Source organism: Pelobates fuscus, chromosome 2 (assembly GCF_036172605.1).
Source record: "Pelobates fuscus isolate aPelFus1 chromosome 2, aPelFus1.pri, whole genome shotgun sequence".
NCBI lineage: Eukaryota > Metazoa > Chordata > Amphibia > Anura > Pelobatidae > Pelobates > Pelobates fuscus.
Genome location: NC_086318.1, coordinates 89,035,394 through 89,612,109, shown reverse-complemented (window position 1 = coordinate 89,612,109; position 576,716 = coordinate 89,035,394).

The window sequence follows — 576,716 nt, the reverse complement described above, 5'->3', positions numbered from 1 at the left end:
TGTCTTTATTAAATTTTATATGTAAATATTCTAGCCGACAGACTCTCAGACGTGTTACCAAATAAAATCCATAATGACAAAGCAGGGTCTAGACAAGGCACACACCGCAAGACATTTATTGAACATTTTACAACATCTGTGATACAATAAGCAAGGGCTTACTTGAGTTATTAGAACAGGTTTTTGCTGTTTAAATGTAAATAATTGCCATGTTAAGAAAATTATAATTTCTTGAAGAAAGTAGAACCTCTATTACAAGTATGTATGCCTTTCTAAACATGTAAAGCTTGATTTACATCCAACACTTTTCAATAACCAAAGAAAACATTTAATTATGACCATTTTTATTTGTTGTTTTATCAGAATCCCTAACAGGTAATTAGCAAACTAAGCTCATCATTACTTATGTTCCAGCATTGTCTATTTCCTAAATGTATTGGAATACAATATCTTTGTGGCAATAACCAAACCAATCATTAATTTAACACTCAACTAGTACTACCAACTATAAACTCTCTTAAATAGAATCCCCATAGAAATATATTCCTAATATAATCTACATTCTACTTTGACTGGTGACATACCCATATTAGATATTTAGTAGGGGTTTATCTCACCTCAAACATTAATCCTTGTGGATGAGTGGTCAAAGTTCTATCTTGAACCAGTACTTGACCGGGTCTTACATGTGTATAATATGAGGGGAGTCCAAACTCATTCGGATATCTTTCATACAAACAAAGAAGGATCAAGATCCCAGAGTTCAATAGGCAGATTAACTGTTTACGTGGTGTCCTCAAAGTTTGAGGACCACCATCATTCTTTACATAGAGATAACTAATGTGGCCAAGAAAATTCATGGTTAAAGGTCTCCTGTCTAACCCGTGGGCCCTAAGCAGCCACCTACGGTCACCTTGTGGCTATACATATGCAGAATATGTAAAATATTTTATACAAACTGTTCAGTATACACTGTATTCCCATAAATACCACTCTGAATGTACAATTATAATTATTTATAAATTGGCAACATACTCTGCAGCACTGTACAGTAAAAATAAACACAACATTTAATCCTAACATACCACATATGACATACCGAAGCAGTAGGTGCAGTCTAATTGGTGCCGTTTATTGGAGCACACTGCAAAATGATTCATGCCAGTAGACACTTGCTCATAATGATAGGTATCTTTTCATATAATGAATATTGCAGTCTATCATCATCAGTTATCGTTAACAGTTATGTGGTTAACAGAGATATGGTTAACAGCTATGTGTTTAAAAAAAAAAAAAAATAACAATTGATCTGTCTAATGGATTTGATCACAACCAATCACAAATATCAACACTCTGGAAGATTTACTCATAATTATCTAGACGAAGGCAACTCATTAAGATTCCAATGAAGGGCAATATGCTTGGTTTTAAACTCAACATTGTAGCAGTGCCACTCTTCCTCAGAACACAAGGGATCACTGATTTTGGAGCCCATTGTTTCGTATTTTCATTATTTCACCTGCCTTAACATGCAGCCACCTTTACTACAAGCAGAAGTTCTGATCTTGGTGGCAACTTGGAGATAGATCTTACCTTTCAGCAAAATATTGAGTGAACTTTTACTCATTTCTCTCCACTTAACAGGCTAAGGAGTTTGCTGGGTTAAATAGGTTTCTGCGAAGCATACCTCAAGGGATAGCTTTAACCGGCTTTGTTAGCAAACATCTAGATTTGCTGGAATTTTCTTGCAATCTGCAGCCAGAAGAGAACCATTGACCTTTTGCTTTCATGCTAGAGGCTGTCACATTTTTCTTTGTTTTATTCAGGTCTTCATTAAATGATTCCTGCTTTTGGCATTAAATAAAATTGCATTTTCATTTAAAGATGATCTAATTTTCTGTGATTGAGTTAAACCGAAAGCACAGTAACATTTTACAGCGTGTTTTGATCTACACTGTATTTCGGTTAGACGAGCTATTTCCTTTTCTATAAGCTCAGATGAAAAACACCACACGAAATTCATCATAGCTCAAACATTTAGCGAGAATTCACATTTATTCCATGTCATTATTTTGCTTTTACAAGAAAAAACATGTGTGTCAAAATTAAATATTACATTTAAAAGCAACAATAGCATTGATTACACAAATATAAACCTTTCCCATAAAATGCTTTTTGGAGTAATATTATTACATATCCCAGCTCTGTGTGCAGTATGTTAAAATGCATTACAATGAAGTAGAGATTTCATTATGTAAATGTCTTCTCCCCTTGTTAGCAGAGCTTTGTGTGGCCCGGTGCATATGTCTCCTGGTACAAATTTATATATTCCGCAGACTAAAACCTGCTACGTTATTTTAGTCCTTTATTAAGCTTCAGTTCTACCAGTTTCCCCTTAAAAATGAAGTAACTGTTTCTATTATGAAAACAAAACTATCATTGTGCAAGCTGTGGTATTCTCTCCCTCGCCCCTCATCTCTGCTCCTCTTCTCCTTTCTATCTTTTTTCTTCATTTTAGGATGGTAGCGCTCCTATCCATCGTCTAGCTAGCTCTGCTCTAGTTCCCAAGCTGCCATAAAGCATCACCGCTGTGCTGAAACAGCTTGATCCTTAAACACAATGATGCCGGTGAAAACTGGGCTAGCTCCAGTAATATGAACTCATTACTTAGTCTGCTAAATATCATCACTTCACTGCCGTTTTTTTGTAAAAAGGAATCGTAATTAGTAGTGATTATCAATTATCAAACAGAGGGTGATTTAAGGTTCTTCTAATGTGATAATTAACTATCAATTAGAACTGTGGTTCATATGTAGATAGATAGATAGATAGATATATGATAGATTAGATAGATAGATAGCTAGATAGATAGATATATAGATAGATATATTTGATAGATAGATGTGATAGATATATTTGGTAGATAGATAGATGATAGACAGACAACACTTATTCTTGAACTTTTTTCTGTTTATCATTAGCTGCTCCATTACCTTCCATATCAATGATTCCGCAGGATAAAATTCACCTCCATTGGCTTCCTATTGATGATTCCCAAGGATAAAATTTAGAGGCTTATTAATACCTAGAGAGTTCTCTGAATTCCGGTTTCTTGTACATTTCTTCTCTTGATTGAATGTTCTTCACCCACTCTCAGGACTGCTCTATACTGCAGTTATTACCAGAACTTTGCTCTGTCAGATTCTCCCTGTATTCCACAAATTCAAACACTATCTGAAAAGACTGATATCCTTCCAATATAGTTTCCTAAACGTGCAGAATTCCTACTAAGGACATAGCATTTTTCTAACCCATCTTCTCCAACAATCGCCATGATTGAATTATTTTGGATATGCCTTTCAAATTATCACAATCTGTTACGAAAAAAAGAGTAACCTTTTATTTATATGGGAATTTTTGTAGATAAATCATTGGAAAAGCTTTTCTAACGGATTGTGATCATCTGAAAAGCTTATCCAGAATAATTAAATTTAAAACTAAATTTAGTCTTTAAAAATAGTATTGGGACAACTGCTAGAGTGTTTTTTGACACTGTAAGGGTTATGTGAAAGAGCATATCTAGGGCAAAGTTCTAAAGATTTTGCAATTACTTTGGAAAAATAATGTTCTTGCTGTTTTTTCCATTTTTAGAACTTTTATAGGTCTTTTATGATATTTTTTTTTACATAAAAACCAGAAAGTCCCACAGTAATTAAACAGGGCAATGAGTCATATATGAGAAACATTAGAAAAAGTAAAACATGAGAAGCGTTTGATTGGGCTGTTTTCCTTGTCTCAGAATGCATGTGTGCACTTTGAGCCAGGCAGGAGAGGGAGGGCTATATATATATATATATAAATGAACAGATGATAGCACTCTTGGGACTTGAACAAAATAAAAATAAACTTTATTACCTTATATCAAAAAGATAGTATGTCAACATTTAGTGTGGTAGCCCCACACTTTCATCAGGACTAACATACACCAGCAAACCCTCACCTTAAATACCCAAAAGATATGTATACCACTTACCCCAGTCCTCAAGACAACCACCAGCATGAACGCTCGGACCAGGACTGCTAGGGGCCACATCGACATTGGCATGTAGCCACGTTGCGTCTCGCTCAATGACGCGGACACGAGCCGATGCCAGGGGAACATTATATCAACGTAAACATAATTGACAAAATTAGCAATTACACACATGCTTATAAAATGAGCACATAAGAACAAACACAAGCAGGTAGTATATAGTGCGAAGGGCAGGCAAATAGTATCCATGGCTGTGCCAACAGGTATGAATCATTATATATGACCCAAGCTGTTAAGCATATTAAGCTAGTTAGAAAGAAAGAGGTAAATCATAAGTGGGTTTATAAGAACTTGAAGACTCAAATGCTTGAAAACTAAGACAACAAAGTACCCTAACATCGTGGACCAAAGGAACATCACAAGCCAATCCATTATATTGGATCCAAGCACCCATCTCATCATCCTTAGCCACAACATCACTTACTCATGGGAGGGAAGATTGCCGAATAGAGAGAGTCAACGAGCTGCCAGTGTCGCAGACCTGACTCTTTTGGGAAATGTAATCTTGCACCAGGGTCCTCTTTCCTTTAATTTCGTCACTGGCATTGATGCCTGACTCAGTATTTTGTGCAAGGGAATTGTGTGGCCTTGTTAATCTCTATAGGAAAGAGGTTATTTTTAAAAATGAATATTGCTGGGAATTTAAAGTGAATCTAAAAAATAAGGCCAAACTAGCCATACTGAACAAAGAATTGATTTGAAATGACTAAAATTAAATTTTTGTAATCTGGCAATGTTGGATACATTTTAAAATTCACTATGAATTATCACTTCAATGGATAGCTCTGTAACACTTTTGGCAGTCACTTATTGACATTTAGTATCATGGAAACAGCTATTTTAACATTTACCAACTTCTCAGTAAATGACTGCAACAAAAGTGGAAACAAGTTCTATACGCCAAAAGTTACCTGGGCGTATAAAAACATATGCATTTATAATGCCAAGACTGTACATATATCAATATTATACAAATCACATACACACATTTATATAGAATACCAATTTAGAACATTGTTTTCTCTAAGAATTAATCAATCCAGAAACTATAAGCAGTTACATCATCATGTTTACGCAGATTTTTTTATTTTTATAATATAAATTAATTGTAATGGAGAGCAACAAAGTATATGATCATACTTTATATTTACTTGGCAATTGAGGGAATCCTGGAATTTGTTTCAGGCAGTTAGTGAATTAATTAGAGATTAATTTATCTGTTCATCCAACTGGATCTCAAGATCATACCTGTTTTAATTGTGATGTTCTCTGCTCATATTTATTGGAGTACGTTAAAGAAATATTAACCTTTTTAATTTTTGCCTGCGCTGCCCCTTTAATTTTATCATTGACTGTCTCTTCCTTTTTCCCATAAGGCCATTCTATAAAATATGTTGGCACTCTATAAATAAATGACGGTAATAATACTAATCATGTGTGTTGGAAGCCTCCTGTGTAGACTGAGATGTACCGGAGCAATAGATTGTTCAAGATAACAACATGACATTTGCTTTTCTTAACGCCCCTTAAGGTATTGGGATGTTGCTGTAAATTGTACATAGGATAATGGAAGGTATGAAATTGTTATGTTTCATAAAGCTGGGTCTGCATGGCTAAAGAGTTAGGGATCTCATCATTACAAGCAGCACAACAGTTTTTTTTTTTATGGAATAATCTCTTTCAATGTTATGAACAATTCGGCTCTTACATTCATTATGAGTAAGAAGATTTAGCGGAACAGGTTTTCTTTCATTGCTCTTTAAATTGGATCCTTTGTCAAGATGATGATGTGTTCCTTCACAGAAGGAGGCCTATGCTTTATTTAAAAGATTATTCATGGATATTAAAAACGTATACATTTTGGGATGAAGCTACACACAGAGATGCTGCTGACAAATTTGATATTTTGTATATTGTAGGAATCAGAGGCATAGCTAGGTCACCTGGCATGCAGGGTGGAAGTTTATATTGGCACCCCCAACATCTACCAAATTTTAAACTTTGGTGTGTCGCTTTCGCACCCACTTATCCATTTGTGTGTGTCTCCTAACTCTTCTTCTTTGATTCCCCTAATACCCTTTGAACCTTGTGTGTCTCTTAAATCATTTAACTTCCTTGTGTGTCTCTTAACCCACATTACTTCTTCTGTATCTCTTAAGCAGGGCCGGCCTTAGGCCTTTGGGCGCCCTGTGCGAAAAATCTTCACAGCACCCCTCCTTCCCATCCCACCCTCCCCCACTCCTTCCCCTCCTCCTCCCCCCCCTCCTTCCCGCTTCCCACATACCCTGTCACACACACACATAGGCAGACAGCCATACACACACACACACACACACAAACACACGCAGGCAGTCACACACAGACAGCCACACACAAACACACACACAGACATAGAATGTGACGGCAGATGAGAACCATTCGGCCCATCTAGTCTGCCCAGACAGTCACACATAGGCAGATACACACACACACACAGGCAGACAGCCACACACACACACACACAAACACACACAGGCAGACAGCCACACACACAGGAAAGCAGTCACACACAGACAGCCACACACAAACACACAGGCAGACAGCCAACACACAGAGGCAAACAGCGACACACACACACAGGCAGACAGTCACACACACACACACACAGTCAGACATAAACAGACAGTCAAACACAGAGACAGTGACACACACACAGACAGTGACACACACAAGCAGACAGCAACACACACACAAAGGCAAACAGTCACACACACAGGCAGCCAGCACACATAAACCCCCACACACACAGACATAGAATATGACGGCAGATAAGAGCCATTCGGCCCATCTAGTCTGCCCAGACAGTCACACATAGGCAGACACGCACACACACACAGGCAGACAGCCACACACACACACAAACACACACACAGGCAGACAGTCACACACACACAGACAGCCACTAGCAAACACACAGGCAGACAGCCAAACACACAGAGGCAGTCACACACACACACACACAAGCAGACAGTCACACACACACAGTCACACACACACAGACAGTCAAACACACAGACAGTGACACACACAGGCAGACAGCCACACACAGACACGCAGACACACAGACACACAAGCATACAATCACATAGTTACCTCTGTTCCTTGTGGAGGCAGATAGGCAGTGCAGCTCCTGGATTCTGGTTGTTGGGGGAAGCAGTTACACTGCATTTTAGCTCCGCCCCCACCGCACAGTGCGCCCCGCCGCAATTTTTTTTTTTTTTTTATCCCGGCCGGTCATGTGTGAACTGTGCGGCTGCAAGGTGCCCCCCTGATCCATGGCGCCCTGTGCGGCCGCACAGCTCACACACCCCTAAGGCCGGCCCTGCTCTTAACACCCCTTGCCTCTTATTTGTATTCATATTATTAATATTTATAAAGCTCCAACAAATTCTGCAGCACTGTACAATAGATGGACTAACAGACAAGTATTTGCAACAAAACAAGCTGGACGAACAGGCACAGAGGTTGTTGAGGGCCCTGCTTAAATGAACTTACATTCTGGAGGGAGGGAGTTAAAATGTACCATGAGGTACTTTTGCATTCACCTGCAAATGCTTACGTATGTGGCAGTGTAGTCCTGCTCTGGTGCTCCTGTTCAAACGTTATACTCAGTTGACACATTTGCTATTTCAAAGTATTACAGACATACACAGTGACACGCACATAGTCAAATAGGCAAAAATGGTCACACATCCAGATGCAGAGTCAGATAGACACAATGGTCATAGTCAGACACATACACAATATAACATACAGTTACACACACAAACACACGCACACAGTTGCACACATCACACATAGTCAATGGCACACAGCCAAACACAGTTACATATTTTCAAGTTGAGATGTGATGCACACACTATTAATCGGGAATACTCCCACCATGGTGCCTATAAGCTAGAAGGACCAAATTCTCAAAAGAGCCAGCAGCAACAAATATATATATCTGGGTCCACCCAACGGTTTTTAAATAGTCAGTCTTTTATTAGGGAGTTCAAAAAAATACACCTATCTGGGTCTTTGTCAAGTACAGGCAGGGCTGCCATCAGAAATTGTAGGGCCCCTGACACAGCTCAAGCCCCGAGTCCGCCCACAAGGATGAAGTGTGTGTGTGTGTATAGTGGATGCGGTATGTGTGTCATGGATGCAGTGTGTATAGTGGATGTAGAATGTGTATAGTGGATGCGGTATGTGTGTCATGGATGCAGTGTGTATAGTGGATGCAGTATGTGTGTCATGGATGCAGTGTGTATAGTGGATGTAGAATGTGTATAGTGGATGCGGTATGTGTGTCATGGATGCAGTGTGTATAGTGGATGCAGTATGTGTGTCATGGATGCAGTGTGTATAGTGGATGCAGATTGTACGTTTTGTGTAATGTATGTAATGTTTGTATGCATGCATTAGATGCAGAGTGTGTGTGTAGTGAATGTAGGTGGGTGTATAGTGAATGCAGAGTGTGTGTGTTTTTGTAGTGGATGTAGTGTGCATAGCGAATGTAGTGTGTTTGTAGTGCATGTAGTGTGTTTGTAGTGAGTGCAAAGTGTGTTTAGTGAATGTAGTGTGTGTGTGTGTGTGTAGTGCCGTGCGTGTTTAGTAAATGTAGTGTGTAGTGAGTGAAACGTGTGTATAGTGAATGTAGTGTGTGTGTGTAGTGCAAAGTGTGTTTAGTGAATGTAGTGTGTGTGTAGTGCAAAGTGTGTTTAGTGAATGTAGTGTGTGTGTAGTGCCGAGTGTGTTTAGTGAATGTAGTGTGTGTGTGTGTAGTGCAAAATGTGTATAGTGAATGTAGTGTGTGTGTAGTGCAGAGTGTGTTTAGTGAATGTAGTGCAGAGTGTGTTTAGTGAATGTAGTGTGTGTGTGTGTAGTGCAGAATGTGTTTAGTGAATGTAGTGTATGTGTGTGTGTAGTGAAGAGTGTGTTTAGTGAATGTAGTGTGTGTGTGTGTAGTGCAGAGTGTGCTTGTAAGTATTCAGTGTGTGTGTAAAATAGGGGGGAAGGGAGTATTATTTTTTTTATTTATTTGTGTATATTTCAATTTTATTCCCCCCTCCCTGGTTCTTACCGTGCCAGGGAGAGGGGAGATCACATTTCCTGTTGATCCAGTGGCATGGTGGAGGGAGCCAGCCACGGTACATTGAAGAGGGGGCCCAGCAGCACACATTGTCTTCCTTTCCAGCTCCTCTCTGACTAAATCTCACGAGACAGGCCTGCGTGCTGTGCGGAGCGTTGCCATAGTAACCCGTGGCAACGCTCTGGCGGCCGCAGGGTGCAGGAAAGTTAGACAGAGAGCAGCTGGAAAGGAGGACAGAGTGTGCTGCTGGGCCCCCTCTTCATTGTACAGGTAGCAGGGGGCCCTCTGTGCACATATATATAGCGAAAATCGCTATATATATATATATATATATATATATATATATATATGCACATAATGAATGTGGGGCTCGGGGGCCCCCAGGACCGCCGGGCCCATGACAACCGTTATGGTTGTCATGCCCTGATGGCGGCCCTGAGTACAGGCACACACATACAGTTACAAGCACACGCACAAACTGTCACAGACACACGCACAGTTTCAGACACACACTTATACACACACATGAACATGGGAGGAGCGTGGCCAAAGAACATTCCCTGGTGTTTAGTGGTTGAGTAAACAGGGACTTTTTACCGGAACGCATTGCTGGAAAAGGGCAGGTGAAGTCTCTGTGGCTGCTGCTTCTTGGGAGTTGTGGGGCGCTGTCCCTCTCCATCTGGTACCTAGGAAACATGGTCCACCAGCCCTCCCCTCCCCCAGTTTCTACCCAGGTAGGAATTTGTGATTTCTATTATGCAGTGTCACATCCTGTCCTGTTCTGCGGAGTTATCTGGCCTTGGCTTCTGGTGTCCAGTACTCTTTTTTACAATTCTTTTTTAGTTTTTCTTGGTTTTTCTGATTTTCTATTCCATGTCTGGTTTTCTTTATGCTGGGTTTTCTGGGTTCATTTAAATGTCTCTTGGATTCCTTTAAAGAATCCTTTAAATGTTTGTTTTATGTTGCCACACCCTTTCCTTTTCCATTAATCATTTTGTTTCAGTTGGTTCCTGCAGGCAGTTGTTTCAAGTCCTCTGCCCCTTTCTTGCAGGTAAATGCTGTGTGTGTTTTATTATTGTTTATTTAGTCATGCATATCTAGGCATATAGGAACCCACCGTAATTAGAGTACTTTGCCGCAGTGGTGGGCTGCATACATCTTGGCCATTTATGTATGTCTAAATCTACAATGTTTTACATACCGTATATACTCGAGTATAAGCCGACCTGAATATAAGCCGAGGCCCCTAATTTTACCCCAAAAAACTGGGAAAACGTATTGACTCGAGTATAAGACTAGGGTGGGAAATGCAGCAGCTACTGGTAAATTTCTAAATAAAATTAGATCCTAAAAAAATTATATGAATTGAATATTTATTTACAGTGTGTGTATATAATGAATGCAGTGTGTGTGTATGAGTGCAGTGTGTGTATATGAGTGCAGTGTGTGTGTATGAATGCAGTGTGTGTGTATGAGTGCAGTGTGTATGAGTGCAGTGTGTGTGTATGAGTGCAGTGTGTGTATGAGTGCAGTGTGTATATGAGTGCAGTGTGCATATGAGTGCAGTGTGTGTATGAGTGCAGTGTGTGTATATGAGTGCAGTGTGTGTATGAGTGCAGTGTGTGTGTATGAGTGCAGTGTGTGTGTATGAGTGCAGTGTGTATATGAGTGCAGTGTGTATATGAGTGCAGTGTGTGTATGAGTGCAGTGTGTGTGTATGAGTGCAGTGTGTGTATGAGTGCAGTGTGTGTATGAATGCAGTGTGTGTATGAGTGCAGTGTGTGTGTATGAGTGCAGTGTGTGTATATGAGTGCAGTGTGTATGAGTGTAGTGTGTGTATGAGTGCAGTGTGTGTATGAATGCAGTGTGTGCGTGTGTGTGAGATGCAGTGTGTGTTTGTGTATGTGTTGCAGAGCCTTGGTGGGGGTGGGCATTTTTATTATTATTATAATTATTTTTGTTATAGTATTATTTTTATTTTATTTTTTATTATTATTTTTAATATTATTTTATTTTATTTTATTATTATTTAAATTTTTTTCGTTCCCCCTCCCTGCTTGATACATGGCAGGGAGGGGGGCTCTCACTCCCTGGTGGTCCAGTGGCATTGGCAGTTCAGTGGAGGGGGCTGGCAGTGAGCTGTTACTTACCTCTCCTGCAGCTCCTGTCAGCTCCCTTCTCCTCCGCGCCGGTCGAGTCAGCTCCCTCTGCAAGTCCCAGTGTAAGTCTCGCGAGAGCCGCACTATGACCCCGCCTCTCTCGCGAGACTTACACTGGGAGCTGACAGGGGAGCTGACCGGTGCGGAGGAGAAGGGAGCTGACAGGAGCTGCAGGAGAGGTAAGTAAACGCTCACTGCCAGTCCCCCTCCTGAACAGCCCCCAGTCTGTATTATGGCAATGTAAGTTGCCATAATACAGACATTGACTAGAGTACAAGTCAAGTTGGGGTTTTTCAGCACAAAAAAATTTGCTGAAAAACTTGACTTATATTCGAGTATATACAGTATATAGTACTTAGTTATGTCTCCTCTTGTTTTGCCTTGCATTTCTGGTCTTGTTTTATTTTGTCTTGTATTCCCAGTTCATATACAGTCCTGTCCTGCCCTGTTCATGTTTCCCTCATGTCTTGTGTACATGTTCTGGGTTCTGCTTTCTGTCCTGCTCCGGTTCTGGGTTCTTCTAGTCTTGTCTTGTTTACTTGTTAGGTGCCTGTCCTAGTCTCGACTTGTTTCTGTACTGGATACATATCTGCTGCAGAGCCTCCCTATCCAGGTCCTGGGAGGTCTGCATATCATCAACTCCTAGCTCTTGGGATCCGCAGAAGCTGCATCAGGGCCTTGGTATGTGGCCGCACAAATGCTGGTGCTCAACACCAGGGGGGGTGTGGTTATCCTGCACCATGCCCTGATAGTCCATTTCCACACTGAGACTCCCTTCATCATCATCAGGCACTCAGGGGCCCCCGGTCTCTGTACTGTCACCCGTGACATGCAGCTACCTATATGTTTCTCAACTGGTTTTTCACAAAAGCACACTGAGAAGAAAACTGTTTCAATTGTATCAGTCTTTCACCATTTTGCATTTTACTACAGCAGATTTCTCTCTGCAGATGTAAGGTCTGTGGACTAACCTTTCCTAGACATGCATAGCTACGAAGGGTCAGTCCATGCAATATTTCTTAATTATTTGGAAACAGAGTTTACCTTCACTGTGATAAACCACCATTTTCAATGGATATAGATATTCCTTCCTACTGTCATAGTAGTTCACCCACATAAAGCATTTTTAGCCTGAAAAGATTAATTGGAGAGCTGCAATAATGTCTTTCAAGATCTGCAGACATGGTCTTCACATGGTCTTCACAGGTTATTATAACAAAACACTTATTTAAATATTGTTATAATACATGTTGCGTAATAATGTATTATGTCAAAGGCAGCACTAGGGATTAAGAAGGAGAGCAGGGAAGAATCTAACAGGGTTTTTACTAAAGTGCAGATTCTCTGAAATTGAAAGTGAATTTAAAGAGAATTTCAAATTTTGGGTCAAAATAATAAGAATGAAAACACAGCTGACTTGACTATTGGCTATTTTAGCCTAAAATGTGAAATTAATTTTGAATTCACTCTGAATTCCCAACAATTCACACAAGACTTCATAATCCTGCCATAGTTAATGTTTGAGAAAAGTTCTAAGAGTAGAACAATCAATGTGGAAACCAATGAAATACTCTTGACAATTGCTCCACTTTTAGACCTCTGGCCTTAAATTGCTCTTTATACATCATCCCTAAGGACTTTAAACTACTTATGGACTGTTTAATACTTTAGAGTACTTAGTCAACATCTAGCAGGGGTATATAAATGTAATGGGAGGACGTTTGTATGTATATCTGAAAAAACAAATGTCTCAAACTAGTTTAATGAGGAATTATGCTACAAAACTGGGCTTATAGTGCAAGTTAGAGGAATGCTTAAGGACAAAGCAGGAAGATGGATTTAAAAGAAATACAAAGAAATGCAAAGCAATAGTGGTTTACTGAAATCCTTTTATAAGCAACAGTCTTTTCCAGAGCATCACTAACACGTGGAAACATCATTAACGCCTCTGTCATTGAACGCATCTGCAACACATTGACAAACTGCAATAAAGAAAGATTAAAACACATTTTACAGTTACAGTTGAATGTTAAGAGGTATGTTGGCTGCAGGGACCAGTACTCAACATTTCATTGCAGGCTCACACTGACCACAATGCTGAACATATGAAGAAAATTTTAGTATATGACCAAAGAGAAAAGGGAATTCCTGTCTTGAATATCTTGCAACCTGATGTATTATTTGTGGCAATGAGACAATAAGATTTGGTTCACAGAGGTAAAAGTAGTTGTCGTTTATTTGAATGATATTGCAGAAATCATCATATAAAAAAAATATAAAAAAAATCTGTTTCAGAAATACACTGTTTTAATCGTCTTTAAATCACTGTATTTTCGATACTACTTGATAAGATGCCAGTAAGTCAGAAGATGGGGTAGGAGACAAACTGGATGGGAAAAGTTTCCGATGAGAGCTATTTTTTTTTTTTTTTTTAAATGAAATCTAATATCAATTTTCTTTCTGGAACAGTGACATTAAATGGATGACGTAATTCAATATGTATCCTTGTGGTTTTCTTCATTTCCTAGACATTCTGTTGGAGAATCCTGGTCTAAATCTAAGAGAGTTCGAATCAACCCTACCATGTCATCTGTTAAATCAATCTTACTAATTTCAATACAGTGAATATTGACTGCTGTTTAAATTGTATTTTATTGTATATTGTATACTCTATAAGATCACACATTGCTGGATTTTCCATATGACACGCTATGCACTTTTCTCTAAGCACATGTTATTTACAGGAGTACTATGTGTCCATCCAATACCCATTCAGTCTTTAAACTTTATAATATAATTGTATCCATGTCCAGCCCAGATATCATGTTTTCTTTTTTTATTGAATTCGGAGCTTTGTAGTCTTTTGCTCTGGAATGTAAATCTGGTCTAGCGCCTACAACTTATTTCTTAGTACCTTAAACATTAAAGTACCTTAGTACCTTATACATTATTTCTTTAATAAAATTGATTTGCCCACAGTTAAAGTTCCAAATAATATATCTCATACATACTGTGATTACACTATTTTAATTGGTGGAAAGTCATCATTGTGTAGCATTCTTACTGAATTTCTTCCCAAATGACAATTTTCCAGTCAGTACATACGGCACATTATAAGCAAATAATAAAATAGAAATGCTTCCCATAGGGTCATATAAAAGCCATATCTCTACCATATACACTTATATTACATATGTTAAGGACATTATTTGAACTAGGAATGGATCCAAATACTTAAAGGAACACCTCAAGATCCATAACTACTTCAGCACATTGTAGTGGTAATAGTGCCAGGAGTGCCTTTGTGTCTCCCTATTGTAAGCATTGAAACCATTTTAAAATGTAGTGGAGATGGCTCCCATCTCCACTACGGCTATAACTATGCTAAAAGCTGTCTGTTTGAGCTAAGCTTGATGGTACATTAAATTAAATCTGCAGGGACTACTTTGGCTTAAGTTAAAACATCAGGTTTACAACTCTTAACAAAGCACCAAACCACCACCATCAAGTTCTCTCAATATTTCCAACTATCTTGTGGCATTCTCCGTTGACATCAATGTTGTAATCTCAAGCATGCACAAGAGTGCAGCACTGATGTGGGCTCCTGAAACAGTGGTAGATGAAGCGCCAGGAGATGAAGATGGCAGTGACAATGAGGTCAATCACCCTTTGCCACTGTACCCTGAACGGCAATGTCACCATTAGAGGCCTGTACAAATGTGCAAAACACCTCTATAATAGCAAAAGTTTTATACAGTATTTGCTGTTATTAAAATATATAACCATTATTTTTCCTAGGCAATAGCTACAACAAATAACTTCAGCGACTGCTTTAAATATTTGTTTATATCTGATCTTTAGCCTATAGTGTGTCTGATCCTGCTCCAGATGTCTCAACTCAGGAAATGTTATGGGAATTCCAAAATTCTTGACTGTTCATACCTAAACAGAACTTGAACTTCATCCAATCAGGCTACTGAAAGGGCGTGTGTAACACAGGCTGATTCTTAATCAGTATAAGTAAGATAAACAGTTATGCCCCCAATTCTAGTTCTTAATACCTAAATGTAACTATTATGAAAACAACTGTGGTCTGTTACCCTGTGCATTAAAGGCTTTTTGCTATAACTTTATACATGCAAAAAATACTCAAATAGAGTAATGTGGGATCTAAAAGCAAGTCTTTTGATGCCACTCACCTTAGTGCAAGCTACCTGGTCCTCAGTAAGAAAACATGGAAGCTGCTGAAATGGATTTTTCTTAAGGCTTTAGTTCCAGACAGCAGCCGAACTACTGCATTGAGTGCCCATTGAGTGGCCATTGAGTAGCCCATGCACTTAGGGCCATCAGATGGCAAAGTGTTTTCAGGGTGGTGAATGTGACTAGGTGGTTGGTTGAATGATAATTGAGACATGCTCAAAGAGAGTGTGTGTGCATTGGCTGGTTTGTGGGAACAGACTACTTATAGTGTTGTGTGATTCTTGGGACACTGCTTGTGGGGTTGCATGTATGGAGGTGGTTGCTTGTGGTGTTGCATGTGTGAGATTAGTTCCTTGGTTCTGAGGATGCTGCTTGAAGGATTATGTATGTCAGGAGGCTGCTTGTAGGGTTACATGTGTGGGAGGGAGGCTGTTGTGGGGTGTGTATGGATGGGGCCGGTGTAGCGTGTGTGTGCACTCAGCAAATGAATGAGTGTCTGTGCAAGGAATATGCACCAAATTGGCATTAATCAGCATGGAATTATTGTTAAAACAATTTAAAATATCTGTGCAGTGTTTCATACTGAAATACTCCGCATTTAGGGCCCATGCATGGAGTAAGCCTTGCATAATAAGTTATTTGACTCCTGAGGGAAGATTTATTATTTATCTTTTTCTGGAAATTTTTCTGGTGTAAATGTCCAATTCTGAGAGTTTTTGTGTTCTATTAATTAATATTTGCAACTTTTTTTGCACCAGAATAGTATTTAATGTTCTAAGTGTTCTGTTACACCACATATATTTTTCCATAGAAAACCAAACCAGAACAGATACATAATATTCGTGCAGTAATCTTAGTGCGGGGGTGGGAATTGCAGTAAAATACTGATAAATCAGAACAGACATTTGAAAACCCATCCCCCAAGAAAAAATACCAGTCATGGTGTTGACTTCTACTCAACTAATATGGGGTTTTTAAGCCTATTTTAAGCTGACTGGCTAAATTCACTAAACACTGATTTTTTTTTTTTACAAATGTTCAAATCCCAGTGAAATCACGGAGAAAATGGCCAAATTCCTGTCAATTGATCCAACCAGCAATTTCCAACAATTGCCAGGGTGCATTTGGTGTCTGTATTAAAATCAGTGCTTGTACATCTAAAACCTATGCAAATTCATAAAGCAATAGTTCTACCCAAGTTTGGGACTGAATACATCTGGCAGAATATACATTCTTAACTTATCATTCACTTGATTTTTTTTTACTCAAACAATAATTTGAAGTTCTATTTGCAAATAGTAAAAAAACCCTCATAAGGGTTACTGATGTGGCAACTGGCTAGCGCTTGCTTGCCAGTTGCTACATTATAAAGCATTATAAAAATAAGATCCCCATATAACTATCCCCATGGGTGGTGGTTCTAAATAATTATACAGGGGGTTGGTGGACATGACATACCCTCTCAATTAGTGACATTGTCCACCCCACTTCCCTCCTTCTATTAAGTTATTCCTACCCATGCCCCTCATGCTAACAATACTGTATATACATTGTTTGCAAAAGTCATTCGAGTTGGATGGCTCGTTTGTAAATAAATTAATTTGAAGCATCTGAGCCCAAATTTAAAGCATTTGAGTCTGGATTTTAGCTGTCCAGCTGCATTCGATCTGGATATAATCCAAAAATCCAGACCTTGCAATTGGAAAATCTAAATAGCAGCAACAATGACTTGATTTTTCAGTCCAAATAGCCTCATAGGCCGCTGGATGGTTTTGCCCCACTTTCAGTATGTGAATAACCCTGTCAGGGTTTAAAAATATAGAGAATTCACTTTGGCACAGCATGGGATTGCTATAAAAAGATATGCTTCCTGCTTCTAGTTTCCACTGGAAAAAAAACTGAAATCTCGAACACTTACTAAACAGGTCAGGAAAGCAAACAAAACGTTAGTGTCTCTGCAAAGGACCAGCAGCAATATTTAACCGAGACTGGAGAAGTTTTACTCTGGTCCACTATTCAAGAAAAAAGAAAGTAATAGGTTTTTGGAAAGGTCTCCACAAGTCTCAGATCTGAATATTAGTGAAAATCTGTGGGTTGATCTAACATAATGCATGAGAGACAAGCTAACAATATGTCTGAATTAGAAATATTCTTTAAGAAAGACTGGGGAAAATTGTTAGAGCAAGTACAGAAAAACTTTTAGGTAGCTACAAAAAGCATTTAGAGGCTTCCATTTTGCCAATGACTGTTTTCTAAATACTTATTGGCATGAGGTCCAAATGTATGCACGCGTTACAAAATAATAATTTTGAATGGGTTACACTAAACTTACACAGATAAACAAAACCCTTTTTTTTCCATTGCTGTAATCAGTCATTACAAATGTGTATAGTTAAAACTATGCTCCTACAACCAGTCAATATGGTTGTTTTTTTGGGAGACTGTCAAACACAGAGAAATAGAAACTTATTTGGATAATATGAAAATCAGAAATCTTATGTAAATATATCAACGCTGTAAACCAAGAAGATTGCATTCCTATCATGTGAAACAAAACATTCACTTTTTTATTCTGCATTCAGCTAGAATCTCAATGTATCTTTCCTGGTAAAATATTTTATAAATAAATAAATACATACATTTAAAGTTGAGAAAAACAGCAATTCTGCACTGGAAGCTTTTTTACATTTATGTTATTCCAAATCAAATGCTTTAAGTTAAACTGGTATAATAATGCAATAAAAGAAAATCCTGGAAGGAATGCTACTGTTTAAACATAATAATAGCATTCTTAGGCCTTCTAGGCCTGTATTTATGAAGCAGGCCTCCCAACAGTCCCAATTTTAGTGGGACAGTCCTCATTTTGTTCCCTGGTGTCTTGCATCTGAAGACACCAGCAGGGGCAAGCTGGGACAGGGGTGGCAATTGCCCCCCAGGCCGCCCTAAATCCAGGGTCATCCGCATAAAAAACAAAAGGAAAAATGTGAATCCCCTGCCTCTGGCTGGGGACTAAGATTTTTTAACTTACCTCTCTCCCTGCAATCAGTGGAGTCGGCCAGCCTCTCCTGATGATGTTAGAACCAGGGGGTGTGACTTTCACCGCTCTTCTCCCAGGACCGCTGGGAAGTCTGGGAGAAGAGCACAAGAAGTCAGGCCCCCTCCTCCTGACATTATCGGGAGACGCCAGCCAACTCCACTGACTGCTGGCTGCTGCACCTGCTGGCTGCTGGCTCCTGCACCTGACTCCTGGCTCCTGCCCTTCCCTCCCTGGCCTAAGGTAAGACTCAGGGAGGGGGGAATACACTTTAGTTTTTTTGTTTGTTTTTTATCCCCCTCTCAGGCCCTGTCCCCTTTCTCAGCCCATGTCCCCTTGCTCAGCCTATGTCCCCTTCCTCAGTCCTGACCCCTTCCTCAGCTCCTGTCCCCCCTCTCAGCTCCTGCCCCCCCTCTCAGCTCCTCTCCCCCTCTCAGTTTATGTCCTTCCCTTCTCAGCTCCTGTCCCTTCCCTTTCAGCTCCTGTCAAGGGGTGCTGTGTGTGTGTGTGTGTGTGTGTGAGGGGTGTTGTGTGTGTGTGTGTGATGGGGGTACTGTGTTTGTGTGTGTGTGATGGCTGCTGTGTGTGTGTAAGAGGGGTGCTTGTGTGTGTGTGTGGTGTGGAGTATGTGTGAGGGGTGTTGTGTGTGTGTGTGTGTGTGATGGGGTGCTATGTGTGTATGTGCATGAGATGGGTGTTCTCTGTGTGTGCTCTGTGTGTGTGAGGGGTGCTTTGTGTGTGGGGTGTTGTATTTGTGAGGGGTGCTGTGTGTGTGTGTGTGTGTGAGGGGTGCTGTGTGTGTATGTGGGTGAGGGGTGCTGTGTTTGTGTGTGTGAGAGGGGTGCTGTGTGTGTGAGAGGTGATGTGTATGTGTGTGTGTGTGTGTGTGTGACGTGCTCTGTGTGTGTGGGAGGGTGCTGTGTGTATGAGGGGTGCTCTGTGTGAGTGTGAGGGGTTTTCATGCTGTTTGTGAGGGGTGCAGTGTGTGGGTGGTGGATACTGTGTGTGGGTGATGAGTATTGTGTGTGGGGGGGTGGGCGCCTATATATTGGGGGGAATATGAGTAAATCCTAAAAAAAGTATTACTATTAAAAAAAAATACATAAATTAACTGTATGTCCACTCTCCCCTCTTCTTACCTTTTCCCCAGGGAGAGGGAACATTGTCCTGGTAGTCCGTTTGAAATGATCAGCCTTCAGTCCTCTGCCTTCAGTCCTCCCATGAGATCCTTGAAGCATTACTGTGGTAACCCGTGGTAACCCACAGCAATGCTCTGAATTGCCGAACTCATGGGAGGAACCTTCCACCTCCCGGCTCCTCCTTTCCTCCTTCTCTCTTCTGCATGCCGCCTATCAGTTACTGTGGGTCGGTGAGGGAGATCTTTGATGGCCCAGCTAGGGCTGGCAAGGGAGATCCTGTGAACTCCCATGTTGGCGGATGGCCATCTCGGCACACCAGGCATTTGCCCAGTTTACCCGATGGCCAGGTTCCCAACAAGAGATGTCGCGAACATAACATTTTCCGTTTGCGAATGGCGAACGCGAATTTCCTCAAATGTTGGCAAACCGGGCGAACCGCTATAGACTTCAATGGGCAGGCAAATTTTAAAACCCACAGGGACTCTTTCTGGCCAGAATAGTGATGGAAAAGTTGTTTCAAGGGGACTAACACCTGGACTGTGGCATGCCGGAGGGGGATCCATGGCAAAACTCCCATGGAAAATTACATAGTTGATGCAGAGTCTGGTTTTAATCCATAAAAGGCATAAATCACCTAACATTCCTAAATTGTTTGGAATAACGTGCCTTAAAACATCAGGTATGATGTTGTATCAATCAGGTAGTGTAAGGGTTACGCCCGCTTCACAGTGACAGACCAAACTCCCCATTTAACGCACCGCAAACACCGCAAACTGTTGTCAGAGGCAGACACACTAAAGAAATGCCACACTGCTGAGCTCTGCAATGACGGCATTCTGGTGGTGGCAACAGCATGCATTGATTGGCGTGCTGTCTGGCTGACCCCGGGTGCCGATGCATGCTGTCTGACTGTGCCACTAGCTCCTTGCAATGCCCTCCCCCTGCTTCCAACTCATCTCCTCCTCCTCTCTGTCTCCTCATCTGAACTTTCCCCCTGTTCTTCTTCTCTTCTAGCGGGCACCCACGTGACATCCAGGGACGCATCGTCATCATCAACCACTTCACTTGTATCTGACAACTCAGCAAAGGAAGCAGCAGCGGGTACAACATCATCATCATCACACCGTACGTCCATGTGTGTAATGCTGCCTGACTGAGACATATCCCTGTTATCTACATCCTCTGGCAATAATGGTTGCGCATCACTCATTTCTTCCAACTGATGTGTAAATAACTCCTCTGACAGATCAAGTGAAGCGGCTTTGGTGCTAGTGTTGGTGGTGGCGGCAGGCGGGCGAGTGGTAACTTGAGAGGTGCCCGAAGCTAAGCTGGAGGAGGATGGTGCATCAAGGTTTCGAGCGGAAGCTGTAGAAGATTGGGTGTCCTGTGTTAGCCAGTCAACTATGTCCTCAGAACTTTTCGAGTTCAGGGTACGTGGCCTCTGAACACTGGGCATTATTCTAGGGCCAAAGGGAATCACAGCACCACGACCACGACGGCCCCTGCAGGGTGGCCTGCCTCTGCCTGTCATTTTTTTTTTGATTAGTGGTACTATGCGTGCAAGCTACTGTGACAACAGATAAGAGTGGCACTGTGAACTGGCAGAAGTTGGCAGAGTAGACGCTGTAGGCCTGACACACACGCTTGCAGACAACTAACTGCTATTCAATCTATTACAGTCAAAAATGTTTTTTTTTAAATGTACACTACTGTTACACCAGATATGAGTTGCACTGGTGTGAAACTGTGCCCTGGCAGGCCCTGAAACGCACACGTGTGAAGGAAACTGACTGTTATTATATTACAGTCAAAAAAGTTTTTGTTTTTTTTAAATGCAAGCTATTGTGACACCAGATATGAGTGGTGGCACTGGGCAAGTGGGCACAGTATACGCTGTGAGCCTGACACATACGCTGGCAGGCAGGCAACTGCAATTAGATTACACAGAAAAAAAAAAAGCAGATGTTCTAGCCCTAAAAAGGGCTTTTTGGGGTGCTGTCTTTACAGCAGAGATCAGATGAGTCCTTCAAGACTGTAGTGGACACTGAATACACTAGCCTAGCTATCGATTTTCCTATTAAATCAGCAGCAGCTACACTGTCCCTCCTCTCACTAAGAATGCAGCTTCCGGGGGGCTGGGTCTAGCTGTCATGGAGGAAAGATGCACTTTGTGTGAGCTCCCTCAATATCTCACTTTAAGCAGCTATCAACAAGCGAATTTCACCCCAGAAGGAGATGACCCAGCAATGTTGCTCCTACCTGACCGAAACAACATGCTTAATAGCGGTCAGCAACTTACCGCTGCGTGGCAAGTGTGGCCTGGTGCTCACCGGGCGGGAGAGTCGGCTGATCTCCCGATCCTGGGATGCCCAGGAGCAGCTACTTCCCGGCAAGAGCTCCGTTACCCCCCCCTCTCGGACCGGTGGGGGTTATCCCGGTCCACCCCTGAGAGGCTGTCTGGAGCTAATGGACGCACAGAGCACAGCCGCCCAGGCTGAAATACTCATCTGCGACTCTCCCAATATGGCGGCAGCCGCGTGTCCTCCTGGTACCAGCAAAGCATGGAAGGATATTGAGTCTAAGCTGGACAGACTCTTTAATCAATTTTGGAAGCAAATAACAAGCAAGAAGCCCCAACAAGCTCCACCACAGCCCCAACAAGCTCCACCACAGCTAAGCTAAGCAGTCCCCATTAAAATCCACCAACGCAAAAGGCGTCGAAGACGGGGCCGGAGGCACAAACAGAAATGCAGAGCCTGCCCCACGTCAAGCACTCGCCTCCACCTTAAGCCACCACAATCCCGCACCGGACGTGAAGCACCACCGGGACAGATCCGACCACCCGACAAAACAAGCTTCCACCACCTCAAGCCGCGAACCCGGCACTCAGCCAGAGACTTGCCTTTGTTGTTCCAGGTATCAGGGACTCCCAGGGTCTGCACCTGGCGCCCAGAAGGGATCGGAAGAGCACAAGCAGTAAACAGCAGCCTGCCAAGCATGTCCCACTATAGCCGATCCTCCACACCATGCCTTTGATCACATGAACTGCTCTCTGCACATTAACTAATCGTAAAGTAGCAAGCGTTTAAATGTCATTATTTCACCTCCTAAAGAGTTTATTGTTGTAGTTCCTTACATGCCTTTACCTTAACCGTCCATGTATTATGTTATTCACTAGTCTCATCTCATGGGGCGACTCACACTTGATTTATAACTAGTGGTGGAGCTGCTGATATAAATACACAGTTGACATGACAGCCATCTTTCACAACAATGTAATGCTATATACTCATACCCTCAGTGCAACTAGCCATGATATACGCACGTTCAGCCTAGCATGCTCAAATATAACACACTTCAGTCTAAAAAAAAAAAAAAGAATGCAGCTTCCGAATGAATCTAAAATGGATGCTGTCCAGGAGTTGGGAGGGTCTGGGAGGGTCTGCTGCTGATTGGCTGGAATGTGTCTGCTGACTGTGAGGTACAGGGTCAAAGTTTACTCAATGATGACGAATGGGGTGGACCAAACATCGCATATGTTCGCCGTCCGTGGCGAACGCGAACAAGCTATGTTCGCCAGGAACTATTCGCCAGCGAACTATTCGGGACATCTCTATTCCCAACCCATTAGGCCGCCATTACCGAAATTATTTGAGTACCCCCTGGGGCACTGAATTGTACCGTTGGGGGTACGCGTACCATGGGTTGGGAAACCCCTGCTCTAGTGGCTGTCTGGTAGACAGCTACTAGAGGTGGAGTTATCCCATAAAGCTAATTATTGCAGTTTAGAAAAAAAACTTGGAATATGCACCCAGACCACTTCAATGAGCTGAAGTGGCCTGGGTGCTTATAGGGTCCCTTTAAGGTTTAGTTTATAGCCACACCTCCCCTGGCTGTGACTGACAAAGCTTGCATGAAAACAAAATGGATTGATTCTCAATCAGATATAACTTCCTTTAAAAAATGTTTATCTCCTGCTCTGTAAATTAGACTTTAATTACATACAGGAGGCTAGCAAGCTATTAACAGAGCAGGAGATAAGAAATTCTAAACGAAACATAATTTGCAATACTGGTAGTGTAAATATTCAATGTCTTTTTACAGGAAGTGTTTAGGAAGGCTGTTTAAGTCACATGCAGGGAGGTGTGCCTAGGTTTGCTGCATAAACAAAATGATTTAAATCCTAAATGGCAGAGAATTGAGCAGTGAGACTGCAGGGACATGACCTATACACCAGAACTACTATACTGTCCCTTTATGGCCAAAGTAACCACTCCGACTATTTTGACATAAATTTGAAATCCATTTTGAATATGCACTTTAGTGAATAACCTTCTGAGAGTCGTTTTGATGTTGCCTAACACCTACAGTACATCTATTATATAAGCAGCATCTTTATTGCACATGATTGTAGTGATTGGGTCATTCTTGTATGGGAAAGGTATATATTCTTGTTCACATCACATCATGAACTTGTTACCTAGGAAACCTGCACACATATATGTGATGTGCTTTTATGTGATATGAGTATATACCGTATATACTCGAGTATAAGCCGACCCGAATATAAGCCGAGGCCCCTAATTTTACCCCAAAAAACTGGGAAAACGTATTGACTCGAGTATAAGACTAGGGTGAGAAATGCAGCAGCTACTGGTAAATTTCTAAATACAATTAGATCCTAAAAAAAAATATTAATTGAATATTTATTTACAGTGTGTGTATAATGAATGCAGTGTGTGTGTATGAATGCAGTGTGTGTGTATGAATGCAGCGTGTGTGTATGAATGCAGCGTGTGTGTATGAATGCAGTGTGAGTGTATGAATGCAGTGTGAGTGTATGAATGCAGTGTGAGTGTATGAATGCAGTGTGTGTGTGTGTGTGTGTGTGTGTTGAAGAGCCTTGCTGGGGGGGTGGGCAATTTTTTTTTATTATTTTAATTTTTTTAATTATTATTTTTATTCATTTAATTTAATTATTATTATTATTATTGTATTATTATTTATTTATTATTTTTTTTATTATTACTAATTATTATTTTTTTGTCCCCCCTCCCTGCTTGCTACATGGCAGCGAGGGGGGCTCCTTCCTGGTGGTCCAGCATTGGTAGTTCAGTGGGGGGGGAGGGGTGCTGGCAGAGCTGTACTTACCTCTCCTGCAGCTCCTGTCAGCTCTCTCCTCCTCCGCGCCGTCCGGTCAGCTCCCTCTGTCAGCTCACACTGTAAGTCTCGCGAGAGCCGCGGCTCTCGCGAGACTTACACTGGGAGCTGACCGAGGTGCTGAACGGACGGCGCGGAGGATGAGAGAGCTGACAGGAGCTGCAGGAGAGGTAAGTACAGCTCTGCCAGCACCCCTCTCCCCCCAGTCTGTATTATGGCAATGCAAATTGCCATAATACAGACTCTGACTCGAGTATAAGCCGAGTTGGGGTTTTTTAGCACAAAAAATGTGCTAAAAAACTCGGCTTATACTCTAGTATATACGGTATTTATCTTCCAAAATAGAAGTCAAGCTTGAAAATAATTTGTAAGTCAATGTGAATGTGTTACAATCCACAGCTTGTTCAACAGATCTACTGGTTTGACCTTTTTGCCTATTGTAGCCCACATGCACTTAAACATGAACTGTACAGTACGCATCATTTGAAAATATATTAATTCTTGTGCCTAATTTTATTTTTGAAATAATAAAAATGACCTTATGAGAAATATGAAAACACATCATACACTGTTTTAACCCGCACATGAACTATGCTTTAATATCCATTATTCATAACATTTGTCACAGCTTTAAAAGTTCTAATACTTTCATTGAAAGTAGAACAATTTTCTTTTTACAACTTCATACTGGAAAAAAACACAAAAATATATATACATATTTGTTTTCGGAACAAAGGCGAAGAAATAGTTAAAAGTAGTTTGTGGGCTTGTAAATAAAGAAGGCCCACAAATGTAGTGATTAAGAAAAGGACGCGGTGGGTGGATTGAATCAAGCACTTGTTTCTGGTTCATCTGAACACATTTGGAATGAGAGGGGAAATAAATTTAGTTTTTTCTAAAACAAATTCCATCCATAATTTGATTTGTTTTCGACTAAACTTGTCCAAGATTTTTGTTTCAGAATTTCTATTCCGATAAATGGAATACTGCGAACATTCAGTGATTTAGAATGTAGATAAGTCCCTAATTTGGTACCCTTCTGTGAGACGGCTATATTTAAGGGTACGAAATTAGGGAGATAGCTATGTTTAATAGATAAGTAGGTTTGGTAGCACAAGGGGGGCCTACACAATAGTAGCTTTCAATGTTGTGGCTGATCAGTATATATCCAGATATACTCAAAATTGTACATCATCTACATATCTCGGGACAGCCTTAGAAAAAGTCCTCTGTGGGCATAGTAATTCCAAGAAATTATGATAAACCAGGGTTGAGGTATCTCTCGTGCAAAGAGAACTTGCCGGCATTTCGGTTCTTGGCTATCGTGATGGGAGGGATCATACTGATATGCAATGGAATAGGTTCACTCTGAAATGGCACAAGTGAGCAAAACATATTTTGAGAAGTTAGCAAGTATTTACAGAATGGCAAACTATTGAGTTTCTCTAAGCTTTTGTCCATTCTCAGAGTTCTCATATTCTCTGTCTTTAACTTGGCTCTACCAAAGTTAAAAGGATAATCCACCCTGTGCTCACTGTGTCTAGAATGGCATCAGCTACACATCGCTGTCGAAGCCCAAAAAAAGGCTGAAACGATCATTTGTGGTTGCTTTATCTTATGTGCAGAGAGAACTTGCCAGAATTCCGATTCTGAACTGCCCTTATGGATGAGATCAGTCTGATATGCCATGTAATAGATTCACTTTACAATGGCACAAGTGAGCAAAAACAATTTTGAGACTTGAGTGGGGATTTACCGAACAGCAACCTATTGAGTTTCTCTAATCTTTTGCCCATTCTCAGAGTTTTCATATTTGCTGTTTTTGTTTCAAGAAATTATGTTTACATAATTCTCCCATATCATGAATACTAACAGTGTCGTTTTCACTCAATATTTCCATATTTGGTGGGTTTACACCTGATTTGCCCCTTCTAGACAGTTATTTATGTAAATGTATGTAAACAAAATGACCTATTATATAAACAGTCTTTGATTTGGCAAATTCATCTGTCTTCATTTGATTCAATTCTCCTGCATTAATTTGTTAAAATCTGTCTGTGGTTCACTGTATCCACTAATAACCAAATGCAAAGCCAACTGAGCTGAAATGCAAAGCCAACTGACCCTTTTATTTATTTTCAAATGGATCTCGTTGCTGCAGTGACATTCAATTTAACCAAATTAATGAGAATATAAATATGTTCCAGTAATGGATGTTGTGGATGTTGGAGCTGAGCTTCAAGTTCTGTGTTGGATTTAATAAGAATTCTGGCAGGTGTATGTTTTGTATGTAGGAAGGATGCTGCATTACCTGTTAGCTTCTCCATCCCGAAGCTTAAGACGTAAAAATTTTGAAAATAGCTTCATCCGGAAAGTATAAAATAAGATAAGTATATCCTCCTCCCCTTTCTAACACCAGGCACCACCATGATCAAGCTAATTCCATGTGACAGTCCATATGCACATTTAAATAAGTTGTACATCTAGTGGAAACCTCACCTATCAACTAGCAAAAATAAACAAAAAGGGTAGAATATTATCCTAGGTGCTGCAAATAAAACAATTGATGTGTATCCTGTGGTGAAGTAAGGAGAAATGAATTGGTATATTGTTTTATAGAACATTGTAATATTTGTAGTGCATGGCATCCTTTATCACAATTCTTGAGTCACAGCATGTAATGGTGGGTGTAGAACAATACATATGTTACACTATATTTTTTAACCATATGGATCTTCCGATGGTTCTTCCTAATGGCTTTTCTTGCCGTTCTCCTTAATGTAAAATATATTTCTTAAGGGGCTTAGGGGGTTTATAAAATACTGTCAGGAAACAACAGCGACCAAATGTTCTTGGAAAATGATTAAATCTTCTGGGGAACCAACATAAAAACCTGGGTCAAAACAGGAAGTGAAGGAACTGCAGCAGGATTATAATATGTCACTCTGATATACTGCCAGAACTCTACATATCATTCAAAACATCCACACTCTCAAGCCCACCAGCTGAATATTGAAATTCAATTTCTATGAACATGAGTGGGACCAGATTGTTGAAATCTTAACTATTGTTGAGCGGTCTGGAACACATTGGGAAGAAATATATTATTATTGCAATGGGGGATGAAAGTCAGAGGATGTAAAAAAACACACCCAAGTTGTTCTAAGCCAGGACGGGAGTCTGGTATCTCTGTTCTGACTAAAAGTTCAGGATTTTAAGTAACCCCTTGAATGTCACCCATCTGGTTTTCAGAAGAATGAAAAAGAAGTGAAGAGGTGAAGAGTTATGAAGGCACTTCCAGCTTTTAAAAGGTTAACCTGCATGTGTGAGAGAGGTGATAGGCCTCTCTTTGATTGGATGCTGTTGTGCAGAAATCGAATGATTTCACCTGTTGATTATTTGCAAGTGTTACCGTTATTTTGGATGTTTTTAGGGGAATTGCTACAAAAATAATCTAGTACAGTGAAGTTCAGGGAATTTGGGCAAACATTGTGTTGATAGGTAAAGTGTCTTGTTGTAGAACGGTAACAGTCACACAACACTGGGCATAGCATGTGTCTACTGAACTATTTAATATAGCTATTGTGCTACCAAGAACCACACTGTCATGCAATCATAATTACTAGACTTTGGTTGTATTTGTTTGTGGTCACAAAATGATCCCAAAGCCAAGATTGGTGTTAACAAATAAACATCCCACACTCCTATATAAAAGTGAAAAATATTATTTAAAAAATATATTAATATGATTTCTCCTGGAATTTATATTTGACAAATTACTTAATTCCATAATAATAATAATAATAATAATAATAATAATAATAATAATAATATGCAAGTTTGTATCTAGCATTCTATTAGTAGGAGTACTTAATACCTTAAGGACCAAACTTCTGGAATAAAAGGGAATCATGACATGTCACACATCTCATGTGTCCTTAAGGGGTTAAAGGATCACTATAGTGTCAGGAAAACACACTCGTTTTTCTGACACTATATAACCCTTAGGTCCCCCCCCCCCACCCTCAGGGCCCCCTCCCTCTGGGCTGAAGGGGTTAAAGCCCCTTCAGCCACTTACCTTAATCCAGCTCCCTCGGCACTGGTGACCTCTCTTTCCCCGCCAACGTCAGCTCCCGAGTGGAGTGGAATGCACATGCGCAGCAAGAGCATTCAAATGTTCTGCATGCAGATTGCGATTTTCGCATCCAGCGTCGCAGAAGCACCTCTAGCGGCTGTCAGGAAGACAGCCATTAGATCCTGGATTAACCCTGCAATGTATACATAGCAATTTCTCTGAAACTGCTATGTTTACATCTGAAGGTTTAAAACCTGGGGGACCTGGCACCCAGACCACTTCATTGAAAATGGCCTTCAGTCCAATGTAATTCTAATGCAGTGACCCATGGGCCTTTGCTGACCCACCATCATTGTTTAATTTATTTGCCCCATCGATTGGTCTAGACATTCTAACAATAAATTAGTGCAATATCTATTATAGAGGAAGTCCCAAAGTTATTGTCCCTGTTTCTGTCAGGGGTATATTTTTCAGGATTAATTGTAAGACATGCTGCTTACTACACTGTTCTCTTAGCAGCAGCAATGTTAAGTTCTGCCAGGGCCATTGTTTCATTTCTCCTGTACAGCTATCCATGCAGGATACAGCATAAGCAAAGATGTATGCAGACTTTATTACTTTCCCTACTACTGCCTAGTGTACTGACATTGCAACTTCCTCCTAGTGTACTGCCTTCCATACTACCTCCTAGTACTGATCTCCCAAGCTCCCCCCCCCTCCCCCCCATGTAATGTCCTCTCTACTACCTCCTAGTTTACTGACCTCCAAACATCCTCCTGGTGTACTGTGCTCTCTACTACCTCCTATTACTGACCTCCCTCCCCCTCCACCCCAGTGTAATGTCTTCTTTTCTACCTCCTAGTTTACTGACCTCCAAACTTCCTCCTAGTATTGACCTCCCAACCCCTCCTAGTGTACTTCCCTCCCTAGTACTGACCTCCCACCCCCCCCCGGTGTACTGTCCTCTCTTCTACCTCCTAGTTTACTGACCTCCAAACTTCCTCCTAATATTGACCTCCCAACCCCTCCTAGTGTACTTCCCTCCCTAGTACTGACCTCCCAACCCCCCCCCAGTGTACTGTCCTCTCTTCTACCTCCTAGTTTACTGACCTCCAAACTTCCTCCTAGTGTACTGTCCTCTCTACTACCTTATACTGCACTGTCCTCCCTATTACCTCCCGGTGTACTGCCCTCCCTACTACCTCCAAGGGTAATATCCTCCCTACTACCTCCTAGTACCGACATTCAAACTCTCTCCTAGTGTACTGTCCTCCCTACTACCTCTTAGTGTAGTGACCTCCAGACTCCCTCCTAGTCCACTGACCTCTAAGCTAACTCCTTGTGTGCTGTCCTCACTGCTACCTCCTAATGTACTGACCTCCCAACTCCCTCCTAATGTACAACCCGCCCTTCTCCCTCTTGGTATACTGTGCTCCTTACTTCTTTCTAGTGTGCTGACCTTCTAACTCCCTCATAGTGTACTGCCATCTCAACTTCTTTCCAGTGTACAGCCTTTACTTCTCCTTCTTAGTATACTACTCTCCCAACTCAACTCACTCTCAATACACTGCTCTCACTACTTCCTCCTAGTGTACTGACCTTCTTACTCTCTCCATCAGTTAAGTGTATTGGCCTTATAACCCTTAAATTCTGCACAGTTTTGTGGTCAGTGAGCAGCAAGCTTACACATCTAATGCATGGGCCGTGTAGTGCTTTTCAGATTTTAATGCAAGCCTAAACTCAGAACTGAATAATATCAAACAAGACAGTCTTTATTTTTTTCAGAAAGCCGTATGTATATAGTGGAAGTGCACTCAACCCTTCGTGCTGGAATCCTGGGTGCTATATCGGATAAGTCCCAGTACCAGAAAGTGCTGGAATCCTGGGCTTGACAAACGCCCTAAGGGGTCGAAACATTGCTATGCCTTTTTTGGAATTCGTTGGAGTGCCTGGATTTTTTTCTATATGCAAAAGTCTTTATTTTTCTGTCTGAAACTGGCATGTGTGCTGTATTTTCTATACATACACAAACAGGTCATCTTACTAATTACCACGTTAATATTTCAAATACTTGGCACAGTTAATTGTATTATAAAACCTTCATTTCTCTTTGCAAATTAATCCTGCGCTCTTCATCTATTATTTAATCAAGCATTACTTTTCATTCAGACATCTCTTTTGAGAATGTCATGTTTTACGGCTCTCTATTGACAAATAGAATCATCTTGTGATCTTGTACTTTTAGTTATTTTAAAGCATTTGGCTATATGATATGTTGACTCATTGTGCTAGAAAATTGCTGGCGTAATCAATTTCTCTTTGATAACGTTTTAATGATAAACAAGTAGATCAATGTTTATTTTATGATATAGAATACAGTCTCATAAAATTAATACAAGACACCAGTTATTACTGGCAGATGTTACATTGGAAAAACTGAGCTTTACAAACATGTAAGAAATTAACTAAATGAATAATATTTATTAGTAACAGCTTAAACTATTTTGGCATTCTGGAACTATGATAATGCAGGCATTGCTTTTCGTTTGAGGCAATGAGAAGGAGTGAACGGATAGAATATCATTTGTGTATTCCCGTACTGTCACTCAATTACAGGAAGATAAAAAATTAAATAAAAAAAAATAACTGATGGTATCCTAATTTTTACTTCCATATTTACTTTTTTAAAATTGTTTTTCTAATATGTTTTGGCTGCATGAAATCCATATGTACAGGCAATAGCATTTTTGAAGATATAATTATCTTAGATTTAATAGACCAGCAATTCACTCGAAATGAGAGATCACAGGAAATCATTTACCTAATTTGACACAAGGTCAAACGAGTAGGTTTAGCGAGTGATGTGAATTTGTGGTTGCTCCTTGCTAGAATATTAGGCTCTAACAGAGTTCTGATCTCATACTTCTGTCCACAAAGATACATACAATACCTAGAGAGTGGTTCTTTGATATGTCCCTGGGAGACAATTCACTTGCATTCACAAATATAGCTACTACAATGCCCTACTAGGGTCACTATATAATAAGTGGGTTAAAATAAGCTTGCATCACCTTCCATTTTAAAGAAGGACATCCATCCCTTAGTGAAAATAGAGCACTATTAACTAAAAGCAAATAAGGGGCAGCATGCACTTATGTCTATTCTGTGATTTCTGTGGTGATAACATTAGGTTATTTCAAGCAATCTCGGTGACATTGCTAGAGGTAACCTATGCTCATTTGATTGTGGATGGTTTACAAGACAATGGCAACTTATCCTTTGAGAAAGGCATTGGATAATGTTGACACCTTGGGGTAGGGTATCCATTTACGCTCTCTGGTTTATTAGATTACTGTATTGCGCTGTGCAAGCCTTTTCACTTTTTGCTATGGTGTGGATTTTTATATTGTGTTTTGTAATAAAGTAATACAATATGGGTTTTTCTAGTTAGTGTGCCTGACTGCTGACCACATAGAGTAACCAGTAACATAAAGGGACAGTTTTTTTTGCATGCTCAAATCTTTATAGTTTTTGCATAAAATACTTGTTTTGCAGAATGCTGCACCATAAGCCTGCCTCTTCAGCAACACCCCCTCACTCCAGAAAAATACTTCCTTATCAAATGTATGTACACAGTTAAGCTACTGACAGAACTGAGTGTTTAAAACTACAAACCAAGCTGCATTAAAAGCAGAGGACATCCAAAGAGGCATATAGTAAGGATATCACTACCTGTTTATAGTTTAGCTCAGGGGTGGGCAATCTGCGGCCCTCCAGATGTTTTGGACTACATCTCCCTTGATGCTTTGCTAGCATTATGGCCCTAAGAGCATTATGGGAGATGTAGTCCAGAATATCTGGAGGACCGCAGATTGCCCACCCCTGGTTTAGCTGACTGCCTGCAGCCAGGTTGTGAATTAAAAGCAGCTCACTCAGTGCTGTTGGGGCTGAGACTGTGTGCATATCTTTGATAAGGAAGTCTTTCTGGCATCAGTGGCATGACTAAGAAGACAGGTTTATGGTGAAGGACTATGCAAAACATTGATTTTTCTTGTACAAAAGCTGTAAAGATTTGAGCATGCAAAAATGCACCATATTAATGAGGCTAAAATCGATCAAATGCATTAAAGGGACCCTATAGTCACCAGAACAACTACAGCTTATTGAATTTGTTCTGGTGAGTAGAATCATTACCTTCAGACTTTTTGCTGTAAACACTGTCTTTTCAGAGAAAATGCAGTGTTTACATTACAGCCTAGTAACTTCACTGGCCACTCCTCAGATAGCTGTTACAGATACTTCTTGGGTCATGGCTGCCTAAAATGCATCCAAACATTCAGTGTCTCCTCCCTCTGCACGCAGACACTGAACTTTCCTCATAGCGATTCATTGATTCAATTAATCTCTATGAGGAGATGCTGATTGGCCAGGGCTGTGTTTGAATCATGCTGGCTCTGCCCCTGATCTGCCTCTTTGTCAGTCTCAGCCAATCCTATGGGGTAGCACTGTGATTGGATAAGGCCACCACTTCTGAGTCTAACAACATGCAGAGGTACAGCTTCATGCTTGAGTACAGTAAGATTTTTACTATATTTATGAGGAACCCAGGGGGAGGGAGGGGGGGCTAGATGGTGGTGTTAACACTATAGGGTCCGGAATACATGTTTGTGTTCCTGACCCTATAATTATCCTTTAATGTTGTATTGGTGCCTGGAGTATCCCTTTAAACAGTACCCATAGCTGTCATCCTCACCCAGAAAATTACACAGGCACCACTTTACCATTGAAAAACCTAAATGGTATTCAGCGCTAAGCAATAACTGGAACAGTCAAAACGGCAGCTAAATCACTGGAGTCGGGGCCTCTCGTCCCGTCCTCAAACAGATGAAAGTACAAGGAGTGGTGCAGCACCTAAAGTGTCCTTAAAAATATATATATAAAAGCAGGGAGAAAAAGAAAAAAAAAAGAAAAGAAAATATATAGTGTAGCATATCACTGTCCAAATAAATAGAATAAAACAAAAGAAACACACTCACAATTTCCTGGTGCTAAAATTGAGCGGAACAATCCCCGCCTATGGAGATGTGTGTTTTTGGTGGTTGCGTTCATTCAAATGGTGGAAACATAAGCAGCTCTGCAGATATGGACTTAGGATATTATAGTGTAGTGCCCACTTGTAAGTATAGATGGTTGTCTTTTCCCTCCAGAAATATAGGAGAAAAAGAAAAAACAAAATAGAGTGTACTGTAAGGCACATAATACAATTAAAGTGGTAAGAAGTGTACTCACATTTGATGGAGAAGATGTGGACTGCTCTATCCCTCGGGCTTGGGTGGTACAATCCCCACTATGGATACGGTAGTTCAAGCAGAATAGCAGCAAAGGTTGGTCCAATAAAAAAGTACTTTTATTTAAAGGTAATTAATATAAAAATCACTCAAAGTGTATTTTTTTTCAATACTTTTGAGAAAGCCTCTTGCTAGGTGAAATGAGTTAAGTGTATTTATTATTATCTATCTCACTTTGAGTGTATTTTTTCTTGTTTTATATTTTTGCTATTGTTGAGTTATAAAAGCTAGTAGACATGTGCAATTAGTTTCGGTCTGAATGTAAATTCGGCCGAATTTCGGTAATTCGGACATTCAGATTCGAAGTGCCGAATTTCGGAAGTGCCGAACCGATCTGCAAATTTTTTGCCCATGCACACCCTAAAAGCTAGGCATGCAGAGAGTAATAGCTCTAATGTTCTGGTTAAATATCTGAACACATCTAAAAGGAAATACAAGTGCCATCAAATTAACTCTAAAATAAAACCTGCACTAACCAGCACTAACTTGCTGCAACCACCATTAATCATCTTAGATTATCCATTAAAGTCTGCATGCCATGGTGCACACAACTTTATATAAAATGAAAGTTGAAAAAAATCTCTACATTTGATAGAAAGCTCACATATTTTTTTTCATAACTGTAAAGAAAGACATAGTTCTCCTCCTTGCCCATCAATAATTTAATAGCATAAACAGAGAAACGGATGATGAATAGGGTAGGTGCAATAATTCACATAACCATATGTAAAATACTGACAAGAACCCTATACATAGCCTACCTCAAAGCTGCAAAATAGGGGATAACCCAGAAAAGATACACAGAAAAGGAGACCCTTGAAACAAGGGGATCCTGAGGAGCAACTATGAACACGGAAAAGGCACTTGAATGCCTGGTAACAGGAAAGAGAGAAAGAGTAGTGGGAGAGTGAGCAGGTAAAAATGACCTATGCCGTACCCCCAACTTCCTTAATAAACCATACTTGAACAGAATATAAAAATAAAACGAAGGAACCTCCAAAAACCTCTCCAATAGCTACCTAGTATAGTATTGCCTTTGAAGGCAATCACCTAAACTAAGGCAAACTCGCTAAATACCTGATACCATAAGCAAACCAAAAAAGGCCACCTAATAAAAAACTATAAAGGTGCTACCTAAGTAAAGTGTAAGACAAACATATAAAGTGAGGAAAACGCTCGACGCGCGTTTCAGCGTGGATACACGCCGTCGTCAGGAGCTAATTTAATAGCATAGACTTGTATAAATTTATAGTGATCTATAAGACAAATGAGTGAAAGAGGAAGAAGGACAAACCCCCACTACTTATAGGTAAGTGAGGGGGCAAAAATAATGCATATTTAATCATTAATATTAGAAAACATATTATATTTTGTGGGGAGTCTGGACACAGTTGCCCCACACACTACTGTTCACATGTTGCACACAGTCCAAATACAGCTACAAAACTCACCACCATCACACTCTGTGATAACACTCACCACATCACACTCAGATACAGCACTCACAGCCACCCCATATGATAAAAGCACATGCATCGCACATATGCAGTTCACACAAAACTAGAAATATAGAAACATAGAATGTGACGGCAGATAAGAACCATTCGAGCCATCTAGTCTGCCCAATTTCTAAATACTCTCTTATCTTATAGTTAGGATAGCCTTATGCCTATCCCACACATGCTTAAACTCCTTTACTGTGTTAACCTCCACCACTTCAGCTGGAAGGCTATTCCATGCATCCACTAACCTCTCAGTAAAGTAATACTTCCTGATATTATTTTTAAACCTTTGCCCCTCTAATTTAAGACTATGTCCTCTTGCTATGGTCGTTTTTATTTTAAATATAGTCTCCTCCTTTACTGTGTTGATAACCTTTATGTATTTAAATGTTTCTATCATATCCCCCCTGTTTTGTCGTTCCTCCAAGCTATACATGTTAAGATCCTTTAACCTTTTCTGGTAAGTTTTATCCTGCAATCCATGAACCAGTTTAGTAGCCCTTCTCTGAACTCTCTCTAAGGTATCAATATCCTTCTGAAGATACGGTCTCCAGTACTGCGTACAATACTCCAAGTGAGGTCTCACCAGTGTTCTGTACAATGGCATGAACACTTCCCTCTTTCTACTGCTAATACCTCTCCCTATACAACCAAGTATTCTGCAAGCATTTCCTGCTGCTCTATTACATTGTCTGCCTACCTTTAAGTAATCAAAAATAATCACCCCTAAATCCCTTTCCTCAGATGTTGAGGTTAGTAGTGTATCAAATATTCTGTACTCTGATCTTGGGTTTTTACGTCCAAGATGCATTATCTTTCACTTATCCACATTAAAGAATCACTACAGGCTCAGGAACACAAACATGACCCTCTAGTGTTAACACCAACATCTAGCTCCCCTGGGCCACTCATGCCTCCATAAATATAGCAAAATCTTAATGTATTCAAGCCCGAAGCTGTAACTCTGCATGCTGTTAGACTCAGAAAAACAAGCAGTCTGCTGACATCATCAGAAGTGGTAGTCTGATCCAATCACAATGCTTCCCCATAGGATTGGCTGAGACTTACAAAGAGGCAGATCAGGGGCAGAGCCAGCACAATTCAAACACAGCCCTGGCCAATCAGAATCTCCTCATAGAGATGAATTGAATCAATGAATGTTCAGTGTCTGCATGTAGAGGGAGGAGATACTGAATGTTTGGATGCATTTTAGGCAGCCATGACTCAGGAAGGATCTCTAACAGCCATCTAAGGAGTGGCCAGTGAAGTTATCACTAGGCTGTAATGTAAACACTGCATTTTCTCTGAAAATACAGTGTTTACAGCAAAAAGCCTGAAGGTAATGATTCTACTCAGCAGAACAAATTCAATAAGCTGTAGTTATTCTGGTGACTATAGTGTTTAAATGTCAGTTGCCATAGTTCTGACCATTTTTCTAGTTTACCTAAATCATTTGCCATTTGGCTTATCCCTGCTAGAACACCAACCATGTTACATATCTTTGTATCATCAGCAAAAAGACATACCTTACCATCAACTAAATGAGTTTATCTGTTTGATAGACTCTTGTGATTCTCTATTTAATACATATTACTTTTATGTATTTTTTTGTTTGCTAAATAGAAATGACACTTGCTACCACAGGCGTGTGTAGGGGGTGTGCCAATGCACACCTTAATGCTGTTTTGGCCTCTATAGCAAACTTTTTGTAAATCTGGGCAAGCTCATTCTATTTTTAAAGAAAATCTCTGTATAAACCTTGTTATTACTGCCACAAAAAAAATGTGTATTTTGTAACTCTTTTGTAAAATGAACACTCCATTACCCATATACAAAAATATATAAAAAACACTATTTAGTAGATATACCCCAAATGTAAACTTGCATGCATTTAAATATGCATATTTTTGCAAGCCCTCCCTTTCTAACCCTGCCTAGACTTTATTTTTCTGTCCAGGCAGGTGTTTTGAGTAACCACTGTCTCTTGATTTTAGTTCCACTGAGCTAACCAAACCAGGAGTAACAGGACCTGTTGTCAACGTGCCCATTTATGTTGAAATCTACACTGAAAAAAAAGAACGCATTCTTCACACGGAAAGCTTTTCAGCAAGCTCAAATGCTTTAAAGGGAAACTCCAGTGCCAGGAAAACAATCAGTTTTCCTGGCACTAGTGATGTCCCGAACGGTTTGCTAGTGAATAGTTCCTGGCGAACATTGCGTGTTCACGTTCGCCACGGATGGCGAACATATGCGATGTTCGGTCCGCCCCCTATTGGTCATCATTGAGTAAACTTTGACCCTGTATCTCACAGTCAGCAGACACATTCCAGCCAATCAGCAGCAGACCCTCCCTCCCAGACCCTCCCACCTCCTAGACAGCATACAATTTAAATTAAATCTGAAGCTGCATTCATTCTTTTTTTTTTTCTGTGGTCTTTCAGACAAATTTACTAATACTAAGTAAAAATTATTTAGTATTAGTAAATTGTGCCCCTACTCGCAATACCGCGAGTAGGGGCATGTCTATTAAACAGTGAGCAGCCTGTGGCTGCTCACTGTTAAAAAAAAAAAAAAGGGTCCCCCCTCCCTGAGCAGGTGGGGCCCTAAAGTAAAAAACGTGGGGAGGACCTATTGTCCTCCCCCTGGCCCCCACCCCTGAGCGGTGGGTGGGGGCCCTAAACACAAATTGGGGGGGGACCTAATGTCCACCCCACTGGCCCCCACCCCTGAGCGGCGGGTGGGGGCCCTAAATACCAATAGGGAGGGACCTAATGTCCCCCTCCCCAGCCCCCACCCCTGAGTGGCGGGTGGGGGCCCTAAATACCAATAGGGGGTGGGACCTATTATCCTCCCCCCGGCCCCCACCCCTGAGCGGTGGGTGGGGGCCCTAAACACAAATTGGGGGGGATCTAATGTCCACCCCACTGGCCCCCACCCCTGAGCGGTGGGTGGGGGCCCTAAATACCAATAGGGAGGCACCTATTGTCCTCCCCCCCAGCCCCCACCCCTGAGTGGCGGGCGGGGGCCCTAAAAAAAATGTCCCCCCAGGTGACTAGGGGTCCCCAAACCCCTAGTCACCCCCTCCCCCCAAAAAAATGATCCCCCTACCTATCTCCCTCACCCTAAAAATAATGAGGGGGGAAATTTAACTAAGAACCTGTAAAAAAAATAAATAATAACTTACCATTCGATGTTTTCTTTCTTCTAAAATCTTCTTTTTTCAGGCCCAAAAAAGGCCAAATAAATATCTATAATATAATATTGTGACACCAGATATGAGTGGTGGCACTGGGCAAGTGGGCAAGTGGGCACAGTATACGCTGCGAGCCTGACACACACGCTGGCAGACAACTAACTGCTATTCAATCTATAAAAGTATTACAGTCACAATTTTATTTATTTTTTTTAAAATGTACACTACTGTTACACTAGATATGAGTTGCACTGGTGTGACACTGTGCCCTGGCAGACCCTGAAACGCACACTAGTGAAGGAAACTGACTGCTATTATATTACAGCCAAAAAAGTTTTGTTTTTGTTAAATGCAAGCTATTGTGACACCAGATATGAGTGGTGGGACTGGGCAAGTGGGCACAGTATACGCTGCAAGCCTGACACACACGCTGGCAGACAACTAACTGCTATTCAAGCTTTTACAGTCACATTTTTTATTTTTATTTTTTAATGTACACTACTGTTACACCAGATATGAGTTGCACTGGTGTGACACTGTGCCCTGGCAGACCCTGAAACGCACACTAGTGAATGAAACTGACTGCTATTATATTACAGTCCAAAAATATTTTTTTGTTAAATGCAAGTTATTGTGACACCAGTGAGTGAGTGGTGGCACTGGGCAGGCCCTGAAACGCACACTAGTGAAGGAAACTGACTGCTATTTACTAAAAAAAGTTTTTTTGTTTAAATGCAAGCTATTGTGACACCAGTGAGTGAGTGGTGGCACTGGGCAAGTGGGCACAGTATATGCTGTGAGCCTGACACAGAGGCTGGCTGGCAGGCAGGCAACTGCAATTACATTACACAGAAAAAAAAAAAAAAAAGCAGACTGATATTCTAGCCCTGAAAAGGCCTTTTTGGGGTGCTGTCCTTAAAGCAGAGATCAGATGAGTCCTTCAGGACTGTAGTGGACACTGAATACACTAGCCTAGCTATCAATTTCCCTATCAAATCATCAGCAGCTACACTGTCCCTACTCTCACTAAGAATGCAGCTTCACAATGAATGTAAAATGGATGCTGTCCAGGAAGTGGGAGGGTCTGGGAGGGAGGGTCTGCTGCTGAATGGCTGGGATGTGTCTGCTAACTGTGAGGTACAGGCCAGGGTCAAAGTTTACTCAATGATGACGAATAGGGGGCAGACCGAACAGCGCATGTGTTCGCCGTCCGTGGCGAACACGAACAAGCGATGTTCGCCGGGAACTATTCACTGGCGAACAGTTCGGGACATCACTAGTCCTCAAACAGCGTGAGGATGTCCAGCGACGCTCTAGCACAGGTTTCCTGTGCTATGATCCAGGAAGTGCCCTCTAGTGGCTATCTAGTAGACAGCCACTAGAGGTGGAGTTAACCCTGCAAGGTAATTATTGCAGCAGAAGTGGTCTGGGTGCCTGGAGTGCCCCTTTAAGGGAGTGTATCTATTTATTTATCAACTTTATATTAAAATAAATAGAGAAAGAATTGTACACTCTAATGAAAAGTGGTGGGCATGCCTATAACACTAGTTATGGTGTTTAGTGTGCCATAACGAGACTGGCAAGAACACAATTTAATTCGGCAAAGTAAAACTGATCAACACAAAAATCTTTTTCATCAAAACTGATCAACACAGTCATCTGTTCATAATGTCCTGTTCTAGCTAGTGTCAATGCAAGTATTGAGACTATTTAGCAATTATATCTCTACTTTGCACACCCTATATGGAGAAAATGTATGACAACTTCAGGTATGGTTCTATAAAGTGAAGATAATACTAATAATAATCGATATATATCACTAAGATATATATATATATATATATATATATATATATATATATAATTATTCTCCATGTAATGTCTTCCAGCTACCAGTGTATACAAATAAAATAATATTTGTTTAGTGACCATCTCAGCAGCTTTGTCCCTATTAATGTCTAATAAAATGTATTCTGTTACCGTACATAGTTAGGTTATTATACCAGCTAAATTATTTGAATCTTTATAAATAATTTTGGAACTAGAAAAAAATTATTGTGATTAAATAGAGCCAAGGAATCCCAGGCGCTCTGTGAATCTTGTAATACCAAGACACAGCTTATTTTTAGGTGTTATATGTAGCTACACATACTTCTTAATTAGTTCATTAACGGAGACACCGGGAGGCATATTTTGACTGCTGGGAGGATAATACTTAACGTGTGATAATGCCACAGATTCTAATCTTCAAATACTCCATGTTGATACATTTATTTTTACTTAAGTTATTTTGAGTTATATGCTGAAGAAATTATAATATGTGATACAATGCAATTTTCTTTTGAACTTTTTTAAAGCTGCACTGTCCCATTTGGGGACTTTGCCCAAATTACAAAGTCCCCTGATGGAGACATTGCCGCGGGGGGTCCTGTGAGCAGAGGGACAGGTAAAGGTGAGCTTTACTTACCTGAATCTGTCCCTGATGGGTGTGGCCATCTTTATGGGGGGTCCTACAGCATTGAGGTCTATGGAGGATCCCGGAAGACCCACAGCCAGATAAAGATGACATAGTCAATTTGGTTTGGAATTTCAGTGAAATTCCAACACAGTCAAAATGAGTATTTCATAAAGATTCTATATTAGCCCAAATTAAAAATTGCATGCATATATAAACACATTTAATTAATAAAATAATAAAAAAATATGAAAAGAGAAAAAAACTATTTCACAGATTCGGATTTAAATAATATCTTTAACCCCTTAAGGACACATGACGTGTGTGACACGTCATGATTCCCTTTTATTCCAGAAGCTTGGTCCTTAAGGGGTTAAAACAAGTGTAGCGAGAAAGCTAAAAAATATCTCTAAATAAAGTTCAGGTCTCTTGCTTGAACCCTTAGCAATTGGGACCCTGGTGATCACAGTACCTGGGAGCTAATTGATGGCTATTACTGGACTAGGCAGCCCAGCATTTCAATGTTAGCTTGGTATATGCTGAGGCCAATATGTCAACCCTAAGACTGGCAGGTACTGAATGTCCAGCGTACTGTTGTCTACACATGAATGGAATTCAGACTCTGTGACATGTTTCTATAGTCATAGGGTGTCCTGGACAGCCACCAATGGACTATTGTTGGAACATCTCACTCATATAGTTGTTATGGACATAAATTAGAATTAGTAAATTGTCTATTTACTCATGCATACTTATATTCAATACTTACTAAAAATGGCTACTAGAGGCAAACCCTCCCATCGACTAACTACCTTGTATAACAAGATGGCGCTGGAATCCGGAGTAAAATCCTGCGATGACAGTGACATCACGCCTTGTAGGATGTGCATTAGATAAAACACTTGACGCCTAACCAATTATTGATGTATGTTCTCTGTTTTCTATAATTTTGCATATGATGTATTCTTGCTTTATAAGGGGCATGCCGGCCCCCTGAATAAACATTCCTGAAGTTCTTTCATCAACCATAAACTTGTGTCCGGTGTAAATTTACTTTAGCAGCGTGCACGCATTAAATATCAATAATTTGGCTAGGGGCAGATATTCAAAATCATCAAACACTTGGTTTGGTCCACAACATTGTACCTAGCAATAGTTTTGTTGCGATAAGTAAAGCCCACAGCTGTAATAGCCTCAAGAGAGGTACAAACCAGGTTGACCTTGATTTAAGCTATACGTAAGTTTGTTTGATCAGAACTCTCAGCATCTTCTTTTCTTTTATGTCCAGCTTGTTTTGTTGCAACTACTTGTTGCAGCACTACGGACTATGCTGCCACTTATTAAATAATAATAAGTATTAGGCTATAATTTCTTTGGCTGTCACTAAGGGATAATTAAATATATATATATATATATTCTTATTTGAGACGTGTACTTGCCTTATATAGTTTGCTAATACTTCTAGATTTCAGGCCTTGGTACTCTTGTCATCATAAAGATCTTGTGCTATCCTATTAAACTCACTGTGATCCCGCCACCCGAATCTCCGTTCCTCCCCCACTCCCCCCCCCCCCCCATCCCTTGTTTGATTGTATGTTCTAATTTATCAATTTGCTTTGCCCAATTACTTTTGGAGAGAAAGGGCCATGCAAATTGAGAGGGCAAAACCGCAAAGGATTCTGGATGGGCATATGCAAATTAGTTTAACAAAGTATCACATTTTAAACATGGATTCCTTTGAGTCTGTGTTTGCTGTATACAACAGCTTTGAAACAAAACTTATGAAAAGATGCAAAGCCAGTGAACTACTCATGGACAGCTGTTTCATTGTTAATGCAAATCATAAGCATGAGGTTGGTTACTGGTTTGCTTATTGTGGCTTGGTAGTGCTTGGAAAGCAAAAACTAAAAAGGTTATGGTGGGAAAAAAACTGTGATTGGAGACACCTTCCACCTGAAGTCTTTGCGGTAGGAACATCACTACAGATTTGTGATTTCTGTGGGAAAAGCAAGTCTTATGGCTTGACTGTTATGCAGATTTTTGTTTGACATTGTATTAACTATCCACAGACTTCAGGTGGAAGGGGTTTTCAATCACAATTTTTTTCCCCAGCATAACCTTTTAATATATATTTATATATATTTTAAAGCTTCTACCATAGTGAAATGCACTAAAGTAAACTTCTTTGTGTCTCATCCGATTTTTCTGAAATATTGGAAACTTTTTTTTCAATTTGAAGACATGCAATATGATTCACATGTGTTTTTTTCCCCATTCAAAATCTAATAAAAAGGTGTATTATATAGGCTAAAAATATATATTGGAAAACAATGTCCTTGATTTATTTTTAGTCCTTAAATACTTATTTAACATTGTCTGCACAGATTTATCACCCTATACATTTTTTTTAAACTCCTCTTTGTAATGTTACATGTATGGAATGTTCTTAAATAACAACTGCAATGATAGCTGTCTACTCTTGAATATAAATGTCAGGGGCATAATGCATGCCAAGTGGATGAATAATTTTTAGTTGATCATTGTTTCCAATGACACTATTGCTCATTTTATTTTCTTCTAGTTGTGTTAACTGATACAAGGTGTATGTCAGAGCTGGAATACGAATCTGTTGCTCCTAATTACAAGATCTTATAGACAGAAAACACTAAAACAGTCATACTTCCCAAGTGTCTTGTATCTGGTGGATGTAGTTCTGGAGGGAACCTGACAGGATGCATTTATAAGAGTACAAACACCCTGTGCAAATCTTCTGCTTTCTGCTTTTATCACTCAATAAAGTCCATCAGTCCATCTTACAAGCACAGAGCCTGCTGAAGAGCTTTCATATGAGAATAAGGCCCTGTATTTGTTCTGAGTAGCGCAACTGAATTTAATGACATGCTTGCACTGTGTTTGCTTGTGGCATGTCTCTGATGTTTCCATACATTGGATTAGAGAGTACAAAAGGGCCAGGAAAGAGTACTGTACATGTGTTGGGAGGATGCTTGTGGGATTATGTGTGTGTAGAAAGATTGTTGTGTGGTGTTTTTGTGTTTCAGTTTCACTATGTTTTATTGGTGGTATAAAATGTCTGGTTAGAGGCTGTAGAGAGTGTGTGTGTGTGTGTGTATAGGGGCCATAGTGTTTTGTATAGAGGGCATAGTGTGTGTATAGGGGATGCAACAAGTGTGTGCATAGGCTCTGTAGTGTATATATGTATAGGTGTGTAGGGCCTGTAGAGAGTTTAATTTTAGGGAATGAGTGTGTGTTTTTGCATACAGTGGATATAGTGTGTGCATAGGGGATTGAGATCAGAGTGTTCAAAAGGGATGCAGTGTGTATGTCAGTAGTGTATTGCATATGTGGATGGTGCAGTGTGTGTCTAAGGGCAATCTAGTGTGTGGAGGGGGTCCAGAGTGTGTATAGACGATATAGTGCATATTTATGTGGTGCAGTGTAAGTATACATGATGTAGTGTCTATAGGGGATATAGTGTGTGCAGTGTGTGTAAGAAGTGCAGTGTATGTAGTGGTGCTCTGTGTGTGAGGGGTTAATTATGTGTTAGGAGTGCAGTGTGTGTAGGGGTATAGTGTGTGTATGAGTACAGTGTGTAAGGGGTGCATAGGGTCTATATTGTGGGTGGGGGTGAGTAACAAGTATATATATATAAAAGAACCCAAGAGGGCTGCACTCACCTGAACATGCATACATTATAGGGTGCTGCTGGGGCCAAAATATACAAAATACAGAATCCAGCGCACTCGCTTATTAACTAAACAGTGATTTCAAATCTTAGAGATTGTAATAGTTTTATTTAAAAATACCTCACCTAGGCAAAAAATGATGGGGGTTTAGTTACATTATATGATCATACATTGCATAAGCCTGCCAACTTCATCAAAGTACCCCATATTCGGCAGGTCCTACAGCAGGTGTAGGACCTGCCAAATATGGGGTACTTTGACGAAGTTGGCAGGCTTATGCAATGTATGATCACATAATGTAACTAAACCCCTGGATTCTGTATTTTATATTAGAGAAAATGTATTGATACTTACCGTAATTTTCTTTTCCTGGCTATTATTCATGGCAGCATTTAACATATGGGTTTAGCTCCTCCCTCTAACCCTCAGGACAGGAAACACAAACAATCAAACAATTAAGCCTACCTTCCCCTAGTATATAAGGTACCCCAGTATCCTCCACACCTCAGTCCAGTAACAAGACAAATAAACCAAGATAGGGTGGGAGACCAAATGCTGCCATGAATAATAGCCAGGAAAATAAAATTACGGTAAGTATCAATAAATTTTCTCTATTCCTGGCTAATCATGGCAGCATTTAACATATGGGATTCCCAAAGCAATAACAACTCAGGGAGGGTAAGTCATGCTACAAAAATTGTTTAATATCCACTTAAGGCTTAAAAGAGTTCAAGACCGACAGGCCATACTCTGAATCTGAATGAGAAGAGACATCCACTCTGTAGTGACGTACAAAGGTCCTCAACGATGACCAATTGGCAGCTTTACAGATGCTCTCTGCAGGAACTCCTGACTCTGCAGCCCATGAAGTAGCAATGGACCTTGTGGAATGTGCCTTGATGTCCTTGGGAACTGGAACCTGTTTCGCTCTGTAAGCTCTAGAAATAGCCTGAACCGTCCAGGAACGAAGGGTAGCTACAGAGGCTGCTTCACCTTTACGAGAACCCCAAGGTATCACAAACAATTGGGGAGACTTCCTCCAATTAGCTGAGCGACCAATATAAATGGAAAGACATCTCCTCAGGTCTAGCGTATGGCATCTTTCTTCTTCAGGAGAAGATGGCTCCTGAAAATACCCTGGCAGGACAATCTCTTGATTCAGTTGGAAGGATGTAACAACCTTAGGAAGGAACTCAGGTCTAGGCCGTAGCACAACTCTATCATCGAAGAAGGTAGTGAACGGTTCCTCAGATGACAGAGCTCTAATATCTGACATTCTCCTAGCAGATACCAAGGCCAGCAACAACAGGGTCTTCAGAGAAAGAACCTGCATAGGGACCTCTTCAATAGGTTCGAAGGGATGTTCCGTCAAGGCCTGCAGAACCAGAGGCAGATTCCAAGGAGCCGAGAATCCCTTGATAGGAGGTCTAATCCTAATGACTGCTTTGAAGAATCGAATCACCATAGGATTTAATGCCCAACGAACACCAGAAAGAGCTGAAAGAGCCGAGCAGTGCACTTTAAGCGTGTTAAGTTGAAGGCCTCTCTCCAGGCCTGCTTGTAGGAAACCCAAAACCTGAGATACGGAAGGGTAACTTAAATCTTGAACCGTGGAATTACCCCATCGTGCAAAGGCTTCCCATACTTTATGGTACGTAGAAGAAGTAGAAGGATTCCTGGAACGTAACAGGGTTGAGATAACCTGGTCCGAAAGGCCATGTTCAACTAGAGATTTCCTCTCAATAGCCATGCATGGAGCCTGAATTTGTGAGGCTCCCGATGAAACACTGGTCCCTGAAACAGCAGGTCTTCTGAGACTGGAAGTTCCCAAGGCAGGTCCATCGATAACCTCTGTAACAGGGGAAACCAAGGGCGACGAGGCCAGAAGGGAAGGACAGCTATCACCTTGCAATGTTCCTTGGAGATCTTTCTCAGAACAGCGTGTATGAGGGGAATCGGAGGAAAGACATAAGCCAGATTGAACACCCAATTGATGGATAGAGCATCTTGAGCAACCGCCTTTGGATGGTATCTCCTCGACACAAAGCATGGTACCTGCGCATTCCGAATGGTCGCCATGAGGTCCACTTGGGGAAGACCCCACTTCTGGACCAACTGGGTGAAGATCCTCCTGGAAAGTTGCCATTCTGAAGCTTCTATCAGGTGTCTGCTGAGGAAATCCGCTAATACATTCTCCTTCCCTGGAAGATAGGTGGCACACAGGCCCTCCACATGATTCTGAGCCCAGGTCATAATGGGAACGATTTCTCTCATCAGGGCTACACTCCTTGTTCCGCCTTGATGGTTTATGTAGGCAGCAGCTGCTTTGTTGTCCACTCTCAACTTGACCCAGCAATGCCTGATGACATGTTGAAAATGAAGAAGGGCCAGGAAAGTAGCTCTTAGTTCTCTGATGTTGGAAGGTAAGCATTGAGTTTTTGGAGGCCATTTTGCTTGAAAAAAACGATTGCCTAAATGCGCCCCCCCACCTGTCAGACTGGCATCCGTCGTAATGACCACCCAATCTATTTCCCGCAAGGGGAACCCTCGGGAGATATTTTCCCACGACATCACCAAAGGAGCTTCTGTTTCAGAACCAAAGGAATGCGAATCAGCATCTCCCAATCTCTTGAGCTGGTCCTGAAATTTTCCAGAAAAAATTTCTGAAGAGGGCGAAGGTTCCACTGAGCCCACCTGACAAGCTCTATTGTGGAGGAAAGAGTCCCCAGGAGCCTCATAAACTATCTTGCCGAGGCTGAAGTCTGAAGTCTGAAGTCCCTTATCCGATCTTGCAGTATGATCTTTCTGTCGTGTGCGAGGGATACAATCGCCGTGTCTGTATTGAAATTTGCTCCCAGGAATATCAGTTCTCTTGAAGGATGCAAGTGACTCTTCTCGTAATTGATGAGCCAGCCGAAATGAGAGAGAGTGTCGAGGACTAGTCGTCTGTGTTGAAATATTAATCCTCGGTCCGGGGCCACTACCAGGATGTCGTCCAGGTAGTGGAACACCGCTACACCTTCTTTTCTGAGCAAGGCAATGATGGTGACCAGAACCTTCGAGAAGGTCCTTGGGGCCGTACTTATACCAAACGGAAGGGCCTGAAATTGAAAGTGTTCTTTCCGGACACAAAATCTGAGAAACTTTTGATGGGCGATCGTGATTGGGACATGAAAATAGGCATCCCTGAGATCTATAGATATCATCCAATCTTGGTGATGAACAACAGGAATGATGGAGCAAATGGATTCCATGCGAAATCTTCTGACTCTTAGATAAAGGTTGAGCTGGTGGAGGTCTAGAATAGGTCTCCATTTTCCTTCCGGCTTCTTGACCAAAAACAGGGGAGAATAGTAACCCTGGAATCTTTCTCTTATGGGTACAGGCACGATGGCTTTTTCCATAAGCAGATTGTAGACATAAAGATTCAGAATCTCTCTTTTTTGGATGTTGGCAGGAAGCCTTGTGCGAATAAACCTTGGTGGAGGCGGATATTCTTCGAATTCCAGATGATAACCTCCGCTGATAATGGATCTCACCCAAGCATCTGGAATGATTTCCCAGGCCCTCTGAAAGAATGAAAGACGTGCTCCCACTCGAGGAGCCTGGAGTAAGCCACCTTCAGAACTGCTTGTTGGGGCGAAAGGAAGAAGTCTGCGTCTTGCCCCTAGAGGATTTTACATTCTGGACGCTCTTCCAATTGGAATGCCTCGAGAATTCTCTGCCCGGTCTGTAGGTCTTACTTTCCCTAAAGTAGCCTTGATCCCTAAAAGGTCTGCGGTCCAAATGAGGTCTCTTAGGACGTCTATCTTGTGGCAGCATAACCTGTTTAACCTCGGCCGCTTTTTTAATAGCTTCATCCAGCGGTTTTCCAAAAAGCACTTCTCCCATAAAGGGAAGTGAGCATAAATTATTCTTAGAGGAAAGGTCTGCCCCCCAGGACCTCAGCCAAAGCGCCCTTCTAGCGGTGACTGAATGAGCCATAACCTTAGAAAGAATTCTAATGAGGTCAGTGGAGGATTCCAAAAGCCAGTCACTGGCGAGTTTGATATCTCCTAAGGATTCAGCCATCTGACGTCGACTAACACCTTTATCGATGTCATCCTCCAAGTCAAGCAACCAGGAACGCATGGCTCTAGACAAAGCAGAAATGGATACAGCCGGATGGCAACCTAAACCTGCTGTCATAAATGCTTTAGATAAATCAGCGTCAATCCTTTTATCCATGGGAAGCATTGCTATCAATCGGAAGCGTAGATCTTTTAGCAACCTTAATGATAGGAGCATCAACTTTAGGGACCGTAGTCCACATTCTGGAATCCTCCTCTTTGATCGGATATAACTTCGAAAGCCTTCCTTGACTAGTAATCCTCTTGCTGGGAATTTTCCACTCGTTCTTCATCAGTTCTTTAATAGAGCTGTGAACTGGGAAGGAAGGTCTTTTCTTATGCAAATCACCAAAGTGTCTGTCAGAAGCTGAACATTCTTTGGCCTCTTCCGGCAAATCCAATGTTCTTCTAACAGCCATAATCAAATGCTCCATAGTTTTGGAGTCCAAGGAGCAAGGTTGTTCCATATACTCCTCTTCACTGGAAGAGATTTTCTCTAAATCCAGGTAAGCTGAAGGCTGTCTGTATTCATCTTCAGACTGATCTGAATCAATGCCGAAGGTCTCACCTCTTGATCTCTTATTCTTGTGAGATTCAGCAATTCCCTCCTCCACCGCTTGTTTAATCCAGTAAGCCATATGTTTGGCTGAGGAAGTAGAGGCTTGCTGTGTCTTCTGGCGATCAGATTCTCCTGCGACCATGGCCAAGCATCTTCTGCAGAGCCTGCAGTTATCCATAGGCCTTGCTCCACATCCAGGGCAGGCTGCCGGTTTCTCCCTTCTCCTCGATGGGAATCTGGGACAGGACCGGTCACGAGGGCTGTAAGATACAGAAGTCATAAGACTGTACCCTCTATGCACTCTTTTTAGTAACGTGAAGAAAATTAAAAAATAAAAAAATGTTGCTCACCTATGACCTATTGCAGATCTCGTTGATTTTGCAGAAGGGGATGATGGATCCATACTGACTGTAGGGCTAAGAACATTAAAAAAAAATAACAATGTATTCTCAGCCCAATATTATGAAGCTTAGTAAAAAAAAGTATTTCACTTACCTGCAGAGCTTTAATAACAGCCTACTAGAGCACTGTAACGGACCGTTTCACTTACAAGAGGATAAAACCCAGTTTAGGCGATAATCCCCTTTCCAGATGCACAGGCAGCTACTGCAAACACCATTCTCCCGACTGGAACCACACGAACACTGGAACAGCTGAACAAGAAAAGCAGACATCGGCTTACACTCTTGGCAGTCAGCATACAATCCCATTCCCCCAAAGACCGAGACGACACATCGCTTTGAGGGTTAAGCAAGAACTCTAGACTGGGACACCCAGTCTGGCTTTTATTTCCAACTCACACATACAGGACACTCCCAGGGGGAGGATGAATTTAACCAATCACATGGATGTACCTCCCACACATTTCCTCCCCTTAGATTAGCACTTAACATAATTAACAGGGACACATTTTTACCCAAGTTTTGGATGTACCCTAAATACTTGGGGTACATCCACAAATCCAATATCTCCAGATAGCCCTAGTCTGGAGGGACAACATATGTTAAAATCAGCCCATTCGGATAAACGGTTCGGGAGTTATGGGACTTTAAAGTATTGACCGACCGCATGGGTAAAGTATCCGAAAACAGTTCCATGCATTTTGGCCCTGCGGTCGGTCACAAACAAGGGAACGCAAACAGACGAATTACTTGGGTTATAGAGACTAAGGGGGATTCGCATGAATCCCCTAGTTCGTATGTTTCTTTCTACCGAACGACGGGTCATTCGGTAGTTTCTATACGAAATCCTGGAAGTCTGGAGGTCTCAGCGGTGTTTGCCTAGTCGAGTGTCCGATTTCAGTTCCAGACACTCGACGGCAAAACACCGCTGTTCGGCAGTTAAAGATGGCCGCCGCCACGTGGTTGTTTCCCGAATGGCGGCCACCCAGAGGACACATAATACATTACATGGATTGCCAATTACCTGTTTGCAACATTGTTGCAAACGGTAATTGGAGGCACACTTAGTCCTGGGTGGTCTGGTTGTTCGGTAGTTTCCTCCCTACAATGAATGGAGTGATTCTACCGAACAATCAGATGAATGCTGTACAGATATATAACCCAGGTTAACTGCATACAAAAATACATACATGACATGAAAGTATTAAAGGCAGGATTACTGTACTACGCTCCACAGTCTTAAAGGTACAGTAGTCCCAAAAGTTCCAATATGTCCATCGCTGCTTTTAAAGGGCCAGCAGCAGCGATACAAATTATTACAGGCCCAAATATAGTTTCTAAAGTGCAACACGTCCAGGGGCCATAGTCAGCGGGCAGGAGGCCAGCAGCCAGGCCTCTCCAGTTCACAGTGGCGAAGCTGGTTTCGCCACATTTCTCCCCTTTGCCAATTAGACTAACAGGGTACCTGACTTTCTGCCGGTCAGTGCCCTGGTTAGTCCAGCAACCCACCCACAAAACAGAAATAACCGAGCAGCCCACCCACACTAACCGGTTACTACATCTGGGTGAGGAAGGATTTTGTCCAAGTTCTGGGGTTTCACCACTGCTGGGTGGGAGACGGGTAGGCTGCCTTGGTGGGTTGCTGAGGGGGCAGAGACCAGCGGTACTCTGTCCTGTTGCCAGCACTACCACGGGAGTAGTCTGGTGGGCGCCTGGTTGCTGGAGACTGGCTGTCTCCCCTTTAGGTGCACAGCTCGACTGCTGGAGGGGGAGACCGACTGTCTCCCCTTTGGATCCATCACACTGAGGCTGGGGAACAGGACCGACCGTCCCTATCCCTTGTGCTGTAAGTGCAGAGACTACGGTCCCATCTGCACAGTTGTGGGGCTTAACATCTCCCCTTGGTGGGTTAGGTTGCCGTGGGAGAGAGGGTGTAACAAGTTCCTCTCTCTGGATGGCAAACTGCCGCTGGGGAGGGAGGACGCTGCTCTCCTCTCCCTTCCCTTCACACTGCCTTCCTGGCACCTCACTTTGTTGCTGGGGGGCCGGAACAACAACCTCTGCCCCCTGTAACTCAGCCTGCCACTGGGGAGGATGGACGACACCATCAGCTCCCGGAGACACACACTGCCGCTGGGGAGGAAGGACTGCACCTTCTGCTCCCTGGGGCACACACTGCCGCTGGGGAGGGAGGACACTGCTCTCCTCTCCCTTCACTTCACACTGCCTTCTTGGCATATCACTTTGCTGCTGGGGGGCCGGAACAACAACCTCTGCCCCCTGTAACTCAGCCTGCCGCTGGGGAGGATGGACGACACCATCAGCTCCCGGAGACACACACTGCCGCTGGGGAGGAAGGACTGCACCTTCTGCTCCCTGGGGCACACACTGCCGCTGGGGAGGGAGGACGCTGCTCTCCTCTCCCTTCACTTCACACTGCCTTCTTGGCATATCACTTTGCTGCTGGGGGGCAGGAACAACAACCTCTGCCCCCTGTAACTCAGCCTGCTGCTGGGGAGGAAGGACGACACCTTCATCTCCCTGGGGTACACACTGCCGCTGGGGAGGAAGGACTGCACCTTCTGCTCCCTGGGGCACACACTGCCGCTGGGGAGGGAGGACGCTGCTCTCCTCTCCCTTCACTTCACACTGCCTTCTTGGCATATCACTTTGCTGCTGGGGGGCAGGAACAACAACCTCTGCCCCCTGTAACTCAGCCTGCCGCTGGGGAGGAAGGACGACACCTTCATCTCCCTGGGGTACACACTGCCGCTGGGGAGGAAGGACGACACCTTCCTCTCCCTGGGGTTGCTCACAGGACCAGTCTAGGAACTCTGCTACCTCGGGTACTGCTGGTTGCTGTTGGGCGGGAGGACCGGTTGTCTCTTCCCAGGCCTCATTGATGAGTCGCAGGTAATTCCCCTCCAGGTTCCATTCCCTGGTGACCAAATATCGTAGGTCTGCCTCGAGGTCCATAGCGCCAAAGAGACCCAGCATGTTCTCTCGGATGCCGTACAGGTCCCAAAAACGATAGTCGGTATCTTCCCCAAAGTCCTCGTCACCACTATTATCCCAAAATAGACCGGGGCCAGTGTATTCTCCGCCTTCTGGGAACTCATACTCTGCCATCCTGGGGACACACTGAGCCGCGTACCACTGTAGCGCCTGGTACGCGTTGTCGAGCGTCAGTTCTGCGTATACTAGAATCTCGAGTCTAGTCACCCACTTTTCTGTGGTCTGTTTTCTCAGGAGGGGCATCCGCTCTGCCATTCTAGCCAGAATTCGCTGCCTTCTGCTGCGGCGCCGATCCCCTCGTGAATACTGTACTTCTTCCAGGGCTTCGTCCCACAATCTGGCTCTGGCCATATCTCTGTACCTCATCATGTCCTCCTCTGGGACTACTCCACCCCACAGGCCTACGTAACTGGACATTACATCCTGAAGCTTCTTCTCCATTTTCTGAGTTCCTTTGTAGATAGGGTCGCTGTACGGATACTAGCGTTGCCCTCCATTTGTAATCCAGAAATAGTGTTGTCTGTAGCTGTCCCTCTGGTTGTAGGAACGATCCCACCGCTGCCACCAATTGTAACGGACCGTTTCACTTACAAGAGGATAAAACCCAGTTTAGGCGATACTCCCCTTTCCAGATGCACAGGCAGCTACTGCAAACACCATTCTCCCGACTGGAACCACACGAACACTGGAACAGCTGAACAAGAAAAGCAGACATCGGCTTACACTCTTGGCAGTCAGCATACAATCCCATTCCCCCAAAGACCGAGACGACACATCGCTTTGAGGGTTAAGCAAGAACTCTAGACTGGGACACCCAGTCTGGCTTTTATTTCCAACTCAAACATACAGGACACTCCCAGGGGGAGGATGAATTTAACCAATCACATGGATGTACCTCCCACACATTTCCTCCCCTTAGATTAGCACTTAACATAATTAACAGGGACACATTTTTACCCAAGTTTTGGATGTACCCTAAATACTTGGGGTACATCCACAAATCCAATATCTCCAGATAGCCCTAGTCTGGAGGGACAACATATGTTAAAATCAGCCCATTCGGATAAACGGTTCGGGAGTTATGGGACTTTAAAGTATTGACCGACCGCATGGGTAAAGTATCCGAAAACAGTTCCATGCATTTTGGCCCTGCGGTCGGTCACAAACAAGGGAACGCAAACAGACGAATTACTTGGGTTATAGAGACTAAGGGGGATTCGCATGAATCCCCTAGTTCGTATGTTTCTTTCTACCGAACGACGGGTCATTCGGTAGTTTCTATACGAAATCCTGGAAGTCTGGAGGTCTCAGCGGTGTTTGCCTAGTCGAGTGTCCGATTTCAGTTCCAGACACTCGACGGCAAAACACCGCTGTTCGGCAGTTAAAGATGGCCGCCGCCACGTGGTTGTTTCCCGAATGGCGGCCACCCAGAGGACACATAATACATTACATGGATTGCCAATTACCTGTTTGCAACATTGTTGCAAACGGTAATTGGAGGCACACTTAGTCCTGGGTGGTCTGGTTGTTCGGTAGTTTCCTCCCTACAATGAATGGAGTGATTCTACCGAACAATCAGATGAATGCTGTACAGATATATAACCCAGGTTAACTGCATACAAAAATACATACATGACATGAAAGTATTAAAGGCAGGATTACTGTACTACGCTCCACAGTCTTAAAGGTACAGTAGTCCCAAAAGTTCCAATATGTCCATCGCTGCTTTTAAAGGGCCAGCAGCAGCGATACAAATTATTACAGGCCCAAATATAGTTTCTAAAGTGCAACACGTCCAGGGGCCATAGTCAGCGGGCAGGAGGCCAGCAGCCAGGCCTCTCCAGTTCACAGTGGCGAAGCTGGTTTCGCCACAAGCACTGTATCTTTGAAGGGAACGAAAACAAGCGTTTTTTAGTCTAAATACCGCCATTTCAAATTTCCTGCGAAACCGCCATTTTGGATATGGGCAAAATTCACTCTGAGTCCGGTCGGACGCATTGCGCATGCGCGAGCGTCTTACCTTCATGCTGATCGTCTGATCGAGGTCTGCATCACACACAGGACGCCAGAGGATTCCCACAGCCTGTGGAACTAACCACCCAGGCTCCCAGGGGTTCCCAACTCCATGGAGAATGGGCTACATGTGCCTGGGCTTCCTGAGGAGGGAGGCTGACCTCCACAGGGACAAGACCATATCAAACATGGTCAGGTGAGCAAAAAAAAAATATCCAGACAAAACTGAAAAAATAAATAAATAAACTGTCCTAGGGCTAGGAGGACAGGAAAAGACTGAGGTGTGGAGGATACTGGGGTACCTTATATACTAGGGGAAGGTAGGCTTAATTGTTTGATTGTTTGTGTTTCCTGTCCTGAGGGTTAGAGGGAGGAGCTAAACCCATATGTTAAATGCTGCCATGATTAGCCAGGAAATATATATATTTAAAAGGCTTTATCTAGCCCCTCCCTTCTTCTTACCTTTGGCTATGGAGTGGGAATAGTGCAAGCCCTGGTGGTTTAGTGGTGGCAAGTGAACTTTAGCCAGCAGCTCCTCTGGCTGCAGGCTGACTTTACTCCTGACGAGAAGTGAGCTCTGTGTCAGAACATTGCCATGGTAACCGTAGCAATGCTCTGAAATGCCTGCACGTTGGGCGTACATACTGCCTCCCAGGTCTGCCTTCCCTCCCTCTACTGGAACCAAGCGCCATTGAGAAGGCAGACACCAAGGCAAACTCTGGGCAATCGCGGTCCACCGAACATTTGCCCAGTTTTCTCCATGGCCAATCCGGGCCTGAGTTGACTGGCCTGGCCAAAGCGCCAGGTCTTTCCCAATGGAGGAAAAATTCCATGGGCAAAGACCTGGAACTTTGGCTCCATTAGTCCCTATGTTAATCTGACCCTGGTGTATGTACTGCTTTGGAAAGTTCCCTTCCTATTAGTAACACATTTTAATTGGCTATAATAAACAGGACTAACATACCCAAAAAAGTAATGAAGTCTTTATAATTTGTATGCTAAAAGGTTTACAAAGTTATGAAATGCCAATATTAACAATTGTTGTTCTTGAACAGTATCTGTCAAGTGCATATCTTCTTGTTTAGGTTGAACCTGGAGATTAAGTACAATATAACATGTTTAGTCTCTGGCTGTCAGGATACACTGATGTTCTATATATTTAGTGGGATGTTTCTTAGTGAAACTTTTATGGCTTGCAATATTCCAGATTGTTAATAATCTGGTAGATTATCCCATCCTATTAGAGTCATGTATGGCTTTCCTTATCCAAACCACCTTCTTAAGTACTCATCATGCCATCTCTATATAGCCACCAAGCATTTCCTAATCAGTAACATTTTGTTGGTTCCCAATTTGACACAGTTGTTAGAAATATTTCAATCTCACAAATCATGGGATCATATGTCCCATAGAAGGAATAACACGGTTGATATTTTTTGGAAAACATGTTGGGATTGTTAGGATGAGCAAGGGGTTTCTGGTATAGGGCTTAATCCTTATACTTACTATAGGGCTTACTATAGGGCTTAATCCTTATATTTACTATCGTTTTAAAAGTCTGCCACTTGCCTGTGGCTACTGACCACAGAGGGTAAGGCGCAGAAACCTGCGAGATTTTGCCATTTGTAGTAGCAGCTGTTAACAGGGATAGGCTACAAAAATTTTGTAACAAGGTTGTAAATTTGATGATAATTTGTAGACACAACAAGTTACTGGCTGTTGTTAATAGCAACAGCTTACCGTAGCTATTTACTGAAAAGGTTGTAAATGAGCCCTTAATGTGTTGACACATTAGCTTCTCCATGTTTATTGTCACAATATGTTCCCGCAGCTACATTAAATGGTGTGTGCATTTTCTTAATCCTTTCACTAATACGATGTTGTCTGAAGATCACTCAGATGATGTAAGGTGCACAGTTATGATATGGTCCATAACCTTGTGTAGGTGTTTTCTTGTATCACTCAGGCATGCCTCATGCAGCAACAAAAGCAATAAACGAGAACTGGGAACTTTGAAAAAGCCTTCCAAGGGTGAAAAGAAGGCGAGCAGAGGGGTTATATGACTTAACGGGGGATATTGTAAAATGGAGAAGAGTCACATATAATTTGTCCAAGGCAATGTAAATGCCTAAGGAAGCCCTAATGTGTACTCATTAAATTTGTGATATGGAAGGAGGCTCATCCTATAAGCTAGCTATCAGCTGGAATCATTTTTCTTCTGGAATATCTATATATGTTGTCCTAGTTATAGTTATAGTTTTGTATTAATGAGCTAGAGTTGATTAATATCTTTTGATGTTGCTGAAAAATGTTTGAGCCCTGGCTAAAATATGTTTATCTTGTCTGGTGACCTCTGATTGTCCACAAAACGGGACATTAAAGCTTCCCTAAAATTATATATGTGCTCTTATTCAAAATTGCAAAAAAAAAAAAATAATTGCTCCATTAGTGTACCCTTGGCAATACACCACAGATTAAATCACTATTCACGGGAAAAAGCAAACTTATTTTCTTTCATTGGGGTTGTCAAACATTTTTAACGTAGGGAGAAGCAAGGCAATCAGAAGCGTGGACTCGGTGTGGTCTATACTAAATTTAAACATGTTATATTATATGAACTATGCAGGGTTTTATGCAGACTGTTTCCATACAAAGCAATTTAGGGTATCTGTTAGCCAATAGTCCTTCAAAAACAGCAATAGTACAGGTACACAATGTAACTAAATAGCAAACTTATTCAACTTACCTCTTGATCACTTCTCTCTGCTATTGATCTCGATCTAGATATTGATTCTATTTAGTCCGTTCAGATTTTACCCATACCTCCAATACTTCAAAATTCATCTTTTTGGAAAAGTCTATCTTCCTCCATCCACAGACCACTTCACTTTCATATCGTCCACACTACAGTTCCTCCACAGACCACCTTCACAAGTTGTAGACCTCTCCTTTTGTCTGACATATTCTTTTTATTGTGTGTGTGTGTGTGTGTTCCTTTACCCTATTGGTTTGAACAGGGATCTCTCAACCTTTTGTATTTGTAAAACAATTAGTCCAAAGGTTTGCTTAGTGTGATGTCATGTGTGTGTGTGTGTGTGTGTGTATGCGTGTTGTTTGTCTAATATCTTGTGTGTTTGCAGACATGTATTTTATGTGACACTTGTTTTCTTCCAGAACTGCATTTGTTAAATTGTACTTAGTGAGTTGTATCCAGTGTTAAGTTGCATTTGTGGGTAATTGCTTTGTTTTAATGGTTGTCAAAAGTGTTGTTCAGCTTTAGTCTTACTGAAATAAGGCAAAACCTTGACATTTTTAACAGGCTTTGCATAGGCATAGAATTTCATATACTTTCCGCCCCAGAAGAATATAGGATATTTTAAAACCATAGATAAAATAATGTTTACTTCCTTTTAGCAGATGGGTAATAATTAATCACTTGCTTGAATGTATGGAAATATGCATGAACAGAAGCATTTACCATTCAATAATTTTTCAAGTTAACGAGAATTGTTGAGTGCCATATTTTTTCCATTTACACTTCCAATTACCGTATGTGAAAGTTCTCGCATGGAAAGCTATTGGAGAGCCAGGTTTCATAAGGGGCTCATCAAAGCAAACAAGCTGAATGCAAAAGAGGAGAATGCGGAGGTACTTTTGATTTCTTTATACCGCATGTCATCAGTGCATACAATGAGTGCATATGTTTAATGCTCAAAAATAATTCAATTTTGGTAGAACACAAGATTTTGTTTTTCATGTTTATTGAAGTCAAATATTGCAAAAGGATACACAAAAAAAGCTTTCCTGTATATCTAAGGTTTATGAAAGAAAGGAATAGAGGCTGGGATATAGCCTCTCTTTTAAATAGGTACAATTGCTGTTTGCTTCTACTGCATGATCTGATTCTGAATCTCTAAGGATTGTGAGGCCCAACTGAGTTAAATCCAACTGTGACCTCAGGTTGGAAAGATTTGGGGATGACTTACGACGACTCGGCAGAGATTAAGGCAACAAGACTCCATCGGCAATAGAAAGAGACAGAAAGCAGCTTTGTGCTAAAAGGAATGCTTGAGAAATCAAGAGGGACTGGATTACTACTTTTTAAATGTGGTAGCCATTTTCAGTGAAGGGAAGACAAGAAATATCTGGATACTGAATAAACAAAATGTATCAGAAGACACATTCTTGTGTCATTCATTTGAAACGTGCTACAGCAAATGTTAATTATTAAGATACATTTACAGAATTATAGTTATTACTATTCATTCGTGTCAAGTCCATTTTAAAAGTGGCATATTTGAAAAGAAAATCTGAATACCAGATAGAAAAAGTAGAATTTTGTTGCAAAGTTTTTTTTAGTGTAATAATGATATAATTTACAGTAGGTTAATAAAATATAATTAGACTATTTTTTTAGTGTCCCCTTGCAATTTTTGTGTGAACATGCCATATTCTTTCAAATCAAGCAAGCATATGGTATAGTCAGTAAATGTGTGCCGAGTATAGATACTTAATACTTTTGCGTCAAGTCAAATAATGTAAATACATTATAAAGTAAAAAGTAATTACTATCAGATTTTTGCTGCATTGAATATTATCTTGTGAGAAATAATGTTCGATTCACTAACAGTGTATTGATAAAAAAATCATAAAAAAATATTATGAATATACATTTAAATCAAATATTTCTAGTGTTCAATAAAGAAAGATAACAAGGTTTATTAACTACATCCTGAATAGTTGAATTTTAGGCCAAAATAGCCATAATTGTAAAATTCAACAATTTAGCTATGTTTTCTGTTTGAATTCTCGATTTTTCACGCTTTTTTTTTATCTGAAAGAACTTTCTTATTTATTGTATATATTTATATATATATATATATATATATATATATATATATATATATATAAGAGGGGCTAGAATTGTTCAGTGCTTTATATATATATATATATATATATATATATATATATAAAAAAAAGCACTGAACAATTCTATATATATATTATTATTATTATTATATTTCTTAAATGTTTTACATACTTATAAATGCCCAGGCATTTATTTTCATATTGTGCATATTTATTTCATATGTCGAACATTTTTTTTTTAAAGTTCTTTTGTGTTTTAATCTAAATTAGTTTCTTAAACTTTATTTGCTGAGTTCATTTTTTTAAATTAAATTATGAAAAAAAATAAAAAGCTGCAATTACTTTTTTTTTCAACAGCTAAAAGGTGAAGTATAAAACACATTAGGACAGGAAATAGTAATCAAATAAGCTGGGAGCGAAGCAGAGCTGGAGGAGAGAGTAAAGTGCTGCTCTTTAGGAGAGAGCAAGAGACAGGTATGTGAGGTAGAGGTTACTCTGGGAGGCCAGAAGCTTTACTAGAGAGATGGGTTTTAAGGCACTTCTTAAAAGATTAAAGACTAGGGGACAGTCTGATGGCGGTAGGCAGGCTATTCCATATGAAGGGAGCTGCCCGTGAGAAGTCCTGCAAGCGTGAGTTGGCCATACGGGTGCGAACAACGGACAGGAGCATAGAGATCGAGAAGGGGAATACCTATGCCTCTGTGAAGAGATATAAGAGAGGCTAATATGCTTATTCTGCTTGTTTTATTAATTTTCTCTGTTCCCCACCTCATGATCAAAACGATATATGCATCCCCCACTATGCTCTGTGAATTTCACTAAGCCTATACATATGATAGATGGAACCTTCATAAATGTTATTGTTTGTACTATTGTGAAACTGTGCTTAGATATCACCTATAACCTAAAATGTAACTAGCCTGACTATGTGCATATCCAGATTCGCATGTTATGGTACACAATAATGTTGCATACTAGCCTATGTTTAACTAAGCGTATTAATATATACAGACCATAGACATCGTTACTCAGCTTGTACTTAGCTTGTTTTATTAATTTTGTTGCAAATGCTTACAATCAACGGTACATGTGACCAAGCTTGAATTATCATAACCTATAGTTATTTAGACAGAACTGTACCAACGTTAGCCTGATATTCATATAAAAATGTGCTGTCAAATCGCATGCCATGTCAAATCCACTGTTCCTAATCGGCTTGCTAACGCTGTTGTGGCATCGCAAGACAATATGTTAACTGTCTTTACATGCACAAGAAAAATAAAGAATTTAAAAAAAAAAAAAAAAAAAGAGAGGCTAGAATTGTTCAGTGCTTTATAGGTATGGGTTAGCACTTTGAATTGACTTCTATAGGATACAGGAAGTCAATGTAAGCACTGACAGAGGGGTGACGTGTGAGAGGACTGACTAGAGAGTAAAATCAGTCTGGCGGCAGCATTCATTACAAACTGTAGCAGGGAAATACAGCTTTTGGGAAGACCAATCAGGAGAGGGTTACAATAATCCATGCTGGAAATTACTAGAGCATGGACAAGCAAATTACTAGCATCTTGTGTAAGAAAGGGGCGGATGCGGGCTATGTTTTTAAGAGGGAATCTACAGGATTTGGCAAAATACTGGATGTGAGGATCAAAGGTGAGGCCAGAAACAAGTATGACACCAAGACAGTGCGCTTGCAAGGATGGACTTATGTGGATACCACTAACTTGAAGGGAAAGCGAGGATCAGTATTAGTAGGAGGAAAGACAAGGAGCTCAGTTATAGAGAGATTGAGTTTCAGAAAGCGGGAGGACATCCAGTCAGAGATGGAAGAAAGGCAAACAGTGACACATTGCAGGACAGCAGGGGAGAGGTCCACGGAGGAGAGATATATCTGGGTGTCATCAGCATACAGGTGTTAGTGGAATCCAAAAGAGGTAATACGTTTGCCAAGAGAGGCAGTATAAAGAGAAAATAGAAGGGGACCAAGGACAGAGCCTTGGGGGACTCCAACTGACGAGGGGAGGAGGTATCATTAGAAACGGAGACACTGAATGAGCGTTGGGAGAGATAAGAGGAAAACCAGAAGAGGACAGAGTCACAGAGACCGAGCGATTGAAGAGTTTGAAGAAGGAGAGCATGATCAATGGTGTCAAAAGCAGCAGTGAGGTCAAGAAGAATTAGTATGGAGTGGCCTTTGGATTTAGCTGCGATTAGGTCGTTAGAACGGAGAGGGTGGAAGCCAGATTGAAGAGAGTCAGGGAGAGAGTTGCAATTGAGGAAGTGAGACATACGGTTAAAGACAAGTCTTTCCAGAAGCTTTGAGGAAAAAAGGAGCAGGGATATTGGATGATAGTTAGAGGGGGAGGACGGGTCAAGAGATTTTTTTTTAGGATAGGTACTACAGTGGCAAGTCAAGAGATCTATTCAAGAAAATTGGTGATCTAAAAGTTACCTTTCATGCCAAAGTGGGTGTAATAAAATACAAAAATGACAGGGACTTCACAGAAGAAGATTAAATAAAGAAGAGATGGCAGGAATACACTGAAGATCTTTACAGGAAGGATCTTAACAGCAGTGATAACCTCAATAGTTGGTCCAATGAGCTGGAACCAGAAATCTTGGAGAGCAAAATGAGATGGGTCCTAGAATGCCTTGCAGATAACAAGGCTGCAGGAGTTGATGAAATCCCAATTTAACTATTCAAGATGCTGTAAAATGTCTGCTTGTCTTATGCCAACAAATTTGGTAAACTCAACAGTGGCGAAAAGACTGGAAAAGGTCAGTCTACTTCTTCATCCCAAAAAGGCAATGCCAAAGAGTGCTCCAATTATCAAACAATAGCACTAATTTCTCCTACAAGATCCTACAAGCTCGACTCAAACAATATATGGACCGGTAATTACCAGATTTACAAGCTGGGTTCTGCAGAGGACGAGGCACAAGAGATCAAATTGCCAATGTAAGATGGAAAATAGAAAAAGCCAGAGAGTTCCAGAAAAACATCTACTTCTGCTTCATTGACTGTTCTAAAGCATCTAACTTTGTGGATCACTACAACATGTGGCAATCTCTTAAAGAGATGGGAGTACCAGATCATCTCATCCGCCTCCTGAGCAATCTGTATGTGGACTAAGAAGCTTCTGTCAGAACCGAACATGGGACAACAGAATGATTCAAGATCAGGAAAGGAGTGGGACAAGGTTGTATATTGTCACCTTATTTATTGATCTTAAATGTGGAAAACATAATGCCTAAGGCTAGGCTGGATGAATCCAAAGCCTGAATCAATATTGCTGGAATAAATATCAACAACCTCAGATACGCGGATAATACTACTCTGATGGCTGAAAGCGAGGAAGAACTAAAGGACCCATTGATGAGGGTAAAAGAAGAGAGTGCAAAAGATGGCATGATGTTAAAAAAAAACATGGCAAACAGCAAGCTCAGTTCCTGGCAAATAGATGGGGAAGAAGTGGAGGCAGTGACCGATTTTATTTTCCTGGGATCCAAGATCTCTTTAGATGGCAACTACAGTCATGAAGTTAAAAGACGTTTGCTTCTGGGGAGGAAAGCTATTGCAAGCTTGGACAAGCTGGTAAAAACCAAAGATATTACACTATCAACAAAGGTCTACATAGTCAGAACTATAGTATTCCCAGTAGTAACATACGGATGTGAAAGCTGGACTACAAAGAAGGCTGAGCATCGTAGAATTGATGCCTTTGAACTGTGGTGTCGTCAAAAACTGCTTAGAATCCAATAAATCCATACTACAGGCAATCAAGACAAACTGTTCACTGGAAGCTATGATCATAAGGCTGAAGCTCAAATATTTTGGCCATATAATGAGAAGGCATGATTCTCTAAAGAAGACTCTGATGCTGGGAAAGATTGAAGGCACATGAAGAAGGGGATGACAGAGATGGAGATGGATAGATGAGGTCACTGAAGCCATGAACATGAAGTTGTTGGAGCTCAGAGGGGCAATGACTGACAGATGTACCTGGTGTGCTATGGTCCATATGGTCACAGGGAATCGGACACGACTGAATCACTAAACACCCACTACAGTGGCATGTTTAAGGTCAGCAGGGAAAACGCCAGAAGAGAGAGCGCAGTTGAAGATGTGTGTTAAGGAAGGCACAAGACAAGGGAAGAGAGATCTGATAAGGTAAGATGGGACAGGATCAAGCAGGCAAGTGGTGGGGCTACAATTTTTATCCAACTATCACAGGAGGGGTAGCCAGGTCTGGTTGCACCAGGATTGTAATAAGTGTGCGGTATTCCTCTCCTTTTTTTGTTTATAAACGAAACAACATTAATCTGGCTTCTATTTTACAATTATGCTCAGAAGATAGACTGAATATGTAAATAACTCTTCAAATGTCACTGATGATTGTAAGTATTGTATTATTTCAATAAATGATTTATTAAGTGAAGCATGCTTGATATATTTGCACAATGTGTGTCATGTACACGTTAAAACATTCCTTTAGAGCCAGCGGTGTCCAAAAGGTAGATCCCCAGATGTTTTAAAACTACAGCTTCCATGATGCTCTGTCATTCCAAAGGTGTGCAAAGCATCAAGGGAGTTGTAGTTTTACAACATCTGGGGATCTACCCTTTGGGCATCCCTTATTTAGACTCTGTCATTTGAGCATTCTTGTCATTCTTGTGATGTTCAAAAGTGTACCCCACAGTGTAACCCAGAATCCACAGTGCCCAGTAGTACAGCAATGTACCCCTAAACCTTGTGAATCTTCCATTAATTTAATGAGAACTGTCACTCCTATCTCACTCAGTCAATCAAGGCATTATTGGATTTTTGCTCATATAATGATTGAAGCCAGGTTCCCTACCGATGGTCACCATGAAAGGTTCCCCGTAAACAAACTGTGCTTACAAGGGGTTTTATGAATATTCTAACCATACTGTATGTACCCACTAAATAGATTGAAACACTGGATTTAAGGTGTATTCTTATTGTTGCCCTTTATACACTCTAACCCTAAATCTAACAGAGTACCCTCACCTCATACAGTTGTAATTGACACCTTTGCATGGGTCTTTGGGGTTTTAATTTCTGCACTATTCTGAATGCACTAATATTGAAATGGTGCTTTGCTGATGATCAGCACTTTAAAACTGTGTTTTGATACTGTCTTTTTAGAAGCACACCTCAAAAAGATAGCAGCATGACATTTTTATATCAAGACAAGACAGACGGAGCCCTGTGCAAGTTAACAGCACACAGATCAAGAGGCAAGCAATCCATTCAAATACAACAAAAAAAAATACATTAAAACACAGGGTAGCACAACAGAGATACAAATACCAAAACTCAACCTACAAAGAAGAGTGCACAAATTATTACAGTGATGCTTGGTAGTTAATGAAGTTCAGGATCCCAGGGAGTCTGGCATGAAAGCTCTTCCTCTGCACAGCAAAACAATTAATAAATCATCAGAAACCCAAAAGAGAGCCCCCAAAAAATCAACCCATAAAAATCAGTAGAAAAGAAAAAACATTCATTAATCTGTTCCAATGAAAAGTACATCCTTGAGCATCTAAGAGTGAAGGAAAAATTGTACAGAATCAGTGACAACTTACTAGAGATGCATTTATTATTACCGAAAACAGAGTATGAATACTAAGAACGTGCATTCTAGTAATTTGTGAGTGATGATTAAACCATGATAATTAGAAACCCACCTCTAGTGAGTGTGCCATGGATCTTCCAAATTTGTAATGGTGAGTAACGTTAAAGCCTATCTACTAGTAGTGTAGAATTTGATATTTTGACTCCTTCTGGGCTTATATAGTTTAACTTTGGTTATCAGACAGTCAGGTACAAGAATACAGTCAGTAAAGTCTGCAGAATTCTCTATTTCCTACTTTGGCATCTATTTAATATATACGGTTAAGATTTTCAAATGATTTTAATACTGCAATAAATTATTTTACAATTTCAAAAAAAATTATATATATAAAATTATACATATATATATATATATATAACCAAAATAATGCTTTAGGCACTCACCCCTGAATGGTGTATAAAGGTATCTTGCCTTCGGTGCTTCCGGCGTCCCATATATATCCAGCAATGAAATGGAGCACTCAGAAGGACTTCTTAATAGTGAATTTTATTAATAAAAGTCGTTTACATCAACATGTAAGTCCTGTGATTCGACGTTTCGACCCCTCAGGGTTCTTGAAAAAGACCCTGAGGGGTCGAAACGTCGAATCACAGGACTTACATGTTGATGTAAATGACTTTTATTAATAAAATTCACTATTAAGAAGTCCTTCTGAGTGCTCCATTTCATTGCTGGATATATATATATATATATATATATATATATATATATATATATATGAATATGAATATATCCATATATTAAAAAATAGGAAAATATCAAGATATAAAATATTTTTCAAAATATTAACTAATATTAACAAATTTTAGGTATAATCCTGAAATAATAAATCAAGGTCTTTGTCAATAGGTGGCTTACCGTGCCTACAATTAATAATATTTATTCTTATAATCATTACCCCACTCCCTCCCTTGTATTTCAGGCGACTGCAAACATTTTTAACAACTCATTAATTTTGAAATAGCCAGCTAAATCTAGTGAATTATTACAAGAAGCAGCATAATAACCAAAAGGTTATTGTGTAAATTTCAATAAAATTTTAATAAGGTAGTCAAAGCATATGTAACATTTATTACCCCTCCCCAACATTGAAGAGAATATTGCATACATACATATTATAAACAATTTGTGAGCTATCAAGCCCACAATAATACATGTATATTACATGTATAAATTATGCAATACAATTATGAAAATGCCAAAGCACATGTAGAGTAGATTTGATATGTTTGGTTTTGCATTTACGCAGCTGTTTTCTTCTGGGTATCATCAGAGGTCTCTGACTAGGAAAATGATGAACACTGAACTATGTAGGAAACCGCAATTAAGGCAGCTGGTCAAGGTATACCAATACTCATTTTCATTAACAGATATTATTATTTATAGAACTCTATTCAGATGTACGTATGATGTATGTAAACAGATGGTGATAATATTTTTTATCTAATGATTGTTCTGTATTTGCATATCTAGCAAAATATTGTTCATCTAATATAATGAGTTCTACAATTAAAAAAAAGATAAAAAAAGAATATTTAAAAATAAAAAATATAATCTCTGGCAAATGGAAATTGTTATGATCAATTAAAGAAAAATATTTAGTGGGCTAAGGATAACTGATGTAGCTCAGATAATTGGTGGGTGCTCATGTTTTGTTTTTAATAGCCGTGACACCAAAGAAAAATGACAGACTACATAGTTACATAGTAATAAGCCTGATATAATACTCAGGTCCATAAAATTCATCCGGCATATGTCCGTATTACTGTTTTTTGTTTTTTCAAAATAAGGGAAAACTAAGGCATTTCCAATTTTGCTACAAATTGGGAAAACATCCTTTTTGATTCCATAGGGACAGACAGAGTTTTCCTTGCGTCAATAAGCTGTTACCCCACATATTAACTATTGTATTGTTGAATATTCTGCTTTTCCATATGATGTTTAAAAAATAAACTGTTTAAATATTTGGAAATTATATTCAAACTAAGAACTTTTCCTTAATGGTTGAAACCATAGATATATTGGGACCACTAGAACTTTCTCCTTCCCATATTATGTGTGGCAGGCACTCCTCAGTAAAACAAACCATCATCAATGAACAAAATAAAAATGAAATAAAAAAAAATACACTAAATTAAAACATTCACTTTCATTGTTATAGCATACTAAGGTTAGATACTGTTTTGTTAAGATTGTGTAGTCTGTGGGTTTTTTTTTGTTTGTTGTTTTTTGAATGTTTACTGATAGTGTGACACGATCCAATACATACAAATATAATACAAGGAAAGTGCAAGAACATATAACATGGTGCCCCAGCATTAAAGTGTGTCTTGCTTCTTTAAAAGAGGACATGTCTTCACACATGTCATGAAAGATGGCTGTAGACATGCTGGGAGCTGAGACCCAATGACACTGTGATTGTTTGACAAATGTGAATGAGCATGTTGGGGGAATGAAGGTAAAGGTAGTGACATATCAAAAAGATGCAACATATGTGCTAAAGAAATACTATAGGCTACAAATACAAAATTGTACTCCTAGCACTATAGTACCCTATAGTGTCCCCCACCGCAGGAATATATTAAGAACAGATTTTAGAAAGATACATAAATCCAAAGTAAATTCATTGTATCAGCATTCATTGTGAAGGTACTTGAGAGGGTTATTGAAAGTGAGAATTGGCAGGAACTCAAAGTGAATTATACATGTAAGGCCAACATAGCTGAACTGAAAACAGAATTGACTTTGAATTGATTTTTTTCCAATTCAGCTATTTTGGTCTATATTTTAAGTGAATTTTGAATTCATGTTGAACAAACTTTGAATTCCTAGGAATTCTCACTTTTATTAATAGCCCTGTAAGAATATAACCATGTCTAATGATTTTACAATTACATTCTGATACAATTAATTTGTGGTAGGACTTAGCACTTCTTTCAAGTCCCAAGAAAATTCCTGTTTAAGGACTGAAACGTCGTAGATTGCTACTTTACATTGTTAGCCTCCTTTAAAAAGATCTATGAGTACACTCTTCTATTCAATATATATATATATATATCACTCAGGATGACAATAATTTAAACTTTCCATTGTATGATTCTTCAGCCGCTATTTTCCGCTGAAACCAGTAACTGCTTTTAGTTTATCATCCCACTGTTAGAGGATACATTTTCTAGATCACAGTTGTGTTTCCCTGTAATGGATAGTTTTTGTGCAGGTGTTCTCTGCAAAACTGAAAACAGCCATGCTTAAAAAAGCAAGAGATACGATGTGCCACTGCATTAAATAAGGTAACAGCACATTAAAAACCCACGGGAGGCTGGCCAGCGTCTGACTCAAGAATTTATTTAAATTCTTATATAAATAAAAGTTCTATTTAAAATGAAACAAGTATGTGCGTGCATGAAGAAAAAGAATCAAATATGTTTTAGGGTCACAGGCTTCAACGTCCATCTTTTCTTATAACTATACCTTTGGAAACATCTTGCAAAAGAAAATTCCATCTCTGTACAATTGAGAAAATGAATATATTCCAAATTCAAGTTTTACCTCCAAGTGGTGTGACTTTCCAGAAAGAAAGGGGTCACCAAAAGTTAGCAAATATTTCTGAGTGTGTGTGTATATATATATGTATTTTTCACCCCTCCAGGTTGGATGGTCTCATAGCAATAATGCCATGATTATCATTTACATTGTCTCCAAAAGCATATAATACAATTTCTATCATAGCATTAACATCATACACTCCTTTGTTTCGACTTTTTGATAAGTTACTATGTGTTCATTTCTGTTGGGGAGGCTTAAAACTGTTTTGTTTGTCTTTTTTTTTCTCACCATTACTCCAGATCAGGGGTGCTAAAAATGTAGAGCCACAGCTGTTTTAAAACTATAGCTTACATGATGCTTTGTCATTCTAAAGGCATGCTAAGAATCATGGGAGTTGTAGTTCTACAACATTGGGGATCTATCTATTGGGCACCCGTGTTCTAGATGATCAACAGATTTGTCTTAATGGAGCAGATTTAACAAGTCATCTTTGCAAAACAACATGTCCCCCTTGGAATTTTGCAGCTGATATTTTCGATTATTTAGCTTTCTCTCTGACCTCCATATCCATTCAGTTTGTCATTTTCTCATCTTTCTATCTATCCCTTTCCAGTAATGTTTATGTAGTTGAAACCGTCTTTATCTTTGTATTAAAGCTGCACCACTTGCCTTCTTCTAATATAGTTTTACCATGTACTGTTCCTATAATCTGTTAGTTATGCTTGCTGGAATAACATAAGCAATCCTCAATTGGATTAAACCTTGGGATAAGAAACAAAGAGGGATTATGCACAGTGTAACAGAATACACAGAGAACACTGTATTTTGACAAGTTACTTTTGTAAGTGTTTCTTAATTACACTGAGAAGGCATATAACATTTCATGATAAACATAATAATGAATATTAATGTGAAAGTTAGAGCAATATTTTCCTCAACTTCTTGAATCTGTGTCTTGAATTTGCATTTCTTTTTCATAAATTAAATCTTGCCAACTTTGAAAGTGTCTTTAAACAGGAAAAAAAAACCTCTGATTTTGCACTTAGCATATTACAAGGTTCGACTGTGATAGGCAAGCTCATATTTTCGGGCTCAAACATATAGGTGTTATGTAATAACTATAAGTTGACAATATATTTATAACAATTAAATAGATACTATAGGCATCCAAGCAGCTTTAGTCTAATTAAGCGGGTTTTGGTGTATAGGTTATGGTCAAGCAGTCTGAGTGCTCAATTCTCTGCCATTTAGGAATTAAATAACTTTTGTTTCTGTCCATGTAGCTCTAGCCACACCTTCCCTGCCTGTGACGCACACAGCCTGCATGAAAAAAAAGTTTTATTTTGAACCAGATGTTAACTTGCTTTTGAAGTTTTTATCCACTGCTCTGTAAATTGAACTTTAATCACACACAGGAGGCTCCTGCAGGGTCTAGAAAACAGGAGATATGAAATGCTAAATTAAACATGTGCAATAAAGGAAGTTTAAATATCGACTGTCTCTTTACAGGAAGAGCTTAGGAAGGCCGTGTAAGTCACATGCAGGGAGGTGTGACTAGGGCTGCATAAACAAAGTGATTTCACTCCTAAATGGCAATGAGACTGCAGGCATGATCAATACACCAAAACTGCTTCATTAAGTCAAAGTTGTTTTGGTGCCTACAGTGTCCCTTTAACTGTTTGTGAAAATTTCCCAAATAAAGATTCACTCATCCAATTTTTCTTATTTGCATTTTAACCACTTAAAAATACCAAAAGGAAATATAATTGTTCTTTTCTAACAAAAAATATGACGTGAGAAATAATTTTAACATAACATACATTACTCTATATCTGTGCCCAAAGTGCTCTGTGAATTTTTTTTAATAATTATTTTATTTACCAACAATATGCTATTTGAGTAATAAAGTACAGCTAGTGATTTTAAGACCTTAAAAATGTTTCATTTTTAAAATATGAAACTATTATTTTTTTAATTGGTTACCTATAGTGAGATTTTCTGTATACATTGGTGAAAAGATTCTACAGCAATTGATAGATTTAAAATACTGTCTAATGTTGAAAAGTTAAAGTAGTGAATATTTATTTTAAAGTACCTGCACAGACTAGTGAGCAATATGTACCTCACATGCATCATATATATCAGTAGTATGTATGTATAGAACTCTGAGTCTTAAACTATAAAACGTGGGAAATTCACAAATAACCTGGAGTTATACTTAAAAATATATAATGAAATGGCATATATCAACAATATCACATTTAAAATAAAGTGTAATAGGGTTTACACTGCTCGGCAGTGTAAGGCAATGAGTGTTTGACATGTTAAGGTAGAGTAGGCACCTGCTCTCCCCACATTGCAGGTGCATGCTCTGCTAAAATCACCCAGCCGGGAGGAGAGGTCACTGGCGGCAGTGAGGGAGCTCAGTCTGTTCTTCATGCTCCTCACTGCTCCCTCGCACGCTTTTGTTGTGATGCCGGGTAGCGTAATATGACGTCATTCCGGCCCGGCATCACTAAACTGCGCATGTGAGGTAGCAGTAAAGAGCAGGAAGGGAGACCCCAGGAGAGGCCTCATACCAGCTTCCAAAGATAGGGAGCAATAAATAAAATGATTTGTAAGTGTGTGCAAGAATGTGTAAATGCGTGTGTGTCTGTCAGTGTGTGTGTGTCTGTGTGTCAGTTAGTGTGTGTGTCTGTCAGTCAGTGTGTGTCTGTCAGTGAGTGTGTGTGTGTGTGCGTGTCTGTCAGTTAGTGTGTGTGTATGTATGTCTGTCAGTGAGTGTGTGTGTGTCTATCAGTGAGTGAGTGTGTGTGTCTGTCAGTGAGTGTCTGTCAGTGAGTGTGTGTCTGTCCGTGAGTCTGTGTGTGTCTGTCAGTGAGTGTCTGTCTTTCAGTGTGTCTATGTGTGTGTCTGTCAATGCGTGTGTCTGTCAGTGAGTGTGTGTTGGTCAGTGTTGCGAGGACCGCAGCTGGACAGTGGAGGACCTGAAGGTGCACAGAGGCACGCAACTCAACGTCACATTCAGACATGACGTCGACGTGCTCCTCCTTCACAGGATTTCAAGGAATAGCGGAAGGATCCACTTTGGCACAGGGTGCGGACAGTGCCATTGGGGGTATACCAGAGGCTGGACTCCAGTGTCGCATACTGGCAGCGGCAATGTGAGTAGAGTCTGTTTGTTGACTAATATTGCTATTTTTTTAAATCAGGGGCAGGGGTTTAGTCGAGGGGTGTGATGGAATTTAGTAGAGGGGGGACTTGGATTTAGTATAGAGTGGGGGGACTGGAATTTAGTATACGAGGGAACTGGGGTTTAGTAGAGGAGGGTGCGGTTTAGTAGAGGAGGGTGCTGGGGTTTAGAAGAGGGGGATTCTGTTTTTTTATACTGTACTTTTCAAAATAAACCTACATTTCTATAAAAATGTAAGTTTTTTTTGTGGCCCACATAAACTTAAAGGATCACTATTGTTTTCCTGACACTATAGTGCCCTGAGGGTGCCCCCGCCCTCAGGGTCCCCCTCCCCTTCAGCAGCTTACCTTAATCTGAAACTGCTATGTTTGCATCTGAAGGGTTAAAACCTGAGGGACCTGGCACCCAGACCACTTCATTGAGCTGAAGTGGTCTGGGTGACTATAGTGTCCCTTTAAACCTTGTTTGTTTGGCCCGTGCTACCCTTTGAGTTTGACATGCATGGTATAAGGCAAACTTAGTCATGCAGGTAACTGTGACACTTGGCTTAGTTCTCCTTTGTATATATAGGGGACAGCTATAGAGTGTTGCTATTTTAGGATACTTGCATGCCAGGAGCACTGGTGAAACCATTGGATGTGTTTACTGACATGTTTCTAGCCTATTTATCACCAGCTGGTTACATATGCTTGTCAAGTTTTTGACCAGTCATATTGTAGCTACTCACTGGTAAAGCATGGAACTTATGAGGCTTATTTCTACTATGTGATTGCTCATTTAATAGAAACATGCACTTTACTTAAATAAATAATAATTTATCATTTATATCACGTGTCTAGCATTTTCATTTACTTTATTAATCTTTAATATGATACGATATGTTCTGATACATGCTTTAGTGATTCAGTGTAATGCCCTATAGAAAACATGTATTTTTCCAACAGGATGAATAGGGAGTTAGTTATTGTTAACATCCTTTGACCAGACCACAGGTTGGTGTTGATTCGTTTAGTTTAGCTGCAATTAATAAAGAGCGACTGCAGGGTTGGAGCCAGTTGGAGACTAGTTGCTGAGTTGAGCTTAGCAGCTCCCACAGGGAATAATTGCTGTGATCTGCTTCTTAGAGACTAGTTTTCACTTTATTTGATGTCAAAGTGTGAGTTATTTCTTGGCACTTAATTGTATATCTAGTATTATTACACACAGTGTTGCACTATGTTATATTTGTACTTCCCTAGCTGGAATAGCCCTATACTATACATGTGTTGAATTGAAGATAGGAGGAGATCTTCGGGCATATCCTATGCTATTAAGGGAAGTTGTTAATATTTATATTTTCCACTGTAATCACTTTTTTTGGGAGAAACAGTGTTATTGCATGTGGACACCAGAAACACTTTTTGTAAATCTGTGAGTTTGTGAGAGATACTATTTTATCAAATAGTTTTCAGTAGTAGCAGACAGTAGCTCACTGTCTACTTGTGAAATCTTGCTGATGGCAAACAGACGCTACTAACAGTAGCAGTAGGCAATTGAGTGAGTAGTAGCTGGCCAGTAAAACGTAAAGACAAGACTGGAAACAAGCTCTTTGTTGGCAGGATATCAACTATACGCACACAGTATAGGGGGCAATATGAGGTCTGGAGGAGTATCTTCTAATCACATATGCCTTACATGAAGCTCAACATACAGTGGACTTTGCGTACCATAAACCCTGATACATTGAGTAGTTCCCAGTTTGATGCTACTTTTTATGGACTTCAGATCCCACGACTAGGCTGTTTCCACTGCTGAGTCCTAAGAAATTGTATGAAGAAGGATGCCTTTTCTATGATAAGATGGCCAGCTACACAAACATGTATCCTTTAACTTAAACTCAGACAAGGACCAGACCAGGCATTAGATAAATTAGACAACTCTCCTCCTCTCTTCCCATCTTCTGGGGAGGGCTGAAAATATTCTATAAAGCCTGCAGAGCAAAATATGTAGTTCATTATTCAACAATTGTTTTATTTATCATAATATACATAGAATAGACATGGCGAATAGAACTGGTCACTCAATTTCAGTTGCCTGCCCTTTCATAAGACCTATGAAGGAGCCATATATAAAAGCCAAATATAAGGAGCTTGTGGCATATATGCTATGTACCTGCCTGGCACAATTACTTGTATGGACACACGAAGCTCATAGCACATTTTAGTAATCAAGTAGGTTATATATCTGCCTTTTCAAATTCCTGCAGTTATAAGTTCCTGGAAGAAACAATACATGGTCAATGGACCATCTTTATGGACATAACTATGAAAGAAGAATAAGTCATGATTCATGACCCGTACCTTTAATTCTTAAAGCAAGATACATCTTTTTTTTTCTACATAGTATCAGGAGTGTATTCATAACCCTCTTTGTTAACCCTGCCCATTTCACCCTTCATGTATATGGTCAATAATATGTGATCCGTGGTAAACTCTCCTCCTTTTGAAACGTTATGAGGTTAAAAGATTTTTGTTATAATTCATTAACTGTACAATACTACGAAATCCACAGTTTTTGTTTGGTTGATGTTGATGACTCATTGGATTGCACACTGTGAGTTAATATAAAGTAATATAATATATTAGAAAAGAAATGCACTGAATTAAATGTCATCAGGAGGAAGATCTTCCCGTCACACTCTTCAGTTTGTTATGACATCATTAACCAGGCCTGAAACCCCCGGACTTTCATTAATAATGAAACATAACTGAAACTTATGAAATAAAATAAAACAGCATGGCAAATAAAAATCCAACTAATCGAAGTGGAGTATTCCATTTAGAAAATGTATGATTTAAATTGAAATAGGCTTGTGTCAATTCCTGGCTATATAACGGCACAGTGAACAACAGCCAGACACATAACACATTGCAGATGCTTCAATAAAACACTCACTAGAAAATATGTACATCAATATGGGGGCATGTTTGCATATGTATCACATGACTGTTACATGGCTGTAACACGGTATTGGCAAAAATAATGTGAAATCCATATCTCTCTATGACTATTTACATTAAAACATCATGGGATAGAGGACATGTCTAACACACAACCAGAAGAAATAATAATGAAAAATAACAATTAAATAGTGTAATTAGAAAAGTGACTGAAAGTTAAATCTACTGTGTTTTTCCGGAACTGTTTTCCAGTTTTCTAGCCCCAAAATCTGGGGTTAAAAAATGTGTGCATCCTATATTCCATAGGTCACTCAGCTCAATGTCTAGGTGAATGGTGAAAGGAAACCTAGAGCTTCTCTCTTCCACCAGTGACTCCAGTGACAGGTTTCTAATAAGACCGCTGAGGCCGTGGTCAAAGCAGCACTTGATCACAGCCTTGTTTTGGAAAAGTGGGAATTAGGCGAGAACAGGTATTTCCTTACTCCTTCTCACCTGACGCCTGCAGCGACAGGTCCTCTACACTTGGCAAACACCTAAAGGAAAACATTACAAGATAATGTCAGTATCTTAATCTCATGTGACCTACTGAACCTCCAGCTCAAATAAGAAGATATAAAAAAGGGATGTGGGGTATGAGAAGATATAAACACAGTAGAAAACACAAAAGAAACAAGTGAGGGAAGGTGGGAAGGGAAGAGAGGAACACACGGGGAACAAATTAATTACACTGAACAAAATTATAAGCGCAACACTTCTATTTCTGCCCTATTTTTTATGAGCTGAACCCAAATATCTAAGACTTTTTATATGTTCACAAAAAAGCCTATTTCTCTCAAATATTGTTCTCAAATCTGTCTAAATCTGTGTTAGTGAGCACTTATCCTTTGCCGAGATAATCCATCTACCTCACAGGTGTGGCATATCAAGATGCTGATTAGACAGCATGATTAAGGCATGATAATCATGATTAAGGCCTTAGGCTGGTCACAATAAAAGGCCACTCTAAAATGTGCAGTTTTATCACACAGCACAATGCCACAGATGTTGCAAGTTTTGAGGGAGCGTGCAATTGGCATGCTGACTGCAGGAATGTCCACCAGAGCTGTTGCCCATGAATTGAATGTTCATTCCTCTACCATAAGCCGTCTCCAATGCGTTTCAGAGAATTTGGCAGTACATTCAACCGGCCTCACAATTGCAGACCACGTGTAGCCCAGGATCTCCACGTCCAGCATCTTCACCTCCAAGATCGTCTAGACACCCGGACAGCTGCTGCAATAATTGGCTTACATAACCAAATAATTTCGCCTGAAACTGTCATAAACTGTCTCAGGGAAGCTCATCTGCATGCTCGTTGTCCTCAACGGGGTCTCGACCTGACTGCAGTTCGTCGTTGTAACCGACTTAAGTGGGCAAATGCTCACATTCGATGGCATCTGGCACTTTGGAGAGGTGTTCTCTTCATGGATAAATCCCTGTTTTCACTGTACAGTGCAGATGGCAAACAGCGTGTATGACGTTGTGCAGTTTGCTGATCTCAACTTGCGGATTGAGTGGCCCATGGTGGTGGTGGGGACATGGTATGGGCAGGCATATGTTCTGGACAACGAACACAGGTGCATTTTATTGATGACATTTTGAATGCACAGAGATACTGTGACGAGATCCTGACCATCACCTCCGGTTGCAACATGATAATGCATGGCCCTATGTTGCAAGGGTATGTACACAATTCCTGGAAGCTGAAAACATAACTGTTTACGTAAAGATTGTAGCCGTATTAGTCCAGTGATGTAGATGTAAAAAACAAATAACATTTGTATCTTGTAATATCTTTTTTATTGGACTAACAGAATTTTTTTATGACAAGCTTTCGGGAGAACCTTACGAATATTCTCTGTTTTTTAAATATATATATATATATATATATATATATATATATACATATATATTAAGATACCTTAAAATACATTAAGATGCCTTATGCTTTAACAGGTAACACATGTAAATGATACCCTATTGTGATGTGATTCAAAATATTTGGTAGTCCTAATATATTGCAGCAATATAATATCATCAGAAAGAGATATTACTAATACCCAAGATAAGAGCAAAAAGAGGAAGATAACTAATAAGCAGGATTACTGAGGGAGAATATGGTGTACATTAGTCAACAATAAACATAATCTTATCTATAGGGAAAGGTGAAGAGGAGAACATGCAATTAAGCGGTAAATTACAGAGGCTGATAGAAAAGGTCAGAGGTCAGGGCCACAAGGGGGTGGAAAAGAAATAAGGGGTTAACTGACAAAAAGAGGTGTGCAAGAGACACTAAATGGGAGATAAGACATTCATATGGTTGTTTTATTTTTTCTTAGGCAGCAAGTGAAGAGTCCGTTCAGCAGGAAAAATTGAATGGTTTGAGGAACATGATAAAGAGTTTAAGGTCTCCAAATTCACCAGATTCTAATCCAATTGAGAATCAATGGGATGTGCTGGAACAACAAATCCGATCTATAGAGGACCCATCTCACAACTTGCAGGACCTAAAGGATCTGCTGCTATTGTCTTGGTGCCAGATACCATAGGGCACGTTCAGAGGACATGTGGAGTCATTACCTCGATGAACCAGAGCTGTTTTGGCAGCAGGAAGGGGATCTGCATGATATTAAACAGGTAGTTTTAATGTTGTGGCTGAGCAGTGTATATGTCTATAGGTAGATAGAGTAAGAAGAAATAACCAGTAGAGAGAAAAAAAGAAGTAAAAACCTATATTTCTATATTATGTGCATGTGTTAAATATATAATATTTAAATATAGTGATATATAAATATAGATATTTTTTTACTTCTCGTCTGTTCGGAGGGGGCTGTGGCTCAACATGCAGAATCAAGTCAACTAGAAAAACATATTACTGGGCCTTAAAATGGTCGGATTTAACGTAGAAAGAATAGTCAGAAACAAGCCGAAGTCAGGGACACAGACAGGAGCATAAACGAGAAGACAAAGCCAAAGGGTCAGGGATGCCAGAAATACGGATAGTCAGAATAAGCCAACATCAAAAACCAGGAATAATAATACCAAACATGCTCTCGGATAACCAAATGAATGGAAACCACGACAGGGCAAAGAAGAAATAAAGAAATTGGCTTATATAGCCCTTCCCTATCATTCATTAGTGGACAGGGGTCACCTGACTCCAAAACGTGCTTGTGACCTCTAACCCTGCTGGAGGCAGGGCTATATCTTATTCTTCTTTTACTTTATAAATATATTTTAGTAAATATTATTATGCCCCCAGCCATGCATAACTGGAGTCTCACCATGCATGACTTGCCGGCATAATAGTAGTCACAGGGCAATGTCACAATAATGGTCCATGGTAGAGTAACAAGTCTGTTTTTCTGTAGGCTGGGAGACCACAGCAGCTGATTGCTTTAACCCCTTAAGGACACATGACATGTGTGACATGTCATGATTTCCTTTTATTCCAGAAGTTTGGTCCTTAAGGGGTTAAGCTCACTTAATGCTTGTAAATGAGGGTTGGACAGAGATTGAATGTCCAAAAAACATATAAGGCCACATTGGGTGAGCCCTGGAGCTAACACAGAGACTAAATATAACTGTCAGTGTATATATTATACATAAAAGCAGTATCATAATTAGTGTAAAATGAGTCAAAATTTGCATTTGTATTAACATGTAAAATAATAAAACATAAAAATATACATTATTACCACACGAGGAGAGAAACAGATGACACAAATATGTAAAGTGAAATGTTATTGGTTATCAGGGATTTGATGCAAATTGAAAATAATGTTTAAAAAGTGCAACATTTTTCTCCTTCTTAGTGTCAGACATTGATTTTGCTGTCACCATAGCGATGACTCTACCATAAAAAGGAATCAATATGTGATGTGTCCTTGGCTCATTAGGACACTTAGCTCAAATTTGTTAACTTCATACAATTAATCCTCCTATTAACTATTATCTATATTAATACTTTATGTATTCTTTTTTTAGCTCTCTAATATTCAATAAAAGCACATTTGTATTGGATGAAAAATGACCTCTATGATGCATTTGAAACTCACAGAAACTCAACTGCAATCAGAAGATGACAAAAATTAATAACGTCACTTGGAGATTTGTTTTCGATCGAAATGCAATGCGACCGAATTCAGGATGATAGAGTGATTGACCGAATTCCCGAAATCTGAGTCTAAATGTACTTAAATTATGGAGCACCCAGAATGCACATTGTCGAACATGTTCGGTTCGAGGTTTTGATCCTGAGATCCACCTAACAAAATGATTGATGGCTACGGTAAAGTGACTAATTGGTTGATTTTATTTACAGATCAAGTGAGAAGTGAGCAATAGAAAGAAAACAGGAGGATCAAAGAAAAAAATAATCTATATTCATGTATTATATATTTAATAAATATATAATATTTAAATGTAAAGATAGATTTTTAGATTTAAAATGTGGTGGTGCCATTACCAAAATCATTATTTTAGTGCTACCATACAAAAAAAAGAGATATTTGACTCATCTTGATCATTTTCTTTCACTTGTAAACAAAAAAAAGAGTTTAAAAAATTGTCAAAGTTCTGTCTGTGGCATCAAGATATATGATGGGAAAAGTTGATTGATTGCTAGGGACAGCCAATACATTTTGATTTATTTCACAGATTAATTGAGAAGTAACCATAAGAGGGAACAAGGTGCAGTAAAAATAATCTATTTGCTATAATTATATATTACATACTTACTAAGTACACATATATCATATATAAACATTAATATTTTTTTACTGTTTCAGTCCTTTTACCCTGTTTATCTTATTTGATCGGTGAGACAAATGGCAGGAAATATCAAAGTACTGGAAAATATCTAAATAATATTTGTACTTTGGAATACACTGATTGGTTCCTTTTTGTGCTTTCTTGGTCAGCCTGAATCTTTTTCCCGAATATTTTGATTAGACGATATAGGGACGAGGCAAGCATCACATGCAGGACTGTCAGACTATCCAAATCGGATATCTATATTAATTAATGCTTTGACATAAATTATATTTTGTTGAGGTTTGTCAGAACCTTTTGTGATCAAGGCCTCGATCAAATATTTTTTTGCGATAAGCTTTTCCAAAAATAATTAAATTTATTTAATCAAAGCCCAGATCAGATAGTTTATTAACTTTATTAAAATGTTCACATTGCAGCACTAAGTCTGCCCACATTGGCTGTCTACCAGGCAGCCAATGTGGGCAGACTTGGTCCGGTATCTGACCCTCTGTGGATGAGGACATCCAGTGTCAGGTTTGTCCCCATAGCTTGTTGCATAACGTCAAAGGGAGCAGAGCTTTGACTCAACGCCAAGGGACATCAGCGCTGGGATAAGGTAAGTATATAAAGTTTTTTTTAACCCTTTTATGTAGCTGGAGTGGCGGCGCGAAGGACGGGAGGAGGCAGGAGGATTGGGCAGACTAGATGGGCCGAATGGTTCTTATCTGCCGTCACATTCTATGTTTCTATGATAGTGCCAGGAATACAGCTTTGTATTCCTGTCACTATGGTATCCCTTTAACATTGCATACAGATAAACAAGTGTTATTGCAGCAAGTATCATAAATACTATGCTTGTGAGCTTACATTTGCTCTTATAAGCTAAGTCCTGCAGTGCAGGGCTAGCTCATTGGCTGAGAACATCAGCTGATCACGATTAACCAACAGGTTAAACCCTACAGAGCAGAGCTTAAATCAGACAGAACGTTTCCTGGCTCTCTGAATGAGGTTTTGAAGGCTGCTGTATTGCACTTCTGATGGTATCAGCCAGGTAAAATTCCTTAGGTCCCAGCAGACATATTTCACATGTGTATTATTTCTAACTGTGGGGTACATGTCATTCAAGCCTCAACTAAATTGTCATGAATTATTTCAATGAATAGTTACATTGCATGAGCATAGCACAGTATTTGCTTGTTCACAATGATCTACTCAAGTAATGCTTCCCGTAAGCACTTTTTATAAGCAGCCCAAATAATGAACCAATCAGTATTATGACCATATCCTGCAGTTTCCATTTAGTACTTTTCAACTTATGTAAAGTGCATTGTGCAGCTGTACTCAACATCTCTTCAACTTTAAACTTTTTCAATGCCGCATGATTCACAGAAAAAGCTTAGAGCAATAACTGAACTCTAACACTTTGTAGCCTTTCATAAGATAGCAAATAAAAGCAAGTGATGTTCATGAGAAAAGAGGTCCACAAAGTCTGCATGCAATCAATTCTCCTATCAATTATTTAACTGTTGTAGATGGCTAGACAGATGGATGGAAAGAGAGGAAAGAGAGATAGGCAAACAGACGAACAAATCGATAGAGCACTAGGCAAACGGACATGTGTATATATATATATAAAAGAAACCAAGAGGGCTGCACTCACCTGAACATGCATACATTGGTTTTGCACCCCTCCCTGTCACAGGTGCCTCATTCCAGGACCCCATTTAGCCTTGACTTGCAGAGAGTCCCAGTAAGGAAGTATTTCCCAATTAAGTGGATTAATCTCATAAGGGCAAGCATTAAGCTGTTTAATTAATTAACTAAATTAATGTAACTAAACCCCCATTATTTTTTGCCAAGGTGAGGTGTTTTTAAATAAAACTATTACAATTGCTTAGATTTGAAATCATTGTTTAGTGAATAAGCGAGTGCGCTGGATACTGTATTTTGTATATTTTGGCCCCAGCAGCACCCTATAATGTATGCATGTTCAGGTGAGTGCAGCCCTCTTGGTTTCTTTTATATATTTGGGAGTCCAGGCCAACTCCTTGGTTTTGCACCCCTCCCTGTCACAGGTGCCTCATTCCAGGACCCTATTTAGCCTTGACTTGCAGAGTCCCAGTCTTAGATTTGAAATCATTGTTTAGTAAATAAGCGAGTGCGCTGGATTCTGTAATATATATATATATATATATATATATATATATATATATATATATATATATATATATATAGATATATATATATAGATATATATATATATATATAGATATATATATATAGATATATATAATCTACATATATATATATATACATATATATATATATAATTATTATTAGTATTTATAAAGCGCCAACAAGTTCTGTAGCATTCTACAATGGGTGGACTAACAGACACGTATTTGTAACCAGACAAGTTCAACGCACAGGATCAGAGTGGTTTGAGGGCCCTGTTTAATGAGCTTACATGCTAGAGGGAGTCGGGTATAGTGACACAAAGTGGTAGGGTAGAAAAGTAGTTTGCAAGGATAGTATTCACTGAGGGCTTAGTGTTTTGTTTTAATGACAGTTTCAGAAGAGGAATCAGAGTGCAGGGAGGAAAAGCTGTTCACTGTTAAATTAATATGCTTTCCTAAAGAAGTAAGTTTTCAAAGATTTTTTGAAGAAGTGGAGATTGGGTGAGAGTCTAACAGAGAGGGAAAGGGCATTCCATAGGAATGGTGCAGCCCTAGAGAAGTCTTTAAGGTGAGCATCAGAGATAGGAGTACGAACAGATGTTAGACGTAGGTCTCTGGCAGAGCGTAGGGGCCTAGACAGGACATAGACGGGTCTAGAAATTATACTGTTAGCCGAAGGAGCTGATGAGTTTACCAAGGGAGGCAATGTAGATTGAGAACAATAGAGGACCAAGGACAGACCTTTGGGGAACACCAACAGAGAGGGACTGGGGAGAAGAGGCAGAGCCAGAGAAAGAAACACTGTATGAGCACTGGGAGAGGTAGGAAGAGCACCAGGAGAGAGCGGTATCTCGTAGACTGAGATAACGGAGGATGAGAAGAAGCTGTTGATGATCAACAGTGTCAAAAACATCAGAAAGGTCGATGAGAATTAGGATAGAGTAGTGGCCATGGGATTTAGCAGTGATAAGATCATTGTATACTTTGGTCACAGCTTTGGTCACAGTGTTGAGCGTGGAATCCAGATTGCAGCAGGTCAAGCAGAGAGTTGAATTTGAGAAAGTCTGTCAATCTCGCATACACAACTCTCTCAAGGATCTTGGAGACAAACTGCAGTATCGAGATAGGGCAGTAGTTGGACGGACAATTAGGGTCAAGGTTGACCAAATATTTACTGCACTCAAAGGACTTTAAAGAAAAAAATAATGTGTGTAAATAATACTTAACTTTTATTTGTTCATCATAAAAAGAGTCGACGTTTAAGTCCCACCAAGGGGACTTTCATCAGGACAAATAAAAAATATATATATACAGCAATCATTGCCCGTGAAAGTGAGCCAACACTGAAACTTCTAGTTTTTACACACTGACATCCCCACATCAAGATTACAGTGTTTGGAAATGTGAGCAATTTATTGTATGAAAAAAGAACAGAAAGCCTAATGGACTCTAGTTTTGAGAATGTGTCTCCAAATGTTGTAGATCAAAACAGCTGTCCTACATCAGTAGTCACAATAGCACTTAATGCCACTGAAGGTCCGATGAAACAGGTTCCAACATGACCAAACTGTAATAATATATAAGGAAGGCTGCAATCTCCTTGTCACTCAGTTGCTGAATCAACAAAACATGCAAATAATTCAGAGGAGCAGAAAAAATCCAGCATTATTTTTTGCATCAAATTTAAAATAGTTTTTACCTGTAAGAAGGTGAAAAACAGATTAAAATAACACTGTTATTGTCAGACATTTCTTTACTATTCTTTGTTTAGTTTTCAGGAATGTATCAACTGACCTTGCTTATATAAATCTTGATGAATTGTAGTTTAATAGATTGTAAAATATTTGGGACAAAGTATGTCTGTTCACTATAAACTATGCATTTCCCACCCCATGTGTTCCCTTTTAAGGGTTAATAAGCATGTAGGGGTTTATAAAAAATACCCCTCTCTATCTCATTAGAGATATCTTTGCCAGAAGCTCAGAAGCAATGTAAATAGTTAGTGTAGGACCCACCTAAGAGGTTTGCCTTGACGTGGCAGGTGGGCATCCCTCTAATGGCCATTGGAGTAACTAAAAACCTCCATGTGCTTAGGGATTTGGGAAGAGCGCAGGTAACTTTTTTTGCTTTGGTTTTTACTGTATGTATTGAGGCTGATGTGTACTATGGTCGTTGCTGCCGCCCAAGAGTAGTGGGAGTTTAAGCGCATGACTTTTTTTTGTGCAGAAAATATATATTTAAGGCCAATAAACTTTCCCTGTGTTAGAAATTATATATCAACCATGTAAGGACTGAGTGGTGGTCTATGAGGGAGGTCCTAGGGTCTGAAAAAGAACCTATTAAGGTGTCTAATTTTCTATTGATCAGCGCGGGGCTTTGACAGTTGCCCGCACCACTTACAGTGTGCATGAGCTGCAGCATGAGAAGGAGATCTCCCTCTTATGCTGCAATCAATTAGCACAGCACCCTCACAGGGGCTGGATTAACATCAGAATTAGGAGTTGAATTATGGGTAGGATTATGGCTAGCATTATGGGAAAATTATGTTTATGAGTAAGGGTTGGATTAGGGATTAAATAAAGGCAAATATATTTAAATATATATAAATATATGTAGGTATCATTGTACTCGAAAACAGAAGAAGAATACAAATATGAAGTGTTTATAGTAGTGGGACTCTCATGGTCTGTGAATTTGTAGGTATCATTGTACTCGAAAACAGAAGAAGAATACAAATATGGAGTGTTTATAGTAGTGGGACACTTATGGTCTGTGAATTTCCCCAAAATAAAACATGTGAAAAACACAAAGAAAAAATTATAGACAGAGGTTCATGATAAAATAACTAAATGTAAAGCGCCAAAATGATCTTAGTTGAAAAGCCTGGAGAATGTACTTACTGTGAATATATACTTTTATGTAGTGGTTTTGTATTCTGTGACATTAAATCTTAGCATGCCAAATTTTGCAATGTTTTAGATTTAAAACCATGATTCACTCTTTGCAATATGTATTTTAAAACTTCTAAAAATTTCTTGAAATCCTATATGAAAACATATTAGCATTTTAACAGTCAGGACTAATCAGTAAATATATTTTGTGTAAGTTTTATTTAGTTATAATTGTTGTGTAGAAATAATTAAATGTAAAACTGAGAAAAATATGTTTGTGTCTTTTTCTTTTCTTTTTTAAAATAAAGAAAGTCATGAAGAACACAGTGCCTTTTTAGATACAATGGTAACATCATAGTTATCTTACATGCCTACAAGGGTGTTTTACACAAGATTCATATAGCTAAGAGTATTGTCTAGACATGAGGAGTAAGAAAAATGGATCAAACTAGGCTTACATGTCTTCATAAAAACAGGAATCAAGCCGAAAAATAATTGAAATGTTTGTTTATTTTTGTTAACATTTTATTCATATTTAATATTGTGTTATCCATACATACAGGGTTTCAGAAGAAAGACCCATTTTTTTCTTTAAAAAAAACAAAAAAAAACATATATATAAATATATATATATATATATATATATATGTAATATATATATATATATATATATATATATATATATATATATATATATATATATATAATATGTATGGGTATATGTAAACACATTTGTGGTAGAATGAGCTCATGGCAAAATTGCCAAATAGGCCTTGTTCATAAATGTGTCACATCTCACATGTATCACAGAAGAGCCTTGGTTCTTAAGAAGTTAATCAAAAGAGATCAAGCAAAGGTGTATGTAAACAAATATATTATTATAGAAGAATAGGGAGTTTCACAAATTAGGATGAAATTGTATTTTCTTTGTGACATACAAATTAGATACACATGAGGCCCTGAAGAATTGAATTCACACAAGCTGAACTGCTCTTAATTTACTTTTAAGCAACACAAAATTAAACTATCAAGTTGCTTCCTAGAACATGCACAATTCTTACATTCTCTGAAAGAATCAGAAATTAAATTATACAAGGGATATTGCATGTAGGTGTTCCTATTATTCACACTTTGAAATTCAATATAGACATAGTTGATCTACCAGAGCTGTTCGTTGTATTTTTAAAGTCATTAATTTCCAGTTTAGAGGCAATTTAGCACTCAGCATTAACCCCTTAAGGACACATGACATGTCTGACACGTCATGATTCCCTTTTATTCCAGAAGTTTGGTCCTTAAGGGGTTAAAAAAAGATTATACCACAATGATAAGGGTTATTATTATTTACTGCCCTCTGAAATGCACTCATATTTAACTGTTAAAATAATTGTTCATTAAAATTCTACAATAATTCACACCTAAGATAAATGTTACTGAGTTTTATAATAAATTGTGAATTTCAGAGGAAAGCTGGACAAATGCTGTGTTTTCAGTTCATCAATTTTGCCAGAAAATTTGAAATTAATTTCCTGACAATTCACACTTTAATATTAGATACTTTTCTGACTATCTTTTATTTGTGTTGTGCATGTGAGTACATAACATTTTCAAACTCCACAACAGCGTATACAGATGCAATCAAGTGAAGCAGTGGCACATTTAAATCGCACATTTTTGTTTTACGGTCATGCTTAACATATCTAGTATGTCTCCGAGATGAGTATAATGATTATCAGAATTGAGGAGGCATGCATACAATTCAATAGTATAGTAGATTAGGTAAGACATTGAGTTAAGCACACTAAGATAGGCTAGGTTAGACATTTCAGTTTAGAGAGGAATATGTAGGTCATAGTATGTTACTCGTGTTAAGTTAGGTAGCTGTAATAACTGTGGGAGATATTTCACCTCATAGACCCATATATTTAATCGTGGGTATGCTCAGTGAGGTTGGCACATGAGAGAGGCTTAGATCACAATCGCACAGTTTCACAGTGTGCATACTGAGTGGAAGTAAATCAGTAGGTCATATCTGCTAAGTGTCCTCTTGGATGTCAGCTTAGCCGATACCCTCCATGGGCTAAGCTTGATCCTGCTGTGTGTCGGCAGTCTGTATGCATCGCGGTTCCAGGACGGATGACCGGGAGGTGCTGTATGACAAACTAGGGTGAGGATGCGGTGTCTTGCATTGGGAACCAGCTCCCCGGACCATATTGATAGGTTTCCATAGGCAAGTTGCAGATGGCAACTGCAGTGGTGCAGCCGCTTGCCTGATGTGGCTTCCTCTCTTCCCCCTGCCTCAAGTCTGCTCCCATTGCCGAAGCAGAGGCCCCACCCTGTGACTTGGTGGGCAAGTGCTGGGTATGGTGAATGCGGGGGGAGTGCTGTTAGTCCTTCTGGTAGCAATGCTTTCGCACATTGCCTCCACCATCTTAGGTGCAGATCTTGAGCCGCAGAGCGTGATGGCGTTATCTCTGGGTCTTAGATGCGTGTTGGTGAGTGGGGCCACAGGGTGAGGACTGGGATCACCCCCACTGGTCCAAAGGGGGGGGGGGAAGGGCTGATTTCACATAGATTATGACTGCTTGCCGGGCACTGTTAGGCAGGGCAGTAGAGCAGTGGCTGTCCGCTCCACTAACCACCGGAGAAGGCCCCATCTGGAACAATGAAGATCTCTCCTCCAAGGGACTAAAACTAAAGAAGCAGGCCTCGCCTCGGATTCAATGCCCCTTGCACTCTGAGGGCCGCAGTTGCCTGTTAGTAAATGGGTAAAAAAGCATTGATTATAGGCTTAAAGATAAGTAGTTTGCAGGAGCTGATCTCTCCTGCGACCATCCAGCTTGGCGGTCCGGCCCCGCCCCCCTCTGCCTTTCCGTTAACACTTCTATGTTGTGTTCTAGATTAATTCATCCCACCTCCTTTAGAAGGGCTCTTCTAATGGCAGAAAACAGACTTCTATGCAATCTTTGGTGCAAGATAGTTAAAAGTCATCTCATTCAAATGGAACTGGTTGATAACTATATATTATTATAGAACTTGTTGCATCATTGGCTTTGAAGAGTGTGGCCAATACTTGTCTAGAATTGACCTGTTATGTTACGAAGGAGAATATCACCAGTCCAGGTAAAAGAAAAAAGAAAATTGCCCTGGGTATATTTTAAGGCATAATCATTGTTTATACTTCATGTGTCCTTCCTGTCATACATAGAACTCTTCATAAACATAAGCTATTGTAAAAGTCCAGCAGCTTTATTACAGTACACTTAGTATCACAATGATTTTAGCCAAAAAGTAATTTGCTTGTGGGAGAGAGCAAGAGTAATTCTAGTCATCTTATTGACATTGAGGAAAATGTGTGTCATCTGTAAATAATAATAAAGGCCCGGTCAATATCGTATCCTGTTTTCCACAGCTTCAGCTACTACTTTTAACATGGGCAGACCATTTTGTGTAATTCTGAATAAAACATCACCTGGTTTCCCTTCCTTAACGCTACGGTGGTTGATTGGCGATCACGCGTGTATAATAGTAGGTTCTGCTTAGCCCTGGGCTGTGGGAATCCAATCAGTAAACCAAACAAAGCCACAAGCCAAGAGCTCTTCTTTTGACAACATTGATTAGAATCAATTTTCTGCTCTTATGAGAAAAAAAAACAACATTGAAATTGTAATGAGAAGTAAAAGTGGGACACCGTACAATCATTCTATCACCTGCTTAGCTGGTACAGCTGGGAAGATGTTATATGAGTATATATACTATCTCACAACATTGTATATAGTTTAGAAAAGATAATTCAGGAAATGCGGGTTAATTCATCTGAAGCACATGATCAACTACACATCATTTAAGAGTTACAGCTACAAATTTTTTTTATTTGTGTCACTTATACAAATCTTTATTATAATCTTCATGTCACTTCTGTTTGTAATTAATAGTAAAATCTCTAAAGCAGGAAAATGCTGCGGATAACTGCTGCGTATTGTAAATAGAGTTGACATTCAATTTTTAATGACTTGATTAAAGAAATACATTTGTGGCATTATCCTTATGTAAGTATAAATAGAGAAGTGAAAGTTTTGGAGGCTTCTGCTATGCTATTGTTGATATATTCGAGATTGACAATTACATGTAGATAAGCAGGTGCTGTTTTTGTTTGTTTCATTTTTCTTCCTTTTGTGTAGAATAATTGGCAAGAAAATGTTGCTAGAAAATATGTGTGTTAGATTCTACAAGCTAGCCTTAAAAGTTATTCAACATTGCAAACCTAGAGTGTATTTTATATTAAAACATATATATAACACTTTATATATATATTTTTAGGTTGGACATTCAGGCAAATTGACTTTGTATGCCTTTCGGTTTTGATGAGAGACTAAGTACATACAAGGTCTATCCGGAAAAGGTCCAGCCATTGTTAATATAACAGGAACAATTTGTGCGAAATCGAGATAACCTGGCAGCCAAGGAGAGTGGACTGAAATGCACATGCATGAACAATGACAACTTCACTGTACTAGTCAGTGAGCATGTGTACTGCTTGCCCGTCTCGCTGAGCGAGTCGAGCAACGCATCTACATCAAATTGTGGCACAAATGTTTCAAAGATGGTCGGGAACCTGTGATTTCTGACTTTTCCCAAAACTGTGTATGTGTCTGTAATAAGTGAGCTAAAACATATATTAAACCTGACCAGGGATTTACCAAAGGCAAACTATTGAAGTTTCTCTGAGTTTTTGTCCACTCTCAGAGTTATCATATTCTTTGGGTTCTTTTTGGGATATCTAATTCATACTATCATTTTCACCATGGTCTGTTTACCTATCATTGTTGGGTGTCACTTTTTTATGTCACTCATTGCGTTATTGGCCTCACTTATATTCCAATCACTCACTTTTTTTCCGTTAGCGTCTATTTAACCCCTTAAGGACCAAACTTCTGGAATAAAAGGCAATCATGACATGTCACACATGTCATGTGTCCTTAAAGGGTTAAAAAATTGAGTTGTCAGTCTATCATTGTCTTGAAAAATGTCATGCAATAGGACTGAGACATTGGCCTGTAATATACACATATTTGAACAATAAAGCAGTAAAAATGTAAGATATATCATGTCCCCAAAGTGCGCTCTATCCAGGTGTTTAAATATATATATAAATATATATGCACACACATACCATAACAAATATTTTAAAAAATAAATGTACATTTTTGCATGACTTTATGGGAAGTGTATATATCTCTCTATATATCAATATCTATATATCAACAGAAAGACAGACAAATAGACAGGTAAATAAGTCATTTATTACTGAATTGCATAGCTCATTTTTGTTTCTGAAGTGAAAATAGAAATCTCCGTTCTAAGTTTATATGAAAGGTCATATTTACAGAGACACTTGGCTGTAAATGTCTGTTCAAACTGAGAAGCAATATCACTTGTAAATGTTTCGGTTGTGTACATTACTGCATGTCCACATATTGAGTTTCTTGTTTTACCTTTATCCTCTCAAAGCAAAGTACACATCATTGTTTATGATGGAGTTAAAGTCTTGACATTTGTATGCATAGCTGGTTTATTTTCTAAATGGTTACCTTCAAATTAGAATAAACTGTTCCCTGCTAGAGACCAGATGACTAATCCTCGGATGCAAGGCGAGCTACAGATATTTAATTCCTTTATCGTTTTAATAATTTAGTATGAAGGAGACATATGTCTGAATTATAGGCTTTTGAATGCAAGAAAATTAGTCCAAAATAATAATCAGGATGCTTACTTGGAGTGTTGCATATGGGTGGGCAGCAAGAGGATTTTCACAATCATTTCACGCTTCCTTCAAATATTTCATATTTAGGCCGAAATTACATTTTGGTAGAGGATCAAATATCGCCTGTCAGGACTCTGTTCTGGCCATCTGAATTTGTGCAGAAAGACTGGAAAGGCCCTGTCCTTGTTCACACATTACATATATTTCAAAATAAATTTTATTGTGGCATTCTAACAGTAAAGGGGGAGAGACAGCGGGAACAGCGTCATTTGCTAAACTGAAAATTCAAAGTGAATATCACATTTTAGGCCAAATTACCCAAACAAGAAGCAGAGCTGTCTTAGAAATTTGTTTTTCAGCTCTGCTATTTTAGACCTTAAATTCGAAAATCACTATGAATTCTCATTTTAGTGAATTCGATCTTCCCAAGTGAATCTGCAGCATTCGATTGGATTGGATGTATGGCAAGTGGTGACACATGCAGTTGTCAAAGTTCCAGCTGGCCAGCAGCCACATACTTAACCCTCAAATTGCTGCGGGTTAGTTATTATTTGCCAGCCGGCTGCTAGTGCTGCCAGTGGCAAAGAGTTTTTATATTTTTACATATCTGGACCCATATTTGCATCCTCTAGGCCCAGAATGAAAGCGGTGAGGATATCAGCCATCTGTTGGTGTTCGGTCCAGCTGAAATCTAGACAATATTCATGCCTGTTTAGGCCTCTATTGCAATATCTGTACTTTGTTGAACAGTGCGAACAATGTCCAGATTTTGCAGCCCGAATAGCCCCATACATAGCTGGATGGTTTTCCTCCATTCGATATGGGGCCATTCTGACTTTTAAGTTAATAAACCTGTTAATGTAACTGCACCTGCTGTATTAGGGGTTTGACCTACATGAAGAATTTTTTAAAAAATTTGGGCAGTTTATTAAACGTCCATCAGTTTCCTTACTAATACCTATAAGCAGGGTATTTGAGACTATATTCTAATCTATTTTTGCACAATTACTGTGTCTGAGATAAATCACATCCCTGCTTCTAAGCTAATATTTCAGACCCTGTCTTACAAATTGCAAACTAAGTGAAAAATATATAATCTCTCAAACATGTTATACTTTCAATATTTTTATACATGAAAAAGGATAAAACAAATAAATTTAAACATTATGTAAAATCTACATTATTTTTATTGTGTGTGTGCCAATTAGTATATTATTAATTTTGTAAAAAAGCTTTACTTCACTTCAAAAGTTTGTCTACCAGAGCCCCATTAAACAACATTCTGCGCCTCTCCCCCTCCCGCTTCCTTTTCCTGTCACAGCAGGACGTAGTCTCTCTTCCATCTCCCATCAGCTGCTTGGGATGGAAACCCCTGTTGTTTAGTGTTAGAGACCCCATGTAGGGGTCTGTGCATGTAAAACCTTGTGTGACGAACAGAGGTCAGTTGTGTTGTACTCCCAGAGCTGTCTGTCATCCAGTTACTGGGGGGAAATGGATGCCTGCTTGTTTTAAGGTTTCCAGAGTGGCTGAAGGAAGGTATTAGCGGAGGTAACTGGTTGGGTTACAGTTGCTACAGTTGGTACTAGTCAGAGACTCATATTGACAGTAAGTGGACACCTGTGGTGGCCCACTTTTTCAAGCTAATACGGTAAGGGCTAGACATTGAAAAACATATCCAGCATTTATTGAGTTTATTAAGGCAAACAATAGGCAAACTAGCTGGTACCATGTACCATCTTTAGAGGATCTTCCTCAAGAGTTCCACATGAGCTCAACATAAGATCCTTATAAATTATAAAAAAATATGCTAAAAGCTTTTAAACAAAACCTGTAGAGTAACAAACAGGACTATTCTAGTACATTCTAGACTTATATTTTTTTACCAAAACCACTTCTTCCAAAAAATAAAATGAAATTGTGAAGGCTTAGTTTGGACTGTGAATCAGCTACATTTGGTCTCTCGGTTCAGGAATTTGTACAATCACCCGATTGGCCAAAATCTGGATTAATTACAGTTTAATACAAAATAAATATCCAAGCCTAAACAATTCTTCAACTCATCTGTACCAACAGCTTGGGTATTTTAGAATACATGTTTCAATTGAAGATTATACTAGCTTTAGTGTACTAATAATCTTAATTGTAGTAATGACAGGAGGCATGGATTTTGCTAAATCTATCTTTACTAGCTCCACAGCAGCAAAGAAACACATAGAAAAGAAGAACCAATCACAAGATAGAAGGATGTATATGAGGTATAATGACCTAATCACTTCCTCTTTCAGAAAGCAACATCAAGCAGAAGAAAACACATAACAAGCAATAACAATAACTCCTAAATCCAACATCTGAAGGAGCAAACTTCCTGTGAATTCCACACAAACAACCAAAATGTCTTACGGATGAATCAAACTGAAAAGAGAATGTGTGATACATTGAGACACATAGTCATAAACATGGAAATCCAAGTAACACACAGTATACATCATCCCATAGTAGTCATTTGTAAACTACAGTCTGATAACTGAACAACAATCATATAAAACTCCAATGACAATTCCTTACCAATGAAAATAAAATCATGCATGTAAACACAAAACATTAAGAGCCCAACCTACCTTATACCAGTGATACATATAAAGAAAGCGAACAGAAAGGGTGGAATAGCAAAGCAGGGTGGGAAAATACTCGCCTCCTGTTTTGTAACATTATTAGTACACTAAAGCAAGTATAATCTTCAATTTTACAACATGACAGGAGGCTTCATATTTAGCAATTTTAACGCTGAGAAAGGAATAGAAAACTAATGAAGAATCTGAATAGTGCAACGAGAGACATAGACCATCGGGAAATAAGGAAAAACATCCATGTCGAATGCCCAAACATCCAGTACATGACGGAAAACACCAGACCAAGCATAAAAGTCTGTCAGTAGATGGGCAGTCTCATAGACAAACAGAGGTCCCTTTGAAGGTTGGAGAACCAATCTGTGTTGAGATGTGTCTCCCCCGGGAGTTAGTCCACCCTCGGGGAGATCCATGAGTAAGGCAGAAATCGAAGATGCCAAAAAAAAAAACGGACATTACTCTCAAAAATGTAATTAAATAGACAATCCAAAGAAATTGGACAGTGGGAAAAGGGAACCTTTCTCCCCAGGGACACCTACCCTGAGACGGCAAGACATGACCCGTTGTACCCCCAGAAAAAACAAAAAAACGATAATAAAACACAAAAAAAATAAATAAATAAATAAAAAAAATAAAAAAAAATAAACAGAAAACAGAAAATATCTTGAAAATATGTATAAAAAAAAGAAAAATAGCGAATATTAACAGAAATATAAAACTATGATCTAGTTCAAAATATTAAGATAGCCAACAAGTCTTTAACGGATACCGAATGATAACTTCCTCAATATCTAATAATCTTAAAAATAAACAAAAAAAAGGAAAAACCAAAAATAACAAAAAAATAAAAATAACACAAATAAACCAGTAAACAAGCAGAAAATAAACTAAAAGTTGGTCATGAAGGAAGATGAGACTATTCAAGGTTCTGCCCACATCCAAGAACTTACTTTTTGCAATAAAAACTATCGAACTGAGATAGAATACCCAGACAAATGGCAGAGGCGATCCACAGCTTTATTGTAAAGACAGAAGGCCAACTGGACACTTGATCCCAGCCTAATTGGGGTGGGGAATGGGGGGTATGGAGGGGACAAAGGGAACTGTGTCGTGGGACAGGGATTGCATACACTTCAGGGCTGAGAGGCTCACCACCCCTCTTCCAGACACAAGGAGACTCTTGAGTGTTGAGATGCCCCGAAAGAACATTGCCCAGCCATCTCAGAGACGAAAAGCGGAAAGTCCACAAGAGCAACTCACTGACCGGCGGGCAGGTCCGCCAGAGCGATGAGACAGCCCAGCAGCCGCGCTCATGCATACACCACAGGGCCTAATGGACAAATTGGTACCAGTTCGGGACCTTGCTTTGGGGCTCTGGACCCATTTTCTTTTTTTGGGCCAGCAGCTCCGATGCAGACGCCCCACACGAGTCTGGCAAACGATAAGACCAGACGGTTTATCTCTCTACTATGTTTCTTTTACGTTATCTGTATTTGTATTTGTATTTGTTTCTGTAAATATGTGTGCGATAATTTGAATAACTTCTCTCTCTCCCTCCCCCCCCTCTCCCCCCTCATGGTGACCGGAGCGTCTCAGGCTAGGAGGTCAAGGCAACAAGGAGTTGGGACACCCCAAAGACAACGCCCTAGAATCAGCTGGAAGGCAACACCCGTAAGTCAGCTCACATACACGCAACCCACTCACCAACATGACCACACGAATTAACTCCCTAAACGTTAAAGGGTTGAACGCCCCTAAAAAACGCAGACTCCTATACAGGGAACTTAAACGACTAGGCCCGGACATAGCCTTCTTACAGGAAACTCACCTCCCAAAATCTCTAGGGTTTTCCCTCAAAGACCACATATACAACACGGGTTATGAGGCTAGAGCACACTCCAAACGCAACGGTGTTGCGATACTGATACACAAACGCTGCCCACTACGCGTCACAGGGGTCAATCTGGATTCAGACGGGAGATACATAATACTATCCGGGACATTGTATGCACACACCATACACCTGATAAATGTATACGCACCTAACGAACCAACCAAAGAATTCTGGGACCAAATGTCTGACAAGTTACGGGCCCTACAACACGGCATGATCATCATGGGAGGAGACTTTAATGCTGCTCCGTGCCCAGCTACAGATAGGGGGACCATAAGGGGCCTACCACGCTCGCACGGTAGAGGGAGACAAGATAGACTGGTTCACGACTTCATAAACTCATCAGGTCTGATAGACGCGTGGAGAGCCCAACACCCAGGGGAGGTTGACTATACTTTCTACTCAGCACCCCACGACTCTTACTCCCGCATAGACTTTTTTCTAGTTAATGGCCAAACCATCCAAAGAACCACTAAGACATCAATAGGATCTATAACCTGGTCTGACCATGCAGACATTTCCATAGAACTGGGCAGTCTGTGCGCGGGAACCCAATGGAATTGGAAACTAAACACCTCCCTTCTACAAGACCCAGATATCAAAGAGACTATTCGCAAAGAAATAGTAGAATATTTCCAGTTAAACACCACTCAGGACCTGACTCCGGCCACCATATGGGCCGCTCATAAATCGGTCATCAGAGGTGTCATAATTAGAGAGGCGACCAGAAAAAAGTTAAGAAAAACGACGCACTTAAAATCCCTTTTACGCGACCTCCACACCCAAGAACAGAGACACAAAACTAACCCCTCCCCCGAAGGACTCACAGCCCTACAAATTACCAGGCGCCACATTAGGGAAACCCTACTAGATGACGTAGCTAAGGCAATGACCTGGTCCAAGAGAAATTTCTATGAACAAGCCAACAAGATGCACACGCTCTTAGCGCGCACTCTCCGCCCGCGGCCAAAACAAAATCATATCACGGCAATTAGAGACCGCGAAGGTCGAACAAAGACAGCACCCACCGACATAGCTCAAATATTCACAGAATTCTATAAAACTTTATACAACCACACACCCACAGACGCAGACATGACCCCACACATGCAGGACGAGATTAGGCAATTTCTACATAAACTCAACCTCCCGAAACTGACCCCTGCACTCACAGAAACCCTGGGGGAAGAATTTACAGCAGACGAAATCGATAGAGCCATCACTAGACTTAAAGGACATAAAGCCCCGGGCCCAGACGGCTATGAGGGCAGCTATTACAAGACGTATAGGGAGGAACTAATACCCCACCTGCTAGGATGGTTTAACCACCTGATGCAGGGCGGACGCCCCGACCCAGATATGTCAACAGCCCACATTGTATTAATACCTAAACCGGGGAAGGACACGTCATACCCGGAACATTACAGGCCCATATCATTGATCAACCACGACGTAAAACTATTAGCTAAGATACTAGCAGACAGACTGGCCCCACACATACAAGGACTAGTACATCCCGACCAAGTAGGATTCATCCCCGACCGCCAACTGTTCGAAAATACCAGACGTAACATCAACCTTATTTGGACACAGACGACTTCACAAACCCCTACGCTCGTTCTCTCTCTTGACGCCGAAAAGGCGTTCGATAGAGTTAATTGGGTTTACCTGTTTGAACTTTTACGACACCTCCAATTCCCAGATACATATATACAAACGATCCAAGCCATGTACACCGACGTCAAGGCACTCATACGGATCCCTGGCGCCATGACATCCCCTATCACCCTGCATAACGGCACACGCCAAGGCTGCCCACTATCGCCCCTCCTATTCGTACTCACGTTAGAACCCTTGCTGCAAGCAATCAGAACAAACAAGGCCATAGAGGGAATAACAGTGGGCGACCAAACATATAAAGTTTCGGGATATGCAGACGATGTCCTTCTCACCCTTACAAACCCAAAAACTTCGATGACGGCTCTAGACAGGGACCTAACAGAATACGGAGCCCTCTCAGGATATAAAGTCAATTTATCGAAATCCACTGCCCTCTCAATAGCCCTGACGGCAAACGATACGATGCACATTAGGAATCACCACCACATACCCATAACACATACCGCGATTAAGTATCTAGGGATACATTTGACGGCTGATCCCCGAAAGCTGTACGGAGCTAACTACACCCCCCTTATCAGGACCCTGGACGCGGACCTTGACAAATGGACAGATAAGCCCATATCCTGGATAGGGAGAGTGCACACAATCAAAATGAATATACTCCCCAGGCTCCTCTTCCTCTTCCAAGCCCTCCCCATCCCCGTCACTAAAAAAGACCTGGCCCCCTTACAGAGGGCTATCGGAGACTTTATATGGCAGCGCAAACCCACAGAGTGGCCCGCAACATTCTATACAGACCCAAAGATGGAGGGGGGTTGGGGTTGCCCCATCTGTACAACTACTACCTAGCGGCTCAATTGACACAAGTGGCCTTGTGTAATTCAACACCGGGAACCCGCAGATGGGCAGACCTTGAAGCTGGCTTCACGGGAGCCGACTTGCCCCAATTCTACATATGGGTACCCAGAGAACACAGGGCGATCTTACGCACAGGCTGCCCAGCCATACTGAACTCCCTACGGGTATGGGACTCCACGGCCTTAAAATTCAAACTAACCACGGCCCCCTCCCCAATGATGCCTCTGTTTCGAAATAGAGCTTTCTTACCGGGTATGAGGGCCCAAGATTTTAAAAACATAGAGGAGGCGGGGATACAGAGGGCGCTACACTTATATGAAGGGAACCAATTGGTGACGTTCGACAAGCTGACAGAAAGGACCAGGCTGGGCCCCTCAGACTTCTTTAGATACATGCAAATACGAGATTTCGCACAACATAAATTAGCAAAAACGGCAGCAACCACCGCACTCACAGGCTTCGAGCGAATGTGCCTCAAAGAAAACCCCCCAAAGGGGTTGATATCTAACCTCTACGCACACCTATGCACAAACAGCTCAGATTGGGGTAGCCTCCCCTACACCACACAGTGGGAAACTGACCTAAATGAGACTCTAGAGGGCACATATTGGAGGGACATCTGGGAAGCGAACAAAACTATCTCGATATGCGTCACCCAACAAGAGCAGGCCTACAAGACCATGCTGAGATGGTATACGACCCCGGCAAAACTATATCGCATGGGAAAAACCCCTGACGACCTGTGCTGGAGAGGGTGCGGGCATAAGGGGACTTACATCCATATGTGGTGGGAATGCCCTAAAGCACAGGCTTTCTGGCGAGATGTAGGGAACCTATTACAACAAGTATTCCACAGGCACATAACTATAGACCCATGGGTATTTTTGCTTTCGAGAACTCTAGACGATTGGCCTAGGAAGCAACAAAAACTGCTTCATAAAATCACGTTAGCGGCCAGACTTACCATGGCACAGGCATGGCTTAAACCAGAAATCCCCCAGGTGACTGCAGTAATTCCTAAAATAAAGGACATACGGGTTATGGACGACCTCACAGCACGAGTGAGAGGTAATATAAAATAATACGAAAAAATCTGGGAAATGTGGATGGCTGGTGACTGGGGCGCATAAGTAGACCACACTAGGACCACCCCACTGACACACTGCCTTCCACCGCTACCACACTTGACTGGTAAAAAGTGAAACACCTCCTGCACGGCGCTCCGATGCTCACCATGGGAATCCGCTCCCTCCCCCCCCCCAGACTATCCACCCCCCCCCCCCCCTCGGTTAATTCATACTAGAGATGATGAGGGACAACAGACTAAGTCCACTCATCAGCAGCATCGGGAGGACTTACTCATTGAGCATCCAGCCAACGAGCAGTGTTTGATGTTACAGGGGTGGATACCCCACGCTCAGAGCACAGGTCTGGACTACGTGACTCGTCCCTCCGGGCTGGATACTACATGGTTTAACCGATTATACTTAGACACCTCTATAGCGTGCACCTTTAATATGTTCTTTCTTTTTGTCGTTCTCCTTTTATGATTATTGTCGTTTCTCATTGTACTATTTCTATGTACAATGTATATAATGTATAACAGTGACACCAATTAGCTAACACTAACGAATCTGAGAAACTATACCTAAACCGCGGACGCGGTATGTTCCAGAGCCAATTGTACCCATACCATTGTCAACAAAGGAACTTGTAATGTAACTGATGATGTGTTATACGCAGAAATACCAATGTCACTCTAAAAATAAAGAATTTGAAAAAAAAAAAAAAGAAATCGAAGATGCCTTTCATGATGTCTGATAGGAGACGGTAGCTGGTTCTGTCCAGGCGAATGATATACCTGACTGTCGATGCTCTGTCCATCCGGAATAGGATGCAACAAATGGAGAACTCCTTTACCAGTCTGCGGATAGTGAAGGACCCCACTAAGAATTTCAGGTATTCAATATGAAGGGAGAATTCTGTGTGTGCGCTCTCACAGGTTGTCACCGCAGCCTCACAAGCTGGTATCGGACTCCAGAACGAAGTCCGGTTGGTCGTAGGGGTTAGCCTGAGGAAACCTTACCAGGAAGCGCTGCATGTCCCGGTAACGTAGTGGGTCTGGGAAGATAGCCTGGTTGGAGGAGGGCAGTAGACCATGATCCGTGCAAGTGTGTGGAGAGTCACGGTGTTGCAGTGAAGGATCGTGCAAATTTCCTTGAGAATAGAGGGAACCTTTAAAGGGAAAAGTTTCAGTGTGCAAGACGCAGAGTTGATTGCGAATCCCAACAAGTGGGCCATCCACTACGAAACACAACAATTCCAGCCAGACCACGGAGAATCATGAATGTTGACACAGTCTTGAATTCTCTGAACCGAACAGAAGGATATCGTCCAGGTAAACTATGCAACGCATTCCCCATACATAATTGACCACTGGTTTCAGTAGTTTCATGAAGACCCCAAGGATCCAAGCTGAGGATGCAGGTGAAGTGCCAAGGTTAATCGCATTGCAGGCAACATAGAGAATGTCTTCATATCCAGTTTCGCAAGCCAGTCATCTACGTGAAGTTGGTTCCTTATTAAGTATGAATGCCTTCCCCCTAGAAGCAATGGTATTGCATGTGGGCATTGTACAAAGTACAGACGATGCTACCCTAGGGACGCTTACCTGAGGAAAACAGGATCTAGCGCATCTGCGCGTTCCGTGTTCTTTGTCCGATCATCTGGAGCACCAGAAGGTTGTCTTTCACACACTTCAGGTAAAGAGTTGGTGATAGCGAGGTACAGGGGTCAGATGACCCGAAGTTGTTGGCAACATGGCCCCGCTGTTGACTAGTCCTGTAGAACACCCCCTAGGGAGGTTACCACGAAACTCCTTCTTTATGGAGATTTGGGTCTTGATGAGGGAAGCAAGAACATAAATGTATTTATTAAGCTCCCTCAGGAAAGAGGTTGCCTTGTGCCCGGGGTCCCAAAGTTTTGGTGCCCAGATCCGCCAACTATCCATCAATACGGAAGAGTGCTGTTATGCGCTTCTCACGGATGGTGCTGGCATCATCAGGTATTTTACCCTTGAGAGGGTGTCAATAGAGTCCAGCAATTTGTCTTGGGTGTCTCTGAAACCTCTCCTGATTCCCTTGTGGGGTCATGGCCACCCAGAGCCATGAAGGCCATCAAACACAGGCATCAGTGCCACTCTGTCTGAGAGGGAAGGGTATGGGCAGTCCGACCGCAAGCGGTTACGGACATCTTTATCTAGAGGCTTGCAAAGCCACAGGTGCATAAAGTTGGCCAGGTGTTTGAGAGGGGACCAGTCTCTCGACAGATGTTATAGGTTATACAGTCATTGACCAGTAGGATCCAGGATTGCCTCTGTGTCTTCTTGGTCAGTAGCGTGTGAGGCACCGTTACCCTTAGCTACCTGGGGCTCACCCAGAAAAACCTGTACACGAATGCAGAGCCATATGTGGATTCCGAACCCCAGTCATTGTCAGACCCCAATGCATCCGCGTGCCTTTGTTCCATGATGGACAGATAATTTTGCAGTCCTCAGCCGTGGAGGGGTCTAACCGTGGGGTCAGGGCAGGTGTCAGAGTCGGCGTACTGCGTTTGGCGGGGGCTTTGTCCTTAGACCTTAGAGGTCTAGTGTCTTTGCCATTCCAGTGGTGCTTGCTATGATGGGGGGAACCCTTAGTGGTGACACCCCAGGCATCAGAGTCCACTCCGTAGTGGCTGATACTGGTGAGGGTACATTTGAGAGTGTTTTCTCCATGAATGCAGCCACCGTTGTGTATCATATCCTGAAATTCCACAGGGTTAGCCAGGGAATCTTCCATAGTGGTAAATTGTATGATACAGAAATAGGGCTCACCCAAAAAAGTAGACAGGTAGATTTTTCATGATATGGGATACCCCTGTAGAAGGCACAAATTAGTAGGCAATTTCAGGATGCAGGGCAGACAGACCAGACTACCATAGTAGCAGGCAACACTCACAGAAACCCCTGCAGGGTTGTAAGCCAAACAAAATAGACTGGGGCTCACCCAGTAAACAGAGGCTGCAACAGCATGTCTCCACCTCAAAACAGTGCAGCACACATATACTAGGGGGCTCTCCCCAGGTGCACAGAGTATGAACCCTTAAGTGCTGGCCACGGCTCTGACAGTTAGCACTAATCTATGATCAAACAGTTAATTCAAGGTTATGGGAGATATTCCTTTAAGCAGTATGTCCTGGAAATCTTGACCAGCAATTAACAGAGGCTGTAGCAGCATGTCTCCATACAGTATCACAGTGTAGTATAAATATAGTAGGGGCCTCACCCCTTGAGTGCAGGCCACAGTCCTGAGAGAGAGCACCAACCCATGCTCTAATAGTTAATACAAGGCTATGGGTGAAATCCCTTTAAACAGCTTATATAAATGGCCTAATTCAACATTAACATGCAACCCCAGTAAGACCCAAAAGCCCTCAAACCCCAGAGAAGTGAGAACAGGGAGGGGAGAGGGCAGAAACCAAGAATAAGGTAGAAACACAATAAATAACATTTTATATAAAAACAAAACAAAGCTTTACATAGTACAGAAGCACAGCAATAACAAACAGCAAAGTATATTCAAAAAATAATACAGAAACAACATAAAAAATAATAATACAGAAACATGAAGTAATGGAGAAGAGTAATAATCTGACCTGTCTGCTTGATGGTGCAGCAAAGAAAGAGGAAGTGCTTAGGTCACTATACCTCATGTACATCCTACTCTTTTGTGATTGGTTCTTTTTTTCCATGTGTTTCTTTGCTGCTGTGGAGCTAGTAAAGAGAGCTTATGCAAAATATGAAGCCTCCTGTCATGTTATAAAATTTGTTTTTCAGTTTGCTACAATCTGTTGTTTGATAACCAAACCTCTGATTTTACAGTAGAAGGAATGATCTACTTACAGATCCATGACAATCCATGCCTTCAGTAAAATCTGGCCCACAAAGACCGGGCTGGAATGCTCATGTTATTTCCAACTGCATTTTTAGAGTTAGAAGAATGCTATATGAGTACGACAGTGGTGGCAAATGGCAGACCCCAATTGTTCTACCATCATAATTCCCCAAATTATTTTGCCAACAGTAAGTGTTATGCAGGTTGTAGTTCTTATAACTACTGGGAGAGAGGGTTTCCCTGGAGTAGGACATTGCACAGCAGAGCAAAATCTCTAAGGAAATAATGTATGATGGCATAGCCCTCCTTGGCCCTTAATGGGTTAACTTTGCTTGTTAAGAACAAAGATAAATAATCTGCATGATTATGTAAGCTGTATGCAAACAGTTTTATTGGCTTCATTATATTTATTATTATAGTTATTAGAAGAAAAGTGTTGTTATATAAGCCCAGATAACAAAGTAGATGCATTGTTACATTTAATAGACGTAATAGCTCCTAGACTAGAGGTAGCAATTTCTGAATGAATATATCTTTGTTAATGGGGAATGCATTTCAATTTACACTCGAGTAGCACACGCCACGTTAATTAACCCACAGTGAGCACTGCTCAGCTGGCAGGACAGAATTGGATGGCTAAGAAAACAGTTCCATAAACCAGCAAATGACATCACACTGACACAGGGTTCACCCAATCATCAGGAGAATGCAAATAGAACACTCTATATTTCTTATTCTCTGAATAATGATTGAACACATTCAATTTTCATCTCTTATTACACAAGCTAGTATGCGGGATGTGCATTTAACACATTTCTTTATGCTCTCTGTCATTTCAACACCGCTTTGCGGGTTATATATAAAAATCAGGAGACTTTGGCTAGGGTTCAGTATTGGACACTACATTCCTAAAAGGGGTACTTTCACTTCATGAGATTGTATGACATTGAATAAAACCTTTTTTTTTTCTATTTAATTGCATATTAAAGGTTTCGCAATCGTTGTCACGATAAAGGTCAATAAAGGCAAATCCAGAGAAAACATTGCAAGTGAAGAGGAGAAATAGATTTAATTTCTTCTCTTCTCTGTACGTTTTATCTGTGAAGACTGCCAGGGGCTTTAAAGAACAGAGCTTATAATAATGATTGACAAGGAACCAATATGGAGGAGCCCAGTCGCAGGATAAAGAAGTGTGGATTTCTACATTTTAATTTATTTTTCACACCTCACAAATACCTATCTGTTAAATACAGGGATAAGTAAACATAGTATTAAAAATCTTTGGACTTGACAGTTTTCCTTTAAAGTAAAATGATCTTCTACACGTAAAAAAATAAAGAGCAATTTATAAATGGTGTTAGCAAAACTGTTAGGGAATAAAGAAATAGAATTATATTCCCAGAATGCAATGTGCATTAATACACTTTCAGTTAATATTTTAGAGTCCGTAATGTTTAGCATTAATAAAAAAGATCATTGATGCCATATTTACTCTTATATTCTCATTATTTGGTAGACATTGCTTGAAAAAAAAAAAAAAAGCTACACTTGATTGAATATTAAGTCATTGTGTACTTATAGTTACATAGTTACATAGTTACATAGTTACATAGGCTGAAAAGAGACTTGCGTCCATCAAGTTCAGCCTTCCTCACATTTGTTTTTTGCTGTTGATCCAAAAGAAGGCCAAAAAATAGTTTGAGGCACAATTTTGCAACAAGCTAGGAAAAAAATTCCTTCTTGACCCCAGAATGGCAGTCAGATTTATCCTTGGATCAAGCAGTTATTACCCTACATTGAAAGATTATATCCTTGAGTATTCTGTTTTTGCAAGTATGCATTTAGTAGCTGTTTGAACATGTGTATGGACTCTGATAAAACCACTTCTTCACGCAGAGAATTTCACATCCTGATTATTCTTACAGTAAAAAAACCTTTCCTGTGCCTTAGACGAAATCTTCTTTCTTCCAGTCTAAATGCATGGCCTTGTGTCCTATGTAAAGTCCGGTTTGTGAATAGATTTCAACACAATGGTTTGTATCATGACTTGTGCCTCCATTCTCAATGCTCCACACTGCAGTAACCACACAGCATGATGCACAGCTCCAGTGCTACATTGTCACACTGAGCAAAATCTACACATTTTTAACACAAAAGTTATGGACAAACCTCTCTGATTTCTTCTCACAGCAAAGCCTTGTCATGATAAATTTATTGCTAAGAACCAAAAACAAATTGCGTGACAAATCTCTGTTCCCTGCTTTTTTACTAATCTAAATTGGCCTGATTAATGGTGAATATCTAATTCTGAGTATTTTTTCATTGCAACCTATTCAATAAATTGCTTGTTACTTCACGTTTCATGCCCTACTGAGCTACGTACCCCATGGTTTTCTTTACCAATCTTCACCCAGCTAAATTTACCCTTCGTTGGCAACCAAAATTACCTTCCCTCACATCCAACAGCTTCAACAGATCCATATAGGACTCATAATACTGCTTTACCTTTCCATTAAATGCCTCCATCCCATCCACAACAGCAGCTATATCTCTAAATTTCTCTTAAGCCACACAACATTGCTCTATTGGGATAAAGGACACCACAACCGTCTGTTTTCCATAATACACTCAGTTTTAGGTGTCCTGCAATTGTTTTACTTGGCTCGCCCCAAAACAACTCTGCTCTGCCAAGTCATAGAGGTAATAACTGCCAGATTCCAGCTTTCGGTTTATTTTTCAGTGGCTAAGTGTGAAATAATGTGTAAGTTAATAAAAGATACATAGAGACTTTAAGTGAGATGGAAGAAAGCACTATAGTGCCAAAACATGTGCATTTGTGACTGCAGAATATAGAATATTCTGATTGTTTTTTCACTAAGCTGTAGGTTATGGTGAGTTCAGCAATGGAGGTGTGTTCCATTATTCGTACTTTGGAATAATTGTTTGCATGTTGATTGTGAACTTGCAGTTTAGTGAACAAACCCTGACGATCCGAGAATATGTGAAATCAATGGCTACTGGAAAAAGTTACCGGTGATTTAACTGTACAAAAAAAATTAAAGTGCTTTTTTTTTCAAATTTTATTTAATAAGTGTGTGGCAGGCAGTCTAGTTATGCTGAATATCTCTACCATGGACAAAATAACTGTATTGGAAAATTCTACCATTCAGATACTTATGGTAGTAATATTGGAGGTGGATTGTAAAGTCCCTACTATTCTCTGTTTACGGAGTAAAAATTAACACTTTTTTTTTAAGTGCAAAAAAACTAATTGCACTTATTGGTCATTTAGTAATAATTGTAATGTATTAATCTAATGCACATTTGCTAGTAAATGTTATTCTTGGGAAAATACATTTAGAAATTAGATATGTTTGGCAGGTCTCTTGTTAAATTACACAGTAACAGTTCCTTTGGCACACTAGTGCATGTGTTTTTATTTACTATGAGTAACTTCTTGCCAATGAGGATATAATTATAAAAATGAATACAGTGTGGAAAAAAAATCATAATAAGATAAATGCAGTCAAATCCCAGGAAAATATGTGCGTAAACTCACAAGATCAAATGTGAGTGTTATTTCACTATTAAAAAGAACACACTAGGGGGGGGGGGGGGCTGAGGTGTGTTCTAGTGCAGTTCCACTGTGATCAGCTCACTCTCACGCTGTCCTGAGCGACATGTTTGGCTCCAATCACACATATGTCCAGGGCTAGGAAGCTTCCTGGTCTTGGAGCCATTTGCTGTGGATATCTGTCCCAACCCCAGTATCTCCAGCTAAACATTTTCCTTTATCTGTCTCAGGTGTCCTAGATTTGTTTGCAGATTACATTATTTTTGTTTTGTCAGACCATGCCATTCAGCCAACACTGGAAGAGTTTGCACGACTCTAATTTCACAAAATTAAATGTTCTAAATCCCAGGCATTGCTAGTGGGGTTTCCTTTGGACATGGTGGCATGCTTGTGCCAGTGATACAGGCACAAGTGGAGAGATTATTACCTTATTTATCTTGAGATCCAAATCCACTAAACATAGAGTCAGTAGTCTTACTCAGATCTATGTTGATCTCACAAAATGGAAACATCTTGACATTTCCTGATTGGGTAGACTAGCAACACTTAAGATAACAGTCCTCCCTAAGTTATTATACCTATTGCGTACTCAAAATTCCAGATGCCCACCTGGTGACCATCCAGAAGAGCCTCAATAGCTAGGTGGATTTCCGTAACCACAAACAGATTAATACATACTTATTAACCTTTATAATGGTTATTTTTTAACACATGGGTTGGGCGGCAGCATTGTAACATAGCTGTGTGATACAAAAGTCAATAAAAATACACAAAAATAAGTCCTGCGCTCAAACTCCCACTACTCTTGGGCGGCATCAATGACCATAGTACACATACGCCCAAATACATACAGTAATAACCAAATAAAAAAGTTACCTGTGCACCCCATGTGTTCCCTATTAAGGGTTAATAAGTATGTAGGGATTTAGAAAAATACCCTTCTGTCTCATTAGAGATTTCTTTGCCTGAAGCTGAAGGAAGCAAGGTGAATATGTAGGACCCACATAAGAGGTTTGCAGGTGGGCTTACATCTAATGGCCATTAGCGTTACTAAATAACCTCCATTTATTTAAATATGTATATTAAAGTGTGCAGGTAACTGTTTCCTTTGCTCTTTTCTATATATAACCCTGCTTATCATATAATATGTATACATGTAAATGTTGCTTTTTGGGAAGCACTGTTGTTTTATTCTACGTTTCCAAATGACAAGATGTACTCGAGGGTACAATACCCCTTTTTGGTTGTTGTTTTTTTGTATACATACATTAATGCTTACTTTGTCTCTGTAAAAATTACAATAATCTATACTTGCTAGAAAAAAAAATCCACCTTGCCTTAAAATACACACTAAACCAAGTCTACTTCTTCACCTTTGAAGACCCCTAAAACTCTAAGACTATGTTTTTCCTAATCCAAATCTTATACCTATGTTTCACCCGAGCCTAAAATTTTGCACAGTCCTAAATGTAAACCCTTTTCTTACCATAAATACTCCAGTAACATTAAGTGTAAGTTCACCTCTACACAACCCTAATCCTAATTCCACTTCTATCTTTAACGTTAAATTACCCAGCCACTTAGACCTACAAATAGATATATACTCTGTTTAGATTTCACGCTCATTTGGGCAGGGCCTCTTTGCGTTCTACTATTTCAGACATGTTTTCATAGAACCTGTCTTGTCTACCTATTGTACAGCACTGCAGAATATGTTATAAATAGTGTAATTGTCCTTCCAGATGCATAAACAGACACATACCTTAAAACATATAATTTAAAATTGTTATAAGGAAAATATATAATATTTTGCATAAATCACATTACATATTTTAACAGAGGAACACACGAACATTCCAAGACAAACATTTTGCTGCATAAAATTTATGTGCATTATTTTCTTTTTTAGTTCTACCAGAGGAGAGCTGGTTTACCAGCCCTGGTGTCTAGTGGAGGGAGCAGTTGTGTTGGTCCAGTGCTTTAGTAGGAATTAACACAATAACACCATTCCATGCAGCTGCGTGATTGCAGGTCAGCCTGGAACTGTGACATCACTACATCTCCTTCATGGTTCTAGCAAATCCATGCTGTCCCAGGCAGTCCACAAGAGAAAAAAAAATATTGCAATTAAAATGCTTTCCCACTGCACTCAAACCATTATTTGTGCTTTAACCATCATTAGCAAGATAGCTATAATGTGATAAATAGTGAATAAAAATGTGCACTTTAAATATCTCTTGCACAAAACAGCGTCTTAAACGCAAACATTACCTACTATTTGTAACATTTTATCCTCTGCTATGCTAGAATAATTCTAATTGGTGAAGATATATACTGCTTACTAATAACTGGCTTATTGGATAACTACTATTAGTGCTAAAGGCAAATAAATATAATTTGTTTGTGAACATGTCTTAACAATGGCTTAAGAGCATATATAAAGCAAGTTAGAATGTTCATAATAGTAAATGTTAAATATAAAGTAAATTCAGACATTTATATACTTTCCCGGTAAGGCCAACTTTTGTTTCAAATGGAAGTTGCTAAGCCTGGTACCATTAAGTTATGTAACATTATTCAGATTCCAGGGTGTACTGTAAAAATAATGAAAAATAAATATATACTTTCTGAATTTAAAAAAAAAATGCTTTTATTATCTTTATATTTACTCATCCATCTTTCACGCACAATCGCAAATTCAAAGTACTTTCAGATTTTCTGACATTGATTTCCTAGAACATAGTTTTAAGAAAACCAGCTCGTTACACCAGAGCCTGTTTATAATAGTCTATCAGAGCTGGAATCCATCACATCACCTGATTAGTGCTGGCATTTATGATGAGTTGGTAGCAAAATATATTTTTCACCTTGACTGCTTTATAACGTCGACATAAGTGCCCCGTTTGTTTTTCCTTCCATTTTTACACTGCTGTCTCTGTTTACTTGTCATGATTCATATTGCACCGAGAAATGCCGCAGCAGATTATTTTTCTCTTTCGTCGCTACAGTCAAGTCTTTTTAAATAACACTGATGAATACGTTTAATTGTTTTTGATATCCAGTGTTCCTCAATAAATAATGTGAGACATCTAATAAAAGAGAAATACAAAATATTACATGAATCTAAGCTAAATAAAGCACATCGGCATGATCATCAATTTTCTACTGAAATAATAAAAACGGCTCAACTCATCATCTAGATTAACTAGATCTTCAAATAGACATTTGCCTCTCAATCTATAAAAGTAATGGCTTAAGATGCCTGCGCATCATGGGAAATATAGTTCACAATCCTCTGCAGTACTGGAGTTAGCTGTCCCAAGTGTATAACCTGTGTAATCTTTAACAACATTTTGTGTGAACGTCCATTTCTGTTTTAAAACTTTGGATAACTAGTGAGTTAGTTATATGTTCCATTCTCTAACGTATGACGAGTGATGAACGCTTCTCAGCGCGTATTATATGTCTTTGTAAAAACAGTTATTTTAATAATGAGGGATGACGAACGTTTGAAGAAAAGTACAAGAGCTGTGTGTACTTGGATTTTTTGTAAATTTTTATTTTTTTTTAACACAAAACTAATTTGAATTGCCTGTTTTCACACTGTACAGAACAGTAAATAACTTCAGACATTTTTGGAAACTTTGACCAAATAAAAACGGAGTCTTGCATTTTTGTATCTGGGTTACTTTTTAATTCATTTTACAGTTTTTATTACATTTGTAAGTTGAGATGCATAAAGTGTTCTTCGGTCATTTGAGACCCTCTCGGGTTATATGACTCATCGAGGCAGCAATTACCTTCCAAACAATATGCTGAAATGGCCTGTTCTTGACAAAATTAGCAAAGGATGTAGGGTCCAGCAGCCTTTTCCAGAAATCTTGTTAAAAAAAGGCCAGCAGGAGCTAGACAGCAGGTAATTTTAGATGGCAACAATGTTGAAGAAGAGAATAGCGAAGGAACAGAAAAGATCTTGCTAATTCTTTGTGAAAGGGACCTTTTCATTAAGTGATGCTATTGTAGCCAAAGCAACAGATAGGCGGAGAGGACTGATTTTTTTTTTCCCCTTCCAAATGTCAACCAAAAAAGTTGCTAACTGACTGCATTTGTAATTACAGTGACGTTACAAACCTTGGCAGCTTTGAGAAAAATGCAGGCCAACATCTGCCATTTATTTGACCTGAATTATATTCTTGAAATTAAATTGAAATGTATCTTTGGGCACATATGGGGGTTTTGAATATTCAAAGCATGTATATCGTTACATGGTTTTCAAAAGAGGTAAACGCATGCAGGGAAATTAATGACCTTTGGCCTGCACTGAGAATGCATTTCAATGGATCCATGGAAATGTAAAGCTCTGACTGCAATGGCATTTTTCATCACTTAACCCCATTATGGAAAAAGATAGATAGCATATAGACACAGACCATATACAGAGAAAAGAAATACAGACTGAAAAGATGGAATGATCAGTGCTATCAGATCTTTCCCTCTCTCATAGCTTCTCCTTGGCTGTTAGAATGAAGCAGGATCTCAACAATCCTGATTTCACCAGGACAGTCCCAAATGTAAGGGTCCTCCGACACTGCCCCTATTTAGTTCCCTGGTCATCAGCATCCAGAAACACCAGGGAACTGTCCAGGCAGCACAAGCACACCATTACACATGCTCACATTGATCTACGCGCTCTAGCACAATGCAGATATCATTTCAGCAGCATACTCTGCATGGTCTCCTACACTAGAGGCTAGCCTGGAGGAGGACTGTAAGCCCTGTTCCCTTTTATTACTTTTACTATTTATAAAATGCCAACAAATTCCACAGTGCTCTACGATAGGTGGACTAACAAGACAAGTAGGAGATGTACAGGAACAGAAAATGCTGAGGACCAGAAATCAGGAGACAAGTTGCGTAATCCTGATTTCATGCCACCCAATTTTGGGAGGTATGAGAAAACCCTCTTCTCTGACATAACAAAGCTTCTTTACAGTGTAAGAGGAGTTGTGGAATTATTTTTAGTCTCTTTCCAGATGTGCTGAAGAGTAGAAAGTAGCCCTTACAAAGACATGTGTTTGCATGCCAAGTCGGAACCGACACTGGAGCTATTAGAGATGTAAGTAAAGCTAAAGCTAAAACTAAATTTTGTTTTGCACTGCATATTGGCTGCCTTTTTAATAAACAGATAAAATGTAAATCACATAAAGTAATATTTTCTTCACAAACATTAAGATATGACTAATTTTGACACTGTAGACTATTTTGAGCTATATTTCCCATGTTGCTATTACAGCCGTCAACTTGTCGTCTCGTCACAAGAAAGCTAGTTTACAAACATCTGCGATGCCAAGGTCAGTCATTTCTATATCAGGATTTATTCATAAAGGCTTTACGTTAAGAACCATACTTGTCAAGAGATCCTGGTGAGGTCTGTATTCTCGCAGGACACAGCCAGATGACACAGGCATTGACAGCTGGCAAAAGTAGATAAAATTGAGAAAATAAACTACCACCTACTCAAGTATTTAAAGGGAGAGTTTTTTTAGACATTGAAATTGAGATATGAGCTCTGTAAAGTTTGCATGCTTGCACAGAACACATCTATTATCCGTGTGCAATGTAGAAATTCTATTTCTTTTTCAAGGTATTATTTTTATCTGTTTTAAAAGATAACCAATAAAATTAGAGGAATTCTGAATGGGATAGCAGATGATCTGCTGTACATAAACCAGCCCTCTTGATTTTCAAATGTTTATGCCTCTTAATAGATTGAGAGTCTTGCTTTTTTGCTATAGATAAAGTTTTACTCTGCAAACTCATTCTGTCCCTTTTTCACCATAATCCAGATTGCAGGGAAGCTCAGCATGAACCATTAGTAATATGATTTATTGTGTATGCGATAATTTATCATCTTCCAGTGACAAAACGATAATTACTTTCATTCTGCTACATTAACCATTTTAATGCTATCAGATACTGTAACACGTTGCCTTGCAAAATACTCAGTATCCCTGAAGCAATAAATGGGTCATAAAATATCCACATGATGTTAGTTGTATATGTATTTATGTCAACTGCTTAAAACAAAAATTAAATTGAAACAAAAGGAAGAACACGAATACATCTAATTTTTACTTTCTCCAGTTTTATTTTATCATAATTATATTGCAGATCTCTTGACATACTTGTTTGAATACCCTTCCAAAAACTAAAATAATAATAAATCATAAAATTATAAAAGTACATCTATTAAAAAAAACATGTTTTGAACATTATATAGATAGAAAGTTATAGCCAGCCAGTTATTAAGGCTATTCTTACTGGTCATAAAATAGCAAATTATGTAATCAACATAAGGAAATATGTTTTATTTCCTACTCTGGTAAAGGCATTTAGGATTAATTGTTTATTATAAAATCATGTAGAGTTTATTTTTTTATTATTTATTTGAATAACCTGAGTTGTATGTCCAAAATAACCATAAGAGTGTACAATAAAAAAAAGATTATGTTCATATACCCATCGGATTCCAATCTTGTAATATAATTATAGGAATTTCCATACTCTAAGAGTTATACTTTCTTTTTTTAATTTGTATTTATCATTTAGGTTTTATTAGACAAATCAAATGAAGAATATAAAGTAACATGTAATATAACCAACTACCGCAGCAACCGCAGCTTGTTGTAAAAACTATGGATCTATATTTTAGCATGTTTTAGACAGGAAGACCTAAAGGGAAATGCGCCCATCAAGTTCAGCCTTTCACACATCAGTGTTTGTTGCTGATCCAAAATAAAGAAAAAAACTTTTCCAGCACGTAAGGCACAAGGGCATCCTCTTGATGAACATATATTAAGTAAAAAAAATTGAGCATCCAATTAAATTTCTTAAAATACATAGGTAACAAACAACGCCTTATCCTAATTTGAAAACACTTATGGAAAGTTCAGTAAACTGATAATCAGGGAATGTAGGGGATATAAACTAGAGTAGATATTCTAAAAAAACTAGAACAGAAGAAATCTTCATTAGAGTAGATATTCTAGAAAACTAAAACAAGAGAAACCTTCATTAGAGTAGATATTATAGAAAACTAGAACAGAAGAAACCTTCATTAGAGTTGGTATTCTAGAAAACTAGAACAGAAGAAACCTTCGTTAGAGTTGGTATTCTAGAAAACTAGAACAGAAGAAACCTTCATTAGTGGCCAACCAGGACTCCAGGTATCGAAATTAATTGGTAGTGCCTTTGTGTACCATCTAAATTGCCTCTTGAGGCTCACACAATGCAGGAAAATGTATCTCTCTTTGAGAACATTGTAAGCTTAAGGTAGGCAACAGGCAACATATTTCTTGAAAAGCAGGAAGTGGGTTACCTCAACTGTGGAGATATTGCAATGATTGTCTCCAGAGATTATTCTGGTAAAATGTCTTGGAGAAACAACAAATGTGTAAAGAAAATTGAAAAGAATAGGACTGTTTACTCATAAGGAGTTTAGGAACTGTGGCAGAACATTGCTAGCCCAGGAACAGAGAGACCTAATAAAATAGTCAGTCATAATAAATGTAGATGGTGTACATCAATAAGACACCAAGCTGAATACATGTTCCTTCTGCCTAATGGGTCAAATGGCCAGGAGAAGATATAATAATAATTCAGGAGATTGTGAACTTGAGACAACTATGTCGGTGGCAAAAGGAAAGCAGTGACAGGTTGTCTCCAGTGACATAATTCCATTTGATATATCCTTTTTGTGAGCTTAACCTTCTACTGTCTCTTTAGTGGCAAATAATGTGTTGTATTTATGAATACTATGAATTATTAACAGTTACAATATTCATCTATGCAGAACTGAACATCTAATAGTCATGCATGTTCTGAACAACGTTTTTTTTTTTTTTTTTTTTTAAAGTCTCATGGTTTTCCTTTCTGTGGCCATCCTTTTAATTTCTTTATTTAGAATAGCATTGCGTTAAGTATTTAAACAAAACATTTGAACCTAGCATGGAAACATTTTGTATATAAAATACTGATTGAGACATACACTAGGGACACACAACTTTCAAAATGGTATATTCACAAATAGATCTACTTGTCCAAATTCACTCAGTGATGTTGTCGTACCTTCCTAACTGTCAGCTAAGCATATTGCAAGAAAAATAAACAAAGAACTACTCCCAGTAAAGTCTATTACCTTCAATATAGACAATTTTCAGCGGCGCTGCAGGAGCCACCAGAATGTTGTGAAATGCAAATTAATCTGCCCTGTTTGCTCTTATTTTTTTTTAAGAATCATACTCAGTCAGAAATTATAAAATATTCAAGGTGTACAATGTATGATACACAGTTAAAATCAAGAGTGACTGAAGCAATGTTTAATATGGGGAGCTTGGATGGGGGAAGAAGGAGGGTAAGCCACTGAGAAACACGTGACTTGGCTGATTCTGGGAGAAGGTGCGAACTGACTGTTGTGAATAATTTGGAGTGCAAAATGTGGGTTGTGGATAAGATAATCGTATCCAATTGATTAATGTAATCAGTATCCGGAAGAGTAGAGGCTATTAATCGTGTGAAGCAAAAAATGTGAAAGTATAAAAATGGGGGGGTCACATGTAGGATATGTTTGGTGGATCTCCACATTAGTTTGGACAAGGCACATATTACGGTTTACAATTTGAAAATTTGAAGAAAGCCCAGAGTGTTCCTATTATGAAATAGAGGGTGAATATTTTTACCTTGGATTTGGGGATGACCTAACAAAATGAGATATAAAAGGAATGAGTGAGATGAACATTTAGTTGAGTTATGGCTGATTTTCAAGTCTTAGGCACTACACAATGTAAAGGGTTATTTTTAAAAATCTTAGGTAGCATATGTTTGGGAAGTTGAAGTAATATAGCTAGGCAGAAAGGGATAGACAAGTGAGCATCTCTATGACAATCAATTTCAAACTAATTACAATTTATTTGTATTTTGATTGATCAGTGGGTTATCCAAATTCTGCAATGCCAAAGTACCATAGGATTGCTTGCTTTGTGATTCAGCATTCTGTCAGTAATGCCGTAAAAAGAGATGACTGATAGGAAGAGCAGCCACTAAATAGAGTAAATGAATAAAATAAAATCACTAATTAAGGGAAAGGTGGGGGCCTGATGGTAATGGCGACTGGACATGTTTTCTGTGTGCTCCACATGCTTCTGATCTAGCCCACTCGCCAGCACCCTTGACTTCTTATTTTGAGTTGACTGAAGCATCCTAACATCCAGATGACTGACCAGCTCAGGGAAGCTTTCAGCAGTCGTCTGCTGTGATTTCATGTGTGAGGCCTAGTGGTCGATGTGGAGGAGAGAAGCGGGCGATCTCCCGGCCCGACGCAAGCTGACTCATGAAGCCAAAGCCCCGTTCCCCCCCATGGATATAGTCTGGGGGCTCATTACCTCTGTGGGACGATAACAGGGATGCCACGATTCACGCTGTAGCCACGAACGGTGCACCCAATATGCCGAGGATATCATACCCCTGGATGAATCTGGAAGAGAGTTCCTGTATTCTGCTGCAGTTGAACTAACACTTTGAACAATTCTGGCAGAAGCTGCAGGACAGGTGTCTACTGCCTGCCACACAACCTCCACCATCTCACTCACCTGCACAAATACTCAGAGTAAAATGCGGCATTGACTGCACTGGCGATGCCGGAGGGCAGCACACAGATGCCTGATGAAGTCGGGCACCCTCAAGACAGGCTGGCGAGCTCCCAGAAAGACATCAGCACAACAAGGAATGCTGACTGCAATCCAACTTCAATCTATGGATATGTATTTATAAGCTTATTTGTCAATCTATGCACAACAAAAATAAAGAATCATTAATTAAGATTAATAGCCGACAAAGCAGGCAAGACATACACAATGTCGCACCTCACAGAAGCACCAACCTTCCTGCAGTCCCTAGGCATTCCAGCGGAGAAGGCCTTGATGCCAGATTGTCCAGCCTGGACTGTTGTGGGAATCACCCCACTTGTATCCAGGGGGGGAGGGCCAGAGACACCCACCGTGCCTACCTGAATTCTGCAGCTGCAGATATTTATGTCCTTAATTTTATTATATGTTAATTATTTCTAGTCTGATTTATTTACATTATCATACTATTACCACCATTGACCTGGCTCCGTAGGCTTATGATGAACCCCTAGTTCAGCTTATCCGTGGCCCCCTACATAGAGCGCACAAAAGCACCTCTTTTAAATACCACAGCAAGCTAACGCATGCTCAGCTCACAACACAGACCTCCCACGTAGGCACTTATCCCTCCCAGCACCATCACAAAGCTATTAAAGGCTTCACAGCTTATATAACACCACATAGGCGCCTTACATGAGCCCAAGTTTAATGGTGTAGTACGAATCAGCCACAAGGCGCATAAAGCCCAACACCCGCAACTCCCCAGATACACGTTTCTCAGACATGCTGTAGGAGAGCCTGGGTACCTTAGCTAACAAAAAATACTAAATTGAGTCTGTTCAGTTACGTGAAGTATGTCAAGCTACTGTAACATTTAAGTTCATATGCAATTCACATACTATGTTGTTATTCATGCAATGACTCTCAAAAATAAAGAATGTAAAAAAAAAAGAGAAAAGAAAACTTACTTGTAACGGAGCTCCCTGTACCCGTGGCTGGGTACCTCCGCCAAAGACCGTTTCCTAGCTGGAACCAGGGAAAACCGCAGCACTTCTGCCCACAGTCACCGTGGCTTACTGGGGCCCTGGAACTGAATGAGGAACTCGCTCTATCTACCCCAGACACTGGACAACACTCAGTCCTGGGAGCTCAAGTCCTTACAAGGACTTTCCCTGTTGAATCCTTCACACTGGAACAAGGATTAAAGAGTTGCCTTTTTCCCTCCCTGTAACCCGACAACACATAGTTCTGGGAGTACAAGGTGAAATGGTTAATCTGGCCAGATGGCCTGCTTTTATACATTTTGATCACAGACAAGCATGCCCATGACACTCCCACAGAAAACATGATAATCCCTCCCCTGTGCCTGGGAGATAATTGAGTCAGGAACTGTAGAAAACTCAATTATTTCCATGCACAAAAAACACAAATTTCACCAAAACCCCAAGAGTACATTAAGAATACACTAAAATCCCAGATATGTTACATCCCCTGATAGCCACCGATCTGGGTGACCAACATATCCAAAGATCACCCAGATTGGTTCAGGGGTTCAGGAATTTCCTGGAAGTCATAATTTGACCAACTGCACACATGGTCTCATGCCCAAAACAGTTCCAGAGCATTTGGTGCTTTTGCCGGTCACCTTTCCGGGGCTCCAGCGGACGAACTACAGGGTTTTCCGCCTGGATCGCAAGCAGCGTTTGTTCCCCATAGTTTCAGGCACCTTTCCTCCAAAAAGCGCTCTCCTGGCCATTTTCAAAGTGGTTCAAAATGCAGGACCAAGTTGACTGGTAACCGCACGGTCCGCTAGTCGAAAATAGTTCCATAGAATCGCGGCTAAGTGATGCTGGGGACCGACCTGGAATCGCAAAGAAATAATTCCAGGGCATTCGCGGCTAAGTCCCTCTGAAGTCTTTTCTCGGTTTTGGTCCATGCGAACAGCCGCCAGGGAGCTAGCGTTCGGTTCTATGTGCACGAATGGAAAGTGCCGAACCAGGGGGATTAAAATATGGATCTTTACAGTCGCTGACCTGGCCCTTAGTCGGGCTGGAGGCCAGCTTCCATACTCCTCCAGGAGTCCGTGGCAAAAGTCTGTGAAAAGCGGCGTTTGTCACATTACTTCTACAGGATAGCATATCAACTAAACTGTAAATATATCTCCCCCACACACCCTGATTTCTCTCCTGCAACTGTCATTAAGAAAACACTAAAGTTTCAGTGAATACTATTCAACCAACCTACTTTTTTATCCCTACCTTCTGTGTCATGTTACCTAACTTCCTCTAGCATGTAAGCTCATTGAGCAGGGCCCTCAACCCTTCTGTTTCTGTGCATCCAACTCATCTGGTTGCAATTACGTGGTTGTTAGTCCACCCATTGTACAGAGCTGCAGATCTTGTTGGCACTTGAAAAATAATAATAATATACCACCTTCCCAATGTAGAAAACATTTTATGTCATTCAGTAAAATCTGAAATCTAAGTATGGGCTCACATCAGGAGCAGTGAAAAGGCACTTATTTAAAAAGCATTGGCACTGGGGAAGAGTTACTTAGAACTGAACCGTGAACCCTACAGGTACTTCTTTCTAATGACTTTTAAATGAAGAGTTGCTGATATAGCATGTGTAACTGAAAGAACAAACGAAAATGATAATAAAAGGAAGCAAAATAATAGTAACTATTTAACAGAACTATTATTTTCCCTGTGGTCCAATACATAAATAAATCTATCAAGACAACAGCTAGGGTAGGTTCGCACAGTTGCCATTAAGTCCATCTCCATTCTGATCATAAGTGTTATTGTTGGCTGAACAAATAGATTGGATCATAGAGAAAAAGAATGTTAGTAATACAAATTAGTTTTTCCAGGCAACATAAAGTGTAGATATATTTTAAAATGTCATCACTAAATAAAAAAGGCACAGGCTAAAACATCAGTGATTTTTTTCCTCTATAGTTAATCAGAGAATATATTCTAAATATTTCTGGATAATCAATAAATGTATCATTGTGCAAAAATTCACTTGATTCATCAGATCATAAAAGCATACGGTTTGGACAGAGCGTAATATGTGCCTGTCTGTGCGTTTTTTATTGTTCTTCTGGGAGGAAGACCAGGAAATGAAACTTATGGCAAAGTTATTGTGATGTGAACAAAAAGAATAGAATTTGGAAATGTAGCTTTTTAATTAGCCAGATGTTTCTGTCAATGTTCTGCAAGCTCTATCCTGGAGCTCGTCCTGTACACTATCCTTGTCACTCAACCACAGGTCTCTAACTTTCGTTGATTTCTATTAGACAAACTGACAATGCATCCTGGGAACAATGTCCTGGAGGCTACATATAAAGATTAGACATGGTGCAAAGAGGAACAAAAATAGTACGGGTTCAACCTCGTAAAATGTGTCACAAAGCAATACAGAAAACCAACATGCTGAGCTTGAAGAATGTATTTATTGAACATGTTTCAACAGAACAATTTACTAATTCTCAGAACTAAATTAGTCAAAAAATGAAACAGACAATAGATAGATAGATAGATAGATAGATAGATATTCCACCTATTCCTTTAAAAAAATATATAAATGAAAATTCAATAAAATACAAATTATAAAAATATATATATATATATATATATATAAATTAGATTAAATAGCATTATTTTTTCAATGAGTGCACTTAAGCATTAGGCATGCAAAACATACAACCTTTCTTTCCCTCTTTTCCCCACTCTGTTTGATATAAAGGTTGATAATTATACCATGCACCTGTGTCCAACATTTATTTCATTAAAATCAAATAATTAATGAAAATGATTCACACTAGAAGCTTGAATTTTTTATAATATAGTAAACATGGAAAGGAATGTCAGAAAGAAACAAAGAATGGACCATATTCTGATGCCATGTTGTATAGAGGTGTCACGTAGGTTTTTCACTAACACCAGATTTTGTCAAACTATCGAATTCCAAATATTGGATTGGCAATTCTCAGATTTACTAAATCCAGATCCAGAAGTCTTCTTTCTTTGAATTCTACAGTTTTCCAGCCCCAAATAAAAATCCATAATTCCAAAGGCTACTAATTAAAATAAAAAATGGCCCTATTGCAAAGAAATAACTCACTATAAAAATTAAAAAATAACCTGTCTTTATCTGTGGATGGCTCACCGCAGAAGGAGCGGTCCTACTGGGTAAAGCCCTTTTATAGGCTTCCCATGCTATGACAGGCATGCCCATGAGTGATGGCAGGTGGGACCATGTTCCTCTGTTATCTTTCAGGCCCCACCCCAATGAAGTCTATAAACATGTACACATTTTGCAGTTCAAATGGCCCTGAATGCAGCCAGATAGTTTTGCCCCATTTGGACTTCAGTGAATAACTCTAACAGTCATTATAACAATACAAACAATTAAACTTGCAGAGCAGGTAAGTCCTTTAACCCTTTAAGGACACAGCTTCAAAAGCTTGTCTTGCACTTAAGGACACAAGTAAGTTTCGCATTTTTTGCTGTTTGCGTTCAACTGCAATTTGCATGTTACTACTTTATTGCACCAACACCTATTATATACCGTTTTTAAAGTACAAAAGGGCTTTAATTTGAAGTAACATACACATATATAAATGCTCATTTATTATTAAAAAAAAATGCAAAAAAAGGAAAACTATTATTATTTTTTATATATACATATTTTAAATTTTTTGCAATAATGTAATAATTAGTGCAGGTTAAGGAAAGTAATTAAAAATAAATTAATTTAGTTGTTCTGATATGCAGAATATATAATGTGTCTAGGATTTTAAGTTTTTTTTGTTTTTTTTTGGTAAATACAGGTCACAAAACACAAGGAGTAAAATTAACTTTTAATGTGGAGCGATTTTAGAATTTGGTATGTTTGTCTTGTAAGCTTAATAGCCATAAAAGAAAACAAAATTGCCACACAAAAGTATATATTTATATAAGGTAAACATTGCAGGCTATTTACCTAAGGTTATTTTGACACTTTTATTTTGACACGCAGCCATTTCACCGCCAATCTCTGATGAATATTGGAGTAAATTTTTTTTGTTTGTTTTTGACACACAAACTTATAGCAAAGATCTTCTTATGTGTTTTTCGTAAAGAGGGTGCGTGCTATTCCTGTACATAACTTTATTTTGTGTTCAGCCACATCTTTTGAGTACAACGATACCCCCAATAAATGTCTTTGGCACTATTTCGTGAAGCTACAGTGCCATATAGGAGAATTTTGAGAGACGGATTTGATGGGCCTATGTTTCAATTTGAGGTATTTAGCAGTTTGACTGTTCAAAAAAAAAAAACCACACAAAGGCCTTCCATTTGTAAAAATAGACACTCCAGGTATCTCATATGGTGCCTATTGTGCCTTAACATCCCCCCATTTTTTCACCAATATATGTCAAAGTATGTGGTAAAATAATATTTTTGGCCTTTTCTACATATGTATTAAATTTTTGCTGGGCATTTTGTATATTTGATATGTGCCATTAAGATCAAATCCCCAAGATTATACTCAGCTAAGTATTCTGAGTCTGTGTCTGTCTGGCTGGCAGTGTGTGTGTGCGTGTGTCTGGCTGTCAGTGTGTGTGTATGTCTGTCAGTGTGTCTGTATATCTGTCAGTGTGTCTGTATGCCTGTCAGTGTATGTCTGTGAGTGAGTGTATGTCTGTCAGTGTGTGTCTGTGAGTGAGTGTATGTCTGTCAGTGTGTGTCTGAGTGATTGTGTGTGTCTGTGAGTAAGTGTTTTTCTGTCTGCGAGTGAGAGTGAGTATGTCTGTCAGTGTGTGTTTGTGAAGAAGCCTATGTGTCTGTGAAGCTGCCTGTGTGTCTGTGTGTGTTTGTGTGTGTGTGTCTGTCTGTAAGTGTGTCTGTGAGGTTGTGTATTTGTAAGGGAGCCTGTGTGTCTGAGTGATTGTGTGTGTCTGTCAGTATGTGTCTATGAGTGAGTGAGTGAGTGAGTGTGTCTTTCAGTGAATGTGTGTGTGTCTGAGTGATTGTGTATGCCTGTCAGTGTGTGTGTCTGTGAGTGTGTGTGTGTGTCAATGAGTGAGTGTGTGTGTCTGCGTCATTGTGTGTGTATGTCAATCATTGTGTGTCTGTCAGTGTATGTCTGTGAGTGAGTCAGTGATTGTGTGTGTCTTTCAGATTGTGTCAAATCAGTGCATGTGTGTGTATGTCTGTGTATCTGAGAGTGTGTGTCTGTCAGTCAAAGTGTGTGTGTGTGTGTTAGTCTTTAACAGGAAGAGGTGTGGCATTGACAGAAAGGGGTAAGGCAAATGTAAATTAGGTGCCCGAGTTCCGTCATGCCTAGGTCAGCACAGATCCAAAATACACCACTGCCTATGTGTACCTTTTTTAGGGATATGTGGTTGTTGAAGGGGCACTTTTGAGAAACACCAATTTCATATTTTTCAAAAGTGGATGCTGGGCCTAAGTCTCATTTTAGCAGCTCATGATTGCAAATTACCTCTCAAAGGCCACATCTATTTTTAAATATAGGCAGCTCATCAATTCAAATTATGAACAAGTGCATACTATTTGCTGTGAAGGGGGGAATATTTGGCGTAAACTTATCAGGGAGTAGTACCCAGTCATCTGTGTCACAGGCAACTCTGTCACGGATTCCGGAACCAAAACACAGACAGACCACAAAGAAAAAGAACACAGAGAGAGAAACTTGTAATACTGGCCACCAGAATGGCTGGGCTATATAAGCACAGAAAAGTCAAGTTACAAGTCAAGGTCAAAGAAGTAAAGAGAAACGGAACAACTATAGGACAAGCCGAGGTCAAGGATCAGAGAAGACAGGATAAATTGAAGACAAAGCCAAGATTCGGTAACCAAACAATCAGACCAATGACTAAAATCACACCCCATAACTGGTCTACTTATTCGGCCTTGGTGTGGAAAATTTTAAAACAGTGGCCAATACATAGGCTGGGCTGAGAGTGGCAATCAGGGCAGTAATAACTGGTCTCAGCTCTTGTGCCCCTCTTGTAACACACCCTGCACCTTTTCTGGGGATTTTTCTTTTTGGGGGTTGATGGAATCCTGAAGCAATCAGGGCAGTAATAACTAGTGTCAGTTCTTGCGCCCCTCTTGTAACACACCCTACACCTTTTCTGGGGGGTTTTCTTTTTGGGGGTTGATGGAATCCTGAAGCAGAAGTGAGTTGCCTCCATTCTTCTGCTAGGCTTCACTGATGGTCCCCCTCTGTGGCACTCAAACAGCCCAGAAATGAGCTGAAACTGAAATGAAAGAAATGTGCATTTCAGATCAACATTTGCCTTTTTAAAAATTACAAAGGCATTGTGGATTGCCGTCTGCATTATATATATATATATATCTGCCCACTTTTTTATACCATGCCCTGGTCTTTCACATGATCAAATACGGCTTCATCAGTTGAGCGGACAGGTCAACTCCACCCCCATATGGCGATTGTAATGTGTTATGCAGACTGGCACCCATTTATTTCCACTCTGCCATGACCGGCGACCTTGCGAGTGCGTTCACCATGGATGGTGGTTAGGATGTACATCTCCTTTTTATTGTGCTACTTTAGTGCTAGCAGTTCATTCTGGCAGAGAGTTGCTGTTTCCCCCCTTTTTATTTTTTTTTTTCTGATAGAGCCTTTGGAAAACCTGTGCAGACTCCAAATAGTGCCACAGGCCACGGTCTCAAAGCAGTACAGCATTGTAAAAATGATCAATATACAAGTGATATCCCTTGTTTAGTAACGGCATTTTTAGGTCCCAGACAATTTCCCCACGTGTCTATGCTATATCTTGGCAACCTGGGGGATCAGGGCGGCTATCCCTTCCTTGGTATACACAGAAGGTGTAAATATAGTCACTGCCACTTTCACACAATTTATAAAATTTGATCCCATATCGGGATCTTTTGGATGGGATGTACTTTTTAAACACCAGTCTTCCCTTATACTTCATGAGGGATTCATCAATAGAAATGTGTTTTTGGAGGGTGTAAATAGTGGCAAATTTTTCATCAAAATGAGGCAATTACAGGACGTATTTTATATAGAAGATCATACTGCGGATTGGGGGGGCACTTGTATTGTCACTAAAGTGCATAAATCGCAGTATGTCTTCTTATCTGTCCCTACTCATTGTCTGGGAAAAAATGGGGGTATTGCAAATTGGGTTTTTAGACCAATACATTCTAATGGTGGGCTTTTTAATCATCCCCATTAGCATTGTCAGTGCCCTGAATTGTTCCAAATCTGGCACACTGGTTGGGTTCCATCTCTCTTTCCTAGCGATAAGAGACTCTTTATTGTGTACCAGATAGTGCTCAGCATACAGATTAGTTTGGGTGACTATCTCCCCAAAAATATCATCCCCCAAGAACAGCTGCATACAATTCAGCACACGCTAGCTAGAAGGTCAGCCTGCATGCCAGGATTGGCAGTGAACTCTGGGATGTCTAGTGAAAAATTATTAGGGGGTACCCAGTCATCTGCGCCATGTTCCGCATCAGGGGAATAGTGATTTCTCCTGATGGTCCTGCAGTATCTGGCACATCGTCCCTGTCCCCTACGTCACTCTCTGAGGCAATGTCAGTTGCCTCTAAGTCGGCCGCTAACATGACATAAGCCTCCACTGCGCTATACTTCCTAAGCATTGCTTACTACAGTAATAAACTTTAACTGAATAACTAAACTTTAATTGTTTTAACTTTTTTTTTCTTTTCACCCCTAACTAGCTTATCACTAAATTCCCCAATTCCCACTAAATTACTCCCACCCTAACTAATTAAATCACAAATTAAAAAAATATATATTTTACTAAAAAATAAAATGTAACCGCTGAGGGGAAAAAAAAACTAGATATAGAAATACAGAAATATAGACTGTGATCTGTATTTTGATCACTGCTGGCAGTGATCAGTCAGAAGGGAAAGGGGATTTGGAACCTCTTCATAAATGTATTTCCTTCAGGGACAAAATGTAACAACGATATGTCTCTCTCCACTTCACAAACCCACAAAAGGTGGAGGGAGGTGGATCTGATATCCCAGCAGCATTGTGATCGCTGTGACTGGCTGTCACAGCAATCATGTGGGCTGGGACATCGCATTTTGCTGTTGCTGGTCTGCCCCTGACTAGGAGGCACCCATCAATAGCGTTAACCCTGCGATCGCCGGCACTGTGGCAATCTGGGGTTAATTTTAGCGTATGACGGATCAGGTCAGTTATCCGGCGTTAAGTGCTTCCCCAGCATGATGGACCCAATCCGTCATCCATCATTAAAGAGTTAAGGGTGAGCAGGGTGATGTTTTGACTTAAAATAAGCCAAACGGTTTTAGAAAGACTAAGTATGAGCCAAATGTTGTTTTGCTGGAGTTGAAATAAATCCTTTAAGGCCTCAATTTTTTATAAGTCCTACAGCTGTGGGAGTATAATATTCATATGCAAGAGTTTAGAGACAAGTGTAATGTCATAAATGCACTCATGCTAATGAACCCTACAAGCATAAACAGGCAGTATGTGAATGAGAGGTACACTTTAATGTGCATCTTCAACTTGCAAGAATGAAGCTCTATCAAATTGAGGGCTTCAATAACCACACAATTACAAGGGGGGGAAAGTGGGGGGAGAATAATAATAATTTCTTCTTTCCTTCAATGATAATCATCCCACATGGATCATCATCCTATTCCCCTTGGATCTTCATCTGTGCACCTTTTAAATGTTTATTCCAGACAAAGCTTTCAATAAAGCTATATTTAATTCTAAACTAGAGATTATTTCTGCAGGACTTTCATCCACACTCAGTCTACATTTAGCAATGCATCCAAACTATTCAAGAGTGAACATTTATTTTCTTCTTCGTAAAGCCAATAAAAGTTTTTCTAATGATTTTTTGGTGGAATTTTTTTGTAACATGTGAAATGTAGGTAATGTAACCACAACATTTCAGAAGGGACCAGGGAAATATTTATATCGTTGGCAAAGCACAAGGCTTCATTTGAGGCAATATATCAGAAGTAATACAGAAGGGTGACCTACCCTGAGGGGGAGTAGAGTTTACGAGGTAAGGACCACCAAGATCTCAAGAGTCATGGTATTTTACATGCTCCACCGGGCTTCTTAAGTGGTTTATGTTCATGTCTGAGGTTTGCAAACCATTTATGAAAGTATGTATTTCAAATGTATTTTCAGTGCTAGCTAAATAGTAGGGTTCATTATTTAGCATATATTTTTAAAACATTGTCTGTACAACATGTGCTTTAAATATCAATGATAAACAGGCATGTGATTGTAGCTTCTTTAAAACATCAGAAAATACATTGTGGTGAGTGAAAGAATACCACTAAGGTAAGGTTAAAGTTTAGAGTTGGGGTAAACTCTAGAGCAGTGGTTCAAAAAACTAGTCCTCGTGGCCCACCAACAGTCCAGGATTGATGTATTTCCCTGTTTTATTCCAATGGAGATACTAACAAAACCTGGACTGTTGGTGGGTCTTGATTTGGGAAACGCTGCTCTAGAGAGTTTTAAGATTAACAAGGGCTAGGATTGGGGATAGAAGGTATTTAGGCTTTGGGGGCTTAAGGTGAAATGGGAATCAGTGTTAGGGGGTCATGCTTTTAGGGTGCAGTAGAACGCCCATGCTTCTCAATCTGTTGAATCTGCAAAACTGCATCCTTTTAAATTCTTAATTTTTTTTTTGCAATGGTTTAATTATGTTATAGTCAATACATTTTTATTTTGTTTTGTATAGTCAATTGATGCATCAGAGTACCAACTTTATAGTGATCGGAACTCAAACAATTCTTAACAACAGCATATGTGTTCAACTCCACTCTCTCAGAACCAGCAAGTTCCATTTTACCATTTTGTAGTATTCAAATGAAGTAGTGAGACATAAGCAGCGAAAATACTTTTCTATGCAATAATGTTGAACATCTGAACAGAATAAGTGAAAGATACGAATAAGGCAGTGGGATATAAAATGATAGCAGGATCCAAAATAAACACTCAGCCACCCAAACATTAGTTTGTGGTTTTCTCGTGATAAAAAAAACACACTGTCCTGGGCAGAAAGAGAGGATGTTAATATATAACATAGCACTAAATTATGCATTTGTATAAATATCCCTTTAAACATTTGTCAAAGTGGTTGCCTACTTAAGTTTTGCTAACATAGTGAACAATGAACACTTACAAACAAAAAAACTGAGAAACGTTTTGTTTCTTGCTGGTCTGGGTTCGCCCACCTTTCCAAATCTTTTGCCTGGGATTACATTGGGGATAATAGCGACCTGCTATTTATTAGTTGCCAACAAATATCTCCCAGGATTTTGCTTCTAAGAACTCTCTGGTTGAATCTACCCCATTCTCTGTGTCCTACAAACTTGCTTTAGCTGTGATGTCTATTAATCAAGTGGGAGCTGACAGGGACACCCTAGAAGCTCCTTCTCTCCTATTCAGTAGTCTGAGACTGGGAGCCATTGTTATGTCCACTCTGATTTATAGAGATCAGAGCAACCAAGCTCTGCGGGGAGGGATAGAGGAATATGAAAGGTGAGGTGGATGCTGAAAGAGAGTCTGTTTGTGCCTGCTTAGAGGTGTCACAGATTTCATATTCCTCATAAATTACATAGTTTCACACCGGTGCAGATTATCAAATGCCTTCCACTTGATTTAATGGTAGGAGTAATACAGACTATCACAGCCAGACTCTTTGATGATGTGTGCTTCAGCTTGTCTATAAAACTTTGTCTGCACATCTGTCTTTGTGTGATAAAGCAACCGCGTTTGTTCATTTTACGTGTTGCTATGCACAATACCTACGCTCAGTAGAGCAATTAGTATAAAGTACTTGCTTGTATGTATGGGTTTCAATTTTATGAGGTTAATTTAATATATGTACGCCTTTTTATTTATATAACATTTATAAGTTATTCTGCTAATACTTTATCCAGATTAACAGTACAGAGTCATCGAAGTCTGACCCCTGTAAAGAGTACCAGCTGGTATGGCTTTTGCTTATTTGAGAGATCAAAGAATCTGTTGGAAGATGAAAATAATAGCAGGCTTGACATAACTGTCAGACCATATGAAAAAAAAAAAACGATTTCACGCATGCAGCTGAAATGAGTGCCACGGGTTCTGCCTCAGCTGGTAACATTTGGGCTTCTGTTCCAAACGTACTTGTCTCCTGGTATAATATGCAGGCTTCAAGAGAAGTCTGACAAATATGACTAAACCAGGTGACACTCAGAATTCTGATTAACAGCGGTGACATCCTGTACAAAAATATGTTCCATTCAGACCCATCATAGGCCATAAATAAGTCCTGTAACTGCTAATCATTTTAAAACACAAAATCAGGGATGTGAAAAAAAATACTGTCACTTCTGCAGTGGACCTAAAGTTTAATACGGTGCTTCGGATGATGTCCGAAAATCTGTTGTGAGATGGATTTTAACACGGAAGCGAAAAGCTTAATATTAATAAAAAGATAAACTGTAGCATCTGAGTCTTGCGTCCCTCCCAGCTTTTAATCTATTCAATTACCTTAAGAAACCAAATCTATTGTGTTTTTCTTAACAGAATCGAAATTTGCATGACACTACTTTAATTAAAGCAGTCTATTACACATGTCACTCCGTGTGCTACATATTCCCTGAGGGAGAAGCCGGAGCATACTGTAGTAATACACAATGAAAATAATTTATATGAAAAACAATGCCATAAATCAGCCTAGAGCCTAATTAACCTATATTGCTAGAGCCAATGAATTTATGCAGGTAATTGGTAGCTACATTTGTTTCCTCCTGAAAAAGCAAATGGATACACAGGGTAGAATGGAGCCCTGTTGAAAACCCAAGGTTTGCTCAACATATACAGTGTTGGAGTTTTGTCTTACCCCATTAATCATGCTAAAATGTATTTATTAAGAAATAATTACTTCTTCCTCCTTTGGGTGTGATAACAGAATCTGAGTTTTTAATAAAAGCCATAATAATAAAACATGTTTTTTTTTACTTATTTGTGACATCTGTTATAGTAGTGCCAAACTGTTTAGAAAAATATAATTTCAGGCTCGTTACATCCGCCCTGTGCAACAGTCGGTTACCCTCAGCTCTCACACCTATTACAATATGTTATCTGCAGTGAACGTGACGAAAAAAGGCCAAGGCTAGGCTACCCACATGCAACAGTCATGAATACATTTTAACGACAATTAAGCTATTGTGTATCACTGAGTGGGATAAGCTGTAAACAAACCAAATGTAAAACAACATAAATGTCACATAGTTATAACGCACACTATCACTAACACTATGAACATATTTCTAGTTTATTTATAAAAGTGTTATTTCAATGGGAATGTCATGTTTTCAAATCCTGTACTGCACAGTTACTGACACTATCTAAATATTATTCACTGCAATGGTTAGAATGTCTCCAGAAAAGGGTTAAAGGGACGCTATAGTCACCAGATCAAGTACAGCTTATTAAATTTGTTCTAGTGAGTAGAATCATTACCTTCAGGCTTTTTGCTGTAAACACTGTCTTTTCAGAGAAAATGCTGTGTTTACATTACAGCCTAGTGATAACTTCAATGGCCACTCCTCAGATGGCTGTTAGAGATCATTCCTGGGTCATGGCTGCCTAAAATGCATCCAAACATTCAGTATATCCTCCCTCTGCATGCAGACACTGAACTTCCCTCATAGAGATTCATTGATTCAATTCATCTCTATGAGTAGGGCTATGTTTGAATCATGCTGGCTCTGCCCCGATCTGCCTCTTTGTCAGTCTCCGCCAATCATATGGTGAAGCATTATGATTGGATCAGGCTACCACTTCTGATGATGTCATAAGACTGCTTGTTTCTCTGAGGCAAACAGCATGCAGCTCTAGAGCTTCAGGCTTGAATACAGTAAGATTTTGCTATATTTATGGAGGCATAAAGGGCCCAGGGGGCTAGATGGTGGTTTTAACACTATAGGGTCAGGAATACATGTTTGTGTTCCTGACCCTATAGTGATCCTCTAAGAAAAGGTTCAAATGAAGGTTACTAGTTTGGGGTCCACCATCATTCTTCATATAAAGATAATGAATGGGGCTAAACTTAGTCTAATATATTCATGGTTCCTTAGACCCTTTGTAACAACTGGGGCAAAGGTGACAGCTTTAGGTCACATTATGGTTAATTCTGCAATGACTGTGCTATGCAGGGCATTAAATCTCAAGCAGCAATGGGGCATGTTTTCCAGGCGGCTTGAGGTTAGCATAGATACACTTTCTCTATTTGCAGCTGCCACCTTAAAGGTAGGCAGACAATGTAATAGAGCAGCAGGAAATGCCAGCAGAATGCTTGTTTGGATGGGGAGCGATATTAGCAGTAGAAAGAGGGAAGTGCTCATGCCATTGTACATAACACTGGTGAGACCTCACTTGGAGTATTGTATGCAGTACTGGAGACCATATCTCTAGAAGGATATTGATACGTTGCAGGGCCGGTGCAAGGATTTTTGGGTACACAGGCAAAGATGATTTTGGAGCCCCCTCTTCCCCTTCCCTCCAAAAGCATCTTCACCTGTGTGCCTCTTAACCCGCCTTTTGTTTCTTAACCCCTTTTTTAACTGTCTTACCCCCTTTAGTGTCTTATCCCCTATTTTTTACCCCATTGTGTGTCTCCTTCTCTCCCAGTCCCTTTGTGTCTTTTACTCTTAACAGCTTCTATGTGTATTTCTCTTTCACAATCAGCCCCTCTGTGTCTCTTTTCTCTATCTCCCCCCAGGCCCTCTGTGTCTCTTTTTACACTTCTCCAACCCCTCTGTGTCTCTTTTACCCCCAACCCCTTTGTATTTCCCATCTGTGTGTCTTTTTACCCCCTCATCTCCTTCTGTGTGTTTTCTCCCCACTCAGGTCTCCCCTCCATGTCACTTAGTGTTCCTCTCGCCTCCCCTCCATTTCCATTAGTGGTCCTCTCCCCTCCCCGTCCCTTAATGGTCCTCTCCCCTCCATTGTCCTTAGTGTTTCTCTCCCCTCCCTCCCCTGCCCCTTAGTGTTCCTCTCCCCTTCCTCCCCTCTCCCTTAGTGGTCCTCTCCCCTCCCCGTCCCTTAATGGCCCTCTCCCCTCCATGTCCCTTAGTGTTCCTCTCCCCTCCATGTTCCTTAGTGTTCCTCTCCCCTCCTTCCCCTGTGCCTTAGTGTTCCTCTTCCCTCCCCCTTACCTGTCTCTTAGTGCCCTCCATTCCCCATAATGTTCTTTCCACCCCCCATCTTAGTGTTCCTCTTCCTTCTCTTTTAGTGGTCCCCCCACTACCCTAGTGTTCATTTTCCCTTCCCTCCCCTGTACCTTAGTGCCCCCTTAATGTTCCTCTCCCCCCTACTGTTCCTCTACCCTCCCTCTTTTTTAGTGTTCTTCCACCTCCCATGTCCCATAGTGTTCTTCCCCCAATACCCTGTCCCATAGTGTTCTTCCTCTCTCTCCCCATAGTGTTCTTTCCCCCCTCTGCCATAGTGTTCTTTTCACCCTCCCCTGTCCCATAGCATTCTTTCCCCCTCCTCCCCTGTCCCATAGCGTTCTCCCCCCCTCCCCTGTTGCTTAGCGTTCTTTTCCTCCCTACCCTGTCCCATAGCGTTCTTTCCCCCCTCCCCTGCCCCATAGCATTCTTCCCCCCTCCCCTGTACCATAGCGTTCTTTCCCCCCTCCCATAGTATTCCCCCCATAGTGTTCCTTCTCCCCCATAGTGTTCCTTATCCCCCATAGTGTTCCCTCTTCCCCCCATAGTTTTACTTCTCCCCCTATAGTGTTCCCTCTCCCCCCCATAGTGTTCCTTCTCCCCCATAGTGCTCTTTCTTCCCCCCCATAGTGCTCCTTCTCCCCACCATAGTGCTCCTACCCCCATAGTGCTCCTTCTCCCACCCCCATAGTGCTCCTTCTCCCACCCCCCCCCCCCCTTGGTGCCCCTCTATCTCCCCTCTTTGTCCCTGGTGTGTCTCCTACCTTGTAGCATGGCCGAGCAGAGCTGTGCACACCGCGGTACAGGAGCTTCTGTCTCTGGTACCCGACCGGACTGACAATAAGTGCTCTCTCAGTGTGAACTTCCTTTCAGTCCAGCCGGGTACAGGAATCAGATGTTCCTGTACTGCGGTGCACACAGCTCTGCTCGGCCACGCTACACATAGTGCCTGGCAGGAAGGAGCGCTATGCGCCCACCTCCTGTCGGTCACTCCATCCTAGTGCCCCCCGGGCCGGTGCACCCTAAGGCGGCCTCTTGTCCAGAGAGTTCAGAGAAGGACTACTAAACTGGTTCATGGATTGCAGGATGAAACTTACAAGGAAAGCTTAAATGAGCTTAACATGTATACCTTGGAGGAAATACAAGTCAGGGGGGATATGATATAAACATTTAACTACATAAAGGGAATCAACACAGTAAAGGAGGAGACTATATTTAAAAGAGTAAAAATTACCAAAACACGAGGACATAGTCCTAAATTAGAGGGGCAAAGGTTTAAAAATAATTTCAGGAAGTGTTACATTACTGAGAGGGCAGTGGATGCTGTAGTGGTAGAGTTTAACACAGTAAAGGAGTTTAAGCATGCGGGGGGTAGGCATAAGGCTATCCTAACTATAAAATAAGGCCAGGGACTAATTCTATGTTTCTATGTTTCTATGTTTCAATGTTTCTATGTTTCTATGTCAAATAAAATAAAATCCTTTCCAGGACATTCTTCTGGCCTAGCTCATTATGCACCATTGTCACGGTACACAATGTCATCACTTAGTTGCAGATGACGTCAGATGCCCGTGATGCCAGCGTGTAATTATGATAATTAATGTTCCCACTTGCAAGATGCTGAATATACAGCTTCATTACTCTTTGCCACATGTGAGTTCTCTCTTATTAATTCCAATTACTTAATTGTGTATTAGGGAAGACATTGGTTTTGTTAGTTTATATATAAATGTAACATGTGAGTCCTTTTTATGTTAATTGTTATCACTTTGTTGTAATTGAAATTGTATTTGTACTCACTTGATTGTAATTAAAATTGTTATTTGGGATCTTTTGGAGTGTATCACTCCAGACTTGACAAAGTCAATTCAGACTTGACAAAGGCACAGAGCAGTGCTGAAACGTTGTCTTTTGTTCTGGCTGAGAAACCACCGGGTGTGCCCAAAATTATGTACTTGTCCTAGCTCGTTATGAAGGCATGCAGATAATGGATGCTACCCAAGTGGTCATCCCATTCCACCTTGTTTAAAAGGCCTTAGATACATGCAGATACAGCGATTGCCGTACGTATCCATTCAAATGCCTCTCATAGCAGAGCATTGAACTCTGTTTCCTTTTGAACAATATTTCATGACATCCAATGTTCAACTTCACATATCTGAGTCAAATTTGCTTGTACCAATGAAAGCACCCTTTAGTTGCTGGCAGGAAGACAGCCATTATATGTATATTCAGCCTCATAAAACTGCAATGGTTTACATTGCATGAGTAAAAGGACAGTGCTACTGCACCCAGACAATTTCATTGAGCTGAAGTAGTATAGGTGTCTACAGTGGTTCTTTTAGGAATTACAAAAAAGTTAAGCCAAAATAAAAAAAGCTAAAAAAATCTTCATTTGATTGAGTTAGAAAAACTATTCAAATACAGTTGTAATCAAAACTATTCAACCCCTATTGAAAATCAGGTTTACAGTCGAAATGTACAGGCTTTTAGCAATGAATAAATAAAACTAAAGCAATTAAAATAACTCAACACGACAAATGCTTCAAATTGTTTCCCGAAATTCAACTGAAAATGCAACTTATGACTTCCAGGTCTCTAACCTGATTTTCAATGTGGGTTGAATAATTTTGATTACAACTGTAAATTACAACTTATATTTGCCGTTAACTATTAAGCGACTAAACCACCAAACCATATGTGCTTCAATATTTATGCCATCCCATGCATTACTGCTATGTTAGAACTGAGGTTCAGCTCCTGCTTTGAGAAATCATGTGTCTTTTTATAAATATACTAATAGCATATTCCATTTTACCAGTATCACATCACAGTTCACACGTTTTTTATAGCTTGCTCTTTACCTGCACCATCTAAATCACAGTGATATATTATACAAGATCACATTTTGATCACATAGAAAAAGAATGCAATGTGCCGTTTTGCCAGATACCAGTGTAGCTTGTGCTACAATTGATTATGAACTTATTGGGAGGGCAGGACTGTTCCTATAAATCAGTGCATCATCTTAAAATGCCATCGTTTTAGATAAACGAAAGCCATGAATCACAGCTTTTATGGTCCTGTCTGCACTGCTGTCCTGTATGAACTTTAGTTTATGAGCGGATTAGTAAAGACTAACATAGACATTGTTAACATGTGTTCTAATGGCAGATAAGAATCGCTTATCTTTGCAAGTCTGGACATTTTCACTGTAATGTTACATCGTAAAATGCCATTTTCTTTCTTTGTTTACTTCTTTCGTTTTTTTATCAATTATTTTGTGATATCATACTTATGGCCTATTAAATAGTAACATTGGGCACAAATTACGAGTGTTACTAGATTCTGGTGACTATTTATGTGATGTTAATAGTTCTCTTCTGTTGCTCATTTCACATAATCGATCATTCTGGGTGTGGAATATGGGTCTGACGCTGATATTAGCTAGCATCTAATACATGGTAGTACAAAATACTTTACTAAACAGCCAGATGAAAAAAACGAAACAAAAAACAAAAAAAATCTTCTTTATGAATACAAGAACATTCCTTGGTGTCAAACTGCTGCTTTTGGACTGCCGTCATGGTCCCAAAGACTCCCTTGCCACTTGGATTGTCTTGCCTTCAATGGTAGAGCATGACATGCTTCTGTTGCTATTCTACAGGTAGAATCTAGATCACTTCTACTCCAATATATATCTCAGAATTTAGAATATTAATGTTTCAGCTAAGATTTTATATATATATATATATATATATATATATATATATATATATATATATATATATATATATATATAGCTACCAAGAAGAGATACTCTGAGTCCTGGAAAGAGTCAAGACATATTTTAAATGGCAACAAGGAGGGGTGGGGGGGAAGGTACTGGAATTTTTTAGCGGTTTAGCCCCAAAGGGTTCTTCATGGCACCTGTTCATTCTCTCCCCCTTCCTTAGCTTCAGTCCCTGACACGAATGCAGAAGCCTTGGGCTGGGCGCTTGTGATAGGCTTAGAGCAGCAGCTGAGATCAATATTTGTATTACTTTAAATGTTCCTTTAACTATTTGTTTTCAGTTGATCATATTGGTGTTCATAGAAATTTGATAGAAAACAACATGCCCTGGGTGTGTAGGACATGTCTACCATTCACTGACCTTTTTAATATATATTTCTTTCTTTCTATCGATCTATCTGTCTATCCATCTATCTTCTCTTAAAACTTTGAGTGTGGCACTTTTCTTGTCCTACTATACTGCAGTGACTAAACTTTGCATCCTCAGTGTGAATTATTATTCTGTTTGCTATAATTTGGTTGGTAAATAGGTCTTACTGAAACTCAGCCTGCTGCTACTCTACCTCGTTTCTTGGACCATCTCTTAGTCCTTAAGCCTTTAAAAATCCAGACCGCTGGATATGTTTCTGAGCTACAGTAAGAAACTAGTATGTGAATTTCCTGTCGTTAACAAGCATTGTTACCATATGTAACTAGTTTAGTCCGAAAAAGTTCCTGTATGATTTATTAAGAATTATTGGGCTGTAAGCAGGGAGGTCAAACATGTTAACAGAGAACAATCTGAATTCAAGGACGTATTCGGGATATCCATCAGTCATCTAACATGGAAGATATGTTCTGTAAAACAATTATATTACTAATCACTACAATATGTATATTAGAATCTAGAATACTATGGTTTTTGTTCATATGAGTTAAAAAACTGACCTTTTTAAACCCAGAACACATTATTGTTTGCAGCACCCAGATATTGGCTGTGTCCAGGGATAAATTAACCACAATTGTAATAGCAGAAATTTCATTAAAGACAGAGGAGCATATTAAGTGATTGTTTGACAACTGGGTATTGTATAAGTAAAATCAAATGCATGCTTGATTTGCCCATTAATGCTAAATTTAGCTTTATATGACTTTTGTAACAGTGTTTTATTTTCAAGCCTATCGTTAAAACGGGATTTAGGTATAGTTTTCTCCCATACAGTATAAAAAGGTTTGCAATGCACGCATTGAGTTTTATATAGACACTCTGAAGATAAGACAGATGTTTAGCAAAACGCACTCCATACGCTAAGAATATGTAGTTGAAATAAAACAAAATAATCTATATACTAGTAAAGAATAACCATTTCTAATTGGACAAAGAAGGACAATTTAATTTTAAGGAATGTAAGTGACGCCAGAGCGGGGCTGTTTGGAGAAATTGTCGGTGACTTACTAATTACAATTAATGTAACTAAAATGCAATTTCAGAACAAGAACAATGTATCTTATTTACACAGACTGATTTCTAAACACATTTATGTAGTTTAGAGACACATTATTGTGAGTACTATCGCCGGGTAGTTCTGTTATACATTTAGACCAACAATGTGGAGCTCCTAGAAAAGAGGGACCTTAGGACAGAAAAGAGAGACAGAGGGGGGTTGTCCACAAAATAGGGACTGTCCTTTATAAATAGGGACAGGTGGGAGCAGGGGCGTACCTAGAGCATTTGGCACCTGGGGTGGGTCCTGTGTTTGAAACCCCCTCCCCCTCCAAAAACATTAAATAAAACACCAGCAACATTTTGCAAATGTTTTCTTTTTTTTACATATATACTGCACATATTTGTAAGCTTTGTAAAACACTTGTCATTTCCTTCTATAAATCCCCTGTCCTGCCCTGTCTTACAAAACCCCTGCACTCCCATTCCACAAATCCCCTGCTCAGCCCCCCTTATAGAAAACCCCTGTCCCAATAAAAAAAACCTGCACCCTTCTACAAAATCCCTGCACCCCACACACACAGTTACATGCATACAATCACACACAGCTGGAGGCATATAGTTACACACAGTTACAGGCAGACAGGTAAATGCACACAGTCACATGCAGACAGTCACACATACAATCACAGGCAGTCACACACACAGTTACAGGCAGACAGTTACACATTATTTATTTATTTATTTATGTATAAAATATTTTACCAGGAAAGATAAATTGAGATTTCTCTTGTTTTCAAGTATGTCAGTTACAAGCAGTCACACACAGTCGTAGCCAGACAGTTACGCACACAGTTACAGGCAGTCAGATATACAGTCACACACACATACAGTCACAGGCAGACCATCAAACACACACACACACACACAGTTACAGTCACACACACACAGTTATAGGCAGCATCACACAGTCACAGGCAGACAGTCACACGCACGGTTATAGGCAACATCACACAGTCACATGCATACAGTCACACACAAATGGTCTCATGCAGACAGTCACACACACAGTTATAGGCAGACAGTTACACACATAGTCAGTTACAGGTAGTCACACATAGTCGTAGCCAGACAGTCACGTGTACACACTCACACACACGCACACAGTCACAGGCAGACAGTCACATACAGTTACAGTTACATACTGTAACAGGCAGCATCACACAGTCAGAGGCAGACAGTCAGAGGCAGACAGGTACACACAGTTACAAGCAGTCACACACACATGGTTACAGACAGACAGTCACACACACACACACACACAAACACAGTCACAGGCAGTCAGTCACACACACACACACACACACACAGTTACAGTCACATACTGTAACAGGCTGCATCACACAGTCAGAGGCACACAGTCAGAGGCAGACAGGTACACACAGTTACAAGCAGTCACACACGCATGGTTACAGACAGAAACACACACAAACACACACACACAGTTACAGGCAGGCAGGCAGTCTCACACACATACAGTTACAGACAAACAGTTGCACACACACACAGTTACAGGCAGGCAGACAGTCTGACACACACACGTACAGTTACAGGCAGACAGTTACACACACACACACACACAGTTACAGGCAGGCAGGCAGTCACACTCACACACACACACACTCTCTCTCCCTCTCTCTTTTACTTACAGACACTGTGGGCTGGAAGATGGGTGAATTCACTGAAGTCCTTCCCTGGAGCCTGTTAGTTGTAAAAGTAGGGATTCCTTCTTGCTTCACCTCCATGGGCAGTAGTAACAGCAGTGGGTAAGGGCTGTGTTAACCCCGTTATAGCTGCTGGTTTGGCACCGTGCAGCCAGTTCAGCTGGTAATTGCTAGTCTCTGCGTGTGTGAGCTGTGCTGGCCACCCGGCACCCCAGCTGCCATGGGGCACTGTACGGCCCCACAGCTCACGCATCTCTCCAGCACCCAGACCAGGGTCATAGAACCCCCTACATGGTGGCACCCAGGGCAGACCGCCGCCCCCCACCTTTCCCCCTTAGTATGCCACTGGGTGGGAGGGATGCAGAAGGAAACATAGAATATAGAAGTTTTTATATGGTTAAAGTCTCTCAATCCATGTGTTGCTTAAAGCTTCAATCCAGACCAGTAAATAACGTTACTGAAGTGCCTTATGTGTGAAGAGTGTGTCCGCTTTTATTCATTTATTTTACAAAAATTGAAGCTTTAAGTAGAAATTGACACTTTTATAAATGATCCTTGGTATACTCCACTGACTGGCAATCAGACAACTGGTCCTGTTAATTCCTGGTTTGGTTAGCTCAGTGCATCTAAACTGAAGAGGCAGCAATTACTCAGAGCACTTGCCTTGCTAATACTTCTAATTGAGCTGCATTGAGAAATCTGTGATTGGACAGACACAGAAATCTGGGCATGGTTAGAAGGGGATGCCAATACTTCTAATTGAGCTGCATTGAGAAGTCTGTGATTGGACAGACACAGAAATCTGGGCGTGGTTAGAAGTGGATGTCAATACTTCAAATTGAGCTGCATTGAGAAGTCTGTGATTGGAATGGCACAGAAACCTGGGCAGAGTTAGAAGCAGAGGGCATGCAAGAGCTTCACATAAGAGATCTAAGGTATTTGCAAGCTGGTTTTAGATATAACCCCCAAAGTCCTTAATTAAATGCATGCATGTTTTAATTGGGGATATATCTATTAAACAGTCTGTTTTTGTTTGCTTTTGATTTGGGCAGTGAAGTGACCCTCTATAGCATTAAAAATACAAGCCTATATGTTTAACTCTATAGTGTCCTAGTTGCAGATTAGTTTTAGGTCCCCCCTCGCCTCATTTGCTGTAAAAACAAAAACAAAGCTTTTTTATCACCCACACTTCCTCCTGCACATCTGCCTGTAATGCTGATGGTTAATTCAATACTTCTCAAAGAGAAGCATTGGAAACTGATAGGCATGTGTAAATTCAATGTTTTACTATGAGCTGCATTGGTCACATAACCACATTTTACTTGGTTGTTCCTGCAGAAGCGCCTCTAGTGGCTGTCTGGAAGATAGTCACTAGAGGTGGCTTATACCTGTAATGGACACATTGCAGTTTCTACAAAACTGTATTGCTTTACATAGCAGTGTTAAATCCATAGTGCCACTGCACCCAGACCACTTCATTTAGATAAAGTGGTCTGGGGGACTTTAGCGGTCTTTAACATAAAATGATTCATGGGCATTTGCATACATTTTTAATTATTGCAACACCCTGTAAATGTGAATGTATTGTGCAACAAGCAATCAAAATGGCTGTGTGCAAGTTGGTAATATTTGTAAATTAAAGAACACAAACTACGTTATCATAGACTGGTAGTTAGAGTACTAAAACCATCATAGCTGAGTAATATACACATCAAAATTAACTCTGGTTTTGATCCAAGAGATAGAGTTTGTTGGGGTCAGCTATCTTCCTCTGTGCTGCAGATGTTTCTGCTGGGAGCTTGCTTGTGTTTATTGGCTGCATGCTCACACATCCGACTGTCATGATACGTTCCACTTTCTACATAATCTTGCATATACAAAACAACTCTAAATCAGTCGGGGGTCAAAGATGGGTAACCAGAGAATTTTTTTTTTTTTTCCATCTTTCAAACATTTTCTTAAATTAGACACAGAGCCAGCAAATGAGATTTGGAAAGCAAAATTAGTCTTTCTAATTATGAATTAAGCAAAATCCCAGCCCTTGTTTGATGTCATATGTTTCTGAAACATGAATAGAAACACTGATTGGGCTGGAAAATATAAAACTTTCAGTCCTTCTAATCTGACGTTTTAAAAAATAAAAATACTATTACTTTACTTATTATTTCTTTGGGATAATGTTTTCTGTATGCACGTGTCAGCTTCTGCTACTTCCATTGGAAGTTAATTTCAGGTATTCACTTACCGTTCTGAAAATTACCATTTTTCAGCTATCTCCTCGGTGGCCCATTCTCATTGTCTCAAAGAGTACCGTACAAATCAGAATATTGTCCTGAAAAAAAAGTATAGAGTTAAAGACAATTAAATTAGAAATATTCAAAAAGATCTGTTTAACTATAAATACATCAATAATTAGAATTAATTAGCATTAACAATGAAACTAAAAATTAAAGGGGAAGAAAAATCAGCGAAACAAGAAGAAAAGAGAAAATGTTATCATAGTATACCGCCAGAGATGGAGAATTGTATCAGATTTAGAGGGCTTTCTATGACTTGTTGGAAGTTTCGTAAGAAGAGCCATGAGCATATACCATGGATTTAATCCTAGAGTAGATTTAGTTTTTTTGCACAGTATACTGGGTTTCCAGAATTAGTGAATGCTAATGATAATAATATTAAAAATCACCTGTTTCTTCACACTGAAGATCCCTAGTTAAACATCCTATTTCAGTTCTATAAGTAGTGTCCTTCCTTTGCACAAGTTTTAGCTTTTCATACACTGTAACATCCAATGTACCCAATGCATCCAATGTTTTTGAAATGGAAACATTAAATATAGAGAGCGTCCCATGTGTGGTATCCTCCGGTAATATAAAACTGTAATGTTGCACCCTCCAGGAATAATGGATAATGGTATGGTATCCTCCCAGTAATATGAAGTACTGTGATTCATTAAAAATGAGTACATGACACAAGGATAAGACAGACCCTTTGTTCAGAACTTAGTGAGCCTTATCGCTAAGAACCCACAAGAAACATCTTACAGCTAGCAGGGAGTGAAGGAGTTACTGTTTGGAAGCTTCTTAGTGCATGCAGCTCCTCTGCAATAATAGCTGGAACAAGAATCACTCCTCACATGATGCCATCAGGATCCTCTGACAAATCCATTAGACTCCTGCTGTCAACCTGCATCTCCATTCAAGTGGAAGTCAATTGACCACCTTGGAATACAGATGTATGAGTGAGGGGGTGAAAACGGGATTAGATGGATGAATATTCAATCTTTTCCTTACCCTTTTTAACAGTTACCTGGCTCCCCCAGGAGATGAATATAGCTAAAGTGGAGGTTCCTACTTTCTTAATATATGTGTATTAATCCTGTCCCTCTTTGGACACATTCATGTCATTTGATTCTTTCCACCAATTCTTTCCTTCCAAACACAGGTGAGACTGATATCACTAATACATACAATGAAACTTCTCCTTTAGGGATATCGGAAGAGGAGCCGTACCACAGGCATCCGGGACACCCATGTAAGTGACTCACGATTCAAAAATAACTCTTACCCAGGGGACAGTACAAGTGGACTGTACTTTAAGTGTCATAAGAGAAAGTAGAGGACTTTATATTTATTATTGTAGCTTTTTTGTTTATCTTTCCTGATACGTTGCTATTTTTGCATACAGACTTTTAAAATATTCAGTATTTCTTGATATACTAATTAATTTGCCCACTTGAAACTATATTAAAAAACCAAAACAATATTCTTAACATCTTGTGTTAAGATTATACTTTACCCTGAAATGTCTAGGATGCCCTTACTAGATATCAAGCCTTGACTGCATAAGACGAGCATTTTCCGAAAAATATCTGACCTTACAAAAACACCAGAGACCACATTTGCACAACTAGTAACATTATATGAAGCTGTAACTAAGAATGTTTGCATTATTTTAGTGCTGGCTAAATATTTAAGATCTCAGCTGTAACCATTATAAATTTGACCCTCCCGAGTTCTATTTTTGTCTGGGCATTGCTTCTTAACTTAATGTAATGTAACAGTACAAATCTTTTCTAGTACAACGTTGCCGTATAGAAAAATTAAGTTTGATTCTCACATAGTTATTCAATAAAGCGTGAATTGTCAGGAATTTTAAATTTTGGAAACATTCTCCAATTCTCTGGATACATTTTGAAATTCGCATTCAATTCACTTTGAATTCCTCACAATTCGTACTTTACTGAATAACTGTGTAAGTGAGTAAACCCACATTAAGATCAGCACATGTTAAATGTTGTTATGCTCTTATTTATTAAAAATAAAAAAAGGTTTCTAAAATAGTTTTAATATTTTTAACATGTTAACCACTGGCATGCCAGAAAGCATTTAGCAGTCTAGATGTTGCTATCCAGTTGCCCACCGCAGAGAATTGTATCACATCATACCCTGGGTCTGGATATACAGTCAATGATATGCAAACTAAAAGAATCCAATTTAAAATAAAAGGTGTTTTAACTTTTAAAGAAATACACTATATTTGCCTTCCCCCCCTCTATTTCATATATGGTCTATGAATTAAAAAAGAAAAAAAGGACAGTAGGTTAAACGTCTTATAAAGAAACCTTTATGTGCCTGCTACAAGTTTATCACCTGTGAGTAACTATTTGTTACCCATGGTTCATCACATTCCTTATCCACGCAGTTTTTAATTTATTTTCCTTTACCATAGATTGTATTTTTTATGTAGATTTTACCGGGTGTCTACTACCTCCCCATCAAAGGATACACGTGTTGACAATAGGTGATAATAGGTTTTCATAATTCTGTGTGTTTATGATGCTGAATTCTTAAAACATGGTTATATTAATATCAGAGTTATTTAATAAAGGGAGTAATGTCTGGATTTCAAAGTGAATGTAAAAATGTAATGTTAAAATAGCTAAACTGTAAAAATATTCCAAGTCAGCTTGGCATGCACTTTGGCAACATTGGCCTGAAATGTGAAATTTACTTCAAATCCACTTTGAATTCTAGAGAATTCTCACTTTGATGAATAAACCTGTATTTGTTCTATAAATCTATATTTTTTAGATCTCACCATGAGCATTGATGCTCAGAAATATAAATGGTATTTCTAATTATAACAGAAGAGCAGATTTTTGAGAGTAGACTTTTGATTAAAAAAACAAACAGGATTTAGTTTAATTAATCCAACTGGCAGTTTCAAGCCTATGTCAATGAAATATGAGACATGTCTATTCTAATGGTGGTTGGGATGGTTACGTGAAGGTCGAGGTTTTAACTGGAGATAAAGAAAAGTTGTAAATTACAGCTACATTAAAACAGTTGGCTTATTTGTATAATTTATTTTTATTCTGGTTTTTATTTCATTATTATAAGAGTCAAACTGATTTTAGGATTCAAGAACCTTCTAGTGGAGAACATTAGTGGCAGACAGGGAACAGATGGGTTATCATTGTCACTAAGAAGATAACTTTTTTAATAGATTACATTGATCTCACATTGTCAACTGCACCTGAAACAAGAGATACTGAAAAAAATTAGTGTTAAGTTCACTAAAAACAAAAAAGTAATTCCCTGTTCATGAGAAGTCAAAAAGTAAAGAAAGGTAAGTGACTTGACTTTTTTTGAGAGTACTTTTATGAACAAGCATAAGAAAAAAAAAATTAAATGGATGCATAATCGCGAATGTCCTATTATATAACCAATACAAACAGTAAGAGGTTGGTAATTAATTATGACCTGACATTACATCACAGGTAAATAAATGAAAACAAAATGCTAATTGCATTCTACGAAGAAGTGAGTAAAAGTATATATTAGGGTGTTGCAGTGGATGATCTATTTAGATGTTGCCAAGGCATTGTATACTGTCATCACAATAGGTTAGTGTTCAAACTAAAAGAAACTGGTCCAGATGAAAATTCTTGTTCTTTGGTAGAACATTGGCTTAACCCCTTAAGGACACATGACATGTGTGACATGTCATGATTCCCTTTTATTCCAGAAGTTTGGTCATTAAGGGCTTAAAGGACCACGATAGTGCCAGGAAAACATACTCGTTTTCCTGGCACTATAGTGCCCTGAGGGTGCCCCCACACACAGCACACTAACAGAATACACACACACGCAGAGCACACTAACAGCACCCTCTCACATACAGCACACTAACAGCACTCTCACAGACACACACAGCACCCTCACACTCACACACACAGCACACTAACAGCATCCTCACATACACAGCAGTGTATGTATGTATATGTGTGTGTATATAAATATATATATATATATATGTATATATATATATATACATACATACATATACACGTGGCATGTGTGTTTGTGCTTTAGCATGCACACCCTAATGCAATAGGCTGTGCACGCCTATGTTTATAAATGATCTTGAAAAATGCATTGAAAGTCATTTTTCAGTGTTTGCAAATGACACAAAACTCTGTAAAGTAATGCAATGTGAGCAAGATATTTCTTTACTGCATAGAGATTTAGATAGACTGGGGAACTGAGCACTCGAATGGCCGATTAAATTTAATGTATAAAAATACAAAGTTATGCACTTCGGGGGAAAAGGATGCACAAACAACTTACACCCTAAATGGTAGTGAATTAGGTATAACAACAATTGAGAAGGATTTGCGAATTGTTATTGACAACAAACTAGGCAACAATATACAATGACAATCGGCAGTTGCTAAGGTCAGTAAGGTATTGTTATGTAGAAATAGGGACATTCATTCTTGGGATGAAAATATAATTTTGTCTCTTTATAAATCGCTGGTAAGATCACACCTTGAATATGCTGTGCAATTTTGGGAACCTGTTCTAAGAAGGATGTTATGGCACTTGAAAAAGTACAGAGGCGGACTACAACTTTGAAATAAAGGAATGGAGTATTTTAGTTATGAGGAAAGGTTAACAAATTTAAATCTCTTTAGTTTGGAAAAAACGTGCCTCAAATTAGATATTATAGTATTATACTAATATATTCGGGGGCCAATAAAAGCCATTGTCTGGAAATATATTCAGAAACAGGACTATACATAATGCACAAGATCACGCATTTAGACTGGAAGAAAAAGTGATTTAGTCTAAGTCTTTTTACAGTAAGAAAAATAAGGATGTGGAATTATCTGCCTGAAGAGGTGGTTTTATCAGCATCTATACAAATGTTTAAAATGCAATTGGATGAATAACTGCAAAAACATAATATACAGGGATATAATTTCTAATTAGTTGAATAATAGCTTCTTGATTCAAGGCGATATCTGACTGCCATTCTGGGGTCAAGAAGAATTTTTGTTCCTAATTTGTTGCAAAATTGGAAGTGCATCAGTCTGGGTTTTTTGTCTGCTTTTGGCTCAACAGCAAAAACAAATGCGAGAAAGGCTGAACTTTATGGACGTATGTCTCTTTTCAGCTATGTGACTATGTATGTAAGAAGCTGGAGTGACCCATTCAGTCATCAGTAAGAAAGTACAGTGTTAATTAGGTCATCAACTGTGCTCTAGCTTGTAGACATGGTAAAGAAAAAACTCAGAGTATCTTGTATGTAGAACACATAAATGACAAAAAAATAACTAATTGCACATGTAAAAATATACACAGAAAAGAAATACAGTTAATTTTTCATTTTATTACATTCCTAATGCTGGGCACATATTGTTTTTGTTTCTGTAAATGGATGAATATCATTTTTTCTAAAAACAATAGCTAGATTTTCTAAATCTGCATATCATACAGAGTTTCAGTGTTTCATTTAGTTAGTTCATCTTCGCTATGAAATGCAGCTCATTAGTTACCAGTTATCAGAGATATGCAGAGTGCAATCTATATTGGTAAAATGTGTGTAAATATGTTTAGACCTCAGAGGCATCCTGAATAAGGAGATATATTGTCAGGTTTACCTCTTCGGTCACCTGCTCGCTGCTCACTCGCTGTTCCCTCTGTCGTTTTATCCTATGTTGCACGCATGTGCACAGCGTGCACTTGTGTGTGCACAAATGCTCTCTCAAATTCAGCATTCACCAAACCGAATGCCAAATCTGGTGAACCGAATTCGGCCCACAAATATGAGCACGAATCATAAGAAATTCCAAGATGAACCGATAAGAAATAAGACCTGTCTATATATACTCACCTATCCCATTCCTTGTTACCCTGTTGTGGTTCTTGTTAGCCCAATAGTGTGTTTCATTTGTATTCTCCTTTGGTAATTATCCTGGTTCTCATTTATCATTGTTCCTGTCCTCTGTGATCCTTTGACCTCTGCTTTACATTTATTCTGATTTCTGTATTCCTTTGATCACGGCTCTCTGACTTTGTCCGTTAACCTGTCCATTCTAAGGACTTGCATACGGAAAGTCTATTTAGTGTGATTCAGTCTGTGTGTTCTAGTTCCATCAGATCTTGACTCATACCAGCACTACCTCTAGTGTAATGCAAAGTAGAGCCAATATAACGTATTTTCAGTTATGCTTTATTATAATTTAATTAATACACACAGTGTAGAAGTGTACAATGTACAGCTCCTATGTTATACTGGATAGATTACAGATGGCTACCTTGTCTTTTGGTGTTCCTGTGTATGCAGCATTGGTATTAATATTACTAAATCACTCCGTCAGGAGTATACGCCTGTTCTTTATGCTCTTAAAGGAAGATAGAACTCTCACAAGACACTATAAACTTATTCTCATGGTATAGAAGCATTGAAAGTGTATCTGTCTTAGCTTTCCTATGGGAAATTTCATTAGCCAAGTAGCTGTAATTCAAGTAATAGCCTTCTTTCACAGAGGACTGTTTATAAATCATGGGAAAATGGTCTATTTTGTATAAATGATGCATCATATAGTGTCCTGCCTTACCAAATGGTTTTGTTTGTTTTATATTATTCTCATCAGTTTCATTCCCCTGTTTTATCCTCTGTCTGATTCTCTTCTAAGTGATAGAAGTCAGTCATCTGGGGTGACTTGAAGGCTGACACTTGAAAGTACAAAAGGTTATGGTTGGTTACAGTTTTCAATCTAAACTTACGGTATCACATCAAAACAAATAATTAGTTGTTAGCAATATACTTTCCTCTTCTCTGCTTCCCTCTCATACATGAGTTATTATTTGTAATAGCTGGATGTACCATCTCCTACATGAGTAAATGTTTTGGGATGTTGGATATGCCCTTATATTTTTAGAGACCTCTCCATGCTTCCATGAATTGGTGGATATAAAGACAGATTGAAATCTTGCTGACACAATGTGCAATGGTAGTTCTAATAACTTGTCTTATTTACATTGTGATTGATATTATGTTTGAAGTTACTCAACATCACACAAGATTTATGAGGAGGGCTAAATAGAATAGGAGTAGATTATCTGAAATAAATATATAATAACTGTGAGTAATGCTGAGCAATGCCTTCTTAGGAACAAATTATATGAACTGAGTGTGACAAGACTTGAGACACACTGCATGTCATGTGAATTGCCAGCCATGATAGTTCTGGTGAAGAGGTGTTAGTGATTATATTTCACAGTCTCTAGTCTAATGTCTGCTGGAATAGTCATGAATCGCGGGATGTTTACAGCTAATCTGACTGGAGCTTTTATGGAAACTTGAAAGGGCTTGAGTCCACCATGGCTGCACAGACCCAGTATGACGATATACAGAGACAGAAGACCTCCATGTGTTATAATCTATGAGCACACGTGCTCATGGTCCATGGAATATTTCTTTAATTGAGAGAGACTACATAAAGAAACAACTGAATTGGAGAACTTAAATGTGTATTGGTAATGTGTCCAATAATTTCCATAATTTATTCCAGCATATAGCTAGGTCAGGCAAGAAGCGAGAAATAATTCAAATTACTAAAAATTGATAAATATTATATTTCAATGAGAAACTATAAACTATGAAACAAAAAGAAAACAAAACTGTGTGTCACACTAATCCTGCCTATAAAGTTTATAAAGTTTAGCAGAACCTTTTCCTTTAGTATTCAATGAGAAACTGTTAATTGGATGCAAACTCTGATTGCTACATTACCTTAAGTATTGTCTACTGTGGGAGTTATTAAATTGCTCTTAGTTACTATTATAACTAAGCGACCATTGTTATTAGCCATATTTTTGTTTCATATTTTATAGTTATAGTTCATTGAAATATAATAAAGATTCATCCATTTGCTATGATTTTAATTCTTTCTCCCTGTATGTCTGGTCTATGTATGTAATTGGCTGTATGTGGCAGCGGACCTTAGAATGGCCGGACTTTACGTATCCGAGAATAGTAAAAATTCTTGCCGAGGTCAGGAACACAGAATAAGACACAACGATAAGGAAAAGCCAAAAGTCAAGGATACCAGAAATCAGGGAAGTCAAAACGGAGCCAAAGTAAAAAAACAGAAAAACATGATCAGGAACCCACTCTCGGATAACCATCAAAGGTAAACCACGACAGGGCACTGTTAAAAAGGCAATTTGGGTTTAAATAACCCTCTTGAAGCTGTAAATGGCTGTATGTGGCAGCTGACCTCAAAACATGCGTGCACGTCTATGACGTGACGTCGCACGCACGTAAGCGCCATCTTTAATGTGGGCAAAGGCTATATCCTTATTAAAACTGGAACCTCAGCGGCCGGCATCTCCAAGAACGCCGCACACGCTGGGGACCGGGATGGAAGGAGGTTGGGTAGCGGTTTGCCGCGAGCAAGGTAAGTATTTATTATTTCTTTCGGCATGACCGCTGTGTTTCTGTGCATCCACGCCGACAGAATCTCACAGAACCGTTACACAAGGATGATCCACTACCATTGTGAAGAGTTACCTTCCGTTTAAAAAAAGGCTTCACACCGATTATTGGCTAGCATTTGTAATGTAGTATGACTAACTCTGAGGACATTGGTTCTCAGTTGTTAATCACCCCAACAATCTCACCTGACCCCCTGTATTTATCTGCTAGATCTCTACCTAAAATGTGCCTATATCTCATGTGCTTAACACTTACCTGAATAATCTATATTGCTTAAGTATTCTTTTTCATCTCTGGAATTTCAATGAAAATGATCTTTCAAAAGAGAAAAAAATTAAAAAGATGTATACAGATCATGACCTGACATCTTTGCCAGATGTCAGGTTCTAAATCTACTTATGATGCCATCTGTAACCCAGTCAGGAATTGCAAGTGTCTGTGAGCATGTAACATTTTAAAACAACTAAATAAGATGGTTTCATGAAAAGTTGTGAATCACTCCACTTCCTGTACAAACATGAGCGGAATACTAAGTCAATTTTTCATCTACATTGAGATTTTTGTGTCAAAACAAAATGTTTAGTGATAATTTCCTTTAGAATACCCAGTATGGTCTCAGTGGTATTAGGATATCCTCAACCTTTTAACTTCTGGAATATAAAGAAATAATGAAATATTATGAATAATCGATGCAAAATTATATTTTTTCCCGGCGGTTCACACTGGAAACCTCATAAAACAAACATGCATTGAATCAGCTCAATATGTGCTAAAATGAGCAGCCATTCAGGGCTTAAATCTGTTTGAAGTAGTTAGACAAATTGAATCCAGGATAAGGAGAAGTGGCCATAAAACTGATGAATGCCTCCAATTTGTGACTGTTTAGTCTGTGTGTCTCAACGATTCCATGGAGAGAGGCTCCCACTGTTGTGAGGACTGCGGGGAATTAACATGGTGCTTTTGGAATTGTTTGACGTGAAAATATTTAGCAGTCATTCCTTTGTACCATAAAAGAAGAGTCTCAGCAGATATCACTCACATGAAAATCGTTAGCAAACAAAGAAGGATGTTGAGGTTGGCAGATCTCTTAAACATTCCAGGATCTGATGAATGGAAAATAAAAATGAAGGTTTGCAGACCAATTATCTAGACACAGAGAAAAATTGCCAACTAAAATTGAAAAAATATAAGATTGCCTTGGAGTAATCAAAAGCAATGAGGTACCCATAGAAGTGCACAGGACAAAATTCAATAGTGTCGAACAATAGCATCATGACTCAATGTAAGTGATAACATTTAAAACTGTAAAAAAAAAAAATCACATTTAAAACATAATTGCTGTGGGGTAATTGGTAAAATTGTAATAGAGGCACTTTTCTAAATGTCTCAATTTTGTTTATTCTGTTTAAGTGACTTATGCATCTTCTCTTACTGAGCAAGCAGCAGCTATCTCGCAGTACAATCAAACACAATTATTTGACATGCTACAAGTTTAAATGAAATGCTTACATCAGGGCTCAACACATCCACTCTCCTACTAGCCATTGGCTAGTGGTAATTCAGCACTGACAAGTGAGGATTTAGCCATGGATCTCCTTCTTCAGTGATCCCATCGGCTTTTGAGAGGAGTCTTGCAGTGCTGTTTGAACGCAAGTGCTTATTTTACAGTAGTTGTACATCAGATGTCTGTCGCCATCAAGAATGGAATAAAACAGAGCAGATAATCTCTATAGAGAATTTGGAAATCTCTCTAGCAGCTACTAGATCTTAGCCACCAGGCATGGAGTACTTCAAATGCAGCAACAACCAATCTGCATACATAACAGACAGGATAACAAATTCATTGGGGTGTAAGATTCTCTCTCCTCCTCATATGTGTAGATGTGCAGGGGCACTTATGGTGAGTCTTGATTATAGCAAAGTTAATAATGTCTATTCATAAACAGGACTATACATCGGACATGAGATCACGCATTTAGTCTGAAAGAAAGGAGATTTAGTTTAAGGCAAATACAGTAAGAACAATAAGGAATTCTCTGCCTGAAGAAGTGGTTTTATCATAGTCCATGCAAATGTTTAAACAGCAATTGGATACGTGCTTCCAAAAGCATCACATACAGGGATAACATTTCTAATTAGTGGGGTAGTAGCTGCTTGATCCAAGAAGATATCTGACTGCTATTTTGAGGTCAAGAAGGTTTTTTTTTCCTAGTTTGTTGCAAAATTGGAAGCGCTTCAGACTGGGTTCTTTGACTTCTTTTGGATCAAAAGCAAACACATATGTGAGAAAGGCTGAACTTGATGGGTGCAAGTCTCTTTTTAGCCTATTTAACTAAGTAACTATGTTTGGGATCCCTAACTGATTACAGTAGGGTCTCTATGCGGGCTTCTACCCTTATCACTCCCAGAAATTGGAATAGCCTTGCAAAAAAAAACATTGTATACATTTACACTTGTAAAAAGCAAAATAGTATGAGATTCCAAAAATTATTAAAGTGTACATTTATGCAGTGGTTTAATCCTACTTATAAGCACCTGGTAAACAATTGGTGAGAATAGTTTTAATGTTTTCACTTGCTTAAATAGTATTTTTTTGTATAAATATTTTACTTAAGAACTAGTCTTTTTGCCATAAATGTCACATATTATTAGAGTAACTGTTAGCATTGTCCAGTAGCTTAGAAGAGCCCCTTATATTTGTTACACACCTGATATATGTGAGGCTATAAAGGTTTGTTTGTTTTTTACTGAGAACTTTTTTATAAAGGGATTCCTGCTTGAAATTGATGCAAGTGCTTTAGGTGTAACAAAATGAAAAATAAAAAAAAATAAATGTTGTCTCTGTAAATTATTGTTTTTGAATCTGGTCACAAATTCTATGTAACAATAAGTAGACCATTTCTTAAGATGATGTGTTTCACTACAATATGATTAAATATATTGTATTTGTATTGGTATCATATGAATGGGCTCACAAACACGCAAGGGAAGAATTTAATAAGCATGTTACTAAAAAAAATGTGTGGCAAAATTCCAAAAAGTAGATACTTTATATTGGAATCCTATAGAATCAACCAGAAAATCCCACTGTCTCAATGGAGACCGCCCCACTTTTAGAAAACTTCTACTGGCAACACATTCGTAAATATCTTAAATGTAAGAATTTAAAGTATCAATGTGAGAATAAATTGTCCCAGCTGTGTAACTTCCTGTTGCTATTTTACAACCAAATTAGATAGGTTTGCGATAAATACCTTTGAGACACAAGGGTGAAAATATGATTGTCTATATTTGTACTTAAACCTCAATCGATAAGATCTTTATCATAATAGTGTTTGGTGGTATTTTTGCTATATTTTTTTTCTTGTTTACTTTCCCATAGTTTAAATATGCCTGGATGTAGAACGTATATTACTAAGACTGATGGAATTCCAAAGACTATGTGAGTGCAGCATCAACAGCCATAAATGTATAGTTTGACTCCTCAGTTCATAAATTAACTCAAAGTAGCAAAGATAACATAAAACAATGATTTACGTTATTGGCTTGTCTCAACAATATGACAATAAATCTAGTAAAGAACTATACAGAATATAACTTCCAGGATAACATATTTTTAATTATTTTACATATTGATGTAAGGTTATTTAATTCATTAAGCCGTAAATTGTAGAGAATTCAAATACAAATGGTAGAATTTTGCAAATAGCTTTTCAAACATTCTCCAATTCAGATAAGGTTGACTATCTTAGCCTACTTTTTGTCATTCTCATTTCAATTTGCTACAATTCATAATTTAATGAATAAATCCATTTAACTTCACATATTTTAGAATGTGTAATATTTGATATTATAATTTGTATGTTATAATTAGAGATGTCGCAAACATAAAATTTTCCGTTCGCGTACGGCGAACGCGAATTTCCGCAAATGTTCGCGAACGGGCGAACCAGGCGAACCGCCATAGACTTCAATAGGCAGGCGAATTCCATAAAGGGCATAAATCACCTAACATCCCTAAATTGTTTGGAATAACATGCTTTAAAACATCAGGTATGATGTTGTATCGATCAGGTAGTGTAAGGGTTACGCCCACTTCACAGTGACAGACCAAACTCCCCATTTAACGCACCGCAAACAACCGCAAACAGTCCATTTGCACAACCGCAAACTCCCCATTTGCACAAGGTTGGATACCAAGCTAGCCATGTCCCGTTCCTTGTCCTCACTGATGTCATTGAAGGTCTCCACCCAGCCACGTACAACACCAAGGGTCCCCGAAAGGTGACAACAAGCCCCCTGGGACGCCTGCTGTGTTTGGTCTTCCACCTCCTCAAAGCCACCTTCCTCCTCTGACTCCTCTTCTTCAGACTCCTCTCTCTGCATTGCCTCTCTCTGCGTTATTATAAGGTGTGTTAAGTAGTACTATTCCTATCAGTTTAATCCCTGTTACGTCCCCTATCAGGGGACATGTATATGGCATCAATTTTAGGAACCGGGAGATGAAAAAAGATGCTTGGTCGGTCCTCCTACTTCAAATTTGGGGCACTGCGCGTGCAATCTAATGTGCCACCAGATAGGAGTGGTGTGTTAAGTAGTACTATTCTTATCAGTTTAATCCCTGTTATGTCCCCTCTCAGGGGACGTGTATATGGCACCGATTTTAGGAACCTGGAGATGGAAAAAGATGCTTGGTTGGTCCTCCTACTTCAAATTTGGGGCACTGCGCGTGTAATCTAATGTGCCACCAGATGGGAGTGGTGTGTTAGGTAGTACTATTCTTATCAGTTTAATCCCTATTACGTCCTCCTCATCAGGCCTTTTTTAGTCGAATGTATCGCCCACTATCAGTCCCATCGGGATCCATCCCTCAACTATCTTAATAAAGGTGAGGTAATATAGACTTTTTTGACCTAGGCGACTTCTCTTCTCAGTGACAATACCTCCTGCTGCACTGAAGGTCCTTTCTGACAGGACACTTGAAGCGGGGCAGGCCAGAAGTTCTATCGCAATTTGGGATAGCTCAGGCCACAGGTCAAGCCTGCACACCCAGTAGTCAAGGGGTTCATCGCTCCTCAGAGTGTTGATAGCTGAAGTTAAGGCGAGGTAGCCTGCTACCTGTCGGTCGAGTCATTCTCTGAGGGTGGACCCCGAAGGGCTGTGGCGATGCGTAGGACTTAAAAAGCTCTGCATGTCCTCCATCAACAACACGTCTGTAAAGCGTCCTGTCCTTGCCGGCGTGGTCGTGGGAGGAGGAGGATTACCTCTTACCTCTTCCCCTGTTAGATTCCCATTGTGCTGTGACATCACCCTTATACGCTGTGTAAAGCATACTTTTTAATTTGTTTTGGAACTGCTGCATCCTTTCCGACTTGCGGTAATCCGGTAACATTTCAGGCACTTTCTGCTTATACCGGGGGTCTAGTAGCGTGGACACTAAGTACAGGTTGTTCTCCTTCAGCCTTTTTATACGAGGATCCCTCAACAGGCACGACAGCATGAAAGACCCCATTTGCACAAGGTTGGATGCCGAGCTACTCATGTCCCGTTCCTCGTCCTCAGTGATCTCACTGAAGGTATGTTCTTCCCCCCAGCCATGTACAACACCACGGGTACCAGATAGGTGACAACGAGCACCCTGGGATGCCTGTTGTGGTCGGTCTTCCTCCTCCTCCTCAAAACCACATTCCTCCTCTGACTCCTCTTTCTCACAATCCTCTTCCAGCGTTGCCGCAGGTCCTGCAAGCGATGCTGATAAGGCTGTTTCTGGTGGTGATGGTGACCACAACTCTTCCTCTTCCTCTTCACGCTCATCTACGGCCTGATCCAGCACTCTTCGCAGGGCACGCTCCAGGAAGAAAACAAATGGTATGATGTCGCTGATGGTGCCTTCGGTGCGACTGACTAGGTTTGTCACCTCCTCAAAAGGACGCATGAGCCTACAGGCATTGCGCATTAGCGTCCAGTAACGTGGCAAAAAAAATCCCAGCTCCGCAGAGGCTGTCCTAGCACCCCGGTCATACAAATAGTCATTAACGGCTTTTTCTTGTTGGAGCATTAGGAGTGTCGAATTCCAACGTATCGGGCTGTCGCAAATCAAGCGCCTCACTGGCATGTTGTTTCGCCGCTGGATATCTGAAAAGTGCGCCATGGCCGTGTAGGAACGCCTGAAATGGACACACACCTTCCTGGCCTGCTTCAGGACATCCTGTAAGCCTGGGTACTTATGCACAAAGCGTTGTACGATCAGATTACACACATGTGCCATGCACGGCACATGTGTCAACTTGCCCAAATTCAATGCCGCCAACAAATTTCTTCTGTTGTCACAAACCACTTTGCCGATCTCCAGGTGGTGCGGAGTCAGCCACTGATCCACATGTGCGTTCAGGGCAGACAGGAGTGCTGGTCCTTTGTGACTCTCTGCTTTCAGGCAAGTCAACCCCAAGACGGCGTGACACTGCCGTATCCGGGATGTGGAATAGTACCTGGGGAGCTGGGGGGGTGCCGTTGATGTGGAGCAAGATGCAGCAGCAGAAGAGGACTCAGCCGAGGAGGTTATGGAAGAGGATGGAGTAGGAGGAGTAGAGGAGGTGGCAGCAGGCCTGCCTGCAAGTCGTGGCGGTGTCACCAACTCCTCTGCAGAGCCACGCATTCCATGCTTGGCAGCCATCAGCAGGTTTACCCAATGCGCAGTGTAGGTGATATACCTGCCCTGACCATGCTTTGCAGACCAGGTATCAGTGGTCAGATGGACCCTTGCCCCAACACTGTGTGCCAGACATGCCATTACTTCCTTTTGCACAATCGAGTACAGGTTGGGGATTGCCTTTTGTGCAAAGAAATTTCAGCCGGGTACCTTCCACTGCGGTGTCCCAATAGCTACACATTTTTGGAACGCCTCAGACTCCACCAGCTTGTATGGTAAAAGCTGGCGGGCTAAGAGTTCAGACAAGCCAGCTGTCAGATGCCGGGCAAGGGGGTGACTTTGTGACATTGGCTTCTTACGCTCAAACATGTCCTTGACAGACACCTGACTGTGGGCAGATTACAGGAACTGCTCAAGGGGAGAGACGGAGTGGCGGATGGTTGAGAGGGGACAAGGAGGACAGCAGTGGTTGACGTGGCTGAAGATGCTGGACCAGGAGGAGGATGGCGGCTTTGAGTTTGTGTGCTGCTTGTACTCATGTGTTGATCCCATAGGTGTTTGTGATGTGCGATCATGTGCCTTCGCAAAGCAGTTGTACCTAGGTGGGTGTTGGACTTCCCACGACTCAGTTTCTTTTGGCACAGGCTGCAAATGGCATCGCTGTTATCTGAGGCAGACACACTAAAAAATGCCACACTGCTGAGCTCTGCAATGACGGCATTCTGGTGGTGGCAACAGCATGCGTTGATTGGCGTGCTGTCTGGCTGACCCCGGGTGCCACTGTCTGACTGTGCCACTAGCTCCTTGCGATGATCTCCCCCTGCTTCCAACTTGTCTCCTCCACCTTTCTGTCTCCCCATCTGAACTTTCCCCCTGTTACATAGTTACATAGTTACATAGTTAGATAGCTAAAAAAAAGAGACTTGCGTCCATCAAGTTCAGCCTTCCTCACACCTGTTTTTTGCTGTTGATCCAAATGAGAAAAAAAAAAAAAAAACAACCCAGTTTGAAGCACAATTTTGCAACAAGCTAGGACAAAAAATTCCTTATTGACCCCAGAATGGCAGTCAGATTTATCCTTGAATCAAGCAGTTATTACCCTACATTGAAAGATTATATCCTTGAATATTCTGTCTTTGCAAGTATGCATCTAGTAGCTGTTTGAACATCTGTATGGACTCTGATAAAACCACTTCTTCAGGCAGAGAATTCCACATCCTGATTGTTCTTACAGTAAAAAAACCTTTCCTTTGCCTTAGACGAAATCTTCTTTCTTCCAGTCTAAACGCATGGCCTCGTGTCCTATGTAAAGTCCGGTTTGTGAATAGATTTCCACACAATGGTTTGTATTGGCCCCGAATATATTTGTATAATGTTATCATATCCCCTCTCAGGCGACGTTTTTCTAAACTAAATAGGTTTAAATTTGTTAACCTTTCTTCATAGCTGATATGTTCCATTCCTTTTATTAATTTTGTAGCCCGCCTCTGCACTTTCTCTAGTGCCATGATATCCTTCTTTAGAACAGGTGCCCAAAATTGCACAGCATATTCAATATGTGGTCTTACCAGTGATTTATAGAGAGGCAAAATGATATTCTCGTCCCGAGAATGAATGCCCTTTTTCATGCATGACAATACCTTACTGGCCTTGGCCACTGCTGATTGACATTGCACATAGTTGCATAGTTTGTTGTCTATAACAATTCCCAAGTCCTTTTCGTGTGTTGTTATCCCTAATTCGCTTCCATTAAGGGTATACGTTGCTTGTGTATTCTTTACGCCGAAGTGCATAACTTTGCATTTTTCAACATTAAATTTCATCTGCCATTTGAGTGCCCAGTCCTCCAGTCTATCTAAATCCTTCTGCAGCAAAGTAATATCTTGCTCACATTGTATTATTTTACAAAGTTTTGTGTCATCTGCAAACACTGAAACATGACTTTCAATGCTGTCTTCAAGATCATTTATAAAAATGTTAAATAGAAGGGGTCCCAGAACAGACCCCTGAGGGACACCACTTGCCACCTCTGTCCAGCTTGAAAATTTACCATTAACGACAACTCTTTGTATTCTGTTTTTAAGCCAATGTTCTACCCAAGAACAAGCATTTTCATCGAGACCGATTTCCTTGAGTTTGAACACTAATCTTTTGTGTGGAACTGTATCAAATGCCTTGGCAAAATCCAAATAGATCACATCCACTGCAACACCCTGATCTATACTTCTACTTACTTCTTCGTAGAACGCAATCAAGTTAGTTTGACATGACCTGTGCTTCATAAAACCGTGCTGATTTTTGCTGATAACCATATTCTTCTCAAGGAATTCTTGAATATTATCCCTTAATAACCTTTCAAATATTTTACCAGCCACAGAAGTTAAGCTCACAGGTCTATAATTTCCAGGCAAGGATTTTGAACCCTTTTTGAATATAGGAACCACATCTGCCTTCCTCCAATCCTCCGGAACACTTCCTGAAAGAAAAGAATCTTGAAAGATTAAAAACAGAGGTTCACTTATTTCTACACTTAGTTCCTTAAGTACACGTGGATGGATACCGTCAGGCCCTGGAGCTTTGTTTATATTAACTTTCTTTAGTTGCTGCAGCACATTGTCTTGAGTTAACCAATTACAATTATTCTGCAAGTTTTTAGTAGCAATCATTTGCACATCTATTGCCATGGGTTCTTCTTTAATATATACGGAGGAGAAATAGTTATTTAGAATTCCTGCCTTTTCTTGGTCTTCATTAACTAACACCCCCGTTTCAGTTTTAAGTGTACCTATACTTTCATTTTTGAGTTTTTTGGAATTTATGTACTTAAAAAATGCTTTGGGGTTGGTTTTGCTCTCTTTAGCTATTCTTCTTCTCTTCTAGCGGGCACCCACGTGACATCCACGGGCGCATCGTCATCATCAACCGCTTCACTTGTATCTGACAACTCAGCAAAGGAAGCAGCAGCCGGTACAACATCATCATCATCACACCGTACGTCCATGTGTGTAATGCTGCCTGACTGAGACATATCCCTGTTATCTACATCCTCTGACAATAATTGTTGCGCATCACTCATTTCTTCCAACTGATGTGTAAATAACTCCTCTGACAGATCAAGTGAAGTGGCTGTGGTGCTAGTGTTGGTGGTGGCGGCAGGTGGGCGAGTGGTAACTTGAGAGGTGCCCGAAGCTAAGCTGGAGGAGGATGGTGCATCAAGGTTCCGAGCGGAAGCTGTAGAAGATTGGATGTCCTGTGTTAGCCAGTCAACTATTTCCTCAGAACTTTTCGAGTTCAGGGTATGTGGCCTCTGAACACTGGGCATTATTCTAGGGCCAAAGGGAATCACAGCAACACGACCACGACGGCCCCTGCGGGGTGGCCTGCCTCTGCCTGTCATTTTTTTTTCGATTAGTGGTACTGTGACAACAGATATGAGTGGCACTGTGCACTGGCAGAAGTTGGCAGAGTAGACGCTGTAGGCCTGACACACGCTGGCAGACAACTAACTGCTATTCAATCTATTACAGTCAAAAAAATTGACACTGTGCCCTGGCAGGCCCTGAAACGCACACGTGTGAAGGAAACTGACTGCTATTATTTCACAGTCAAATTTCTAGTTTTTTTTTTAAATGTACACTACTGTTACACCAGATATGAGTTGCCCTGGTGTGACACTGTGCCCTGGCAGGCCCTGAAACGCACACGCGTGAAGGAAACTGACTGCTATTATTTCACAGTCAAAAAAGTGTCATTGTTTTTTAAATGTACACTACTGTTACACCAGATATGAGTTGCACTGGTGTGACACTGTGTCCTGGCAGGCCCTGAAACGCACACGTGTGAAGGAAACTGACTGCTATTATATTACAGTCAAAAAAGTTGTTGTTTTTTTTAATGCAAGCTATTGTGACACCAGATATGAGTGGTGGCACTGGGCAAGTGGGCACAGTATATGCTGTGCTGTGGGGGTGCTGTCCTTACAGCAGAGATCAGATGAGTCCTTCATGACTGTAGTGGACACCGAATACACTAGCCTAGTTATCGATTTCCTTATTAAATCAGCAGCAGCTACACTGTCCCTCCTCTCACTAAGAATGCAGCTTCCGAATTAATCTAAAATGGATGCTGTCCAGGAGGTGGGAGGATCTGGGAGGGAGGGTGTGCTGCTGATTGGCTGGAATGTGTCTGCTGACTGTAAGGTACAGGGTCAAAGTTTACTCAATGATGACGAATAGGGGGCGGACCGAACATCGCATATGTTTGCCCGCCGTGGCGAACGCGAACAAGCTATGTGAACGCGAACAAGCTATGTTCGCCAGCGAACTATTCGCCAGCGAACTATTGGGGACATCTCTAGTTATAATTCATCATTTTATATATATATATATATATATATATATATATATGTATATATATATATTCTGATTATAATTATTTTTAGTCGTTTCCCTTTTCTTATCTTGTACAGAAAATGTCTAAAATCTAAAAAGCAGAAAAAGCAAACAAAATACTTATTTTTTCAGGATGATATAGTGGAAGGATTTGAGGTTACAAAAATAATCATTACGGCTGAGGGAAAAAGTGATTGTTAACATTTATTTACTTGTACTGTAGAAATCTTTAGTTTTAATCATCCTCTTTACTGCAGGGGTCTGCAAGTGTTGCCTCCCATGTCAGTTAAAGTTACACATAGCAAACATCTATCATTAAACACAGGGATGAGCCCTGGGAAATCTTGTTTGCCGCAGTGATAATTCACACTCACTGTAATTTGTCATCAAGAGCACAGTAAACACTCATGGCGTTTTTCCATCTCTGTTGAGAAGAGAGAAGGGAGTTATGATTACTGTGTGTTTAAAGGACTAGTCTTGTAAGATGGATTGATTTTGGCTGACAAACACAGATCATGTGAAATATATGCCTGTGGTCTATTTTCTACATATATTTCACATTGTAGTTATTTTAAACAGGGAATAAATATACTCAAGTAGGATGGTAATTGGTAATCAGTGACAGGGTTATTCACTTAACCCAGAATTGTAGGGAATTTAGGCTAAAATCGTCAACTTGCGACTTTTGCTGAGTTGAAAAATTCCTCCACAGCAGCTTTTTTTCTTCTTTGATTTTGCCATTTTAATTAGCTAGATTTGGAGTTTGGCAAATAACAATGCAAATATTTGAATTAAAGGAACACTAAAACATTAAACAAACCTTCTTTAATGTTCCTGACCGTACTTAAGTGGTAACCAGTGTGTGCCATAAAAATGAAAATAATAAATCAAATAAACATTTTTCCTGCACCGCGGCTCCCTCGATGCTGCTTACCTCTCCTCCCGTAACGTCATCCAAACAAATGCTTCTCACAAACAAGACCTGAATTGCATGTGCACGCAAATCCAAGCTTTCCCATAGTAAACTATTGAATCAATGTTTTCCTCTGCTGGGATTTAATGTCACATGACCAAATTTTACCCAGTCGCTGCATTGGAAGCGTCTTCATTGACTGTCAGTGTAAAAGCCATGGAAGGTGTGTATAAAACTGTCAAGGTAAACATTGCTGTTTCTGTAAAATAGCAAAGTTATATCTTGAATGGTGACAGGATGACTGCACCCATACCACTAATTGAGATGAGGTGACCTATGTGAGTTTAAGGGTCCTTTAATAAGTTGTAATAAGAGCCTTACAATGGGCTGTGTTATACAAGGATGGTACATATCGTTTAAACTTTTGAGGAGGCTATTTTTTTGCATCATTATAACAGGCAGTTCCCTATGCCCCAACAGCATCAGTGAATGTTGATTACAGTGTAATACAAGGCGTATATGAGTAGCTGCACATTTTAATTAATACTGAAACAACTTTGTAGTGGTCAGGAATAACAGGTCATGTGAATAGTGCACTGATTCTAAGGTCCTGTTAAGCTGACTGAGATATTCATGCAGGCTTCATGTTGAGTTAACTGTCAAGTAAACCTAGGAGGTTGTCATGAGTAGGTTGCTCATGGGAGTGTGATCCATTGTGTAGATGGGTGAGCTTTTAGTTGCCCTAGTGTGGGTCCTATAGTGGTGCCCAGATCTCCTAAAGAAACGTATATCCCACAGAACTTTCCCACGCTGTGTAAAATGACTCAGAGCACTCTGATTGGCTTAAACCAACCAATCAGAGTGTTCTAAGCCTAATTGCAGGGCGTGGCAAGGCTTTATAAGCCTTGACCCGTCCTGCGGAGCTCAGTACGTGGCGTGCCCTCGAAGAGTGAAGAAGGATTAATTTTTTTGTGCTCGGTTTTTATTTATTTATTTTTTCAAAGTGCGACGGTTATATTGGCTTTTGATTTGCCCTTTTTGGGGGCTGAAGAAAGAAGATTTTAGAAAAAGGAAGACATCTAATGGTAAGTTTATTTTTATTTATTTACAGGTTTTAAGCTTTATTGACTCCCCCCTCATTATTTTTAGGGTGAGGGGGGTAGGTAGGGGGACCATTCTTTGGGGGTGAGAGGGGGTGACTAGGGGTTTGGGGACCCCTAGTCACCTGGGGGGGATATTTTTTTTAGGGCCTGCACCCGCCGCTCATGGGTGGGGGCCGGGGGAGGACATTAGGTCCCCCCCTATTGGTATTTAGGGCCCCCACCCGCCGCTCAGGGGTGGGGTCGGGGGGAGGACAATAGGTCCCCCCCTATTGGTATTTAGGGCCCCCACCCGCCGCTCATGGGTGGGGGCCGGGGAGGAGGACATTAGGTCCCCCCTATTGGTATTTAGGGCCCCCACCCGCTGCTCAGGGGTGGGGGCCAGGGGGGAGGACATTAGGTCCCCCCCCAATTTGTGTTTAGGGCCCCCACCCACTGCTATGGGGTGGGGGCCAGGGGGAGGACATTAGGTCCCCCCCTTATTCTTGTTTAGGGCCCCCACCCATCGCTCAGGTGGGTGGGGGCCCATCACTATTGTGGCCAGAAAGAGTCCCTGTGGGTTTCAAAATTCACCTGCCTATTGAAGTCTATGGTGGTTCGCCGGGTTCGCCCGTTCGCGAACATTTGCGGAAGTTCGCGTTCGCCGTTCGCGAACGGTAAATTTCATGTTCGCAACATCACTAGTCAGGATTGTTTGCGTTTTTTTTGGCATTAACCATGTTATACCCATCTATTGAATTCAACAATGCAAGATTAACAATTAAATCACAAGATAGGACCAGTTTACAGCTGATAACAATATCTAAATGTGTTGAATTAGCAGCAGTAAAATGATATATGAATATTGAATTGTGATTTCTTTGTGTCTGTGTGTGCATCTGAAAGTCATAAAATGATATGGATTGGCTACTGATGCCAGATTGTAATTTAAACTATAGTCTGCAACTCTGCATCAATTTACATTTATACTGTGGAGATACTGTATATAACAAGTCATTGAAAAACAAAATAATTTACACACCTTAATGTACCTCACTTGTTCATGAACTCTTTCCCTAACAGTTCCAGAATAATGTGAAAAAGAGAGAGATTTCTGGCGCTTGCTTTTTGAATCTGTAGCAGCTCGAACTCTCCGAACCATAGTTTCTTATCTACATATCCACAGACGGGGATTGAACCGTCCAGGCGCAGTGATCTGGAGCTGATCTTGATCTCCAGAAAAGTGTAAGTACAATCTTTTTTAATTTGCCATATTTGATACCCTAAAATACCACACTATATTTGGATTGTGTCCCTTCTATTTTTAATATTGCTCCATTTGAACTAAGGACTTCAGTTGAAGCACTGCTTCCCGTCATTCTTGAGAGCTCATAACACACATACTGGGATTATAACATTTACTGGTAAACATATTATCATATAAACAGTCACATTATGATCTCTACTGGGTCTACAGTTGTATGTGCCTTCAATATAATACTTTTATAGAATACGTGTTCTCTAGTCACTGTATAATTGATATGCTCACTTTTGTCTATTTTCATTTAAAAAACACAGGCTGATTCAATTTTGTTGTATGAATGTATGTAGTTTGGTCATTTGTATAACATTCCAATGTCTGTGTAGCATTTTTGACTTTTTGGTAAGATAAGCTACCAACCCCAAATCATAGTGTTTCTGGGATACTCAGTGAATACTGGACATGATTTTATAAGTGGCCTCAAAATGAAACCGTATTTTATTTAGATTGCTTTGTCCTGAAAAATGCACTTTTTTTTTTTCACAGGGATTGTGCTATTTTGCAAAAATGTATAAAGCTAAAACCTAGATATCAAACACATGGCTTTAGCTGTAAGATCCTGATTGATTTATTGCAAGTAGCATTTTGCTTTATAACTCCAAAGTGGGAATAATTCTAAATGAAATATGGAGGTCAATTTAGAAAAGGGTAACAAAGTTTGTGGATTTATAACACAAGGGATACAAGTTGCACATTTAGCAGACTGCAAATCAACAAGACTCAAAGCACTATTATTAAAAAGCAATGACATTTTTGCATTATGAATTAATTTAAAAGTCACCAACATTTTTTTCAGACTCTTTCTTTAATGCTTTAGGGGCGAGTAGGCATGCAATATATTATACCAAACATGAATACGCAATATCTGAGCACTCAAATTTTTCAATTATTATTTATATAGTGCCAACTTATTGCACATTTTACAAAGGGGATATTAGAGGTAAAGACAGTCCTGCTCAAATAAACTAGGAGGATTTGAGGCAGGTAGATAATGTCTTTCCCAGGGACTGATTGGGATGCAAACCTAGGATTCCTAGTTCTACAGGAATGACATTACCACTGCACTAACCAGCCAACAAGTCTAAGATGTTACTTGGGGTAATATTTCACTATTAAGACTTTCTTGGTTAATCGATAGCAGCATCACTAATAGGTAGCTCTTCCCCTCTTGTCCAACCGCACCAAAAATAGATCAAAGATTACAAAAGAGATCCCCCCTCCATTATCTATCACGCTTCAAGTGTTTTTATTATTCAGCACAGCCATGATGCTCAGATTGCTACAGAGCCATCACTTATTTTGATGTGGCTATAGACTAATTTCTGCCTTGCTATCTTTAACCAGTATCACAAACCTTTTGTCAGCACCATCTCGATTCTTCTCCTCCTCATTTGGTCAAATTTGCCTCTTCACTAATGGATAGGTAAAGTTCCTTTAAGGTTTACTCACATGTCCAAGTAGTGGACTTAGAATTCTGTGAGGTATTAACATCCTTTATACTATGTATGTTAGTTAATCTGCCTTAATTGTGAAGCCAACTAAACAGTTACAGTTTAGACAGCAGTCAACCTTGCCTAACATTTTGGATGTTTTGGCAACCATTACAAAACAGTATGAATTACTGGAAAGGCAAAGTGAATTTGAAGTAAATTTCAACATCTATACCAGATTAGCCAAATTGGAAACTTCCTACAAGTTAGCTATGCTTTCTGTTCTGCTGTTATGGACAAAAGTGTGAAATTCGCTTTGCATCCGCTTTAAATTCCCAACATTGTACAATTTAGTGAATAACTGTATAACAGGTTAGCTTCCATTTTATTGAGACATTAAATAGTTACATAAGCTGAAAAGAGACATGTGTCATTCAAAAATTCCCTCTTTACCCCAGAATGGCAGTCAGATTAATCCTTGGATCAAGAAGCATTTACCTTACATTGAAAGATTATATCCTTGAATATTCTGTTTTTGCAAGTATGCATCTAGTTGCTGTTTAAACATCTGTAGAGACTCTGATAAAACCACTTCTTCAGGCAGAGAATTCTATATCCGTATTGCTCTTACTGTAAAAGACCAATCTAAATGCATGACCTCATGTTCTATGTAAATTTTTGTCTGTGAATAGATTTCCACACAATGGTTTGTATTGACCACGGATATATTTGTATAATGTTATCATATCCACTCTGAGGCAACATTTTTCTAAACTAAAGAGGTTTAACCCCTTAAGGACCAAACTTCTGGAATAAAAGGGAATCATGACACGTCACACATGTCACGTGTCCTTAAGGGGTTACATTTGTTAACCTTTCTTTATAGCTAAAATGTTCCATTCCTTTTATTAATTTTGTAGCCCGCCTCTGCAATCTTTCTAGTGCCATTATATTCTTCTTTAGAACAGGTACCCAAAATTGCACAGCATATTCAATGTGTGGTCTTACCAGTGATTTATAGAGAGGCAAAATGATATTCTCGTCCCGAAAATGCATGCCCTTTTTCATGCATGGCAATATCTTACTGGCCTTAGCCACTGCTGATCAACATTGCACATTGTGGCATAGTTGTCTATAACAATTCCCAAGTCCTTCTCGTGTGTGGTTATCTCTAATTCGCATCCATTAAGGGTATACTTTGCTTGTGCATTCTTAACGCCAACGTGCATAACTTTGCATTTTTCTACATTAAATCTCATCTGCCATTTGAGTGCCCAGTCCCACAGTCCATCTAAATCCCTCTGCAGCAAAGTAATATCTTGCTCACATTGTATTACTTTATAGAGTTTTGTGTCCTCTGCAAACACTGAAACATGACTATCAATGCTTTTTTCAAGATCATTTCTAAACATGTTAAATAGAAGCGGTCCCAAAACGGGACCCTGAGGGACACCACTTGCCACCACTGTCCAGCTTGAAAATCTACCAGTAATGACAACTCTCTGAACTCTATTTTTAGAGTAAATGTTCTACCCAAGAGCAAGAATTTCCATCTAGATCGATTTAGTTTGAACTTTTAGTTTGAACACTAATCTATTGTGTGGAACTGTATGAAACGCCTTAGCAAAATCCAAAAAGATCACGTCCACTGCAACACCCTGATCTGTACTTCTACTTACTTCTTTGTAGAATGCAATCAGGTTAGTTTGACATGTCCTGTGTTTCATAAAACCATGCTGATTTTTGCTGATAACCGTGCTCTTCTCAATAAATTCTTGAATATTATCCCTTAATAACCTTTCAAATACTTTCCCAGCCACAGAACTTAACCCCTTAAGGACACATGACATGTGTGACATGTCATGATTCCCTTTTATTCCAGAAGTTTGGTCCTTAAGGGGTTAAAGGACCACTCTAGTGCCAGGAAAACATACTCGTTTTCCTGGCACTAGAGTGCCCTGAGGGTGCCCCCACCCTCAGGGACCAACTCCCGCCGGGCTCTGGGGGGAGGAAGGGGTTAAACTTACCTCTTTCTCCAGCGCCGGGCGGGGAGCTTTCCTCCTCCTCTCCTTCTTCCTTGCGACGTCATCAGCTGAATACGCATGCGCGGCAGGAGCCGCGCTCGCATTCAGCCGGTCGCATAGGAAAGCATTTACAATGCTTTCCTATGGACGCTTGCGTGCTCTCACTGTGATTTTCACAGTGAGAAGCACGCAAGCGCCTCTAGCGGCTGTCAGTGAGACAGCCACTAGAGGTTTTGGAGGCTGGATTAACCCTCAGTATAAACATAGCAGTTTCTCTGAAACTGCTATGTTTATAAAAAAAAGGGTTAATCCTAGAGGGACCTGGCACCCAGACCACCTCATTAAGCTGAAGTGGTCTGTGTAACGGACCGTTTCACACACAAGAGGATAAAACCCAGTTTAGGCGATAATCCCCTTTCTAGATGCACAGGCAGCTACGGCAAACACCATTCTCCCGACTGGAACCACACGAACACTGGGACAGCTGAACAAGAAAAGCAGACATCGGCTTACACTCCTGGCAGTCAGCAAACAATCCCATTCCCCCAAAGACCGAGACGACACATCGCTTTGAGGGTTAAGCAAGACTCTGGACTGGGACACCCAGTCTGGCTTTTATTACAAACAAGTACATACAGGACACTCCCAGGGGGAGGATGAAATTAACCAATCACAGGGATGTACCTCCCACACATTTCCTCCCCTCAGATAAACAGTTAAACCAATTATTACATACAATAAAAATACAGTTTTTACACACACACTGTAACTTTAAAACCATACATTCAATTTCAATAAAAGTTGCATATTCAGACTCAGCATACATCAAACATAAACCCTTCCAAAAATCAGCCAAATCCCCCCAGTGGATCAAAAGTTAGCTGGAAGTACTTTATGACCGACCGCAAGCACAATTTCCTGCCCAAAACAGTTCCATAGATTTGGGCTGTGCGGTCGGTCAATTTCATGCCGAAAAAACGACTAAGTCCCATTTCGAACGGGACTTAGTCTCTGGAGCTGCAAGTTCCGTATGGGAGAAGGTAAGGGTCAGCGGTGTTCGGCAAAATGTGTAGCCGATTTCAGTTCCACAGAATATTTAGCATACACCGCTGACCGCATTCGAGGAAACCAAGATGGCCGCCGCCACGTGCAATTGACCGGCAGTAACCTCACAGCCTGGGAGGTAAATTGCCTGCACACTTTAGCTTCTGGGTGGTCTGCCTGTGTGGTACTTGGTTCAGTAAGCCCTATTTACTGAACCAAGTGGGAGAAAGCCAGGGGCAAGTTATTTTACCGGTCTGGGGACATAGTCTTAAAGGGGCATTGTTCACCAAAGTCACAATATGTCCCCAGACGGTTCTTAAAGGGCCATACACACCAATAAAAGTCCATACGTTTTCAGGGGCCATAGTCTTAAAGGGTATTGTTACCCAAAGTCTCAATAGGTCCCCAGACAGTTCTTAAAGGGCCAGCAGCAGTACAATAAAATACCATTCACTGTACTTAAAGGGCCAGCAGTCGCACGATAAAATTGTTATATGCCCAAATATAGTTTCTAAAGTGCAACACGTCCAGGGGCCATAGTCAGCGGGCAGGAGGCCAGCAGCCAGGCCTCTCCAGTTCACAGTGGCGAAGCTGGTTTCGCCACATTTCTCCCCTTTGCCAATTAGACTAACAGGGTACCTGACTTTCTGCCGGTCAGTGCCCTGGTTAGTCCAGCAACCCACCCACAAAACAGAAATAACCGAGCAGCCCACCCACACTAACCGGTTACTACATCTGGGTGAGGAAGGATTTTGTCCAAGTTCTGGGGTTTCACCACTGCTGGGTGGGAGACGGGTAGGCTGCCTTGGTGGGTTGCTGAGGGGGCAGAGACCAGCGGTACTCTGTCCTGTTGCCAGCACTACCACGGGAGTAGTCTGGTGAGCGCCTGGTTGCTGGAGACTGGCTGTCTCCCCTTTAGGTGCACAGCTCGACTGCTGGAGGGGGAGACCGACTGTCTCCCCTTTGGATCCATCACACTGAGGCTGGGGAACAGGACCGACCGTCCCTATCCCTTGTGCTGTAAGTGCAGAGACTACGGTCCCATCTGCACAGTTGTGGGGCTTAACATCTCCCCTTGGTGGGTTAGGTTGCCGTGGGAGAGAGGGTGTAACAAGTTCCTCTCTCTGGATGGCAAACTGCCAATGGGGAGAAAGGATGGCACCTTCTGCTCCCTGGGGTACATACTGCCGCTGGGGAGGAAGGACGACACCTTCATCTCCCTGGGGTACACACTGCCGCTGGGGAGGGAGGACGCTGCTCTCCTCTCCCTTCACTTCACACTGCCTTCCTGGCACCTCACTTTGTTGCTGGGGGGCCGGAACAACAACCTCTGCCCCCTGTAACTCAGCCTGCCGCTGGGGAGGGTGGACGACACCATCAGCTCCCGGAGACACACACTGCCGCTGGGGAGGAAGGACTGCACCTTCTGCTCCCTGGGGCACACACTGCCGCTGGGGAGGGAGGACGCTGCTCTCCTCTCCCTTCGCTTCCCACTGCCTTCTTGGCACATCACTTTGCTGCTGGGGGGCAGGAACAACAACCTCTGCCCCCTGTAACTCAGCCTGCCGCTGGGGAGGAAGGACTGCACCTTCGGCTCCCTGGGACACACACGGCTGCTGGGGAGGGAGGACGCTGCTCTCCTCTCCCTTCACTTCACACTGCCTTCCTGGCACCTCACTTTGTTGCTGGGGGGCCGGAACAACAACCTCTGCCCCCTGTAACTCAGCCTGCCGCTGGGGAGGGTGGACGACACCATCAGCTCCCGGAGACACACACTGCCGCTGGGGAGGAAGGACTGCACCTTCTGCTCCCTGGGGCACACACTGCCGCTGGGGAGGGAGGACGCTGCTCTCCTCTCCCTTCGCTTCCCACTGCCTTCTTGGCACATCACTTTGCTGCTGGGGGGCAGGAACAACAACCTCTGCCCCCTGTAACTCAGCCTGCCGCTGGGGAGGAAGGACTGCACCTTCGGCTCCCTGGGACACACACGGCTGCTGGGGAGGATGGACGACACCATCAGCTCCCTGGGGCACACACTGCCGCTGGGGAGGGAGGACGCTGCTCTCCTCTCCCTTCACTTCACACTGCCTTCTTGGCACATCACTTTGCTGCTGGGGGGCAGGAACAACAACCTCTGCCCCCTGTAACTCAGCCTGCCGCTGGGGAGGAAGGACTGCACCTTCGGCTCCCTGGGACACACACGGCTGCTGGGGAGGATGGACGACACCATCAGCTCCCTGGGGCACACACTGCCGCTGGGGAGGGAGGACGCTACCTTCCTCTCCCTGGGGTTGCTCACAGGACCAGTCTAGGAACTCTGCTACCTCGGGTACTGCTGGTTGCTGTTGGGCGGGAGGACCGGTTGTCTCTTCCCAGGCCTCATTGATGAGTCGCAGGTAATCCCCCTCCAGGTTCCATTCCTGGGTGACCAAATATCGTAGGTCTGCCTCGAGGTCCACAGCGCCAAAGAGACCCAGCATGTTCTCCCGGATGCCGTACAGGTCCCAAAAACGATAGTCGGCATCTTCCCCAAAGTCCTCGTCACCACTATTATCCCAAAATAGACCGGGGCCAGTGCATTCTCCGCCTTCTGGGAACTCATACTCTGCCATCCTGGGGACACACTGAGCCGCGTACCACTGTAGCGCCTGGTATGCGTCGTCGAGCACCAGTTCTGCGTATACTAGAATCTCGAGTCTAGTCACCCACTTTTCTGTGGTCTGTTTTCTCAGGAGGGGCATCCGCTCTGCCATTCTAGCCAGAATTCGCTGCCTTCTGCTGCGGCGCTGATCCCCTCGTGAATACTGTACTTCCTCTAGGGCTTCGTCCCACAATTCGGCTCTGGCAGTCTCTCTGTACATCAACATGTCCTCTTCTGACATTGCTCTAGACCTCCGGAGTACGGAACCGTACAATCTATCCTGCAACTTCTCCTCCATTTTCTGAGTTCCTTTGTAGATAGGGTCGCTGTACGGATACTAGCGTTGCCCTCAATTTGTAATCCAGAAATGGTGTTGTCTGTAGCTGTCCCTCTGGTTGTAGGAACGATCCCGCCGCTTGCCACCAATTGTAACGGACCGTTTCACTTCCAAGAGGATAAAACCCAGTTTAGGCGATAATCCCCTTTTCTCAGAAAGGCACAGCTACTGCAGAACATCAGAACTCACGAACTGGAACCACACGAACACTGGGACAGCTGAACAAGAAAAGCAGACATCGGCTTACACTCCTGGCAGTCAGCAAACAATCCCATTCCCCCAAAGACCGAGACGACACATCGCTTTGAGGGTTAAGCAAGACTCTGGACTGGGACACCCAGTCTGGCTTTTATTACAAACAAGTACATACAGGACACTCCCAGGGGGAGGATGAAATTAACCAATCACAGGGATGTACCTCCCACACATTTCCTCCCCTCAGATAAACAGTTAAACCAATTATTACATACAATAAAAATACAGTTTTTACACACACACTGTAACTTTAAAACCATACATTCAATTTCAATAAAAGTTGCATATTCAGACTCAGCATACATCAAACATAAACCCTTCCAAAAATCAGCCAAATCCCCCCAGTGGATCAAAAGTTAGCTGGAAGTACTTTATGACCGACCGCAAGCACAATTTCCTGCCCAAAACAGTTCCATAGATTTGGGCTGTGCGGTCGGTCAATTTCATGCCGAAAAAACGACTAAGTCCCATTTCGAACGGGACTTAGTCTCTGGAGCTGCAAGTTCCGTATGGGAGAAGGTAAGGGTCAGCGGTGTTCGGCAAAATGTGTAGCCGATTTCAGTTCCACAGAATATTTAGCATACACCGCTGACCGCATTCGAGGAAACCAAGATGGCCGCCGCCACGTGCAATTGACCGGCAGTAACCTCACAGCCTGGGAGGTAAATTGCCTGCACACTTTAGCTTCTGGGTGGTCCGCCTGTGTGGTACTTGGTTCAGTAAGCCCTATTTACTGAACCAAGTGGGAGAAAGCCAGGGGCAAGTTATTTTACCGGTCTGGGGACATAGTCTTAAAGGGGCATTGTTCACCAAAGTCACAATATGTCCCCAGACGGTTCTTAAAGGGCCATACACACCAATAAAAGTCCATACGTTTTCAGGGGCCATAGTCTTAAAGGGTATTGTTACCCAAAGTCTCAATAGGTCCCCAGACAGTTCTTAAAGGGCCAGCAGCAGTACAATAAAATACCATTCACTGTACTTAAAGGGCCAGCAGTCGCACGATAAAATTGTTATATGCCCAAATATAGTTTCTAAAGTGCAACACGTCCAGGGGCCATAGTCAGCGGGCAGGAGGCCAGCAGCCAGGCCTCTCCAGTTCACAGTGGCGAAGCTGGTTTCGCCACATTTCTCCCCTTTGCCAATTAGACTAACAGGGTACCTGACTTTCTGCCGGTCAGTGCCCTGGTTAGTCCAGCAACCCACCCACAAAACAGAAATAACCGAGCAGCCCACCCACACTAACCGGTTACTACATCTGGGTGAGGAAGGATTTTGTCCAAGTTCTGGGGTTTCACCACTGCTGGGTGGGAGACGGGTAGGCTGCCTTGGTGGGTTGCTGAGGGGGCAGAGACCAGCGGTACTCTGTCCTGTTGCCAGCACTACCACGGGAGTAGTCTGGTGAGCGCCTGGTTGCTGGAGACTGGCTGTCTCCCCTTTAGGTGCACAGCTCGACTGCTGGAGGGGGAGACCGACTGTCTCCCCTTTGGATCCATCACACTGAGGCTGGGGAACAGGACCGACCGTCCCTATCCCTTGTGCTGTAAGTGCAGAGACTACGGTCCCATCTGCACAGTTGTGGGGCTTAACATCTCCCCTTGGTGGGTTAGGTTGCCGTGGGAGAGAGGGTGTAACAAGTTCCTCTCTCTGGATGGCAAACTGCCAATGGGGAGAAAGGATGGCACCTTCTGCTCCCTGGGGTACATACTGCCGCTGGGGAGGAAGGACGACACCTTCATCTCCCTGGGGTACACACTGCCGCTGGGGAGGGAGGACGCTGCTCTCCTCTCCCTTCACTTCACACTGCCTTCCTGGCACCTCACTTTGTTGCTGGGGGGCCGGAACAACAACCTCTGCCCCCTGTAACTCAGCCTGCCGCTGGGGAGGGTGGACGACACCATCAGCTCCCGGAGACACACACTGCCGCTGGGGAGGAAGGACTGCACCTTCTGCTCCCTGGGGCACACACTGCCGCTGGGGAGGGAGGACGCTGCTCTCCTCTCCCTTCGCTTCCCACTGACTTCTTGGCACATCACTTTGCTGCTGGGGGGCAGGAACAACAACCTCTGCCCCCTGTAACTCAGCCTGCCGCTGGGGAGGAAGGACTGCACCTTCGGCTCCCTGGGTGTCAGGGTACCTGAAGCCTCTACCTCTAAGAGTGGTAGAGACTTAGAAGTTTATCCGTCCGGACGGCATGTCTTCTCGGTTCCTCGCGACTCACCCGGTCTTGCAAACGCCGGCCGCGAGGGAGCCACTTCCTTTTGTAGCAGGAGGCCCAGAGGCCGACGTCATGACGCCAACCCGGAACGCCCTGTCACTCAAATCTGTGGAGACGAATCAGGACTCGCCGGAGGCGTGTCTTCTCTCCCTAACCAGCATACTTAACAGTGGCTATCTCATTTACTCATTGCCCTGTCGTGGTTCTAGTCTGCCTAGTCATACAGTGCTCTGATATTCTCTTGCCTTTTGGTTCTGACCCGGTTTTGGTATTTACTCTCCTGTCCTTCTGTTATCCTTGACCCGGCTTGTCTCTCGCTTACCTGTCTTCTCGTTCCCTCGACCTCGGCTTGTCTCTGACCATTCTATTGTAGTTTTACGTTAAGTCCGGCCATTCTAAGGACCGGTATACGTATCTGCTACTCTTTGTACTCTGCGTGTTGGATCCCTGACCCGATCCTGACATTACGACAGGGCCATGGATCCTGCAGGTACAAATTGTCAGCTTGGTTCTCCTGATCCTAGGTTTGACGCCATGGATCATAGGATGGATCAGATGGCTCTAGCACTACAGGCGCTACTATCACGTCCTATTAATCCACCTGAGGAGATGCGTAATACGTCTGCTTCTTCTGTGGGTTCAGGACTAGAGGTAGCTAATGTAGGTGCTTCTTCCCGAGTTACCCCACCTGTACGTTATGCTGGTTCTCCTGAGAGGTGTCGGGGGTTTTTGAACCAGATCAGTATCCATTTCGAGCTACAGCCCCGCTCCTACCCTACTGATAGGGCAAAAGTGGGATTTATTATTACCTTACTCATTGAGAAAGCTCTGAGATGGGCTAATCCGTTGTGGGAGAATGATAATCCATTAGTCTATAACTATAATGCCTTTGTAGCTGCTTTTAAAAGAACTTTTGATCCCCCTGGCAGGAGGGTCAATGCAGCCAGATTACTGTTGCGCCTTAGACAAGACAACCAAACACTTGTGGATTACGCACTAGAGTTCAGGTCTTTGGCGGCAGAGGTAAAATGGAATGAACAGGCTTATATAGACGTATTTTTAAATGGATTATCCGATGTAATACTTGATGAGGTAGCGACAAGAGAGCTTCCCGAGAACCTGGAAGACTTAATTTCCTTTATCTCTCGTATTGACGAACGTCTAAGGGAGAGGCAGAATACTCGAGATAGAACCGGTAAATCTTCCTTTAGACTAGCACCATCATTTCAAATTTCTGAAACCCAGACTCCACAGGTTTCAGAACCTATGCAGTTAGGCCTTACTCGTCTGTCAGAGGAGGAGAGACAGTACAGGAGAAGGGAGGGACTATGTATGTATTGTGGAGTCAGAGGTCATGTACGTTTGAGCTGTCCCAGTCGTCCGGGAAACGCTCGCACCTAAGTTTCTCTAGAGGACAGACCTTGGGTGTTTCGATTTTGTCCTCTACTCATAACCACAAAGAACATAGACTCCTATTACCGGTCTCTTTAACTTGGGAGAAGGGAACCTTAGAGACTATGGCATTGATAGATTCCGGCGCTGCTGAGAATTTTATCGACCAAAAGTTTCTCACCAAACACGCTATCCCATCCCAGTTAAGGAAGACACCCTTGGCTGTTGAGGCCATTGATGGTAGACCTTTAGTTGAGCCTGTGATCTTCCGGGAGACCACACCTCTTAACTTAACTACTGGTATTCTACACAAGGAGGAAATATCCCTACTACTCATTTCATCTCCTTCTGTTCCCATAGTCCTGGGATACTCCTGGCTTAAGAGACATAACCCCTTTATAGATTGGAGATCAGGGGAAATAGTTTCGTGGGGTCAGGATTGTCAAGAGAATTGTTTAAAGAAAGTGTCACCTCTCTGTAGTGTCAACGCACTTCATAATGCTACCGACTCTACCAAAGTACAGATACCGTCCTTGTATCAAGATTTAAAGGCAGTATTTGACAAAGGAAAGGCTGATACCTTACCGCCACATAGGCCTTTTGATTGCAAAATTAATTTACTTTCTGGTACTATGCCCCCCAGGGGTCATGTATACCCTTTGTCTACGAATGAGAACTTAGTTCTAGAGGAGTATATTCGTGAAAACCTAGACAAGGGCTTCATTAGAAAATCCTCCTCTCCTGCTGGGGCTGGATTTTTTTTTGTTAAAAAGAAGGATGGTTCTTTAAGACCTTGCATTGACTACCGAGGGCTTAACAAGATAACCATTAGAAACGTATATCCCATTCCCTTGATCACCGAGCTTTTTGATCGATTAAAAAATTCTAAGATTTTCACTAAGTTAGACCTTAGAGGTGCTTATAATTTGGTGAGAATTCACGACGGAGACGAGTGGAAAACTGCATTCAATACTCGATATGGGCACTATGAGTATACTGTAATGCCTTTTGGTCTCTGCAATGCCCCGGCGGTATTTCAGGACCTTATTAATGAGGTTCTTAGGGAGTTTCAAGATGACTGTGTGATTGTATACCTTGATGATATACTTATACATTCCAGGGATATTGAAACTCACCACGGACAAGTCAGAAGGGTTTTACACAAACTTCTTCAGCATGGCTTGTACTGCAAATTAGAGAAATGCAGCTTTGACCAATCCCAAACTACCTTTCTTGGTTACGTGATTTCTGGAGAGGGGTTTGAAATGGATCCGGAGAAGCTCCAATCCATATTAGATTGGCCTTTACCCAAGGGTCTCAAGGCTATCCAGAGATTTATTGGTTTCTCCAATTACTACAGACGTTTTATTAAGGGATACTCCTCTATCATTGCTCCCATCACCAATATGACCAAACAAGGGGCTGATACTAAGAATTGGTCTACTGAAGCACTTCTGGCTTTTAAGACGCTCAAGGAGCTGTTTGCTTCCGCACCAATTTTAGTTCACCCTGATACTACACTACCTTTCCTACTCGAAGTTGACGCTTCTGAGACAGGTATAGGTGCCGTCCTGTCCCAAAGGTTGGGTGTTGATAAACCATTACACCCTTGTGGATACTTTTCCAAAAAATTGTCGGGTACTGAAAGCAGATATGACATTGGTGACAGGGAACTACTAGCGGTTATAATGGCCTTAAAGGAGTGGAGACATTTATTGGAGGGTACTTTGCATCCTGTTACTATTTTGACAGATCATAAAAACTTATCCTATATTGGAGAGGCTAAACGACTATCATCTAGACAGGCGCGTTGGTCCATATTCCTCACTCACTTCAACTACGTACTCACATATAGGCCAGGTTCTAAGAATTCTAAAGCCGATGCCTTGTCTCGCCAATATGAACCTGCTGCCGTGTCTGAGCCGGTTTTGTCCTCTATAGTACCTAAGTGTAACATTATCGCTAACACTACTCTCAAAGTCCATTCTCCGCTACTTGATCAGATAAGGAGCTTGCAGCATCTGGCACCTAGACTGACTCCGGCTTCCAAACATTTCGTTCCTCCTGAACTCCAATTGGAGCTCTTACAGTGTCTTCACGAGAGTAAGGTGGCTGGTCATCCGGGGGTTCGCAAGACGTATTCTTTGATCTCCAAGGATTTCTGGTGACCTTCGTTACGGAAGGATATTAAGGATTTTATCGGAGTTTGTGAGGTCTGTACTAGAACTAAACTACCGCATTCGCTTCCTTGTGGTCTTCTACAACCTCTGGAAATTCCTGACAAACCTTGGTCCTGTGTGGCAATGGACTTTATTGTGGATTTGCCTGTTTCTAAAAGGCACACTGTTATCCTCACCGTAGTCGATAGGTTTACCAAGATGGCACATTTCGTACCTTTGCCTAAACTCCCGACTTCTCCTGAATTGGCGGAGATCTTTGCTAAGGAGATTTTTCGTTTGCATGGGATTCCTTCGGAGATCACTTCTGATAGAGGCTCCCAATTTGTTTCACGTTTTTGGAGATCATTCTGTTCTCAATTAGGCATCAAATTGAATTTTTCGTCCGCCTATCATCCTCAGTCTAACGGAGCTGCCGAGCGTACCAACCAGAAGATTGAGCAATACCTACGTTGTTTTGTTTCCGAACACCAGGACGATTGGGTCGGTTTGATTCCTTGGGCGGAGTTTGCGCACAACAATCTCGTTTGTGACTCTACGCATTCAAGCCCCTTCTTCATGAACTATGGCTTTCATCCATCTATTCTTCCCTCGGTTTCTCCTTCCCAAGGAGTGCCGTCGGTTGATGTCCATGTGGCCAATTTGAGGAAGTTGTGGGATCAGACTCGACAGATTCTTCTACACAATTCTATGCTGGTTAAGAAACATGCTGACAAACGTAGAAGGGCGGCTCCGAATTTTGTTCCAGGCGATAGAGTTTGGTTGAGTACTAGGAATATTCGCCTTAAAGTTCCTTCCATGAAATTCGCTCCTCGTTATATTGGTCCCTACAGGATCTTGACTCGAATTAATCCAGTGGCGTATCGTCTAGCTCTCCCAGCCGCTTTACGCATCCCGAACTCCTTTCACGTGTCATTGCTGAAACCTCTAATCTGTAACAGATTCTCCTCCACAATCGCCCCTCCGCGCCCTGTTCAGGTGGAGGGTCAGGAGGAGTATGAGGTTAACTCCATTATTGATTCTCGTGTCTCCCGGGGGAGAGTACAATATTTGGTTAACTGGAAGGGTTATGGTCCTGAGGAGAGGAGTTGGGTACCACAAGAGGATGTTCATGCTCCTCACCTTCGCAGGGTATTTCACTCCCGCTTTCCATCTCGCCCCGGCTCCTTCCGCCCGGTGGGCGTATCTGAGAGGGGGGGTACTGTCAGGGTACCTGAAGCCTCTACCTCTAAGAGAGGTAGAGACTTAGAAGTTTATCCGTCCGGACGGCATGTCTTCTCGGTTCCTCGCGACTCACCCGGTCTTGCAAACGCCGGCCGCGAGGGAGCCACTTCCTTTTGTAGCAGGAGGCCCAGAGGCCGACGTCATGACGCCAACCCGGAACGCCCTGTCACTCAAATCTGTGGAGACGAATCAGGACTCGCCGGAGGCGTGTCTTCTCTCCCTAACCAGCATACTTAACAGTGGCTATCTCATTTACTCATTGCCCTGTCGTGGTTCTAGTCTGCCTAGTCATACAGTGCTCTGATATTCTCTTGCCTTTTGGTTCTGACCCGGTTTTGGTATTTACTCTCCTGTCCTTCTGTTATCCTTGACCCGGCTTGTCTCTCGCTTACCTGTCTTCTCGTTCCCTCGACCTCGGCTTGTCTCTGACCATTCTATTGTAGTTTTACGTTAAGTCCGGCCATTCTAAGGACCGGTATACGTATCTGCTACTCTTTGTACTCTGCGTGTTGGATCCCTGACCCGATCCTGACACTGGGACACACACGGCTGCTGGGGAGGATGGACGACACCATCAGCTCCCTGGGGCACACACTGCCGCTGGGGAGGGAGGACGCTGCTCTCCTCTCCCTTCACTTCACACTGCCTTCTTGGCACATCACTTTGCTGCTGGGGGGCAGGAACAACAACCTCTGCCCCCTGTAACTCAGCCTGCCGCTGGGGAGGAAGGACTGCACCTTCGGCTCCCTGGGACACACACGGCTGCTGGGGAGGATGGACGACACCATCAGCTCCCTGGGGCACACACTGCCGCTGGGGAGGGAGGACGCTACCTTCCTCTCCCTGGGGTTGCTCACAGGACCAGTCTAGGAACTCTGCTACCTCGGGTACTGCTGGTTGCTGTTGGGCGGGAGGACCGGTTGTCTCTTCCCAGGCCTCATTGATGAGTCGCAGGTAATCCCCCTCCAGGTTCCATTCCTGGGTGACCAAATATCGTAGGTCTGCCTCGAGGTCCACAGCGCCAAAGAGACCCAGCATGTTCTCCCGGATGCCGTACAGGTCCCAAAAACGATAGTCGGCATCTTCCCCAAAGTCCTCGTCACCACTATTATCCCAAAATAGACCGGGGCCAGTGTATTCTCCGCCTTCTGGGAACTCATACTCTGCCATCCTGGGGACACACTGAGCCGCGTACCACTGTAGCGCCTGGTATGCGTCGTCGAGCACCAGTTCTGCGTATACTAGAATCTCGAGTCTAGTCACCCACTTTTCTGTGGTCTGTTTTCTCAGGAGGGGCATCCGCTCTGCCATTCTAGCCAGAATTCGCTGCCTTCTGCTGCGGCGCTGATCCCCTCGTGAATACTGTACTTCCTCTAGGGCTTCGTCCCACAATTCGGCTCTGGCAGTCTCTCTGTACATCAACATGTCCTCTTCTGACATTGCTCTAGACCTCCGGAGTACGGAACCGTACAATCTATCCTGCAACTTCTCCTCCATTTTCTGAGTTCCTTTGTAGATAGGGTCGCTGTACGGATACTAGCGTTGCCCTCAATTTGTAATCCAGAAATGGTGTTGTCTGTAGCTGTCCCTCTGGTTGTAGGAACGATCCCGCCGCTTGCCACCAATTGTAACGGACCGTTTCACTTCCAAGAGGATAAAACCCAGTTTAGGCGATAATCCCCTTTTCTCAGAAAGGCACAGCTACTGCAGAACATCAGAACTCACGAACTGGAACCACACGAACACTGGGACAGCTGAACAAGAAAAGCAGACATCGGCTTACACTCCTGGCAGTCAGCAAACAATCCCATTCCCCCAAAGACCGAGACGACACATCGCTTTGAGGGTTAAGCAAGACTCTGGACTGGGACACCCAGTCTGGCTTTTATTACAAACAAGTACATACAGGACACTCCCAGGGGGAGGATGAAATTAACCAATCACAGGGATGTACCTCCCACACATTTCCTCCCCTCAGATAAACAGTTAAACCAATTATTACATACAATAAAAATACAGTTTTTACACACACACTGTAACTTTAAAACCATACATTCAATTTCAATACTCAATTCAGACTCAGCATACATCAAACATAAACCCTTCCAAAAATCAGCCAAATCCCCCCAGTGGATCAAAAGTTAGCTGGAAGTACTTTATGACCGACCGCAAGCACAATTTCCTGCCCAAAACAGTTCCATAGATTTGGGCTGTGCGGTCGGTCAATTTCATGCCGAAAAAACGACTAAGTCCCATTTCGAACGGGACTTAGTCTCTGGAGCTGCAAGTTCCGTATGGGACAGTAAGCCCTATTTACTGAACCAAGTGGGAGAAAGCCAGGGGCAAGTTATTTTACCGGTCTGGGGACATAGTCTTAAAGGGGCATTGTTCACCAAAGCCACAATATGTCCCCAGACGGTTCTTAAAGGGTCATACACACCAATAAAAGTCCATACGTTTTCAGGGGCCATAGTCTTAAAGGGTATTGTTACCCAAAGTCTCAATAGGTCCCCAGACAGTTCTTAAAGGGCCAGCAGCAGTACAATAAAATACCATTCACTGTACTTAAAGGGCCAGCAGTCGCACGATAAAATTGTTATATGCCCAAATATAGTTTCTAAAGTGCAACACGTCCAGGGGCCATAGTCAGCGGGCAGGAGGCCAGCAGCCAGGCCTCTCCAGTTCACAGTGGCGAAGCTGGTTTCGCCACAGTCTGGGTGCTTAGAGTGGTCCTTTAAGCTCACAGGTCTACAATTTCCAGGCAAGGATTTCAAACCCTTTTTGAATATAGGAACCACATCTACCCTCCTCCAATCCTCTGGAACACTTCCTGAAAGAAAAGAAAGTATAGCGATCATAAACATTACTCTTAGGTTTTCCTTGCAAATGTAGTAAAAACAAGTGAAATTTTTAGCTTGTAATTTATGGCAATATCTGTTGTGTTGTCTGTTGTCCTTCCAGGACGGAACATTATAATGAAAGAGGGCACAATGAGCAAAATGTCTGTCAGATGATCTTGTACTACCTGCATTAATTTCTTTCAATCCTTGTGAATGAACAATATTCAGACACATACTTTGTTACAGACAAGGCATCACAGCACACAGCAATTTGTAGATACCTATTTTGCCTCATATGCTCTCTGTTTGTAAAGTATATATTTTATTTTGTTTCATATTTTAGCTGGCTGGACAGAAGTGACCATCTTTGAGTACTTTGGTTTTAAGTTACCATACTAACAAAAATTGGCGTTTGTCTTACATATACATTGTCCCTTTTATACTTGGTTTATTCAGCTGTGAAATAGTGGGAGACTGAGCCATTATGTTTGTACCATATATACACTGATCAGCCACAAAATATAAGCCACCTACCTAATTTGGTGTACATCCCTCTCGGGCTGCCAAACAGCTCTGATGCATTGAGGGATGGCCACAAGAATCTGAATGTGTCCTGTGGTCTCTGGCATCAAGCCATTAGCAGCAGATTATTTAGGTCATGCAAATTGTGAGGTGGGCCTCCATGCATTGGATTTGTTGTTCCAGCACATCCAACAAATGTACAATTGGATTATGATCTGGAGAATTTGGAGGCCCCTACAATAACTGGAACTCTTTGTCATGTTCCTCAAAACATTCTTGAACAATTTTTGAAGTGTGACAGGGTGTATTACCCTGCTGAAACTGTCATCAGGGAATACTATTGTCATGAAGGTATGCACGTGGTCACGTATTACCCTGACTGCGATGCATTGTGATGTGTTATGGCCAGTATTACATTTTTCAGCAATTTAAGATACAGTTTCTTTTCTGTGTAATAGGACCAGAAGGGCTAGCCTTCGCTCCCCATGTGCATTAATGAGCCTTGGGTGCCCATGACCCTAACAACAGTTCCCTGGTTGTCCTTTCTTGCACACTGTTTGGTAGGTAACCACAGCATACCAGGAGCATCCCACAAGACTTGTTGTTTTGGAGATGCTCTGACCCAGCAAAATACATAAAACATAATCAGTTCCAAGATGTCAGTGCTTAGTTTGAGCATTGAATTTTAGATATCGGTTTTATATGTCTGAACACTATGGTAACTTAAAACTAATAAGGAAAATGGAAAACTACTCAGTTGTATAATTTTAGACAATCTGAATGTAAACCTTTGGAATTCTCTTTAAAAGAAAGCATTTTTAATATAACTCTTTTGCCCAGCATGGATTGTGGTCTTCGCCACATATATCCTTTGAACTTACAAAGAGACATAAAAGTATGGTAATTCATCTAATTATAGTATAGTCAGTGATTCTAGACATAGATATGGATTGCAAATGGTAATTAAAATGCCTGTCTGGAATGTACAGCCGAATGTAACTTTCAGCTGCAGAAAGCTGTGCTTACACACCTTAAGGAGTTTACTTACTAAATGGAGAATTAAGGTGAAATGACAATTGACTTCTAAAATATATCACCACTAAGCACCAAAACGACTACATTATAGTATAGTAGTTATGATGTAAAAAGTATTTGTAGCAAAATTTGTAGCAAACAGATTTGTAGTGGTTTTGTCAAGGCCAGTGGATTGGGCTAAAGTGGCATCCATGCTCTCAGTCAACCATTAAATTTTAAATTAGATGGAATTGATATTGATAATGTAGAAATGTAAATTCTGAAGATGTGGCAGGCTACAGTTACTGGGAGATCAATATTTTTGGCAAACAGGTCCCAAACAATTTTGGCAACAATCCATGCATCATAACTACTAAAGTGAACTGTGTGGTGCTTAGAGTGCCCAATTTAGCTAAAATAATAAAACAACAAAAAAAACTCAACAGCTGGGTTTTCCTACCTGGCCGTTATGGCCTAAATATTGCAATTTGGTTCATGTTCAAGTAGGGCTCCTTTGTTCCTAGTTTGTAGTTTCTTTACATTGTTCAGCAGAGGTCATAAATCCATATGTACTCCCAGTATGTTTTGATCCTATGTCTAAATCGTTGGACCTCAGAATCCATTGATTGAAACACTCCATGGCACATCTATACAGGTGCTGAAGGAGAGACTAAGGTTTAGTTCATCCTCAAAACAGGCTGGAAGTTGGTTCTCTTACCTTGAACTATTTAACGACTAACTTGCATCTAAAAACAAAATTAAGTAATTTCAATACTTTGCCAAATACTCAGCAGGTGAGAAAAAACTGAGATATATCAAGATAAAAGTGGAAAATCTGCACTTAATCCCACTATAAACAAGTTCTACTCTAGATTCACCATATACCACGGGCACTATATACTAATAAACACAGATATTGCCATGCATACATATTGAAATATGTACATAGAGAAAAGAACAAGGTAGTGGTAATTATAGCATTTTTTCATATTCGTACGTACATTTTGATATCGAAGGCAAATCTCAGGTTTTGATTTGTGCACTAAATAGTTTTTTGGCAGCATCAGCAGTAAGGGTCTCCGCACACCATTAAACTACTTCCTTACTTCTCACGATTCTGAACTGGGGCACTGACAGTAGAGCACAAATTCCTTGTACATATTACATTTAGATTCTGCTACGATTCTTCTGCATCCAAAACTAATAAAGATTTAGTAACAAGGGACATGTGGTTTAGATTTTCGTGAAGATGTGCTAATTTCCTTCGAGATTCTCCAATAAATATTGACAGACAGTGAACAGATGAGGTATTTCATTCCAACCACAGGAAAACAATATTTGCAGATCCAACTCTATAGAACGTACGAATATACAGTATGCTTGCGAGAGATCAAAGAGCATTGTATCCTCTTCAAATGTATTAAATGCAGTGTATTAAAAAAAAATATTATATTATCTTTAAGTAGTTTTGCTTGTTTTAGGGATATTCTTATTGTTAAAATAAGAGTGTCCTGCTAGGCAAAGGATTTATTTAGGAAAAACACAGGTGCTGCTCCATGCATATCTTACTGCTTCTAATCTTTGATGTTATCCTAATATTCAGAATGATAGAATTAATTTAAACAAAGGTTTACAAAAAACATTTGTTATTTGCTTGTTTGTGGACGTTCCAGAGAAATGATGGATAACCTTTTCTCATGATGCTCATACTTTTATTTTGAAGCATACAAACAAAAAAACAACAATGTACCTCAAATGATACATATATACCCTTTATCCTTATGTTTTTACATCTAAGAGGATATGTTTTAGTTTTGTCATCATCTGTGGTTAATACCTTTTTGCACTATGCCTGGACGTGAGAAGACTTCAGCCAGTGTTACAGCGCACTCTATTAGTTCTTTGGTCTACTTGCTCATCTGAAGAACTATACTTACCTTAAATCATATGTTGTGCAATCATGATCCAATTACCCGATCCCACTTGATTCCCATATTCGTATTATATAACCCATAAAACCACACCTCAGACTCACCTTCCCATAGATTATTGACATTCTTAGATGACTCCTATTCTTGCATTTAGAGTTGGGTCGTCCCAAGAGGAAGAGGGACAATTTCCCATCTGGGCCTGTCAAAGTCTGCTACACGTTGGTGGCCCATCAAAATATATATGTCTGTCTGCAAAATCACATCAAACAGTTTAGCAATATGATAGAAAGCAATGTTTTTAGCTATCCTCAAAGCTTTTGTAAAAATAATATAATTCTGAATTACTTTAAAATACAATTATTCATTAATAGTATAACTATCACTTACTTAATTCACATGACATTAAACTGTGATATAACTGTCCTAAAAAAACCTGTAAAAATGAATACCAAACATCTAGAGGATTACAGAGAAACATGCAATGTGACGGCAGATAAGAACCATTCGGCCCATCTAGTCTGCCCAATTTTCTAAATACTTTCCTTAGTCCCTGGCCTTATCTTATAGTTAGGATAGCCTTATCCCTACCCCACGCATGCTTAAACTCCTTCACCGTGTTAACCTCTACCACTTCAGCTGGAAGGCTATTCCATGCTTCCACTACCCTCTCAGTAAAGTAATACTTCATGATACTATTTTTAAACCTTTGCCCCTCTAATTTAAGTCCTCTTTATGTCCTCTTGTTGTGGTAGTTTTTCTTCTTTTAAATATAGTCTCCTCCTTTACTGTGTTGATTCCCTTTGTGTGATTAAATGTTTCTATCATGAAATAATTACATGAGTGAAGCACATAATTTTAAAATAATGCTTTGTTTATTTTGCACACCATATAAAATATGCCTTTCCCACTAAATTTAACTGTGTCCAAAAGGTATGTCTTCTGATTGGCATATTCCCTGATTGCTTTGCACTCAACATGTGTGTGCTTGAGGACAAGAGGAAATCGACTATGTCATGCATAGGACATCAATAAAAGCAAACTAAATATTTGGTTTTAAAATGAAGCATCCAGGAAATGTAAAAAAAAAAAACATTTGACACTTCATTTCATTTCATGGTATGTATGGAAGGAAAGAAAGAAAGAGAGAGAGAGAAAGACAGAAAAAAAAGAAGGAAATAAGTGATGTAGTGATGTACACGAGTTAACAATACTTAAAAAAAATATTTAAATAGTGTGTATATATATATATATATATATATATATATATATATATATATATGTGTGTATATATAAATAGTTGGAGGTTACATTTGTTAGGGTTCCTTGCCAACCATTTTAAATATGATTGGCAGCTCTGACAAGTTCCCTTGTTTAGATGTAGAAAACTTCTCTGGAGTTGTGACCCCAATGGGAATCTGACTCTAGAAAGCGTTTTCGAAGTTACCAGCTGCTCTTTTACTGAGGCCTCTCCTCTACCAACATCCTTACTGTTTAGACTAAATTCTGTGGGTTACAATATTTCAAATCAGGCACATTATTTTAAAATATACATCAAGAAAGAAAAAAATCCTTCAATGCATTAAAAAAAATTAAGAAGTGGCCAATCCTTTTAAACTTACCCAAGTTTACCCAATTCAAATATGTGAATATGCAACAGAAGCAAAGTGTTTTCACTGTACAAACTCTCAGCCCTGTATATTGTTACCTATAAATCTTAGAACGTATTGACATATGTTAATGTGGATATTGCATAAAAAATGCTACTACTGCTTTAACGGCAGAGGGACTGTGCGGCTTACGTTTTATTGACTGTAGTTACCATTTGAAGAATGATAGGAGTTCATATGACCATCTTTGAAACATTTTACTTTATTTCTGATGAGAATTCAATGTTCCATTAGGGAGTTGGCATTTATGGACATAATTTATAACACTCTCATAAAATGTTTCTATTTTTCTATGTTTTGGGGTAAGATTTCTGGCATGCATTCAAGATATCCCTGTGCAACTTTGGTGCATTAAAATGGTAGATTATGGTAAGGTTACAAATTTCAAATCCATTACTGTATGCGGTTGCTGAAAAGTTAAAAAAAAAAAAAAAAGAGGGCAAGAAACCTGAGAATAATCAGGACCACGCAATCTGTTCAAACAATAGTTCCAAGACGTCTGGCATCAAACAGGGAGCTCGAAAGACAATATTGTTCACTGCTCTAGATTTTAAGATTGTAAGCTTACGATTATGAAAATGAATCTTGGGTTTTATTTTATTTTTCATTTCTTTTACCTTTCTAAAGTTGAAAAGTGTATATGAATATACAGTATATCTATATACAAAAACTAAAGAAAGATGGAAAATGTTATAAGTACAAAAAAAAAACAGCCATTGTGGAGAAAAGGAATTCTACTTTTGACTATGTAGGATGCTATTAGAGTTATAGATGATAAATGTAAGCTCACATGTTAGGAAAAATATACTTATATATATATATATATATATTTTTTTTATTAAACTAATTGTTTAAGCACCAAAAAACAGTGGTCATGGTGCCTAGACGCTGTCCTTACAAGTTGACAAATACAAGCTTTGTTGTTTCAGAGAACCAGCAATGTTTACTTTTGTCAATAAGTATGCCTCTACTGGCTGTCAATCAATTAACCACTAAAGGCACTTCCTAGTGAAGAGTTTCAAAAATTCAAAGTCTTCAAATATGGCATTATGATGATGCTGAATGCAGTTAAATCTTCCCAAAGAGAAGCATCGTAACTGGGACACTGCTTGATGAAAGATGAATTCAACTTTATTATTTTACTTTCTAAAGCGGTGAGGAGGGCAACAATTTAATACCAACAGGAACAATCTAATATTATAAATACATATATGTACAATATTACAGTATTCCTTTAATGTAACAAATATTTCAGGTAAAGCTACCCTTCGTAACATGAATGCATTCTAATGAATATTTATTTTAATATCTTTGTCAATGCATTTCTGTAGTTTTCAGAAAGTCTCTTAAAATTATTCACTTAAGTCTGAATTCAAAGTGAATTTCAAAAACCTAGGCTATAGGAGAGGAATTGGAGAAAATTGAAAAGTCTGCTATGTTTTTAGTTTGTTAGTTTTGATTACAAATTTGAGATGGACATTAAATGCACTTTGAATACCTAGTAATTCACGTTTTAATGATTAACTGTCTGTTAATATATTGATGAGAGAAAAAGAAAAAGTGCAATAAAGAGACAGGGGTCGCAAAACATTTGTATCTTCTCATGCTCTTCTAATAAAATTAGGTTTCACCGATGGGCCTGATTAACTAAGCTACGCATTGTACTTTTTATCATTTAGATTTTTTGCTAATCCAGCCATAGCAATCTATGTACTTATGCTAGGTAAAAATGCTTTTGTGATTTTTCTCCTACATTTGATTGTGCACACTGGTACATATTCCCGTTTTTAATATATTGAAATACAAATTGCAAGTGGATCTTTGTAGAAAATATCTATCACTCATCTTTATACTGAAAAAGAACAGTTTTGCTCAATCTCTGTTAAAACGAATATTTAGCTTGATTTGTTTAAATAATGTGGTCAGAAATGTAATGGCTGTAATGATCTGTTTTGTTTTTTTATGAAAGGTGTTTTTTTTTTGTTGTTGTTTTGTTTTTTTTATTAACGATTACATAGAAAGTAATAAAAGCCTATATATATAAAATATTATTGCAAACATTTAAAAGCATTTCAAGAGGCCTTTTGACACTGGGTGTCTACACCACAGTAGTGTATTTTAAATTTTTATTCAAGTCAAGATTGAATCCTGTACAAATTCTTGAAATACAGATGAAACAGTATTGCTTTAGCACATAATACCCTATCTTTGTTTGGTTTTTGCTTTAAAGTGAATTTGTCATCCATAAAAATGTGTTGATGACAGGGTCACCTTCAGGTATGTATTAATTCTTAATCTCTACATTGTGCCAGAATGGGAATTTGATGAGAAAGGGACTTCAGGCAGTGGGGGATGGAAAATGACAAGAAGAGATTAAACTGAAACTGATAAAAAGGCTGAAATATACTATATTTATCTGAAAAAGTAGCGGTGGTGTGAGAGGGGCAAAATAGTGAAGGGGTCAACAGGAGCAGTGGGGATGAAGAAGGATAGAACGCGGAAAAAAAAACAGAGAAGAGCTTAAATTAAATGCGTGCTGAATACAATATGTAAATGTAATGGGTTTGGACGGAGAGCTATATGAGAACAAATTTGGGCAGATGGCAATAAGGAGAAGTGAGATGGTAGGTAAAATGGAGGATGATTTGACAATATGGAAATCTTAAAGGGACACTAGAGAGTTTGGAATACAAAAAAATATTTTTTTATGCTATTGTGTCCTACTAAATATTTAGGTGAAAAGATTTTGGATAGAGATGTCGCGAACATAAAATTTCCGCAAATGTTCGTGAACAGGCAAACCGGGTGAACCGCCATAGACTTCAATAGGCAGGCAAATTTTAAAACCCACAGCGACTCTTTCTGGCCACAATAGTGATGGAAAAGTTGTTTCAAGGGGACTAACACCTGGACTGTGGCATGCCGGAGGGGGATCCATGGCAAAACTCCCATGGAAAATTACATAGTTGATGCAGAGTCTGGTTTTAATCCATAAAAGGCATAAATCACGTAACATTCCTAAATTGTTTGGAATAACGTGCTTTAAAACATCAGGTATGATGTTGTATCGATCAGGTAGTGTAAGGGTTACGCTCGCTTCACAGTGACAGACCAAACTCCCCAATTAACGCACCGCAAACAACCGCAAACAGTCCATTTTCACAACCGCAAACTCCCCATTTGCACAAGGTTGGATACCAAGCTAGCCATGTCCCGATCCTTGTCCTCACTGATGTCATTAAAGGTCTCTTCCTCCACCCAGCCACGTACAACACCAAGGGTCCCCGAAAGGTGACAACAAGCCCCCTGGGACGCTTGCTGTGTTTGGTCTTCCACCTCCTCAAAGCCACCTTCCTCCTCTGACTCCTCTTCTTCAGACTCCTCTCTCTGCGTTGCCTCTCTCTGCGTTATTATAAGGAGTGTTAAGTAATACTATTCCTATCAGTTTAATCCCTGTTACGTCCCCTATCAGGGGACGTGTATATAGCATCGATTTTAGGAACCGGGAGATGGAAAAAGATGCTTGGTTGGTCCTCCTACTTCAAATTTGGGGCACTGCGCGTGTAATATAATGTGCCACCAGATTGGAGTGGTGTGTTAAGTAGTACTATTCTTATCAGTTTAATCCCTGTTACGCCCCCTATCAGGGGACGTGTATATGGCATCGATTTTAGGAACTGGGAGATGGAAAAAGATGCTTGGTCGGTTCCTACTTCAAATTTGGGGCACTGCGCGTGCAATCTAATGTGCCACCAGATAGGAGTGGTGTGTTAAGTAGTACTATTCTTATCAGTTTAATACCTGTTACGTCCCCCTCATCATGCCTTTTTAGTCGGATGTATCACCCACTGTCAGTCCCTTCGGAATCCATCACTCATTGATCTTAATAAAGGTGAGGTAATCTAGACTTTTTTGACCTAGGCGACTTCTCTTCTCAGTGACAATACCTCCTGCTGCACTGAAGTTCCTTTCTGACAGGACACTTGAAGCGGGGCAGGCCAGAAGTTCTACCGCAAATTGGGATAGCTCAGGCCACAGGTCAAGCCTGCACAACCAGTAGTCAAGGGGTTCATCGCTCCTCAGAGTGTCGATATCTGCAGTTAAGGCGAGGTAGTCTGCTACCTGTCGGTCGAGTCGTTCTCTGAGGGTGGACCCCGAAAGGCTGTGGCGATGCGTAGGACTTAAAAAGCTCCGCATGTCCTCCATCAACAACACGTCTGTAAAGCGTCCTGTCCTTGCCGGCGTGGTCGTAGGAGGAGGAGGATTACTTTCACCTCTTCCCCTGTTAGATTCCCGTTGTGCTGTGACATCACCCTTATACGCTGTGTAAAGCATACTTTTTAATTTATTTTGGAACTGCTGCATCCTTTCCGGCTTGCGGTAATTCGGTAACATTTCAGGCACTTTCTGCTTATACTGGGGGTCTAGTAGCGTGGACACCCAGTACAGGTTGTTCTCCTTCAGCCTTTTTATACGAGGGTCCCTCAACAGGCACGGCAGCATGAAAGACTCCATTTGCACAAGGTTGAATGCCGAGCTACTCATGCCCCGTTCCTCGTCCTCAGTGATCTCACTGAAGGTATGTTCTTCCCCCCAGCCACGTACAACACCACGAGTACCAGATAGGTGACAACGAGCACCCTGGGATGCCTGTTGTGGTTGGTCTTCCTCCTCCTCCTCAAAGCCACATTCCTCCTCTGACTCCTCTTCCTCACAATCCTCTTCCAGGGTTGCCACAGGTCCAGCAAGCAATGCTGATAAGGCTGTTTCTGGTGGTGATGGTGACCACAACTCTTCCTCTTCTTCTTCACGCTCATCTATGGCCTGATCCAGCACTCTTTGCAGGGCATGCTCCAGGAAGAAAACAAATGGTATGATGTCGCTGATGGTGCCTTCGGTGCGACTGACTAGGTTTGTCACCTCCTCAAAAGGACGCATGAGCCTACAGGCATTGCGCATGAGCGTCCAGTAACGTGGCAAAAAAATTCCCAGCTCCGCAGAGGTTGTCCTAGCACCCCGGTCATACAAATAGTCATTAACAGCTTTTTCTTGTTGGAGCAGGCGGTCGAACATTAGGAGTGTTGAATTCCAACGTATCGGGCTGTCGCAAATCAAGCGCCTCACTGGCATGTTGTTTTGCCGCTGGATATCTGAAAAGTGCGCCATGGCCGTGTAGGAACGCCTGAAATGGCCTGCTTCAGGACGTCCTGTAAGCCTGGGTACTTATGCACAAAGCGTTGTACGTTCAGATTACACACATGTGCCATGCACGGCACATGTGTCAACTTGCCCAAATTCAATGCCGCCAACAAATTTCTTCCAGTGTCACAAACCACTTTGCCGATCTCCAGTTGGTGCGGAGTTGGTGCGGAGTCAGCCACTTCAGGGCAGACAGAAGTGCTGGTCCGGTGTGACTCTCTGCTTTCAGGCAAGTCAAACCCAAGACGGCGTGACACTGCCGTATCCGGGATGTGGAATAGTACCTGGGGAGATGGGGGGATGCCGTTAATGTGGAGCAAGACGCAGCAGCAGAAAAGGACTCAGCCGAGGAGGTTATGGAAGAGGACGGAGTAGGAGGAGTAGAGGAGGTGGCAGCAGGCCTGCCTGCAAGTTGTGGCGGTGTCACCAACTCCTCTGCAGAGCCACGCATTCCATGCTTGGCAGCCGTCAGCAGGTTTACCTAATGTGCAGTGTAGGTGATATACCTGCCCTGACCATGCTTTGCAGACTAGGTATCAGTGGTCAGATGGACTGTTGCCCCAACACTGTGTGCCAGACATGCCATTACTTCCTTTTGCACAATCGAGTACAGGTTGGGGATTGCCTTTTGTGCAAAGAAATTTCGGCCGGGTACCCTCCACTGCGGTGTCCCAATAGCTACAAATTTTTGGAATGCCTCAGACTCCACCAGCTTGTATGGTAAAAGCTGGCGGGCTAAGAGTTTAGACAAGCCAGCTGTCAGATGCCGCGCAAGGAGGTGACTTTGTGACATTGGCTTATTACGTTCAAACATGTCCTTGACAGACACCTGACTGTGGGCAGATGAGCCTGAACTGCTCAAGGTGAGAGACGGAGTGGCGGATGGTTGAGAGGGGGCAAGAAGGACAGCAATGGTTGACATGGCTGAAGATGCTGGACCAGGAGGAGGATGGCGGCTTTGAGTTTGTGTGCTGCTTGTACTCATGTGTTGATCCCATAGGTGTTTGTGATGTGCGATCATGTGCCTTCGCAAAGCAGTTGTACCTAGGTGGGTGTTGGACTTCCCACGACTCAGTTTCTTTTGGCACAGGTTGCAAATGGCATTGCTGTTGTCAGAGGCAGACACACAAAAAAATGCCACACTGCGCAGCTCTGCAATGACGGCATTCTGGTGGTGGCAACAGAATGCATTGATTGGCGTGCTGTCTGGCTGACCCTGGGTGCCGATGCATGCTGTCTGACTGTGCCACTAGCTCCTTGCAACGACCTCCCCCTGCTTCCATCTCGTCTCCTCCTCCTCTCTGTCTCCGCATCTGAACTTTCCCCCTGTTCTTCTTCTCTTCTAGCAGACACCCATGTGAAATCCACGGACGCATCGTCCTCATCAACCGCTTCACTCAAAAGAAGGAGCAGCGGGTACAACATCATCATCATCACACCGTACATCCATGTGTGTAATGCTGCCTGACTGAGACATATCCCTGTTATCTACATCCTCTGGCAATAATGGTTGCGCATCACTAATTTCTTCCAACTGATGTGTAAATAACTCCTCTGACAGATCAAGTGAAGCGGCTGTGGTGCTAGTGTTGGTGGTGGCGGCAGGCGGGCGAGTGGTAACTTGAGAGGTGCCCGAAGCTAAGCTAGAGGAGGATGGTGCGTCAAGTTTCCGAGCGGAAGCTGTAGAAGATTGGGTGTCCTGTGAGTAAACTATGTCCTCTGAACTTTTCGAGTTCAGGGTATGTGGCCTCTGAACACTGGGCATTATTCTAGGGCCAAAGGGAATCACAGCACCACGACCACGATGGCCCCTGCGGGGTGGCCTGCCTCTGCCTGTCATTTTTTTTTAGATTAGTGGTACTATGCGTGCAAGCTACTGTGACAACTGATATGAGTGGCACTGTGCACTGGCAGAAGTTGGCAGAGTAGACGCTATAGGCCTGACACACATGCTTGCAGACAACTAACTGCTATTCAATCTATTACAGACAAAATTTTATTTTTTGTTTTAAATGTATACTACTGTTACACCAGATATGAGTTGCACTGGTGTGACACTGTGCCCTGGCAGGCCCTGAAACGCACACGTGTGAAGGAAACTGACTGCTATTATTTCACAGTCAAATTTCTAGTTTTTTTTTTTATGTACACTACTGTTACACCAGATATGAGTTGCACTGGTGTGACACTGTGCCCTGGCAGGCCCTGAAACACACACGAGTGAAGGAAACGGACTGCTATTATATTACAGTCCAAAACTTTTTTGTTTTTTTTAATGCAAGCTATTGTGACACCAGATATGAGTGGTGGCACTGGGCAAGTGGGCACAGTATACGCTGTGAGCCTGACACACACGCTGGCAGGCAGGCAACTGCAATTAGATTACACAGAAAAAAAAAAAAAGCAGACTGATGTTCTAGCCCTAAAAATGGCTTTTTGGGGTGCTGTCCTTACAGCAGAGATCAGATGAGTCCTTCAGTACTGTAGTGGACAGCAGAGATCAGATGAGTCCTTCAGGACTGTAGTGGACACTGAATACACTAGCCTAGCTATCGATTTCCCTATTAAATCAGCAGCAGCTACACTGTCCCTCCTCTCACTAAGAATGCAGCATCCGGGGGGCGGGGCCTAGCTGTCATGGAGGAAAGACGCACTTCATGTGAGATCCCTCAATATCTCACTTTAAGCAGCTATCAACAAGCGAATTTCACCCCAGAAGGGGATGACCCAGCAATGTTGCTTCTACCTGACCGACCCAACATGCTTAATAGTGGTCAGCAACTCGACAGAGTCTTACTTACCTCCGCGTGGCAAGTGTGGCCTGGTGCTCACCGGGCGGGGAAGGCGGCTGATCTCCCGATCCTGGGATGCCCAGGATCAGCTACTTCCCGGCAGGAGCTCCGTTACCCCCCCTCGGACCGGTGGGGGTTATCCCGGTCCACCCCTGAGAGGCTGCCTGGAGCTAATGGACGCACAGAGCACAGCCGCCCAGGCTGACATACTCATCTGCGACTCTCCCAATATGGCGGCAGACGCGTGTCCTCCTGGTACCAGCAAAGCATGGCAGGATATTGAGTCTAAGCTGGACAGACTCTTTAATCAATTTTGGAAGCAAATAACAAGCAGGAAGCCCCAACAAGCTCCACCACAGCCCCAACAAGCTCCACCACAGCTAAGCGAAGCAGTCCCCATTAAAATCCACCAACGCAAAAGGCATCGAAGACGGTACCGGAGGCACAAACAGAAATGCAGAAATGCAGAGCCTTCCCTACGTCAAGCACTCGCCTCCACCTTAAGCCACCACAATCCCGCACCGGACGTGAAGCACCACTGGGACAGATCCGACCACCTGAAAAAACAAGCTTCCACCACCTCAAGGCGCGAACCCGGCACTCAGCCAGAGACTTGCCTTTGTTGTTCCAGGTATCAGGGACTCTCAGGGTCTGCACCTGGTGCCCAGAAGGGATTGGATGAGCACAAGCAGTAAACAGCAGCCTCCCAAGCATGTCCCACTATAGCCGATCCTCCTCACCATGCCTTTGATCACATGAACTGCTCTCTGCACATTAACTACTCATAAAGTAGCAAGCGTTTAAACATGTCATTATTTCACCTCCTAAAGAGTTTATTGTTGTAGTTCCTTACATGCCTTTACCTTAACCGTTCATGTATTATGTTATTCACTAGTCTCATCTCATGGGGCGACTCACACTTGATTTATAACTAGTGGTGGAGCTGCTGATATAAATACACAGTTGATAACGTGCAAGCTACACCCTAAACATGACAGCCATCTTTCACAACAATGTACTGCTATATACTCATACCCCCCAACTAGCCATGATATACGCATGTTCAGCCTAGCATGCTGAAATATAACACACTTCTGTCTAAAAAAATGTAATAAAAAATAAAAAAAAACAAGAATGCAGCTTCCGAATGAATCTAAAATGGATGCTGTCCAGGAGGTGGGAGGGTCTGGGAGGGAGGGTATGCTGCTGATTGGCTGGAATGTGTCTGCTGACTGTGAGGTACAGGGTCAAAGTTTACTGAATGATGACGAATAGGGGGCAGACCGAACATCACATATGTTCGCCATCTGTGGCGAATGCGAACAAGCTATGTTTGCCAGGAATTATTCGCCAGCGAACTATTCGGGACATCACTAGTTCTGGAACTTAAAAGTGTAAACTCAGAGTTTGTGTATGTATGCGTGAATTATACATTATTTAGTAGAAAGATCGCAATATCTTTGCTCTCTGTTCTAAAGACAGTAGAAAACAAATTCGGAGTTTACAGAATAATGCAGTTAAAAGTCAGAATGCAAGATTTATTTTGTTTAAAGTTAGAAAAATTGTAAATTGTGTATAGTAAGGATTGGGAAGCATGCATTTGCCATATACATGTAATTGGGAACAAAAAATTTAAATGTGCAAAGAAAAGAAAGATAGAGAATAATATAACTCTATGAAATTGAAGAGGATTTGAAATTTTGGAAAGATGGTATGAATGAATCCTAAAATTTGTATTTAAATGAATATGCCATCTACTAGTTTTCGGTGCACACATAAGTGAAACAAAAAACACAAAAAACATAAAAGCAAAATTATCCATAGATTTTCTTTCTTCAACTTTGAAGGGGAGCTCTCCTTTTGAAGGAAGTGGTCTATACACTTCCCAAGACTGTACCTTTGTTTGTAGAAGGGGACACGCTGGATCACTTTTTCAGTAAATTGCACCCGCTGGCATTTTTATAGGACTGAGCAGATTTTATAAGTCTACTGCTTTCATTTCTTCCACACATCGAGTCGGGCCTTTCATTTAAAGATTTCCCAAACTGCCTTTATGAGGTGATTTTGGACCAATGTTTTCATCTTAGTTTTGTGGAACTTTTTACAGCAAAACCAAAAGAAAAATATCTTTAGTCTAAATATAAAGTTTACATTGAAATATCATAATCCCTTCTTTTCGTAATGCACAATGCAGGCAATTACTGTTTTATACGGGAAAAAAATTTCCCCAGACTTTTACAAACGTTAATGTAAGCTAGTTTGACTTAAGGCTGAATCATACTTGTACAATATTTATCAAACAAATTTCTGGAAAACCCTAAAAGCCACGGTGGCATTAACCTCTTTAAAGAATGCGGGTTTTGTAAGCACAAGGGCAATTTTATAATTTATTTTGAAATTGTGCAACCATAATTTTTTTTAAATAAAGACAGATGGAGCTTTCTTCTGATATACTATTTTGATATGTAAAGTAGCAAAAATGTACATATCAAAAAAGGGGAACAAAAATCAAAACATATTTTAATGTTTATAATAGTATAATCTGCACACATTTAGGGTAGCTAAAGGAAAACATACAAATGTGCGTTTGGTTGCATCCACCTGTTAGATAAATGCTCAGACGCACACATATTATTGTAGTTAATGGGGCAATTTAAGAAAACCTAATCTTTACTGGCCCCATATTTTATGTGTGGAAGATTATCAGGAAAACTATTTGGGGGCAGTTTTCATTTCATATGCAATAATTTTATCATGATTCTTTATCACTATAAACACCATAACTTTCACTTTAAACACCATAATATTCAGGTTAGGATACGTAAAAATGGGAGTCAAAGGCAGCCGCATTCATTGCATGATCATATTATTTAACTAAATCCATTATTACTTAAAGGAACACTATAGGGTCAGGAACACAAACATGTATTCCTGATCCTATAGTTTTAAAACCACTATCTAGCCCCCTCTGGGCCCACCTTGCCTCCCTAAATATAGTAAAATCTTACATGTATTCAAGTCTGCAGCTGCTGCCTCCGCCCCTGATCTGCCTGCTTGGCTGATATCATCAAAAGTGATTCTCTGAGCGAATCACAATGCTTTCAAATAGGATTGTCTGAAACTGTCAAAGAGGCAGAACAGGGGCAAAGCCAGCACAAGTCAAACACATCCCTGACCAATCAGCATCTCCTCATTGAATCAATGTATCTTTATGAGGAAAGTTCAGTGTCTCCATGAAGAGGATGGAGACATTGAATGGCAGTGCTGCACTTCTAGCAGCCATCTGAGGAGTGACCAGTGGAGTTACCACTAGACTGTTATGTAAACACTGCATCAGTTTTTCAATAAGAAGTAATAACTTTGCCAGTTTGGATTTGACAGTTTTAGATACTACAACAGAATATGATCAGAAACAGAATCCCTTTTGGGCAAAATCTTTGAAATAAACATGCCAGGAATACTGAATGGATACTTAAGCAAGGGTGAAGACAAGACGACACAGATAGTTATAGTTGGTCTGGTATAGAACATCAACAGCAAATGTAGAGCATACCAAATTCATGAACACCTAAAGTTGAACGAAAAGCTGGCATAGCAGTACTTCAAATACAAAAAGAAAAGTCCTGTGCTCACTCCCATGGGATGGGCGGCAGCATTGTAACCTAGCTGTGTGAAATAATGCTGCCGCCCATCCCATGTGTTCCCTATTAAGGGTTAATAAGTATATAGGGGTGTATATAAAAAATTTTGTCTCATTAGAGATATTTGCCAGAAGCTCAAGGAAGCAAGTTGAAGGGTCAGAGTAGGACTCGTCTAGGGGGGTCTGCCTTGACATTGGCAGGCGGGCATTCCCTCCAGTGGCATTGGAGTAACTAAATGACCTCCATTTGTCTAAATATACATAGGGATTAAGGAGAGAGCGCAGGTAACTTTTTTCCTTTGGTTTTTATAGCAGTAGTAAATACTGACGACATATGCAGGTCTATGAGAACAGGTGCATACAAATTATCTTATTTATATTAATCATTTCTAATTCAGAGTGCATGTATATACAGAGTGTGGGCAAATATATATACAGCATTTTGAATATTCATAAAACAGCATTGTACATCGTTGCGAACATACAAAAATGTTACAGTTGTTAGTATAGTACACTCTTGGACATACAAAACATTTTAGGCAGTTAGTCAAAGACTTGGGTACTATATGTATTCTGTATTAGAGATATGTACATTTAGTTTTATACTTATCTGAAAGTGGTCCTACTATTTCTACTTTTTTTTTAATCATCTTAAATATAACCCAAATCTGTATTTAAGTGGGGTCAAAGTATAGGTGAAAACCTTCTAGTTTTTATGTGTCTACATGTCAGAAATTAGTGTTTCACCAGACTTCAGATGGCTCTTTATTCACATGAGTAGTTTGCATAAAACGTATTTAGTTTAAGCATGACAACATCTGTTTCTAATGTCTATCCATATAAAAAGTGTAATGCTTGTAGATCAATATATATATATATATCACATCTTTCAGTTTATGGTGAGCCATACGAATGAACATCGGAAAATAGTGATTTTATAGTAGTATAATAGTGAGACACACACACACACAATATATATTTCCAGTATCTATAGAGCAGTTGTGAAATACCTCTTAAAATGTAATTGTCAGGGCTTTGAAAGGGACACAACACACACAAAAAGTATTATCTATCCACAGTCGTTGTACCTTACAGTAACTTGCACCCACAGCTCTCCTTGTCTTAGGTGGTCACCACATACAAACTAATCCCAAACTCTTTGTTTATGTTGGATTTAGAGATATTCACAGTGGGGGCCTTGTTCAAGACACTTGCAGCTGCCCTTAGAGGTACTATAAAATCCAAATGTTGTGTTACTAAAGTCAGAATAGAAGGAAGTAAATTGAAATATGGATCTTTGTACCATAACCTTTTCAGTAACAGGAAGTAGTTAGGATACGTAGCATGCCCCATAAACAACAAACATTATGTTTGCTAGAAATAGTGCAAACAGGTACGGGCCAAAAATTGAAGACTTTTTAATGTGTTGCATTGCATGTTACATTCCTAAAACAATTTAATAAAAATACCCAACAATTTATAACATTTTTCTAACATATGTAAAGAATTTATGGCTTTGCCCACAATGCACTGAACTAGCTGACTTGGTACACACTGTAAGAAGATGTGTGTTCAATATGAAATTACGCTAATAGTTCTTTTGGAATCACTTAACAAACTCATACGTTTATTGAATCTATTTACAAATAATCTTTCATTGGCCTAAGAAGATTTTCAGACAAAGCAAACATCCTTCTGTGCATATGATTAGTCATTTCACTTGGTTTTCTGTGCATTTTAGATGTTTTCTACTGAAACCCACTTCCCAAGCATAAATACAAAATGTAAATCCCCTACTGTTCCCTCATGTTAAACATTTTTTGTTAAAGGGACACTATAGTCACCAGAACAACTACAGCTTATTGAATTTGTTCTGGTGAGTAGAATCATTACCTTCAGGCTTTTTGCTGTAAACACTGTCTTTACAGAGAAAATGCAGTGTTTACATTACAGCCTAGTGATAACTTCACTGGCCACTCCTCAGATAGCTGTTAGAGATCCTTCCTGGGTCATGGCTGCCTAAAATGCATCCAAACATTCAGTGTCTCCTCCCTCTGCATACAGACACTGAACTTCCCTCCTAGAGATTCATTGATTCAATTCATCTCTATGAGGAGATGCTGATTGGCCAGGGCTGTGTTTGAATTGTGCTGACTCTGCCCCTGATCTGCCTCTTTGTCAGTCTCAGACAATGCTATGGGGAAGCCTTGTGATTGGATCAGGCTACCACTTCTGCTGATGTCAGCAGGCAGTGGGCAGGTCTAAAGGAACCAGGGAAAAAGCAAGCATTTCCAGATTTGAATACAAGTAAGATTTCACTATATTTAGGGAGGCATGAGCGGGCCAGGGTGGCTAGATGGTGGTTTTAACCCTATAGGGTCAGGAATACATGTTTGTGTTCCTGACCCTATAGAGCACCTTTAAGTTTAAATGTTAACAAATGGAGATTTGGTATCCAATATTACTGTAGGTGAACGTTTAGGATCCAGTGATCATCAGTCAGTGTGGTTTAATATAAGAACAGTGACTGAGTCACACCACACAAAAAAAAGTTTTAGACTTTAGAAAAACAGACTTTTCTAAAATTAGAATATGTGTAAAGGAGTCATTATCAGACTGGAGCAATTTAAATGGAGTCCCAGAGCAATGGGATTATTTAAAAGTTGCACTACTGAAGGCAACAGAAAATTGCATTAGGCTTGTCAGTGAAAGCAAAAAATTCAAGAAACCACTGTGGTACTCCGCAGATGTGGCCAAAATAGTAAAAAACTAAAAGTTAGCATTTAGTAATTATAAAAAAAAAAAAAACAGAGTGAGGAAGACAGAATGATCTATAAGATTAGGCAGAAAGAGGCTAAGCAAGTTATCCAAATCACACACAGATAGAAAATAGCACAGTCAGTAAAAAAGGGGGATAAAACTTTTTTTAGATACATAAATGAGAAAAGAAAAGTAAAACAAGGATTAGTTAGATTAAAAACAAAAGAAGGAAGGTATGTAGAAGAGGATAAAGGTCTAGCTGACTGCCTCAATAACTATTTTTGTTCGGTATTTACAGATGAAAATGAAGGAAAGGGACCTCAGTTAAGAAAAAGGATAAATGAGTCATTTATTACACGTGAGTTTACAGAGGAAGAGGTTCTATTTCAACTCTCAAAAGTAAAGACACATAAGTCAATTGGACCTGATGGAATACACCCAAAGCTATTAAAAGAGCTTAGTGGTGTACCAGCAAAACCATTAACAGATTTATTTAACCAATCATTGTTAACAGGAGTAGTCCAGAAGATTGGAAGTTGGCGAATGTTGTGCCCATTCACAAGAAAGGTAATAGGGAGGAGTCGGGCAACTATAGGCCAGTAAGCCTTACTTCAGTAGTGGGGAAAGTGATGGAAACCATGTTAAAGGATAGGATTGTTGAACATCTAAAAGCACATGGATTTCAAGATCAGGGAGATGATGCCAAACTAATCTTATTGATTTTTTTTGATTGGGTAACTAAAATTATAGATCAGGGGGGTGCAGTAGACATTGCTTACCTAGATTTCAGTAAGGCTTTTGACACTCTTGCACATAGAAGGCTTATCAATAAACTGCAATATTTAAGTTTGGATTCCAATATTGTTGAATGGGTAAGGCAGTGGCTGAGTGACAGGCAACAGAGGGTTGTAGTCAATGGAGTATATTCGAAGCTTGGGCTTGTCACCAGTGGGGTACCTCAGGGATCTGTACTTGGACCCATTCTCTTTAATATTTGTATTAGTGATATTGCAGAAGGTCTTGATGGTAAGGTATGTCTTTTTGCTGATGATACTAAGATATGTAACAGGGTTGGTGTTCCATGAGGGATAAGCCAAATGGCTAATGATTTAGGTAAACTAGAAAATGGTCAGAGTTGTGGCAACTGACATTTAATGTGGATAAGTGCAAGATAATGCATCTTGGACGTAAAAACCCAAGGGCAGAGTACAGAATATTTGATAGAGTCCTAACCTCAACATCTGAGGAAAGGGATTTAGGGGTGATTATTTCTGATGACTTAAAGGTAGGCAGACAATGTAATAAAGCAGCAGGAAATGCTAGCAGAATGCTTGGTTGTATAGGGAGAGGCATTAGCAGTAGAAAGAGGGAAGTGCTCATGCCATTGTACAGAACACTGGTGAGACCTCACTTGGAGTATTGTACGCAGTACTGGAGACCGTATCTTCAGAAGGATATTGATACCTTAGAGAGAGTTCAGAGAAGGGCTACTAAACTGGTTCATGGATTGCAGGATAAAACTTACCAGGAAAGGTTAAAGGATCTTATCATGTATAGCTTGGAGGAAAGATGAGACAGGGGGGATATGATAGAAACATTTAAATACATAAAGGGAATCAACAAAGTAAAGGAGGAGACTATATTTAAAAGAAGAAAAACTACCACAACAAGAGGACATAGTCTTAAATTAGAGGGACAAAGGTTTAAAAATAATATCAGGAAGTATTACTTTACTGAGAGGGTAGTGGATGTATGGAATAGCCTTCCAGCGGAAGTGGTAGAGGTTAACACAGTAAAGGAGTTTAAGCATGCGTGGAATAGGCATAAGGCTATCCTAACTATAAGATAAGGCCAGGGACTAATGAAAGTATTTAGAAAATTGGGCAGACTAGATGGGCTGAATGGTTCTTATCTGCCGTCACATTCTATGTTTCTATGTTTCTATGTTCTATGTTTGTCTTGTTTACCTATTGTACAGCGCTGTATCATTTGTTTGCACTATATAAATAATTATGATTGTAAATGGAGGTCATCAAAATATTTTGGATTAGTATGTGGGCCAATTGCAATTTTAGTATACCAGATTCATTGACCATTATATAAGGTTAGTCCTCAGCACTGTAATTTGCCAAATTACCCCTTTTATTTTTTTCTATGTATAAAATAATTATTATTTTTTAATTACATTTAATTATGTTCTTTGGTCAGTGGGCTAAAATCCTTAGAATTGTGTTACCTTATATAGAAAAAAATGCTACATGGACAGCTTATAATGTTCAGATCGGTGGGCTTCCTAAATATTCCTAAACGTTGCATATTTGCGGTTATAGACGCCTAGAGTGGAAATATATAAACTCCCCATTAACACCTTTCTCTAACTGAAACTGTGTTTTTATGATTACATTTCATATAACACCACTTTTAATGTTAGTTTTCACTTAGAAGTTAATCCTCTCAAAAACAACCAGGAAGTAACAGCTCCCTAACAGCTGTTCAAAAACCTGCTTTTAGTTTATTTTTAACTTACGAATTAAGTATTTAGCAAAGTATCTCATTGAGAGAAACATACATTCTTATGTAGCAAATTTTGTAAAGGGTCATTATAGGTACCATAACCACTACATACTGTTGAAATGGTTATGGTGCCAAGAGTCCTCCGCCCCCTTTCCACAGTAAGCAGTCAACTATTTAGTAATAATAGATATGTTGATTGTGATAACTTCTGCTTTACATATTTCAGAATTGTAGACAGGACTGGAAGCACCCAGAGAACCCAAAATAAGTGAAAATGGTTTGGCTATGTATTATGAGATGGCATGCTGCAGTGGTTATGGAGTCTAAACTGCCCCTTTAAGTCCAGTCAAGATATTATTATAGCAAATATCTATTGGGCATTGTTAGAAAAAGATGCCTTGCTACGGCATTACTTTAATATATTTGGATAAGCTTTTTCAAATATATTAATATTTTTAGATAAGCTTTTAAAATGTTTGGGGTTTTTATTCAAAATAGTATCAATAAATATATCAAATTATTGAAATGTAATTATTTTTCAAAACGTTAGTTAATTTGAAAAATGTATTCACAAATATTCTAGAACTTTTAGTATTGTAGCGGACACTAGGTAATTTGACGTGTTACCTTCGCTAACTCTCCTCTCAGCCAGACTTGAACCATGTGTATTATAACTCTCTTCCCATTCAGTCTCTTCCCGCCCAGGCGTCTCTGTGTCTCGGAGTTAATTGTGTCAAGGACATAAGTTAATTATCTCTAACATACAGGGTGCCAAACATAGAAATACATGAAAAACACAACAAAATACAGTCAGGACCCAAAGGAACCCCACATGCTATACATCCCCGGATAGCTCTTGTCCTGGATCCATAAAGATTGTCCAATAGCCACCGGGGTAAAAGTTTGACCTGTCGCACACATGGAAAAAAGTGATATTGGCTGGTGAAATGTTGGTAGCACCTGTGTTAGAACGAAAGGGTGTTCCCCCTGATTCTCTGGGAGCGATTTGTCTCAAGAGTCCGTAGTACCTTCTCTCCCTATCCTGGCAGGTTGGCAAGTGGACAAGTAGGGGACAAGTAGACCGGTGACCGCATGGTCCCACTGAAGTTCATTCGTGCAAACAAAAGTGCCACCATCTGCCAGAGAGCAGGTGTTCGGTAGTACATTCGGTAGAAGGAAAGGTTCAGAACCAGGGAGTTTGGGAATAGGTCTAAGGGATTCATATAATATGTGACAGGATCCGTCAACAGTACCTAGAATATTGTGGCATTCTCTGAATAAAGATAATTAAATGATTGATCGGCTGGTTGGCGCAGGTGTAATGTCCTACTTAAATCCCGGACTGGCCACCTTACTTAGGTAGGACATCTAACGATATATATATATATATATATATATATATATATATACACACACACCTACTTCAAATCCTTGTACATTGTAAGCTCTTTTGAGCAGGGTCTTCTTCACCTCTAAACATCCACTTTCTATCATTGTAACGCACTACGGAATATGTTGGCTCTAATAGTGATAATAATTGACGGCCCAAAGTATAAGTAGATGGTGCTTCGTATTACTATCCTGAAGTGTCTATTCTCTCATTGACAGTAAATCACTAGCAAAATAGCAAATAAGTTAATTAACAAGTTCTGCCTATGTGTGTTACATACTTTTAATTGGCTTGTTTGTTCCATCTTCTTTCTTACGGTTTCAAAAAACATTATCAACAGATTTAGATTTTCGTATGGTATAATTCTTTACATGATATGGCTTGGATAGTTAAAAAGAAAACATCACTTTATTATGTATTATTATAAATAATTATTTATTGTATGTATTGTAGGCAAAGGTGAGGGACGCGTTCCATCAATCAAATACCACTACCTGTGACACCATACTAATAACTGCTAGCATTACCACTTCCTCGGGTCTTCTAAACTCAGGGGCAAATAGCCTAACTATGTGTGTTAGACATGATTAAACTGAATGGAGGGCTTTTGCAAATATTGTCCTCTCCTTGCCCCAATTTTCTATGCTGTGGGAAGGGTGGATTCTAAATAAAATAGGGTGTCCATAAGGCCTGTTAATATTCAGTATCCTTGCAAATTAAATTCTGTTTTATATATGTGTGTGTGTATATATGTATTATTTTTACATAATTATGTGATTTTACTAATTACAATTTGGAGGGACCTGCCTGACAACTCGGGCAGAAAGTCCAGAGAATGTCATTTGCATATCTTATATTTGACCCTGTAACTTTCCAAAACAGCATAAAACTTGTTGATGGGGATACTATTGTACTCAGGAGACATTCCTGAGCACAAATACAAGTGTAAAAAAGTAAATTGAATCATGCCGATATCATATCATTATATGTGAATATGTAAATATCATCAGTGAAAATGCATTTTTTGTGTGAAAAATGTAAAAAAACTAATATGAACGTTAACTTTGGCCAAAAAAACACAAAACTGGACATTGTATGACATTATGGGGGTAATTCTCATAGCTGGACTACTATACGGTTTCAAAGGCATCATTGGCCCAGCAAACCAATCTAGCAAATTTCAATGTGTAAACACTGAAAAGTGGAAAGCCCTATATTTGACTATGTACATTTCCAAAACTCCATAAAAACCTGTACATGGGGGGAGCTTTCCCCATCATGAGACATTGCTGAACACAAATATGTGTATTTTATTGCAGTAAAAGCTAACTGTAGCCCCATGTAGCTAGAGCGCAGCTAAGCGGAAAAAGGCCTTGACAGGGGTTAGGAGGCGGGCTTAGGAGGAAGTAAGCAAGGGTTGGAATTATGGGTAAGTAGGATTGGCTATTTAAATGAGCGGCCATTTTAGGTGAGTCATTCTAACTTTCTACCTGGTCGAGTTTGTCCCACCCACCCTCCCTTTGTTTGTTATGTGTCTATTTACCCGTTTCTTTCACAGCGGCGGGACGGGGAGCTGAAGGAGAGGAAATAGGCTCCCCAGGATGAACGTGAGGTGGAATAAACAAGTTGTGGTCATCGGTGGTTGAGAGGTTTCGAGTCCTGGAGGTGGCTCAGAACCTGGTGGGGCAGGGGTATCCGGGTATACCCCTGCCGTGGTTAATGGATGGTTGGCACTTTTACAATTGGTGGATTGGAATAATGTTGGTGTATGTTATAAATATGTATATGTGTTATTATATGGGGGTCATTGCCTTTTGTATGGTAGCCGAAGGAACAGGATGCGAGGGGGCGGAGTATGGGGGGCAATGACCCATGTTTATCTGTTAATTTATTATCGTTATTATTATTATTATTATGATTATTATTATTGTTATTAATATTATTATTATTATTGGTTAATAAAGCTGTGGACAAATTTCCCCATATTCCTTAGTGTCTGTGTCTTATTGGGTTAGGATATGGGTTGGGTTTGTCCTGGATTCCGACTGCCCAAAATGGCGACTATACACCTGTCAAGTGTTATGACATTCAAAGTTAAAATGCCATGCAAAATTTGAAAAACATTTCTTAATTTCTCAAACTTTTTTAGATTTTATTCATATTAAATTATATTTCATATTTAAATGTTTGACATTGAATGAAAGCCCTGTTTCTCCTGAACATAATGATATATAATAAGTGTAGGTCCACTTAATATGAAAAAGTTAACTTATGGTTGAAGACATATGTAGCTCAAAGTCCTGGTTTTATTTTGAACAGAACTTGTACAAATGCCTCCATCTTTAACCCCTTACTGACACATAACATGTGTGACATGTCATGATTCCCTTTTATTCCAGAAGTTTGGTCCTTAAGGGGTTAAACAACGTATTTTCTTTTAATTCATTATACAATTTTCTGTAACCTTGACATGTATATCAGTAAAAAAAAGTAAATTAAAATTTTGAGATGAGGTTGAGCTTGTCCTATGAGAAATCAAAGATGGACTAAAATGCATTCCTCGATACACAGAAAAATACAAAGTGAATTTGCGGGGTATAAGTACAGCCTGGAGATACAGCTTGAATAAAAGCGGGAGAGATTGATGGAGACTTGTTATTGGCAGATATATCCCCTGTGGGAGGAGTAAAAGAGTAAAGGCCAGGAAGACGCATATTTTGTTGAGAATAAGATGTAGATGGAAAAAGCATGAAAACACAGAGAGGAGGATAAATTAGAATTTCTAGTATTTCTATATTACATATGTAGGGTAATCTGGAAACTGAATCTATGCTGCCTTCTGAGCAGCCCAGCAGGTATGTCTTATTAGGATATGATAATTCCCATGTTATATTTAATATTGTGTACCAGGTAGTCAGGAAAATCACTAAGAGACACATTTGTTTGTCAGAAAGAAGTTTCATGCTTCTATGAACAGTTGCAGTGGCATTACTTTGTCTCAAAGTTTCTGTCACATCACTAAATGGAATAAGAACTGACACTAGTTGTCCAATCCTCACACAGTGGGTGGTCAACAACAGTGGAGTGATGGGAATAAAGACTATGGATTGCTCTCTGCTGTTCCAAAATTATTTCCACCATGTCTAAAGTGGAGTTCAACCATGCGCTGACATCCTGTTTGCGAGAAACCCTCTTTACTCTTGCTCCTGCTTCAAGAGTTGGCTAAACCCAAGACTGCAGTCAGTGGAAATGTCAATTAATTCTCCTGAAATGCTCAAGTATGGTTTGCAGTAAGGTTAGACCTCCTCCACTACCACAACCATACCAGGACACCATGGACTGCTACCGGTATGTCGTCAATAGTGTTGTCGCGAACCCGAAATTTTCGGTTCGCGAACGCGAACTTCCGCAAATGTTCGCGAACCGGCGAACCGCGCGAACCGCCATTGACTTCAATGGGCAGGCGAATTTTAAAAACAACAGGGACTCTTTCTGGCCACAATAGTGATGGAAAAGTTGTTTCAAGGGGACTAACACCTGGACTGTGGCATGCCAGAGGGGGATCCATGGCAAAACTCCCATGGAAAATTGCACAGTTGATGCAGAGTCTGCTTTTAATCCATAAAGGGCAGAAATCACCTAACATTGACACCTGTCCTCAAAGCCCAGCCCTGATACACACTGACACAGAGCAGAATAGAGACTGTTCCTCCTACATAGGGTCACTTGGCAGATATGGATTGACACCTGTCCTCAAAACCCCTGATACACACTGACACAGAGCAGAATAGGGACTATTCCCTGTCCACAGAGTCCATGATACACACTGACACAGAGCAGAATAGAGACTGTTCACCGTCCACAGAGACCATGATACACACTGACACAGAGCAGAATAGAGACTGTTCCCTGTCCACAGAGTCCATGATACACACTGACACAGAGCAGAATAGAGACTGTTCCCCGTCCACAGAGACCATGATACACACTGACACAGAGCAGAATAGAGACTGTTCACCGTCCACAGAGACCATGATACACACTGACACAGAGCAGAATAGAGACTGTTCCCCCTACATAGGGTCACTTGGCAGATATGGATTGACACCTGTCCTCAAAACCCCTGATACACACTGACACAGAGCAGAATAGGGACTGTTCCCCCTACATAGGGTCACTTGGCAGATATGGATTGACACCTGTCCTCAAAACCCCTGATACACACTGACACAGAGCAGAATAGAGACTGTTCCCTGTCCACAGAGACCATGATACACACTGACACAGAGCAGAATAGAGACTGTTCACCGTCCACAGAGACCATGATACACACTGACACAGAGCAGAATAGAGACTGTCCCCCCTACATAGGGTCACTTGGCAGGTATGGATTGACACCTGTCCTCAAAGCCCCTGATACACACTGACACAGAGCAGAATAGGGACTGTTCCTCCTACATAGGGTCACTTGGAAGATATGGATTGACACCTGTCCTCAAAACCCCTGATACACACTGACACGGAGCAGAATAGGGACTGTTCCCTGTCCACAGAGTCCATGATACACACTGACACAGAGCAGAATAGAGACTGTTCACTGTCCACAGAGACCATGATACACACTGACACAGAGCAGAATAGAGACTGTTCCCCCTACATAGGGTCACTTGGCAGATATGGATTGACACCTGTCCTCAAAACCCCTGATACACACTGACACAGAGCAGAATAGGGACTGTTCCCCCTACATAGGGTCACTTGGCAGATATGGATTGACACCTGTCCTCAAAACCCCTGATACAAACTGACACAGAGCAGAATAGGGACTGTTCCCCCTACATAGGGTCACTTGGCAGATATGGATTGACACCTGTCCTCAAAACCCCTGATACACACTGACACAGAGCAGAATAGGGACTGTTCCCCCTACATAGGGTCACTTGGCAGATATGGATTGACACCTGTCCTCAAAACCCCTGATACACACTGACACAGAGCAGAACAGAGACTGTTCCCTGTCCACAGAGACCATGATACACACTGACACAGAGCAGAATAGAGACTGTTACCCCTACATAGGGTCACTTGGCAGATATGGCGGGGTCGTGGGAGGGGGAGGATGACTTTCACCTCTTCCCCTGTTAGATTCCCGTTGTGCTGTGACATCACCCTTATACGCTGTGTAAAGCATACTATTTAATTTGATCAGCATGGCCGCTTGAGTTTTTATAGTTTTCACGCTGCTTGTAGTTTATATATGGTTCACAAAAATCAAACAAACGATAAAGTAAACGTGTAAGGATTCAGAATATTCTTTCAAACCCTTACACATTGTGTGTACGTATTTTTTGTCTTAAGTTTGTGGCTTTAAAGAGGTTTACGTTGTTTCTATGATGTGCATAACATGTTCTTGTAAATGTTTGTTAAATTTTTCCTGGAATTGTAATTTTTCAATCTGAATAAAGATAGTCAAATCCCTGATACACACTGACACAGAGCAGAATAGGGACTGTTCCCCCTACATAGGGTCACTTGGCAGATATGGATTGACACCTATCCTAATGATCCCTGATGAGCAGAATAGGGACTGTTCCCCCTACATAGGGTCACTTGGCAGATATGGATTGACACCTATCCTAATGATCCCTGATAAACACTGACACAGAGCAGAATAGAGACTGTTCCCCCTACATAGGGTCACTTGGCAGATATGGATTGACACCTGTCCTAAAAACCCCTGATACACACTGACACAGAGCAGAATAGGGACTGTTCCCCTTACATAGGGTCACTTGGCAGATATGGATTGACACCTGTCCTCAAAACCCCTGATACACACTGACACAGAGCAGAATAGAGACTGTTCCCTGTCCACAGAGACCATGATACACTGACACAGAGCAGAATAGAGACTGTTCACCGTCCACAGAGACCATGATACACACTGACACAGAGCAGAATAGGGACTGTTCCCCCTACATAGGGTCACTTGGCATATATGGATTGACACCTGTCCTCAAAACCCCTGATACACACTGACACAGAGCAGAATAGGGACTGTTCCCCCTACATAGGGTCACTTGGCAGATATGGATTGACACCTGTCCTCAAAACCCCTGATACACACTGACACAGAGCAGAATAGAGACTGTTCCCTGTCCACAGAGACCATGATACACACTGACACAGAGTGTCCGCGTGAAATAGGGCCGTGAGTAATGACGTCACGGGTAGCCTGCCCATAGTATCGCATAGGGTGGAAGAGCTGATAGGACAGCTGAAACGTATTGGGATGGAGATGCTTAATTGTTCTCCAAAATGCTTGACACCACCCCATAGTGAATCTCTGCAAACTTTAATACCATCAGAGGAGGAAGAATGTGGCAGCCCACTGGGATTATTCGAAAAATGTCAAATTGATGATTTTCCAGACCCTGTGGTTGACATTAGTCCAGATTTACATCTAGTGACCCATGAGGATGTTCCAGGCACTACTTGTGAAATAAAGACAGATAATAAAGTGAATGATCCTTCTCCTTGGGACTTGCACCCTGTCGTTGAAGGTGGAGTAGGCAATGGCAAGAGCATGCTGTGGGTAGTCAGTGCAAACACTCTCTTCCCGGTGAATAATGAGGAGACTAACTATGATGACGTTATTTGCGTTGAAAGTAATGATGCCAGAGATCTTTTGAAACCATATGGAAGGAACGAATTGGTTAAAAGAAAGGCAAGAGACCACCTGCATATAGACAAGAATACGCATAAGAGAAAGAAGAGAACAGGTGAAAAAGAGAAGCTGCAGACTGCCTATCTGCAAATAATTGAGTTATGTCCTGAAGATGTCCGTGTTACCACAGTGCAGACTCTGTTTGATACACTACTGAGGAGAGTCAGAGAAACCCCAGATCTTCACGTATTGGATGAGTCGGTGCGTGGAGTTGCAGAGAACGTAGAACAAGAAATATTTAAACTTTTCCTGTGTACTGACAGCAGATATAAGAATAAATACCGGATCCTCCTTTTCAATTTGAAGGACCCTAAAAATCAGATCCTGTTCCGTCGTGTGGTCCTTGGTAAACCCCCCCCCCCCCAAGTGTTTGGTTCTAATGAGTGCAACGTAAATGGCTGCACAGGAGCTGGCCAACTGGAGAATTCAAAAGAGAAAACATGCACTGGAACTAATCGAGAAAGAGGAAAGACAGCCATACCAGATTCAGATGACAAAGCTGACACACAAGGGGTTAATTGAAATTGATACCGTGCCCGATCAGAACTTGACCCTAGAGGATCTGTCTGATTCTGTGTGGCAGCCTCAGGATTCTCAGCAGGATTGCATCTCAGAGAAAAGGGACACAACATCCCAACACAAGAGCCACCTTTTAGATCAGGACTGCCTTATATGCAAAGGGCTGATAAACCCCCCAGGTGATGCTGACTTAAGCCAATGGGTAATTACCAAGAAACCAGAGAAAATATGGAAACACCATATAACTAATGGCAATCAACATTCTTCATGCATTGAAAAGAAGAACAAGAAATTGTATGATCCAGATACTAGACTCACAGATCCAGCAGACTCAAGTGTGTGGAAGGGATTCCTTCACATGTTCTCTATAAAGCAGTTTAAAGTTACAGCCACGCCAGAGTCTGGTTATAGCAGTCATCTTTGCCAGGATTTACCAAAAGTGTTAACATCCGAAGGATGCATTTTGCAAGAGTCTGTTTGGGAATATGTGGATCGTATCTGGCCAGAGTGCACCAAGGACATGTGTGTGATCCGACTGAATCAAAGAACGTCAAGTGATGCAGTTTCATATGCTCGGCTGTATTCTTATCTTAATCGGAAGCTGAGATATGCAATCATCAGAAGTCATGGCATGGAGGCGTTCCTAGTGCCTCTACCTGCCGGCCAACCCATCCCTCAAAGATTGCGTCCTTTGGGAGGTCCAGGTTTGGAAGACAACCATCCTATTCTGCTTCTGATCTTGCTTCTTCCAAGCCATCCTTCCTGGACAGCTTATCCCAAAAAATCTTCCAAGAAACATAAAGAAGGTTTGGATATCCCAGATGATATTTTCTCTGACATATTAGCAGATGTTGAACGAGAGGAGAGACAAATGGCCGAGCAAGGGCTCCCTCCTCCAGGTTTCCCAAATTTTGAGCAGTGGAATCAGAATTATGAGGATACAGGAGAGGAAGTTGGCATGCCTGAGATCATGAATATGCTCCAAAATTTGAGCAATGGCCTTCAGTTCCCAGGAAAATTCTCTGTAATTATAGGAGAGAGTCAGGGTGCTAATATTATGCCACCTCTCCATGTGCCAAATACTGTTCCAGCAGGTCTCCCATATCCATCTTTTCCATTGTATCCAGAAGCAGCCTACCCTGGCTGGCATGGTATGTTGCCCCCTACTCATGCAGTAAATCCATTGTCCATTGACCCAGCCAATCTCTTCTCTTACCCGCTTTCACAAATAATACCACCTAACTTCTTATCTGATCAACATTTTACTGCAGGACCTCAACCTTTTGCATAAATGTTGTAGTTTTGTTATATTTACGTTTTTTGTTTTTTTTTTAACTGTTATGTTTTAGCGAAATATTGAAAAAAATACATGTAATGTGCTGAACATCAAAGCTGAAATTTTAATTTGTCTCAGTAAGTTGAAAGCCATACTTTCTATGGGAGTTTCAAATGTTGTATACTAAAAATTTTAATATACGTTGAAAAAAAAAAAAAAAAAAGGACGCATGAGCCTACAGGCATTGCGCATGAGCGTCCAGTAACGTGGCAAAAAAATTCCCAGCTCCCCAGAGGCTGTCCTAGCACCCCGGTCATACAAATATTCATTAACAGCTTTTTCTTGTTGGAGCAGGCGGTCGAACATTAGGAGTGTTGAATTCCAACGTGTAGGGCTGTCGCAAATCAAGCGCCTCACTGGCATGTTGTTTCGCCGCTGGATATCGGCAAAGTGAGCCATGGCCGTGTAGGAACGCCTGAAATGGCCACACACCTTCCTGGCCTGCTTCAGGACGTCCTGTAAGCCTGTGTACTTATGCACAAAGCGTTGTACGATCAGATTACACACATGTGCCATGCACGGCACATGTGTCAACTTGCCCAACTTCAATGCCGCTATCAAATTTTTTCCGTTGTCACACACCACTTTGCCGATATCCAGTTGCTGCGGAGTCAGCCACTTTTCCACCTGTGCGTTCAGGGCGGACAGGAGTGCTTGTCCGGTGTGACTCTCTGCTTTCAAGCAAGTCAAACCCAAGACGGCGTGACACTGCCGTATCCGGGATGTGGAATAGTACCTGGGGAGCTGGGGGGGTGCCGTTGATGTGGAGCAAGAAGCAGCGGCACAAGAGGACTCAGCCGAGGAGGTTATGGAAGAGGATGGAGTAGGAGGAGTAGAGGAGGTGGCAGCAGGACTGCCTGCAATTCGTGGCGGTGTCACCAACTCCTCTGCAATGCCACGCATTCCTTGCTTGTCAGCCGTCAGCAGGTTTACCCAATGCGCAGGGTAGGTGATATACCTGCCCTGACCGTGCTTTGCAGACAAGGTATCAGTGGTCAGATGGACCCTTGCCCCAACACTGTGTGCCAGACATGCCATGACTTCCTTTTGCACAATCGAGTACAAGTTGGGGATTGCCTTTTGTGAAAAGAAATTCCGGCCTGGTACCTTAAACTGCGGTGTCCCTATAGCTACAAATTTTTTGAACGCCTCAGACTCAACCAGATTGTATGGTAAAAGCTGGCGGGCTAATAGTTCGGACAAGCCAGCTGTCAGAAGCTGGGCAAGGGGGTGACTTGGTGACATTGGCTTCTTACGCTCAAACATGTCCTTGACAGACACATGACTGTGGGCAGATAAGCGGGAACTGCTCAAGGCGGGAGACGGAGTGGCGGATGGTTGAGAGGGGGCAAGAAGGACAGCAGTGGCTGACGTGGCTGAAGATGCTGGACCAGGAGGAGGATGGCGGCTTAGAGTAGGCGTGCTGCTTGTACTCATGTGTTGATCCCATAGGCGTTTGTGATGTGAGATCATGTGCCTACGCAAAGCAGTTGTACCTAGGTGGGTGTTGGACCTCCCACGACTCAGTTTCCTTTGGCACAGGTTGCAAATGGCATCGCTGTTGTCAGAGGCAGACACACAAAAAAAATGCCACACTGCTGAGCTCTGCAATGACGGCATTCTGGTGGTGGACACAGCATGCGTTGATTGGCGTGCTGTCGGGCTGACCCCGGGTGCCGATGCATGCTGTCTGACTGTGCCACTAGTTCCTTGCGACGATAACAGTGAAAAATAAATTTTGATTTTAAAAGCACGCTTTAGAGACACCAGATATGATTGGCAATGTGCACTGGAACAGTTCTGCAGAGCACACGCTGAAGGAAGGACTGACAGAGCCGCTTGAAGACAAGTAACTGCTATTCAATCTATAACAGTGAAAAACAAATTTTGGTTTTAAAAGCACGCTATAGAGACACCAGATATGATTGGCAATGTGCACTGGAACAGTTCTGCAGAGCACACACTGTAGGCCTGAGACACCCGCTTGAAGACAAGTAACTGCTATTCAATCTATAACAGTGAAAAACAAATTTTGGTTTTAAAAGCACGCTATAGAGACACCAGATATGATTGGCAATGTGCACTGGAACAGTTCTGCAGAGCACACACTGTAGGCCTGAGACACCCGCTTGAAGACAAGTAACTGCTATTCAATCTATAACAGTGAAAAAACATTTTGGTTTTAAAAGCACGCTATAGAGACACCAAATATGATTGGCAACTGTCAAAGCACGCTGGAACAGGTCTACAGAGCACACGCTGAAGTAGGCCTGACACCCAGACGCTTGCAGACAACTAACTGATCTTCTATTACAGTGAAAAAAAATGATTTCTTTAAAATCTAAAGCTTAAGCTATTGTTAAAACAGATATGAGTGGTGGCACTGACTGTGCAAATGGGCAAGGCATCCAACCTGACACAGAAGCTGGCAGGCAGGCAACTGCTCTTCTATTACAGTGAAAACAAATTATTTATTTTAAATGTAAAGCTTAAACAATTGTTAAAACAGATATGAGTGGTGGCACTGGGCAAGTAGGCACAGTATCCAATGTGAACCTCACACAGAAGCTGGCAATCAGGCAACTGCTCTTCTATTACAGTGGAAACAAAATTTTGGTTGTAAAAGCACGCTATAGAGACACCAGATATGAGTGGCAACTGTCAAAGCACGCTGGCACAGGTCTGCAGAGCACACGCTGAAGTAGGCCTGACACCCAGACGCTTGCAGACAACTAACTGCTCTTCTATTACAGTGAAAAAAAAATATTTATTTTAAATGTAAAGATTAACCAATTGTTAAAACAGATATGAGTGGTGGCACTGGGCAAGTAGGCACAGTATCCAATGTGAACCTCACACAGAAGCTGGCAGGCAGGCAACTGCTCTTCTATTACAGTGAAAAAAAATATGTATTTTAAATGTAAAGCTTAACCAATTGTTAAAACAGATATGAGTGGTGGCACTGGGCAAGTAGGCACAGTATTCAATGTGAACCTCACACAGAAGCTGGCAGGCAGGCAACTGCTCTTCTATTACAGTGAAAAAAAATATTTATTTTAAATGTAAAGCTTAACCAATTGTTAAAACAGATATGAGTGGTGGCACTGGGCAAGTAGGCACAGTATCCAATGTGAACCTCACACAGAAGCTGGCAGGCAGGCAACTGCTCTTCTATTACAGTGGAAAAAAAATATTTATTTTAAATGTAAAGCTTAACCAATTGTTAAAACAGATATGAGTGGTGGCACTGGGCAAGTAGGCACAGTATCCAATGTGAACCTCACACAGAAGCTGGCAGGCAGGCAACTGCTCTTCTATTACAGTGAAAAAAAAATATTTATTTTAAATGTAAAGCTTAACCAATTGTTAAAACAGATATGAGTGGTGGCACTGGGCAAGTAGGCACAGTATCCAATGTGAACCTCACACAGAAGCTGGCAGGCAGGCAACTGCTCTTCTATTACAGTGGAAACAAAATTTTGGTTGTAAAAGCACGCTATAGAGACACCAGATATGAGTGGCAACTGTCAAAGCACGCTGGCACAGGTCTGCAGAGCACACGCTGAAGTAGGCCTGACACCCAGACGCTTGCAGACAACTAACTGCACTTCTATTACAGTGAAAAAAAATATTTATTTTAAATGTAAAGCTTAACCAATTGTTAAAACAGATATGAGTGGTGGCACTGGGCAAGTAGGCACAGTATCCAATGTGAACCTCACACAGAAGCTGGCAGGCAGGCAACTGCTCTTCTATTACAGTGGAAACAAAATTTTGGTTGTAAAAGCACGCTATAGAGACACCAGATATGAGTGGCAACTGTCAAAGTACGCTGGCAGGGTTGTGCAGGGCACACGCTGAAGGAAGGCCTGACAGAGCCGCTTGAAGGACACTGACTGTCTGCTATTAGCTTACACTGGAAACCTTTTTTCTTTGTAAAAGCACGCTAAAGAGACACCAGATATGATTGGAAACTGTCAAAGCACGCTGGCACAGGTCTGCAGAGCACACGCTGAAGTAGGCCTGACACCCAGATGCTTGCAGACAACTAACTGATCTTCTATTACAGTGAAAAAAAATGATTTCTTTAAAATCTAAAGCTTAAGCTATTGTTAAAACAGATATGAGTGGTGGCACTGACTGTGCAAATGGGCAAGGCATCCAACCTGACACAGAAGCTGGCAGGCAGGCAACTGCTCTTCTATTACAGTGAAAAAAAAATATTTATTTTAAATCTAAAGCTTAACCAATTGTTAAAACAGATATGAGTGGTGGCACTGGGCAAGTGGGCACAGTATCCAATGTGAACCTCACACAGAAGCTGGCAGGCAGGCAACTGCTCTTCTATTACAGTGAAAAAAATGATTTATTTAAAATCTAAAGCTTAACCAATTGTTAAAACAGATATGAGTGGTGGCACTGACTGTGCAAATGGGCAAGGCATCCAACCTGACACAGAAGCTGGCAGGCAGGCAACTGCTCTTCTATTACAGTGAAAAAAAATGATTTATTTAAAATCTAAAGCTTAACCAATTGTTAAAACAGATATGAGTGGTGGCACTGGGCAAGTGGGCACAGTATCCAATGTGAACCTCACACAGAAGCTGGCAGGCAGGCAACTGCTCTTCTATTACAGTGAAAAAAAAATATTTATTTTAAATGTAAAGCTTAACCTATTGTTAAAACAGATATGAGTGGTGGCACTGGGCAAGTAGGCACAGTATCCAATGTGAACCTCACACAGAAGCTGGCAGGCAGGCACCTGCAACTACATTACACAGGAAAAAAAAAAAAAAGCAGCCTGATGTTATAGCCCTAAAAAGGGCTTTTTGGGGTGCTGTCCTTACAGCAGAGATCAGATGAGTCCTTCAGGATTGTAGTGGACACTGAATAGCCTAGCCTACCTATCAATTTCCCTATCTAATCAGCAGCAGCTAAACTTTCCCTCCTCTCACTAAGCATGCATCTTCCGAATGAATCGAAAATGGATGCTGGGAGGGAGGTTGGAGGGTGTGGAAGGGAGGGAGTGCTGCTGATTGGCTGGAATGTGTCTGCTGACCGAGAGGCACAGGGTCAAAGTTTGCCCAATGATGACGAATAGGGGGCGGATCGAACTGCGCATGTGTCCGCCCGCCGCGGCGAACGCGAACACGCTAATTTCGCCGGGAACTGTTCGCCGGCGGACAGTTCGGTACATCACTAGTCGTCAAGATAAGAAAAGCTTTTTGTATGTGTACTCCATGAATCTGGGTATTCCAGTGGGTGATTTTGTTCACCTGCTGTTTTGACATGGCCCTGGAATGAAACCCAACAAAAATGTTTTTAGGGTGGATGAAGAATCCAACTACCGAAGTCCAATATGCCTCTGTAGATGGCTGGCACTCTCATCAACTCTCCCCTCCCCTCTCCCTCCCACTCTGCCCATGGGTGGTAGTAGTGGAGGAGGTACTGCTGCTGCTCCCCTTACAATGCCTGTCATTCTAATGGTTTCACCCTGCATTACCTCTGTGTTGAAACAATGCTCGGTGATTCAGATGTACTTCTACTGTAATGTTATGTTTGACTACACTGCACACAACTCACAGCCCACAATGCTTTGACACTTGCACAGCGCACAGTTAAAGTAAAAGGCTTTGCAAACTGATTCTTCATCTTCAATGATGCTGTGTCCTGCTCTCAACAACACCACAGTCACACTCACTGTAGGCAGGGTTCAATTGCACAGTGAACTGCAGCCACACATTGTGTATATTACTGATTGAAGAAACTTGCAGTTTGAAAAGCGGAAGAAGTGGCACAGAACCCCACTTCAAATCTAATAATTAGTCTCTGACAAGAAATACAACAAAAAATTAAAATCACAGCGTGGAAAAAAAAACCAGCTTCTATCAACTGAATCTGTGGAAGTAATGGGGGTACCCACAATGCAAACTCAGCCAGGCAGTGCCAAAAAAACCTACAATGAACGGCAGCTGATAACATTACAACCAGCACCACATTTAAAATGGTCTTATATTTCTACAGAGAGTTAAGAAAAGACCTGCTACAGTGATAGAAAAGCAAACTGCCACACACTGTATATATTACTGAGGGGAAAAGCTTGCAATTTCCGAAGCACAATCAGTGGAGCAGAAGAACAATGCAAATCAAATAATCTGTCTCTTACTAGAAATAAAATAAAATATAAATCACAAAACAATTCTAAATCAGTGAATCAAAGTGGGAGTAAGTGGCAATTTTATTTTCTCTCTTTTTTCTTTTTTAAATTTTCCAGATGATGAGGGGTCTGACTGTTCATGTCCACCATGCCTCTACTCATGCCAACTACTGGTATTTTCCACCCCATCCCCCTCTCTTCCAAGCGTGGTGGTAGTATAGGAGGTAGTGAAAGTTGTTTGTTGTGATAACTGTGCAGAATCAGATACAGCACCAGTGGACCTGCTACCTGCCCTATTAAAGTTTTTATCCTGCTTCTTTCCTCAGTAATACAAATTTGTGGTATCTTGTTGCTTTATACCAACACAGGAGGTGTCAGCAGTCCTCATGGCTGAGGAAGAGGTGTTCAGACATTTAAAGGCCTTTGCACTACTACCACTGCTGGTGGTACATTGGGAAACATGAACCCTACCCTCAATTTAATTTTGAAATTAGTATGTAACATTAGTGATGGTGGTAGTTTGTTTTTTTTAAATAAATTTGGGATATTAATTATTGTGTATTGTGTTAACAAACACTCACTTAATTCTGCAAAAATAGGTATTTTTGTTATAAATTGGGTTTGTGCTTGGTGTATTCTTGGACACTGACACAGCACACACTGGACTAAACACACTCAGAAAAAAAATGTCTTTCTACAAACACAAAAAAGAAAAATCAAACGGTCAAACTGTAAATTGAGGATTCCAAGTTGGTGTCAAATGGCAATGACATGCAGTAAGACACCGCACTAACCGTAACCACCAGTAACAAACTGTAACGAAAATATACCCAAACACGCAGGATTCAACTCAACAGAAGACAACACAGAGGGGGAGATACGTCTACCGGACTTTAGAATGGCCGGACTCGATGTATATGAGAGGAGTACAGAGTCAGGAGCGATCCGAGGTCAAGGGCATAAAGAGACAGCGTAAACTAGGACTAGCCGGGGTCTGGTACACAGAAAACAGCAAGCCGGCAAACAGAACAGATAAGGATAAAGAGATAACGTAGTCAGAAACAAAGCCAAGGTCAAGTACGAAGGAACACAACTGAACACAACAAGCGCTAAAGGGAACTGAAACAGAAACCACGATAGGGCAAGGAACTAAGGGAAAAAGGTGAGTATATATACCTTAACATCTATTTCGATTGGTCCCTGTCACATCCATGCCCCAAAAGGTAAATGTATGGGGAGTGTGGCATGACAGGGACCAATGGAAGGCCTTTGCCAATTTAGGCTCCCACTGTCCCTTTAAGAGCGCGCCTGAGACCCGCGACAAGCTCTTAGAGTCAGGCGGGACACGTGACCGCTTCTCGCGGTCACTGCCCGCCTTCCTGTTGCAGCCGTCGGATGAGCCGCGCGCGGCTCGTGCAGCAGCAGGACCGCGCGGCTTGAACAGAGGACCCCGGCCGGCCCCTGGAAAGGGTAAGTACCGCTACAGCACCCCCCCCTGAGGACATGCCCTCCGGGCGGGGAGGACCAGGCCTGGCAGGAAAACGAGAATAGAAAGAACGCACAAGGCGAGGAGCGTGAACAGCGTCAGCGGAAATCTAACTGTGCTCCTCAGGCCCATAGCCCTTCCAATGCACCAGGTACTGAAGTCGACCTCTAAGGAAACGAGAGTCAAGAACAGCAGAAACTTCAAACTCCTCATGACCCTCCACAGAGACAGGAGGGGGAGGAGGAGTATGCCGGGTATAGTGGTTGCGTACGTAAGACTTCAACAACAAAGTGTGAAAGGCATTAGGAATACGCAGATTCTTAGGAAGACCCAAGGCATGCTCATTGCCCTGTCGTGGTTTCATGCCTGTGGTTATCTTAGAGTGCATTCCTGATTTTCTGGTATTTGACTTTGGCTTTATTTTGACTTCCCTGATATATGGTATCCTTGACTTTTGGCTTTCCCTCATCTTTGTGTCTGATTCTGTGTCCCTGACCTTGGCTAGTATTTTGACTATTCTTGGAGACGTTAAGTACGGCCATTCTAATGTCCAGTTAATACATTATCCTTAGTCCTAGGTGTGACACAGTACTGTGTGCTGGATCAACTTGTAATCCTGACACAAGGAGCTCGGACCTCTGGCACAGGGCAAATTGTTTAGGGCGTTCCTCAAGGAGCTTAACAGACACGTTAATGTCTTCACTTCACTCAATAAGGCAAACGGTATTGCAAACAGTCTGGGGTTATGTCATCGACCTCATTGATCTTCCCCACCAGATGGACCCACCTGACCTATCAATTGCTCCGCAGATGACTCCCGACTCATCAACATTTAACTTCAGGAGCTCCACGCAAAGGGCGAGATCGGAGAGTTTTTCAGCAATGTGTTCCTGGTAAAGAAGAAAACCGCGGACTTTCGGCCTGTTATAAACCTCTGAAAGCTCAACGCCCAGGTGGTGTACTCTGGCTTGGACTCATGTGGTGTACTCTGGCTTGGACTCTTTCCGGGGTGCCGGGGTTTCCAGGGTGCCTGGCAGATCGGCGAACTATCGCAGGCAGCTTGAGACCTCCTATGGGACTTGTGCGTCTTTACGATCGATCAATGTCGTGCATTCTGCGATTTTGGCAGCACACACCCCAATTCAGGGGTTCCTGGTGAGTAAAGACCCGCTGGTATGTCGGTTACTGAGAGGCATTCACCTGCAATGACCCCCGTGCCCCAAATACTCGCGTCTGTGGGACGTCAACATTGACCTCGGTTTTTTGAGAGCCTGGCCTCCCAATGACAAGTTTTCTCTTTGCCAACTTTCAACCAAATTTACGGTTTTACTTTGCCTTGTCTCCTTCCGGTGGGTGTCAGATGTATGGTGTTTGATGTTGACGCATTTTCGTATCTATGGACGTAGTCACTTTTCGGATCTCCCTTTACACAAAGTCGGATTCAACATCGATCTTTTACCCCTTTTTCATAGCAGACCCTCAGTTGTGTGCAGTTTCTACCTTACGGCGCTACGTGGAAGTTGCATCTCCACTCCGAGCCTCTACCTAAGGTCAACTGCTGGTGTCCTAAGTTCGATCGCACAAACCCATGTCAGTTACTACGCTCACAAGATGGATACAATGGATTTAGTCCCTAGTGGGCGTAGATGCATTGTTCGGGGCTCATTCAGTGCATGGTGCGGCTGCTTCATCGGCTTTCTCGGTAGGGGCGTCGATGTTGGATATACTTCGTATGGCAGACTGATCTTGTGAGTCCATGTTTCAGACTTTTTATTTTTGGTTGGGCGATAGTGTAGCCTTTTCTCTCCTACATCAGCATTAAAAATGCAAAATAGGAAGCCTCCTGTCATGTGGTAAAATTTAAGATTATGCTAACTTTAGTGTACTTTTAATCTTAATTTTAGTAATGACAGGAGGCGAGTATTTTCCCAATCTATTATCCTTGGGATCTCCGTGGGTCAATCAGGGAATTTTATTTCTTCTGTCCTACCTGCATGACTTTCATTCCTTTTCCCTTCCTTCTGCAGTGGTCTAAATCCTTGTCTCTGTTTTGTACACTCATTATAGGATTTTTATGTCTACTGTAATAGTAATCATATCGGTATGTTGGTTTACCTAGTCTATATCTAGTTTACTTCCGGTTATTGTTATGTTACATTTGTTCATTATTTAATATCAAAGGAGTATTTCAATATCTTTAATCAGTTGATGTATTACTTCTTTGTTTTTCATTGTTTCGAGAATAGTGCCTAACCTATTCCACATTCTCTTTTCAGTTTAATTAGATGTGGGACTCTGGTTAGTTTCAGACTTGGTCTAATTGGATTATCGTCCATTAATGATGGATATCTGATGTTCCTGTTATGGTGTTGAACTTTCTCCGTCTGTGATGTCGCTTGCTGAAAGAGGAAGAGTAGCCTATTCACTGTGGATACTATACTTCCTACTGCATTTTGACGGATTCTTGTTTATATGTTTTTTTCTTTGCTGCTGTGGAGTTAGGAAAGACAGTTGACAGTTTATGCAAAATACTCACCTCCTGTCATTACTAAAATTAAGATTATAAGTACACTAAAACTAGCATTGTAACAGACCGTTTTGCACACAAGAGGTTAAAAACCGTTTAGGTGATATTCCCCTTTCAGATGCACAGGCAGCTACTGCAATCACCAGTCTCCAGAACTGCAAACACACAAATTCTCCAACTCCCTAACTGGAACCATACGAATCATCCAACTCCCAAACAGGAAACACACAAATGCTGTTAAACAGCTGAACAGGAAAAACCATACGAACAGTTTACACTCCTGGCAGTCGCACTGTAACAGCATACAGTCCAATTCCCCCTAAGAACGAGACAACACTTTGTTTAAGAATCAAGCAAGACTGATTTACTGGGGCTACCTGCCCGGCTTTTATGCAGGTCTCCCACCTGGTGGACATTCCCCTAGGGGACCAGATGGGAAACTGGGACACAAAGGGTAAAAGGACCAATCACAAGCTTACACCTTTAAACAAATCCCACAATGCATTGCAATCCGCCCTCTCTGTCCTGGAGATAATTGGGAAGTAATCCGATTATCTCCAAGGACAGAGGCAAACTCCATTAAGCACATGTTCCCAAAAAGACAGAAAAAAATACAATGTTGCAAATATTACACAAAACATATACATTCAACATAACCCCAGATAGCTTAGATCTGACCGCACATTATTGCCGAATAGCGCTCAGATCACATACACATAGTTAAATCACCATGGAGCCAAAATCTTTCATACCGTCTTTCGGTATACGAATGGACTCCATGGCATAACTATCTGAGGTAACATTGTTCACATAATGAAAGTCCTGAATGAACCGGTGTTCGTTTCTTTGCAGGAGAAGGGAAGTCGTCTGCTCAGCGGTGTTCGTGCAAATAAGTGTCCGTTTTGAGTTCCATAGATTTGGAGCTGAACACCACTGGCCGTTCGGGAGTTTAAAATGGCCGCTGCCACGTGTTCAGCAAACAAACAAAGGCCACCCAGCGTTTGTCGATTAAGCTTCAGTTAATTGACGGCACACTCCAGTTTCCAGGTGGTCGATCGGTCCGTAGTTTGTTCGGCAGATTCAATCTACCGAACGCCCAGGATGAAAGACACGAACAAGCCTTTCTTTTTTTTGTATTCTTTATTTATTACAAGGCAGCACACCGGAAAAATACAAACATTGTAATACAGTAAGACACACATAGCATAACGTACATCAAATATTGCACACTTGAAGAAAATGAGCATAGTATGCAAAATTATTTTACAATCGCATATGTCTATAGTGTATAAACTGCCACATTCCATGCTCTGTAGGTGTTCCGCCAGGTTTTTAGATATAAGAAATTAAATAAAATGGAAATAACCGAGATCTGACCAGCCCAGAATTCTGACAACCTCTCACACTGCATCTACATGTAGCGGTCCACATGAAGTACAGGTGGGAACAGAGTGTTGAAGGTAGCCTTAATCACTCGCAGAGCCGTCAGAGCCCCCAGCCTCTCGCTAGTACCGCCCGCGACTCTACCCATGCAAGGCTGTGCCCACCTACTCGGCGATATTGAGACGTCACTACCGGTCAGATCCGGGAGGAAAGTAAGGAGAAGAAATATGGAGGCATACAAAGTCTCCAAGAAAGAAAGAGAGAGGGGGAAGAGGGTGTCGGAAGAAAAGGAATGGGAAGGAAGGGAAAGAGTGGGACAGGAAGGGGTGGGACATGGAACCAATCACCACGACCTCGACAGGGCTGCGCAGCCCGGATCCGGGCTGGAACCCTAATAATTAGCAATAGCACGACGGCGACACGGAGGGCCATCGTGCAGGGTCATTCTGCCTGTTCCAGTCGACTTTTCGCAGGGGTGTAGGGTGGGCTATTCAAGGGCCGGAGCAATCCGGCTAGCAGGAGGCACAGGGGGCAGGGGGAAGATCCTCCCGCCCCCCCGGCCCCTAGCCACCAACACCACTCTCTACCCACGGGCCCCATACCTTCTCAAATTTAGACAAAGTACCCCTGACCTGCGCTGTCAGTTTGTCCATCAGAAAGTTGTCCCTAATCTTTTGGATAACTAGATCTATCGAAGGGGTCCCCCTCTGCAGCCAGACCTGTGCCAAGGCCCTCCGAGCAGCTAAGTTCACCTTAAGTATTAATTTCTGTTCAGTCCACGAACAAGCCTTTCTGAAGGGAAAATAAAAGGTTTTTAACATGGGGCCATAGTCCAGCAGCAGTAGGCAGGCGACCAGGCTCCTCCAGTGGCCAGTGGCGAAGTTGGTTCCGCCACAAGCATAGTCTTCAATTCTCACCTACCCACCTTATCAGAGAGCACTATTGTGGCTTTTTCTTATTTTCCATATTTGATATCACTGCTGATGAAGAAACTATGACACCAGAGATATCTATTAGGTAAGGATTATGCTACCTTTAGTCTGATCCACTGAGCTTGTGCCATAAGCTCCTCTCTTGTGAGTGCATTAGCTTTTTATTATCTTTCACTCAGGTTAAATTGCAGTACTACACTATCAGATGTTCTCCTTTCCTTTATGTACCACTGCACTCCAACATTTGAATATCAAGATATTCACCTCTGAACGAAATATATCCATAAGTGGGGATTATACTACTGCATGCTACTATATCTGGAGCTGGTAATAAGCTCCAATACATGTTAGTGTAAATATTACACTATTGTTTTCTCTCTTTCTGTCTTCCCACATGTACCTATAATCCATCCAAGTACTACAAGAAGCAAAAGAAAAAATTTTAGACTGTGTCCTCTGCACTTTTTTCACAACTTTCTACTGACATTAGCCACACTATTTTTTATCTATCAAATGCATTAAAGCTAAATTGATTTCTGGGGTGTCTGTTTAAACCTAGTCTTACACTACAATCAATAACACAATCTCCTATCTCACATTTACAGTTACATAGTTACATAGCTGAAAAGAGACTTGCGTCCATCAAGTTCTGCCTTCCTCACATATGTTTTTGCTGTTTTGTATGTTTCAAGATTCTCTGAAAGTAGCTGCTAGCTAGTTTCAGCAGTAAGCTAAACCTAGTTTCACACTAAAATCAATTAACCAAACTGCTTCCCATACACACCTAGCAAGGGTAAAATATACAGTACCACTGCTGGTCTGTCTCCCTCAATAGCTGCATTCAAAGTATCTCAAAGAATCATGGAAGCATTGATTATTTTAATGCTCATCTTTTTTGGACATGACTGGTCCACATGACTGGACTGACCTCTTGTCCATCATGGCAAACTAAGATGTCCACTTGCTTTTGCCAAAAAAAAAAAAACAGCATCATCTTCATGCCATGCCCTTTTTTTCTGGTGCCAAAAGTGACACTCTGAATCACAAATCAAAATCAGCATGATCCGGCTTTTGCGAGTTGGTTTCCAAGAGATTCTGGCACATGATGGTACGGAAATCGGAATTTCGGCAGTTCAACTGATCAGCACAAATTCAGACTGATTGCAGTTTGGGACAAAAAACATTTCCAAGTCTATTACATGGTCTTTTTAATGATTCAGCAAACAAACAAACGAGTACCATGCCTCAAGTATTCCATCTTGAAATCTACTGGTGGAGGGATGTTTCACCCTGGTCATACATAGATTTTCTTTCCAGCGCTCTCATCCTAACAAACTTCCCTTGTCATCAGACTTCTCTCTTTGAGAAGACCACATTCCCCTTCTCTCCCCTTTGTCTCCATTTATCAGCTTGAAATATCTCTTCCAATCTTTTCACCACTTTCATAAAAAAAAAAAGTCACTCTGATTGGAATGTGTTTGCACGTGGTAAATAAACGAATACTGAAAATGACAATAATAATTACAAAATTATCTTTTTTGTGAGATTTGTCATTGTGAAAGAATGGAGAGAGGTGGGGTGCAGACAGTGAAATAACTTTATCATAACAACACAAGTATCGTATATGTACAAAAAAAGAAATATACAAGCCCAAAAATCACTAGGATATGGGAAAAAAGCCCAGCATCTGGTGTGTGTGTATAATAAAATGAATATTTACAGCTGGCCTCATGTAAATGCTTATTTTATTACTTTTTATTTATGGAAGCTATCACAGAGAGCCTGGTATTTAATTTGTGGATTTCAATTTGCCCCTATGGCAGTATTAAAATATTAGACCTGTATCTATAATACACAACGCTTGTGCAGAGATTTAAATAGATACTCGAAAACACAATTCCCAAAAAGGTCACTCATTTGGTTCATATTTTATTTGCTACCTGAGAAGCAGCTGTTCCGTGTATGGTCTGTGTTCTGTACAGCACAGAGCATGCTTGCTTTCATTATATTCTAGACAGTACAGTATAGACGTGTGCAACTGGTTTAAAATTGATTGCAATTCTTCCAAATTTTGGCCGATCAGTGGGTCATCTGATAAAGGAAAGGAATCAGTTGGAACAAATTCTTAAAAGTAACCAAAAACTAAAAATTCACATATGGACCAAATATGGACCAAATTTCTTTACATAAAATACCACTCTATTTCGTCACAATTCAGGTGGGAATTCGGTCAGCCGAATTCCAACTTGAATTAGGGTGTGATATATACTGTAAAAACTGCAATGTACATAATATAGATATACGCTTACTTCATGTGCTTTTGGTTTGTCTTTTCGAAATCATGTGCATGAATGAAATTTGGTTGAGTCGAATGGCTGTGTAAACAAAATTAGGACATCCAAATCAGGGCCGGTGCAAGGATTTTTGGCTACACAGGCGAAGATGAATTTTGCCGCCCCCCCTCACACACGAATAAGATGTATCTTTAGCGGTGTCTCATATCCAGCCTTTTGAAATCCCCATGTAGTGTATTGTACCCCCCTTTAGTGTGTCTTACACCCCCTTGTATGTCTCTTACAACCACCATGTGTATCTCCTTCCCCCCCCAGCCCCTTTGTGTGTCTTTCTTTCCCACAGCCCTTTTCTGTGGGTCTCTCCTCTCAGCCTGTTTTTTGTGTGTCCTTTGTGTAACTTTTCCCTCCCAAGCCATATAGACATAGATATATAGCTACACACACATACAGGCACATAGTCACAGAAATATGCAGGCACACAATCAAACAAACACAGCCATACAGGCACACAGTCATACAATCAACACATACAGGTACACAGACATACAGTCATACAGACACACACACAGAGACATGCAGACAATGGCATATAGATAAATAAAGACACAGCTATACAAACACAGACATACAGAGACATGAAGATGCAGGCATACAGAGACATACAGAACAAGGCATACAGGCATGCAGAGACATACTTACACAGGCATGCAAGGACATATATACACAGACAGTCACACAAAGATATACAGAACAAGGCATACAGAGACATATGCATACGGTCATACAGAGACATTCAGAAACACACGGACACAGTCATATAGAGACATACAGACACAGACATACATACACTTTCATACACAGACAGACATAGTCATACAGAGCAGGGGCAGATCCAGAACCTAATCTTGGGTGGGTGGGGGGGGGGGGGGGGGGGGGGTGGTAGTGAGTTTAAGTGGGGTAATAGGGTCTCTAATTAAGGAGTTAAGGGCTGTAGTAGGGGGACAGGGGCTGTAGTTGAGAGTTAGGGGCTGTAATTGGGGGCTTAGGAAATGTAGTGGGGAATTGGGGCTGTAGTAGGGGGTTAGGGACTGAAGTAGGTTGATGGCTGCAAGTGGGAACAGGGGCTGTAGTTTGGGGGATATGGGCAGCAATTGGGGGAGAGGGGCTGTAGTGGGGGGTAAGGACTGTAGTAAGGGAATAGGGGCTGTACTGGAGTTATGGGGTAAAAGGGAGTGGAAGGGATGTGAAGTAAGGGAGTTAGAGGCTGTAGAAGGGAGTATAGGGGCTGTGGTGGGAGCAAAGGGGCAATATGGTTGGAAACGGGCAGTATGGTGGGAAACAGGGGCAGTAGAGGGGGACACAGGGGCAGTATGGTGTGGGCACAGGCTGTAACGAGGGACACTGAGGCAATAAAGTGGTGTCACAGGGACAGTATGGTAGGGAATAAATGGGAAGTAGAGGGGGGACAGGGGCTGTTGAAGCGGGTAGAGGAAGTAGAGGGGGGAGACAGGGGCAGTAGAGGCGTGTGAAAGGGGGGCAGAGGCAGGGGCTGTAGAGGGAAATAGAGGAGGCACAGGGGATAAAGAGGGGGGCACAAAAGCAATAGGGGGGGCATGGGCAGTATAGTGGGGACAGGGGCTGTAGAGGGGGGCATGGGCTGTATAGGGGGCGCATAGGCAGTATGGTGGGGCAGAGGCTTTAGAGGGAAAGAGGGGCTGTTGACAGGGCAGGGGCTGTAGATGTGAATAGAGGATCTGTAGAGGGGCAGTATGGTGGGGCAGGGGTTATGGAGGGAAATAGAGGTGCTGTAGAGTGGCACAGGAGGCAGTAGAGGAGGACAGGGTCAGTATGGTGGGGCAGGGGCTATAGAGGTGCTGTAGAGGGGCACATGGGGCAGTATGGTGGGGCAGGGGCTATAGAGGGACGTACAGGGCACATGGGCAGTATGGTGGGGGCAGGGTCTATAGAGGGAAATAGAAGTGCTGGAGAGGGGCACATGGGGCAGTAGAGTGGGGACAGAGGCTATAGAGGGGCTGTTAAGGGGCAGGGGCTATAGAGGGGCTGTTAAGGGGTAGGGGCTCTAGAGGGGCTGTTAAGGGGCAGGGGTAGTATGGTGGGGCAGTTTGGTGGGGCAGGGGCAGTATGGTGGGGCGGGGGCTATAGAGGGGGCAGGGGCAGTATAGTGGGGCAGGAGCATAGAGGTGCTGTAGAGGGGGCAGTATGGTGGGGCAGGGGCTATAGAGGGACATAGAGGGGCGGGGGCTATAGAGGGGGCAGGGGCTATAGAGGGAAATATAAGTGCTGTAGAGGGGCACATGGGGCAGTAGAGGGGGCAGGGGCACTATGGTGGGGCAGGGGCTATTGAGGGGCTGTAAAGGGGGCAGGGGTAGTATGGTGGGGCAGTTTGGAGGGGCAGGGGCTGTAGAGGGGGCAGGGGCAGTATGGTGGGGGCAGGGGCTATAGAGGTGGCAGGGGTAGTATGGTGGGGGCAGGGGCTATAGAGGTGGCAGGGAGAGTATGGTGGGGCAGGGGGAGTATGGTGGGGGTAGTATGGTGGGGGCAGGGGGCAGTATGATGGGGCAGGGGGGGAGTATGGTGGGGCAGGGGCAGTATAGTGGGGGCAGGGGGAGTATAGTGGGGGCAGGGGGAGTATAGTGGGGGCAGGGGGAGTACAGTGGGGCAGGGATAGTACGTGGGGGCAGGGATAGTATGGTGGGGGCAGGGATAGTATGGTGGGGGCAGGGATAGTATGGTGGGGGCAGGGATAGTATGGTGGGGGCAGGGATAGTATGGTGGGGGCAGGGGGAGTATGGTGGGGCAGGGGCAGTATAGTGGGGGCAGGAGGAGTATAGTGGGGGCAGGAGGAGTATAGTGGGGGCAGGAGGAGTATAGTGGGGGCAGGAGGAGTATAGTGGGGGCAGGAGGAGTATAATGGGGGCAGGAGGAGTATAGTGGGGGCAGGAGGAGTATAGTGGGGGCAGGAGGAGTATGGTGGGGCAGGGGGAGTATGGTGGGGGCAGGGGGAGTATGTGGGGGCAGGGGGGAGTATGGTGGGGGCAGGGGGAGTATGGTGGGGGCAGGGGGAGTATGGTGGGGGCAGGGGGAGTATGGTGGGGGCAGGGGGAGTATGGTGGGGCAGGGGTAGTATGGTGGGGCAGGGGGAGTATAGTGGGGGCAGGGGGAGTATAGTGGGGGCAGGGGGAGTATGGTGGGGCAGGGGGAGTATGGTGGGGGCAGGGGGAGTATGGTGGGGCAGGGGGAGTATGGTGGGGGCAGGGTGAGTATGGTGGGGGCAGGGGGAGTATGGTGGGGGCAGGGGGAGTATGGTGGGGGCAGGGGGAGTATGGTGGGGCAGGGGGAGTATAGTGGGGGCAGGGAGAGTATGGTGGGGCAGGGGGAGTATGTTGGGGGCAGGGGGAGTATGTTGGGGGCAGGGGGAGTATAGTGGGGGCAGGGGGAGTATAGTGGGGGCAGGGGGAGTATAGTGGGGGCAGGGGGAGTATGATGGGGGCAGGGGGAGTATAGTGGGGGCAGGGGGAGTATAGTGGGGGCAGGGGGAGTATGGTGGGGGCAGGGGGAGTAGAAAGGGGCTGAAAAAAAAAAACGTTTTGATTTAAAAAAAAAAAAAAACGAAAAAACGAAAAGTTCTTCCCCCACCCCCTTCCCCTCCCAAAGGCTTACCTTACCCCTGGTGGTCGGCTGGGAGGGGCTGCACTGGAGGCTGGAGCTGCAGTCAGGACCGCTGGGGAGTCTGGGAGCAGTAGAAGTCCCGCCCCCTTCTGACATCATCAGAGGAGGACGGCTGACTTCACTGCCCTGCTCCTGCTGTGTGCTGGCTGCAGGGAGAGAGGTGAGATTAAAAATCCGAGTCTCCAGCCAGAGGCAGGAGATTCGGATTTTTGCGCCCCCCCTCCTCTGGCGCCCTAAGGCGGCCGCCTGTGCCGCCTTATGGACGCGCCGGCCCTGATCCAAATATAAAAAATCTTATACAGTGTGTGCTTGATTTCATTATAATCTAAACTGCACAGTGTATGATTGCTTTCATTATATTGCATAAAACACAGAGTATACTTGATTTCTTGGTATTCTGTACAATATATTTTTATTGTATGTATTGGGGCTGATGTGTACTATGGTCATTGCTGCCGCCCAGGAGTGATGGGAGTTGGAGCGCAGGATCACACAGCTTTTGTATCACACAGCTATGTTACAATGCTGCCACCCATCCAATGTGTTCCTTATTAGGGGTTAATAAGCATGTAAGGGTGTACATTTAAAATAAATTAAAATACCCCTTTCTGTCTCATTAGAGATATCTTTGCCAGAAGCTCAAGGAAGCAAGGTGAAAGTTTAGTGTAGGACCCACCTGAGAGGTTTGCCTTGACATGGCAGGTGGGCTAAAGTCTATCATGGCCATTGGAGAAACTAAATAACCTCCATTTGTTTGCATAGGGATTTGGGAAGAGTGCAGGCAACTTTTTTCTTTGGTTTTTACTGTATGTATTGGGACTGATGTACTATGGTAGTTGCTGCTGCCCAGGAGTGATGGGAGTTTGAGCGCCGGACTTTTTTTTGTATATGGGGTGTACTTGCTTTCATGGTATTCTTTAAATCACGGGGTATGCTTGCTTTTATTATATTTTGTATAACATATGGCAGGGGTCAGCAACCTATGGTACGTGTGCCATGCATGGCACTTGGGGAGGCCTTTGTACTCAAGGCAACCAGAGCCAAACAGACAATTAGGAGTCCATAGTACAAACCGAGTGGTGATTGAAATGAATGAAACCCCGCACTGGAGTAGAGCAACTTTTGCAGCTCCTGCCCTTGACCTGTATCTGGCTAGCCTCATCCCTACTGGGCCCCAGGGAAGCCACTCGCACTGCTAGATAAACACAGAGATGCAGAATACGCCTCCCATTTATACAAATAATAGAAACTGTCCACACACAAAAACACAGTCCCACAAACACAACACTACGGACTATCCACATGCACACACAAACACACATACACACAAACACACAATGTGACATATCAGCCAAACACAATTCCACAAGCAGCCCCCATACACAGCCCGCATTCATAGGTATCATACAAAACTATACACAATACCACAAACTACTCATGAACATATTATATACACTATAATAGCCCACATAGGCACAAATACAACGCTACAAAGCAACCGCAGCACCCACAAATAACACAGGCAGAATATGGCAACATACACACCTTAATTTAAAAAAAATAGTACCATTTGGCCCAGTACTACTAAAAGGTTGCCTACCCCTGACATAGGGTTTTATGGTATTCTACATTCTATGTTGCAAAGAATACTTGTTTTCTTGGTATCATGTACAGAACATGGTATGCTTGCTTTCATTAAATTCTGTAAAGTAAAGGGTACGCTTGCTTAATAGAATCTGTACAGCACAGAATAGACTTGCTTTCATTGCATTTTGTAAAAGAACAGAGTGAGCTTGTTTTAATGGAATGCTGTACAGCACATAGTATGCTTGCCTTCATTGCATTCTGTACAGCACAGAGTATGCTTGCCTTCATTGCATTCTGTACAGCACAGAGTATGCTTGCTTTCATTGCATTCTGTACAGCACAGAGTATGCTTGCCTTCATTGCATTCTGTACAGCACAGAGTATGCTTGCCTTCATTGCATTCTGTACAGCACAGAGTATGCTTGCCTTCATTGCATTCTGTACAGCACAGAGTATGCTTGCCTTCATTGCATTCTGTACAGCACAGAGTATGCTTGCTTTCATTGCATTCTGTACAGCACAGAGTAAGCTTGGTTTAATGGCAATTCTGTTCAGCACAGAGTATGCTTGCCTTCATTGCATTCTGTACAGCACAGAGTATGCTTGCTTTCATTGCATTCTGTACAGCACAGAGTGAGCTTGTTTTAATGGAATTCTGTACAGCGCAGAGTATGCTTGCCTTCATTGCATTCTGTACAGCACAGAGTATGCTTGCTTTCATTGCATTCTGTACAGCACAGAGTAAGCTTGTTTTAATTGTAATTCTGTTCAGCACAGAGTATGCTTGCCTTCATTGCATTCTGTACAGCACAGAGTATGCTTGCTTTCATTGCATTCTGTACAGCACAGAGTGAGCTTGTTTTAATGGAATTCTGTGCAGCACAGAGTATGCTTGCTTTCATTGCATTCTGTACAGCACAGAGTAAGCTTGGTTTAATGGAATTCTGTACAGCATAGAGTATGCTTGCTTTCATTGCAGTCTGCACAGCACCAAATAAGTTTGATTTTACGCTAATCTGTGCAGAACAGGGTACGGCTGCTTACATAAAATTCTGCACAGAACAAGGTACGCTTGCTTTCATGACATGCTTGCTGGTTACCACGGCATGCACTAAAAAAATTGTCTTACTAAAGCCAAGTATGGAACTGACAGGCATCTGGCTATAAATCCAGAAACCCCAGAGTGTTGCCTGGTTCCTCCCTGAGACCAGCCAGCCTTGCCACGCGTTGAAAAGATTTATTGAGGGAAATTCAGCCATGAATACATTCAGTGAGAGCCCAGATCTGACTTTAGTTGCTGTCAGAGGAATTAAAAGCATGCATTACAGAAAAAAATTAAGAAAAATCCATGTTAAAAATTAATAATTTGACTACTGTAGTTTTTACAATACACAATATTAGCATTTACTATAGTCTATTTAAATAAGTATTTAAATAGTGAACCACTGCATTTGTGCACAGAATGAAATTAACACACTGGGTACACACTGCAGAATACGAGCTGGGAGCAGTGGCTGTGTGTCCATTGTTTAGACATCCTGAGGAGGGCCTCATGAGGCCTCCTGCTGGTAGACTTGCTGTAGGCATCACCCAAAGTACCTTACGTGCATTGCTTCACAATGACGGTTTGTCTGAGATTGTAGGACTATATTTATACAAATAAAAGGACTCACATGCATGAATTTGCTGCACATGTAAAAATTAGGCTAATTTACCCACAAAACATTGCAGGTAAAGGCCACAGAAGTCTCTTTTTAAATAATTAAGCAATTGCTAAACCCTTTATTCTTGAAAGGGATACATCACTATCCAAAATTAAAATTAAAAAATAAATAAATAAAAATAACTATTTCATAGATATACACACATATACAATAAAAACATGCATCAATTATACTTTTGATCCATGGGGGTTATATCTAAAACAACTTGTAAAAACTGCAGTTTTCTTGTCTAAAGCCTTTGCAAGCCCTCCCCTTCTAACTCCGCCCACACTTTTTGTGACTGTCCAATCACAGACTTCCCAATAAAGACTGAGAATGAGAAGTCTTTGCAAGACAGGTGCTCTGGGGGAAATGCTGCCTCTTGGGTTTAGCAACACTTAGCTAACCAAACCAGAAAGTAACAAGAATTGGTGTCTGCCTTTAAGCCTGGTAGTGTAACAAGGTTAATATATAAAAAGTTCTCATTTATACTGAAATCTGCAATTTTTGGAAAATGAAAAAAAAAATACAAAAAAAGCCCTGCCTTGATGGTGGGAAATAAGCTGTAAATTGCATTCTGATATATGATCTTTAGAAAACATAAGAGTAGACATTAGGTTGTTAGGATAGGACCTGCCAAGATTGGGGTAGATTGGCGTTGTAGCAGGATTATGCAATGTATGATTATATTCTGTAACTAAATCCTTATTATTTTTGCCTAAGTCAGTTGTCAAAAAAAACATTATGTGAGCTTGAATTTGCTATTTAGTGAGTGAATGTGCTGGATCTTATAGCTCTTTAAAGGCTGGTTTATTATGATGTATTATGAAGTTAACTGATGACATAATACCTACAAACTTTTAGCTATTAAATCTAAATTTAACACACAGGGCTTAATTACAGAGAAGCCGCTTATCGTTAAAATGGGTGATGCTAATGTTAATGGCTAGCAGTTGTCTCTATACTATAAAATCTTATCAAATGCAACTGGTAACTCCCAACTAAGAAGACTTTTAATATCTCCCATAGAGAATTACAGGAGATGTTAAGTGCTACTTTCTGACTCATTTCCATGCTAGATGCTACATTTTTCAGATTCCTGCTATCTCACCAAATTAAAGCCTGCCTCATCGAGGTGTAAAGAGACAAATAGGATTATCCACTAAAGTAAAGCAAGAAAAATATAAAATAAAGTGTCAAGTAGCATGTTAGCAAACACTAAGGGCAAAATATGGATGCATGGTAGTCACATATAACACAATATACGAATCATTAAAAAAAAAATGTGAATACAATGGAAATTATTAATTATTATTATTATGTTATTTATATATAGCACCATCAAATTCCGCAACGCTTTACAATGGGTGGACGAACGGACATGTAGTTGTAACCAGACAAGTTGGACACACAGGAACAGAGGGGTTGAGGGCCCTGCTCAATGAGCTTACCTGCTAGAGGGAGTGGGGTAAAATGACACAAAAAGGTAAGGATAGTATTAGACTAGTGACCGTTGCAGAAGAGGAATCGGTTTGAGCTATTAACAGTTCAATTGATACGCTTTTATGAAGAAGTGGGTTTTTAATGATTACTTAAAGGAATACTCTAACGTTAGGAATTCAAACGTGTATTGCTAACATAAGCGCGTTTTTCTATCTTTTTAAATTATCCGGCCCCCCCTTAAATAGTTACATAAATTGACTTTCTTACCTCTCATCCCCCTTCGTGCTTGTCTCTCCGCTGCTCTCAGAATGGCAACTACACTGTACCAGCCATTCTGTACTCACAGAAAATGCATTAGTAATATTAAATGTAACTATAGAAGCTATGGCTTCACTGTTACAGCACAAACAAAAAAGGGCAGCATAGTAATCCATAGTTTGGTACTTAATAATATCTGTAAACATTTACCAACACTTTCTCAATACCAACCATTACATGTTTTATCACAGCAAAGTGTAAAGAATAAATAGACATTATTCAATAAAATAATTTTTTACAGGTAAAGCGTAAGATCAAATGCTGGCGTGAGGAAGGGGTAAAGAGAAGGTAGAGTACTCAGCAGGGGACAATCATAAAGTGAGTGGGATGTACACGGACAGTGGACGAGGAAGACCACAAAGATTTCTGCAATGATGTGTAAGGTCACTGAGGGCATTACTTTGTACATAAACACAGAGAATGCCACAAAAGTATAATTATTTCTAGACAAATACTACCATGATTCTCCTGGCTTGCTACTTGAAGCACTGCATCTACTTTGCCTCAATGTAACTGATTCAGGGCTTTGGCTGAAATATCATAATTTTATAGGGCACTTGGGGGTACTCAATGGTTCCTGTAAACTATATTTTCCATTGATTTTTCATCTTTTCACCATACATGTTGGTGGATTCAGCTTATCAGAAAGTGAGGATGGCCTATGGAAAGGTAAACCTCCAGAGCAGAGTCAAAGCCATCACATTATGGTATATTATACACAAAGGAACACTGTAGGTTCAAGAATACAAATGTGTACTCCTGACCCTATAGTGTTAAAAACTATGTCAGGTGGATGCCTCCATTAAATAAGTAAAAAAATAAATATATTTTTTGTGCTGTGCTCGGTCTGCCTCCACTCCACTTGTATTCAGAATTGACGATCTCAGACAATCCAATACTTTCCCATAGGACAGCATCAGGAGGCTATCACCTGCACTGACCCAGCAAGCACCTCTAGTAGCCGTCTGAGTGACTAATACTCGAAGTGTTACTGGGCAGCAAGAGAGAGAGTTCAGAGAAGGGCTACTAAACTGGTTCATGGATTGCAGGATAAAACTTACCAGGAAATGTTAAAGGATCTTAACATGTATAGCATGGAGGAAAGACGAGACAGGGGGGATATGATAGAAACATTTAAATACATAAAGGGAATCAACACAGTAAAGGAGGAGACTATATTTAAAAGAAGAAAAACTACCACAACAAGAGGACATAGTCTTAAATTAGAGGGAAAAAGGTTTAAAAATAATATCCGAAAGTATTACTTTACTGAGAGTGTAGTGGATGCATGGAATAGCCTTCCAGCTGAAGTGGTAGAGGTTAACACAGTAAAGGAGTTTAAGCATGCGTGGGATAGGCATAAGGCTATCCTAGCTATAAGATAAGGCCAGGGACTAATGAAAGTATTTAGAAAATTGGGCAGACTAGATGGGCCGAATGGTTCTTATCTGCCGTCACATTCTATGTTTCTATGTTTTTTTATGAAAAGTCAGCATTTACATAAAAAATCCTGCAGGGGCAGGCAGTAGACACCAGAACAAGTACATCAAGCTATAGTTGATTTGGTGACTATAGTGTTCCTTGTACTCCTTTCCTATCCATGAACTGTGCTCTGCTGGATCTTAATTAAAGCATATGATGTACAGTCAGGTATTCAATGTGATTCCACCATACTACCTATGTATTAGAGGGTGTGCAGCAAAGTACTGTTAACTAGTACCCTCTCTCAGCAATCACTTCTGGGGCATTACCTATTCTCCATAAGTAATGTCGAGGAGCACAGTACTTATAGCGTTTCTTTTTATAATAACCAGTTGCTTTAAGACATAACTGTCATAGGTAAAAAGATAAAGAAATAATAAAAAAAAACACTAAAATCCTCCAGCCATTCCACTAAGTGTAGAGATTTGAGTCTAAGTAGCCCCATATCTGGGGTTCAGCTCACACACACACAATCAGCAATGCCTAAGCTGGAGACAATACAATCAAAAATATTATGTCGAGATAGAGATAAGATTAGCCCTTCCCAAAAGAGTTTTCATATGTATGTGAATAAAACAAAGGTCAAAGTCATGTCCTATCACGTTCTGTGTCATCCTAGAGTCTGAATATCAAAGCGAGCCAGCAGACGCTGGGACACTCCTCTATAGGGTTCTAAGTAAGTGCATATATCCTTGTTTATTACTTTTTTCATTTAGTAAATTAAAGTTAGAGACGTTCTCTTTCTTTTTTTCTTTGTCAATTTGCACAAACTATAGAAAATGGGTGAAAAGACAAGGGACACCTCATCAAATATTGAGTCCATAGCCTGCATGAGTGATAGGGGATTAAACAGATGTATTGACTTTCACTTCATTCAAGAACAATCCTATTGTTAAACAAGACCAATACCACAGTTTGACTGTCACTAATCTATATATATATATATATATATAAATGCAATATCCCCCTGCACTCACGTTTAAAAAAGTAACAATACCAGGCGCATCATCAAGGCTCCAATAAATAGAAATCCACCAAGAAAGGCTGCTCTTAAAAAATTTTAGGTCGTTATTTTTAAATTGTATTAATACATTTTTGTTTTAAATCCAGAGAGCAGCCTTTCTTGGTGGATTTCTATATATATATATATATATATATATATATATATATATATATATATATGTGTGTGTGTGTGTGTGTGTTTGTGTGTGTGTGTATTGCTTCAGATCTGAGGAAGAGAGGAAAACTATTGAAAGCTTGTCTTTGAAATATTATGTTAGTCCAATAAAAAAAGGTACCATTGCATAATGCAATACTCTGGTAGTTTGGCATCTTGTCTACTGGACTAATGCGGCTAATACAATCTACACTATATACATATACAGACTTGAGGAAAAGTGGAAAACTTGTTTTTTAATCATTATGTTAGTCCAATAAAAAAATCATTACACACACACACACATATATATGTATATATATGTGTGTAAATATAGGCCAGATGTCTCCATCTTGTGACTTGCTTGTTTGCCTTCTGACCTGGTTATAACACTGCATTCTAAAGTTCTTCAAACAAGGATTAGGACATGTAAATTTAAATTATGGTGTCTGTGGGAAAGGAATGGCAAAGAAATCTCAATAGCCTTATATCCTTACAAGGTTTTACGGTTTCTGCAAGGATTATGGTGAAAGTCATTAAAAAGTGACTTGTGAAGAGCTGTGGAATGCCAATACACATCTGGCTTTCCTCGGATATACAGCCATTCTCCTGACTGTTTAATTAGTCCAGGTTTTTCATCTTCTGCTTTGCAAGTTGATTGCCATGGTGATGATCATCAAGAAGACATCTCTCCATCCAGAATTCCTAAAAGTTATATCAAGCTTGAAAGTGTTGTATTTCAGTTCTAAACATCTCATATTGAGGACTACCAAATGAGTCATTATAAAACAAGCTCCAGAAACACACTGGAATCAATCTTCATGGCAATAAATTATGGAAGCAAATCTCATCCCATGTTTTCTTTTATTCAAATTGCATTTATTGTCCATACAATCTCCATCACATTTCCATAATTCAAGTTCAAATTCATTCTAGCTAGGCAATTTTTTTTTTAGTAATGTCTTTGTTTTTGCCTGCTAACTTGTGAATATGGCTATTTAATAGCATTGCTTATGGCATAGTGGTTCCAACTAAAAATTGTGGATCATGTATGGACAACTCTAATTTCAGAAGTGATGACATTTTTTTAGAAAATCATTTACATCTGTAAGTGGAAAATCCATCATAATCATTGTAATTTTCATAGGAAAATATATTAGTAGTGCCCTTTGGTAATAAAAAGATTACTCAGTCAGTATGTTGTAGGTGTGAACTGGTTTTAATGCACCTAAAATTATAAAGTGTCTCGTATCATGGAAGGATGCATGCTAGCAGCTACGCATGTCCTTTTGTTCTCTGATTAAGTAGGAATACACAGTTATTTATAAAAGAAATTAACTTTTAGGAAGGTAGAGTATAACAGTTTCTTTCATTAAAATATATCAACATCATTTAGAAAATAGAACCCTTTTTAGGTTATTAATTCTGCAAAATGTTCTATTATATGGCGGGTTTGGGACACAGCATATAGTCTAAAGTTCAAATGCTTCGTCTCAAAATTTTACAACATCTTATTGCAATTAATAGTTGTCAAAAGGTTGAAGAAAAGTTTAACTTATGAACAAATTGTAAATCCCTAATGTAGAATCAAAAATATCAGCGAGGGAGACAGGGGCGTCTTCAATGAACCTAATTATTGAGTTAAGAGGAAACTAAAATTGCTTCCACCAGGTCACCAGGGGATGAGTCCATGCAAATAGATGTTTAAAAAGTGTTGCTTTTTGTTTACATTTTTAAAAAAAAACATATGGTTCATGTTCTTTGGCTCCCGAGGCAGGACCTGTCGCTGTTTAGGTGTCACATGAGCAGTTTTTGATGTAAGCTGAAGTCACAGACAGAGAGAAGTTTCAGAGAGGTCTCTTACTAGTAATTATAGCTGTCAAGGTTCAGTACAACATGAAAAGTGTGAATATGGGTTTCCAAACAAACAAAGAGTGTTGCAAATTTATTCATAGTCAAATAACGCTCTCATTTAAAACTGTTACCTATTACATAAAATGGGCTTTGAAATAGTTTTTTTTTGCACAAAAACTGAAATTCCAACTGGACACCACGTTGCAAAAAGAAAAGCCCACGTAGTCACATTAACGTTTTTTAAATTATTATAGCTGTCCTGGCAAGTCATTGGGAACAAAGACACGCACTTTATTTTGGACAACAGGATATTAATACATTGATAAACAGAGATAGATAGATAGATAAATAGACTTTACACTTGAGAAAGGGATGATCTCCTGAAAGATTGTCATTACAAAATTATATTAGTCAAATAAAAAAGGTATTACGGGATACCTTTACATGGTTTACATGTGAATCAGTTTTGAGAAAAAAGGAAGCAGTGATTTAAAATTGACAATTGACTGTGTCCCGTGATAATGTGCAGGTTTATCTGTATCAAATTTAGTAGCACCTAGTCTGTGCACTAGACAAATGAGAAAATCATTAAGACTACCTAATAGGCTGAAAATGTGTTATCCTTGTTGCACCTATCTTTTGCCAAGGTTCTGCACATTGTTCTTTACATTTTAACACAACCACCATTTATGAAGCCTGAAGGTCACTAGTTGCTAATTTAACAGGTACCATATACCACCTATATAAAGCTAGGAAGGTATTTTGCCTCTTGTAATGTAGTATAAGTCAAGAGCTGAAGCAAACCATTGGTTATAGGGCATTAGAGCAGCTGAAGTAAGCAGCTTCCAAGCTCATCAGCAATATCAACTCATCCTTGTATCCTTCTGAACTTAATAAAGCACCATGATCTGGATTTTAACAGCATCTTTACCTCAGGACATCTTGAAAACAAAGCCAGATGAGCAATTTGTGGTGCAGAAAATGGTCAGCAATTTGTTATGTGGTAAGCAGTATATGCCACGTTTGTTTGTTTTTTTTTCTGTTCTTTACAGAAATAATTCTTCAGCAATACTGGATTAAAGTGTAAAACATTAAAAAAAAACAAAAAAAAAAACGAAAGTATGTTCCAAGAACTAGTAGCAGCACAGTAAAAATGTATTCAAATAATGACAAAATGTGTCCTGTTAACATTTGAAAAAAATAGTTTATGGGTAGCTGGAAGAAGTCTCAGCTACATTTACATATTCCTTTTGCTCTTAAAACTGCTTGAGCATGTTTTTTATTAACAGAGTGACCTGGCTCATTATAACATGGCCTGATTTAACTAGCTGCATTCTCAAGATGTTTTAGAAAATTGTACAAGATACCAGATATTTTCCTGTGCACTGGGCTGAGGTAATTACCTCATTTCGGATGGGCAAATTAATGTCCCACAAAACATTTGTGTGCTTGAAACTCATATTTATTTAAATTATCATAGAAAATGGATCATGACTGCTTGACATGAAATATCTAAAAGGGTTCCTGGAATTGGTGGTTCAAACTGTAAATATTTGACAAGGCTCTCCAGAAGTACAGTTCACCAATGGTTACCCTATGGGCTCAGATCCTCAGATGACTCCACAGAGCCTTGTTTAGATCATCCTCCATTGAAGGCCAAAAATACTCTATGTGCAAAAGTAGCTTCCATGTCCTTTTTTCTTTGTTTATACAAACAAATATGTAGATCATTGTCTACAGTTTCTCTTCTTCCACTATTTCCCGTCCTTGTTTGCTTGCATTATCCCATGCATTTCTGGATATCCCACATCCAGTTTAAGTGTAGGAATCTGTGTATGAAGTTTCTCTCCTTAGCTTTTCTGTTTTCCTTGAGAAATGATTTTATGACACAAGACCTGTTGTTGTCATTAGTTCCATCTAAGAAGAAAATAATACTTACTGGCTGATTGTGAGATGGAACTAAGGACAATACATTGCATGTCCACAACCCATTTCTCTTCTAATGACATAATATTCTACAGCTCCATCAAAGTATCCATCGCAATTGTAGGACTTATTTCACACTCCCTTAAATCTCTGTAACTCACTGTCATGGTCCGACTCTCTACTTCATTTGTTCAATCTAGATATACTAAGCTCATATGCATATTCCCAAGATGTTCTGGATTCCTGACCCATTGTAATTGTTTTTTTTTTATAAAATCTTATACAGAATAACATTTATATCTTTCCAAGCTCCAGTGTTCTACTACCTTGACTGAGGAAGCAAGGAAAACAGAGATGAGAGGACATTTCCTCTTGACACAAGTTGTAGTAAGCATTTTTGAACTCTCTGGTGAATTTAAAGGGACTCTCTAGGGTGGATTGTGTCATCCATCTCTTACTGTATTGAAGGAAAATATTTTTAATACATTTGACTTACAATTCTTGCAGGAAATTCTCTTACTCCTGTCTGTCTTCTCTGATGAGTAAAGGTGGCCGTGTAGGATTTCTGCTTTCACCCAACTGCTCCTTTAAATCTATGCCCACCCACCCCTTCCCTCTCTTTCCCATCATTTGAAATTCATTCAATTTGCCTTTTCAAACCCTTCTCTGCTAACATTGCCGTTATTTATCGTCCCCCTGGTTCCCCTCTCCTCTTCCTTGACCACTTTGCTACTTGGCTACCCTACTTCCTCTCTTCTAATATTCCATCCCTAATCCTCTGGGACTTTACTATTCCCATTAACCTCCTTTGACCTGATCGCAGTGGGCTAATTCTCCCACCCATGTAGCTGGAAATACCCTCAACCTCATTTTCTCTTATGTATGTACAGAAACACGCCATTTCCTCTCTCTGATCACCACCTCTTATCGTTTGCGCTCGAGTACCCTCTCACCCAACAACCTCAGCCTAACCTCCCTCAACTCTATTGACCTCCAGCAGCTGTCAGCTGATATTGATTCACAACTGCTATCCATCCCTTACCTCTCCTGTCCCTCACTGGCCATCTCCACATATAACACTACCCTCACCTCTGCCTTGAACGCTGCAGCCCTGCTCCAAACATACAAATCAAGGAGGAGACGCCCCCAACTGTGGCATACTAAATCAACATACTACCTGCAAAATTGCTCCCATTGTGCTGAACGCTACTGGAGAAAGTCTTGCACCCAGGCAGACTATCTCCATTATAGATTCATATTGTGTTCATACAGTGCAGCTGTTGCCCTCGCCAAACAGTTATACTTTTCCTCTCTCATTATTTCATGCTCCCGCAATCCCAGGCATCTCTTTGACACCTTTAACTCTTTTCTTTGCCTTGCTTTGGCCGCCCCCCCCAAACTAACCTTACAGCCGATAGTTTTACATGCTACTTTACCGACAAGTTTGAACCGCTAAGGAAATAATTCTCCCCACCTCGCCGTTCTCTTTCTCAACCACCAGATGATGCCTTTCCTACCCTTCAGACTTTATCCCCGGCTACTGAACATGAGGTGGCTGCACTTCTCCTTTCCTCTTGGCCCACCACTTGCCCTGTCCCATCTCACCTTATCAGATCTCTCTCCCCTTGTCTTGTGCCTTCCTTAACACAAATCTTCAACTGCTCTCTCTCTCTTTTGGCATTGTCCCTGCTGACATGCCACTGTAGTACCTATCCTAAAAAAAAAAAAAATCTCTTGACCTGTCCTCCCCCTCTAACTATGGTTTCATATCCCTGCTCCCTTTTTTCTCTCAAAGTTTCTGGAAAGACTTGTCTTTGCCTGTGTCTTTCACTTCCTCAATTCCAACTCTCCCCTTGACCCTCTTCAATCTGGCTTCTGCCCTCTCCACTCTACTGAGACTGCTCTTATCAAAGTTACTAACGACCTAATCGCAGCTAAATCCAAAGGCCACTACTCCATACTAATTCTTCTTGACCTCTCTGCTGCCTTTGACACTGTTAATTATGCTCTACTTCTTCAAATCCTTCAATCACTCGGTCTCTGTGACTCTGTCCTCTCGTGGGTTTCCTCTTATCTCTTCCAACGCTTATTCAGTGTCTCATTTTCTAATGATATATCCTCCCCTCGTCCTGTCTCAGTTGGATCCCCCGAAGGCTCTGTCCTTGGTCCCCTTCTATTTTCTCTTTATACTGCCTCTCTTGGCAAACTCTTGTTTGCATTACCTCTTTTGTATTCCACTGCCACCTGTATGCTGATGACACCCAGATATAGACCTCTTCCCTGCCAGTGCAATGTGTCACTGGTTGCCTTTCTTCCATCTCTGACTGGATGTCCTCCTGCTTTCTGAAACACAATCTCTTTAAAACTGAACTCCTTGTTCCTCCTCCTAATACTGTTCCTCCTCTTTCGCTCTCCCTTCAAGTTAGTGGTATCCACATCAGTCCATCCTTGCAAGCGCGCTGTCTTGGCGTCATACTTGATTCTGATCTCACCTTTGACCCTCACATCCAATATTTTGCCAAATCCTATATATTCCATCTTAAAAACATAGCCCGCATCCGCCCCTTTCTTAAGCAAGATGCTACCGAGGAGCTTGTCCATGCTCTAGTAATTTCCCACATGGATTATTGTAACCCTCTCCTGATTGGTCTTCCCAAAATCTGTATTGCCAGTCTGTAATGAATGCTGCTGCCAGACTGATTTTCCTCTCTAGTTGGTCCTCTGTCAGTACTTACATTGGCTTCTTGTATCCTATAGTAGTCAATTTAAAGTGCTAATCCATTCCTATAAAGCACAGAAGAATTCTAGCCCCTCTTAAATCTCTTCACATATCCCTAGGTATGTCCCTTCTTGGTATCTCTGCTCTGGCGGTGACCTTCTCCTGTCCGCTGCTCGCACCAATATGGCCAGCTCTTGCAGGACTTCTCACGGGCGGCTCCCTTCCTATGGAATAGCCTGCCTACCGCCATCAGACTCTACCCTAGTCTTCAATTGTTTAAAAAGTGCCTTAAAACCCATCTCTTTAGGAAAGCTTATGGTCTCCCTGAGTAACCTCTACCTTACACACCTTTCTCTTGCTCTCTCCTAAAGGGCAGCACTCTACTCTCTCCTCCAGCTCCGCTTCACTCTCACCTTATTTGATTGCTATTTCTTGTCCTAATATGTTTTATACCCCACCTCCTATAGACTGTAAGCTTGTTTGAGCAGGGTCCTCTTCAACCTATCGTTTTTTACGTTTTCTTGCAATTGTCCTGTTTACAGTTAAATCCCCCCTCTCATAATATTGTAAGGCGCTACGGAATCTGTTGGCGCTATATACATGGTGATAATAATAATGACCCCCACAATAACGATAAGGCTCTGCATCAAATCCTTAATCTCCTTTACAAATCAGTTCGAGCTGCGCAGTTCATGTAAACAAAATAGTGCTTTTTTTTCTTTATCCTATGCATGTGTGTTGCTAGGTTCCAGAAACACGACACGAGCCAAAAGCAAAACTTGATAACTCTTACTCTAGGATATGTCTCCTCCTTTCTATGTCTCTTCAACAAGGTGCTATTTATGCTCTCAAGGATGCCAATGAAAGCCAAGCCAGAAACAAGCACATGCTGCATGTCCGAACATTCAATGCAATACCACCACGCTACCTAACTAATAGAGGGGTTTGCAGGAATGTTTTGTTGTCCAGCAACCCTTCCCGACAGTTATATTGCTGAGAAATATACTGGTATATTTATTTTTATATTAGGAAACTACTTTGAATGAACTAGTTTATATTAAAAAAAATAATAATAATTATAAATAAATTAAAAATTAAAAAGCACTATTCTACTTCTGCACCCGTCCACCTGTAGAAAACCAGGGCTAAAGAGTCCCACATCCAGTGCTTCTGCCCCCAAAACCCACCTTAACGGTGCCAATGAACCTCTGAAAGCTGAATAATCTTGTCGTTTTAAGTTGGCTGAACCTTTATCATATCTATGCCAAGTTGCCACTAAACGAGTAAATGTTGCACTACCGGATATATTATATGTTTCATTGCAAAACAAATCTTTCATTATTGTCATTGGCTTTCTAAGAAGGATTAAGGTGTGTCATATAATTGGCACAGTACACCCCATGTTGCAACATAAATGCTGACTTCTCACTCAATTACAACTATTAAAACAAGTTTGGTGTTTAGATTAGATCTTGGAAGACCAGGGTAAGTTTAGACAATTATAAATATACAACCCTGGAAGGCGTACAGTTTATATAAAGCAAGATAAACATTACAAAGCAGACAGCCGGCAATAAATACTCTGTTAACTCCCACAATGTTTAAAACAAACCTATGACACTGGACCAGTCTGTGTTATAAGGGATGATGAGAATTTTAGTCCATCAGTTGCTTTTGTCCTACTTTATTTTAGTATTTCCTTAATATTCTGCATATACTAGTTAACATGGTAACATTTAATTTAAAGATACTGTAATATTATATTAACAGCAAAAACGTGTCTATATCTAAATAAGAACTTTAAGTTGGATTTTACCCAGCATTCAACCCTTTTAATGCTTTGTATAAATAATTCATTAAAATATGCAATAATATGCATTCCAAAACTAAATTTGAAAAATGGCCACTGAATATGTTATTTTTTTTTCTTTAAAGCTCAAGGCTTTGATCCTACTCCACTGACATCTGTTCAAACCAATAAGACATTAAGAATCAAATAAATCTGGATATCATTGATCGTGCACAACTGTCTGGGATCACAAAGTAACTTCTCATAGAATCCCGTTCAAATAGAAAACTAACAAGTGACTGGAATAAGTTTTTCATCAAAAGAAAAATATCTTAACTTTTGTTGTAATTTGTACAATAGTTTAGGTTAAAAAAAAAAAAAAAATCAGTTGCCAATAAGATATGCTTACAATCTTTTTACATAGCTTTAAAAAAATAAAAACTTGAAAGTAATTTACAGTGACCTAGAAATCATATTGATCTAATTATATTGCACTTTTGTTTGGCAAATATCGCAAAGGGACATTCCAAACATCCAATCACTACAGCTCTTTTCAGTGCTTATGGTGCAAGAACTCTGTCAATACAATCTTGTCAAACTTTGCAAGTTGTTTTTTCTTTACGTCGGTTGCAGAACATTCATGTCTTAAATAGACATCATAGCAATAAACATTTAAACTTTGATTAAGCCAACTATGCTTTTTACTGATTTTAGCTAATGTGCTGGGTGCTGCATACATATAGTCAATGAGTGTGGGGACCAATCTGAAGTAATGCGAAATAACAAGTGCAGGATATAGAAAAATAAGTAGCAGTGTGGTATAAGACGAGCGAGAGATAATGCATGTCTTAGAGGAAGTTGCTTGCATCGGGACCTTTCTATATCCTTTGGGGGCAGGGAAGAAGTGGTTCTGAGCAAAATGGTACAGTCCTAAATAGTCTAAACAAGGTTTCCCAGGAAAGACCACATAAATAGACTGGCTTTTCTTTTTTTTTTTATGTAGTGCTGAGTTGGAGTAAGCAGATATAAATATCACTCTTCCCCTCCAGGAGTTATATCAGCTGCCAAATGCATAGCCTTCAAGACATATCTGGCCAGTTCTCAGGTATAAAAAGTATTGTGCAGTGTCAGTCAGGCATACGCTAGTCAAGATGGGAAATGTCAGCCAAGGAGAGAGGAAGTGCATATGAAGAAACCGTGGTGAGAACTGGGAGCATCTATCCACTTTACATTTGAAGAACTTTGGTAGGAGCGGGTTGTAAGGGATATATGCCAATGAGAACTATAAATAAATAGGTTCTTGGGAAACCTGAAACACTGTATAGTATAGCAAAGCACACATCACCAGTGTAGAAATAAATCTAAATATCCGGTTTAGGCAGCGGTAATGAGAGTAGGAATAATTATGAATCTTACTCATGCCAGGAGAAATATTGATGAAGATACAAATGAAAAGAAAAAGATTTCTTATCTACTGATTTGAGTGGAAATATGGCATCATATAGGGTCTCTCGGTTATAATAATCACCTACAAATGCAGGAAGAAGATGTTTAGACCTGGAAGAACTGTTTTTTTTTACCAGGGATTTTCATTGGTCAGATTATTCAATAAACTGGCTATAGAAGGGAGTTGGAATTCAAATCTTAGTTTAAACTAGTCAAAGTGGAATTCAACTGTTTTGTCGAATGTTCCCAGTTGTTGGACTATAATTTAAAATTCAGAGGTTACTTCCAGACAGTCTAGCAGATAAATGTATACATGCTCAGTAAGAATTTTCTTTCTGCTATTAAGTTTTTCAGGACTTCGATAGAAGGATGGACGGACAGATGGTTTCTTACTCCATACACATCCTTATTCACAAAATTAGAATGTTTTACTACCCATTTGACGTAAGTACTAAAGGGGTGAACCAGAAAGTCTGATTTTCTTTTTTTTTTTTAAAGTAAGCAGTTATTAAAAGGTAGATGATCAGGGATATATACCAACTACCATGTCTACTAGAATAAGCTGCAGTGTTTTGTCAGTTGCTGTCTCCTTTCAACAAATTTGATGTGCACACTTGCCAACAGTTCTGAATTTGGTGAGATGGTTCAGACTTTAAATCCCTATCTGCTGCCAATTTCAAGATATTTTCTTTTGTTCTGTTGCTGTGGCATCAGGTGATTTCTACCCTGCATAGCTGCTTTGCAATATTGCAGACATATTGAAGCCAGGGTAATATGACTTGTGGCACCTTTATGATGCAAATTACGTTACTGTCACTACCCCCATTGTGTTCTAAACACACATGCCCATTCCTATCCAAGAAACAGATTCAATGAATTAAACATGTAGTGGATGCTGTGTGTACAGTTAATGCAGAGTGTGTGTCAGTATAGTGAATCCAGAGTGTGTGCATAGTTTAGTGAATGCAGAGTGTGTGTTAGTGTGTAATGAATGCAGAGTGTGTGTTAGTGTGTAGTGAATGCAGAGTGTGTCAGTGTAATGAATGTAGTGTGTGTGTTAGTGCAGTGAATGCAGAGTGTGTGTAAATGTGTAGTGAATGCAGAGTGTGTGTTAATGTGTAGTAAATGCAGAGGATGTGTTAGTGTGTAGCGGATGCAGAGTGTGTGTTAGTGTAGTGAATGCAGAGTGTTAATGTGTAGTGAATGCAGAAAGTGTTTGTGTAGTGGATGTAGTGTGTGTACAGTGATGTAGTGTGTGTTTGTGTAGTGGATGTAGTGTTTGTATGTACTAGATGAAATGTGTTTAGTGGATGCAGTGTCTGTAGTGGATGTAGTGTGTGTATTAGACGCAGTGTCTGTGTATAGTGAATGCAGAGTGTTTCAATTTGTGGTGGATGTAGTGTGTGTACTGTGAATACAGGATGTTTGTGTAGTGGATGCTGTGTGTACAGTTGATGCAGAGTGTATGTTAGTGTAGTGAATGCAGAGTGTGTGTCAGTATAGTGAATCCAGAGTGTGTGCATAGTTTAGTGAATGCAGAGTGTGTGTTAGTGTGTAATAAATGCAGAGTGTGTGTTAGGGTGTAGTGAATGCAGAGTGTGTCAGTGTAATTAATGTAGTGTGTGTGTAAATTTGTAGTGAATACAGAGTGTGTGTTAATGTGTAGTGAATGCAGAGAGTGTGTTGTGTTAGTGTATGCAGTGTGTGTTGTGTTGGTGTATGCAGAGTGTGTTGTGTTAGTGTATGTAGTGTGTGTGTTGTGTTAGTGCATGTGTTGTGTCAGTATATGCAGTGTGTGTTGTGTTAGTGTATGTAGTGTGTGTGTGTGTTGTGTCAGTGTATGCAGTGTGTGTGTGTTGTGTTAGTGTATGCAGTGTGTGTGTGTTGTGTCAGTGTATGCAGTGTGTGTGTGTTGTGTTAGTGTATGTAGTGTGTGTGTTGTGTTAGTGTATGTAGTGTGTGTGTGTTGTGTTAGTGTATGTAGTGTGTGTGTGTGTGTTGTGTCAGTGTATGCAGTGTGTGTGTGTTGTGTCAGTGTATGTAGTGTGTGTGTGTTGTGTTAGTGTGTGTAGTGTGTGTGTGTGTAAATGTGTAATCTGGGGGAGGGGAGGGGGAAGAAGGGGCCCAGGCAGCACACTGCTTCTTCTCTTCTCTCCTCCAATAACTCTTGTGAGACCCGCGGGGCGTTGCCATGGCAACCGGGTCTCGCAAGAGTTATTAGAGAGAGGAGAAGAGGAGAAGCAGTGTGCTGCCTAGGCCCCCTATGCGGTAACAGGGAGCGGGGGCCCCGCGGCTGCAAACATAGATAGCGATATTCGCTATCTATGTGTGCAGAGAAAGAAAGTGGGGCCCAGGACTGCCAGAGCAGTCCGGGCCCCCCAGGGCCGCCGGGCCTGTGACAACCGTCATGGTTGTCACCACCTGATGGTGGCCCTGCACAGATATACACAGAATGACACACACAGTCAGATAATATACACACATACATTATGTGACACACACACACAGATCATATACACAGATATGCACAGTGTGACACACACAGTCAGATAATATACACACATATATACACATAGTCATAATATACACACATATATACATACAGTGACACACAGTCAGATAATATACACAGTATGACACACAGTCAGATCATATACACACAATCAGATCATATAAACACATATATACATACAGTGACACACATTTAGATAATATACACAGTATGACACAGTCAGATCCAGTGGCGGATCCAGGGGGGGGGGCAACGGGGCAATTGCCCCCCCCGAGAATACAGACGGTCTCCCTCTCCCTCCATCCCCTGCCAGCCCTGCAATGTGCGTGCGGACCGGAGATCACAGATCTCCCTCCCCGGCCCGCAGGCACTGTGCTGGCGGCCGGCGGGGGAAGGAGTGAGTGAGAGGGAGGACCCGGAGGTCAGGCTGCAGTTCCTCCGGGTCCTCCTCTCGCGAGATTTGGAGCGTTGCCGTGGTTACCACGGCAACGCTCCAAATCTCGCGAGAGTGAACTTTAGCCTGGGAGCGTGGGCTAGAGTTCACTCTCCCACTGGGACCACCAATGAATCGCCCACCGGACCACCAGGGAAATGTCCCCCCTCCCCCCAGTAAAGGTAAGAAGGGAGGGGGGACATAGAATATTTATTTAAATAGAAAATATATATATATATATAAAAAAAAAAAGCCCCCATACCCTTATATCACACACACACACACTGCCCCCCATTACACACACACTGCCCCCCATTACACACACACTGCCCCCATACACCCATACTGCCCCCCATACACCCATACTGCCCCCCATACACCCATACTGCCCCCCATACACCCATACTGCCCCCCATACACCCATACTGCCCCCATACACCCATACTGCCCCCATACACCCACACTGCCCCCCATACACCCATACTGCCCCCATACACCCATACTGCCCCCATACACCCATACTGCCCCCATACACCCATACTGCCCCCATACACCCATACTGCCCCCATACACCCAATACTGCCCCCCATACACACACACTGCCACCATACACACACACTGCCCCCCATACACACACACTGCCCCCCATAGACCCGTACTGCCCCCTCATACACACACTGCCCCATACACACATACTGCCCCCCATACACCCACACTGCCCCCATACACCCATACTGCCCCCATACACCCAATACTGCCCCCCATACACACACACTGCCACCATACACACACACTGCCCCCCATACACACACACTGCCCCCCATAGACCCGTACTGCCCCCTCATACACACACTGCCCCCATACACACATACTGCCCCCCATACACCCACACTGCCCCCATACACCCATACTGCCCCCCATACACACACACTGCCCCCCATACACACACACTGCCCCCCATACACACACACTGCCCCCATACACCCACACTGCCCCCCATACACCCACACTGCCCCCCATACACCCATACTGCCCCCCATACACACACACTGCCCCCCATACACACACACTGCCCCCCATACACACACACTGCCCCCCATACACACACTGCCCCATACACCCATACTGCCCCCCATGCACACACACTGCCCCCATACACACACACTGACCCCCATACTGCCCCCATACACACACACTGACCCCATAGACCCGTACTGCCCCCTCATACACACACACTGCCCCCCATACACACACACTGCCCCCATACACTGCCGCCCCATATACACACATTGCCCACACTCACACATACACTGCAATACTCACACACTGCAACTGTTACACACACATACTGTCCCACACATACACTGCATCCCTGACATACACTGCCGCTCTCACACACGCTCACACACTGTCCCCCTCACACACACACTGCACCCCTTACACATTGCACCACTCACACACACTACTGCTCCTATGCACTACTACAGCCCCATTTCCCAGCAGACTTCAGGTAAGTTGTCAAACTGTTCTTAAACGGTTTGACTACTTACTCTGGGAGGGGGTCTCGGCACTATAGACACCATAACCACTACACTGAGCTGTAGTGGTTATTGTGTCTGGATTATTTCTTTAAATAATCTACAAGTGCCCCTCCCGAGATCAGGCTCTGGATCCGCCACTGGTCAGATCATATCCACACATATATACATACAGTGGAACACACAGTCAGATCATATACATACAGTGACACACACACACACACATAGATAATATACACACAGGTATACATACAGTGACACACACAATCAGATTATATACACACAGATATACATACAGTGAAACACACACACAGAGATATACACAATGTGACACACACAGCCAGATGCACATAGAAACATATACACACACGAATAAATTACTATACCACATTCTTAGCCAACCTCATGTCCCCATACATTTTTGGTGTAGGAGGAGGATGGCTTCTCTGGGTCCAGTGGAGGGCTGGAGCTTGCTGGGGATGATAGGAATTGGCTGCCAGGAGCTTCCATCTTTCAATCCTGCACTTGAGGCTCTCTATGCGATGGGAGGAAGTGAAGTGTGAGTGAAGTGTAATCACTTCCTCCCAATTCAGCTGCCGCGCAGGGGAACTGCAGGAGGAAAGGGGCCCGGTCTGATGTGCAGATACAGTGCTCGACCGGGCCCCTGGTGGGAGGAGTTTGAAAAGGGTATAGCAATAGGTTGCAGGCTCTACCCCAGCAGAGGCCTGCAAAGAACACTAGAATTATGCCGGGTCAGATGGAGAGATCTTCCGATCTCCCCATCTAGACCATATCAGTGCATCCAGGCCCCTGACTGCCTCGTTCCCTGGGTCCATGACCGATGTGCCCGAGTGTTCAGTCCGCCCCTGCATACACTTAAAACATGTGTAGACAGGATCCCTTCATATCTAGGCAGGAAATTCCTATACTCCCTAATACACGCGAGGTGCACGAGAATTACTTCACTAAACTTCAAAATCACTTCACTTTAATGGCGTTATTTTGGAGCACAGATCCTGCCCCTGCAGCCTTGCAGATCAACACAATGTTAGTTTTGAACAGAACAGCACTGTCTGCATTTTTTATTCTCTCCTCCCATAGTGGTCTTCGAGGTAAAATAGATTTGATAAATTAATCTCTATTATGTCCTGCAGTGATATGTAAAATATGCTGATGACGGATTCGTATGAGAAGCAATGGATAGGTGGATTGTGCATGCACTGTGTGTTAACATTGTTTCTCTTTGAGAAGCATTTGATTGGACACAGAACCTTCCAGTGCTACTGGTTGGGCAATCCAGGCAACTGCATTAGGGCGCCCCAGCAAAGGAGATCACAATGCAAAATCTCTGGACCAAATCTTTGTCCTTAGGCGACTGGGAAATCGGCCATGGACAACGATCATTAAAGTTAATGCTCTCACAGTAGGGGGATCATGCTGCTGTTTAAGGTTTTGTTTTTGTTTTGTGTTTGTTTTTTTTTTTTTTTTTAAAGAAGTATTTTAAAAACGCCAGTATTCTAATCCACTAAAGCAACACACATACATATGCGATTTGTTTGCTTTTTAATTAATTGCTCCTTTAAGAAGTGAACTGGGGTTCCCTCCAATCAAACATACTGTGATTGGTTGTGTTGCGGACCGTTTCAGCATCAAAGGGAATGAAATCCGTTTAGGCGATAATCCCCTTTTTGAGAGACAGGCACAGCTACTGCAGAACACCAAACTCCCGAACTGGATACAAGATAACACTCCGAACTGGAACAGCTGACACACGAACCCTGGAAGCAGCCGAACAGGAAAAGCAATACGAACAGCTTACACTCCTGGCAATCGGCATACAGTCCCCTTCCCCTAAGAAAGAGACAACACTTCAGCTTCAGGGTTAAGCAGGAACTCTGGACTGGCTCATCCAGCCTGGCTTTTATTTCCAACTCACACATACAGGCCACACCCAGGGGGAGGCATAAAAGAACCAATGACATAGATGTTACCTCCCACACATCCCCTCCCCTTAGTGTGACACATAATCCCATTATGCATACAGTGTAAAATATACTTTTCATAACTTTAAAACCATACATCACATTCACATAAAAATACATATCCACAATCAATCCATTCAGGGGAACAACATATTAAAAAATGGCATGAATCCGACCAGGGGTTCAAAAGTTACTAAAAGTATCTTTTGTCCCTCCTGGCTGGCAGAAAAACATCCCCACAATGCACCCTGGTTTCCTCCCTTCTGCCCTGGAGTTAATTGGAGAAGTAATCCAATTATCCAGGACTAGAGGCAGACTCCATTAACCACATGGTTGCAAAACGACATAAAACACTTTACAATACATAAAGTCACATTTACACATAACACACAGACATTTCACCTATCCCCAGATAGCTGGGATCTGCGCGCACAAAACTACCGAATAGCGCGCAGATCCTACTCACACAGTACAATTGCCATGGAGCTAAAGTCTTTCCCATAGTCTTTCATTATATGAATAGGCTCCATGGTATGGCTATCTGGGGTATCACATTCCCATAAAGTCTGGTCCATAGTCCAAAGGCAAGAGGCGGGCAATCAGCCCCCTCCAAGGACACGTGGCGAGGTCGGTTTCGCCACACTTCTCCCCTTTACCCCCCAGACTAACAGGGTACTTGACCTCCTGCCGGTCAGTGCCCTTGTTAGTCCAGCAGCCCACCCACAAGATAGAAACAGCAGTACAGCCCACCCACAATAAACCATTACTACACCTGGGTAAGGGAGAATCTTGTCCATGTCCAGGTGCCTTACCACGGCTGTGTGGGGGACTGGTAGGCTGCCTTGGTGGGTTGCTGAGGGTGCAGAGACCAGCGGTACTCTGTCCTGGTGCCAGCACTACCCAGGGAGTAGCCTGGTTGGAGCCTGGTTGCTGGAGATTGACTGTCTCCACTTTAGATATATCGCTCTGTGGCTGGGGGACAGGACCGACCGTCCCTACCCCTGGTGCTGTAAGTGCAGAGACTACGGTCCCATCTGCACGGATGTGGGGCTTAACATCTCCCCTTGGTGGGTTAGGCTGCCGCTGGAGAGAGGGTGTAACAAGCTCCTCTCTCTGGACGGTAAACTGCCGCTGGGGAGAGAGGCTAGCAGGCTCCTCTCCCTGCCATTCTCTCTGCTGGTGGAAAGGGAGACCAGCTGTCTCCCCTTTCCTTCTCTTGTCCTGCTGCTGGGGTGCGAGACTGACTGTCTCTGCTCCCTGCAGGACACACTGCCGCTGGGGAGGATGGACGACACCATCAGCTCCCTGGGGTACACACGGCCGCTGGGGAGGAAGGACGGCACCTTCTGCTCCCTGGGACACCCACTGCCGCTGGGGAGGGAGGACGCTGCTCTCCTCTCCCTTCACTTGACACTGCCTTCCTGGCATATCACTTTGCTGCTGGGGGGCAGGAACAACAACCTCTGCCCCCTGTAACTCACCCTGCCGCTGGGGAGGGAGGACGACACCATCCGCTCCCTGGGTTACACACTGCCGCTTGGGAGGATGGATGACACCATCAGCTCCCTGGGGTACACACTGCCGCTGGGGAGGAAGGACTGCACCTTCTGCTCCCTGGGGCACACACTGCCGCTGGGGAGGATGGACGACACCATCAGCTCCCTGGGGTACACACTGCCGCTGGGGAGGAAGGACTGCACCTTCTGCTCCCTCGGACACACACTGCCGCTGGGGATCTGGGCCGACTGCCCAGCATCCCTGTAGGGCCGGTAGAGAGATCTCGGTCCCATCTCCCCCGGCCATCTGTGGGTCTCTCCAGGGCCAGTCCATGAGGTCCCCCACTTCTGCAGCTGGTAGTGAAGCAGGAGGTACCTTGGCCCCGTTTTCCCAGCTGTAGGCTAGCAGGTCTGGGTCTGCCACCCAGTTTTCCCGGTCTGCGTCCCTGCTCTGCGGCTGGCCAGAATTTAATAGTTCTACATAGTCCATCTCCAGCCCTTGTTCCATGGCAGCGAAACGGCGGAGGTCTTGTCCCAGTCCAATAGATCTCGGGCCCTGTAACATCTCACTCCGGTAATGCACGATAGCCCAGTACCGTGACTCTGCTGGACTGCCGAAGTCGACGTCTTCTGTTAGGGCCTTCCACAACAGGCCAGGGCTAGTGTAGTGATCCCCCTCCGGCTGGATGCCCTCTGCCCTCCACGTCTCTGGCTGGACAGTACACCACCACAGTGCCCGGTATGAGACGTCCAGGCTCAGTTCCCTTTCCACGAGGTACTCAAGTTGTCTTACCCGCTCCCCTCCGGGTTGGTCCCCCAGACCATTTGTTCCTCCAACTGGTATGCGGCACCAGGAAAGCGCTGCTGCCATTGATACTGGACTTCTTCCAGGGCATCATACCATAATTCTATCCGGGCATTATCTCTCCATTCTAATTCACTCTCTTCCTCAGGTGTGCGTGTTGCCCAGGTGTGCGTGTTGCCCATTTTCCAAAAATCCTTCGTAGATAGGGTCGCTGTACAGGTACTGGCGTTGCCCTCACTTTGTAATCCAGGAATGGTGTTGTCTGTAGCTGTCCCTCTGGTTGTAGGAACGATCCCGCCGCTTGCCACCAATTGTTGTGGACCGTTTCAGCATCAAAGGGAATAAAATCCGTTTAGGCGATAATCCCCTTTTTGAGAGACAGGCACAGCTACTGCAGAACACCAAACTCCCGAACTGGATACAAGATAACACTCCGAACTGGAACAGCTGACACACGAACCCTGGAAGCAGCCGAACAGGAAAAGCAATACGAACAGCTTACACTCCTGGCAATCGGCATACAGTCCCCTTCCCCCAAGAAAGAGACAACACTTCAGCTTCAGGGTTAAGCAGGAACTCTGGACTGGCTCATCCAGCCTGGCTTTTATTTCCAACTCACACATACAAGCCACACCCAGGGGGAGGCATAAAAGAACCAATGACATAGATGTTACCTCCCACACACCCTTAGTGTGACACATAATCCCATTATGCATACAGTGTAAAATATACTTTTACACAACTTTCATAACTTTAAAACCATACATCACATTCACATAAAAATACATATCACAAGCGAACCGTACCAATCCATTCAGGGTCCTGCTTCAGATGTAGGGCCATAGAAAATGGAACGGTTCGTTTAGGGCGGAACTACTATACAATCCATTGATTGGTGGACAGGAAGAGCATTTTTTCTAAACCCCGCATGGCCCTGAAGGTCTGACTTGCAGTGGAAACGCTCACCAGAATGGGCTGGTCCATTCTAAACCTTCCAAACTGTACCAACCCGAACCGATCCGCTCAGTGGAAACGAGGCATATGTCTCTGAAGTTCCTCAAATTATCTTTATAAATGCACTTCTTTAAAGAAGCTGATCATCTCAACTCTTAACTCCTCATCCTTTATAACCTTACTTTGCTGTCTCCCATCTGCTGTGCTGCCCCTCCCAATCACCTACCCTCAGATATATCCAAATCAATTCCATTTCCCTCTGCTTATTTCTCCCTCATTTTTTTAGATTGTAAACATGGTTGGGAAGGGTCCTCTTCCTCTACTGTTCCGGTATGTCAAATGTGTTTTGTCAGAATGGATTGTTTGTCTTAGTGTATCTATTGTATAAAGAGCAGAATTTATTGGCGCTATATGAATAATTGAATTTGTTTATAAAAAATGGTTTTATATAAATGGATATTCTCAAAAAATGGTTAAATGGACTTTTCTGTACCATATCTACCTATGCTTAGTGCTGATTCATAGATTTTATCCACGTTAGGCAAAGATCCTAATTGCCCCTGTGAACTCTGCATCTTCCTTTAGTCTCTTTTTTCCCATTGCACTTGCCTCCTTAATTTGTTTGCAATTTCCCAACCTCCACTCATCGTATCTATATTTTGCTGTCTCTATTTTCTCCCCTATTAGTCTTTTTTTTTTCCATCTCCACTCTGTTCTGTTTACCAATATCTAATGTCCCCAGGTTTTTGTGACTGCGTGTGTAATGGGAATTATATGTGAGTATTTATGTGATGGGAGCCATGTGTAGAGATTGTGGGGGATCATTGATGTAATGGTAGATGTGTATGACTAATGTGTGTACAATTATTTCTTACCTCTCATCCTCTTGGTTATTGGGCAGGGAGGGAGCGGGGAGGGGGGACATCCCTGGTTGTCTGTTTGGTGGATTGCGTGGTCTATTCCTGAGGAACATGCAGATTGCAGTCAGTTCTCCCATTGGTATGGAACCTCTGTATGAATTAGAGCATTGAGTGGGTAATTTATGGTGGGTAGTCCTCTGATTCACTGCAAAGCACTAGATCTCTCAGACCACATGTTGCTCCACAAAAGTCAGAGTCCACTTTGATCTTACTGCCAAACCATGGAGCAATTAAAAATCTCTCCCCTTGTCAATGATCTCACAGAAGTAAGCTATGCTTTCCTGTGGCAGTACAAGTTGGCTTATGCGCCCGAAGCACGCACAAAATGCATGTGTTCTACTTGATTTGTCTTCTTTGTGAGAGTCTGCACAGCATTGCATGTCTGGAACAAACGGCTACGTTGAAAAAAACAACAACATAAAATGAGTTATTTTTCAATCTCTCAGAAGCCATTTTAAATCACTAGAGAATGCTGAACAGCATATTCAGCAGGAATTTATGGGATATGCACAGTACACAAAATAAAAATAATGAGAAGAACAGGATTGGCTGATAAATCTGAAGCTGTAAATTTGCAACAATCAAAGTGAGTTTAGATGTTAGAATCTATTTTTTAAATTGTTTTAATTTATTTTTTTAAAGGGGATTCCAATTCTATTAATACATTGCAAATGTTATTCACTGCAAACTGATTAAATTAAAATGTACATTTAATCAACAATTTTCGTTGGAAACAAAATCACATATTTGATACTTCCTCTAAACTTATATAGTAAATAATCCTTTTTTATATTTATTTGCATTTTGACTAATTAGTCTTCTGAATTTTCATAATGCATTTATGCTATTCTTAAGCCATGTGGGATATTTAAAATTGCAGTGAAGAAACATTCCATAAAATCGTACACTAGCATAACCTAATGATTATGTACAGATGGGAGAAGATGGTTGTGTAGAGATGGCGTGTTTTATGATGTGGAACACAAAACAACATTTTACCAGTGTCATTTTCTCCACCACCACCTCTAACAAGGGTTTTATAATGAAAACGGGAAAAGGATGTTTCATAAAGAAATTTAAAAATCTCATTTGTATCTTGAGCTTAGTTCAAGGACTCCTTAATAAATGTGAAAGCAATAAGATACTGCTATCAGAATTTATATTATTTATTTATTTTGTTTTAAAAAGGCTATGCAATTTTTTTCACATAACGTTGCATCATCTTCTCTCTGTGTGGACTCAGCACAGCATGGGAAGTCTCCCAAGGTCCAATGTGTACACCATAGAAAGGGAAGAGGTGGGACTTATGGCAAGGACCATCTTGGATACACCAAGATGGGGCTGCAGTGAATAAAGACCCAGTGCAGCCAGCGGGTTGTGTAAAAAAGTTTGACCAACTCGGGGCCACTGCCATGGGGTGAAAGGGATGCCTATGACCCCAAGAACACCTTCCCCACCATCAAACATGGAGGTGGAAACATTATGCTTTAGGGGTGTTTTTTCTGCTAAGGGGATAAGGGGACAGGACAATTGCTCCGCATCAAAGGAACGATGGACGGGGCCATGTACTGTCAAATCTTGGGTGAGAACCTCCTTCCCTCAGCCAGGGCATTGAAAATGGGTCGTGAATGGGTATTCCAGCATGACAATGACCCAAAACACACAGTCATGGCAACAAATGAGTGGCTCAAGAAGAAGCATATTAAGGTCCTGGAGTGGCCTGGCCAGTCTCCAGACATTAATCCCATAGAAAATCTATGGAGGCAGCTGAAGGTTCGAATTGCCAAACGTCAGCCTCGAAACCTTAATGACTTGGCGAGGATCTGGAAAGAGGAATGGAACAAAATCCCTCCTGAGATGTGTACAAACCTAGTGGCCAACTACAAAAAATGTCTGACCTCTGTGATTACCAACAAGGGTTTTGCCACCAAGTCCTAAGTCGAAGGGGTCAAGTACTTATTTCACTCAATGACATGCAAATCATTTTTTTTTACTTTTTTGACATGCATTTTTCTGGATTTTGTTTTTGTTATTTTGTCTCTCACTGTTAAAATACACCTACCATTAAAATTATAGACTGATCATTTCTTTGTCAGCTGGCAAACATTTAAAATCAGCAGGGAATCAAATACTTTTTCCCCTCACTGTAATTACTAAAATGGGAAATGTTAATAATTGACAAGGCCCTATCTATGTTAATTCTAGCATTTCTCCTACTGTGCAGTTTCATGGTAAAATTCCTAGTATCTATTGTTTATAAATGTTTTGCATTTGATTGATATTTTGGGGATTACTCCTTGTCACCTACACCACTGACTCTTGAGTGGCATTCTATTGATAAATCTTTGTTACTTCAGTTAAATCACAGGTTGCAAGTTATCGAGAGCCAAGTGTACGATGGCAATAGGTATCAGGTATGTCATTAACCTATAATGTTCAGCAAACTAAAGGGTTTCTGGAAAGTATCAGAATGATGCATCATCTGCATCCGTTAACATGACAATAAATATTGAATATGAGATACTGACTTCCCTACCTGTTACATAGTATACACTCCATTTTACAACATAAATGTGTTTTTGCTATTTAAATCACTACCAGCTGCATACAATGTGATATTTATATTTATGTGTCTTACCCCGGGGCAAATCGTGCATGAGTTACAGATGATGTTGTCAAATATGACCCTGAAGCATGCATTGTTTATAAGGACACATGATTTGAATCACAATTTCAAAGTTGTATGGCTCTAAAAGCAGTGAGTGCTCTCCCCCAATAAAAACCCACCCCTTTAGAACATGTATGACAAATCTTGAAGGAATAAAGAGGAAGTATATACAGGCAGATAGAACAGTATATTTATTAATATGGAAATTAAATGCATTGAAAACGATAAAGGATCGTTTTTTTTATTCCTGTTCTTATTAGGAAAGCAGGAATGATGGTAAGATGGAGTTGTCAATATAATAAATAGTAATTGTAATTATTATCTAATCCCATGTAGGGATTCATTAAAGATTTCCAACGCCAGCATTCTTTCAAAGCAGTTATCAGCAAACTGTTTTGATTCAATCTCCCTTTCTTGCTGTGTGCTGTATTTAATAATGCATGGAATGATCTGAGTGCTGTGACCAGCTTGAAATGTATTAAACCGACTTTTTGTGAAATATAATATCTTGTATTCTTTAGTGAATTATTAAACATTAGAAAAGTTTCCTGTATAAAAGTGCAATGACCTAACATCTCTACTGTCCAATATTTTAAAGATCATCCTTATTTATGGCCAACAGATAGACCATGACATCTCACAACACCTGTAAAAAAATTAAAATATAACCATAGTAAAATATGCCGGGAAAAAATAAAAACTGACACAAAAAAAATCCATACCTTCCAACCTTTTAGGGTCATTCTGTCATGGATCATTGGTGAACAAGTTATCTTGAGAAAAAAAACCAAAGAGCTTTCTAATGTCTTTTTGGTTCCCCTCACTGTTTTTCTCTTTCGGACTTAATATGGATGATCATTATAGCATTTCCGAATACACCGTGACACCATGATAGAATAATAGTAATTGAGGGTCAGAAATAGAGAGATACAGACTGTCAATATACAGACGAGTGGGTGGTGCAGTAGACAGACACAGAAACAGTATTCAGGCAGAGAACAGCACAGGCAGCTGGCACATCCAAGTCAAGCACAGGGTATTGTTCAGGGCCAAAGAAAACAGAATTACAGAAAACAAGTTAACAAGGACACGTACAACCTGACACACAGCATGTAGTAAACTACAAGCCAGACCATGCCAGGTACTAGTGACTATGAAAAGAGGGACACAATAATTTATTAGGAGGAATTTCCTAAGTACGTGGGTATCTCATAAGAGCTGTCATTAGGTTGCTCGGATAGCACCTGCCAAAAATGGGATATATTGGCGTTGTGGCAGGCTTACGCAATGTATGATCATATATTGTAACCAAATCCCCATTCTTTCAAAAATAATGAGTCAGGTGTTAAAAAAAAAAAAAACTATTACATTCTATGAGCTTTGAAGTTGCTTTTTAGTGAGTGTGATGGATGGATGATGTATGAATTAGCCCTCGCAGCACCCTGTAATGTATTCATGTTCAGCTGAGTGCAGTCCTCTTGGTTTCATATATAATAAAGCTCTCTATTGGTTGTGATGATTTAAAATTAAATACATAGATTGATTAAAAAAATCGAAAATAAGTTACTTTGCTGTAGGAGATGATTTGTGCTACTTGTAATCTGCATTGGAACATCCAAATTGTCTCCACCTTAAGTTAGAACATTGAGTTTGAAGACCTATTAATATTAAAAAAGAGATACAAAGGTGCATATCTCCAGTTATAGAAAGTTGACATTATATATTATGATTTTCCCAAACTATCAATCGCTTTAGCATCAATAACACAAAATAAATATACAATCCAAAAACTACTACTAATAATGTATCAAACGATTACAGCTGTATAAACACACAGAATGCATTTTTTCGGCATATAATGTAATTTTCATTTTTTTAGCATTTGGTAATCATTTTCAAACAAATATTAGTTCAACGTGTAATTTTCCATTTTACCATATGTCTTGATTTTGATCCTGTCCACTGTTTAATTTCTCCTGTAAAATATTTGTTTATTTATACAGCCCTACGTATTTTTGCTTAGAATAGCCGGCTTTTTCACGAAGCTCTTTCTACAGTAAAATTGATACAAAAGAAAAAAGGATTTCCTTTCAAAAAGCAGTAGGGTCTGTTTCTTTCATACATCTCGTTCCAGATGGAAAGCTTTGATAAACTCTTTACCTTTATGTTCTTCTGTTTGTATTCATAGCACAGGCCATTATATTCTCCAGACGCTCCAAACAAAGATGATCTCAGTTCAGGAGCACTTTATTTTGGTATATCCCACTAGCATCCTGAGAAGATACTCTCCCTTTCTTTTCTAAACTTGCTTTTCAAACAGATGTGAGATATTACAAAAGTTTGTAAGTTTAGGTTATACTTTGAAATGAAAACCGTCTTAAAGAATTATACAGAAGAACTTCACACAAATGATGTCATGTAATCATTTTCTTTTATTTTTCCAAGTCTTTAGATCATGTGGTTGATCATCCGCTAAACTAATTTTGTTCTTATTAGGCAGAATTCAGTTTGTGTTGAAGTGCGAAATATATGGACATTCAAAGTGATTTAAATGTGAACTTCACATTTTTAAGCCATACACAACTGAAATGGAAAAATCAGACGTGTTTTCATTTTGACTGTTTCGAGGAAAATATTGGAATCCTTGTTCAGATACAGTCCAATTTGTGGTGGTCATTTAACTGCTTACTTATGTGCGAAGCATGCAATTATGGTTTTCAAGTGGAATGTTGACAATGACATTTCAAAATCACCAGCCAAGTCTTATTATCATCTCATCGGAGGATTGAGGCTGCTTCAACTAGGTTACTCTTTCACCAGTGATGCATTGAGTGGCAGTTTACAGTCCCACCAAATAAGGAGGCATGACATCACACTGTATCCCTGTACATTGTAGGACCCTTCATGCGCAAGAGTACATGACATGAGCACAGTGGTTATTCGGCATGTGCAATAACCAACTCCAAACTCCCTTTAATAAGACACGAACACCAGCTTTGCTGTTGGAAATATATATAGTTCACAGCTTTATTTATTTATTTTCATAAAATGTAACAAATAAGGGGTCATTGCCCGAATAGTAATGATATTTAAAACAATCTCCCTCCAAACACAAATACCCCTGGCAATGATCCTATACCAATATAACAATATATAACCATATAAATAACATGAAACACGGCCTACCAAAGAGGCCCCATATCCAAATGTTTAAACTGTTGGGGTGTACCGAGACACCCCTACACCCCCAGGTTGGGATCCACCAATGAGCTTGAACCTACCAACCAATTGTAACACTCCTGCCTAATCCAGCCTAAACCTTGCCATGACAACTTCATACTCCACCTACCCCACATTTAACCTAGCCCTTCCCCACCGCTGTGACCAAACGGGAAATAACATCCAAACATAAGGGGGGTGGGAGGGACAACTAATGGGTAAGTTAAGGCTGTAATTAAAATGGCTGCTCGAATATATCCTAAGCCCCACCCCCAAATCCAAATTACTAAACCACAGCCCAGAATTAAATTAATATTCCATGCCTACTTCCTGACCCTGTCAAGGCCCATTCCCCTATCTGCACTGTTCCATGGACTACAGCACTGTTGTGGCTCCTGGCAACTGACGCACCAGAAGTTGAAGAGGACCTGCTGAACAAAGATAATTTAAGCCACAAGATACAGCTTAAGGTAAGCAAATCTTACCCTCCCCTAAAACCTGTGGCCACAAGACCAACACTGTATCTGTCACTCTCGAGGGTCTTTGCAAAATGTGCAAAAAAAGACAACAAAATTTACAGATCTGCTTTAACTTGCTTTTTCAAAACTAACACTTTGTCCTAGTAAAACATATTTAGATGTTGTAATTAAGGAGGTCATAGAAGGCATTTGACTTGATTGTGATGTTCAAAAACTCTTGAATTTATTTTGTCTGATGACTATATCATCTGGGATATTGTATTCGCACATTAGGATGCAACTGTAGTTTTAAATACTTCAACCATTAAATGACATTTCAGAGCAATTATTAGAGCTAATAATTCATATGGGAGACCTGCTTATACCCTTCTAGTTTGTACATCATATTTCACGGTTGACAACAGACATGGTGCATCAAAAACATCCTTTGGCTTTCTCCCAATATAATCCTCCTTTATTTGAAAAATAGGGTCAAAGCCGACTCATATAACGTTTCTGCTGACCAGGGGCATGCATATTGCCCTTGTTATACCACATGAAATAAATTTGCACATCAGCCTTGGCTTCACGGAATTTCTGACACGGACAATATGAGCACCCAGACCACTCCATCTCACTGAAGTGGTCTGGATGCACTGTCCCTTTCCCCTCAGCCCTGGAGCTGCAAACATTGCAATGCTAAGACTGCCTCTAGTGACTGTCTCCCAAACAGCCACTAGAGGTGCTTCCTGGCCTTTCCCACATTTTGACTCCATGAAAACTTTGCATGAGGACATCCAGGGTCCCTCTAAAATCCCACAGGAAAGTATTGAGTCAATACTTTCCTATGGGGAAGGCCTCATGTGGATTGACCTGTCACCCCTTCTCAAAATTATAAGACATTGCAGGACTAAAAACATATAGATATTTGACAACTGCATATGTATAAATGTATGTATGTACATATTTCTTCTCTGTTTGTAATGTATTGCGTCTGAATCTGTGAGTGCAGTGAGTGTATGCAACTGAGTAATTGCTTGTAGACTCAAGCATAATGTTAAGGTTAGTGGTTAGAATAAAGGGCAATTAATGTTAGAGAGGGGTTAATGTTAGAGTTAGAGTACAAAGCATGTTTAGCATTAAGAAGATTAACATATTGAGGCTGTTTACAATTATTGAGTTTAAATTTAGAATTGGGGTACAGGGCAGTAGCATAACCAGAGATATGGTCACCCTAACAAAATATTGCACCCCCATATGTACCACCCCTTAGCCCTCATTTACCCAGCATCTGAATGCAATTGTGTGTATTTGTATGTACTGTTGCTATTTGTAAACAGAGGTGTACTTGTGTTTAGTGTTTTTGTTTGAATGTGTTTGTATGTAAGGTTGGCGTTTGATTGCTGGAATGTTTGAACATACACAGCCCTGCACATACAGACTGAAACACACATATACATATACACACTGACACACAGATGCACACATGTACACATACTTATATGACAAATACACATATAGACACACACAGATAACACATATACACATATTTGCACACTGATAGCACATGCACATACACACACAGATGTATTCACATAACACATACACACACAAATACACACAAAGATCACAATTTACAGATTTGTAACCACCATATTCTGTGTAAGAGGTTACTACTGGTTACTTCCTGTCCAGCCTCACACACAGATACTGTAGGAGCTGTTACAACCTCTATAATTGTTCCTGCTCTGCGATTAAGTCTCCTGGTACCCGGAAAGGCACAATATAAGTGCTAAAAACAGGAGCCTCATAGTGGTCAAGTAAAGTAAATTTCGGTGGTTTTAAGATAAAGCACTTGAGGACGATGCGGCCTGCGCTGCTTGGGGCGTAAACTCTTGGATCCTCGCTGGGTCCACACAGGACAGGCTTGTCCTTGCAGCTTCAGCCAGCTCCATAATGCTATGTGTTTGCATGAGGTTTTCCAGTTCTTGGTAGGATCCCACACAGTATGTTGTGCCCTGCCGGGTGAACATGATGGTTCAAAGTAGTCCCCACCGGTAAGGACCTGTGCCTGTAACCTCTGTAAGTGGGGCTGAGGTGTTCCTCGTGAGGTCCAGGAAGAGCAGCAGTGTAGATTGGTGACTTCCCCCTCACAGCCTTCAGGAGCAAGGCCTTGTCCTGGAGGGACTGAAATCTGATAATTAGATCCGGAGAGACAGTGTTGCACCTGCTGGTTTAGAAAGGTGGAACATGCTGTCTAGCTTCACAGCCTTGGCATGCTTAGGTGGGAGAAAGGCCGCCAAGAACTGCTGGATAAAATTGGGTAGGTCTGACTCCAGAACCTCCTTCTGTGGTCTTCCAAGGCACCCATCCTATTGTTGGCCCTTCTTCCACCGCGGACAGACTGGTGTCGTGAGTGCCATGCGAGGCCTCCAGCTGGGTTAGGTGACCATAGTGCTTTCAACAGTTTTCTTAAAGTGGGCCATATCCCCCACGAGGTTTGTGCAAAGTTAGCAAGCATTGCCCTCAGTTGAGTTGGCGTGACTGGTTCTCAGTCTTCCAGTGCCAGAGGGTTGGATCCCGACTTCTTGCCAGAGGGGGCCCCATCAGCTAGGCTGAGGGGCAGGTCCTCAGAAGAGTAGGATGAACCTTCATCGAGGAGCACCATGTCGTCCTATGCGGCCTTCTGTGAGCTGTGGAATAAGTCTCCTATGCCACGGCTTAGTGGGCTTTGTCGGATTTTGGACATTTGTTTTTGCATCCCATGTTGTGTCCACCGGTCAGGTAAGTATTAATTGCTCAAAAACGTTCTATTTCCGCCGAAATATGGATTTTTGGGGTTATTTTTGAATAGCTCAGAAAAAGTTTGACTAGACAGGTTGACTGCTGGGCTCTATCCCATAATGTTTTAAGCAGATTTTTCGTTGCATTTACAATCTTTGCCTTTGGATTTTGCTGATGTGTGACCTATACTGTCATCATTTGTGAGACTGTTCCCTTTTGACATGTCTAATGACTCTGCAAATTTGTGTGATCTTTCTAGCTGTATGTATAATATTGCTGTAGGTACTAGACTTGCGACTGGTAAGAAAATTCGGTTCGCCCGAACCATTTTTCCAAAAATAAAATTTTCAATGAAGGCCGCATTTCTCCAGAATGTCAGTTATTAAAAACTGATTCGGGAGTGCCTTATAATTCTCCTGAAGCTCTGCCTCCAGTGTTGCCGTGTTTGGTAAGCGGTGGCGTTCATATGAATGTGAGTGGTCGGCGTGGGTGTTTGGGCCGGCCGCCCTGTATGAAGAGTCGCTTTCCGATGTGGCATCCTCGTGGAGTAAAAAGGCGATGTGGCATGGCAGCGCGAGGTATGTGAGTGTGGGAGCGGGTGCCTGATAAATACATACTGAGACACACACACACATACAGAGACACACATAGATACAGAGACACACATATACATACAGAGACACACACATACACAAACACGTGCAAAATGTTTTAGTCACCCTCCTGTTTCCTACCTTTTAGATGCAGAAGGGTGACTTCCCTGAGGTCCAGTGGCTGGCTCAGACTGATGGGTGTCAGAGTTCCCACTCTGACTCCCTCCTCTCTTCTTCTTCCCCCTCCCACTGGGAGGTAGTGACCGGGGCTGTCACTTCCTCCCAACGATCTCACCACATTATAGGGGGCCCAGTCGTACTATTAAAGTGCCGCAGTGCTGACTGGGCCCCGGTCTCACCTGCCGCCTTTGCAACTGCGGTAGGTCCGCCACTGATTATCTCTTTTTTTGGCATAACAGACGGAATTTAGAATCACGAATCAGAAGAACATGCTCGGCCATTGTGCATTTTGGTTGGTTCTTGATTCTAAATTTGGAAATTTGTCTGATCATATATTTTGTAGTAACAAGTTTACATCAACAAATACGGTCAACAAATTCTTTACAGATTCTATACAGATTTCAAACAGGGTGCTAGGTATGTTCCAATCACTGCATCAGTGGGAACTCCAGTACACAAACAACTTTAGGTTACCCAGAGTTGTTGTTATTGGCGTGTTTTGTCCTAACTCAGATAAAACCAGTCAAGTCAACAGAATCATATATAATAATGAGTCACAAACATTATAGATTTGCAATGACCCAGAGAAGATAAATCAGTAAACTTGAGCTTTGTCATGTTAGACTTACATCCCTTGGATTTAGCCATCTAGTGCCTTTTTCTGGTGCCCAGTAAAAAGTACAGGGAATGTGGGTAACAAGCATCCTGTGCTTAAGGGCTCATACGATAAATCCATCCTTGATTGCTCAAAGTATTTTAATTGCTTCCTCATGTTATATATTACAAGTGCAAGGTATGTTAGGGCTTCTGGATAAGTGACAGCCTCAGTGATTGAAAATTCACTATACAGCCGGCAATTCTACTGTAGTATTGAACTCTTACCAGTGGCTCTTTACTTAAGTTGTATTCATGGATTGCTCTTAAGGCTGGTTCTTCTGGTTAGTGGTTACAATGTGCAGAATCAGACAAAAAATTCAAATTAAAAGGAAATTATACTAGATATTTTATAGCTGATGGTTTACCGCTGCAAACCATTCAGAGAGTGATATTTATCAACAATAAATGTCCCCACATTTGGGTTCATGCATAAGGACTCAATGTTCTTTTCTGCATGGAAGTGCGTTGTTGCACTAAAAGTTTTAACTTTAGGTTTGCTAGGGAGATAAGGCTTTGTTACACTATCCTAAAATGTAGTACAAATGTTTCCTAATACTATTTTATATTGTTAGTTCATTTAACTCAGGGTTTGATATTATTAGTGATAACTCAATATTTGTCCTCCTAATTATTCAGCAAAAAAGTCAAGTTAAGTTCTCATTGAAGTCGATATGATCTAATTTAATGAAGTTGCTAATATATATATTTTTTTTACAGCACATGAGCAGATAACAAGATCTGTATGCAATGGCCAGCTTACGAGTATTCTTACTCTAACTTGGGGTTAGGGAATTATGTCCTGTGATTTCTTAACATAGAAACATAGAAACGTAGAATGTGACGGCAGAAAAAAAAACATTTGGCCCATCTAGTCTGCCCAATTTTTGAAATACTTTCATTAGTCCCTGGCCTTATCTTATAGTTAGGATAGCCTTATGCCTATCCCATGCATGCTTAAACTCCTTAACTGTGTTAACCTCTACCATCTCTGCTGTGAGGCTATTCCATGTGCCCACTACCCTCTCAGTAAAGTAATACTTCCTGATATCAGTTTTAACCCCTTAAGGACACATGACATGTGTGACATGTCATGATTCCCTTTTATTCCAGAAGTTTGGTCCTTAAGGGGTTAAACTTTTGCCCCTCTAATTTAGGATCAAGTCCTATTGTTGTGGTAGTTTTTCTTATTTTAAATATAGTCTCCTGGGGGGGCGTGGCTAGCTGAGCTACTGAGCGGCCGCACATTTACAGAGCTCCCGCTCCAGAGACAGAAAATTTGACCATTTGAACCACAAAAAGGCTTAAACCTCGACATTTACAGCACTTGGGTTACCCCCCAAAGAGAGATGGGGAGAAAACACAGAAAACTGGCCCATACAGAGGAACAGAATCACCCAGACAACTGACTCTCCTTCAGTAGGCCACCGCAGCAGGCCCGACCAAATATGGCGCCTATGGAGCCACGCGGCTCTAGCGACTCCGAGCTGTCACTGGAAGACGAGACAGCCCAAGCACCTTGAACACACAGCGGAGTTTACCAGCAGTCTGAATCGGACTCCGACAGGTCCCCATCCACTAAAGGAGACATAAAAAATATCCTGCGGGACTTGAGAGAGGTCTGAAAGTCGGACCTGGCTGGGGTACAAGAGGAGATAGGAGGCCTGAAACGTTGCATGGGAGCGATTGAGACCAGAGAAGAGGACAGGGGAAAGAGGATGGATGACACCGACTCCCGGGTCAAAGCCCTCACCCAACAAGTACAACACCTCTCGAGCGCGGTGACCTCCCTGGAGGCAAGGCACCGACGGAAGAATATTAGGATCCGCGGCGCCCCAGAGTCAGTAGGCCAGGAAGCCCTGCTCAATTTTGCCCACGAAGTCCTGCAAGCACTTGGAGTCCAGGTAGGCGGCACCTACAGCGCCCGCGGATGCACCTCGGGACATTATCGTTGTCACAAGAGACATCACAATAAAAACAGCTATTATGGCACGGTCCAGACAAAAATCAAACATATTAATTGCCAACGCCAAGCTATCAATATATGACGACTTACCCTTCGCAGTGCTCCTTGAACGGCGCAAGTTTGCACCCATCACCAGGATCCTACAGGACCAAGGTATCAGGTACCGGTGGGGGATGTCGGGAACCCTGGTGGTGCCGTGGGGGGAATCGATACACACACTGTCGGCCTCGAGGACCACACAGGGTTTCTAAAGAGACTTAATATACCAGGGCCAACCCCCTCAGAGCAGCAAGCAGCTGGGGCCCGGACGGCCACGATCCTTACAATGAGAGAGAAATGCGGAACCAAGCCCGCCGGAGACACACAGCCCCTGGGTCGGCGGGACCCCCCAATAGGACTTGCCGCTCCTGATGTGCCCTGGCCAAACTACCACCCATGATGGGTAAACCAGGACTACTGTACGAACTCACCTCCAGAACTATATGCTTGAAAGGCCTTACTCTATTCTCAACATCCGCTTTATAGTATATGAGCCCTATTGTCATTTTACTCTCGAAGCTATTGTTTTCTTTATGCATAATTTCCCGTTAATCACAACCTAAGAGTCAGACGTATACTGCAGGTTACGGGGGTCGCGGGGGCACCCAGTATCATTTTCATTTACTACCACACTGGCAGGGTGGGTCGGAAAGCCACGACGGCCGACACTAACGGCACCATAGACTCCAGCCGCACCACGACAGGCACAAACAGACCCCATCTTAAGGGCCAAATCACACCACTAGTGACACCTATACATGCGATAATATATAATATATAACTACAAAACCCCGCAATCATCGCATTTGGCACGTCACCGCACTGCATGGGATAACTAAGCGACGCTGGGAGTGTAGATGTCCAGATGAGATAAGTAAAACAGACGGCTTCCAATAAGGCAGGCCCCTAGAGGACAATTAGGTAACAGAGGACCACCAAGCTCCGCAAATATGACAGAAGCAGGGACCCAGACCACCCACGCTGCCTCACATGAAGGGCTAACTCAGGGCCACTCAGCATCGATATGCACCTACCCTAGCTCCCCTTAATAGACACAGTGGGAGACTGTACTGGACTCCTGCCCTAGGCACCTACACCAGATAGAGACCGGAACAGCCACACAAACCGAGACACTACCCCGACACATAACCTTACCAGGTAGGCTCCCGGACTGCAGAGCGAAGGAGGAAAATACACACACACTACGACAGTGCACTTACGACAGACTCATTCTACCCTAGTATCCTCTCTCTCCCCCTTACTTTAAATTACTTAATAACACTTTATAAAATTATTTCAAACTCTGTATTTTATACTGACCATCGTCAAGTCCGACCCACATAATCTTTAGACGTTTCTCATGCATGCCCATCCTCGGATGGGACTTCGGAGACTATACCACATAATACACAAAATGGCGCAGTTTAATGTTGTACAAACGTATATGATGAGTTGACCGCAATCGCTATTGTGGTGATGCGGGAATGTCTGTACCTACTTTTGAGCGCTACAAAAATAAAGAATTAAAAAATATATATATATATAGTCTCCTCCTTTACTGTGTTGATTCCCTTTATGTATTTAAATGTTTCTATCATACCCCCTCCCCCCCGCCTCGTCTTTCCTACAAGCTATACTTAAGATCCTTTAACCTTTCCTTGTACGTTTTATCCTGCAATCCATGAACCAGTTTAGTAGCCCTTCTCTGGACTCTCTCTGAAGTTTCAATATCCTTCTGGAGATACGGTCTCCAGTACTGCGTACAATACTCCAAGTGAGGTCTCACCAGTGTTCTGTACAATGGCATGAGCACTTCCCTCTTACTACTGCTAATATCTCTCCCTATACAACCAAGCATTCTGCTAGCATTTCCTGCTGCTCTATTACATTGTCTGCCTACCTTTAAGTCATCTGAAATAATCACCCCTAAATCCCTTTCCTCAGATGTTGAGGTTAGGACTCTATCAAATATTCTGTACTCTGCCCTTGGGTTAACCCTGTATACATAGGAAGTATGAAAAGCAATGTATACTGCTATGGAACTCAGATGATTAATAGCACAGCTCATCTATCCATCGTTAAGGAAAATTAGATTTACAGTGATTTTTGGATATCACATTGCTTTTTTTGGCACTTAAAGCTAGCATGGAGGGTTGCTCCCTTTTAATAATTCCCCTACTATTTTCTCTCTAAGCACACACACACGAAGTATCTCCATCTCCTGGTATCCTCTGCTCTTTAGCTAGTTTGCTCCTTTGTGATTACCTCTTTAAGTATAACAGGGACTCTAAATCTATCCATTATTTCACAGCATGAACTTTTCACGCATATGAAACCACAGAAGTGAAATAATATGGACTTAGATTGAGCATATTTAGAAACAAAGAAAACAAAAAAAATCAGTTGAGAAATTTCAACCTAAGATGAAAATGAATTAGAGCAAAAATAAAAACTTCTGTTAATACATGATGCTGCTGTTCTAGACCTATAACATCCACAATATTACAGCATAAGAGCAATCAGAGTTTGCAGGAATCTATGATCTGCAAACTTTCTTTGTCTTAGGGATGAGCATAACCACATAGCAAAGCTAGTGGGTATGCGGCAGCCTCCCGGAGTCAAATGCCAGAGCTGAAAAGGCTCGCGCTGTGCATCTGCACAGCAACAGCCTTTCAGCCAATCAGGTAATCAGGAGAGCCGTGCTGAGCGCGGGATTCCTGATTACCTCAGATTTTTAAAATTGGGAAACTGCGGATGGTTAGCACATCCCACGAAGTACTAAGGATAAATATTTCCGACAGTGTACGGGAATATATTTAACCCCTTAAGGACACATGACATGTGTGACACGTCATGATTCCCTTTTATTCCAGAAGTTTGGTCCTTAAGGGGTTAAACGTCTAAACACAAATAAAACAGTTCAAGATGCCAATAGTACAGGGGAACAAGAAAATATTTAATAAATAATGAAGACATACAAGATAGACTTGAAACTTTGTATAAAACAGCTGAACTGAAAAACAAGGCAACAATGTATGCCAAAGGAAAGTAACAAATGAATAGTGGAAACATTCAACAAGTTGCAACAAAATAAGTTCAATAAAAGAGAAGAGAAATGTTGAAACAAGTCTCAGCAAACATATTCTTTATGCAGGATATGCGAATATTGAACCGACGAGACTACTTGCATCCACTTCTCCTATTTAGGTGGATCTTTGGTTTGTTGGTCCTGTCTTGGAGTACGGCTATAGTCTGTAAAAAACAAAACAGAGAACGGTTATCAAATGTTGAATAAGCACCAGATAACCTTATGTTTTAGAAAGCAAACTACCACCAGCAGGCAAAACTCTTAACTTGGAGGAGGGTGGGACGGGCGCTATTGCTAGGTGGTTATGCTCATCCCTAAGACAAAGAAAGTTTGCAGATCATAGATTCCTGCAAACTCTGATTTGTCCTCCGGGAGGCATAACCACCTAGCAAAGCTAGTGGGTAGAATAGCACACACCTGGTGGTGGTCCTAAGAAACGGAAGGCGTTCAACTTCTGATGGCCTCCAGCAAAATCTAATAAAGGTTTTACTGGACAACCATCTTGCAGCTTTTAAGATAGTAGGGAGAGGAAGGCCCTTTCCTGCTGCTTTAGTAGCCGAGGCTCCCCTAATTGAATGGCTTTTGAACACTGAAACATCAATTCCAGCCGTAGACATGGCGGAAAGTATCCAGCCTCTAATTGTATTAAAGGACCACTCTAGTGCCAGGAAAGCATACTCGTTTTCCTGGCACTAGAGTGCCCTGAGGGTGCCCCCACCCTCAGGGACCCCCTCCCGCCCGGCTCTGGAAAGGGGAAAGGGGTTAAATCTTACCTTTTTCCAGCACTGGGCGGAGAGATCTCCTCCTGCTCTCCTCCTCCGATCCTCCTCTTCTCCTCCCCGTCGGCTGAATGCGCACGCGCGGCAAGAGCTGCGCGCGCATTCAGCCGGTCACATAGGAAAGCATTCATAATGCTTTCCTATGGACGCTGGCGTGCTCTCACTGTGAAAATCACAGTGAGAAGCACGCAAGCGCCTCTAGCGGCTGTCAATGAGACAGCCACTAGAGGACATAGGGGGAAGGCTTAACCCATTCATAAACATAGCAGTTTCTCTGAAACTGCTATGTTTATGAAAAAATGGGTTAACCCTAGAAGGACCTGGCACCCAGACCACCTCATTAAGCTGAAGTGGTCTGGGTGCCTAGAGTGGTCCTTTAACCTTGGCTGGACGAAAGGGATTCCTTGATGTAATGAATAATGAACTGATATCATTTCTAAATACAGCAGAAAGTTGAAGGTACGATTGTAACAAACTGACTAAACATAAGCCTGGATCGGAAGAATCTTGGACCAAGTCCAGTTCTACCGGACCAGGAGAAAAATGGGATGTTTTTTGTCTGCCTTTTAGTATAATATGGAAACCTCCCGGGGTCCTGGACAACCAAGGTTCTGAAATATGGATTTGAGTTAACTCTGCTCCTCTAGCTGCCAGGGCCAAGGACAGCAGAGAAGCCAACTTAATAGCAGTCCATCTTAAATCAATTTTAGCATTATCCAAAGACTTAAGAAAATTTAATAAGACATCTACATCCCAAGTAGATGTGTAGCGTGGGGTATATGGGCGGCAGACGGCTAACCCTTTTAGTAATCTCAAATACAGGGCATCCTGAGTAAGGTTGGGGATCAGGAAGTTTAAGGCAGATCCGTAGGTCTTGATTGAACTGACAGATAAACCAGAATGGAACTTAAGGGTAAGAAATTCTAACGCCAAAGGAATGGTATCAGATTCTTGTGTGTTAGACAGAAAAGAAACCTCCCATTCTTTGAATTCGTCGATCATCTTTCTATATCTTACCCTAGTTCTACGTCTTAAAGATGAGTTAATAATATCCAAGACCTGATCCGATAAAAGGGGATGTGTTAACAGCCTACCAGGGCTGCGATCCACATTAGCTGCGGGAGCTTGAGCAGAAGATCGCTGGTTCCCTGAAAGCAGTCCACTGTCATGCCTAATGGGATCTTGGTTCCCTTGACTAGCTGATGGATCAAGGGATACCAGGGTCTGGAGGTCCATACTAGATAAACGAGAACTAAGCTCTGCACCCTGTCCCTGCGGATCTTCTCCAGCACTTTCATCAGTAAAGATGGAGGGGGGAAAGCATAAGGGGCTGGAACATCCATCCATTGGAAAGACATTGCATCCATTTTCCAAGCTCCCTTTGTCCAGGTTCGGGAGACGAACCTGGGGGTTTGAGCAGATGTTTGGGATGCAAACAGATCTACCTGTCTCTGGCCAAAATTGCTTTCTATCCGTTGGAAAAGAGCAATCTTTAATTGAATCGTTGCCAGGGACAGACTTTGGCGAGAGAGAGAGTCTGCAAGCTCGTTCGCCTCTCCCGGAACATATTCTGCGAAGACCTGGACATTGTTTGCTAAGGCCCAGGACCAAAGATCTAGAGCCTCTAAGCAAAGACCCCTTGATATTGTACCCCCTCTGTGGTTTATATAAGCCACCGCTGTCCTGTTGTCCGAATGGACTTTTACCAACATCGGTGACTGGTTTAGAGGAACTAGGCCCTTGAGAGCTAATTTTATAGCTCGTAACTCCAAAATGTTTATATGGAGGTGACTCTCTTGGTCTGACCAGATTCCCCTTATGGCGTTCTGGGATGTAAACGCACCCCAACCGTGACTTGAGGCATCTGACATCAGAGTGACTGTCGCAGGCTGCTCTAACAGTGGACGAGGAAGTGGAATTTCTAACTCCAGAATGGACTTCAGTTCTTCTCTGACCTTCTTGGGGAGAACAAATTTTGATTCCCAATGGCCACCCTGTCTTAGTCGGTTCCCTAAAAACAGCTGACTTCTTCTGCAAAGTAAGGGGGAATTGTTGTATGCTGGTGTTAAAGCTATTAATTTCCCGATAATCTTTGCTAGGTCTCTCAAGGACCAACTCTGGTGCCTGAGAGATGAGTTGAGATGTACCAGTAGTTTGTCCCATTTGTCTTGAGGGATTCCAAGAGACATAGTCCTGGTGTTCAGTATGAAACCCAGAAAGAGGATGCTTTGAGTGGGAATTAGGACTGATTTCTGTAGGTTTACTACAAATCCTAGGTCTTGTAAAAGGGAAGCAAGGTAATCCCTTTGAGAAGCAAGGGCTTCCCCATCTGGATGCATGAGCAGGATGTCGTCTAGATAGTATAGACACATGAAACCTTTTAGTCTGACATGAGCTATCACTGATTTCATAATTCTGGAGAATGTGTATGGTGCGTTGGATAGGCCAAACACCAAAACGGTCCACTGCCACACTTTCCCTTTCCACTGAAACCTGAGAAAACGCCTGTGTTTCTTGGCTATGGGGACTGAATGGAAGGCATCTTTTAGGTCTAACTTTATGCAGAAAAAGGCTTTCTGTACTAAGCCTGGAAGATCTGATAAACCCTCCATCCTGAACCTTTTCCTTTTGATGAAAGCGTTCAGAGGCCTCACGTTTAGGACCGGTCTCCAGGAACCGTCTGACTTTGGGATTGGGAACAATGGGCTGACCCATCCTGTAATAGACGTGTCTGCCAACTCTATTTTCCCTTGACTTAAAGCTAAGGAAAGGGAGGCATCTAGCACTGGGTTCACCTCTCTGTGGGGTGCAAACTTCTGGACTGGGAACCTTAAAAGGGGGAGTTGTAAACCCCTTTGAAAAATCTTTAGAACCCATTTGTCTGAGGAAATATCCTTCCAATTTAGTGGCATATGAGGAGGCACACTTACTTGAATGCATGGGTTTTCTTTTGGAAGCTGAACCGCCTCTGGAATGCGCTCCTCTGCCACCGCCTGGGAGCTTATGTCTTCCACTGTAGTGGCGGTACTGGGCCTGGTGAGAGGCTTCTCGGGACGCTCCTGCAGCCCTATAGGGGCGACCCTCTGTCCGAAAGGGCTTTTTGTAGCCAGGGACAGTCTTCTTGAGCTCTGAAAAGGATCTCCTTGCCTTGTAACGGCCTTTAACCTCCTGAATGAACGGGGGACCGAATAGGTGAGAATCCTCCAAATTTGGGAACTCATGCGATTTGGGGGCTAGGTCGGACAGACCAGCTGCATGGAGCCAGCATGATCTGCGGATGTTTGATATATAATTAAAGGCTTGGCCAATAATTAGCACTGCCCTGCCAGACGCTTTTAAAAGGGCCATCTTAGATGCTAACAGAGATGAAGTGGAAGGTTTCTGGACATTGCCTTCTTTTTCTGCCTTATCCAGCATCAGTAATAGTGGGCCCACAGCATCAGCAATTTTAAACTGTATATTGCGAAAAGACTGGTCTGTGGGATCAGAGGATACGCTGCTCCCTGTGATGGATAACAGCGCAGGGTCTACCTCTGGGGCCATTAAAGCCTGAATGTCCGGGATACCGATGTGGTTCCTGAGGAGAAGGTCATCTTCCTTAACCAAGGGGGATCTGAAGGCTAGTTTAGCAAAATCTCTAACCTCAGAATCGTGCTCCATAGCCCATCTGGAGTGAAATAATTTTGATGGGAGAGTCTTTCCTAGGAGACTTACTCTGGCCATCTGAACGTTGCTTAGCTTCCCTCTCTCAGTGGAAGCCGCTGAACGAACCACTTCCTCGGATTCCCAGTCTATTTCTGGAGAGCCGTATCTGGAACTGGGACGGCTTTGAGAGGAAGAGTGAGCGAACGCTCTAGAAGAGGAAGGAGAGGGACTATCTAACCTCCAACGAGATTTGCCCTTTTCCTCTGGAAGGTGTTTCTGGTGCTCAAACGAGGGAAACACACTATTCCTTTTTTCGGGTCCTGTCCCCTTAAATTTTCGCTTACTCAAACGAGTATGAGGGGAAGGAGAAGCGGAGAAGTTTTCCTCAGACGAGGAACTGGCGGAAGAGACCAGCTGTCTTCCTTTATGCTTTTTATTTAAAACTGGGACCAAATCCTCCTCAGATGATGAAGAGGAAAGTTCCCTGGCAAGGAAAGCTCTTTTATGGAGCTTTCTAACATTGATGGGGCTGCCTTTAAGAGAGGCATCCACTAAATCTGTGGCAGACACAGAAATAGAGTCCTCCATCAATGATGCCATTTTAAAAATCTGAGGTAATCAGGAATCCGGCGCTCAGCACAGCTCTCCTGATTGCCTGATTGGCTGAAAGGCTGTTGCTGTGCATATGCACAGCGCAAGCCTTTTCAGCTCTGGCATTTGACTCCATTTGACTCCACTAGCTTTGCTAGGTGGTTATGCCTCCCGGAGGACAAATATGGGTATCAAGGTTGTCAACGCAAGATTAGATGAGTAAAATATATTTTTATAGGAATGGTGGCCAAAAGTTATTTCCCTAAGCAACAGTTGAGAACTACCTATTGGCAAATCCTACTAAATAGATTTAAAAAAAATATGGATAATCCAGGTTCTATCACTCATCAAAACGGTTTTACCGGAGATCCACTCTCTCACCCCCTCCCAAGTTTTGTTAGGGTGGCCTAACTCCCTTTCAAACCCGCACCATCAGAAATTGTTATGGCTACTACTTGTAGAAGCAAACACCTTAATCCCTGCCCACTGGAAACAGACCGCAGTACCTTCTCTGTCCCAATGGGTACACAGAACCATGGAGGAGTTACACTGGTCGGCAAGGGCTCTCCAGCCAAAGTATCTAAAAATCTGGATCCCCTGGTTGACATATTGGTCCTCCTTCATAAAAGCTCCACACTCCCAATTCCATCCTATTGGGTAAGCTAGTGCTCGCTGGGATCTACCAACAAAATCTCTACACGGTCAGACCATTGAGACCACCCTGCCACTTGCTCTTTCCTAATGCTTACTATTTGCACTACAATATGTGTCCCACATCCTTCTCTTTATTTTCTTCTTTAATCCAAGTTATTTGGTTAATGTTCCTCTATATTTCTATATGTATATTGTACCAAGTGCATTTATGTAGTGTGACCACTGTCCACTCAGCATATGATACGATATCAATGTTGATCACCCACATGCTGGATACGCATTGATATGCCCTTTTCAATATATTGCCTGATCATAGCATTCCGATGTCAATATGTCAATCACTAATGATGCATTGTATTAATGATACAGATGTGTGTATGGTTTTATCTCTTATATAAAAAAATAAATAAAGAAAACAAAATGTGGATAAAAGTGCCCTGTGCCTATATATATATATATATATATATATATATATATATATATATATACTGGGTAGAATTGCTATGAAAACTGGGCAACCTATGGCACTATAACTGGTAAACAATAATTATACCAGGAGAACTTTTCCAAGGAGGCATTCCCAAATTTTGAATATAGAGAGTGTGGATAGGCACCTTAGTGGAGAACTGGGCATTGTCTTTTATGGCAAGAGGTGGGCATATTATTCATGATTTGAAAATATGCACTGTGTATCGTATTACGCTTAAGGCCCCTTTTAAATAGGGAAGCCATTGAACACCCATAATTATATATATTAACGCTTTTTTAGACTTGCCTTGGTGAATGGAAGAGGATAACCAATGAGCTTAAGGTACCACCACATTTAAACATATATAACACATCTCACAGTCCAATGGTTAGAAGGAGAGATTGTGTCTTCCCACCTCTCTACTTTTTATCATCTCAACCACTGGAAGTCAGATGAGGGAAGGGGAGCACCATTGATCTTGCCCTTTTTTCAGGTATCCTTCTAGTACACCAAATAATGTTTATTTGCCTACCATCCAACAGCCCAGAAATGATGAAAAGGGATGTGGGGGCTCTGATTGCCCTTAAAATTTCTGTTACTACAGTTTGTTTAATTATGTGCCCACATGGTCAACTAGAGGAAATTTCTGCAGTTTCACCTGCAAATACAGGAACACAAATCTAAATTACTCTCTCAAACGGTGGCAGCTTGGAGGTAATTCAATAAATAATCGTGTTTGATATATTAATTGTTTACAGACTCTAAATTGCTGTATCCAATGCACACATTCAGTGCATTTCCTCAAACTGACCCCTGAGTTGCATTCAGTGAATAGCTATATTGCAAATCCCTGATTAAATTCAAAACTGTTCACAGACTTTTGCAGTTCTTGGGTCAATTGTTGATCTTTTTGAATAATCCTGATTGATTCTTGAGTGGATTGTTTAAGAAAAAAAAAGTCTCATAGATAGCAGAGTTTCTCTTGTATAATTCCAAGCAGCACGTTTGTGTACTATGATTCCAAATAACTATTGGGAATTTGGACGTTTTCCCCATCACTTGTCTCTAACATTACAAAAGCAGTTTTATTGCATGACAGGCGATCAGAGAAGAACATCTTACATACATAACAAATATATAATACAATAAACAAGGGACTTAGTACAAAGTGTAGTCTTCGGCATACTAACCAAGGCTAAAAACCCAAGATAAAACAAACATACAGCTGACACTGAACCTTTCACTGAGGGTTTGTAAAGCCCTCATTACCGAATTATTATTACACATTATTAACCAGTTGATTTGTTCTGTCATCTTGGCAGGATTTATACTGCAGCAGCCTTGTTAATGAAGCAGTGATGTGAAAGCAAATTACAAGCCTGGACAAGACGATAGTAAATTATACAACCATCCACAACAAATACCTGGAATAGTCAGAAACCAACTGGACCATATAAGAATATAATACAGCTCATTGGCACTGGCAACACAAATTCTGGGTGCAAAATAAACAGTTCAATATCAGCCTGGAATATTTATTGTTCTCCAACAAGAAGACTCTCCTGAGGGACAAGAAAAATTAATTTACTCGCAATCTCTAAAGGGATTATTACGTTTATTGGGAATTTTGGAGAACTGATTGTGAAATTGCATATTTTATAACACAACATATAAACTGGAAAAAGATCTCACATTTAACTATTTTTCCCTTGACCGTTTTAGCATATTAAATTCCATGTTTTGTGAATTAACCTCCTTGGTTTGTGAATTGAAAGTTTCCAGTGTGTCAGGGTTAGTTGTTTATTTAAGGTGTGTCTGTATACCCATCATGGCAGAGGGCACATGCCATTAGATGAATTTTGATACTTTTCAGGAGGTCTTGCGAAAGACATGACCCCATAACTCATGTGGAACAAGAGGCACATCACTCTACATTTTGACAGATTGCTCTTGAGTGGAAGCGCCTTGTAAAAACTCAACATCACGCCCATCATAATCTAAATCCGTGCGCAATCCCCTAAAGACAGGTAAAGGCCAGTGCGTTTATATGCGTCTGTCTTTGATACAACCCGGCACGTGTTTCTACTTTATGAGTAGTATCGGTTTGCTTCATAGTGATACTCCAAGTGATACTTAATCTTCAGTGGCAAATATTAATTTGGTTTTAAGGTAAAAGCCGCAATAGAATTATGACTATTGTATTATTTGTATTGTATTTTTACCGACCATGATGGTAACCACAAAACTCTTTCTGAGACATGCGGATATCTCCTATACTGCAGTGTAAACATCCAATAAACTCACAGACAATGACAAGAGTTTTGCAGAGTTTAAAAGCTTAATAAAACAGCTCAAGGGGACTCTTCAGCAACCTCTGCACATGATAGAGATTAAAATATTATTAAAAGAGTGCACTGTTAAACCCTAGGTTGGTTCTGCATGAAGTAGGTCTTCAGAAATGATTGGGTTCAACTGTGGGGTTCGCTGCCAAAAAATTAGAATAAGTCTGTTTAAACAGTGCCCTGAAGGCATCGGGTGGGTAATTGGCCCCTTTGCTCTGCCACTTTTCAACACGCTCTGACTTTCAAAGAGTCTGTAAGAGGCCATTGTGAGACAGGAATATTTAAACGTCTCTGTAGACCATCTACCTATTTATTTGTCAAGTAATTATGGCACCTAAGCACTGCAGAGGGATATATTATATAAGTAACACAAAACAAATAAAATTAAAAATTTGTGACCATAAAATGCTGTTATGGCCATACAACAGTTTGAGGTTTTTCAGAGGAATGAAAAAAATATATATCTTAACTGCTTGCTTTCCAGATAGGCCAATGCTAATATTTTTATGTATACATACATAAAAACGTAAAAACACACACTTTTAATGCATGCTATATTTGCCAATGATTTTTTTTCTCCGGTATAGTCTTTATCAAGAATATAGGGCCACAATTTCCTGCAGTTCTAGTCATAATACCAGGTTGCATTCTTACCTTTGTAACTGTCACAATACATGCTGGCAAAATAAAACATGCAGTGCTGTGTTTTGAAGCCCAGTAAGACAGCACGTAAAAGACAGATAGAAAGGTAGTTTTATAAATAGATATACAAACAGATGAACAAATGGGTGGATGGATAGATGAACAGAGGTACAGACAGACAGACAGACAGACAGACAGATCTATTTTTACATTGATTAGCAACATAGTACAGAGTGATTTTCTATGTATAATGAGGATATCTACACATAGGTGTGTGCAGCAGACACATCACTCCCCTCCCTAGGGGTCACTGGGGTGCTATGTTTCATAGATATATCTGTAAATAGATATAGACAGATAAACAGATAGATCAGAAGTTAATTTATATTAGATTATCTATTATCGCTCAATAATGCATTATGCTACATTTTGGAAAATCAGTCTAAATGCTGACTATGCCATTGATCATTTCCCACAGGTTCATCCATCATTTTACTTTTATTGATAATCCAGTTACATTTACTACCGATCAGCTATGATCTGTGACTGTCTTCTAATAAATGATCTACTGTATATGTATACAAATACACGTGCACAAGCACACACTCACAGACATACTTACACACAAAACCAGAAATAAAGTAGTCAAATTGTCATCTTAATAGCAGATTATTTTTTTTTGTGTTACTCTTGAGCATACATTATTCTAAAATTACCATGTAATCACCAGGATGTGTTTAAGTGCGGTATCTTAAGGTCAAGTAGTGTCTGGGAAACTCCTGTGTCGATCCATTAAAATGCATTTCTCGACTCTTTAAAATTTAGATGTATTCATGGCTCTTCAATTACTACATTTTTACAATCTGAAACATATGAATATCTGAAATAACTGTTTTATGATAATAACATTTGCGAACACTTAAAACTTTGCGCACAGCCTTCTGACATACAGTATGTTTCTGTAATTAATGTATGTACTGTAAATAAAGTGAATTTAAACACTATTCATTTCAAAGGTCAGCCACATCTGGGATGCCATCTGCTATTCACTACAAATCTTGTGAAACTTCTAGTCCAATAGCTGAATAAGATACATAGTGCAAGGCAGCTGTGGAGTCTAACCCTTTCCTATGGCTATCTATTGTGGCTATCAGTGGCCACTGAATATGGGTTGTGCTAGTCACCAGGCTTTATCGTGATTATTTCATGGGGACATGCCAGATACAAGATATCTCACATCTGTGTGTTTCAAAGACAGTGCTGCTCTGGAATAAGTGTTGCATTGGGTTCTAGAACAACAATGGCTAACTATGACATTCCAGTTCTTTCCTTACTACATTTATCATAAATGTAAAGGACAAATTAGTAAGACATTGCTGGAGCCCAATGTTTTGCTATCAATGGTCTCGGAAATACCCTCTCATATTGCATAATAAAAATAATAATCTGACAAATCACTGGCTGGCCATTTAAATATATATGCAAATAATGATTGTAACTTTTAAATAGGAAAAATAAGACATGAGCCTGGGAATCCTACCTCTAAATTACACGTTCCAGGCATGTCTCTGCTTTGAAGTACCTGCTAAAAATAGGCAGGTGTTGAAAAAGCCTTTCTGCAAGTTGTGGATATAACATGGAGCTCACTTACGGAGAGTCCTGAAGGGACCTGTCCCACTTCATGGTTCACGTGATGTTTAATAATAATATATTATTTTTTTTAAATCTGGGGCAACGTAATGAGAGTTATTGAATTAGCATAGGTTGCCTACCTTTGTCTGATTAACTATGTCAGTGCTGTTATGGGATGAAACGTGGAGATGAAAGAAAAACTTAAAAAAAAATTCCAGCAATTCAGTTTGTGATGAATGATGAGAAACATAAGGTCATTATTAATCCAGTAATATACAGATACTATCAAATAGGTGTTACTTTAAATATGTCATCATAGCGTAACATTGTATATAGGATTATTCTTGATCTATTTGGTCTTTTTTAAGGAACGCATAAAACTGGGTCAGCATGAGCAATGAATCACAGGAGGCACTGACAACTAAGGGATTAAGGGAAATATTATTCTCAAATGACTTTGTACGAGTCCAAAATCTTTCTTTGAAGCCAGTGGAATTTCCATATAGTTTTATTTATGTAGGTGGGCGGGAGGTTATGGTGGGAACAGATTATTTGGGGGATTTTAAAGTACTCTGTATTGTTGGACACTTTCCGATTTAAATTCATACATGTTTTTCCCCCAAGAGCCAGGGACGTATTAGCCGCGAGGCAAACAAGGTATTTGCCTTGAACGGCTTTTTCCAGGGGGGCGGCAAAATATATTTGTGCCCACCTGTAGTTATGCCACTGATCCGTAGCCCCGCTACCATGTCACCATTCTGGTCCGGCCACTGAAGCAGAAATTTATTAAGGTACACACTGATTTCATGTATTGATCATTTGGCAGCATTGAGCAACACCTGAAGGAACAAAACTGAATTCTAATTTTGGCAGGAGTTAGCAACGTAAATCCCATAACACATGTAAGCAGGAAAATTGTACACACAAGCATTAACCACTTGAAATATAATATTTAATTACGTTAAATGTCTCTTTGGTCTTCACTTATTATTTTATCTGCCACCAGCAAATAGTGCTGGATGAACAGGAAATATGTATGTTGCAATCTAACTTTATTTTAACCCCTAGCCAACATAGGCCTCTATTTAATATTGTTGGAGACGCTTCCAAAATGATTTCATATTTTTGGCTAAAATTTTAAAATGACTACCGTAAATATTATGATGAATCTTTTAATTTTGTAATATTTTGAGATTTTTTGATATATTGATACATATTTTCTTATGAATTATATACTTTTTGATACTTTAATATATTGGAGAAAATACCTTTAAACATTTATACAAAAATATTAAATCGTTTGGAAAGCATATTCAACAATATCAAATTTAGGTCATAGAGGCAATAGACTCGTTTCAAGGGAAATTGGATTTTAGTGATTTGTCCTGAGACTCTGAAAGTACTTTATGTATTGATCTTTGACTTGGAGTTGTATTTACAGCAAAGCAACCTCTTTTATATTGAAGAACCATTCTGTTGACAGTCTAATTGTCACGCTGTTTCAAGGCTTGTCCCACCCACTGTTGACACAGGAAGATGCTTTATGGACATTGCTATGTTCATAGGAAGGAGAGCAGGCATGTGGCTGATGTGATACTCAGGATTAAGGTGAAGTGATCTTGTCTATCTGCTTTATTTTCACATCTACACAATTCAATTAAAGAGATACTTACATATAAGCAATGCAATAATATATTTCTGCTGTGCAAGTATTACGTTAAAGGGTCATTATAGTCATCAGAACAACTACAGCTAGGGACATCTCCAGTTGCCACTCCTCAGATGGTTACTAGAGGTGCTTCCTGGGGCAGTGCTGCACAATATGCAGTAGTGATATTCAATGTCTCCACCCTCTGCATGCAGACACTGAACTTTCCTAATAGAGATGCATTGATTCAATGAATCTCTATGAGGAGATGCTGATTGTCCAGGGCTGTGTTTGGCTTGTGCTGGCACTCAGTCTTCCCACAGCCATGTTTAGCAGGCTCTGGCCATGATGGCTTTGTCAGCAAATGAAGCTGCTGGAGTGGGCTACCTGAGGAAGACCTACATGGTTGAAACGCGTTGTGCTTTTACTTTGGACATTTATTATTTGATTGCTGCTATATCCTGTTCTTTGCACTTTATTGAAATAAATTATCAATTTGAAACAACCTTCAACTCTCCTAAATATTTGGGGAGGTACAGAACTACATGATACATAAACCACTCCAGCAGCTTTATTTGCTGACAAAGCCATCATAGCCAGAGCCTGCTAAACGTGGCTCAGGGAAGAGTGAGTGACCCATTACCTCTGTGCAATATATTGTCTGTGTATATACAGTAATATGCTATGTATAGTTTTATATTTTACAGATAACCAGAGACAGATTGTAAGGTCCTCCTCATTATAAGTATATCACATTGTGTGGTGGTGTTTTTCTATTGCTCACCCTGTACTTTGTACCTGTTCCTGCCTTAAAGGGTTAACATTTAGTTGCAATACTTGGTCCGGCTTCATTTTATTTTCCACATGGAACTAACCTATCATGAATGGATAAGCATGACCTCATGATAACCACTTCAGCCTCTTATAGTGGTTATGGGACTAGCAGGCTGCTGATATTCCCTGATTCCATCTCAAACCAGTTTCAAGCAGTTTGCCATAGACCAAAGTTCCCAGACACCAAGGTATGTGTGGCTTGGACCTTCTCTCACCAAAATACTGATTAGCAATATCATTGCTTATTAGCAATATTAGTTTCATCCATATTTGGACAACTGATCCGCTAAGCTTGTCAGTTAATACTTTCAGCCAATCAGTGCTGTTCATGGATGGATTAAATTGATCTCGCTAATGGCTTAAGTATAACGACTGCATTAGCAATATGGCAAGTGAGGGGCCAGGCCAAAGGTGCCTGTGGGTTCCTCAGTTTCTGTTAAACCATTTCAAAATAGTCTGACAAAAAAAAAAAAAAACATGATGATGGCGCCATTATCCTGATCGCACTATAACCACTACAATACATTGCAGTGGTCATGGAGTTTAGCCTGCCTTTTTGTTGATAATAAATATAACAACAAAGTAGAATACCTTTAAGCAGCCATTGTAATTGGATAAACCAGTTAGTGAATGATCAGTGTGTAAAGTGCTATAGCTGCTTATTGATTCTCTATTCAGGCATCCCTTAAAACTATATTATAAAATAAACAAACAGACAATTATTATAACTGTTCCAAACATTCAAAACGTATTAGAATTATTATTATTTGCATTTATAAAGTGATTTATAAAGCACCAACATATTCCGCAGTGTTGTGCAATTAGGAGAGAGTGAATTGAAAAGGTAAAGAGGGCTAAGATCTAACCATTGAAGCTTTTTTTTATACAAAGTGCTTAGTTAGCCCATGAGCTTACAATCTGAAGGGTACATTATTTAAAATATATTAGTACATAAATGGTTGTTACTTTAAACAAAGGGGTTTATGGAAGCATGAAAGGAATGTCTGGGAAGCAAAGTGGAAATCTCTGTAATTACTGCAGCTTTCAGCACCTCACAGGAGGCAGAGTTTATTAACCTGAACATGCCCATCGTGTTTGCATTCCTAGCTACATACCTGAGAAGTACTGGTCTATAAGAAGGAACAGAGCTGGAACACCTTCATATCTCTAGGGGCACTGTTGCTTATCCTATGATTCTGCTACATTATTTCCTATTTAACAATAAAAAATGTAATTAGAATGCACCCATGAATGTCATGTTGAAAGATGTGATATGTTTTAATGGGACAGGGAAATCGTTATTCAGTGTGGCTGTACTGCCTAACAGCATTTTATAAGTCCGATTGTTATTTATCAAAACTATTTTCTGGTATGATGTGCAAAGTGAAATTCAAATACTTAAAACAATTACCTATGTAAAAGGAATTGTAAACATTTTATAAAAGTAGACGGGGCATGAATACATTTACCCTTCTGATACCCATCGTATCAGCTCTTGACCAATAGCTTCATCAAACTTCGCCATTTATGACAGTCTGAAAGCTAATTATAAGAGTAACTATAGGGGAAGCTGTTAGACTTTAGTCCATTTTCACTGCTATTTTAAAACATGCTTTGGGTTATTTGCATGTGTCTCATGTCTAATTCAAACATGCAAAATTAAGCCCTGCACTGAAACTCCCACTACTCCTGGGCGACAGCAATGACTATAGTACACATCAGCCCCAGTACATATGTTAAAAAACAAAGAAAAAAGTGTTAGCTCATCTTCCACGTTAAGGCAAAACCTCTTCGGTGAGTCCTACACTAACAATGCTTCTTTTTTTCTTTTACAAAAATATCACTTTGCGTCACTAAAAGCTAATCCAGTCATGGAGCACTAGTGGGTATCATCCACACATCACTAATAAAGTTTATGAGAGTCATGTCCTGCCTGTGGGGGGAGATGGGGGGGGAGAGAGGGTTTGAGGGGGGAAAGGACAGCGGGGCAATAGCCCTATTTGTCACTAGCATTGAAAGGCTGGTAAAGGGGCATACATGCTACAAGCTCATGTAATTCTTCTGTGAACTAAAATAGCATGAGGTGCTTTGGTATGGCTGTTAGCATAGTACCGCAGGTCTGAGGCAACAGTCAAAGGCAGGATTTATCAAGGCAAAAACAGGTGCCATTCTGGGGCAAAGTGCTAAATAAGATGCAATTGCCATGGGAACATATAAAGTCTCTAAACATTTAGCAATTTGCAAACAAATGAGTTTTCTGATAAGTTTCCTTCAAGACCGGTGTGTGGCCTTTGCTAGCTGAGCACTCTGCAGGTTTGTACACAATATACTGCCGGCCTGTACTGGTCTACCGGGATATTTCCCATTGCAATGCAGTATGTGGGGTTTATCAGACTTCCAGAGCGTGAGGTGTTTACAAATGACTGCAGTCTCAAATTGGACAGTCCTTGTAACAATAATACAATGCTCCTACTGTCATTTTTCCATCTGCTGTCACACGTGTCATTTGTCATTCTCCACAATGATGACTGAGAATCATGGGATTTATCATCTTGACTGTCAATACCCCTTAGTCTTAAACCATCCTTAATGTCAAGACCCTCCAACCCCAAGCCCTTTTCTCCTAATTATTTGTCATGGTAACTACTGCCTAACCTTACACTAGACTAGAAGATTCAGTGTGTTAATAATGGTATAATGTCATTGCAATTCTATGAAATATCTCTGTATCACTATAATAATGTCAGCATTTAAATCAGAGCATTGTGACAAGCCGTCTTATTTAGAAATATGCACATTAACAACCAAAAAAGACCTAAAATGAATTAAATACTAAAGCATACCAATATAAAGCTTTAACATAGACACACTGCGTATTGTTACGATACATGCAAATCCTGACTGTTTATCATATACTCCTACTACATTAAAATGACGATGGGACGTTTATTGTATTCAAATATATTCAAGGTGAACAGAAGGACCTCAAAATAGAACGTTTCATCCTACAGTTTTAATGATGACAAGAAAAAAAGGACTTTTTTTTTCTGGAACTAAGGAAAGGACAGAATAATTCATAGAACAGGCAATAAAGAAAAAGAGGACATTTTTTTCGTAAGGAACTTGAATTTACCGATACAGTAGTTTACTTTAACCCCTTCACTTCCAACAATGTGTATACTTGTGGTTTCATTTTGCATTCCAAAGGAATGCAAATACAAATTAAGCCCATAAACTCTCACTTACCTTCATTGTTGTTCCAAACCTATTATTCACCCTGCAAATCAACACATTTTCCTGTAATAGACCCAATCTATTCCTAGCATCTGAGAATTGTAAATTGTAAGTCCACAATATGCTTGCGGGTCAAACTTCAAGCTGCATTCTAGAAGCAGAAAAGGAGAGCTCTGTAAGCATGGAATACACTACGGATATATTTTGCAAGCTGCTATAGAAGCTTTCTTTGACCTGTAGCTTACCGATGCATAGGGTAACTCACCATAAAGGAACATTATAGTCACCAAAACAACTTTAGCTTAATGAAACAATGTTGGTGTATAGAGCATTCCTCTGAGGTCTCACTGCTCAATTCTCTGCCATTTAGGAGTTAAATTACTTTTGTTTCTGTTTCCTGGCTGTAACTGAGAAAAATCAGATGTGACTAACTTTAAAAGTTTTTATCACCTACTTTGTAAATTGAACTTTAATTACATACAGGAAGCTCATGCAGAGTCTATCAAGCTATTAACATAGCAGGAGATACGGCATTCTAAATGAAGCAGAATTTGCAATACAGGAAGAGTAAACATTAGATGACTCTTTACAGGAAGTGTTTAGGAGGACTGTGCAAGTAAATTGCAGGGAGGTGTGCTTAGGGATGTATAAACAAAGTGATTTAACTCATAAATGACAGAGAATTGAGCAGTGAATCTGCATGATCTATACACCAAAAATGCTTCATTAAGCTAAAGTTGTTTTGATAACTATAGTGTCTCTTTAGTGTATGTGAGCCTTATTTTTTATGTTGGTTGCAGTTTAAGCATTTACTGGCATGACACCTGATCATTTTTGATAAATTGTATTTATGTTTGTATGATAATATTTCAGGCTCTGAAATACTTTATGTTAAGGGAATATTTATTAGAACTATCTCAACCTTCAATATTTCGATTAGGGAAATATGAAAACTGAAAAATGTGAATGTACACAATATAAGTTTTCTATTGTAAATTGCTATTCGATCCTTATGCAATTCAAGCTTCAGATAAATTATATGCTCATTGTTTGGTACATCAATGTACAGTAAAGGGGTTTAGATAAAAAAGGATACTGTTTAAGACATTGATGGGTAATTTCTAGAGCTCAGTAACATGATGGAACACACAGGGGGTTTATGTAAGAGAAGTGTTGGGTGCCTTTTTTCCCCACTGTGGTGCTTTCATCATGTTTTATTCCTATTTTGGATTTTTTTTTGCTACTGTTTTTTTCATGATTTTACTTTAGATGATTTTCACAAAATAAGACAAATGAGATATATTACTAAGGTATTTTTAGATTGTGTGTAGGATTTGTTTGGCATTAAATGAAAAGGAAGAATGTGAATGTTGCTTACCGTTTTCAGAAGATCCACCACTCTAACAGTGATGGAAAATCGTTTCAGAAACTTTTTTTATAAGGATGTCTTAAAACAGTGATATTTGAGTTTCACAAAACACAAAGACATTGCAGTGTATTTTCTCTGGGCTCAGTCCTTCTGATGTATCCAATGGCGTTCCTATTTTTACAATGTGATGTATTTTTAATACTCTATGGGATGAATACATGTTTGGATTTTATTTACAGCTGTGTCACAGATATATTTTTTGCTTTCCTGTAGATTGGAATAGACAAACATGTAATCCAAAAATAATAATAATAATAGAGAAATGGAAAAAAATATTTTGGAAAAAGTGCAGTGAGGAATAGTTTGAAGTAAATAAGGCAACAAGTAGATAGAAATAGGAAAAACACCAGAAAAAAATGCATAAAAAGTGAACCTGGGATTTGTTATAAGACAGATAGACAGACAGACAGACGATAGATAGATAGATGATAGATAGATAGATAGACATACATATAGATAGACAGACATACATATAGATAGACAGACATATAGATAGATAGATAGACAGACAGACAGACAGACAGACATATAGATAGATAGATAGATAGACAGACAGACAGATAGATAGACAGACAGACAGACAGACAGACATATAGATAGATAGACAGACAGACAGACAGACAGACAGACAGACAGATAGATAGATAGATAGACAGACAGACAGACAGACAGACAGATCAATACTAAACATACATACATCAGTGCTGTGAGAACATCAATATGTGCTATATTTCAAACAATGATTTTGTGCAATATCTAGCTATAGTTACCATAGTAACAGTCTGAAAAGGGTTACCTGAACAATGCACAGGCACTGCTTCATGGCAACTTTAGTTACATTGATTTTGAAGTTTATATACTTTATTTAGTTATCAGTGTAGTCATATGTCACATTCACTTAGGAAAAGTCTGTGTATGGGCCTGAAATATTACTTTGTATGTCTCTGTGACTAAATAAAGCAGTTGGAATTTCCTTTATAAAATCTGCCTCTTCACAAGGATTTATACCACTAGCCGGATTTTGAGCACCAGAACTGTGTCTGTAAATGTATCATTTAGCATTAGATAATCCTTTATTTGTCACACCAGGACAGTAATGTTGTATCCTCCTACATTAGGGATCATAATGCACCCCACATGCGTTGGTTTATTTAACTTTAAACATTTTTACAACTGCTGGTGGGTGAATATCAATAAAAAATAGACCAAGATGGGTATATTTAGGGATCATAAGGGAGACACCCCTCAATACTGAACAATAATTTGTTAATTATTAGGTATTAGGTGATAACGACTCACTCTCCATTACCTGTTCAAGTGCATCAGTAAGGAGAGAATAACTGGATAAATGACAATTTAATTTAGTCATAGCTGCAACCTGGGATTGTGACAGACATCAATCCTGAGCAGACAGGGGCAAGAAAACGTGTGTGTGTGTGTGCATGAGTGCGTGCATGTTTTTCTGCATGTCTGTATTTGAGCTCAACTTTATCTCTAATTGTAAAAAATATTTGTAATTGTAAAAAAACAAAAAAGTATTGATGTGCTATCTTTATTATCCTGACAGTCCCCATGATTTGAAAATAGAAATCCTACTTGAAACTGAAGCCATTATATGTCAGAATGAATTCTATCAGTGTGGTAATGACCTAGAGCTATATTATTATAGTGTGTAATGACAGATACTGAAAACAGGATTCTATCTCTGTGTGTGATATAGCTATATAGAGAATGCAGGCCCAAGTATTGGGATGGCAAGTGAATGGCAATCAGTTTATGAAGGACATTGATATCCAATTTAAAATGTGAAAAAATGGTACATATATATGTCAAGGTTATCTGTTTTTATATACAGATAAAATTTGTATCTTGTAATACCTTTTTTATTGGACTAAAATATTTTTTTAATGACAAGTTTTTAGGAGAACCTCCCTTTCTCAAGTCTAAAGCATTTCTGAGCAAAGACGACACATAGAATTCAAAGTTGAGTTGTGATACAGGGGTTAAAGCGACATGAGTGCAGATAAGACACAGGTCTGATAGAAAATAAACATAATTCTTGCAGAGGGTCGTAAGTATCTTGTGTGAAGATCACAGAGTGAGGGGGGAAAGAAAGAGAGAGAAAAAGATGCAGAAGATGGTGCTAGAAGGGGAGAGTAAAAGCAAAATAATTACTTATATTAAGAATGCATGAATTCTCTGCAAGAATTATGTCTATTTTCTATCAAACCTGTGTCTTATCTGCACTCATGTCTCTTTAACCCCTGTATCACAACTCAACTTTGAATTCTATGTGTTGTCTTGCTCAGAAATGCTTTAGACTTAAGAAAAGTTGGTTCTCCCGAAAGCTTGTCATTAAAAAATTCTGTTAGTTCAATAAATAAGATATGAATTTTATCTGTTTTTTACATCTACATCACTGGACTAATACAGCTACAATCTCTACTTAAACTATATGTATATATAGGAGGTGCTGATTGGCCAAAACGGTGTTGATGATGTCACCAAGGGGGTAGGGCTAGTGCCGGCAGACCCGCACAGCGCTGTAAATAAGGTGAGTTTTTTTAATGCTTTTAAGGGGATCAAGGGGGGGGGGGGGGCAAGCCATCTTAATGGTGGGGTTTGCACTATAGGGTCAGGAATACAAACCATTAATGTTTGTCAGGGTCAGGAATGTGGTTCACTTGCTTGCATCTTTTCCTAAGTTGTGTTTCAACACTGTTGTTTATAGTGTCCCTTTAAAATTATTGGATTTCCTTATTGAGAAATTGTATCCACTGTTGTACAGAGTGCCTTGTGGTACATAAAAGGTTAAAATGTATTTAACATACCATGAAATAATAAACAGGGTGTTTCACAAATCTCTCAGCTAGTGGTATACATTAGTACTACCACTACCCAAAGCTTATCTTGTATAAACAGAGAATTGTGTGTGATATAATGGCAATCTGGCCAGGATTAATTGAGCAAACAATTTATGGATTTTAATTGTAGAGGTTTTTTTTTTCATTTTATTGCAATTAAATAATTTATGTGACTTAATAACGATTTACCCCAACCCCTTCCCCCTTCCCTCGCCCTACTCTGCCAGCCTTATCCAGCTTTGAACTGGTTAATTTATAACCTAGAACTCCTTTGGTGCCCCAGATCTTTTCTTAAACAGCCCTGTTAACCAAGCACATTATTTTTCTATAGCAGTAAGTATTCTGCCAGTGCACATCTGGAAGCAATTCTGTACTTTATGGAATTCCCAGCTCACACAGAGCACATAGTATGATTCCTTCTCAGATTTTTTTTTTTCCTTCTGCGTTTTTTTTTTTTTTTTCTATTTTATTTTTTTAGTATTCATGCCTTTCTTTTTACAACTGCTTGTTAGTCATATGAACGGCTTTGAAGGTGAAATCCAGTGTGATTTTAGTCAAATATATGACTTTTATACTAGTCGATAGACCGTATTTTGCATTTTTTTTTTTTTTTTTAAATTATGTTGGAAGAGGTGAAAATTTTGGCTGGTTCTTTTTCCTAACTATTTCCTCACAATTTCCAAAACAAAAAAAAAATCAGGTAGAATATTCAACGAGAGGCTGATTTGATATATTTTATTAAATGATGCTTACAATAAAATGGGTATTATCTCACAGTTCCACATATTAATGTTGTACGACAAAGAGTGTCAATTCTGTAATTGCGTGGGAGAAACGCACTAAACTGGAATGGAGAACATTCACTGGATATAGGATGCTTTCTTTTTAATATGTTACCGTTTTTATCAACAATAACAAAAATGTACCACTGGAAGTTTTCTCATACACACTCTGATTATATGTGTAGGAGCAAGGGTGACCCATATAATTAGGGGTGCATAAAGAAAGAAAACTGTAAAATGTAAATGACTCTCTACTGTCTAATGTTTGTCTACTGAATCCCTTACAAAAAAAACAATAATGTGGCAAAGTGTATATGAAACGTATTCAATAGAACAAAGACATTAGATAATGAAGCGTTTAAGGCCACTTTCATTAAAGTTCTTATCTTTTTCTTTTTTGCAAACAAATTCTGCCTTGTCCCATTATTACAAATCTACCAGAGTACTAACTAGATTTGTGCATGGTGAGAAAATGTGGATTTATTCAGGAAATTGTTCAGTCAGGGGGTATATGAATTTGCCTGTGTTGGTAGGTAAATATGGGTCAATTGGTGAGGTGGGTTGGTAGATGTTGGAGAATACGCTATGGGGAAATATGTGTAATTCAGTGGATAAGGTCAACGTGGCTAGGTGGGTTGGTAGATGTTGGTAACAAGGCTATGGCTAAATATGTGTAATTCCGCGGGTAAGGTCAATGTGGCTGGGTGGGTTGCTGTATGTGAGTATGTGGGTATTTAAATGATGGAAATATGTGACAGGGTGCATAGTTGAATGTTACTAAATGCTGTTGGTGACAGTGACAGGGCCAGTTCACAATATAGACACAAATGCTATTATCTGTCAGGGTACATTATGGGATCCAACATGCTAAATATTAATCTACTAAAAGATTGAGGCATATTACCAAGCTTTACAGTGGTCAGGTTTAACACAAAGGACCCCCATAAAAGAGAGAGGAAAACATAGTGAGGGCTGAGCCTGAGTCAAGGTAAAGACTCAGAGTCATTAAGCCAAGTCAGTACACAGAGTCAGTAAGCCAAGCCTGCAATGGAAGCCTCTATTACCTTGGAACTTACATAGTTACATAGTTACATAGCTGAAGAGAGACTTATATCCATCAAGTTCAGCCTTCCTCACATATGTTTTTGCTGTTGATCCAAAAGAAGGCAAAAAACCCACTCTAAAGCACTTCCAATTTTGCAACAAACTAGTAAAAGATTCCTTCTTGACCCCAAAATAGCAGTCAGATGTCTCCTTGGATCAAGCAGCTATTACACCACTAATTAGAAAATATATCACTGTACGTTATGTTTTTGCAAGTATTTATCCAATTGCAGTTTAAACATCTGTATAGACTGACAAAACCACCTCTTCAGGCAAAGAATTCCATATCCTTATTGCTCTTACTGTAAAAAAAAAAAACCCTTTTCTTTGCCTTTTCTTGAAATCTCCTTTCTTCCAGCCTTAATGCGTGACCTTGTGTCCTATGTATAGCCCTGTTTATTAATGGGTTTTCAGATAATGGTTTGTACTGGCCCTGAATATATTTGTATAATGTTATCATATCCCCTCTGAGGCGCCGTTTTTCCAAACTCAAGAGATTTACATTTTTTAACCTTTCTTTGTAACTAAAATGTTCCATTCCTTTTATCAATTTTGTAGCTCGTCTCTGCACTTTTTCTAGTGCCATGATATCCTTCTTTAGAACAGGTGCCCAAAATTGCTCAGCATATTCAAGGTGTGATCTTACCAGCGATTTATAAAGAGGCAAAATTATATTTTCATCCCGAGAATTTATGCCCCTATTTATACATGACAATACCTTACTGGCCGTAGCAACTGAAGAATTACATTGCATATTGCGGTTTAATTCCTAAATCCTTCTCGTGTGTGGTTATGCCTAATTCACTACCATTTAGGTTGTAAATTGCCTGTGCATTCTTGACCCCGAAGTGCATACCTTTGCATTTCTCTATATTAAATTTAATCTGCCATTTTAGTGCCCAGTCCCCCTAAATCCAATTGCAGCAAAGTAATATCCTGCTCACATTTTATTACTTTACAAAGTTTTGTGTCATCTGCAAACACTGAAACATTGCTTTTAATGCATATTTCAAGATCATTTATAAATATGTTAAATAGAAGCAGTCCCAAAATAGGGACACCTCATACATTTTGTCCAGCCTGAAAATTTACCATTAATGACAACTTGTTGTACTATATCCTTAAGCCAATGTTCTACCCAAAAACAAGAATATTCATCTAGACCAATTTTTTTTTAGTTTTTTTTAGTTCGAAGACTAACTTACTTGAAGAAGACTGAAGGTCAGCCTCCTTACCACCGACTGTGGGCCCTGGCCTAGAATGGGGTTCTGTTTTGTGGAGGCTGGTAGACAGGGGGCATTAGGTTTCCCCCACTCCTCCCCCCCCCTAGTTTGTCACTGTTGCAAGGTTGGGGTACCCTTATTTTAAAAGGGATTTGTTTCAAACTTGGGATAACTCTCCATTGCCATTGCAAAAATAGAAAATGCATTGATTTGTACAATAATCAACTTAAAAATGCACACAAAAAACCTGACCAGTTGCATTTGTATATCAATGTTTTTACATCATTTGGAAAGTTGTGATTGTGTTATATATTTAAAGGCATATTATGTTGCTTGTATTATAAATTCTGCATGTTTGTTTATATTTATATGGATTTCACACATTTAACCCCTTAAGGGCACATGACATGTGTGACATGTCATGATTCCCTTTTATTCCAGAAGTTTGGTCCTTTAGGGGTTAATGACAAGTCACCAAAGGCTAGCCCTTGTCCAAAATAAAGTAGTGTGTGTTAGTTCCATTGGAACTGTGTCCTGTGTGGTTTGTTCAGGGATGCCATTAACAGAGTTTTCAGACCTGTTTGCTGACTTCACTGGTCCCTAATTGCCAAGGCAAGAGTCCTTGGTAGTAGAGACGAAGCTGACCTGGTGGAGGTACTCAGTTACAGTATAAAATATAAATGCATTCTTGGGTCAAACAAGAATCAACAACGGGCATCCTGCTACTATAGGATAGGAGAGCTTAGTGGCGTCATCTCTATATCTCCAAAATATGACATCGAAATTGCATAAAACATTGCGACTGGACACCTTCAGAATGATGCAAGTATGAAAATTAACACATTTACTTGGTGGAACAACTTCTTTAGAATGATGATGCATGGATCACTGAGAGAAAGAAAGGATTCAAATAAGATGCAACTTCCCCAACAACAAAGGAGTTTATATGAATTTCCTGTTCCTAGCAAGTAATGTCACATTATCTGTTAACTGGCTGACCACCTGTAAAGATATACAGAATAAAGTTGTCCCTTTTAGTTCGTCCATGGAAAATGAACAATTGAAAATATAGGATATTAAACATTCAAGACCCTTTAACCAGTAAACCTGCAAACAAATCCATACAGTGGACTGACAACTAAAATAGCAAACAAATATCCTCTCTCCCTTTTCGGTTATGGTGCAAACTGTTTTAGTAATGAAAGGGTCTCCACAGAGCTGCAGAAGACAGATGCTGGTCCTGCTGACTATTTATTGGCCGAGAGTGTCATTACCCATTACCATTTTCCCCCAATGTATGAAACTCTGTGCATAGAGATATGCACAGAATTGACATTACTCAGCACAGAATGCTTGTTCCAGGTTGGCTAATGATGCCTCAGTTAGGCTGCCTAGGGCGACGGTACTCCTCTGCCAGCAAAGAGGTAAATTCCATATGTGCAATGCTTTATATAGAAACATTGCACATTTACAGGGTTATTCACTAACGTGAGAATTCAAAGTGAATTTTAAATTTAAGGCCAGTGTAGTCAATCAGAAAGCATGGCTGATTTAGAAGATTTTTCCATTTTGGCTATTTTGACCTTAAATCTGAAATTCACGTCGAATTCTCATTCTAGTAAATAACCCTAAATGACCGGAGGCACCATGACCACTTGGAATCAGTGAAGTGATCTTGGAGTAAGTGTTTAATTACAAGACAGAAAGCATGCATAAAAAGCTACCATTTTACATATATATACACTGAAGTAGTTCACACACAATACATATCAATGGATTTTAAAGCTGATGTTTACCTTAAAAATACATTCCTTTAATATATTATTGGAGTTGGTGGTATATTTACTGCTGACATTTCAACAGTTTAACTTTAAAGTAATCTGGTCTACAAGAAGATCCAAGTTTGTATGGAATGCACTATAAAACCTTCCCATTATCAGGTCAGTGAGATATCAAGGCGATCTGACTTTTATACAAGTTACCAGGTTGGTTCTGCTAAAGCGTAATCAGTGAGCATGTTTGAGAAATCAAGTTTTTGGGATTGAATGGTAAATGATTCATTCAAGCTTTTATTTTGGGAAATAACCAGCTTCTTTTAAAGTGGTGAAATTTAAATCTGGGTAGTATTTGTGTAGCTGAATTATTGGAGTGACCACATTAATGTATAAATCAGGAATACATTAAAACCCAATCCACGCTTAGAATGTAATCAGTAAACATGCAGAATGCAGTCTTTACCAGATCTAGGTAGTTTTCATTCCAGATTAACATAATGATGTGGTCACATTAGAGATTCTATCACAGCAGCTTGAGTGGTACAGGCTGCCAATTTATAGTTTCAGTGAATACACACTGATCAGCCACAACATTAAAGCCACCTACCTAATATCATGTAGATCCCTCACGTGCTGCCAAAACAGCTCTGATGCATCGAGGTGTGAACTTAACAAGACTCCTGAACGTGTCCTGTGGTATCTGGCACCAAGACATTAGCAACAGATTATTTAAGTCCTGCGGGCCTTCATGAATAGGACTTGTTGTTCCAGCACATCCCACAGTTGCTTATTTGGATTGAGATCTGTTGAATTTGGAGGCCAAGGCAACACCTTGAACTCTTTGTCATTTTATTCAAACCATTCCTGAAATCCTGAACTATTTTTGCAGTGTGGCAGGGTGCATTGTTTTTCTGAAAGAGCCTAATACCATCTGAAAACATCACCGTCATAAATGTTTTACATAGTCTGCAAGAATTTCGAGGTAGGTGGAACATGTCAAAGTAACATCAACATTAATGCCAGGACCCAAAGTTTCCCAGCAGAACATGATAGGTTTACCCAGAACATAACACTGTCTGCGTTCTTCCCATAGTGCATCCTGCTGCCTTCTTTATCCTGGGTAAACAATGCTCTATGCTGATCTATAAATTAAATGTGATTTATCAGACCAGTCAACCTTCTTCCATTGCTCAATGGTCCACTTCTGGTGCTCACATCCCTGGGGTCATCATGTGTACTCTGACTGGTCTGTGGCTGCACAGCCCCATAAGCAGCAAAGTGTGATGTACTGTGTAATCTGACACCTTTCTATCATGTCCAGTATTGTGGTTTTGTTTCTAATGGAAAAAAAATAATATCCAGGCACACCTGAGGTTGCTTCTAAAAGGCAGTCTTTTTATTTGAAAAAAGGAAGGGGAGTATTACCGTATTTTTCGCTCCATAAGACGCACTTTTTTTCCCCTCAAAAGTGAGGGGAAATGTCTGTGCGTCTTATGGAGCGAATATGAAGCTTTACTTACCTGTCTTGCAGCGTTGGCCGGCAGCACAGGGCGCACCGCGGTACTGGAACTTGAATTTCATGTTCCGGTTTCCGGCGGGACTGAAAGGAAGTGTGCACAAGCTGAGTGCGCACTTCCTTTCAGTCCCGCCGGAAACCGGAACATGAAATTCAAGTTCCACTACCGCGGTGCGCCCTGTGCTGCTGGCCAACGCTGCAAGACAGGTAAGTAATTATGGGACAAGGGGAGGGGGACAGTATGGGAGAGAAGTCTATGGGGAGGGGGATGAAGTCTATGGGGGGGAGATGAAGTCTATGGGGGGGGGAGATGAAGTCTATGGGGGGGGGGGAGATGAAGTCTATGAGGGGAGATGAAGTCTATGGGGAGGGGGATGAAGTCTATGGGGAGGGGGATGAAGTCTATGGGGGGGAGATGAAGTCTATGGGGGGGGAGATGAAGTCTATGGGGAGGGGGATGAAGTCTATGGGGAGGGGGATGAAGTCTATGGGGGGGAGATTAACTCTATGGGGAGGGGGATGAAGTCTATGGGGAGGGGGATGAAGTCTATGGGGAGGGGGATGAGGTCTATGGGGGGGGGAGATGAAGTCTATGGGGAGGGGGTGGATGAAGTCTATGGGGAGGGGTTGGATGAAGACTATGGGGAGGGGGTGGATGAAGACTATGGGAGAGAGGAGAAGACTATGGGAGGGGGGGACACTATGGGACAGGGGAGAAAAAAAATGGGGAGGGGGGGATGAAGACTATGGGGAGGGGGTGGATGAAGTCTATGGGGAGGGGGTGGGTGAAGACTATGGGGAGGGGGTGGGTGAAGACTATGGGGAGGGGGTGGGTGAAGACTATGGGGAGGGGGTGGATGAAGACTATGGGGAGGGGGTGGGTGAAGACTATGGGAGAGAGGAGAAGACTATGGGAGGGGGGACACTATGGGACAGGGGAGAAAAAAAATATTCTGTACAAACTGTCCCATAGTAAGAAACACTATGGGACAGTTTGTTCAGAATATTTTTTTTCTGGGTTTCTTCCTCTAAAAACTAGGTGCGTCTTATGGTGAGGTGCGTCTTATGGAGCGAAAAATACGGTATGTGTTTAAGCAATTTGAGCTACAGTAGCTCTTCTGTGTGATTGGACCAGACTGGCTAGCCTTCACTACCCACATGTATCAATGAGCCTATCCTTGCTCCACATTTCATAGGTGCTAACCACCGCATACCAGGAACACCTCACAAGAATTGGAGTTGCAGAGATGATCTGACCCAATTGTCTAATGAATGTAAATGTATATGAAGTAAAATGTTATTTGTATCATTACATTTTTCACTGATGACATTGTAAGAATTATGGCACCATTTTATGAGTTTACGTCCTCCTGTTGTCATATATTGTTTTGCAATTTGTTTAATACATTTTAGACCAAATAAGTTGCTTATCATTCCATTATAACATTGCTGGATAATATACAAATACAGTTGTGACATTTTGACATCTTTACTATGCTTTAAAATATTTGCCTTGACCTCAGAGTAACAAATCTGTCTCCTAGAAGTGCAAATTAAGTCAGAGTATTGTTTAGTGAATCATAGGGAGGTCTGGTGCCTCCTGTAACTTCTTTATAGTGTTCTGCCTGAATTTATGATTCATTTACATTTGGCTTCAGCTATGTGCACTGGCTATAACAATATATCTGTTAAATCATTTCCCAACATGACAGATTTTTTTTAACACTGGAAATAAGCACAAAATTGGATTTATTTTTTAAAAGACAGGAAAAATTATTATTTATATATAAAGTATTTTATTTTTATGAGTCTACTAAAATGTTCCAGTAAAAATCTATTTTTTGATGCAAGAAAAATTACAGAGGGATAAACAGCTATTAGAACAGCTCTTAGATAGCTGAGTATGAGTAACAGCTAAACGATGTACCATGAAGAAAATTCACCGACTTGTGACTTGACGGACACATTTTTATTGAATTTATATTCAACTCTGCTATTTACCAACCTGGTCATCTAGGTGTATTGTTTGCAGTTTGACAATCCTTTGGCTACCATTTACTTAAAGGAACACTATAGCGTTAGGAATACAAATCTGTATTCCAAACACTACAGTGTCTCTGTCCCTCATCTTATTCACACCCTCCCCCCCCCCCCCCCTTCCCTCCCCATTGCATTAAAATGTGAACAAATTACCTTTAACTCACCTTTCTTAAGCGTAAAGGCCACCTTGACACTGCTCACCTCTTTACTTCCTGTGACATCATGCAGGAGGCAGGGCCTCCTCTGTGATGGTCCAATTCAATGCTCATCATGGAGGAGCATGAGAGACCTAACGCGCATGCACGGCAAGCACCACGCACGTGCATTCAGACTTCCCCATATAAAGCATTGTTTTAGGGATTTTCTTGGGACTTCCGTGTCACATGATCGCGTTTTATGGAAATTGTAAACATTAACTCGAAGTTAGAACTGTAGTAAATGGGGAGTCACAACTATCAAAATTGCACAAAGTTCCTTTGAAGAACCATTCTGGATTGCACCCAAGCACGACGTCAGGGCAGAAAGGGGGATAGGGAGCCCGGACAGCATAAGGGGAAGGCCAGTACTGCAATTCTTATTACTGGTGTCACTCATGGGACATAAAAGGGACAAGCCATTAATGACAGCTAACCAGGACTACATATATGCCGCTGGTGCATTCCCATTTTGGAAGAAGTGGCTTAGAACCTTGAAAAAGGCTTACATATCACAAGCATGTTAAATAGTACAATCACTCAGCAATGTATGATGGATAGTTTGCCTTAAGCTTGTCACTAATTTTGTTGTGCACAGATTGTATATTAGATGTTATATCTGTATTATACTCTTGCAGTTTATAATCACTCTGTATGATACACTATATCGTTTTAGTTTTTTTTGTTGAAAAAGAGACAATGGCATATAATTTACAAAAAAAAAAAAATATATATATATATATATATATATATATATATATATATATATATATATATCTTTTATATGTATTTTCCAAGTACATGTTGGTTGTGTAATAACTATAAATCATGAACCGTGTACAGGATTTGTCAAATATTTATGTTTATTGCATTTGCTCATTTCCATTGTAACCAATATAAGAATATTTTTTGACAGCTTCCCCTCTATATTCCTCCATTTTGAAGCTCAAGAATTCAAACAAATTTTCAAACAAGCCAAATTAATTTGAAAACTTTTTCTGAAATGTTCATTTTTACCTTTTCAGTAATTGTCAGCTTATTAGAAATTACCATTTAGACTACATACAGTCCTCTACCTAACCAACAATAAACTTTTACAATTTCATATGGCATCTTGCGATCCATTTTCCCTTTCTAACTACTGTTCCATATCTCTTCTATCTTTCTCCTCAGAGCTTCTGGAAGGACTTGTCCATACCAACACATGACTCTAACTCCCTCCTGAACCTTCTTTAATGTGACATCCACCACTTCCATTATTCTGAGACTTCTTTGACTACAACTAATGATCTAATCACAGCTTAATCTCAATGCCACCATGCCATGCTACTTATTGTGGACCTCTCTGTCTTTGGGAAACTCTCCTTTCGTGGTTCTCTCATCCTATTTCACCTGATGATCATTTAGTGTCTAGTTTTATTTTAACATCTCCTCCCCTTATCCTGCTTAACTCCCCTTGGTCCACTTTTGTTTCTTTCTTTCTACTGGCTCTCTTGGGAAGCTTATTCATTATTTTGTAGCCTTGTGTATGGCAAGGAAATTTAGCTCAGTCAAGTCATTTTTCCCAAAAAATACCAAAAAAACCAGGACAGCAAAATTTCAGCTAAATGTTAATCTGGTTCGGGAGAATTTTGGTAACAAAAAACTGATGGGTCCTTCAGTGTACTGCATAATATACACATAATATAAATGTAATGTGTATATTTTGCAGTTCACTGATACAAGCCTTTACCAACCATTTTGTTTAACGTTCAAGTGAGAAATAGTAACTAATAGAGAGAAAAATAGGAGCAGTAAAATATATATATATATTTACAGAATATATATGTATTAAATATATAATAGAAACATATAGAAACATAGAATGTGACGGCAGATAAGAACCATTCGGCCCATCTAGTCTGCCCAATTTTCTAAATACTTTTATAGTTAGGATAACCTTATGCCTATCCCACGCATGCTTAAACTCCTTTACTGTGTTAACCTCTACCACTTCAGCTGGAAGGCTATTCCATGCATCCACTACCCTCTCAGTAAAGTAATACTTCCTGATATTATTTTTAAACATTTGTCCCTCTAATTTAAGACTATGTCCTCTTGTTGTGGTAGTTTTTCTTCTTTTAATTATAGTCTCCTCCTTTACTGTGTTGATTCCCTTTATGTATTTAAATTTTTCTATCATATCCCCCCTGTCTCTTCTATCCTCCAAGCTATACATGTGATGTGGGATTATTTAAAAAACCTTATTGTATTTGTATTCAATTATTGCACTAACTCCATTTTAACTTTATACTGTGACAATCCTCCATTTTGTCCCCCTAACCTGACTTCTTCAATCCTCCATTTTGTCCTCATAACCTAACTTGTTCATTTTAAAATCACCTTACATGACAGAATTTCCCAGCACATCTAATACAATAGAACAAAGACTGTATTTTCTATAAAGATATGATTAACACAGGAATTGCTGACTTTTCCTTAGATTTGCAACAAAGTATAATTTGAAGGCCATGCGAACACAGTAGTAATGAAATGTTCTATTCATAAGAGACCTTGCACCTGGCCACGAGGCCTGAGATCACCGACCGTGTAAAATGACGCTCAAGACCCCTTGTCCCCCACCCGTGTCCAGAACAATCCCACCTCTTGGTGGGTGGACACGGGATTAACCACTTAGTCTTTTGAGCCAATTAATAATATTGATAGGTGGACACTAATCCCGACACTTGACAATTAATCCAATTAATGATGTTTATTTACTGATATTCTAATAAGCAATGATGACGTAAAATGTCTCTTAAAAGGACCTGCGTGTCCGCTTTTTAATCACTTGCCAATAAATTTTCTCGAAGTTATTTTAACCTGAACCTTGTGTGTCAGACTTAATTACTTCAGCGTATATACGCAATTTATTTTATTAATTTGGACAGGAACAGATAGACATTTAAACATTTTGGTTTACTGCTAAAAAGTACCATAACAACTTGGCTGCCCAACGTGGGGCATCGGGCTATGTCCGGCCGGTGAGCCGTCCTAAGGAAGACAAGGGTGGACGGAGGAATCCAGGGGGAAGGAAGGGAGATTGATCACCTCCAGATACACGGTAGAGACTTCTGCAGAGCCACCGGTACGTTCCGGCCCCTTTGATTGACCCGTCCACGTGTCTGTGACTGCTTCCCGGGAGGACATCAAAGACAGGTAATATCTTGCCCGGTGTCTCGTTACTCATTTGTTTACCTGCATTTTAGTCTATCTGTTGCCTGGGTGTGTTTGAATTGTGTTTGAATTGTTTGCCTGTTTCCCCATTTTGAGATAAAGGGGGGGTGGACCTGCAGGGGATTTGCCTGGGGTTCTGTCTTGCTTGTTTTCCCCTTTTTGGGATAAAGGGGGGTGGACCTAAGGGGATTTGCCTGGGTCTTCAGTATATCTGTCTATCTGTTTGTATTTTGCCCCTTTTGGGATAAAGGGGGGTGGACCTGAGGGGATTTGCCTGGGTCTTCTGTTGCCTGTTTTACTCCTTTTAGGAACCACGGTGCTGTGGTTGTAGGGAAAAAGGGGGGTTGGCCTGTGGATGTGTTCCTGGGGGTCATCTTTGCCTGTTTACCTCTTTTAGGAGCCTCGTGGCTGTGGCTGTAAGGAAAAAGGGGATTGTTGGAACTGTGGATTTTGTGTAGACTCATAATTTCCTGTGATCCTTCTCGTGACACTCTGAGAGCTTAGCTAGCCTCATTGTGCACGTGGTAACCCACAGTTTCGAGTACTGGGGCTAGTGGAATTCCAATTTTGGTAACCACTGTCCCGAGTACCGAGGCTGGGGGGATTCCAGTTTTGGTAAACCTCAACTTCGGCTGGGGGGATTCCAGTTTTCTTTTGGTAACCACAACCCTGAGCGCTGGGGCTGGTGGAATTCCAGTTTTTTTTTCTGTTTATTTGTGGTAGTGAGACTTATAAGTGGGTTTTTATAGGGGCACTACAAGGGTGAGGGTAGCGCAGACACCATTAGTGGGCTGCTGTGACGAGGGAGGCATATGGATTTCGGACCGGTGTTAGCTGTTATCCTTGGCCGTTGGTAGTAAGATACTACGGGATTGAGGGAGGTGACTTTGGAGTAAGCACACGAGTAAAGGAAAGGAATTACTGTTGATTTTATTTGAACTGTGATGCATGCACTGTATTTCAACTGTATTGTTGTCTTGGTTGTTTAATGAGGAGTCTCATGTACTCCTGTGTCTGTCTCTAAGGATTTTTCCTTGCCTTTCATCTTTTTCTACACTTTCTATATTATTATACTATCCACTCCCATTCCTCTTAAAAGGGAAGTGATTGGTCACACACTTCTCACCTCGCTCCAATCCGTGTCTACCACCCCGGGTAGGCGGATTCAGTGACTAGTCTACGTTTTGGGAAGACGCACCTGAGAAAGTCCCACGATTCTCGGGTGGCAGTCGAGCATTGTAGATGTTCTTGTTCAAATTTCCCTCTCTCTCTCTATATCTAGGACGCTGGTATAGGGGTAAAAGGACTATGGGACAGGATTTAGATAAGCCCAGCAAGGGCTGGTTAGCATGTGATTTGGTAGAGAACAGAGAGGGTGAAGAGATGGTTAAAGGTGTTGAAAAGATTGCAAAAGTATGTAAAATTGCTGTACCGACATGTGGGAGATTGCAACCAGAAAGTTGGCGCAAGTTACTAGCAGAAATGAAAGGCAAGCTTACAGATAATGGTTTATTAAAGACTGCTGAAGCATGGTACAGAGTAGCGAAGGCTATTCAGTTAGAAGGTTGGGTTGAGGAAGAAGTAAATCACAAAGGTGTAAAATTGTTTGTGTATCATAAAAATTGTGTTGCTGGGGTTTACCCTCAGCCAGCGCCCCAAAATGGCGCCCAGGGGATGTCCGTCCCCAAGGTTCAGTCAGCCATAGGTGATAGCCAGCTGACTATGTTCCCCACTCCCGATCCTCCCGAATCCCATCCCATCACCTCCCCTGTCTGCCCGGTCCTGAATTCTGATGGATCTTTCTTTACCCCTTCCCTTTCTCTAACGGTCCCATCATCCTCAGCCATCCCCACGCTTCCTTCCATGCCTAATCCTAACATCTCATCTGCCGCCTCCTCCCTGCAATCCCTCTCTATGGTTAATCCCCTTCCATCAGCACCCATCCAGCTAACTACCCCTCCCTCCCATGCTACGACTCCTCTTTCTGCATCCATCCCTACTAATCCTGTCCTGTCTCCTCCGATAACCAGCTCCGCCCCAGTCCAATATCCTACCTCCTTAACCGTACCTGCCCACCCTACTCTTTTGCCCTCCCCTGCCTGGCCCTACCCCTTCCCATATCCCATGGCCCTGCCCTACCCCGGTTACCCTCCCTTTCCCCAAGCCGCTCCCCAGGTTCCGGTCATGCCCAGTCCGGCCCAATCTGCCCCGGAAGTGCCCATATCAAATATGGCCGCCGCTTCTTCCCTTAATCCTGAAGCAACTCCTTTCCCCGCCTCCAATACGGCGGCTCCCAGTTCAGCCCTGATGCCAGTAATTCCCGGCGACTACCTGTCCCCAGGTTACGACTCGCTAGCCACCCCTGCATCTGGGGCTCATTCCCAGCCACCGACCCTTTCACCTCACGCGGGACCTGCACCGCGTAGAAGAGTCAATATCATAGAATTCGATGATGACGAGATGGACAGGGTGTCCCATGTCTCATCGGAACTTGCTGCGGGAGCCCCATCTCATCGTTCTATCGATGATCCCTTCGGCCACAAGGGTCGGGGAGAACAGGCCCCTCCTAAATATGTAGCTTTTAACCCCACTCAAGCTAGTGCTCTGATGAAATCACTCCCGGACCCAGAAAAGCAGCCTATGCCCTTCTACCGAGGGATAGTTCAAATTCAAAAGACTTATTCAGCCGCATGGCGTGATTTATTGAGCATTTGTGCTATTAAAGCAGGGGATGCGTATTGGCCAAGTATGGCCCGACACCTCAGTACAGATCAGCTCAACAGTGATGTTGATTACCCCTCTGGAGTAACTTTTTGCACCCAATTAAAAGAATGGGCTAAGGACAAACTTGCAGATCAGGCTGCTGGCCTTACTGATGTTATTCAAGATAAAGGAGAATCAGTGGAAAGGTTTCATGCAAGACTGTATCAAATGTTTACAGATTTGGGGTTTGATCTTACTGACAAGATTCATTCACAAATGCTGTCAGGTGCGTTTGTCCAAGGTGTTAAGGACTCTATACGCAAGGGAATCATTGCTGCACGCCCTGAATATAAGGTTGTTCCCCTGGACACCCTACTTTTAGTTGCTAGAGGTTTGGAATCCGCTCAGACCCCAAGAAGATCCACTTCAGCGCCTCTCATGGTATCCCGCTCCACCCCAGTCCCAAAAGGTACTAGACCGGAGGAGGGGGGACATTGTTTTAATTGTGGAGCCAAGGGGCACTTTAGAAGTGACTGCCCAGAACCTAAAAAGGAGCCAAGGGAGCCCAGAAAGCCCTCCAAACCTGCCCCAGCTCCCAAAGCCACCAAACAGGTTCCGATAATTGAGGAACCAGATGATTAGGAAATTGGCAAGCCTGTGTCTGCAACCCCTGTTATGGCAGTGTCTACAGGGGATAAGGGGGGGCCACTTGCCACAGTGACTTTGCCCATTGAAGGCCACCCTACCACATTTCTAGTTGACACAGGTGCAGCCCGTAGTGTTCTGCGAGAACAAGACCTGCCAGACCCATCCTTTCTGTCAAATATTGACGTCTCTTGTGTTGGAGTGGATGGCCAGCCAAGACATAGCCCTCTAACAACTCCATTACGAGTTGGCTCTAGCCTGCTTGCTCGCTTTGTGGTATCCTCCACATGCCCAATTAACCTATTAGGTGCTGATGTTCTCTCACGCCTGCAAGCATCCATCACCTTTACCCCGGATGGGCAGGTAGAAATGTCCACGCCTCTATCTGAATCAGACACCTCAGCCTTGTGCTCCTTGCCTCTGATGCTGCATTTAGAAAAGCCCCGTGAGAAAGCAGCAGAATTAAGGTCCAATTTCCCAGAGGCATTAAAGATACAGGTGCCCGCCAAGTTATGGTCCTCAGGCCCAGAGGACATAGGTCACCTAAATGTTCCCCCTGTGGTGGTAAAGCTCATTCCAGGAGCTAAATTACCAAGAAAACCACAATATCCATTAAAACCAGCACAGGCCGCTGCCATTTCTACCCACATCAAGGCACTCTTGGAGAAGGGTGCCCTGGTGAAATGTAAATCTGAATGCAACACCCCATTATTCCCTGTGAAAAAGAAAACTCCAAAAGGTGAGCCAGAGAAGTACAGGATGGTTCAGGATCTCCGTGCTGTTAATGAAGCTACCGTCCTGGACACCCCTCTTGTACCAAACCCTCATACTCTGCTCTCTGGAGTCCCACCATCTGCAAAATTTTTCACAGTCATTGACCTAGCAAATGCTTTCTTCAGTGTCCCACTGGACCCATCCTGCCAATACCTGTTTGCTTTCACCCATGAGATGCAGCAGTATACCTGGACTGTCATGCCCCAAGGGGCGCAAAATTCACCAAGTCAATTTGCAAAGGCCATGGCCACTATCCTTGACCCATGGCAAGCTGAGCACCCAGAAGTTGTTCTACTCCAGTATGTGGATGATTTGCTGCTCTGTGGAGATGATATACCCACTACTGAAAATTGCTCAATTAGTCTGCTTTGTTATTTGGCAGAACAAGGATGCAAAGCTTCACTCATCAAGCTACAGTTCTGCCAACCTTCAGTAATTTTCCTTGGACATTGCCTGTCCCAGGGTACCAGACATCTTACTCGGGACCGGGTAAGAGCCGTACTGGATATTCCAACTCCAAGGACTTCAAAATCTCTCCATGCCTTCCTAGGCCTCATTTCCTACTGCAGAGCATGGATCCCTGAAGCCTCCCTGCTCATGCAGCCTCTCTATGACGCACTTAAGTCTGACCCTTTCTGTTTGCCTAATGAAGCTCTGGACAATTTCAATGCTCTCAAACGTGCCATTGCTTCTGCTCCTGCCTTGGGCCTACCTGACTACTCAAAACCTTTCAAATTATTTGTCTCTGAAAGACAAGGCCACGCAACAGGGGTTCTCACCCAAACTAATGACTTAAGAGGCCGCCAAAGGCCTATTGGATATTTCTCATGTCAACTGGACATTGTGGCCAGAGGGACTCCTTCCTGTCTCAGGGCTGTCTTTGCTGCAAGAGAGCTCATAGAAAGAACCTCAGACCTGGTCCTTGGCCACCCTCTGGTTGTTTTGGCCCCTCATGACATCTCTGCCATCATCAACCAAGTCCAGCTTAAGCACGTGTCTCCAGCCAGACACCTACGCCTCCAGTGCCATCTTCTTCTACCTGACAATATTTCCATCCAAAGATGCCAAGTTCTTAATCCATCCACTCTTCTCCCACTCCCTGAGGGGGGTATCTATTATGGATTTATCACAGATGAAACCTACATTTACCTGCTTTGTGGATGTATCAAGAAAGTCATGCATCCACATTTGACATTTTATGAAGATGAGAAGCCTCTCTGTGAAGGCCCAGATTACGCCTTCTGTACCATGTGGTACAAACCAGACATTACTCCCGAACCTTGCTATGAAGACGAGCTTTACCACTGGACTGATGTGAAGCTCACTGCTCAAGATTTCTATTGTGACTCTGAAGGCAATAGCATGGTCTTAATCCAACTACCTCAACAACTTAACTACCTCTACCGCCATTGGGATACTGCTATCCCACATATTCCTGTTACCAAATTGAAGACAAGGTCATGGAATGACCTTGGGCCCATGGCAAAGCTATGGGCCACCATGGATGAAGAACAGCTACAGGAAAATGGTATTGTCAAATACCCAACAACTGACCTTCTGGAAGCATGGCCGCGCCACTTCCTAGAAAAGGAATTCCAAGATCTGGTCATAGTGAATGATTATGACCCCGAAACACCTCATGACTGTTTTGAACAGATGAAAATGGAGACAGTACACCTACCAACTGTGCATGAGAATCCATTACAAGATCCAGATTTTACCCTGTTTGTGGACGGCTCAAGATATGCTGATGAAGAAGGAAGATATCATACAGGATATGCCGTAACCACAACAGACGAAGTTATCAAATCATCATCCTTACCGCCAGCAATGTCTGCGCAAGAAGCTGAATTACAGGCTCTGACTTCAGCATGCAAAATTTCCGAAGGAAAACGTGCCAACATCTATACAGATTCAAGATATGCTCTGGGTGTGGCACATGACTTCGGCCTAATTTGGAAGACAAGAGGATTTCTTACCACCGCCGGTACACCAGTCAAACATAGTACTGCAATTAAGGAGCTAATGGACGCCCTCCTACTCCCTGAAGAAGTGGCCGTTTTGAAGGTAAAGGCCCATGGGAAACTGGATACAAATGAAGCAAAGGGCAACCATTTGGCTGATCAGGCTGCTAAGCTAGCAGCCAGGGATCTGCAGGAAGTGGATGAAGAAGTGTCCGGACAAGAAGAAGAAGAAGAAGAAGTCCCTATTTTTGCTCTGCAAACTCTTCCTACTGATTTGCGAATTTTGCGGGAACAGCAAGCTGCAGTCACTCCTGAAGAAACCCAAAAATGGAAAAATAAAGGAGCTGTCCAAAAGGACGGAGTATATTACAACAACTTCAAATTTTGCCTTCCAAAAAATTTATATCCAGCAGTTGTCCAATGGGCACATGGGCCTGCACACCTGTCAAAGGAATTGATGGCCGCCCTCATACAGAAGTATTATGAAGCACCCGGAATCACAACATTGATCAGCAGCTTCTGTAAGGCCTGTGTTATTTGTGCAAAATGCAATCCAGGAAGACCAATCAAGGTGCCTGCAAAACACCTGGCAAAGCCCATGTACCCCTTCCAGCGAATTCAAATTGACCACATCCAAATGCCCAAGAGTGGGCCCCATGAATATGCACTAGTCATAGTAGACATGTTCTCAGGATGGCCAGAGGCCTACCCAGTGGCCAATATCACTGCGAAAACAACCGCAAGACGCCTACTTACAGAGATAGTATGTAGGTTTGGACTCCCAGAAGTCATTGAAAGTGATCAAGGCCCAGCCTTCACAGCAACAGTGACTAAAGAAATTTGGACTGCTCTAGGGGTGACCCTAGCCTTCCACACCCCTTACCACCCACAAAGTAGTGGTAAAGTAGAGCGCATGAATGGCACTCTAAAAGCCAGAATGTTAAAAATGTCGCAAGAAACAAAGATGCCCTGGCCAGAAAGCCTGTCAATAGCTTTATTTAGTGTTAGGCACACACCTAGAGGGAAGCATTCACTGTCCCCATATGAAATTCTATTTGGGACAGCACCCAGACTAGGTTGTTATTATCCGCAGCAGTTACAGCTCCAATCAGATGTTTTAGTAGATTATGTAACTGAACTTGCAAGTGCCTTGAACAAAATACATGCCCAAGTTTTCTCTTCAATTCCAGATCCCGATTTGGATACAGGTACCCATAACCTGCTTCCCGGAGATTGGGTTCTGGTCAAGAAGTTCGTGCGGAAAAATACCCTGGAACCAAGATTTGACGGTCCATTCCAAGTTCTCCTGATTACCGCAACCTCCGTCAAACTGGCCGGCAGGCCAAATTGGATCCACGCTTCCCACTGCAAGAAATCTCCAGCCCCTGAGGAAGCAGATACCGCACAAGCATGTACCTCTGGTACACCTTCTCCTTAATCAGCCTTATAAAGGCCCAACAAGTAGCCATCACCAAAGATATTAGTGGGTATACCTTCTGGTACAATTCATCATGCACCCATGTGGCTACTTATACCTTTGACTATTGTGACATTGTAGAATGCCCGTTCCCCACATCACAAATCCAGAGTATTTACAGAGATATCCCTCATTCAAAAGACCCATATGTTTGTGTAGTTGACAAACAATGGGGGCACAATTGTAATCATTGGGGGGCAGCGGGATGGAATGCCGGGCCTGCCTGGGGTTACAAACCAAAAAGTGCCTTATCTAAAGTAGATGAACAAGGTAGATCCCTTCTCCAGAGAATGACTTTGAGAAAGCCTGGGGGAGGTACACCAATGAAATTAATCCTTAACATTGAGCATCCAAGCCCAACGGATGCCGACCAGTATGTGATGGGAATGTATTGGAAAAAGGGTTCATACCGTAAATTAGGGCATTTCTTCCTAAAAGATATGTGCAACTCTTCCGAGTGGCAAGGGGCCACCCATATGGTCCCTAACCCATTAAAACCTCATATCCAGACCTTTCAAGACATGATGGCCATTGCTAACCCCACCTTTGAAGATACCATGGCCGCTGAAACAGGTTTTAATGATGTAAATTTATGGTTAGAATGGATGAAATATAATGCTAATAAGCATAATAAGACTGCATGTTATGTGTGTGGTGGTGCCCGGCCTCACCTGGGTACCGTACCTCTAATCCTGCCAGTAGATATAGAGGAATGTGTTTTAAGCCTTTTTGCCTATCACTATGATTTTAACAGGTCCATATGTAGTGCATGGACAAAGGAGTATCCTCTCCTAACCAAGGATGTCAAACCCCCAGACGGTATTACCGTGTATAAAGGTAATTACACTTGTTATGCTAATTATGATGGAATTGGTAGATTCTTGGGTAACTTCTCTAAGGGATATTGTGCTACCTACAGGAGTGTCTCTATGGACTTGTTGCAGTTTCACACCAGGTCATTAGGGGATATCTACTGGTTGTGTGGGGATTTACAGCTGAGATCCAGAATGGACAAGGAGTGGTGGGGGGAGTGTACTTTGGCTAAAGCTATTATGCCTATACATATTATCTCTGACACACACCTCGTCACCCATGAGTCCAGGCACACTAAGGTTAAGCGTGACGCCCCAGTGAAAGGAAGTTTCGATCCTCATGTTTATATTGATGCTATTGGGGTGCCTAGGGGGGTGCCCAATGAATTTAAAGCAAGAGATGAAGTTGCTGCAGGATTTGAATCACTTTTTGCCATAGTTACCACTAACAAGAATTTAAATTGGATCAATTACATTTATTATAATCAACAGCGTTTTGTTAATTATACCAGAGACGCCCTCCAGGGGTTGGCCGAACAGTTGCAGGCCACATCCCAAATGGCTTTCCAGAATAGAATGGCCCTAGATATGATCTTAGCCGAAAAAGGAGGGGTTTGTAAAATTTTACCTGACACCTTGACCTGTTGTACCTACATCCCAGAAAACACAGGCCCTAATGGTAAAGTTACATTAGCCATAGAAAAATTAAATGACCTGTCTATAGAGTTGAAAAGGAATTCTGGGATACAAGATCCCTGGGAAAGATGGTTTGGTTGGATGACAGGATGGCAAAAGGCTTTAATGCATATTGGTATGGCTATACTAATTTTTCTTTTTCTCTTTGCTCTTCTCTTTTGTTGTATCCTCCCATGTCTGAGAAAATCCCTCCTGAAGACTGTTGACCAAGCGGCACCCACTTTCACCCATCTCGAAGTTGATGACCAAGAGCTCCAAGACATCAACTCACCCTGTCTGCCGCTGCAAACAATCCCTTTTGTTGATAAAGTGCAGGAATTCTAGGAAGGGACTAACTTAGGGACAGCATCTGTCAGTGAATGGTAAAGACCCCGTGTTGGAGAAGTGGTGGGTTAGCTGCCATGGGATACCCATGGGTGTGAAGTGTTCGAGAGCCATACTGACGGATGAGTTAGCTTATCAGGGTCAGAACTAGGGACAGCCTTGCACTTTGCATTAACACCTAGCTAGCGGCCACAGGGTTTCTGTGCCTTTGGGTTAACACGTCTTCCTGGTACTAACTTAATAAAGTTTTATCTCTTAGAATCTAACATTTCATAGGGGGGACTGATGTGGGATTATTTAAAAAACCTTATTGTATTTGTATTCAATTATTGCACTAACTCCATTTTAACTTTATACTGTGACAATCCTCCATTTTGTCCCCCTAACCTGACTTCTTCAATCCTCCATTTTGTCCTCATAACCTAACTTGTTCATTTTAAAATCACCTTACATGACAGAATTTCCCAGCACATCTAATACAATAGAACAAAGACTGTATTTTCTATAAAGATATGATTAACACAGGAATTGCTGACTTTTCCTTAGATTTGCAACAAAGTATAATTTGAAGGCCATGCGAACACAGTAGTAATGAAATGTTCTATTCATAAGAGACCTTGCACCTGGCCACGAGGCCTGAGATCACCGACCGTGTAAAATGACGCTCAAGACCCCTTGTCCCCCACCCGTGTCCAGAACAATCCCACCTCTTGGTGGGTGGACACGGGATTAACCACTTAGTCTTTTGAGCCAATTAATAATATTGATAGGTGGACACTAATCCCGACACTTGACAATTAATCCAATTAATGATGTTTATTTACTGATATTCTAATAAGCAATGATGACGTAAAATGTCTCTTAAAAGGACCTGCGTGTCCGCTTTTTAATCACTTGCCAATAAATTTTCTCGAAGTTATTTTAACCTGAACCTTGTGTGTCAGACTTAATTACTTCAGCGTATATACGCAATTTATTTTATTAATTTGGACAGGAACAGATAGACATTTAAACATTTTGGTTTACTGCTAAAAAGTACCATAACACATGTTAAGATCTTTTAACCTTTCCTGGTAAGTTTTATCCTGCAATCCATGAACCTGTTTAGTAGCCCTTCTCTGAACTCTCTCTAAAGTATCACTATCCTTCTGGAGACGGTCTCCAGTACTGTGTACAGCACTCCAAGCGAGGTCTTACCAGTGTTCTGTACAATGGCATGAGCACTTCCCTCTTTCTACTGCTAATACCTCTCCCTATACAACCAAGCATTCTGCTAGCATTTCCTGCTGCTCTATTACATTGTCTGCCTACCTTTAAGTCATCTGAAATAATTACTCCTAAATACCTTTCCTCAGATGTTGAGGTTAGGACTCTATCAAATATTCTGTACTCTGCCCTTGGGTTTTTACGTCCAAGATGCATTATCTTGCGCTTATCCACATTAAATGTCAGTTGCCACAACTCTGACCATTTTTCTAGTTTACCTATTTGCCATTTGGCTTATGCCTCCTGGAACATCAACCCTGTTACATATCTTAGTATCATCAGCAAAAAGACATACCTTACCATCAAGACCTTCTGCAATATCACTAATAAAAACATTAAAGAGAATGGGTCCAAGTACAGATCCCTGAGGTACCCCACTGGTGACAAGCCCATGCTACGAATATACTCCATTGACTACAATCCTCTGTTTCTTGTCACTCAGCCACTGCCTTACCCATTCAACAATATGGGAATCCAAACTTAAAGATTGCAGTTTATTGATGATCCTTCTATGTGCAACAGTGTCAAAAGCCTTACTGAAATCTAGGGAAGGAATGTCTACTGCACCACCCTGATCTATTATTTTATTACCCAATCAAAACAATCTAAAATATTAGTTTGGCATGATCTCCCTGAAGTAAACCCATGATATTATATATATATATATATATGCCATATAAATAACGATAATAATTATGTATATTGACTATCCAAGTGAAAGTGTATTATTTGTATATAAAAGTTAAAGCTAGAGAATCTAATTATGTTTTAAACATCCAGGGCATACCTTTTGTGCCTTCTGCTTTTTGTGCACATAATAAGATCAGACTACAAATAAAATGTGTGTTTTAGGAGTTGCGGGTTCCAGGTGGACCTCATTTGCAAACAAATTCACATTTAATTATAATGGTTTCACACGGCCTCACTCCATCTCACCTCACTATTAAAGTGTAGCTATTGTTTTCATCACCAGAACTCTGTCTGATGAGTTTAGCTTTCCTTGTGCAGCCTGTTAAGTGTCAGAGCCCTGCAGCCTCAGGCATGCGGGAGATGGACAGTGGAGTGATTACTTTGACTGGCCTTCCTAACATTTGTTTAATAAATGTAAACTTGTTTTCACTATTAAGGATGAATTGCTTACTGACAGATGCAGTACAATTGCTAATTTGTACTTGATTCTCGTAATTCTATATTTATACACTTGGACTTTTCTATTAGATGATATTAGAAGATATATGAAGAAATTCAACCATATCTTCTTAAATGGCAAAATATTTTGTAACGTTTTTATTATGGCAGGTTTAGTAATTTTTTACTGCAACCCTTGCTATATAATTAGCACCAAAAGTTAAAGGAACAACATCACAACAGGCACCGACGACTTATATTCATGCAGTATTCTTCTCCACATTCAAATCTCTTTAGTGAAGTTGTGTTGGTTCCCAGTGTCTGCCTGCAATGTACCTGAAAGCTAGGGGGTAGCTTCAATAGGATATGACAGGCATGTTTGATTAGGTTGTAAACAAGAGAGACAGTATAATTCCCACAATAGTAATATGGCAAGTAGTAATATCTCACTATTGGAGATAGACCTGCATCTTCAGATATAACTATCAGGAGAGATGTTGTTCATTCCCACCGGTGTCTCTAGATTCTAAACTCTTTAGAGCAGGGTCCTTGTCAACTTATTGTTCCTGTAACATTTTGTCATTGTCTCATTTATTGTTACATTTTTGTATTTTATTTTATTTTTGTTTGTTTGTTTGTAGTTAGTAAACATTTTGCAACTCTTTAAATGAAGATCAAAGATCTGGGAAAAAAATATTGCCAAAGTTCTAGTGAAACATCATGTAGATCTTCCTTTTGCCAAATTGTTTGCTAACGTAGGAGATTGATATAACTGCCAAATACTTTATATGCATATAATGCTTATAGTCATCAAAGACATGTAAGTATATATCAGATTCTCCCACCAATTACAACTTGCCATTGCATTACGTCATACATAAAAACAAATTGAATATAAGATCATGCAACGCATTTTTTTAATGAGATAAAGCAATGTAAGGTAAGAATTTGTCTGAAAGAAATAATCTATTCCTGGTTCCTCCAGATGTCACTGGAGGAGGATATAATAAACCCTTAAAAAACAGCAAAAGAATGATAGTGAGAGGTATTTTTTTTTTTTAAATAATTGGATATTTATATAACTCTTAAAAATAGGGTAGTCATAATTCCACACTTAAATATTCCTCGAGTAAATTGCAAAGCATTAGATATTAACCCCTTAAGGACACATGACATGTGAATTGTCATGATTCCCTTTTATTCCAGAAGTTTGGTCCTTAAGGGGTTAAACTCTGTCCCATTATCAAAGTTTTTCAAAGAAATATGCTTTGTCCATGAGATGAAAGACACCAAATTTCATGACTGTTTTAGTATCACACAATAAGAACCTTGCAGTGGCAGAACTACCACGGTTGCAGGAGTCGCAGTTGCGACCGGGCCAGCCACTCGAGGGAGCACGGCCACCCTGCGGACCCCTGCGACTGCAGTGCCTGCCGCCATGAGTTGTGGCCCCGGCCCGCGTGGGAGAACCATCAGGGCTGCACATTACGGGGCCCATCGGGTGGCCCATGCCATTAGGGCCACCCGATGGAAATTAATTTCCAGGGGGCCCAGTCAGCGCTGTGAATCTTGTGCAGAGTGACCGGGCCCCCGTGTGATGAAGTCAGAGCGGGGAGCAAGAGACTGCCCGGTTCACTCCTCCCAGCTTACGCCGGGAGCTGCGCGGGAGAAGGAAAGAGAAGAGGGAGTCCATCAGGCTGAGCCACTGGACCCCAGGGAAAGTCACCCTCCTGCCCCTAAAAGGTAGGAAACAGGAGGGTGACTAAAACATTTTGTATATGTGTGTGTTTGTTTGTATGTATGTGTGTGTGTTTGTGTATGTATGTGTGTCTGTATGAATGTATCTCTGTATGTGTGTTGGTATGTTTGTATGTATGTGTGTTTGTATGTCTGTGCGTCTGTCTGTCTGTCTGTGTGTGTATGTCTGTGTTTGTGTCTGTCTGTTTGTGTGTGTATGTCTGTCTGTGTGTCTTTATGTGTGTGGGTGTTTGTATGTGTGTGTGTGTGCGCGCGTGTGTGTGTACGTGTATGTATGTGTATGAGTGTTTGTATGTGTGTGTGTGTGTGTCTGTGTGTGTCTGTGTGTCTGTGTGTATGTATGTCTGTCTGTCTGTGTGTGTATGTCTGTCTGTGTGTATGTGTGTCTGTATTTGTGTGTCTCTGTGTCTGTATGTGTGTATATAGAAAAATATTATAATTCTCATCCGTTATGAGAACTAACCATTCCCTCTGTACGTTTTACCATAACCTCTTTCATTATGCCCTCTGTATTATAATCTCCTATTCATAATAGGTAATACTACATGTATTTCTACATGTTCATATGCTATATGTTTTCTTACTTATCGTCGTATTTTTTATCCATTCCTCTTCTCACAATTTTTTTTATACTCTTATTTATTTTATTTATGCTTTTCGATTTTTAGAGTTGACTCACGTTTTTCATTCCAGTTTCAAACTTTTTTTTTATTGGCATGCAGCAATCACCATTTTGTTCTTTTAACTCAATATTGAAATTTGAAATACTCCTGAACTATAGACCTTATCATATGTTCATTTTTATAAAAAAAAAAATCTAAAAAATCTAACCTTATTGGTGATTAATGATACTTCACACTCAGAAATAAAAGCAAAAAAAAAAAGAGCAAAATAGAAAAAGAAAAAAAAGAGAAGAGAAGAGGCAGAAGAGAAAATGACTTGCTGATTGTTGTGATTTTTATTTTTTTTAAGTACCGATGAAAATTGTATACATGTATTTCATGTCATGTACATCTTTGTTCTGTAAATAAAATGCTATTAAGCATATACAGCTCCTGGTTTGCACTATGCATTGTTCAATTACCAAAGTGTTTCTTGAAAGTCTAGTCTACTTTCGTCTTTATATTTATATTACTTCAAAGAGTATTAAAATCTTCCATATTCACACTGTTGAACCGTTGCTAATGTGAGTATAGTTTCAGAACCTCAATGTAGATTTGTGAACATCTGCATTTGTGGAGAATATTACTGTTTCAATACTAGTTAGCGTCAAACAGTTTTGGAAAGGTTTGACAAAAACCAGGGCTCTCCCAGTGCCTATAGCCCGACCCTTCACCTGTCACACAGCTTTCAAGTAAATAAACCTCTGCATTAGCCCCATTCAGTTTTGAGGAGCCGCACTCAGCTAACCCACCTCGGTCTGAACTAGGGGATCCCCAGTTTTTCAAAGCGCTCCAAAGCACAAATATCCATATATGTGGCATGTTTCTTTAAAAGGAGGCTTCATTGGTTTATATGGGGCTCTAGGTCAAAAAGTTAAGAGTGTGCTTAGAAGAAAGTCTAGTGACATATAAATGAAAATGATAATAGGACAAAGTGTATAAATGGATTTCCGCCAGGTCAATGTTTATTAAGAAATAATTTTGAAGATTAAATAATAAAAAAAAAATATTTTCCTTCACAGTGCTATATTCTAGCAAAACATAGTTGGCAACACTATTTTGCAAGCCACAGTGTGGAAAGAGCCCTAATGCCAGAGAAGGATTGAAAATGTCACTCGGCCCTACTCAAGTTATCGGTTTGGGTCATCCCTTCGATATACACAGGCAGCCACCTAAGATCAACACAACAAATATTGAGAAGAGCACTTATGAGATCAGTGTATCACCATGTATGTGGTTATACACAAGTGTATAGGTGAACAAATAACATAAAGAATATATATATACTGTTTATCTAGTAAATGCGTGACGCAACATTTATTTATTGCCTGTTAATTGTGTAAATGTAATGATGTAATTACATCATTAACAGGCGCCGGAAATGACGTGGCGCTCTTGTAAGTGCGTGCTGCAAGTAGATTTTAGCTCCAAAATTGGAAGTTTATAGTCATCTCGAGCACCGGATGTGATGCAATGCATCTGGGGGGGGCATGTACCGAATCAATTTACAACGCCAAATGCCAGCATTTAAAAGGAGAAATTGGAGAGTGGGATATTATGCACCTGAGGAAGGACCCCGTGTCGAAACGTGTTGTGTGAACTCTTGAAGTGGAATGACTTTCTTACTGCACCTAACTTACTGAAGTGTATGGATATTATTTTGTTTGTTTAATAAATTTATGGATTTTATTCTTACTTGGAGCTTGCTGTTTTTAGCTCTCTCTTGGGAGGACTGAAAAATAGTGGCCTGACTTCAGGATTCTTTTCATCCTGATTTTTTAAATCCCTTAGTAATATACTTGGTCCAGTTTTATACAGGCTCATGACAATTTGAGTGGGATAATATCTATAGTGATTTTATTATTTTATCTATTTTCTGGTTTATGCTGTACTTCCCTATCTTAAGCATTGTATCTTTCAGAGTATTCTGGGATAATCTGCTAATCGGTATATATATATATATTGTTATTTGTTCACCTATACACTTGTGTATAACCACATTTATGGTGGAACACGGATCTCCTAAGATTTATTTCACATAAGTGCACTACTCACCACTTGCTGTGCTGTATGTATGTTTATTGTGGAAAGCTTATGGCCTCCCAGAGTAACCTCTACCTCACATACCTGTATCTTGCTCTCTCCTCCAGCTCTGCTTCACTCCCACCTTGTTTGATTGCTACCTCCTGTCTTGTTGGGTTTTATCCCACACCTCCTCTAGTCTGTAAGCTCGTTTGAGCAGGGTCCTCTTCAACCTATTGTTAATGTAAGTTTTTTTTTGTAATTGTCCTATTTATAGTTACATCCCCCCTCTCAAAATATTGTAAGGCGCTACGGATTCTGTTGGCGCTATATAAATGGCAATAATAATAATAATAATAATTGTGTAAATTTTAGTGAATGATTTTTTTGTGACTGACTTTTTCTGCATTGAGCGCCTAGATAGTATACATTTTTCTCTTTCTAGCGACCTAAAATCGCCTTATGGTCAATCATGCTCTAGCTGGAGCTCTGCTAATCCACTTCTTTAGATTTAAATGCATTGATGCTAATTTACTGACAAATGTACACCAGCCATCTAATTTTAATGGCATTCCAGCTGCAGGAATTTGCATTTCTTATTCCACATCACTTGCCCAAAAAATATGAGTTTCCAGTTGTGGCGGTGAACAGATCTTTAGGATCTTGATCTGCTTCATACAACGCATCAATATTTGTCATCGCTGAGCCATGATCCGTGCATTTTTATTTCAATTTTGTAATACTAGATTATGCCTCTTTTTTCTTTTCCTACTACAAACCTTAAATGTTACTTTTTTTCTTTTTCTTAGTGTAAAATAAGTGAGCACCAGCATGTTACATCTTCTACACACCCAAATATTAACACAGCAACTAATCCAAATGTGCCAAATTGATAAATGGGTTTCTTTTTACAAAAACAAAGCGTGTGTTTATGGTAAAAACCTAATTGGCCTTCTTGAGATTCAACAAAGGCTGCAAAAATATTCTTAGAAACTCTACAGAGTTAAAAGTACTTATGGTACTTATTGACACATTCTCAGGAATTAGTGTATTTTAGCTTTTCTTATGCAATTAAATGCTTAATCTTATACTTAGTCCACAATTTGATTATTATCCTTAAATTGAACATCTTGCTTGAGGAATGCAGACTGTAAGAGGCCTCTGGAAAGCTTACGAATTTGATCTAACAAAAATAAATCTCACCGCATGAACTAGTTGAACAAACTGCGCTAGAATATAAATTATTTGGGGATGTGATTATATTATTTCATTGTTTTTCTGCTTCATTTGCCTACATTGCTATGTCATTAAATTGTATGTTGTTATTGGAAAATAAACAGAATTGATGGTAGGCAATCTCTTCACAAAAACAAAACTTGAAATGCTTAATTTTAAACAAATGCGGGGGGGGGGGTGGGGGTGGGAGAGGTGCTATGTCTTTGGATTTTATGTCAACCTTGCAGGGAAAAAAATGCATATCTCCCAACATTTTCTAATGGACAACGAGGGACACTTTCATTTTAAGGGTGTGAGTTAGGGTGTGACCAAGGGTTGGACTGTTCTGAAAAATTATAGGTGACTTACAAATAACAATTTATGTAACTAAAATATTATTTAAAGCAAGAAAAACTTAAAGACATATTACTGTGAGTATTACTGCTGTGGATCTCCTAAAAAAAGAGGGACATTAGGATAGCAAAGAGGGACAGAGGGATTTGGGCCCACAATAGGGACTGTTCCTCCTAAATAGGGGCACTTGGGAGGTATGCAAATGGTGCAAGATGCAAATGAGTAGAAGCAGCATTAAATATTGTTAACCCCTTAAGGACACATGACATGTGTGACATGTCATGATTCCCTTTTATTCCAGAAGTTTGGTCCTTAAGGGGTTAAACAAGTTGAGGCTCAGACCTTTTCTGCCTTTATCCCCTGTTTGTGAATGTTTCTTGCCTATACCTCATTCTCACTTATGCTAATGTGATTGGATTAGGTGCAATAGTTTTAATGATGAGCTGTTTTATTCTCAGAACCTGTGCATCCTTTGGCCAAAGGGGACATATTTAAATGCAAGCATTGCATGTTGTTCTGGAACTTGGAGTATCTTTTGAAACCAGCAATATTAAAATTTCCACGTTATAGCAGTAGACACTAAAAAGAGCTGGCAGGGAAGCGGACCACCTGACACATTTCATCTTTTTACAGAACTTAATTGAACAATTTAAAAAAAAAATTTTTTTACAAAGCGAAAGAGTCTATGCCTGTAAACGACAATATTTGCCCAGCAGGGTAACTCGCAATTTACCTTTGATTTATATTTATAGCAAACTGCTTGCCTGCTCGATTTGTTTCTTTGTATCATTAGTCTTGCTAATAATATCTTAAAAGAAGCTTCTCATTAAAAAAACACTTTTTTTTTGGCATATAAACTTGCACAAGATATTCTTTTGCACCCTGTTAGATTCTTTAACAGCTTTAAAATAGATTTTTTATGATGTCACATTTTATGTAAAACCCATACAGGCTTTAATGTTTCATTGAAACACATGGGGCAAATTAAATTAAAGTAAAGGTTATGTATATGCTGATCAGAATTCTTTTTTAAAAAATCTGGGATGTTTTTATGAGGTGCTTTGCAAGCAATTCTTATCCTCCCTTGCAGGCCTATTGTCAGGAAACTTAATGTCTTCCAGTTTATCCAGATAAGCGGATACCTAATTTATAGCTTGTCGTAAACATTCCATGGTGGGAGTGTCAGCACAGGACAGTGTGAGTGATGGTTCCAGTGGTATGTCTAAGATTAGTACACATGCCAAGGAATCTTCACGTAATCATTTATGTGGTTTATTTTACCCCCTTCTCATTGATATGAACGATCAAGTGTCTTCTAATCTATAATAAGATAACTAAGCTATTTTGAACAGAAATCAAAGAAATCATTATGTACCAAAACAATAAAACCATGTTTTTATGATATTCCATTGTAAGCAGTCTGTAAAATATATAATTTAAGCAGCTACCATGCTTGTTTGAGCAAATTGCTGTTTGTTATATTAGACAAAGCCGGTATTTTATGTTAAATAGTAGCCAGAGATGTGGATGGTAAATATGAATTAGAGAGGGAGATCTTACATACCGTATATTACTGGAGATTACATTTTAAAAACTGTAATTTTTTTGTTGCGAGTGAGGCTTTATGCATCAAGCACTACGATGGGACATTTTTTATTGAATTTGATTGGTTTGCAATTACAGAAGAAAGGATAAATAGAACATACTTTTTATTTCTTTGCTCAATAATAATACATTTGGCCTATCACACATGATGACTATATTTTCCTGCATGTTTGTGCTGGTTGCAGAATATGTAACGTCCGGCTCCCTCTCAATTACCTCCAAAATGAGTGTGGCGGTGAGGTCGATAGTACAGTCATGAGTGAAAAAATGTGAATGTGAGGATGAGTGTATGTGACAGAACAAGAGAGGGTTGACAAATATGGGAGTTACAGATATTAGAGTGGCATGGGGTGCAGGGCCGGATTAACATAGGGGCTGATGGAGCTTCAGCTCCAGGCCCATGGAATAGGCCCATTGATTTAAAAAAAAAGTTGTTTTTTTTAAAACAAAACATTTTCACACACTACTCTTAGGGATTTCACCAGGCTTTTATTTTATTGGCACAGCCAGTATTTGAGGCTGCCTGGCTGGTGCCAATATTACAGTGATACTGGCAATACAAATGCTGGTATTTTTCTCAGTATAAACAAGAGATTACTATGCAATACCAGCACTGGCCAGTAGGGGTCAATGTGTGTGGAGACAGGCAGGGATAGGAAGTTCCAGCATATCCCTCCCTGCCTATCTATACTCACTGATCTGCAGGGGTGCAGCTGCAGAGAGTCCAGACAGCAACTCCCACCCTGCAGAGACAGCCTACAGCTCAGGGAAGTAAGGGATGGGGGGAAAGGTCTTCAAGGAGACATACACTGAGTCCCCATGTCTTCAAGTGTCCCCTATTTTCCCAGTGTCCCCATGCGTCCCAGCCAGAGTTCCCTAGTCTCCCAGTGTCACTGGTGTCTCCGTGTCCCTAGGTCTCCCCGTGTCCCCAGGTCTCCCCGTCTCCCTAGTGTCCTAGTGACATGGGGACCCTGGGATACATGGGGACACAGGGAAACATGGGGCATTGAGACACTGTGATACATAGGATCGCTGAGAGACCTGGGGACATGACACTAGGGGACACTGGAAGACATGGGGCACTGAGACACTGATACATAGGAACACTGAGACCTGGAGTAATTGACACATGGGGGCACTGAGAGACATGGGACCACTGGGAGGAATCCATCTATACAGCAGAATCAAATTAAGTAATTTTTTTGGTGATTTTACAGCATTTTCACGCCTTGTGTTTACTTCATGTGATGTCAACCATACATATTAAATTATGCAAATTAGCAAGGCCTGTATGTTTTTCCAAGAAAGGTGGCAACCCTAAATACTTTTCACATACTCTTACTTAAGTATGGAAGCTTAAGAGGGATGTATGGGAACAAAACTTGTGTGGACTGGCTGAACAATGAATATAGTTAAAGGGATACTATAGTCACCAGAACAACTACAGCTTATTGAATTTGTTCTGGTGAGTAGAATCATTACCATCAGGCTTTTTGCTGTAAACACTGTCTTTTCAGAGAAAATGCAGTCTTTACATTACAGCCTAGTGATCACTTCACTGGCCACTCCTTAGATGGCTGTTAGAGATCCTTCCTGGGTCATGGCTGCCTAAAATGCATCCAAACATTCAGTGTCTCCTCCCTCTGCATGCAGACACTGAACATTCCTCATAGAGATTCATTGATTCAAGTCATCTCTATGAGGAGATGCTGATTGGCCAGGGCTGTGTTTGAATCATGCTGTCTCTGCCCCTGATCTGCCTCTTTGTCAGTCTCAGCCAATCCTATGGGGAAGCACTGTGATTGGATCAGGCCACCACTTCTAATGATGTCAGCAGACTGCTTGTTTTTCTGAGTCTAACAGCATGCAGAGTTACAGCTTCAGGCTTGTATACAGTAAGATTTTGCTATATTTATGGAGGCATGAGGGGCCCAGGGGGGCTAGATGGTGGTGTTAACACTATAGGGTCATGGATTCATGTTTGTGTTTCTGACCCTATAGTGATCCTTTAAGGTAATGCTGACTTTGGCCTCTCTAACACTGTGGCATGTTCCCTTTCTTATACACTCACTACATACAGCTTTTCTCTGTCCCAGAGTATATACCAGGAGCTTCTGCCTGCTAGTAAGAAGGTAAGGAACCAAGTGGACCAGCGAGTGCTAGGTGACAGTCCTTAGAAAGCGTTTAGCGAGCGCATCATTAGATGCATTTATGCCAAGCTCAGGGTGCTGTCTGCATAGTATGCCCTTAGTTGGACAGCTGCAGGATTGGCAGGCAGTCTGACATGCATTCATACCAGACTGGCTTTCTAATTCTTTGGGCAGACATGTCCTCTTTTTGGGCATGTTCGCCCCTTTTGGCAGGTTACGTGATTTGTGTCAGTGGCACACCCTTTTACCGTGCCCATTGACTTCCTGCTTGACTGGACACTGCTGTTAGGGTTATGGATTTACTTGAAAGATGAAAACATAAATTAGAGAGAGATTAGCATAGGGTATGTGTTTTCTTATAGCTGCTGTTTTCTTTCTCTCCATCAGATACATGACGCTTGGGAGTGTTTTACTGTTTTTGGTCGATATGATTCTGTAATTAGGCCCGTCATAATTGTCAGCACCAGGCCCACTGGGCTCTTAATCTGGCCCTGATGGGGTGGTAGAAACAGGAGTCTGCGAGGCATAGGAGGTGCTAGTCACTGGGAAACAGACAAACCGAGACTGGGAGTAAGACAGGTAAAGAGAGGTAGAGCTGTACAAATCTATACTGATCAATAAAATACTAAAACTAAGGTAAAGCTAGAATGTGATTATAAACAGTATTTAAATGCAGAAAATAGGTAGGATTTTTCCTAGTATGTGCTGTGTATATATAAAAGACTCAGTGAAAATGTACATTTTAGGCAAAAACAGCCAAGGTGTAAATATTGCTAAAACAAAAATAAATTCTCTTAAACAGCCTAAATCCATTAATCCAGACTCCGTCAATATTACCCATTGCACCTCAATACTACAGCTGCCAAGCTTTTTCGCCTTTGGGGTAGACGATTTTGATAGCAGAAAGACTGCAAGCTGATATAAAGGATCCACAGCTGTTTCTACATAAGACAAGGTTGATTCTGTGTTATTTTTAAGAAAACAGTGCCTTTAAACAGAGTGGATCTTTATATACATATATATATAGCGTGTGCAAGCTGTGGTAATTTAATATTTAATTAAAGCACAGGATTTGGGGGATTATGGGTTTAGGTTGATGAATAGGATTGGCCTGGAAATGAGCAATTGCGGTAAGCTTTATCAAAATGCAACTAATTTGGTTCACTTTCATAATATTAAGGAAGGTTTTACATGACCTTTCTGCTAAGAGAGCTTAATGTGAGAAACTGAATATATTGCATTTTACTTCCACAGCTTTTCTGTTTTTCTTTCTTTCAGCCCCTGAGATATGGGAACAGGATAGACAGATAGATGGATGGACCAATAGACAGAGAGAGAGACAGGCAGACAGATAGACCTAGATATCAGTTAGATGAACAGACAGACAGATAGATGAATAGATAGATAGTGCACAGTAAGACACAAGAGACTGCGTATAAATTGCTAACCTACTGGTACAGGACTCCCCAGTCCCTAGCCGCAATGATACCAACCATAGATAACAGTTGTTGGAGGTGCGGAGGAGAGGTGGGCACCCTGCTTCATTCATGGTGGGAGTGCCCCAAAATAAAACCATTCTGGAAAAAGATCTATAGTATCATTCAAAGATTTTCAGACGACCCACCCCCTTCAAACCAGCACCGATTCTCTTATATTACACTAAAACCCGCACTACCACATACAAAAACTCACTGACGATACGAATCTTGAATGTCGCTAAAGGGCTGGTGCCCTTATTCTGGAAGAAAGACATAGCTCCACCGATGGAACTGTGGTTCCAACGAATGGAAAAACTCCGGACTATGGAAGACCTAATATTCCGCAGCAGTGAGAGACCCCAAACTTACCTGAATATCTTGACTCAGTGGATTCTGTCCACAGACTCCGCTGACTTCAAAACACTATTGCACTTCTGACACCACCAGTAGAGACAGAGAGAAGCATTAATATGAGCACAACACAACCCACCGAGAGCAAATCTCTCCTTCTACTTGCCTCACTACCCTCCTTTTATCCCCCCCCCCCCCCTCCTCCACAGATACTCACCAACACCCTGGGCCCCCGCGCAGGGAGTCCCTTATTAGGACAAACTGATAGATAGTGGTCACTAATGACTAGAACAATATGCCACCCACATGATGAGAGAGACACATACCGACATCGTGAAGACAAATACACTGGGGTAACGACCTCACACAAACACTGCTATTGAAACACTTGTTTCTTTTGATCTTAGACAGTAATTGCAACTGGCCACTGACTAGTAACCATCTGACATGCAACTAACCCAACAACAACGGAGACCTGCGTGTCTCACAAATTACCTATATGTTCAAGGAACCTGCGAGCAGGGCCGGCCTTAGGCATTTAGACGCCCTGTGCGAAAAATCTTCACAGCGCCCCTCCCCCACCCGTCATCCATGTATGCTGTTATGTTTGTGTTGTCTGTGTATGTAATAGTACGTGTGATGACTGTGTGTGATATGTATGCTATGTGTGATATTTGTAATGGGTATATTAACAGTGTGTGATATGCGTGTATTGGTTGTATGTGACACACACACACACACAGAGTCAGACGGCCATACACACACAGGAAGACATCCACACACACACAAGCAGACAGTCATACACACACACACAAAGGCAGACAGTCACACACACACACACAGACACACACAGGCAGACAGTCACACACACACACACAGACACACACAGGCAGACAGTCAGTCATACACACACACACACGCAGACAGTCATACACACAGACACACACAGACAGTAATACACACAGACACACACAGAGGCAGACAGTCATACACACACACACGCAGACAGTCATACACACAGACACACACAGGCAGACAGTCATACACACAGACACACAGAGGCAGACAGTCATACACACAGACACACAGAGGCAGTCATACACAGTCACACACACAGAGGCAGACAGTAATACACACAGACAAACACACAGAGGCAGACAGTAATACACACAGACACACAGTGGCAGACAGTCATATATACACACACACACACACACAGACAGTCATACACACACACAGACACACACAGGCAGATAGTCATACACACAGAGGCAGACAGTAATACACACAGACACAGTGGCAGACAGTCATATACACACACACACACACAGTCATACACACACACACACACACACACAGGCAGACAGTCATACATACACACACACACACACACAGACACACAGGCAGACAGTCATACACACAGACATACAGAGGCAGACAGTCATACACACACACACACACACACAGAGGCAGACAGTCATACACACAGACACACAGAGACAGACAGTCATACACACAGACACACAGAGGCAGACAGTCATACACACAGACAGTAATACACACAGGCAGAGAGTCACACTCACCTGACAATCACACAGTTACCTGTGGAGTTCATTGTGGAGGCAGTGCAGCTCCTGGTGACTGTTTGGTGGGGAAGCAGGGACTCCTTCCTGCTTCCCCTGCAGCCGTTTTCCGGCGCTTTTAGCTCCGCCCCGCCGCACGGTAAGCTCCGCCCCCGGCGCCCCCTGCTACATGGCGCCCTGTGCGGCCGCACAGCTCGCACACCCCTAAGGCCGGCCCTGCCTGCGAGTTCCATGGTTTTATGCTTCATTGACACAGACCTGTGTGACGTGTACTTTACCGTTCTATGTTATGCTTGATTTAAAAAAAAAAAAAAAAAGTATGATGGGAAAACCTCATGTCAAAATAAACAGATATTTACAAAAAAGATAGATAGAAAGACAGACAGACAGACAGACAGACAGACAGACGATCGATAGATAGATAGATAGATAGATAGATAGATAGATAGATAGATAGATAGATAGATAGATAGATAGATAGATAGATAGATAATATTAAAAATTAATTATTTACCAGTCCAGACGTAAGGGGAGTAAATCTTTGCTTAGTGAGCAGATTGTAAGCTTTTTTTTCTCTCTCTCTCTCGTAAGATTTTTCTCTCTATATCTTTGCCTTATTTTCATTGAATGGAGTACATGAAGTGTGTGTGTGCATAATCATAGTAACACACATGGAAAATTCAAAGAAAGAAGCATTCATGACAGATGGCAGCCCTACTCCTCATCCCAACGTGATCTGTTAAAACACATGGTGCCAGGCCAGTCCTGTTGCTGTGTTTTTCTTTCGAGGTGCAGGGCATGAAAACGAAAAATGAATCCACACAAAATTCACGTTAGGGCTTGACCTAGGTTTCCTGAGCTAAAACAATGCTGCTCTTACTGTTTTCTCTAAACACAGTTGGAACAAGCTTTGCAGGGTGTATAGAATATGGGTCTGTTTTCCTGCAGTCACTGTCTTCAGTCACAGCTGCATGTTCGCCGATGTCAAGTTGAAGCATCATATGTTATAAAAATTTATTTATTTATTTCACCCCATCAAGGTGCCACCACATTCTGTTTGTTTAGGCTTTTTAAAGATATGTGCATTTTTTTTAACAGACTGCAATACCGTATTTATGAAATGTCAGCACGTCTAACCATTAGATATGTGTGATATTCTATGGAGAACTAATGTCAAATATCTTTATGTAGAAAATGTATTTTTGGTACATCTGCATTTCAGCCTTTTAAATTTCAAAGTAGTCACAAACTGTCCACCTCCAAAAACAGAAAAACACTGCCTGTGCTGTACGAGTCCTAGAAATCCAGCTGATTTATATTTTCCCATAGTATATTGAATATTCTCAACGTTATCCCATATTTGTAGGCCTTAGATGGTAGTAAGCTCCATGGGTCGTTCTGCTGCACCTATAAATAGATGTATACTTTCAAACAATGTTAGAACTAAAATATGGATACCATTTAAAATTTGTTTCTGCTCTATCTTTTCAAGTCCATTAAAGGGAAACTATAATCACCAAAACAACTTTAGCTTTAAGGAACACTTTAGTGTTAGGAATACAAAGATGTGTTCCTAACACTATCATGTTCCTCAGCCCCCACGGCCCTCCCCCCCAGAGATGTAAAGGGTTAAATAGCCCTTTACTAACTTACCTAGTTTCAGCACCAAGGTTCCTCAGCTCTGGGTCTTGATCCACCTCCATTGGAGTCATCCGATGGGAGGACCTAATGCGCATGCACGGCAAGCACGGCGCATGCTTTGGTCTTTCCCCACAGGAAAGCATTGCCACAATGATTTTCCTATGGTGTTTTCTCTGAGGCGAACTCTGTGAAACTCCGTGAAGACAACCACTAGAGGCAGTCTTGGTACTGCAAACATTGTAAACATTGCAGTTAATCCAAAACTCTAAGGGTGGACATGGAAACCACACCCAGACCACTTCAATGAGATGAAGCGGTTGGGTGCCTACAGTGTACCTTTTAGGAAGCTGTTTTGGTGTATAGATCCTGCCCCTGCAGTCTAACTACTCAATTCCCTGCCATGCTAAATTGCATCAATACATTAGTTCTCATATTGTTTGAAAGTATACAATAATTAGATAAGTGCAGAAGAATAACACATACAACTTACAAACTAAGACCTGAGCAAGGTGTAAGAATGGAGTATATTCCATATACCCTGAGGAAATATAAATCAGTTTGATATCTAGGGCTCATCCAGCACAAAGCACTTTTTATTTTATTATTTGGAGGTGGAGAGTTTGTGAGATGTTCTTATAAATAAAGGTTCGCCACAAAGCAGCATAAAACATAAAACTTTATTTTGTTTATTATTAAAAAACAGATACAATAGAAGGGTCAAACTAAGAACCTAAATTATTGGCAAACTAACCTTAAATAAATCATTTTGGCTATTGGTACATTTGTTTCTAGATGCTTCTGAGTGCCATTATACCTAGGGCAGGGGTGGGGAACCTTCGGCTCTCAAGATGTTTTGGACTACACCTCCCATGATGCTTTGCCAGCATTATGTGTGTAAGAGCATTATGGGGGATGTAGTCCACAACATCTGGAGAGCCGAAGGTTGCCTATCCCTGACCTAGGGGAAAGTGGATCACCGTTCGAAAAATTTAAATCAGATGATTTTTTTGGCCTTGCACTTTTCTATAGGTTACTGGATATAGATGAACTTTAATAATATACTTTGTTTAGAGGCTGCTCTGGGAAACATGTTTTGGCTTTCTCACCGTGGATTGAACTAAGGAAAACACTCCCCTCATCACATCTTGGTAAGTCTGCTACCCCTCAAGTGGCTTATTACTTGATCCCACTATATTGTAGTATGAAGACAGATTATTTATTTTGTAATTGGACATGGTGCCCATACATATCGAAAGTGTTTACATTCTGCTCATACTTTAGATATCTACATTCCCAAAAATATTACCACATTCTCTACAAAAAGTGTAACACGGGCAAACCACTTTGTTTACATGTCATCATTATGAAATAAAATGCATATTTTGCTTTATTTTGAAATTTTATTGATACTGTCTGAAGTGTAATACAAAAAAGGGGTTCTGAATAATCTGAAATCATGTATACTGTTTTCACTTTTTTTTTTTTTTTGGATATGATGAACAAATTCATAAAAAAAAAACAATTCTGCAAGTTACATATTTAAATGTTTTTTGTATTCTTAAGCAGTACATTATCTAATTTTATGTGCAAGCTTTGCACCACATGTTTTTAAGTTACATTAATATGAAAAAGTGTGATGAATTGATTAAACAAACAACTTCTAATCTGACAAGTCAATTGTAAAGCAAGAGTTGAGAACTCGTGCATTTATCATACATTATAATCTATCAATTTTGTTTTTGTAACAAATTAATCAGTTGGGAATTGCAGTTTGAAGTAGCAATTTAAGACTTCGGGAAATTTTGCACGATATGCTTTGACAAAATAACTTCTTGGGAATTTGACAGCTGTGTTACAAATGTATATTTCGAAATTATAACCTTTCTCCTACATCCTTTCTGGCCAAAGTTAATGGAAACCTCACTCGTACAACTGCGCAGATTCAGTTGTCGCAAAAAGGTACTCGGTATTCATCCAGTGTCCTTTTTGTATATAAATTCTATCTTTGTGACATGGCTATCAACACCAACAGCACAAAAATGACAAACTTGAGAACTAATTGACACTAAACAGTTGCTTTACTTTGTTAACTGATATGTTAAATCAAGACACAGGGATCAGTAGATTACCTTAGCTTCAAGAGTCAGGAGGTTACAGACATAATGTCGCAAATTGGATTATTTGGCAGGAATCTGGCCAAACATTGAGTATGTGTCCACTTATCTCTCTTTATAACCATCTCATTTAGGCTTGTTATCCTAATAGAATTGAACTCTTAATTGGAGCATCAACTAAGACTACTGATTATATTGGACTTTAATTTTTCTAATTGCCTACTTAATGGCAAGGGTCAATGGAAAGTTAAACAGTGAATATACTCATAGCTATCAGTCAAATTGTCTTTTGTGATCCATCAATGACATTACACCCGAATATTAACAGACAAATAACTTCTTGTGTGAAACAAATCTGCAAAATATTGGGTAAAAATAAATATGTATGTTTTAAACATTAATTATTTATCTTATCATTTGTTTGTATGGTTGTTCATCTGTGTGTGTAGATGTATTTTTTTCCAAGCTATTTATCAAAGCATAAAGTTGGTTAAAAAAAAAAGGAAAGGGATTATTCACAATTTAATATATAGAGTATTTTTTGACTAATAAACATTTAACAATCACTTTACGAAAATGCCTAAATTTTAGCTTGCTAGAGCTGATGTTGTACTAACCTTCATAATAGCAAAGGTTCTGACTGGAGTGCTACATTCGAATGCATTGAAATGGCATTTATAAACATATTATGAAGGCCAATTAATTACAGATCTATTTCTGAATATTCAGAAGTCTGTATAAAATCTTTTAATCTTTCAATCTTTTTTTTTTTTTTTTTAAATGGGACGTGGCATTTTGATGACTGAAGAAATAAAACTGAATAAGATCTTCAATCCAAACATTGATGGGACTATCTAAAATAATTTTTTATAGGTAATTTATATATTTTTGTCTATTATTCATTAGTGACTGTTAATATAGAGGGATCCCTATTGTTATTTATTTTTGGGTGGCTTGGGGTTGGCTGGCCACTTAAGTGGACAGATATTGGGGTGTTAACCACTTTATGAGTTAAACCCCTTGGGAACCATAAAAATATATACTTAAAGCATTAACCAATACTGTGTTTTGCTACAACATGTAAAGAAAAGAAGTTGCTGTCTGTGACGTTTTTCAATATCTTTTATTGTACAATGTCATGTTATGCAAATAGTACTCAGCATGAGGTTGCTGTAAAACACAGGTTTAAACAAACTTCAGCATTTCTCATCAGAATTTTTATGTAGAGTTTTTTGCTGAAAGATACAGAAGTTATACTATTGACTGCTACGCGATTTGTTATGTACATGCGGACTGGGTATCCATTTTCCTCTGGGCCTCTGCAAGATCCCATTAAGCACCCACGACAGGATTTATCAAAAGCAGTTGGGTTTTTATGAGCTGCCTTTCATGTTCCCTTCGTAAAATATAAATAAATGAAAAGGATTAGGCCAAGGAAACGGGGGATAATTCATCAACAATGTGTAACGGCCTGAACTGTTTGCAGATGTATGAACTTAGAGAAGAATGTCATGAGCTGTTTGAAAAATGACTGTAGCTATGTCTTATTTTTTTTCTTTTTATGCGAATCGACTAGCATTCATCGGAATCTACAAGCTAGTTAACCTTTCCACACTGGAGATACTCATCTTGTACCTTCCCTTTGTTTTTGTTTAGTTTTTTTGTCATTTTTTTTTTGTTTGTTTTTTATAAACTACTGATCAGTTTCTTAAATATTACAATAAAGGAACAGTCGTCTTTCTCACTGAATACAAGTGCATAATTTCTAGTAATAGATTTGTGTTGATTTGAAATCCACAAATCACATCTATTTCTGTTGCACAGATGACATACGTGATTGTATGTCACAGATGACATACAATCACGTACCATCACTTAAAGTTTGTAATCAGAGAAGAATTTCTTATTGAACACATTATACAATTATCTAGCACATTATCTAGCACATCACTTTGTTAACACAGGGGAAAATGTATGAGACTTAACATAATGAAATTATATTTTATAATGTTCCACTAATTTATAAAAAAGTCCCACCCCCTCCGAAGAGATGCCTCATGCACACAGCATTTCTAGTTTATTATTATGAATTATGCCTGTACGTTTGGTTCCTCAAGGCCTCTGCAACACAAATCTGACCCTTTTCATAATTTTTTATATTAAATCTTGTCTTAAGGTTAGTAAGGCATTTAACCTAGGGCACTGGCACTTGGAGAAATACTGCTCAGAGCTGAGGGTTGGATCCAGTCCAGAAACGTCTACTCGAGATTGGCTCAACTTTGCATACCATGAGGGAGTATTCATCCAGTATGTTTTCTGATAAACAAGACCACTATCTCAGTTGTCTGTTTTCTGTCACTCTAATACATTTGGCTGCTCTTGACCATGAGGGATAAATAAATAGTGTGTCCTATCCTCAACAGACCACTAGACATCTCATAACTAAATGTCAGGCAACTGGTAGGGGCTAAACATATTTCTATTATGTATTTATTATTAATAAAATTATAGTCTTAAGAAGGACTACCAAATACTACATAATTGGGTTGAGAGGAGAGTTTACAATAAGACAGCCAGGAGAGATAATACAAATATACATAATATAAACAGGGGATATGAACCAAAAGGAACAGTCAAATGGTATAAGAGATCCACAGAGGAGATTTAAAGAAATAAAAAGATGTGAAATGAAGTAAACCGGAGAAAAGAGAAAACAAAATAAATTCTGGGGTGAAAAGGCAACACCGGGGCTGAGAAAACACTGGAAAAAAAGACAAAAACTGGAAGCATAAAAGTCATCAAGATGCATACTAAAAATACACGTGAAAATGTAAGCAAATGTTAAATACATACCAGAACTTGAGACCTACACTGCATACCACTAAACAAGCTTAGTTCATTTCTGTAATAATATTGTTATTATTTATAAATAATAACAAATTGCACAGGCCTGTGCAATGGGACATATAAATCTATTTAACAAGGGACCTGGCCCCAATTTCATAACATATTGTGTTTGTTTTTTCTCATAAATTGTTGGTGAACCAAGTAACCTTTCTGTAGCACCATGTCTAATCGCATATTTCCCTTTTGCTGTTTCATTAAGTTTTCTATATCCATCAGTCGTATGACTGTGTGTCAGTTTGCAATAAGCCACAATGTTCCCTAAAGTTATATAAAGCCATTTATCAGGAAAATTCCGAAAGGTCTAGATACAGTTCATGGGCTGGTTAGTTAAAATCTACTTACGATCTCATCTATAAATTATAACCCAAACCATGATTAGTGGCACATTGCTTTGAAGCCAAGGTTCATAGCTAGGTCCCTTTTTGCAGGACCATTTGAGAATTATTCATTAAATTCTGATATTGCTGAGTTTATAGTAAAGAAAATCGTTGATAGATATTGGGGCAATTCAGACGATAATGTTCAGAGGCCAGTCAATAAATTTACCTTTCTATTTATCAGGTGAGGGAAGGTACAGAACCAATAGCCATGTTCTAATTTTAGGGTACAAATTAATTGAACATTTTTTGTCATTCAAGTTTTTTGAGATTGCTTAAAAGTTAAGGATTATTATGGCATCACAGATTGTAGTTACAGTGTAAACAACACACATTTATACCAGGATTGCAGCATGAAAACAAGCTTAATCCAAGCTAAAGTATATTAGCATTTAATAAAATAGCAAAACAAAAATGATAATACTTTGGTATCAAAAACTAGAGAGTGTCCTCCCTATATGTGGCTTGGACTTATCAAGTCCAGATGGAGGCATGAGCCTCATTCCAGCAACCCTTAAAATATGACTGACAAAAAAAGATGGACCAGGACCCTTATCAATAAACTGCAATCTTTAAGTTTGGATTCCAATATTGTTGAATGGGTGAGGCAGTGGCTGAATGACAGGCAACAGAGGGTTGTAGTCAATGGAGTATATTCAAAGCTTGGGCTTGTCACCGGTGGGGTACCTCGGGGATTTGTACTTGGACCCATTCTCTTTAATATTTTTATTAGTGGTATTGCAGAAGGTCTTGATGGTAAGGTGTGTCTTTTTGCTGATGATACTAAGATATGTAACAGGGTTGATGTTCCAGGAGGGATAAGCCAAATGGCTAATGATTTAGGTAAACTAGAAAAATGGTCAGAGTTGTGGCAACTGACATTTAATGTGGATAAGTGCAAGATAATGCATCTTGGACGTAAAAACCCAAGGGCAGAGTACAGAATATTTGATAGAGTCCTAACCTCAACATCTGAGGAAAGGGATTTAGGGGTGATTATTTCTGATGACTTAAAGGTAGGCAGACAATGTAATAGAGCAGCAGGAAATGCTAGCAGAATGCTTGGTTGTATAGGGAGAGGTATTAGCATTAGAAAGAGGGAAGTGCTCATGCCATTGTACAGAACACTGGTGAGACCTCACTTGGAGTATTGTATGCAGTAATGGAGACCGTATCTTCAGAAGGATATTGATACCTTAGAGAGAGTTCAGAGAAGGGCTACTAAACTGGTTCATGGATTGCAGGATAAAACTTACCAGGAAAGGTTAAAGGATCTTATCAAGTATAGCTTGGAGGAAAGACGAGACAGGGGGGATATGATAGAAACATTTAAATACATAAAGGGAATCAACACAGTAAAGGAGGAGACTATAGTTAAAAGAAGAACAACTACCACAACAAGAGGACATAGTCTTAAATTAGAGGGACAAAGGTTTAAAAATAATACCAGGAAGTATTACTTTACTGAGAGGGTAGTGGATGCATGGAATAGCCTTCCAGCTGAAGTGGTAGAGGTTAACACAGTAAAGGAGTTTAAGCATGCGTGGGATAGGCATAAGGCTATCCTAACTATAAGATAAGGCCAAAGATAAATGAAAGTATTTAGAAAATTGGGCAGACTAGATGGGCCAAATGGTTCTTATCTGCTGTCACATTCTGTGTTTCTATGTTTCTATGTTTCACTTATGTAGAGTCCCAAGAATGGGAAGCCTCTGGTCCTAGTGTAGGTTCGTGAGGATCATCAGTTGACCACAGTACCAGTGACAAAAGCACAGTGTCCATTTCAGAGACATTGGAGACCTTTAAGGTAATGTCCCCTCTCTTAATAACCAGGCACAGAGGATAGGTCCAGTGATTTACAATTGAGCTAGCCACAAAAGTGGTACCAAGCAGTTTTATCAATCGCCTCCAAAGTAAAGTTTGCCTGGTTAAGTCTTGGAAAAAACAAAAAACAGAGTGTGGTGTTCAAACCTTAAGCAATGTTGGCTTAGTATTGATGCCATAAAAGCAGCTTGCATTGACCTTGTCTGGAATCAACATAAGAAAAAGAAAAAGTATAATATGCAGCTTAGTTAATCAGGCCCACTGGTGAAACCTACATTTATGAGAAGAGCATGCTAAAATACAAATGTTTCCAGACCCCTGTTATCTATTCGGGATGCCTTTATCAATGTAACAATGCCCTTGTCTGAAATCATCTCTAGTCTGCAGGTGTTTTCTCTGCTTTTGGGATGCAGAACATTGTGTCCACTGCTAGATGTAGTGAATACAGTGGCAATTAGATGTTTAATGTAGTGAGGCAATTGCTTTAGGCTAATATCTTCAGATATCCCACAGATCTTCACATTCTTGCCTTGATGATTAGCTTTCATTGCATTTACAAGGTTTGCCTTAACATTTGGCTATATTCATGTACTCAGTACGAATGCCCATAGTGTCCTCTTTGACCTCTTTACCAGGCCATTCAATTATGTGAATTTGCTTTATGTTCAAGAGAAACTTATATATCTATTTCTCTCTTAGTTCAGGGAAGTTTACTGTGATCATCCAATGATGAGTTATGCAAACCTCCCACGTTTGGGATATCATCCAGGTTGGCCAGCACTAGGTCCCCTGAGGAGGCCAAAGGTGTTTCACCATGTGCCCTTGGTGCACAGTCTCCAGTCTCATTGGTAGGCTGGAGGAACAAATCACAAGATATCTTGTGATCCTGGAATTTTAGGGAGCTCCAGGCACTTAGACTTGTTCCTCATGCTTATGAGATTCTGCACATTTTGTAGAGGTATTATACGATAAATTACATAAAATTAGGTAAAAACTGTATTTCTGTGTTGTCAGCTCGACTGTTAGCTCTGCCCTCATTTAATTAAATATCTGTCAATTTCTATAGAAATCTGAACTTTTTTGCAAAATAATTAAAGAGGACACACTATTCACACAAGAAGGATTTCAGCAAGATAAAGCGTTTTAGGAGTCTGGAGTGTCCCTTTAATTATTGAGTTAATATTTAAGTTTTATACAGTGTATATTTAATAATGCCAAAAATAAACAGTGACAGGGGCACAACTTTACTGGTTTTACTGTTTGCTGTTTTGTCATAAAGACATATTTCTCAATAAGTATTTCAACAAACTATATCGGTTATAGAGCTTAGATTGTCCCGCTCTGTATATGCCAGTAATAAAAGAACAAGTGACATATACAGGGATGAGCTAAGAAGGGAGCACAAGGTGATGTATTTCTTACTACTCAATGTTACGTTTCTCATAAAACCAAGGTCACCACCCCTGTAGTTCTTATTTTAGTGAGTTTGCTAGCATTTGCCAAAACATTGCAACAATGTGTATGTAAATGGAAATAAAAGATTAAGTATTTCCAGTGAGAGGAATGGTTGACACATGCTTGAAAGAAAAAAACAATTATGAGTTACCTTTCACCTGATGTGTGAATTGTGGTACCTTTAAATATAGCCAGGTTGTGAGTGAAATGGGGCCAGAAAGGATGTTATGAAATTTAATATAATTTATAATAAAAAAAGAACAATTAGGAATTCCAGAATTCTAAAACCCAATACGTAGTTATTCTAAAGTTTTATGTTGGTTTCAATGCCAACATAATTTTTAAGGCTTTGCACATTTCAGATACTCACAATTGTAATTAATATGTGTGTGTACATCGGGGAATATGAAATATGGGTATACAAGAGTTAAATACGTCTTGCCAATATATATATATATATATATATATATATATATATATATACATATATATATATATATATATATATATATATATATATATATATATATATATATATATTATTGGGGGTTCTTCTAAACAGCAGGAATTAACACATGCCGTCCATCTAAATGCATTTTATAAAAAAGTAAACTTTTAGAATGAGTCAAACATAACATATACACTTTTTTTCTATTACCCTACAGAAAGCCGTTATTACTTGCAATTGTCCATAACCACATAATGGAAATAAGAATCCTGTGTGAGTAAAAAGGTTAACGTAAAAAAATAGTTTTAAGAGCCACTTACGTAAAACAATTACTGAATTCTTCCACTGACAACTTGAAATTTGAGGGAAACGAAATGCAGAATTTTGTTATATTGACTAAGAATTTCTTTCCTTTCTCATGCTTACTTACTGCAGCGGTTATGTGGGAAACTTTGCTGGAAGGCCAAAAATATTGCAAATAGGTGGACTGAAACAAATCTTCATGGACATAACGCACATTAACTCTACGATATATAGTTTTGCTTATGTCTGGTGGTATTATTTGGGCCAGACGCTTCCCATTACTGTGATGCAGCTCTACTGATTGACAGGCAAAGTGGGCAGGTCTTAATGGCAATTTTAAAATGATTCATGTTGGGAAAGGAATAGAAGACCGCAGTATCCTAACCACTGCAGGTCTTAACAACTGGTGGCAAGTGACAGGATTGAATGGAACACAGAAAGACAACTGGTTTATGGCCCAGCAGTACGAGAAACTAAAAAGGACTACGCTAAAGGATCTACTGGAAGCCCAAGGTCAGGTGGCAAGCAACAAAAAGAGAGCTACCCTCATAGCAGAACTGATGGAGGGCGACCAAACCAGCAGCATGGCGAATGTCAGCCGGCAGGAAGCAGAATTCCAACAGAAGGTGATGTGGAGGCTAAATCTATATGGGCCAAATCCCACACCTGAGATGGTGACGCAAGTCCTGACACAAGTGAGCGCAGAACGCAGAGCACAACAGGCGAGTTTAAACCAAGGCGACACCGCTTCCTTAGCTGGATCTATAAATGGAGGACAGCGGAGAAAATTTAATTATGCTGCGTTTAAAAGATTTTCAGACGGAGTGATGGAAATTGACGCAAATTTGCAAGATTTTGAGCGTCAATGCGCTTTGGAGGGTCTGGAATTGGAGCAATGGGCAGCAATTTTAAGCAGCAAGTTCACAGGCCGAGCAGCAGAGGCATACCGAGCAGTTCCTGATACAGCCATACATGACTACGCCAGGGTAAAGGACATTCTGCTAGCCAGGTATGCCGTGACCCCAGAGACTTACAGGAAAAAGTTTCGGGCATTACGGAAAGGGGGCCGAGACTCCTACACCGAATGGGCCTTTAGGATGTATCGGGCAGCCCAAAACTGGATACAGGGCTGCCAGGCCACAACGCTGGAGGAGGTGCTGCAACTCCTCTTGCTCGAACAATTTTTTGATCACACACCTGCAGACACCAGGGACTGGGTCAGAGACAGGAAGCCGGCCACAGTCGAGGAAGCGGCCAAGCTGGCAGATGAGCATCATGAGGGAAGAAAAGGAGAGGCTAGTGGAAACCGTCTTCTGGTAAGGTCCAGCGATCCAATGCCAGGTCCTGTGGCCAACCCCAGACCAAACACGGTACCACCCACGACACAGCCTAATTTTACACGGAGACCACCATTGGTATGTCACCAGTGCAATCAGCCAGGGCACTACAAAATACATTGCCCTCAGCGGAGCAGAAACAGCTGGGAGCGGCCACCACAACCACCAAGGGCTGCCGCTCACCACTATCAGCATGCACCTCTGGAAGAGCACACTCCAGATTCAGAACAATGGGCGGTGCTACATGAGGTAGATCTAGCACAAGCAGAGGCGGACAACCGGGTGCACCACAGACAATGGGTCACCATAGATGGAAAAGAGGCAGAGGCGTTACGAGACTCTGGGGCCACCCTTACTTTGGTGCAGCCTCACACCATATCTGCAAACAAGACTGTAGCAGTACGAGTGGCAGGAGGTGCCATTCACAAGTTACCCACAGCCCGGGTACAGTTAAATTGGGGCAGTGGAGCCAGGCAGATGGAGGTGGGCATTATGTTTGGACTACCTGCCCCAAGTTTTGTTGGGGAATGATTTTGGGTGCCTGACTTCGCAGCTGGTTCACTCCGATCCCGCTGGAGCCTGCACCGTGACTACCAGGGCGCGAGCCCGCCGAGCTGGACCGACACACTCCGAGGAACCACAGGTAGGAACCAAAATTCCCGTAGTATGCCCTACCCCTATCCCCTTCTAGGGCACTCCCCAAGACTTTGGCCAAGCCCAGCAGTCAGATCCCACCTTAACAGGTTACAGGAAGGAAGTAGGTACCCCTAAGGAAGGTAATGCCCACGAGAGCTTCCAATGGGACAAGGGGCTGCTGTATAGGGTGACAGGGGGAGTGGGAAAAGGGACAGCCCAAGTTATAAAAAGACAGTTGGTAGTCCCTCGTAAATACAGGGCAGAGATTCTAAGGCTCAGCCATGATATCCCGCTAGCAGGTCATCTGGGTATCAAGAAGACTAAGGACAGCATAACCCAGACGTTCTTCTGGCCAGGGATATCAATAGATTTGCAGTCCTACTGCAGGACATGTGAAACATGTCAAAGGATAGGGAAAAGGGGGGATCACCGTAAGGCCAAGCTACGATCCCTACCTATAATAGAAGAACCATTCTACAGAGTGGCAGTAGACCTGATAGGGCCTCTCAGCAAACCCAGCTCCTCCGGTAAGCGCTACATCCTCACGGTGGTGGACTACGCCACCAGGTACCATGAGGCTGTGGCGCTCTCCAACATTGAGGCGGAGACAGTAGCAGAGGCTCTAGTCAGGATCTTTTCCCGAGTAGGGTTTCCCCGGGAAATAGTGATGTCGCGAACACAAAATTTTCGGTTTGCGAACGGCGGACGCGAATTTCCGCAAACGTTCGCGAACCGGCGAACCGGTCGAACCGCCATTGACTTCAATGGGCAGGCAAATTTTAAAACCCACAGGGACTCTTGTCTGGCCACAAAAGTGATGGAAAAGTTGTTTCAAGGGGACTAACACCTGGGCTGTGGCATGCCGGAGGGGGATCCATGGCAAAACTCCCATGGAAAATTACACAGTTGATGCAGAGTCTGGTTTTAATCCATAAAGGGCATAAATCACCTAACATTCCTAAATCACAATGGATATGGATTGACACCTGACATATGACATATTGACACCTTGACATATGGATTGACACCTGTCCTCAGAGACCCTGATACACACTGACACAGAGCAGAATAGGGACTGTTCCCCCTACATAGGGTCACTTGGCAGATATGGATTGACACCTATCCTAAGGATCCCTGATACACACTGACACAGAGCAGAATAGAGACTGTTCCCCCTACATAGGGTCACCTGTCCTCAGAGACCATGATACACACTGACACAGAGCAGAATAGAGACTGTTCCTCCTACATAGTGTCACTTGGCAGATATGGATTGACACCTGTCCTCAGAGATCATGATACACACTGACACAGAGCAGAATAGAGACTGTTCCCCCTACATAGGGTCACCTGTCCTCAGAGACCATGATACACACTGACACAGAGCAGAATAGAGACTGTTCCCCCTACATAGGGTCACTTGGCAGATATGGATTGACACCTGTCCTCAGAGCCCCTGATACACACTGACACAGAGCAGAATAGGGACTGTTCCCCCTACATAGGGTCACTTGGCAGATATGGATGGACACCTGTCCTCAGAGATCATGATACACACTGACAGAGCAGAATAGAGACTGTTCCCCCTACATAGGGTCACTTGGCAGATATGGATTGACACCTGTCCTCAGAGCCCCTGATGCACACTGACACAGAGCAGAATAGGGACTGTTCACCCTACATAGGGTCACTTGGCAGGTATGGATTGACACCTATCCTAAGGATCCCTGATACACACTGACACAGAGCAGAATAGGGACTGTTCCCCCTACATAGGGTCACTTGGCAGATATGGATTGACACCTGTCCTCAGAGACCATGATACACACTGACACAGAGCAGAATAGAGACTGTTCCCCCTACATAGGGTCATTTGGCAGATATGGATTGACACCTGTCCTCAGAGATCATGATACACACTGACACAGAGCAGAATAGAGACTGTTCCCCCTACATAGGGTCACTTGGCAGATATGGATTGACACCTGTCCTCAGAGACCATGATACACACTGACACAGAGCGGAATAGAGACTGTTCCCCCTACATAGGGTCACTTGGCAGATATGGATTGACACCTGTCCTCAGAGACCATGATACACACTGACACAGAGCAGAATAGAGACTGTTCCCCCTACATAGGGTCACTTGGCAGATATGGATTGACACCCGTCCTCAGAGATCATGATACACACTGACACAGAGCAGAATAGAGACTGTTTCCCCTACATAGTTACATAGTTACATAGCTGAAAAGAGACTTGCGTCCATCAAGTTCAGCCTTCCTCACATATGTTTTTTGCTGTTGATCCAAAAGTAGGCAAAAAAACCCAGTTTGAAGCACTTCCAATTTTGCAACAAGCTAGGAAAAAAATTCCTTCTTGACCCCAGAAAGGCAGTCAGATGTATCCTTGGATCAAGCAGTTATTACCCTAGATTGAAAGATTATATCCTTGAATATTCTGTTTTTGCAAGTATGCATCTAGTAGCTGTTTGAACATCTGTATTGACTCTGATAAAACCACTTCTTCAGGCAAGAATTCCACATCCTGATTGTTCTTACAGTAAAAAAAAACCTTTCCTTTGCCTTAGACGAAATCTTCTTTCTTCTAGTCTAAGCGCATGACCTCGTGTCCTATGTAAAGTCCGGTTTGTGAATAGATTTCCACACAATGGTTTGTATTGGGTCATAGGGTCACTTGGCAGATATGGATTGACACCTGTCCTCAGAGCCCCTGATACACACTGACACAGAGCAGAATAGGGACTGTTCCCCCTACATAGGGTCACTTGGCAGGTATGGATTGACACCTATCCTAAGGATCCTTGATACACACTGACACAGAGTAGAAGAGGGACTGTACCCCCTACATAGGGTCACTTGGCAGATATGGATTGACACCTGTCCTCAGATACCTAATTGTGTAATAATGGTAATACTATTACCTATTATATAATATTGGCAGGGGCAAGGAAATTCCCTCTAAATAGATGGGTATAGGCAGAGAGTATGGAGACCGGAGTGATATAGTGTCAATAAGGTGATATAAAGTTAAATGTATCACAGACACACAGCCACCCTTTCTCTTAGCTAGTTTCCAGAAATGCTGGATAGGTAAAAGAGCTATAAAGACTCAGAGAGGTCTAAGAAGAATCCTCTAAACTGGCCCTAATCTCCTTAAACACCTTCAAGGGTGTTCTAAGCTAAAGCTCAATCTAAACGTTTAGATGACTGACTGATTTCCCATCACAGATGCTGGCTAGGAATAACAGTGTGCAAGACAAAGAGTGGGTCTAAGTGCCCATAGTGCAGTAAAGTGTCCCTAGTGAAGTGAAAAAGAGAATAACGAGCTGGCGCCCAAGAGACATAAGACACGCAAGTCAACCGGCATTCAGATCTAAAATACAGCAGCGTGTGGACCATTTTTAGCCCAAGGCAGCTCATCTCATCAGGCCTTTTTAGTCGAATGTATCGCCCACTGTCAGTCCCTTCGGGATCCATCCCTCATTCATCTTAATAAAGGTGAGGTAATCTAGACTTTTTTGACCTAAGCGACTTCTCTTCTCAGTGACAATACCTCCTGCTGCACTGAAGGTCCTTTCTGACAGGACACTTGAAGTGGGGCAAGCCAGAAGTTCTATCGCAAATTGGGATAGGTCAGGCCACAGGTCAAGCCTGCACACTCAGTAGTCAAGGGGTTCATCGCTCCTCAGAGTGTCGATATCTGCAGTTAAGGCGAGGTAGTCTGCTACCTGTCGGTCGAGTCGTTCTCTGAGGGTGGATCTCAAAGGGCTGTGGCGATGCGTAGGACTTAAAAAGCTCCGCATGTCCTCCATCAACAACACGTCTCTAAAGCGTTCTGTCCTTGCCGGCGTGGTCGTGGGAGGAGGAGGATGACTTTCACCTCTTCCCCTGTTAGATTCCCGTTGTGCTGTGACATCACCCTTATACGCTGTGTAATGCATACTTTTTAATTTATTTTGCAAATGCTGCATCCTTTCCGACTTGTTGTAATTTGGTAACATTTCCGCCACTTTCTGCTTATGCCGGGGGTCTAGTAGCGTGGACACCCAGTACAGGTCGTTCTCCTTCAGCCTTTTTATACGAGGGTCCCTCAACAGGCACGACAGCATGAAAGACCCCATTTGCACAAGGTTGGATGCCGAGCTACTCATTTCCCGTTCCTCCTGCTCAGTGATCTCAATGAAGGTATGTTCTTCCCCCCAGCCACGTACAACACCACGGGTACCAGATGGGTGACAACGAGCACCCCGGGATGCCTGTTGTGGTTGGTTTTCCTCCTCCTCCTCAAAGCCACATTCCTCCTCTTACTCCTCTTCCTCACAATCCTCTTCCAGCGTTGCCGCAGGTCCAGCAAGCGATGCTGATAAGGCTGTTTCTGGTGGTGATGGTGACCACAACTCTTCCTCTTCACGCTCATCTACAGCCTGATCCAGCACTCTTCGCAGGGCACGCTCCAGGAAGAAAACAAATGGTATGATGTCGCTGATGGTGCCTTCGGTGCGACTGACTAGGTTTGTCACCTCCTCAAAAGGATGCATGAGCCTACAGGCATTGCGCATGAGCGTCCAGTAACGTGGCAAAAAAAATCCCAGCTCCCCAGAGGCTGTCCTAGCACCCCGGTCATACAAATATTCATTAACGGCTTTTTCTTGTAGGAGCAGGCGGTCGAACATTAGGAGTGTTGAATTCCAACGTGTCGGGCTGTCGCAAATCAAGCGCCTCACCGGCATATTGTTTCGCCGCAGGATATCTGCAAAGTGCGCCATGGCCATGTAGGAACGCCTGAAATGGCCACACACCTTCCTGGCCTGCTTCAGGACGTCCTGTAAGCCTGTGTACTTATGCACAAAGCGTTGTACGATCAGATTACACACATGTGCCATGCACGGCACATGTGTCAACTTGCCCAACTTCAATGCCGCCAACAAATTTGTTCCATTGTCACAAACCACTTTGCCGATATCCAGTTGCTGCGTAGTCAGCCACTTTTCCACCTGTGCGTTCAGGGCGGACAGGAGTGCTTGTCCGGTGTGACTCTCTGCTTTCAAGCAAGTCAAACCCAAGACGGCGTGACACTGCCGTATCCGGGATGTAGAATAGTACCTGGGGAGCTGGGGGGGGGGTGCCTTTGATGTGGAGCAAGACGCAGCAGCAGAAGAGGACTCAGCCGAGGAGGTTATGGAAGAGGATGGAGTAGGAGGAGTAGAGGAGGTGGCAGCAGGCCTGCCTGCAAGTCGTGGCGGTGTCACCAACTCCTCTGCAGAGCCACGCATTCTATGCTTGGCAGCCGTCAGCAGGTTTACCCAATGCGCAGTGTAGGTGATATACCTGCCCTGACCATGATTTGCAGACCAGGTATCAGTGGTCAGATGGACACTTGCCCCAACACTGTGTGCCAGACATGCCATTACTTCCTTTTGCACAATCGAGTACAGGTTGGGGATTGCCTTTTGTGCAAAGAAATTTTGTCCGGGTACCTTCCACTGTGGTATCCCAATAGCCACCAATTTTTTTAACGCCTCAGACTCCATCAGATTGTATGGTAAAAGCTGGCGTGCTAATAGTTCAGACAAGCCAGCTGTCAGATGCTGGGCAAGGGGGTGACTTTCTGACATTGGCTTCTTACGCTCAAACATGTCCTTGACAGACACCTGACTGTGGGCAGATGAGCGGGAACTGCTCAAGGCGAGAGACGGAGTGGCGGATGGTTGAGAGGGAGCAAGGAGGACAGCAGTGGTTGACGTGGCTGAAGATGCTGGACCAGGAGGAGGATGGCGGCTTTGAGTTTGTGTGCTGCTTGTACTCATGTGTTGAACCCATAGGCATTTGTGATGTGCGATCATGTGCTTACGCAAAGCAGTTGTACCTAGGTGGGTGTTGGACTTCCCACGACTCAGTTTCTTTTGGCACAGGTTGCAAATGGCATCGCTGTTGTCAGAGGCAGACACACAAAAAAAATGCCACACTGCTGAGCTCTGCAATGACAACATTCTGGTGGTGGGCACAGCATTCGTTGATTGGCGTGCTGTTGGGCTGACCCCGGGTGCCGATGCATGCTGTCTGACTGTGCCACTAGCTCCTTGCGACGACCTCCCCCTGCTTCCAACTCGTCTCCTCCTCCTCCTCTCTGTCTCCCCATCTGAACTTTCGCCCTGTTCTTCTTCTTGCCGAGCAGGCACCCACGTGACATCCATGGACGCATCATCATCATCAACCGCTTCACTTCTATCTGACAACTCTGCAAAGGAAGCAGCAGTGGGTACAACATCATCATACACCATACGTCCATGTGTGTAATGCTGCCTGCCTGAGACATATCCCTGTTATCTACATCCTCTGGCAATAATGGTTGCGCATCACTTATTTCTTCAAACGGATGTGTAAATAACTCCTCTGACATACCAAGTGAAGCGGCTGTGGTGCTAGTGTTGGTGGTGGCGGCAGGCGGGTGAGTGGTATCTTGAGAGGTGCCCGAAGCTAAGCTGGAGGAGGATGGTGTGTCAAGGTTCCTGTGTTAGCCAGTCAACTATGTCCTCAGAACTTTTCAAGTTCAGGGTACGTGGCCTCTGAAAACTGGGCATTATTCTAGGGCAAAAGGGAATCACAGCACCACGACCACGATGGACCCTGCGGGGTGGCCTGCCTCTGCCTCTCATTTTTTTTTGGATTAGTGGTACTATGCGTGCAAGCTACTGTGAGACCAGATATGAGTGGCAATGTGCACTGGCAGAGGTTGGCAGAGTACACGCTGTAGGCCTGACACCCGCTTGAAGACAACTAACTGCTATTCAATCTATAACAGTAGAAAAAGTTTTTGGGTTTTAAATGCACGCTATAGTGACACCAGATATGAGTGGCAAAGTGCACTTGCTGAGGTTGGCAGAGTACACGCTGAAGGCCTGACACCCGCTTTAAGGACACTGACTGCAATTAGCTTACAGTGAAAAACTTTTTTTCTTTTTAAAGGCACGCTATTGTGACACCAGATATGAGTGGCAAAGTGCACTTGCAGAGGTTGGCAGAGTACACGCTGAAGGCCTGACACCCGCTTTAAGGACACTGACTGCTATTAGCTTACAGTGAAAACTTTTTTCTTTTTAAAGGCACGCTATTATGACACCAGATATGAGTGGCAAAGTGCACTTGCAGAGGTTGGCAGAGTACACGCTGAAGGCCTGACACCCAGACGCTTGCAGACAACTAACTGCTATTCAATCTATTACAGTGAAAAAAACATTTTTGTTTTTAAATGCAAGCTTAAGCTATTGTGACACCAGATATGAGTGGTGGCACTGGGCAAGTGGGCCCAGTATCCACTGTGAGCCTGACACAGAAGCTGGCAGGCAGGCAACTGCAATTACATTACACAGGAAAAAAAAAAAGCAGACTGATGTTCTAGCCCTAAAAAGGGCTTTTTGGGGTGCTGTCCTTACAGCAGAGATCAGATGAGTCCTTCAGGACTGTAGTGGACACTGAATACCCTAGCCTAGCTATCAATTTCCCTATCAAATGAGCAGCAGCAACACTTTCCCTCCTCTATCTAAGAATGCAGCTTCAGAATGAATCTAAAATGGATGCTGTACAGGAGGTTGGAGGGTCTGGAAGGGAGGGTCTTCTGCTAATTTGCTGGAATGTGTGTGCTGACCGTGAGGCACAGGGTCAAAGTTTACTCAATGATGACGAATAGGGGGCGGATCGAACCGCGCATGTGTTCGCCCGCCGTGGCGAACGCGAACACGCTATGTTCGCCAGGAACTATTCACGAGCGAACTGTTCGGGACATCACTAGTCATGACCAAAATAATTACATTGGGATTCAGCTCTGAGAATAACTGTATTTTAAATTGTACCCAGAGAACATTCTGCATAAAGCTGTTATGCTGATATATCAACTAATTGCGTCAACCAGATTATGTATGTAACATAAAATTTGCTTCTGAGACAGATATTTAGTGTTATTTTTTGTTATTAAATGCCTTCACTTACGTTAACATTGTTTTTTTAAATTGGAAAGTTTCATGTGGCTGAAAAAAATCTTTAATAAATTATTATCCTTAATGAGTTACTGATAATAAAATGATATGTCTCGATTAAGCAAACATTGTATGAAACACGATTAAGTTTATTGCAACATCACTCCATTTAATGATGTATTTTTTCATGTCAAGTCAAGAAGAACTTTTTGCCAGATAATGATGAATATAATTTAAGATATAGAGGTTGTGTACAGGGCTGGAACCATAATCTGGGCAACACTTTCATTTTAATGTACAGCATGTCTGTGTGTGCGTGAGCATTTATATCTAAACCATAGGTATGTGAGGAAAGCAATATAACCATTATTGAGGGAAAGGAATTTTAGTGATTTTGCTATGTAACAAGATTTTTTTTTTAAAGGCTTCCCAGCCTCAACAGAAAGTACCATTTGGATTCTCAAGGCTGCACTTGCAGAAAACTAGATTTTCTTTTTACATTTTATATTTTTTAAAAAAATGCAGTGATCATTAAACAAAACCCTATGGGGAGATTTATTAAAGTGTCATAATTAAATAAGTAGTACTAATATCATATCCATTAAATGTGGAAATGCAAAGGGTCTGGAATATTATAAACTTCTGAAACAACAAATCAACCATACCTTAATGGCTTTATTTAATCCCATTAAATCTGCAGGGAAGGCACTCTCCTCCTTCCAAAACCAGATAGAGATGTAGAAGCTTGTCATCTTATCACCAAATATCCCTACTTAATCAAGATCTCAAACTCCTCACCAAAATCATAGTATTGAGAGAGCAATTATTTCTTCCCAAAGTGCTCACAGATCACCAGCTGGGTTTTTGTTGTGGGACAGCAGGCAGTCGCGGGGATCCACAGGGCATTGGCGGCAGTGGTGGCCAAGGGGAAGGCTAGCTCTGCTTCTTTTTTACTCATTAGCCTTGACATTGAAAAACCTTTGAAAAACCTTTTGCAATATCTCATTTGCGTATTTAAACTACACTTTTTCGAAGACACATTTGTAGCATTTATTAAAATTCTACAACACAATCCAACTGCTTGTATCGTAACAAATTGCCTAGACTCCCAGTAATTTACACTGAGATGAGGGGTACGAGAAGGATGCCCTATACCACCATTACTATTCAATTTGGCCATAGGCCTGCTGTTACGAGCATAGAGTCACTACAGTAAGTTTAAGGCATCCGGATGAGTGATGTCATCTTGAAAATTACAGCTTTTGCTGATGACCTCCTAATGTACACCACAGAGCCAGCCATGTCTCTACTGCCCCTACTTAGCCCACTTGAGACTTTCCATGACCTGGTCAGACTCGTGATCAACTGGATTAAATCCAGTGCACTTCACCTGGGGATGAGTCTCCACCCACACTGCCTGAAACATGCCCTTTAGAGGGGTAATTGGTAGCCCTAAACTACCTTGGATTTAAAATCCGCAAAATCTTACCCCTTTCTACAAATTGAATATCCCTACCATCCTCACATCTATTTTTAAAGAATTAGAACATTGGTAAAAATTAACCCTCTCCTATATAGGACGGGCAATGGTATATAAATTAGTTAGCATCCTGAAACTGCTATATTCCTTACAGGTACTCCATATCCTTCTCTCAAAAAAAGATGAATGCCTTCTGAATGAAAAAGTGAGACGATTTCTTTGGCGGAGCCAAGGGCACACCTGAGCTTAACTAAATTAAACCAAACTAAAGCAAATGGGGGACTTAATCTCAGGACTTAATACAGTTTAGCTGCCCAACTCCAACATTTGCTAGATTAAATGCCAGACTCCAGATCATTCTCATTATTTTATTGATTAAGTTCCACATCTGACAGAAAAAGAAGGCCATTACACAGTTCTCCACAGTTCACATAATCATCTTCCTGACAACATCCTATCAAATCTTCTTGTAGACATTCCAGTTAGGGTCTTGAAAATTTGATTGGGAGCCGTTTCTCTATACTCTCTTCAATTGCCCCTAATTTGAAATCCTGATTTTCAAAATGGATCCAATAATTATTCACAATATGGCAAACACAAAATATTAGAACATTAGGTCTGTTTGTGGACTTTAACTCCCCAAAGTTTTTCTGTATTGACTGTCTCAATGACTACTTCCTCGTCCTTCCACTACCATGGTTCACATACTTTCAGGTATGGCATTAATTTCAAACTATAACACAATACCTCATGCCAAATGATATGAATAACCCTCTGGATAATCTCTTACATACTGTGGTGGAATCTCGGTAAAAATAAATTTAGTAGGCCGAGATTACCACGTGGCATGTGTACGTGCATATGCTGACGTATCGATCAGTTGGTTGCACGAGGCAAGATACGATCAGTAGTGTACGGAGCATGTGCAAGAATACAGGATATAGTATTCCCCTCCTCCATTGTGCTGGACAGGCCATGCGGTCAAGCAGGAAGTTAATTCTTATTTGTATTGATTGGTCAAGAGAATGTGCGGGTGGAGCTTAATATGGGAGGAGTTATGTGCCTATATAAGGAGCCTGCACTATTGTCCGGGGCTCAGAACTTGCTGTATTTTGGTGACATTAGTCCCGATGAGTCCAGATCGGTGATCCTATAAAGAATCTCTTCCTTCCTGAAGAAACCTGTGTCCATCTCTCTGTGCTTGGCTTCCGTCAGTTTCTCCGGTATCAATACTTCTAGCTTTGCTTTCTATTTCATATCAAATTTATATGCACTCTTCTGATACAACCTTAACTATCTAGATGGGTCAGGGAAAATGGAGGCTGCACTTTCCTGATATAAATCCTCAAGATATCCAAGCCGCACACTATACCCAAAGCCAATTGCTCCCCATGGTTTTGTATCAAGATATGTTCATGAAAACCACACATTTTGATTATTATTTCCCATACAACCCCATTTAATGGCCAAGAAGGAAACATCAACCTGTTTCAAATGCATGAATTGTTTGCTGGATCTGGGAGTGGCTCATAGTTTGAAGGTCATAATTCCCTTTTCTTTAAAGATTTTATGTTCACACAATATTTGAAGAACTGATTGATGTATCATCTTAAACATTGTAATCATGCTCAACTTCTCGTGATGCTTAACCCCTTAAGGACCAAACTTCTGGAATTTAAGGGAATCTTGACATGTCACACATGTCATGTGTCCTTAAGGGGTTAAAGGACCACTAAAGGCACCCAGACCACTTTAGCTCAATTAAGTGGTCTGAGTGCCAGGCCCATCTAGGGTTAACCCTGCAGCTGTAAACATAGCAGTTTCAGAGAAACTGTTATGTTTACATATGGGTTAATCCAGCCTCTAGTGGCTGTCTCATTGACAGCCGCTAGAGGCGCTTCCGCGCTTCTCACTGTGATTTTCACAGTGAGAAGACACCAGCGTCCATAGGAATGCATTGAGAATGCTTTCCTATGGACTGACTGAATGCGCGCGCGGCTTTTGCCGCACATGCGCATTCGGCGGAAGAGGGAGCAGAGTCCCCAGTGCCGAGGGAGAAAGGTAAGTGTTTAACCCCTTCTTCCCCCTAGAGCCCGGCGAGGGCCATGAGGGTGCGGGGGATCTATTAACACTATAGTGCCAGGAAAACAAGTTTGTTTTCCTGGCACTATAGTGGTCCTTTAATTTTCACTGTATGCTATCAGTGTATTTGACAATATCTGACATTCCTAATGCAAATGTATAGTCAAAAAAAAAAGTTTCCACCCTAAGTTTCCCAATGGGTTGAAACTTAAATTGTTATGATTGTAACCAATGTTATCTGCTTACACCAATCACAGGGTTCTATCATTACTATACTAATTGCCTGATTTTCCCATACCAGACTCTTTGTTTTTATGTCACCTTCTTGAGCTAGGTAGTTTACGCTGTCGGGGCATGTTGTTCCTTAATATATCAATGTATTTATTGTATTTGCCATAAAAATTCATTAAAAATTATGCATGAAAAAAACAAGACAACAAATGGAACTTTCCTGCTGACTCTACCGGTTTCAATGGTGACTATTTATAATGTTAACTGGGTGAATACATTATAAAATCCTAAAACTTTTTGATAGTCATTCTTTCTGAAATTAGTTTTTAAGGAAAAAAAAAGTTTTAATCACAAATGTAAACATGTAGACAATCTTGTGAGGGTTTTAGAACAGCAGGAATAAGTAATGGGGATTACGCAAATCTCTACTTACGACTCAGTCAGTGTGTTATATATACACAGACACAGAGATCTAGTGTTCCCTGTTTTTACTATAGGTGGCTAGACAGCAGAGGTACAGAGAAAGAATAGAGAAATAATGGGAGAGAGATAATGTAATCCTGAGATAGCTGTAAAAACTCTTAAAACATCAAAAGTGTGACAGCTGCCAGCTATTTCAATCTTGACACGTTAATAATTATTTATTTCTTCCTGGAACATAAAATAAATGTAAGTTAGAAACCAGTCTGACTTGCTGTTTTTTATGCAAGGTGGAAGTTCATTTAGCATTTGTTGAGTTACAAGAACACATTGCTTTTAGCAATCCTTAAAAATGATTTACTTTTTTTTTTTTTTTTTTTTTACATTTAGCTTGCTTTTGTCTTAAACCAAAACTTTGCCAGAAGCCTCAAACCATAATTTCCATTGACCCCCATTATTGCCCTTTGCCTTTAGCTAAAGGCTGTAATTATGACTTGTATTCTCATACACTGACGGTTAGTGAAATGAGTGAAGAAATTCCATAATAAGTCACATAAACTAATAAACTAAATTCTGTCCATTTTTTTATTATTTGTTTATTTTTATGTTTGTTTGTTTTTTTGGGAGGGGAGCTAATGATTTAGTGAGTTATCTCCATAAAACCTGGGGCTCTTTTAATATATCTATAATAAATTTTTATTCAGTTATGTATCTGCATTGATTAGCTATTGTAAAACCAGAGCAATAGTTTGGATCATTTTCATTATTTTATTGATTAAGTTCCACATCTGACAGCAAGTTTAACAGAAGAAGATGGCCATTACATGACTGAGTGAGTTTCTTCACTTTTCTGTTAGGAGGGATGCTGTAAATGGGGCGATTAAATTTTAAGAGTTTACAAATCACTGTGGTCTCCTGTGGACATTTTGTGGCAGGTCATGCTGTGAAATGGGCCTTCCCAGTACTTCCTGTGAAGATTTATGTCCTCAAGATGAGTTTGGAAGAGTCAAGAATAGCCACTAGTTATCAGAGAACAAGTCAAGTTAGAACAAAGATTTACCATCGCAAAACAAATTCATACCTCCACTGAGCACAGCGAGATTTGTTACAAAGTAGAACAGGTTGGTATAGATAAATACAAATACCCGACTAGCATCACACAGTTCTTTTTCATCTTCTGTATCAAATTTGGTAGAGGGACATGTTTAGTTACTATTTAATGTTTTATTTGAGACTGTCTACCCATTATCTAAAATCCACATGTAACTTCCTCAGGATGAAGGAGTAGATTTCTCTTTGATAGCTAATTCACAATGACTCCTTCAAGAGAATCCAAGGTACATATTCTCCTTAAATGTTTTTTTTTTTATCTTATTCAGAGTCAGGTGGTATTACTATATATGTTCATAAAAATAACAGTATTTAAGGATATATTCTGGCATTTTGTGTTTGTTCTGGGTTCTAGAGCTTTTGATGGAATACACTGTCCAGATGTCTGACAAATGTAGTCAATGACAAAGTGGAAGACCACAGTAGATAACCCCTATTCTAGAAATCCTACCTGATCCTACAGTATCAACCAGCAGCTTACTTTTGGAAATCAAGGTCCTGGTTTGCTCTTGATGATACTCTTTCATCTGGATATATAGAACACCTTATGAACATGTTGTCCCTTGGTCAAGTAGATGACTAAATATAGACATCCACACCTCAGTATCCGGCTTTCTGGTTTACCAGAGCTCTAGGCATCTATCTTATTCTGATCTTCAATGTACACATACTTTGCTAATGCCAGCAGGGAATTTGTAACTGGGGTAATCTAAACCACAGATATAGTTCTAGTCTATGCCCAGTGACAGCCCAGCGAAAAGGGTTACACTGTATAATGTTATCAGACTGAATGTGATGGGGATTGTCATCATCAGAAACTTGAGTACCAGAGGGCAAGTCATTCTAAAATAAAGTTGGTTGCAGAAGATGAGGATAGTGGCGCTTAAAGCCAAGGTGTATGTATCGTATAAACGCTCAACAGTAAATAAATGCCCAATATATATATATACACAGATATTTACACTCAATTTTAGTAGATTTAATATACTATTACTACTTACTATTTAGTAGATTTAATAGATAAATCCCCAAATAAAACATATTTCTTTCCTGCATTTTTTTTTTGGGGGGGGGGGGAATATAAAAAAAACTGCTTGCAGTTATAGACCTACTGTCTGCAGTCTTTGCAAGTCATCCTGTTGTTCCCAGGTACAGACTTTCAATCTGCACCAAGGAAATTGCCAGTCATGGGCTTTTCATTGTGCTGTAGCTGCAAACGCACACGCATTTGCATTCGATTGCGTCTTTACAATGCTTCTGTAGTACAGCTTATTGAGAAGGGGGGCAAACAGGCACAAACTTTCCCAGATTGCCTGCCACTTCTGTTAGCTCTGTGGTGCTATTGGAAGCAGAAGAAAACCTCCCCGACTGTTTGAGTGACAGCCTGCAAGATGTTACTGGCCCCAATTATAAAAGTGTCTACTGAATGCTTTATAAACAATCACAAAATGACAGACATCAGGCACATAAAGTATTTCAGCATGCTGAGGTGTTTTATGTGTGTGGAGTGCACCATCACAACACAACTACTCCCTTATTAGAAATTCTTTGAGTTCATACTCAGTAGGGATGTGCATGGGCAAAAAATTTGGTTCAGTTCCGAAATTCGGGTAAGTAAAAAAATGTGTCTACTTCGGCAATTCAGACCAATTGCGATCGGTTCGGCACTTTGGAAATTCGGCAATTTGGCAATTCGGAACTTCGGTAATTCCCCCCACCCCCAAACCCTCACCCTAACCCCTAACCCTAACCCACTTTGGAACTTCGGCAATTCGGAACTTCAGCAATTTGGTTCGGTTCAGCACTACGGAAATTCAGCAATTTGGCAATTCGAAATTCGGACATTCGTAAGCATTCGGAACAAAACAAATTGCACATGTCTAGTACTCAGCCCAATCAATGAGAGATTGGTGTAAGCTGAGTTGTTGTATTGACTTCTCCCCACAGCACGTCTTTAAAATACCATACAGATCATAAGAGGACAGTGATCGGATACAAGATGGAGTCAAGTCAGCAGCTCAGCTCACACCAATCTTCCCTTAGCCGAGCTACACTAGATATTACCCAAGTAGAAACACATCTTGTGAGAACTTGAAATGTGGTTAAGGGGTTAAGGAGTTATGAGACAAAAAATAGCAAAACGTTGCTCTTGTTTTTTTCTTTACCTTTTCTTTTTTTTTTAAAGCACAACTAAAAACATTTGAATGTGAAGAAAAGCACAGCACAAATTGGTGCCTAGTGTATTACTTTAAGTGAATGGTGACCATTTTAAACAAAAACAAGAATGGATGTTATGAGGTCCTGGCTCAAACAAGCTTTCCTCTTAATGACTACACCAAAATATATCTCCATGATAAATAAGCATTATTAAAAACATTTTGGTGGTGGAATCTGGGACAATTAAGGCATTCCATCATCCTGGCGTTCATTCTAGAGTATTATCTAGTGAATAACTGCACCTGATTAAAATCTGCATTGTAGCATGATGGTTTCATAATGGTTCAATGTGATCATTCCTAATAAGGCACTTTGCACCAAAATTGCTCCAGTTACACTGTTTTCTATCTTACGCTGCTTTCTCAAACACAAACAAGCTTGCTGCCGTCAAAGTGATCTTTTATTGCTTTTATGTACATTAACCCCTTAAGGACCAAACTTCTGGAATAAAAGGGAATCATGACATGTCACACATGTCATGTGTCCTTAAGGGGTTAAAGGGACACTCCAGGCACCCAGACCACTTCTGCCCATTGGAGTGGTCTGGGTGCCAACTCCCACTACCCTTAACCCTGCAAGTGTAATTATTACAGTTTTTTATAAACTGCAATAATTACCTTACAGGGTTAACTCCACCTCTAGTGGCTGTCTACTAGACAGCCACTAAAGGGCACTTCCTGCTCTATTGCATAGAAAACCTGTGCTAGAGCGTCTCTGGACATCCTCACGCTGTGTGAGGACCTCCAGCGTCGCTCAATTCCCATAGGAAAGCATTGAAAAGCATTTTCAATGCTTTCCTATGGGGAGCTCTAATGTGCATGCGCGGCTTAGCCGTGCATGCGCATTAGGTCTCCCCGGCCGGTGGGCGGGATCAGTCTCGCACACCGGCCGACGTAATGACTGGGAGGAGCGGCGGCGAGAAGAAACCACCGCCGAGGGACATCGGCGGGGTCTCAGGTAAGTGATCTGAAGGAGTTTTTCAGCAACCGGGGATTGGGAGGTGGGAGGGAGAGGGGACCTGCAGTGCCAGGAAAACGGATTGTTTTCCTGGCACTGGAGTTTCCCTTTAAGCTTTAGAACCTCTACGGAGTTATTTTCTTCGTATGGTAGTGTGTAAAGTCATCTAACAGGTCCATCTACTGAATTGGTTAAAACACTGTTGTACAGAGTATGACATAACATAGCAGCTTAATATAAAAATACAAAAAACATTCTGTAGATCTAAGAAGCAATTTACCTCATTCTCTAACAATGTGCTCTGAGTGGATGACTTTAGACAATGTATCCTCTCAAAGACATCCTGCCCACCCCATATGGTCCTCTCTGCATTTTTTAGAACCCGATCAGCGCTTCTTCTGTTCCCTTTCACAGGTGAACTTTCCGATTCTGCATATCACTTCAAGGTGGCACCAGGGATCACTGATTTTTTATCACTAGATAGGCCAGTTGAAAGGGATACCAGTAATAACAGAGTGACATCCTATTGTTTTCTAGTAAGAGCAATAATTGCCTCTGTTACAAAGAGACCTTTGAGCCAAACCTGCTGCAGACAAGGTTGATTAATTAAAAAGCCATGGGCTGATTCAGAGTCTTCCACGGTTTGCTGAGCTTCCTGTGGCCATTGCACCTAGAAAATAAATAGCTCAGAGCACCTGAGGGATAGGCTGGAGACAAGTTTAATATCTGTTCTTCAGAGGATGCCACTGACTCTGGGAAGAAGAACTATAATTAATGCTTCATTGTACTGGCCAGCTCACAATACATTATCTCCAAAAGATAATATGGTTTAACAATTTCAATAGACGCTGTGCTGACATCACCTTTTAAGGAAAAAGAGATATCACTAGAAGCCAGTGTCTGTTGAAGATATCTTTTTCCTGCAATTAATTAGCCCTTTTTTTTAACCATTATACCATATATCTCGCTCCAGGAAACTGTAAAGCAGTTTGGAATAAGAGTATAGATTTGAAATGCAGGATGTGGTGTATATATTGAATTGTATTAGCTCATCTCTTAGGATTTCATTTAATCCTGGTCCTTATAACATTACAACATGTAGAACCTGATTTAATTAACTTTAACCATTTTAGTGCTGAGGGATAGCCAATGGATTGCAGATTATCTATGTGCCATAGAGGATTGCACCATGATATTACATTAATACTTTCCCTTTCATGCTCCAAGTGTTAAATATATTTTAATATGTGCTGGGTATGTCATATATATATATATATAGAGAGAGAGAGAGAGAGAGAGAGAGAGAGAGAGAGAGAGAGAGAGAGAGAGAGAGAGATGAGAGATACATGAGATACATGTTGAGAGATACATGAGAGATACACATGTTATTACTTAATTTCTACATGCTTCAGTGATATGAAAATGCTGATTTTTAAAATCAATATAACATTGCCACATTAAAATGGGTGAGGTGATATAATGTCGTATTATACCATGGGGTATATACATTGTATCCCATGTTGCATTGATGCTGGGTACTATGGTACCCCATGCAGTCTGGAGAGATGTGACTTACTGTCCATAGTATCTTGAAGACCCCAAAACCATTTGTTTTCCAAAACCCTAAGCCCTCCTAACATAACCTTTGCTCAGTGTATCTAAGTCTTGCATTCAAGCTACTGATGAACTAGAATACCCATAATTCTCTGCTAGCAAGTAGACGGCAGAGAAAAATATGTATTGTAGTCCAACAACAAATGGAGTGATATGTAGTAAACTGCATTTATATAATACCATATAAAAATATATTGACTGTACGCTGGTTTGAACAGGGTGCTCATCTAACTACTGTTTCTGTATCATTTTGTAATTGTCTCATTTATTGTTACATTTCCCTCTTTCATAATATTGTAAAGTGCTGCGGAATAAGTTGGACTACATAAATATCAATAATAATAATAATGATAATAATATATATATATATATATATGTATCTCAAAATTCCCACTTGTCACTACTTGAGTAAAGATTTAGCCCTGGGGAGCAGAGGTTCACCCCCTGATGAGTGTGAAATGGGCCCTTCAGTTTGCAGTGAGAAGTAACTTTTAAAGACTGGTTTCTGGTGTAGGATTTAATATTTTAAGCCCTGTAAAATATGTATACATATAACTTTTTTTATTATTCTGCCTCGTATTATAATTATAATCTCTATTTCTGTTACTCTGGTAAACACGGGCTGATGTGTTAATAAATCAAATGGGTAATTGCAATTGGACAGCGGTGATAATAGAATTTCTTCGGTTACCAGATAAGGTTTTAATATGATTTTTATTTTGAGATTTACAATGAGAACATTATTTTCCTGTGGAATGTAGAAAGGGCTAGGATTAGGAGAATTTCATGATGAATGATGTCGCAGAGAAGCCACACACAAAACTCATTCCGCGGGCTGTAGATAACTGGAATAAGTTGTTGTTGGAGGTTTTGTAATCCCTCACATATCTGACTGTCTGACTCACACAGATACTAGCCTTTCTCCCTAACCTCATCTGCAGTTTTTTATTCCCCTTTATGACACTGTTTGTGCTGTTTGTTAAGGAATTGTACTAGATCAACCTGACACCTACAGGATGGTTTAGTTATCAGTTCTGTGATTTACTTCCCATTGACACTGCATACAGTGCGGTAACACCCCCATGAATGTTTGACCTTGACACTTACAATCTAAATTGACCTGTAAAGATATACTGTGACTGGTTAATAGAAAAATGACATTGGGCTTCAATCAACTATTGCTGAATTACTGCACTGCTGTTGACCTAGATCGCTTATTTGGGATTCTTTCCTATTAAACCTCTGTTCCGCTTCGCATTTAAATGAGACTTCTTTGATGTACATCACTTGAAATGCTGGTAAAGCTGGGAAACAAAATTATTCTGTGTGTTTTTTTTTCCACATTCATATATATTATTTACCAAAATATTTATTTCCGATGTGGAATAATATTAACATGAATTAATTTGGTATTTTCATTTTTACTGCCCTATTGTAAGTAGGCACACCATTTTGAACGGTTTGTTCTTACCTTGGGTCTGCTGGGGGTCACTCCCTGACTACATTACTAACGCTGGAGAGCCAGAAACTCCTAAATAGAAAGCTCAATTAGCTCTCTGAGCTAAACCCTGCTGTGCAGGACTAGTTCACTGGCTGACACGTTCAGATGGTCATCCTGAGCACGGCAGGGTTTAACTCAGAAGAGTTTGATATTGCTATCTTCCATGCCTCTTCCTCATGGTTGCCATGTGTTTGTGGAACTTGTAGCTAGCTGTTCTCTGCATCTCCTATTTGTACTCCTCCTGTCCTGATCATCTTACCTCTTTTTGCTATCATCCGCCCACACTTATCTAGTCCGAACTACATGCCGATATCCTTACTTATATCCTAGTTAGATGGATCAGTGAGCTAATGTCCCACTCACTCTACAGCTTGATATTGTCCATGTAGAGTAGATGGCTGATGATATCTCCACTACTGAACCTATATCCGTATCCACTCTTCATGATGATCTGGCTAAGGGGGTTGAGGCCTATGCAGAACAGCATTGGCATCACGTTGGTATATGCCACATTTGTTGTTCACCTTATTGTTTTATTGTCCTGGAATTAGCTTCCAGAGTGGTTTTCTACTTGCACAGATTGGGTTCTCTTGTTTTTAGAATCCTGTGTCATTGTGTGGTCTACCATCAGACCCATCAGACTTTGATCCTTTTGTGTTGTTTCCAATTCTCTTTTGACTATTGCTTGTGTACTGACTAATATGCCCATCGATCTTGGAGGTTATGATGCCTGACAGGACCTTCCATGTTGTAGGTAGGCAGGTGATTATTCGGTAGTTAGAAGATGTTGATCCCTTGTAAGGGTACTTCTTGACCAGTATTGTTCTGCCTTGTTTTGATAGTACATGTGTGCTGCTAGGCATTCATTATGCATTGTTAGTTTCTTTATGCAGTAGGTGTGGATCATGTCAGGTCATGGGGTTGACCAACTGTTTATGTGGGGTACTCCTGTTGTTATTGGTTCCTTGTCTGGAGGCATGCAGTAACCAATCATGAGATGCTTTTTTCTCCCAGATGTTCTTCCAGTACTGTTCAGTCTCTGCTCTAGGTGGATATGTTGTGATTACCCTACAGCTGTCCATACACCTAGGATGGTTCTTTGGTAAACATTTGTTATCTTAGCCTCTGCATCTCTGGTATATCTGCTCATTCTGGTTGTCACTGCTGTCAGTCTTTGCTTAACTGTTTCCAGGACCTCTGGTATGGACATACCCTTGTTTTTCCAGTAGCCAGTATCTATCCTTGATCTTTCCACCTTTGTGAAGATCATCAAGCTTACTCACTTAATCTCTATGGTAGGCATTGTTTCTCCTTCAGTCTGACCTTGTAGTTAAGCATCTAGAGGACCACTAATGCAGTGTCATATATGAGTTTGCTGGTCTCTATGTCCAGTGGTCTCCTAGCTTTTCTATGATCATCTTTCTTATATTTGCTGTAATGCCATCTTGGGGCAGAGAAACCGGTTGGTTAGTATAGGTGGGGGAATTTCTTCTTTCTCATCATGTATGATGTTTTGTGTAGTCTATCTAATTCCATTTTTTTTGTTTTTGTTTTATTTATTTTTTATAATTCTTTATTTTTGTAGTGCATTGCAAATATCACAGGTAAGCGAAGACATGCCGATGTGTAGCACCAGAAAGCATAAATAACATTTTTAAATACGTCAAGAAAACAGAAAACAGAGAGGGCTTGACTGCCATGCTGAGTGGCCGCACCTTGTTTGAGCTCCGCAAAGAATCTTGTGGTTTTCTACCATTTACGAACTCTCAGCTCCTCTTATTCAAGCCTGAAATCACTTCAGATTTTCCAGTACCTGTGAGAGAACTATTGCCACTCTGTATGAAAATAAACCTACATGGGAAGCTCCTCTGGCCTATGTATGGCCTTCCTGGCAGCGGGGACGTTGAGACGTGGCTGATCTCTTGGTCTCCATTTGTCAGGGTACCTGAAGTCTCTACCTCGGAGGAGGTTAGACTTCCCAACGACCGTCCTCTCAGGGGGGCTGATTCACCCAATCCTCACAGCTCTCATAACCGTTCACACGCCGGCCGCGATAGCCCCGCTTCCTTTTATGACGCGGCGCTCAGGAGCCGACGTCATGACGGCAATCACATCCCGACCTGTCAATCTAGTTCTGAACAACGAATCAGGACTCGGCAAGGGCGGAGTCATCAATTAAAGAACCAAGGTATAAAAGAGGGATGTGTGTAATGGTTCATTGCCCTGTCGTGGTTCTAGCTTGTCTGGTCCCTCAGTGCTCTTATTACTATTGTCTATTTGGTTTTGACTCGGCTTGTACTTTCGTTCCTGTTTATCTCTCGTGTCCTTTGTTCTCGGCTAGTCTCATGCTTACTTGTTCTATCGTTCCCTCGACCTCGGCTTGTCTCTGACCATTCTTTGCTTTCTCCTTACGTTAGTCCGGCCATTCTAAGGTCCGGTATACGTACCTATCTCCTGTTTGTATTCTGCGTGTTGGATCCCTGTCCCGATCCTGACATTACGACAGGGCCATGGATCCTGCAGGTACAAACGCTCAGATTGGTTCTCCTGACTCGAGGTTTGAAGCCATGGACCATAGAATGGACCAAATGGCTCTAGCGCTGCAAGCATTGCTATCCCATCCGAGTAATCAAGCAGAGGAGATGCGTACACCACCCATCTCTCTTGCTAACACAGGCCTAGAGGTAGCCACAGTGGGAGCCTCTTCCCGTGTTACTTCCCCTTTACGGTATGGCGGTTCTCCGGATACCTGTCGAGGTTTCCTAAACCAGATAGGGATTCATTTTGAATTACAACCCCGCGCCTACCCTACAGACAGGGCGAAGGTTGGATTCATAATCTCGCTACTCATTGACAAAGCTCTTAGATGGGCTAACCCTCTGTGGGAGAATGATAATCCAGTAGTCTATAATTATAATGCATTTGTTACTACTTTTAGGAGGACTTTTGATCCTCCAGGAAGAAAGGCCAGTGCAGCTAGATTACTATTACGTCTTAGACAGCATAGCCTAACCCTTGTGGATTATGCGTTAGAGTTCAGATCCTTGGCGGCAGAGGTCAAGTGGAATGAACAAGCCTATATGGACGTATTTCTGAACGGATTATCAGATGTGATCTTAGACGAGGTTGCCACAAGAGATCTTCCTGAAAATTTGGAAGAATTAATTTCATTTATCTCTCGAATAGATGAACGCATGAGACAGAGGCAGAACACTCGTGATAGAAGTTATAGACCTTCCTTAGGACTAGCCCCCGCATTTCAGAATTCTGAATCTACTACTCTAGCTCTCCCAGAACCTATGCAGATTGGTAACACTCGTCTCTCAGAAAATGAAAGACAGTATAGGAGAAGGGAGGGTCTGTGTATGTATTGTGGAGTAGGAGGTCACCTACGCCTAAATTGCCCTAACCGTCCGGGAAACGCTCGCACCTAAGTTTCTCAAGAGGACAGGCCTTGGGTGTTTCTATTTTGTCCTCTACATATGATTACAAGGATCATAGGCTACTGTTACCTGTTTCTTTAACTTGGGAAAAGGGAGTACTTAATGCTATGGCATTAATAGATTCCGGAGCAGCTGAAAGCTTTATTGACCAAGCCTTTGTCAAGAACCACTCTATCCCATCTCAGCTAAGGGAGATACCCTTGGCCGTTGAGGCCATAGATCGTAGACCATTATCAGATCCTGTTATTTCTCGTGAGACTATACCAGTTAAGTTGACCATTGGTATTTTACACGAGGAGGATATTTCTCTCATGCTTATCTCATCTCCTTCAGTTCCTATAGTCTTGGGGTACCCCTGGCTTAAAAAGCATAACCCTATTATTGATTGGGAACAAGGTGAGATAGTCTCCTGGGGTCAGGGTTGCCAGAAAGGTTGTGTACAGAAAATCTCACCGGTTTGCGTAGTGGACACACCTAGTAACTCTAACCAACCCACAGATTTACGGATACCATCTCAGTACCTGGATTTAAAGGCAGTCTTTGATAAAAGGAGGGCTGATACTTTACCCCCACACAGGTCCTTTGACTGTAAGATTAGACTCCTACCTGGTACTATGCCTCGGAGGGGTAATGTATATCCTCTATCCACTAAGGAGAACTTAGTCTTAGAGGAATACATACAGGAGAATCTAGACAAAGGATTTATTAGGAGATCCTCTTCTCCAGCCGGGGCCGGTTTCTTTTTTGTAGATAAGAAAGACGGCACACTACGGCCTTGCATTGATTATCGGGGCTTGAATAAGATAACGATCAGAAATGCTTATCCTATCCCCCTGATTACTGAGCTATTTGATCGCCTGAAAGGCTCCAAGATTTTTACCAAGTTAGATCTGAGGGGAGCTTATAACTTGGTGAGAATTCAGCAGGGTGATGAATAGAAAACGGCTTTCAATACCCGGTATGGCCACTATGAGTATACGGTAATGCCCTTCGGGCTTTGCAATGCCCCTGCTGTATTCCAGGACTTAATTAATGAGGTTCTTAGGGAATTTCAACATGAATGTGTTATAGTTTATTTGGATGATATACTAATACACTCTAGAGAGCCTGAGACTCACCACAAACAAGTCAGAAGGGTATTGCATAAGCTTCTACAACATGGTTTGTACTGCAAATTGGAGAAGTGTAGCTTTGACCAATCTCAGATAAACTTTCTCGGTTACGTTATTTCTGGAGAGGGGTTTAAGATGGACCCGGTTAAACTCCAATCAATCTTAGATTGGCCATTGCCCAAGGGACTCAAGGCCATTCAGAGGTTTATCGGATTCTCAAATTACTATAGGCGCTTCATTAAGGGGTACTCGTCTATTATTGCTCCTATTACCAACATGACTAGACAGGGTGCTGATACTAAGACCTGGTCTCCTGAGGCGCTTGTTGCTTTCAGTACTCTCAAGGAACAGTTTGCCTCAGCACCGATATTAGTTCATCCTGACACCTCTTTGGCGTTTTTACTCGAGGTAAACGCCTCAGAGACAGGTGTAGGCGCTATCCTGTCCCAAAGGCTAGGTTTGAATAAACCGCTGCACCCATGTGGTTTTTTTTTCCAAGAAATTGTCTGGGCCTGAGAGCAGATATGATATTGGTGACAGGGAACTATTAGCGGTCATTATGGCTTTAAAGGAGTGGAGACATTTGCTGGAAGGGACTTTACACCCGGTTACTATTTTGACGGATCACAAGAATTTGTCATATATAGGGGAAGCCAAACGCTTGTCCGCCAGGCAGGCTCGTTGGTCTTTGTTCCTTACTCATTTCAACTACGTGCTCACTTATAGACCTGGTTCTAAGAACTCTAAGGCTGATGCATTGTCCCGCCAACATGAACCTTCTACTATGTCTGATATGGTTTTTTCTTCTATAGTTCCCAAGTGTAATATTATTGCCAGCACTAGCATCAAGATTCACTCTCCGTTGCTGGCTGAGATCAAGAAATTACAGCATCTGGCACCCGGACTTATTCCTGGGGATCGGTACTTTGTTCCTCCTAAACTCCAACTGGAACTTATGCAGTGTTTTCATAACAGTAAATTTGCCGGACACCCTGGCATACGCAAGTCATGTTCTCTGATTTCTAAAGATTTTTGGTGGCCTTCGTTACGTAAGGATGTAAAGGACTTCGTTGGGGCATGTGATGTCTGTATGAGGACTAAACAACCTCATACGCTTCCATGTGGGCTTTTGCACCCCCTAGAAATTCCCGAGAAACCATGGTCTTGTTTGGCTATGGACTTCATTGTTGATTTGCCTGTTTCTAAGAAACATACTGTTATCCTCACAGTAATTGACAGGTTTACCAAAATGGCTCATTTTGTACCTCTGCCTAAATTGCCCTCTTCTCCCGAATTGGCTGAGATTTTCGCGAGGGAGATTTTTCGTTTACATGGTATTCCTTCTGAAATTGTTTCTGATAGAGGGTCCCAATTTGTTTCCCGGTTTTGGAGGTCCTTCTGTTCTCAACTTGGCATCAAATTAAATTTTTCCTCTGCCTATCATCCCCAGTCCAATGGAGCTGCCGAACGCACCAACCAAAAGGTTGAACAGTTTTTGCGTTGTTTTGTTTCTGAACACCAGGACGATTGGGTCGGTCTGATTCCTTGGGCGGAGTTTGCGCACAACAACCTTGTTTAAGATTCTACTCGTTCTAGCCCCTTTTTCATGAATTATGGCTTCCATCCTTCCGTTCTTCCGTCGGTCTCCCCCTCCCAAGGGATACCGTCGGTTGATGTTCATGTTGCCAATCTGAGAAAGTTGTGGGATCAGACTCGACGAATTCTTCTTCATAATTCCACGGTGTCCAAACGACACGCTGACAAACGCAGACGGGTGGCTCCAGTGTTCTCCCCGGGTGATAGGGTATGGCTGAGTACCAGAAACATCCGCTTGAAGGTTCCTTCCATGAAATTTGCTCCTCGTTACATAGGCCCTTACAGGGTTCTGTCTCGTATAAACCCGGTTGCGTATCATCTGGCTCTTCCGCCTGCCCTGCGCATCCCGAACTCCTTTCATGTTTCCTTATTGAAACCTTTGGTGTGTAACAGATTTTCCTCCGCTGTGTCCTCCCCTTGTTCTGTCCAGGTTGAGGGTCAGGAGGAGTATGAGATCAAGTCCATTCTCGATTCTCGAATTTCTCGGGGGAGGGTGCAATATCTTGTTGACTGGAAAGGTTATGGTCCTGAGGAAAGGTCTTGGGTGGTCCAGGAAGATGTGCATGCTCCTCGCCTCCTCAGGGCTTTTCATGCTCGTTTTCCATCTCGCCCCGGTTCCTTCCGCCCGGTGGGCGTTTCTGAGAGGGGGGGTACTGTCAGGGTACCTGAAGTCTCTACCTCGGAGGAGGTTAGACTTCCCAACGACCGTCCTCTCAGGGGGGCTGATTCACCCAATCCTCACAGCTCTCATAACCGTTCACACGCCGGCCGCGATAGCCCTGCTTCCTTTTATGACGCGGCGCTCAGGAGCCGACGTCATGACGGCAATCACATCCCGACCTGTCAATCTAGTTCTGAACAACGAATCAGGACTCGGCAAGGGCGGAGTCATCAATTAAAGAACCAAGGTATAAAAGAGGGATGTGTGTAATGGTTCATTGCCCTGTCGTGGTTCTAGCTTGTCTGGTCCCTCAGTGCTCTTATTACTATTGTCTATTTGGTTTTGACTCGGCTTGTACTTTCGTTCCTGTTTATCTCTCGTGTCCTTTGACCTCGGCTCGTCTCTCGCTTACCTGTTCTCTCGTTCCCTCGACCTCGGCTTGTCTCTGACCATTCTTTGCTTTCTCCTTACGTTAGTCCGGCCATTCTAAGGTCCGGTATACGTACCCATCTCCTGTTTGTATTCTGCGTGTTGGATCCCTGTCCCGATCCTGACACCATTGCCCTGAAAGCAGAATCTCAGTCGAGCCTTACCTTTTCTTCCCCTGCCGGTGAGGGATATCCCGGTACACATCTACTTTGGGTCCTGCAGTACCATCTTCAGGAGCAAAGTCGGGCTTGCTGTCACACCTAAGATGGCGGATGCCTCGTGTCCACTGGGGCCACAACTCAATCTTGAGTTTAGACTCGACAGAATCTTCAAAGAATTTGGGGCCAAAATGATCGGCAGAATACAGAGCCCCACACTGGAACTGCTAACCACTGACTTATCTTGGCGACTGCAAGCTCCAGGAGGGACCTGTCAAGAAGGTCAGGAGTGGGCCCAAAGCTGAGCCGAAGACCTGTGCTATCCACCACTGCTCTCCCTTCCCCTCGGTTTGCCCGGAAACCCCCGGAACCAGTCCTATCGTCAGCCTAACCGCGCAAGCCATCACATCACCAACATGGGTTTTGGGTGGCAGCATTGTAACATAGCTGTGTGATACAAAAGTGAATACAAGTACAAAAAAAAATTTGTCTAAAGATGCATAAGGATTTGGGAAGAGTGCAAGTAACTTTGGTATGTATGTATTGGGGCTGATGTGTACAGTGATCGTTGCTGCCGCCCAAGAGTAGTGGGAGTTTGAGCGCAGGACCTGTTTTTTTGTATTTGTAAAAACAGAATACAGAAAACAGAATGTCAACTAATGTACATCAAAGTGTAAAACAAAAATTGTTTGGACACATTAGTAAAAACTGTGTCATAATCTAGAAATTGCTTGTTCACGACTCAATTTCAAAGAGTATGATATGGTGCTAAACACAGGCTATGCAATATTGAAGAACTAGTTAAAGACACAAAATGTGCATCTGCTTTATAGGTAAGTAGTAAGTGACAATGGTGGTAATGTCCCGTAGAGGAAAAGTGAATGGAGACAAATACCCATACCAACTTGTTGAATAATTTAGCCCCACTCAGCCTATGCCATCCAGCCTACCAGCACAGTTCTGCCTGTTGTTGTTCCGCCAGCGGGATTTGGCTATGGCTGGGTTCATTCTGTGTTGAGGAAGTGGGTTGTTGAGTGGTCAGATGCATGGAAGGGGCTCGCTGGGCCTCCTCAGCGGTATCCAGATGATAGTTAAGTGTGGACAGCCAGTTAGCAAACAGTCTATCCATCTTTTCCTTGAGAGAAGGTTCAGAGCTGTACATGGCATCCACCATTATGAGCGTGGTACACGGGCTGCTACCGGAACTCACCCCTGCAGCACAAGTTGAAGCACAAGTTGAAGGTGCTGGGATATCCCTCACCGGTGGGGGGGGGGGGATAGTAAAGCATATACCACCTCAAGGGCACGTCAGCAGTGACATTTCAGTGTTGATTTTAATAATCTTAGCTATTTTAGAGCTCTTTCCAATGGAGCTCTCAGATGTGCTACCGGTCAGCGTGGCAGTTTGGCCCTGCTCCCCCATCTAATTTTAGTTTTGATACTAGTTTCCTCTAGTGTTCAAGCATTGTGTAACTAGCTATTTTGGCGTCATTGTATAGTTCCCACATACATTTCATGTCAAGTTCCCACATAAGTTCCAGTAGCCCATTTGTCATCAGATTGCCCTAGCATCTGACAAGGACCTTGTTTATCCGGGCGACCTTGTTTATCCAAGCTACCATGAATCTCTTTTGTGTTACTCTCATAGTATTGAAGTGGTCACATCGTTAGGACACTTATGGTGAGGTGGTCTGGCCAGGATTCGAACCCAATTTTCCCAATTTTAAGACAGTAACATTACCACTAGAGTTAATATAATATATTATTTTTGAAGTAGTTATAGAGACATATATTGTTAATGTTTGGGAGTTGTCAGATTTGTCTAAAATTGGCTGATCTTTGAGCTTGGGGCAGGCAGGCAGACAAATGGAAATTCAAAAAAATATTTAATCAAGTAGGCACTGGAATCTAGTAGCAATGTCTCAACCCACCCTCTTCCCCTCATATGTGTTTAATCTCTGCATTTGATCCAGAATCAGTTCAATTAGGGTTTTCCAATAATGATAATAAATAATAACAATAATTTAAAAACAAAAAAAAATCTTTTTCTTTAACCCCTTAAGGACCAAACTTCTGGAATAAAAGGGAATCATGACATGTCACACATGTCATGTGTCCTTAAGGGGTTAAACTTGTTGAAAGCATTTTTTTTCTGAACACATTTAGTTGTTAAACTAAAATATTCCGCGAAGTGACATGCAAGATACACAAATACAAGGATATTTTATTGATGTCCTGAACAGCCTATAAATGCTTAAAGGGAATAATTACTTAATTACTTGGTTTCTTTTCAGTTATCCTTGTGGTACAGTGAACATTTTTTTATCACAATCTTTCACACTACAGATGTCTTGTGTATCTGATTATTCCAGACACAATACTATCACCCTTTATATTGTGTTCTGTTTAGTGAACAAAGACACAAAATCACAGCTTTCTCATACAATGGTTACATTTTATGATACAACTGGCAGATTATGCTATCAAAAGATTTTTCTTTAATGTTATAATTAATTAAACTTGAAAATAAGTATAAAAAAAATATATATGTAACGTTTTCTGCCAAGTACCATTTTTACAAACACAAATCATTTATTCGTTCTTATAAAAAAAAACTTAATTAAATCATAAAAAAATATTTAGCTGGATTTGCCATGTAGCATAATACCACCCAGCATAAAGTTGCTCATTTTATGATGCCAGACGAGAACAGCAGAGTAGTAAATTTGTTATAGCAAATATGAAATGTGTAATTACCTGGGACCAAAGAATCGCTTGGGGGCTTTTAACTGGCTACCTCTTTGCCACTGATGGGTTAGCATACGGGGTGGCTGTATTTTTATTTTTTTATTTTTTATTCACAGCCAGCTTATTGATGCAAGTCAGTGTGCAAAAGCAGTCAGGCTAATATTACCTCTTCCTTATTAATACAATAAGTTTATAATTTAAAAAGAAGTAGGTGGGGCTGGCGATTGCGCCAGTCAGAGACGGCAGACTGACTAACTGACTCACTGCTCTGGAATGCTAAAGAGCATGGGGCTCCTTTCAGCTAAATCATACTAAATTATTATAATTTGATACATGAGTTGACTGTAATTAGATTATAAACCCTGTAAACCTGGAACATCTAATGTCTGTAGACCTATTGTGTCTTTTGTTATAACTTCTACATAGTTAATAAACTTACTGTATTTTACCTTTAGGCTTGGCCTTCTAAAACCATCTGTGGGCATTATGCTGCACAAACAAAAAATATAACACACGTATTTTGTCTGACAATAAGTGCAATATATTCAAGCTAGTGGGATAATGCATCATCCATAGAATCTGGTCAACCCTTGGTGGTTGCAGGTTCTATTCCCGGCAGGGTTGACTTAGCCCTTCATCCTTCCAAGGTAGATAAAATGAGTACCGTTATATTGGGTAATAGTGACAGCTCTTGGATATTGGGCAAAAGTAACATCCCCAGGACATGCTTGGAAACCAGAGTAGTCTGAATGTATCTTTCCTGGTTAAATACTTTATTATTATTATTTCGTGAAGTGAGAATTAAAAGTGAATTCTAAGTAAATTTCAAATTTATTCAACCAATTATTATCAACAAATACATTTAAAATTTAAAATCTAAAATTTAAAATTCACTTTGAATTTCGGCCAATTCTTAGTTTAGTGTTACCTCCAATTTGTACAGATTGACGCCCAGATTGCAAAACAGGGACAAAAATAGACAGTGACCACAGCTGATTTATTTTGGCTTACATTTTATAATTCAGACATCAATCAGATACAATTCAGGCATTAGTAAATATCCCAGACTGTGCAGTTAAGTCAAAATAGTCTATGCTGATTTATGAGTAATATGTAGTGATGTCAGATTGGACTTGATAAATATAAATGTATGATAAGTGGGGCACTTCAGGAATTGATGAGTAGTGATGTCATAACAGATAACAGTACCTTAGACGCAACAAAAAGTGGTGACAATAGATCCTTGTAATTTACAATAACAACTAATGATGTCACAAATCAGTGAGCTGTGATGTAAGAATTGTTTATGGAACCTTATAAACATTGATTAGGAATGTCATACATTAATGCTCAAATGGGCTTAGTCTAGAGGAGGTGGAGTATAACAACACAGTTTTAAAAAACTTCTTAACTAAATTTTCCTCTCTGTTGGCTACTTTTTTCACTTGATTTGTGTACAAAATGGTGGGAAAATGCTTACATTAGTGTACTGCAAAATATATTCATAACATAATTATGTATTTGAGAGTACAAGGAGTAGTGCAGTGCCTAAAGTGTCCTTAAAAATATATATATAAAAGCAGGGAGAGAAAGAAAAAAAAGGGAAAATATATAGTGTAGTATGTCACTGTCCAAATAAATAGAAGAAAACAGAAGAAAAAGAATAAAACTAAAATTGTAGCTCCAACTTTAACGCCTGGGCGGAACAATCCCCACCTATAGAAATAGTGTGGTTCTTGGTGGTTGCAGTCACTCAAATGGTGGAACATAAGCAGCTCTGCGCATATGGGCTTAGGATTATAGTGTAGTGCCCACTTGTAAGTATAGATGGTGGTCTTTTCCCTCCAGAAATATAGGAGAAAAAGGAAAAAGAAAAAACTAAATAGTGTGTACCATAAGGCACAGAATACAATTAAAGTGGTGAGAAATGTACTCACATTTGATGGAGCAGATCTGGACTGCTCTATCCCTCAGGCTTGGGTGGTACAAACCCCACCACGGATACGGTAGTTCAAGCAGAATAGCAGCAAAGGTTGGTCCAATAAAAAAGTACTTTTATTTAAACAAAACACTTTTGAGAAAGCCTCTTGCAAGGTGAAACGCGTTAAGTGTATTTATTATTATCTACCTCACTTTGAGTGTATTTTTTCTCGTTTTATATATTTTTATATTAATTACTTTTAATTCATTACTTTTTTATTGGACCAACCTTTGCTCCTATTCTGCTTGAACTACCGTATCTGTGGTGGGGATTTTACCACCCAAGCCTGAGGGATAGAGCCAGGGCCGTCTTTAACGCGGGGCAAACGGGGCAGCTGCCCCGGGCCCTGTCCCTGCTGGGGGGCCCAAGACAGCTGCTCCGTTTGCCTCGGCCCGCAAACTATGGGGGCCCATCGGGTGGCCCATGCACTTAGGGCCACCCGGTGGGCCTGTGTCAGCAGGGGCCCGGTCGGGCGCTGTGGCGCTTTAACAGCGCGACCGGGCCCTTGCTTTTCGGCAGCTGTCTGGGAGGAAGTGACCGCCGCGCGTCACTTCCTCCCACAGAAACCGGAACCGCGCGGGAGGAAGGAGGACCAGCTGCTCAGAAGGGGGCCAGGCCGGGAGAGAGCGAGAGCTTAACTCCCAGCCACCCCAGCCAGCCCACTGGACCCCAGGGAATCCACCCTCCAGGAAAAGGTAAGAAACTGGAGGGTGATTATCAAATTTTGCATGAATGTCTGAGTGTGTGTGTGTGTCAGAATATATGTATGTCTATCTGTGTGTATGTGTGTTTCAGTATGTCTGTCTGTGTGTATGTGTGCCAGAATGTCTGTCAGTGTGTCAGTATGTCTGTGTGTGCATGAGTCTGTCAGTGTCCCTGTGGTTCTGTATGCCTGTGTGTTTCAGTATGGCTGTCTGTGAGTGTCAAAATGCCTGTATGTGTGTATGTCTGTCAGTGTCTGTGTGTATGTGTGTTTCAGTATGTCTGTCTGTCTGTGTGTATGTGTACCAGAATGTCTGTCAGTGTGTCAGTATGTCTGTGTGTGTGTGTGTGAGTCTGTCAGTGTCTGTGTGGTTCTGTATCTCTGTGTGTTTCAGTATGGCTGTCTGTGAGTGTCAAAATGTCTGTCTGTGTGTGTGTCTGTGTGTATGTGTGTTTCAGTATGTCTGTCTGTCTGTGGGTATGTGTACCAGAATGTCTGTCAGTGTGTCAGTATGTCTGTGTGTGTGTGTGTGTGTGAGTCTGTCAGTGTCTGTGTGGTTCAGTATGTATGTGTGTTTCAGTATGGCTGTCTGTGAGTGTCAAAATGTCTGTATATGTGTATGTCTGTCAGTTTCTGTGTGTATGTGTGTTTCAGTATGTCCTTCTTTGTGTATGTGTGAGTCTGTCAATGTCCGTGTGGTTCTGTATGTCTGTGTTTGTCAATATGTCTGTCAGTGTATGTGTGTTTCAGTATGTCCATCTGTCTGTGTGTGTATATGTGCCAGTATGTCTGTCAGTGTATCTGTATGTCTGTGTGGTTCAGTATGTCTTTATGTATGTGTGTTTCAATATGGCTGTCTGTGTCAGTACGTCTGTCAGAATGTGTCTCTGTATCTGTATGTTGTCCATTTGTGTTTGTGTGTGTATCTGTATGTGTCAGTGTTTGTATCTGTATATCTGCATGTGTGTCTGAATGTGTGTCAGTGTGTGTGTACTTTTTGTATCTGCATGTATGTCAGTGTTTGTATCTGTGTGTGTGTCTATGTGTGTGTGTCTGTGTGTATCTGTATGTTCTTGTGTGTATCTATATGCGGTCAGTGTGTATCTGCATCTGTGTCAGGTAGTGTATTTGTGTGTATCTATATGTAGTCAGGGGGGCCCAAGTAAATGCTTGCCCAGGGTCCAATCAAAATTAAAGACGGCCCTGGATAGAGCAGTCCACATCTGCTCCATCAAATGTGAGTAAATTTCTCACCCCTTTAATTGTATTCTGTGCCTTACTGTACACACAGAATTTAATATGAATAACATCTAAAAAGTGAGAAATTAAGAAATGTTGTTCTGAGTGGCATTTTATCTGTGAAAGCTATTACTGTTAGCATTTATTGCAATAAAATACACATATTTGTATTTAGCAATGTCTCATGAGTACAACAGTTCACCTCATGGACAGTCATTATGCTGTTTTGGAAAGTTACAGGGTCAAATATAGCATGTTACATTTTTCAGTTTATACACATTGAAATTTGCCAGACTGGTTATGTTGCCTTTGAGACTGTATGGTAGCCCAGGAATAAGAATAAAAAGGGGTTGAAGACAGGACAAGGCAAGGGAAGAAAGATCTGATAATTTGACAGGGAATGGTATCAAGAATAGAGCATAGTGCTAATAATAGTGTCACAGACTGATACGTTTTGATCTAAAATAGATCAAAGTAGTTTTATATCACCAAGTAGTGATGTCATAAAATACCATCATAACTTAAAATCAGTGAGTTGTAATGTCAAAAATTGATGAAGAGCGATGTCAGAATGGTTTAGAGGAGCATATAAATAAAGATACAGTCACTCATAATTAATAAGTAGTAATATCAGCATGAACTATAATATCTCATAATTAATGAGTAGTGATTTTACAAATTATTGGTAAGTAGTCACCTGAATCATTACTATAGTACTTTGTTATCCTCCTGGTGTTAAAGAAGTGCAATATATCAATTCAGTGTTTAAGGCCTGATATATACAGCATAAACCATTTAAAAAAAGAATCACCAAATTTATTTGAAACATAGGACAGCAATTTCATTTAATGAATATTACATGACTATATATATTTGGGAGTCTAGCCAACTCCTTGGTTTTGCACCCCTCCCTGTCACAGGTGCCTCATCCCGGGGCCCTATTTAGCCTTGTACTGCAGAGAACTCCAGGTGAAAATTTTTCCCCAAGTAAGTAGCTAATGAAGCAGACACTAGGCTGTTAGTATAGGACCTGCCAAAGATGGGGTACATTGACGTTATGGCAGGCTTATGCAATGTATGATCATATAATGTAACTAAACCCCCATTATTTTTTGCCTAGATTAGGTGTTTATTAAAAAATAACAAAATCTGTCCGCACCGAAGTTGCTGTTTAGTGGATAAGGGAGTGCACTTGATTTTCTTCTTTCTTTCTTTTTTTAATGATTGCTTGACATGATGGCTACTCAGAGATTCTTAAAATAATAATTATGTAACACATTTTATAATGTTTCAGTTATATGTAAATTTTTATAGAAATATTGATGAAAATGCAGTATAAAAAGCATGCCTGCAGTATTCTCAGTATACCCATTCATTTTCTGCTAGAGTGAAGTCATGAAGTTTGACTTACAAAGGTTGCAGTTGAATGAAACTTGAAAACCAGAGTAATCTGAATGTACCTTTCCTGGTTAAATACTTTGTTATTATTATTATTATTATTTACAGTACCACTGCAGAAATTGCAGAGAAGTAGAACGGAATTCAGAAGGAGAAATAAGGTTCTCTGCAGAATGAAAACCAGCATTAGAGCAAGAAAGAAGACATTTGGGGTAAAATCCTGTACATGCACAGCATTGAGAAGGTGGTAGTTAATGTATAAAATTATGCACAGCTCATAGGACATACTGCAAAACCAACTGGAAAAGTGGATCCTTAATTTTTCAGAAAATGTCTTAGTGTGGTGGAATTAACTTAGACTTTGAAGGTAACAATTCTGTGAAAAAAATGGATTTGTTTAATTTGACGTATTTCCACACAAATTAAAATTGTGTGCCACTGTTATTGTTTACCCTTAACTTGCTGAACCTGGCATTGCAGACCCACACCGACACAGAATACCCGCTGGAGTGCAGGCAAGAATACCACTCTATGGAGGTGACCAAGGATTAAACTCCAGAAGAAAAAAAGCAGAAATAAATAGACGCATGCCTTTTTTTGTGGGTATAGCTATTAAATAGTGAAAACAGTTTTTTTTTGTTTGTTTGTTTGTTTGTTTGTTTTTTATCTGTGGACTGTTCTTTTAGGAGCTGAATTTGAACAATTCCCCAAATAAGGTATTTCCAATATTGCCATTTTAGAATAACGTTTTGTTATTCTGATGTAAATTATCATAGCTTACTTATCATAATAAAAATATCTGTATCTATAAAAGAAGTTTATAGATTTATTAGGATCAAAAAACATTTTAGATTACTTCTACTATATTGAATGTTTCCTTTGAATCTATTTGTGCCAACACAATGTACAGCACATTTTAAAATTATTTCACGTGAAACTCCAATTGTTAGATTATATTGATGAATCTTATGGGGTTTTTTTTTGTTAGATGTATCTCCAATTGAAAAACCTCATGTTATAGCCTGTTTATGGTACTCATACTGAGTTGCATATTGAGCAGTATGGCACACGGGTTGTGTTGAGTTTACAGACAGCGTTAGTCAGCTCTGCTTTGTTTTTTATGTACGTTGCCAATGCTTAAGAGTAAATAAATACCAATTAAGTACTGCAGCACCTGAGGGTTGCGTTCTCCACCCTTTGTGTTTAGCAATGTTCCATGCATTTACTCCCCTAACTTTTAAAATCTGTGGCAGTTATACGTCCTTATTAGGCTTACATATTTTAATAATGAAACAACAAAAGTGCTGGTGTGCAAGATTTAAAAGAACACCCTTTGTGTTGTGTTTATACACAAATAAGTGGAAATAATGTTAACACACAATATAACACGTGTATATACTTGCAAACTTGTACTGATGGTATCTGCAAATGGGAGACAAAAAGAAACACTCCTAGTGCAATAAAGTTATAAAAATAATATAAATATGAAAAACCACTCTGTAGATATTACACTCACAAGTTAGGAGTGGTAATAGCCCCACTCAAAGCTATAACGCCCAGGGAGGATGAGTCCCTAGAGTGCGTGGGGTCCAACAGATGCTCTGGTGACCCGGGTAACAGGTAAAAAACTCCTTTATTACATTCCTTAAAAACACATCTAGCAGCAATAATAAGTCCACCATCTGTTCACCAGCTAGGGAGTGAAGTGCAGTTACAATATAACCGCAGTCCTTCTCCTTCAGATCGTGGCTCATCTTACCGGTGTACAATAGTGATGTCCCGAACAGTTCGCAGGCGAATAGTTCCTAGCGAACATAGCATGTTCGCGTTCGCCACCGTGGGCGAACACATGCGATGTTCGGTCCGCCCCCTATTCTTTATCATTGAGTAAACTTTGACCCTGTACCTCACAGTCAGCAGACACATTCCAGCCAATCAGCAGCACACCCTTCCTAGCAGACCCTCCCACCTACTGGACAGCATCCATTTTAGATTCATTCAGAAGCTGCAACCATTTTATTTTATTTTTTTAATTTATTATTATTTATTTATTTATTTTTTTAGTGCATATAAATGTTACCAGCAGATACTCCCCCCCCCCCCCCGGGAACAGTCCCTATTCTGCTCTGTGTCAGTGTGTATCAGGGTCCCTGATGACAGGTGTCAATCCATATCTGCCAAGTGACCCTATGTAGGGGGAACAGTCCCTATTCTGCTCTGTGTCAGTGTGTATCAGGGTCTCTGAGGACAGGTGTCAATCCATATCTGCCAAGTGACCCTATGTAGGGGGAACAGTCCCTATTCTGCTCTGTGTCAGTCCAGTCCAGTGGTCCCGTGACGCATTTTGCCCCTCCTCCTGGGGCTTTCTCAAACGAGCAGTATCTCCTCCCACCACTGTTTGTCTTTTATTTGTAAGCTATTTAGTCGTGATCCAATCGGTATATAATAGTCTCCACCTCACACAGAGGGAGTCTCTGGAATATCACAGTCCAAGTAAAGTATTTAATTCTAGAACTCAATTACAACATACCTCGCACTACTTGCATAAAAATATTTATATTCTAACACAAAACTTAGGACAAGTCTTTTATCTAAGTGCAAATGTGACCTGTTCCTGTATGCTAAAAAATAAATAATAAGTAAATATATAGAAGTGTGTGAGAAAGCAGTAAAAAAAAAAAAAAGAAAAATATATAAATCTCAATTCTAATACTAAAAATGTATAATTAAAAGAGAGATAAAAGGTTGGCTACTCATACATTAAAATATACAGTAAATCACAAATCCATGCAATGTGGGACTAAACAGGTATATATATAGGTAGACAGGAGGTGTCTGAATATAAAAAATATATAAAAGAAATGGAAAAAATACTAAAACACTATATTGTAAAAAATTACACAATTCAAAATCCTTATTAAGACCGGACGGGGCTAAAGTCTTTAATTGAAAAATCCATTGCATCTCCTCCTGTCCGATATTACAAATAAAATCACCTGCTCTCCAATCCTTAGATACTTGTTTAATCCCAGAAAATTCCAGGCCACTAGGGTACTGCCCATATTTTAATAATGTTTTTTATTTCAGATTTCAGAAGTTGGTAGCCCTCTGTACTAATGACTGTATATTTTAGTTCAGGTTACATTAGGGCTATAAAATCACGAGTTTGAATAATTAAATGGGGTTCGGATATCCAATGCAACTATTTTCGCCTAAATTTTGCCATTCAGTTTGTAGTTCACAACAAAAATTATTGCGGTACTTTTTTGCATAATGTAACAGTGATGACTGTAGTTCATTAAACTTCTGTGCCATATGTATTATTCTCAAAACACTATCTACTTTTTATTAAACTACTGCCAGTTTATTTATAAATGAGTATATGAAGCATCATTTTATTATTATTTCTGTTATTATTAATATATTCAAAGACATCTTCTATAGCATACTACCATCACACACATACATGTTTTCAGCCAATTCTTTGCACATAGGATGACAATCTGATGTCGTAGAGAGAACTGGAATTACATATATACTCTGTACATATTTGCTTTGCCATTCACTAGTAAGGCATCCACCTATATTTTCTTGAAATTTACATCTGTCAATAAAAAGAAGCAAGTGTAGGGTTTCTGTAGTTCATTAGAACTTTGTAACAAAATCCTGTATTTTAGGATAGTAAATCCTTAGTACACTAGACACACAGCTTCAAAAGGTGAAAAAATAGCATAATACCAGTTAAGCGTGCCTGGGGCAGATTTACGTCACAGTGGGAGGTCACTCAACAAAATTTAGTTTCTGCAAAGACTACAGTAGCTGCAGGATGTCTGGATATGGAGATTTGCCAGATACCGTTGCTCGTCGTGCAGCCGCAGGGCATAGTTTCAAAAAGCTGAATAATAACTTAGAAATCTATTTCTCAGCATGTCCTACAGTGGTTGAAGTTTTTATTCCCACAAGTCACCTCTAATTTACTCATGCTATGTGCAAGATGGTTTCCCCACCTTTGATGATACGTGAGTTATGTGGATCCTCGTTTTGCCCAAGAAAATAATTGGATCCTCAGTCAGTAAGCCATGAGAATGTCTATGAATATGGCATGGATGAGCCATGAGCTGTGGAGTATGTGCTTCAGACGATACATCAGAAAGTATGATGGTACTGCACACAGTGATGGAGTGTAGAGTGTTTAAGAAAACATCCAAGCTTTTCCATGTGAAACCATGTAATTTGTTCTCATTTTTTCCAAGGAGAATTCCCTGATACGGACAGGAATTTTTAGAGTCCTTATCTGTTAGATGGAAATTCTGATATTTTTCAAGAAAACACACAAGACAGATGGAAAAATTCCTGTGCAGGAGATGAGGGATATTTAAAAAAAAAAATGTAATCTTTCATTTTTATTTTAGTATACATAGTACTGGGTAAAACAAAGTGCAAATGCATTACATTTCAGATCAGTTGTGATCTCATCCAGTGGTCATAAGGTAAAGTCAATGATGAATTAGGTAAGTGGCTTAAGGAAGAAAACATGGGGAAGATATAGAGAGGAAGGACCCAACAGGAGTCCGTGTAACAGATGGAGCCTTACCAATGTGGAGGCATCACAGCTGTCCCAGATGCTATTGAATTTTTTACTCATTCCAAGTATCTTCTGCAGCATGCCTTTGTAATAGTATGTTTTCTGGAGATCCAGTGGAATAGTTGAAAGTGTTTGAGATTTCGGTAGTTTGGCTATGTTCTCTTTTGCCGCAGTCAGGATGTGTGATATTAATTGTCATGTGGGTGGCAGCTTGTCCAGCAACCAGTTTTCCCGAGAAAACATTGGGTTGAATTGTGTGGCATAGAAAATAAAAGTTTGGATAAGGTTTCAATGAATTTCTAAGATAATGGCACAGGTTAGGAGACTGGGGACCTCTTTAACCCCTTAAGGACCAAACTTCTGGAATAAAAGGGAATCATGACATGTCACACATGTCATGTGTCCTTAAGGGGTTAAATAAATAAGTGTGTGTGTTTAATTATATAGCCCTCTGAGTAGGTATCCTTAAAATATTGGAATGCCACATAAGGATAACACATGAAGGAGCTATCTACTTAACTTCTGAAGTATCAAAATTAAAGCAGGTCTGTCACTTTTCAGTATTTCATAAAGATAAAATATTTATGAAATACTGATTAAAGGGATACCATAATGCCTGAATGCAAAGCTGTATTCCTGGCACTATAGCTCCCTCTGCCTCTCCCCTCCCTCGCACCCCCCAAACCCTCTATTTACTTACCTGACCCTAGCGCCGACGTCCAATGGGGAAAAATATGACACTGGACATCCTCATGCAGAATGTGATCTAAGTATATATGTACGCATACAAATACATACACATACACTATCTAAGTGTATTTTAATATTAATATTTATATATATTAGCATCAAAATACTGGACCAAAGGTCCATTTGGATGCAGGAAGCACCTCCAGTGGCTGTCTGGTAGGCAGCCACTGGAGGCAGACTTAGTGCTGCAATGTAAACATTGCAGTTTCTCTAGAGGTCCAATTAGTTACATTGCAGCACTAAGTGCAATAGGGACACTGCACCTAGACCACTTCAATGAGCTGAAGTGGTCTGGGTGCCTATAGTGTCCCTTTAAGACTCAATTGGAATTTCACTGAAAAAAAGTAAAAGGCACCCCTCAGCCACCGGATCCAACTGGATCTGTCCGTTTTGGTGGTCTTTGAGAAAACATCCCCGAAACTGACAGATCCGCTTTAAGAAAGGAGGTTTTAAATAATTTAGTAGATAGCTCCCTAATTTTGGTATCCCCGTATATGCCAATTCCCCATAAGGATACCAAAATAGGGAGCAATCAATTATTTTAATATTCATTCTTTTTTTAGCTATATAGATAAAGGTGGCCCTCCATCCATTTACATTTCCTTTGTGTGGAAAATGTTTGCCATAGATCCTTTGTATACAGGGAGTGCAGAATTATTAGGCAAATGAGTATTTTGACCACATCATCCTCTTTATGCATGTTGTCTTACTCCAAGCTGTATAGGCTCGAAAGCCTACTACCAATTAAGCATATTAGGTGATGTGCATCTCTGTAATGAGAAGGGGTGTGGTCTAATGACATCAACACCCTATATCAGGTGTGCATAATTATTAGGCAACTTCCTTTCCTTTGGTAAAATGGGTCAAAAGAAGGACTTGACAGGCTCAGAAAAGTCAAAAATAGTGAGATATCTTGCAGAGGGATGCAGCACTCTTAAAATTGCAAAGCTTCTGAAGCGTGATCATCGAACAATCAAGCGTTTCATTCAAAATAGTCAACAGGGTCGCAAGAAGCGTGTGGAAAAACCAAGGCGCAAAATAACTGCCCATGAACTGAGAAATGTCAAGCGTGCAGCTGCCAAGATGCCACTTGCCACCAGTTTGGCCATATTTCAGAGCTGCAACATCACTGGAGTGCCCAAAAGCACAAGGTGTGCAATACTCAGAGACATGGCCAAGGTAAGAAAGGCTGAAAGACGACCACCACTGAACAAGACACACAAGCTGAAACGTAAAGACTGGGCCAAGAAATATCTCAAGACTGATTTTTCTAAGGTTTTATGGACTGATGAAATGAGAGTGAGTCTTGATGGGCCAGATGGATGGGCCCGTGGCTGGATTGGTAAAGGGCAGAGAGCTCCAGTCCGACTCAGACGCCAGCAAGGTGGAGGTGGAGTACTGGTTTGGGCTGGTATCATCAAAGATGAGCTTGTGGGGCCTTTTCGGGTTGAGGATGGAGTCAAGCTCAACTCCCAGTCCTACTGCCAGTTTCTGGAAGACACCTTCTTCAAGCAGTGGTACAGGAAGAAGTCTGCATCCTTCAAGAAAAACATGATTTTCATGCAGGACAATGCTCCATCACACGCGTCCAAGTACTCCACAGCGTGGCTGGCAAGAAAGGGTATAAAAGAAGAAAATCTAATGACATGGCCTCCTTGTTCACCTGATCTGAACCCCATTGAGAACCTGTGGTCCATCATCAAATGTGAGATTTACAAGGAGGGAAAACAGTACACCTCTCTGGGAGGCTGTGGTTGCTTCTGCACGCAATGTTGATGGTGAACAGATCAAAACACTGACAGAATCCATGGATGGCAGGCTTTTGAGTGTCCTTGCAAAGAAAGGTGGCTATATTGGTCACTGATTTGTTTTTGTTTTGTTTTTGAATGTCAGAAATGTATATTTGTGAATGTTGAGATGTTATATTGGTTTCACTGGTAAAAATAAATAATTGAAATGGGTATATATTTGTTTTTTGTTAAGTTGCCTAATAATTATGCACAGTAATAGTCACCTGCACACACAGATATCCCCCTAAAATAGCTAAAACTAAAAACAAACTAAAAACTACTTCCAAAAATATTCAGCTTTGATATTAATTTGTTTTTTGGGTTCATTGAGAACATGGTTGTTGTTCAATACTAAAATTAATCCTCAAAAATACAACTTGCCTAATAATTCTGCACTCCCTGTAGATCCTTAGATGGTACAGGATCCATAGAACTCAGAGTTGCAATGGGAACAGTGTAGATCCATCATTTAGTGTTAAGCTGTGCAGTTCCCTGCCGGAATCCTGCTGGGGAGGAAGGGAATGGCTTGCAAAAGCTTTAGGCAGGAGAATTGCAGTTTTTGCAAACGGTTTTAGATATACCTCCAATACAAAGAGACATAATTAAATATATGGACATTTGCACTGAGGTACATCTACAAAATATATTTTTTTTTAATGGGTGATAAACTAGCAAAGATCTAAAAATGTAAAGAATCAGAGGTAAAATACACATTTTTTTAAAATGTATTCGTCACACACAAGAGCCTTCCAATTTCTACCATATATCCAGGAGAAATTAAATTTTTGCTATAAACAGTTTGCTTTTTCCTTAGTGACAGAGTGTCTACATTATTCTTACAAAAAAAGATACTTTAGCATAGCAATCATGGAGCTGCAATCAATTAGGAGGGATATGTCTGGCATAGACTCGGGGAGTGATGTCATCTGTATATAGGACTAGTTTCTGTTTTCCAAGATTGAGCTGATATGTCGGATACGAGCAGGGAATCTTTCATTTTACAAGGGCTAGTATACAAATCAAAAAAGTTAAAGGAAAAACCTATTGGGTATTCTAAAATAATTGAATTAAAAAAACAAATAATAGGCCCATGATTTCCTCAGAAAGGTGATAGGTGTGCATACCATACAGAGAGTTTGCTATATGCATGCCCAATTTAGACAGTTAAATGTTTTTTTATTTCGGTGCCAGGGGCAAGTAGGATACCTGGAACATTATTGCTAAGGGTTATTTTACTGAGACTTGGATACAATGGGCATTGTCTGAGGCTTGTCTATAACAAATAAACCCCAATTTTTGAAGCTACTGAAAAGTGTTACTAAAAAGGAGCAATAGCAATAGATTGCCATAATAGCAGATGGAGAACCCATCAGGACCCATAACTTTGTGTTTAGGCAAGGTAAAGATTGCCTGGAATACTTTGGAGACCATTATTGGAGATTCTAGGTTTCGAGCTTGCTGAGGTGTAAGTTGGGTTAGATCGACATTTTCTAGAATGGAATTCATTTCAGAAGAGGAAGGAACTATGATTAGTGCATACTTTTGATAGCTTATATAAAACTTGGTGAATTAATGAAAGAATTTAGCTGGGCTTGTTATTTTGTCAACAAATTTATCAGCGAGGAAGATAATTTTAAAATGTGTTTGCCGATATTTCAGTTTTTTGGTTATATATACATAGAGAGTGTTTTCTCTAGAAAAAAATTTGTCCTACTTTCCTACGAAAGTGTTCCGTATGTTGTATTTAGATGCACTGAGGATGAAAACAAACTTGGGAAATTTGTGAGGAGAGGTGTTTTTTTTTTGTTTGTTTGTTTTTTGTTGATTCTTGTTTTATGCTTCTAATTTTTCTAGTTGCAACATAAGCCACAATTGTGACTGCAACGATTGTTTCTTCTTGAGTGAACATTGTTGGCCTCATGTGAGCACCTAGAGTGCCAGCCATAAGGTGTTGATTATTTCTGAATTATATACATTCACTATTTGCTTAATCACAGGGTCACACTACAATGCTTCATTGAGTCCCCAGAAACTCCTTCCTCTGGCTGGATGTTGAGTTGTGAATGCAGTCAGTGTGGGGCATAATCCAAGTAGATAACTAGGCCATTTATTGCCTTGATACTGTCTGCAAGGTGGGATTGCCAACAAGTCTAACAATTATCCTCAAATATTTTATAGCTAAAGAATGTTACATGAAAACTCCAAGGAACATGGTGCCAGGTGTGCCATGGTGGCATCCCAGTGTAATTTATCAGATTATTTAAAAAAAAGTTACACCCCTTACATGGGTCCCTTGGGTTCTTTCACCGAATCCTTTCTGCTCCAGCAGGAGAAACTGCATGCCTCTGTTTAGCTAGCATGGCCAATAAAAGTATGAGCTCATTGGCTCAGTCAATGAGCACCATATTTCACGGTTGTTACGCTCAGTACACCTAACTAGATTATCCTGCAAGAGAATGGAGGGTCAGGCACCCAGAAGGACCCATGTACGTTTTTAAACTGGTCTAAAACATTTTGAAATATTACACTGGGATGGCACTCCTGACACTATAACCAGTAAGGCCTCTAGTATTCTTGCTATATGGAAACCTGTCTGATTGCTAAGTGTATTTTCTTAAGTGAGAGTTTTGACTTGCGTGTATATTAATAAGAAAGTAAGTCCCATTATGAATAAGTGTTTGTTTTGTTTTGTATTGTTTTGTATGCTGATGTCATTATAACAATATGTATCTTGTATTTGCTATCTGAGCAGATATTGTAAATTAAATTTGTTTCCAATAAACAAATATCATTTGCATTCGTGAAAATCAGAGAATTCACAATTCCAAGCGTGAAGGTGCGAAAGACAATAAGTGCGCATCCATAATGCTTTTCACATAGACAATGCTTTACAACGTTTGTGCCCAGGCATCTGGAACAAGTTAAAATCTCAAGTGACCTTTGAAGACCTTCTCATGTTTATTTCTATTCTATAAGCTTTGTCCAAATAGCCAGATTGGCTGACAGTAAGCTAAAAAATAAATTCTTAAATAAGCAGAAACAAAAACAGAAAGTGATTTTTCTTATTATACTTTTTTCTCAATCTACCGTCCCATTCTGTATAAGTGCAGAATTTCTTAGCAATACATTTCTTGAACTGCAAACATATGATCAGTATACAATATACATTATAGTAAATGCCTCAGTATTACAAGATTATCATGTTGTTTAAACCATGCCCAATCCCATTCCTATCTGTGTGTGCAGCAGTCATGGTCCCCCTCCCAAAGTGTCCAGGGGGATGCCTTTATTCAGGCACTGCAAAGCTGGATCATTCCACCACAACATCTCCCAGTGTTAAATTATATTGTCTATCCAAGACTCACCAAGATATGGTGCTCATGGTCATTCATTCAGTGTATCCCTCAATATACAGTATTCATTCGTATGCTATCTTTACCATCTGAAACATTAACCAATGTAAAGCAAAAACAATGCTAAAACAGATTATCTATAAAATAATTCAAAACACACTCAATGTCCTTTTGTTGCACAGATACAGAATAGTCCTGTAAACATGTTCACCTTGGAAATCTGGGTGAAGTGATGGTGGTCTCAGTAAGCTTAGGTATCTGAGACTGAGAGGGTTATTCACTAAAGTGAGAATTGAGAACATTTTCAAATTGAAATTCAAAATAGTCGACCTGGAAACATTAAAGGGACACTACACTCACCAAAACAACTTTAGCTTAATAAAGCAGTCTTTATGTATAGATTATATCTCTGACATTTCACTTCTCGATTCTAAGCTATTTAGGAGTTAAGTCACTTGGTTTCTGTTTATGTGGCACTAGTCACACCTCCCATGACTGTGAATGACACAGCCTGAATGAAAATAAAATGGTTTCACTTTCAATCAGATAGTAACTAACTTTAAAAGATTGTATGTCCTTCTCTGTAAATTGTACTTTAATCACACACAGGAGGCTCCTGTAGGGCCAAGCAAGCTATTAACAGAGCAGGAGATAAGAAATTATAGATTAAATAGAATTTATAATAAAGGAAATATAAACATTAGATGATTCTTTACAGGAAGTGTTTAGGAAGACTGTGTAAGTCACATGCAGGGAGGTCTGACTAGAGCTGCATAAACAAAGTAGTTTAACTTCCAAATGGCAGAGAATTGATCACTGAGACTGCAGGGGCATGTTCTATACACCATAACTGTTGCATTAAGCTAAAGTTGTTTTGGTGACTATAGTGTCCCGTTACGTCAGCTATGCTTTCAGTTCAGCTATTCAAATTCAAAGTGTTTAAATTTGAAATTCCCTCTCAATTCCTACTTTAGTGAATAACCCTGTTCATTAAATTGCTGAGTTTGTGTGTGGCTGCAGAGTGTGTAGGCTATGATAGCATCGATATGAACATAAGTGCTACATTGCTTGTCCTATGTTAACATAGTGGCAAATACTTTAAACTGATTGCTTAATGTGGTGCAATGCAGTAACACCTTTCCACCTTCATCAACCATTTGTAAAACCACTTTAATTTGATCTTGGTCTCAGGACATCCTATTCAGACGTATGTAAGTACCCAACCGAGTCAAGAGAGCAAATGATCAAAACTAAATAGGATCCAAAAATATTTTATTCAAAAACATTATAAGCATGTAATTACTAAAATATTGCTACCTGCCTAAATATTTCAAAATATACACATAAGTTGCAATCTGCTGCTTTAACCCCTTAGATATTATTTATATTCATTGCAATCGCCACAGTACACCCCTAAAACAGAATTGCCAATACAGAGTGTTAATCTTACATAGCATCATTGAAATCTATGCAAAATTATGTCACTATAATTTTTAGAAGAGGACCTTTAAAGACCAGATTGTTGTGATGGCATATATTGTAATTAGTCCTTAAGGAGTTACAGGAACTGTTTAAAAACCAAGGAGACTCATAGAGTATAGCAAAAGGGGAGATGATAAACATTTTGCCCCTCACTTGGAATTTTGCCTACAGCAGCAGTAATGTTACAAGGCCGTTTGAAGTACTGGGGAAACAATCAAGGGCAATTTGATGGTTGGTGGGTTTAGATCACCTTGCTAGAATCCTTCTGGTGACTGAAGTGGTACTGTAATTTCAAGGATGGCTAAACCCATTTATCAATGTAAGAGTGATGGTATGGATACAGCAGTTGATTTGAAATAGGAGGGTTACATCATCCTATTATGAAACATAAATATATTTAAAAATATATATATATCCAAACTCTGTGGTCTGTGCGGGAGTGATAAAAATGTAAAATGATAATTCTAAGCAATATTCCTAAATGTATTTTTCTATCTCTTTATCTGAGCTGAGTTTGGAAGAAATCAAGGTCAAAATCAATATCATTTTATGCTGAATGAAAACCAAGACAAGTATCTGCAAGCATTGCAAATTAAATCTTTGGTTTCTGTTTTCACAAAATTACATGCTGTCACAAATAAGCAAACAAAACATATTGGCAAACTAAACAAACCTACTCAGTAATTTCGCAAAACAATACTATATGCATATAATTCTGATTTCTAAATGAGAAGTTGAGTGAGAGACAAGTGGAGAAACTGGGCCACAAAATAGATGACGTTTATTAGAGACAGTCTCATCGGAAGATCTCAGCGAGGGGACAATCGGTAAAACTGCAGTGTCGCATGGGAAAAATAATTAAAATACTCAAGAGCACTTGTAGCTAAGTGTAGCATTCATGATAAACTGTTTCTTAAAAAGGGGAAGCAAGGCTCGATTTACCTTTCTTGCTGCTCCAAGGCCAGTATCCTCAATACACTCAACCCTATATATCTTCATAAAGGCCTCTAGTGGTCGAAACATTACTCTTTGGATGATGTGACCTGCACAATAAATCCACATTTATTAAGACCTTTGAGTGCTACCTGTTTGTACTAATTTTATGTATGCAACTTGGTATTGCACTTAGGCATAACCAAAAATACTGATTTTGTTTAAGAAGAGTACCAAGTGTGGATCCTTTAAGACCTTGTGTGCGCAGATCTGTGTTTAACAATGTACTGAGTATCCACTGACTTCCGGAAGTCGTTTTCAATCACTTTTTTCCCAGTGCAACTCTTTTTGGTTTGTGCTTCGCAAGTAACTCCAATAGCAAACGAGTAACCAAACTCATATTTATGAGTTGCATTAACAACAAAACAGCTGTCCATGAGTGGTTCACTGTCTTTGCATCTCTTCTTGGGATGTGTTTCAAAGTTGTATTCAGCAAATGTAAACTTGTTGAACTAATTTGCATATTTGGTATCGGTTGCATGCATTTATATGACTAGTTTGATCGTGAATATGACTAGGTTGGTGGTTGGATGATAAGTGGGACAGAGCTAGGAGAGTGTGTCTGGTGGCTGCTTGTAGAGTTGTTTGTTTGTAGGAATGCAGCTTGTGGGGTTGCATGAATTGGGGTGCCTGCTTGTATTTTATTTGGGGCTGTAGTGGGGAAATAGGGGCTTCATTGGGTGGTAGTGGCTATAGTGGACTTATAGTGGATGTAGTGAAGAAATATAGGTTTTAGTGAAAGGATTAGGGCTCTGGTGGTGAATGAGGTTACAGGGGCTATGGTGAGGGGTTAGATACTTTAGTGGGGGGATAGGAGCTATAGTGGGGAGGGGAGGATAGTGGCTATAGTGGGGTAAAAGGGGCTGTAGTGGAGGGATACGGCCTATAGCGGCGGTTTTGGGGCTGTAGTGGGAGGTTAGGGACTATTTATGTTAAAAAGTGATTATAGTGGGGTGACAGGGGCTGTAGTGGGGGTATAGGGGATATAGTGGTGGAAAAGGGGCTATAGTGGGAGGATAGGGACTATTGTGGGTGGGTGCTAGGGGCTATACAGGGTCACCATTGTACAGCGCTATGGAATTTGCTGGCGCTATATAAATAATAAGAAATTATAATAATGGGGCTATATTGGGGTGATAGGCTGTAGTGTGGTGACAGGGACTATGCTGGGGCGACAGAGGAGATCTTTGAACTCACTTACCAGCCATGCCACCCATCTCCTGAGGGAAAGTCTAGAACAGAAATTAATCTTTTCAAATTAAACAGGAAATTCAGGAGACACAAGGGTGCAGGAATGATTGCATCGTAACAATAACATACAAGGTGAATAGCTTGGAAGATTATCCTTGTAGCTCCTAATGCTGTTATAAAACTGGTGAACAGTATAACTGACTTGCTATGGGCCGTGGATATGTGTATAGTGATTATTATGGCTAAAGGCTATACAGGGTGATACAGTAAATTTTTGTGATACAGAGATTGGCATTCTTGGTTTATAGCATGTTGGACAGTAAATCTACTATATTGGTGGTACAAATGTATTGTATCATCATCTGTTTTTTATTGTCTTTATTCATGCTGGGCTGTAAAACTAAATTGGCAGCCGTGTGCCTTGAAAAAGGCCTATAGCACTCAATAAAGGACAGAATAGGTGAACCACCTCCATTGATCTGTGCTGCAAAGCTATATTTCGTTTGCAGCTAGTGACAAGAGTTAGTGTCCAAAAGTCTACACCCATTATTTTTTATATGTAGTATGAACTAAATCAGAGCACAGCATTTTCAAAGTTATTCACTAAATTGAAACATAGCTGTACTGGAAGCATAGCCTGAATTAGAGGTTTTTTTTTTGTTTGGCTATTTTGACCTTAAATTTGAAATTATCTTTGAATTCCCTTTGAAATCTCACACAATTTAAGTTGTTTGCTACTATCCAGGCCCAAATATTACTTGTCACAGCCAACTTTCTAGGAGTTTCTGCTAGGGGTACACAGTGCGGAAGCACACTCAGTCACCCTACCCCCCATGACGTGTGCAACATTTCATAATTGCTAACATGTGGGTGAATGCTAGGTCTTGCAGAATGTTTGAGGACTCCATAATAGTTATATTTACAGATCCTCAAGGCTGAATTTCACCCCCCTCAAAGGCCAGTGAGATAGTGGATATGTTTAGCCCTGTGCTAAAAGTATGTAAATTCCCAGTTTATCTTAATAAAGTTGAACAATTGTAGCATAACCAACCATGTTTGGTACAGGATGACACTGGACAACTAACTATTCTAGTTAATACACTAAGGACTATGTGCTGTGCACTTTGCCCTAGTGAAATTATTTGAAATTCTTCACCAAATTACAGCCACCTCTCCTTTCACCTTCCTTCAGACTCAGGTTACAAGTAGAATATGAGATATTTGATCTGTGGCACTTAAACAGTAGCAATCATCTGCAATGTATTGTGTTTACGAGACCTTAATTCTCTTCTCCCATCGCCAATCTATACTTTCCCCAATTTTTTTTACATAGGAGCCATTTCCAATACAAAGCCTGCTCTTGTCCTCTATACACCCTTTAACTGCTCCCTTTTATTTCAAACATCCTTTCTCACCCTTTTTGACATCTCACCATCTCTTAGTCTGTCTCAGCCATTTTCATTCTTTAGCATTCAACGTGTTCGCATGAGCGTCAAAAAATTCTAATGTATCAGAATAAATGTATTCTGTCGTTTAAAAGATATATATTTTCAGGAGTCTGCATTCTAAATAGGTGTTTATTGAATGTTACACATCCTTACTCTTTTTAAATCCAAACCAATACCAGCTTTTAGTATTAGTTTAAATTGTATTTTTAAGTTAATTTTATTTTATTTACGTTTAGATTGGGAAAAAATCTAATTCTCTAAAATTGGGTTTTACAACAGAAATCCTGGCTACATATTTCTTTATACCAATAATGATCTTTTAACATGGGTTCTAAAGTTCATTCTGACCTTCTTTGCAGATGTCAAATAAACCACTTGTTGGTTATTGTAGATTAGTGATGCAGCTATCACATCCAAACAACCCTCCTTTTCCCTGTAATAGGAGAGGAATGTTGATCGTTGAAAGTTTAATTACCGTAAATGCCCAACATACTAACAAGGATTTTTGAATGACATCTATTACATAATATGCTAAAGCTGAATCATGGTTATGACCTTTGCACATGTGGTATAAAACAGAGTCTGCTACCAAGCTATATTTATTGTCTGTGCTTGGCTAATTTCTGGAGATATTCAATGTTTTCTCTGTGTTATTGTAATAAAGGGAATTTTAAAGACATGTGTAGGATGCATAGGAAATACATCATGCTGTTGATACAGTGTGAGATTTGCGGTGAGTCTTGGAATGTTTAGACAGAGGTGTTTTATTCTCATGTTAATTAGCATGCCAGGAACATCAGTCCTGCAATAGGCGGATGCATAATGGCTTGACGAGACAGGCATTGTCCTATTTACCTGCATATTGGAATGTGATGATTCTACTGTCAGCGCTCTGTAATAAAGCACTTGAGCAGGAATACTATCATATCAAATGCCCTTTAGTTTGTCTGTGGTTAATCAGTCATGGGATTTTATTGCTGAGATAAGTTCCCTACCTATGTAAGGCGCCATGCGGTCCCACGGATGCCAAATGATGAATCAGGTCCAATGAAATAAATACTTTAATGAAAGTTGTACTGTTTTTTTAATAAGTGGAAGGCTTTAGTGTTTGAGGGAAAAAATAAATAATTTTGCAAACAGTGTGCAATCATTATAAGCAGACTGTTTATAATTAAATAATATGTAAATACAATTAAAACTCCAATGTTGGTTTTATGATAAACATCGTGGTAGGAGACATTTACAAACAACTTTACCCATTCAAGAATAGTGGATGCACAGTACAGGTGTGTTCGGATGCAGTCATTTTTGGCTGCTATTAGGTAATAAGTAAAACACAGCATCAAGTCTTTATTGTCCACATCAGTGTCCTTTACTGACAAACCCATGTCATTCTGAAGGAATGACTAGAGGACCTGGTTGTACGAATTACATTTTCTGTCTTGAAAGAGACTCCTGACAGTTTATCAGCCTGCTTAAAAATGCTTATTAGTTCCATTACATTTGATCACATATTTACTAGAATCTGCCCAGTCTCTTTTTTATACAACACTGTCCTCGCCTGGAATGTAAAGGATTTCGGTTTACAACAATAGGGGTAAATTATACACAATTTATAGTCTTGGAATTAAACATTGGGAGAACCTGTTATGGTTGTTCTGTGAAGAGACTGCTGCTTCTCCCTATAGACACACTTTTTTGGCTGTATATTTATTTTTAATGAAAAGTAGGGAAAAAATATCTAGTTCCTTGGTGATGTAGTGGCAATATAACATTTAACAGAGCAATTATTTTTTTCTCTGATTCTTTATATTACTCCAATGCAGTGATCGGGAGTTCTGAGCTATGACAACATACCCTGTAATGCGGTTTTATTGGACTGGTAAAATATTGCAATGACAACCGTTTCCCTTTAGTCTTGATTATTATTATTATTATTAATATTATTATTTTATTATTTATATAGCGCCATTAGATTCAGTAGCTCTGTACAATGGTAAAGGGATGATTTCCTAAAAAAAAAAAAAAAAAAAAAGATATTCTTCCAAACATATATTAGTGCAATAAAAAGCGCATTACTAAGGCATTTTTTTTTTATTTCCCTCATATAAATATCCTACCATCTATGCAGTCCCTAAGATTCAACCACTAAATATTGGGGAGATTTATCAACGTTTCATAGAGTTTTGCACCTTTTTCATCTTTTTATTTATTTTATTTTTTGGTGCACTTTATTAAATCTGTCATGTTTTTCCTTTTGCACCCGAACCATCCTTTTTGAATGTATGCCGTTTTGTTTTTTTTCAGCAATGTAACAGATTTATCAATCATCCCATCACTTTTTCTTCCAGAAAAGTGTTCTGTTTAACTTCTCTTATTTCCGCCACTGTAAATTTGGCAATCTTATCTGAAATAAGTATTTCTGTGAAAAATGGCAAACGTTTTTAGACAATTTATAGAACAATGTAGTAAGTACGAATAGATTAGAGACCAAAAAAGAAAAAGACACATTTCAGAACACTTTGATACATTTCCTTCAACATGTTACAAAATATTTTTAATCTTTTTCTTATGTGCAATATGTATTTCCTAACAGTTCTGAAAAGCCTGGTTTAAAAAATAAAAATAAAAAAATGTGTAAAAAATAGATTTGAAGCAGCCATTATACATGGACAGCAGGCTAAATCTAAGACAGCTTTTAGTGCTATTATCACAAGTTAGAAATCGGTAATTCTTGTTTGTGCCCCTATTGCTTATAAAATGCAATAAAATGAGATTTAGATAGCTACCTATAGTTTTATTTCAGAGTGGCTGCTAAGATATATTAGATGACTTCAACATTCAACATAGTACAACAAAACAGTACAATGTATTATACATTTTACTATACATTTTATAAAAGTAATTATATTTCACGATTCCTGAGGATAATCTCCACTCTGAATTTGCTATAAAATTAATTTAGAACAGCGAGACATGTTTAAAAAAAAAAATAGAATAATCCGACTTCGTGATTGGATTGCTTGTCTATATATAGTTATTACTTTCCGTTAAGTCCATTATACAAAGCTAAACATACAAAGGAAAAAATGTTGAAAGGTGGGTGAGTCAGTGGGCCGACATCGTAGATATGAAACATTTCTTTAATGGAAGATGCAAATATGCACTTTAAGAATTAATAGTTTCACCCTGGATAGATATTTTTTGCTCGATTCCTAGAGTGAAAATGTCTATGTTAGCTTAGATATTTGGATAACTGTTAAGAGAGTGAGATGCGTGGTCAAATGTTGCTATATTGTAAGAGCAATTTAATTGGTTTAACAATAAAAAAATATTTTATTTTAAATGGTGACTATCACGTCCCAGGAATTTTAATAGTATGTTTTCTTTTATAGTATAGTTGACAAACGTGAATTTGTAAGGGCTGAGAAATACAATTAAAGGAGAAAAAAAAACAAACACAGCACTTCATTTATCTGTTCTGGAACTAAGTGTCTTCGCCTTGTCTCCCTGTCAATCGTTGTTAAAAGTTATACCTTTTCTGTCTTTGAACATAGTTATTGAAGTTGGAGAAACAGAAGAATTTACTTCTCCTCCACTGTACTATATACTCTGTAGGACCTGCCAAAGCGGGGGTACATTGACGTTGTGACATGCTTATGCAATGTATGATCATATACTGTAACTATACCCCCTTTATTTTTGCCTAGATTATGTGTGTTTAAAAAAAAACCTTAGAAAATCTGCAAGCTTTGAAGATGTTGTTTAGTGGATAAGTGAGTGCGCTGGATCTTGTGTATTGCATGAATTGGCCCGACAGCACCCCATTTAGGCATGTACAGGTGAGTGCAGTCCCTGGTTTCATAGATACATAGATAGATAGATAGAGATGGATGGATAGATAGATAGATTCAGGCTTTTGCATCTCCAGTCAAATACCTGGTGCCAAGTAACACAGTAAATACTGTGCATGAAAAATACCGGCACTCGTGGATTTACAATAAATTAATTATTTCATTTCCAAAGAAGTTTAAGTCAACGTTTCAGTTCCTGAACGGAACTTTCATCAGGACATCTCTCACACATAATATATAGTATATACTGAAACAAAAATTAGGGAATCACAGGGAAAAGATTAACAACAGCTATTGATAACATTTGATGGATCACCTTTAATGTGAGCATCGGTTGTTTTGCTGAGCATTATTTTGTTAGGACTTGATGCTGCTCAGTATACACAATTCTGAAAAGGAAAAGGAGTGCCGTACAGATGTATTTGTATAGTATCTTTAATAGGATAAAGGCAGTGTATCTGGAGACATGTCACAAACTTTGCTACCAGCGAGAACATCAATTCTATGATTGGAACACAAAATAGACTACTCCTGTTTCTCAGTATCTATCTAATAACAAGAAATTGATTTATCTTTTGTTTGTTGTTGTTCGCTTTCCCGATATACAGTCTGTTCCAATGAACATTTGGCAGGGCTAGAGACTTAGTCCATCCTTTGTATTTTGCAGGTGCAGGGCTAATTAAAATCCTTCACACTCCCATGGTCAAGTTTACTCTAACAGGAAGCAATCTGTGTAATATCACCTGCTACCAGAATATTTTTAAAAAGATTTTACGTGTGTTTTAAGGACATTTTATAAATAAAATGTTTTATTAATATAGTAATAAAAATAATTAATATTACAAATGTTGCCCATTTTTGTGTTGTACACAGTGTTGTGCGTACACGTGTTTCTTTACACTGAAAGGAAGCCCCCGTGGATAGACCTTACATGTACAGACAGTTACTTTTCATTCCAGATTGTCTAGTTACGGAATTTCGAGAGAGGGGGTTACCAAGTAAGGGATAAAAACAAATCCTTTTTTGTTTTTTCCTAATTTCACTAATTTCAGTTTGTATATTTTTTCCGGCTTTGTCTAGAGATTACATGCTAGTGAAAGGAATGCCTGGAGCACCGCTTTGAAACTCGCACCAGGGGAAATGTAACGGTTTGTGTGACAGGGTGATGTACTAGGCTTTCCAGATCATTAACACGCTCTCCTGGAAAGGTAAATTGTCCATCAAGGTTTAACAAAACAGCTGGATCCACTACCTATTCCAAACACTACTCAGTTGATTGCATGTTCAAAAGTGCTTATGATTTCAATGTATCAGTTACTGGGACTGTCTGATAATTCACAAGAAGACATTGCAGAAGAAAATTGAACACAGTGAAAGACAGCTACTTAATATTTTGGGGGCGTGTGTGACTGATAACATGCAAATGTAAATCATTTTTTATCAAAAAGTGCTTTTATTTTTTTTTAAGTGACATCAACACATACGGCGTTCATAATGTGAGTTGTAGTAACAACACAAAGGCACCATTATCACTTTACATTTATGGCCACATCTTCTGTTAATCATGAAGTAGCAGAGAAAACTGCCCGGTTTGCATTGTGTAAACTCTTTTTCATGCCATGAGACTCACAGAAAGATCCCATGTTGTCAGGGACCTTAGGCAGTAGACATAGTTACCTAGTGGGTAATTGTCCTATGTTTAGCAAAGAGATATAATGTCCACTGGTGGCACAGATAGTAATGCACAGTCCTATAAGACTACCACTAAATGATATCTGCCATGTGAAAAGTATGCAATAGAGGGATTGGGGAGGAAATTGGTGAGAGGTAGCCCCAGAAAATGTTCCAGCAAACTCTTCATAACTGTGCCCTGCTTTCATCTTCTACGTCATTAGCAGATTCTCTCCAGCCCGGCCTCTGTGCTCTGACAATGACCTGCTACTGTTCCATTCCCACACCCCAGTCTCACACCTGCAGGTCTTTTCCAGGGCTGCCCTCTCCTTACGGAATAATCTCCTGTGCCACATTTGACTCTCCCAGTCTCTGCAGTTTTTTTTAAAAACAATCCTTAAAAATAAAGTTCTTTAGAGAAGCCTATCAGCTTGCCAATTAACTAATCATCACTGATACATTTCTCGGCTGTCTCCCAATCACCACTCACATCCTTTCAGGTATTACAGATATATCCAGATCATTATATTCTTTCAGTTTACACAGTGTGTTTGTCCTATATTCTTTTAGATTGTAAGCTAGTTTGGGCCGGTCCTTCTTTTGTTAGAATTGTTTGTCGTGTTTTACCTACTGTACAGCCTATATAGAATATGTTTGTGCTGTATTAATATTTGTAATTATCTTAATCTGTGTAAGTATAGAAACGTGGGTGGGTTAGTTGAACCCATAGGGTCCACTCATCATTATTAAACAAATATGTTTTATAACCTCTTAGGGCTTTTTTTTATTGACATTAAATCAGCACTGTCACTGTCTGTATTTGCAGAAATTGCAAAGACATCCAACAGGGACAGCGCCACTAGGTGCTTCAGGGCCGGGGGAAGGTTAGTTCTACTAATCTGAACCTGTCCCTTGCGGGCGCCACCACCTTCCTCCAGCGGGTCCTCTTCAGCCCCTGGCGTTTCACTTCCAGGAGCTAATGTCACTGCTGTACTCTAACGCATGCGTGAAGTTATAGCAATAAGGACTATGGAAGATCCCACAAGACCGCAGGATCCTCCATTGACAGAGCAAATTGCTGGCAGCAGTCTCTGGTGACGGCTGTCGGGATTGACACTGTAGCTCTGCCCAGTGTCTAAGAAAGTCAGACGTAGTAAAAATACACAAGACAAAGTAGTCTCTGTTTTAAGTTAGAAATAGATTTAAAAAAAACAAACAGAATAGGAAAAGAGGAAGAGAAGAGGAAGTGATTGGGAAAAGCTAAGTGCGGCGTGACAGTGCCGCTTTAAGGATTAATAAAAATCAATAAGCATCAGCATAAGTTTCTTAATACCAGATTAGCCATACATCTGGTTTTATCTGTTCTGCATTGTATCCATCATCTCACTGCAAAGCATTGCAGAATGCAGAATCTATTGAATACAACAGAATATAGTGCACTATAGGAATAATAATGTCTTATTATCAGTAGTAGTTGTAGTAGTATTCATTATTAATAACATACTCCCTTGCTAATTGTAATTGGACAATATATTAATACACAAATATTTAGTGCTTGAAAAAGACAGATCAGAATGTTTGCATTCATTAACAGACAATATTATATGCTTTGTACCGTGTGTTATATATTAATATAATCTTTGTTAGGCTCGGGTTGCTGTGAAGGCCATGCATGTGTTCATTAGTAAAGAAGTATACAGTGTATCAATAGCCTCACACTAAGAGAGCATTCTTGCTTTTGCACTCTTTAATTTAACTCTACAACTTTTAATGTGCCCACAAAAACAGGAAAGAATCATGTTAAAGACAATAATGCACCTAATGCCAAACGGAATCTGCAGGAAGTAACATTTTATTTATCATAATAAAGAACTTCCATTAGTAAATGTCAGATTGTTAATTAAAAAAAGATTAAATACAGGACTACGTTTTAGCTAGAAATTTTCTTGTAATGGTTTAGTTATTTGTTCTAATCAAATGCTTTAACCCCTTAAGGACACATGACATGTGTGACATGTCATGAATCCCTTTTATCCCAGAAGTTTGGTCCTCAAGGGGTTAAAAAAAAAACAAACGCTGCAAAAAACCTCTCTAAATATTCTATGAATTAAATTCGTAATACATTTTAACTTTTTTTTTCCAAGAAAGTATTTGTCGTCTACACTACGATATCCGAGTATTACATCCGCATACCACTTACTGGAAATTAGTGACATTTGACAGTGAGAATTACACCGAAAGCAATTATTTGCCCAAACAGTGGTAAATATTAGTGGATAAAAGTCATGCGGAGAAGAAAAAACTTGGCATTTTGTTTCCTAGGTCGTGGTTTTCCCTATACATTATATATTTTAGCTTTAAGCAAGACATATATTATAGCGTATTTGACAGGGTAAATTAATGGGAAGGCAATCTAGTACTCTAACTCGCTAATTACCAACAAAAAACATCAGTTTAAACAAGAAACCACATATTAGGCAAAGGTTAGGCTGTATTTTGAATATAAACAATCAATCTTAAAATGTACATATGACATTTATCATCCAAGTACTTGGCAACTGAGTGTCTCTTTTTATTTATTTGGACTAAATTGGCAGATAAGATCTAAGAAAAACGTTAATAACATGAGAATGTAAAGGTAAGAATGCAAAATTATTGATGACCCTTGAAAGCTATTGGTCTGAAATTTGTACTGCTTAGGATAACATTGTACAGTGCCACGTTAAATTTGTTGGCACTTTATAAATAAAAAAAATAATAATAATACACTTATTAACTACTCTGGTTTATACCAGAATCCATATATTTTAGCAAGTTGTTCAAAGCACTAGAGATTCTACACAAACAAATATTAGAAAGGTACATTTCTCAGTATGTACCATTGGTTAATACATATAAAAGAAAAAAATTGAAACCAATGTGGCTTAGTAGAGAAGTAAAACAAGATATTAAAAATAAGAAAAGGGGATTTAAAGCATTTAAATCGGACAAAGCAGAGGCAACCTATATAAGATATAAGAAAGACAATAAAACTTGCAAAAAGGCAATTAAAGTGGCTATACTAGAAAATAAGAAATTAATAGCCAAAGAATGCAAAACTAACCCCTCCCCCCAAAAAAAAACCTTGCAGATAACTTGTGATTGGATGACTCGAGACAAGGTGCTGCAGCAGTTAAAGAAAATTAATGTAAATAAAGCTCTGGGGCCTGACGGTATTCCCCCATGAGTACTTAAGGAGCTAAGTGGGGAAATAAGTGAACCTCTGTATTTAATTTTGAAAGTTGCTTTTGTTTCAGGTATTGTACCGGAGGATTGGAGGAAGGCAGATGTCGTTCCTATATTTAAAAAGGGTTCAAAATCCTTGCCTGGAAATTATAGACCTGTTAGCTTAACTTCTGTGACTGGGAAAATATTTGAAGGGCTATTAAGCAATAATCAGCATGGTCATGTCAAACTAACCTAATTGCCTTCTACGAAGAAATAAGTAGAAGTATAGATCAGGGTGTTGCAGTGGATGTGATCTACTGGGATTTTGCCAAGGCATTTGACACGGTTCCTCACAATAGGTTAGTCTTCAAATGAAATGAAATTGGTCTAGATGAATATTCTTGTTCTTGGGTAGAACATTGGCTTAAGGATAGAGTACAACGAGTTGTTAATTAATGGTAAATTTTCAGCCTGAACAAAAGTGGTAAGTGGTGTCCCTCAGGGTTCTGTTTTGGGACAGCTTCTGTTCAACATATGTATAAATGATCTTGAAATAGGAATTGAAAGCTATGTATCAGTGTTTGCAGATGACAAAACTTTGTAAAGTAATAAAATGTGAGCAGGATATTGCTTTGCTGCAGAGGGATTTGGATAAATTGGGGGACTGGGCACTAAAATGGCAAATGAAATTTAACGTAGAGAAATGCAAAGTTATGCACTTCGGGGTCAAGAATGCACAAGCAACTTACACCCTAAATGGTAGAGAATTAGGGATAACCACACACGAGAAGGATTTGGGAATTGTTATAGACAACAAATTAGGCAGCAATATGTAATGTCAATCTGCAGTTGCTAAGACCAGTAAGGTTTTGTCATGTATAAATAGGGGCATAAATTCTCAGGATGAATATATAATTTTGCCTCTTTATAATTTGCTGGTAAAACCCCACCTTGAATATGCTGTGCAATTTTGGGCACCTGTTCTAAAGAAAGATATCATGGCACTAGAAAAAGTGCGGAGACGAGCTACAAAATTGATAAAAGGAATGGAGCATTTTAGTTACGAAGAAAGGTTAAAAAATATAAATCTCTTTAGTTTGGAAAAACTGCGCCTGAGAAGGGATATGATAACATTATACAAATATATTCAGGGTCAGTACAAACCATTATCTGGAAATCTATTCATAAACAGGGCTATACATAGGACACAAGGTCACACATTTAGGCTGGAAGAAAGCAGATTTCATCTAAGGCAAATAAAAGGGTTTTTTTTTATTGTAAGAGCAATAAGGATATGGAATTCTCTGCCTGAAGAGGTGCTTTTATCAGAGACCATACAGATGTTTAAACTGCAATTGGATAAATACTTGCAAAAACATAACATACAGGGAAATTATTTCTAATTAGTGGGCAGGGCCGGACTGACTTATAAAACACACACTACATAGCACAATGACTTATGGGGCTGCCGTAGATTTTTTTTCCAGGTCTGCTTCGTGTCCCCAGTCCGGCCCTGTTAGTGGGGTAATAGCTGCTTGATCCAAGAAGACATCTGACTGCTATTTTGGGGTCAAGAAGGATTTTTTCCCTAGTTTTTTGCAAAATTGGAAGCACTTCAGACTGAGTTTTTTGCCTTCTTTTGGATCAACAGCAAAAACAAATGTGAGGAAGGCTGAACTTGATGGACGCAAGTCTTCTTTCAGCTATGTAACTATGTAACTATGTAACTATGTAACCAACAGTGCTGTGACCAGAGTGAGGTGCATACAGACTGCCCTCAACTAGACTGTTCCATTACGGCAGATAATCTTCTTAAAAGAAGGATCAAAGTAGTGGATAATAAGACTTTCAATGGGAGATTTACATGGATCATGGTTTAAGATAAAAACAAAGTATAACAGAGCACAGGAGATTACTGAGAATGGACAACAGCTCAAATAGCTTTGGTGGGTCCTGCTCAGTTCTCAAGCTGGTTTTGGCACATCGTGTGCCATTACAAAGAGAACATTAACCAACTGCATATCAGGAAAAAAAAAACTAAAAAGAGCGGTCCAGATCCAAACTGCCGTCTGGATCCCTCTGCAAAAGAGATAAAGCAACCCAGACAATCTCCTTTGTGCACTGTAATATCCGCAACTTACTACCAAAAATTGATGCACTGCAAGCATGGTGTTTACATTACAAGCCCAAAATCATTGTGCTTTCTGAATAGTGGCTAACTGCATAAATTCCGGACTCTGCTATTGCAATACATTGGTATTCATGCCATAGAAATGACAGAGCAAAAAGAGGAGGTGGCATAGTCATCTATGTTGACAATTCCATAAAGTTCACCCCCTTACAAAACTTTAGCTCTCCTGCCACTTTTGATTTACTTTTTGGCACAACTGAGATCCCGTGCAGTAAATCAATCATTGTTGCAGGAATCTACCACCCACCTAGCTCCCCAGTGCATTCCCTTTCTGACATAGCCCATCTCCTTTGTGAAACCATAGTTTAAAACTCAAAAAGGGAACTTTTGATCTTTGGAGATTTTAATATTGATTGGATGACTCCTAAAAATAATAGTTCCTTCTCGCTGTTTAAGACTTCGCAGCTAAAGCAATTAATCTACTCCCCAAATCGCATTAACATTACCAGCCATAACCATACCCTGCTCAATTTGATTCTCTCCACTTCTCCTGATAGAATGAAAGAGGAAGGTGTTCTCCCTTACAGTTTCAGTGACCACTGCTTAGTGTACTGCGTACTCAAAATAAAGTCTTGTAAATCCTCTCCCAAGGTTAAAATCACCAGGTCCTTCAAAAAATGCAATCTTGAATCCTTTCTAAATGATATCAAGAACCTCCCATGGCACAGATTAAACCTTGTTCCAGATCTAGACAGTGCAGTTGAATTCTTTCTGTCCGAACTCCTTCAAGTTTGGAATTTGCATGCCTCACTGCGTATTGTGAAAAGTAAGGAGTAAAAGGGGCACATATTAATTGGATCACAGCTGACCTTATTCAAATGTACCAGTTTCGGGACTCACTGTGGTCAAAGTTCAAGCATACAGGGTCTATGAACGATCACTGTGAATATAGACAATGGTGAAATATATGCACTAAACAAACATGGCCCAATATTTCTGTGAAAATTTGAACAATAACATCTCAAGCCCTAGAAAATTTTGGAAAGTCATATATAACTAATAAACTCCCCCAATACACTCCCAACTCTTCACTGTCAAAGTGGACAATCAAATCCTGCAACTTCCCTTAGAAGTAGCAAATGCCTTTAACCATTATTTTGTCAGGTGTTCCACCACCCTGATTGCCAAGCTAATAAATGACACACATCCTGAAACTACAAATGTGGATCAGGCCCCACTAATTTTGCAAAGACTCAATAGAGACAAGTTAAATTTTAGACCTGTACCTATTAGTGTAATTAAGAAACATCTTAATAATCTAAAAATGAAAAACCAGTCTGGACCTGATCATATCCCAGCAATGCTGTTGAAGCTCAGTGCGCTGGCAATTGCTAAACCTGTCACAACCCTAATTAACGAATCCTTGGTGTCTGGATACATACCCAAACTTTGGAAGACTGCAAGAGTAGTGCCTATCCATACAATTGGTGACATTGGTTTCTAACTATCGCCCAATTTTATTGCTCCTAGTATTGTCAAAAATCTGTCCATAAAATGCGTCCATACGCAACTATGTGAGTATTACTAACAATCTAACTAGCTGACCCCTGGTCAATCAGGTTTTTTGCTCAAGTCACTCCACTACAACTGCCCTCTTAAAAGTTTGCAATGACATCCAAACTGGCATGGAACAAGGAGACCTAACTGGAGCTATTTTCCTTGATTTTGCAAAGGCCTTCGATACAGTAGACCATGACATTCAACTGCACAAACTAAAAAACTCAGGTATTGGTGATCGTCCACTAAGCTGGTTTTGATCATATGTATCGGATTGATCACAATATGTGTCTATTTCTGACAGCGACTCCCTCCCTCTCCCAGTCATGTATGGTGTTCCCCAAGGTTCAATTCTTGGCCCCCTACTATTCACATTATTTATAAATGATCTGCCTAATGTCTGCAAATCCTCAAATGTACACATGTCGACACAGTAATCTATGCACGCAAATCTGATCTACCGCAGCTTGAGGGTTTGCTCCAAAACCAGTTCACAGAGGTAGAAAAGTGGATTGCAAAAAAGAAACTCTTCCTAAACACTGACAAAACTGTCACAATGATCTTTGGAACAGTGCCTAAATTACACAAATTATAACATTTCCATCTATGCATCAAAACAAAATCAAATAGCACACTGACCGCAGTCCATTTTTTCAAATACTTGGGTATGTTGTTAGACCCCAATCTTTCTTTTGGCCTCCACATAGAAAAACGTGCATATAAACTTTATCCAAAACTAGGTGCCCTGTACAGAAACAAATCCTGCCTAAGCCCTGCAGTAAAGGAAAAGATTGTACAGCAAATGCTGATGCCAATCATTGATTATGGGGATGTAGTAAATGCACCTGCACCGCAAACCCACCTTAATAAACTACATTGTATAACTCATTCTGCCGATTTGTGCTGCAATGTAATTACAGGACCCACCATTGTGACATGCTAAAAGAACTAAACTGGCTGTCGCTGGAATCCAGGCACACCCTTCATCTTTCCAGCCTTGTGTTTAAAAGCTCTCATCCTATCTAAGCAGAATGCTATCCCGGCTGTTCCCCCCTCCTATAACCTCTGATCCAGTACCAGCACTTTAGTTAGTCTACCTCAATACATAAAGAAAGCAGCTCGATCCTCCTTTTCCTACAGAGCACCGCAATTATAGAATGACCTCCTGCACACTTTCAAATCTTCCCCAAGCCTAAAGTCCTTTAAGAGAACCCTCTCCAAATATCTCAAAATAGAATGCACCTGTCATGGTTGATTATATATTTCCTACCTGTTCTATGTTAAATTTTGTATGTATTGTGTATTCATATTGTTTTTGTAATTTATTGTACCCTATTGTATCAATGCAATGTGTTGTGGACCCAGGACATACTTGAAAACGAGAGAAATCTCAATGTATCCTTCCTGGTAAAATATTTTATAAATAAATAAATATGGCCTTGGTGGGCCTCGTGAGTGAGATGTGGCTCTTTTACTCTGTTTTGGTTTGTTTGCAAATTACCTAAGGTATCCCTAAGGAAAAAGAGTAATACAGCCATGAACCTCTTGCTCATAGTAACTAGATGGGTATAAGCCACACCACGCTCATGAGGTCCACCAAGGTAAAAATCATTGTCTGGGGTTGCTGTATCTCTCTGACAGTGGGAGCCTGACAGCATTTTGGATCTGAACCTCTGTTTTGGGTGGGATCAGTCCGATATACAAATGCCTTTCTCTGTAATGACATAAGATGAGCTAAAACCAGCTTGAGAATTTAGTGGGGACTCACCGGAGGGCAAGTTATTTGAGTTGTTGCCTTTCCTCAGTATGCTCATGCACTCTGTTTTGATTTGTTTGCAAATCACCTTTGGTCTGCTTAAGGTAAGAGAGTAATCCAGAAGTGGACCCCTTGCTCACAATCCTAGAGGGTATGTAAGCCACACCTCACTGACGAGGTCAACCAAGGCCAAAACTATTGTCTGGGTTGCTATAGCTCTTGTGCAGAAGGAGCCTGCCATTATTTTGGATCTGGACTGCCATTATGGGTTTGATCAGTCTGATATGCAAATAGTTTTGGTTATCTCTATAATGGCACAAGATGAGTAAAACCTGCTTGATAACAGTACTGAAGGGCAAGATATTTGAGTTGCTCTCTGTTCTCAGTATTCTCCTGCATTTAGTATTGGATGGTTTAATATAAGTAATAACCTTGCATCAGCTTTTCTTCTTAGATTACAAAGCAAGGAAGGACACTATGGTTTTGGAGGTCATATGGTGGCACAAGGGACCTCTGCATACCACTTGTACTTCTCTTCAAATTGCAACTGCAAATATATATAATGGTCTGATCATGCTTTGTCAAATACGAACGATACGTAAACAATGTTTCTTAGAAAATAGACACTTTCTTTTTAAGAGAAAGTACTTTGAACATGCTTAAATGAACAAACATAAATAAATGTTTCCTAAACAACAAGCTGTAGTACACACTTATTAATATTTCTTAAGTGATAAAATATTACACAGTAGCTTCATTCCAAAAATACAGTATAACCGTCAAACCAATTGAAGAGTATACAGTACCACTTATATGAAGCAGCAAATTTAACTACACTCCCTGTGATGATGATAATAAGATTTTACAGTTAATTTCCTTCAGTTCTCCAGTTCAGATATATGTTGTTTCTTTAGAAAAGAAGAATGATATCCTCTCTCTATTGCAGAGTAAAGGGAGGTGCAAGATTATTTACTAAAATATTAAATCACGGCAAAACTGTAGGGTGTCCTCACTAACTATTTTCCTTAAAGCTTTGGGAATATCATAGTTTTGGGAATGCTGTTTTGGAAACGCTGAAGGACATTTTATTTGTACATTTGTAATAATGATTTCATTGATACATATTTAACGATATATATACAAACTATGATGAAGAAATAAGAAATGAAACTTAATATAAGCTTAATTTTGTGCTGATACTGTTGCTATGACCTTTTGTGCAAAAAATGTTCTTTAGAAATCATACTTAAAGGAAATTGTCACTTACCATGATAGGAGCATTGTCACCATATGGACGGGAGGAGAGGGCCCCTAACAACCCATACCCCACCATTTACCCAATAAACATCCACTCTGAGGTATAGGTCAATATTTCCACAGCTTTATTAAACAATATGAAATATATACAATTAAACATTTTAAAAGTCATTGCCTGCTCTCACCCAGCCATGTGTCAACAATACAAATCCCCCATACATCATAAATAATAAGTCAATGGCCCATATTGCAAATATTCTTCTTCAACACCAACATTATAACCAAACATCTTGAACCACTCGGCCAAACATCCTTAACTCCTCTGTAACTCCATCCCTCCCACCCTTTCTTTCCACCCCATCCACCCTTTCTTCCCTATCCTTCCCCTAACTAACCCCGCCACTGGGACTAAATGGGGCCAGGAACCATGGGCTCAACCCAAGGGAAGGAGGGAGAGACCAACTCGTACCAGTTGTCAGCAGTGGGTTTCTATCGGAAGTTGAAGATGGCATTGGCTTTTCCCCCTCTTCACTACACAGCGCCTGGCAGCTTGCACATAGCCATCGAACCACAAGGGAGTGTAATGTCTCCTTTCCCTGGTCACAGGTAATAGGCATTCACTACACAAACACACACACACTCTGCATTCACTATACACAGATCATCCACTACAAACTGCATCCATGACACAAACACACACTCTGTATTCACTGTACACATTGCATTCACTACACACTACATCCACTACACACACACTACATTCATCCACTATAAACTGCATCCATTACACAAACACACACTCTGTATTCACTGTACACATTGCATTCACTACACACTACATCCACTACACACACACTACATTCATTACACAAACATACAATCTGCATTCTCTATACAAACACACACTTTGTATCCACTATACACACTACATCCATTACACACTCGCACGGCCAATACATACACCACATCCACTCCACACACACACACACATACTGGTTCCTTGTGGGCAGACTCAGGATGGACCTTATGGGAGGACTTAGGGGTGCGCCACAGAGGGCCCAAACCTTGACTTATGCAAGGGGTAACAAAATGTCTGATGTCAGGCTTGCTCCCTGTCAGTCATTGCAATAAACTCTGTCTTTTGCACCTGACAGTTGACATGGAGAAAGCATACAGAAAAGAGAAGAAATAAAACAAAATCTCCAATACCTCTTAATTTGAAACGTTTGCCCTATCTTTTTCTTGTCTGAACTAGATTGTGCTGTCAGTTGCTAAATCTTTAATATATATTTAAAAGAACAATGGAGAATCTCGTAAAAAATGGTTAACACAAGTTATAGGTGGTTTCCGTTGGATTATTGAATGGGATAAATTCCAGAGACGTGTCAGTTCCTCTTTAATAGTGAAGACATCACATCTTCTTCTAATGATTCTTCTGCTTTTTGATTTTCTGTTTTGATAATTGACACAGGGTTCCAAGTTAGAATGTTTGTCCCATCAGTTTGTGTTTCAGAAAGTAACGAGAGTATTTCAGAGTATCAGTTCACATGCACTAGGCCTACAAATGCCTAGTTTGTAATTGTTTTACCAACTTTAAAGTCAATCCACTATCCACAAAATGTGTGGATGAAAAGCCAGCTTTAGATAGGCATACAGAAATAATGTTTAGATTGCAATGGTTAAATTGCCAGCAACTATGCAGGTACAAATATTCAATATTTTGTTGTATAAACAAAAAATAAACCTATATACAGTGAGGGAAAAAAAGTATTTGATCCCCTGCTGATTAAAGGGAGTGCTCCTAATCTCAGCTCGTTACCTGTATAAATGACACCTGTCCACAGAAGCAATCAATCAATCAGATTCCAAACTCTCCACCATGGCCAAGACCAAGAGCTGTCTAAGGATGTCAGGGACAAGATTGTAGACCTACACAACGCTGGAATGGGCTACAAGACCATCGCCAAGCTGCTTGGTGAAAAGGTGACAACAGTTGGTGCGATTATTCGCAAATCAAAGAAACACAAAATAACTGTCTGATATCAGCAAAGTTTATTGTATGTGTAGAAGCCCTATAAAGGGTTAAATGTTAAAGAGTTTATAAAATACCCCTTCCTGTCTCACTGGAGATTACATTGCTGCCAGCCTCCCCACGTTTGTCTTATTAAGACTTTATAAGTATGTATGGGCAGCACCCCTTCCTTTCTCATCAGAGAAATTTGCCTTTTAGCTCATACCAGCAAGGTGATTTGTATGTGGTATAGCCCTATTCAGGGTAAAGTATGTAGGGGTTTATAAAACACCCCTTATTGTCTCATTAGAGACGTTTAAACTTTGTCTGATACCAGCAAAGTTTTTTGAATGTGTAGAAGCCCTATACAGGGTTAAATGTTAATGGGTTTATAAAACACCCCTTTCTGTCTCACTTTGTCTGATATCAGCAAAGTTTATTGTATGTGTAGAAGCCCTATAAAGGGTTAAATGTTAAAGGGTTTATAAAATACCCCTTCCTGTCTCACTGGAGATTCTTGGCTGATATCAGCATATCTAATGGCTAGTGTAGGACTCACCTATTGAGGCTTGCCTTGACGTGGCTGGTGAGCTTATATATTCAAATAGCCATTGGAATAAAACTAAAGAGCCTCCATTTTGTTGAAATGCACATGGGGATTTAGGCCAGAGCGCAGGTAACGTTCTCTTTGTTTTTACAAAATAACTGTCAGTCTCCCTCGGTCTGGTGCTCCATGCTAGATCACACCTCGTGGAGTTTCAGTGATCATGAGAACAGTGAGGAATCAGCCCAGAACTACACGGGAGAATCTTGTTAATGATCTCAAGGCATCTGGGACCATAGTCACCAAGAAAACAATTGGTAACACACTAAGCCATGAAGGACTGAAATCCTGCAGCGCCTGCAAGGTCCCCCTGCTCAAGAAAGCACATGTACAGGCCTGTCTGACATTTGCCAATGAACATCTGAGTGATTCAGAGGAGAACTGGGTGAAAGTGTTGTGGTTAGATGAGACCAAAATCAAGCTCTTTGGCCTCAACTCACCGTGTTTGGAGGAGGAGGAATTCTGCCTGTGACCCCCAAGAACACCATCCCAACTATCAAACATGGAGGTGAAAACATTATGCTTTGGGGGTGCTTTTCTGCAAAGGGGACAGGACAACTGCACTGCATCAACAAAACTATGGACGGGGCCATGTACTGTCAAATCTTGGGTGAGAACCTCCTTCCCTCAGCCATGTCATTGAAAATGGGTCGTGGATGGGTATTCTAGCCTGACAATGACCCAAAACACAGCCAAGGCAACAAAGGAATGGCTCAAAAAGAAGCACATTAAGATCCTGGAGTGGCCTAGCCAGTCTCCAAACCTTAATCTCATAGAAAATCTGGGAGCTGAAGGTTCGAGTTGCCAAACGTCAGCCACGAAACCTTAATGACTTGGAGAGGATCTTCAAAAAGGAGTGGGACAAAATCCCTCTGAGATGTGTGCAAAACTGGTGGCCAACTACATGAAACATCTGTGATTGCCAACAAGCGTTCTGCCACCAATTTCTAAGTCGAAGGGGTCAAACACTTATTTCACTCATTGACATGCAAATCAATGTATAACTTTTTTGACATGCACTTTTCAGGATTTTCTTTTTTGTTATTCTGTCTCTCACTGTTAAAATACACCTACCATTAAAATTATAGACTGATCATTTCTTTGTCAGTGGGCAAACGTTCAAAATCAGCAGGGGATCAAATATTTTTTTCCCTCACTGTAACAGGTATTTCCACTATGGAATATGGCCATTTTGGCATCCATATTTGTTGTTGTTGCTTTTTTTTTTTTTTTTTACATTAATGCCTCTGGCACAGAGATAAATATTAAAAGCAAACTAGAGCAAAAAAATGTTGTCTATCTGCTAGCAAATCAACAAATCTCCCTGGTCACAGGTAATAGGCATCCACTACTACAGACTCAGGATGGACCTTGTGGAAGGACTCAGGGGTGCGCCACAGGGGGCCCAAACCTTGACTTATGCAAGGGGTACCAAAATGTCTGACGGCAGGCTTGATCCCTGTCAGTCATTGCAATAAACTCCTTTGCACCTGACAGTTGACATAGAGAAAGCATACAGAAAAGAGGAGAAATAAAACAATCTCCAACACCTCTTAATTTGCATAGTTTGCCCTATCTTTGTCTTGTATGAACTAGATTGTGCTGTCAGTTGCTAAATCTTTAATATATATTTAAAAGAACAATGGAGAATCTCATAAAAAATGGTTAACACACATTATAGGTGGTTTCCAATAGATTATTGAATGGGATAAATTCCAGAGAAGTGTCAGTTCCTCTTTAATAGTGAAAACATCACATCTTCTTCTAATGATTCTTCTGCTTTTTGATTTTCTGTTTTGAGAATTGACACAGGGTTCCAAGTTAGAATGTTTGTCCCATCAGTTTGTGTTTCAGAAAGTAACAAGAGAGTATTTCAGAGTATCAGTTCACATGCACTAGGCCTACAAATGCCTAGTTTGTAATTGTTTTACCAACTTTAAAGTCAATCCACTATCCACAAAATGTGTGGATGAAAAGCCAGCTTTAGATAGGCATACAGAAATAATGTATAGATTGCAATGGGGAAATTGCCAGCAACTATGCAGGTACAAATATTCAATATTTTGTTGTATAAACAAAAAAAATAAACCTATATACAGTGAGGGAAAAAAAGTATTTGATCCCCTGCTGATTTTGAACGTTTGTCCACTGACAAAGAAAAGATCAGTCTATAATTTTAACGGTAGGTGTATTTTAAAAGTGAGAGACAGAATAACAAAAAAAAAAAAAAAGTCCAGAAAAACGCATGTGAAAAAAGTTATAAATTAATTTGCTTGTCAATGAGTGAAATAAGTATTTGATACCCTATCAATCAGCAAGAGTCTGGCTTCCAGGTGTCTTTTATACAGGTAACAAGCTGAGATTAGGAGCACTCTCTTAAAGGGAGTGCTCCTAATCTCAGCTCGTTACCTGTATAAATGACACCTGTCCACAGAAGCAATCAATCAATCAGATTCCAAACTCTCCACCATGGCCAAGACCAAAGAGCTGTCTAAGAATGTCAGGGACAAGATTGTAGACCTACATAAGGCTGGAATGGGCTACAAGACCATCGCCAAGCAGCTTGGTGAGAAGGTGACAACAGTTGGTGCGATTATTCGCAAATCGAAGAAACACAAAATAACTGTCAGTCTCCCTCGGTCTGGTGCTCCATGCAAGACCTCGTGGAGTTTCAGTGTTCATGAGAACAGTGAGGAATCAGCCCAGAACTACACGGGAGAATCTTGTTAATGATCTCAAGGCAGCTGGGACCATAGTCACCAAGAAAACAATTGGTAGCACACTACACCGTGAAGGACTGAAATCCTGCAGTGCCTGCAAGGTTCCCCTGCTCAAGAAAGCACATGTACAGGCCAGTTGGACATTTGCCAATGAACATCTGAGTGATTCAGAGGAGAACTGGGTGAAAGTGTTGTGGTCAGATGAGACCAAAATCAAGATTTTTTGGCATCAACTCAACTCGCCGTGTTTGGAGGAGGAGGAATGCTGCCTATGACCCTAAGAACACCATCCCCACCATCAAACATGGAGGTGGAAACATTATGCTTTGGGTGTGTTTTTGCACTGCATCAACAAAACTATGGACGGGGCCATGTACTGTCAAATCTTGGGTGAGAACCTCCTTCCTTCAGCCAGGTCATTGAAAATGGGTCGTGGATGGGTATTCTAGCATGACATTGACTCAAAACACACAGCCAAGGCAACAAAAGAAGCACATTAAGATCCTGGAGTGCCCTAGCCAGTCTCCAATAGTTAATCTCATAGAAAATCTGGGAGCTGAAGGTTTGATTTGCCAAACGTCAGCCTCGAAACCTTAATGACTTGGAGAGGATCTGCAAAGAGGAGTGGGACAAAATCCCTCTGAGATGTGTGCAAACCTGGTGGCCAACTACCTGAAACGTCTGACATCTGTGATTGCCAACAAGGGTTCTGCCACCAAGTTCTAAGTCGCAAGGGTCAAATACTTATTTCACTCATTGACATGCAAATCAATGTATAACTTTTTTGACATGCGCATTTCTGGATTGTCTATTTTGTTATTCTGTCTCTCACTGTTAAAATAGACCTACCATTAAAATTATAGACTGGTCATTTCTTTGTCAGTGGGCAAACGTTCCAAATCAGCAGGGGATCAAATATTTTTCTCTCTCACTGTAACATGTATTTCCACTATGAAATACGGCAATTTTGGCATCCATATTTGTTGTTGTTTTTTTGTTTCTTTTTACATTAATGCCTCTGGCACAGAGATAAATATTCTGCTATCTGCTAGCAAATCGACAAGTGCAATACCTAGATAACATTTTATTATCTATAAAGTGACTGCCTGATGTTTTACATGACAAGTAAACTTTCCATGCAATCTGCAGGGTAATTCTTTCCACAGGTGTAAGAACCATCTCCTGGGTCTATATAACAAGAGCTATGATTTTGAGCTATGGTACGAGACAATCAGGTTACTACGAGACAATCAGGGCTCCCAAGGTGAAAGGATGTTTTTAATAGATAATGGTTTGAAAATATTGTTATAACTCCAAAAGTGATATAAGCAATACACTCACATACAGACAGTATATGTAGAGCCTTGAATGTAAACTGAATAAAATACTCAATAAAAATATTACATGAAGTATTTTAAAAAAAAAAAACTGTAATTTTCGGTTCTTTTGGACTTAGCCCATTCTCTAGCAAATGTTTGGATGAAAGTGCATTCATACTCTGATTGCAGCTCATGCATGCTTGCTATAAAATGTTAAAGTTACGTGCAATTATTGTATTTGAAATAAAAAATTTGCAATGATATTACTACCGCAAAGGATGCTGGTTGGGCATATGCAAATTTGTTTAACAAAGAATCACATGTTTGCCTCATTCCATTTTAAACATGGATTCCTTTGAGTCTGTGTTTGCTGTATACAATAGCTTTGAAACACAAATTGGGCAAAGCCAGTAAACCTACAATGTCGTAGGTGAATCACACTTCCAATAATGTCTAAAAGGAATACACAAAAAACAATATAGTGTAATATTGTTATAGCAATATGGTAATGTGTGTGGGAGTCTGGTACTCACAAGCCTAGAGCCAAATCACAGCATATGGCTCTCATGGATGTTGCCTTGGGACTCTTTATACAGGATGTCCCTCTCCTGTTCTTGGACAGCCTTCAGTCAGCAAATGATCCGAATTCCACACTTCCAATGGTGTCATTTTCAAAAGAATCACTTTTATTGCTCTAAAATTTGGAGTAAGATACGGGTAAAATGCAGTAAACTGCCGCAAGAAAAAATAAATAAAAATAAAGTAAAATATATGAAGTATAAAACAGACTTGCAATTAGTCCTGCCAGTGGCAATATAAAGTCCAAAATGCTCCGAAACGCGTTTCGCCCTGTGCCAGGGGCATTTTCAATCGGTATGGGGGTCTTCTCACTTTCGGCGTCTTCTTATCTTCCTCCTTCATTGTACTTCCGGGTTTCGGCTTGTGTTTGGAACGCACGTGCGTTCCACAGCCGACGGCATATTCATCACTTCCTTGCGCTTGGAACGCAACGTGCGTTCCACCGCCGGCGGCATGTTCGTCACTTCCGGATATTGGCGGTCTCTGTTAATTGATGTCACTGGAACGCATGCTGAAGCGACCATGCATTCCACAAACATCAGGACGTTACAGATATACACATTACTCCTTAATTTTCCCCATAAGTGTGCTTATTAATCTCAGTTTTGATACTTTAGAGTGGCATCTTTCAGATGTTCTTTTCCCCTTTCTAATTATAAAAATATGTATATTATAATATATAAATATATATTGTGTTCTTTCTTTCTTTTAAGTTTTTAAACTTCAGCTGCATACTTCTTTACTAAAAAGTGTAGTCTGGGGAAAAGGACATCAGTTTTAGCTTACAATTTAAAGTGATATTGTGCAGGAATGTGTGATTAATATTATAGGAATACAAATATACATGGCACTTTTACATGGATTCTTTTGCTGCTGAAAACTTATTTTTTTGCCCACTTAAGCTGGTAAAGAGAGATTGGAGGGGAGGAGATTTTAATAAAAAAATTGGCACAGAAGAAATGAAATTTATTTATAATTTTAATACCCTTATACCTCATGGACTAAATTCCGACTTTGAGATTTGCCACTTTTTTTAAATAGGATATATATATAAATATTTTACTCTAACTAATAGTTCTTTTAATAACCTTTTAATACAAAGAGAGAGGGTGAGTTTTATTGAGCTTGTTTGTCTCTCCACCAGCACCTTTGTGACTCCATCTCCCCTCAGCCCCTCTGTATGTCTCTTTCCCCAGTCACTTTGTTTGACTCCTTCCCCCAGCCCCCTTTTCCCAGCATCTTCCCCAGTTCCTTTTGTGTCTCTTTTTCTCTCTACCCATTGTGTTTTTCTCCATCCCCAGCCCTTCTGTGTGTCTCTTCCTTACCAACCCCTATGTGTGTCTTCCCTTCCACAGCCCCCTCTGTCTCTTTCCCTCCAGCCCTTTATATGTCTCTTTCCTCCAGACCTTTTTCTGCATTTCCTTATCCCATTTCTCCTGACCATTTTTAGATGAATGAATGTAATTTTGTGCAAACAAATATGCAAAGAATTGGCATTAGCCAACCCAGAACAGTTACGCCAATGGCAGCAAAGGGTTTAAACTCCGTTTGTAAGACATTTCATAGCAAAACAATGCACATACACACTCCAGGCACCATGATCACTTAAAATCACTGAAGTGGTCATGGTGTTTGGAGTAACACTTTACAGTAGTTTTAGTTGATGATTAATGGGATCAAAAATTATTCTCTTCAGCGCAGAAATAAATCTGACAGTAATGTGCATGTCAAATTTTTTGGTCTGTTTGACAAGTACATTTTATATGTTAAATATATCTGCATTGAGTAAGAGAGATTTGATTTGTTATCTGTAGGGCACTGACAAAAAAATATCCAATTCTGTAGACCTGCAGGGACAATGCAAGATTGTTTAGCAATTTGTACTAGCGTACACAACTCTGGACTAGTTAAATTTTTCAATAAACTGTTTTGCCAGATGACTTACTAAAGAAATACTGCAGGATATGTTATCGGCAATGGGATTGTACATTAAATCATACATGTCTGTTTATCTGCAGAGTGAAAAATAACAAGCTTCCTGCCAGTTTTGTCTTGCCAATAAAAGAATTTTAGGAACTGGAATTTCTTTTGTTGGTATTTTATATTTTCGCAATTACGAAACATTACAGTTTTTTTAGTAGTCCTAGATAAACAGAACTTGGTAACATAAAGCCTTCTATTATGCTTGATGTTACGGTCCAGACACAGTCATATAAAAAAAGCATTCTTTAATAAAGATTAGATAATAGTTTGTTTGAATAGGGAGTTTTGCTTCTTTGGCCAGGAGCCTAAAAGAGAATTCTCGGCTCTCAGTCTTTATAAGACTTTCTTTTACCCTTGTTTTGAGATAGGATCAGCAACACATTATAAATTACATTGGAGCAGGATTAAAGTGAACCATTGTCTCTGTCATGTTTTAAAATTATCATAACAATTTATTACTACCTAAAATCCAACAAATGTGAACGTACAATATAGCATTGTAAAATATGCTTTGAAGAATCCTTGACCAGATCATTAGTGTGCTGTTATCTTATATTGAAGGACTTTCAGAAGGTATTCATTAATGAGTGGATAGATCTAAAAAAAAAAAGAATACTAGAACATGTGTTTTGGGCGAAAAATAATCTTGTTGGACCAGATTAAAAAATAAGAAGCCAGTGTTTTCGCAAATATGAATATAGTGTAATACACAAACTAGGGACTTCCAGACATCAGTAGTACAAATCTGTTTTCAGAAATGCAACACCTGCTTTGAATTTACTATTCATTTAAATGTTACATAAAACAAGCTAATTCATTTATATATGCAGTGGTCTCTGCGTCCCATGCAAAATTATGAGTTTGTTATAGATGGACCATTGCAGAATCATCAGGGATGGTCGTAGAAGTAGAATTAAACAGAACATACAGAAGTGTGTTCATGGTGTATATTACAGCCATACGGGAGTCATAATTTAATCTAGAAATCAGTCCATGGACAAACAAGTTACCAAAGTCTTTACTGGACCTAAATAAGAAGGAACTCCATCACCACAACAGAAAAGCAAAAGTACAGAAAATAGAAAATATAACAGCTAGAGAAAAAGAAGATAATAACATTTAACAGGATGGAGACCAGGCCCAAGCCAAATGGAACACCTTTTCCAATAAAGGCCAGGGGAGGAGAGATAAGTCACTCATTGTCAACATATAGATAGATGGTACTGAAATCTAAAGGATTTAATATGGTTATAGACATAGGCAATGTGTAGATGGAGAATAAAACAGGACCAAGAACAGAGCCTTGGGAAATACGAACTGAGATAGTAAGTGGGGAAAAAATGGTATCAGAGAAGGAGGAACTGAATGAGCATCAAAAAGATAGGATGAAAACCTGGAAAGCATAGTGATATATACTGTAAATATATTGGCATTGTATACACCTAAATAGAATTGTGTGCAATAAAACATTTGTTTAGTTTCTAGTACAGAAAGCAACTCAAGTGGAATATACAGGGACAAGATATCAAAACCAGCGTCCAAAAAGTACTTAAAAATGCTAACGATAATTTATTGAATGAAAAGTTCTTTCAGTGCCAATAAATCAGATAGCGTTAGGCATGTAAACAGTATATATAGCTGACAGGTATATTAATATATTATTAGATCGTAACAGATACCAAACTTATTAGGGTCCCAATACTCTTGTTTTCTTTATGTCCACAAGGTTCAATTTACTCTTGCATCCTCCATGGATGGTCCCTGTGTCTGAGTCTTGCCTGCCTTATCCACCTGCAATCGGTGTGGACCCCACTTGTAGGGGATGACTTGCTCATGGAGTAGCTGGGTAACCTGCTGGAAGGATTTCCTCCACATTAGGTTGTGTCTTGCGCCCCTTAAAACGGCATTGTGGTAGAGTCTCTTGTGGCTCCCAGGAGCATACCCCGATGAGAGTCCCATACAAATTTAATCAGCACGTCACAAGCTCCTTCTCAGGGTGCTGTATTTGCCCTGGTGAGTCTGAAGCAAGAGTCAATCATCACCTGCTTGGCTTGCCGCGGTGTCAATAAGGTGGCTATGAGCCTTTGGCAGAAATGTGGCAGTTCAGTGCCAGAAATTGTCTCAGGTATTCCTCGGACCCTCAGGTTCCTTGCCTTGGACCTGTCTTCAATGCTTTCCAGTTGTGCTTGCTGATTGGCACATTGCTTTCGTAGGGAGCACAGTGCAGCATCGTTGGTGTTTTGCGGCTGTCTGGTGCCTCCCATGCCTTCCTCCACTGCTGACACCCAGTTGGTGAGTGTGGCCACATCCTCCAGCACCAGTGCCATGTCTGCTTGGAACATGGACTTAATGTCCTGCATCAGAGCCTTAATATCGGCCTTGGTGGAGGGTGCTGAGTCTCCCACGTCCAGAGGCCCCTGGGGCATTTATCTTGCCCAGTTCTGCGGTTTAGGCTTGGCATAGGTACTGTCCTCGTCCGAGGACTGCGAGGAGTAGGCCTCAGGAGCCATCTTGTGGATTTCAGTATACAGTGGCTCAGAACTAATAATTCCAGGTAAATGCTCGGAGCTGCAGCGGTGTGCATCCAACTTGCTCGGGTGCTGACTCCGTCCCCCTATATTTTTTTTTATTATTAATTTTTGGTCAGTTGAGTGTTTCTTTAAAAATTATGGATTAATGCACCTCTATTATTGAAGTCGGACATGCGGTAGTATAAAATAGTAGGTAGTAGGACTGCCATCCTTAATGAAAAACCCATCAAAAATATCCGTCCTGCTGACAAAGTGACTCGCTTAGATGTGAAGGATGAATATAGGGAATATATGAAACACATACAAATTGCATTTTATGTTATCCTATTCTTCTTGTCATCATGGTAACAAGGTGTCCTAGGGACACGGCGCCTGTTGTATTGATTTTTAGCATTGATGCATGTGTTATAATTTAATTTATTGCAAAATTATGTAACTCTTCAATGCTAATAAATTCAAAAGCGTTGTACAACGGTGATAACACATACAATGAAATTCATATACATGTGAATTATTAATCTGTGTGCATTTTAGTTTATGTAATCTGTAACACCCCTTGCGTGCTGCATGGTATTTTTTACAATTATTGTAGTTTATGCAGGAGATATAATAAATTGTTCTTGGCAAGAATATGTTTTATCACAACTTTTTCTAAAATACTGAAAAAGCACTGTCATACGTATCCATCCCAATAATATGTGGCATATAAAATGTTTGATTGCTTTAATCTACAGTGATTATATTAGACTGAATGTGTTATTATAAGCTTTATTCGAAAGCAAAATATCAATGATTTTGTTTTAAATTGTGATAATAATGGAATAATAAATGGCCTTTTACATGGGAAAATGTTGGCTTATTATGTATAGATATTTAACAACCTTCTATTATCTTTAAAACCCTTCTTTACTGTTAGCATAGTTTTCATTTTATATGTATATACATACACTGAACAAAAGTATAACTGCAACACTTTTGCTTTTGCCCCCATTTTTCATGAGCTGAACTCAAAGATCTAAGACTTTTTCTATGTACACAAAAGGCCTATTTCTCTCAAATCTGTCTGAATCTATGTTAATGAGCACTTCTTTAATCCATCCATCTCACAGGTGTAGCATATCAAGATGCTGATTAGACAGCATGATTATTGCACAGGTGTGGCTTAGGCTGACCACAATAAAAGGCCACACTAAAATGATCAGTTTTATCACACAGCATAATGCCACAGATGTCACAAGTTTTGAGGGAGCGTGCAATTGGCATGCTGATTACAGGAATGTCCACCAGAGCTGTTGCCCGTGAATTAAATGTTAATTTCTCTACCATAAGCCAACTACAAAAGGCGTTTTAGAGAATTTAGCAGTACATCCAACTCGCTTCACAACCGCAGACCACGGGGAACCAGACCAGCCCAGGACCTCCACATACAGCATCTTCACCTCCACTATCATCTGAGACCAGCCACCCAGGCAGCTGCTGCAACAATCGGTTTGCATAATCAAAGAATTTCTGCACAAACTGTCAGAAACAGTCTCAGGGAAGCTCATCTGTATGCTCGTCGTCCTCATTGGGGTCTCGACCTGACTGCAGTTCATCGTCATAACCGACTTGAGTGGGAAAATGCTCACATTCTATGGTGTCTGGCACTTTGGAGAGGTGCTCTCTTCACGAATAAATCACCAGTTTTCACTGTACAGGACAGATGGCAGACAGCGTATATGGCATCGTGTTGGTGAGTGGTTTGCTGATGTCAATGTTGTGGATCGAGTGGCCCATGGTGGCTGTGGGGTTATGGTATGGGCAGGCGTACATTATGGAAAACAAACACAGGTGCACTTTATTGATGGCATTTTGAATGCACAGAGATACAGTGACGAGATCCTGAGGCCCATTGTTGTGCCATTCACAGGGCCGGACTGGGGATACAAAGCAGCCCTGGAAAAAAAAAAATCTATGCCAGCCCCATAAGTCATTGCGCCATATATTGTTGCATGTAATGTGTAGGGCTATGTCTTGCCACCCCAGATGATTGAGTTATATATATATACATATATATATATATATATATATATATACGGTCACTAGAGGCGCTTCCTGTGTCAGTGCAGATTGGCTGAGATCATCAAGCTTGATGATCTCAGTCATAGAGGCAGAGACCAGCACGACGTTGGAAAATAATAAAGGTGAGTAAAACACTATTTTAAAAAACACACACAGACACCACGACTGACACACACACAGACACCATGACTGACACACACACAGACACCACGACTGACACACACACAGACACCACGACTGACACACACAGACACCACACACACACACACACACACCACGACAGACACACACCACGACACACACACCACGACAGACACACACACACACCACGACAGACACACACACACACCACGACAGACACACACACACACCACGACATACACACACACCACGACAGACAGACACACACACCACGACACACACACACACCACGACAGACACACACACACCACAACAGGCACACACACACCACAACACACACACACCATGACAGACACATACACACCATGACAGACACACACACACCATGACAGACACACACACACCATGACACAGACAGACATACACACACCATGACACCATGACAGACACACACACACACCGTGACACATACAGACACACACACACACACCATGATACAGACACACTGTGACACAGACAGACACACACACCATGACACAGACAGACAGACACACACACACACACACACCCACCATGACCCAGACAGACACACACACAGCATGACACAGACAGACACACAGCATGACACAGACAGACACACACAGCATGACAAACACATGACACAGACACACACACGGCACAGACAGACACACACACACACCATGACCCAGACAGACACACACAGCATGACAGACAGACACACACACACACACCATGACCCAGACAGACACACACAGCATGACACAGACAGACACATACACACACACAGCATGACCCAGACAGACACACACACACACCATGACCCAGACAGACACACACGGCATGACAAAGACAGACACACACACACACACACCATGACCCAGACAGACACACACAGCATGACACAGACAGACACACACACACAGCACGACACAGACAGACACACACACACACCATGACCTAGACAGACACACACAGCATGACCTAGACAGACAGATACACACACACCATGACCCAGACAGACACACACACACACACACCATGACCCAGACAGACACACACACACACACCATGACCCAGACAGACACACACAGCATGACCCAGACAGACAAACACACACACACACACACACCATGACACAGACAGACACACACCATGACAGTCAGACACACCATGACAGACAGACACACTCAGCATGACACACACACAGCATGACACACACACACTCCCACTGACATACATACTTTTTGGTACCTGTGGGTGGGCAGACTGATAGCTGTGCTGGCGGCCGCAGGGGAAGCTCTTCTTGCGCCCGCTGGTGGAGCAACTGTTCTGTCTCTGCTCCCCCTCCCTCGCGTGCAGCTTAATGAGACCGGGGCCGGGATATGACGTCATATTCCTGCCCCGGTCTCTTTCTAGCGCGAGGGAGGGGGAGCAGGCTGTTCTGTCTCTGCTCCCCCTCCCTCGCGCTAGAGCTTCCCCTGCGGCCGCCATCCAAGCTCTCCATGCGGCCGCAGGACACCCACATGGCCTACCGGCCCCAGGTGCCGACGGCCCACCGGGAAATTTCCCGGTATCCCGGTGGGCCAGTCCGGCCCTGGCCATTCATCCACAAGCATCACCTCATGTTGCAGCATGATAATGCATGGCCCGATGTTGCAAGGATCTGTACACAATTCCTGGAAAGAGAGTATGCATGTCCACGGGACAAAGACACCGTGGACACAGGTATGGTCCCTTGTAATCTAAGATGCAGGGCCACCATCAGGGGTAGACAACCATAACAGTTGTCACGGGCCCGGCAGCCCTGGGGGGCCCGGCCGCCCGGGCCCCATGTGTAGCGGGTGGCCCACTCACTTAGGGCCACCCGATGGGCCCTGTATCTAGAGGAGCCCAGTCAGCACTGCGGCCGTGCAATAGCGCGACCGGGCCCCTTTTAAAAAATCTCAGCCGCAAAGTACTGCTGGGAGGAAGTGGCCATCACTTCCTAGTTGCTAGTAGTTGCAAAAAAACAAAATAAGGGTTGACTTGGAAAAAACATATTATAGGATCTTAGTGATAGTATAGCATTGTATAAACAATGTCTTGAAACACTGTATCCACTGAAGCATTAGGATAATTATTAGCTGCTGAAAATATAGATCTCAGATTACAAGGGACCTTCCCTGTGTCCACGGTGTCTTTGTCCTGTGGACATGCATACTCTCTCTATATGATATAATTAAGGGTTACCCCCTATTTAGGTTCTCTTGCACACACCACAGTCCCTTAGTGGGACATTACGTTTTTTCTAACACAATTCCTGGAAGCTGAAAACATCCCAGTTCTTGCATGTGACACGGACATGTCACCCATTGAGCATGTTTGGGATGCTCTGGATTGTCGTATACGACAGCATGTTCCAGGTCCTGCCAATATCCAGCAACTTTGCACAGCCATTGAGAGACTTTGACCAGAAACATTATCCAAACACAACGCACTCGATTTCCAATAGGGAACAATAAAACAGCTGCCGGCAACTTTCAATCGTATGTGAGATCCTCTAATTCTATTTTATTTTCACAGAATAAGATACTACAGATGGCTTCATTTGTTATTAGCCTCACTATGTTATTATTGTTATTTATAAAGCGCCAACAAATTCTGCAGCATTGTACAATAGAATTGATCCCTTTGTCAAATTAGGGAGAACGATAAAATATGACATCTTGCAGTAATTTGTGCTTGCTAATTCTCCCTATGTAAGACCGGGGATTGTCTAAGAGGCTAATGCAGTTCCTAGGTTTTAAATCCCTCAGAAAACCCGCAACCAGGGAATGACTTTCTAAAGTAACTATGTTATCTATTTAATGTATTACATGTATAACTAGAAAAGCTACAATTTCTGGGGAAATTTTGTGAAGTGTTCTTGCCTCCACCAGTAGTCTACAACTGGAGTGGGCGGAGTAACTGTTATTAAGTGTTCTTGCATAGCAAGACCACTTAATGTTATCTCACATATATATTATTATTCTTATTATAGACAAATTTACCACCCTAACTCCTCCCACAGTTTTACACTACATAGACAGTAATATACTGAAACGTGCAGATTGTTCCCGATTGGTGTGCTATTACTTTGTGGAACGTTTCGCTGAATGGTTCACGGAATATCGTCGTTCTTGTGGCGAAATTGGTCCCATAGGAATGAATGGCAAAATGTTCAAAACTAGAGTGGGAGCTGACAAAAGCTGAAAAATCAGGACATGATTTCTAAACTGCCACCAAGCCCTCATTTTCAAGCCCACCTACACAAATCTTATATACAAACGTTCAGCTACCCCTGCTGCCACTAAAAATGTCCACGGCTAAGCCATAGTCCTGATAGTTTTCACAACATGACCATTTGTTTGCAACTCACGCCGTCCATTGACATTCATTGAAACTCCACTTTAGCCAGCTCAAACTTGAAGGTCAATTTCTAAACTGCGACCGTGCCTTCATTTGTAATACTTCAGAAACATACTATGCATCAAATGTAGGTCTGGGTCTTGTGATTCTCACAATATAAAGCTCTTCGCTGTAGGGTGTATAGTTTTTAAAATATGACCGTTTGAAGATGGCAACCGCCAAAATACTCTGACCTGTGCCAGACTGGAGCAGCAAGTGATGTCATAGGCAGGGCCTTTTGTACACCTGCTAATGTTTTTATAAATGTATGTTTTTATGTAACTGTGAAGCACTTTGGGCAACAACGCTGCAATTAAATGTGCTATATAAATAAATAAAATTTGAAATGCATTTCTCACTCTATCAAGCTTGCCATGTGCACTTTTTAAATTTGATCAATCAATTGGTTAGTGTAATTTTTACTATCTTTACTCACTCCAAACACTCCACACAGTTACTCTGCCCACTCCATAAAGTTACTCTGCCCAGTCCAACCACACAACAGTTACTCCGCCCACTCCAGTTGTAGACTACTGGTGGAGGCAAGAACACTTCACACAATTTCCCCAGAAATTGTAGCTTTTCTAGTTATTTATTTATATAGCACATTTAATTGCAACGTTGTTGCTCAAAGTGCTTCACTGTTACATTAAAACATACATTTATAAAAACATTAGCAGGTGTACAAAAGGCCCTGTCTATGACATCACTTTCTGCTCCAGCCTGGCACAGGTCAGAGTATTTTGGCGGTTGCCATCTTCAAACTGTCGTATTTTAAAAACTATACATATATTGAGATAATCACAAGACCCAGACCTACATTTTGATGCATAGTATGTCTCTCCCACTCTAGTTTTGAACATTTTGGCATTCATTCCTATGGGACCAATTTCGCCACAAGAACGACGATATTCCGCAAACCATTCGGCAAAACGTTCCACAAAGTAATAGCAATCCAATCGGGAACAATCCGCACGTTTCGGTATATTACTGTATATGTAGTGTAAAAACTATGGGAGGAGTTAGGGTGGTAAATTTGGCTATAATAGTAAGAATAATATATATGTGAGATAACATTAAGTGGTCTTGCTATGCAAGAACACTTAATTAGATGTATTTAGATGTATACAAATGTTAAATGATAATTCCACACTGGCATGTTACTTTTTTAAATTTTGACCAAACGACCATGGAAACATTCTATTTATTGGTTTTGTTCTGGTGAAGCATTGTTCAAGATTTTCCAGAAATCAAGAGTTTTCTTCTTAGATGTTTTCATGCAGGCCTATTCATTAAAATTAGAATATGTTTCAAATTTAATGAATGTCCAAACTAAAAGCCCAGCTGATTTAGAGATTTTTTCCTGTTACCTTAAATTTATCTCACATTTAATAAATTCACTACGAATTCTAGCTTTCGTTTAAATCACCCTGTTAATCTTATGTATCCAGATGTGATGGCATTCTTTATATCATCCTCACTCTGGAATGTAATTTCTCAGCCAACCATGGGTCTCCCTGCCGAGGTCGCAAGATTTATGTCCATGATCTATGTGCTCATGAAAAAAATGGAACACATGCACCAGCAGACGATGTAAAGCAGACACATTGCTACGTTCTTCTGATGTGTCATGTCCTTTTCACCATTTTGCCACCAAAAGGATGAGTAAGAAGCAAAATCTTTCCTCAGAACTTGCCGAATTTTAATTTAGACTTTTATTTAATATCCCCTGCATAATACCGTACTATCACAGACTTGTAATGTTCAATTTCTGAATTTATGTATTGGGCCAAACTTACATCTCAGATAGAATATTTTAAGATCCTGTTACTTATTGCTAAACCAATAACGATTGGTAATCACATCAAAGTGTAATTACTAGTTTTTATATGAAATCTCCATATTGACTGGTATAGCAAGACTCACAACATATAGTAAATAAATGACCCACTGACTATAATGGCACACCTATGGGGGCGGAGCCTGACAGCCCAGCCGAGAGGTCGCAAGCCAGAAGAGCTCCGGGCTAAATAGCCCAATTTAAGCATAATTTAAGCCTGAAACACCTCCACACACGACAAACTACTCACCTTTAGACCCCAGAACTAGGGGCCTATAACGGGAGGAAGGCCAAACTGACGAATAGACCCGACTGGGTGACCACGGCCGATGGATGGCCCTGAGGCCTACGCGAGGCCTACCCGGGAGGCGCGGGGGAGGCGGCCGATCCCTCCGCCGACTGAGACCCGCTACACTGGAGGTCCCCACGGGCCAACCTCTCCCCCCCCCCAGCCGGTGAGGGATATCCCGGCAACTCCAGCATGCAATCCAGCACGAGGGCATCACACTCAAACGCACGGCACCACCGTACCAGGGACAAGCAACATGGCAGACGCCACGTGGGCCTCCGAGCCGGAGCCCGACCTGCCCCCGCTATCGGTGAGGCTGGATCGCATCTTCGCTGACTTCTGGGACAAGCTCTCCAGGCGTGAGCACACCCTGAACGGAAACCCAGGGACCGCAATGAAACAGGCACCCAAGCTAAAACCTGCAGAACAAGCGAACGCCCCAAGAGTACCAAAGAGAGCGGGGAAGAGCCGACCAAAGTCCCAGCACACTGACCAACAACCACGGGTTACCCGTCTGAAACATCGACAAGCGGTGAGTCGCCCCAAGTTCCCACAGAGACTCACTCCTGTATTGCACCACCGGCGCCTCGCACTTCACCGGCGATGGGCTGGGAGACCCCGGACACCATGGCAACCTCCCCGAGGTTCTACCACACGCCAACCCGGCAAAGACCCTGCAGCAGATGCACGGAGGACAACATACCCACTTCAGTGCTCTATAGTGCTTGGAGCTTCCTATAATACCTCACCGCGGTCTCTAATGCCCGGTCCGCTAGCAATTCCAACGAAGATGCAAGTACGCCCCAATACCCACAGAGACAGCACCACCCGGAATACACACCTGCCCACACTAAGCTTCACGACCCGGGGCATAGGTTGACTGCTCACTTGTGTAGCAGGGCAGTTTCACCGTGTGTACCTTGGACTTACCGATCCGCGGCTGTGGACAACCGGTCCCGTCTGGACTGTGAAACTAACGTGCATTTTGACCTGCCACGTATGATTATGATTTTTGTGCTTTTATTTCCTTTTTCTTTTATTGAAAACCAGATATAACCGTTGTTTACTGTTCTCTGCTACATCATAGCTTAGACCAGAATAGCAAAAACTTATATTGCATATTTCCTACCCTATTGAGCCTGTGTAGTTATTTGTGTCTTACACACAAATGCTATGGTTTAGCATGTATATAACACACTGATATCTAAGCATAGTCCCACTAAACAATACTACAGACACACAACGATAATTAAATGCTAGGGTACAAACACCTGACAAACCCAAGAGAGACGCTTATATGCCTCCACTTAATATGACTAATACAAAGCGTAACCACACTAGGCTGATTTCTTACATAGCATTGAATACATGCATTACATAAGTCAATACTAGACTACCACACGCACTAACAAAGCCTGCGTACAAAGCAACTTACATTAAAGTCAACGTTCTACCGTTAACAAGTTTGTTTTATTATGATACTACCTTAGAAGCGTAAATCCATATGTTTATAGCCAAACCAAAATATGTGCTTGTTCTAACATGTACCTCTGTGTCTAACTGTTTAAATGCGCTAGAGGATTGCCTTTGGGGTACCTCACATGCGAATGTTATAAGCTTACGCACAACAAAAATAAAGAATTATAAAAAAAAAAAAAAAAAAATAATGGCACACCTATGGGTTAACATATAGCCATGTGCGCTCACCTGTCACTGCATCATTAAAACACGATGCTGAGGGAATATGATATATCATGGTATGTTTCAACCCCCACAACCAATGCAGTGATCTGTCTGTCTGTCTATCGATCTATGAAGCAATTATTAAATAATGTTTGAGAGTAAAAAAAAAAAAAAATAGATTAACTAACAATTAATTATTCTTCCAAATAATAAAAATGACATACTAGTTGTCCAGCTATCATACTAGTTGTTCATCACATGGTGAGACAGGAAATGGATTGTACTGTAAGCAATTGTGAATATGTACAGCTTTAGAGCAGTATGGAGATTTTGTCAGGATCAATCCTAAAAAATAGAAGTAATGAATCATTTTTACTATATCATGAATAGAAATAGGTGTCAATACATACAGATGAATATCTAAGCTATCACGTTAAATATTTAACCAAACAAAAAACAGTTTTAGCAATGTGGAAGACAATATTTTGATATGGCTTTATAGCCATTTAAAAAAGATATAGCACATGTGACAGGCTTTTATAAGATTTGCAGTAATTCACACCTTGTTTGACAATACCCACTTACAGACTATACTATATAAGACTATATATGAAACTGTAATGTCACACTCAGTAAATATATTGCCTTTGTATGGTATTTTCATCTGGATCAAAGTATTCTCTTAAAGTAGAATTATCATAACATTTTTTACAAAGACATCTCAAAGTGCCATGTCCATGTGGGTGGAGGCAGCAAGGTGACAATTTACAGAGATATTCTTCTTAATTCCAACCTCCTCTGAGCTGTTACCATGCTCACTGAAGCCACAGTTACTATTGTATTTTTTTAGACAGCAAATGAGTCCAATGCTACCCCAGCGATTCTTCTTATTATCTGTCTTGCAAAGTAATAATCCATATAGCCATATAATTTGTATTCAATGTTACTGTGGCATCTCTTCACAGTGCATTTCGGAGGATAACCTTCAAGTTGATTTTGCACACATGAAAAATGTCTTGCACTCAATAATGAGTCAATACAAGGGTATAGCAAAAATATATCTTCTTTATTGTTACAAAAAAAAATACAACAATAGTAATTAAAATATTGCAGGTAGTAAAGTATAATGCCACTATTACTAGCCCAAGATGGGACCACAGGGCTTATCACATGCCTGTCTTGGTTTAACGTAAGCTCATTGAGCAGGGCCCTCAACCCCTGTGTTCCTGTGCGTCCATTTGTCTGGTTACAATTACTTGTCTGTTAGTCCACCCGTTGTACAACGCTACAGAATTTGCTGGCGCTATATTAATAATTAAATAATAATAATGATGCATTTTACGTCTGTGCAACACTTTCTCAACAGCCCTCACAATTGTACTCTCACTCATTCCTGAGAGTACAAAATTGAGTTTATGGAAGACTGTGAGATATTCCATATATTGACTTGTGCTTCAGCAATAAGTTGATGGGAAGTGATACTGAAAACTTTGCCCATTGCCAAAGATCATCAATTACTTGAAACATGGTAATCCCTACTTTGTCGTACATGTATGTTGCTTTTGTTCAAAAAGAGTTTTATGAAAAGTTCAAAAGTGACAGAGCCATTTTAAACGTGACCAGCTGCTGGTTGGAATATGTTATCTTACTCAGAACAGAATGCTTTGGAATAAACAATTTTATAGACTTTTGTTATACTTAAATATACTTTTTATAGCTGCATCTTTTAATACATTTGAAAGTATGTTCAAATCAAAGGGAGCATAAATATATACGTTAACATCAACACTATCTAATTTATTCTGATAATAGAGGCTCGGATGCTTTGATCTATAGATTCAGTCCCTTGATGTAAAGAAATGTTAAGTTACTCTTGCCGAGCTAGCACCCAGATGGAATACCATAAATAAACACATTTTTCATTCAGAAATTAGAAATTTTCAGTTTGTCTTTTTCCTACGCCTATATTTCTATTGTGTGTCTTCTCGTAAAAGCATGTACGGAATGCAAATTTGTTTCTAAGCTCAAATTCCAAGCAATTATTTTAAATTCCCTTGCTAGCAAATAATAAATGAGTGTGTTAAGCCTTTTTTCTTTAAATAACATATTCTAGGGTTTGAAAACAAAAAAATAGTGAGATGGCAAATGAATTGCTAAACTTAGGTAAAAATGCATTTTATATTTTTATTTTGGGCTAAAACCCTTTTGATCGAATTTTTGCAGCCGTTTAGCAAATTGTTTGATTCAGATATTTATTCAGCTAGATTTTTGATTTCCCCATATGCCTACTTTAAATGTATAATGTAATATTGTGTCACTGGTTCTCTATGGCAGCAAAGGGTATTAAATATATGTTTTAAATAAGAAAACATTTCCATTAGATATAGAATAACAAATCTTTGGTACATTTGATGTTTCTAACACTCTTTATAAACCATATGTTTCTTACATTGGCTCAAAGGGAATAGTATGAGTTATGCAAAAACAATAGGGGGCACAGCAGAGGGCCTCATCTCCACCTCCTCACAGTGGGGTACCTACCATACTTTGTAAAATTCACCCAAGCATCCCCTCTAAGAATCCTTAAGAGTAGATCAAGTTTTAAGTAAAAAAAATTTAAAAAATGCATCACAATGTTCAGCTTCCCACAGAAACCCCGTAGATCCACCTTTATGTCCAAATGGTCTGAAAGAAGAAAATTTACTATTTATTTAAGCAGTGGGAAGTCACAGTAAATATTTTAGCTGCTGGGAGAGGGTGATGAGGTCTTGTTTTAAGTTAGGAAGCAAATAATAAAATATTGGGGAATTTTCAAGCTCAATCACACTTTGCAAGCATTTAACCCAATGGATCCAAAAGTTTCTTTAATAAAGATATGCGTAACCAGTTTTTATTTTCCTGTGGAGATAGGGTATTTTATGAACGGTCACGGAGGAAGACTGATCAGTTGAAACTAAAGAAGACATCGATTTGACAACACTTAACGCCATAGAAAGAACTATGCTATTATTTTAAGCACATGATCTCACCTTAATGTAACAATTTGAAATAAGTGATATTAGAGTAATATATGGAAATATTGCATACTAATCAGTCTTAATGGGCACTATCAAATGATCTTGATCAAACAGGAACAGAAAAGGAGAGTGATCCCTTTAAATATAGGCGATTTAAGATAATGGTGGAGGAGTGATGCTTGGCCCTTGTGTCAACAGGAAGCCACTGCCATGAAAATGGCAGCTAACTGGATGTGATGTGAGCTGTGTTGTTGAAAGTAGACCACTGTCATAGAACCATGGTTATTAACAATGCTCAAGTATGATGTTCTATTCAAATGATGTTTATTTGGTATTTAGGGGCCTAATGTGACCAAGGAAACATTTTCCACTTTATTTATTCACCACGTATGATCTGTACCTTTGACACAAGGCAGATAGGTTGGTTTCACTAAATATTTTGGCCCTACTATATTCTTGTTTCAGCAGAAACAGATTTGTTTGTTTGAGTGACATCTTTCCCATTTTTAGTTCATGACGTATTTGGTCATAATAATAGTCTTATTTTTCTTTTCTTACACTGTTACTTCAAACCACTTCAGTGATTTCACTACACATACATAGTTTAACCTCTTTTTCTGCTGGTGGTGTACACTGGGGCATCATTAGCCTGCCTGGAATAAGAGTTCCTTACTGGCTAATGTAAATTTTGTGCATATGTCAATACACAAAGGATATTTCATTGGCTAAGAGCGATCAGCTGACACTCTCAGCTAATGAATGGTCGACAGGTTCGGCATCAGGATCTGCAGGCAAGAGGGCAAACCAAAAAGGATATGTCCATTACAGTGGAATGGCTCCGGGGTACTCCTGGCATCATAACCACCCCAACAGGCTTTGGAATGACAAGGTTGGAACCCTGGTCTTCTGCTGCTACCTTAACTTCTCTTATAATCCATTTTGTATATGTATAAATCATGCAGTTACTGGTGCCTGATAATTTAATATTAAGCTACTGAACACTTCTTTGAGATTTCTCCTACAGTCGACCATGGTTTATGCATGTATTGTGGTGAACATTTAACCAAAAATGTAAGCTAGATTATCTGTGTCAACCACAACTCTTTAGTAAATAAACTTCACAGTTGAGAAAGCATCCCTAACCTCCTTTCATAGGCTTTTAGAATTGCTGCCAAAATAAGGATCAGAATGTCTTCTATATTTCTTAGCAGACAACTGAAGAAGAATGTATATGACCAGAGAAAATGAAAAACACATCTCTGAAACAGTGGGTTTGTTATTGTTCCCCGTGATTTCATTACTGCCTTTCCTACAGCTAAAATAATATTTCTTACAGCTAGTATGTCATAACAGGAATAAGCAGATGTTGATGAGATGTCTACTTGGAAGATTTGATGGTCCAAGGAAAGCAATCAGTAGTCTTTGGCACACATTTAAATTGTTTGTTGGGTTATGGACTTTTTCAAACATGGAAATCATCAGAAGCTGTTCAGATAATATCCAACAATTACTCAGTAGTCTGCACATTCAGAACCTGCGAGAAACAAGGAGTCAATCACCTGGAGTCCTGACAATCAAAAAAGTAATACAGGCAGAGTAACATTTGCAAAGTCGTATATACCACATCAAGACAACTAGTCTGCATGCATATACAATTAGAAATAAAGCAAGATGATCTAAGACTAGAGATTTCCCGAATAGTTCGCCCGCGAATAGTTCCTGGCGAACATAGCTTGTTCGCGTTCGCCACGGATGGCGAACATATGCGATGTTCGATCCGCCCCCTATTCGTCATCATTGAGTAAACTTTGACCCTGTACCTCACAGTCAGCAGACACATTCCAGCCAATCAGCAGCAGACCCTCCCTCCCAGACCCTCTCACCTCCTGGACAGCATCCATTTTAGATTCATACGGAAGCTGCATTCTTTTTTTTTTTTTTTTTTTTTTTTTTAGACAGAAGTGTGTTATATTTGAGCATGCTAGGCTGAACGTGCGTATATCATGGCTAGTTGCACTGAGGGTATGAGTATATAGCAGTACATTGTTGTGAAAGATGGCTGTCATGTTTAGGGTGTGGCTTGCATGTTATCAACTGTGTATTTATATCAGCAGCTCCACCACTAGTTATAAATCAAGTGTGAGTCGCCCCATGAGATGAGACTAGTGAATAACATAATACATGAACGGTTAAGGTAAAGGCATGTAAGGAACTACGACAATAAACTCTTTAGGAGGTGAAATAATGACATGTTTAAACGCTTGCTACTTTACGATTACCGTATATACTCGAGTATAAGCCGAGTTTTTCAGCACATTTTTTGTGCTGAAAAACCCCAACTCGGCTTATACCCGAGTCAATAGTCTGTATTATGGCAATTTGCATTGCCATAATACAGACTGGGGCTGTGGGGGCTGCAGAGAGATGTTACTTACCTTTCCTGCAGCTCCTGTCAGCTCTCTCCTCCTCCGCCTGTCCGTTCAGCTCTTCTGTCAGCTCACAGTGTAAATCTCGCGAGAGCTGCGGCTCTCGCGAGATTTACACTGGGAGCTGACCGAGGTGCTGAACGGACCGGCGGAGGAGGAGAGAGCTGACAGGAGCTGCAGGAAAGGTAAGTAACATCTCTCTGCAGCCCCCACAGCCCCCTCCTACACAGTGCCCATCCACTGGACCACCAGGGAAGGAGAGCCCCCCTCCCTGGCCAGCTAGCAAGCAGGGAGGGGGGGACGAAAAAATGTATATATATATATTAATAATAATAAAAAAATAAAAATAAAAAAATAATAAAATAAAAATAATAATAAAATAAAAAATAATAATAAAATAAAAAAATAATAATAATAAAAAAAATGTAATGAAACAAAAAAAATATTAAAATAATAATTACAAAATAAAAAATGCCCACCTCCCACCAAGGCTCTGCATCACACTCTGCATTACACACACTCATACACACACACTGCACTCATACACACACTGCACTCATACACACACACTGCATTCTCATACACACACATTGCATTCTCATACACACACACTGCATTCTCATACACACACTGCATTCATTATATACACACACTGTAAATAAATATTCAATTAATATAATTTTTTTAGGATCTAATTTTATTTAGAAATTTACAAGCAGCTGCTGCATTTCTCACCCTAGTCTTCTACTCGAGTCAATAAGTTTTCCCAGTTTTTTTGGGTAAAATTAGGGGCCTCGGCTTATATTCGGGTCGGCTTATACTCGAGTATATACGGTAGTTAATGTGCAGAGAGCAGTTCATGTGATCAAAGGCATGGTGTGGAGGATCGGCTATAGTGGGACATGCTTGGCAGGCTGCTGTTTACTGCTTGTGCTCATCCGATCCCTTCTGGGCACCGGGTGCAGACCCTGGGAGTCCCTGATACCTGGAACAAAAAAGGCAAGTCTCTGGCTGAGTGCCGCGTTCGCGGCTTGAGGTGGTGGAAGCTTGTTTTGTCGGGTGGTCGGATCTGTCCCGGTGGTGCTTCACGTCCGGTGCGGGATTGTGGTGGCTTAAGGTGGAGGTGAGTGCTTGACATGGGGCAGGCTCTGCATTTCTGTTTGTGCCTCCGGTCCCGTCTTCGACGCCTTTTGCGTTGGTGGATTTTAATGGGGACTGCTTCGCTTAGCTGTGGTGGAGCTTGTTGGGGCTGTGGTGGAGCTTGTTGGGGCTTCCTGCTTGTTATTTGCTTCAAAAATTGATTAAAGTCTGTCCAGCTTAGACTCAATATCCTGCATGCTTTGCTGGTACCAGGAGGACACGCGGCTGCCGCCATATTGGGAGAGTCGCAGATGAGTATGTCAGGCTGGGCGGCTGTGCTCTGTGTGTCCATTAGCTCCAGACAGCCTCTCAGGGGTGGACCGGGATAACCCCCACCGGTCCGAGGGGGGGGTAACAGAGCTCCTGCCGGGGAGTAGCTGCTCCTGGGCATCCCAGGATCGGGAGATCGGCCGCCTCTCCCGCCCGGTGAGCACCAGGCCACACTTGCCACGCGGAGGTAAGTAAGACATTGTCGAGTTGCTGACCGCTATTAAGCATTTCGGGTCGGTCAGGTAGGAGCAACATTGCTGGGTCATCCCTTCTGGGGTGAAATTCGCTTGTTGATAGCTGCTTAAAGTGAGATATTGAGGGAGCTCACACGAAGTGCGTCTTTCCTCCATGAAAGCTAGGCCCCGCCCCCCGGAAGCTGCATTCTTAGTGAGAGGAGGGACAGTGTAGCTGCTGCTGATTTAATAGGGAAATCTATAGCTAGGCTAGTGTATTCAGTGTCCACTACAGTCCTGAAGGACTCATCTGATCTCTGCTGTAAGGACATCACCCCAAAAAGCCCTTTTTAGGGCTAGAACATCAGTCTGCTTTTTTTTTTTCTGTGTAATCTAATTGCAGTTGCCTGCCTGCCAGTGTGTGTGTCAGGCTCACAGCGTATACTGTGCCCACTTGCCCAGTGCCACCACTCATATCTGGTGTCACAATAGCTTGCATTTAAAAAAAACTAAACTTTTTTGACTGTAATATAATAGCTGTCAGTTTCCTTCACACGTGTGCGTTTCAGGGCCTGCAGGGCACAGTGTCACACCAGTGCAACTCATATCTGGTGTAACAGTAGTGTACATTAAAAAAAAAAATAGAAATTTGACTGTGAAATAATAGCAGTCAGTTTCCATCACACGTGTGCGTTTCAGGGCCTGCCAGGGCACAGTGTCACACCAGTGCAACTCATATCTGGTGTAACAGTAGTGTACATTTAAAAAAAAACAACACTTTTTTGACTGTGAAATAATAGCAGTCAGTTTCCTTCACACGTGTGCGTTTCAGGGCCTGCCAAGGCACAGTGTCACACCAGTGCAACTCATCAGGGCCGGTGCAAGGATTTTGGGGTACATAGGCAAAGATGTATTTTTCCGCCCCCCCCCCCCCCCAATTCAAAAATAACATCTTCACCTATGTGCCTCTTAACCAGCCCCTCTCCCCGTCCATTATTGGTCCCCTCCCTTCCCTGTCCCTTAGTGTTCTTCTGACAGTCACACACACTCAATGACAAACACAGAGACTCACTGATCTGACACACACACACACTGATTGACACTCATTGACAGACACACTGATAGTCACACACAGACTCAATGACAAAGATACTCTCACTGATTTGACAGACACTCACAAACACACACTGACAGACACACACATACACTGACACACTCACATGCAACACTCATACAATCACTCACAGACACACATACACTCACTCACGCACACACTCACAGTCACTCACAGACACACATACACTCACTCACGCACACACTCAGTCACTCACAGACACACATACACTCACTCACACAGTCACTCACAGACACACAGTCACTCACAGACACACAGACACTCACACACAGACACTCACACACAGACACACACACAGACACTCACACACAGACACTCACACACAGACACTCACACACAGACACACAGAGACACATACACACTCACAGACACACAGACACTCACTCACACACACAGACACATACACATACACACACACACACTCACTCACAGACACACAGACACTCTCACAGACACATACACACAGACACTCACACACACACTCTAACACAGACACTCACACACACAGACAGACACTCTCTCACACACACACACACTCACAGACACACAGACACTCACACAGAGACACATACTCACTCACAGACACACTCACAGACACATACACACAGACACTCACTCACACACACTCACACAGACACTCACACACACACTCTAACACAGACACTCACACACACAGACAGACACTCTCTCACAGACACACTCACTCACAGACACACAGACACTCACACAGAGACACATACTCACTCACAGACACACTCACAGACACATACACACAGACACTCACTCACACACACTCACACAGACACTCACACACTCACTCACAGACACTCACACACTCTAACACAGACACTCTCACACACAGACACATCACATACATTCACAAATTATTTTAATAAATAAATAATATCCACCCAGCCTCCCTACCTGGAGAGCTGGTGTGGATCATTCCCTGGGGTCCAGTGGGGCTGCTGGTCGGCATGCAGCAGTCCTGCGATCAGGCGCTGCGAGGGAGCTCTAACCTCTCTGCTCTGCTCCCTCGCGGGTTGCCTGTCTGCTGATACCGCGGGAGCCGGAATATGACATCATATTCCGGCTCCCGCGGCATCACTAGACAGCGCGCGAGGGAGCAGAGTAGAGAGGTTAGAGCTCCCTCGCAGCGCCTGATCGCAGCACTGCCGCGCCGGGGGCGGAGATGGTGGCTGGCAGGAGGGAGCGCTTCCCTCCTGCCGGTCACTGAAATCTTGCGCCCCCGGAGCCGGTGCGCCCTAAGGCCTGCAACTCATATCTGGTGTAACAGTAGTGTACATTAAAAAAAAAACCTAGAAATTTGACTGTGAAATAATAGCAGTCAGTTTCCTTCACACGTGTTCGTTTCAGGGCCTGCCAGGGCACAGTGTCACAGCAGTGCAACTCATATCTGGTGTAACAATAGTGTACATTTTAAAAAAAAATACAATTTCGACTGTAATAGATTGAATAGCAGTTAGTGCAAGCGTGTGTGTCAGGCCTACAGCGTCTACTCTGCCAACTTCTGCCAGTGCACAGTGCCACTCATATCTGTTGTCACAGTAGCTTGCAGGCATAGTACCACTAATCGAAAAAAAATGACAGGCAGGGGCAGGCCACCCCACAGGGGCTGTCGTGGTCGTGGTGCTGTGATTCCCTTTGGCCCTAGAAAAATTCCCAGTGTTCAGAGGCCACGTACCCTGAACTCGAAAAGTTCTGAGGACATAGTTGACTGGCTAACACAGGACACCCAATCTTCTACAGCTTCCGCTCGGAACCTTGACGCACCATCCTCCTCCAGCTTAGCTTCGGGCACCTCTCAAGTTACCACACGCCCGCCTGCCACCACCACCAACACTAGCACCACAGCCACTTCACTTGATCTGTCAGAGGAGTTATTTACACATCAGTTGGAAGAAATGAGTGATGTGCAAACATTATTGCCAGAGGATGTAGATAACAGGGATATGTCTCAGTCAGGCAGCATTACACACATGGACGTACTGTGTGATGATGACAATGTTGTACCCGCTGCTGCTTCCTTTGCTGAGTTGTCAGATACAAGTGAAGCGGTTGATGATGACGATGCGTCCGTGGATGTCACGTGGGTGAAGAACAGGGGGAAAGTTCAGATGGGGAGACAGAGAGGAGGAGGAGACGAGTTGGAAGCAGGGGGAGGTCGTCGCAAGGAGCTAGTGGCACAGTAAGACAGCATGCATCGGCACCTGGGGTCAGCCAGACAGCATGCCAATCAACGCATGCTGTTGCCACCACCAGAATGCCGTCATTGCAGAGCTCAGCAGTGTGGCATTTTTTTTGGTGTGTCTGCCTCTGACAACAGCGATGCCATTTGTAACCTGTGCCAAAAGAAACTGAGTCGTGGGAAGTCCAACACCCACCTAGGTACAACTGCTTTGCGAAGGCACATGATCGCACATCACAAACACCTATGGGATCAACACATGAGTACAAGCAGCACAAAAACTCAAAGCCGCCATCCTCCTCCTGGTCCAGCATCTTCAGCCATGTCAACCACTGCTGTCCTCCTTGCCCCCTCTCAACCATCCGCCACTCCGTCCTTCGCCTTGAGCAGTTCCTGCTCATCTGCCCACAGTCAGGTGTCTGTCAAGGACATGTTTGAGCGTAAGAAGCCAATGTCACAAAGTCACCCCCTTGCCCATCATTTGACAGCTGGCTTGTCTGAACTCTTAGCCCGCCAGCTTTTACCATACAAGCTGGTGGAGTCTGAGGCGTTCCAAAAATGTTTAGTCATTGGGACACCGCAGTGGAAGGTACCCGGACGAAATTTTTTTGCACAAAAGGCAATCCCCAACCTGTACTCGATTGTGCAAAAGGAAGTAATGGCATGTCTGGCACACAGTGTTGGGGCAAGGGTCCATCTGACCACTGATACCTGGTCTGCAAAGCCTTCAATGACATCAGTGAGGACAAGGAACGGGACATGGCTAGCTTGGTATCCAACCTTGTGCAAATGGGGAGTTTGCGGTTGTGCAAATGGACTGTTTGCGGTTGTTTGCGGTGTGTTAAACGGGGATTTTGGTCTGTCACTGTGAAGTGGGCGTAACCCTTACACTACCTGATCGATACAACATCATACCTGATGTTTTAAAGCACGTTATTCCAAACAATTTAGGAATGTTAGGTGATTTATGCCCTTTATTGATTAAAACCAGACTCTGCATCAATTATGTAATTTTCCATGGGAGTTTTGCCATGGATCCCCCTCCAGCATGCCACAGTCCACTTGTTAGTCCCCTTGAAAAAACTTTTCCATAACTAGTGTGGCCAGAAAGAGTCCCTGTGGGTTTTAAAATTCGCCTGCCTATTGAAGTCTATGGCGGTTCGCCCGGTTTGCCCGCTCGCGAACATTTGCGGAAATTCGCGTTCGCCGTTCGGGAACGGAAAATTTTATGTTCGCGACATCTCTATCCAAGACGCAATGTCCAATACCTTTCAGCATCGTGATAGAATAAAGATTCATAAGTGAAATGGATTGAAAGTCTAATACAACATATAAAGAGAGTTTGCTGGTCATCAACTGTCTAAATTCATGTGCTTCTTTTTTTTTATCTTCGTTTATGCCTGCACTTGATCAAGGGGGAATATTTGTGAATTATTATTAAAATTATTATTATAGGGTTTTTAAAAATGAAATCAATTAGCGAGTGTACCAACTACAGTGATCAGCCACAACATTAAAACCAATGAAAGGTGAATAACATTGATTATATTGTTACAATGACAACTGTCAATTGGTGGGATAGTTTAAGCAGCAAGTAAATAGTTAGTTCTTGAATTTCATGTGTTTGAAGCAGGAAAAATGGGCAAGCGAAAAGATCTGAGTGACATTGACAGTTGTCTAGCCATCACCAAATGGTGATGGCTAGACAACTGGGTCAGAGCATCTCAAAAAAGTATTTTACCAGGAAGGATACATTGAGATTTATCTCGTTTTCACTGTATGTCCCAGTATACTGTGGTTAGTACCTACCAAAAGTGGTGGAGGAAGGACAACCGGTGAACCAGCGTCAGGACCATGGGCGCCCAAGACTCATTGATGCATGTGGGGAATAAAGGCTTGTCTGTTTGGTTTAATCACACTGAAGACCTAATGTAGCTCAAATTGTTGCAAAGTGTAATGTTGGCCATAATAGAAAGGTGTCAGAACACACAGTGCATTGCAGTTTGGTGCATATGGGGCTGTGTAGCCACAGACACGTCAGAGTGCCCAAAAGGGCCTTCATTGGGGATGTGAGTGTCAGAACAAGATAAGGAGCAGGTAGAAGATTGCCTGGTCTGATTAATTATTTTTTTCTTTTAGATCAGGTGGATGGCCTGGTGCATGTACGTCATTTTCCTTGGGAAGAGTTGGCAGCAGGATGCACTATGGGAAGAAGATCCTTATCTTGAAACTTAAACACCCGCCACTACTCACGTTCCTATTAAGCCAATACTTTTTTTTGCAGGCTTCAAATTCCAGCTAGACTATAACTAATAAGAACTTAAGTGACTTATTGGATGGCTAGAATTCTTATGAAAAACCATAAACACCACCTTGGAATGAATTGAAATGCCAACACAATGAGAAGACATCATAAGGCAAAGTAGGGAATATTTTGTTACATGGTGGAAACAAATATTTTTCAAAATGTAGCACATCTGGTTGGATCTTCTATAGACCTCCATTTTGTGCATGCATTGGTACACCACTGAATCAGCTCCTGATACAGAAAAATAATGTGCCAAGGAAAGAGAGGTTCATGTAAGTACCTACCTTTACTCTCTCCCAAAAAACACCATGTCATATCAAAATTCTATAGTTGCTGTCCTTAATGTAACCCCTCAGGAGAGAGACAGTCCCATATAATTTGTTTAATCAGCACCTAGCATGCGATATCTGTTTCCGGAGAAGGACTGAATTAGACACAGCTGCTGATGAAGAGTGTAACTCCTACAAATGATTTATTTATACAATATTTTACAAAGAAGGAAACATTGTACAATATAATATAACAATGATACAATACACACATATATCAATTTAACACATAACAGGTAATAAATATAGTCAACCGTGACTTGGGCTTAGATGTCTCAGTGTTCCCCTGAGACTAGTTGCCATACCCATTACTATTTTTATTGCGCAGTGCAATATTACGCTCTGGGCAGTATTTGGAAGGGGTGCAAAACCAAGGTACTTGGCCTGGACTCCCAAATATTTATTCATTTCAACAAGAGAGAGAACATGCATACATTATAAGGTTGCTGGGACCAGTTGAGACAACATACAAAATCCTTTACACTCATTCAACCCTAAAACTGACTTTTCAGCCCAAACATTTAAAGTTTTAAAATGACCTGATTTAGGGAAAAATCACCAGCTGGACCCAGGGAAGCCACGGTCCTACACATAAAAAGTATGTTAACAGGAGGGTGGCTAAAAAATTAAATATTATTATATGTATAAGTACTATATATTGTATACAACACATGTGTGTGTATTCTATATGTTTGTCAGTATGTATGTGTGCCAGTGTGTATCTGTGTCTTCTGTAAAGATTAAGAGAATATTGCATACATCAATTATCCTGGGAATACTTCAAGCAGGGTGCTCTAAACAGTGTCCCATACAGACTACCATTATGAAAAAGTGGTCTGGGCACACCTGAAAGTATCTTTGACAGGCAGTTTTTATGTGGAGTGCAGAATAAAATACAACAATGTTGCAGCTCCCCTGAGCCTGAGCTGTGTGTTTGTCATTGTATATGTGTCAGTGTGTGTATCTATGTGTTTGTCAGTGTACATAGTTCTGTATGTGTGTCAATGTATATGTGTATCTGTGCACGTATGTGACAGTGTATGTGTATATGTGCATACATCCCAGAAAATAAACGCAAACACTACATCAGACGCAAACATTACATACAAACACACCTGTGAATTCAAACACCAAAGTTATATACAAACACTTTCCCTCAATACTACATAAATATATACACACCCACATACTCCATACCAAAACATGCTTACATTCAAAAGCCCAAACACTGCTCAAAAATGCAACCCTGCAAGGATGGGCAAATGGTAGATCCCCAGCCGGCAAAGCATTGTGAGAGTTGTACAACAAATGGGAATTTACCTTTTGGCAACTCTTTCGCGGGCGAGAGTCCCAAAATAGGGTCCTCTCTACATTAGTTCTGCCACTGGTGAGTGTAACCCTCTTGTTCCATATATATATAAAACACCTTATATATGTCGATTAATATTATGATTATCAAGTGTTTACAATACTCCCCCTATTAAGAGTCTTAAATGGCTTTTTTTAAAGACTGCATTAAAATATCCTGTGACAATAATGTAAGCTATCTTAATATAGAAACAAACATTCATTTATATGTGGAATTCCAAGACACAGCTGGCAAAAGGTGAAACATTCCCTCAAAAAGGCTGTGTGTCCATATATTAAAATATTTACATAACCCTGTTTGACCTGCCTCATTTTATCCACCGCTCGCTGACATCTCTATAAGTGTGGCTGACAAAATGGAGGTCTCTGTTATTATTCTGTTTATTACACTTTCTTCTCTACTGTCTTCCCAGAAACCAAGTTTGGAAATGTTAACTCTTCACTCAGGAAGGCATGTCCCTGCAATGCAGGGTATCACATATAACAATGAAAACGTAATAAAGCCATGAATTTCGACCCTGCTAAATTATCTCGGAATTACTCTGCCATTAAAATTGAATAGATCTTTTCAGTTCCGAACTGAATTGTTAGTTGCCTCCTAACTTAAAAATTAATCGGTATCAATTATTTATCACAGAGTTGTCACATTAACAACAATATGGAACCAATAGAAGACATGTAAAACAGAACTGAAAAATAAAGAACCAATTTAAAATTTGTGCTATACTTATTACGGATTAACAAGTTGGACAAAGAATCTCAGATGAATCCTTTCAGACACTGAGATATGATGCACCAAACTATATATCCACATTATTTAAATCTGGCACATTACTCCAATAAAAAAGTTGATCATACTATTTTAATTCAATAATGACGAGCAAAAAAAAAAAAAAATGATAACATTCCTTACTTTGAACTTCCTAATTTTTATTTCAAAAAAAGATTAGTAGCCTCTGCAGCCAGGTATTACTAAATCAGGAAGTGATGACTAAACATTTTCTTGTTCTTTGGATTGGGGGTTCTTAGAGGGTTGCTGGCCATTTTCAGAAGCCATGAATGGATGTGTGGGAACTTGGACTATCGATACAGGAGTTAGATATGAAGGTCTGAAGCCAGAAGTGACAGACACTTAAGTCAGTTCCTCACTGGTGTCAATGGCAACAAGGTCCACCCTCCATGTCAAGTTGTTGTTCATAATTGCCTCCACATAGTTCTCTAAGATCCTGGATATGTGGACCAGGGCACCTGGTACAATAGGTGACAGTGGAAGTGACAGTGGAAGTTGAAGTAAATTAGTTGAGTGAACTTCGCTAAAGAAATAGCAAAGATTGAGAACTGTTCAATCTTTACTTTGGCATAGTACTGACTGCAGACATTGTAGGAGAATGTGCTATAACTACGGTACTACAGAACTGTGGAGGCTTGTGCCAATGGAGGAGCCAGTCATGAGTAGCATGTGTCTCCATCCATGAGACTGACATTTCATAAAAGAAAGAATCTTCTTCCTACTTCAGGTCCCTCTTGCAGGAGTTGCAAATATATTCCCCTGGGAGTGGATTACTGCATACTGTTGCCCCATACATAGAGACAACCGTTCAAGTTTGAGGGGGCTACCACAAATTTTTGCTGGTGTTCCCAGTCCCTTCTCCAAGAATTGTGTATGCTGATGATAATTGTTGCCCAGGTTGCTCTTTCTCTCCTTGTTAAGAAAACTCAAAATCATTAATGAGTGTGAAATACATTTATTCAAGAAGTTTCCATTCACGACATGTAGGGGTGTATGGGTCTTGTATTGAAATAATATATTTGTTTTTTAACAAAATTGTAACCAAGGCAACAATTATTTCCATCAAAACATGAGTACAATTTTACATTGCTACAAAACATAAGTATGATATAAATTATAGTTTCACTGGTAATCTAGTGCTCCTATAGTTTGTTATGTTATTATTTACACCATTAATTTACTATCTTTCACAGTATCATATTTTACATGATACATGTGCCAGATTATTATTTACCACATGACTGCATCCTTTGGGTGCCAGAGCCATCACCTAGGCCATCACCTAGGCCACTGAGTACAGCAGGATTGATGGTATTTCTCAGAAGATTCTTGTGACTTTGTAGTATCACTTGTTGAAGTTGCATGCCAATGCTCCTCTTATCTTTGGCTGGCATGTTCAGCCCACGTAATATTTCTTGATGACAACAAATGTCCACCTTGCCACCCCAGCGGAATTCATGGCCAACTCAACTTCCCTCAATGCAACCCTGTTCATAGCTTCGTTCCCCTTTCTATGTCTAGTGAAAAGGGCATCAAATGTTAAAATGGCCTGCATAATGGTCAAGAGCTCTGCTTGTGTAAACATGTGCCTCCCATCTGTGGATTGACTAATGCTATCCTAACATGGAGTTAGGTGTTTGTGGGTCCTCTTGAGGGTTCCTTTGTTTTCATCGTCATTTTGTTCTAAACCATGAATAGTAAATGTTTATAGTCTAGCAGTTATATGAAAAATTGAATATGCAGATTAATTAGTCTAGCACTGAATGCAGCAGAGAAATGTATTGAAACTTATTTATAGGCTTCGTATCTGACAACTTGTATCATAGGTGGACAGTCCACGTTGCTATAGTTAATTGAATCATTATTTTTTTCAGATATTCTATACATATCCATGAAAATAAAAATGTTATAAAACACCAAAACCGAAACTTTAAAAATACTTCTGTATAGATTTTTTATATATACATATATATATATATATATATGTTTGGATTATTTTAGTTGAGATGTGGTGTATTATTGATGTTTTGCAGTAGTCATATTATGGAACTGAAAAAGTATTCTTGCATGCAGGCATATACATAAGGAAAAAATTATAAAGCATCAAAAACAGTTTAAAATAATTTGAAACAAACTCTCTAAAACATGTTTTTAAATGTTTGGATTACTTTAGCTGAGATGTGGACTCAACTGCTGGGTTTGTAAAATATATTATTTTATTCCGATTTTGTGTGTTTGATGTTTTTTTCAAAAAGATAAAGAGGTCAAAGTAGAAAGGTCGATTCAGAATGACTGGTCCAATGTGGCCTTATTAGAACGTCTCACAAATCCCCCTTTATCGTCTCATATTTTCCCAACCATGCAAATCACATGGCATTATCAAGAAAAAAGTCAGTTCAGAAGAAGGTCAGAAGGCAAATTTTTACAATGTGGACAAGTTTGCAGCCACAAATGTTTGTAACAGAAAGCAAATGACTCTTTGGACCCCTAGATTCTGAATCAGCTTCTTTGTGTCGTTCACATAATACCACCAGTAAATGATTTTTTTTTTCGTCTCTTAACGTCTCCTTTCATATCAACCTTGGTAATTTCTACTTTATAGCTGACAAATTGCCCTACAAATCAACAGGAAAATTTCCCCCTCGCATGGAAAAAAAGTTCTGCTGAAATGGAATTCCCAAGTCACATATACTGGTGAAGCTCTCATGTCCCGTTAGCCAGATCACTAAATACGAAATACCATAGAAGCCTCCAAGGCAAACGTTTTGCCTCCACAGCACCTTAAGAGCAATTCCTTCCATCTGAAAAAAGTGTGATTTACATGACTTACAGATTTTATTGAGAGGAACTGGATGGATTTTCTCCCAGTGCCGTCTGAGTTTTATTAGTGTGCTGTTTCTTTTATGCTCAGCTGTCTAGGTAGTCACAATCTCAGAATATTAACCTGTACATTGCTAGAATGAAACACAGCACTCCGAGGAGGTAACAATAGAATGAGCAGTATTTCAGGTGAAAGCTAGCAAGGCAGAATAGTTAAGCCCACCCTGTTAATAATATGGTGTTTTACTGCCTGGCCCTGTGGACAAAATGTCTGAAAGCTGTGCACTCATGCAAGAAACTCTTTTGCTTCCCCGAACACTTCAACATTCTGGCAGCACGAACAACTGACATTAATTAGTAAGACTTTGTAAGTCACATCGTAGAATTCCATGCGGTAGTATTGGTGTCAGATATACGTCCTCTGCAGCTTTAGACAAAGGATCTTTGCCAACCCTCATCATTTGTACTGTCAGTAAAAACTTGGGTAGCCAAAATGAATGTTGTTATTTTTCTGAGAATTTATTATGCATATATATCCATCTAGAAAAACCATGGTGTAGAAATTTATTTTGGGGTACTCTTACACTATATAGAGGCATGCCACAGCACCCATTTTATGTTTTTCCATAATTTACAGTTGCGTTCAAAATTAATCAACCCCCATTAAAAAGTAGGTGTATTGACTTTTAGCTGTTTGCAATGAACAAATCAAATTCCATCTTAGTAATCTAGTTTAAAGGGACTCAATATAGTCACCAGAACAACTACAGTTTAATGTAGCTGTTCTGGTGTCTACTGCCTGTCCCTGCTGATATTTTTTGCTGCCTAGGGACACCTCCAGTGGCAGTCACTCAGATGGCAACTAGAGGTGCTTCCTGGGTCAGTACTGCACAATGTGCAGCACCGTGGTTCAACATCTCCACGCTCTGCATATTTTAATAATTTTAATAAACATGCAGTTTATAAAACCTAGTTGCACACTAGAGAGGTTGGATTTCTACATTTCATTTCAGTTTTTAGTTTTCACAAAAACATATTTGTTAAATATGGGGTAAGGTAAGTAAACATCACAATAAAAATTCTGGGAACTGGAACTGCCCATTAAGTGAGGATTCCCATCGGTCATTGGAATGTTGTCACTGCTGGAATTATGCATAAGAGCTTATCACAGCCTACAGCAAATGCAAACTCAGAACTCTCTGAAGGCTTCTTAATAATCTCCAAACATAAAGCAATATTCTTCTTGTTCATGTAAGACTTAACACCACTAAGCACCAATGTACATCAACCTTTAGCACTTGTTACACCCATAATCACCTTCCATGTTTGACTATAAGATGACTCAACTGTGTTTATTTTGTTCTTCTGGTTTTCAAGACTGTTAATAACTAAATCTATCTGTTTTAATCCAAACTCGAACCAGCTTTATATCCACTTAATATCAGTCAAACACCCTTCCCTGTTGTAAAGCCACATTTAACTGCATGCATTCATATCATTAGTACACATGTACATATTTTAAAAGCTCTTGTACTGCCCAGGTTTAACTCTTCCTAAAAACACATGTTTTCGTAAAGGTCATATCGCATTTCTGCTTTGTGTTTTAGCAGACTTTCTTCTTGTTTTATAGTTTTTCCTGTGTAATATTTGTGTCACATCAGCATTGACTATTTAGTCTTTGTTTGTCAGAAGTAAATGAGTTTGCCATGTATTAACAAATATTCTGCAGCAAAAGGTTTACTAATTTTGTGTCATGTCTTTTAATCTTTTTTTCTCAAATGTTTGATGACAAATCCAGATATTTTAAGGAAAGAAAAAGTTTGTGTCTAACGATCGAACAGAGTCGGATTAAGATTGCCTATAGCCCTGTAACGGTGATATACCCCAACAAGCAGGATTCAGCTAACAAATGACAGCACAGAGCAGAGATACGTCTACCGGACCTTAGAATGGCCGGACTCGACGTAAAGGAGAGAGATACAGAGTCAGGAACGATCCGAGGTCAAGGGCACAAAGAGACAGCATAAACTAGGACTAGCCAAGGTCTGGTACACAAAAATCAGCAAGCCGGCAAACAGAGCAGATAAGGTTAAAGAGATAACGGAGTCAGAAACAAAGCCAAGGTCAAGTACGAAGAAACACAACTGAACACAACAAGCGCTAAAGGGAACTGAAACAGAAACCACGATAGGGCAAGGTACTAAGGGAAAAAGGTGAGTATATATACCTTAGCAATTAATATGATTGGCCCCTGTCATATCCACGCCCCCAAAAGGTGAGTGTATGGGGAATGTGGCATGGGAGACCTTTTCCAATTTAGGCTCTCCACTGTTCCTTTAAGAGCACGCCCGAGACCCGCGGCACGCTCTAAGAGTCAGGCAGGAAACGTGACCGCTTCTCACGGTCACTGCCCGCCTTTCTGTTACAGCTGTCGGATGAGCCGCGCGCGGCTCATGAAGCAGCAGGACCCTGGCCGGCCCCTGGAAAGGGTAAGTACCGCTAGAGTACCCCCCCAGAGGACACGCCCTCCGGGTGGGGAGGACCAGGGCTGGCAGGAAAACGAGAATGGAAAGAACGTACAAGGCGAGGAGCGTGAACAGCATCAGCGGAAATCCAACTGCGCTCCTCAGGCCCATAGCCCTTCCAATGCACCAGGTACTGAAGTCGACCCCTAAGGAAACGAGAGTCAAGAATAGCAGCAGCTTCAAATTCCTCATGACCCTCCACAGAGACAGGAGGGGGAGATGGAGTATGCCGGGTATAGCGGTTGCGTACGTAAGGCTTCAACAATGAGGTGTGAAAGACATTAGGAATCCGCAGGTTCTTAGGAAGACCCAAGGCATACGAAACAGGATTAACCTTATGCAAAATACGATAAGGGCCAATAAAGCGGGGAGCCAACGTCATAGAAGGCACCCGGAGGCGAATATTTTGCGTGGAAAGTAAAACCCTGTCCCCCACGAAATAAGAAGGAGCTGCCCTGCGACGCTTGTCACCCTGAAACTTCTGGCGAGCAGCGGAATCCACCAAAGAACGCTGAACCTGCTCCCAAGTATTACGCAAACCAGCCAAATGCTCATCCAGAACTGGCATGCCCTGTGAGGAGAATGCAGCCAGAAGAACAATGGGATGCCGGCCATAGACAACGTAAAAAGGGCTTTTACCGGAAGAATCATGAGTAGCGTTATTCCGAGCAAATTAAGCCCAAGGAAGAAGGTCAGCCCAATTGTTCTGATGGTGGGACACAAATCAGCGAAGGTACTGCTCCAGAGACTGGTTGGCTCGTTCAGCAGCTCCAATAGACTGGGGGTGGTAAGCGGAAGAAAACGGGAGAGAAATAGCCATTTCCGAACAAAAGGCTTTCCAGAATCTGGAAATAAATTGGCTACCCCTATCGGACACAATGGATACAGGAATGCCATGCAACCGAAACACCTCCCTAGCAAAGATAAGTGCCAGGTCCCTGGACGTGGGCAACTTGGGAAGAGGCACAAAGTAAGCCATCTTGGAAAACCGATCTACTATCATCAGGATAACTGTGTTACCATTTGAAGGGGGCAATTCAACAATAAAATCCATGGATAGGTTAGACCAAGGTCTCTCGGGAACGGGTAACGGATGCAACAGCCCACAAGGAACTCTACGAGAAGATTTCATACAGGCACAAGTAGTACAAGCACCTATATAGTCGGTGACATCCTTGCGTAAGGAATCCCACCAAAAATATCGAGAAACAGCTGACACCGTTTTGGAAATACCAGGATGTCCAGCAGTCTTAGTGTCATGATACAATGACAGAATATCCCGTCTCTCGGGAATATCAACGAACAGTTTATCAGTAGGCCTCTCGCTAGGTGCCATGCTTTGTTTAGCCTGTATGGCCTGCAAGAGGGACGAAGAAATAGACAAAATAGTAGTGGCTATTATCCTGTCCGGAGGAATGACAGGAGTAACATCAAGCTCTTATTTGTCAGCAGTTTCGAACTGTCTAGACAGAGCATCTGCTTTAGTGTTGCGATCACCTGGCCTATAGGTGATAATATAATTGAAATGGGACAAAAACAGCGACCGCCTAGCCTGCATGGAAGACAATATTTTTGCTTCACCAAGGTAGGATAGGTTCTTGTGATCCGTAAAAATGAGGATGGGATCCTTAGTTCCTTCTAACAAATGTCTCCATTCTTTAAGTGCCAAAATAATAGCAAAGAGTTCACGATTACCCACATCATAATTCTTTTCAGCTTTGGACATTTGTCTGGAAAAGAAGCCACAAGGATGCAATGGCTTTTCAGGCGACTCTCTTTGGGACAAGACAGCACCTACCCCGATATCAGAAGCATCAACTTCAAGAATATAAGGCAGTGAGGGGACAGGATGCTGTAAAATAGGAGCAGAGGCGAAAGTAGTGTTCAGAAATTCAAAAGCCTGAAGTGCCTCGGGGGACCAGACACGAGTATTGCCATCCTTTTTTGTCATACGGGTGATAGGCGCTACAATAGAAGAAAAACCAATCAAATACCCCCAAAACTGGACTTCGGATTGGTCAAATAGACATTTTTCCAGTTTACAATAAAGACCATTAGCAAGAAGGGTCTTCAGAACTGTTGTAACATGTCTGTGATGAATTTGTAAATCTGTAGAATATATTAATATGTCATCCAAGTACACAATTACAAATGTGTGAATAAAGTATCTTAAGACGTCATTAATAAATTCTTGAAATACTGCTGGGGCGTTACAGAGACCAAATGGCATAACAGTATACTCGTAATGACCAGATCTAGTGTTGAATGCCGTCTTCCATTCGTCGTCTTTCTTAATACGTATTAAATTGTATGCACCTCTAAGGTCCATTTTAGTGAATACAGTAGCATGTTTGAGCCTGTCAAATAATTCTGTGATTAAAGGTATAGGGTATGCATTTTTGATGGTGATTTTATTTAGACCTCTATAATCGATACACGGTCTTAAATCACCTTCTTTCTTCGATACAAAGAAGAACCCCACTCCAGCCGGAGAATAGGATCTCCTAATAAACCCCTTTTCTAGTGATTCCTTAATATACTGCTCCATGACACGGTTTTCTTGAATAGATAAAGGGTACACCCTGCCCTTTGGAGGTATAGTGCCAGGCAATAAATCGATAGCACAATCGTAGGGTCTGTGAGGCGGTAATTTGTCAGCCTCCCTTTTATCGAAGACAGTCTTGAGAGATAAGTACTGAGGGGGTATAACAGTAGACAAAGGAGGAGTAGTAGGAACATTAATAGAATTCAGAGGGGTGACTTCAATAGTACAAGACTCGTGGCAGGCTCCATGATTTTATTTGCCCTGACTCCCAGTCGAAAATGGGATTGTGAGAACGTAACCACGGGTACCCTAACACGATGTGAGAAGAGGGAGAGGTAATGACCTGAAACTGAATGGTTTCAAAGTGTAAAACCCCTGTATACATGTGTAATGGTACAGTTGCATGTGTAACAACTGGGGAACTTAATGGTCTACCATCTATGGCCTCAACAGCCAAGGGTATCTCCTTCTCTCTGATGGGAATGTTGTTTTTCTCAACAAAACCCGAGTCTATGAAGTTCTCAGCTACCCCGGAATCAACCAGGGCTAGTATGTTTTCAGCTATGCAATTCTCTCCCATATGCAGAGAAACAGGGAGAAGTAATCGGTTAGGAGGCAGTTTTGGAGACTTAGATATTACACCCAAGGCCAGTCCCCTATAAGGCCTTAGGTGCGAGAGTTTTCCGGAAGCACGGGACATTCTTTTATCATATGGTCTCTCCTACCACAGTACAGGCAGAGTCTGTCCCTTCTCCTATGCAACTTTTCAGTATCAGAGAGTTTGGCAACCCCTAACTGCATGGGTTCCTCCTCTGATACTTTGAAACTCTCAGGTTTATCAACTCTGGGGTTATTAGGTGTAACAAAACGTCTATTCCTGTTCTTGGTATAGAGTCTGTCACAAATCCTGTTATCTATATCAATGAGGTAGTCGATAAGGTCCTCTAATGCGATAGGAAGCTCCCTAGCTGCTACCTCATCCAATATAGTGTCAGATAGACCTTCCATAAATTCCATACTAATTCTTCTCGACCTCTCAGTGGCTTTTGACACCGTTGATCATGCTCTCCTTCTTCAAACTCTTCAATCGCTTGGTCTCTGTGACTCTGTCCTCTCGTGGTTTTCCTCTTATCTCACCCAACGCTCATTCAGTGTCTCTTTTTCTAATGATACCTCCTCCCCTCGTCCTGTCTCGGTCGGAGTCCCCCAAGGATCTGTCCTTGGTCCCCTTCTATTTTCTCTTTATACTGCCTCTCTTGGCAAACTTATTACCTCTTTTGGATTCCGCTACCACCTGTACGCTGATGACACCCAGCTATATCTCACGGACCTCTCCCCTGCCGTCCTGCAACGTGTCACTGCTTGCCTTTCTTCCATCTCTGACTAGATGTCCTCCCGCTTTCTGAAACTCAATCTCTCAAAAACTGAGCTCCTTGTCTTTCCTCCTCCTAATACTGATCCTCCTCTTTCGCTCTCCCTTCAAGTTTGTGGTACCAACATCAGTCCATCCTTGCAAGCGCGCTGTCTTGGCGTCATACTTGACTCTGGTCTCACCTTTGAGCCTCACATCCAGCATGTTGCCAAATCCTGTAGATTCCATCTTAAAAACATAGCCCGCATCCGCCTTTTTCTTGCACCAGATACTACCAAGGAGCTTGTCCATGCTCTAGTAATTTCCCACATGGATTACTGTAACCCTCTCCTGATTGGTCTTCCCAAAAGCCGTACTGCACCCCTACAGTCCGTAATGAACGCTGCTGTTAGACTTATTTTCCTCTCTAGTCGTTTCTCTCACACCTCACCCCTCTGCCAGTCCTTACATTGGCTTCCTGTATGCTATAGGAGTCAATTCAAGGTACTAACTCACACCTATAAAGCACTGAACAACTCTAGCCCCTCTTATATCTCCTCACACATCCATAGGTATGTTCCTTCTCAGTCTCTCCGCTCTGCCCGTGACCACCTCCTGTACTCGCGCTTGCAGGACTTCTCGCGGGCGGCTCCCTTCCTATGGAATAGCCTGCCTACCGCCATCAGACTCTCCCCTAGTCTTGCATCTTTTAAGAAGTGCCTTAAAACCCATCTCTTTAGGAAAGCTTATGGCCTCCAAGACTAACCCCTACCTCACATACCTGTCTCTTGCCCTCTCCTAAAGGGCAGCCCACCTTATTTGATTGTAAATTCCTGTCCTAATGTGTTTTACACCCCACCTCCTATAGAATGTAAGCTCGATTGAGCAGGGTCCTCTTCAACCTATTGTTCCTGTAAGTTTATTTGTAATTGTCCTATTTATAGTTAAATCCCCTCTCATAATATTGTAAAGCGCTACGGAATCTGTTGGCGCTATATAAATGGCAATAATAATAATAATAATAAATGCAGTAGTTCACCCATTGTTGGTCCAATCTACCTGTGAAGCAAGGGTACAAAACTGAATGGCATAGTCAGCAACAGACCTAGAACGCTGTTTAATTCTCATTAATGTTTTGGGGTCATTTTTTGACCTTTTAGTTGTGTCAAAAGTTCTATGAAAAGCCGTAAGGAAAGTATTGAAATCATGCACCATAGGTCCATTAGCCTCCCAAATAGGATTTGCCCACTCAAGTGCTTTATCAGCAAGTTGGTGCATAAGGAACCCAACTTTAGACCTATCAGTGGGAAAGGAACGTGGATACATCTCAAAGTGGTATTCTATTTGATTTATGAAACCTCTGCATGTCTTAGCTTCCCCTCCATACCTGGGAGGAGGCGTTATATTAGCCGAAGCATTGGGTAAGGTAGATACATCAGGAAGAAGAGGTGTAGGAGGGTTAGGTACGGTTGCTGGAATGGTTCTAGATAAGAGCGTCTGGAGAGCCAGAGCAGATAATGATAAAGAGATAACAGAGTCAGAAACAAAGCCAAGGTCAAGTACGAAGAAACACAACTGAACACAACAAGCGCTAAAGGGAACTGAAACAGAAACCACAATAGGGCAAGGTACTAAGGGAAAAAGGTGAGTATATATACCTTAGCAATTAATATGATTGGCCCCTGTCATATCCACGCCCCCAAAAGGTGAGTGTATGTGGAATGTAGCATGACATGGGCCAATAGGAGACCTTTTCCAATTTAGGCTCTCCACTGTTCCTTTAAGAGCGCGTCCGAGACCCGCAGCGCGCTCTTAGAGTCAGACGGGACACGTGACCGCTTCTCGCAGTCACTGCCCGCCTTTCTGTTACAGCCGTCGGATGAGCCGCGCTCGGCTTGTGAAGCAGCAGGACTGCGCGCGGCTCGAACAGAGGACCCCGGCTGGCCCCTGGAAAGGGTAAGTACCGCTACAGGCCCTAGGCAGGAAGCCATATTGGGGCCTAGAGCCCCGGGGGTCTTTTCTGTAAGTGTGCATGTGGTGGCTGAGTGTAATGTGTGTGTAGTGGATGAGTGTTGAATGTAGGAGGCTAAGAACTGTGTTGAGTGTTTTTAATGCTGTGGCTACATTTTATGTGTGGAGGAGTCTTGATATTATGTGTGTGTGTATGCAAGGGTGTCTGAGTGTTATGTGTGTGTGTTAGTGTGTTAGGCTGTTTTTTGTGGTGTCTTTGTGTTTGGGGGAAGTGTTTTTTTATTTTCTCTACTCCTGATTACCTTGTGGCCAGAGAGAGGTGTTATCAATGGTGTTCCTGAGCTGTAGAGGCTGTAGAGCCTGTTCACTCGTGGTCCGTTGAGAATGCATTGTAGTCTGCACACAGTCAATGACTCAGAAAACTGACTGGGGGCCATGAGGCAGCTCTTTAAGTGCTGGAGCAGACCACCACATTCTCTCCAAGTAGTGAGGGGGCTGCAGGGACAAGCAGGGATATCTATTCATCTCCCTGCTTGTTCAGAGAGTGCCACCTCATATAAAGTGCCAGAGTTCCAGAATCAGACAGCGGCACATCAATTGTAGGTGACTAGATATGCCAACTAATGGGTAATTCAGCTCTGCCGTTGAATAACATTTTGGTTGTCTTTTTTGGGGTGATCACACATTGATAATAGCATTATTCAATGAGTATGTAATGGGATATGTCCTGCCTCTAACTAGAAGGTATTAGCTAATACTCTGGAGTAAAGGCCTGTTATTAAAAGGACACTGTAGGCACACAGACCGATTCAGCCCATTGGGTGTCAACTCCTATCACCATTAACCCTGCAAGCATAATTATTGCAGTTTTTATAAACTGCAATAATTACCTTGTAGAATTAAGTCCTCCACTAGAGGGACTTCCGGCTTCATAGACGACTTTTGGTCGCCTAAAGATGCTGGACGTCCTCACGCTATGTATGACAACCTCCAGCGTCGCAGGAATCCCCATAGGGGGAGGTCTAACCATTGCAGCGCATGCGCATTAGGTCTCCCCCTCCGGCAGATGTCGGTGGGGGAGGAGCATGGACGGAGCCTGACCCAGCGCCGATTAACATCAGCACTGAATTCATGTAAGTATCTGAAAGGGTTTTAACCCCTCAGCGACATGGGGTGGGGGGTGGGACACTCCAGGTTTCTCTAGTGCCGGAAAAACGGGTTTGTTTTCCTGGCACTAGAGAATCCCTTTAAGCACACTCTACTTTAAATGATTCAAAACTGGTGCACGAATCTCAAGATAAAATCTTACATTCATAAAAAATTATTAAAGTTAAATATTATGTACAAATCTCTAGACTGATTTTATTTTCTATGTGAAAGGTTAAATTTCGGCAATGGATATATCAGGCTGTCATTATCCAACTCATACTCAAATTTGTTCATCTTCAGGACAGGGATCCTTTCTAGCAAAAATAATCATGCATTTGCACGCATGCCATCCACTAATAATTATAATCTGTAGAGAACCCAATCATTAAAAAATACTGGCATACAACAACAAAAATTACATGACACCAGCTTAAAATCAAGATATAAAAAGTCTATTCACTTTTGATCGCAACTCTATTGAAAATCTAAGCAATATAATCGATGACCCAATAGGCAGATTTTTAAAGAAAGTGTGATTCTGCTATATTAACACAGAGCAATGGAAACATTACAGAGAAATATCATTAAAATAATTTAGCACAGAAAAATAATAAATGTCTCTTAATAGAACAGGTTTATGGTATATACTGAGGTATCACCTGCGGAAACTAGGTTACAGGTTTAACCATATGAGCAGGGCTGTAGAAGAACTCATTATTTTTCGTGTTTCTATATATTTCATCGTTATTGATGTTATCATTCTTTCATTCAGCTAGAAAACTTCGTCCTGAAGATCTGAAGTCCCTTTTGACCTGTCGCCAGTTATGTGAACTTAATTATTGTTAAACCTGTGCACAATTTTAAGTTTGTTCCATTAAATTCAGCTTTATGAAAATTCCATTGATTCTATATGCATAGAAATTTACTTAATGAAAATAATTTTGGACATCAGATGTTTTATAACAGGAAGCTCCATGACCTGACTTGCTCTTTACTGTGCTGCGTTTGTTTAAATCTGGTTTCCTGGTTCCCAATGATCTGTTGGAAGTTTTTTTGTGGAGAGAGTATTAACAAGTTAGAATGTGAATAGCAGAATCTTTTGTTGCTTGAACAGACATGGCAGATGTGACGTTATCATCTAGAGGTGTTTGTGGCCTGGTGACATCAATATAAAATGTGAAATCAGTGAGAAGAATATCCAAGTCATTTTAGTTCAAGTCATACCCCAAGTAAATCTGCATTGCATTCTACCTGTATCCAGGAATCCTCTGTATATATTGGAGAACTTTAAAAAAATAGTTACAGCCAAAATTTAAATTTATGCTCGCATTTAGTAGATCCTTTGGATGAAACTTGTAAATGTCAGCAAAGTGCATTTATATATCCCCAGTGATTTTTAGATTCTACAGTGTTCAAAGTATAGTAATAAAATCAAGTAGTGTGTAGTGAAGTACACATTCACGCAAAATGTTATACATATTTACATGCTGTTACATGTAGTAATTGATATTTTGGCTAATATAATGTGGTTGGGAAAGATGTCAATGGTATCAAGAAATGTCTGCTTTGCTCTATGCCTACCCTCCCACCCCTCCACACACACACACACTCCTTGCCCCTGCTAGCTGGGAATTCCTTCAAATAACTGTGTATCTCAATTCCAAAAAGCAACTGATATAAAGCCAATTAATTTCTACCTCTTCCTGCAACTTTTAGGGCCCAATTCCACAAAGCAACGGAAACAAAGCCACTTCATTTCCACAAATAGTTACCCACCCGTCCCTCCTGCTGCCCACCCTAGCTCCTTCTAACTACAGCGCATGCTCTTCCAGCTGTTTGACATCACAGTCAAATCACCTCCTCATTCCCTTCATATGCTACCATTTACTGCAATAATACTATTAATTCTCTCTGCCATCACCTCCAAATTCCCCCTGCTACCTCTTGTCTTGTGTTCCCATTTTAACCTTTATATTGCAATCTCATGGGCTATCTAGCAAAAGATCTTCAGGGGTTAGATATCCGCTCACGGGCTGGGCCCTCTTTACTTTTTGTATTGCTCTGTTTATATTTTACTGTGTTTTTCCCAATTACACAGGACTGCGGAATATGTTGGCGCTGTATAAATGCCATTAATAATAATAATAATAATAATAATAATAATAATAATAATAATAATAATATTGGTTTTATTATTAAGTCAATAATTAACTCACAGGCAACTTCATTCAATAGCATTGTGAAAAAAAGAGATTCGTATCAAATGAAAGCCAAAAAGGACACAAACATTATCGTGTTATTTTTTTCCAAAAGCAAAAAAAGAAAAGTTGAAAATTGTATTTAATTTTTAATTCAATTTTCACCTCGCTTGATTTCTTGCAAGAATTGAGTCATTACTGCCAAAGTTTTAATATGACGTCTTCATTCACTTCTTGGAGCAGTTTACAAAACAGTGTAAAAGTATAATCTAAGAGGTATTTCTCTTCGATTTAGCAGCAAGATATATCACCTATTTATATTTATTTCATTCTTAATTCTTCTCATTTATATAATCTTAACTTATATTTATTTTCACTTTTCCAATAGTGACACATAGTAAGGTTTTCAGGGCTGCATCTGTTTTATAATAGAAAACTCTTACACTGCCTTACCTCCCAAATGTCTTGCATCTGCATTTTAAGCATATATATATACCCTATCTCAATCTTTCTTTTCCATCTCTTAGTCCAGTTTATCTCTCCATCATACAAGCGCCTCGACATGATTCTGGTATGCCTTAATCTTTCACTATGCATGGAAAAATGTACGTCTGCAAGAAGCTATGAAAATGGTACCTTACCCCAAGGAATTCCTACAATTATAAAAGGTATTTTTTCCACAAAATCTAACATATTTACTTTATATCCCCGACAGTAATATGAATTTTGCATGAGCAACGTCCCTGCAGGGTTTCTTTTTTGATAAAAAATATATATATATATATATATATAGAATAATTAATTGAATCGGATACATAGGATACATAGCAAGCACATAAACTGAGGATAAAACTGCAATTTGTTATATAGTTTGCTGTTCAGGGGTAGTTGCAAATTAACAACTATCACAATTTACACCGTTTTTCTTCATTTGTTATAACATATAAATAAAACCTTAAAAAAAATATTGGAGAAATAAAAGATTTAGAAATTATGTAAAATAGGGGACCTGAAACATGCACAATTTACATGTATTCTGCTGGTGTGACATAAATATATACATAAAAATGATCAAATTCTTTGTATTTAAAAGAGTATATTTAGAAAAGCTGCATCTGCAAATGCCACCAGAATATAACAATAACAATGGTGCTGAATATCTACAAACAGTAAACACGGTGCCCTGGCTACAAAAATGCATCAGTACTATATAGATCATTGCAGACTGCTCTAACTATTGATTTGCAATGCAAACAATTTTTTGGGTGTGTGTACATGTTGGATTGTGTTGGTAAGAATTAATGGACTATTAGGCTGTTGCTATGCCTATATTAAGTAGAAAGCATGATACATGTAATGACACACACACAGTTACAATCCATAGATTTTATGGCAGTAAGAAGCAGTCCTGAGTAAAAGATTATATGTCGAAAGAATGTAGCCAAGTATTAAAGATAATAGATCAATTAGAAATGAGTTACATTATTGTGATTTTTAGAAGGTGTCTAATCTTTTGTTCCATTTAGCACAAACAAGCTTTCATTTGTCTTACCAATTTTTACAGATGCAGTCGAAGAAGTGTTTTTAATCTTTATAAATATCTCAAGGTATATTTGTTTGTGCTGATTCACATTGCTAGGTGGTGAAAACAAGCTGTCTTTATGGCATATGTCTACTAAACCTGTATAAAGGAATCATTGACACAAAAGAACACTTACTCCACCCTCGAGAAATTAGCAGGTTACTTCTTTGAACAGCTTCAGCTCAATTACTCTAAGCTTATGATTTTTAAGTCCAATGCACGTCACTACGGCAATAAGAAAGAATCAGACATTGTTTTTATTGTCCAGTAGCTGTATGAAAATGTATTTTTTTTTTTTTTTTGTAAAACTGGTTCCAAACATGAATTTATTAGAATTGTGAATAGGGATGGTCTCTAGTTCTGCACCCCAATATAAGATCTGAACATTGCTTGTGCAATCTTTGAAGTTACACTTTCTGATAACACATTAGCTAGCTAATGCAATAAAAAGCGTTTTTCGCTTAATTTCCATTAATCTGGGATTTCTTTATCCAGTAACAGCCGATCTTAGACTTTGTTTTGGAGAGCAATGTGTTTCCTTTAAACTCAAAAGTTTCCGTGTGTCCCGTTCACTTGTGTGTGTTGTATTTTATAAATATTTTTTAAAGAATAAAACAATGAGATGGAGTATATGTCATACATGTGTAAAATCAAAGACAGCCGTGATTGCATATCAAATGCGGCAGCAATGTTTGTTTAAGTTTAGTTTATTTTTATGGGAAAAAGCTAGAGGATAGTTAGCAGAGGATAGTTAGCAGTTTACTTACTACTTCCTCTCTAACAAGGGTTAGAGAGGTGGTCTGATAGGCAAGGAAGGAATAACACAGTGCAACCATTGCTTACCTAAGATACTTTTACATAAATAAGGCATTGCAATCAGAATTTTCATTTAGTTGTTATGTTCTAATGGGTAGTTTAGACGAAATATAAAAGATTTTATAGATGCACCAATGTATTCCAAAATTAGAATGCATTTGTTCACAAGTGCAGGTTCTAAGTGGTCTGATGTACCTACTGCATTCAGGTCCAAGATAAAGCTAGCTAGATGTAGTGGGTCTGTTATGTCCAAGGTACATAGCAGGTCTGTTATGTGCAAGACATGTCCTTTTCACAATGTTTTTTCTTTTTACACAGCATGCCTTCTGGTACAGTTTACAGACTATGATGACTCGTAGTCCTATATCATGCAGCAAAATCAGGTCACTCACTTTGTTATTAGTTCTTTGAACTACGACGGACTGTAGCCGTATTGGCATGTGTGGGCCTATAAATGTGGCACGGGTGATTGCCCATATATTTTGCAGCAATGGTGGGAGAATAAAACACTGTATTTTATTCTTAGTTAAATAAGTAGAATTTACACAAAATAGTCCTTTAATTTTCCTATCAGAGCAACTGGCAATTTTTGCACCCATTAATTTTCTCCCGATCATCTCATATCTGAATGGTAAGGAAGGCTTGAATGGTTCTTAAACATGGATCTCTGCCCAGTAGTGTTTTTTATTCTTTCGATTACCGAAATCTTCATTAGGAGATTGGGAGTAAGAATGCAATAAAACGCAAGCAGATGTCCTCATTTATTTCTTGACTTTGCAGGACTGGAAAATGGCTAAAATTACAACTCAAAAATCAATGTATCAAACATTCTGATGGGGACAGCCAGTAAAGGATTTACATGTTTTCAGGTCGTTGAATCTTGTCCAAAGTTAGAGTGAAATCTCCAATAATATTCTAAATCTCTTAATGTCTCTCCATTCATCATTGGAGATTTTCGGTTTTAGCTCTGTGTCATTATAGGCCAGTTATTTATGGATCTAGTCTAGATCTTTACAGACCAATTATCGGAAAAGGGAAAGTTTTCTTTTACTGCTTTTATTTGTAGGATTAGAATTCATTTTAAGTAATAAAGAGAAAATCCCATTAATGGGATGTAGATTTCAGGGAATATAAATGCTCTATGTTATCGTATTAAGACAGTAAGCTCGTATGAGCAGGGTCCTCTTCAACCTATTGTTCCTGTAAGTTTTCTTGTAATTGTCCTATTTATAGTTACATCCCCCCTCTTATAATATTGTAAAGTGCTACGGAATCTGCGCTATATAAAGGGTAATAATAATAATAATAATAATAATAATGAATTACAAACAGTAGATTCAGTCTTTTCATTGAAACTGATCTATGCATTAATTATTATAAATATTATTTTATTATTTATATAGTGCCATCAGATTCTGTAGCGCTGTGCAATGGAGATCTAGTTAGAAAGATCATGCTGTGGACTTAAAGGTTGATGTAATGACTGCACCTGAATATCCCACTCTGGAAACTTACTAAAGCTAAAGTGAAAATTCCCATACCGGGTATTACAACATACACAACAATAAGTCCTGCGCTCAGACTCCTACTACTCCTGGAGAGCAGCAATAACCATAGCACACATCAAACCCAATGCATACAATAAAAACCAAAGAAAAGAGTTACTTGCACACTATTCCAAAGCCCTATGCATATTTAAATAGCTGAAGGTTTTCGGTACCACTCAAACGGCCATTAGATTGTAAGCTCACCTGCCTCTTTAAGGCTAACCTCTAAGGGGAGTCCTACACTAATAATTTCCTTTGCTTCCTTCAGTGTCAGGTAAAAAAAAATATCCTATATGTATAGAGATTTAGGATAGTGCGCAAGTAACTCTTGTCTTCAGGTATTACACCAGATGCATTTTCTACCAAGTCCTCAAATTCTAAGGTTCACTTACAGTGAGATTTTAGTCATGTAGGTATCTCTACAGCAGTCTGGTTCAGCTCAAGAACTGGATTCTGTGGCCAGTGGTAAATGGATGACTGTTAGCAGAATACCCGTTTTCCTGTATGCTGTAATGAAATAAATAAGGAGAAGGTCTATGCCTTTAACCCCTTAATGACCAAACTTCTGGAATAAAAGGGAATCATGACATGTCACACATGTCATGTGTCCTTAAGGGGTTAAAGGGAAATTCCAACCTCCATGACCACTTCTGCTTTTAGAGCATATGCAGCTATGTACCTAAAGTCAATTCTATGCCAAAGTTACATCTGCCTGGTATGCTGACAACAGACATGGCCAGCTTCTACTCCTGCAGGCATTGCTGGGAGCAAGCCTGGAAGGGGAAGATTGTCCCCTCCCTCCTTTCATGCTTTAAATTTGCGTCTACCACCATTGTGAGTTATTGCGGTTTATTTTTTAATAAAACCCTCCTCTTCCCGGCTCAGAGCTGGTGAAAAGATTCCTTCTCGATGAGAAGCATTTGACTAGACCTTGCCAGAGAGGGAGGCGGTGACGGAGGCGTGGAAACCAGCACGGGGAGCTTCGCCAAGAGCTTCGCCTTTCATTAGATCCACCTTAATAGGAAAGATGCTGCCACTTAAAATAATGATCAAGTGAAAAGAATCCAAATAATAAATAGCCTTGTACTGTCTTCTTTTAAAATTGGTATGTCATGATAAGGGAGGGAGCTACTATTTTGTTCCATAAGGGACATGGGCACAGAAATTTTAAAAATGAAATTGGCATCTCTGTTATCTGACTCTATAATTACTTTTAAAAAAAAATCAAATGTCTGCATATCTGAAGTCTTTAAAATAGTGGGGAAGACAGTCTGTGTAATTCCACATGAAAACTAAATGTGTAATAGACAAAAATAATAATAATAATAATAATAATTATAACCAGTTGGCAGAGATTGGTGATAAAATGGTTAATGGAAAAGTCTCCCCAGTCACCAAAGGGGCTAAGGGGGCAGTATAGCATCAGGTTAAAGCAGAATGTATATATGAACCTACAGTATAGTTGCAGGGTGGTGAGAATATGTGTGTCGGAAGAATATGTCAGTGAAGTGGCATCACAACTTTTGGCAGTAAAAAAACAAGGTATGAGGCAGTACAATTTGGGGATTAGACATACGGTACTTTATACTTTACATCTCCTGCTTTTGACAAACACTCTTCCACAGCTGTATGAAGAGAGAAATACAGAAAGCATGCAATACCAATTCTGTCCTGAGGGGGGCATGCTCCATGTGTCATTTTTGTATTTGTGTGCATGCGTGTATTTGTCAAGTTGTCATCCTCGTGTGCTTTCCAACCCAACATATAATCAGTAATATAAGTTTTTTTAATATATATAATTTTATACACATTTTCATATATGCGTGAAAGTATACAATAAGGTGAAATGTGTTTTTACGAGCTAAACATTTTTTTTTATCCCTGACAATCCAACTCATCCAAGCTCCTGTATTTTTGACCCTAATATAATGTTCAATCTTCTTACCTATGTACCATTCAATGAAGGTAAGAAGTATAATTTGAATCTCAGTCAGCAAAATAGCTTGTTAACTCAACCTTTTATCCTTCATGAAATAAGTGCCATTAAGCAGGTATATCTTAACCTTTACGCATCAGGAGGTGCGGGAGAATAGTGAAAAGGTACAGTGTTGTTGGACTAATTCACTGCATTAATGTAAATTATAGACCTTCAACGGGAGGGCTGACTCTGGCCACCCCTGCTCTAAAATATGTGAAATCTTATAAATAGGAATGTACATTTGCATTCATTCGTATTAGCTGAGTTAAGTATCATTCCTGCATTATTAAATTCCTTCATGCTTGAGAATAATATTTTACAGGAAGCTTATAGACTATCTTTACATGTTTAAACCAGCCCAATCGTTGCACTTAAATACATTTTCGGGAGATAGTGTTATTACATATTGCGGCATATCTAATTGTCAGTGTGTCTTATGGGTGGCTATATGCTGTAAAGAATGTGATTGTCCAAATGGGTGTTTTCTAATGCAAGTACAGAACTAGTTCAGCCCATTTAAAATACATGATGCTGTGAATAATGTTGGACTCTCCCAATTGCTTTTGACAAGCCTGAGCTTCTTTATTATATCTTGTGCAAAAAAAGAGACAGACAGGCAGACAGAGAGAGAGAGAGAGAGAGAGAGAGAGAGAGAGAGAGAGAGAGAGAGAGAGAGAGAATCAAAGTTTTTAACCAAGATAGATACATTTAGCTTGTTGTTAGTATCCACGTGCATTCTGTGGTCTAGATAGTTATATACATAAATACATGCATGTTATGTATACGTGGTTTGTTTATATACATGTGCTGTACATATTTAAATCACATAAAGTGATTAATGTTGCAGTATTTGACAAGAAGCAGATGTGAAATTCTATACTATCCCACAAATGTTCTGTGCTTGCCCTGCATTCAGAACACTTGTGTTTGACAAATATTAAACAGCTTCTATATTAATTATAGCCTTAGATTTTTACCATTAAGATTACAGTTTCCATGTGAACTGGCATTTTTTTAAGGGTTTTTTTTTTTGTATCTTTTATGTATTACACTATACTTTTCAATACCAGACATTCGTGATATTTTGACAGTTTTATACATTACACTTTCCCTTCATGTAAAGGAACACCATAGTCACCAAAACAACTATAGCTTAAAGAAGCATTGTATCTTTGATGTATAGATCATGTCCCTACAGTCTCACTGCTCAATTATTTGCAATTTAGTAGTTAAATCACTTGTTTATACAGCCATAGTCACACCTCCCTGTATATAACCTGCACAATCATGCAAGAGACTTCTAAGTCCAATTTACAGAGCAGGAGATTTTTTTTTTTTTTAAACCTTCTAAAGTAAGTTAACAACTGATTGAAAATAAAACCATTTTTTCATGCAGGTTGTGTGAGTCACAGCCAGGGGAAGTGTGGCTTGGGCTGTATAAACAGAAACAAAAGTGATTTAGCAGCTAAATGGCAGGAAATTACGCAGTGATACTTTAGAGGCAGCATCTATACACTAAAACTGCTTCATTAAGCTGAAGTATTCAGTATTCAGTGACTATAATGAGCTTGGCAGTGATTCAGCATTTGGTGTCCAGCTGCTCTGACACTAACACCAGGGTTTTAGTTATCAAGGTAGATAATCAAGGCCTAGTGCGCCTTAGATACAGAGTGCAATTAAAACTCATCAAATTTACTTTTTGTTGTATTATTTTTAACCAGGTATGATAAGTCCACATAGTCTGCAAAGCATATCAACCTAGTTCCCATAACGCATTGACCAGACCAATCATTATCTACTTGGGGTTGAACTACTCGAGGTTTGACATTTATTTTCTATTGTGCATTTTCAGTTTTTGGTACCCTCTGCATATTTGTTTTGGGAATATAGGCCATTTGTTCTTATGTATTACTGAGATAGAAGCTTAGTCTAGGCAGATCTCAAATATACTCACCGTGGTCCCATAGTCACTTGCTATCTCTCAGAACAGTGATAACCTAGCATCCCAGATGTTTTTCTTTTTTAAAGTTCTTTTCCACATAGTTCCTCCAACTATTACACTGTCATCAAGGGAAATATAGTGTACTAAGCTTAACCATAGGATAAGCAATTGTTTGTCTATATATTATCTTTTCCAGTTCTCGCACACCAACACCATCTCTCAAGATAAGCATAAATAAATTACTGCTGGTGAAGGTGACCGTGAGGCATCTACTCTGCATCTTCTTGCATTCTAATGGCTTCCTAGTTCACTTAAAGGACAACTGACATCAAATTTCCACTTTTAATTTTTTTTAAAGTTAATTTCATTTCATAAAAGGCAATGGAATAAGTTTTTTACATGATGGATGTTGACTTCACTTTTTTATCTGGCTGAGCAGCCACGTTGTGTCAGACTCTACTGTTATCTGACCAATCAATGCTCAGTCTAACTTGCCTGCTGCTACGGTTCCACATAGAACCATTACAGCAGCAGGCAAGTTAGAATGAGCCACAGTTCGTCAGATCAGAGTACAGTCTGACATAACACAGCTACTCACACATATAAAAAGTCGCATAGTTTTAGAGAAAATAAATGAACCAATATATGTCATCTACGAAAAATATAATCACGTTTCATACATAATATGCAAATATATCTATATCCAAGGCATTGAAAATGTGTAATATTCTAAGATCCCTTGGTTGAGTATCTTAGAGTTCTAGTCCATGGCAATGTATATGCAAGTGATTGTCCACCCATGATCTAAATCTCTTAGACTAGAAATTCCTCATAATTATCAAAACAAAAGTAGAGCAACTTTTTTTCAAAATCATTTATCTATCCAAATAAAAATAAAAAAATATAGAATTTAATATTTTTTCTTGTTTTTGCTGATGACTGAATTTTAATATTTTTTCACTGGAGATACTTAACACTAAAGTGTTATTGCAACGTCTTCAAACTCTTTGTTCGAAAATTATATTTTATATTTCAACAAGAATTCATTATATGGATCTACTTATGTGAGTTCAGTTGAATGGCTACAAACAAGCATTTCTACTGACCCACGAAGCCTTCCTGTGTCTCAGTACGGGTTCATAAATATGCCCTGTGATATCACTCTAATGGAGCAGCTGTGTTTTCTATCTCTGCTTGAGATTATGCCTTGAACTGCATGTTGAAGCCAAAAAACAAGTCACCTCTATGGTTTTATTTTCATTTCTGGATGGGAAAGAAGATGAATGGTTTCAAACTGCCCATTCCCATCCTCATAGGATCCCATGTCCAAACTAAACATATTGTGAACTTTGACTCAGAGAAGATTTTTTTGGCAGGAACTGAATTTAAAATAATTTTTTGGGGCGTTGTGCGCTGGGACGTTGAGAGGTATATTTTAGGTTGTACTCTGAAATTAAGCCAACTACTGAACGTCATGCCATAGGTTATGGTAAATCATCTACTACTATCTAAGAAGACCCATTCATTCTATGCTGTTGCCGTAAAGTCTGCCTTAACCTTGTATTGGCATGGCAAATTCTATTTATCATAAATAGCTCTTCAAAGCTCAGACTGTTAAAAGTTTTTTTTTTTTTTTTAAAAAGGAATACCCACCGTGTTTCTTCTGGAACTCCTGGAAATGAGATGATGGCTCCTTACAATTCTGTTCTTGCTGTAGCATTGCATTCACATTGACCATATAAATTGGTAAAACCCTACCTAACCAGGGTTGCTCCATTCTGATGTTGGCAATTCTCCACAATGGTGCATCACTTACATGACTGATTAAGTTAAATTAAAAATATTAAAGGACCACTATAGTGCCAGGCAGTCCCCTTCCGGCAAATGAGGCCCCCGGGGGCCATGTGATCGCTCTCAAAGAGCGATCACATGGCCTCCTATAGCTGGCTGTGGATCTGCCAGCAGGGGGACTGTCTGAAATATCAGACAGTCCCCCTGCTGGTAGGAGGTGTAAAAAAAATAAATTAGACATGTGTAAAAATAAAATAAATATATTTATATATATATATAATATGTATATATATTATATATATATAATATATATACATATTATATATATGTAACGTCATACAAAGTGTATTTTAATATTAATATAAGTACATATATTAATATTAAAATACACTTAGAATGATGTTACATATATATATATATATATTATATATGTATATATATTATATATATAATAGATGTACATATATATATTATATATAAATACGTATAATTAAAATAATAAATAAATAAAATAATAAAATAAATAAATAAAATATTGAAACAAAATGTAATATAAATTATATATGCATATGTAATTTCATTCTAACTGTATTTTGTTATTAATATATATATATATATCGGTAACAAAATACACTTAGAATGACATTCTATATATATCTATCTATATATAAAATGCAAAAAACCGGGGCGGAGCTTGACTGCCATGCGGACCAGACGTGCTCAGCATGAGCTCCCGCGTCTGGGCCCGAATTTGGGGGACTAATCCCGGTTTCCCATCCAAATCGTCTCCTGCAAGCAACTCTCTTGTTCACGGGTCGATGCTGCATCCGGGGGTGTCCGTCACGTGCACCTCCCTAACCGGCTTGCCCGATTTGAGAATTGCGGCCTACTCGAGCTGGAGCCGTGGGGAGACGGCCGCTTCCCCGGCTCAGAGGAGGATCGGGAGGTCCCCACCTAACACTACCCCCTCCCCCCCCCTGGACCGGCGGGGGTTATCCCAGTCCCCACCGACCTGCCCCCTGTACACAGCCTGGAACCAAGCGGCTTGCTCAGCACAAACCCCAACCGCTACACAGGCCCTCAAAATGCCGAGCAGACTCACTGGGCATAAACTTCAGCAGCAGGCCACGGCTTACCTGCCAAACATCGATGTCATCCAGCTACGCATTGCTGCAGCATTTGACCGCTTCTGGGCCCAACTACAGGCTCACCTTCCGGAGACAACCCGAAGCGGGAAACTGTACACAGCTCGATGCAGTGCAGAAAAGTGCAGGAGGGGAACAGGAGGTGGAGCGCCCCCACATCGCAACGCTACCACCATCAACAAGGGAAAGCACAGCATCGAAGCACCCCCCCAACTGACCGCTATACGAAGAAGCACAGCCCGACAAAAAAGCGCACATACACCGGCGTCAAGAAACACAGGGGAGGAATTCCCGATCACCAGCCTCAACGCTGCAGGACCGGCTACCACCACGCTCGTGGGCTGAGAGCTCTAAGGAGAAGTGCTCAGGTACCTACCACGTGTCATCAGGGGGGCCACCACACCATCACCTATCGGGGCGCAGCCGGCAGCAACAGGGAGAACAAGGGCAGCACTCAACACACACTGGCTCTGTGGGAGACCTGGACCCAGAGTTGTGGTCATCAGCATCAAGCTGAACATCGGCCCGGCAGTGGGACTACCGTGGTGAGGGTGGGGGTAGGGTGATCCACATGTGCGGGACTCGGACTCATGCCATCCTTATCCCTCACCATTCCTCACAACACGGCTTGAATATTCCTTTCTTTTATTATCTCCCCTAGTGATGCAAGTTTTAGTTCTTGTTTACTTTAGCAGATAAAAGTATGTGCCTGCCTTTCATGATATCCAATGTGTCCCCCCAGCTCGGGTAGCCAAGAAAGCTTTCTACTCCTTACTTTCGCCAACTGAAGTAGTGCTTAATTACTAGCATGCAGAATCTTAGTTATTGCAATCACCAACCAATAGAATGGGAATGCTATACATAGGTTTACTTACTGCAACCACTACTGTACACCTGATGTTAGCTCACACAGTCAGTGAACTTATTAATGACGCAATGAATATCTACTCATGTATGTATAGATTTATCACTCTGTCAGTGCTACTCAGGTACTTCCAAGTGCCACCTATAAACTACTCCCCTGTCTAGATAGTAAAGCGATGCTACTCTGTTATGTTATGTTATGTTATGGAAACACTTAAGCAATGCAAGTATACACTGTCAAAATCCTTACAAAAAAAAAAAAGTGCTTGACCTACTATGTACCTCTATATTAATCTGTTGTTAACACGCTGGAGGACTGCCTTTGGGGTACCTCACAAGCGAATGTCCTAAACTTACGCACTACAAAAATAAAGAATTAAAAAAAAAAAAAAATACAAAAAAATACAAAAAACCGCAAATATATATATATATATATAGATAAATACATATAATTACATAAAAGATTACATTAGTATACGCGTAGAATTTAAATACCTATAAATGCATATATATTAAAATTCTACGTGTATATTTAAATAATCTTTTAACGTAATTATGTGATTTGATTAATTAAAATTTGATTGACATGCCTGACAACACAGGGAGAAAGTGCAGAGAATTTAATTCGCAAGCACTATATTTGACCCTGTAACTCTCCAAGACACCATAAAACCTGTACATAGGGGGTACTGTTTTACTCGGGAGACTTCGCTGAACTCAAATATTAGTGTTTCAAACTGGTAAATTGTATTACAACGATGATATTTTAAGTAAAAGTGACGTTTTTCGCATTTTTTACAAGCGAACGGCACTTTTATGGTCTATATTATTGTTGTAATATGTTTTACTGTTTTAAAACACTAATATTTGTGTTTAGTGAAGTCTCCCGAGAATAACAGTACCCCCCATGTACAGGTTTTATGGTGTTTTGGAAAGCTAGAGAGTCACATATAAGGCTTGCATTTCATTTTTTTCACATTGAAATTTGCCAGATTGGTTATGTTGCCTTTGAGAGCGTATGGTAGCCCAGGAATGAGAATTACCCCCATGATGGCATACCATTTGCAAAAGTAGACAACCCGAGGTATTGCAAGTGGGGTATGTCCAGTCTTTCTTAGTAGCCACTTAGTCACAAACACTGGCCAAATATTTGTTTTTTGCTTTTTTCACACAAAAACAAATATGAACGCTAACTTTGGCCAGTGTTTGTGACTAAGTGGCTACTAAAAAAGACTAAACATACCCCACTTTCAATACCTTGGCTTGTCTACTTTTTCAAATGCTATGCCATTATGGGGGTAATGCTCATTCCTGGCTACCACACCGTCTCATAGGTAACATTACTAATCTGGAAAATTTCAATTTGAAAATGGAATGTTCTATATTTGACCCTGTAACTTTCCAAAACAACATAAAACCTGTTAATGGGGGGTACTGTTGTACTCGTGAGACATTGCTGATTACAAATCTGTGCATTTTTTTGCAGTAAAACCTAACAGTGTTATGACATTCACAGCTAAAATGTCAGACGGAAATGCACATTTAAAAAAAAAATCTAATTTTCTCACATTTTTTTTAATTTTATTCATAATAAATTATGTTCCATATATGAATAGTTAATGATAGATTAAAGCCCTGTTTCTCCTGAACAAAATGATATATAATAAGTGTGGGTGCATATAATTTGAAAGAGGGGAACTACGGGTAAACAGACATATAGCGCAAATTCCAGTTTTTGTTTACGTTTTGTTTTGATCAGAACGTGTACTATTGACTCCGTCCTGAAGGGGTTAAACAGTGTTATTTAGCGTTGCCTGTACTGAACTGGATTGTAATGTCATTTGCTAAATTTATAATAAAAATTTAAAAGAAAACAGAACTTCAAATAAAATAAGGTTAGCACAGGTAATATGGGGTTTTCAACGTTTTATTTAATGGTGTACTTTCCAGAAAAGTATCAGTTCCCCTTAACTTATTGCTATTTCTTCAATAAATTCTCTCCATTTCATCTAAGCGTCTCCTCCTTTCATCCCAGCTCTTGTTTTGTACTTTAAAGCATTCATAGATACACGTTTTACCAACATGTTGTTGAAGTTCTATTTTACTTTTTTGGAGCACTGTATAGCTTGTGTTATCGTTGTCCTTAACCACTTGTCTAACCAGCTGACATTTCATACATCACCTCGGAAGGAGCATTAGGTTTGCTCGTTCAATGAGATCTAGAAGCAGCTACCTGCTAGTGATAGAAAATAATGATATAGCTTTATTTCTTCAATCACTTTAGTGACAACAAGATATACCTACCTCAGGCACCCGTGGAGGAATATACTATCAGTACAAAAACATTACTAGCAAATTATGGATAAAACACATGCTGGTAAGACACATGCCAAACTAGCCGGGCCTAGTTAGAATTAAACGGAACATCGATAAATGACCGTCTAACATTTAACCACAAGGGAAAAACCTCACCAGAGATCACTAAATAATTTTAAAATATAAAAATAAATTCAATAACAACAAATACCAGGACCGGTGTCATACACTTTACATTTTTGTCCATTATCTTCAATTAAAATGTCAATATAATGAAATAAAGAGGAACCATGGTTAGAACAACATAAGATATATATACAGTGTTATTTTCTGTAGAAACAAAAACCCATAGGTCAGTATATAGTTACAATAGAATGTTCTGCTGTTTAGTGCACTTAAATGTCATTCAAGCTAACAGATGTTTAAATATAATGGATGCGGAGACATATGCCACTTTACTATGAAATAAAGCAAGAGCTACGGTTCTTCCACCTGCACATCTTTAAAAATAGCATCGTTTGGAATCAATCTGGCAGTCTGTACTTCACATGAAACCTGAATATTCCAATCATCTTATTGGTCCTTATAGTGCGTAGTAAGAAAACTAGCCAAAATTTGAAATGAGTTTCCAGAACATTCCAGATGGGTGCACTGAAAGAACCTTGTAAAACTCAAAGGAGTGGCTGGAGAGTAAATGTCTCGGTAAAGAATTAAAATACACTCTACAAAATATAAATGTAAATATTTGTGTTACATATTTCTTATATGCAATAAATCTACATATTTACAACATAAAAAGTAAACTGCACAAAAGGATAATTTTTTTTTGACATTTAGTGATGTCCCGAACAGTTCGCCAGGAACTGTTCGCCGGCGAACATAGCCTGTTCGCGGTCGCGAACACGCGCGATGTTTGGTCCGCCCCCTATTCATCATCATTGATTAAACTTTGACCCTGTACCTCACAGTCAGCAGACACATTCCAGCCAATCAGCAGCAGATCCTCCCTCCCAGACCCTCCCACCTCCATGACGAATAGGGGGCGGGCCGAACATCGCGTGTGTTCGCGACCGCGAACACGCTATGTTCGCCTGCGAACGGTTCCCGGCGAACTGTTCGGGACATCACTATTGACATTTAAACGCATGTAAAGAAAGTTCCTAAATCAGACTGCAGAAAATGCTGACACTATTTGTGCTTATTCGGATGTCGTCATTATTATTATTATTATTATTTATTATTGGCATTTATATAGTGACAACAATATTATAAAGGGGGAAATTTAACAAAAAAATTGAAAATTACAAAAATTTTATAGTAACAATATATTGACGAGGATTCTGCTCAAACAAGCTTAAAAAACAAGGGACTATATTTTAAACTTCTGTCACCACCTTTCCCTAACTTATTTAAACATATTTCAGGAACAGCAAATGTTAAACAGGCTTCATACAATGACATTTATAAAATTCATAAACACAAACCTATTCCCCAGCTAAGAAATGCAATTTAATAATATTTTTAATCAATATGAATGTGAGGAGTAAAACAGTAATTTATGTTCATGCCATTAAATAGTATTGGCGGTTTAATAATTGTCTTGAAACAATGGCTATTACATACTGCTTCATTAAATCATATATACAAAGTACAAAATCACAGTTTTTTGTTACATTTATTTTCTAGCTTCTAAAGTTCCGACGGTTTTACAAAACTCTTTGGAATACAATGTGTAATATTTTGCCAACTGTTTTATTGTTAAATAGTGTTAACCTTTCCGGACTGTACTTTTGTAGTAAGCAATATCATTTCCTTGAATGTTTCCCGCATGGAATGAACGATGACCTGGTCATGAAACTATATTCATCCACTTCTCTTTTTTGACTTTTATAAACATGAGCCTATTGAATTTCTAGCTCCATATGGCCACGGGGCAGTGTTAAGTGACGTGAGCCTAGCCATCTTATCTCTCAGGCTTACAGCGTATTGTCAGCTAATGTTAATAATTCATTCCAGTTTCCTATTGTTTATTAATCCTGTTGTATTTCAGCACTCAAACCACATAAAAAGGTTTTTAGTGAAATGTGTGATATGAGCGATGTGTCTGTACTACTCTTCTTTTATGAATTTTCTTAAAACAATCTATAACTTGACTTCAAATAATTGGAAAGTGAAGTTTAACTATAGCTGGATTACTTGAGCTTCCAATATGCTTTCTAAAGCTCAGCTAGTTCAGCTTAATAAAGACTAAATGCTCAGTTCCAATATGCTTCACTTTTCACAAAATAAATGTTAATACTAGCAAAATATTCTTATTGTTGTGTCCTGAAGGTCTCATTTTAATTGAATTGCCCATTTTTGTAATGGGAGCTAGAGATGTCTGTCCACTTTAAATTGTATCCACATGTTGCCCCTCCATTCCTTTAGCCTTCACTTATTTTTATCAGGTACCATTCTAGTCCTTCCCTTGTCTACATAGCCTATTTTATATAATCCATATAAAGCAGCTGTGACATGTCATAGAGGTGTTTGCTTATCAAATCTTTGATTATGGTCCTAGGATCCACAGTCGCCTGTCCTGCCCATTGATGCAGTAATGTAGACATGTTTTTACTGATCATACAAAAAAATGAAACATTATAGAATAATAGCTGATACCAATAACTGCAGGGAATATATCGCGTCTATTTCGAAGCCCATGAATTGTACCACATATGACGGTGTAAGGGCTGATTTCTCCCGGTTGACCACATACCCCAGCGACTCGAACAAGGAGATCGCAAAGTGCATCTGAGATTTCAGCCTGGAGGACTCTTCGCAAAATATCAGCAAGTCGTCCGGGTAGATAAGGCAGCGAATTCCCCTGGATCAAAGCCGTCACCGGTTTCAACAGTTTGGTGAAACAGCATGGAGCCGAGTTAAGACCAAAGGGTAGGCAGGTAAACTGGCACGGCCTGGTCTTCTAAAAAAAGCGGAGAAAGCTTCGACTCACAGGGTCCACTGGAACAGACAGATATGCATCCTTCAGGTCCAGGCGTGTGAACCAATCTCCGGTGCAGAGAAGGTCCCGAAGCAGATGGATGCCCTTCATCTTGAAGTGCCGGTATATGCTGATCACTGGGTGGAAGTCATCTGACTTCTTCTTAACCAAGAATATGGAGCTGTAGAAGCCTCCATCGTCTGGTGCCCATTGAACCACGCCCTTCTCAAAAAAGGCCCTGATCTCGGCGTCCACCTGTGTCTGATAGACCATTGACGATATTGGAGTAGGGGGAAACAGGGTCTGCGTTGGTGTGGTATGGAAATTCATTACATAACCTTGGACCATTCGAAGTATCCACATGTCCAAGGAAATGTCCCGCCACCTGTCGAGACCGTGAGACAGTCTGCCAGCATACAACAGATCGGAAAGGTAATTTATAGGAACAGGGCTCACCTGTGGGCATCCTGGCCCTTCCGAAGGCTCGGCTCCCTCTACCGGGTAGTGAAGGTCCTGGATTAGTAGCTGGGAAAAAACAAGGGTGCCTGGGATCTACGGTGGCTGGACGGCCAGAAGCGGCTGACGACACGACCCGCTGTCGTCCAACCCTCCCTAAAACCAGAGAGAGGAGACCTCTCCCAGAGGCGTAACTATAATCCACTGGACCCCGGTGCAAAAAATTGCCCCGGGGCCCCCTCCCATGTGTGTCATTACCCCCCCTCTGTGTCTTATTCCCACTCCCATGCCCCCATGTGCCTCATTCTCTCTGCCCCACAGCCCCTCCATGTGTCCCATTCCCTCTCTCCCCTCTGCCCCTCCATGTGTCCCATAGGCTCCTCCTCCTCCAGCCCCTTCATTTGTCCCATTCCCTCTCCCCTTAGCCCCTCCATGTTTCTCATACCCTCCTCTCTCCCCCTCCCCTCCATGTGTTCCATTCTGTCCTCTCTCCACCTCCCTTCCATGTATCACATACCATGTCTCCCTCCTACCCTCCCTTCCATGTGTCCCATACCCACCCTCTCTCCCCCTCCCCTCCATGTGTCCCATTGTTCCCTCTCTCCATCTCCCCTCCATGTGTCCCATTTCTCCCTCTCTCCCTCTCTTCTCCCTGTATCCCATACCCCCCATCTCACCCCCTCCCCTCCCTGTGTACCATACTCTTCACCTCTCCCCACTCCCCTCCATGTGTCCCATTTTCCCTCTCTCCTACCTCCCCTCCCTGTGTCCCATTTCTCCCTCTCTTCCCCCTTCCCTCCAGGTGTTCCATACTCCCCATTTCTACCCCCTCCCCTCTCTGTGTCCCATATCCTCGATTTCCCCCCCCCCTCCCCTCTATGTGTCCCATTTATCCCTTTCTCCCCCCTCTGCTCTGGGTGTCCCATACCCTCTGTATCTCCTCCCTCCCTGTGTCCCATCTCTACCCCTTCCTGTGTCCCATACCCTCCCTCTCTCCCCTCCATGTGTCATATTGTTCCCTCTCCCATTGTTCTTTCTCTCCCCCCTCCCCTCCCTTTGTCCCATTGTTATCTTTCCTCCTCCCCTTCCTGTGTCCCATTGTTCTTTCTCTCCCCCCTCCCCTCCCTGTGTACCATTTCTCCCTCTTTCCCCCCTCCCCTCCAGGTGTCCCATACACTCTGTCTCTCCCACCCTCCCCTCCCTGTATCCAATATCCTCTCTCTTCCCCTCCCCTACCTGTATCCCATACCCTCTCTCTATCCCCCTCCCCTCCCTGCATCCAATAGCCTCTCTCTCTCTCTCCCCCCTCCCCTCCTGTACCTTACTGGCCGCACTTCCCGGTCTGACAGGAAGTCAGTGAGCATTCTAACAGTGAGCATTTGCCAGACTGCTTGGCCAAGCCACACACAGGCAGGAGTGGAGCAGCACAGTACAGCTCTTCCTTCCTGCCAGACCTCCGGGAACCGCAGACCCAGGCCGGTGAGGCTGTGTAACGGCCCATAAGATTTCCAGGCGGCCTATGGTAGTCCGGGGTCGTGGCTGCTGCCGGGTTCCCTGCAGTGATGGGGGTAGGTAGGTATGCTAGTGCCCTCTTCATTGAAGACTGGGCCTTATTGAGGGTTGATAAAAGACTCCCCGAAAAACAATCCCTTGGCCAAGGGGCCTAGTTTCTTCGACCCCGGGTCTGACAGTTTGGCGTCCATGTGTAAGAGGACTGCCTTCCTTCGCTCCAAGCAGAGTGCCACATTGGAATTGCCCATCAGGCAAATGGAGCTAAAGGCCCAGTCTCTTATGCAAGGGCGGTACTCTAAGAGAATGCCTCATCAGCGAGCAGTAGAATCCTAGACATGGGCCCCAGCATATCCATCAATTTATCCTGTGGCAGGCAGAGTCTGTGCTCAATACCCTTTTCTATGGTCACGCCCAGATCGAGTCAGATAAGTGGAGACCAAAGTATCAAATTCCAGAGTCACGCCGACCTTGTCCGGCAAGGTGGGTCTGGTGCATTCCGCCATCAATCTCTTCCATACCTGTCAATACAGAGGTCTGCAGATCCGATAATGCATGAATTGTGCTAGGTGGTCAGCAATGACCATTCGGGAGACCTAAGGTGTCGGATGGTCCGTGGGTCAAAGAGGGGTTCGCACATTGAGTCCAGGAAAACATCTTGGTCAAGTTAAGGTGTGGGCAAGGTTTGCGAAGAAAAAAACACGGAGTCTCGGGTTTAGGGGGAGTCCTTGAATTCATCCTCACGCCACCCGTCCTCATCCTCAGAAGGAGACTTGTCCACCAGAAGAAGACTGGTCCATCATCCAGGACTGCCAGGGGTGGGGGAGCAAGGGAGTCCTACTCCTCCTCAGAGAGGTGTCTCTGCCGGGCAGGTGAGCCCATATCCATCTTCCTTGAGTGTTTTGCTGGAGCCTTGCTCTTCTGGGAGCGGGGTTCAGGGCCTTCACCCTTCCTGTAGCGCTTGGGCGCTCTCACTCGCTCTCTCGTGGGAGTCAGAATTAGCAGAATCTTCCATGGTGTGGGTGTTTCCCATTGTGCCTCTATCCTGTGGCACCTGCAGGAGGGCCCTAGCCAGGGCTTTTTCCACAGGCGTGGTCACTGCCGCATTGACCATAGCCTGCAGGTTTTGTTCCTAAACAAACTATGGGGTGTCCATAGTGGGTGTAGGCAGACTTCTGTGGTTGATACACCTACGGGTAGAAGCAGGACAAGCATTACTGAGGCAAACAGCCAGAGAGAACACCCGACAAATCACTTTGAGGTATCATAATATCTTTATAAATATCTCCAAACTGGGGCTTACCCAGTGAAATTCCCCAGGGTGTATACTTAATGGGGAGTAGTGGGCACAGACAAGGCAGGCCAATCAAGGGCGCTGTTTTACAAACAGCGAATCAGAGCACCAAATGTGGGGTACTGGTTAAGTGAAAACTAGCCGAGTACCAGGTGCGTGTAGGGGGCTCACCCCAGATAAATGTGTCTTAGCGGGTGTACGCAGTGTACATAGTTACATAGCTGAAAAGAGACTTGTGTCCATCAAGTTCAGCCTTCCTCACATATGTTTTTGCTGTTGATCCAAAAGAAGGCAAAAAAACTAGTCTGAAGCGCTTCCAATTTTGCAACAAACTAGGAAAAAATTCCTTCTTGACCCCAAAATAGCAGTCAGATGTCTCCTTGGATCAAGCAGCTATTACCCCACTAATTAAGTGATAGTAAGACTATCCATATAATGTTCTCTCTGCCTATCCAGAGACCAGCAATAATCCGAGAGGCTCATCCTTTAGGTATGAAAATGAAACTGTCTTATACAGTGGAAAAAGGCCACCAAATGTAGTTTATTAAACAGTGGGACAGGTTGTACCAATCAGCATGAACATACTATAACATCTTCATATCACATATTGTTTGGCAGGAGCAGGGACAGCACTCAGACAGGTTTGTGAGACAGGTTTGTGAGAGCTACTAGCAGCCCCTGTCACAGGGCTAAAATTCAGGACAGCTGTATCCCCCCCACGGAGCCTAGCATGGGCCGAGATGGGGAAGGGGCAGCCGTCGGCATATACTCCCCCTCTGCTCCAGATGCTTACTAGCCACGGCAGAAAGACACAGACCAGCTGCGTCGTGTGAGTTGTGGATGGGGGAGTGAGAAAATGGCCGCTGGGATCTCTCGCAATTGCACGAGATCCAAGAAGGACGCGATAACACTTGTGGGACCACCGGAGACATACTCTGGGAAAGCAGCAGGAGAGTCTCCCGAGGCCCCCGAGCAGCAGAAACTACAAGGGAAAACAAAGAACGCTAGACCCAAGTCGCATACCCCTAAGTCACACCAAATCTCAGAGAAAGGAGGCAGAAAGCGGTAGAACTCAGTAAGTGGATAAAATAGTGACAGTCAGAAAAGCTAATGGAAAGCAGGGGAGGAACAGGGTCCTCGTAATAGGCATAAGAAAGTAAACAAATATAGTAGTAGATTAAAACAGTCATATAAAATCCTCAGCAACCCACAAGAGCAGGAGGCAGTGGTTCTCTGACCTGTGCTGGTAAGGAACAGCAAAGAAAGAGGAAGTGCTATGAGGGGAGGGGAGTTTTATAATATCCACCTTTTTTTGATTAGTTGTTTCTTTCTGTGTTAATGTGCTGCTGTGGAGTTCTAGTAAAGAGGGACTTAAGCAAATATGAAGCCTTCCTGTCATGTTATAAAATTGCATTCGCGCAGCAAAAGGTTGTGCTGCGCCATCAGCATCTACTCATAGAGTTACAATGAATCAATGCATGTCTATGGATAGTGTTTAGCATCTCCATGCAGAGTGTGCAGATGCTAAGCATAGGTGCTGCACAGATTGCAGGACTGAGATAAGAAGCACCTCAAGTAACCGTCTGAGTGACTGCCACTAGAGGTGTTCCTAGGACGCAAGGTAAATATTACCTTTATCTCTGAAAATGCAGTGTTTAAATTGAAAAGCCTGCAGGAACTGGCTATTCTCACCTGAACAACTACATTAAGTGGTTCTGGTAACTATAGTGTCCCTTTAAGATTCAGTGTGATGTGTTTAAAGTGCTTTTGCTAATCCCCAAAAATATTCTGGCAACCTAATAAATGAAGAATGTCACCTAACAGAGAAATATTGAGAGAGATATTACGTGATAATTATAAGGGTGGAGCTCAAAATTGTTTAACTTGTGGACAGAATGTCAATAGATGTCAGACGATTAATTCTTTCACAAGTTATAACGAATGCAAGATCCATGATTTCATTAATTGTAACAGCATTTTTGTACACATTTTGTCTTGAAAGTGTTTCCAGACATGTTAGCTCCTCTGTATAGAAACACTTGGGATTACTCCGTCTAAGATACCTATAGAATGTTCTGGGTTGTGCTTTTAATTATAATACACATCCTGATTTAAAACATGTCACAAATCACTGATTTCGTGCCAGAGTAGAGTATTTCTTTGTGCATACAATTAGTTTAGGTTTAGACAGATTTTTCTTAGCTCACTATATCTAACAAATATGCTTTGGGATTTGTTTTGCAGAAGAGAGTATTCACATAAAATATGCTATCCCTCTACACACTTTATCCAGTAGTAAAACATGTATACAATAGTGTATATCCAAGGTACACTATATATTCAATAGGCCTTTAATGCCTCATCTATCTCACCCAGCAGTGTTTTCATCAGATCTAAATATTTTGCTCCGCACGATGTCATGGCTTAGTTTTCAGGGAATTCTACCTCAGCTTTGTGTTTCATAAAGCTGAAAAGTGAACTAGAACTGATAGAAACATTTTTTGTGCCTACAAAGTACTCCCTATCGGATTAGATATTCAGTTCTATAGAAAGTGATGTGAGGTGTCACTTCCTGGTTTGCTGAAAGCTCATTGCAGAAGCTGCACAGCCAGGAAATTTGCAGCAAACGCAGAAAATAGAAATATGCACATTTTTTAGTTTTCTTTCTTTGTATATTTTAATGTTTTTTTTATAGAATTTAATATAAAGGCATGGCTCCACTCCACCTTGGAGTTTCCCTTTAAAGCACTTTTAGGGAGATAAGGTAATGGAAAACATCCACTTAATGGAAAAAAACAGAGTGCTTTGGTGTGCAAGGTGCAAAAAGAATACTCAAGACTGTTGGTGCTATATAAATATTAATACCTAGTGAAAGTGGGCATTTTAACAGCAAAATAATGCAATGTGCAAAGCGTGTGACATACAAGCAATATATACATGTAATCAGGGGTGTATCCTGGTTTTGTGCTGCCCTAGGCAGGACAAAACTCAGGCGCCCCCCTCACCCGCCCCCCCGCCACCCCCACCCAACCCTTCCCCCGCCTTCTAAATACACACACACTGACAGATACGCATCCATTAGCTAACTGTTAGCTAATGGATGCGTATCTGTCAGTGTGTGTGTGTGAGTGTATGAGTGTGTCTGTTAGTGAGTGTGAGTGTGTCTGTTAGTGAGTGTGAGTGTGTCTGTTAGTGAGTGTGTCTGTTAGCTGCTAACAGACACACTCACACACTCACTAACAGACACACTCACACACACTGACATACACACACTAACAGACACACACAGTCAGACACACACACACTCTAACAGACACACTCTCACACACACACACACACTCTAACAGACAAACAGACACACTCACACTCACTAACAGACACACACTAACAGACACACTCACACACACTAACAGACACACTCACACACTAACAGACACACACAGTCAGACACACACACACACACACTAACAGACACACTCACTCACATTAACTCATTTTTTTTTTTTAATTTACCCCCCCAGCCTCCTTACCTTTGGGAATGCTGGGGGGGGGTTCTCCCTCTCCCTGGGGTCTAGTGGGGCTGCCGGTCGGGCTGCTGGGCTGGTTGCTGGCGAGGGAGCACTTCCTCTGAGCTGTCTGCTCAGCTCCCTCGCGCGCCGCAGAGTGAGGCTGGGAGGCGGAGCCGGAATATGACGTCATATTCCGGCTCCCAGCCTCACTCTGCGGCGCGCGAGGGAGCTGAGCAGACAGCTCAGAGGAAGTGCTCCCTCGCCAGCCGCCCGCCCGCCCAGCAACCAGCCACCAGCCCAGGGTGTCTGTTAGCCGCAAGGCTAACAAGGCATTTGCCCTGGGCGTTTGGGGGCGGCTTTTTTTGCCGCCCCCTGGAAAATGCCGCCCAAGGCAAATGCCTTGTTTGCCTCGCGGCAAATACACCCCTGCATGTAATAAACTATATCTACTGATGAACGTGCCACAATAACAAATGTCACACAGGTCAGCAGTGAAAGTATAGGTTTCAGAAAATGATTGAGTGAATATTAGTGTCATTGCTGCTCTGTCGAGGAATTTTAAAATAAAATGAATATGTTGAGCAGCTTTTCCATCTTGATAGATTTGCCAAATATCTGACAACTGATAAGTGTAATATTTCCTGAGGAATTGTAGGAAGAATCAAGTATCCCGATAATTTTTTACTTCTTACTTGCTTATTTTTAGAGCTCATTTTGCAACTTTCTACCTGCATATGTTTTTCTTTTAAATTTCCAGTTTTAATAATGTATTAAACGAACATTAAACAACAACAACAAAAACATGTTATAGAAGCTATACTGCCTAAAATAATGACTGTCTTTGGGTAAAATCATTACATTTATTTTGTTCAACAATAATAGAGTTTGAAATTAATAAATACTTTATTTTTTTCATAAAATCGGACAAACAAGATAGTAGAAGAAATATTTTGTATCTTACCAACCCCACGTTTTAACCACATAGTGTTTAACCACGTTGTTTCTTCTCTAGCATAGAGCATATTAAGTTAAAACATATTGGAGTTTGTGCATCTTTCTACGCAGCTTTATCTACACAGAGTTTGTTCCATTTTATTTTTCTGTAGTGGCATTATTGATGGGATTTTCCCCCAGACATCAGTACAATAGCATTGAGTATTGTATATACAGTATATTGACTTGGGGCACAAGCGTTTATTTTTGTTCATGCTTCACATTAGTTAGCTCACTGGAGATGGCCACACAGTTCAGAGGAAATTATTTTGTTTGGAAACTCGAACATTATCTGCGGTAAAAATATTTGCAGCTTTAACGATCGGATGTCATGCTATCCTTGCAGATGCTGCACATGAATTACCCGAGCTATTTAATTACCACTCGAAAAATAAATATACTTGGAATGGTCTGGATTCCTTCAATTAAATTATTTTCATTATATTAAAACCATTTTAATTTGCAATCAATAGTTTATGTCTATTACTGTTGCTGCGTTTCCTTGATGCACATTTGGCTTGCAAAGATGAGAGAACTGTGTCTCCGATAGTTTGGACTTTCTAGCTAAAGTTTTAGTGGATATGGCAGGATATACAATGACAAAACGTGCAGTGTTTTAGTTAATATCAATATGTAAACTTTCCTTAAGAAAGATACTTACTACCGGGGTTTAGAGCGGCTGGACTTACCGTAAATAAAGAATGGTCAAAGACAAGCCAAGGTTGGGGATACAGAAGGAGACAGTAATGAGTAGACAAGCCAAAGATACCAGAATTAAGAATAGTCAAGAACAAACCAAAGTCAAAATACCAAATAGAAAAACAAGATAAATGCACTCTTTGATTACCAATAAATAGAAACCACTACTGGACCATGATGAAAAACAAATTTGAGTTTAAATAGTCCTATGAGGGCAGGGATTGGCCAGAATTTACCTTGTGATGCCAAAACATGCATGCACATTGATGAAGCGATGATGCACGCACGTTTTTTGTCATACTTGTTGACGTGGCTATATAATCTTGCAATTTTGCAGCTGCCTGCATCCTTCTGAATGCCATTTCGGCCAGGAGTTGTGAGGAGAGCAGACCGGATTGGAATCCGCCTTGAGGTAAGTTTATTTTCATACTGGCGCGCCGAACTAGTGCGGTAACATGATCGCGCCTCTCCACCATGGTGACAGGCTGTAGATGAAAGAGGAATACATTAATCGGATGCACAGCCCTGATCAAGCATATCTTTTAATACATTTAATTGGAGTGCTAGCATTACAGAGTCTGTATAAATTGTGTGCAAAGCTAAGCAGTACACCCTTAAATCATATATGCTTCCTAAGAATACTGTAACAGCACATTTAATTTACATGAAAATATTAGAATGTGTCTCTTGTATATGTGGAGATAATGCTTAAGCCCACCAACATGTGGGTCCTTGTCTAATTTTATGCAAAGAGCAGGGGCCTATTGAGATCCCAAATTTAGGAGGGGCACTGCTGGATTTTGTGACAGATTCTAAAAGCTGTCACAAACATCAGCACAAACACAGATACACAAGATTAGACACGTTTACAAATACCTGCAAACATATAAAGGCTCACTTCCTGCCTGACAAATCAATTAAATGCTTTCTTTTCTCTGTATTTGTATCAAGCTTACAGAATTGGCTTTTTTTTTTTTTTTTTTTATAACTTCGATGCAGGCGTTTGGGGACCATGTGGGGTAACCCCTCAGTTAGCCAGCTTATTGGTGGTGGGAGCATTTGCCCTGGTGCTCCCACTTCAATCTGACAATGGCAAACATTGAAAGAGATATATTTTGTAAACTTTAAGACTTACTTCATAAGGGTGGATGCTTGCACTGAATTATTCTGTTTTCTTTATAAAGTATTCTCACACTGGAAAAAACAAAGTAATTTTCTGCATAAAGAAGAATAAACTTGAAGGGTATTCATTCGGCAAAGTTTTGTGGGAATTTGCAGAAAAGCTAAAATGCATGGTAAGGATCTCAAAATACCTGAAAAGGAGAAAACGTTCCCACTGAGTTGTAGCAGTTGGGAGGAAAGTGCAAGAGTCTCTGGTGGCAAATTGCTATTTTTAATTTGGAGTCTTGCCAAGTCCCGTCTGTCAGACAGTTTTTCTGGCTTTTAGGTAGGCTTTTAGTATTGTGAGCATTTGTTGACATTATGTCAGTACATCCAGCTACTTTGTATTATCTCACCACACACGTTCCAATCAGGAAAGATGATAGAATAAGGAACTTGCTTTGATCCTTGCATCATATTATTCATCTGAGGCATCTTTGTGAGAACCAGCTCTGTACAGTGACACAATTATCTCATAATCTAATTTCGGAACCCAAACAGGAAATGGTCATACTTTGAGCACAGGAAACATTTGTTAGATTGAATATTGTTTAGAACAAGAGGCTTTGTTTTCCTTTTATAAATGGGAAATGCCACTAGTGACTATTTATCTCTAACTATATATGTTTATAGACTTTTTTTCATATTTTGCAGAATTATCATAGGGCAAAAATGATACCATAGTTATAAGAGATTATATGATAGATAACTCTTGACACATTACAAAAAATATCATACAAGGAAAAATATCTTCATATATCTAATTGCAGCTATGCAATCGGTATAGCACTAGTTTTAATAGAAAATGGTCAATTGCCTTTCTAAATAACTGATGTGTATGTATAACTACCCAAGTAGTATTTTTGAGAATATAATTTTTCAAGATGCCAACATGAAAGGACCACTATAGTCACCCAGACCACTTCAGCTCAATGAAGTGGTCTGGGTGCCAGGTCCCCCAGGTTTTAACCCTGCAGCTGTAAACATAGCAGTTTCAGAGAAGCTGCTATGTTTACATTGCAGGGTTAATCCAGCCTCTAGTGGCTGTCTTCCTGACAGCCGCTAGAAACGCTTCCGCAACACTCAATGCGAAAATCACATTGAGCACACAGAACATCAATAGGAAAGCATTGAGTAATGGGCGGTTCGAATGCGCGCGCAGCTCTGGCCGCACATGCGCATTCTGCTCCACTCGGAAGTGGACGTCGGAGGGGGAGGAGAGGTCACCAGCGCCAAGGCAGCCGGGCACTGGATTAAGGTAAGTGGCTCAAGGAGTTTTAACCCCTTTAGCCCAGCGGGAGGGGAGCCCTGAGAATGGGGGGGGGGGCCTAAGGACTATATAGTGCCTTGAAAACAAGTTTGTTTTCCTGGCAATATAGTGGTCCTTGAAATACAAATATTGTCAACATAATGGCAACAATACCAAGTAAAAGCACAGCATTCTGAATAAGTGTGTTGTTGAAGTAGTTCGTACTTTAAAATATAGATATACCGGTACATGCTATTTAAAATCAAAATCCTAGATTTGACTTAAAAAGGGTGCACTCCAAGTGTCAGCCCAAGGACCTCAAGGATTTGGACATATTGAGTAGGGAGGGATAGTCCCTTCTAATGGATCCATCAAAAAGTCTGTTAACAAATGTAAGATAAAGTTTGATCAAGATGGGTAGAATACCTAACCATACTTGTTTTTATACTTCTCTAATCTAAAAGCACTTTACATGATGTCCCATCACTAACAATGAGGAGTACTGAACATTTTTTGTTTTTGTAGCAGTTTACATTATGATAGGACAGCTTGCGTGTGCTGTCATATGTTTAAAGCATGAGACTACTTTGATTGCAGAAAGCATGCAGTTCTATTCACAAGATTCAGAGAAAATAACTCATTTCCAATAGGCTCTCTCCAAGTACACACTCACATCCATACCTTTGATAAAGCACAATCTATTCAGGCTCCACCGCGGGCTATGGACGGACCGGCCCTGGTTGGAAATATGCATGTTTATAATCAGTATTATATCTCTTGCCTGGTCTTAAATAATGTTCTACCACACAATGAAAAGAAAGGGGCTTAGCTTAGAGCTTTTCTGAGATATGAGACACACAATTGAGGGCCCTGCTTACCTTTAGCCTGAGTGGGCCAATCACACAAAGATTTTTTTATTTATTTTTTCGGACCACTGTAGGGAACTGGTCCATAGCCACCTCTTGCAAGTGTCCTGGACTAATGACAACCCATGAAAATCGTAAGGTTGTAAGGTCATACCCTCACATAACACTGTGTAAAACCACCAGTGGTCGGTGACATTATGTTGACCTTGAACTATAACACATAGCCTCACCCTATAAAGGAGGATACTCATACAACTGACTTAAAAGCAGAACTCTGCTACACTGAATCACTGGCTTTTACACTATATTCACTGGAGGAGTTACCTAATAAAACAATTCTGTTTTGTAAGTCATCATAACACGAAGAACTATAGTAATCCATCATTCTTTGCTAAAAGAGAAGGAATTTGAGTAAATTATATAGTATGACATTAATAGGTTGGAGGCCCCTAGCCTGGAAATCACAGGGAAGCACTTCTGGGAGCTCACAGGGGTTCCTCTCTATCTACATTTAAGTAGATTCCAAGATCTGATGACAGCAGTCATATGTTAGCCATGTGTCAGGATGCAGTCTGACAACTCAACAAGAAAACAAAACCTTGATTTCATTCAAGTTGTAAAGTGTTGGGGCTTTAAAGTGTGTCCCTACAGCGATTGCTGCCTCACAGCTCTCATGATCTCAGCATTAAGAGAGTTCTAGATTGGCAACAGCTGGCGAGACATTCTGTACCCGACCCTGCAAACCCGACAAAAAGCATTAAAGTAAACAAAGAATATAGGTTAGTATTCCCATGACCATGTGTGTAGTATTCTAGAACATTTTTATAAATTTATATCTACGAGCCTGACATAGCACATCAATTTTACTCTAAAATTAATTCAAGTTGTTAGAGCAAATGCATTAAAAGCATCTTGTTTAATCACACGTGGTGCCAAAAGGTCCAGTGAAATTGTAACAGGAATGCATAATGTTGGAATATCTTGAAAACCAATTTCACATTATCTTTTGCACAAGCTAATCAGATAAACATAAATGAGGACAATACACATATCGTAATGTTTTGCAACATTTTTTGCTTCGGAGATAGTGAAGCGTGTTTACCTTATGTAAGACAGATCATAGAGTTAATTGATTGCAGTACCTGTCCTTACATCAAGGATGTTGGGTTCAGTTCCCAGTAACGTCAAGTGAGACTTTAAATCTTCTGAAGTGCTGTTCAGTAATGGAAACATTTATCAAGTGTAATATTATTAACGTTAAGAAAGGGCTAAGCTTAGGAAACTATTTTTGCAGTGTCCATATGAAAACTCAACCATAAACGACAGTCCTGCCAAGTTTACCTTGTCACATCAACTTAAAAGCTTGTATTTTTGTTTTTCTGTCTGTATCTCAGGCTATATCTATATAATTGCAGTCATAATGTAAATTGTTGCAGAAGTCAAGACTCATCAACATGAACTTCCCAGGCTGTGCATTGAATGATTTCAGACTCACTCACATATCAAACTCACCTATACAAGCTGATCAGAATAACGCATTAATACTATTTTTATTTGACCCACAGCTCATTCACATGCAAAGGCAATTCTTGACAGACTCAATAAATTGCTTTTTTATGTCATTATTACGGGTATCTACAAAACCAAATCCAGAACTGCACTCAATCCAAAGAATATAGTTTTGGGTGCGACCAAACCAGGATCCAGCACCAAGTCCCAATTACAGTAGATATAAGAGACACTTCAGGAAATTGATGAGGCAAAATTGTCAGCAACCTTTCAACCTAAATAGTCTTTTTTAAATCTTGAAAAAGAGACAGTCCCAAATTGGAACCCTTGCCTTTCCACGTCTGAAGAGTTAAGTCCTCGCAAAGCACAGACCAGAATATGTACTAAATGTGTTTGAAGCTTTGAAACACAATTCCAAGGACATTTCCAGTAAGCTGAGAAAGGACATGACAATTGTGGTTGTCAAAACTTATTTTTCATTTTTTTATTAAACTCTTATTAAATCACTGCCATGTCACCCTCACCAACTTCCAAATCCAAACCAAAAGAAAAAAGAATATATTTTTTATCATTTCACTTTTCAGTTAGCCCTCATCAACTTCGCCAACTTCATCTCTTCTCATATTCTTATTTCATACCTCCCAATGTTGAGTGATACATATTGATAAACAGTAGGCAGAGTTTTGGAAACCATCGTCAGGCATGGACAGCTCTCCAATAACTAATTTTTATTGCTGGGAATGTCTTTTGAATTTTAGCAAATTATGCATTTACTTTTAATGTAGCCGGTATCGTGTGCTGAGATTGACAGCAGTAAGAAATTCTGGCTACATGAGCATCCTTACAGTCCAGAGAGGTTCTTGTGTCAGGGAACCACTTTCTGTCCAGAGACAAGTGTGTTGACTGGAGGTGAGCTGACTTGCTGTAGGTTATCACCGACATCAATGTTAAAGCTCACTTTACCCCTGAATGACATGGCACAATTTCCAATAACGATACTTGATGCTGATCCTAAAAAGAGGGCAGGGTACAGCAGATGATAAAACATGTGGAAACAGGAAGAGAAGGCAAAACTCCAGAGGAGACAATTCATTTGTTATGTGATTCTGAGTTCTGTTCACTGCACCAAAAAAAAAAAAAAGAGAGAGAGATGTTTGATGGGAATAAAAGATGATTGATGGTTAATGGACAGTCATTAAAAGTTGATTTTATTCACAGATCAAGTGAGTGACCAAAGGAAGGGGAAAAGTGGAGGAGCAGTTAAAACCTATGTTTATGGGGGGCGGGGCTTGACAGCTAACATGGCCGGTTGCACATTTTATGAGCTCCTGCAGCAATGGACAAAAGAGTAAAGATACCGACCGATATACAAGCGTTAGCTGCAAACAGAGACCGGTATAAGACGCACAACGGCATCAGGAACAAAATGATTTCTGTCCGGCACCGGTGCGCCGCGGAAAAACTTAAACTGACCATGCGGCCTATACCAGAGCAGAGCCTGAGGACCGGGGGAGGCGTCCGATCTCCTGGCACCAAGCACACATGCATCAAACCACCCAAGCACACAGGGGCTTTAATTGACCGGCTACGCACCTATTTCTGGGCACAACTTAAAGCCCGGAGACAACCCTACAGGCTGGCGATGAGGGAGGTGGCAGCGTGGATACGCCCGACCACCCGACGCATCCTACAATGGAACCCCACTCGCAGCTCTAGAGCGGCCTCCAGACTGCATCGGAGCGGAAGCTCGGAGGGGCGGGAGACAATGCCGGGTCCCTCGAGAGCCGAAAGTCACGTGCACAAGCCACGGAGCAAGGCCCAATCTACTCCTCATTCAGTGGTCCCAACAACCAAAGGTCAACACATCATGTACCGCAAAACGAGATGGCGGGAAAAGGCGACATATCCCTCGGGCACCGGCACTCCCTCTCAAGCACGATGTCTCCGAGACGCAGGTACCCGCCGGCGACTACCCAAAATTGAGCCCTACCTACTAGCGGCACCAACAAAGGCCTCTCCAAGCCAGCTCCCCTCCGCTCGGCACAGCACGACCCAGCTCCCTGCGACCAAAGCCACAAAGCAAGAAACCGAGCGGCTGCACGGCCAGCGACCTCCCCACAGACTGGGTATTGGGTGACGAAAGGCGAAGACCTGAGATGCCTGATGGCATACCGCGGCGATGCTGCTGGCACAGAGGTCATTGCAGACCATAGTGGTGGACTCCTGCTCCTCATTGACTAGTAAATTCTGACGTACACTTTTACAATTACTTAGGCGAAAGCACAACCAAACAGATTGCCAGTTAAGCTCATATGCGATGTTAGTTTATAAAACAATGCTACTTTAATCATAAGCATGACTTAGAGCTGCTTCTTGTTCTTCTGAGCCCCGCAGCCTATGAAGGTACAGAAAATGTCTATGTAACCATGCTTTGTTACTTGATAAACTACAAAAATAAAGAATAAAAAAAAGAAAAAAAAACTATGTTTATCCTATTGTGTCACTTTACTCCACTTCTTTCAGAATGTAAACTTGTTTGAACAGGTCCCTCAAAACCCTCTGTTCTTGTGTGTCCAACTCTTTTTTATGCAAATACTTGTCTATTAGTCCACACATTGTACAGCGATGCAGAATTTGTTGTCGCTTTATAAATAATAATATTATATATTTCATAAAAATACGTTACATAAACATATGAATATAGATATTTTTTTTTCTGCACCTCCCTTTTTCCCAAAAGTATTGGTTACTTTTTGTTACTTGAACTGTGAATCAAATGGCACAAATATGCACCTCTCAATGCACCGCAAATTACATACAAAGTATTGTATATTTTCCAGTACATTTCTTGGTCCATTTTTGAATTTTGGTTAGTCCGAATCATTTTCCTGAACATTTTTCACAAACAATATTTGGATAAGACAAATCTCAACATGGATGACTATTGGATTACATATTACTGAACAAATTTATTTTTTTCAGCCGAAGTGATTTAGATGAACCAAATTTTTCCTCTGAGCACAAATGTAATATTTTTTTATGTTTTTTTGCCAAACCCCACATGTGATTTTTTTTTTAAATTTACTGATCTTGTATCAATAAATCAGAGTTCAATTTGAAATCGCAGATTACATACAATAAATATGGGTTATATTTTTCAAGAAAACTTCAGAATATCTTTATTCCTGACAGAATGTTGACCCCAAATGTTCAACCCTTTCTATGACTCAACAAAGATGCAGCACAGAGAGAATCTGTCTGACCTCAGCTGCGTTGGATTAGGAACAGTTCAAGAAAACATTGTACTATTCATTCTGTGCTATGGAGGAGCCAGATAAAGACCTATTTAATGAGCTCTGGCACATCACTGCTGAGCAAAACACATTATTATAATACCTCTGTAATATTGTGTCATTCTCAGTAATCTGTCCAAATCCCCAGAGATCTGCCTCTCCTCGCTAATAAATGTGTCAGAGCTTCTCACTGATGGCTTTCCTAGTGAGATATATAAATATATATGTATTGCAAGAACATAAATAATATGTTTTTACCTTTGTGACTTAGCATCCCTTAGTTCTCTGGGCACCAGAACAACTCGTGTCTGAAAAGTCAGACTTTCATGCTGATCATATGACAGGGAAGAACATAGCATTCAAAAACTTTTTTATACTTAAGGTTAAAAAGTTAAATGGACAAGGAGGTGATTTTTGTGCCATTGGTAGCAAAAGGGAACCAAAATGTTTCTACTTTTGTTTGCTTTACTAATGGTTAAAAATCTAGGGTTTTATTAATTTAGCATAACAACATCAGAGAAAAGAGAAAGAAAAATGTAAGGCAGCATTTAAATTATGCCATTGAATAAAATATTGAAAATCACCTAAAACTTAATTTTTTTTTTCTTGTGAGGCTCTGTTTTCTTTTAAATGAATATCAAATATTTAGCAATTGACATCGCAATCCAGTTTAGTTCTGGCGCAGGCAAGGCACATTGCCAGTGGGGTAGGAGAGACAGACACAATGTTTACATTTCTCCTGTTTTCTCTATGCACAAAATTCAGGGGCAAAAAATATATCTCATTACGTTCAAAAAATTGCTTCACAGATGTCTTCGCAATATAAATGAATTAGGAAAGTGTGGAGCTTATTTTTTTTTCTTTTTTTTTTCTTTCTTGTTTCTCTGTTTGCTTCATAGGGCCTACATATTTGTGTAATAAATTGAAAAAAAATGATAATAAAGTTCTAGACAGCAACACACTGGATCATTCTGTATACTTTATTAATTATATACATATGTGTTTCCTCTTTATTACACAGCTTTTGAGTCCATGGTACCCAAGCACCATAAATGGTAACAACTGACAACATGGTTATATCAACAAAAGTCATGAGCAAGGATGAGCTTATTGGACCTTTGGAGATTTCCAGTAATGAAAAATGGAATTTAACCTTTAAATACGTGACTGGCATACTGATAAGAGATGCCTTAAGGTTATATCATGGGTGACAAGGTAAACTACCTTTTTGATAAGGTCAGAAATAAATCGATATTGATACACTAACAAGGTACCACAGAAACGGACAATGCTTCTAGAGACGGGTGACCAAGTATGTTTATTCATGTTTAATCAAGCAATATAAAATATTCTTGGTGCGACCTGGGCAGTACTGTATTTTATCAGGATCCATGTGTGGATAACCAACATGTAGCACCACCTACAAGAGATGCTGAACCTGTAGTAGTGTGTAGTGAGCATGTCACGTGAAATATCCTAAACCTAGGAAAAAGAACCAGGTAAGATAAAACCATTGAGAGGGGTAAATTCCAAGGTCTCAAAGCAGAATGGGGAAAGGTGGGACTACCTATTGGACCCAGAACAGTCCTTTTGTGCTATTATCCAAGGTTCTCTCCCATTGCTGTATGGAAAATTAGGAAGGGTAGGGGCCAAGGTCAAAAGGGGAGAGGAAATCGGGGGATAAGCTATGTGTTTTGAAAAAGAGAAAGTACCGAGACAGTGAGAGACAAAAGGAAGAGAGAATCTAGATACAACATCCGAGTCTCTGTTCCAGGGGAAGGGATGGGGGCGGTGGTGAGGAGGGGATAAATTGTCCATTGCAATGGTAATGCTGTGTGAGAGTGATATGGTCAGATAATTAGCAAGGTAATGCAATTACATTCCACCATTCAGTCTGGGAGCCCAAACTTTGTGAAAAGGTTTAGGTATATCATGTAACTGAGCGGTTAATCTGTCCAAATCTTAAGCTTCGTAAGTTCGTAAATGACCGTTGCGAGAGAGGCAATACAACTGTCTGCCCACAGTTCTCCCATAGTTCTATGTGCTAATAATTTACTATTTTCAGACCTTGTGAAGGAACCTAATGGTTTCCAAACCAAGAGTGTCCATGGATGTAGCAGCAGGAATAGCTTCCTCAACAGTGAAAAAATGTGCAATGTATGTATGTATTGTGACCAAGAATAATGTTTGGGGAGCATTTTCAAAAAGGTTATTTGTCAAAATTTGCCAACAAGGTGGTAAAATGTAGGCTATCTTCTTCCAAATTCTGCAAGTCAGTTATCTCTAACTTAAACTAGTCACTGTACATTTGTTGTTTGTCACATACTCTGTGCTGAAATGTTTGGCTAGAAGTCTCCCAGAAGGAATGTGACAGCCAGAATTGCTACAGCGGGATGGCAGGAGGAATCTGTTCTGAGCCAAGATATGCACGGACTATGGAAGGGAGTATCAGCCATGCAGCTGTGCTGTGATACCATTGTTGAACATCTTATCTGTTTGAAGCTTAGCACCTCTTATCCACCAAGCTGGGACAGCTTTGGCGTCTTGCTTTTTTATTTCTTGCTCTTAGCTTACATTTACAAGGCTTTTGGAGTGTTACTGTATAAAAAATGGATATATTAAAGGTACATTCCCAGATTTATAATACTACAACCCACATTGTAACTTACCAGCCTACAGAAATGCAAAGCAACATGGAGTTCTAAAATATCTGAACATCTAGCTTTTTGTTACTCCTGCGCATAACAGTTTTTAAACAATCCCATATTATATTTTCTATGCAATGCAGATATCTTTCATTATTTCACTGATATTACATACATTAATGTATGTGTTTTTTTTTTTAAACCAATATATTCTAGCACCTAAATACCTCAGTTCTAGAGTATGTCTTTAAATACATGAACATTTTGCAGCAGAATCTCTTCCAATTAAACCAATTTCTTTATTTACTAATATTAGCATTCCACCCAGGTTTGGCAGAGTTTCCAGTTTATTTATTAAGATGCCTAAATCCTGTGGAGTAGAAGAAGCTTGTGAAAATTAAATACACTGTATGTATAGATAAATCTTCCTCTGGTAATCTCAAACCTGTGTCTATGTATAAAGATATAATATACAGCTAGAAACCATAAATGGCTACAGCAAAAGTGTGAAAAACCATCAGAAAATCTCAAATGCAATCATAAAGACTTAAATTATTACATTAATGTATAAACTGCATAATTTATAAATCTATTGTAAATTATTACAAAGATCTAAAAGTCATAAAAGTTCTCTGTTTATATTAAAAATAGATATTGATAACTTTTATGACTTCTGTATGTTGTCCAGTGATACACGATTTCCTTCCTAGTTACATTTGTATCTACAAAGATGTATTTCCCATATATACCTGTAAATACACAAACTCTAGTGGAAATTGTGACATGTAATCCTTGGCAAAGACGGACTCTTTTCACATGACTCTCCAGTTGACTTTGAGAGTTCTAAAGAGTACTTTCTTTACATGTTTCCATATAAGTCACTAGTAATTTATTTTGTTAAATACGAGCAGCCTAAAACGAGCCCATAGATTAACACCGCCATATCTGTATTATATCCACCCCATGGTCGGTATACTCTGTGACTGTTCATCTGACGGCTTGAGCAGGTAGCATAGATCTCAATATGTATATATTTCCATGGCTCTGTCACAGAACAAAGACCTTCAGTTCTTTTGGCTGCCTGCTATTTTCATAATCTAATTACAAAATGAGAAAAGGGTGCTAGGGTCAAAGAGCTACTTGATGGCACAGGAAGATGTGGTTTCCATCACCGAGTTTGGATAGAGTAAATTTGGCAAGGGGGCTGAGCACGGCTTTCTCTGGAGAAATATGTAATTCTGCTTATTGTTATTTCTTTGTTTGGATGTGGGTGGGAAACATCAGAACATAAATATTTAGGGGGTAATTTAACTGTTTAAAAGTGCCAAGTCTTTGATCATAGTTGGATGTTTAGCGGTGAAACTTTCCTGAAGACCTAAAAATGATGTAGAAACATGTCTGACATGTATATTAATGTAGAAAGAGGCCTTTGGTGCAAACCGAAAAGGAAACCTTTAAAAATGAAATAGAATATAAGGTCATGGAGAGAAATTGATATCTGATATATAGATATATATATTGCTCCAGTAACTGACCAACTTTTTCAGTCACTACAGCCATCTAATAAACCTACTTATGTTTGTCTGCCTGCCTCCAGATGTATTTATACTATATATGTATTTTTTATATATTTTTTCCCATGCGGTTTAATAACCGAACAATATAAAAACAGTTTTGTTATTTTTAATTGCTCTATTTTAACATGTTTTTTTTACATCACTACATCTGGTTAACTAGTGTTAGCCAATAGACCAATATGTGTCTATGTCCCTGATTAAGAAATAGGCTGGTAATTGTTATAATTTTTTATTAGTTATGATGTACATTTTCCTAACAGTTACAACTACAAAGGTAATTCACTACAATTGCACCCTCTAGGATGTGATAGGCCTTTTAACAACAAATATCTATATTTGTTTAGGTCATGGGTCGTCAACCTGGTCCCTACCGTCCACTAGTGGGCGTTTTAGGATTTCAGGTGGGCGGTAGGGATTTCCAGGTTTTGACGAACTGACGACCGGGAGGACGGGCGGGCGGGTGCGAGCCGGCGGTACCCCTGCGACTGGGTACCGCCGTGACAATTTGCGGCCCCGGCCTGCGCGGCAAACCGCCGGGGCCGCATATGGAGGGGTCCATCGGGTGGCCCATGCTGTCAGGGCCACCCGATGGATGTGTATTGTGAGGGGGCCCGGTCAGCGCTGGGCGCTTTAACAGCGCGACCGGGCCCCCTGTGATGACATCGCAGAGCTGGGAGGAAGTGACTGCACGTCACTCCTCCCAGCTAACCCTGAGAGCCGCGCGGGAGGAAGACCAGGGAGTCAGAGTGGGAACTCTGACTCCCATCCACCTGAGCCACCACTGGACCCCAGGGAAAGTCACCCTCCTGAATCTAAAAGGTAGGAAACAGGAGGGTGACTTAAATATAATGTGTGTGTGTGTGTCTTTGTATGTATGTCTTGTGTGTGTGTGTGCGTCTGTATATATGTGTGTCTTGTGTGTGTGTATGTATGTGTGACTGTCTGTTGGTATGTGTGTCTTGTGTGTGTCTGTATGTATGTGTCTTGTGTGTATGTGTGTCTGTCTGTGTTCCTGTATGTGTCGTGTGTGTCTTGTGTATGTGTGTGTGTGTGTGTGTGTGTATGTATGTGTGTCGTGTGTGTGTCTGTATGTGTTGTGTGTGTCTGTATGTGTGTGTGTGTCTGTATGTGTGTGTGTGTGTGTCTGTATGTGTCAGTGTGTGTGTGTGTATGTATGTGTCGTGTGTGTGTATCTATGTGTCTGTATTTGTGTATGTGTGTCTGTATGTGTGTCGTGTGTGTGTGTATGTATGTGTCGTGTGTGTGTGTGTATGTATGTGTCGTGTGTGTGTGTATGTATGTGTCTGTATTTGTGTATGTGTGTCTGTATGTGTGTCTGTATGTGTGTCGTGTGTGTGTGCATGTATGTGTCGTGTGTGTGTGTGTATGTATGTGTCGTGTGTGTGTATGTATGTGTATGTATGTCTGTATGTGTGTCTGTGTGTGTGTCTTGTACATGTGTCTTGTACGTGTGTCTTGTACGTGTGTCTGTCTGTTATAGGTGATTATATAGTAAGTGGGCTACCTAGCTCAGCCTTCCTACTGGGCATTGCTACAAGGAAGGTTAAAAAATAGAAAAAAGGGGAAAAAAAGGTGGGGAGGGAAATTGAGGAGGGAGAGGAGATGAGCTGACGCACAAATGAGAAATCATATTATGCGCAAACAGAGAAGTCGTCTGAATATCACTGAAAGAGACCTTCGTTTGTTCCTTACGAAAATCGAACCAGATATCAAATATTTAGTCTCGCAGCATCAACCTCAAGGATCTCATTAATCACTAGTAAAGGTAATTTCAATTTACTTTATTGTTTTCTCATTAAACTTTATAAAGTTAAAAACCTTATAAACCTGCATTAAGTAGAAATAAAAAGATAAATGTACGTACATTTATTTTTTGTAAAACACCCTCCTTTCTAAAAAATATTCCGCATTTGCGCGAAAACTGGTGGGCGGTAAGGACATTTTTTCAACCAAAAAGATGCATTAGTGGGCGGTAGGTAAAAAAAGGTTGACTACCACTGGTTTAGGTAGTAACAAGACAAGGATTAATTGTAAAGCGACTCTAGGCAGCCGCTTGGGACCAGGGTTTAAACATGGGCCATGAAACTATGAATTTGTTTGACCCATTAAAGGCACACTGTAGGCACCCAGACTACTTTAGCTAATTGAAGCAGCCTGTGTGCAATGTCCCTTTTGCACTTAGTGCTGCAATGTTAAGCATTGCAGTTCCAGAGAAACTGCAATGTTCGCATTGCAGATCTATGTCTGCGCACATTGGCTGTCTATCAGACAGCCACTAGAGGGCTTCCTGGATTTTAACGGACCTTTAGTCCATTATCTGATGCTGGATATCCTCACGCTCTGCATGAGGACACCCAGCGTCAGATTTTTTCCCATAGGAAATCATTGATTTAATGTTTTCCTATGGGGAGCTCTAATGCGTTGCTGAATTTGCCGCGCATGCGCATTAGCACCCTTTATTTACCCGGCTGGGGGCAGTGTGAAGGAGAGGGAGTGAGAGTGCCAGGATTACAGCTTTGTATTCCTGGCACTATAGTATCCCTTTAACCATTACTGCGTAAATAATGAAGAAGGCCCAAACTGGTTAACTGCCTAGGGCCCCAGTGGGATCTTAATCTTTCTCTGCTCCTGTTGTCTACCAATGAAGTGTATTCTTCTTATTTACCTACATGCAAAAATACAGACATATGTACAGGGGCGGACTGAGAACCCTCAGGGCCCCCGGGCAAAATAAATCAAGGGCCCCCTTACAGGCCCCACCCATACTCCGCAGCAAGCGCCACCCATGTCCCGCCTCCAGCCACACCCTACACAATCTTTAGACACAAGGAACAAAAGTGCAATAATCCCTTCAAGGCCCCAGTAGAGACTACAATTGAGGGCTAATGGGCCATGGAGGGGGGTCTTTCTAGCAGAGGCTATCTCAGTGTCCTTTAGAGAGTGTGTTAGAAAGAATCCCCTCCAGGCCCTATTAGAGACTACAATGGAGTCTAACAGGCTTGGAAGGGGGTCTTTCTAACAGAGGCCATCTCAGTGTCCCTGCTGGAAACAGTCGCCTCCAGGCCCCAGTAGAGACTACAATTGAGGGCTAATGGGCCATGGAGGGGGGGGAGCATTCTAGCAGAGGCTATCTCAGTGTCCTTTAGAGAGTGTGTTAGAAAGAATTTCCTCCAGGTCCCATTAGAGACTACAATGGAGTCTAATGGGGCCTGGAGGGGGGTCTCTCCAACACTCTGGTTCCTATTCACAATATAGCAACACAACATAGCTGATACCTAGGCCAAGTTGGCTCCTCTTACCTTAATTACTGTTGCTGGGTGGCAGTCTGTGGGCTTGCTGGAAGGCTGTGGGCTTACTGGCTGCGGCTGGCAGGCTGTGGGCTTGCTGGCAGGCTGTGGGCTTGCTGGCTACTGCCGGCAGGCTGTGGGCTTGCTGGCTGCGGCTGGCAGGCTGTGGGCTTGCTGGAAGGCTGTGGGCTTACTGGCTGCGGCTGGCAGGCTGTGGGCTTGCTGGCAGGCTGTGGGCTTACTGGCTACTGCCAGCAGGCTGTGGGCTTGCTGGCTGCGGCTGGCAGGCTGTGGGCTTGCTGGCTGCGGCTGGCAGGCTGTGGCTTGCTGGCTGCGGTTGGCAGGCTGTGGGGTTGCTGGCTTTAAGCCTAACTGGTGGCCTGTAGGCTGGCTGGCTGTCTACTGGCCAGCCTGTGGGCTGGCTGGCCTGTGGGTTGGCTGGCTTGCTGGCTACTGGGGCACTCGTAGATTATTTAAAGAAATAATCCATGCACAATAACCACTACTACTCTGTGTAGTCGTTATGGTGCCAGGAGGGCCGGGCCCCCCTCCCAGAGTAAGTAGTCAAACCGTTTAAGAACAGTTTGACAACTTACCTGGGGTCTGCTGGGATATGAGGCTGTAGTAGGGTATAGGAGCAGTGGTGCAATGTGTAAGGGGTGCAGTCTGTGTGAAAGGTTCAGTGTGTGTCTGTCTGTTATAGGTGACTATATAGTAAGTGGGCTACCTAGCTCAGCCTTCCTACTGGGCATTGCTACAAGGAAGGTTAAAAAATAGAAAAAAGGGGAAAAAAAGGTGGGGAGGGAAATTGAGGAGGGAGAGGAGATGAGCTGACGCACAAATGAGAAATCATATTATGCGCAAACAGAGAAGTCGTCTGAATATCACTGAAAGAGACCTTCGTTTGTGCCTTACGAAAATCGAACCAGATATCAAATATTTAGTCTCGCAGCATCAACCTCAAGGATCTCATTAATCACTAGTAAAGGTAATTTCAATTTACTTTATTGTTTTCTCATTAAACTTTATAAAGTTAAAAACCTTATAAACCTGCATTAAGTAGAAATAAAAAGATAAATGTACGTACATTTATTTTTTGTAAAACACCCTCCTTTCTAAAAAATATTCCGCATTTGCGCGAAAACTGGTGGGCGGTAAGGACATTTTTTCAACCAAAAAGATGCATTAGTGGGCGGTAGGTAAAAAAAGGTTGACTACCACTGGTTTAGGTAGTAACAAGACAAGGATTAATTGTAAAGCGACTCTAGGCAGCCGCTTGGGACCAGGGTTTAAACATGGGCCATGAAACTATGAATTTGTTTGACCCATTAAAGGCACACTGTAGGCACCCAGACTACTTTAGCTAATTGAAGCAGCCTGTGTGCAATGTCCCTTTTGCACTTAGTGCTGCAATGTTAAGCATTGCAGTTCCAGAGAAACTGCAATGTTCGCATTGCAGATCTATGTCTGCGCACATTGGCTGTCTATCAGACAGCCACTAGAGGGCTTCCTGGATTTTAACGGACCTTTAGTCCATTATCTGATGCTGGATATCCTCACGCTCTGCATGAGGACACCCAGCGTCAGATTTTTTCCCATAGGAAATCATTGATTTAATGTTTTCCTATGGGGAGCTCTAATGCGTTGCTGAATTTGCCGCGCATGCGCATTAGCACCCTTTATTTACCCGGCTGGGGGCAGTGTGAAGGAGAGGGAGTGAGAGTGCCAGGATTACAGCTTTGTATTCCTGGCACTATAGTATCCCTTTAACCATTACTGCGTAAATAATGAAGAAGGCCCAAACTGGTTAACTGCCTAGGGCCCCAGTGGGATCTTAATCTTTCTCTGCTCCTGTTGTCTACCAATGAAGTGTATTCTTCTTATTTACCTACATGCAAAAATACAGACATATGTACAGGGGCGGACTGAGAACCCTCAGGGCCCCCGGGCAAAATAAATCAAGGGCCCCCTTACAGGCCCCACCCATACTCCGCAGCAAGCGCCACCCATGTCCCGCCTCCAGCCACACCCTACACAATCTTTAGACACAAGGAACAAAAGTGCAATAATCCCTTCAAGGCCCCAGTAGAGACTACAATTGAGGGCTAATGGGCCATGGAGGGGGGTCTTTCTAGCAGAGGCTATCTCAGTGTCCTTTAGAGAGTGTGTTAGAAAGAATCCCCTCCAGGCCCTATTAGAGACTACAATGGAGTCTAACAGGCTTGGAAGGGGGTCTTTCTAACAGAGGCCATCTCAGTGTCCCTGCTGGAAACAGTCGCCTCCAGGCCCCAGTAGAGACTACAATTGAGGGCTAATGGGCCATGGAGGGGGGGGAGCATTCTAGCAGAGGCTATCTCAGTGTCCTTTAGAGAGTGTGTTAGAAAGAATTTCCTCCAGGTCCCATTAGAGACTACAATGGAGTCTAATGGGGCCTGGAGGGGGGTCTCTCCAACACTCTGGTTCCTATTCACAATATAGCAACACAACATAGCTGATACCTAGGCCAAGTTGGCTCCTCTTACCTTAATTACTGTTGCTGGGTGGCAGTCTGTGGGCTTGCTGGAAGGCTGTGGGCTTACTGGCTGCGGCTGGCAGGCTGTGGGCTTGCTGGCAGGCTGTGGGCTTGCTGGCTACTGCCGGCAGGCTGTGGGCTTGCTGGCTGCGGCTGGCAGGCTGTGGGCTTGCTGGAAGGCTGTGGGCTTACTGGCTGCGGCTGGCAGGCTGTGGGCTTGCTGGCAGGCTGTGGGCTTACTGGCTACTGCCAGCAGGCTGTGGGCTTGCTGGCTGCGGCTGGCAGGCTGTGGGCTTGCTGGCTGCGGCTGGCAGGCTGTGGCTTGCTGGCTGCGGTTGGCAGGCTGTGGGGTTGCTGGCTTTAAGCCTAACTGGTGGCCTGTAGGCTGGCTGGCTGTCTACTGGCCAGCCTGTGGGCTGGCTGGCCTGTGGGTTGGCTGGCTTGCTGGCTACTGGGGCACTCGTAGATTATTTAAAGAAATAATCCATGCACAATAACCACTACTACTCTGTGTAGTCGTTATGGTGCCAGGAGGGCCGGGCCCCCCTCCCAGAGTAAGTAGTCAAACCGTTTAAGAACAGTTTGACAACTTACCTGGGGTCTGCTGGGATATGAGGCTGTAGTAGGGTATAGGAGCAGTGGTGCAATGTGTAAGGGGTGCAGTCTGTGTGAAAGGTTCAGTGTGTGTGAGGGGGTGTAGTGTGTGAATGTGTAGGGTGTGTGGGGCAATGTGTGTACGAGGGGGCTGTGTATGTGTGTGGCAATGTTAGTATGGGGGGCTGTGTGTGTATGGGTGGGCAGTGTATGTGTGTGTGTGTGAGGCAATGTGTGTAAATGTGTATGGTGTGTGTGGGGGCAGTGTGTGTGTATGGTGTGTGTGGGGGCAGTGTGTGTGTATGGGGGGCAGTGTGTGAATGTGTATGGTGTGGGGGCAGTGTGTTTATGGGGCTAAAGTTCACTCTCACCACTGCGACCACCAGGAATACCTGGTGGTCACAGTGTTGAGAGTGAACTCTAGCCCGTAGCTCCAGGGCTAGAGTTTACTCTTGCAAGAGCCGTAACGTTGCCGTGGTAACCGCGGCAACGATCTGTGCTCGCGCAAGAAGGACCCAGAGGAGCTGCAGGCTGAGCTCCCGGGTCCTCTCTTCCTCCCTCCCCTGCCGGCTGCCCGCACGGTGCCTGCGGACAGGGGAGGGGGCAATTGCCCTACTCTTACTCCCCCCTCCCCCTCTTCTTACCCCCCCTCCCCCTCTTCTTACCCCCTTCTTACCCCCATTCTTACTCTCTCCTCTTCTTACTCCCCCCTCCCCCTCTCCTTACTCCCCCTTCTTACTCCCCCTCCCCCTCTTCTTACTCCCACCTCTTCTTACTCCTCCCTCTTCTTACTCCCCCCTCTTCTTACCCCCCTCCCCCCTCTTCTTACTCCCCCTTCCTCTTTTTACTTCCCCCTCCCCTCTTCTTACCCCCTTTACTCCCCCCCTCTCTTCTTAATCTCCCCTCTTCTTACTCCCTCCCCCCTCTTCTTACTCTCCCCTCCCCCTCTTCTTACTCCCCCCTTCCTCTTTTACTCCCCCTCCCCCTCTTCTTACTCCCCCTCCCTTCTTACCCCCTCTCTCTCTTCTTACCCCCCTCTCTTCTTACCCCCTCCCTCTCTCTTCTTACCCCCCTCCCTCTCTTTTTACCCCCCTCCCTCTCTCTTTTTACCCCCCTCCCTCTCTCTTTTTACCCCCCTCCCTCTCTCTTTTTACCCCCCCTCCCTCTCTCTTTTAACCTCCCTCTCTCTTTTAACCTCCCCTCCCTCTCTCTTTTAACCCCTCCTCTCTCTTTTAACCCCCCCTCCCTCTCTCTTTTAAACCCCCCTCCCTCTTTTAAACCCCCCTCCCTCTCTCTTTTAACCCATCTCTTTTAACAACCCCCCCTCTCTTAACCCCCCCTCCCTTTTAACCCCCCTCCCTCTCTCTTTTAACCCCCCTCCCTCTCTCTTTTTACCCCCCCTCCCTCTCTTTTTACCCCCCCTCTCTCTTTTAACCCCCCTCCCTCTCTCTTTTAACCCCCCCTCCCTCTCTCTTTTAACTTCCCCCCTCTCTCTTTTTACCCCCTCCCTCTCTCTTTTTACCCCCCTCCCTCTCTCTTTTAACCCCCCCTCCCTCTCTTTTAACCCCCCCTCTCTCTTTTAACCCCCCCCTCTAGCTTTTAACCCCCCCTCCCTCTCTCTTTTAACCCCCCTCCCTCTCTCTTTTAACTCCCCCCCCCTCTCTCTTTTAACTCCCCCCCCCTCTCTCTTTTAACTCCCCCCCCCCTCCCCTCTCTCCCTCCCTCTCTCTTTTTACCCCCTCCCCGTAGCGTGGCCGAGAGGCTCTGCGTCCGCGGTGCCGACCGGATTGATAGGAAGGTGCACACACACTGAGTGTGCACCTTCCTGTCAGTCCGGCCGGGTACAGGAAACAGAAACTCCTGTTCCGCGCGGAACAGGAGTTTCTGTTTCCTGTACCCGGCCGGACTGACAGGAAGGTGCACACTCAGTGTGTGTGCACCTTCCTATAACTCCGGCCGGCACCGCGGACGCAGAGCAGCTCGGCCACGCTACGGGGAGGGGAGGTGAGAAGCTGCAGCCGCCTGAGCGCTCTTAAGAGAGCGCTCAGGCGGCTGCAGCATTTAAAGGGGCGGCCGGGCCCCCTGATGGCGGGCCCCCCTCCCGGCCGGGCCCTCGGACCATGTCCGAAGTGCCCGACCGGTCAGTCCGCCCCTGCATATGTATCTTCTGCCCGTATCACTGAAATTTCAGTATGTGCATGTCAGGTGAATAGCGAATTGTCACGTGCAGACAAATGATTTTTTTACATTTCTGAATCATCAAAAAGGCTCAAGGATTGATATACTTGATAATAACACATGCCATAGAATATAAATTGAACATTTTCAACAAATGTATGTAGTATGTAGTACCAGTGATACTTCATTTGAAAAAAGGCAAATAACTAATTTATTAAAGGGAATTTAAAAACAAAAATGGTGTAAAATATATCCATTTTTACATTGCAGCATGATGTATTTATTATTTTGGTTAAAATTACTCACATTTTCCTAAGAAGATTTAATTTTTTCAATATGAGTTATTGCAGACAGTATGCTTAGGCTTTTATATACTGCCCCCCTACAATCTGTGATGAATGCTGCTGCCAGGCTGATCTTTCTCTCCAGTCGCTCCTCTCACACCTCACCCGTCTGTCGATCCTTACACTGGCTTCCTGTCCCCTACAAGTGTCAATTTAAAATACTAACCCTTACCTATAAAGCCCTAACCAACTCTATCCCCTCTTACATTTCCTCACTGATTCACAGGTATGCCCCCTCTCTATCTCTCCGCTAAACTGGTTACCTTCTCCTGTCTGCTGCTCACACCCTTACTGCAAATTCACACCTGCAGGATGTCTCACGGGCGGCTCTTATCTTTTGGAATATCCTGCCTACCCCTGTCAGACTCTTCCTTAGTCTTCAATCCTTTAAGAAGTCCCTTAAAACCCATTTTTTCAGGATTGCTTATGGCCTCCAAGAGTAACTTCTATCTCTCAATACTTCCTCTTGCTCGCTAGTCGGTTTTTCAATACAATACTGTATTAAGTTGATAAACTCCATTGATATTTTTCTAACATTTTTAGGAATTTAATTAATCTTAAAGGCACAGCCTGAGCACCAAAGCCTCTACATCCACAAACACTAGACTGAACCAGAAAACATTGTCCCTGTTGATCTCATCATGGGAAAAGCAGAGATTGCAAGGAGTCTGCCTCAACGCTGGATTACAGGATATTTTAAAGGCTTTTTTAAAACTTTTTTTTAATTTTGCCTTGAATTTAAAGTAAAAAAGAGCACATAAATTTAAAAATATATTTAGTTTTACCATTAAAGTATTTGTTAATATCCTGTACAGTACTTAGCATTGAATAAAATAATATTGATAAAATAAAACAGGCTGATGATTCTTTTTAAGGAGTACCGTATATACTCGTGTATAAGTCGATCTCATGTATAAGTCGAGTGCAGTTTTGTGACCAACAATTGTGAAATATGCTATGCCTCGTGGATAAGTCGAGGGTAAAACTTGGGGCTATGAAATTCTGTGATTTTTATAATTATATACACACACACTCTGCATTATATACACACACAAACACACACACACACGCATTATATAAATACTCTGTGTGTTTGTGTGAATGCAGAGTGTGTGTTTGTATGAGTGTGTGTGTGTGTGTGTGTATATAATGCAGAGTGTGTGGGGAGGGCATTTTTATTATTTTTAATTTTTTGGTTGTCCAGTGGTGTGTACTGTGCAGGAGGGGGGCTGGCAGGAAGCGTTTACTTATCTTTCCTGCAGCTCCTGTCAGCTCCCTTCTCCTGCGTTCTGGTCAGCTCCCCTGTAAGTCTCGCGGTCTGCGTGCCGCGTTGCCACGGTAACCCGTGGCAACGCTCTGACGCCGCGGCTCTTGCGAGATTTACAAGGGAGCTGACCAGAACGCAGGAGAAGGGAGCTGCAAGAAAGGTAAGTAAACGCTTCCTGCCAGCCCCCAACAGGACCGCCGGGCTTGTAATGAGCCCGGCGGTCCTGGTCTGTATTATGGCAATGTAAGTTGCCATAATACAGACATTGACTCAAGTATAAGTCGAGTGGGGTTTTTTCAGCACAAAAAATGTGCGGAAAAACTAGACTTATACTCGAGTATATATGGTATGTTTATTTTATTATAAGTGTTTTATGAAATATCACAAACATAAACAATGTATCTTTCTGCATCGGGATCTACTTTTACTTGTGTATTATTTTATATATATTTTTTTGACTATTTATATTTTATACTCATATTTTGACTTTTGCTTGGTCTACAAATGTTTTTTTGTGATGTCCTAAAATTATATGAACCGTGTATTTTCTCCTCTTTTTCTCTCAATAAAAAATATTTAGAAAATAATTGTATATGAAGCTATTTTTCTATACATTTACAGAAATGTATCTGTGTGTAGCCAAATGTAGCACAAGTGTTACTGAGATGGACAAGTGATTTAAGCCTTTGATTAGTAATACAGCAAGTTAGAAGGGAAGTTATTTATCTGTAGGGCACGAAGCATACTGTGGGGGGTCTCGTCCTGACTGTTTGATCATGCTGGCCTTTGACAGGTTCTTGGAGGACCCATCGCCAACAGGTCCTGTAGATAACTGCGCTGGATGTATTTTAAATACTGAGGATGCAGATAGCCGCCTGTTATCTGCTGTTCACTGACTTCCCAGCGTGCGATATAGGGGACAAGTAATTGTTCGTCTGCATGATACAGTGATTTACTTGGAAACCAACAGCAATCAAATATCATGTGATTATTTACAAAGCTCCAGAATATTCTACAGTGCAGTACAACTGTTATGTTTGATTATGGAATGAGCACTAAATTAATACTATAACATACTTGAAATCATGATAAATCTCAATGTATTCTTCCTGTTAAAATATTTTAGGAATTATAAAATTTTTGATAACATTTATTTACAAAAATTGGTTTGTTTAGTTGCGGGATATTATATTGTTAGATTATTATAATTGCAAGTGTTTTAATATGTTAATATGTGTGTAAGCACAATATCTATATATATATACACAATAAAACAACATCATTCTGTTCGGCAATTAAAGGTAAGGATTTAGTTTAAATTTATGCACAAAAAAATTAAAGTATGGGATAGACAGACAGGAAGATAAGCAGACAGACAGGTGAATAGCTGATAAATAGACATAGAGACAGGCAGACAGATAGACGGATGGATGGAGGCACAGGCAGACATATAATAATAGACATAGTATTAACACCTATTCTGCATGATCATTGCAAGGAATCCCATCAGAATATCAGATGTTAATTCAATCTGTTTGCAAGACCCATTACCAGACAGTTAGAATGAGAAGATTACTGTGTTTGCATCTCAGAACACTGTTATCGACTCTCATTTGTGTGATAATTCCAGAGTAACCCTGGGTAAGCCTGCTTTGTCACTGACACTCACTCCCCATCAGCTCTTGTCACCAGTGATTCATGACACAGGATGTTCCCATTAAAAATGAAAGTCACATGGACAGAGCCATTATCATCTCTATGGAGCCATCGAACAATACCTCGTCCAGAATTAGCACTCATCCTGCTATCTGCTCCCTGGAGCTCCTCTGAAACGGCTTACTTCTCTCCCTGGAAAGCTGTGCTAGAGAAAGTCAGATTGTACCCTTTTATCTTTGTCCTTTATTTAACACTCTCACCCGTAGTCGAGCTATTGCCTGATATTGCCCAGGTCTTGAGCATTATGTCTTTTTATACATCTAGATTTATAGAAATGTTTATTTCAAGCTAACTTAACCTGGAAAATTTCTGTTAAAAAAATAAATTACCAAGACTGTTGAATTTGCCATATGCGTTCTTAAATGACTAAATGCAGGAAAATGCCAACTAAATAAAAGTTCAGTATGTCCCGTGACTATATGTATATATCAAGATTTGATATAACAGAACTTCAGAACCCTGATTATTTAAAGCATCATATATGTCTATATATTTGGGATATTAGAGAACACTTTAACCCCTTAAGGACCAAACTTCTGGAATAAAAATTAATCATGACATGTCACACATGTCATGTGTCCTTAAGGGGTTAATAAGTATCTTATGAACTCCAAGTTGTGGTAATTTCATTAAATTACCACTCTGCTTTTTATTTTAAATTTTTTAAAGACTATGATATGTTTATTAATGATTGATTGCATCACCTAAAATCTAAAGCATGTTTTAAGGAGGGAGTACCATTAGAGGCTGATTTAAGATAAGATATTTGTTAATAACAGATGAGATAATAATACATTGTATGTAACGGGCATATGCTAAAGTGAGAGTTCAAATTTAAATTTAATTTCAAATTTAAGGCCACGGTAGCTGAGTTAAAAGCATAGCTGACTTTGAGATTGTTTTCCAGTTTGGAGATGTTGATCTTAAAGGAACACTGTTCACATTATTAACTTCCTGTAAGATATATGAGCTTCCTGTAAGATATAGGGCTCAATTTAAAATTCTGGTCCTTGCTTTCAAATCTCTACATAATGCTGCTCCCACCTATCTATCCTCTTTAATACACAAGTATGTCCCGTCTAGACCCTTATGCTCTGCTGAAGACTTACGTCTATCTTCTGTCCATACTCCTACCTCTGATGCTCGACTGCAAGATTTCTTGAGGGCTGCACCGTTCCTGTGGAACTCACTTCCCTCCTCCATTAGATGCTCACCCAGTCTCCACTACTTCAAAAAATCATTAAAAACCCACTTCTTCATAAAAGTGTATCAATTAAACTGTTAATAGCTCCTGACTGATTCCTCTCTTGCAACTGTCACTAGTCTAATACTATCCTTACCTTTTATGTCACTTTACCCCACTCCCTCTAGCATGCAAGCTCATTGAGTAGGGCCCTCAATCCCTCTGTTCCTGTGTGTCCAACTTGTCAGGTTACAACTACATGTCTGTTCATCCACCCATTGTGCTGCGGAATTTGATGGCGCTATATAAATAAATAATAATAACAAAAACCGTATTAAGAAATGCGATAGTGTCTGCCCCCCTCCATATTGAAAGGGTTAGAAACATTGGTCCCTTGGCTCTGACTCCGTCTCCTCCGGCGATAGGAAACCATAATGCAAATGCACATCGAGCACCATGACTGCATTTGGACTTCCCCACAGGAAAGTATTGAATCAATGCTTTCATATGGGCGATTTACAGAAGCTGGATGTCCTCCTGCAAACTTAAACTCTGTGAAAAGCCAGGCAGCATCTGTAGGACAGCCACTAGAGGTGGAATCAACACTGCAAAGTATTTATTGCAGTATTTTCTGTAGGGTTAAGGGAACAGGAACACTGCACCCGGACCACTTCAATAGTGTCGATAGTGTCCCTTTAAATTTGAAATTCCCTTTGAATTCTTACTTTAGTAAATAAACCTGCCAATGTAATAGAAAAAAGGCATAAGTCCTTTAGTTGTTTCCTTCTGTATGCTGCTATGCATCTTCATAAGGCTACAAAAAAAAAAAAAAAAAAATGTCTGATATTCTGCACATTGGAAAGGTCGATTCTACACCATTCCCAGAATACCTTTCAGCAATATGCAAATGAGCCACTGAAACATTACCGTTCTAGATTTTTGCAGATTGCTTCGTCAATATTCTACTGATTTTAACACAGATTTTGTACAAAAAACATGGTTTATTAACTAGTTTAATCAAATGACCACTCACAGGCAGTTGTGTGGGTCCTATAAAACACTAGCCTTTTGGTTTATAAGTGAAAATATCAGAAATTTTTAGGCATTTTTTTCTGCTTCTCAAAAGGTCATATACCGTATATACTCGAGTATAAGACGAGTTTTTCAGCACATTTTTTGTGCTGAAAAACCCCAACTTGTCTTGTACTCGAGTCAATGTCTGTATTATGGCAATTTACAATGCCATAATACAGACAGGGGGCTGCAGAGCGTTTACTTACCTCTCCTGCAGCTCTTGTCAGCCCGGGGTCATAGTGCGGCTCTCGCGAGACTTACAGTGGGATCTGACAGAGGTGCTGACCGGACCGGCGCGGAGGAGGAGGGAGCTGCAGGAGCGGTAAGTAAATGCTCTGCCATGCCCCCTCCTACAGAGTGCACACCACTGGACCAACAGGGAGTGAGAGCCCCCCTCCCTGGCCAGCTAACAAGCAGGGAGGGGGGACGGAAAAAAAATATACATAAAATAAAATGTTACCAAAAAAAAAAAAAAATTATAATTAAAAAAAAAGGGGGGGGGTGGAGCCTGACTAGCAAGCGAGTAAGACGTGCTCTGCTCGAGCTCCCACCGGACGGCAACTTAAACGCCAGAAATCGTGGGGTGCAACCCTGAAAAACACGCAAAACGAAGCGACACAGCTTGGGGAACTCAGTGCACACCCGCAGATGCCTGACTCGCCACCCGGAATGTCCAGGATCCGAGGCGGAAGACTGTGGTATATGAGAGAAGACAGGCTGGGGGGACGGCCGCTTCCCGCTCGTCGCTCAGAGCCACAGACAAGCACAAATCATCCCCCCTTTGGACCGGTGGGGGTTACCCCGGTCCACGCCGCACAGAACCGGCCCGGTCCCTAATCTGCTGATGAAGCCAGCAGCCAAAGCCGACGGACCGGAGGAGCAGGCCTCAAAGATGGCGGCCACAAGTGACGACTACACTCATGGAAAGCAGCAGCAGCCTGCATCACCAGACCTCACTCTACCAGCGAGAGACTCTCTGGACGCAGTTTTTGATAAGTTTTGGACTCAGCTACTGGCCCACACATGACCGGCCGCTGCCATACATCTCACTGTCCCACCTACAGCACTAGCAAGCAGCACCAAGAGGATTGGGAAACCTCTGATGGGCACCAAAAATCGCCAAACCACTGCATCTCGCATGAATCGCCCACCTGGACAGAGGGCAAAGAGGGAATTGACCCGCAGGTACCGGCCACACAAGCGGAGGGCCGCAGACACCACACGGAGACACGCGCCAGACCCATGCACAGCCCAACGCACCCACCCGGCGGGAAAGACCCTGGACCCGAACGGACCCCAAGCTTGTGGCAGGAAGGTACCAGCCCTCACACTGACCCAGGGCCGAGGAGGCACCATGTCCACAAAGGGCTGCACAGCCGGTTTGCTGTATATCCTCGACTACTCCTATAACCAGCTGCGTACAGGGATCGGATGATATTTCTGGCTGGGAGATGCAGCTGCAGTATCGTGTTGGAACTGCACACAGCGGGACTAGAATGCTTATAATATACTTGGACACTCTACGACCTAATTGAGTTTTATGTAACGTATTGCCACACCATATACCAGCTTCCACCACCTACACTACACAACATGCACGCATCCTACAGTGGTATTAGCTTACAGATACAAGCAACATTATGCTTACTTATTCACCCTGCTTTGATAACATAAACGCATAAGGAATCTTGTTGTGTATATCACACGTTAATCACACGAAAGAAACATGAGCACTTTCAACATAATTAATATAAAAATGTGCACGCTATCCTGAAAACCCCATTGCTGAAACTGTACGAAATAAACGTGAGGACGGCCTTTGGGGCACCGCACGCATGCTGTTAAACTTCTGCACTGCAAAAAAAAAATAATAAAAAAAATATTAATCATAAAACGAACAAATTAATATTAAAAAATAATAATAAAAAAGGCCCACCCCCCACCAAGGCTCTGCATCACACACACACTGCCCTCATACACACGGCACTCATACACACACACTGCACTCATACATACACACACACTGCACTCATACATACACACACACTGCACTCATACATACACACGCACTGCACTCATACACACTGCACTCATACACACACACTGCACTCATACACACACTGCACTCATAATACATACACACTGCACTCATACACACACTGCACTCATACACACTGCACTCATACACACTGCACTCGTACACACTGCACTCATACACACACACTGCACTCATACACACACACACTGCACTCATACATACACACACACTGCACTCATACACACACACTGCATTCATACACACACACACACTGCACTCATACACACACACTGCAGTCTCATACACACTGAACTCATACACACACACTGCACTCATACACACTGCACTCATGCACACACACTGCACTCATACATACACACACACTGCACTCATACACACACTGCACTCACACACTGCACTCACACACACACACTGCACTCATACACACACACTGCATTCATTATATACACACACTGTAAATAAATATTCAACTAATATAATTTTTTTTCGGATCTAATTTTATTTAGAAATTTACCAGTAGCTTCTGCATTTCCCACCCTAGTCTTATACTCGAGTCAATAAGTTTTCCCAGTTTTTTTGGGTAAAATTAGGGGCCTCGGCTTATATTCGGGTTGGCTTATACTCAAGTATATACGGTAATTATTATATGATATTTAGATACTGGAAAAATCTATAAAACCACAAAAATATTTATAATTGCATGTGCATCTATATTATTAATATGATTTTAATTCTGGCATTATCAGTCACATGTAATACAAAATTCAGATTATCGCAAATCTCTGTAGATTAGCTGAAAAACAATAATAAAACATCCTAACTGTATCAATTAATTTGTGTCAGTTTATACATAATGGAATGACAATTGCCACCACTGGCATTTAGATAGTATCTAATCCCCAGAGGGAAATTATCGTAATATTTATTGTTTAGAAGAAGAGGATCCCATGTCTCATTATAGTTAAGAGTATCCAATGGTTATTTTAAATGTGACATTTAATTTAATTTATTTATTTTTCACAATTTTTCCATCATGGCTTTCTATTTTTCTGACAAGCATGCATTCCATTAAAAGACCCTTGCATGTACATAGTAAATTATGCGGGATCCATAATTTCAGAGGCCAATAATGTCATCAGCTAATAGAAAACTTTTTTAAATTTTAATTTATTGAAAAATCTTTTTTTAACACTGTACAGTATAAACAGAGTTGTTTATTTTGCCGATACATCTAATGCATCTTGTAGCTCATATGGAGTTGTCTAATTCTAGCAAATAGATTTGAAAGTAAACAACACTAATAAGGTTAGTGAGGGGGCATCTTTTGCAGTGCTCAAAAGTAGGTGCATGATGGCTCTGCTACTTCTATAGACTTCATAATATAGTAATACTGTAGAGATTGTTTTATGATTTTGATAAATAGGTCATACCTCTGATATTGGGTGTTACCTAGTCTGATATCACCTTATTCTTCACAAATCATGTGGTTGACTTTACCTGGGAATAGACATAGCATCTGGAAGCATTTTCTACAAAGAACAAGATGTCACTAGAAAGGTAGGTTGAATCACATCACGGACTCAACATGGACATATGGACATTCTCTCCATTTGAGCTCCAATTCATCATGATCAGGTCACATACAAAGTGGAGTACATCGGGGTCAAGCTCCACTAAAATAATGTGTAGGTGGGAGGAAATCTTAAAAATGTCACATCAACGATACCATGACATGTTGTGCACACTAGCTCTTATTGTGTGACTTTGTAATCTAAACCCATGATCTGTGACATTTGATGGGATCTTTAGGGATTATTAGGAGTTTGAAGGCCAAGACATGCTCTGCAGCAGCTCTCAGTGACATCACTGCCAAGTACACAATTTGTCAAATATAACTGAAGTAATGGAAACAGCCAGATCAAAACATACTCTTCTGTCTGAGTGTTCCAGATTTGCTTAGATTCCAGGACATCATTTTTGAAACAGTTTCTTGGTAGGTACAACTTTACCCCAACTTAGGAAGCTCTAGTATGCAACCATCTCTCAGGACCTCTATATACTCTTTATGTTCACACGGCTGTACAGCAACATTCTCTACCTAGCGATGGTTTTGCAGCATTAACTTACTCCCTGTATCATCCTGATAACATGACTATGGGTACATAAACTCGTCCGTCTTCAACTCAATTCTTCCTAGTTACGTAGAGCTAAACCCAAGGAGGCTGTATCTACTTGAGTTTCTTTCACGTAGGAACTGACTCTCATTATCCCTATAGGGTATCATGGTCCCCTAATTTGCTTTACTTGCATGCTTTGCAATAATTCTCCATTTCTTTTAGACGTATTGTATATTTAAACTACAAATTACTCCAGAATTTGTTTTAGAGTTCAGGCAGACTCGCATTAAAAAGCTCCAATATGTATTTACCGCAGAAGCAACGGAAATATGTAAAAATGTTCACCAATCAACAGACAGTGGAACCCAGCGTCCAAAGCATGGCTGTGTGGCAGCACACAGCAACTAGACAAAATCCGTGGATACTCCAGCTAACACTGAGATAACCGTATATAACGTAGATGCAGTCCATGTTTCAATAAAACATCTATCTCAGAACAAAAAATGATGTGGACATACCAGTGCAAAACCTAAGGAAGCATATCCCAGGAAATTAGCCTAACGCGTTTCGCAATAAGGCACTAAAGAAATTGAAATGCTAAGACCTTACTGACAGGATTCCTGTTCTGCTTTCCGAATTAGCTTTCTGTTTGGTACATTTCTGGCAAACATTTATGTTGCATTTTACAAGATAAATCCCATTGCTGCATTAATTCCTTTTATTGTTTCATTATTATTATTATTATTATTTATAAAGCGAAAATAAATTCTGCAGAGCTTAACAATAGGTCTTATATGTGTCATCCCTTCTTTTTATGGATCTGTTTTCTACTTTTCCATCTCATGCTATGAGCCATCATGTATTCTGGGTATTGGCAGGATTTGTATAGAGACACTAATTTTTTATTTTTTTTTATTTCCAACTTTTTTTCTTGTTCTCCTGTCTACATTTTCATATGTAAAAATCACTTCACGCCGTGCTCCAATCTTTTCTTTCTCTGATTAATTTTCTGTCTGAATCCACTTGTTTTTTTTTTAAACCAGTCACATTTGTGGTACCGAATGCTTAGCAAATACAGTTGCAAACAAAACAAAAGCAATAATACTGACAGTTTTTGCAGGGGATGGATGGAGACATGCTGGCACTATTTTAAAGAGCAATAAAGTATTAAAAGATTTATCAGCAGTCAAAATCTGTAGCTACATAAATGTGCAGTCTACGGAAAAATATAAACAAAATCAATAAACAGTACTCTGCTATGTAATATTGTTATTACTTAAAGGAACATGATAATTTAAATATATTTGTGTTGCTGAATATTTAGTAAATACTGGGTCCCACTTTTTTTTTTCACTATTAAAATTAACACCATTAACCCCTTAAGGACACATGACATGTGTGACATCTCATGATTCCCTTTTATTCCAGAAGTTTGGTCCTTAAGGGGTTAAACTTACCTTTATTACAGCACCTTGAAAAACTGCTCATTGTAACATAATCCTTCTCTGGTGAAGTCATTAATCCTGATGACTTTTGACCAATCACATGCTTCTTATATAAGTATTGGAGATATAAGGCTTATGCGTGTCAAATTCCGCAATTCACCAATCCAATGCTTCTCTATTAGAGAAACAGCGAGAGTGCTTCTCTCATGGAGAAACTTTGTATGCACACACCCTCCAGCATCAGCACATTTTGCATGTTGACGTCTGACGTCAAACAGATTCAATAATCAAATGTATTTGTGTTGGAACCCCCTGTTGGAATAGTAGTCAGAATAGTAGTCACTAAAGGCCATTTAAGTTAGTACACAGAAGGAAGCCCACAAACTGCAACATTTCGGCTCATACAGGAGGGTTTCTCAAGCGTGATAAAGGCTCATATGTGATCCAAAAAGTTATTTGTGTGCGGTGCACCTAATAAAATTACGTTATTTTTTGAGAGTGGTGGACCATTCTTTTTTAATTCGAATTTATTGTGGTGTGGCGATACCAGAGGTCTATACAGCACTCCACTTTAGTAAGTGCTCATCCTAGTGGTGAAGCTAGACATCCGGGGCAAAGACTCAGTTGGGTGTCCCTTATTTCTCCTATCAAGGGCAGGCCCCCCGATGCATCCTGGGATCAGGACTTCTGGTCTGGCGCTCTGTGAGAAAGTTAGAGTGCACTCTGGAAAACCTGGCGCCCTGACACCGAAAGCATCAGAGCGCTGGAACCGCAGAGCCATTGATCACCTGGGAAGGGTTCCTAAAAGACCCTACAGGGAAATCTTTTGATCTACTTGCCGGTTCAAGGGTTGGGGAGTGTAACAATCAGAGCTGGAGTTCCAGGCTCAGGCAAGAACCACCTTGGTTACCTTATGGGTAATCCACCTCTGGGAGCAGCAGCACCCCCAGGGGCATATCCCCTCACAGCCCCCTCCCCCTCTAGTTTGACTGCAGAATCATCCATTTTCTGTTGAGAGCCACTAAAAGTGTTTTAATTGCAAAATGTAAACAGTGTAATTTCTCAGGAAAGAGCATTGTTTTTATCAGCAAGACTGCATGGCAGCATCTACATCTTTAAATAGTTTGCTTAATATGAAGTGATTTTGGTGCTCCCATTATCACTTTAATCCAGAATAATAAAAAAAAAAGGTACACAAAGACCCCGAAACCCTATAAAGCTATTGAATTACTTGTAACTCTACAACATGCTGCTAAAATATCTATGATTGCACGCGCCACGCTATGCAAGTCTCTGTTCCCTGACATTATAGGTAAGATGAGTTACTGCATTACATTTTGAAACTGAACACTGCTTCGAGCTATGATTGCCCTGCAATCAGAAACAGTTTTTACTTTGCTTCACTTCTTCTTTTATGCATGCATTTATTCATGTTACATATTCCAAGCTAGAATTCTTGCCGTAAATGACTACATTAGTCATATAGCTCTCCAGTTTTAGATGCAGTCTTTAAAAGTATTCCATCTATAAGCACTTGGGAGATAATAAATCTGCACATTTTCAGCTTGGAAACAAAGAAGCATCTTTGTACGTTAATGCAGATAATATCACAAGAAGCAAGATGTGCATGGTGGCAGATTTCAACATCCTATAGCCAAGCCGTGCAAATGACTATAACAGTCACAAGTGGGATTATTCTTTAACCAGCGTCTTCCCAATGCGCAATACCCTGACCACTCAGGAATACTAAAAATATCCAGGGAAAAGAATGTAAAACAAATTCTAAATCAGTATATGCAAATTACACAATGGAATGTTAGACAATCTTACAATGTGAATAATAGGAAATTCTGAATCATAAAAATTGGACGATGCTTAGTAAAGGAAATAAAAATAAAAACAAGGCAGCTTTGGAGCAGAGAAACCAGCGGATTCCTGACACGTATACTAAGATACACTTACAGACCAAAGTTCCTATTATAAAAGAAGCTGAATTGAGAAGAAATTAGAATCCACAGAATTGTACTCAAGACAATTAATTATAAAGCTGTCTCAGCCGGCTGTAGAACATTCAAATTCATAGCCAGCTTTCCTTCCCAGATCAGACTCCTGCTCCCTGATCTGTCTTGCTTTGCCCAGATGCTCAAATCAGCCAACACATTTTGCAGAACCATTGCATTCTTTCCTGGAAAGATTGGAATATTTATATACCCGGAAGGTACTTATAGTGATATGTATTACGATTATCACTCATAATTGATGTAATTGATCTTTAATTTAATTTAACGCTCTGTCATTTTTGTGAACTGCGGCCAGTAAATATATTTTATTAAATATATTTTATAAAATTTAAATCCAATATTTTTTTGTTTTTTCAAATTGTGTGCTAGCATTACCAAGGGCATTCATTTTCACTCGCAATTTATTAATGCACATTTTAGGATTCTAGCTTTTTACACATTTAACTTTTTATTGAGAAAATATCTGCAAAGAAGAATGCAATACAGTGAATCAAAATGTCTTTCATTTTCAAGTATGTTGAATGTGATAAAGTTCCATAAGTAATGAAAAAAAATAAAAAATATTTAACACACTGAATGTCATAAAAAAAGTGAATTGTGCATTCTTTCATAATTTGCACCAAGACTTAACAAACATTGTTAACAATAATATTTATTCTGCCATTTCATTCTGAACAGGCCAGCTTCATGATATAGTTTTGTATCAAACCAATAAAGGGGCCCTAAATAGGTTCCTATGTTCTCTCACCACAAGAAGCCAGAGAACTGGTCCTGATTCACTAACAGCCACCATTGGTTTTTTTTCTGGTATGTCTTAACTAGTGATGTCCCGAACGTTTCGCGGGCGAATAGTTCCTGGCGAACATAGCATGTTCGCGTTCGCCGCCGCGGGCGAACACATGCGATGTTCGGTCCGCCCCCTATTCTTTATCATTGAGTAAACTTTGACAATGTACCTCACAGTCAGCAGACACATTCCAGCCAATCAGCAGCACACCCACCCTAGCAGACCTCCCACCTACTGGACAGCATCCATTTTAGATTCATTCGGAAGCTGCAACCATTTTATTTAATTTTTTCAATTTTTTTTTTCAGTGCATATAAATGTTACAAGCAGATACTCCCCCCAGACACTCTGTATTACTGCAGATACTCCCCCCAGACAATCTGTGTTACTGCAGATACTCCCTACAGACACTCTGTGTTACTGCAGATACTCCCTCCAGACACCCTGTGTTACTGCAGATAATCCCTCCAGACACTCTGTATTACTGCAGATACTCCCTCCAGACACTCTGTGTTACTGCAGATACTTCCTACAGACACTCTGTATTACTGCAGATACTCCCTCCAGACACTCTGTGTTACTGTAGATACTCCCTCCAGACACCCTGCATTACTGCAGATACCCCCCCAGACACCCTGTGTTACTGCAGATACTCCCTCCAGACACTCTGTGTTACTGCAGATACTCCCTCCAGACACCCTGTGTTACTGCAGATACTCCCTCCAGACACTCTGTGTTACTGCAGATACTCCCTCCAGACACCCTGTGTTACTGCAGATACTCCCTCCAGACACTCTGTGTTACTGCAGATACTCCCTCCAGACACCCTGTGTTACTGCAGATACTCCCTCCAGACACCCTGTGTTACTGCAGATACTCCCTCCAGACACCCTGTGTTACTGCAGATACTCCCTCCAGACACTCTGTATTACTGCAGATACTCCCCCCAGACACTGACACAGAGCAGAATAGGGACTGTACCCCCTACATAGGGTCACTTAGCAGATATGGATTGACACCTATCCTAAGTATCCCTGATACACACTGACAGAGAGCAGAATAGGGACTGCCCCCCTACATAGGGTCACTTGGCAGATATGGATTGACACCAATCCTAAGGATCCCTGATACACACTGACACAGAGCAGAATAGGGACTGTTCCTCCTACATAGGGTCACTTGGAAGATATGGATTGACACCTATCCTAAGGATCCCTGATACACACTGACACAGAGCAGAATAGGGACTGTTCCCCCTACATAGGGTCACTTGGCAGATATGGATTGACACCTATCCTAAGGATCCCTGATACACACTGACACAGAGCAGAATAGGGACTGTTCCCCCTACATAGGGTCACTTGGCAGATATGGATTGACACCTATCCTAAGGATCCCTGATACACACTAACACAGAGCAGAATAGGGACTGTTCCCCCTACATAGGGTCACTTGGCAGATATGGATTGACACCTATCCTAAGGATCCCTGATACACACTGACACAGAGCAGAATAGGGACTGTTCCCCCTACATAGGGTCACTTGGCAGATATGGATTGACACCTATCCTAAGGATCCCTGATACACACTGACACAGAGCAGAATAGGTACTGTTCCCCCTACATAGGGTCACTTGGCAGATATGGATTGACACCTGTCCTCAGGGACCCTGATACACACTGGGGGGGACCTACTGTCCTCCCCCCCGCCCCCGCCCCCACCCCTGCATGGTAGGTGGGGGCCATAAAAATAATGAGGGGGGACCTACTGTCCTCCCCCCGGCCCCCACCCCTGTACGGTGGGTGGGGGCCATAAAAATAATGAGGGGGACCTACTGTCCTCCCCCCCGGCCCCCACCCCTGCGCAGTGCCCTAAATCACAATGTGGGGAGTACCTACTGTCCTCCCCCCGCCCCCACCCCTGCGCGGTGGGTGGGGGCCATAAAAATAATGAGGGGGAGACCTACTGTCCTCCCCCCCGGCTCCCAACCCTGCGCGGTGGGTGGGGTCCATAAATCACAATGGGGGGAGGATCTACTGTCCTTCCCCCGCCCCCACCCCAGGGTGGGGGCCATAAAAATAATGGGGGGGTCCTTCTGTCCTCCCCCGGCCTCCACCCCTGCACGGTGGGTGGGGGCCATAAATCACAATGGGGGGAGGACCTACTGTCCTCCCCCCGCCCCCACCCCTGCGCGGTGGGTGGGGGCCATAAAAATAATGAGGGGGGACCTACTGTCCTCCCCCCTGGCCCCCACCCCTGAGTGGTGGGTGGGGGCCCTAAAAAACAATAAGGGGGACCTACTGTCCCCCCCAGCCCACACCCCTTAGTGGTGGGTGGGGGCCCTAAATAAAAATCCCCCCCAAATCAAAGATGACTAGGGGTCCCCAAGCCCCTAGTCACCCACCCCCCCCCCACCCCAAATAACTTACCCCCTACCTAACTTACCACCCTAAAAAATAGTGAAGGGGGGAATAAAATAACTAACCTGTAAAGAAAAATTCAACTTACCATTTGACGTCTTCTTTTTTCTAAAATCTTCTTTTTTCAGCCCCAAAAAAGGCTGAATAAAAAGCCATAAGAACCGAGGCAATTTATAAAAAAAAAAAAAAAAGAACGCTAAAAAAAATATCCATCTTTACCCATGGAGGGCTCCGTGCAGACTGAGCTCTGCATGGCGGGGGAAGGCTTATAAAGCCTTGCCATGCCCTGCAATTAGGCTAAGAACACTCTGATTGGCTGGTTTAAGCCAATCAGAGTGCTCTTTGTCATTTTACACAGCGTGGGAAAATTCCAAAGAACTTTCCCACGCTGTGTAAAATGACACAGAGCACTCTGAATGGTTAGATTCCAAGCCCACCAATCACAGTGCTTTGTGTCATTTTACACAGCGTGGGAAAGTTCTTTGGAATTTTCCCACGCTGTGTAAAATGACAAAGAGAACTCTGATTGGTGGGCTTGGAATCTAACCAATCAGAGTGTTCTGTGTCATTTTACACAGCGTGGGAAAGTTCTTTGGAATTTTCCCACGGTGTATAAAATGAAAAAGAGCACTCTGATTGGTGGGCTTGGAATCTAACCAATCAGATTGTTCTGTGTCATTTTACACAGCGTGGGAAAGTTATTTGGAATTTTCCCACGCTGTGTAAAATGACAAAGAGAACTCTGATTGGTGGGCTTGGAATCTAACCAATTAGAGTGCTCTGTGTCATTTTACACAGCGTGGGAAAATTCCAAAGAACTTTCCGACACTGTGTAAAATGACAAAGAGCACTCATTATTTTTATGCCCCCCCCCCCCCCCCCCCGTGTGTATCAGGGTCCCTGAGGACAGGTGTCAATCCATATCTGCCAAGTGACCCTATGTAGGGGGGACAGTCCCTATTATTCTCTGTGTCAGTGTGTATCAGGGATCCTTAGGATAGGTGTCAATCCATATCTGCCAAGTGACCCTATGTAGGGGGAACAGTCCCTATTCTGCTTTGTGTCAGTGTGTATCAGGGATCCTTACGATAGGTGTCAATCCATGTCTGCCAAGTGACCCTATGTAGGGGGAACAGTCCCTATAATGCTCTGTGTCAGTGTGTATCAGGGATCCTTAGGATAGGTGTCAATCCATACCTGCCAAGTGACCCTATGTAGTGGGAACAGTCCCTATTCTGCTCTGTGTCAGTGTGTATCAGGGTCTCTGAGGACAGGTGTCAATCCATATGTCAAGGTGTCAATATGTCATATGTCAGGTGTCAATCCATATCCATTGTGATTTAGGAATGTTAGGTGATTTATGCCCTTTATGGATTAAAACCATCCATGCATCAACTGTGTAATTTTCCATGGGAGTTTTGCCATGGATCCCCCTCCGGCATGCCACAGTCCAGGTGTTAGTCCCCTTGAAACAACTTTCCCATCACTATTGTGGCCAGAAAGAGTCCCTGTGGGTTTTAAAATTCGCCTGCCCATTGAAGTCTATGGCGGTTTGCCCGGTTCACCGGTTCGCGAACGTTTGCGGAAGTTCGCGTCCGCCGTTCGCGAACCAAAAATGTTGTGTTCGCGACATTACTAGTCTTAACACTCTCAGGTGAGGGTGTTTACTGTTACATAGTCAGGGTCTTCATAATCATCTATGTTTTCAATTGGTTATTTTCTACTCGGAAGTTAAAATTCACTTTGAATTCATTTTCAATTCCCAACAATTACCATTTTGGCAAATAACCCTGACTATTTTTCTGCTAAGATGCCTGTTTTTAACTAATTCGGGAGTCAAATGATTTTAACTATTCCTTTAATTTAATAAGCAAAATTTAAAATGTTACCATGTCACATAAATTTACACATAATGATTTAATAAACAAGGTCATTTCAGTTGTGAGTTCATTAAATGTTAGTTGATGTGTCCACATGGATAATTTAAGGGAAGAGTTTGCTAAGCATACAAAGGGGGCAATAACCCTGTGGCCACCTGGCATGAAGGGATTGGGGGCAAAAGTCTCACAGCAATATTCCTCTGCTGATTAAAATCATTTGGAGGTGTTTTGGGATGTTTTATTACAAAATACTGCAGGAGTGAGGCTGCAGGCACAAACTGTGTAAGGCCTTTGCAAGCCTGTCACTGTGTGTGCTTGTTCTTGTGCTAGAGGCCAAAATCTTAGTGCTTTCCAGGCTAGGACTATACCACTGGGATATTTCCTTAGAGACACCCTAATCCAGGTCCAATCTAGCTAGAAGAATATGATGAGCATGTGTGATGCAGAGGTGCTTGCTTGTGGCTAAGGAGTACCCGAAGAAAGAGAGTCCATGTTTATAGCTCGCTCAGATGCTTGTACAGACCATACTGATGAAGGCTGCAGGAATATATGATAACACAATTTCCTACTCCTGCAGCACCAATCAGAAATAGATTACCTATAGGACAGCATAAGCAGCCGCCTAGGACTCGGGCTTTGATTGGGGCTTGGTGGGCCATTCGTCTCTGTCTTCAAAATATCGCCCTGCTCAGCCCTACGAAACCTGACAGAGTTAAAACTCTCCCTCCAGCAGGATCCGGCAGTATTAAAGTTCTCACTGCCAGGTCTCTTTGTAAGTCAGCTTGGGATAAGAATGAGAGAATGGATAAGAAGTGACATTACACTCTTTCTACACACATACAGACACTGCGCCTGTTGAAGACAGGTAAGAAAAAGCTGCATGGAGGACACCTCGTTGTTGTGCATGTGATGATTCTGTGATGGTTCTAATGCCAGGAGAAATTGGAAAGACAGGGTGAATAGACACAAGGGGGTAAGATGGGACCAAAATAAAACAGAAGCCAGATATCTCTCACTCTCTGTATATATATATATATATATATATATATATATATATATATATATATATGCAGAAAGTAGATAGAGCACTCCAGAGGTCTTGTTTAAGATTATTTATTCGGTGTAGAAAAATCAACGTTTCAACCCTGAGGTCTTTATCAAGATACCCTATCAAGGTATCTTGATAAAGACCTCAGGGTCGAAACGTTGATTTTTCTACACCGAATAAATAATCTTAAACAAGACCTCTGGAGTGCTCTATCTACTTTCTGCATATATACCCACGCTCTGCAGCACCGAGGCTTTTCGTATTGGAATCTATTTAAAGGTAGAGTGCCAGATTTTGAACATTTTATATATATATATATATATATATATATATACATATATACAAAATAGCATGAAGATGGCACTCTCAGGACTCCAAAATAAATAAAACATAGCTTTTAATGTCCATAGTTAACCCCTTAAGGACAGAGCTTCAGAAGCTTGTCTTTCACTTAATGACAACGGCATTTTTTGCATTTTTTGCTATTTGCGTTCAACTGCAATTTGCATTTGACTAATTTATTGCACCGACACATATTATATACCGTTTTTTAAAGGACAGAAAGGGCTTTAATTTGATGTAACACATATATATATAAATGCTTATTTATTATAAAAAAATACAGAAATATGCAAAAAAATGATTTTTTGTGTGTTTTTTTTACAGTTTTTGCAATAATAATGTGTACATAATTAGTGCAGGTTAAGGAAAGTAATTAAAAATAAATTCATTTAGTTGTTCTGAATTACAGAATATATAATGTGTCTGGGATTTTAAGTTTTTTTTGGTAGTTACAGGTCACAAAGCACAAGGAGTAAAATAAACTTATGTGGAGCGATTTTAGAATTTGGTATGTTTGTCTTGTAAGCCTAATAGCCATAAAAGAAAACAAAATTGCCACACAAAAGTATATATTTATATAAAGTAGACACCACAGGCTATTTACCTAAGGTTGTTTTGACACTTTCTACGTAGCCATTTCACCGCCAACCTCTGCTAAATATTGGAGTAAAATTGTGTTTTTTGGGGGTTTTCGCACACAAACTTATAACAAAGAACTTCTCATGTGTATTTTGTAAAGTTGGTGTGTGCTATTACTGTACAAAGTTTTATTATGTGTTCAGTTACTTCTGCTGAGTACAACGGTACCCCCATTGTATGTCTTTGGCACTATTTCGTGAAGCTACAGTGCCATATAGGAGACCTGTCCTTTTCAGTATTCACAGTAGAATTTTGAGAGACGGATTTAATGAGCCTATGCTTCCATTTGGGGTATTATAGTAGTTTGACTGTTCAAAAAAACCCCACAAAGGCCTACCATTTGTAAAAGTAGACACTCCAGGGTATCTCATAAGGTGCATATTGTGCATTAACATGCCCCCATTTTTTTACCATTACATGCCAAAGTATGTGGTAAAAAATTATTTTGTGCATATTTTACATACGGATTGCATTTTTGCTGGGCGTTTTGTATATTTCATGTGTGCCACTAAGTTCAAACCCCCCAAATTATGCTCAGCTAAGTCTTCTGAGTAAAAGGACACCCCCATTGTATGTCTATGGCACTATTTCGTGAAGCTACAGTGCCATACAGGAGACCTGTCCTTTTCAGTATTCACAGTAGAATTTTGAGAGACGGATTTAATGAGCCTATGCTTCCATTTGGGGTATTATAACAGTTTGACTGTTCAAAAACACCCCACAAAGGCCTACCATTTGTAAAAGAAGACACTCCAGGGTATCTCATAAGGTGCATATTGTGCCTTAACATGACCCCATTTTTTTACCATTACATGCCAAAGTATGTGGTAAAAAATAATTTTGTGCATTTTTTACATACGGATTGCATTTTTGCTGGGCATTTTGTATATTTCATGTGTGCCACTAAGTTCAAACCCCCCAAATTATGCTCAGCTAAGTCTTCTGAGTAAAAGGACACCCCCATTGTATGTCTATGGCACTATTTTGTGAAGCTACAGTGCCATATAGGAGACCAAGCCATATCAGTTTTGACCGAACTTTAAATTTTGACGCCGGGCCTATGTGCAATTTCCAAGCATCTTTGCAGGTTTTAAATTCAAACTACCCCACAAAGGCCTACCATTTATTAAAGTAGACACCCCAGGGTATTTCAAAAGGCATATTTTGAACCTTAGCGTGGGATCATTTTTCCGCTAGCGTGTACCAGGTGTAGTGGTTATAAGCGTTTTTTTTCTGCCTTTTTGACACACAAAGTGAGTTTGCACAGTATATTTTGCAAACCATATGTGTACTACCACTGTATAATACTTCATATTTTGCTCAGCTATGTCTGCTGAGTACAAAAATACCCCCGTATGTACCTTTGCCAGGTATATGTGGACATCGGAGGGGCACATTTGGGACACAGCCATTCCATTTTTTTTCAAATTTTGAATTTTTACGCTGTGCCCATGTCCCATTTTAGAGTATTTTACCAGGCTATATAATCCAAATACCCCATAAAGCCATACCATTTCTTAAAGAAGACATCCCAGGGTATTTCAAAAGGCATATTTTGAACCTTAGCGTGGGATCATTTTTCCGCTAGCTTGTACCAGGTGTAGTGGTAATAAGCGTTTTTTCTGCCTTTTTGACACACAAAGTGAGTTTGCACAGTATATTTTGCAAACCTTATGTGTACTACCACTGTATAATACTTCATATGTTGCTCAGCTATGTCTGCTGAGTACAAAAATACCCCCGTATGTACCTTTGCTAGGTATATGTGGACATCGGAGGGGCACATTTGGGACACAGCCATTCCATTTTTTTTCAAACTTTACATTTTTACGCTGTGCCCATGTCCCATTTTAGAGTATTTTACCAGGCTATATAAACCAAATACCCCATATAGCCATACCATTTCTTAAAGAAGACATCCCAGGGTATTTCAAAAGGCATATTTTGAACCTTAGCGTGGGATCATTTTTCCGCTAGCTTGTACCAGGTGTAGTGGTAATGAGCGTTATTAAATGTATTTTTTTACTTTTTAAAACTTTTTTTACTTTTTAAAACTATTTTTTAAACTTTTGTTTTGATTATTCATTTTTTTAAAGTTTCCTAAACTTTCGTAAAACTTTTTTTTACAGATTTAACATTTTTCTAAGCTTTTTTTTTACGTTAACCCCTAACTAGCAGTAAGCAGCACTAACAGTAAATTCCCCATTTTCCCATAACTCCCACCCACCCCAGCTAGCAAAATATTTAATTATACAATATTTAAATTAGTTAATTAAATAAATTTAACCCCTGAGGGTTAAAAAATAAATAAAAGTTAATCGTCAGGGGTTAAAAAAAAAAATTAGAACAGTATAATACTGTGATCTGTATTTTGATCACTGTAGGCAGTGATCGACTGGCAGGGAAGGGGTTAATTTTTATTTGGACTGGGTAAAGGGTTTATTTTTTTAATTTTTTACTTAAATGTTATTAAAACTTTTTTTTAACTTAATTTTTTAACTTTTAAAGCTTATTTTTAAACTTTTTTTGACGTTAACCCCTAGTTAGCGTAATACTAAATCCCCCAATTCCCCACTAACTTCCACCCTCCCCAGCTAGCTAAATTTATAATTTTAAAATATTTAAATTAATTAATAAAATAAATTGAACCCCTGAGGGTTAAAAAAAAAAATCAGATCTTAGTAAAATGTAATTCCTGCCAATTGATCACTGTAGTCAGTGATCAATTGGCAGGGAAGGGGTTAATTTTTTATTAAAATGGGTAAAGGGGGGTTAAAGGGGGGTGGGATTTTAATTTTACTATTTTTTTTTTCCACCAGGGGGCAGGATCACTGAAGATCCGTCTCCCTGCACTTCACACAGAACCAGGAAGTGCAGGGAGGTGGAGGTGAGTATAGAGAGCACATGTGCCCGCTCAGACATGCTGTCAGAGCGGGCACATGTACTCTGACAGCCCGATCCGGTGCTCCCGGTCTGCCTCTAATGCAGAGGCAGACCGGAGCACCATTAACCCCACGATCGCCGCGATTGCGGCGATCTGGGGTTAATTTTAACGGGTGACGGACGAGGTCCGTCACTCGTCATTAACGCATTCCCCTGAGTGACGGACCTCGTCCGTCACTCGTCGTTAAGGGGTTAAGAGATCGACGTTTCAGTTTGCAACCCAAACTTTTATCAGGATCACTCTCTGTGTATTTATATATATACAAGATCCTGTACACTCTCTAATTCACTAAACAGCAATTAAAATCTCACAGAATGTAATATTTAACAATAAAAGGCAAAAATAATGGAAGTTTAGTTACAGTATATAATCATACATTGCATATGCCTGCATAAGCCTGCCACAATGCCAATGTACCCCATTCTTGGCAGGTTTTCCTGGAGAACATTGCACAAAGCATAACACTGCCACCTCCCCATAGTGCATTCTGCTGCCATCTCTTCCCCAGGTAAACGATGCCCATGCACCCATCAGTCCACCTGATCTAAAAGAAAATGTTATTCATCAGAACATGCAACCTTCTTCCATTGCTCCATGGTCCAGTTCTGGCACTCATGTCTCCATGGGCACTCTGACCAGCCTGCAACTACCTTGCCCCTTAAGCAGCAAACTGTGATGCATTGTGTTCGGACACTTTTCTATCATGGTCAGCAGTATTTTAATTTTTGCAAATTGAGTTACCCACATGCATCAGTGAGCTTTAGGCACCCATGACACTGATGTCAGTTGACTGGTTGTCCTTCCTTGCATCACACTAGAAACATCACACAAGACTTGCTGTTTTGGAGATGTTTTGACCAAATCATCAAGCCAGCACTATTTGACCCTTATCAAAGTCACTCAGATGTTTTAACCATTTTTCCTGCTTGAAAAATAACTGACTGTTCACTTGCTGTGTAATATATTCTACCCTTTGACAGGTTCCATTGTAACGATATAATCAATGTTATTCACTTCACCAGCGATCTGTTTTAAGTTTGTAGCTGATCAATGTAATAAATAAATATATATATATATATATATATATATATATATATATTTATATATTTAGCTAGATAGATAGAGAGATAGATAGAGAGCTAGATAGATAGATTTAAAACTCTCCCACATACACACCATCACATTCAGACTTCCCTTCACACACATAACACTCCACCAGCACATATAGGTCCACACTCAGCCTCAACCCTTACATACTACTCTCAGCCTCCTCCACAGACACAACACACAGCTACCATACACACAGCACCCACAGAACAGAGCCCAGAAGAGACAGTACAAATGTCTCCTGTTCTTAAGAAACCTGGTGCCAGAGTTTTTAGTTTTATAGTGTTATACAGGGACAATGAGTATGCTTCACCATATTATGGTTCAGTAAAGAGGTCAGAGACAACTAACTATGACCCATCAGTTGTTTCTGAACTAGCTCTGCCAGTGAATTGTAGGAGTTTTATTCTAACATGGATTCTGCATTTTGACACACCTGGACTACATGTTGACAAAATCTTCTACAAAGATCTTTTTAAACTGACTTAGACAAGCTGCATTGGTAGACTCTGTATTTCAAGTAATATTTATAGAGCACAGCGTCTAGAGGACATTTCAACAACTTCAGTGTAACCTTCCAGCCTGCCCATGATGTGGAATTTATACACATAAAAAGACCATTACTCTTTACCAAAAAGGGCAGTAGGTGAATATTTTAAATGTTTTAAAAAAAAACAACAAGGTCTTATTCATTAGCAAGGAACACACACACTTCTCCTTCTGGCTACAATCTTACATTAGCATCGCTAATGCACTAAAAGTCTTCTTAATATATCTTCCCTAAATCCCCAACATGTAGACACACCTAACATCCTATTAACCCATCACAAAATCTGGATAGACATGGAATTGTTAGGCACTAATGGATTTCCACTTAGATGTCCCTTTCGCTCCTTCATTTAGACATTCCTTTGAAAGCCAGACATATCAGAACATTAGTCCTGCCCCCTGACTAAACCTGGTCATTCACCTCCTATCTCCATGCAACTGTTGTGTTCTCGAACATTAATCTTGAGTAATCCTATAAGATCAGCCTTGCAATCAGTTTACCTGGGAACGCCTAAAACTATTCTTGCCTAATCACATTTCTTTTATATTGTTTGTTACAGGAATGCTGCGTAACATTTGATCTAGTAAGTAGGCTTAGATGGGATTGTTGTTAAAGGTAACAAAGTTCTTAACTAATTTGAGCAACACTAGCAAAAGTAATTGGCAAATTAACAATATCATGCAGTGCGCCACAAAGGTGTTTGTGTCTGGTGTCTCAGATCATTTTAGAAAACTAAGGAGAAAGAATAAAAAGGTTAAATATGACATGGGAAAATTAAAATCTTATTTTTTTAATTTATTGTCATCCCATTCCATCATTTTCAGCTTTTATACAATGTTTTAAAACTCTCATAGTACATCCTGATGTTGAAGAAAATTATTTTACATCCCAAGAAACACTCGCTCCAACTCCCCACTTATCTGACAACCTCCAGTCCACATCTATTATTATTATTATTGCCATTATCTAGCATCTGAACACATCAAAGGTGGAGCAACCCTAAAGAAAATATTCAATGTTTTCCAATTATAAAGTCCCTGAAAGTCTTGAACTCACTATCTATTACCAGAACCACACATTTATAGTTGCCAATCTATTTCTCCAGTTAAAACACTTTTTGAATGAATAATATGAGCAGTATTTTGGGTGTTGAATTTAGGAGTTAAATAAAAAATTCCAATATATAGAATGGTATTATTTTCAGATGGTTCTGCATTTTTTTTTACATCTTATTGTATCTCCAATTTGGTATGCTCTTTGTAATTGTTGTTACCTGTGATCTGTATTTGGACCCATTCTCTTTAATAATTTTATTAGTGATATTGCAGAAGGTCTTGATGGTAAGGTATGTCTTTTTGCTGATGATACTAAGATATGTAACAGGGTTGATGTTCCAGGAGGGATAAGCCAAATGGCAAATGATTTAGGTAAACTAGAAAAATGGTCAGAGTTGTGGCAACTGACATTTAATGTGGATAAGTGCAAGATTAATGCAAGATAAGACATGGGCAGAGTACAGAATATTTGATAGAGTCCTAACCTCAACATCTGAGAAAAGGGATTTAGGGGTAATTATTTCAGATTACTTAAAGGTAGGCAGACAATGTAATAGAGCAGTAGGAAATGCTAGCAGAATGCTTGGCTGTATAGGGAGATGTGTGGTAAATGATCACCACAAGAGGTATTAACAATAAAAAGAGGGAAGTGCTCATGCCATTGTACAGAACACTGGTGAGACCTCACTTGGAGTATTGTACGCAGTACTGGAGACCATATCTTCAGAAGGATATTGATACCTTAGAGAGAGTTCAGAGAAGGGCTACTAAACTGGTTCATGGATTGCAGGATAAAACTTACCAGGAAAGGTTAAAGGATCTTAACATGTATAGCTTGGAGGAAAGACGAGACAGGGGGGATATGATAGAAGCATTTAAGTACATAAAGGGAATCAACACAGTAAAGGAGGAGACTATATTTAAAAGAAGAAAAACTACCACAACAAGAGGACATAGTCTTAAATTGGAGGGGCAAAAATAATATCAGGAAGTATTACTTTACTGAGAGGGTAGTGGATGCATGGAATAGCCTTCCAGCTGAAGTGGTAGAAGTTAACACAGTAAAGAAGTTTAAGCATGCGAGGAATAGGCATAAGGCTATCCTAGCTATAAGATAAGGCCAGGGACTAATGAAAGTATTTAGAAAATTGGGCAGACTAGATCGGCCGAATGGTTCTTATCTGCCGTCACATTCTATGTTTCTATCTATTCTTTACCAGTCTACTCTATACAGCCTGCATATTGTGTGTCCTTTCTGTGTGCTTCTTGCCCTCCTGGGTATACATGATTCTTCCTTGACACTTTTTGTGTTCTTACCACCCCATAACTTTGGCCTTCCCTTTGCTTTACCACTGTTTCTATTGGATAGAAACCTGGTTTGCTCCTGTGTCTTCTTATCCTCCTCCATGTCCTTCTCTTTGCTGTCCCGTTTCTGCATATATATATATAGATATAAAGGGGATTGTAGCATTTGCTGTATTAGGCGGCTGTATGCGGTATCTTCCATAGTGTTAAAGTAGAGATTGTAGATCGTAGCTACAATCTCTCCTTGTACACTATGGAAGATACCACATACAGCCGCCTAATAAAGTAAATGCTACAACTCTTCTTGAACACTATATAGGAGGGTTTATCCAGCCTATTTATTCAGGAACCTCTCCTCTCACAGTTATATCACACTATTGCTTTGCTGTGGTTATCCCACCCACCTCTCCCTTTATTGATCTATTTTCCATAAAATATAAAATTACTGTTATGTATCACCTGCATATATTAAGTTCTCCTTTGGTATAGAAACTCGAGAAATCATGTTCCCACAATTATCCAAGAGGTCCCAGCTTGATATGTTGATGGGTACAGTCAGGTATCATGTTCCAGACTTTATACTGCATTTTTGCAGATACATTTTTAAATGGGCACTGTTTTAAACACAGTTTTTTTTAAGCCAAAGCATGAGATATGATCCAAAAGGACCAGTGACTAGAACCAGCCATGCTGCAAGTTCTTGTATCTCTGAGAGCATATAGCTAAGCACCAAAAAGATTGTGGTGAGGCCAAACATGATAAAATTCTCCATATTGCAAATAGAACAATTACTGTCATACATTACCTGCATATGTCAAGCTGGACTGTGAAAAGTCGCCCTTGGAGTATATATATACATTCTCTTTTACCCCATTTTTAAATGCCCTCTTTTTCTGCTTCTCTGTTAGTTTTATCAAAGCATGTAACCTCCAGCATTTGGTTATAGACTTATGCACGTGGGGAAAATGTAGTTTAGCCAAATCACTTGGTCCTAAAAAAAGTTTTGTTCAGGTAGTCCAATGGTCGTCCATGGGAAAATCATCTTGACTAACTAAAAAAGCATGAAAATGGGCCAATTAGTGTACTGCAAATATATACATGTTATTTATACATATTCAGTAAATTTTCGCCCCATTAGGTTTACAGATGAAGTGATGAAAAGTAATCAACAGAGGGAGAAAGAGGAGGAGAAGTACATTTTACTATTTTAATCAACATTTAGTGGCTAGTCATTAACCATCCATAACCTTTTTTTTTTGGTGCCATGGATGAAATCACAAATCACAAAACAAACAAACATGCCTGTCCACTGACCGGCTTGTTTGTTCATGCTACACCGCTATGACACTTCCGATTTGTAGAATACGGACAACCCACAAAGATTCTTATGAATCCCATGTTATTTGAAATGAAATGCACAAGTCAGTTTGGGAAGTATAATTGGGATTAGAAATTAGTATTCATGTGTATTTACCGGCATGTAAATAGTTGGGCTTTTTAGTATTCTACATATTCATCCTACATATGGACAATACAGGATATCTTAGTGATGCTATTACACTGCATTAACCCTATGTGTGCCAGGTATGTCTGTAATCAGCATTCCAGCAATTTACTGCAAAGATTCCCAACGCCTACAGGGTTTACAGTGTGTCGGGAATCTAGAGTGGCATTCACTTCAAACCACACTCATTGTTAAGAAGCTCTCATAAACACAACATACCTGCTCTCTTTATTTGAGTGTCATTGCAAACTGAGAGCATTGTAATTGGTCTTGTGGTCATCTGGTGTCTGTAATAACTCCCTTGTCAGTCAAAATTACAGACACATCCAACCCTCTAACACTGTGAAATGGCTGTAATTAAGAAGATCTTGGTTATTCATTAGAACGGACAGTAGTCTGAGTCTGATTATTATAGTGTTTGCAGAAGAATGGTCATAATAAGGTAAAGAAGAGGCAATGACCTTGTAGCTCTTTAACTCCTCTAATGGTCATTGTACTTGTGTGTTGTCATATTCCATATGACATTCACAGACGTAGTAGTTAATCAAAAGCTTCAGATATACTGTTTGTCTACATTTGTTCTATAGATTAGATTAAAGTGGAATTAAGCGTCACCTTCTAGTCTAATTCAGTAATTTAGGGGTGCCCAAAATGTAGATCCCCAGACGTTTTAAAAATACAGCTTCCATGATGCTTTGCTAAAGGCATTCCAATACATGCAAAGCATCATGGGAGCCGTAGTTCTAAACCATCTGGGGATCTACCTTTTGGGTACCCCTGCATTAGATCCTACATTCTTCATTCCATATGCCTAAATTTGTTTGCTGTCCTTTACTTGTATATTTCTCTATTGTACACTGCAGTGAAATATGTGATCATGTTGTAAATAATGTAATTATATTTGTGCTGCCACAATTGCTCAACTTCTGTTACTCTGGCTGTGACGCACTGAGTTGTCAATATACATTTCATTCACCAGCTGGTCTCTAAGGACACTTATGTGGCTATTGTATTAAATGTATTAGTTATTTAGTTAGTTTCTAAATATGTAATGAGGATACATAGACGCACTGGGTTTGGTAAATCAGAATTATTTTCTATTACATGGTATTTTTATGGAATTGTTAAATTCTCCCTTTAAAATTATTGTAAAGCACTGCGGAATAAGTTGGCGCTTTATAAATTCCAATAAAAATGGTATTATGTGCCATTATATTATGTCCCATAATATAAAAATTTCATTTTTAAAGAACACTCAAGCACAATAGCCAATATAGATTACAGTATATATAGAGTTTTGAATCAGTTTGATGAAAAAGAGGGTTTCATCAAAGATTCACAAGACGGCAGCAGCTTGAAAAGAAAATAACTCTTTATTATCTGCAAAACTTCGCAATTAAAAATGGTGTCACTTAGCTCCCTCAGTCCTTCTCTGGAAAAGTATTCCGTTCGGTTTGGTTGCCGGCTAACACAATACCGCAAACACTTCCTGGAGGCGGAGCCTAATGACGTAACCACGGGACGTGCGTGATGATGCGTTTCGCCTCAGAATCTGAGGAAGCCGATTTATCCTAATTCCTTGTGTTTCACTATAACACTGGTATATCAGTGATACTTGCACTTTTGCACCTTTGTGTATTTACACTTGTGTATGCGATAATATCACACTTATAAAATAGAAACTGTGAATTACCACAAGCACCCAAGTACTTTTAAAGAAATATTGCAAATTGTTTGTCTTAAAGACACAGCGCACCCTTCTTTCTGTATTGTTGTATTTTGAGTGTTTTATGAGCTATTGCACTTTATAAGGGAGCTGCTTCTAAGGTTTTAAGGTTTTTTGTATATCATCATTTACGATTTTAGACGTGTATTGAGCGCCATCTGTTACTTGTTCCTTTCTTTGATGTACAAGTTTACTACAGACAAGCTCACTGTCACACACACACATGCTCACTACAGACAAGCTCACACATACATGCCCACTACAGATAAGCTCACTGACACAAACAAGCTCACTACAGACAAGCTCACTGACACACAAATGCTCATTACAGACAAGTTCACTGACACACACTTGCTCCATAATGAAAAGCTCACTGACACACACATGCTCACTACAGAAAAGCTTGTTGACATAAGCATGCTCCCTACAGAAAAGCTCACCGATACACGCATGCTCCCTACAGAAAAGCTCACTGACACACACACATGCTTCCAACAGACAAGCTCACTGACACACATGCATGCTCACTACAGACAAGCCCATTGACACACACATGCTCACTACAGAAAAGCTCACTGCAACACACATACAAGCTCACTCACTAGCAGCCACACACACACATAACCTCACTCACTAACAGGCACACACACACACAAGCTCACTCACTAGCAGGCGCACACACACAAGTTCACTCACTAGAAGGCACACACACACACACAAGCTCACTCACTAGCAGGCACACACACACGCTCACTCACTAGCAGGCACATACACACACACAAGCTCACTCACTAGCAGGCACACACACACAAGCTCACTCACAAGCAGGCACACAAACACACAAAAGCTCACTCACTAGCAGGCACACACACACATACACACACACAAGCTCACTCACTAACAGACACACACACAAGCTCACTCACTAGCACACACACACACACACAAGCTCACTCACTAGCACAAACACACAAAAAGCTCACTCACTAGCACACACACACACAAGCTAACTCACTAGCAGGAACACACACACAAGCTCACTCACTAGCAGCCACACGCACAAGCTCACTCACTAGCAGATACACACACACACACATGCAAACTCTCTCAGTAGCAGGCACACACACAATCACTGACATGGCTGAACCTTAAGTGGCACTGGTGGTTGACACTTTGTGGCCACTTCCTTCCAGTGAGGTCAGCAACATGTGTGGGGCGGAGCTTACGTGTAAAAGGCGGAGCTTCTATTCAGGAGGCGATGCTTACGTGTGGGTGTGGGGTATGTGACCAGAATTCATGTACATTTTGAAGGGAGACTGACAGGTCTCCCTCCGGTCACCAGCAGCCTAACTGCGGCCGCACCAGCCCCCAGCTCCTCCCTCTTTACTCCCCTCAGACCGAGAGGAAAATCCTTTAAATTACAGTAGCCTAAAAGATGCTCCCTTATAAAAGGGGTGCCTTTTGCCTTGTTCCTTGCCTATTGTGGTTCCTTGTGTTCTCCTTGTTCTCCTTGCGACTGTATTGTTATTTCTGTTAAGGATGTGCATGGGCATAAAATTTGATTCAGTTCGGGCACTTCCGAAATTCGGACTTCGGCAATTCGGTTCGGTTCGGTTAGGGGTAGGGTTAGGGTTAGGGGTAGAGGTAGGATTAGGTTTAGGGGTAGGGTTAGGAGTAGGTTTAAGGGTTAGGGGAAGGGATTGGGTTAGAGTAGGGTTAGGATTCCTGTCATCATTCCCGTAATTTTCCCTCCCTTTCCTGTTTTGCCACCTCCGAACACTTCGGCACTTCCTAAATTCAGCACTTCGGCAATTCGGTTCAGTTCGGCACTTCCCAAATTCGGTTCAGTTTGGCACTTACAAAATTCGGACTCTGGCAATTCCGCTCGGTTAGGGGTAGGGTTAGGGGTAGAGGTAGGGTTAGGTTTAGAGGTAGGGTTAGGGGTATGGTTAGTGGAAGGGTTAAGGGTAGGGTTTGGGGTAGGGGTAGGGTTAGTGGTAGGGTTAGGGGTAGGTTTAAGGGTTAGGGGAAGGGTTTGAGTTAGGGGTAGGGTTAGGATTCCTGTCATCATTGACGTAATTTTCCCTCCCTTTCCTGTTTTGCCACTTCACAACACTTTGGGACTTCCGAAGTTCAGTTAGGCACTTCTGAAATTCGTCATTTCATCAATTTGGCAATTCAGCACTTCAGCAATTCGGTTCAGTTTGGCACTTCGGAACTTCGGCAATTCAGACATTCGGAAGTATCCGAATGTCCGAATTGCCGAAATCGTCTGAATTTACATTGGGAACAAAACTAATTGCACTTGTCTCATTTCTGTGTACTATCTCAGCTTGGCTTTAGACTTCTCTGTTCTCTGGTTCCCTGACTCGTCTTGTATTTTGACCTCCTGATTTCTGGTATCCTGACCCGGTTATTCTCGTATCGTTCTCCTCATCTCCGGTATCCTGACTTTTTGCTATTCCTTGACTACTCTTTTCTACCTACGTTAAACCTGACCATTCTAAGGTTCGGTAATACGTGTTTGGGTCTTCTGTGGGTTTACATACTGTGTGTTGGGTTATCACACGGCTGTGATAAAGAGGGATTTGTGACTGGGATTTTAGTTGTTGCTTCAACATCTCCATATGATTGGTCACTGGTACCAGTAATAGGTTCCCTGCACTGACCAGTGAAGCCTACTACAAGTTTCTGTTGACTTTCTTTTCTTTTCCATCCAGAGGTGCAGTGAATTATCTGGCTCATATTATGTATGTTGTTTTTTTTTTTTCTATAAACAGATGATGCAAGGTTTGATTATGGATTTCATAATTTCTGTGGATTCAACATATACTGGTTTGTTGACAAAGCATTACATGGAGATAATTGGTAACAATAAATTAAACATATCAATAAAAAAAGTGTGGTTGATCATGTACTTAAGATGAATTTTGATTTATATATATATATATATATATTTTTTTTTTTTATTATTTGTATGTGTGTATGTTGTATATATATACAAAACATGGTTAGAATGTTAATTTTATACCCACAAATAGCTCAGTCTCAATAAGCAATGTAATATGAGATTTTATTCCAGAAATCTGGACAGATGGGGATTGGGCAGATTTATGTTGCAAAAGTTGAAAATCACCACTTTGATTGTCATATTGTAAAATCCAACATTTCAACAATCACCAGGCATAACATGAAGAAATACAAATGGCCTGGAGAACCTTGTCTCCAAATTGGGAATCGTTTAAACCATGCATGTATCTGAGAATGTTTTTTGAGTTGGACATGCATACAGGATTGATTAGCAATAGAACTAGCAAAGCCATTTTTAATGTACTGTAGCTACTTTTAACATTCCAAATGCTGTCCATTAATGCGTCTGCACCCATGAATTCTAGTGCACCTATAGGTTATGTGTGCAATACTTATTAAAACAGGAATATGGTTTTCTAGCTGGGCTGCACAAATCATTAAAAAAATGTACAATAAACCACTGTTATTCAAATTGTAATGAGTCCTTGTTTTTGAAGAGTTAAATCACAGGCGATAAATTGTGTGGGACTCCAACTCTCATAATGCTCTGTAAGATTATGGCTGGCAGAGGATTCTGGAAGTCATAGTCTAACCACGTCTAGTCTAACTACGTCTGTAGGGGGCGCAGTCTGACACTTCCAGGTAAAATGTTTTTCAGTGCAGATAACTTTTGTAATTAATCAGTGGATATGTAATTAGATATAATTAGCTAAATACACATTCGAGGACCATCAGAAGACCTACAAAATATATCAAGAGCTCTTTAGAATTATACTGTTTAATATTTTTTACTTCTTCATAATCATCCAAAAACACTCTCCTGAAACTAAATCAGTAATTGTTTATCATACGGGTCAGAACTGGAACAATTTTGAATGGTACTTAGAAAACCTGCAGAAACAAACCATTCTCTGCTGATTATGCGTTATACGTGAGCTATCCATTGCAGGATAATAATTGGTACCAGTGTCATCAACACAGCTAGGCTACCTAGGCAATGGAGAATTGTGACATCACCTGTGGGAGACATGGTCTCTAGGGGTTGGAAAAGCTTGGTTACATTAGGGACAGACATGCCAAGTCTGATCATGGGACATCAAATTAAATAATGCCTATGGCACACAAAAAAAACAAAAAAAAAACATGTTTTTTTAAATGTTTTCCTTTTTTACACCTTATTATAAATCCTCAATATCAATATTCTTTTACTACTTTAGCTTATAGTTTTCGTTTACTGCAGTCTGCTGGTCAGCGCTCAATCAGTGAACTAATTACAATGGGGAACTAGAACTTCCCTGTCTGAGCTCTGGAGTGCAGGGCTTAGCTCACCGGCTGTGAGTAATCAGCTGACTCTCTTGGCCAGTGAGCTAGCTCTCCATTGCAGAGTGTAGCTAAAAGAGCTAATGTACGTTCCTGCTTCAGAGCTTCTGGTTCTTAGTTCTCAGTAGCTGAGGTGAGGTCCATGATTGGGTAGACCCTAGATAAGAAGACAAACTGTTCTACTGTTCTAAAGTAGTTTGCCTACAATGGTTAGGGGATGCCAGGGCACCATAACAACTACAGCATAAACACCCAGCACTTCCAAGTGCAGGTTTACAACAAATCGTGTTTTCCACTAGTTTTCCACTAGATGTGGACAATAACTCCCAGCATAGTAACTGAGCATACTGTCAGTGGCAGTCAGCATCGGTACAACTGCCAGAACATGTCTCTTTCTACTGCAGTATTTACTCAAACTTTGCTTTGTATACATGAAACAAGGTGATCAGAATGTCTTTCCTGCTGCTTTGAAGGATGTTAATTGCTGTTTTACCTTTCCTGCACAGGGCGTTTGCTTTGGGTGCTTTTTGCTTCAGGTGTGTCTGAGAGTTGTCAGTTTGAAAAGCCCAGACATGTCTGATTTTTATGAGTGTACCTCGTGTCTTCTACACATAGCAAGCCACAAAGAAAAAGATAAAAATACCTGCCCACATGGATTTTTATTAAGTGCAAGTTTAATCCCTTTCATAACGCAGAAAAAAATGATTGCTTGGCATGACTTTAACCCCCCTGAGAGTGTTTAGTCTGGCTATTTACTCTTATATCAGAATTGTTTACGCCATTATCTCTCGATCTGCCTGCTCTGGCCTTTCAATTGATTGTTTGAATGCATTTATTCCAGTTTATTTGAGGGTTGGATCAGCAATGTGCATCTCTGAGTCTACTGTCCCTATTGCTGCCTCGGACCCGTACGGCTTATATTGCTCTTCAGTACTGCTGAATCAATATATAACTAATATAAGTATGTATTAACAGAATTATACTTTATGTTATTTCTGAAGCAAGATAATCCAGTTTAGTAATATAAAAGAGCAATTGCTTCTGCATATTCTCTGAAGCTCCCACACTGATGACAGGAGGGTAACAGAACTAGCAGTTAAAGAAGTGCTGCAGTGGTTATGGTGCTTAGTGTGCCCCTTTCACATTACCTTTGGTGTCATAGTTATTACTTTGCTGTTTTATTCTTATGGGCGTGTGATGAGTTAATTGATTGCAATTCCTCGTACTTTGATTATCATATCCCAATATGTCGATGGTAAGATTGAAATCTTTGTCTAATGACAGACTTAAATTACTCATATACATAAGAAATGAGCCAGCTTATACTCTTAGTTAGACAACAGGAGAGGATTCAAAACTGTGAGTCCTGATATTCCCAAGAATATTAAATTTTTGTCATTGCAGGGTACATCCCTAACCAAAACTGTGCTAACATGGATTTTGTTTTTTTATTCATGGGAAAACTTGTGCAATCTTATTAAGGCAGCAATCTTAACACATTTGGCTACAATGGAATGAATTAAGATTAAATATTGTGAGCATTGTTGAGTGAAACGCAGTGGGGTCTGCACATTTTACTCCATTTTCTTAAACCAAAACAGTTAAAACACCAAATCCAAAAAGATAATGATTACCAAATATTTAAAAAGACTAAAACAAATAACAGAGCATGATAGATGACAATGCAGAAATAATGGCCTTTGCAAATGCAAAATAATATTTTTTAAAAATTGTTCTCCGGAGACACATTTCGTCCACATTTCGTCCACGTAATTCTAACTGATTCCTCACCATTATCAATTGCATCACTGGTCTCCTTCCTTTACCTCCCTCCCTCGGGCATCCAGAGAATCAGGTTGGGAGGTAGCTGTTAATGCACCTACCAAGAGAATCCTAAAGCCATTTCTCCTTATATTCAATCATATTCATTAATTTAAAGCATATCTCCATTTAAATTTTTATTTTCTTAACAATTTAGGAGATACCCCCTAAAATAAAACATGCAGATAAAAATATATACGGTATATGACAAAACAGCTTGTAGAAGCTTTAAATCAGTTGCTCGCTACCTTTCCAACCCTCTCTTTTTTTTCCCAGTCCTGACTTTTTCCTCCAATCAGAGGCTTGTCGTTGAGAAGCCTCTGTGCTGTAGCTGTGAGTGTGCACATACAATCGATCGCAGCATTCCTATGCTTCTTAATGTAGTCCACTATTTTAGAAGGGGTGAAGGTAGGCACATGCTAGCACACCGCGCCGGCCCCAGTTATAAAAGTGCTGATTTCTATTGAAATTTTGTAAACTGTCATGAAACTAACAGACTCCAGATGCACAGGGCACTTAAGCAAGCAGAAGAAATGTTATGTGCGAGGAGGGTTCCTTTAAAACGTTTAATTAAATAAAATCTTCAAAATATGTTAGTATTTTAAAAGTTAAATAAACACATTGTTTGGCTATAATTAATGAATGTGCGTGTCATTCTAGAACAGAAGTGATCCAATAATAATAATAATAATAATGCATATATAACAGTGAGTGACAGTAAAATAGTTACATACATAAATAGAAGAGCACTTCCTATATTGTAATCATTTTTATTAGTTTCATGTAATTGCTGCTCGTGACAGCAATGTGAGAAGTGAGGAGACTGATTGAACAATAAGAACTCTCTTGACTTAGCTGTGTAGGTGGGACCATGGACAGGTGCTCTTTAAATAGCCTCACCTCTCAAAAATCAAGCATATAAAGTGGTGATTATGTACATTTTAAAACACACGAACAGGTTGCAGTCTTTATGGAAATATTGCACCAATATTTCACCCAAAAAGTAATACTTAGCTAAATAATCACATTTTTTTTTTTTTTAAGTTTGAAAATATATATGTAGAAAACACAGAATGAGAGCAAATTAGACTGATCAATAATATATTGATAAATGTTGGATTAACAAAGGAACAGCTTTCACAAAAATAAATGTGTATACTCTAGCCTCCTTTATGGAAATCTAAAATAATATTAAATGAATATTTAAAAAATGCCTAACGCGTTTTGTGCATCGGTATGCACATTGATAACCCCTTGAAAGTCATTTGGGTGGACTAATGATTGTGGATCTAAAGCAAATGTCTTCTCTCATATTTGTCTAGATTGTAACCTTTTGGGTTCCTAACTCTGTGCTTTTCCATTTCTCATATTCCTGTCTCTCTGTTGTGCGATGCTGGAAAATGTGTTGGCATCTTTTCAATAAATGTTAATAATACCCAGAGCAGATCCTTAACAGGGATGTTAGCGTGGTAAAAATTGTCACGTATTTACAAAACAGAGAGCACAATTACAGACATGCAGTAAAAATTGTGATTATACAGATGAAGAGAATAAATGGCATACTTAATATATTTTTTTTAATCAAGTTAGAATATCTTGTCATTTGAGATGAAAAGACTGCTGAGAGATTGTTTTCAGCCTTGAATTTAATAATCCTAAATTATGCTCATTTATTTGAAGAGTCATTCCAGTATGGAAGTCTCTGTCTGAAATGGAAGGTCTAAAGTTTTCAAGAGGGCTCTGGCAAAGGGGCTGCATTCATTGTCTGTTACAGCCCACAGAGAAAAGCTCAACCGGAGCTTCGTCTGAAGTTCCGTCTTAACGTTAAGAGCATATATATCCACTGAGAGAGAGAGGGAGAGAGAGGGAGAGAGAGGGAGAGAGAGGAAGAGAGAGAGGCAGCAACAGACACAGGAAGGGGAGAGAGAGAGGGGCAGAGCGAGAAACAGAGAGAAATAAAGAGAAAAATTCACTGAGAAAGATACAGAGAGGAGTAGAGAGTCAGGATGTAAGGTAGGGAAAGGGGTGTATTAAGGGAGACAAAAGAGCTAGGAGAGCTCGGGGGGACAATGAAGAGAATAAGAGAGTGAGACAAAGTGTAAATTCATAGAAAAACTCTTGCCACATACAACGCGCTTTTTTTTTTTCAATCAGACGCATGCTTAGATTAGAATAATCAATCTTCATCTGTTGATATAAATCACAGTAGATTCTCTGATGGTGTGATTGACAGCGGTAATATTCTCAATGCAGAAATCACGGGAAAGAAATGAGGGCCTACTGTAGCATTAGAAAGGTGATTTCAAAAACTATGACGTGCATTTGCAACCAACTAATTAAAGAATTGAGTGGCAGTTTCCACTGCATAATGCAGCAGTCACACACACTGACATCATCACTGTAACTACAGTGAGGGAAAAAAGTATTTTACCCTCTACTGATTTTGAACGTTTGCCCACTGACAAAGAAATGAACAGTCTATATTTTTAATGGTAGGTGCATTTTAGCAGTGAGAGACAGAAAAAAAACAAATCCGGAAAAACGCATGTAAAAAAAGTTATAAATTGATTGCATGTCAAAGTTAAATAAGAATTTGACCTCTTTGACTTAGTACTTGTTGGCAAAACCCTTGTTGGAAATCACATAGGTCAGACATTTCTTGTAGTTGGCCACCAGGATTGCACAAATCTCAGGAGGGATTTTGTCCCACTCCTCTTTGCGTTTGGCAACTCGAACCTTCAGCTCCCTCCACAGATTTTCTATGGGATTGAGACTGCCTAGGCCACTCCAGGACCTTAAAGTGCTTCTTCTTGAACCACTCATTTGTTGCCTTGGCTGTGTTTTTTTGGGTCATTGCTGGAATACCCATCCACAACCCATTTTCAGTGCCCTGGCTGAGGGAAGGAGGCTCTCACCGAAGATTTGATGGTACATGGCCCTGTCCATCATCCCTTTGATTCGGTGCAGTTGTCCTGTCCCTTTAGCAGAAAAACACCCCGAAGCATAATGTTTCCACCTCCATGTTTGATGGTGGGGATGGTGTTCTTGGGATCATACTCAGCATTCCTCCTCCTCCAAACACGGCGAGTTGAGTTGATGCCAAAGAGCTCGATTTTGGTCTCATCTGACCACAACACTTTCACCCAATTCTCCTCTGAATCTGAATCATTCAGATGTTTATTGGCATACTTCAGACAAGCCTGTACATGTGCTTTCTTGAGCAGGGGGACCTTGCAGGCGCTGCAGGATTTCATTCCTTCATGGCTTAGTGTGTTACCAATTGTTTTCTTGGTGACTATGGTCCCAGCTGCCTTGAGATCATTAACAGATTCCTCACTGTTCTCATGATCATTGAAACTCCACAAGGTGAGATCTTGCATGGAGCACCAGACCAAGGGAGACTGAAAGTTATTTGGTGTTTCTCACATTTTGAATAATCGCACCAACTGTTGTCACCTTCTCACCAAGCTGCTTGGCGATGGTCTTGTAGCTCATTCCAGCCTTGTGCAGGTCTACAATCTTATTCCTGACATCCTTGGACAGCTCTTTGGTCTTGGCCATGGTGGAGAGTTTGGAATCTGATTGATTGCTTCTGTGGACAGGTATCTTTTATACAGATAATAAGCTGAGATTGGGAGCACTCCCTTTAATAGAGTGCTGGTAATATAAGCTTGTTACCTGTAGAAAAGACACTAGGGAGCCAGAAATCTTGCTAATTGATAGGGGATTTAATACTTATTTCACTCATTGACATGCAAATCAATGTATAACTTTTTTGACATGTGATTTTTTGTGTTTTTTGTTTCTTTTGTTGTTGTTATACTGTCTTTCACTATTAAAAAACACCTACAATTAAAATTATAGACTGATCATTTCTTTGTCAGTGGTCAAACGTTCAAAATCAGCACGGGATCAAGTACTTTTTTCCCTCACTGTATTGTGTTGAGTATATGAAGTGGGGCATAGTGTGAGTATGAGCACAATATTAAGAAGGCAAAGTCAACTTAGATTTGCTAGTCATTTGGCCATCACAGTATAGAGATAAAGAAAAATCACTGACATCTGTGAGTTGCAATGTCCATTCACAGATTAAAATAAAGAAGCTAACGACATATATTAGAACAGAAGACTCTGCAAGACTCTATCCAGATGCCGCTTGCTAGTTAGTGAAACGTACATCTTCAAGATCACATAAGTTTAGTATCTTGTGGTTGAGACTTAATTTCCGGATTAACCATATGGGGCAAAATGTATGCTAATCTTACTGTTTAAATTAACATGAGTCTTGCCCAATATTGTTACATATATAGCATTGATAAAACATTGTAAATTAGTGGTTGGTTAGGGAGTTAAATGATCAGGGTTTTGATATACTAGCGATAACTCCCGATAATGTAATTTATTAGGTTGATGTTTTTGTCACTGTATATATATTTTTTTCTATGTATATAGATAATGTCCGTATCCTTAGTGTGCAGTCTTTTGGATGTATCTTTATTAATTTAGAGTTTTGCCTTTTTGAGGCTGGACACTATGGCTATGTTAGGGTTAATACAGTGTTGTTTGTTCCTTGCGGGTTTTCGTAGAGGAATCAGCCTGGTTCACAAGTTGGTTAATCTCACAATTAAGTCTCAGCTATAGGATCCTGCCACAACTAAACGTATGTGATCTCGAAGATATAGGTGTAGTACAAAGCGCATTGGTTTGTATCTACAACGTCTATATCAGACAATCAGCCATGTTACTGTTTGCATGATGTAATAAATTGTTTCTAATTCATTGGATTAAAGGAAATGTTTTTAAATACCAGCAACAATACACTTTTGATTATTGAACACCGCATGCTTATTTTTGTCAACAGTTCTGCATGCTCTGACCCACTTCTACCAAGGATTACATTACCCAGTATCACTCAGCTAGTCCTAGTTCACCCCATGCTTGCAATCACTGTGCTGGCAGAATTAAAAATCTAGAAATAGAAAGATTAAAAAAGGGGCTGCGCCAATAGACAATATAAAAAATATTATGGATTTTTGGAACAAACAAGAAATGTCAATGTGATAGTCCTCACAAATAATAGTCTTTAAATAGTAGAGTTTTAGTCTTTGATACAGCAAGGCCTTTTCTTTGCGTAGGGCAGCTATCTTCATTTTATTGTTGATGCAGAAAGGGTGGAGATAGTGTAATTGCCAGCTCTAACATATATAACGTGCAGTGGTATAATCCCCATGTATAAGATGTATTCGAGGTGTCCGTTTGGTTCACAATAACAGGAACCCAGGGAGAAATAGATAAGGCGACAGATAGTGCTCTCAATAAAACAAGTGATGTATAGGATAAGAATAGTTAAAATATAGAGCAGACTAACTGTCCCACCTAGGATTGCTTTGGAGTAGAGATAAAAGATACCAGGAAGTATGAAAACAGTATTACAACTAAATTAAAAAGGTAATTGGCACAGCACACAAGTGTAGTGACCAAAATCCTTTAATAGTTAAAATATAAAGCAGTAGCATCTATTAAAAATCTGTTGCATTCATTGTACAAACAGTACTTTACATTTTTTTTTCTTCAAAGAATGAAACACCAAAATCTGTTTTATTGCACATGCAAGTGGTTTTGTATATTTCCCAACTGCGTTGCTACACAGATCTCCAAAGAAACATATCGGAGAAAAGTATATTTACTATAAAGCCCTACTCTCCCTCCCTTACAGACGCTTTATCTCATTTCCTCTTTGAAGAAGCAGACATGTAGTAGAGCTAACACTCAAATGGGTTTTGAAATGGGGGAGGTTTTTTTCTGGAAGAAAAAAAAATTGTGTTAATAAAAAAAAAACAAAAATAGACGATTTTACATAATGTCGTATCAGCAATATAGAGAAATGTAAAACAGGAAATCCACTTGCCCTTCAGCAGAAAAGCTGAGTTCAGCTGTCAGTTAGTAGCCCTTGAGCATGTGCAAGATGGCAGGCCTCTTTACTGAAAGACTTTGAGATCCCTGGGAGAGAATAGTCTGTGATGTATGTAGTGAAAGGAACACATTATGCTAGAATGTCAAATATGTATGAATTAGTAAATAATCCTCCCCAATTCCTGTGAAGTTAGCTAAGACAGCAAAACAAACAACAATAGGGGTAATTGAGTGACTTCATTCATTATTACAAAAAAATTCAAAGCCTCGGCTTCTGTTCTTAATTTCCTACTTAAGGGACGCTTTTGCATACAGTTTCGGAGATGAAGCAATAATCTGTGGATGCTTTAAGAATACAAGGTAGTGACAATAGGACTCACGGCAAGCTTATTAAACTGCAAAGTGTTTCAATCATTACTGTACAATTCTTAGTACAATCCAAAACTGAATTGATACCTATGTTATAAAATACTTGATTGTGTATAAGGTAATTCTAACCAGCTAGGAGATAGATAGGAATAGCTAGGGCCTTGTTTCAGGAAGGAGATCCTAATCCAACAAGTGGACTAAAAAAATAATAAGGCAATTTAATTAAGAAAAGGTAGGCACACTAGTCAAATGACATAAGAGTGTATTAGCAAAAACAGAGTAGCCAAAACAGGGTGCTCACTCAAATGCCCTATTTCCCCAAGGACCTAAGCAATCTAAAAAAAAACTGAGTGAGGAGCACAACCGTAGCGATAAAAAAACTAGAATAATTAAAATTAGTATGATTTTTAGAATACTGAAAATACACAAACTTTTTGGTACCTAGCTACATGCCGTCAGAGAGACTTCAACTTCCAGAACAGAACGGGCACTATGTTGACAAGATGAGCGTTTTCAATCATGCAAATATACATTTTAAATTTAAATTTGGAGCGTTTTATTTTGGGGCACATATTTTGTGTGTTTATTTTTTTTATAATATAAATTAATGAATGAAATGTAGTTTGGCATATATGTCCGTCAATCATAGCAAGTTATTGTGGCATTAACGATTAGTTTGAACAGATACAATAACATTGAGCTGCTTGTACCATAAACTATGTACAAAGCATAAGTTGAAGTTACTCTGTATATTTTATGAGTTCAATAATTTCAACTTTAAAATGTAGAACTGGAAAACGTGCTAGCGTATAATCTGGGGGTTTCCAGCCTCAGCCAAAATAAATAATGTCTGGGCTCTCAATGCAAAAAAGGTGATCACTAGCACTTTCAGCAGTTCTAATAAATGGATTTAATTATATTGTTTTGGCCACAGTCACCCTTTTTTTCACCAAGAGCTTGGGTTTTATTTATATTGGTTCAATCTCCTCTGACGGCTGTTCAGTTTAATCGTATGAATAACCAGAGTGCCAATAGTCATGAGCAATCAGCAGTTTCATTTTGACCAACAGGATCAGTTTGGCAAATATTGTCTGCTTTTCAGTGGTTTGAAGGGCCCCACACGTTGGGTATATTGTGTGGGCTAGGTTACCGTTAGTTAGGTAAGTTTATCTAGTCATCTTTTTATTTATTTTTTTAAGATGTAATAAGGAAGGTTGCTCCATACACCCACACTTTCTGTCCCAGCCGTGTTACCCTTTCTGTTGTACTTAATGGTGTACTTTATGCCACGGATTGGATTTCTGGGTTGTGTACTCCAGCTTAGCTTCCTAGAGTAAACAACTACTCTACAGAAATTCGTGCTGGGTCTATAAAGCAGTGTTTATATGATCAGCTTAACAGTGCTTTAAGAAGTTAAGTGAACATCATGGAAACCAAAAGAAGAGTAATGTACCCCGAACATTGGGACTCATGAATGCAGTGGGTCAGGGCCGCCATCAGGGGGTGACAACCATAACGGCCGCCCGGGCCCCACATGTAGCGGCAGAACTGCCGCCGGTGCACCGGGGCCCGCACGCTGAGCCCTGTATCTTCAGGGGCCCGGTCAGCGCTTTGGCCGTGTAATAGCGCGACCGGGCCCCTTTAAAAAAAAAAAACTTCCTCCCAGCTCACTCCGCGCGGGAGGACCGCAAGCCAGGCAGTGAGGGAGAGCCAGCCGACTCCCAGTCCCATCCGCCCCAGCCACCCTCCTGCAAAGACAAGGTAAGAAACAGGAGGGTGGCTGGAAAATGAGCTGTATGTGTATGTATGTCTGTGTATGTATGTATGTATGCCATTATGAATGTATGTCTGTGTATGTCTGTATGCCACTATGAATGTATGTGTGTATGGATGTCAGTGTCTGTATGTCTGTATTTATGAATGTATGTTTGTATGTATGTCGGTGTCTGTATGTATGTCAGTGTGTATGTATGTATGTGTCTTTATGTCCTCATGCATGTGTGTCTGTATGTATGTTAGTATGTGTCTGTCTGTCACTATGTATGCCTGTGTGTCTGTATATGTGTGTATGTCTCAGTATGTGTGTGTCAGTATGTATGCCCGTATGCGTGTATGTTTGTTTCAGAATGTGTGTCTGTTAGTATGTATCTGTGTCCTTTTGTATCAGTGTGTGTGTTTGTGTCTGTGTGTGTATTCCTGTGGGCGGTATTTGGAGGCTGACCCTGTGGGCGGTATTTGGAGGCGGGCCCTGTGGGCGGTATTTGGAGGCGGGCCCCAGGGGGCCCAGACCCTGAACTGAGTTAGTTCTGGTGGCGGCCCTGCAGTGGGCGGACTACGAGGAAAGGAGGGAGATAGGTGATAAAGGACAGGTCACCGTGAAAGGAGCTGAGCTACTGGCAAGTCGGTAGATCCACAAAGAAACAGTCTCACTTGGGGTAAGTCATGTGCAAAGAGATTCTGAAGAGTTCTACCGATGGCTCAGGGACCAGAAATTACTACGTGCAATGATTGTATGTCTTATGGGGACATTTTCCTTGTGTCTCTAGATTCAAGTCTGTTGGAAGGTGTGGATTAACTATAGATGCTCCTTCACTTAAAAAAGATAATACAGAAAATACTCATCAGCAGCAAAAACATGTCCCTCCCACACCCTCTCAAAAAAATCTATAAAACAATCCAAAAGTATAACCAGAAAGTTAATGTGCAGTACATAAAATAGAATAAACCAATGGAAACATTCAATGAATATACTTATAGCTCCAATATTTCCAGCGAGGTAGAGAGTTCTTTTAGATGGCAATATGGTTTAATTTATTTAGTGACAGTTTACCTATCAAACAAATATTGACTTCATGACTGACTCACAAGTTAAACAACGGGGGCATAAAATTGGAGAGTGATGTACGTACACAATATTTGTGTTTTTTTCAATTCATAGGTAAGATATTCCACAGCAAAAGCTTTATGACATTAACGTGGTCAAAATGCACAAAACAGAATCTCAGCGTAGCAGAACATCCAACATTCAATGGAAAAAAATAGAATTCTAAACCTGACAAATAATAAGGCACAAAAGAGCCTTGGCTCCTTCAACGCCCCCCCCCCCCACCCCCCACACCCCACTTCTCACCTTCAAACCCCCACTAGCTACCATATAGTTCATCTTTGAAGACTAGTTCTTTTCCTGCAAAAGTTCTAAATGGTGGTTCTATTATTTTTCAGGATGATTGCTCCCTTTTTTTGCATTTTATCTTCATAAGAATGATCCTTATAATGTCTAATTCAGAGCGCTTGTGATACTTTGGAGGAGATCTTTCACAAAAGTAAGATGGCTGCAAAATTGTAACCGATTTTAAATGCAAAATATAATATCTCGATCTGGCTACAGTTTATTGTCTGATTGCCTTTACCTCACCTATTCCTATATCACAATGAAACAGATAAACTGCTGGCAAAAAAAAGAATTAAAATAAGAATTATTCTGTGTGTGAAGTAATTGCCTTCAAGTGTAATGCATTTAAAATACGGACCGGGGATTACTGAATAGGACATACTTAGCTCAGTTTGTTTTAGATAGAGAGAAAAAAAACCCTTCTGAGATGAAAATTTGGATCTTGCCAAGTATGCTTTGAATTTCTCTGTAAAAGGTAGGAGCAGCACAATTCAGGAAATGGTAATTCTGTTAGCCAATGACAAACATACAAGCGTCCACTTGGCACCTTTGCTACAACTAATTGGCCCAACACTTTATTGATGAATCTGCCAGTTGGTGTGAATTACAGAGTGAATGCACTGCATTCACTGCCCAGAAGACAAGGCATCCGGGATAAGTCTTCAGTTCCCAGGGGGTGAACACAAATAGTAGACGAACTCTCCACTGATTAATGCCAGAAACAAGATTCCGAATTACTTGAAAGCAGACTCTTTGAATTGCAGATCCAAAGACTGTGGGAGCTGGTGCTAAAAATGCATCAATCTTCCACTCACCACTCACCCTTAATTTATCTCGGATAATCATTCCCTGCAATATACTTTTCAATTATTATTATTTATTTTTTTTTTTTTAATAAAAGTGGTCTCAAAACATCAAAGGAATCTTGCTTCATATAAAAACAAAAAAAACATATTTCCAACAGGTTATTATTATTTTTATTCTTATTTATAATATAATTATTACCTGAATATATAAATATATTCATAATTTTAAAGGGCCAACTCTGAATGCCTTGTAATTATTAAATTGTCAAAAAGAATTACTGATGATAAAAAGGATACTCTCAGTAGTGTGATGCCAGTAGCCAATCAAAACCTGCTGGAATTTCAAAGTTTCAGTAGTCAAACTGATTATAGTCCAGCATTCCATGGTGCAAGGAAGCTGATGCCCTGGCACTGCCTGATGATATCTGTTTTGACCCCAGGAAACCCAGGTTAGATATATTTATTATAAAAATATTCTAGTAAAGACATTTTAGAAACAAGTCAAAGTATGGTGAGTTTAATAACTTTTTCAATAAAAGGATGACGGAGTCTCTTTAAGCTTTACATTGATATATCCTTCTGTGAGTGAGAAAATATACAAAATATTACAGGTAGTAGGTAAACTGAACAGAACTATACATAATTTGCTTTTGTTTTAAAGGAAACAAAATTCAGAATGCCTGCTTTGCTCATAAATAATATTTTATGAACTGCAAATAATCAAAATTGGAATGTATAATTTAGCACAATGAATTGAAGATTATGCTAGCGCTAGTGTACTTATAATCTTAATTTTAATAATGACAGGAGGCGAGTATTTTGCATTAACTCTCTTTACTAACTCCACATAGCAGTAAAGAAAAGGAGTGAAAACATTAACCAATCAAAAAATAGTAGGAGGTATAGTATTCACAGTGATGAGGCTCCTCCCCCTCTTTCCAAGCGACATCAAAGACACATAAAATATTTAAAGAAACGGAAAAAAGTCTTGAAACATGCACCAACGGGTGACTTTCCAAAGTGCGAAGTCCTAGAAGTTAGAGGATGGTCCAAACATGCACCAATGGGTGACTTTCCCAAATACGAAGTCCTGGCAGTTGAAGGAAGGCCCAAACATGTCCATCCTGAGCGTAAGCTGTAACGTCTTGAAGTTATGCTGGAAAAGAGCGTGAAAAAGGTTAGGAACCGGTCTGGTAACTGGTTGCAGTGATGTAATAAACCCAACACAGATTCCACTAAAACATTTTTAAAACTAGTCTAAGTATGACGGTGATTAGTAAACAAAAGCTGTATCTAAACAAGGTACAAATCCGATTAAAATTAGCTGAGTAAGAAGACAGAGCAAAAGGAAGGAATATACAGAGTATAGGTATACTTACATGAGATCTCATCCTCCAGAGTATAGGTATACCTACATAGGATCTCCTTCCTCGAGGGTGTGGAGGGTGGGAAAATACTCGCCTCCTGTCATTATTAAAATTAAGATTATAAGTACACTAGCGCTAGCATAATCTTCAATTTTACCACATGACAGGAGGCTTCATATTTTGCATTTTTTAACGCTGAAACAGGAGAGACTTGGTTGCCCCCGGGTTCGGGCGGAAATAGAAGGTCCGAAAAGTTGATTCTCGTGACCAATCTGCGGCTCATAGGATGTCTGCCAGGGACGCGCCTGCGGTGAAGGCTGATGAGGCCGCCGCACCCCGGACGGAGTGGGCTCCGAAGGTCTCCTCTACGCCCGCCAGAGATAGAATCCATCTTACCCACCTGGCCAAGGTGGTGGTAGAGACTGGTACGTGTGGTCTAACGTAGGACACCAAGAGTTGGCCCGAAGGTGAGACCCGCAATCGGGATGTGACTTCCACGTACCGATGTAGGGTGGACACCACGCAGAGAAGCGGTTCTGTAGGGAAAAAAGGGTAGAAGACTGATGTGGAATCGGATTTCGTACGGCGTGAAATTTGGAAGGTAACTCCCTCTGGGGAGACCGAAAAGGCATCGATGTCGAATGCTTGTACGTCCGAGACTCTGCGGAATGAGACCAAACAAAGTAGAAGTGTCAGTTTAGCTGATAGCTGTCGGAGCGAGAGTCTGTTGTTGTCCGGCCAGTCCCTAATGAATTGTAGAACGATCTCGACGTCCCATAGTCGGGAATATTTAGGTCTTGGAGGCCTCTGTAGTCTGATGCCCCTGAGAAGACGGCATACCAGTGGGTCTTTTCCAACGGGGATCCCCTGGGTCGGAACGTGGGCTGCCGAAATTGCGGAGCGTATGACGTTGAGGGATCGATAAGATCGGCCCGTGGAGAAGAGGTGCGAGAGGAAATTCAAGATTGCTGTTATAGGTGCCGTAAAGGGATCGAAATTCCGTTCACTGCACCAAGTAGACCAGGAGTTCCATGCTGATAGGTAACATCGTCTGGTTCCTGGTGCCCATGAGTCCCAGAGGAGATCTCGAGACGTTTGCGATAAGTCTTCGGTTTGCCAGGCTCCCCTGAAAGTGCCCAAGCCATCAGCGTGAGACGGCCTTCCAGGATGAGCGGGTGTTGGTTCCCTTTGGGATCCGTAAGGAGTGTCGGGTAGGACGGTATGAGGAGAGGATCCTTGTAGGCTGCTGCCAGAAGATCCGGAAACCATGGTTGACCCGGCCATAGGGGCGAGATGAGGAGCAGGGATCCGCGTTGGGTCTTCAGGTATTGCATCGTCCTTGCCACCATGGCGAATGGGGGAAAGGCATACGCCCCCGCGGGTGGCCAAGGTTGTAGAAACGCATCTACTGCCTTGCTCCCTGGATCTGGGAGCCAGCTGAAGTACTCGTCTGTCTGCCTGTTGTTGCGTGAAGCAAAGAGGTCTAGGTGGAGGGGACCCCTCCTGGCCGAAAGACGTTGGAAGATCGCTGGGTCCAGTCTCCAGTCGCTGCTGTCCCGCCAGTGGCGTGAGAACCAGTCCGCTGTCAGGTTCGTGTCTCCCGGGAGGTATTCTGCCATCAGGGAGATTCTCCGGGGTAGACAAAATTCGAAGATGTCCTTCGTGATTTTTGATAGGAGCCTGGATCGTGCTCCTCCCAGGCGATTGATGTAGCGGACCGCTGAGACGTTGTCCATCCGGAGGAGGATGCAGCAGTCCGTGCGGTCTTTCGCCAAGCTGCGGATCGCAAACGACCCCGCCAGGAGTTCTAAGCAGTTTATGTGGAGGTTGGTTTCTTGTGAAGTCCAAGTGCCTCCTGTCGATCCGCCCTCGCCTGTGGCGCCCCAGCCCCAAAGGCTGGCGTCTGATTCCAGAACGATGTCGGGAGAATCCCGAAGATGGCTCGGCCGTTCCAAGCCTCCATGCTGTCCAACCACCATCCGAGTTCTTCCTTGATTTCTTCCGTTACCGGAATGTTCTGGTCGTAGGAAGGGTTCTGGCGGAGGAAGGAGGCCTTGAGATGTTGCATCGCCCTGTAGTGTAGTGGGCCTGGGAAGATTGCCTGAATCGATGCGGACAGTAGGCCCACGATCCGAGCTAGGTTGCGGAGGGGAATGGTGTGGCAGCGGATGACCCTGCGTAGTTCCTTCTTGATGGCTGTGATCTTCGAGATCGGGAGTCGTAAGGTGCTGGTCCTGGAGTCTATCTCGAAGCCCAGGAACTGTATCGTCTGGGTTGGGGATAGTTCCGATTTTTGGTAATTTACCACGAAGCCTAGGGACGTCAGGAGTTGAATGGTATATCGTGTGTGTTGCGTTAGACTGTACCTGTCTGAGGAGAACAGTAGCAGGTCGTCCAGGTATATAATGCACCGAATTCCTTGCGTTCGTAGTCGTGACACAACTGGTTTGAGAAGCTTGGTGAAGCACCACGGTGCTGAGCTGAGGCCGAAAGGTAGGCATGTGAACTGCCAGGGTTGGTTTTGCCATAGGAATCTGAGGAATTGACGGCAAGATGTGTGGACGGGGACCGACAGTTAAGCGTCCTTGAGGTCTAGCCTCGTAAACCAGTCCCTGTCTTGTAGAAGATCTCTCAGAAGATGGATGCCCTCCATCTTGAAGTGCCTGTACATTACAAAAGCGTTGAGTCCCTTCAAATTTATAACTGGACGGAACTCTCCAGATTTCTTCTTTACTAGGAAAATGTTGCTGAAGAAACCCTGTCCGTCGTGAGCCGGTTCTATCGCCCCTTTTGTTTGGAGCTCTCGTAGTTCGTCGCCGATCAGGCGGCGGTCCTCCTGGGAGCATTGAATGGGGTGCGGAGGAGTGAGCTGGTAAGGGGGTTCTACGAAGTCGATGACGTAGCCCCGAACTGTCTGGAGGATCCATGCGTCCGTGGAGATGGTTATCCATTTCTGAAAAGACAGAGCAATACGGCCTGCGGTATAAGGGGAAAGTGAAACAAGAGGCATGATGTTGCTTACCTGTGGGGAAGCGTGCTCTGCCACGGCTACGAGGTCCTCTGCCTCGGTCTGCTCCTCGGGTATAGGAGAAGGGTTGTCTGAAGCCCACTTCTGGGTAGAAGGGTTGTGGTCTGTGTGACCGGGGGCCAGAAGGCCAGAATCGACTGGCTGCGCGGCCCCTGTAGCGGCCAGCCCGTCCAAAAACACCCCGACTGGGGTAACCTCTGAAGACTCGCTTCATGGATGTCTGAGCCTTATTCAGGGACGTAAAAATATTGACATGCTTGTTCAGCTCTTTTAAGAAGGGTTCCCCAAATAGTTTGCCCTGTGCCAACGGTCCCAGTTCTTTGGTGCCCAATTCCACCAGTTTTCCGTCAATACGGAGTAAAGCTGCCTTGCGCCTCTCAGAGGAGAGTGCTACGTTGGTATTGCCAACGAAACAGAAGCACCTTTGTGCCCATTCTCTGATGTCATGTGCCCATTCCTTGACCATGCTAGAGTCAAATTGATCGGCTCTAGTGAAAGCATCATCTGCCAGGTATAGTATGCGGGAGAGCGGGCCGATGGCGTCCAGCAGTTTGTCTTGGACCCCGTGGAATCCCTTCTCCACGCCCCGTCGGGGGTCGCGGCCACCTCGGGACATAAAGGTGTTCATCACCTGGTCAAACTCCGGGGTTTGAGTTACATGGTCGGGAAGTGAGGGACGTGGGCATTCCGAGCGTAGACGGTTGCGCACCGTTTTATCCAGTGGTTTGCGAAGCCAGCGGTGCATAAGTTGGGAGAGGTGGTCGGGGGGGTGTCCAGTCCCCGGAGCGTGGGTGGCGGATATTGCGAGGGTCAAAAAGACGTTGCCCTGTGGGGTCTAGGATGGCCTTGTCTTCCTGGGTAGGTGCAAGGTCGTCTGGTAACTGACTGTGATCCAGGAAGGTGCCTCGTAAGAGGCCCGTATGGGAGCCGGAGTCCGAGTCCCAATTATCATCTTGCAGATCAGAGTCCGCGGCCTGCCACTCGTCCAATACGGCCATAGAATGTGTGTGTTCTTCCCCCTCATCCGAGGAGTAGTGGGCAGGTGTGGGTGGGGCTGGTCTATGGCGTTTGGGTGCTTTACCCTTGGCTGGTGTATCGCCCGCTTTCTCACCTTTCCAGTGACGTTTGGCGGGGCGTGGGTCCGCCAGTACGTGTGACTCTGAGGCCTCAGAGTCCTCGTCTTGAGGTAGTGTGAGCGTGGCCTTTTTGGGTTTGTCGGTAGATGCCGACATAACTCTGGACAGCGCTTTCTCCATAGAGGCGGAGATGGCTTCTGCAATCATGGACTGGAAGTCCGCAGGGGTTTGGGATGCTTCCATAGTGGTTATGGTGTTGGCACAGGGTAGATGGGCTAGGGGTCAGTTGATTATAATATGCACTCAAAAGAATAATAAAATCGGTAATAACACCCCAGCAGGGTGTGATGTAGTGTAGGTACAAGTAAAAGTACCCGAAACCTCAGCAGGGTAAATTGGTTTTTTTTTGCTGGGCCGCACCCAGAAATATATGTATGTATAACTGTGAGGATGGCACGAAATCCACCTTAATGTGACATTAATATGGGGTTGGGATGCCCCTTTAACATATACATATATGTAGGTGGCACGAAATCCACCTGATGGCAGCAGTGCATTAAGGGCTTCACCCTGTTGGAATAGAAGGTGGCACAAAATCCACCCGGTCAGTAAGTAGGAATAGGAATAATAACAGTGGACTCACCACTGAGGAAGGGCCAGCAGCCTCTTTATCCTACAGGAAAACGTCTGTGACCCCTGCCTGAGTAACAAATAGAGCAGCTGAAAAAGATATCGACGACTGGATGTGATCTGCAGGCCGACACTGCGGAGATCGTGGGACTCCCAAAATGGCGGCCGTGAATCTCGCGAGACGCGAGATCCAAGACGGCCGCCGGGAAACCGGGAAAAAAGTTTCCCGGCGTGTCGGCGAAACAGAATGCGGCTGGTGAGCCGCGAGGGAGTGCTAGGGACAGGGTGAGCGTTACCCTGAGGGGAAAGCAAGCTGGGAAGCCAGTGAAAACGAAGGGGAATGAAAACGGAGGGATCCTGAGGGGAATAAAGTCTGACATAAAACACATATACAAATAAACATAAAATAAACGTAAAATAAACGTAAAATGAAAGGGGGGAAACCCCAGGATAGGAGGGAGAAGATTCCCAGAAGAAAACAGAATAAGGAAATCGAAAATTAGCATATAACATAGAAAATACAATCTAAATAAAGGGAAGAGCCTGAAACTCTGACCTGTCTGCTGATGGAGCAGTAAAGAAAGAGGGGGAGGAGCCTCATCACTGTGAATACTATACCTCCTACTATTTTTTGATTGGTTAACCCCTTAACACCGCAGCCAAATGTACAAATTGTGAACAGAACAAAACGTAAACAAAACCTGGCATTTGCGCTATATGTCTGTCCAACCGTAATTCACCTCTTTCATATGAAATGCATCCCCCCTTATTATATATCATTTTATTCAGGGGAAACAGGGCTTTCATTTAACATTAAATATTTAGGTATTGAACATAATTTAATATAAAAAATATATAAAAAAATGGGAGAAAAAAAGATTTTTTTATTTTTTTTTAGTTCTATGTGACATTTTAACTGTGGATGTCAAAATACTGTTTGCTTTTACTGCAATGCAATACACATATTTGTATTCAGCGATGTCTCACGTGTAAAACAGTACCCCCTATATACAGGTTTTATGGTGTTTTGGGAAGTTACAGGGTCAAATATAGCGTGTTACATTTGAAATTGAAATTCGCCAGATTGGTTACGTTGCCTTTGAGACTGTATAGTAGCCCAGGAATTAAATTTACACCCATAATGGCATACCATTTGCAATAGTAGACAACCCAAGGTATTGCAAATGGGGTATGTCCAGTCTTTTTTAGTAGCCATTTGGTCACAAACACTGGCCAAAGTTAGCGTTAGTATTTGTTTGTGTGTGAAAAATGCAAAAAACGCCAATTTTGGCCAGTGTTTGTGACTAAGTGGCTACTAAAAAAGTCTGGACAAACCCCATTTGCAATACCTTGGGTTGTCTACTATTGCAAATGGTATGCCATCATAGGGGTAATTTTCATTCTTGGGCTACCATAGGGTCACAAAGGCAACGTAAGCAATCTGGCGAATTTTAATGTGAAAAAACTGAAACACAAGCCTTATATTTGACGCTGTAACTTTTGAAAACACCATAAAACCTGTACATGTGGGGTACTGTTGTACTCGGGAGACTTCGCTCAACACAAATATTTGTGTTTCAAAACAGTAAAAAGTATTGCAGCAATAATATCGTCCGTGTAAGTGCTGTTTGTGCGTGAAAAATGCAGAAAACGTCACTTTTACTGGCGATATCATCGTTGTAATACATTTTACTGTTTTGAAACACTAATATTTGTGTTCAGCAAAGTCTCCCGAGTAAAACAGTACCCCCCATGTACAGGTTTTATGGTGTCTTGGAAAGTTATAGGGTTAAATATAGTGCTAGCAAATTAAATTCCCTATACTTTCGGCATGGGTTGTCAGGCAGGTCCCGCTAATTGTAATTAATTAGGATACCTAATTATGTAAAATTATTACATAAATATATGTGTAGAATTAATATATGTATATATATACATATGTGTATATATACGTATATATATATATAATTTTTTTTTTATATTTTTATTTATATATAGGTATATATAGTGATATATACGTATATATTTATGTATATAGATATATATATTATGATATATATTATTTTGTTCTACGTGTATTTTGATATAAATATATATATATTATTATCACAATACAGTTAGAACGAAATAACACACATCTATATATCTTTTAATTATTTATTTTTAAATATTTTTTTAATTTTATTTTTTTACGTATTTACATATATATTTTTTTTATATTATATATAAATATATATATAACAATAATTATATATATATTTAATCAGTATCAGTCTACGTGTAATTTGATATTAATATATATATATATATATATTAATATTTAAATACACGTCATGTATGTGTAAATGTGTGTATGTGTATATATATATATATACTTAGATCATATATATATAATATATATGATCTAAGTATATTTTATTTGTAACTGTAATTTTTTTTATTTTATTTTTTAACTAATATTTTTTTTTTTTTACAGGACAGGGGGCAGAGACAGTGTCAGCCAGTGATGTCACATCACTGGCTGACACACAGGATCAGTGATCAAAGTGACTGCCTGTCACTGTGATCACCTCCTGCAGATTGGGTAATTGACCACAGGGGGGAGTGCCTGGGTGGTACAAGCACTCCCCCCTTCCAATCTGCAGGGGGATCATTGTGCCAGTTACATGTGTCAGCCAATAGGCTGACACATGTAACACTGATCGCAGTGACAGGCTGTCACTGCGATCAGAGCGCTCTGAGATCGCAGTGACAGCCTGTCACTGCGATCTCAGACCTAGCAGATCGCGGTCACTGACCCCAGGGGGACTGCCTGGGGGGCCAGGTAAGTCCCCCGACCGCGATCTGCAGAAGGGGAAAGCCGCCGGCCGCATGTGTCAGCCGATTTGAAATCGGCTGACACATGCTTAATACTGGTCGCAGTGACAGCCTGTCACTGCGATCAGAGACTGCAGATCGCGGTCACCGGCCACAGGGGGGGTTGCCCGGGGGGCCAGGCATCCCCCCCGACCGCGATCTGCAGCGGGAGAATACCGCCGGCCACGTGGGCGGCAATAAAAGCGAGGACGTACTATTACGCCCGCCGGCGTTTAGAGCCGGTTTCTGCGTGGCGTAATAGTACGTCCTCCGGACTTAAAGGGTTAATGTTTTCACTCCTTTTCTTTACTGCTATGTGGAGTTAGTAAAGAGAGTTAATGCAAAATATGAAGCCTCCTGTCATGTGGTAAAATTAAAAATACATATTTTTGTGAAACAAATGATTTTAAGCCTGTTTTGCCTCTCTGTAGCCGTCCCATCCCTTTTTCCTTTCCTTTCCTTTTCTTCTATTTTTCCTTTCTTTTATTAGTGTCTCTCTTCTCTTTTATTTCTATGGGTGACATGACTAGACTGGTTATGAGTAACCTATTGCTCTAAATGCGTTTAATAAAATATACAGGTATGGGGTTAGCACTGTTGCAATGCCGAATAGTTACTGTCATCACTCGGTACACAAAGACTCTCGCATATACTCTTCTATTGACTGATTGGATATCTGGAATTATCCTCCACCTTAGAATGTTGAAGGATTATGCGGGCTATATTTGTGTTGTATGTGACTTGTTTTGGCATCCTATTGGGTACGCACTGTTGCAATGCCGAATTCTCGTGTCCTCTGTGTTCCATGTATCCTTATACACTCTTTGTTTATGAAAAACTGAAAACTGAATAAAGATACTCAAAAAATAGGCAAAAATTAGGACATCACACACATTGGGTTACCGCTGGTCTGCTCCAAGGGCATTAACTGTCTGTAAGTACTGGACACTTTACATCTTTTCCTCACCTTAGAGGACAACTCTTCTTTCCATGCCTGGCATTACCACTCCACCTTTTGGTTCAGAGGGCTCCTCTGGAGTTAGAGCGGAACTGGAACCTGGTTGAAGGCCATACCCATTTCATATATAAATAACACCATTTTGGCCATAGTTCCTATTTTCTTTTTTTTTATCTGATTTGCCATCTTTGTTGATATGGTTTTTTTTTTCTTGCTGTAGTATGGCTGGCTTGCAGTTTCTAATTTTGAACAAGTACCTGATTCTTATTATGATCCTATCTATGTACCAATTTATGTCTTTGGAGGATTTCAGCCACTCCCCACGGTCACCTTTCATCTTCCTTTGTAGCCAGAGCCATGGTAAAATGGCAACAGAGTTCTGAGCCATAGTTCACTATAACTAAGTTGTAGTTTAATTATATTGGTTACATTTGTTAGCCATCTTAATTCACTATTTAGTGAATAAAATCCTATAAATATGAAATAATAAACAATAATGCCATGCAGAAAATTGCTGAGACTGACATTAATGGAGGTTTCAGTCACATAGCAGTTGAAGTTCTGCAACTATCGTGTAACCTATATACAGTAATAATATTTATATATTGCTGGCATTTGGTGAATTTATTTTACCATAAAGGTTCCATACCAATATCAAACAGCATGATCTGGAGACATTTTCACTATTTTGGTTTTGTACTTGTTCTGTGATCTATAAAAATGTTTTTACATTTGTAAATTCATATTTGTACTTGAACACTACTTTCTCTGAAACAGGACGACAACAGGGATATGACTAATTCCTTATTTGTGCAAATAATAAGTAAATTAATTTAACAAAAAACTGTAAACAGTCATAATTTTAATTGTATATGTTTCTTATTCAGTACAGAGAACTATTGTTTTGCACTAACGTTATATGTAGTAATTCATCCCATGTTTCTTATAAACATTACTCTTGTTTATTTTTTATTAATTTTTTTAAACTCAGAAGTGTGTAGGATTAAGAATCTTATTGTTATTTGTGTTGAAAAGAATGGGTAGACGAACAGGCAGACAGGCAAATGGACTGCTAGACAGATACTCTTGGAAAAACACACGGATTCGAAGGTATGAGTTATTCGTCTAAGCTTTTTTTTAACTAGTAGTTGTGAGTAAATGTGTACCATTTTGCAAGGATGTAGTCATGGATGTTTTGTCATTTATGTAAATGGATAGACAGACAGACAGACACAGACAGACAGACACGTATAGATAGACAGACAGACACCTGTTTACAGACTGATCATTGTTTTCTATCACAGCTGTAAATTGTAATATACTTATAGTACAGCACTGTACTATTTAAATACATTTAAATACATTTGTATGACTTTGAGCATCTTTGTTCTGCAAGTTACTCCATCAGTTTCCTTATTACTCGCATTGCTTCAAGGCCTAGATGTGATATTCCTTTCTTCGAGACCATCCATCTAATGCTAGACCTCGGTGACTGCCGTGTTCTTTAGTACAAGATTTATGTGTTTTAAGTCCATACATTACAGCACACAGCTTGAGGAATCGAACAGCCAGACGCTATGGAAAACATCAGTTCATGCATCAACATAAATACAGACACAAGTAATGGGCGACACTTCTGGAATGAGAACAGAGAGTGTGGGCAGGATACGAGCTGACAGATAACTTGTCTGTCATTGGCGATTTCTACCGAAGACATGTTTCCAGAAAGGTTTAGCATCCGCTAACTGCCTTTTAATTGTTTCCATATAAACAAGGCATTTCCTATGGGCTTGTTTCACTTCTTCTTAATAAGACCTCTCTCTGAATCTCATCATGTTGCCTGTCTGTCTCTCTAATAAGCTGTAATAAGCTCCTGGCTCGAAAGAGATCCTCTACGTCTCTCAATGAATGAGCAGTGAATTTCCTGCAGGCCTACACCTCATTAAGAGGGGAGAGGAACAGCGACTTGAGATAGCATTGTGTTATACGGATTTAAGGAAATAAAAATTTGCCTAATTTTTAAAGAAGCTTAGTTTAAAAAAAAAAATCTTCCTGTTAATTAAGTATACTGTGGTGTGTAATAAGCTAATTGTAGACAATTGATCTAACATCTTTAGGAGATAAGACAAATTCAGCTTCCCTATCAACGATCATAGTAATTAAGTAACCATCTTAAGTTAAACAAAAGTAATTATCGGGAATTTGTAAACATAATAGGATCTGCTTAACTCTTGATTCTTAATAATATCTAGAGAGTGCAGGCAAAGTGTAATTTTCATTTAACCCATGGTGTATCTTTAAGGCATTTTAATTCATCTGACCTATGTTAATAGAATTGTATTTGGAATGTTAAAATGTTTAAAATAGACTTGCCGGCCATAATTGTACGCACAGAGTTTCCTTATGTAAGTTCCGATCCTACTTTGCAGGTGACCTTTTCAACCAGGTAATAACAAAAGGCAGTCTTGGTCCAATCACAGGTTGTTACTTTTGAGCTGTATATATCCCATGAGCCACTGCAGTTTATAGGAAACACAGGGGTGCACAGGTGTGGTAAATAAGCCACTTGTTCCTTCTCATTAAAATTAATAAAACATTGTCTCAAAAGTGAACAGAGACTGCATTGGGTATCTGTAATGATTTTGCAATGTATGTGATTGAGTGGTTTTAATCATTTTTGTTCTAGAAACAAGACCACATTTTCCATAAACCTTTTTCTATGAATCTCACTAGAACAAGGGAATGCTGTGAAGGGCTTTATTAAAATTATACAGTTCTAGGTCACCTTCTAAGTCTCTCAACACTCACTTTGGAAGTAGTAGATTGGTGGTGGAGCTAAGGTGGAGTTTTATCATAACGCTATAAAAAGGATACTTGTATTCCTCCTCTTTTTGTGCCAGGAGTGTAGGTGATATTTACCTCACTCGTTGCTTACTAATCTCTGTGTTAAATACAGGTGCCATATACAATATAAATAATGATTTGTGTTCTTGGTGGCAAGCCCAGATATAACAGTTTAACTTGTTATTTGGTAACAAATAACTACAAACAATAACATTTGGTGTCTAAATTTATATTGTCTTGTGCTGCCACACCACCACTGCTAAATTGCAATAGGCGAGAATGTCATCAAAGTGCCTCTCGCTCTTTAATAGGTACTCAGTATGTTCAAATCAGAGCTGTTCAACTGGAAGGCTGTCAGTCAGAGATAGTCACACCTGTTACTGCCCGGAAGCAGTGGCATTGAACCAGTATCCCACAGTGCTGTGAACGACAAGCGATCGTCAAGACAATTGGAGCACATCTCCATGTTTTCTGAAGAACCACAAAAACTGAACATCTGCACACTCAATCTCTGTGTCTCTCTTCATTTACACTGTCGGTGAGGACATACCCAAAAGGAGAGTGCATGTGAGAGTATTTGTAAAAGTGTATGAGTGTTTCTGTGGATTCTGTCTGTGCTTGGATGTGTGAGAGTGACTGTGTAGATGAGCGTCTCTTGGAGTATAAGAGTTTCGTAAGACTGTAAATCTAAATAAGTTTCTGTGAGTTTGTTGGTGTTTCCAATTGAAATTTGGATTGCAAACTTTAGACCATAATAGATGGCTTGGTATAACTTTCAAATATGGTTAGTCACAGCTTGGCTATTCATGACCAACTTATTTATTTCACCACAATTCATAGTTTCAAAAATAACCCTTTGTCATTGTGCCTCTTTAAAAAATGTATAAATACTTTTAATATTACATGATAACTTTACAAGGAAAGGGAGAGGTAAGAATTGGGAGTGTCATTCGTATGATTCACAAAGGACACCTGGAGGCCAAATGTCCTCCCTCTATGCTTAATTCCAGTTGTATGTTTTAAGGAAAAGGAAGACATTTGATTGTACTAAGTTACCAGAATAACTAACAGAGTAGCACGTGTCCCCAAACGTATCGGTAGCATGTATGTTACTATATTCATTTTGTATGCATGTAAAGTAAATGGGGCGGACCAGTAATGCGATAAAGTCACTGAGTCCACCCAAAGGAGATGTGGCTGCCCGAATTACTGGCAATCAATTAGGCCAGCCTATCTTGGGCAGGACATGTAAGGAACACCGTTTCAGAGCTCTCTGCAGAGTCCGAGTGCTCTGAGTGCAATGCAAGCGCATTTATAATGAACCCGGGCTACACTTTTTGGGTACAGTTTCATGTTGTCCCCAAAAGTGGGATACTAGGGAACAAAGTTGGAAAAGCAGAACAGCAGTCAACAATCAGGACTGTCCCGTTAAAATTGGGATAGTTGGGAGGCATGCTGTATACAATTTTTTTTGTTTGGTTATCATTGTTTGGTTATCATTAAAACAAGAAATTTCAAGTTCCTTGTATATGGGACTAAAAGTTATGATGATAGAAAAGTAACACCTTAGTGTAGAACATTCATTTCATTCATATGTGTATGTTAATAGGATCAGTGCTATAGTACAGACTGGACTGGCTTTAATTAAACACATTAGATGGTCCCAGAAGCATGTATTGGAGCTCAAATGTACTTAGCTCTGATCCCCAGGTTCAGGCAAAAAAATGGTATCCTGGCTCCATGCTATCAGTTGGATAGATGGGAAACTGTTCTATAAGAATGACACAGCGGAGGAACTACTGGCTGAGAATGCACCATGCTGGGGGGGCCATGAATTTACGGCAATCCGATTGGGTTTTTTTCAACTGTAATCTCAGCAGCCTGGGAGGAAGTGAAAGATGGTCACTTCTTCACAGCTATGGGGAGAACTGGAGAGTGTGGGAGGAAGGAGGAGATGGCACATGTATGTATATCTGTGTAAGTATGTATGTGTATGGCAGTTTATGTACGTACGTATGTGCATACATCCCAGCAATCAACACCAACACAACATTCATACACACCCCTGCAATCAAACACAAACATTATATACAAACACACCCTTGTATTAAAATGCTAAAATTATATACAAACACCCCTTCATTCAAACACAAACACTACACACAAATGCACACCTGCATTTAAAGGCCAACACTACACACAAGTACACCACTTCATTACATTGGCAACAATACATACAAATACACCCCTACATACACACATATACTCTATGCAACAACATGCTTACATTCAAACACACTGCTCACAAATACAACCCTGCAATGATGGGCAAATGGCTGATCCCCAGCTGCCATAGCATTGTGGGAATTGTACGACAAATGGATATCTATCTTCTGCCCACTCTTGCGCTAGATGGGGGCACAAAAACATTTCTTGCACCAATGCCCTCTCTACATTAGTTCTGCCACTGGAAGGACAGTAATAAGCGGATTATCACACCTGTACCTTGATATGGGAATAAAACATCACATTATATAACCATATTAATGAAAAGGTAAACTATAATACATTTTTTTTACTACCAACTTTACATTAAGGCTCATAAGTGTTTGGCATTAAGATGAAGATTTTGCTATATATGGGCAAATTGTATAAACCAAATTCAATGCCATCATATAAATCACTTGTAATATAAATGTATTAATCACATTCCTGGCAAGACTTAAACGTGTTGTGTCTTCATTTTCACTTTTTACGTTACAACTCGATTCGAACAAGGAAATATTTGTTTGCTTGCTTTTTCTAGAGATGCACAATGGGTAGAAAGGGAATGTTTTAATGAGAAGATAATAGGTGACAGATTTGGGGGATTCTCGATTCCCAATAAGACACGCAGTCCTAACGCTTTTCATCGGAGCCAAACGTCTTAATTGAAGCCCTATCTCGTAATTGGCTTCAAAAGAAAACTCGGTCTTATTTCTGTAGGCTTAGAGAGGAGACAGCAGGAGGGGGTGATCATTTCATCATTTCATTCCCTAAGCCCCTTTTAAGAAGAAGAAAAAAGGAGTAAAAGAAGAAGTGGAAAGAAAGAGACAAAAAGGAACCTTGGATGCACCAGCAGAATTCCACAGCTGCTTTGTTGGGAGTAGAGATTGTCTGTGGACTGAGAGAATGGGCCTTTTTTAATACAAATTCTACAGAGTTGTAATCTGAAGCTTGTCTTCTAACCCACATATCAAACCTGCTCCGTGTAAACTCACAGAGGGGGCTGTAAGCCACTTGTGTCTGTCCAGAGCAGTGTGTGCTTGGGGGTGGGGAGGGGGTCTAGGTTTGGAAGCACATAATCCTGGGGTGTTAGCAGTACTTTATTGTGTTAACAGCTTTAAGGATGTACAATATAGTGTTGTTTTCTAGTCATTCCATTGATGCTGGGGAATTGATATCATCTGTGGTACGTTACATCTGAAGCAAAACAAGGGATATAGAAAAAGAAAATATACTCCTAATTAAAGCAACATGTTTTTACTAAACAGAAAGCAGGGGTTTATTGAGAAACAACTTACAGAATCGAGAACAAAATAGTCACAATGAAAAAAAAATCGCTATTTTTAAGTAGCTTTAAAAATCATTATAAGTCTGGTAAACAGAGCTCTAAATGTAAAATGTAACGCTGCTTCATTTTATGGTCCTTTTTATATTCAAAATGCCCAATACTTCAAAAGTTTTGTTGTCTGTTTTATATATTTCTTTGGGGATTTGTATTTTATTGTATTTTCTTTTTGTGTTTGTGTATGTATATTTTTTTAGTTATGTCAAATGGCAAATTATATTGAATTTTCAGTAGTGCTCAAGGGAAATTTGAAGGCATCACTACTAAAGACACTCACAGAGGTGACCTGTTGTAAGCGTCATTTTTTGGCATAATCTTTGTTTTGTATTTTCTGATGTTTATGTCTAAAGAGACACTCAATAAACCTGTGATGTAAGAATCTATCAGCATTGTTGATAAATATCAAGTGGATTTTCATTTATTTATTCATTGGTTTATTGATTTATGCCAATTCCTTGATTTTTAAAGAAAATGTAAAACCCCATGCACCACATTACAAAACCATATTTAAATAGGAAGACAGGGACAAGGTGGGAAATATCATGTTAATAAGTGTTCTTTCACTTGTACAAACATTCCACCATAGTACAAGCGTTCCACAATAACACTAGCATTCCACCATAATACAAACAGCAAAAGATCAAAGTGTGAAGATGGAGCAGAGAACGGTATAATGTGTACTAATAGATCTAGAACAGAATGCGTATTTATTGCTCCATTTCAAAGTACAGTTATTTTTAATGTAATAAGATAACATTTTAGGCATAACTCCAAAAAATTCAAATTGCCAAAAGGGGAACTCTTTAATCTTAGGGTTCTGAGTGGGGATGTGGCCATGGCCTGAGTTGTTCTGAGAATTTTTTTTTTTTTTACTTCAAAGTTTACTGAAGACGTGAATATCATCCTATGGAGACAAGGTTGAGATAAGGCAGTCAGTTCAATAACAGTGTAATTGTGAGACATCCGTATATGAAAAACAAAGCTATATGACAAAGATGTAATTTCTATTGTAGCATTCGTTATTGACAGACACTGTGTATAGTATATGTAAAATACAGAGTGAGTTAATAAAAATCTTGCTAACGATTTGGTATGGAGTGGAAATACAAGCAGTGATGTTGACATTTTGGAGGTTTATAGTGGGAAATAGAGGGGGACAATGACGCGGTATAGTGGAAATGAAAGAAAAAGGGAGGGGGCTGTTATGAGAGTTGGGAAGGGGGGCCCTCAAGACAGCAGGGGGAGGTTAGGAAATAAGGAAAGAGTGAAAGACTGCAGAGAAAGCAGAGCATCTGGCCCCGAGCCAGCAGACCAGAGGACATCCACCAAAGCCAATGAAACCGGATATAAGAATACCTCTGGTAATTTTTCGAAGACGACAGTACCAGCTCCTCAACTGAGTGTATGTCTTTTACTCCTACTCTTTTAATACAATCTCAAACCATTGGAACTGCGTTCTGTCGTCGGAACCCTGTCTTTCTGTATTTCTTGTGGTATTACAGAAAAAGAGTGCAAAAGATATACTTCTGGTAAGAAAGAAATTGGAACATCTGTGAGTGTAGGGAGGACCACATGTACGCTCTAACAATTCTGAGAAATTTTAGGTGATAACAATTTATACAACTACAATGTAATTTAGAACAGGAACAATATATCTTATTTACACAGACTGATTTCTAAACACATTTAAAGGCACTGTGAGTATTATTGCTGTGGAGCTCTGTTATACACTCGGTCACACCAACTACATGGAGCTCCTAGAAAAGAGGGACATTAGGAGAGAAGAGAGAGAAAAGGGATTTGGGCCCAAAATAGGAACTTTCATTACTAACTAATGAATATTAGACAGTAAATACTCAGTGCTCCTATCACACATAAGTGTCTCGAAATGGTCGTTAGATGAGGGATGAGGGCTACAATTAAACTAAATACACTTCAAAAGAAAAGTCAATATTTCCCACAAGGAAAGCAATTAAAACATAAATCAAATTATATTATTATTATTATTTATAAAGCGCCAACAGATTCTGCAGTGCTGTACAGTGGGTATTGAATTATTACTTATTAAAACTCGTAATAAACTAACTACAATGGAATTGCTAGAATGTGTATGCGTTAATAAAAAAATTATGCAATTCAAGGTATAAACCAGTTCTCCCATATGGTAAAGTCAATTGATCTATCCTTAGAGGGGGTAATGTCAACTCCTTCACAGGGGATAGATGATACAGGGACCTATAGCATTACTCCAGGATTTAGAGTTGCTTAGGAATAATAAGGATTAAGCTGCAATTGTATGAATAGGAGTTAAAAAAAAATACTCCAACAGTATATAAAGAAGGGATAATAATCATATGACACATGACACATTGAAAATTTGACAGATGAAATTTTAGAATAAAACATTCTTTATTTTTACAGAGTATAACCATTCCCTTCAGGTTTTTTGCAGTTATTTTTTTTTCAGAGAAAAGGCAGTGCTTACATTAAAGCCTAGGGACACCTCATGTGGTCACTCTTCAGATGGCTACTAAGGGTGCTTCCTGTTTCTCTGCATGGAGACACTGAACTTTCCTCATAGAAATGCATTACTTGAATGCATCTCTATAAGGAGATGATGATAGGCCAGGGTTGTGTTTGGCTTGTCCTAGCTCTGCCCCTGATCTGCCTCCTTGACAACAGGGCCGGACTGGCCCACCGGGATACCGGGAAATTTGGCCGTCGGCACCTGGGGCCGGGCAGGCAGCTGGCTCTTCTGGCGGCCGCATGGGGGAGCTCTTCTTGCGGCCGCAGGGGGAGCAGGCTGTTCTGTCTCTGCTCCCACGCCCCAGCGTGCAGCTTAATGAGACCGGGGGCAGAATATGACGTCATATTCCGGCCCCGGTCTCTTTCTAGCGCGCGGGCGGGGGAGCAGAGACAGAACACCCTGCTCCCCCTGCGGCCGCAAGAAGAGCTCCCCCATGCGGCCGCCAGAAGAGCCAGCTCCCCCATGCGGCCGCCAGAAGAGCCAGCTCCCCCATGCGGCCACCATCAAACTGAGCTCCCACTGCGGCCGCCAGCACAAATGGAAAAAGTATGTGTGTCAGTGTGAGTGTATGTGTGTGTGTCTGTGTCATGGTGTGTGTGTCTGTGTCATGGTGTGTGTGTCTGTGCCATTGTGTGTGTGTGTCTTTGTCTGTGTCATGGTGTGTGTGTGTCTGTGTCATGGTGTGTGTGTCTGTCTGTGTCATTGTGTGTGTGTGTGTGTGTGTGTCTCTGTCTGTCATGGTGTGTGTGTCTGTCTGTGTCATGGTGTGTGTGTGTGTCTGTCTGTGTCATTGTGTGTGTGTGTGTCTATGTCTGTCATGGTGTGTCTGTCTGTGTCATGGTGTGTGTGTGTGTGTGTGTCTGTCTGTGTCATTGTGTGTGTGTGTCTCTGTCTGTCATGGTGTGTCTGTCTGTGTCATGGTGTGTGTGTGTGTCTCTGTGTCATGGTGTGTGTGTGTCTCTGTGTCATGGTGTGTGTGTGTCTGTGTCATGGTGTGTGTGTCTGTCTGTGTCATGCAATGTGTGTCTGTGTCATTGTGTGTGTGTATCTGTCATGTAATGTGTGTCTGTCTGTCTCACGGTCTGTCTGTGTCATGGTGTGTGTGTGTTTGTCATGGAATGTGTGTGTGTCTGTCTGTGTCATGTAATGTGTCTCTGTCTGTGTCACTGTGTGTGTGTGTCTGTGTCACGGTCTCTCTGTGTCATAGTGTGTGTGTCTGCATGTGTCATGTAATGTGTGTCTGTGTCACATTGTGTGTGTGTTTGTGTCACAGTCTGTCTGTGTTATGGTGTGAGTGTGCGTGTGTGTGTGTCAAGGTGTGTGTGTGTCTTTTTAAGGTGTGTGTCTGTCATGGTATGTGTGTGTCTCTGTCATGGTGTGTGCGTCTGTCTGTTTCATGGTGTGTCTGTGTTTCTGTCTGTGTCACGGTGTGTGTGTGTTTCTGTCTGTGTCACGGTGTGTGTGTGTCTGTGTCACGGTC